General features: G+C 38.8%; 33 protein-coding genes, 2 long non-coding RNA genes and 2 other non-coding genes across 60 annotated transcripts; 18 read left to right on the top strand and 19 right to left on the bottom strand.

The window, feature by feature from the left end:
* The first annotated feature begins 9,415 nt into the window (after positions 1-9,415).
* On the top strand, positions 9,416-13,078 carry snf8 (SNF8 subunit of ESCRT-II). 2 transcript variants are annotated; one of them, XM_056255497.1, is made up of 8 exons: positions 9,416-9,774; positions 9,859-9,909; positions 10,013-10,151; positions 10,494-10,598; positions 10,990-11,062; positions 11,138-11,279; positions 11,358-11,432; positions 12,805-13,077. In XM_056255497.1, the coding sequence occupies exons 1-8, from the start codon at positions 9,721-9,723 to the stop codon at positions 12,940-12,942; spliced, it is 777 nt and encodes a 258-aa protein (XP_056111472.1). In that variant the 5' UTR covers positions 9,416-9,720; the 3' UTR covers positions 12,943-13,077. The 2 variants fall into 2 exon arrangements, with proteins under 2 accessions (XP_056111472.1, XP_056111473.1); XM_056255498.1 differs by lacking the exons at positions 9,416-9,774; positions 9,859-9,909 and having other exon boundaries at positions 10,025-10,151; positions 10,497-10,598; positions 12,805-13,078.
* Positions 13,079-13,298: 220 nt separating this feature from the next.
* calcoco2 (calcium binding and coiled-coil domain 2) lies at positions 13,299-134,149 on the bottom strand. Its single transcript, XM_056255484.1, has 15 exons — positions 134,144-134,149; positions 22,836-22,853; positions 22,105-22,283; positions 21,840-21,942; positions 18,488-18,648; positions 18,239-18,364; positions 17,504-17,584; positions 17,269-17,384; positions 16,482-16,551; positions 16,051-16,206; positions 15,761-15,946; positions 15,571-15,657; positions 13,723-13,864; positions 13,584-13,609; positions 13,299-13,491 (listed from the first exon to the last, which is right to left on the bottom strand). The coding sequence occupies exons 3-15, from the start codon at positions 22,279-22,281 to the stop codon at positions 13,330-13,332; spliced, it is 1,593 nt and encodes a 530-aa protein (XP_056111459.1). The 5' UTR covers positions 22,282-22,283; positions 22,836-22,853; positions 134,144-134,149; the 3' UTR covers positions 13,299-13,329.
* stx4 (syntaxin 4) lies at positions 24,195-30,582 on the bottom strand. Of its 2 annotated transcripts, none has more exons than XM_056255496.1 (12): positions 30,421-30,582; positions 29,593-29,747; positions 28,923-29,033; positions 28,525-28,624; positions 28,216-28,290; positions 28,051-28,121; positions 27,841-27,949; positions 27,498-27,571; positions 25,137-25,274; positions 24,882-24,992; positions 24,700-24,778; positions 24,195-24,526 (listed from the first exon to the last, which is right to left on the bottom strand). In XM_056255496.1, the coding sequence occupies exons 2-11, from the start codon at positions 29,620-29,622 to the stop codon at positions 24,701-24,703; spliced, it is 897 nt and encodes a 298-aa protein (XP_056111471.1). In that variant the 5' UTR covers positions 29,623-29,747; positions 30,421-30,582; the 3' UTR covers positions 24,195-24,526; position 24,700. The 2 variants fall into 2 exon arrangements, with proteins under 2 accessions (XP_056111471.1, XP_056111470.1); XM_056255495.1 differs by having other exon boundaries at positions 24,195-24,542; positions 30,421-30,581.
* On the bottom strand, positions 32,063-38,643 carry si:dkey-220f10.4 (tubby protein homolog). The gene is made up of 13 exons (XM_056255483.1): positions 38,599-38,643; positions 38,464-38,507; positions 38,115-38,271; positions 37,754-37,999; positions 36,857-36,970; positions 36,577-36,711; positions 36,279-36,463; positions 33,908-34,066; positions 33,697-33,809; positions 33,492-33,606; positions 33,290-33,388; positions 32,541-32,712; positions 32,063-32,268 (listed from the first exon to the last, which is right to left on the bottom strand). Exons 2-13 carry the CDS (start codon positions 38,503-38,505, stop codon positions 32,135-32,137), a joined length of 1,671 nt encoding a protein of 556 aa, XP_056111458.1. The 5' UTR covers positions 38,506-38,507; positions 38,599-38,643; the 3' UTR covers positions 32,063-32,134.
* arsg (arylsulfatase G) lies at positions 38,599-56,937 on the bottom strand. Of its 3 annotated transcripts, none has more exons than XM_056255486.1 (12): positions 56,720-56,937; positions 56,447-56,634; positions 56,195-56,242; positions 54,427-54,538; positions 54,168-54,302; positions 52,637-52,833; positions 52,456-52,536; positions 52,109-52,217; positions 51,911-52,031; positions 51,720-51,810; positions 50,656-50,934; positions 38,599-38,679 (listed from the first exon to the last, which is right to left on the bottom strand). In XM_056255486.1, the coding sequence occupies exons 1-11, from the start codon at positions 56,935-56,937 to the stop codon at positions 50,657-50,659; spliced, it is 1,578 nt and encodes a 525-aa protein (XP_056111461.1). In that variant the 3' UTR covers positions 38,599-38,679; position 50,656. The 3 variants fall into 3 exon arrangements, with proteins under 3 accessions (XP_056111461.1, XP_056111462.1, XP_056111460.1); XM_056255487.1 differs by having other exon boundaries at positions 38,638-38,695; XM_056255485.1 differs by lacking the exon at positions 38,599-38,679 and having other exon boundaries at positions 50,316-50,934.
* Positions 41,658-48,406, top strand: snx11 (sorting nexin 11). Of its 2 annotated transcripts, none has more exons than XM_056255482.1 (7): positions 41,658-41,907; positions 42,465-42,519; positions 42,744-42,830; positions 43,645-43,745; positions 44,887-44,982; positions 46,447-46,671; positions 46,755-48,406. In XM_056255482.1, the coding sequence occupies exons 2-7, from the start codon at positions 42,496-42,498 to the stop codon at positions 47,818-47,820; spliced, it is 1,599 nt and encodes a 532-aa protein (XP_056111457.1). In that variant the 5' UTR covers positions 41,658-41,907; positions 42,465-42,495; the 3' UTR covers positions 47,821-48,406. The 2 variants fall into 2 exon arrangements, with proteins under 2 accessions (XP_056111457.1, XP_056111456.1); XM_056255481.1 differs by lacking the exon at positions 41,658-41,907 and adding an exon at positions 41,998-42,379.
* On the top strand, positions 59,988-69,017 carry LOC130088628 (monocarboxylate transporter 7). Of its 2 annotated transcripts, none has more exons than XM_056255491.1 (6): positions 59,988-60,096; positions 62,049-62,292; positions 62,408-62,551; positions 66,486-66,614; positions 66,727-67,518; positions 67,713-69,017. In XM_056255491.1, the coding sequence occupies exons 2-6, from the start codon at positions 62,055-62,057 to the stop codon at positions 67,937-67,939; spliced, it is 1,530 nt and encodes a 509-aa protein (XP_056111466.1). In that variant the 5' UTR covers positions 59,988-60,096; positions 62,049-62,054; the 3' UTR covers positions 67,940-69,017. The 2 variants fall into 2 exon arrangements, with proteins under 2 accessions (XP_056111466.1, XP_056111465.1); XM_056255490.1 differs by having other exon boundaries at positions 59,991-60,096; positions 62,042-62,292.
* LOC130088631 (archaemetzincin-2) lies at positions 69,749-81,277 on the bottom strand. The gene is made up of 7 exons (XM_056255494.1): positions 81,175-81,277; positions 72,817-73,099; positions 72,554-72,727; positions 72,188-72,316; positions 71,863-72,026; positions 70,199-70,375; positions 69,749-70,054 (listed from the first exon to the last, which is right to left on the bottom strand). Exons 2-7 carry the CDS (start codon positions 73,097-73,099, stop codon positions 69,926-69,928), a joined length of 1,056 nt encoding a protein of 351 aa, XP_056111469.1. The 5' UTR covers positions 81,175-81,277; the 3' UTR covers positions 69,749-69,925.
* Positions 82,389-89,389, bottom strand: gna13a (guanine nucleotide binding protein (G protein), alpha 13a). The gene is made up of 4 exons (XM_056255493.1): positions 89,068-89,389; positions 87,790-88,016; positions 86,489-86,539; positions 82,389-83,762 (listed from the first exon to the last, which is right to left on the bottom strand). The coding sequence occupies exons 1-4, from the start codon at positions 89,345-89,347 to the stop codon at positions 83,190-83,192; spliced, it is 1,131 nt and encodes a 376-aa protein (XP_056111468.1). The 5' UTR covers positions 89,348-89,389; the 3' UTR covers positions 82,389-83,189.
* On the top strand, positions 90,962-108,698 carry rgs9b (regulator of G protein signaling 9b). The gene is made up of 19 exons (XM_056255480.1): positions 90,962-91,093; positions 92,485-92,581; positions 96,727-96,777; positions 96,977-97,083; positions 97,457-97,508; positions 97,703-97,761; positions 97,969-98,045; positions 98,717-98,798; positions 98,940-99,002; positions 99,609-99,638; positions 99,722-99,783; positions 100,401-100,514; positions 100,635-100,750; positions 100,921-101,008; positions 102,721-102,859; positions 102,947-103,029; positions 103,142-103,265; positions 107,734-108,152; positions 108,390-108,698. The coding sequence occupies exons 1-19, from the start codon at positions 91,028-91,030 to the stop codon at positions 108,547-108,549; spliced, it is 1,989 nt and encodes a 662-aa protein (XP_056111455.1). The 5' UTR covers positions 90,962-91,027; the 3' UTR covers positions 108,550-108,698.
* On the top strand, positions 109,874-148,350 carry mrtfab (myocardin related transcription factor Ab). Of its 8 annotated transcripts, none has more exons than XM_056255475.1 (19): positions 109,874-110,009; positions 110,806-110,876; positions 116,197-116,395; positions 131,220-131,285; positions 137,931-137,986; positions 138,073-138,148; positions 138,793-138,939; positions 139,315-139,475; positions 139,798-139,914; positions 140,024-140,274; positions 141,025-141,196; positions 141,489-141,884; positions 142,488-143,405; positions 143,508-143,711; positions 143,976-144,074; positions 145,867-146,007; positions 146,150-146,236; positions 146,361-146,421; positions 146,940-148,350. In XM_056255475.1, the coding sequence occupies exons 3-19, from the start codon at positions 116,272-116,274 to the stop codon at positions 147,488-147,490; spliced, it is 3,627 nt and encodes a 1,208-aa protein (XP_056111450.1). In that variant the 5' UTR covers positions 109,874-110,009; positions 110,806-110,876; positions 116,197-116,271; the 3' UTR covers positions 147,491-148,350. The 8 variants fall into 8 exon arrangements, with proteins under 8 accessions (XP_056111450.1, XP_056111448.1, XP_056111449.1 ...); XM_056255473.1 differs by having other exon boundaries at positions 140,021-140,274; XM_056255474.1 differs by lacking the exon at positions 110,806-110,876 and having other exon boundaries at positions 140,021-140,274.
* Positions 148,351-152,588: 4,238 nt separating this feature from the next.
* On the bottom strand, positions 152,589-191,123 carry shisa8b (shisa family member 8b). The gene is made up of 5 exons (XM_056255466.1): positions 190,558-191,123; positions 168,618-168,739; positions 159,027-159,140; positions 152,903-154,017; positions 152,589-152,871 (listed from the first exon to the last, which is right to left on the bottom strand). Exons 1-4 carry the CDS (start codon positions 191,115-191,117, stop codon positions 153,557-153,559), a joined length of 1,257 nt encoding a protein of 418 aa, XP_056111441.1. The 5' UTR covers positions 191,118-191,123; the 3' UTR covers positions 152,589-152,871; positions 152,903-153,556.
* A 43,774-nt stretch (positions 191,124-234,897) lies between these two features.
* desi1b (desumoylating isopeptidase 1b) lies at positions 234,898-237,875 on the bottom strand. Its single transcript, XM_056255465.1, has 6 exons — positions 237,718-237,875; positions 237,500-237,521; positions 237,220-237,289; positions 236,582-236,691; positions 235,651-235,773; positions 234,898-235,564 (listed from the first exon to the last, which is right to left on the bottom strand). Exons 1-6 carry the CDS (start codon positions 237,803-237,805, stop codon positions 235,474-235,476), a joined length of 504 nt encoding a protein of 167 aa, XP_056111440.1. The 5' UTR covers positions 237,806-237,875; the 3' UTR covers positions 234,898-235,473.
* Positions 237,876-238,875: 1,000 nt separating this feature from the next.
* Positions 238,876-246,652, top strand: xrcc6 (X-ray repair complementing defective repair in Chinese hamster cells 6). Its single transcript, XM_056255464.1, has 12 exons — positions 238,876-239,088; positions 239,224-239,336; positions 239,449-239,590; positions 239,667-239,918; positions 240,003-240,189; positions 241,228-241,414; positions 244,076-244,248; positions 244,372-244,529; positions 244,816-244,945; positions 245,041-245,141; positions 245,228-245,344; positions 246,318-246,652. The coding sequence occupies exons 1-12, from the start codon at positions 239,019-239,021 to the stop codon at positions 246,515-246,517; spliced, it is 1,830 nt and encodes a 609-aa protein (XP_056111439.1). The 5' UTR covers positions 238,876-239,018; the 3' UTR covers positions 246,518-246,652.
* A 5,514-nt stretch (positions 246,653-252,166) lies between these two features.
* josd1 (Josephin domain containing 1) lies at positions 252,167-255,315 on the top strand. Of its 2 annotated transcripts, XM_056255462.1 has the most exons (5): positions 252,167-252,320; positions 252,749-253,423; positions 253,525-253,653; positions 254,820-255,014; positions 255,105-255,314. In XM_056255462.1, the coding sequence occupies exons 2-5, from the start codon at positions 253,140-253,142 to the stop codon at positions 255,202-255,204; spliced, it is 708 nt and encodes a 235-aa protein (XP_056111437.1). In that variant the 5' UTR covers positions 252,167-252,320; positions 252,749-253,139; the 3' UTR covers positions 255,205-255,314. The 2 variants fall into 2 exon arrangements, with proteins under 2 accessions (XP_056111437.1, XP_056111438.1); XM_056255463.1 differs by lacking the exon at positions 252,167-252,320 and having other exon boundaries at positions 253,020-253,423; positions 255,105-255,315.
* Positions 255,316-258,643: 3,328 nt separating this feature from the next.
* On the top strand, positions 258,644-263,731 carry cbx7b (chromobox homolog 7b). The gene is made up of 6 exons (XM_056255461.1): positions 258,644-258,986; positions 259,670-259,713; positions 259,950-260,015; positions 260,101-260,167; positions 260,260-260,536; positions 263,124-263,731. The coding sequence occupies exons 1-6, from the start codon at positions 258,819-258,821 to the stop codon at positions 263,321-263,323; spliced, it is 822 nt and encodes a 273-aa protein (XP_056111436.1). The 5' UTR covers positions 258,644-258,818; the 3' UTR covers positions 263,324-263,731.
* Positions 263,732-264,581: 850 nt separating this feature from the next.
* On the bottom strand, positions 264,582-296,874 carry ep300a (E1A binding protein p300 a). Of its 2 annotated transcripts, none has more exons than XM_056255456.1 (31): positions 296,389-296,874; positions 292,143-292,765; positions 289,340-289,516; positions 288,919-289,240; positions 288,690-288,803; positions 288,253-288,459; positions 287,628-287,733; positions 287,321-287,452; positions 287,013-287,130; positions 286,777-286,933; positions 283,324-283,401; positions 281,994-282,082; positions 281,707-281,859; positions 279,689-280,102; positions 278,788-279,024; positions 276,711-276,879; positions 276,149-276,267; positions 275,152-275,391; positions 274,740-274,828; positions 273,302-273,412; positions 272,522-272,578; positions 272,352-272,429; positions 272,182-272,249; positions 271,888-272,038; positions 271,528-271,674; positions 271,320-271,433; positions 271,038-271,203; positions 270,685-270,852; positions 270,437-270,598; positions 269,962-270,243; positions 264,582-269,663 (listed from the first exon to the last, which is right to left on the bottom strand). In XM_056255456.1, the coding sequence occupies exons 1-31, from the start codon at positions 296,480-296,482 to the stop codon at positions 266,694-266,696; spliced, it is 8,112 nt and encodes a 2,703-aa protein (XP_056111431.1). In that variant the 5' UTR covers positions 296,483-296,874; the 3' UTR covers positions 264,582-266,693. The 2 variants fall into 2 exon arrangements, with proteins under 2 accessions (XP_056111431.1, XP_056111432.1); XM_056255457.1 differs by having other exon boundaries at positions 273,302-273,382.
* Positions 296,875-300,670: 3,796 nt separating this feature from the next.
* Positions 300,671-300,742, bottom strand: trnaq-cug (transfer RNA glutamine (anticodon CUG)). Its single transcript has one exon. It is a non-coding gene; the product is annotated as a tRNA-Gln (tRNA).
* A 489-nt stretch (positions 300,743-301,231) lies between these two features.
* On the top strand, positions 301,232-311,045 carry l3mbtl2 (L3MBTL histone methyl-lysine binding protein 2). The gene is made up of 17 exons (XM_056255458.1): positions 301,232-301,653; positions 302,403-302,544; positions 302,632-302,765; positions 302,841-302,955; positions 303,056-303,135; positions 303,299-303,416; positions 304,190-304,324; positions 304,402-304,490; positions 304,590-304,839; positions 309,069-309,145; positions 309,274-309,378; positions 309,476-309,623; positions 309,736-309,818; positions 309,928-310,162; positions 310,243-310,308; positions 310,494-310,679; positions 310,762-311,045. The coding sequence occupies exons 1-17, from the start codon at positions 301,321-301,323 to the stop codon at positions 310,881-310,883; spliced, it is 2,418 nt and encodes an 805-aa protein (XP_056111433.1). The 5' UTR covers positions 301,232-301,320; the 3' UTR covers positions 310,884-311,045.
* chadlb (chondroadherin-like b) lies at positions 311,037-321,288 on the bottom strand. The gene is made up of 7 exons (XM_056255459.1): positions 321,094-321,288; positions 320,812-321,006; positions 320,431-320,732; positions 316,765-317,266; positions 315,251-315,937; positions 315,011-315,177; positions 311,037-311,742 (listed from the first exon to the last, which is right to left on the bottom strand). The coding sequence occupies exons 1-7, from the start codon at positions 321,253-321,255 to the stop codon at positions 311,475-311,477; spliced, it is 2,283 nt and encodes a 760-aa protein (XP_056111434.1). The 5' UTR covers positions 321,256-321,288; the 3' UTR covers positions 311,037-311,474.
* A 1,981-nt stretch (positions 321,289-323,269) lies between these two features.
* On the bottom strand, positions 323,270-329,524 carry rangap1b (Ran GTPase activating protein 1b). Of its 4 annotated transcripts, none has more exons than XM_056255454.1 (16): positions 329,418-329,524; positions 328,806-328,925; positions 328,588-328,715; positions 328,452-328,511; positions 328,183-328,362; positions 327,888-328,022; positions 326,275-326,433; positions 326,064-326,177; positions 325,844-325,943; positions 324,894-324,978; positions 324,621-324,765; positions 324,409-324,510; positions 324,216-324,318; positions 323,786-323,874; positions 323,578-323,702; positions 323,270-323,465 (listed from the first exon to the last, which is right to left on the bottom strand). In XM_056255454.1, the coding sequence occupies exons 2-16, from the start codon at positions 328,915-328,917 to the stop codon at positions 323,387-323,389; spliced, it is 1,716 nt and encodes a 571-aa protein (XP_056111429.1). In that variant the 5' UTR covers positions 328,918-328,925; positions 329,418-329,524; the 3' UTR covers positions 323,270-323,386. The 4 variants fall into 4 exon arrangements, with proteins under 4 accessions (XP_056111429.1, XP_056111428.1, XP_056111430.1 ...); XM_056255453.1 differs by having other exon boundaries at positions 328,806-328,930; positions 329,411-329,518; XM_056255455.1 differs by having other exon boundaries at positions 328,806-328,939; positions 329,418-329,517.
* A 350-nt stretch (positions 329,525-329,874) lies between these two features.
* Positions 329,875-329,947, top strand: trnar-ccu (transfer RNA arginine (anticodon CCU)). Its single transcript has one exon. It is a non-coding gene; the product is annotated as a tRNA-Arg (tRNA).
* Positions 329,948-330,112: 165 nt separating this feature from the next.
* plbd1b (phospholipase B domain containing 1b) lies at positions 330,113-336,235 on the top strand. Its single transcript, XM_056255369.1, has 11 exons — positions 330,113-330,176; positions 330,451-330,673; positions 331,137-331,220; positions 331,429-331,570; positions 331,782-331,922; positions 332,122-332,263; positions 332,358-332,558; positions 334,186-334,326; positions 334,466-334,651; positions 334,742-334,848; positions 335,858-336,235. The coding sequence occupies exons 1-11, from the start codon at positions 330,113-330,115 to the stop codon at positions 336,170-336,172; spliced, it is 1,746 nt and encodes a 581-aa protein (XP_056111344.1). The 3' UTR covers positions 336,173-336,235.
* A 1,014-nt stretch (positions 336,236-337,249) lies between these two features.
* On the top strand, positions 337,250-347,687 carry kctd17 (potassium channel tetramerization domain containing 17). 3 transcript variants are annotated; one of them, XM_056255449.1, is made up of 7 exons: positions 337,250-337,699; positions 342,479-342,587; positions 343,210-343,301; positions 343,611-343,709; positions 345,901-346,026; positions 346,334-346,462; positions 347,552-347,687. In XM_056255449.1, the coding sequence occupies exons 1-6, from the start codon at positions 337,340-337,342 to the stop codon at positions 346,436-346,438; spliced, it is 891 nt and encodes a 296-aa protein (XP_056111424.1). In that variant the 5' UTR covers positions 337,250-337,339; the 3' UTR covers positions 346,439-346,462; positions 347,552-347,687. The 3 variants fall into 3 exon arrangements, with proteins under 3 accessions (XP_056111424.1, XP_056111423.1, XP_056111425.1); XM_056255448.1 differs by having other exon boundaries at positions 343,611-343,757; XM_056255450.1 differs by lacking the exon at positions 346,334-346,462 and having other exon boundaries at positions 343,611-343,757; positions 347,552-347,640.
* Positions 347,365-348,532, bottom strand: LOC130088611 (uncharacterized). Its single transcript, XR_008807483.1, has 2 exons — positions 347,834-348,532; positions 347,365-347,785 (listed from the first exon to the last, which is right to left on the bottom strand). It is a non-coding gene; the product is annotated as an uncharacterized LOC130088611 (long non-coding RNA).
* A 2,299-nt stretch (positions 348,533-350,831) lies between these two features.
* gucy2cb (guanylate cyclase 2Cb) lies at positions 350,832-405,622 on the bottom strand. 2 transcript variants are annotated; one of them, XM_056255446.1, is made up of 27 exons: positions 405,411-405,622; positions 404,739-404,845; positions 404,574-404,641; positions 401,030-401,245; positions 400,797-400,918; positions 400,533-400,632; positions 400,234-400,339; positions 399,097-399,238; positions 398,927-399,009; positions 398,699-398,819; positions 390,856-390,937; positions 390,591-390,693; positions 390,423-390,485; positions 390,270-390,341; positions 390,052-390,156; positions 389,868-389,954; positions 389,535-389,667; positions 389,251-389,388; positions 383,401-383,489; positions 355,416-355,507; positions 355,080-355,235; positions 354,315-354,507; positions 354,050-354,224; positions 351,968-352,066; positions 351,499-351,593; positions 351,178-351,254; positions 350,832-351,061 (listed from the first exon to the last, which is right to left on the bottom strand). In XM_056255446.1, the coding sequence occupies exons 1-27, from the start codon at positions 405,613-405,615 to the stop codon at positions 350,869-350,871; spliced, it is 3,222 nt and encodes a 1,073-aa protein (XP_056111421.1). In that variant the 5' UTR covers positions 405,616-405,622; the 3' UTR covers positions 350,832-350,868. The 2 variants fall into 2 exon arrangements, with proteins under 2 accessions (XP_056111421.1, XP_056111422.1); XM_056255447.1 differs by lacking the exon at positions 405,411-405,622 and having other exon boundaries at positions 404,579-404,641; positions 404,739-404,829.
* A 2,093-nt stretch (positions 405,623-407,715) lies between these two features.
* Positions 407,716-410,062, bottom strand: csdc2a (cold shock domain containing C2, RNA binding a). Its single transcript, XM_056255363.1, has 3 exons — positions 409,853-410,062; positions 408,405-408,527; positions 407,716-408,304 (listed from the first exon to the last, which is right to left on the bottom strand). The coding sequence occupies exons 1-3, from the start codon at positions 410,026-410,028 to the stop codon at positions 408,142-408,144; spliced, it is 462 nt and encodes a 153-aa protein (XP_056111338.1). The 5' UTR covers positions 410,029-410,062; the 3' UTR covers positions 407,716-408,141.
* A 1,932-nt stretch (positions 410,063-411,994) lies between these two features.
* Positions 411,995-412,953, top strand: LOC130088608 (uncharacterized). Its single transcript, XR_008807482.1, has 2 exons — positions 411,995-412,733; positions 412,782-412,953. It is a non-coding gene; the product is annotated as an uncharacterized LOC130088608 (long non-coding RNA).
* On the bottom strand, positions 412,277-422,248 carry aco2 (aconitase 2, mitochondrial). Its single transcript, XM_056255445.1, has 17 exons — positions 422,156-422,248; positions 420,861-421,003; positions 420,417-420,675; positions 420,154-420,246; positions 418,513-418,671; positions 418,265-418,415; positions 416,270-416,374; positions 416,095-416,186; positions 415,896-416,001; positions 415,649-415,806; positions 415,447-415,520; positions 414,420-414,531; positions 414,020-414,298; positions 413,755-413,946; positions 413,534-413,666; positions 413,314-413,435; positions 412,277-413,156 (listed from the first exon to the last, which is right to left on the bottom strand). The coding sequence occupies exons 1-17, from the start codon at positions 422,189-422,191 to the stop codon at positions 413,025-413,027; spliced, it is 2,346 nt and encodes a 781-aa protein (XP_056111420.1). The 5' UTR covers positions 422,192-422,248; the 3' UTR covers positions 412,277-413,024.
* Positions 422,249-423,142: 894 nt separating this feature from the next.
* phf5a (PHD finger protein 5A) lies at positions 423,143-425,222 on the top strand. Its single transcript, XM_056255362.1, has 4 exons — positions 423,143-423,285; positions 423,754-423,777; positions 424,677-424,843; positions 425,058-425,222. Exons 1-4 carry the CDS (start codon positions 423,234-423,236, stop codon positions 425,145-425,147), a joined length of 333 nt encoding a protein of 110 aa, XP_056111337.1. The 5' UTR covers positions 423,143-423,233; the 3' UTR covers positions 425,148-425,222.
* A 4,171-nt stretch (positions 425,223-429,393) lies between these two features.
* tefa (TEF transcription factor, PAR bZIP family member a) lies at positions 429,394-434,593 on the bottom strand. 2 transcript variants are annotated; one of them, XM_056255443.1, is made up of 5 exons: positions 434,354-434,593; positions 431,343-431,705; positions 430,913-431,121; positions 429,943-430,154; positions 429,394-429,788 (listed from the first exon to the last, which is right to left on the bottom strand). In XM_056255443.1, the coding sequence occupies exons 1-5, from the start codon at positions 434,427-434,429 to the stop codon at positions 429,767-429,769; spliced, it is 882 nt and encodes a 293-aa protein (XP_056111418.1). In that variant the 5' UTR covers positions 434,430-434,593; the 3' UTR covers positions 429,394-429,766. The 2 variants fall into 2 exon arrangements, with proteins under 2 accessions (XP_056111418.1, XP_056111417.1); XM_056255442.1 differs by lacking the exon at positions 434,354-434,593 and adding an exon at positions 432,610-432,921.
* Positions 434,594-442,656: 8,063 nt separating this feature from the next.
* Positions 442,657-458,774, bottom strand: zc3h7bb (zinc finger CCCH-type containing 7Bb). Its single transcript, XM_056255441.1, has 22 exons — positions 458,565-458,774; positions 457,481-457,541; positions 457,351-457,387; positions 457,039-457,236; positions 456,712-456,870; positions 455,845-455,925; positions 455,690-455,749; positions 455,494-455,536; positions 454,362-454,612; positions 453,958-454,258; positions 453,112-453,170; positions 451,635-451,734; positions 451,362-451,523; positions 450,884-451,089; positions 450,684-450,784; positions 450,363-450,544; positions 446,933-447,009; positions 446,532-446,791; positions 446,220-446,325; positions 444,241-444,349; positions 443,967-444,100; positions 442,657-443,624 (listed from the first exon to the last, which is right to left on the bottom strand). The coding sequence occupies exons 2-22, from the start codon at positions 457,537-457,539 to the stop codon at positions 443,586-443,588; spliced, it is 2,724 nt and encodes a 907-aa protein (XP_056111416.1). The 5' UTR covers positions 457,540-457,541; positions 458,565-458,774; the 3' UTR covers positions 442,657-443,585.
* Positions 458,775-459,305: 531 nt separating this feature from the next.
* cby1 (chibby homolog 1 (Drosophila)) lies at positions 459,306-460,593 on the top strand. Its single transcript, XM_056255360.1, has 5 exons — positions 459,306-459,389; positions 459,713-459,809; positions 459,889-459,994; positions 460,088-460,200; positions 460,331-460,593. The coding sequence occupies exons 2-5, from the start codon at positions 459,732-459,734 to the stop codon at positions 460,400-460,402; spliced, it is 369 nt and encodes a 122-aa protein (XP_056111335.1). The 5' UTR covers positions 459,306-459,389; positions 459,713-459,731; the 3' UTR covers positions 460,403-460,593.
* Positions 460,594-462,630: 2,037 nt separating this feature from the next.
* Positions 462,631-465,389, top strand: slc16a8 (solute carrier family 16 member 8). The gene is made up of 4 exons (XM_056255440.1): positions 462,631-463,083; positions 463,192-463,335; positions 464,050-464,880; positions 464,991-465,389. Exons 1-4 carry the CDS (start codon positions 462,867-462,869, stop codon positions 465,164-465,166), a joined length of 1,368 nt encoding a protein of 455 aa, XP_056111415.1. The 5' UTR covers positions 462,631-462,866; the 3' UTR covers positions 465,167-465,389.
* A 658-nt stretch (positions 465,390-466,047) lies between these two features.
* On the top strand, positions 466,048-475,244 carry pdap1a (pdgfa associated protein 1a). Its single transcript, XM_056255439.1, has 6 exons — positions 466,048-466,273; positions 466,656-466,738; positions 466,861-466,926; positions 472,907-473,031; positions 473,112-473,263; positions 474,067-475,244. The coding sequence occupies exons 1-6, from the start codon at positions 466,261-466,263 to the stop codon at positions 474,099-474,101; spliced, it is 474 nt and encodes a 157-aa protein (XP_056111414.1). The 5' UTR covers positions 466,048-466,260; the 3' UTR covers positions 474,102-475,244.
* A 964-nt stretch (positions 475,245-476,208) lies between these two features.
* sh3bp1 (SH3-domain binding protein 1) lies at positions 476,209-491,192 on the top strand. Of its 2 annotated transcripts, none has more exons than XM_056255438.1 (18): positions 476,209-476,333; positions 480,749-480,791; positions 480,932-481,036; positions 481,686-481,762; positions 481,905-482,016; positions 482,102-482,178; positions 482,298-482,385; positions 485,013-485,081; positions 485,623-485,713; positions 485,828-485,964; positions 486,130-486,241; positions 487,779-487,860; positions 487,966-488,046; positions 488,166-488,279; positions 488,375-488,472; positions 490,004-490,124; positions 490,223-490,491; positions 490,567-491,192. In XM_056255438.1, the coding sequence occupies exons 3-18, from the start codon at positions 481,034-481,036 to the stop codon at positions 490,851-490,853; spliced, it is 1,818 nt and encodes a 605-aa protein (XP_056111413.1). In that variant the 5' UTR covers positions 476,209-476,333; positions 480,749-480,791; positions 480,932-481,033; the 3' UTR covers positions 490,854-491,192. The 2 variants fall into 2 exon arrangements, with proteins under 2 accessions (XP_056111413.1, XP_056111412.1); XM_056255437.1 differs by lacking the exon at positions 476,209-476,333 and adding an exon at positions 477,288-477,523.
* A 1,814-nt stretch (positions 491,193-493,006) lies between these two features.
* cdc42ep1a (CDC42 effector protein (Rho GTPase binding) 1a) lies at positions 493,007-501,221 on the bottom strand. Its single transcript, XM_056255433.1, has 4 exons — positions 501,088-501,221; positions 498,165-498,598; positions 496,260-496,715; positions 493,007-493,617 (listed from the first exon to the last, which is right to left on the bottom strand). Exons 3-4 carry the CDS (start codon positions 496,711-496,713, stop codon positions 493,007-493,009), a joined length of 1,065 nt encoding a protein of 354 aa, XP_056111408.1. The 5' UTR covers positions 496,714-496,715; positions 498,165-498,598; positions 501,088-501,221.
* Between the last annotated feature and the right edge of the window lie 15,213 nt (positions 501,222-516,434).

Genomic DNA, 516,434 nt, shown 5'->3' with positions numbered 1-516,434 from the left:
ATCTCACCTCGTGGGGCATCAATGATCATGAGGAAGGTGAGGGATCAGCCCAGAACTTCACGGCAGGACCTGGTCAATGACCTGAAGAGAGCTGGGACCACAGTCTCAAAGAAAACCATTAGTAACACACTACGCCGCCATGGATTAAAATCCTGCAGAGCACGCAAGGTCCCCCTGCTCAAGCCAGCGCATGTCCAGGCCCGTTTGAAGTTTGCCAATGACCATCTGGATCAGGGATGGGCAACTCCGGTCCTCGAGGGGCACTGTCCTGCAGAGTTTAGCTCCAACCCTGACAAAAAATATTTTTTAGTAATCCTGAAAACATTGATTAGCTTGTTCAGGTGTGTTTAATTAGGGTTGGAGCTAAACTGTGCAGGACAGTGGCCCTCGAGGACCGGAGTTATCCATCCCTGATCTGGATGATCCAGAGGAGGAATGGGAGAAGGTCATGTTGTCTGATGAGACAAAAATAGAGCTTTTTGGTAAAAGCAGGTAAAAGCATTGAAGATGGGTCATGGCTGGGTCTTCCAGCATGACAACGACCCGAAACACACAGCCAGGAGTGGCTCCGTAAGAAGCATCTCAAGGTCCTGGAGTTGCCTAGCCACTGTAAGTCCGTATTGCCCAGCGACAGCCCCGAAACCTGAAGGATCTGGAGAAGGTCTGTATGGAGGAGTGGGCCAAAATCCCTGCTGCAGTGTGTGCAAACCTGGTCAAGAACTACAGGAAACGTATGTATGTACTGATGTATCAAATACTTATGTCATGCAATAAAACGCAAATGAAATTACTTAAAAATCATACAATGTGATTTTCTGGATTTTTGTTTTAGATTCCGTCACTCACAGTTGAAGAGTACCTATGATAAAAATTACAGACTTCTACATGCTTTGTAAGTGGGAAAACCGGCAAAATCGGCAGTGTATCAAATACTTGTTCTCCCCACTATATATATATATACACAGACACGCGCACACATATAATATATATATATATATATATATATATATATATATATATATATATATATATATATATATATATATATATATATATAAAATCTATAAATATTGCATGAACACTGCCAAGGGGGATATTCAGGCGTCTCAGCCCTGGTCACTTCTATTCGCACACGACATCTTCCAAGCTGAAGAAGCCCGTCGTGGGCTTGAACGTCAAGTGCAAGACTGGAATGAGCGGTTGGACGCGCACGGATTGCGCCTCAACATCAAAAAGACAGAGTTAGAGGGCAGCCATTAAACAAAGTGACCGAATTCAAATATCTCGGTTCGCTCATTCGGAGCAACGGCGACTCCTTCCCAGACGCCTGAGTCAACACGGCATGGATCTAATGGCGACAAGTCACGGGCATTCTGACTGGCCCTCCACGTTATGGAGAGGAAGATGCTCCGCTGGTCCCTCGGCCTCACGTATTTCGACCACGTCATGAACGAAGATGTACGAAGACGCATGGGCGTGGCGTGATGCGTGAAACCGACTCCGCTGGTATGGCCACGTCATCAGCCAGTTGCACCAACAGGGCTTACGCCTGGACTTAAGGTAAGTAGGTCTTAACTCAGCATTCTAAGTCCGACCTAATAGTTACGACTGTTGCACCATCCAGGCTTAAGTCCTCTTCTCGCTAAGACGTAAATCTTACGCCTAGTCAGTAGCAGGAGTAAAGTCAAAATCTAGGCATATAATAGCGTTAATAGGCCTATCCGTTTTCTGACAGATAATGTTAAAGTGAAGTGATTTTGCACTAAAAGCAAGTGATTGTTCATTGAATCGTTAAAATGATTCGTTAAAAACGGTCAAAAAATCTTCGCTGTCTGTTGCATGGAGACTGCTACGGTTTCATTTTGAAATTCTCGTCAGCGAAATAAAGGGGAAACAAACAATATTCACAATATTGTGTCTAAAAAGTAACTCACAATGTTAACTTATTGTTAATTTAACTGTTGTATAAAATAAATATCACATTTGCAATTGTGCACATGAAAAAGGCACTTTTAATAACATAATATGATATAAATATAAGACAAAAAACTTATTTGGGGACATACCTATAACTGCAGTGACACATCACGCAGTGAAAACAAGCACGAGAAACAAATGTGCCTCGTCCATAGTTAAAACAATGATTACAATATCATCATAGACGATACACAGCACACACTCCTTAGCACAAAAGAATGAACTTACAATTGAACTGACATTTATTACCAACGTTCTTCTACCTCTCCTCTCGCGTGCAGGAGACAGACGTAATGCTGCCGCGAATGAAGCGAATTGTCACGTGCTGACTGTACAGCTCTATTAACTTTAAATTTCTTTTCCTTTTTCTTTGATCCTCCATTGAAACGGCTACAAGTTAACAAAACAGCAGAAGATTGTTTACAGCGTAACCCAGCAACGCACGCTGCTAGACAACCACTAGAGTTCCATGGCCATTCACATGAACACGCAACGCTAAGACCAGGCGTAGTTAAGCCTAGGCTTAAGTTTGGTTGGTGCAACCGACGTTAGGTCAACTCTAAAGACTGGTCTTAACTAAGACCTACTTAGCAGTTAGGACCAGGCTTAGTAAAGCCCTGTTGGTGCAACCGGCTCCAGAAGCGTTACTACAATTTATAATGTGCTTTATTGTTCTCAGTTCAGGGAAATATTCCCTGGTGACTGACAGCTGCACAGTGCACACTCTCCAAACATTGTGTTCATCCGCGCTGTGCAGTGTCGAAGTACAACTCACGTAAAGTTGATAATTCCACGAATAACTGCAATTGCAGATTTCGAACAGAGATGGCGATAAAGATGACTGCAGCTTTAAAGATGTGATTGTGAACAATCTCTGTGAATCGAACTATCCTGGGTGTCACTTTAAAGCCCAATTTATACTTCTGGGTTGAACTCACGCCGTAGCTACGTCGTAGGCTGTGTGTAGCACGCGCACCCTTCGGCGTACCCTGACGTGCTAGAACCCCTCCCTCGGGTTTCAAATGCTCCCTCTACATGTGTAATTGCACATCAACGCGGACAACGAAGCAGAAGTATAAATGAAAAGCAACGCATAGTCAATGAGCACTTTAGCCTGTATGCTTAATTTGGATCTACAAGTTCATTTAAAGGCTTTATTCTCTTTCAATTTTAAATAGGTCAAACAAGGGCTTTAGGCTTTTTTTCCCCCCCATGAAAATGTTTAAAATTTGCAGTTGTATTGAATTTAATGTTTGTCAATGAGCACTTTAGCCTGTATGCTTAATTTTTATGTCAAATTTTATAAGTGCAGATTGTTATGAAATAAAGGCTAGTATAGTTTTCATTTGTGTTTTTATGTGATTAATACACACCAGTAAATACTTTTGTTAACCTCGGGGGCGCTAGTGAGCAGGCGATGGAATAGAACGTGTTTGGCTGAGCTTCTACCTAATTTTTATTTAATTTTGTATTAAAAGCAACATATCTTCTGTAATTATCCCCAGCGCGATTTATAAGGTATTCCTGAACAGACAGTGTGCAATGAACGAGCCCCGGAAAGAGTGATGGCCTCTAAGCTTCGAAAATATACACTCATCTAAAGGATTATTAGGAACACCATACTAATACTGTGTTTGACCCCATTTCGCCTTCAGAACTGCCTTAATTCTACGTGGCATTGATTCAACAAGGTGCTGAAAGCATTCTTTAGAAATGTTGGCCCATATTGATAGGATAGCATCTTGCAGTTGATGGAGATTTGTGGGATGCACATCCAGGGCACGAAGCTCCCGTTCCACCACATCCCAAAGATGCTCTATTGGGTTGAGATCTGGTGACTGTGGGGGACATTTTAGTACAGTGAACTCATTGTCATGTTCAAGAAACCAATTTGAAATGATTCAAGCTTTGTGACATGGTGCATTATCCTGCTGGAAGTAGCCATCAGAGGATGGGTACATGGTGGCCATAAAGGGATGGACATGGTCAGGAACAATGCTCAGGTAGGCCGTGGCATTTAAACGATGCCCAATTGGCACTAAGGGGCCTAAAGTGTGCCAAGAAAACATCCCCCACACCACCACCACCAGCCTGCACAGTGGTAACAAGGCATGATGGATCCATGTTCTCGTTCTGTTTACGCCAAATTCTGACTCTACCATCTGAATGTCTCAACAGAAATCGAGACTCATCAGACCAGGCAACATTTTTCCAGTCTTCAACTGTCCAATTTTGGTGAGCTCTTGCAAATTGTAGCCTCTTTTTTCTATTTGTAGTGGAGATGAGTGGTACCCGGTGGGGTCTTCTGCTGTTGTAGCCCCGCCGCCTCAAGGTTGTGCGTGTTGTGGCTTCACAAATGCTTTGCTGCATACCTCGGTTGTAACTAGTGGTTATTTCAGTCAAAGTTGCTCTTCTATCAGCTTGAATCAGTCGGCCCATTCTCCTCTGACCTCTAGCATCAACGAGGCATTTTCGCCCACAGGACTGCCGCATACTGGATGTTTTTCCCTTTTCACACCATTCTTTGTAAACCCTAGAAATGGTTGTGCATGAAAATCCCAGTAACTGAGCAGATTGTGAAATACTCAGACCGGCCCGTCTGGCACCAACAACCATGCCACGCTCAAAATTGCTTAAATCACCTTTCTTTCCCATTTTGACATTCAGTTTGGAGTTCAGGAGATTGTCTTGACCAGGACCACACCCCTAAATGCATTGAAGCAACTGCCATGTGATTGGTTGATTAGATAATTGCATTAATGAGAAATTGAACAGGTGTTCCTAATAATCCTTTAGGTGAGTGTAAATACAGAGGATCCTGCAGTTCTAGGTCTAATACTTCCTCGACGCAGAGTTCAGCTTCTGACCGTGCCCACACACCGAATTCGCCAGACATGACCGATATGGAAGAATTGAAGTCGCAGATCCTGATATCCTTAAAAGCAGATATTTCCGCAGTGATAAGAACTGAACTTAAGAACTCTCTCGCTGACGATTTCAATTTTTTAAAGAGCGAGCTGCAAGCTGTCAGAACGGAAATTGCAAACAATGCGACGCTAATGCGGACTGACATTAAACAAATGAAAACTGCCATTAAAGATATGGAAGGCAGTATGTCAACGTGGACGGATGAAGTGAACGAACTACAAGCCGTGGTGAGTACTTTAAAATTGGAACTGAAAGAGCTGCGAGACAAATCCGAGGACATGGAGGGGAGGATGCGGAGGTGCAATATTCGAGTCGTGGGTGTCGCGGAGGGACCGGGATCAGCTTCCACGCAGTCGGTCTCTAAATTACTATCCGAGGTGCTGAAACTGGATAAAGAAGTTCTGGTAGACCGCTCGCATCGCAGTCTAAGACCATTGATCCCTGGAGGAAAGCCACGGGTGATAGTAGCAAAGCTACACTACTATCAGGATTGCGTTGAGGTCCTGCGTCGAGCACGCAGACAAGCTCCGCTCCAGTTGAATGGCAATTCCATCTCAATAGTCCCGGATTACACTGCCAGTGTCGCCAAAGCACGGGCCGCATTCACGGACGTCAGGAAACTATTACGAGAGCAACGAGGTGTTCGATATGGCCAACTGTTTCCTGCTCAATTACGGATCCGTCTTCGGATGTGCCTCGTGTCTGATTCGGTGCTCCAGATGATGAGGCGATGTCGATCGCCGCATCACAAGGCGAGCTGGTATTTTCTGTGGATGAGGATTCGGATGTGCTGCCGCCCCCTGGGGTCGCAGCATTGTCCGAGTCCGACCCGGAACTGACAGCTATGCTTTCCCGGGCCGCCGTGAGTGTCGGATTAGCGTGGTACTCTCCACCCTCTCCTGAACGCTCGCGGTTGGATGATTGGTTCTTGGGGGCTGCACGCGCTGACTCTCGTCGGCGCACCCCCCCAGTTCCTTTCTTGCATGAGGAGGTCACAAGCTCCTGGAAGTCCCCGTTGTCTTCCCGTGATCGCTCGGCGACCTCCTATGCCTTCTCTGCCCTTGATGAGGCCGCGGTGAAAGGGTACACTGGGGTTCCCCCTGTCGAACGCTCTGTTGCGATACAACGGTGTCCGCAGAGTGCTTCGATGTGGCGTGGTGACCCAAAGCACCCCTCCAAAGCCTGTAGGTTTTCGTCTACCTTGGTGGCGAATTCCTACAGAGCTGCGGGGCAGGCCGCCGCCTCACTGCATGCCATGGCCATCCTCCAGGTCTACCAGGCCAGGATGCTCAGGGACATGCACGAGGGCAGAGCTGACCAAGAGCTCTTTGATGAGCTGCGCGCCACCACCGACCTTACTCTCCGAGTGACGAAGGGGGGGGATCAGAAAGATTTGATAAAAATGTTTTATTTGCTTTAAATGTTTTTCATTGTATATTTTCTTGATGCTCAGATGATGAGAGGGAAACCACTGAACCTGTTGTGTTTGTTGATAAGCAGGTGTTTCATGGATGGATCATTGACGTATCTTTCGTACAGTAACTGCCTTTGTATTTTCTCCTCTTTTCTGATTTTCTTCTTCTCTCTCTCTGCAGTGACCTTTTTATCTGCCAGTTTATAAATGAGAAGAAGTCCATTCTGCTTTCTGCTGGACTTCTGGCTGATTTTGCTGCTGCTTTCAGGCTCCTCCTGTACGTGTGTCTTTTTCCCCTTTGCAGGAGGTGGAGTAATATCTGCTGCCTGCTCTGTCTTTCTATCTTCTATCTTTGCTTGTCTTTCAGGCCTTCTCTTTTCATCTTCTCTTTTTTTCGTATGTGTCTCCATCCATCTCCGTCCAAGCAAGCTTTGGTTTTGCTGGTGGTGGAGTAGCATATTCAGTCTTTCTCTCCTTTTTCATTCACCTTTCTTGTCTCAGATCCACCTCCACTATTTCTACACTGTAAAAAAAACATATATTTTCATGATTTGTTATCACAACTTTTAATCTTTTGTCAAATCAACTTAGATAATTAATGTGGTTCATAGCATAATATTTTATTAATTAGCTAAATTTATATTTTAATATTTTATTTAAGTTTCTATTTAGTAAATATTTTATTTTAGTTTCTATTAATTAAACCAATTTCCTACATTTTATTTACTCAAATATTTTATTTCAATGAACTAAAAAAGGCAACCAGGTAACTTACTTTTATAAGTTAAACCAACAATTATTGTTTACAGTGTACACACCTGGTCATTTTCATTACAGATTATCTTCAACCTCTCTCTCCTTTTTTATCGTCTCTTCCTTGGCCTTGGTATCTTGTGCAGGACTGACATCCATCCAAGCATGTTTTGGCTTAGCTGGTGGAGTTGCACCTGGAAGTTTTATAGTTGAAGAGTATGTCTGTCTCTCCTTCTTTCTCCTTCTCCTCCCTCTCCTTTGAGGTGGACGCTCTTGCTCCACCTCAGCTGGTGCCATCTGAACCATCAGTGGTTCTGCCACAGTGGAGAAAGATATTTCCTCAGAAGATGGAGAGAGATGCCAAGGTGCTTCCTGAACCATCAGTGTTTCTGCCACTTCAGTGAAGGAGCTTGGCAATTCCTTTTCAGGTTCTTCGAACTGAGCCATCAATGGTTCTGCCACAGTGGAGAAAAATGGCAGTATTTCCTCCTCAGCATGTGCCTCTTGAACCATCAGTATTTCTGCTTTTTTAGTGAAGGAACATGGCGATTTTTTTCACCTCATCAGAGGGAGTTTCCTTTTCAGCTATCAATGGTTCTGCCACAGTGGAGAAAGATGTCCATGTTTCCACCTCATCTGGTAGAGGGTGTTGCGGTGCCACCTGGATCAACAATGGCTTTGCCACTGTGCAGGAACGTGGAAATATTTTCACTCCAGCATGTGGAGTTTGGGATTCAGGCTCCTCCACTGGAATCATCAGTGGTTCTGCCGCACTGGAGAAATCTGGCAATATTTCCACCTCAACAAGACAGTCCTCAACATAGTCAATCTCTTCCTCCATGTCTGTATCTTCTGGAGGTCTCTGGATGGGCTCCTCCTGAATGCTGCTACTGCACTGTCTTGACAAGTGGTGTCTTGGCAAGAAGAAGCTTAAGCACCCAAAAAGTTTGCTCAGTAATGTCATTTTCGCAATGGATCGCAATCAATCACAATGGATTGACAATAAGGCACTTATCCAAAAATCCAATATCACTAGCAAAAATCAATTATCTGATATGTCTGCTATGATACTTCTGCAACAGATTGATAAAATATCCAAAAATCCGATTTGAACTAGCAAATATCAACAGTCCGATATCACTGCTAATCGCTGTTTTCCTCCTGAACTCGACAGACTGATGCTCAACTTTGCACTTTACCGCGGCCCGCATATTATGACATCATAGTGTTTTATAATGGAATTCTAAATAGCAGCTGCCATTACGGCTAAAATCCTTCATTTGAGTCTGCACTTTTCAATAAATCGTTTGGAATCGGTTCACAAAACTTCTCTGGACGACTCGTTTATGACAGGGAAGGATCTCGAGTCAAGGACTCAAACGCTGTAAAAACGCCAATTAATAAAACGTTGGAATAGCATTTTTTTTTTTTTTTTACTAATATTCATGCTTGGGATTAGTTAAGAAGACATTATATTTTGTCTGCAAAAATATATTTTAAAAAAATAAATGAAGGGATATTTTCAAACCCAGTCAACATTTAGAATGGCTAATGTTGACTGGACTAATAAAACACAAATCAATAGCCAATATTTGCTAAAAATTAAGGCCAGCTGATAAAAAAAATTGAATGCGTAAAACGGGAACATATTTGTTGTTAATTGTGTTGTTAAAATGAACATAAACATATAACTATTTGATATAAATATCAAAACAACATTTATCAAATTTTTGAGGCTTCGTTTCTGCACTATGGGAGCGGATGGATCCTACATCAATATAAAACCTTTATTGTTTAAATCTTGAATTTAAGCCGTCTAATTTTTTGGTAACAAATACAAAAAAGGGCAACACTTTTGATGTGTTATGATGACAGGGACGGTTCTCGAGTAAAGGACTCAAAGACTCTTGAACCTGGAATCAAATTTTGAGCTATTGAGCTTATTGAAAGCGTAAATAGCAGTAGAGTCAAAGATAAAAACACGACGATCAGATTAACACGACTGCAGAAAATTGGAGTAGGAGGTCTCTGCGGAACAAAAGTGGGTGTTTCTAAATTTGTTAGTGTTTTCACACAGGTGGGTGTTTAAGCTGTTCATGTAAATTTCAGTCTGATAGACTGATTTACATGAACAGCGCCCTGGGTTGAGGATTATTTTTCCGATGACGTGCTACAATTTTATTAATGACAGGGAGGATTGTATGTATAATTCCGCTTTGTGTTCTAAACTGCTTAAAGTATATTTTAAGAGCGAAGAAAATATTTTCATGTGAATAATGATCCCAACATTGTTTCGTCAGTTGCTCTCCAGTCCGATGGGTGTCGTTATCGACACATTCACCAAAACATTAGTGACGACGAGCCCTAACTCGTGTACAGAAGAAACAATACACTTCTGTTGATGTCTTCTTTCCGGACTGTTAGAAACTTTGTAGATAAAGAGCATAATTGACAGAGAACAACACTATTCGTTTGTTTTATTGTAATATATCTAGTTTAGTTCGCCTGCTTCTTCATATTCTGTATCGATTTGTTAGGCTACTATGTAGCTCATAGCTGTTCAGCTGAATAGGAAGTCAATAGTTGTTAGAACAGGAAAATAATACCGTTTAATTTTTTAGTATTTTAGAGATTCTTATTTAGACATCATGCACAGAAGAGGAGTCGGAGCTGGAGCGATCGCCAAGAAGAAACTGGCAGAGGTATGATCACAGCACTTCTGCGAGATTTATTAACTAGGAAAATCATTTTGCATGTTCATCCTGCTAATATGTTTACTGTCACAGGCAAAGTATAAAGAGAGAGGTAATGTCCTGGCTGAGGATCAGATTGCACAGGTGCGTGTAACGTTACCCTGATGAGCACGACATGGATTTTGAATGAAAGTAAGCTTTACAGATGTAAAACAACGGTATCAGAATGTGTGTGTTGTCCCTGTAGATGTCAAAACAATTGGAAACCTTTAAGACCCATTTGGAGGAGTTTGCCAGCAAGCATAAACAAGAAATCCGTAAAAACTCTCAATTCAGGGTGCAGTTCCAAGAGATGTGTGCCACCATAGGGGTTGATCCACTTGCCTGTATGTATTTATCGTAAATGTTTCCCGAAAATGTCATTTTATTATTTACCGTAATATTACAGTGTACACAGTGTGCTCATATTAAATCTGTATAATTTACATTATAAATTCTAAGTATAATTATATAAATTATTGTAAATGGTCAATTATTATTACTTTTTATGGTTTATACTCATTCATATAATGATAATTTATAATAATTACATTATATATAAATGATATATAGTATAGTTATAATATAAATAATACGTTTTTGTAAGTATAATGATAAATAATTAGATTTTCAGTAAAAAAAAGTTATATGACCTTATGAACTTTATTCTTTCTTTCTTTTTTGTGCAGCAGGAAAAGGATTTTGGTCTGAGATGCTTGGAGTTGGAGATTTCTACTATGAGCTTGGTGTACAGATCATTGAAGTTTGTTTAGCTTTAAAACACAGAAATGGTGGTAAGTTTTGTCATTTCATTGTGTTAAAGTGGTTACGCAGTTATTGTATTGCATATTATTATCAATTAAACAGGCTTATATGGATGGTAGTATTATTGTGTGCCTTGGAGATATTGCATATGTGTGGCAAAACCAATGCTCTATTATGATTATTCAGCTGTCTGGAATACTTGATTCTGATTGGTCAATCGTGGCATTCAGAAGTCAGATATTTCTAAGTCATGTTGACACGTTCCTACGACAGTCTCTAAACACCGTACAAGACCTGATCACCTTGTCACCTGATTTGTTTTGCAATAATGACCATCTAACTGCCCAGTACAACTCCCTAAAACCTTTCACTTTCAATCAAAATAATTGTAAATATTAATAAATAACTTTATTTGTGCAGGTCTCATCACATTGGAGGAACTTCACCACCGTGTCTTGAAAGGAAGAGGGAAGTTTGCTCAAGATGTGAGCCAGTGAGTGTGATATACTGTTCTCTAGCGATTCTGAACACAAGAATTCTCTCACCACCCATTAATATCGTCACTCAGGGATGACTTGGTGCGGGCCATCAAGAAGCTCAAGGCCATGGGAAATGGCTTCGGGATGATTCCAGTTGGAGGTTCTTATCTAGTCCAGTCGGTCCCAGCAGAGCTCAACATGGATCACACTGTTGTCCTTCAGCTAGCAGAGGTAATCAATACTAGACTCAAAGTCTGAGGCCTTTACACTTCTGTGATGTCAGATCTGATTATTGGCCTTGTTTTACAGAAAAAGGGCTATGTGACAGTGAGCGAGATCAGAGACAGCCTCAAGTGGGAGAGAGAGCGGGCCTGTCACGTTCTTGTAAGTGTGCAGGAAAAACAAAACACCACTCTGATTGCTTTTATATCACAAGTTAAAGAGGACCTATTTTGCCCTTTTACTAAGTCTTGATTTTGTTTTTGGGGTCTACTTGAATAGGTTTTCATACTTGAATGTTAAAAACCCCCACAATTTTTCCACATATTTTACATTGTTACTGAAGCTCTCTTCCCAGTCTGTCTTGTAAAGCCCCTCTTTCAGGGAGTTCAAAAACAGAGCTTACTGATAAAGAGAATAACTCCCTTTGGAGTGGACTTTGGTTACAATCAGACTGCAGGTAAATGTGGGCCAAATCTATTTTTTGCTTCCATGTGACTCAGATCTGTGTGAACAGCACAAGCTACATGGAATCTGATCTTTTCAAGATGATTTGCAATGCGACCTCAGTCTATTCATGCGACTTTTAACGTCCCTCCAGATCAACATTTGTTACAATCCTGTCTATGCTCATGGGAAGGACAGTGATGTCAGAACTCATAAGTATTACAGTCAAGTCACATTTATTTATATAGCGCTTTTTAAAATACAGATTGTTTCAAAGCAGCTTTACAGAGATAACAGGAAAATGCAAAAAAGTTTGTTTCCAGAAAAAGAAAAAGTGACAGCTCAAATACCAGCAAAACATGAGGGCTTGTATCATAAATGTTTAAAAACTGCTCTTTTTTTCATATCCTCGTCTTTGTTTTTATAAAGCCTGCCCTGCACATCGATTCGCTGGCTTCCACGGCAGATCAAACTATAAATAAACACGTGATCATTAAGGCTGAATACGAAATCGCCCCCAAACCCTCATTCACTGTTCCCTACGTTAGTCCACTAATATAGTTCACTTGAAGGAGTGAATGAAAACGAGTGAGCGAATTCGGACAGCCGTTGAGCGTACATCGGATGTACACTCGTTATTGCAGTGCAATGTGGGATAGAATGAGTGCACTTGATGATGTCCACGATGGTTTCGGACAACACTACAAATGGCCGTCTCCTTAAATAATGCTCTATTTGAGGGTATAGAGGGCGATTTCGGATTCAGCCTTTGTGTTGACTTCCGTATGACAGAGTGCTTCGCGACATCTTTTTATCATTCTTTTGCGCATACGGGTCAGTCCAGGACCATGATCGGTTCGCACTGGATGGAATCTGATACTGGTCACCATTAAAACAACAATGTGAACAGCTAAACAAAAAAAAATCGGATCTGAGCAATAAATCGGAATTGCGCACTATGAACGTAACCTTTGTGCTTTACTGAACTTTTTCTTGCTCAAACAGCAACATTACACACTGAAGAAAGTTGAAAATGTAAAAAAAAAAAAGCATAATGGGTGCTCTTTAATATCTTTTGCACTGTTTTCAGGATCACCTGCTGAAAGAAGGCTTAGCGTGGCTGGACTCCCAAGCTGCAGTGGAGCCACAGTACTGGCTGCCAGCTCTGTTCGCAGAACTGTTTTTGCAAGACGTTACGCCTGAGGAGGCCAGCCAAATGACACCTTGAGAATAAGACATTATTTTGTAAATATATTGTCATGAAAGGAGGAGGAGATTAGGGTGAAGGTCAAAGAATGCCACAATGTTGTGTGAGCAAAGCTTGTTTGAGAGGGAACAAACTTGAGAATAAAATCATCCACTTAGTCACATTTCTCACAAGCCTCAATATGTTTTATGTCTATTATTTTAAAACCTGATTCACCACTGGGAAAAAAAATGGGTAAATAAAAGAAAATGGTAATAGTTTTATCTTATGTCTGTTGTGTATCTTCTATCTATTCAATGATATTGCATTCATTAATAATAATAAAAAAACATGTAATTTCCCTATTAATAGCTAATAACGAAAGTGATGCACTAAATACATTATATCAGATGTAGAAATCCGAACTGACTAATCCTCATGACCGTAGACATGATCTTCAAATTCCTGCTGTTGCCAGTCGTCAAAGATCTGAGTGCAGAATGGACACAATTTGTGAGACTGCTCGTGTTGTTCCAATTCCTCCTCGCTGATGCCAGGAAAACCCTCCTGACAGTGCTGGCACACCCTAATCTGCACATCAGGAAATGCATACAATTCAATCATTTTGACCTCTGCGGAAACTCATTCTCGAAATATTGTATTCATTAAAAATAAGTAATTACCTGTATCTCTGTTTCTGCAGGATTTGCTATAATGTACAAATATAATAGGTTATCAGGTTAACACACTCATTTTTGAGACAATTTAGAGATTTTTGTCTAACTGAATGTTTCAACTTTTAAGATAACTTATTTTACCGACCTGTCAAATCATCAATGGTCTCATAGTAATGGGAGGTGGGTGGGCTTTGAGGGTTTGGTAGTTGATCAGACAGTGCGGCAACAGATGCAACCTGGTAGTCAAACAACAACCTACGATGTTTATCTACTTCTGCCAGCAGTTCCTGGAGATAAAAAAGGGGGGAGGGGGGGACTACATCAAATAAGAATAATTTAATAATTATTAAATAATAATTGACTGGCATGTAGTTCAGTGCTCTGAACTCCACAACGTCTGTTGTATTAAGTTCCTAAAATGTACTACTGTTCAAAAGTTTGGGGTCAGTACAACTTTTATTTGGCAAGGACACATGACATTTCCAATAAATGCTGTTCTTTTGAACTTTCTATTCAACAAAGAATCCTGGGGGAAAATGTTACTACGGTTTCCACAAAGATATTAAAGGTACGCTATGTAACTTCTATTTGTTCAAAATTAACACAATTTAAATAATGAGTCAACACAACATCAATCCTACTTTCAAAACATGTTTTTTTGTCTTACCCTGATTCACTATGGTAAGCCTGTTATAGCCCGGTCAGGGTGGGTTTTTGCGGGAAATTGCGTATATACATCACTCGTGCGTGTCTTGTGACATGACAAGTATGAAGGCCAAGTATGGTAACTCGGAATTTGTCCTCTGTGTTTAACCCATCCAAGTTAGTGCACACACATTAGGAGCAATGTGTTGTGAACACACACATACACACACACACTCTGCAAACCGGGGGCACACACACCCGGAGCAGTGGGCAGCCATTTTGTTGCGGTCCCCGGGGAGCGATTGTGAGTGAGGTGCCTTGCTCAAGGGCACCTCAGTCATTTCCTGCCGGTATTGAGAATCAAACCAGTCTGACTCTCACCATAAGGCCACGACTGTCCATATCCGTAGATAGAGAAAAGTTACTCTGGCTACTTTGACGCATGTATGGTGTGTGGCATAAGTTAGCTGGCACAACAAGCGACAAAGGTTGACATAGAACACGCTAAATTTCTAACCTCAGGGAATAAAAAAATGCTGAACAGAAGAGCAAAAGAGAACGTGACAGAGCACGTAATAAAACCAGAAACAAGATTGACTGAGGGACAAGAACTGAGGGATTTGAAATGTTGTAAAAGCGACGCAGAGATGGCGTTTTTATTACTCAACAGGGCAGTAAGGCATTTTATTGAACAGATAAATTGCCATGTAGCTCACAAATAGAGTTCATCAAGCATTATCTATTGTGAAGTGTCATTTCATTATGGTTGTTGCAGCGCTGGAATTTATTTTCAAGGAAGTACCGTGTCTATTAATGGGTGTAGCTACAGTGGCATCTTCAGCTAGTCAGTTGAGATCCTTTCCATCTAAACTGGTTATATCGCTTAAGCCTAGTAGTGAATGTTTTATGAGCAGTAGGTTAATATTCCTCCGCACAGGAAGCACGGTTAAAACAATGTTCTTCCGCAAAATTAAATTTTGTTTTTTAACCACTAGAGCTCCAAAGTACCTTTAAGCAGCACAACTGATTTCAGCATTGATAATAAAAAATGTTTCTTGAGCACCAAATAAGCACATATTACAATGATTTCCGAAGGACCATGTGACACTGAAGACTGGAGTAATGATTGCTGAAAATTCAGCTTTGCCATCACAGGAATAAATTACAGTATTAAAATATGATTATTTTAAATTCCATTATATTATTTTATATATTTTATCGAATAAATGCAGCCTTGGTGAGCATTAGAGACTTTCAAAAACATTAAAAAATATTACAGACCCCAAACTTTTGAACGGTAATGCACCTAACAGTGATGTTTAATCTGTGTCATAACAAAACAGATCACCTCATTCCTCTTTTCAAGCGTCTCTCTGTCTAATTTTGATGCCTCTGCCATTTCGTAAATTTTGTTTTGTGCCTGCTGAAGTTGTGCCTGTAATTACAGAATTGTCTTGAATCAGGGTTGAAATACTTATTGATACTCACAAAAAAAGTTTTAAAAAAAGTAATAAAAAAAACATGACACCGTGTAATACATGGATTTGATTGGTGTTCTCGCCCTCAGCCTGTTTCAAGGCCATCTCCTCCAGCTTCTTTTTCACTTCCTTCAATTCCTGCTCAGCTCCTTCTGCACGCTTGTTGGCTTCTTTGCAGTTCTGCACCTCACTGCGAAGCAGGCCTCTGGCTTCTGTCAGCTGAGTAAGCAGAGCCTGAATCTGGACCTGAGTGTTCAGTCACACAGAGATTACTTCATGATGATACAGTTATTACTGACTAATGATTTGAAGTCATGATGCTTCAAACTTCTATTAAAAACAAGCCTCACTTTGTTTTCTTCTTTCTCTTGGGCTCCTTGCTCTAACATGGATGTTTGTAATGCTTTGTGTTCAGCTCTCCGGTCCTCCAGAGACCTATTCATCTTGAGGGCCTGTATTTCGACGAGCAATTTCTCATTGTCTTTCCTGCTGCTTTGCACATCCACCTAAAATAAAATAAATGCCATATTGAAGTCAACTGGTGAACTCGCAGACCTGCTCAAAAATGTGTATTTACTCTGACTTTTAGTTATGCCACAACTTGTTTCCCTGCCTTTTTTTTGTGTTAATTTAATTTGGTTTACTTTTCATTTTTCTCTCTATTTTGTCACTTGTATTTTTGTGTCTTGGTCTTGTCATGGATTATGACTACATAAATAAATAATTTTATTCTTAATTATCATTAACGGTAAGAACACATAATGAGAAAGCACTTGCAAACCTGTAACAACTTGGCCTGGTCCTGTACTTTGTTGTAATTTTGATCGGTTTCTTTCAGCAAGGTACTCAGCCTGGAGAAAAAGGACAGATGAAAATAAAACATTCTATAGAGGCACACTAGCGACTGTGGTCTTTAGCGTCCTTGTTAGCGCGCTCGCCTCCCCTACCTGAGACCCCGGTTCAAGTCCCGCTCGGAGCGGGTTGAGTAGGACCTGTTACATTTGGTGCCATGTCCCGGATGGGAGTCAAGTCAAGTCATCTTCATTTATATAGCGCTTTTAACAATGGAGATTGTTTCAAAGCAGCTTTACAGAGATAAACATACAATTTACGGTAACAGAGATAGTTTGGGCTTTATAGCGATTTTTGAATAATGTTATTTCCAGCTAAAGTTAGTTTTGATTGATTCACTTCCAGCAAAATTATCATTTGTTATTACATTAGGGGCCACTAAGACGATGGCCTTCTCTCTAAACAGACTTTAAACGCGAACCTGTGACCTGATGGCGTTCACATGCGTTCACATGCGCATTAAAATTGTGCATGTGAAAAATCTCACTCCCTGTAACAGACATAGGTACAGTGAGTGTAACAGACATAGGTAAGTAAGAGCTGTGCGTGTAAACCTCACTCCCCTGGCCTCAAGAGGCATGCTGGGATCTTTAGCGTCCTTGTTAGCACGCCCGCCTCCCACGCGGGAGACTTTGGTAGCGGGTCGAGTAGGACCGGTTACATTTGCATATAAAAACGTATTTTGGTACAGAGATTTCCATAATAAGGAAACTCACCTGAGGTTTTCGGCATCCTGGAGTTCAACCTGTTGCTGTAACTCAGTCCTTTCACTCTTAAGCATGTGGATCTTTTGAACAGCTCTCGTATACTTTTCATGAAGAACGTTCAGTGACTGTGAATAATTTTGTTTGATAAAAGTTATACATATCTCATACAATTCTCAATCAGGCAGATTAAAATTACAGATAAAATTACAGACATGTTTCAACTAGGTGTTAGCTTGATCTTTACCTCTTCAGTGGCGTTAAAACTCTCCACATCTGGCAGCGGTGTTTCCGGCTTATCCTTTGACTTCACATCATCTAGAGAGCTCTGTAGTTTAGTATAAAGGCACATTTATGATCACTTTATGATCACAGTGGTGTTTCGTCAGTACAAGAACAATGCAGTAGAACCAGTGTTGATATTTGTTAACAAAATCTAACACAAAAACTATTAAAATAGTTTTCGGTAACTGAATTTAAATTAAATAAAATATGAATATTAGATGGAAAAACCTTCATGAAAATGAGAAATGTTGCCTTGACAACTTACTGAAATAAGTTTAAGTCTAAAACTAAAAATAACTAAGAATGAAAAAATAATAATAATTAAAACTACACAGAAATATTAAAAAAACAAATAAAATTACATAATGACACATAATAAACTTACTAAAACAAACTAAAAAATAAAGTACAAACTGAAAATACAAATGATAGGATAGTAAAGGTATGCTATCCTAAGTTATATGACAGTTAAAGCTATAGGATAGTATACAAATAATAGTAAAAAAAAAAAACCACTGATTAGGACAAGTAGTACAACATTCCCCACTACACAAAGACAAGTGTCTAAAAATGACGAGACATTATGACAGTCAGTTGACCTTCATTACAAAAACATCCAGTACAATTGGAGGTAGCACAAAGACTGTAAATAACAAGTACATAACAAGTGTTGTAAAAGGAAGAGAATCTGACTAACCCTGAGACGGCACATCTCATGCAGTCTTTCCTCCAACTCAGTTTTCAGGATCTCATTTGTTTCTTTTAAGTGCTCGATCTCTTTGACAAAGTCCTCTTTCTCTTTCTCCATCTTTTCTGCCTGCTCCTACTCACAAGGACATTGAATAACAGATGTTGTAGCCAAATGGTCTAAGTATTAAACTTTTAGTGGCTAGCAAAAAGGAAAAGCTACTAGAAACTTTAACTCCACATGGTGTCCAAGTTGTACCTGTGTTGTTATAACTAACAGGTCCTTCTCCAAGCTGCAGTCAAGGCTTGTTTCTGCTGGGCTTTGAAAGCAGAACGGGGTGCTGGCTCCTTTGACATAACCGCTGCTGTCCACATAGCAGAACTGATAAAACTCTCCATCATCCTTGGGCAGGTAGCTCTCTGAGAACAAACAAATCTGTATCATGTAGAGTTTCAACGTCATCAGAATTTAGTACAGGGTAGTGGTTACTCTAAAAAAGTAATTACTAGCTACTAAATACATTTTCAACAGTGTAATTAGATTACTGTACAAATAACTCTCTTGAAAAATATTGCATTACTTATTACTTTCTAAATCCCATATCAACCTCGACCAGTTGAACAATACAAGGATAGACATGATACTGCTCTTTATAATTCTATCAAATAAATAATATTAAATTGCATTAATTATTCTTGAACTGACTGTGTTTAACTGAAAGTGTTTAATAGGAGAAGGTTACTTTAAGAACATACCTTTTATCATTAGAAGTTAAATTTGGATGGTAAATCCACTATTGTTATATATATATATATATGTATAAATAATGTGTGTGTGTGTGTACACCTACTATTATAGTAATGAACGCAACATGCAATTGATTGAGAGACAAACTGTGCGCTCCTATTTCAGTGTTGTTAAGTTGTGGATATTTTCAACAAACAGTTTGCTTTGTACATTCAGTTTAACAGCATTAAAGAGGGAAAATGTTATCATTACACTGAACTGTGTATATGCTATTTAAATCCATTATGTTCTTCTTCTATGGCCACTCCAAACCCAAATCAGCCAATTTTTCAGTAAAATCAGCAGTCACATTTAAAGTGACTTTAGTTTTTAGTATTATATTTTTAATTTATTTAGACAAATAGTATATCATTTTATATCCATTTATTGTTTATGAGTGCATCCCTAGTAAGGTCCAAAGTTTAATGTCTACCGTATCACTCGAGAGCAAGATAAATAAAAAATGTTTTTGATATGAAAAAACTACCCTGCCATGCTCAAGTAATCCTCACTCTGTTGCTCCACACTTAATTAACTGCCAAGAAAGTGGTGCATGGCAGCAAACCAAATTCTTGAGACACTTGACACATCACATGGTTCCTTGATTTAGGACCCCTGAGTAGCAGGATGAGTAGATGTGGACCACTCAAGTAAGTTGTTCTGCCTTTACTAAAATAGCAGCACAACGTCACATCCATGGAATTGATGCACAGTAATTACACCAGGGGCCAGTTGCATGAACATAGCCATTATGTTAAAACAGTGTCTTAAAGGGGTGGTTGATTATGATTTCACTTTTCTAACTTAAGTTAGTGTGTAATGTTGCTGTTTGAGCATAAACAACATCTGTAAAGTTACAATGCTCAAAGTTCAAAGCAGAGATAGATATTTTCTTTTAAAGAAATTGCTTTTTAAGGACTAGGCCTACAACAAACGGCTGGTAGGGACTACACGACATTCCTCCCCGGTTAGTGACATCACTAACCCTAAAATTTACATAAACCCTGCCATGGGGAATGTGATTTATAGATTATCAAGACAGAATATGCTATTCAATGACTAGAAGATAACTACAGATAATCTACATAAATTCATCAACTAACCATTCAGAAATGTCCTGTTGCTTCTACATGTTGTCACTTCTTCTTGAGTCTCTCCATCTTTGTCTGACTCCGGTTTGAACATAAAAGGCTAAACGTTTTTGACAAACTCCACCCCCTGTGCTGGGAGCAGCAGGTCATTTGCATTTAAAGGGACAGACAAAAACGGTGTGTTTTTGCTCACCCTCAAAAAGGGACATGCTATAAAAAATATCTGTGGGGTATTTTGAGCTAAAACTACACATACACCCTCTGGGGACATCAAAGACTTATTTTACATCTTGTGAAAAGGACATTATACCTCCCCTTTAAAGTCCCTGTAAAGTCAAAATTAAGTATGTGTTTTGAGTTTGTCACACCACAGAAAAATTAGTTATTAGTCACCCAGCCAAATTTGAATGATAAAAAAAGCCAGCAAGTACATAAAATAAGCTATCAAAATCTTGAAGAAATGAGCAGTATTCTCTGCTCTCAAACGCTGGAGGCGTGTCCACTGGCTGCGCTGAAACCACGCCCACTCGCGGGAAAGCTGCCGTCGACTCGCCACACTCAACTCTACAGCCGGAATAGATGCTCGCACGGTGGGCACGCACTGCCGATGACACCAGTTGTCGGCGCGACGGGAGGATGAAGGCCAGGCGGGAGTCGGTTCGGCCCCATTCACCAGTAACAGCGGATTATCAGTGAATCACAGACAGTTATCTCCGACGAAAGTTTATAAAACTATCCCGTGTAAAATGATCACTTACAGAGGCGGGTGTTGGCGGTGATCCTCAGCTCTCCATCAAGGTGGCTCTTCACAAAATTAATCCACTTCTTCTTGATGTAATCGTTTTTCGGAAATTTAAATAAGGACACCGATCTGTTTTGTACGTGATCCGGTGATCGCATCCAGGTAGTAGGCCTACGCATTTCCGTGACGAAGGCATAGCTAGCTAGCAATCTGTAGGCTGTGTTACTAATAATAGTGCTGACAGTAACTCGCGATTGAGCGGCAAACTTATGTGAATGTGCTCTATAATATTGTTAGGAGTGGCCAGCCTCAGCGGCTACAGTGCGTCATCAAGTAGGGGCGTGTCCAGGAGCTCAAGGGCTCCAGTGCGTCATCGAGCCCTGTTTTAGCCCCGCCCAGAAAATCCGGAAAATAGCAATGGTGAAAAACTGTTTAACGGTCTAACTCCACAAATCAGTACTTCACAGTTCAGTCTTTGTAATATGTTTTAGCAATACATTTCTAACATTTATAATGTGTTTAGAATTTTTTTTTGAAATTGCCTTTACAGGGACTTTAAGATCTAGTATGAAGAAAGTATCTAAAAAAAAAGTATGAGCCAAGGGGCAATCAGTCTTAATTTTTGGTGTCAATTAGACCCACCTACGTTTTTACGCTTTAAAAAAAGTTATGAACATTCTAAAAATTTTTGATAACAAAACCAGTGCTTTACTTATATAGTCTTATGCAAAGTTTATGCAACTGGCCCCAGGGCCCTAACCACAGACACCGAGGACACATCAAGTCCTCCAATAGTGAATATTTGCTTACCTAGTTGAATGTCACAAACATGATTATACATTTAGGTTTTAAGATCTAAAGACTTTTTTTCTGGCACCAATCACCAGTTCAGGTCATGGATGGAACAAACTGGAAAGTTATGATAAACAAAATAGTAATATAAAATGTGCAGTGTTGAGGTCCCTTTGGAGCTAAGAGGATGAATTCCTACCTTTGAAAACCACTTGATGCACAATCGGTTCAGGTCCGATATGGCCCAGGCAAGGTTCCACCCATTCATAGCTATAATACTGCTGTGTCAAATTCCAGCCAACCTGAACAATTTCACAGATTTAAATTCAACTTCTTTGAATGCAATACAATACAACTTTTATCCATTATAAAATGCAAAAAGTGTGATGATAATAATAATAAATAGGCAATCAGGAAATAGCCGTCAGTAAACTGTACATGAGTTCATGTTATTAATTACTCACCTTGTAGATACCGATCCAGTCCCTCGGGTTGGGCTGCAGCTCACCGGTGACAGTGTACCGGCACGAAACCGCGGTGTTTGGCGGATATGATGGAGGAACATCGTTGAAAACTACCTGCGAGTATGACGAGGTCTCCATTACAACGGGAACCGTTTCTTCCTCCGTTCCGTCGTTCATCTCTGCATTTATGGGGGACACGGTCACCTCAATTCGTCAAAAGAGTTTAGCAAAAATTCAAGTCCATTCAATTCACACTTATTCACAAGTAGATCGTTTCAAAGCAGCTTTACAGAATGCATGAGTCCACATTCCAATTTAATTTTAAGTGCTGTTATCAGAGGTAACAGTCTAGTTATGTAGCCTACTTCAGAAATGTACATAATCACACAGTTAGCAAAAACGTATTAATTTAAACAATGATATCATTTAAAGCCAGTGTGGTTGATTGTGCCTTTGAGTGACGTCCTTTCACTTTCATTTAGTCACGGGCGTATACTAAACAAAAGTGATACAACATCGACTGAAAACACAACTTAACTTTGCTCGGTAAATACGTAAAGATATAAAGACTTTATATTTATGTAACACGATACAGCTTGTTATCTTGAAATAAAAACTTTGTATAGGCCTACTTTAAATATCAGCATCACTGTAAACCCAAGCTTGGACGTGTTCACTCATGTAATTTGGTAATTTTTTCAAAATATACAACTACCTAAACAAAATGTTACCTGAACCTCGTTGTGCCGTAGTCCAGAACGTGTTGAACAGGCAGTGCTGTTGCTATTATGGGAGCAGAGAGTAAACACAATCTGGGAGGTGTAGTTCTACGCACAGGTCGGGCACTAGTGTAATGGGGGATTCCTGTATCGTCATCCAGTGTATGAATAATGAAGGGACTGATCACCCTAATATAGGCTTTAAAGTATGAATTATTTTATTAGATATACACATTTCAACTGTTTAGCAATAAAAATCAGTATTCACAAAGTGACTTCCTGAACAGAAGACTGATGGGTAGCTCGAGGGCTTTTATATACAAAAATAGATTTATTTATACATACAAATTGGTAACACTTTATTTTACAGTGTCATTCTTACTTTACTAGTAACTATAAATTATGCGTAATTACATGCAACTAACCCTAAACCAAACCCTATAGTAAGTACCCAATTTCAGAGACAGGGTTTAAGATTAAGACAGGATTAGGTTTTAGTTCAATTAGGACATTTAAGTAGCTTTTTTAAACGTGCCCTAGAAAGAAAAAAAAAACATTACTGGTGTGAATCTTGAGACAAAACATTGGCACTGAGACATATATTAAAATATGTCAGTGCAAGTTGCTTTCAGTTAAAACAGCTCAAACATGCATATTAACAGTTAACGAATGATGTTAGGTTGCCACAAGACTATGTACGTGTGACGAACCAACTGCGCCCAAAAAAAAGAAAGCAGACTAATGTCGAATGTCAATCAGTTGTACACAAACAGTAAATAATGTGCTAAAATTTTAACAATTATTTGAAAGACAAGGAAATAAGAAGAAAAAAAAACACTACACAACTATAAAATATACATGTAGTTTATTTAAAAATTTCAATTTTACACCGTAATGAATGAAATGTGTGGCAGTAAGTCCAGAGGCTGCACAGTGAAACCAGATAAGCACTCTTGGTGATCTTGACATTTACAGTGCCACACAGAAAAGGCACCAAGGCTGAGGCACTAAACAAGTAACTGTACATATTCATTTCTGAGCACAAATGTGTTAAAATATACACATGTATGCAACATGTCATTGTGAGAGCAAGAGATGAAATATTTTGAAAGGTAGTTACTATAATGCAAAGCAGAGTATAAAATTAGTTACATATATATTTATATACAGATGACCTCAAATGCTATTTTCAGCAAATGTTAAGCTTGAAATGACATAATAAAAGGATAAATCACAACAGATAATGCAAAAGACATCTTATAAGCATAGTAGGGCAAAGACAAATAGCCCATCACTCAGAGTTCTTGAGCTTGTCTCCAAATGGAAGAGTTATATATTAGGAATCTTATTAGCATTTTTTCTTAATCTACCCTATATGACCATGTTTAAGTGTTGGTTTCTGCAAATTAAGCCCACCATCTTGGAAATCCAGTCAATCCAGTAATCAGTTAATTCAAACAGTTTTTACCATTTCACTTTTTATAACCAAGTGGTGCCACTGACACATTTTCAGGAGTCTGAAATCAAATCCTTTGTAGGTCAAAGCAGCTAAAACAACTAATTAACACTTTAAAATGTAAATACATGTAGCTAGAGATGGGACACTAATAATGGTCATGTGTACGCATGGCCATGTTCTTTGCATTGGGGACTTCAGGAAGAAGTTTAGGAAGGAAAACCCAGTGCTTGGTGGGCAAAGAAGTCTAATAAAGGAAAACACTGTAAGAAAAAAGAAAAGAAAAATTATTTAAATCAAATAAATATGAATAGTAAAAACAGAGGTGTAAGACAATTGGCTATAACAGACACCTTTCACCTGAATAGCTTGCATAAAGTTTGAATTTTGCATAAATTTAAAACAATTGATGGGACTCACCTCATCTCAAAGAGGTAGCCAGGATAATAACTATTATTACAATTAAAATAGCAATGCATATTGCAATCCATATCTTTTTCTGTGAAGAAAAAGAAGCCATCATGATCACTTGCCAATGATTTAATGTTGTCATGCCAATAAATAAATAAATAAATAAATAATCATATAAATCATTGACTCACCTTGCACACTTTTTTTGAAGTTTTTACAGCATCGTCCGTCTCCCTAACGGCCTTTTCCACATAGTTATGGGAACTCTTAATGTTCTCCTCAATGCGGTCCACCATCTCACCCTGGGAAAAACAGATTTAAAGTAAAAATATGGGCAAAAAACTGACATTTATTAAACATCACTGTTATTAAATTGATAGGACATGGTATTTTTTATTTGCTAGACATCTATGGAATGTACTAAATATAACCGGTGTTGATCTCACCTGTGCTTCCACCTCCATTGCAAGGTACTGAAACATATCATGTAGTTCTTTGATGCTTCTCTCCAGTTTGATGATCTCATCATGCCTCGACTCAATCTCGTTCAGAGCCTGCCTGGTAGCTTTAGCATCATTCAAAATCTGCAAGAAAGATTTTATTTTACACTAGGGTTAAGAGCCCTTAACATGGCTTGTGTGGTAAAACAGGATTTTTCACATGATCACACATCATGTGGCCCTGTCCCAAATGGCACACTTCATATGCACTTTCAGTGTTGTGGACTTCATGTAGGGTATTCTCCTTTGCGGTCAATATGCGCCCTTGATGCACACTTTTGGCGTTACGTAACTTACGTCACGAAAGTGCGGACTTAGAGGAAGACGGTGCTTAAAGGTGCTCTAAGCGATGTCATGTGTTTTTTAGGTCAAAACATTTTTTGTCACATACAGCAAACATCTCCTCACTATCCGCTGGCTGCCTGTCCCCTGAACACACTGTAAAGAAACGCGATCTCTGTAGACAGCCCATGCTTCACAAACAGCACCAAAAACAAACTGCAGCGACCCGCTCCCCAAAACATAACAAACTGTTCCAGCCAATGACCGACAAGAAGGGTTTGGGGGTGTGGTTTGGGGGGTTAGTGTGCGGATGAGGAGGAGGGAGGGTCTAGCTAGCCTCCGTTTTGTTTGACAATAGTTCGAACGTCAACAAGAAGTGACGTCACCCAGGATCGCTTAGAGAACCTTTAAGGTGCCATTTGGGACAGGGCCTCTAGTGCTACCTAATAAGTGGTTGCATGAGGCCCCCTGTGGCCACCAGGGGGCCCCATGCCTGGGGTTCAGACAGTAATGCTTGGAAATAATAATTTGGATAAAGTTTGGTTGTGTCAGTCGCATGTGTTAATGTATCAAGTGTCTGTGCCAATTTAACAACAGTATCAGTATCATCTATATTGCAGTAATGAACATGCACGGTATTGTTATCGTGGGCACTTCAAAAAACTTCTAGATACCTCATCCGAATTGTTTACACATTAGCTCCTTTTCCATTGACCAGTTACATTTTTCAACATTGCGTATTTGCAGTGTAAAAATGCAGTCTGATTTTAGCATTGATCTTAAAAAGAAAAAAAGCAGCAGACAGGCTGAAATAAAATGCAACTTCACTTTTTGACAGTAGGTGGTGTTAATGGAAGAGAAGGAATACAGCTGTTACCATGGTTATCTCTGTACACAATGTAACTTTTGTTTCTGACACATGCTTGTCACAAAGAAGAAAGTGAAACAGTATTTACATGTTTTCAAACAGAAATTTAGATTTTTGTATATTCGTTTTGTTGTTTTTGAAACACCAATTTTTTTTTTTCAAATCGCAATTTTTTTAAACATTCGAATTTCGTTTACACTTATACATTTTTTTTTCATTTCAAGCTGCTTTGAAACACACCAGTACAGAAATGAAATTATTCTCTATTATTATTATTAATAACGAATTACTCTCTATTGTAAGTGTCTTTTTTTGCCTTGTTAAAGCATTAATCTCACTCAGTTGAGATCCATTTCTCTGAAAGTAATGGTTAAACTAAAAAATTTAATGGTTTGCTTAAGTAAATCTATCTTCACACATATACAGAGTAAAGATAATTTGATAAAATATTACAAAAAGGTGTCAATGTAGGATGTGTAAGTTAGGGGATGGGGGCCAGTTAGGTCAAAACGTAAGTTTGACCCCCCCTTTTAAAAAATCTGCTTAGGGCCCCCAAAATGCTAGGGACATGTGATCACGTGACATATAGGACAGAATAGTGAAATGTTTTGTGGTGGTGATGCTTCAAAGGGGGTGGAAGGATTCTAGAAAACTGAATATATAAGCTGGAAGGCAAGATTGACTGTAATCAAAAGTCTAAAAGGGAAGTGGAATTCAAAAAAAAAAAAAAGGAGGTACTGAAAATGAGAGGCATTTACTTCTATGATGCTTTTAATGATGTTGACAACACAGATTTCCTTAATCTGGAATTTAAAAAAGAAAATTCCCTATTTATTATAAATGGTTATATCACCAAAGGGCCAGACAGGTTAATCAACTTCATCAAAAACAAGAAATAACATCAAATTGAATTTCATAAGGAACTGTTTCTAAAAGGATCTTCTTACCCAAATTAAACATCCATTCCAAAGAAAGCAAAAGAGAAGACTTGAAATGTGAAAAATAAGAAGACTGTAATAAATAATATCACTCTGCTGTGGACTGTTTTCTTCAGGTAATTGTAGAAAATTAAGCCATGAATAACTATAAGCAAAATGCAAGGCTCACACCTATCATTCACATCAATACATGCACACTACACAAAACAACACACTCACATTTTGTGTGAAAACGTCTGTTTGTCCACTCTCAAGCATTGATTCCAGCTCCTCATCTGTGACATTGTTACCAGCTGTAAGGGAAACCAGATTCACATTAGTTTTATTTATTTAACAGGAATAATGCATATAAAAGCATCAGTAGAAAACGATTTTTTTGTTTTATGTTGCACTGGCTGATATGGCAGAAGTCTTGGTCTTATACTAACACCTAGCATTGTTAATTTACTCAGAAAAAAAATGACTCAGTGCACATTTAAAATGACTAGCCTATATTATGAGAGACCTGTGTGAGAACGCTAGTATTATCAATGGAATAAAACATGACAGAAAAGCCACATACTGATTTTGAGTTGTCTTTGTATCCTCTCCACATTTCGGTCTCTGTATTGGGATTGAATTGTATTACAGTGACCCATCAATTCCAGAAATTCACGGGACAGAACACCATGCTTTCAAAAGAAAAAAGGAGGAGCAGATTATTCTGTGCCAAAACAACAGTTTACATGCAATAAATAAAATACATATGTAATATAGATTAAAAGTAACTTACCTGAGTTCGACGCATTCTTACGTTTATTGGAATATATTTGTCTTCACCTTCAGCTTTCTTAGGTTCGATGCCTGTGACGTAAATGTATTGTTTAATTTTTCACATCCACTAGGTCTGGCGGAAAAAGTTCAATAACAACCACTTATGTTTATTTATAAGTCTCACCTTTTAACTTCTTTTGGATCTGGCTGGCCATGACTTTGATGTCTTCTCTGAGGGACTGAAGTTCCTTTTTCATAGCTATGGTCAAGTAAAAAATTATTTTATATGTATTTATTCATAAACAAATAAAAAGGTTAAAAATCATAACATGTCATTAAAAAAAACAAAAAGGTCTTATTTTGTGGTATTAATTGGTATGTACTTTGTGTTGTATGATAAAACTTAAACTGAAAACACTCCATGGAGAACCATGATATTTATTTAATAGAAATTCGTTGAAATATAAAAAATACCCTAAGCTAAGCTACTCACTGTCCTCAGGAAGTGCAACTCCTAACACTGTTTTCTGTTTGTTCTCCAATTCCGACACCTTCTTCTTAATAGTTTCAAGCCCCTCTCGAATCTCCTGAACCTACACAGAGAAAAAAACAAGATATTATTGTGACAATTATGTTTTGCTCAGGAAACTTTGTAAGCCTAAAACCATACAGACTACAATTTAAAAAACAAAAACGTAATTTATGCTTGCTGAATAACTGACGTTACAAGATTAACAGAGTTTGGTAGACACACTCATTTCTGGAGTTGTTTACACAAAGAATAAGCTTCTTCTCTACAGTTCCCTAATAGTTTATGTTCATATTACTTTTGAAAGATGGAGTGATACTTCCAATTAGAGATACAATCTGCTACAATGACCAAAAATTAACCTTTCTGAAGAAAGACTCATTTTCTTTCTCTTCATTTGCTGAGCTCCCAGATCCAGGCTTTATCATAAGAGCCTTGTTTTCGTCATCTTCGTCCGAGGCATCACCAGCAGTCTAGTGAGATACATTAAATATTGTTATTTGTTTATTTTATATATAAATAAATAAATAAATAAATAAATATATATATCAGACACATAGTTCAGTGTTATGATAAGAAACAGGGTTCTAACTAACGGATGTGATATTAAACTTTTCTTCCTCGGGGTGTGACAAATCCAAATAAAATACAAAGTTAAATAATAATTGAGAATGGGTGCCATTTTGAATTTGCTTGGGGAGGGAATCACTTAACTGCAAACATTCATTGCAGCTAGTGTGTGTATGTAGGCTAAATAAAGTCACACTCCACCTAAAACACTGCGAGACTAGAGCGCAGTGCAGGAGGAGGATGTTAGCTTCCAGTTTGTAAAATTTGACTTATATTTTCAACGCTCTGCATAAAGACACATTAAAAGTCAGTCACATAGCAGCAGGCTGCCACCCGTGAGAATGTGTGGGTTTTAATAAATCACAGTTGTGAACTTGTGGCAGAGGTTACACTATCTGCGGGTTAGCCCGTTAGCTTGTTAGCCGGTTTCCTGTGTGCAGTGCACTGCCCTTTTTTACTCACATTGCCCAGTTCTTTGGTCCGGTCACGCATTCTCGATGTATCTTAAATCCAACTCTGATCAAAAGTTCCTGTCTTAACAGGCGTCGCTCATCTGTCTGCAAACTCGCAAAGCGTGCAAAAACTCAAATCCAAAAAGAGGGAGTTTCCATTCAAAGCATAGACAGTAAAAGAAATGGACAGAGCGATCTCATTGGAACTCAGTTGAGACAGTTGAAGCCCACTTTTAGCGATTTTTGAGAACTTCCGTTCCTGACGCGCAGACTCAGACCGACTCAAACTAAGCTTGATGACGTGAGCAACCTGTCTGACAGACGTGAATCTTCTAGTAGCTGTGCGTGAAAATTGCCAACGTTAATCTTGCAGAGACGGGGAACTTGAGCAAAGAGTCCTTTATCGTGAGTGAGCAGGAGTAAGTATTCCTTTGCTTTTATGGACTCATTATCTATGGGCTTCTCCCTTGACGGGACGTCCCCCCGATTGCCTGCGAGCTTCTCCTCCTGTCTGTACGGTAATTTCTGTACAGCGCGACAGAGAGTCGAGTGGTTATGACGCAATCGTTAGCCTATTTTTACTAAAACTGTTTCTACGGGGCCATAATGTAACATAGAAGGTAATGGAGCCATTTATACATTGTCGTGTTTCTTTAGAAATAAATAATGGACAAATGGAGTCTTTAAACGCCTCAGATGTAAAGTTATTCGCTGTCAAAGTGACGCCAAAATGAATGGTAGTCAATGGAAATGCTAACGCAAGTGAAGTTCTGCTACAAGATGGCGGTACCCGGCCGGCTTCAACTTCCGGTCGATGGATTACCCCCTTGATTCAAAGTCACATTTCATGCCAGAGCCAACTTCCACAAATAACTTTCAGTCAGAGAGGATTGTTGAGGGCGCTGGTGTGAGGTGCCCGAATGATAACATTCAAATTACATGGATAAACTTCAGTTATGCTTAGAGTGCAACATCGGCCGATGCAGTTGTATACGAATTTGTCCTTCTCTTCTTCTATTTTAGTTTGCAGACGTATGAAAAAACAATCACTGCATTCACTGCCCCCTACTGGGGGAATATCCACTACCATATAAAGTGATCAGATGACTTAACTTTAAAGTCGATGTAACCTTATAAAGAGTAACTGCATAATAATAATATCATTAATTCAGCCTTTATTTACCAAATTCCAAGCTTTCTTTTTCATGTAAACAAAGAAACAAACAAAAAGGAAAAACAATAAATGAAGGAAATTAAAGGTGCTCTAAGCGATGTCATGTGTTTTTTAGGCCAAAACATTTTTTGTCACATACAGCAAACATCTCCTCACTATCCGCTGGCTGCCTGTCCCCTGAACACACTGTAAAGAAACGCGATCTCTGTAGACAGCCCATGCTTCACAAACAGCACCAAAAACAAACTGCAGCGACCCGCTCCCCAAAACATAACAAACTGTTCCAGCCAATGACCGACAAGAAGGGTTTGGGGGTGTGGTTTGGGGGGTTAGTGTGCGGATGAGGAGGAGGGAGGGTCTAGCTAGCCTCCGTTTTGTTTGACAATAGTTCGAACGTCAACAAGAAGTGACGTCACCCAGGATCGCTTAGAGAACCTTTAAAAGAAAATATCAAATAAAATGATTTGCTTAAAGGAACACTCCGACTTTTTGGGACATAAAGCATACTAGCATACTAATCCAAATAAGTGACAAAATAACGCAAACATTTTTCTATTTACATGTTGTGATTTGTATAGTCACAGAGTGTACAAAAAACAAAGTCACATGAGACACAGACATATTTTATCCGTATAAATACTGGGAACTATATTCTCTAAAGGCGACTATATTCTCTGAAGGCGAAGCACTGCTACTTGGGCGGAGTGATAACCGCAGCACCTGAGACGAGCCGTGGTGAGGAGCAGAGAGCGCGTCTCAGGTGCTGCGGTTATCACTCCGCCCAAGTAGCAGTGCTTCGCCTTCAGAGAATATAGTTCCCAGTATTTATACGGTTAAAATATGTCTGTGTCTCATGTGACTTTGTTTTTTGTACACTCTGTGACTATACAAATCACAACATGTAAATAGGAAAATGTTTGCGCTATTTTGTCACTTATTTGGATTAGTATGCTAGCTGCAACCATTTACATCCAGTCTTTGTGCTAAGCTAGGCTAGCGGTGGGTGCGTCAGATAGAGTTATAGCACGCACGGAGATGAAAAAGGTATGTATGGACTTATCTAACTCTGGGGGATAAGGTGAATAGGCTAAAGTTTCAAAAAGTCGGAGTGTTCCTTTAAACAGTCTTGGAAAACAGACTATTAAATTTAGCCTTTAAAGATGGAACAAATATGAACAAACTGCATACCTTTCAAGTTATTAATTGTAGATTCATGAATAATTAGTAAAGCAGATACATTTACATCTACTGTACGTCTTAATTTGCAGATAATAGAAAATATCTTGTTCTTTAATTTCTGACTGCAAAGACATTTAACATCCTAAAGTACTGCAAAGTTTCCCTTTTTAAAAGAACAGAAAATACAGATGGATGAGGCTCATTCACAGGCCAGTTTGCCATCAAAGGAGGACAAAGTGATGGCAAATGCCTGTAGAGCACACATGGGGAAGCTGTAGTCCATGGAAAACACATCTTCGGCTACCCGGCCAAACTGCATCACGATGTAGTCCTCTGGAGAGAGATATTCATTGATAAGGATTAGTATTGAGAATTGTAATGTATTATTTGATACAGTCTTAAAATTGAGGTTCCAAAAGTGAACAGTTCTTAAAAGAACCCTTTTAATGACATGAAGAACCTTTTTCTACTATAAATAACCTTATGGAAAGGTTCCATGGATGTTAGAAGTTCCTCATGGAACCACTGATGTCGATAAAAGAACCTTTATTTTGTTTAAGATGCAAAATGAGAAAAAGAAGGATAACCTTCTGAGTCTCACTCACCATTATCTGGATGGACAATCTGAAAGTTTTTCACAGATGCCTGTGTAACTCGGCCATGGAAATTGAGCACATACGACTGAGTTTGCTCATTCCAGCTGGGTGATTTATTTACAAGGGTGACAAGATTCTCTTTGTTACCATTCTCGTATCGGGTGAGCAGAGACTCCAGTTCCTGGGACATGCAAAAGAGATTCGTGTGTTCAGAGTTCCTCATTAATATACACATGATTGACAGTTGTTTTAATCAGTGAATCAAACACCTAATGTATTTTATATTCTTTATCTGAGTGAAGTGTAAGAAACACATAAATCTCCAAGACATAAATTATACACTACCGTTCAATAGTTTGGAGTCTACGATTAAAAAAATAAATAAAAAATACCTTTGTTCAGTAAGGATGCATTAAAGTGATCAAAAGACATTTATAATGTTATAAACAATTTCAATTTCAAATAAATGCTGTTCTTTTTGAACATTCTATTTATCAAAGAAAAAATGTATCATGGGTTAAAATATTTAAAATAGAAAATAGTTATTTTAAATTGCAATACAATTTCACAAAATTACTATTTTTACTGTATTTTTGATCAAATAAATACAGTGAGCACAAGTCTTCTTTCAAAAATATAAAAATATTACTGTCCCCATCCCCAAACTTTTAAATGGTAGTGTATTTTCAAAAGAAATATAATATTGCTACAAATGATCAACAAAAAATGTAAACTAGAATCCTCAATAAAATACTCACACTTTTTGGTCGAATAACGACTCTTTCATCATTCTCGTGCATACCAGGAATGATTACTATCATTTTCCTGGGACCTTTGAAACCCAGAACATTTTTCTCCTGTGTGACGGCAAAGATAAAACTTTTTTGCAATCACAATAAAAAAAATATATATATTTTTTAAAAGTTACTGTAGACATCTAATGGGCAATTAGCATCTTACATAATATATTGCGGCTAGCTCTTGTCGCAGTGTATCCGTTTCTTTGAGGAATTGTTTTCTTTCTGGATTCTCGCCATTATCGTACACAGTGAATTTAGTCCCCAGGACATTTGACCTGAGGAGACAAATCATATATCTTTGCATAGGCAGAATTACAAACAATAAAAGTATTTGTGATAACTTAACACACTATAATGGCACTCACCTTAGTTTGCCTATGTAACTGTCAGTATCTCTAGATAAATCTGTAGGATCGATTGATATCAAATAATTTGAAGTTGTACACTTTTTTCTTTTCCTGCCAGCCATCAGAAATACCTGCCCATTCATAGGACAAGAGAATAACCATGTGTTAAGAGATGAAAAAAAGATAGTTTTTACAAATTTTCTTTATTCACAGTCACACTCCTGCTAACCCTTTTCCCATCCTCCTTTTCCATGTGGAGGTAATAGGTGGGATAGATCCCTTTTTCCATTCCCCTCCTGTCTCTGGTGATCCTGCACTGAATAGTTCCATCTCTTGGAGCAGGATGCATGGAAAACTGTTCCAGATCCTCCAAAGACATAGGAGAGGACTGGATAAGACAGAAAAAAACAAGGATATATACAGTAATACACTGCCCGGCCAAAAAAAAAAGGTTGCTGTTTGGATTTACATGCTTAAAAGTCTTTGACTGGATCATTATTGCAGTGATTATGTTTCTAGCTTGTTAAATGTTTGGCAACAGTTCTTCTAAACCTAACTGATGGATGGAGTGTGTAGCTTTTCATTTCTTAAACAACCATGTAGGAAGGCACATCATGGCCATCTTCCAGGATGACAATGTCAAGATTAATCAGGCTCAAATTGTAAAAGAATAGTTGGGAGGGAGCATGAAGAATTCAGACCTTGGAGGGTTAGTTCACTCAAAAATGAAAATTCTGTCAGTACTCAGCCTCATGTTGTTCCAACCCCGTAAGACTTTCGGGTAACACTTTACTTGAAGGGGTGTGCATAAGACTGACATGACACCTTCATAATCATGACATGACACATGTTATGAATATGAAGGAAGTTTTATGCATGTTTGTGACAACTGTCATTAAGTGTCATTCGCTCAATTATGACATTTTTAATGCAAATATGACATTGTTTGAGATGTCTTTGTTATGACACCTTGACATAAACCAATACATCATAACCTGTCAGTGTCTTTGTCATGACAACTTGACATTACTAAGACAACACAACCTGTCATAAACACGACATAGCAGATTAATTATCAAACTTAAGAAACCACTTAGCTTTATTGGTTAACATTACATTAAACTGTCAGGTGGTTGGTTTTGACATTGGCTGTCATGAAGCCATTATAACTGTTTATTGACAAATTAAATTTGTACCACTGTAGTTGAGGTCACGAAAAATATTCATGACACAGTTATAATAGCCTTATGACAGCCAATGTCAAAACCAACCACATGACAGTTTAACTTAATTTAATCTCAAGTTGTCATGACAAAGACACTGACAGGTTATGATGTTATGGTTTAAGTCAAGGTGTCATAACAAAGACATCTTAAACAATCTCATATTTGCATTCAAAATGTCATTATTGAGCGAAAGACACTTAATGACAGTTGTCATAAACATGCATAAACCCTACTTCATATTCATGACATATGTCATGTCATGGTTATGAAGGTGTCATGTCAGTCTTATGTACACCCCTTCAAGTAAAGTGTTACCGATTTTAGTTCAACTTCGGAACACAAATTAAGATATTTTTGATGAAATCTGAGAGCTTGCTCACTCCTTTTCATTCTGTCGGCCCAAAAAAGTTAGTAAAGACATAGTTAAAATAGTCCAAGTGACTACAGTGGCTCTCAACCTTAAGTTTATCAAGCGATGAGAATACTTTTTGTGCGCAAAAAAACAAAAATAACGACTTTATACAACTATTCATTTTCTTGTGTGTTCACGAGAGCGTCGCGACACATGCACGAGAACTGAGAAGATGATGCAGATGGGTCGCGATGTAGTGTTTAAAATGGTTCTAAAGTGTGCATTTCCTGGATGTCCATATTGTGAGAAACGAACGAGAAAACGTAAAAGTGCCTTACCAATGCAGCAAAAAGAATGGCTTATCTTTCACACTTTCCCATCAAATGATCGTGAGCGTCATCTTCTCAGTTCTCGCACATGTGTCGTGACGCTCTCATGAACACACGTCTGAGGCCCACACAGAAGAAAATTAATAATTGAATAAAGTCTTTACGTTTGTTTTTTTTTGCGCTCAAAAAGTATTCTCATCGCTTGATGAACTTAGAGTTGAGCCACTGTAGTCACTTGGACAATTTTAACTGGACTTGGACTAATTTTTCAACTTTTCTGGGCCGGGAGATGCAATTGCCTAGCAGCCTATGGAGGAGTGATCCAGCTCTCAGATTTAATAAAAAATATCTTAATTTGTGTTCCGAAGATGAACGAAAGTCTTACGGGGTTGGAACAACATGCGGGTGAGTAATTACTGACAGAATTTTCATTTTTGGGCGAATTAACCCTTTTAATTCATTGAAAGTCTTTAGGATGTGCTGGAGGAGACTTTACAGAGTGCTTGACTCTTGCATTGTCAATATAAGACCTTGACCAAAAATGTATGCATCTCTTGATGGAAATAACATCACAACATTTATTTCCATCAAGTGGTGCATACATTTTAGTTTTTGGTTGTCATCCTGGAATGTGACCCTGATGTGTCTTCTATATGTATATATAAAAATGAATGAATTTCAACTAAATCTTACCTTTCCCATGTCCAGAGAGTCACTGTCAGAGGAGGGCTCCTTATAGTTGGAGTTTAAAGAAGCAATATCGTTATTATTTTTTGATCCTTTTTTAGACTTCTTTGATGTTTTTTTAGCTTCACTCTTCTTGTCCTCCTCTTCTTCGTTCTGTTTTTCTTCCTCACTATCACTGAGATGACATCTCACTACAATGACAGAAAACTTATGTCATCAAACAGGCCTAATCAAAGGGAAACCATCTCTTACCAAAAAGGTTAATATGACAAGACAAATATTATTTTTTAAAGCTATTTTTTACTTGGCTTCAGCTGTTGTTTCTTTGGTGTGGGAGGGACGGGGCTCTTTGTCCAATCTTTTCTTTCATCCTCACTCTCTGATTCAGGTTTTTTCTCTTCATTAATGTTGAATTCCACCACTGAATCAGTCTGAATTGCTGAAAAATACCACAAGTTGGAATGTTATTAAAAACAATGTCAGGTTATTTCCTATTTATGGATGAGGCACTGGCCTGTGCTACAGGAAATGGCCTTTAACTTGTGTCATGCTAAACAATGGAGACACATCTCCGGTACACTTACAAGACTGTTCCCCAGTCTGCACTTTCTCCTTAGATTCGTTTGTCTTATCCTTCTTCTTCACTGTTTTTTTCTCTTTCCCTTCATTTTCCTTGGCTTCTAATGCTGGTTTTGGTACTAGAATGTGCAATTAAACAAAATGTAAAGATACATCTATGGAAGCTTGTTTTCACCACGGAATATATAAAACAAAAAGTATAAAATTACAAAAAGTAATTATGACTTTTTATCTCACAATTGACTTTTTTCACAGAATTTCACGAGATAAAAACTCAGAATAGTCGATTAGTTGACTTTAATGCTCTGCCATAACACTTTAAGCTTGACGTTGACTAGTCGCTGGTTATGGCCTAGTATAGAGGGCCCAACAGAATAAAAAAAATCTTGGAAGTCAAACAGTTAAAATGAGAAATAAATGCATACTCCGAAAGCGCTCCAAAAGATATGTTAGATTATACCATCTGAATGCTCAAAATTGATCGGGAGAATGTAATGTAAAAACATGCTTTTTCTGTAAAGCTGCTTTGAAGCAATATGTATTGTGAAAAGCACTACAAATAAATGTGAATTGGATAGAATATAAAGTCGGAATTCCAATAAAGTCCAATTCTGAGAAACATTTTCTCGCAATTGCGAGTTTTTACCTCTTTATATCTTGCAAGTCAGAATTGCGAGATAGAAAAAGTCAGAATTCCAAGTTTATATCTCACAATTCAGACTTTATAACTCGCAATTGCAAGTTTATATCTGACAATTGTGAGGGAAAAAATATATAAATTGCAATAAATATAAAGAGTCTCAATTACCTTTTTTATTTGTTATTCAGTGGTGGAAACAAGCTGTGTCCATACACATCACATTGAGGCAGATGTAAAAACGATAATAGAAAATAGTGAAAACCCTTACATTTTGTTTGCCCCTTTTTCACAGCCTTCTTCTTAGTTTTCTTTTCATCTGCTTGGCCCTCTGTGTCTAAAGGGCATTTAGGGCTGTGCTGCGGGCTGATCTCTAGATCAATTTTCTTTGTGATAACCTGAAGAGAATGAGCTGCCTCTTCCGATGCCTCTTCTGTCCTGGATGAAATGTCCAGTTCTCCTAAACAAATTTCTTCCACTGTGTTTTCATAAATCTGCACAGGTTGCGTGTCTGATAAGAAAAAGGCAGGGTATTATTTTCTATAAAGCTCTACAAAATGAAAATCATTACTAATAAACAATTATATGTTAACAATAATATAGGCCTAGTGTAAGTGTGTACGAACCATTGAGGGAAGTGTTGCTCTGAGACTGGCTTATCAATAAAGCTGTATCATCAGCCTCAGCTTTCTGTTTACGTGTCTTGGGGCGAATGTCCTGATTCGCTGTGACCATACGGGAATCTGCCCTTCTTCTTTGTTGTTTCTTCATTAAAAGCGAACGCTATGAGAGTTGACATGATTAAAACTGCTGTTAAACATCCAGTTATTTATTATAGACCATATTCCCAGCAATGCCTAATTCAAGCGTGAAATTAAGCATGACAATAATGTAAAAGGTAAAATAATACTGGAAAAACAAATGTTACTGATAAAATATGCAACACAAGTAAATGTCTAATCAAAAGACACTCACCTGATTGTCCAGCTTCTGCTGTCGGACCTCTGCGTCCTCCATTTCTTTTGTTGAAAAAGAACAAATATCAACATTCTGGCCGTACTAAATCATTTATACAAATGATCCACTATGTTGTTATTGTCAGACACTCACCAGCCAGAATACACGCTCAAAGCCTGAAATAAAAGTCTCATTGTCCCTGTCCGTCTCAGCAGCTCCATATGACATCCCCACCTGCTTGCAACAGAAGCTAAAGAAGATTACAGCGGATAAAGTTCTTATGCTCAACACACCACTGAGACGTCATGTAGAATGGATCTTTCTTCATCACAGACATCAGAGACTGGTTTATGACTCTGAAGTGCTGAAAACACCATCAATATCATATTATTCTAAGATATTGGTTGTATAATACCATATCTATTATACATTTCTGCACCCTTGAGTCAAAATAAGTATTTTGTGCTAGACTAAGTGTTTTCTTTTTATGCATGTTTATCCCACATTACAATTGCAAAATATAGTTCTAATGATATGAGGATTTAAAAAGCACAATATTGCATGAAATTAGGCTTTTTCCTTCATATACAGTAAGCTTATTGTAGCTAAGGCAAGACACTACAGGGAAAACTGATTTTCAGGAAATAAAATAAAAAATGTTTATCAAGATTATTTTTTGCCTAGCATTAATTGTATTGTAGATACAACTATTTGACTTACATAACCTAAAATAGCCATTTCTCTAGTTCAATTTGATGCTTTGCATTCATGCTAACCTTAAACCCAAATGCTAAAACAGTTAGCTATGCTATGGCTGCGTGGGGTGGGGTAACAGTTTATTAAAAATGATGTTACCAGTTATCAGTCATATCCTCTGTTAAGGCAAAGTCACATGAGTTTTTTGTTGTGCATTGAAGGATTTATGTGGTAAATGTGTTTCCATTGTAGTCTATGCGCATGTCTTCTTTTTGGAAAAAAAGGTTTATGGCTAAATTAAGCACATACGTTTGTTTGTGCACATTTTTAGAATTCATGCACATCTTTATGTCTCCATCCAGCGTTTTTGTTTTTGCTATCCCAAAAGAAACACTCTAGCTATAGTGACTGAACACTCATGTGACAGGATTATAGTACACACACACAAACACACACTGCAATTGTTTTTGTGCTCAATTTAAAGTCCTAAAAGAAAAACAATATAATGTTTTTTGTCACTTTAAATCGTTCACTTTAAAATCTGATTACTCTGTTCTTCGATTAGTTAACTGGCACCCCCCTTTTTTTTGCATAGACATAAAAATCACTATCCAAACTTAAATGGTTGTAATTCAGGAATGCTTTGGAATATAGACCTATGGCTGGTCTTGTTTTAAAGAAGACATTTTCCAGATTATTGTAGAAGTCCAGAAATTGTAAAAAATGAAACAGAAAAAAAGTTATATAAGTTTGAGTTTATGAAATTGTGTAATGTAAAAATATAATGATTAATATTTTATATAAAATATATATATTACAAAATATATTTTACTCTAAAACTGCAAGAAAAATAAAGTCAAATATCTGAACAAGTTGTATTCCAAATTTTAGGTTGATATCTCAAAAAATGAGCTTTCAGTATGATTTTATTCGGGCGCAGTACCCAACTTTTTCACTAGGTGAACACCAGAATCCATTACTGCCCATATAAGGGCGCCTCCATTTTCATATGTTTTGAGTGATCTGAACCATGTATTTCCATAATTTTCATACAATTTATGAAGTAGACATCCTATTCAGAAGTAGTAGGGGTGGTTTGGCAGTATTGGATTTGAATTAAACCTCTAATAAATGCATAAAGACTACGTTATAGCGTTATAGCTCGCAGCCGCATTACAAATCGAGAATCCATACATTTTTCTTTATATTTAAAACATTTTCAGACCTTTTTTTCTCATAAAATGGAATTGGTGTTATCTTTTGAACTCATGGCATGAAAACAAACTGAGGTTTCTACCAATCTTTCATGATTTTTCATGTTTATTGTTATTTCAAAATAAAGGCCTAAATACTCCTAATGAATATGAAATATTCTTGTTGCAAATTGATAAATTTCTGCTCCTCTGTAATATATTTTAGATAACAGCCACCAAATATGAAAACTAGAGATTTTAAGCTTTCAAATGATATATAGTTTGGCAATATTACTTTAGGTTTTTACTAAGATATTATTGTTTTAAACATGCAATGGCAAATGGGCCCGCCGGCGGGCCCATGCAGGGTTAAGAGGTTTTAAGTTCTTGCATAAATCTGATTACTCTGTTCTTCGATTAAGTTCTTGCATAAATTAGATAGTGTGGATCTTAATTCAGCAAATTATCTCTCATTGTTACATCAGCAAGTGTTACAACTCACCTCCAATAGTGTGGTAGGTTGCAACAACGAAACTCTTTATATTTGACATTGACTCACATTATCTGAGGTTTTGTAGTACGTCGGTCCAAGTTAGTTTTTGTTGTAGTAGACAAATGTAGATACATTGTATCAAAGTTTGAGAGATCTATAGCACAAACAACCACTAAGTTTACTGATGCTCAAACAAAAAGTGTTACGTCTCCCCTATATCGAAATGACATGGACAGAAATCTCCACTTGAGTAGCATGTACACATTTAAGTTTGTTTTGTATCTTATTCTGAAGGGTTTTACTCTGTTACAATATCATTAGCCTGATTTATATATAATTTTATTCCTTATAACATTTTATTCCCAAAAACATAGTGAATTTTTTTTTTCTGTTGACAGTAACCTTTTTTCTTATTTATGGAGTGATCCGTAAATCCAAAAGTTATCCAAATCCAAAATACTGCCATTCTAATATGCTAACAAAATGAAACGTGTATTTTGAACCTTGCTTTATGTTCAGATGTCAGGAAATTGATGTAAAATAGTAGGCCTATGGTGATATTGGTGAACATTCTTGCCTTAATGCAGTTTACAAAAAATACATTCCATTCCATTCCATTCTCCAAACCGGCTTATCCTCTACAAGGCCGCGAACGAATACATTTTCTTTAAAGGGAAAAGATAAGCAGTACAATAGTGTCTGTGTCTCAAACTTAGTGAGCCAACTATTTTTTTTATTTATGATCATAAACAGACTAATAATCTATGCTAATAATCCATCAACAACAGACTAACCACCCCGAACACAAGATGGCAGTATCTCACCTCAGCTTGTTTATTTCACAGCTGAAGAAAAAGGAAGCTGATCACGTTACTCGCTGACTCAATGTTTTGGACGTGTTTTTAATATCTCGTATCTGTTTTATCTGTGTATGTAATACAATCTAAGTGAAAATACCATAAAACATTTTTCGATCGGGTGGGATGAAGGTAGTGATTTTACTTTATTTGTTGACGTTCGTATCTTAGCTAATTAACTTGCGCTAGCTGTACTACAACCTGGAAATCGAGCACTACTACAGTAAGTATCACACTTAACAATATAAATATAAAGCGAAAACGGCTCTTCTAACTATTCTCTGGTGTAAGAAGTGTTGTGACAGATAACAGACAAAAGGTTATCGAGTTAAAATCCAATACATTAATGCCAAAGTATTCCTCTTAACAGGACTGCTAACATTAACATGTTCAGTTTTAACGCATTTAAGTTACCCTGTAATCATGGGTAAATCACATTATTGACCACAAAGCTGACGAATAGTCATGATTAATGGGGTTTTAGAGGAAGAGGAGGGGCAGATGATTCATCGCTAGGGTTAAAAGAGCGAGTCAGGAGATGTGTGTCCCCTAGATACTCAAAATCAACAATTTGTGATGTTTTGGAGAGTAGACAGTAACGTTACCAGGTCTGAGGAATCTGTTGATTTCTCCCTTTATGGATTTATGAAGATATTTGCTCTCCTCAAATTATGGAAAACCAAAGACAAAATAATGTGAGTTCATAGACTTAGTAAAACATTCATGATAAGGGATGTTTGTTGTTGTTGTTGATGACTCATGTTCACTGTTTTTCCACAGATGTCAATGGTGCCATGTTACGTCTGGTAGGATGATCAAAAGTCAAGAGCAAGATGTAAGATCTCTTTCTTATTATTTCCAGTTCGGCTGTGTTATGTGCAATGACAGATCTGTATATTGTACTAAAACCCCTAAGCAATAAGATCTTATGGGTCTAAGATATTGAGGCTTAGAAGATGGGCTGCAGGATTCTCTTTTTAAAGGTATAAAATGTCATACATGTTTTATAACTGTACATGTTGATCTTTAAAAAAACATGTTCCTTTATTTTTTCTTTAGGAATTCATTGCAGTGAGAGTTCAGGATCCTCGTGTTCAGAACGAAGGGTCGTGGAACTCATTTGTGGACTTCAAAATTTTCCTTCATGTGAGTATTTCTGCCTCAAGGATTTCTGATAATATTACAAGATTACAATATAATAATGTGACTCTTTCCAAGTTACAAAGTACTTCATTGATCAGTTCTACTTGAAATGAGGGCCAGTTGCATAAACTGCTTAGACTAGACTTAAAAGTTAGTCATCTATTTTTTTTTTTCTGAAGTTTTTTAAGTCTTTACTTAAAGGTAGGTCTAATTTGAATTGGAACAGTAAGACTGATTATTACCCCTTGGTTAACTGCTAGTTGGTCAAACTAGTTCTTCTTAAGACACAAGTTTATGCAACTGGCCTCAGATTTAGATGTCAAGATGACATTGTTATAAAGAATTTCTTAACAAAGACTAACGTATATGTATAAAAGTTATTTATTTATTTATTTACAACTGATCGGTAGTCCTGTATTGTTTACAGTAGTGGTGTTGATTGAATCATAGCTGTGTCCTCATTTTATTATTTCTGTCTTATCCGTGGAGTTGATGGGAGTTTCCATGCCTCTATTGTTTTTATATTTTTATCTTTTTAATGACATAATATGTGTATATCCGAATCTAGAGCGCAAGGTGGGCTATGGCTGAAATTCTGTACAATATGCAATTTAACACACAGCGAAAAAGATTCACCTTAAGTGAAAAGTTTGGTACTTTGAAGATGTGCAACAATTCTGTTAATTATAAGATTAATAAAAATAGTAATCACTAGTATACATGTTCTTATTCTTCTGTTGTTCAACAGTTGTTTTTGTCAGGCCTCATGTTAACTGTATCAGTGATCTGAATTTGGTTACTTGGTTTCATTTACCAGACAAACAGTAAAGCATTCACTGCCAAAACATCCTGTGTGAGGCGGCGATACAGCGAGTTTGTGTGGTTGAAGAAAAAGCTGCAAAAGAACGCTGGTCTGGTGTAAGTTCCTTTGCACAAACACTTCCAAGTGGCAGTATGGCTGAGATATACAGTACTGGTCAAAAGTTTGGAAACTTTACTATTTAAATTTTTTTTTAAAGTCTCTTATGCTCATCAAGCCTGCATTTATTTTATCAAAAATACAGAAAAAAACAGTAACATTGTGAAATATTACATATTTCTATTTTAATATACTTTAAAATATAATTTATTTCTATGATGCAAAGCTAAATTTTCATCAGCCATTACTCCTGTCTTCAGTGTCTCATGATCCTTCAGAAGTCATTCTAATATGCTGATTTGATACTCGGTTATTATCAATGTTGGAAACAGTTGCGCTGCTTAATATTTTTTGGAACCGGGGATACTTTTTTCAGGATTCATTGATGAATAAAAAGTTAAATAGAACAGCATTTATTCATAAATAGAAAACAATATAAATATTACTTTTTATCAATTTTACACATCCTTGCTGAATAAAAGTATTAATTTCTTTCACAAAAAAAAGACTGACCCCAAATTTTGGAATGGTAGTGTATATTGTAAAAAAAAAGTTTTCTATTTTAAATCAATGCTGTTCATTTTTAACTTTTTATTAATCAAAGAAAAAAATACCACAGGTTATATAAAAAAATGAAGCAGCAACAAGAATTATTTCTGAAGGATTGTGTGACACTGAAGACTGGAGTAATGTTGCTGAAAATTCAGCTTTTCATCACAGAAATAAATTAAAGTTTAAATAAATAAAAAAATATTTTAAAGTATATTCAAATAGAAAACCCTTATTTTAAATTGTAATAATATTTCACAATATTATAAATAAATGCAGGCTTAATGAGCATAAGAGACTTAATAATAGTAATGTTTACAAACATTTGACCGGACACTACGTCTCAGCCAAAGTGCTTCATTAAAAAATGTTTTTAAATATATACTTCAGGGAAATCATTTGTTTAGATATGCCAATTAAAAATTTAAATAATTTAGTTTAAATGTACTGTGTAAGCAATGTTATACTCCCATGTAGTAGGGATTTTTTTATTCCATCAAAACATAATAAAATCAAAAAATCAAGCGTTGCCTTTTAATTTTTTTTTTAATTTGACCAGTTACCCATAATGCATTGCTGTATTTTCCACAGGCCTGTTCCTGATCTTCCCAAAAAGTCTTTCTTCTCGTTTATTACCGATGACTTCATTGAAAGAAGGAGAAAGGGTCTTCAGAGCTTCTTGGATAAGTCAGTCTAACTTCTTAGTCAGTCTTCTAGGGCCCTATAGAGAGCCTAAGTCCCGCCCCTCCGCTTCCGGCTCATGGGACCTTGTTTCGGAAAAAATATGTATGGTAGTCAATGGCGAGAGACAACTTATCTTTTTATTCCGTCTGAACTGTGCCCTGAATTACACATATGATGTTTGTCAATTTAAAAGATAATTATGAAAGTCAAGAAAGTCGCAGTTTGTCATAAAACAGAAGAGTAACATTTAGTTTTATGTGAAAATCGCTCAATGAACTACATCTCCCGGGAAGCGAAACAACGAGCGAGATCCGTTGCTCGTGTGTGTGCAGTCTTGTACAAAACACTCAGGCATGACGGCGTAACGTTACGATTATAACGTAAGACTATAGAAAAAATGACAGACGTTAGCTTCAGTAAAGTTAGCTTCATTCATTGAGAGAAAATGTGCGCCTTTTGGGTTTGTAGTCTTTGTAATTACGTATTTTCAAAGTCTTATACCTCAACAGTTTTACATCAAACTGCGACTTTCTTGACTTTAAAATGTATCTTTTAAATTGACAAACATCATATGTGTAATTCAGGGCACAATTCAAACGAGATCAAAATATTTGTTGTCTCTCGCCATTGACTACCATACAATATTTTGTCCGAAATAAGGTCCCATGGCGGTCGACCGGGAGGGGAGGGACTTAGGCTCTCTATTTTAAAGATCTAAGTGCAGGGCACAAGCAGGGCGTGTCCGAATCCACTTTTGCTAGTTTAATGACGGGGAAAATGGTCGGTGCGCCCGGCACATGGTCTAAAAGGTCTCTCTTAATGCGTAATGGGTGTGTTTTGGGCTTTACGTGCAATAAACCAATCAGAGTCTCATCTCCCATTCCCTTTAAAATCTAGTTGCGCTCGCGCCATGGCGGATTCGCTATTTACATGCGGAATTTGATAGTGGAAAGACTGAACGTGTCTCCAGAGAGAAAACGGATCTGCTTGTGCGCGAGGAAAGCGCGCAAGCAGACCATCTACGGGACAAGCCAGTGTGTGTGTAATAAGTGTACGAGAGTTGTGGACCCGCCTATAGGCGCATATTACTAACACGCTCTTTAAATAACAAAAAAAATATTGCGCCATTGACCAACTGAAACCTGGTCTAAAGTCTATTTCAGTTGCCTAAAAATAGCAACGCGTCAATAATGCGCCTAAACACACCTCGTTTTCAGACCAGCACACCCATGGGCGCAAATGCATTTGCCATTTAAACAACGTGGTGCAGGATATGAAAATGATAACTGCGTTGTGCTGAAACTAGCAAAAAACACTTGTGCCGCGCTCCGCGCTGCATTGCACCGGGTGTATGATAGGGCCCTTAGTGTTTGCTGGTGTTACAAATAAAAGAGATAAAAATAGCATTACAGAAATATTATTTGAATGTTAAACATTTAATTCCTGGCCTTTCGTCTTCATCTACAGGGTGCTGCACATGACAGTATGCCTGTCAGATAGCCAACTCCATCTTTTCCTGCAGACTCAGCTTCCTGTCAAGCACATTGAGGACTGTGTGCAGGGTCACACCCCTTACACTGTGACAGAGGCCATTCTGAATTATGCTTCCTCCAACCTCGGCTGGGTCCAGGAGGAAGGGGCCGGGGCCCAAGAATTATGGCCCACCCCTGTTCCATACGAATCTGTAGAGAGGTAAAAACTGGTCGCAATGACAAAGCACATGATGTTGTAACATTAAGACCACTTATCTCCTAATGATATACTTCTCTTCGCAGTCCTGCTCCTCACCTCCCTTCATTACAAAGTCCAGGAGCCACATTCAATGGACCTCCAAATGAACTTGCAGACGTTTCAGACTCCGAGTGCGGACTGAGTGACGCAGATCAGACTGCACATGACCTGAAGCAGATTATTGACCATGAACAGCTGCCTCAAGAGGGAGAGAATTGCATTAAACTAGTAGTTGAAATCCACCCGAATCTTGTTGGTTCTGTAGAGACTGAGGAAGAGGGTGGAAACATTGGATCAAATAAGGTCACCAAAGATCTACAAAGGTATGATTGTGAATATCCTGCTCCACAGACAGATGGACACCTTGAAAATGAGCCTCTGCAAGGAGATACAAGCAATGAAGAAGATCTTGATCAAGAAACGTCTGTTGGCGAAGATGTTGTTGACATAACCTCAGTAGATGGAGTCATTGAGGAAAGGACTCTAGGTGATATCAATGAAGCGAAGAAGGGAGGTCAAGACGCTGGACTTGAACAGGACAGCACTGTGAGACAAACCCCTAAAGAGGACCTTTATGAAGAAGATCCAAGAGTAAGGATCCATAATAACGAAGTAACTCTGGATCTCAGTGCTGTCAAGGAAGACAATGCTAAGCATCACAGAGAGAATGTACTTGAAAGCGCAGCTACAACTGTAGATGTTGCACACCATGATGCTTTTGAGGAGAACATGCCAAATACTAAAGATCATGATAAAGCAGAATTAACAGCGAACCATATGGTCCAAGAGAATGGAGTCAGTGATGAAGACTACAGCGAAGATGCTGCGATCCAGGAAGAGGCCATGAATGCAAATGTGGAGCATATAGGTGAGGTGAACAAGCTCAATGCAAAATGTCATCAGCCCGGGAGTGGCATTTTGATACTTGAGGGAATTGAGGAAGCAGTGAGTACACAAACCGACCCCGTGACAGAGACTGTCAGCAACCTTGATGCAAATACTGCTGATGTCAACAAGCTTGTTTTACAAGCCATAAAGATTGATTCAATGCAATGTCAGGAGACAGACAGTCATATAATCAGCATTACCCACCAACCAGATACTAACTAATTCCCATTGGAATTGGTACGGTCATAGACTGGACCCATTGTGTTCAAAGAGTCCTCCCACCAGCTCTTTCTCAGTCAACATCCAAGACGTTCTTCTACTGTGATCTCAGAATGAGTGAGTGAATGTAGCTGTAAAGGGAGGAACACGTCACGTTTTTTTGCATTGGTCCACTCTTGTTTTTTTCAGTTACAGACTGTTTACAGAAGATACACTGAATGATTAGACAGGCTGTGTTTTTCCCAACAAACAATGTGAACAAACAGAGATAATGCACTTACTAATGTGCCATTCAGGATCGTGAGCAAATTGCACTTGCCACGATTAATTATGAATCCATTGTAGTGAGTGAGAAAGGGAACTGTACACAGAGCAGCATATAAATCGCTATGGCACCTTGATTCTAATTTTCTCCATTCTAAATCAAAATAGTTTTGTGTTTGTACGATTGTAGCAACTTTACCGTCAATCAAGAATTACCACATGACATGCTGATCTATTGTAGCATTTTCAAAACCCAATTTTGACTGACTTATCACTTTCTAAAGCACTTCCCTTTTTTCCAACGGTAAAAACATGTTGCTTGTTTGCTCTGCATCAAATTCTGTCATCATTTTCTCACCCATGTGTTATTCCCATGTGAAACACAAGAAGATATTTGGAAAAATGTCTGTTTTTCTGTCCCATGTTTTTTTGGACCCCATTGACATTTATTGTATAGACAAAAACCTTCAAAATGTCATCTTTTGTGTTCCCTTTGAATAGAGAAAATCATACAGGTTTGGAACTCCCATCAGGGTGAGTATATGATGACAGAATTTACTAGTATCTGTTCAGAATTAGTGTATTTGTTGAGAGTGTGTTGTCTTTGGGATTTAATTTCCTAGTTGCTTAATTTATGGTCAGAACACTAATTTCCATACAGAAACTTTATGCGCTAAGAAAAAACCCAGGTACATTAGAAATTACAGTGCACATTGTTTGCAATGGTAATGTACTTTATTTTCCTCTTCCTAATTTAATGTTGCACAAGGTTGTAAGTACGCTGCTCATTGACTGTTTGTCTATATTCTGCTGTGATGTTACAGTGAACAGAAACGTACTCAAAAGGGATTTATTGTTGATTAACAGGAAAGAGAACTTCTTTATTTCCTTAAAAAAAGGTGATCTTTTATCACACACAGGTGTTGTTTGTTTTGCAAATCAGCACAGTAAGACGATTAGGAATGCACAATAGCATTATTACAAAAAATTAAAGCTAAATTATAATTTTTATGTTTTTAAAGGATTTTTAAGTTACAGTTTTTAACAGTTTGAAGTTTTGCATTTTTATTCTCAGTGAAGAGTGTAAGAACATTCTTGGCTTCACGCCACACGGAATATGGTTTTACATTCATTTGAAGAGCCACCACACCTGTCAGGCTCGACTACATTCTACAGGTGCTCATCACTGTATGTACGTTTGGATTCACCTGTGTGTTTACTAACAGCAAACCAATAAAGACAAAGTGGCTAAAATGAAACTAAATTCCCTCTGATCCATGAGAAAACACATCGGAACAACAATTCACTATACCAATCGATACCATTATATTTATTATTTACTTACCAAGTATGCGTGGACAGACACGCATGGAAGCAGCCAAAGCATTTTCGACTAAAGCCTGGAATAAACTAGCCTACATGACTTTGATTCCGTCCATTTGGAGGATATCAAACATGTTAGATCTTTTGAGCCGATTTTAGAACACATTGTTTTCATTTGTCATGCGTCTCATATAGCAACAACAAGGCACATGTTTCAGCGTTAGTTTGTAATGACTTGAAATTCAGGTAGTGTGAGATCCTCACTCGTTTAGTTTTTCCTCTGTAACTATTTACACAGCTGGCAAGTGAAAGATGACTAGTGTTTTAAAATCTGTTCAGATTTTAAAAGTCATGAAGTGTATTCCAGCCTTAAAAGGTGCCTTAAAAAATACAAGATTATTACTTTTATGTGAAATTATGTGAAAGCATGAATTGGATACAGTGGGTCAATGTTTTATTTCAAATACATTTTTTGTTTGTTTTTTGTCAGTAATCCTGGGAATGTAATTAATGGATTTGTTTGTGGTGGTGCTATCAACCAAGTGACCGAGTTAATATATTTTCAAAGTAATCAACAAAACATAATACCATATTACTTTCTTAAATATTAATGTAAGTTATGCAATCACAGTTATGGCAACAGTATTACCACAAGATGGAGACATGATATCAAACTAGGGAAAGGGAAAGCCAGCTGTTACGCAATTTATGACACTATTACTGTAAATGTTGCTACTATGTTATATATATATTTTAAAGTCATTTATATAAAAATAATATGATCAAATGAATGAATGTAAGATGCATAAAAAAAAATTAAAAAAAATTTAATTTATAAAAGACAATTTCTTACTGCTGAAAAAAAGCTTGATTTCTGACCAGTTTTTAGAAAGTACAATCAAACAGTAATTTAAAAATCAGTACCGGTATCTGTGTTAAAAAGGACCCCCAAGTGCCCCCTTACAGGCCCCTGGGGGACTTCAGACCCTGATTTGAAAATTCTTGGTCTAGCTCATCATGAAACGGCAGGATACAAAAGTATTAAAACATCTTGCACATCTATAGTTTCCTGTTCCCCAGACTCAACTTTACACATCAGCATATTCTTAGTAAAGTAGTGTAGTTTTCTGGGAAATTGCACTCAATATTTGAACTATGCTCTTCTCAGTGTATAAAATGACAGTGCTTTCAATATGTTGATAGGATCAAACACACTGACAAACAGTGCTGAGTTCAAGGCTGTCAACTGACCTCATTTCAGGCTGTGACATCGGCAGGCAGGGTGGTTTGGCTGACAGCAGGGGACTGCAGACGGAATCATGGTGTAGTCAGCCGAAGATACCCTGTCTGTGGCGATGTCCCATAGCAGAGCCTCCCTCTCTCTCTCCACTTCCTTCAGGACAGATCTGTACTCTTCACTCTCGGGGTTCAGAGGGGTCTCTTCTGCCTCGTCCTGAGAGAGGTCAAATATCAGAGGGGGGTCGTGATACTGCTGTTGTCCACTTCCTCCGCCACACGCCACTGATCCACCTGAGGGAGACAATAGAACCACTATACCAACCAATACTAGTATATTAACGGAACAAAGAAAAAAAATGCCATTGTTTATACATGGGAGCAGCCAAAATAAGTTATTAATATATGATTTTTTAGTTACATTTAAATAATGTTTTAGACATTAAAGTTTTAATTGTGTACTTGTTTATCAATTTAAAAAATGATTTACTATTGAACTGTTATTTATTGTTTACGTTTAATTACATTTTTAAACATGAAATCATTTAAAATTGTTATTTTAAAGAAATGATATTTGCTAATTTATTATTTAACAGTAACATTTAACTACATTTTTAAACATGAATGAAATACTTTAAAATATGTCTGTTTATATTTATCAATTTTAAAATGTAACTTATTACTTTGTTATTTTAATGTTACATTTAATTGCATTTTTCAAATGATTTAGAGTTTGAAACGGTCTACTTATCAATTAAAAAAGTATTTTTAAATTATTTTTAAACATTAAATAAAAAGTTTATAATATCTATTTATTAATTTAAAAATGTAACATTAAGCAATAAATTAATAAATCAAAAAACAGCATTTTTATACAAATGAAATACTTTAAAAATGTCTTTTTATTAATCAATTTAGTTTATTTTACTTGAGATTGAGATAATGAGTGAGAAATACTTCATATTTAACTACATTTTTAAGAATAAATTAATTAGTTTTAAGTATGTCAAAACAAACTTTTTTTTTATTTTTATGAATTAATAAATTGATTCTTTCTTTTTTTCTTAATAAATAGAGACCTGTGATGTAAAAAGCCTTGTGATGTTTCAGCCTGACGGTTTGAAGGTCCCCGAACTGTCCTGCAGCGCCGCTGTTTGGATGCATGAGACTCTGATAATGGGAACAAGAGTTTATTTTAAAAAAAGCCAGTGAGAGCAAGTTTTGTTTTGTTTTGGTCTGTAAAGCAGTGTGTCATCCAAACAGACTGTACCCTATGCCCTTCGTCAGAGTCGTTGAGCAGAATGTATGTTATATCAATGCCGTCATAGCGTCGATCCGATGGTGGTTTCACACCGGCCAGGGAGAGGATGGTTGGGAAGATATCCAGACCACTAAGGATTCAAATCTAGTCATCATATGGTGAAAACAAACACAATCATGTTACACAACGTTCATAATTCTCCAGTACCTCAGCAGGGCACTGCTGGTGCTGTTGGGTTTGATCTTTTTTGGCCATGTGACCACTGTGGGAACTCTATGACCTCCTTCCCATGTGGTTCTCTTGGCTGAGCCACCACCTGCTCAAAAGAATGAAAACAGACTGTAACATGATCATTTAATTAGTGTGTTTGTTATCTAAAACAACTAAAGAGAAGGATGAAATCTGCACTCACAGAAAACTCTTATGTTCGTTCATTTTTATCTTCTATTTATGATAGGTTAAAGGTATGACACCTTACAAAACCATAAAAAGCCATTTGTTTTTAATAAATAAATTGAGAGAGACTTTTTTTTATATGGCAGCTCCTACGTTACCTCTGCTCGTCTGCCATCTTCCAACAAAAGGCCCAACATGCCCAGCAAACTGGCATTTCTGCTCCCACGGGCCATTGTCACCTTAGAAATGGATGCATTTCATAAATTTGCAAACAGAGCCTTTAGGAAAGCGACTAATCCCACTGAACACATTGAGTGAAATATGTGCAAAATAACTCACCAGTGAACCATATCAATGTGTTTTCCAGCTGCTCAGTGCTGACCGCCTGCATGATTGTCCCCACCAATGAGTCCATGTCACTGAGGCTGGCTGTGTAAGGATCTTGCGTCGTAACGTTTAGGAAGGTGTTATGGAACAGTGGGACATGCATGTGAGCAAGAGCCACATACAGCAGGAACGGCTGCTGCTTAGAAATGCTACACAGACACATTAACACAAAACAAATAATATTATCCAAATTGTACAGTAACATAAGACAAATTTTGTTACAGTCACAATTTAGTGATACCCTTATGCTTATCAGCTGATATTAGAGTTGCATTTATTTGATCAGAAATACAGTAAAAATAATCATATTGTGAAATAATATTACAGTTTAAAATAGATGTTTTCTATTTATTAATATATTCTAAAATGTAATTTAGTCCTATGATGGCAACGCTGAATTATTTGTAAAATTACTTCAGCCAGTCACATTACATAATCCTTTAAAAATCATTATAATATTTTTGTGAAAATCATAATGTATTTTTTTCAGAATTCTTTGATGAATAGAAAGCTCACAATTTTGTAATATTTTAAATTACTTTACTCTCACGTTTTGTCAATTGAATGCGTCCTTGTTAAATAAAATTATTAATCCCTTTAAAAACATCTTACTGACCCCAAACATGTGAACTGTAGTTTATTGTATCAGTTTCTACTTTATATTACTTTACATTTTTATGAGAGATTACATCTCTCATCCATTGCTCACTTAAATTTATATAAAAAAATTAATAATTTAATACCACTGTTAAATGTTGAGTAGCAAGATCATTGGCTACAGATGCAACAGGAACCAATCAGCTTGTGCCGTGTAGTTAATGATATGATTGTCAGCGAGTTGCATTAAGCACCTATCAGCATGCACCATCTAGAGTTTCATGACAGATTGTTATTGGCCATTTTAATGTCAATATAATTTATTGATTCAAACATATTTAAGTGAAGTGATATTGACTTTAAAACAGTTACAGGTCTAGATTCTCTGTGCAAGTGCACAGCTGAAATGATAAATAAATGAGACTTGGCTGCGCACACCCCAACAGATGATAATCTATCCTTGGACTGTGTCAAAGGTCAACAATGCAACTTCCCCTGCCTAGCAAACTTGTTTACAGACCAGACCTTATATTGACTGATCAAAGTCCAGAAACAGTTGCCCCTGTGAGTAGCAAAACTGTTTTTATAATCCATTTTTAATCAAGAATGTTTTTTTTGTTTGTTTCACCATAAGTGCTGAGCGTAAAACCTGTACAAGACCTTTTTAATTAACATGTTTTACCAAGAAGTTCAAGAGGTTTAATAACCTTCAATACCAATAATAATATTAATAGTACATAATAGAAAGTAATACTCATTATAAGTAATGCTCAAAAGCGCAATTTGCCAGGAAGTCAAACCACTGTGGAAATGAGCTCAGGTTGGTATCCAAATCAGAAACATATGACTTTCTGTATACAATTGGAGTCAGAAGCAGTGAACATACCTGGCTGTAAATATCTGCTCGACTGCCACTCTGGCATATCTGTCTTTAAGGCTCCATGTCTCCAAAGGTTGTTCAATTATTGTCTCATTTTCAAACAGAGGTAGTGCCACTTGAGTGTAGCATCCTTCATGCTTCCTGGCGAGTGAACATTTGACATATTTTAGTAAAGCACGAGACATAGGCCTATACAAAACCACAGGCTATATGCCATCTGATGTGTGTTTTTTGACTTAATGATGACCTGGAAAGTAACACACACCTGGTAGTATATTGATTAATGATGCATGGAGGGCAGCTGGGAAGGTCGAGGCCTGGTTCATCAGTGCAGCCCATGTCATTACTATAAGGAATACCGAAGTAATAGTCAAAACCTGTAGTGTGAACACACAAAAGTAAGCATATCCTCATGAAATAACTCAAAATAAATGAATAAATGATAAAAAAAAATTATATATCAAATTCCATGTCAAGAAATATCCAAGTTTCATGTCAAGAAATGTTATATATATATACACACACACACACACACACACACATACATGCATACAGTGCCTTTCATTTTTTTCACATTGTGTTATGTTGCTGCCTTATGTTAACCTACTAACTTTTTTTCACATCAATCTACACTCCATACACCATTATGACAAAGCAAAAAACTGATTTGTGACAACTTTGTAAATTTATTAAAAAGGGAAAACTGAAATACATACATTGCATAAGTATTTGTATCTTTAACTCAGTACTTAGTTGAAGCACCTTTCCAGCCTTTTAGCCTTTAAAGTCTTTTTGGGTATGATGCGACAAGCTTTGCACATCTGCATTTGGTGATTTTCTGCTATTCTTCTCCTCAGATTCTCTCAAGCTTCCAAACTTCTTCCATTAAGGATTATGGAGGCTACATGCTTCTGTGAACCTTCAATACAGCTGATTTTTTTTTTTGTAGTCTTCTCCAGATCTGTGTCTTGACACAATCCTGTCTCTGAGCTCTACCGGCAGTTCCTTTGACCACCTCATGAATTGGATTTTGCTCTAATATGCATTTTCAGCTGTTAGACCTTTTATTGAGAGGTGTTTGCCTTTCCAAATCATACCCATTCAATTGAATTTGTCACAGGTTACTGTAACTCCACTCGAAGTGTAGAAAACCTCTACAAGCGAAATTGGAATGCTCCTGAGCTAAATTTCAAGTTACTCTAAAGAAGTAATTAATTAGCTACTAATTATATCTTCAACAGTATAATTAGATGACTGTACTAATTACTCTCTCTAAAAAGTATTGCATTACTAATTACTTTCTAAATTCCATATCAACCTCGACCAGTTGAACAATACATGACATGAAACTGCTCTTTTAATTCTTTCAAATAAATAATATAAAATTGCATAAATTATTATTGAACTGACAAAAGTATTTAAAGGGAGGTTACATTATAAACATACATTTTAACATTAGATGTTAAATTTTGATGTTAAATCTACTATTGTTTTATATAGAATTGTTCTATTGTCTATACAGTATTTACTATAATTATAAGTAACTGAAAAATTAAGAGTAATCCCTTGCTTTACTTTTTCAAGGGAAAAGTAATTAAATAACAGTAATTAATTACTTAGTAATGCATTACACCCAACACTGGGCCCAGAATGCTATGCAATGTAATAATTTCAGTTTTTTATTTTTAATAAATTTGCAAAGTTTTTTGCTTTGTCATAATGGTGTATGGAGTGTAGATTGATGTGAACAAAAAGTAATTTAAAGTAGTTTAACATAAGGCATGAAAAAATGAAGGGCTACGAATACTTTCACAAGGCACTGTATAAATTTATATATATATATATATATATTGTTTATTTATATATATATATATATATATATATATATATATATATATATATATTGTTTATTAATATATATATATATAAATATTGTTTATTAATACATTTTTATTTAACAGTAATTCATCTTTAAAAATATCATGCATAATTAAAACAGATTAAAATGGAATGAAAAAGAAACAAAATTGTACCTCTATGAACAGGATTGTAGGAACCATTGTGTCCAAGGTGCCATTTTCCTGTTTTAAAATCAATATAAGCACCATAAATAAATGGAAAAGAAATATTACGACATATGAGTTCAGCTCGGGAGGCTTATTAGTTGCCATGGCTACAATGCATATTTGTTAATCAGGAACTAATCACAGCACAGCGTAGAGTTCATTGCTCTCAGGACGTTAATAATGTTATTCTCAGCATGTTCTCAGAGTTTCTGTACTTACCGATCATTGCTGTATAATAACCTGCCTCATGCAGGAGCTGAGCAAATGTTGTCTCATTGAGTGGCATTCCCGCGACTGACCGCACTGCAAAATTATGAGTGACCCCATTGCGCAGCCCGTGTCTGCCGGTCAGGAGGGCAGCGCGTGACGGTGAGCACGTGGAGGCAGGAGAGTGGAAGTCTGTGAATCTGCAAATCACAAGCACCCATAATTAGACAATTAGACAGGCACAAAACTGAGGCATGCATAACCAAATTATAATAACAACACAACCTTTTGCCCTTCAGCATTAATGAGTCCAGCCAGGGTGTTGGTGTGAAGATATCAGGCCTGTTCACCCAGAGGTCACCCCACCCAATATCATCGGCTAAGATAATGATGAAATTGGGTTGTTCCTTCTCACCAGTTTTGTCCTCCTTTCTAATATGGCTTTTGATATGATGAACCAGTCCAGAGAACAGGAGCAGTGCACATAATCCAAACTGTGCCATTTTAAATGCTAAATGTAAAATAAAATAAAAATAAAACAGTTATTTAAATTATGATATACAGTATTTGGCAGAGAAAAACTAATACTCTGATTGCTACTTCAAATTCTAATGAAAAAAATAGTATAAAACACAATGTGATTAATGAATCAGGCCAATCCGAGAGGGGTTCTGTGGCAGGGTTATAATAGTGAAAAAAAAAAAACTATATACAGTATATACGTAAAAAAATCATTAGTTGAAATAAAATAAACATTAACTGAAATAAAATACTTTAAAACCTCTTAACCGTCTCCAGAGCGTCGGCGCACTGAAGCGTTTTTTTTTTTATTTAGTTCAAATATACTATCAGATTTAATGTTATACCTTGACAAACTATACATCATTAAAAAGATATAAGACTCAAGATTCAGTATTTGACCACTATTGTATTCTGAGAAACTTATAGTGACAGTTATGTCTTAATTTGTGTCAGGAGTTATGAAATTAAAAAATGAGTCGTTACCTTTAATATGAATTATGAGCGTCAGCCGGTCTCATTCAGAAAAAAACTCCCGTGCGATCGTCATGACAGCGCTTGACAAAACAACGTCCCTCAGGGCTTTTAGCTCAAACATGTGCAGATTTGGAGAAATATTGATAGATTCTCATAGCTTTACATCAGACTTCTATAGACAGGAATAATATTTATTGAATTTATACCCAAATGCGTCGATGTAATCATTTTGAGCGCTGTATACTCTGTACTGTGTTATCAATTCATCCTGAAAGTGAGGGCGCTGTTTGCACAGAAGTCCATATATGGATCACATGAAGAAGAGCCATAATCATGTGACATTCAGGAAGTCCTGCCACAACAAAGCTATCCGAGATCGCTGTAAAGTGCAGATAAAGATGTTTTGAAGACAATAAACATGATTGCAATGATATTTGATTTACCTGTGTTCTTCGAGTCATGTCAGGTATTTTCATAATAATTGATTATATGTATAATGTAATGCTAATCGAGATAGACTTTCAAATTGTGCAGAATACAATAAAATAATATATTTTCTATCTGATTTTTTTATCTGAAGCCAAATCAGATTACAGAAAGTTATTTAAAACACTCGACTTGCGCTATAAAGTAAGTTTGGAGAACAAACATAGTTTTATTCTCATAAATTGTCGTGTATTGATGGTGTGCTAAGCTAACATGCTAGCTAGTACTGAGCACCTGCTACCTTACTTCGGTGTAATTTTTATGATTTTTTTCTAAATAAGAATGCTTACTGAAATGTTTCGTTTTTCAAAAAGGGCATTTGATACAGTTTCACTGTGAAGTGAGAACTTTTATAAAATAAATGAGGGATTGAAACAGTGTGAATTGCTAGTCGTTAGTGATTATAATGCAGACAAAAGAAAAGCATATTTAGAGCAATAAACTGGCTGGAGAGGTGTGAATATGTGCAGGGGAGACTGAGACTGAATGGGGCTCGTTTTTGCATCACAAAACAATAGAGGCAATAGACTGAATAGATGCTTATAAGAAAACAATAAACACCAGTCTAATCAAAATAAAGTCATATGACATGATCTTGAAAAACATTGAACTAAATACAGAGTTTTAGACTTATCATCTTCAGATTTTAAATATAACATGGTTAGACATGTGGCTTTAGCTGCAGTGCATTTCTAGATTGCTACAATGCCAACTTCAATTTTATTTTCATGAAGATGTTTCATAAAAATAAATGTATAATAACTTTACAAAACTTTGAAGCTATTTATAACAATTTTTTTTCATTATGATAATAATTAATTCTACATTTACAATAAACTTCCAGGTGTCAGCTTTCAAATGAGATCTTACTTGTGCTTTTAGTACAAAGGGTTCATGAACTGTATCTGTTTCAGTTTGGGAATGCCATATCTGGGGATTTTTCAAAAATGGGCTTGAAGCTTAACAGGTTAAAAAATTTTTTATTTTATTTCAGCTTGTTGCCAAAGCACAATTTCTTATTTTCATTTAGTTTAATTTGATGTACTAAAATAGCTAAAACTACAACTGAAATACAAAAATTATAAAAACTATATATTTTTAGAAAATGATGACAAAATGAATAAAAAGAACTAAAATTAAAATTATAAAAATAAAAACTTAAGTATCAATGATTCAATGATATCAATGATTCTAAAATAACAATGGTCTGAAGGGCCATTTCATACTGAACCTGAATTTGATCTCAAAATAAAAAAAATAAAAAAAATATATTGTGAAAATTTTTAAATATGCATTAAACAAAAATACAATACTATGTTACCTTCAATCAAAGTTCAATTTATAAATTAAGTTCAGGTTCATGTTAAATTAAATTAATATGTAATGTAGAGATATATGATACATCATTAATAGTTATTTGAATGGCTTTGCCATTAAGGTACTATATGATTGATATTTTAGATGTCTGACAGAATGTGTAATGTACCATGCTCTATTTTTCTATCCACTAGCCTAAGTGTTTCTCTACCTGGCAGAGACCCTTGAATTACATGTACATCCATTAGATTTTATTAATGATATAGTAGTCAAACTAACATTACATAAAAAGTAACATCTCTAAATTACCTAGTTTTATTCAAGTCAAAAATATTATATATTGTTTAACATCACTGAATCAACTTAAATGAAGTTATACCAACAAAATTAGTTTTTAGAGGTAAATTAGGCAGAAATAGCTCTTTAATGTAGCAATTAGAGGTTGCCACTTTTTCACAGCATAAAGCCCTCTGGATTTCTCTGAAGAGAGTCTTTTCACTGTCTGGTTTGAGCAGATCTTATTGGCTTATGTAACAAACTTTACCTTTACAAAAGTCCTTTTAAATCGTTCAATACAGTCACTCATGCAGTTCCCACTTTACATTATAGTGGGGAAGAAGAGACAGAGGCACACAGCATGTTCCTTTGACATTCTAGCTCAAGGGAAAGGGGGGTTGCTGGTGTGGCGTTTCATTCAACATTGATTGTAAACCAATCCTCAACTTACTCAACAGCTGTAACCTCCCACCATAGAGGAGCTCAGTGTTTTAGACAGTGCAAGCACCACATGGACTCACTCTTGGCAGTGGACACACCACAGCACAGCAGAAGATCAGCCACATTCCCCTCTCTCATAGGAACAGGTGAGTACTCTTTCTTGTTTTGGTTGTTAAATGTTATATCAATGGTTAAGTGAATCCTTCAACTAAACTTCTATTGACATTGGTCAGTTAAGTGCCCCACACAGAAATATACGCAGGAAGACACTAGGACACGCGTATGTGTTCTTTATCATAGAAACGACCACGTGGCAAGGAGCTGAGAAAACATATGCAGGAGAATCTAATGGACAAGCTGGTGGAAGCTGGTTGGGGGGGGGGAAATATGCTAACTCACCTTACTGTTGATAACGTGCAACGTGATTTAGGAAAAACAAACACGCGTGCTCAAACATGAAATAATAATTTTTAAATTAATTACACTTAATATATGTTTAATATTATGTTTAATAAATGTTTATTTGGGACAATATCATGCCACACAGGAGTTACAGCGGTAACGTTATTGAGGAAGTTTCGCGGTCTGAATATGGGAATGGGAATGCTTCTGTCCTACAGTATTATTAACGTTAGCTGTAATAACATTGGAAAGACTAGAAGAAATGCAACAAACTTCAGCTTTGAACTGCATAGAAAGTTATATTATGACTTCATATAAGAATCATTAAGGCTCACCTTACCTAATGCTGAGCGATGACTTCATTGAAAGTTTTTCCAACGTTGTTCTGTTGCCTAAAGCGCATCAGTTTGTTGACACTCGAGTCCCGCCGCCCCTATCGTGACGTTACATCCCTCTGGAAACGCTACGCGCCTACCAGTACCAGCGCTCCCACTGGGTGCCGCTCAAACGGAAGGCTGCAGCATCCTAGTGACTAGTGAGGAGGGAGTGTGTTTTTAGTCGTTAGTTCGGTGTCCTACCGCAGTTCTTAGTGTGTCCTCCTAGTCCAGTCCTTAGTTCGGAGGCTTGTAGACTTGAGTCCTTCTCAGCACTAAACGCTAGAATGATACGGTCTATTAAAACCCTTTCACACGATTTAAAAAAAAAAAAAATTGTATGTGATGCATTTTTAAACCCTGTTACCTAAATGTGGATCTACAGTGTCAAACTGATTTGTGCGATTGTGCCATTTTCTACCAATAACATTTAATAAACATTTAAATAGACCAAATGTATCAAATTTAAAAAGAAATACAATGTAGAGGCAACATGGTTACAAGGAACAGGTATGTATTTAGCATAGCATATAGTAGCTTATTATTTACTATAGAATTTTTTAGTATTTGAACTTTTACATTTTCAGTTTTTATTTTTATTAGATTTTTATTTTTATTAATTTGGTTATGTGCTTTTGTCTTTTAATTCATTTTTAATTTATTTATTTTTATTTAAGTTTTAAATAAATTTAACTTAAACTTGATATCTGAGTGAAACTGCTTCTTGAACAAGAAAAAATTTAGGGTGGGACTTGATTTTGTCCATCAGGAATTGATTGGGCCGTTGTGGTTTGCTATTGCTGTGATCTCATGCGAGTGTTGCTCCGCCCTCACGCCAATGCACTTCATCAGAGAAAGAGAAGAGATGTTGTTGCGACAGGGAGGGGAATATTATTTTGATTAAAGATTACAAGGGCACATTTTTTTTATTTCATTGTGACTAAGTTTAATTGTAACATAATTATATTTAATTTTATTTCAGCTTTAATTAAACATTAACAACACTGGTCTCTAGCATACATCATCAAATGCTCAACCGAACATAAACCTCTGCCCTTAAACCTCTTAAAACTAGTTTTAAAGCTGATATATTTTAACATTTTAAAGCTGATATAGCAGTTGTTTGAAATTTAAATAAAATATAAAAATTGTTCAGAGAATTATCAAACATGTACATTTAAGTTAAGTTTTTCCACATATTGCTTGGTTGCGTTGTGGATATGTCTCTTTATGAATGATGATAGACGTGTTTAAATACATTTTACTGATGGATGTGAGTGGCTGTAAAAGTTGATTGTCTTTGTCACATTCACAGGTCATAGGTCAAAATGGCACAGTGGATTTTCCGACTGAAAGGTTGCCTTGGCTCTAAAGTGTACTCAGAGGTCCCAGATGGTGGTTGGGGTTGGATTGTGGCTGTGGCCTTTTTCCTGGTGGAGATGTTCACTTATGGGGTTATCAAAAGTTTTGGGATTTTCCTCAAGGACCTAATGAGTGAATTTGGGGAGAGCAACAGTCGAGTATCATGGATCATTTCAATATGTGTCTTTGTTATGACTTTCACGGGTAAAAACTGTCACCTTTGCTTTAAATTTTAGAACTCTGCTTAGCGGCATGTTGACTCTTTATACCGTATGTGTTCATTTCTGTGACTTTGGCATCCATGTCTATGCCCCTTCAGCTCCTTTATCATCAGTGCTGAGTAATCGATTCGGCTTCCAGCCAGTTGTGATGTTTGGTGGATTTCTCATATCTCTGGGCACAATCTCAACTGCATTCACCAGCTCCATCAATCAGATGTACCTCAGTATTGGGATTGTGACTGGTAGGTAGAGCCTTGCACTATACATACACTATCGTTCAAAAGTTTGGGGTCAGCATGATTTTTAAAAAAATAAATGAAAAGGCCTAATTTTATTTACCAAGGATGCATTATATTGACCAAAAGTACGAGTAAAACGTACTGTATATTTTATAAGGTTGCAAACGATTTACACTCACCGGCCACTTTATTAGGTACCCCATGCTAGTAACGGGTTGGACCCCCTTTTGCCTTCAGAACTGCCTCAATTCTTCGTGGCATAGATTCAACAAGGTGCTGGAAGCATTCCTCAGGGAGTTTGGTCCATATTGACATGATGGCATCACACAGTTGCCGCAGATTTGTCGGCTGCACATCCATGATGCGAATCTCCCGTTCCACCACATCCCAAAGATGCTCTATTGGGTTGAGATCTGGTGACTGTGGAGGCCATTTTAGTACAGTGAACTCATTGTCATGTTCAAGAAACCAATTTGAAATGATTAGAGCTTTGTGACATGGTGGAAGTAGCCATCAGAGGATGGGTACATGGTGGCCATAAAGGGATGGACATGGTCAGAAACAATGCTCAGGTAGGCCGTGGCATTTAAACGATGCCCAATTGGCACTAAGGGGCCTAAAGTGTGCCAAGAAAACATCCCCCACACCATTACACCACCACCACCAGCCTGCACAGTGGTAACAAGGCATGATGGTTCCATGTTCTCATTCTGTTTACGCCAAATTCTGACTCTAACATCTGAATGTCTCAACAGAAATCGAGACTCATCAGACCAGGCAACATTTTTCCAGTCTTCAACTGTTCAATTTTGGTGAGCTCTTGCAAATTGTAGCCTCTTTTTCCTATTTGTAGTGGAGATGAGTGGTACCCGGTGGAGTCTTCTGCTGTTGTAGCCCATCCGCCTCAAGGTTGTGCGTGTTGTGGCTTCACAAATGCTTTGCTGCATACCTCGGTTGTAACGAGTGGTTATTTCAGTCACTGTTGCCCTTCTATCAGCTCGAACCAGTCTGGCCATTCTCCTCTGACCTCTGGCATCAACAAGGCATTTCCGCCCACAGAACTGCCGCTCACTGGATGTTTTTTCTTTTTCGGACCATTCTCTGTAAACCCTAGAGATGGTTGTGCGTGAAAATCCCAGTAGATTAGCAGTTTCTGAAATACTCAGACCAGCCCTTCTGGCACCAACAATCATGCCACGTTCAAAGTCACTCAAATCACCTTTCTTCCCCATACTGATGCTCGGTTTGAACTGCAGGAGATTGTCTTGACCATGTCTACATGCCTAAATGCACTGAGTTGCCGCCATGTGATTGGCTGCTTAGAAATTAAGTGTTAACGAGCAGTTGGACAGGTGTACCTAATAAAGTGGCCGGTGAGTGTATATTTCAAATAAATGCTGTTCTCTTGAACTTTCTATTCATTAAAGAACCATGGGAAAAATTGATCAGTTTCCACAAAAATATTAAGCAGCACTTTTTCAACATTGATAATAAGGAAAATGTTATGAGCACCTAATCAACATATTAGAATGATTATTAGAATGTTAGATATTAATATTCATATTAGAATTATTTCTGAAGGAACATGTGACACTGAAGACTTTCTGCATCAGAAACAGATAGCATGTTCCATAGTTTAGCAATGTTTCTGAGGTTTCTACGGCTGTTTTTGTAATATATTAAATATGATTTTCGAAAGACAAGTTGCTGTCTAATATAACACCCAGGTATTTTACTGCAGAGAATGAAGTAACAGTACACACTTCTAAATGCAAATTGTATTCTAAGACATGTGTAGAGGTTTTTGGTCCAATAAGTAATACCTTAGTCTTATCTGAACGTAATAAAAGAAAATGATTGGCCATCCAATGTTTAACACACTCTGTTAACTTGGATAACACGGCATAACAGTGGAAACTAGGAATGATCTAAAGGGACAGGCATTAAGGTGGTTTAGATCATTCCCATCAGACCGTTGCCATTTTGATAAACAGGAAAAAATCTTCATAAGATAAGATAGCAGAAGATAACGTCAGTAAATTATGGAGTGCCACAAGGATCTGTGTTGGGTCCTCTGCTATTTTCAATATATATGCTGCCACTTGGTAATATTATAAGAAAACATGGAATTAGTTTCCAATGTTATGCCGTGTTATCCAAGTAATTCAACAATAAAAATACAAAAATTAAACAGAAATGTGATGTTTATCTAAAGTCCTTTTTCCTTATTAGTATGGTTGAATTGGATCATTGAAGGTCAGCAGCAAAGATATTGATTAATAAAGTGAGATTAAATACATAAAGTATATTTGTGTGATAATTTAACATATTTAATTATTGCAGGCTTGCAAATTATCACTAGTTTGCATTTCACTATTTTTTTCATTTTAAGGAATACTGAACCTGTTTTTGTGCAAGTGAGATGCGTAAATGCATGCTCACATTTAGTCTAGAACTACAATAACCAGAGAGGTGTCTGTAAATAAATGGAAAAACATATATTCACAATATTTGAAAAAGTAACTCAGATATTTTGTTGTAAATTTAAAAGTAATGTGTTAAATTACTAGTTACTTGAAAAAAGTAATCTTTTTAGGTAACTCGCGTTACTTGTAACACAACCCCCATGTTTATATTTAATATACAAGTATATAATATATATGTACAACTAAACTTCTTCATAATTGTCTGTAAATAAAGACATTTTACAATAAAAACGAATAATGTACAGTGCTGGTCAGAATTATTTGCCCTCTTGGTAAATATGATCATAGATGGCTGTAAAAAAACAAAAATCTGCATTGTTTATCCTTTTGATTTTTTTTTTTTTTTTATGCAAAAATCTAACCTTTTATTGAAGTAAAAAAATTGAAAGCGGGGGGAAAATCACATTATGAAATAAATGTTTTTCTCCGAAACACATTGGGATCAATTATTTGCCCCCTTTTATACTTTTTGCAACCTCTTTTTTCCAAGATAACAGCTCTGAGTTTTCTCCTATAATGCCTGATGAGTTTGGAGAACAACTGACAAGAGATCAGAGACCACTCATCCATACAGAATCTCTCCAGATCCTTCAGATTCACAGATCCATGTTGGCGCTTCTTCTCTTCAGTTCAACCCACTCATTTTCTATAGGGTTCAGGTCAGGGACTGGGATGGCCATTGCAGATGCTTGGTTTTGTGCTCAGTGACCCATTTTTGTTTTGATTTTGATATTTGTTTTTGGATCACTGTCCTGTTGGAAGATCCAAACATGGCCAACTATAAGATTTCTAGCACAGGCTGTCAGGTTTTGATTTTTTATCTGTTGGTATTTGTTCGAATCCATGATGCCATGTATCTGAACAAGATGTCCAGGACCTCCAGCAGAAAATGAGGCCCACAGCATTAAAGATTAAAGTATTTAATTTTACACATGGAGAACTTTTTTATCCCTGTATGAACCAAACGCATATTAGGTGTTTGCTCCCAAAAAGCTCCTTTTTTGTTGTTTCATCTGTCCATAGAACGTTTGAAAAGTAACTGACACTACTGGAACTTCAAACGGGACGGGTTCTATGGTCAGATGAAACAAAAAAATAGCTTTTTTTGGCAGCAAACACTTAAGATGGGTTTGGTGCACACAGGGATAAAAAAGTACCCCATGTGTAAAATGAAATACTCTGCTGTATCTTTAATGTTGTGGGCCTACTTTTCTGCCAGAGGTCCAGGACATCTTGTTCAATTCTTTTACTTCAGTGAAAGGTTAGATTTTTGCTAATTTTTTTTATTAAATATCAAAAGGATAACAATGCAGATTTATTTTTTACAGCCATCTTTGATCATATTTACCAAGGGGGCAAATAATTCTGACCAGCCCTATATATGTTTGATTGAAAAGATATAAGCAAAACAAAGCATCTAATGATTTTCAGGTGTCCTTTCCTCTCTGTAGGACTGGGTTACTGTTTGACATTTCTGCCAACCGTCACAATCTTGTCCCAGTACTTCAGCAGGCGTCGTTCTGTGGTCACAGCCATGGCCTCCACTGGAGAGTCATTTGCTATATTTGCTTTTGCTCCAGGTGAGGGCAGACGTCCTCAACTGCAATATAATACCATCAAATATTATGTTAAAACAAGAGTTTTATTATTGTAACACGAAGACTCCCTCATATTGTTTCCTTGTTTCTGCAGCGTTCACAGCTCTTAAGAACTGGATTGGCTGGAGGTACACAATGGTGGTCATTGGAACGTTGCAGGGCATCGTTATTGTCTGTGGGGCTCTGCTCCGTCCCATAGTCATCAAACCAAAGACTTCTCCAACAGAAACTGAGCAGAAGATCACATACTCTCTCCCTGAAGAACAAATGCAAGGTTCTGTGAGCTCTGGAGATTCAGGTGTACAGTCAGTTGATGAGCTGGAACGGGACCTCAAATCTGGGAAGGAACTGGGAGAAGCTGAACCACTTCAGATCCTCCCAAAACAACAGGCCTTTACGAGTAAAAATAAGCTCTTGGATTTGACTGTGCTAAAAGAAGGTAGTTTTTTGTGTTATTCAGCCTTTGGTCTCTTTGCAACACTGGGCTTTTTTGCCCCACAGCTGTATGTGGTAGAGCTCAGCGCCAGTTTGGGTACAGATAGAGACAAGGCTGCCTATATGCTGTCAACAATGGCCATCGCTGAGATCTTTGGACGTCTCTCTATCGGATGGGTCCTGAACTGGGGGCACATCAGGAAGATATTTGTACTTCTCGTATGCGTGTCACTGATGTGCCTAGTCCTGGTGTTGTTCACCGTGGTAAATGGCTTCTGGGGACTAACAGTGTGCAGTGTGCTTTATGGCTTCTTACTTGGGAACATTGCATCCACGCACATCCCAATGTTGGCCGAGGATGATGTCGTAGGGATCCAGAGGATGCCCTTAGCTGTAGGCGTCTACGTCTGTATTCAGAGCTTTGCAGGACTGGCTGGTCCACCATTAGGAGGTAAGAACAACTGGATTTCTTATTATCAATGTGGGGTTTTCTTTCAACTTTTGACCAATTTAATGCATCCTTGCTGAATAAAAGTATTAATTTCTCCCCAAAAAATCTTACTGACCCCAAACTCTTCAACAATAGTGTATATAAAATGCAAACCTAAACAAGCAACTTACTGCATTTGCCCCCAAATATTCTAGGTGTCCTTGTGGATATTACACAAAGGTACAGTGCTGCATTCTACTCATGCGCTGCGGGAATGGGACTAGGTGCCATCTTCCTTGGGTTCGTACGTCCAGCTAAGACAGTTCATCTGTGTTCAAGGAGGGATTGTGGACGGAATAAACCCACAGTGGAGCAAGTGTCCAAAGACAAAGACAGGCCGGAGGAATTCCTAGAATTGGATAACCAAGATATTAATTCTTGAAAAAAGACATCCTTTGTGAATTTAACTGAACTGATCTATCAGACCTCTTGATTACATAGGAACATTTTTACAACTGAATGTATCGACAGAACAACTACATTATGATTCATAATAATTGCTTAAGGGGTTAGTTCACCCAAAAATGAAAATTCGGTCATCATTGACAAACAAGAACCAAAGTTTTGTTCTTAGGTGTCTAGCAAGTTGATACTTTATTTAACAAATATTTTATTTACTCTACGCATGTGCATTGATCAATGTTTGTATGGGAATAAAAGCCTAAATCAAATCTGTTCATCATATAAAATGTTTCTTCAAAAAACTTGGATTAAACAGTTCGAATCATATGAATTTATTTACTATCCCTTTATGAACTAGTGTCAAAGTTTTGGTGGAACGGACTTTCAAAGAAGAGACAGAAATCTCTCGGGTTTCATTAAAATTATCTTCATTTGAGATTCGAAGATGAACAAAAGTATTATGGGTTTAAACGACATGAGATGTGAAATGATGATGACTGAATGATGACAGAATTATAATTTCCAGGTGAACTGTCCCTTTAAGATGTGCAATTGTTGTTTATACCTGAGATCATACATGTAATTATTGTAGTACATTATATTAGCAGTAGCTGTCATGATAAACTATTATTAGACTTGAAAGTAAACACTAGGACTTTTGTTTTAGAGTCCTAGATAAAAAAGAAACGAACATAATCTGTAACAGGAAACCACATTTTTGTGGTTTTAGCGATTATAGGCAATGATTCTATGGGTGACTACTAGGCACTGATGGGTAAAGCAATGACCAAAGATAATGTTGAATTCAGCAACTTAAAACTCATATAGCCTAAATAAAATCTAAATGTTATAGAAATGGAATTGGGGTATTTGATGCTTTATTTTAAAAAGGAACTATCTATATAGTTTTTCCCTAATATTCCTTTATGAATATTTGCAAGAGAGTGATGGATTGCTTTTCAGTACTTCATAATTAGCTCATTTCAGGTCAGCTTTAAACTAGTATACTACAGGAACAGTTCCTGTAACTAAATGTTAAACCCATATGAACAACTTTATAAATGTGTCTGTTTAGTACGAAAGCTTGTTTCCGCCACAGAATAAAACATTTTAATTCCGAGAAAGGCTGACTTTTTTCCTCGGAATTGCGAGTTTATATCTCACAATTCTGACTTTTTTTCTCACAATTAAAATGTTTTATTCTGACTTAATATCATGCAATTCTAACTTTATATCTCCAATTGTGTGTTATAACATCAGAATTGCGAGATGTAAATTCACAAAAGTCACAATTAGCTTTTTTATTTTTTATTCTGAGGCGGAAACAAGCTTCCATAATTTAGGGTGTTGTTTAGTCTTTCAATGCTCATGACAGTGTTTTCAACTGTGGATAACACTTATATATCTATTAAATAGAGATTATTGTGAATTCAATGCTTTACAGAGCTCAGGTTGATGCAACTGTGAAATGAAGGTGAAGGATGTCCAATGTAATGCAAAGCCAAATTCAAATGTGAAAGTGTCTTATATGACCGCTTCATCACTCTTTCAACCTCTTTAGGTAAAACTGTATTTGTTGTTATTGAACTGTCACATGACTTGAATTTTATAACTGGAAAGGAATTATCTGCTGTATGTTCAGTGGAATGTGAATGTCCAATGTTGTCTTCTCTTTCTGCACAAAAGACAATCTTTAAATCAGATAAAAAATAAAATACATACTTTTTTTAGACTGCTGTCTGAAAATAGTGTTCTGATTTGACCAATATCTTAAAAGCAAAAAAAAGAGGAAAGAGATAAATAAAACTTTATTTTGTTTGATCCATACATACAAACCAAAAGCACTGCTTTACATATACATTTACCTGTATTTTCCAAGCAGAAGCTTTCTCACCAAAGCTCATGCATGTCTCAACTTGTCTTGACATTGCTTGTCGGCAGGTAGCAAAAGATCATACTTGCTGGTTCATGGTGTTTCACTGTCCAATATTTGTAAGCACGTATACAACCAGTCTTTATACTCTTGAAAGGCTTGTGTGGGTTTTGAATGTTGTCCATTGCTGTCAGCGCCATTTTCAATCCACTGCAGTATGGCCTGTAGAGTACATACCGGTATTATATATATTTACATTCTGTAACATACTATGTTACTGTATATTGATTGATACCATGTTATATTGATTACATCAGTGGGGCAGAACACTAGAGTACAAATAAGTCAAAATAGTTTTTGGCTTACCTTGTATCTGTCAGCTATTTTGAATCCAATGGCAGACTGTAGTTTACGTAAACAGATGGGGCACAGGACAAGTGTCCGACGGTCAGACTCCACTAAGTGATTGGAGCCCTGCATGACACAGTTTAGCCACTGGCAGTGCTCCATTCCGAATATATGTCCAATCTCATGAGTCAGGGTCTAAAAGAGATGCACAAATAACAGGTCTGATTAAAAAGTTTAGTGCACTTACAGACAGCCACACACATTTTCAACCACACAATGACCTAGATCAGTGTTTCTCAACTGCTGGGCTGCGACCTAAAAGTGGGTCGCAAGACCGTTTTGAGTGGGTCGCGGATTGTGTAGTCAAAGAAACAACAACAGAAAAAAGCATGAAATGTTTTTAAAATGCAAGACTTTTAGTTTGAAAGTTTTGCCTGAGAAAAACATTGTGCTGATGGTATCTGCTGTTTGATGAGATGTTGTCAGGCTGTATGTCAGCGTCATTATTCTAACGTTACTTTCGTAACTTTTCCTGTCAGACATTATACTGTGCTCACCATGCGGGCTCTTCAATTGCACGCAAATGCTAATATATCCCCAGCAAGCAATAGCCGTCATTCCACCGCCAGGTTTATTATAGACCCGAAATAGTCCGGCTATGAGTAACCCACTTCTAGCCAAAATAACCTTGAATTTGGTTACATGTCGTTTTTGCTAAAATATCTTCCATCATGTAAGCAAAGTCAACAGTTGTTTGATTTCATTTCTTTGACATGTTATCTAATTGACGACAAGTCTATTCAATTCAAATTTATTTGTATAGCGCTTTTCAAAATACACATTGTTTCAAAGCCCTATTCTTGGGCTATGGTTAGACATCTATTCAATTTTCACTGAATTTTTTCCTTGTTTTAGCCTAGACGTCAGGGCTGTGTTTGGACGGCTATTAGACGTCTTTTAAATGCAAAATTGCTTGCTGGGATCACTTCACTATAGAGCAAGCATGCAACGTCCTAGTTACGTTGTCAATTAATAAGTCACGAAATTACCAAAACTGTACCAATAAATTACATAATTGGTACGTTGTGTTTTAGCTGGGAATGATTTGCATGCAGGTATAATGTACATTCTATTCATCAGGATCAGTGTCCATATGTTTCATTAACAGCTCATGTTAGTATTGTGTATTTACCATGATAACTTTAGCCAAACCTTAACCCAAAATACTACTTTATTTTCACTTTGTCTTCTTTTCTATATTTTTGATTACTATGGTGGCTCATGCCAACTGCTATTTAATACACTTACCTTATACTGATGATCAGTGTTAGTGATATTCTTCAATACTATGTATGTTAAGTAAAGTGAGACAGTACTTGTGTGTGTGTGTGTGTGTGTGTGTGTGTGTCAACCATTTTTGATAAATAAATTAGCTAGATTCAAATTCTGAAAAATTTGGGTCGCAGCCTGATGACCACTGGAAAATGTGGGTCCCATGGCCAAACCAATTGAGAACCACTGACCTAGATAGTGTCTTTTCATCTATAAAAAAAAATCTTTGTTAAAATATCTGTTCACTGGTTTTGCGTTTATTTAAGTATATTCCAAAGCATAAAAAGCATTGATGCACTTTTTTCTGTGTAAGGGTTGGGGAGTTTAGAAGCACAGTCATCTCACTTCACCTTGCAGGAGCGGAGGAGGAGAACGCTGGTGATTGGAGGAGCGTAGTAACTCTCAAACACAGAATAGTCTCCTTGCTTTAGCTCTATTTTCTTCTTAAGCCGCCCTGCATAGCTTCTCTCATAAAAATGATCATCGTATCGGGCGAAGCTGAAGACTCCCATTCCTACAGTAACAAAAACATTCAAACTTAATAGAACTGCTAAAATGACAAAAGGTGCATTAAATCAAAACGCACACTGGGCTACAATGACAACATTGCTTTCAAGTTACAACAACATTTGAAGCACAAGTTAATAAGACCACTGCAACTGAATCAAAAATCACCTTCAGTTAGAGAAGCCTGGCCAAAAACAAAATTCCATGACTCTTTAGGGTACAAGTCGATCATGGTGATCCCCACAATGCAAAAAGCATCTCTGGGCTTCCTCTTTTTCAAGAAGTTCAACAGCTCTCCTGTAAATAAAAGAAAGCAGTTTAAAAGTCAAAGTGAACTGCCGTTTGTAACCCATCTAATTATCATAATGTATAGTTTAGTCACAACAGATTTTATCCACCACCAGGAATTGACTGGATTGTAAAAATTTGGCGTTACTTACATACCAGAATGAAGCCCAGACCAAATTTAAGTCTGCCAAATATAAGTGCCTCACTGACTATATTCTGGTTGTGTTCTGTTGCAGCAATACTAACCAGCATGAAGCTGAAGGTTATGTGTGTTATTGTTGACCCGAAATGAACAGGCTGTTGAAGCAACTGTTACTGGTGGTAAAAGCTTGACCACTAGTCCGTAAAAGAACGCCTGACAGTAGTCCTTCATCCATTCGACATACTGCTCTGCCACAACCACTCCTTCACCAAAAGAGCCTGTGCATTTATCAACAAGATAAAATTACAAATGTAAACATGATAATAAATGACACATTTAAGCTGTTTTACATATTAAGTACACTAACCAATAGTTTGAATATAGATGGTTTTATGTCCACGGTTTGGAGAACGGCGGTATGGGTTGATGTAAAAACTCTGAAAGTCTTGAAGATCTTCTGGATGTGCAGGAATCCAGTCAGAGTCTGAGTGAATGGTGATGGGGCTGAAAAGTGAATTGCCAGGCAGGAGTCCATCTTCTAGAAACGTCTTCTCTGCTCTGCTGAATTTTTGAAATGTTTTTATTAAATCTTTCCGTGAGGACAGGAGAGCAGTATGCAGTCTCTCAACAGGATGCTTAATAACCTGCATCTGTCAATAGAAATACACACACAAACAGTCACACTACAGACATCCACGTGCAAGGTGAAATATTAATTAAGCATTAATCAAACTTATATATATATATATATAACAAATATACACTAATTTCAAAAGTTAGTAAGATGTTTCAATGTTTTTTAAAGTCACAAAGACTGCATTTATTTGATCACAAAAGTAAAAACATCAATATTGTGAAAAATTTATTTTAAATGATTTCATTTATAGTGTTATTTCAGGCTTACCGGTAAGTGTTACATGATCCCTAATATAAGAAATCCTTCTAATTTGCTGATTTGGTGCTCAAGAAACATTTCTTATTATTATCAGTTGTGCTGCTTATGAAAATCGTGATGCTACTTTTTTTCAGGATTCTTTGATGAATACAAAGTTTTGTAACATTATATCCCCTGGTTTCACAGACAAGGCTTAAACTAGTCCCAGAATAAAAAGCATGTTTGAGCTGTTTTAACTGAAAGCAACTTGTGCTGACATATCTTAAAATGTCACTTTTGTCTAAGTCCTCTCTGTGAAACCAGGCCTAAGTGTCTTCACTGTCACCTTTGATCAATGCATAGCCTACTTGCAGAATAAAATTATTAATTTATTTTAAAAATCATTTAAATGTTAAAAAAATTGTGGAATGTAAAAAAAAAACAATCATATTTTGTGTTGTTGTTAAAAATAAAACCAAGGAAATGCTTTAAGAAAGTAAATAAATTAAATGTAAATTTTGATTTAATCATGTAGAATAACTGTTCACAAATGTGGCTCACCTACTCTCTCTCTCTCTCTCTATAGCCTACATACATTAAATATCAAAGTTCAAACATAAAATGTATGTTCCGAATATACAGGTGTAGTAATGTGTATTGCTGTAGTAGGCTACTGTCATTTACTGTATTGTGTCCAACGTTTACTGTCACACTCGCTGTTTGGAAGTTTCCTGTCTGTCCTGCAGTTGCCACGCCCATTTTTTCTTTGCCACTCAGTTCCCCATGCAGTTCCCCACACCTTCAGCTAATTAGCTCCAATCAGCCACAGACTTTATTAGACAGCACCTGTGCACAGCTCTTTCTCTTTGTTCCTGCCACATGGAGGAATTCTTTGTGTGTTGCTTCTGGAAATGCCTTGTCTCCTGCTCTGTGTGCGTTATTGAACTATGTAAGTTCCATACGTTTCTCTTTTGATTGTATGTTAATTGAATTATGAGAATGTTCCTTTCTGTCTGTTTAAATGTACAAATGTTTGATTGTCATTCAAATGGATTGTGGCCTTGTATTGTGGCATTATGTAGCTAATTGTATTCCATATCATTTCCCTTTTAGAAACCACACATACACACACACATTACACAAACATACCTAATAAAGAAAGGCATTGTGGAATTAAAGTGACTGGACTAGACTGTTCTTACCGACACCTCCACTGGTCTCAAGCCAGCTACCTGCACATCCCTCTCAAACCTCCTTTTCATGGTCCTTCGAGCCAGAGCCATTGACGACCAGTAGAGATGTCCAGTCACTCCTTGCCTTCGTTACTTCAGCGTCCTCACCGCCAAGCCCAGCGTCCTGTACGCTATGATGACTACGTCATGGAATATGGTCAGCAGCCACGGCATCCTGCTGAAGCACCAGAGCCACCACCGCTTCACTCTGCAGACATCTTCGGTGTTGGACCTCAGTATCAACCACAGCATGAGTCTGAGGAGGATGAAGAGCCACCTCAACTACCCAGTGAGGAAGAGGAAGAGCCAGCAACAGAGCCTCCCTCACCTGTCTCTTTTGGGAGAGCCCTAGCCCCTGAGTACCCACATGACCCTCATGTAGCCCCAATTCCTGACCCTCAAACTGAGCTCTTACAGCAGTTACTAGAAGAAGTAAGAAATCAAGGTAGACTAATCCAGCGCTGTATGCTTGGTGAAGGCCGCCACCCACGGTCTCTTTCAGGACCATCCCCTGAAAACCTCGGCCCTCAGTTGGTAGCATCACAAGCCCAGGATGCTGCAATACCACCCCAGGCTACCACAAGTGACTATAAGCCCTTTTCTTCCCCACCTCGGCAGCAGCTTCCTTATCCACCTCCTGTAAGCCGTGCCCCTGCCATTCAGCCCTTAGCTCAGCCCTGGCAGCACACGAATCTTTCTGACCATAGTCAGTTCCTTGCCACCTGTCAAGTCCCAGTCTCACATAACCCCTTGCTCCCAGCCTACATGTTGTCACCTCAAATTTCGCCTAGAGCTATGGCCCACTCTGCCCAGCCAGCATACCAGCCCAGCAATGTGCAGCCTCACCAGCTTATTTCTGCAGCACCACCAAGCCATTTAGCTCCCCCTTCTGGCCGATTGCAGTCATATAGCAAGGTAGAAGGTCCCTCATTCCCTGATCTTAATAGAGAGGATGAAAGTCAGTATATGATGTTAAAGATGGCCCTATCCAACCTGTTGGACCCAAGAGAGTCGGAGCAGTATAAATATCATATCTTACTGGATCACTTAAAGGTAGATCAGGCGAAGCGACTTGCCTTAGCTTATGTTTATGCCCAAGATCCCTACACTCAAGCTATTCGGGCCCTAGATGAGCGTTATGGCCAACCCAGACAGCTTGCCCTGAGAGAGCTCCGGGCTATAATGGAGATGCCTGCTATCCGGCTAGGGGATGGTAGAGGCCTAGATCAGTTTTCCCTTAGAGTACAAGCCTTAGTGGGTCTCCTCCAGTCCATGGGCCGTGAAGGTCTCTCCGAGCTTACCTGTGGCTCACATGTCGAGCGGCTACTAGAAAAACTACCCAGTGAGCACTTTTGTCAGTTTAAGAGAAGCATGAGTTTGACCAAACCAGGTCCCCTTTCCTATAACCTCCTAGATTTCTCCTCCTGGTTGCAACAGGAAACCCGCTGCCAGCCCAGAAGGGAGAGAACCCTTCAGCCTGTCCGACCAAGGCCACCACCCTTTCACCCATTCAGAGCTACAGCTATACTTCATGGTAGCAAGACTTCCCAAATGACCTCCCCTAAAGTCCAGATAGCTCCTCCTAGAGCCAGTCAGTTTCCCCCCAACATCACATCCACACGCTGTCCAGTGTGTGCTTACTGTAACTCCCCTGAACATCATGTCAGTAAATGTGATGACTTCCTCCAGCTCACTGAAGATCAGAGAACTAGTTGGATCAAAGGACAGAAACGCTGCTGGCGATGTGCACGAGACCACTTTGCAGACCAGTGTGATCTGAAGGGACGCTGCAACCAATGCAATGGGAAACATCTGCAGGTCCTATGCAACATCAACCAGAGGCAAGTGCAGAACTTCTACCTAGACCATCCTAGCGATTGCAATAAAGTGCTGCTGAAGGTAGTTGAAGTGACCCTACGTAATGGAAACAAGTCTTTAGACACGTATGCCATATTGGATGATGGGTCAGAACGTACGATCCTCCTGCATCCTGCCGCCCAGAAACTCCAGCTGGTAGGAGAGTCTGAGAGCTTGAAGCTGAGGACTGTGAGACAGGATGTCCAGACTCTAAACGGTGCCGCCGTGTCCTTCACCCTCATTCCAAAGGCCCATCCAGAGAAATCCTATGCCATCAGGCATGCCTTCACTGCTGATCAGCTTTCCTTATCCGAACATTCTCATCCTGTGAAATCCCTCCAGCGGCGCTACATTCATCTCCGGCAGATTCCCTTGAAGCAGCATGATAACGTAAGCCCCCTTCTACTCATAGGAGCTGATCATACCCACCTTATCACTCCAACACTGCCTGTAAAGTTAGGCCCCCCCGGAGCCCCTGTAGCAATCAAAACCCGTCTCGGCTGGACGTTACAGGGCCCTGCTAGAGATCTTGTTAGCTCTCCCTCCACCAAGTGTCACTATATCTCCTTTAAATGCCCACCTGATGACATCCACCACAATGTGCAAAAACTGTGGCAGCTGGACACAGTGCCTCCGACGAACACAAAATTGGTTGTCCGCTCTAAACAGGACCAAGATGCAATTCATCAGCTGGAGACTCAAACCATCCGAATTCCTGTTGATGACGTCCTACGGTATGCCACACCTCTCCTCCGAGCAGATCCCTGGCCCCCCCTAAAGGCACCTAAGGAAGCAGTTATGTCCCGTCTTCGCAGCTGTGAGAGGCGACTGCTCCAAAACCCCTCACAGGCGGAGACCTATACCAGAGAGATCCAGAAGTTGGTTGATGCTGGGTATGTCAAGAAGTCAACCTTATCTGAAGTAGAAGATACTCCTGAGTCTTGGTACATACCTCATCACATTGTGCGTCATAATGGAAAGGACCGCATTGTATTTGATTGTTCTTTCTCCTATGAGAATCAATGCCTGAATTCACAATTGCTCCCTGGTCCAACCCTTGGGCCTTCCCTCCTTGGAGTTCTCCTCCGTTTCAGGCAGCATAGGATTGCCATCAGCGGAGATGTTAAGTCCATGTTCCACCAGGTGCGCCTGTTACCCCGAGATAAACCCCTTTTGCGCTTCCTCTGGCGTAACCTAGACAGTAGATCCTCTCCAACTGTATATGAATGGCAAGTCATCCCATTTGGCACCACCGCCAGCCCATGCTGTGCCATTTACGCCCTCCAGAGGATTGCCAAGGATGCACAGGCAGATGAGCGCATTACCTATTCCATACAGCATTGTTTCTATGTGGATAACTGCCTTCAAAGTCTCCCCACACAAGAGGAAGCTAAGGACCTCCTTCACTGCATGCGTGCAACCCTCTCCTCTGGTGGCTTTGAGATTAGACAATGGGCCAGTAATGACCCCAAGGTCATCTGTGATCTCCCTCCCGATGCTAGGTCAGACCAGGCAGAGCTCTGGCTGTCACACCATCCTTCCCTTGATCCCATGGAATCTACTCTAGGCCTCCACTGGAATTGCCATACGGACACCCTGAAATACAGGCACAGAGCCATTGAAGCTACTACTCCCACCATGCGTCACATCTATAGAGTTCTTGCAAGCCAGTACGATCCTCTTGGCTACATCCTCCCCTACACAACAAGAGCCAAGATCATTGTCCAGCACCTGTGGGCAAAGGCGAGAGAATGGGATGATCCAAACCTTCCCCACAACATCCTAGAAGCCTGGCTTTCCTGGGAAGGAGAACTCCCGAATCTCTCCTCAATAGTACTGCCCCGTTGTCTTATCCATTGGACAGTAAACACCCCCTCAGCCATCCAAGACCTGCACATCTTCTGCGATGCATCAGAGCAGTCTTATGGTGCAGTCGCCTACATGCGCACTGAAGATGGTCAACAGGTGAATGTGTCCTTCCTAATGGCAAGGTCCCGTGTTGCGCCCAAAAAACAACTATCTATCCCTCGACTTGAACTGTGCGCAGCCCTCATTGGAGCTCAACTGTTCAACCTCCTCCGAACAGAGCTCACCCTCAACATCAGACGGGCTACTTTATGGAGTGACTCTACCACCGTCCTCTATTGGCTTCTCTCAGACTCATGCCGCTATAAGGTCTTTGTTGGAACCAGGGTGGCTGAAATCCAGGAACTCACCAAAAGCCAGGAATGGCGCTATGTGGATTCCCGAAACAACCCAGCTGACGATCTGACTAGAGGGAAGCAGCTGTCTGATCTAAGTAAGCCTTGCAGGTGGAACCAAGGACCTGCCTTCCTCCTGCAACCCCCTGACCTGTGGCCAACTAACCCCACAATAGATCAGGCCGAAGATCCTGTCGAGCTACGTAAGCCCAGTTTCTGTGGTGCTGTATTTCTTTGCCAAAATCCCTCGATCTCTGACCCTACCCAGTTCACCACCTTTCAGGATCTCCTTGACTCTACTGCTGCATCCCATCATGGGGTGGCAGAACCTCCTGCAACACCATCGGCAGAAACCTACCTTGACGCAGAGATTGCAATCCTGAGACAGACCCAGCTGGATTCCTTTGGAAATGATTTGGCATGCCTTCAGACCCACAAACCCCTTCCACATTCCAGTCGTCTTCTTTCCCTTGCTCCGGAACTAGATCCAGTGTCAGGTCTCATTCGAGTAGGCGGAAGGTTACGACAAAGCAATGACCTGCCCCCTGATGCCATACATCCAGTTGTCCTGGACCCTGCCCATCCGACCACGAAACTTATAATTAAACATTGTGATGACCACCTACATCATTCTGGTCCCGAGAGGCTATTCGCTGAGCTGAGGAGGCGATTCTGGATCCTGAGGGGTCGTGAGGCTGTCAGGAAACACCAGCACAGATGTGCTAAGTGCAGGCAGTTCCGTGCCAAACCCCTTATCCCCCAAATGGCCGATCTTCCTCCTGCTCGCCTACGCCTCCGCAAACCTCCCTTCTATTCCACCGGGATAGATTGTTTCGGGCCCTACACTGTGAAAGTTGGACGGCGAGTTGAGAAAAGGTGGGGAATTATTTTCAAATGTCTGACAACTAGGTGTGTACATCTAGATCTACTCAGTCACATGAATACCGATTCCTTTTTAATGGCACTAAGGCGCTTTATAGCTCACAGAGGCAAACCTTTTGAGCTGCTTTCTGACAGAGGTACCAATTTCATCGGAGGCAACAGAGAGCTAGAGGAAGTCTACCGATCCCTGACCCCTGACCTCCAGGCAATCCTGGCCAAACAGAGGATCTCCTTCAAGTTCAACCCCCCACACGCACCCCACTTCGGCGGGACGTGGGAGCGTGAAATACGTTCCATCAAGATTGCCCTGCAGACCACCCTAGGTGCCCAAGCTGTCACTGAAGAGGTGCTACGCACAGTGATGATTGAAATCGAAGGTATCCTCAATTCAAAGCCCCTTGGTTATGTCTCTTCTGACGTTGCAGATCCTGATCCGGTGACTCCTAACCTGTTGCTCATGGGGCGGCATGACTCTTCCCTCCCCTTGGTAACGTATCCTGACTCTGAGCTGCGCAGCCGCCGTCAGTGGCGTCATAGTCAGATTCTTTCTGATCATTTTTGGGCTCACTTCCTCAGAAATTATCTTCCTTCTCTCCAGTCTAGACAGAAGTGGCGCACTGATAATCCTAACCTCCAACTAAACACTGTTGTTCTCATTCTTGACCCTCAGCTCCCCCGGTCCCTCTGGCCAGTAGGTAAAGTGATTGCCCTCCATCCCGGCAAGGACGGCCGTTGTAGGGTTGCAGATGTCCAGGTGGGGAACAAACAGTACACAAGACCCGTTGCCCGCCTCATCCCACTCCCTGCCCTACCTGAACCCCCATGACCTTCCACTCAAGCAAATTTGCAAGACAAATTTGGGGGCGGCTGTTTGGAAGTTTCCTGTCTGTCCTGCAGTTGCCACGCCCATTTTTTCTTTGCCACTCAGTTCCCCATGCAGTTCCCCACACCTTCAGCTAATTAGCTCCAATCAGCCACAGACTTTATTAGACAGCACCTGTGCACAGCTCTTTCTCTTTGTTCCTGCCACATGGAGGAATTCTTTGTGTGTTGCTTCTGGAAATGCCTTGTCTCCTGCTCTGTGTGCGTTATTGAACTATGTAAGTTCCATACGTTTCTCTTTTGATTGTATGTTAATTGAATTATGAGAATGTTCCTTTCTGTCTGTTTAAATGTACAAATGTTTGATTGTCATTCAAATGGATTGTGGCCTTGTATTGTGGCATTATGTAGCTAATTGTATTCCATATCATTTCCCTTTTAGAAACCACACATACACACACACATTACACAAACATACCTAATAAAGAAAGGCATTGTGGAATTAAAGTGACTGGACTAGACTGTTCTTACCGACACCTCCACTGGTCTCAAGCCAGCTACCTGCACATCCCTCTCAAACCTCCTTTTCACTCGCACTGTATATGCTACACTGGAATGTAACGTTACTCTATGTATCATATTGCGATAATGTCACGCCATTAATTATTAAAGTTAAATTGTTTTTACCACGTGTCAGAGGAATGCGACTTCGCAGTCACACACACGACTGAATGACAACACAGTTTGACTTGACTTGACATTCGTTGTGATTATTACATAAAATAAATTGATTAGCTATAACAGATCAAACGCACACACATATTAATGTCAACACATATTAATAAAGCTGAAGCTACCTTTAAAATGTGTTACAGAATGAACGTCGAAGACTGGATGTTTCAGGTAGAACTGAACAATAATAAACGAAACAGCAATAGAAACGGAATCCATAAACGGCAAACCTAGTTGAGCTGTAGCCTAGGCAGCATTTAATCAAGCTTGCTCAGATCAGAACAAAATTTGAGTTTTACGTTGGCTGCCATTGTGTTTTTCAAATGTAAAGTCCCAATCCCTGTAGGCTAATAACTGTTTTTTGTTTTTAAAACCAGCTTAGTATTTTTTTCTGATATTTTTGGTAAACGTTACAAACAATTTGTTAAAATGTATTTAATTACAAACAATTAAAAGCATATTCTACCAAATATTATAATACTATTGGACCTGTTCAATAACAAAATAAAAGCACATAAATGTGCTAAAAATTGAAAGACATTTTAAACACATCTTTAGAAAAGTAGCAGTTATTAAATGATAGAATGAAAGTACATGATTTCTAAAACAAAATCTACACGGGAACTGGAATTTTATTCAGAAATGATAGGATGTTTTATTAGTGGGATACTGGGTCGATATAACCTTTTTTTCACTGAAATGACAAGTCACCAGAAAAAAAGAAAACAACCACTCTGATAAAATAATCAGATTTAATAAACAGAATTACACAAATGTGATCAACAAAAAACAATAAGAAAACACTATACAAAAGCAAGTGATTATGGCCATGACAAAGATACACAACATTGTATAGCAAATTCTTTTACAGATTTTATACATAAAGACCTTTAATCAGGCAATCAGTTAATATCAATTTACTACCAACAGTCAGATTACAGTGCTTGTTTTCTTTAAGATTACATTAAGACTTAGTCTCTCCATCAACACATTTCAATTTGTTTTATCAAACCAGCTTTGGTTAATCTATAGACATTTAAGGTAAGGCCTTTGCTTGACCTGTAAAACAAAACAAATGTCTGTACTAACCAATACACAGAAAGGCACCTGGACTGCTTTAAGTCATTTTATAAAACCCTGAGCTAAAGCAGTCCACTTTAACTTACACAGGAGCAAAAACACAAGGCACCTTTCTGTTTTTAAAGTGAATTCATAAAAATAAAAATAGAGGAAAGCAATATACAGTAATCAACATTTGAAGAGTATCAACCCCTTTCATCAAAGTTATACATGAATTTTAAACAACAACCCGTTCTTGTCTTAGGACAACTTAAGTTGACTACTGTATATCGATTTTCAGGGCTTTTAGAAAAATACAGTAAAAGTATGGTATTACGTTAGTGTGTAAAATATAAAGCTCAGGAGAAAAGAAAAACTGTCAGAGCAAAAGAAATTGTATGTACAGATCTTCTGTACAGGCTTGAACGGCAAAGACACCTTCCCTTTACATATAAATGACAAATAAGTACTTCATACAAAAGTACCTTAATTGTACTACATTATTGTCATGATCTGAGTGCAACAAAAAGGCATTTTGAGTGTGGGAAGACAAAGGCAGTGAAACCATGTTCTTCTATCAAAAACAAAACAAAAAAATAGACAATATAACCAGGCTCAAGCCCATTTAAAAACAAAACAAAAAAAAACCTGTTCACTGGTGCAGAAGAGCTCTTTGATTTAAACATTGAAAGCCCTGAGTTCTTACGATTTCTTTTTGAAAAAAAGCTTTATCCAAAACTAGGTGTTAAGCCTAAGGGCTAGAGGAGTGTTGACTGTTCCATTATACGAAAATATGCGCTCATAAACATACAGTAAACGATCACAATTACAGCATTTTGGTGAATAACTGAGGACCATTCCTTGGCATATTTGATATGGCTACAAGCAGCTAAAAAAAGGTTGCTTTTATATCAAATTCTTTGCATATATATGACGTAATATTATGCAAAAAAGAAAATATGTTTGCACAATTATCCTATCCATTTTTCTTCAACCACAATATGTATTGAACCACTTGTACTTTGTATTAAAGTAAACCCCTAATTAAAATGGAATGTTCTTAAAGGCCGTTCGGCACCTTTCATTGTAACATGAGCTGTTTAAGGTTGTCGTGCAAGATGGTGTCTTTGACATCACGGAAGACGAGGCGAATGTTCTCTGTGTTGATGGCGGTGGTGAAGTGATAGTAAAGGGGCTTCTGCTGCTGTTCTCGGCGCTTGTTACGGAAGCACTCGACCAGGAACTTCTGCACATCCTGCAGACTGTGGGGCTCCCCAGTGAACTCTGGGAAGTAGTCCTTGATGCTCACGATCTGAACTTTATCTTCCAGCAAGTCTGTCTTATTGAGGAAGAGAATGATGGAGACGTTGGCGAAGACGCGGTTGTTGACGATAGTCTCGAAGATATTGAGCGACTCCGTGAGCCTGTTGGTCTGACGGTCTTCCATGAGCACCTGATCGTACTCGCTGGATGAGACTAGGAAGAGGATGGAGGTCACCGAGTCAAAGCACTCGAACCATCGCTTGCGCTCCGACCGCTGCCCTCCCACATCCACCATCTTGAAAGGTACATTCTTGATCTCAAAGTTGTACTCATGAATACCCTTGGTGGGTTTTCGTGCCAACAGTATATCCTTTTGGCTGGGCAAGTAGTCCTGCAGATTAAATGGAAACAAACATCAGACAGGCATAATACTAATCCAAATACTAAAAGGGTTTTAAAAATGTAGTACCTATATTAGGGGTGAGCGATATAACGGTAGTCAATATACTGGTAGAAATTCTATAGATACACACTAACAAAGGTATACATTCACGGATCATGGTTGTGGCAGTGCTGCATTGTCACGAAAGTGTATCTGCATGCGTTTTAAGCCTTGGCAGTTTAAAGGTACAGTAAGTGATTTCTGAGAAATTCTGTTGAAAATCAACACCTAAACAAACAATAGTGTGAATATTTGCTAGTGTTTACGCTTATGATGGGGTAGGAGAGAGAGTGAGCAAGCAGGTCATAAGTAAAAAAAAAAAAGGGCGGGGGGGCTGGTGGGGGGGTTACCAACAGGCAAGATTTAGGACCCATGTTAATATTGGAAAAGCTTTTCAGTGCTGGAGACACGTTAGAGAGCGGGAAGGCCTGAAAACGTAAGCCAAGGTTGCTTTGTTTCTGCTCGATATATATGAGTTACATTGGTTTTACTATGTTTCACAGAACCAAGATATGCTGTCGTTGGTTAGAGGTTAGTGGAATATATCTAAGAAATCAGTTTTTTTTTCATGCGGCTCGGGATTTTTTTTGGGCCTGCCCCCTAATAGTCGGCTGAATGTTAGTCGACTAGAAGAGGCTTAGTCGACTAAGATTTTATTAGTCGGAGAAAGGAAAAAAACTCCACAGGAAGTGGTGAAATCTCGTGGCCCGTGAGGGACAGATCGTTAACGGCGGGTCCTTGTGGTAATTACAGTATGTCGGGTAGGAAATCCAAACGTTCGGCTCTCATCCATCGACCTAAAATATGTTTTGAGCAAAAACAGTAATAATCTCATAAATGGTGATGTGTAGCTTGATGCTAATTGTAGCTCTAATGCACCTGTTACCCAGCTGTGATTTTTTTTAATGTATTTGGTCAAAAGAATTCTTGTAAGGTCTCGTAATAGATCATTTGTGTTTCTAGTGTAAACCCCACTTTGTTTATCTTAATTTGCAGTGGACAAGGTTAAATCAAATGGAAAAACCTACAAGATACATACACGAGGCAAAATGCATTCTCGCCAGCGCCACCTATCGTGCAGGCGTGAATTAGCCAAAGGCGATCAACCGTTTCGCATTTGCAGTAAAAGCCTCATTCGTCTGCGATCCGCTTTGCTTTAATGCATCGCACTCTGTGTGAAAGGGCCTTTACATGAATGTAAAAATTGGGTGGAAAACAGATGCGTAGATATATACAGAGGATGTCATACTGGGTCTGCTCAGTTCTTCTTAGTACTGCTTTATTCGGTTGCTCATTTTGTTACTTCTTATTCTCACATCAATTATTCATGTACAATCCATTTCTCTTCTTTGGGCTCTTCGGGCTTCGCATTTTGCACATTTCACTTCAATGCTAGGCCCAGTATCGCTGCTTGCAGCTTTTCATTTGTATCTTTGTTCTAATATATTTATTTTCACTACTGTTTGTAATTGGATTATTTGTTCTTATTTTATTACTGACCGTTCACATGCCAACAGTAAGCTTGAGAACTTTTAGTTTTTGCTATAATACCAATTTCAATATGACATTTAGAATTTTGATATCATAAGCTTATTTCAACCAAAAATAGGTATATTGTGATCTATATTGTGAAATAAAATAACTAATATTGTGATATAAGATTTTGGTCATATCGCCCACCCCTAATCTGTACCAATGTTACAATGCAATGAATCAGTACCAGTAAAAACCAATATATCACCCAATCTGATGTCTGTGGATCCAAAAATCTATTGATAACCTTGCTAATAAATAAATAATTTGTTCCCCCCCCTTTTCATTTTGAGAAGTGTCATTAAATTGTATCATGTACATACTGGTATAATACCAACTACCCTGTGCTCTAGATACTGGTACATGATGACATTAACATTTAAAGGAGAACTCCGGCGCAAAATGAACCTTTGGTCTAATAAAACATAGGTACCTAGTCAACCGTTCTCAGAGATTTGTTAATATTAAAAAGAAATCGCTAGTTAATACCACTAACAAGGCTCAAAATAGCCCCACACTAACACAGTAACATAATGAGGGTCCCTACATGCAAAACGAAGCATTGAGAACTTTGTAAGTGTACAGACCATTTAATAAGAAGATATTTTATAAAGACAGTCCACTTCGTGTATACAGACAGGAGCCATCTTTGGAAAACAGTCTCGACTAATCAAACCACGAACGCCATTCATACAGTTCAGAAGTTCACTGAACTTCATACAGTTCAGCTCACTTAGCACGTCGTTCCTGGTTTGACTAGTCGAGACTGTTTTCCAAAGATGGCTCCTGTCTGTATACACGACGTGGACTGTCTTTATAAGATATCTTCTTATTAAACGGTCTGTACACTTACAAAGTTCTCAATGCTTCGTTTTGCATGTAGGGACCCTCATTATGTTACTGTGTTCGTGTGGGGCTATTTTGAGCCTTGTTAGTGGTATTAACTAGCAATTTCTTTTTACTTATTAAATGCCCCCATTACTAGCGTTACACGCTAAACAGTTTTTAGAGATAAAACTCTTTACATTCGATTATCATGAAAACAAATCTCAGAGAACGGTTGACTAGGTACCAATGTTTTATTAGACCAAAGGTTCATTTTGCGCCGGAGTTCTCCTTTAAGAAATACCATTTATTTTTACCGATTGTCCAAGTTTATCCACATTGTCCAGGAAATATTTCACAGATTCACCCTAAAGAGAAAAAAAGAGACAATCATAATTAGGTATTTGTTATGTGAACTGTGGTGCAGAAGGTTAAGCTTTGACTGTGTTGTGCTGTGCCTCAATAAGCCCTATTTTTTTTATCCTTTCCTGAAACTCTATATAATCATATATAAAAAAAGCCCAATTAAAAAAATTTTTTTTATACATATATATTTATAGAGAGAGAGAGAGAGAGAGAGAGAGAGAGAGAGAGAGAGAGAGAGAGAGAGAGAGAGAGAGAGAGAGAGAGAGAGAGAGAGAGAGAGAGAGAGAGAGAGAGAGAGAGAGAGAGAGAGAGAGAGAGAGAGAGAGAGAGAGAGAGTACACACAGTGTCATACATTTTCCACCACATTTGCTGGTCCAAGGCAGACACCTATTATGTTATACTAATTTGCTAGATTACTTTGGCCCTCGTAAGCAAAAACTGGTAAGTGAGTTTTCAGGAAAATAAAGCACAGCAATATGGCCTCTACTGGTTTGCTTTGTGAAGTATGCAAATCAGCCTTAGGTAGAGAAAGTTACTTAGTCACTCGCTTAAATGTACCAAAAAATTAATGTTTATCACTGAATAAATACGGATAAACATGCTAATCACAACCTGTACAACAATGGAGATTTTTAGTAGGAAAATGAGCTATATCCTAATCCTTATCTAAGTCACAAGGGTTCTACCCCTGAACATGAATGATGCTATCTTCATAACTGACATGCAAACTGAACTCATGCGCAGCCACAGACAAAACAAAACCCTCACTGTCATGACTAACAAGGCAGCTTATTTGTGTTTAACTCACACCGGTGAATTACTCTCAGGTTTCAATCACAGTCAATATCAGCAAACACAAACTTAAGTTCCTTTTTGCATCATCAGTCCAATAAATTCAAGAATGGCCCCTACTACATTTCAAATGTATGAAAAATATAAGTAGGCATTACACCATGATTAATGCTATGTGTATGGAGTGTACTGCTGGCACACAAGCTTGATAGGAGTAATTATGCAAGTACACTGTGCTTATCTGCCTTGATTCATAATACCAAGCTATTTAACAACAGATCAACATTCCTTCAAGATCACAACCCCCACAATTACACAAATCCTATGAAAAAGATTGAGTGGATGGATTCTAGATCCAAAACTTTACTTCTTGGTGACTAAGAATAAATGAAAAAAGATGCACAATAATTTAGAAGGTTTAATAATAAATATATAATTATGAGTGATCATTTCATTTACCAGCTGAAACTCTCTTCGTCTGTCATAGGCATCCTGAATACCACTGTCTTGCCACAGGGCACAGATGGTGGGCAGGTAGTTCAGAAAGACTTTGGTCTCCACCATCCCTTTGGCCATCAAGGACGAGCGAGTGTCAAAGCCCATAATTGTCTCCCCGTGAACCTGATTCTCAGGATCTCCCCAAGGGATGTGCAGCTTCTCACGGGCATCCACCAGCACCCGGACACCTAAACAGGACATTTTTCAGTAATTAGGATACTACAAAAAATAAACTTGAGGTTGCTGACATAATGACCTTAAAAAAGAAAATGAAACAGTTACTATGTATCCTCAGACCATAATGTCTCCTTTTGTCAACACACTCAAATTTATGAAAAATCATAGTCCGTCTCCATCCTGAAAAGGTTTTTTTCTTTCTTTTAATATTTCCCTTTTTTATGAGTTCTAATGCGTTTTATAATTAAAGAAATATACAAAACAAACATATTAAAAACAACTGTTCTTATATGCATGTGTCAACCTCATCACTCAAACTGTAAAGAAATTGTTAGGGCTTTTAGGTAATTTCCCATATTTGTAAGTAGCTCTACATTTAATAAATGGTATATGTTTTGACTGTACATATTAAATAATCCGTATATCCATTAATTTATGTAAGTGGACATACCTATAATAAATACATGTTTGTATTTAATGATGTTGACTCATATTGAGGGAATGAAAAAACAAGCATTTTGTTTGAAAATGGAAGCAGGACCTAAACATGACTGAAAGTGAAAATATATATATATATATATTAGCAAAACAATTCCGGGTTCTGTCGCCTGTTTTTTCATGTATGTCTCAGGAATCAGTGGTATATTGAGGTACACTTATCAGAATATGTCATAAAACAATCACACATACAGATGACTAAGTTAACCCAGACCAAAAGTAGGCGCTGTACTCTGCACTTTCTCTATGAGGCGCCAAGTTTTCTGAAAGGTTTTATGTCATACTCGAACAGTGTCTACAAACACAAATGTTTTTTTTTTAAACAGTCGTTTCATTTTCCTTAGTCAAATTTGTTATCTGACAATGCAAAACAGGGGTTGAACAATAGCAACATTTAAAAGCACTGGCCTTCGCGTCGTCTATGGGCTGGGTGAGCAATCGAAAGTTTGCGTAAGTTAAGTGAAAGGAATCGACTCGATAAACAGTTTCACCTGCCGCTGAAATTACTTTGACCGTTCATTTTCAATAAATGTCTCTCTCGATTTCAAGTTATTGTCGTGGTACCTTTGATAACATTGCTGTAGATTGTAGCCCGGAACTCTTCTTTGGCCCGCTGATCGAAGTCCTGCCCATGAATTATGCGCATTTGTTTGAGGAAAGTTGACTTGCCACTTTCGCCTGCTCCTAACAGCAAGATCTTTACCAGTTTCTTCACATAAGTCTTCTCTCGAGACAGGCTTTTGTCGATCTCCTTAGACTTCCTAATTTGATCAATTTCGCTGTTGGAGAGAAGACAATTGGGAATACAAACTATAGCAGTCCGGGAGGGCAGGAAATCCGCCATCTTTGTAGTAACGACTTCATGGATACATCACTCGCACTGCCGCGCGCGGCGCGTTCACGTGTTCCGCAAAAATGGGCGGATACCCGGGTGTGGTTTAATGTTTTGGAAATACTTTTTTTTTTAAATCCTTGTCAGCTATTTTTTATCATTAAGATTTATTGAGTATAATAGACCATTCCTATTTTTATTCCACGGCATGTCCTAATATATTGGATAAAATATAGAAAATAGTTTAGTGTTCTTTAAACACAGTTGATAAAGTGAACAAATCAATTTCATTACTTTGGTTTGAGTGGATGTTGCCATTTTGCCATGTCCCTAACACCACTTCTGACATGAAAACTACCAAATGTATAGGTATTACAGGTTTTGTCTTTATTTCTTTATTTTCTGCAATCAAAAAAATTCTAACAATTTTATTATTTTTACATCTGCATATCACTTATAAAATATTTTGCAATGTCAATTTAACAAGCAAAAGTAAGTTCTTTAATGACATCTTTTAGTATTATAGCAATGGTTTTGATAAAAATGATATTTTGTGATTGGTTGCTCTTACTCCGTCCTGTTTGGTAAAATTGCAGTGATCAATATTTCAAAAGTAATGTAAACCAACTCCCAATCTCTCACAGAGCAGTGTCTAACTTTAGGTTTTTATTTTCATCTTGTTAGGCTTTTTTTTTCAATTGGAATTGCCATCGTGTAGCCTAAATAATGAATTTATAATTGGTGTAACAAAGTTTTAGTGTCTGAACTTGGTATCAAGCCAAGAGCATATTTATAAGTCTGCTACATACTTTTATATCAATACCTCCTCGAATTACAACAACACAAGCAATATTCCTTTTTAATTAAATTTTTTAAAAGGTAATAATAGGCTAATGAATGTCCCAGTTGGTCAAACAATTAAAGGAATATTTCACCCAAAAATGGAAATTCTGTTATCATTTACTCACCCTCAAGTTGTTCCAACCCTGTATTAGTTTCTTTCTTCTGCTGAACACAAAAGAAGATATTTAAAAAAAAATGTTGGTAACCAAACAGTTGATTAATTAGTTAACGGACCCCATTGACTTCCATATTCTTTTTTCTAGAAGTCAATGGGGTCCATCAACTGTTTGGTTACCAACATTTTTTCAAAATGTCTTCTTTTGTGTTCAACAGAAGAAAGAAACTCATACAGGTTTGAAACAATTTAAGGGTGAGTAAATGATGAGAGAATTGAAATTTTGGGGTGAACTATCCCTTTAATGTAAACATGTTGCCTTCACAAATGTGATTTGCTTTTTCTTCTCAATAAAACTTTTTTATATATAGAAGATACGCATAATAACATGGTTTATGGTCTATAATCTTAAATCCAGCTCAGAGGCTTTTGTTTTCTTTCCATTATGATCGTGTACAGTTTGTTTGCACATCATCATCCTCAGGTGCTTTCACGTGAAAACAACGAGACCAGCGCCATCTACCGGAGATGACGTGTTAGTGTAATCACCAGGGTTATCACTGCTTTCTGCGTACAGGTTTACCTACACGAGCAGAGCTGTTACCTGATTGGCGCACACAGTCATCGTCTTTGTGTGCATCAGTGATGATTATAGATTAGACATTACCTCCCGAGTATTTCCCATTTCATTCCCTCGTCTACGAGCGTCGAGAGACTGGCGTGAAGAAGCGAATATGACCATAAGGAATGTGCGGGACCATGGGCAGCGTTATAGACCGCGCATGGCATGCCTGAAGAAGGTGGGTTGGAGCTCCATCTATATGGCTCATCACCATCTGTGTTATTTACATTCTCGCCAATGAGTTAAGAATAATGTTACATTTGATTTATATAATCTAACAAATAGTATTTCAAGCCTTAAGGTCTAATGATATTTTTGCTGGTTTTGGTCCTGTAAAGTGTAACTGAGCGCACCAATATAATTAGGCTACTTGAATTCATATGATCGTGTAGGATTAATTAAAGATGCCCATTTCACTTTCTATGGTGATTTCCATCTATTCCATCCATTCAGAATTTTAAAGCATCCTTTTCTATGCTAATAAAAATATATTGTTGCCTTGTATCAGAAATTATATTATTTTGAAAAGTATTCTAACACTGTCCATGTTTTGGTCACAGAGGAACTTTTTAATGAATTAGATTGATAAAAATGGCAAAGTAAATTGCGTTTGTCATGTTTGTTTTGATTGATTTAATTGTTGTTGCATTTATTGTACGTTGTTTCCAAGTCAGGATTTTTTTATTGATGATTTGACACTCCATGTACATTGTTTTCTTTTTTGTGAGCTTGTAGATATATGTTTTAAATGTTTTCCAGTTACAAAATAGATTTTATTATTACTTCTGACCCACAACGATTCAATCAAACACTTCTATTTAAAATTAATTAATTGTGAATGAAATAATACATATTAATTTACAAATCAACATTAAGGTTAAATTGCTGTATTAATAACTGAAATCAAAGTGGATTTATGAATGGATGATGAACAAAAGAGTTAATGGAAAAAAATGAACTCACACAATCAATTTATAAATTAAACACATTGTTACAATTCAAATGGATTCTAAAGATGTTATGACCTAATAATAAAAACACTTTTTACATTGATAGGTGTTCATTGTTTATTAGCAGCTTACTCTCAGAAAAGGTCACCGTGTGCTAATAGTATTAGTATAGCTTTGTCATGAGCCTCTGGTATAATGCAGTCCCTCTTCTATACGATACTTAAAACCTTCAAACCCGACAGTATGATCCACTAGACCATATATTATTGGTGCACTACTTTGCTCTTGACCAATGCACTGATAATGACCCAATGACTCGGCCAAGAGCTTTCTGTGATCCATACCAGAGTGTAGCAGTCTTCAAAAGCCAGAGACCCTGACAAAGCATGAAAAACTTCAAACAGCTGAGTCACAAATCAATCACTGAGTATATTTCAAAGGGGTCAGCCGCAGCCCCTTCAGTCCATAAACCAGCAGGGAAGACTTCACGGTGGAATAATTTAGTGAGACGTGCACACAGGCTGCCACAAGGTAAAAAGGCCTAGAAGGACATTTGTCATCATAGATTTTGTATTCTCAAGACGTTCTCATGTTGCACGTCCCATTTTTTCCATGTTAGGTGGAGACTGTGGTGTTGGAGATGCAGGACCCCAAAACTGGAGTGAAATCTCAGACCCAGAGGCTTGTTATCACAACCATCCCACATGCTATAACAGGTGAGATCATCAAAAATGGCTGCCGTTTACATCAGTTGGTACTATTACTCAAGAAGGAATCTTAAGAAAAACTAGAAGAAAAATGTGAGATGTGAGACGCAGCATCTTAGTGAAGGATAGTGGGCTCCCCTACTTATTTGTATTGATTTCTGCAGTTGTATTACTCCTCGGGAGTGCTAGTCATCTGTGCGGTCCATGCATTTAGAGTCTGTTTATGTGGGTCTGAGACTGAAGAATCTATTGCCATGACAACCTTTGAGCAGTAATGGCTGGCTGCAATGACTCTCTCCTCTAGACTGCATGATTTCAGGAAGGAGAGCTCTTGTAATCTCCACTCTTGGTCTTAAATGCTGCCAGCCAACTACATACAGCAACATAAACTACATTGCTTAAAGGGTCAGTTCACCCAAAAATGTCATTAATTCTGTCATTAATTACTAGGGGTGTGCCAAAAAATCGATTCACAGAAGAATCTAGATTCTCATTTGCAACGATTCAGAATCGATCTGAAATGTCCAAGAATCGATTTAATAAATAAATAAAATCAGCTGGCTGTTCGCCTCCATTTTTGTAACTATAGCCTATACGGGACGTCCGGACGTCATGCACGCAGCCGGTTTTTGAACGTGAGCGGCAAATCAGAGGAAGCAAATATGGATGCTTCAATGAAGCTTCTGATGCTTCTAAATATGATGCTTCTACATTCATTCTGCCGTGGCCGGCCGCCACACCTAAAATAATCCCGCCACGGCTGCAGCTTCTCAGTGAGGTCCGATATTAATGTGATTGTGTTATTGTTAAGCTAAAGGCATAATAAACATTGTAAAGCACCATAAAGTGTTCGCACTATATTCCAAGACTTCTAAAGTCATTCAAGAGCATAATGTGAGGTAAAAATGAATATTTAAGTCGTTAGTTAAAGTTAATGGAAACTCATCTCTCCTCAGTCATTCTCCATTCAGCATTCACACAGCGCGTCGCGTTATAGCGTTTTCTAAATCATAATCCTTTCTCCCGGGTGTCTGTTAGATTACAGCACTGGAGTAGAGAGCGCTATGAATTGTTCTTCATGCGCACTGTAACTGAAATTTAAAACTGTTAAAAGAAAATGCTCAATAAACTGTTGCATATATATAATACATTAAGCATAGATAGACAGATATAATCTCTTCGCTTTGTGCTTTGAACTTTTCAATCCGGAGCGCTGCGCGCTGTGACTTCACGTTGCTTCAAGTGCATCATTCTGCGCACGGGATGCGCATAATCGCTTTGCCGCTCTTATTCGAGCCTTTCATGTTATAATGTTATAATACTTAGGGGAGGTTTAAACACCTGGGGTAAGGGGGCGTGGCCAATGGGAATATCACTCATGGGCAACGCCCCCTTACCCCAGGTGTTTAAACCTCCCCTAAGTATTATAACATTATAACATGAAAGGCTCGAATCGCAGATATAGACAGATATAATCTCTTCGCTTTGTGCTTTGAACTTTTCAATCCGGAGCGCTGCGCGCTGTGACTTCACGTTGCTTCAAGTGCATCATTCTGCGCACGGGATGCGCATAATCGCTTTGCCGCTCTTATTCGAGCCTTTCATGTTATAATGTTATAATACTTAGGGGAGGTTTAAACACCTGGGGTAAGGGGGCGTGGCCAATGGGAATATCACTCATGGGCAACGCCCCCTCCCCCTGGCGAAATGGGCCTGCCACCACAGCTGGAAAAAATCCTAGAGGAAACACTGGTCTCCGTTTGTCATTCTGTATAGCAAAGCAGATGAGAGTAGATCATGATCAGAAACCCGATTAGAAATCATTATGGATAAAATCGAATCGTTTTAAATCGAAAATCTTTTTGAATCGAAAATCGATTTTGAATCGAATCGTGGCCTCAAGAATCGGAATCGAATTGAATCGTGAGATGGTAAAAGATTCCCACCCCTATTAATTACACACTCAAGTCGTTCCAAACCCGTAAGACATTCGTTTAGATTCGTAACACAAATGAAGATCTTTTTAAGGAAATCTGAGAGCTTTGAAGGGACACATACGCAGCGCCGCTGCTCCCACCACGCGCATCACGCGCTGTGCGTAGGGCACCAAGTGCTGAGGGGGCACCAAAAATAGCCTAATGAAAAATAAATCATCATAGTCATAATAATTATAATGCCGATGTTATTTCAGTATAGAAATATTATTAGGCACTTTTTACGCATCTACCACTTTCAAGCCCCAGAAAGGTGGGAAAGTCATGTTAAGCGGTTTAACCTCAATTTCATGAAGCAAAAAAAACCATATACCACATTATTTACGCGTTCACGCAACAACGTCAATACAACACGTATGCATCGTAGTGCTGTCATTAACGTGTGATTGAAAAATGATATTTTGTCAATAAAAGGGTAAAAAAAAAATGTGTGCAAACAAAGCACTTGGTGTTTTTTTTATACAATTGAGGTTAAACCACTGGAGTCACATGGATTACTTTATGATGTCTTTGCTACCTTTCTTGGGCTTGAAGATGGTAGTTGCGTAGCTGTTAATGAAGGGACAGAAAGCTCTCAGATTTCATTAAAAATATTTTCATTTGTGTTCTAAAGATGAACGAAAGTCTTACGGGTTTGGAACGACATGAGGGTGTGTAATTAATTACCGAAATTTCATTTTTGAGTAAACTAACCCTTATAAACTTAATTGGAGCCTGTGATTCTTCACAGCATTTATATATATATATATAATTGATTTATTGGAAAGACACCCAAGGTTTTTATTTAAAAATTCATTGAAATGGTATGGTATGCTCCTCAGGCTAGCAGGCACTAATGAAGCCACTCAGATTCACCCCTGCAGAGATCTTCTCATTAGTCTCCTATCACGAGGACCTCAGCGGGACGCACACTGGTGGACCAAGCCATAGTGCGATACCTATTTTGAGAATGCACCTTAGTTTTGTGTCTAATACTCACTGTTGTTTTGCCTGTAATGCTTTGATGAATCTCTTACTTGAAAGCCTGCCTGAATAAATATAAATTATACTTATAAATTGTAAATAAATTATAATCTCAGCCTCTATTTTTGCTTCCAATTTAGCATTTCTTTCACTTATACTCCTCTCTTCGACTTTTAGTTTCTCATTATGTTTCATACGTATATGCTTATATTAGTATTGATTGACCGTCATGAGACTTCTCTCCAGTGTTATTTTAATATCACTGATAGTTTTTGTTAATATTTAGAAAATATTTGTATATTTTCCATTTAAATTTCAGTGAAATTGTATTTGTTTAATGGCCTAGAAAAACAAGCGCGGAGCCATCTATAGAATCTTTAGAACTTCTGTTTTTGCTGTAGCTCTGTATATTTATATGGCATCGCAGAAAAGAGTAATTTACTGGTGAAGGGCATTAACTTGTTGTACAGTTAACAAAAGTTATCATGAGCATTGTATTGTTGGATGCGGATGCGACGTCATAACAATGTCAATAGACTGGGAATTTTTTTTAAATGAGCAGTTCGTTCATGAATCCGTAAGATCTTACCTTCATGCTGTCGTAAAAACAAACCGGAAGACAGAACACAACGAGCGCAGAGCTAAAAAGGGGCTAAAAATTTATTTTAGTACATCAAGTTTAACTAAATGAAATAAAGCTTTTTTTATATTTTATTTTATTTTTGTTAACATTTATTTTATTTCAAGTGTTTAATTTTGGTCACACTTTAGATTTGGGTCCAATTCTCATTATTAACTCTTATGACTTCTGCCTAAACAAACTCCTAATTACTGCTTATAAATAGTTAGTAATGTAGTTGTTAAGTTTTGGTATTGGGTTGGATTAAGGGATGTAGAATATTGTCATGCAGAATAAGGCATTCATATGCGCTTTACTAATAAACAGCCAATATCCTAGAAGTGTTCATGCTAATAAGCAACAAGTTAATAGTGAGAATTAAACTAATGTGTTACCTTAATTTTGTTTTAGTTTTAGTTGATTATAGTAACCCTGCTTCTCTCTCTATAGTCTCTCATGGTGTGTGTGTGTACTGATAAATCCTGGTGGGCAGATTCAATCTGAAGGCCAATTTTCCCACCCACTGATAGTCTTTTATTGCTCTGAAATGTTGTTTATTGCGTATATTGTTCTTTCAGGGGAAGATATTGTTGCATGGATTGCTAATCGATTAAAAATAGATGCTTCGGGTAAGTCAAGTACATTGTTTTTTTTTTTTTGTATAATAATGATAAGAATATCTCCCAGTCAAGGTCTGTTTATTACAGATCTGCTTAAAGAAATTCATTCTAGTGCTATAAAATATGATGGTACTGTTCATTTTGGGTACTGTTACTGTTTTGGTCTTGCTTAGATAAATTAAGTAACTTTCTCACACTTAATGTTTAGAGGCCCAAGCTATGGGGACCATGATGGTGGCGTTTGGGTACATCTATCCACTACAAGATCATAAGAGACTTATCATTAAACCAGACACATCCCTGTATCGCTTTCAGGTAACTTGAAATATTAAATTGACCAAAAGTGACAGTAAAGACATTTCTAATGTAACAAAAAAATTATATTTCTAATAAATGCTGTTCTTTTGAACACTCTATTCATCAAATAATTAATCAGCTTTGCCATCACAGGACTAAATTACATTTGAATATATATTACAATAGAAAGCCATTGTAATTTTATTAATATTTCACAGTGTTTCTGTTTTTACTGTATTTTGATCAAATAAATGCAGCCTTTGTGAGCATAAGAAAAAAATCTTAATGAAGCCTTTCAACACATTTTGATAGCACTTTTTGCAGTGCCTTATGACTTGACACAGTGTAAATACTAATCTTTTACATTTTTTCCATACATTTCTTCTTCCAGACACCATATTTTTGGCCTGCACAGCAATGGCCAGTGGAAGACACAGACTATGGTGTGTAATCATCTTTCATTTTCCATGCATGCTGATACGTTGTCATTGCAATAATTCACAGTGAGGTTATTCGTTATGCTTTCAAACAGCTGTCTGAGATAAAGAATTTGATAAATTGTTTTCTTGTTGAGTCACATCACATCTTTCAATTGGCTTTTATTGGCAAGGTCAGATGTTTTTATGTGCTTTTCCAGCAATCTATTTGGCAAAGAGAAATATACGCAAGAAAGGGATGTTGGAGCTGTATGAACAGGTAATACCACGTCATATTCTTCATTGTCTTAATAAATATATTAATTTCTCTGAAATCTTTTGCTAAAATAAAACCTATTATGTTGTAATAATGCATAAAAAAGATTTTTAATTTACTATAATAAACTGCATGACAAATTACTATACTTAGGAAGTAAAACACAAAATAAATACATATGACATCAAATTTGTCTGTTTCTAAACCCAGGAAGAGTACAACAATCTTTACAAATGGATGAATCACAAGTGGGATTTTATTGTAATGCAGGCCAAAGAGCAGTACAGGTGGGTCACACGTGCTTTACTTAAACTATTGGAGAATATTTATGAATTATCATGGATCAATCCGAGAATGGGTCTCATTCACTAATTCAGTACGTGAATTATTTGAAGTTATACTACGGGCTGTTGAATGCTTGAATCTGATTGGTTGACGAACGTTCTAAGGTGTGCAATTTGTTTCATGGAAATGCACAGCGAAAGTAGTTCCAGGCTGGTCTCTTGACCACATTACAGTTCCATATCACTTCGCCAAATGATTTTAGTCATTTCAAAGGTCTTTACAGCCTTCAGAACCAAAACCCACAACGACACTGACCGAGCAAATAAATATAGTAAACAATAGGATAAAGACGACAAATTATTTGTTATTTGTTTTTTGCCAGAAAATTACGTTTTATCATGTACGGACAGCACATACTCTCTTTCTCCCAAGATCTTCTCACAAAACATTTCCGCAAGATTCACAATTAGGTGCATACACACATCAATTTGTTCATAAATTTGGAGTATTCTAAATGAGCAACCGCATGCCTGATTTTTGTTATTTGCATAAAACTGTGAGAAAAGATGCTTTCTTTTCATCTTTTCATTCTTTTCTTGATGTTATCAATATAACATAGTATATATAATATACAATAATTTCATATAACAAGGCCTATTGCCTATTTGTATAGGGCGGGTAAGGAGAGGAAGAAGCCGGACCGGGTGGTTTTTGACTGTCAGGAACGGGCCTACTGGGTTGTACATCGGCCACCGGTCAGTTACCTCTGGACTGGAATTTTAAGGGATTCGTATTATCTTGCTATTTTTCTAATTCTGATGTCAGGCTCTGGTTAAATAAAGCTTCAGAACATTAGAAAGACAATATAGTTAAGTATAAGTGTGTTATTTACACAGCCCGGAACGGTTAGTGCCATGGACCATGGACTCGACAGGATGGTCGACCCCAATTTGGTGGAGGTAAAGGTATGTGTGACAATTAATTATAACTTATAAGGAGCCAAAATAGGTAATTTTTTAAAAGAAATGGCAAAATTATGACAAGTAGGCTTTCAAAATATTGTGTGTCTGATGAATCTTGTAATGAAACAATGGACTGTATAACCAACATTAACAGATATTACTGCTGAGATTATCAAGGCTAGGCTTATCAAGGATATTTCTTGAATGTCAGCTTATATCCAATAGGATTTAAATGATCATAATCTCTATTTAGCACTTCAAATGTCTCACTGTGTTCAATAAAATAGGCTTGTCTTACACCCTTTCTCACATTCTTTTCTACAGATTTGATTCCTAAACTTACATGTAGAAGCACATGTAATCAGATGACTTCGAAATGAAAGCACATTCTCAATGGATCATAAATTGGGCGCTGTGTAATTGAAATATGAATACCTGCTTTTAAAATGACATTGCAAGTCCACAAAGCAACCATATTCACTCTCTCTTCACTCATAACCCAAACATGTTCAAATGTCAATATTTTGCTTTTAACACTATCCTCTAGTATGAGTCACCATTCCCTTTCTTTGAACTTAAACTGCTTCTAAAATTGTTTTTCAGAAAAAAACACCTGACTACTACAGAAGAATTGTAAGTACCAAAGAACTAGCTCAAATATTTAGTTGTAAAAGACAATGATCAAATATAAAATTCGTTTCATTGTTTTCTTGCAGATTATGTTCACGCAGCAGTGTATCATGAGACCAAGGGTGAAGTCATCTGTGTCGATTGGAGCGTATGTTACTGTGATATAACAATTCCTGATCAAGAATTCTGCACTAAAAAACATATTTTTTATCATTTAAATATATAAAATAGTTTAATATATAATTATATAAATATTTTGTATTAAATATCTTTAAAGTCCCCCTGCAGTCAATAAATGTATCCCTCAAAACTCATCTTTGATCACCAAAATACATACATATTTAAACGTTTTTTTCTGTGAAAAAAAATCTTCATACCTTCAAATAGCTTGAATGTAACTCTACACCCTTGTCTCATTTAGAATACGCAGTTCTATGAATATGCAGATTAGCCCCGCCTCCACTCACTCACACGTCCACTCGTTGACGTGATTGGTTACAAGGTAGTTTGTGATGTCAGAAACATCAGCATTTTTGAGACTGTATTTGGTTCACTGCCGTTTTAAGGAGGAAATACTCAGCAATGGTGTTGACTTATGAATTTGCACATGGTTTGTCTTAAAGCATATTAAAAACACCACATAGACATATAAACAACATTAAAAGCTTTTCACCACAGGGAAAAAGATTGTCACCACAGGGAGGACTTTAATATATTTGAATAATTTTTACAATTTATTTTCAATTTTATTGTAATCTTTTGCAGACTTGTTAAGTACTCGACAACATACAAAGAGCATGACCCATTTCTCAACTCCTGCCTCCCAAGTAACCCCTGGATAACGGATGATATTACATACTGGACCCTCAACATGCCAAAGTGAGCTCCAATATCTTAAAAGTGTTTCAATATCAGAACATTTTAATTTTGAATAGTAGCAATTTTTTTCCTCATTTAAAAACTTGATGATAATGTACTTTGTGTGTTTGGTTCATACAGTGTTGAGACCCCTACTAAAATGAGAGTGGAGCGCTGGACTTTCAGCTTTGGAGAATTGCTTTCTGACCCTCGGGGAAGGGATGATTTTCGCCTCTTCCTTAAAAAGGAGTTCAGTGGTATGTATTATTCTAAAATAATTTACAATGTTGGCTTTTTTTTTTTTAGGTGACTTGAGTGAGTTCTGCCCTTTTTAAGAATGGAATTAAATGGTTGATATTCAAATTCAAAACTGCAATAACTTTCATTTATTAGGGGAGGTTGTGACTATAATCTGATTGGTGAATAGGTGAGAATCTTGCCTTCTGGGAGGGATGTGAGGATCTGAAATGGGGTGCTGCAGAGACAATGAAAGAAAAAGCTCAGCAAATTTACAAGTAAGCATCACATTTTGGCCTTTTGGCAAAATAATATACAGATATTATATTATATAATATTAGTCACGGTTTTGTCCACAAAGATGATGAATATAGGCAAATTCAATCTAAATGCAATATCACTTTAATAAGCTTAAAGAAAAGCAAAACACTCCAATGAGTAAAAGACATAACAATGTGCACTTAGGGGCCATTTACATGACACTGTTTTCATTTAAAAACGGAATACGTTTTATGCGTTTTGGGCGATCATTTACATGACAACAGTGTTTTGGTGGCATGAAAATGCAAACTTTTGAAAACAGGTTTCCAAGTGCAAGTTTTTGAAAACGACACCCTTATCATCTCCGTGTAGCTAAACTACAGAAACGCGAATCTGTTGAAACGGTGATGTCATTCATATGCGTAAGCTATTACTTGTTTAGTCTATAGTTTTTTTTAGGAAAGTATACAGATATTAACAGTAAGAATCCTCACATTCACAAGTGGTTATAAGGATTACACAAATCAACACAATATAACATTTTGTCATCATGAAAAAATGAAAGGTTCCTTACAACAGACTCAGATATGTTTTCGAAGCCTTTCGTGTTTTAAAGGTTTTGACATTTTCTTAAAGGAAGTAAAAATGGACTTTATATCAGAGGAGAACATTCTAAAATTGGGATTACAGTGAATGTTTCTGTCTCTATAAAGTAATAATAAAGCAAAGTAATAATAAAGATTAACATCCTAAGAGTGAAAATCGGACAAAAAAAATGATAGAATGCACTTTAGTAAAAGAATGCGTATGTGCGCAGGCGCATAGTCTTTCTTTACAAAGTGACATCCCCAACAACTTGTCTGGCTTGCACAATACAGTGTTATTAGTCGTTTTCGTGGCTCCATAAAACGTTGATAAAACATGATAACGTTGTCATCTGTACAAAGAAAAACTTTTCTGTTTTTAGCACATCTTTGTCGTGTAAACGTACCCTTAAACATAAACAATACACCAGACCCAGAACTGAAGGAAATGAGGAACTTAAATGCACAATGATAATTAACCAAACTACAAGCAGGTGCTAGCAGTGCTAATTAATCACTAACCCTAGAAACAAATAAAGAGCAGGAAAATGAATCAAAGGAAACTGGAAACCAATGATAAGCATACTAAAGTTCTTGAAACTGAAACTAAAACACATCTAATTAAGAATAACTGTGACAATAGTGCACTACTGTTCAAATGTTTGGAGTCGATTTTTTAGTGTTTTCGTGAGGAATCTCTTATCTAGGCTGCATTTATTTGATCAAAAATACAGTAAAAAATAACAGTTTTTTTATTTTTACATATTTTAAAATATCATATATTCCGGAGGTTTTTCAGCATCATTACTCCAGTCTTCAGTGTCACATGATCTTTCAGAATTCAATATAATATGCTGATTTAGTGCATATTTATAATGTTGAATACAGTTGTGCTTAAAAAGAAAATACGGTATACAGTAAATTTTTTTGTAACATTTGTCTTTATTGTCAATGCATCGTTGCTGAATAAAATATGAATTTCATAACAATTTATATACTATATATATATTTTTTTTTTAAAATATTAAAATATGTATATTTTAATATATGTTATGTTTTCCATTTTCTCTACATGTTTTAACCATTAATTAAACCATTAATTACATTAGCATTTAATCCAGTCATTTTTACTCTTATTTGATTAGGACCTTTTTGGCTCGTGGAGCTCCACGTTGGATCAACATTGATGGCAAAACAATGGACATAACAGTGAAAGGTTTGGCACATCCTCACCGTTATGTACTGGATGCTGCCCAGACTCACATTTATATGCTCATGAAGAAGGTATCTGATCTCTTGTAAAACTTTGCACTTAAAATGCTTGTAGCCTTTACGAATGAAATTAATGTTAGCTATGATCTGACGTTTAAGGACTCGTATGGGCGATATCTCAAGTCCCCGGTGTTCAAGGAAACTCAGAAGAAGGCCGTTGCTCCCGAAGCACACAGATTCAGGTTAGATGTGCCTTTCTGTTAGTTCCTAATATATATTTATATATATATAAACTGCTTTATAATACATAAGTGACATTAAGAAGGATCTTTATTCCTTTCTAATATCTTGTAGTGAGACACAGTTGGAGCAGAATTCCAAGAGAAGGCGTCCCAGTCTGAGTCCCATTATGCTGAGACAGCAGGAGGAAGAACAGAAAGCCAAACTTGCAGCAAGTGGACCGGTGGACATCACACAGGTCATGAGCAAACTGGAAAAGAAACAGAGAAAATGAAAGGAGGCCGAGCAAAAATAGAATAGATTTTAACAAATATTTATGATAAACAAAAAGGAGAACCACCATTCTGGTCAAAGCAATAAACTATTTTGCAAGCCAATATGTTTATATAGGGAGCAATAGAGATTTTGTTGCTATGCTAATGCTATGTCTGTAATATCACACAGATATTTCTAGTTTTTGAAAGCTTGCTTGATATATTTTTAAAATGTCATCAATTTATGCAATCCATTTTGCTTTTTTATTAGGCCATTGTGTTTTACTCTTTCCCAGACTTGTTTACTCATTCACAATAATTTTAAACATTTATGTCATATTTATGTTTTGTCAAACTTTATACATGTATAATACATGTTTATACATGTGCAAAAATTATCAGATATTGCCCTGCTCATTACTAAAGTTTGTTTTTGTCTCATGTTTGTTCCATGTTTGTAGCAGTTTCCTTGTAAATCATTACTTTATTGAAATATATAGTAAAACCATTTCTGCCATCTGTGGTCACATCATGTGTCTTTGTCATTCATGATTGTTTTTGAGTGAAATGTACAGTATATATGTATCTCATCATGTATCTCATCAGTGTGTGCATAGTTACCACTTGTCAAAATACTGGCCTGAAAGGAAATGAACGTGCAATTTTTTTGTGTGATTTCTGAAATATTATGTCATAATTTACTCACTTTCATGTGTTTTGAAACCGGCATGACAGTGTATTTCGAGAGCACATAAGCAGATATGGATAAGATATAATAAGAACAGGATGTCCAAGCTGCTTATTTCCATTCAATGAAAGTGAATGGTGACCTTGACTGCCAAGCAAGATTTTCAAGCCAACAGTATCAGTGCAGGACAAGTCTTCTTTTGAAGCTTGACAACCTCTGGCCCCCATTCACTTTCATTGTATGGAAAAAAAGCAGCATAAATATTCTCCTAAACCTGTCCTGTTGTGTATGACAGAAGAAATAAAGTCAAATGGGTTTATTACAACATGAAGGTGAGTAAATGAAAATAATAAAATAAAATAGACATGCCTCCGCTCACTTTCCCCTTTCATCACCAACATAATCAACTCCTCTCTGAACTCCGGTATTGTACCCTCACCTCTCAAGCTTGCTGCCATCACCCCCATATTGAAAAAACCTGGTCTGGACCACATTCCCAACAGCTACCGTCCCATCTCAAACCTCCCTTTTCTGTCCAAAATCTTGGAACGAGCTGTTGCTACTCAACTTCAAAATCACCTCAACTCCAATAACCTATATGAACCGTTCCAATCCGGCTTCCGCTCTAAACACAGCACCGAAACTGCCCTCCTCAAAATCACCAACGACATTCTGCTTGCTGCCGACTCTGGTCTCCTCTCCATCCTCATCCTTCTAGACCTCAGTGCAGCCTTTGACACCATCAAGCACTCCATCCTCCTTTCACGCCTCCAGGACCAAATTGGAATAACTGGCTCCGTCCTAACCTGGTTTACTTCCTATCTTTCTGAAAGATGCCATTATATCTCTATAAACAACTGCACGTCTTCTACCACTCCAGTCATTCATGGTGTCCCCCAGGGTTCAGTTCTTGGCCCACTCCTCTTCATCCTGTACATGCTCCCCCTTGGACAGATCCTTCGCCAACATGGCCTTAACTTCCACTGCTACGCTGATGACACCCAACTCTACCTCTCCTCAAAGACCATCACAACCTCCACCCATTCAACCCTTACAGCCTGCCTCATTAACATTAAATCATGGATGCAAGAAAACTTTCTCCAACTCAACTGCGATAAATCAGAGATTCTCATCATTGGTCCCAACTCCCTTACCCAACATGCCCAGACTTTCTCCCTCAACATTGATGGCTCCAATGTCACCACCTCCACCTGCATCCGCAACCTTGGAACCATCTTCGATCCTACCCTCTCCTTTGTACCTCATGTCAACCATGTCACCAAAGTTGCCTTCTTTCACCTCCGTAACATTGCACGGCTCCGTCCCTCTTTGTCTAGCACTGCTGCTGAAACACTAATCCATGCCCTCATCACCTCCAGACTGGACTACTGCAACAGCCTTCTTTATGGATTACCAAACAAAACCATTGATAAACTTCAATATGTCCAAAACTCAGCTGCCCGCCTTCTCACCAACACCCGCCGCCGCGATCATATCACCCCAGTCCTTTACAACCTTCATTGGCTCCCAGTCAAACACAGGATCAACTTCAAAATACTTCTCCTCACATACAAAGCACTTAATAACCTTGCCCCTCCATACCTCTCCGTCCTACTAAACCGCCACACTCACACCCGCCTCCTCAGGTCCGCTGATGCTGACACACTCAAGACCATCAGGACTAAGCGCCGGTCCTGGGGCGACAGAGCCTTCTCAGCTGCTGCACCAACTCTCTGGAACGCCCTCCCCGACCACATCAAACAGTCTAGCACCTCAACATCCTTCAAACAGGCCCTCAAAACTCACCTCTTTGAACTTGCTTTTTCCCATTAACAGACTTTTCTAATTCCTCATCCTTTCACGCCACCTCTCTTGAATTACCTGTAAAGCGTCTTTGAGTGTCTAGAAAAGCGCTATAAAAATTGAATGTATTATTATTATTATTATTATTCTGGTGAATATGTCACTGAAAAATACTAAAAGAAAAATTAGGTAAGTTGAGAGAAATTTAGTAAGATTTGCAAAGCATAGATATTTTTTTTAAAAATATTGAAATTGAAAAATAAATTACTGTATCACATTAAAAATAATACAAAGGCTTAGTTTCACAGACAGGGATTAGATTAAACCAGGATTAGGGCTTTAGTTCAATTAGGACACAATTTGTTTTAATAAATGTACCCTATAAAGAAACATCACTGTTGTGCTTCTTGAGACAAAACATATTTTAAGATATGTCAGTGTAAATTGCTTTCAGTTAAAACAGCTCAAACATGCATTTTAGTCTGGGACTAGGCTTAAACCTTATCTGTGAAACTGGGCATAAATGTCTAAAATATAGGCTTATGGTAAAAACAGCGCCTTGAAAATATTTCCAGGAAAAAACTATGACGTATTTTGTATTGTGATCACTAGATGTCATGCTTGTGTTGCTCTCATACTAATGCAATTCTTTTATTTGCAGTAGATTGTTTTTTTTAATGGATTAAAATTACCCAGGATGAATTTCACCAACTGCTCCTATTGCATTTTACCAACTGCTCATTTGTATACTGTATATATGGGCAAAATGATTGGGACACACTGTGATCATGCCACCTTCACAATAAGTCAGTTCATGAAATTGCATCCTTGCCAGATAGTCCACAGTCAACTGTAAGTGGTATTATTGGAAAGTGGAAGGGTTTAGGAACAACAGCAACTCAGACACGGAAGACCACATAAAGTCACAAAACGGGGGGGTCACACGGAGTGCTGATCGCATAAAAGTCACCAACGCTCTGCTGACTCCATAACTGAAGACTTCCAGCACTTGCATTAATATCAGCACAAAAACTGTGCTGTGGGAGCTTCATGGAATGTGTTTCCTGTTGCATGTAAGCCTCACATCACCAAGTACAATGTAGTCGGATGAAGTGGTGTAAAACATGCTGCCACTGGACCCTGGAGCCGTGGAAAGTCTGATGGGCGAGTCAGGGTTTGGCAAAGGAGAACATTATCCTGCATGGCTTCATTGTGCCAAACGTGAAGTTTAGTGGAGGAGGGATAATGGTATGGGGCTGTTTTTCAGGGGTTGGGCTAGGCTACTTCCAGTGAAGGGAAATCTTAAAGCTTCAGCATACCAAGACAATTTGGACAATGCATCCAACTTTTTGGGAGTTGTTTGCGGAAGGCCCTTGACTGGGACCTAGTGCACAAAGCAAGGTCCATAAAAACAAGGTTGGTTGAACCTTTGGGGTGAACTGGAATGGAGGTTGTGAGCCAGGCCTTCTTGCACAACATCAGTGACTGAATTGTAATGAATAGGCAAAAATTCCTACAGAAACACTCCAAAAGCTTGTGGAAAACCTTCCAGTGAAAGCTGTTATAGATGCAAAGGGGGACCCAGTCCATATTAATGACTATATATTTAGAATACGATGTCACTACAGTTCATGTTTGTTTAATGGTCAGGTGTCCCAATATTTTTGTCAATGTATGTTATATTATCCAAACAGAATGAGTATTGTAATCTGATTCCATTTATTTTGTTTTATTTTTAAATCACAAAAAAAAACAAAAAACAGCCATTTTAACAGGGGTGTGTAGACTTTCTAAATCCATTACATATCTGTTTGAATTATTTCTTGGATGTATAAGAGGCCAAGAGCAGAATCGGTCAGGAATGGACTATATTGCATTGTCTAAATTTTATAGAGTCCAAATTGTTTGACACAAATGGTAATTAAAACTAATACATGCATTGCATGAACTGTGCCCCACAGCTCTGCCGGTTCACAGCACCTGTGCCTCATCTGGCCGTGTATACAGGCATTTGTGAAGCTCAATCTACTGCCTCCCCTGGGCTCATGACACTGCCCAACAGTGCTGCTTGCCCATCTCCCATCAGCGTGGCCATCGACAGTACTCCAGCCTCAGAGAGGAGGTTTGATGGCAACGGAGGGCCTTCCTCCTCCCATTTCCCATCTATTGCAGAGGCGTCTGTATCAGAGGAAGAGAACCAGCCACCTGCCCCTAAGTCTCGTATGGCTCTGTCACTGAGCAGACTCCTCCGCAGAGGATGCAATGCCCCGTCTGTCTTTGCCAGCCTATCCCCGAAATGTTCTGTAGCTTCAGGGGGAGGCAAAGTACAACCGCTTGGAGTGGAACCGCTAGCACAACCCCAGCCCAGAAGAATTGCAAAGTTAGTATGCACTTTTTGATTTGATTTTGGTCCGATTGATTTCACAATACTGTATTTGGATTTACAGTAAATGAAAAATACTGTATTAAATGACGCGAAGGGGATATTTTCCACAGTGCAACTTTAAAATACAGCAATATACTGTATAACTGTCCAAATACAGTTCATTTTACATTTAGATACTGTGTAATTTACAGAAATTGCTAACAGTGTGTGAAAAATAACCTACTTTCACAGCTTTTTTCAAATCAAAGTCGACATCCCACCTGAATGCCGCATCTACCCCATTGATTCAGAAGATGAGGAGGATGACAGTCCTGATGCAGCAAGACGAGGCGTGAAAGAAATCATTTGCCCATGGGAAACTGTCACCAAACAAGATGGAGCTAGGAGCTAGATAGAAGAGTCATAGACGAGTTACACTCTTAAAAATAAAGGTTCCAAAAGAGGGATTTTGCAGCAATGCCATTAAAGGACCATTTTTGATTCCCCGAAGAACCTGTCAGTGATCAGTTCTTAAAAGAACCATTTTTTTAGTTTGAAAAACATTTTAAAAACTTTTCCTCTATAAAGAACCTTCTTGTGGAAAGGAAAGTTTCCATGGATGTTACAGGTTCTTCATGGAACCATTGATGCCAATAAAGAACATTTATTTTTAAGAGTGCATAGAAGAAGTAAATACACTGTACCAATTCTTGTGTCATAAAAATTTTGTCTTACAACCCCGAGAAGGCTGTGGTTAGTAATGTATGAAATAACCTCATAACTGACTTGTCTGTTATTTTTGATAGCTTTTAGGTAGTGCCTACATGTTATCGTAGCCAATGAAACTATTTGGTCAGTTAATGATGGTTTTATATACTTAAATTCGTATTCTGATGTCACTGTTCTTTGACGACTGAAGGGGCCTTATTTTAAAAGATTTGCTTTGTTTGTTTGTTTAACTGTCGTCAATTTGGTTAGTGGTGAAAACAAAAGATTTTGTACTTGGCTTGTTCACTGTTTTATATAGCTGCAAAACATGCATAAAAGTAAATCGCTTTAAGAAATGTTATTTTCATAGAAGTAAATAGTAAGGCAGTAAAACAGAATGTGGATACACATTTGCTGTCTGAATGTTTAACCTTTAAAATGTTTACAGTTCAGAATGTGAATTTGTTCATGACTCATGTTTAAATTGTGAAAGTGCCTCAATAAAACATCTCAAAGTTAGTTATTTTGATGTGCAGTTGGTACATATACGGCATATATTTAGCATCCAGTATAACTGGTATTTTATTTTTATTGTATATTTTGTTTATTTTATGATAAAATGTCCCTACTAAGGAAACTGTATAAAGAAGAAAAAAAGGATTGGTCATGGGAACTTTTATTTTAACACAAAGTAGCCTAGCCCTTTTTATAGTATTGCAAATGCAAACACAATGACAGGAATGTTATAATTGCTTGACTATATATATTAACGATATGTTATTTATTTTAATTTTAATATATTTGTTCATTAAGCTTTTATTAACTGTTTGTTTGTTTATTATCATCATTTATTATTGTTTGTTTATTATTTATATAATGTAAAGGTGTTTTGTTTAACAATTTATTATAATTTTATTTTATGTTTCCCGATATTTGGAAGACAATTAATAAATATTTTTAGTCATATGTCCTGATCTAAAGATCGTGACGTTATTATTTTGAGTGGACTTTTATCTACAGGAAGTGCTAGTTTGCGTTGACTGGCTTCACAGTCCTCTGCGGTTGTTGAGCTGCAGAGAGTAGCCGGATGCCTCAGTACAATTTTATGAGTACATGAATACCTTTGTAAAGGCGAACGGTTGTTGCGTTTCACTTTGCGATTTGGTAAGTTGTTAAAATCAAACGGGTTCGCATGTGACCCTCCATTTAAACGGTGAAAGTTTTAAAATAGTAATAACAAGCAGTGGAATGTGACAATTCACCCGCTTCTCAGTTCTCATGTATTGTTGCTCAGCGTACATTCACTTGATCCACTAGTGTCTGTTACTACATACATGCAGCTGTCGCGACGAGGATCTGGCCTGCTATATCTGGCCTGTTTGCGCTTGTTTAAAATGTTAAATTTGATGTTTTTTCAAATGTATGAGCTAAGCTTATCAGCAGTCGTCTCATTTCCTGCCATGTCGCATCAGAACATGAATGTGTAACAACAAGCGATAATGAAAGTGTTGTAGTGCTAAAGAAATGTATTTCGCGGTTTGTTTATTATTCAAGTCAAATCTCTGTCATAAGGCTGTAGTTGTTTAATTTTAATATTTGTGCTCATATATATATATATATATAGTAGTTGGTGAGCTAGTGCTGGGACACACCTTCTAATCATCAACACATGCGGATCTTCCACTTGATGGATACAGACAATCAAGGGGCTTATATTATTCAAATCTGTATGGCCAAATTTATGTCAGATCTTCTGTCTGCATGCTCATGAAATAGTATATCAGATGAGATGCACAACTGATTATTACATAAGCATCTGCATTGACTGTTATGACAACACGTTAATAAAACCTCAAGGCATAACTTAATTATCCTATTTGGCTTTGGGGTATTGTACAGTGATTATGTACTTGTATATATACAGTTTTTCATTACAAATGAGGGTCCTCTCTTTCATCAGGCCTTCAAGATGCTCTCAAACTGTGAGTGGAAATGAGGGTGAAATCTGTTATTGTGGATCTCATAATTAAGGTATTGTGCTCTTTAAAGTCACCATGAAATCAAAATGGTCATTTTTTTTATGAAATATTGCAGTATTTATAAGAAATTATTTATCTGGGCACATCATTATTATTTTTAAAAAATCATGTGCCTTAATAATATTTAATCAAAATAACTTCCCTTCCCTCTTCAACAACATATGATGATGTGTTTTTGGCAACCTGTCGCTCACATGAGATCACAGCAATGGCAAACAACAATCCAATCAATTCCCAATGGACAAAATTAAGTTCTGCTCTACATTTTTCTTGTTTGAGAAGCCGTATCACTCTAATATACATCACAATAGGGAAGAAAATACTATCATAACTTCCGTTTCACTCTGACTTTAAAATTGATGTTTGAATAGCTAATGCTTTGGTTAAGAAATCCTCTGTAGTTGAGTTACCAGCTTGGCTAATTTAGTAACGTCATTGCAACTTTCAAGGCAAGAAAGGTAGTAAAGACATTGTTAAAACAGTCCATGTGACTACAGTGGTTCAACATAATTATAATGTTTTAAAGCGACGAGAATACTTTTTGTGTGCTTCTGGGTTCTACATCATCACACGCAATTATCGTGCCCATATTAATATAAACAGTGTCAAACTGACACGAAAAAGAACAAAATGTTGAACAAAGTCGTTATTGATATATTTTTTTCGCATATAAAGTATTCTCGTCGCTTCATAACATTAAGGTAGAATCACTGTGGTTGGTGGGGGTTAATGGGGCATGGGGTTACCTGCATCACTTGTGCACTGATGTTTGTGTTTTTAAATGACTTCTGTGGCTGATGGTTAAAGGCAGGTGTGGACGTGCACAATGAGGAATGTCAGAGAGCATAATGTATTTCCCCTAGTCAGTGGACTAAACCTGAACACTGCATGTCTGAACACTGTTTCTCAAGTAAAGTAGGAATGTTCCTGCAAGATAATCCCACTATTTGATATATAAGAGATGGTGTGCAGCCAGTCTGTCATTTTTACAAAATACAGTCCTGCAGGGTGATTGAGACGGGCACATGAATCTCAGGGGTCTTGAGATGACTTAAAATACTTTTAAGTCATCCTGCGGCCCCCATAGAAATTTACTGAGGCCCCCTGGTTGAGAACCACTGTATTAAACATGCCTCTAAAACATTTTTTTTATCTATTTATGCTAACCATAAAATTATTACTTAAATACTATATTTCAACTGCTTAGTTGCACAGTGCTGCAAATGAGCTGTTTTGACTCGGTATGAGATAAAAGAAGGCTTGGCATGATACGAAAGTAGAACTGGTATGTTGCCATGAACAGCTGTAAAATATACAACATAGCATTATAAAAGTATTTGACCACTCAGTCATGCTATTGACCAATCAGAAGAGCATGAGTGTGATAACCCAGCCAGGTTTTAGTGGTAACGTGTCATTGATTTTATTTAAATTTTTTTAATTCATAGCTGGCAGGAGACAATGTAATCTAATAGTACTTCTCAAAGAAAAGGGAAACTTGCAGGTATTGAAACTTTATTGCAAACATTAGGCTTACAGCAATAGGAAAAACATTTAAATAGTCTCAAAAGGCTTGTGAAATATTAGGTAACCGTTCAAAAGAAAAATGATTCTTTCTACTCCACCTCTCTTCTCATGGGACGTCAGGGTGGGATTGCCATGTCGATAGACTCTGGATGCTGATGAGCTCATAATGAAGAATGCATCAGTTTACAAGATGGGCGACTCTTACAGAAAGCAAAAACTCAATCATGCAGTTTGACATTGATTTTGGCTGCTCTTAAAGAAAAGCATTCAGCAATTACTTCTCTAATATTTGGATCTCTAGCCCTTAAAGGGATAGTTCACCCAAAAATGAAAATTACCCCATGATTTACTATCCAATAATATCCATATTTAAAACTTTATCGACTAAAATAACTAGCTTTCGGCAGACGGTCGTACGCATCGATTTACGGCGAAAGAGTGACCCTTGACCTGACGCATTGATGAACGCGGGAGTGCAGAGGATAGAGCAAAACAAAACACCAGTCACGAATTAGAAGTCTAAAACGATAATTTTTAAAGAGAAATATTGGAGGGGCTTGAGTTTGTTGCCCAGCCCTGTTTGTTTGAACTGCGAGAGGCATCTAAACTTATGCTACTCCTACATCCTATTTCATACATGCGTCACGGGCTACTCTTGTGGCGCAAGTCCACTTGCGTAGGCTGTCTGACGGAAGCTAGTTATTTTAGTCGATAAAGTTTGAAATATAGATATTTTTCTTACACGAACACATCGCTTCACTTCAGAATGCCTTTATCAAGCCCCCAGAGCCGTGTGAAACACTTTTATCATGGATGGATGTACTTTGATGGAATTCAAAACCGAAAGATGAATGTCATATACACCTAGGATGATTTAAGGGTGAGTAAATCATGGGTAAATTTAATTTTTGGGTGAACTATCCCTTTAAATCAGTTGTCACCATACAGTTAAAGAGATAGTTTACCCAAAAATGAACATTCTTTCTTATACGAACATAAAATAAGATATTCTAAAGAATGTTGGTAACCAAATATTTTTGGTTTGCATTGACTTGCATTATATGGGGAAAAATACAATCGAAGTCAATAGAAAACGAAACTGTTTGTTTACCAACATTCTTCAAAATCTCTTCTTTTCTTTTGTGTTTCACAGAAACTTATGAATGAATTTTAATTTGGTGGACTATCCCTTTAATGTCAGTAGGGCCTGGTTTCACAGACAGGGTTTAGATTAAGCCAGGATTAGGCCTTAGTTCAATTCAGACATTTAAGTAGCTTTTATAAACATGCCCTTGAAAAAAACTTACCGATGTGCATCTTAAGACAAAACAATGAGATATTTTAAGATATGTTAGTGCAAGTTGCTTTCTGTTAAAATGGCTCAAACATGCTTTTTTGTCTGGGACTAGTTTAATCCTGGTCTGTGAAACCGGGCGTAGATGTACATTACCTCACTTAGTGAGAGTTGCATAATGTGCATTTGTGAATGCCATCTCTACAGTTTCAATGCTCAGAATGGCCATTGCAATTTCTGTGCTCCTAGTCAGATGATGCTTTAAGTTGTTTTTAATGTCTCATTGGAAAACTGCATCTAATGCTGCATGTGGAGCCTTTACAGGGATTGTCCAGACGTCTTTTCAGGGCTTGTGCCAGCCTTTTTCTGCCTAATGCATTCTACCAAACTGTTGGGATAGTTGGAAAATACATCTCGCAATTTAGCAACAGTAGAGACTGCATTTTACAACAATGACCGATTGTACTGTTTCTGACGTTAAGTTTGGGTTTTAGGGAGAAATGATAGTGTAGGGAAGGAAGTGCGCTAGACCGAACGCGACTATTTAAAAAAAAAAAAAGTTTTACCTCAGATATCTTCTTTTTATTATCAGTGGAAGCCAAAATCGAAAATAAAATTGCATAAATACCACAGGCCTAAAGTGTAACTAACTAGACGTTTGAATGTTTAGCTCTCTCTTCCATCGTCACTAATTAAGCAGGGACTTTCGTTTCGTGGGCGCAGCTGCAGCATGCGCGTGAGATATCTCTCTCTCTTCTGGTTTAATATCGCATAGAAACGGCTGCAAGATAACGTCTTTATAGCAATAATAAACAGTAGGCCTACGTGGATTGTCTTGATTTCTCTAGTACCGACAGCAGAACTGGAAATATCGGAGGTTATCGTATCGATACTGCTGCGGTTTTCGTAATTTATCCCCGGGGCCCGTTTTAAACCGGGTTTCGGTACCCATCCCATAATGTACAATGATGGCTAGAAAAAAGAAGTCTAAATGATAAAATCAGAAACATAGAGTTATGGACAAAGTTAAACGATTCAAATCGATCAACAATGTGTGTGTGTGTGTACTGTGCAGTGTACTGGATAGTTCGCCCAAAATGTGTCATTACTCACCCTTTTGTCATTCCAAACCTGTATTACTTAATTTCTTCTGTGGAACATAAACAAATATATTTTGAAGAATGTGCTAGTTGCTCATTTTCTGAAATCCTACAATAACTTTGTGCAAGGAAAAGACAATTAACTGCATTTTTCCATAATTCTTCATCTACTTTTTCTGAGATTTTATGTTAAATATTTGGATTTTAATAATATTATCTGTTGTTCCATAAATTGGGTTTTATTCACAATTTCAGCATACATAACCATTCAAAAGTTTAAGGTCTGTCATTTTTTTTATGTTATTGGAAGAAATTTTATTTATTTATTTTTTTCTCTGTGACAGCAAAGCTGAATTTTCAGCATCACTACAGTCTTCAGTGTCACATGATCCTTCAGAAATCATTCTCATAAGTTGATTTGGTGATAAAGAAACATTTTGTATAATTATCCATTTAAAATAGTTGTGCTGCTTTATACATTTATGGAAACCAACCATGACACATTCTTTAATTAATATAAAGTTTAAAAGAACAGAATTTATTTTTAAAATTGTAACATTATAAATGTCTTTACTGTCACATGATTAATTTAATGCATCCTTGCTGAATAAAAGTAGGCTACTGAACAGCAGTGTTGTGTGAGGGAAATTTCTAATTGTTATCTAAGGACAATTAGCTGAAATATTTAACAAATGAACATGGCATGCATAGTGCAGCAAATGTATAGAACTGTGAATTATGGGGATTCTATGGAAATCTATTTCTGCAGTACTTTTCAACCTCACAGATTAGATCTCAATACAATCGCTCTTTGTTCTGTCAGGAAAAAAAAGGATACCAGACGAAGCATTTTCTAAAACTCTTCTAAATGACTTACTGCTGGAGGCTTTGAGTTCCCCACCTGATGATATTTACATTCTTGTGTAAATCGCTGCCTCCAGTCATATTGGATGGCATTGAGAATGTGTGAGTTGCACAATGATTCAGGTCTGAACTAATGCTGTTTGTGCTTTATAGAACATGTAGCCTAACACACCCACAGTGGTTTCACTTGGTTTAAGTAGCGAGTAATAGTGTTTTATATAGGCTAATGGGACATGGCACTATATGGAAATATTTGTTTTCCCTGTTAGCACAGGCCGTGCTGCATGTCATTTTTTTTTTCCGGTTGAAATTTAATTTAAGATTTGACTTAGAAATGTCATTTGTTAAAGGTGTGATGTCTTTATTTGTGCTCTTGCAAAATATAACACTGTTCATATGCACCGTGTCAGAAATAATACCTTCTGTTCTCGCTCTGCAAAGCCTTTGACGCCCTTTATATGTGTGTTATGTCTGTCTGTGGTGTTTTCCAGTTTCTAATTCAGCCTCGTCTCTAATTAACATCTCAGGTCTGACTGCTTCACCCACCTGTCACCCTGGCAGCGCAGGAAGCCAAGCGTGGGGAGGAGCTAAGCCCTGGCAGCATGGTGTCTGCTTTGGGCAACGGCTCCGTGCCCAGTCCTCAGAGCGAGGCGGTGGCCAGTGAGCTGCAGGAACTCACTCTGCAGTCTGTACCGAGCCCACTGCCCCTGAAAGAACGCAAGAATGGTGAGTTAACCTCTAGACCCTAGTGCTAGTTCATTAGCAAAACTCCCTTAGAATGTCAAACCAAGCTCTTTGGCTGAACATGATTCTACCATAGACAGTGGTTCCACGTGATTGAAAGAAGTAAAACCCAATGGAATCAACCATGAACAAATAAAAATCAATGGTGTTCATTTAACTTGAATGAATGGTTTTAGCTTAACTTAAATAAATGGTTTCCATTTAAATTGAATTATTCAAATAATGCTTCTTGTTTAGTCCTGTGATTTACAAAAAAATAAACTAACTAAATATAACTATAAATAGTACTGCCACAATGGTTGCTTTATTATTAAAGCTATTTGAATTCTTGCTAGCAGGTTGTCAACACAAGCACATGCTCTACACTTCACCACAATGGTAACCCCCAAAAACACTGACATAACAGAAACTTTTAAATGTCAACATAATAGAACATTAAACAAGTTTCTCCTTTTTCTCATATTGCTAAAAGCAATCACATTTGAACCAGAAACCTGATACAATGTTAATAAATAAAAATGAATTGCTTAAGTGAAGTGAACGGCATTATGAAATAATTTTTTGATTGTATGCAAACTGGCCAGTGAATATTCAGTATCATGTTTTTTGTATATTATCACCAATGATTTATAAATAAAACTTTTATAAATCAAATCAGCTTATTAGAATGATTAATGAAGGTTCATGTGACTGGAGCCTGGAGTAGTGATATTGAAAATTCAGCTTTGCCGTCACAGGAATAAATTACATTTTAAAATATATCAAAAATAGTAAACATTTTTTCATTGTAGTAATATTCAAAATATTATTGTTTTTACTTTATTTTTTTATCAAATAAATTCAGCCTTGGTGAGCGTGAGGGACTTCTTTCAAAAATATTTAAAATCTTACCGACCCCAAAAATTTTAATGGTTTAATGGCTTATATACATAGTATGTAATGATTACCATATTCATTATGGCTGGTTTAAAATTTTCCAATTAATCTGAGACTTCATTTGAATAATAATAATAATAATAATAATTCATTACATTTATATAGCGCTTTTCTAGGCACTCAAAGCGCTTCACATGGAAGGGGGAATCTCCTCAACCACCACCAATGTGCAGCATCCACTTGGATGATGCGACGGCAGCCATATTGCGCCAGAACGCTCACCACACACCAGCTTACTGGTGGAGAGGAGACAGAGTGATGAAGCCAATCAGTGTATATATATATATATATGGGGATGATTAGGAGGCCATGATGGACAGAGGCCACTGGGCAAATTTGGCCAGGATGCCGGGGTTACACCCCTACTCTTTCGAAAGACATCCTGGGATTTTTAATGACCACAGAGAGTCAGGACCTCGGTTTAACGTCTCATCCGAAGGACAGTGCTCTTTGACAGTATAGTGTCCCCGTCACTATACTGGGGCGTTAGGACCCACACAGACCACAGGGTGAGTGCCCCCTGCTGGCCTCACTAACACCTCTTCCAGCAGCAACCTGGTTTTCTCAGAAGGTCTCCCATCCAGGTACTAACCAGGCTCAGCCCTGCTTAGCTTCAGTGGGCAACCAGTCTTGGGCTACAGGGTGATATGGCTGCTGCTGAATGATTCCGATATCCCGCTGGTTCTTCAGTGCCACAGCAAAATAAATCATATTTTACCATTCATTTATTGGTGAATGTGAGTTTGCAGTGTGTATGTTCTGTTATGCAATAAAATATCTGCGTACCACAAAATAGTGGCAAGAAACATGTTTCTATTGAGTTGCAGGTTGCATGCAAAAACAGACAACGTGACCAGTGTAGTCTGCTTCAGGAACAAGTCTTATGAGCCAGTTCTTTTACTGAATCATTCCAAAAATATTCGAATTGGATCAGGAAATCTCCATTGATACTCAGGCCCAATATTCATATACTTCAGTGTACTTCAAAAGATATACCATGGTATTACTATCCACCTTATTTTGAAATCGAATAGATTTTTGTATTGGTAGAATTCATTATATTAGGTAACTTGATGAAGATTAATTGTAGAATTCAATGGTGTAGGGTTGTGGTGTCTCTCACAACAACAGGATGTACAGCAGCATAATACGTTCATATGGATGTACATATAGGAGGATTTCCTAATTAAATTTAGCACACAGTAATGGAGTAATTAGATCATTTCTAATGTTACAGTTTTGTATGTGCAGAAACCTACAAGTCTCGACAGTGTTAAAGAGAATGTCTCAAGAAGTTGCCTTTTTATCAGCTGCTCTGTTTCTTCTAAGAGACGGTTTGAGACAGTGGGTGGGTTAGAAATGGAAGGACAGAGGGTGATTATCATTTTTTTGGACACTAATCGTATTTGCATTGAAACTGTTGGGTGTTCAAAAACATGGTGCTTTTTGGTATTTTTGTTAGTGTGGACTGTTCATTCTCCTTCCCTCTGTATTCCGTGTCATTTACAGAGTCAAAATTAATTATTTGTTGTGTAATGTTATGTAATGCAGTGTTTTCTTTAAATAAAAGGATGAATATTTAGATCCTGTGGGAGAAGGGTGTCAAGGAATTATACATTATTGAAGATGAAATGGCCTGTTAAATCTGTGTGACATGCTGAAAGACACTTCAAAGCGTGTGCGTTCAGCTCTCTGATATACAGCAGACACTCTGTTTGACTTCAGGAAGCTTAGAGGAAAGGACGATTTAGAGAAGTTAAAATTAAACGGAGCAAGCAGGAAGACGGACAGACGCTTCAGCGTGCTGTGATTGCATTCTAAATGGGAGATGTTATATTTTAATCCTGAAAAATCTGTGGGATGTTATAAGGTTTGCTGTGGTAGGTCGTTGAGTGGTGGGATGTTGTTGATTTATTCAATGTATTTGTGACTCTGCCATTCCAGAACTGCAGGAATGCCAATAAAGTTAAAAGTCCCATGTAGAAGCGCATGGCCTGCAGTCACCACTCCCTTCTTTCAGTCTTCAGCCCCCAGAGCTGCACTTCATTGAGGGTTAGATTGTAGTAGCAGACATGTTAATGCAGGACCTTTCTCTTCTCCTGCACAAAAAAGAATTGATCGCTGTTAAGGCTTTTGGAAAACAAACAATGCTGGCTTATGCATACATTTGTTATTAACAAGTTTATATGCACAGAAAGTTTTAGCCACAGAATATTTTCTGACAAAAATGTCATACAATTATTTTGTTACAATTTTTGTTTTGTCAGCTAATAATTAGCTTTTTTAAACTGGTTTAATGTTTGCGACTTTGAGAAAAAACAGAATACACGTAAAACTGACGCAGGTTTAATTAGATGTAAACGACTTGTATATTGATGGTAAAAAAGGTCACATTTACTGTTGATGAGGCCCATCTACCTTCTCTGAGATTGAATTTTCTATGAGAAATAAGACCGATGAGGTCAACTGCACAGTAAATTCGCTGCCTATGGAGGCATATTCTGGTCAGAATTGAAAAATTGTTTTTAAAAAAGTGTTTTGTTATGTCGTATTCAGAATTGAATTGAAAATGCCTTTTCCAATTCCTCCATTTGAATTTAATTTGAATTAAGGTAGCATAAAATTCAAATTGCAGAAAAGCAACATTTTAAACAGAATTTTTTTAATTTACATTTTAAAATGTCAGTTTTGGCCCAGTTTGTCGAGAATTTTCAGTCAAGAATTTATATGTAATTGCATTACTTTTGGCAAGCCACATTTAGCTGGAAAATTTATGAAAACAATATTATTTCATTCAGAATTGAATTGAAAGTGCCCTTAAAATTACAATTCAATTCCTGAATTTGAATTGGGTTGGAATTGAGGTAGCAAATAGGATGCACAATTAAAATGAACTGAAATTCAAATAAATTCAAACACAAATTTTTAACTGAAAAGCAGTTTCAAACAGATTTATTTTTATTTTATTTTATTTAAAGCATTTTTATTTTTAGCATTTTTAGCCCAGTTTGTACAGAAGTTTTGGTTTTAGACAAGAATTTTTGGCAAGCCACATATAGCTGGAAAATGAATGTAGAAATAACTGCAAGTTTAGGGTTTAGAGGTTGTTTTTTTTTTTTTTACATGATAGTCTTGGAAATTCAAGTAACAGTTGACAAAATGAACAATATGCCACCCGAGTTATCGCTAAGAACTGTTTAAAGTGAATAAGTTTGGGAGGGGGAACAAAGGCCTGAGGTAGGGTGTGTGTTGGGTAGCCGTCCTGAAGACTTGATTGCATAACTTTGTGTACAGAGCTGAAATCCTGCCTCAGAAAGCAGGCGGTCAGGAGAATGACGAGGGCCAAAGGTGGTCTGGAATGTGTTTTGGCTTCAGTTTCTGGCTTGTAGTTTGCACACGTTTTCTTCTGTAGTAAACGAGTGACCTCAAATCAGTACACACAGTTTTTGATCTCTCCTCCCCACTCTCCTGGAATGAATTAAAAAAAAAGGCTTCAAGGAGCAGGAAAACTAGGAGTTACTCAACACAGCTGAAAGCGGAGCCTGAAAGCAGCACTTAGCCAGTAATAAGGAAGAAACCGACTCGCAGAGACACAAACACTTGTGCTAACACACCCACATCTGTAGGGCGTGCACACACACGCCAGCGCCGAGCGGAGGAAGGTGAGGGGCGCACAGACACACCCTGTGTTCTTGGATCTACTGCGGGAATTATCTCTCAGCAGAACAGCCTGGAGTTCAGTCAGCCAACTTCATTCAACTTGCTCTGTTGTTCGGTCTTGAAATGGATTAATAAAGTGTGGACGTGATTGTATCCGTATCCTTCTGCAGTGGAAGGATATGGCCATACATTCAGGTACAGTACTTGCACGTTTGGGTTTTTAATGTTAGATGTTTGCTGGTGGGAATGAAGTCATGTTGAGGTGAGGTGCGGTATCTGTGGTTGAGGTTTAACAACTTTGTTTAATAGTTAAGCCTGCTGTTTGTGAAGTCCTGCACAGGATTTATTGCTGTTTGAACTGAAGTCTCACTAAACCACAACATTTACTTGCTCTTGAGCCAAAGCAATCCAGATTTTTAGCTGTTGAAGATGTTAAGCATTATTATTTTTTTGTATATGGAAAATAACAGTTTTCCCGATAAACAGTTGTGGAATGAGACTGATTATTTATTCCGCATGACTATTCATTATAGTAACCAACCATTATACGTTTAATTTGAACTTCATCCATGAACTTTTTATTTATTTGCCTTTATTTGAAGGACAATTGAGCATCAGTGTTATTTTAGTATTATTTATATACTATAGTATTTATTTTGAATTGGCATTTATTTGGTAAATTTCAGTTATTTTAGGTTTAGTAATTTTATGTGCTTTTGTCATTTTTATTTGTTTCTTTTTTAATATTTCTATTTGCTTATTTTTAATTAAGTTTCACAAATTTTACTACAACTTAAACTTATTTCATTTCAGCTGGCATTTCTAATTTCTAGTTTTTTTGTACGTTTTTTTCCCTAATATTTATATTTTTAAGCTTTATTATAAAAAATGTATTTTTAAAAAATAGTTTTAGTTTAACCGTAACACTTTTGAGCATAGACAGAAAAGTAGGGGTGTGAGAAGGAGAAAGGGGACATGACCCAGGTCGGATTCGAATGCCCTGAGGATGACAACAACTTCATTTTTGAAGATACTCTTTTGTGCGTGAAACTTGCAAAGAAACAGAAATGGCAGAATCTATATACAGTATATAACCTAAAAATCATTAATTTGCCTCAAAGCACACTTACTTGTACTTCTTACTTTACTACTCTTTTTCACTGCTTTCATACTTTCGAGTGGATTTCTTCAGAAGGATACACTATAGAAACAGATATGTGTGAAGAGCCCACCCTGGAATTGCTCGAGCTGGCTGCTGGAAAGGGCGGGATGTGTCAGTGATGAATAGGAGTTTTCCTTCTCTCTGTTGTTAAAACCAGCTGTTTTCTCCCTGAGGTCTGGCAGTGGAGCTCAGGGCTTTGAGGAAAAGAACAGACTCCTTTTGGGACAGAATGTCTGGGTCAGCAAGACAAGGAAGCATACAGAGTTACCATGTCATGTTTTATGCTCTTGGGCAAGGAGGTTTGACAGCGTTCTGGCAAAAGTCTGTGTAAAGAGTGATTGATTATCTGCGAGAATCCCCTCCTCCAGATGGAGATTCCTTGACGTGAGTTTTAGATAAAATAAAAGTTATGTGGACTTTCAAACCTTCGGTGCCAGTCACCATGAGATACTAATATTGATTTTTAACTGCAACTGATGGATTGATCGAAGCTCTCTGTTCATTTTCAGTCCCACAGTTAACATTGGTATTTAAAGTGATATTTCTGTGTGTGGTCTGGAGTTAGACAGTCTTGTGAAAAATGCATGATTTGCATGCTTTCCAGAGCACAGTTACTCTGCAGTGGGTTTTGCACTGACTGTCTATGGGTTGCGCTGTTATGTAACATCTTAGGGATGCTTGCCAAGTTTAACTCCAGCATGCTTACACAGGCCCTAAACATAACAGGATGGAAGGAGGAGCAGGGGAAAAGGGAGCCATTGCTTTGCATTAACTAAACACAATCCACAGCTAGGCTTAATCCTCAAGCAGTCATCTAGGCATCTTCTGTCTTGCATACTAACAGGACAGGCGAATCATAACACTGGAAAACACACCTTGCTTATTGTGGTGTTGATGATAAAATGACAACTTGGCTGACGACAGGATGAATGGATATTCCAGGAACAGGGAAACTTCCTAGAATTATCTGGCTTTGTTGTTAAGAAAGAAGTGTGTACTTGTACTTGCAGGCACAGACAGAACCTAGTCTGGTGGTAATAAAGTGGCCTTTTTAAGATTACATCAGTTTAGAGCTTTTATTTATTTGATTTTTTCGAGTACAGTATGCCAGAACCAATAATGCACTCATTTCCTCGAGCTATGAAAAGTGCTTTGTCAGAAAGACATCCTCAGTGATGCTTCCAACGCACAAAATTTCTGCATACATATAACCCTTAAACCAGATTCCTGGTATATTACGATTTCACACAAATACATATCAACTTTTAATATAAATAAACTTTAATATAATGTCATATATAGTAGCCTATATGCACAGTAGGTCAGTAAGATTTGTTTAATTAATAAAAATATTAAAAAATGGGCAAAGTCATTATTGGAATGATTTCTGAAGGATCATGTGACACTAAAGACTTACAAATTTTATATTGTAATAATATTTCACAATATTGTTTTACTATACTTTTGATCAAGAAAAAAACTTTGCTTGTGGTCTGATATCCTGAGCGATATTGATCTTACAAATGTGTTTAATTTAGTTGTATTGTTTATGTTTAAGCCACTGGACATAAAGAGGAATGCGAGGGAACCACTCCTATCAACTGCTTTGTTTTTGTCTGTTCTTGCAATTCCAGCTTTTCGGCTGAATTGATAGCATCCACTGACTCATTCACATATCAATGGTTGTAGATTGATTGCACATGATTATATACAGAGAACACCTTTTGTCACAAACCAAATTATATCCTGGTGAAATCTTTCCGCAGGATTTCCATCTCAGATAACGTTTGCAGAGTTTGGGGAATATATGCTTTTGCTTGTCATTAATTCTCTGTAAAAACAGTATAAAGGAAAGTGTGGTCTCAGATTTCAATTGTGTTTGAAAAAAGTGACACCTTTACAAAGGACACAGAAGATAATGATCAGTGGGACAAAACTTAGCGACTCTCCCTTACCAGGCTAACAAGTCATGACAGGCCAGGGTTAAATACTCAGATGTTACTACGGGGTTTTTCAGGTTTAAAAGAATGTGCATTGTTTCATGGCAATTATCTGTGTATATCGGTAATGACACCACAGATCAAAAAACAACATTGTATCCTAACCCCATAGTGTGACAATTTCCAGCAACAAGCAGGTTTCTCCACACTGAATGTGAAACTCCTATGCAATGTGCCACAATTGTCCAATCAGAATTAGAGACCGCAAAATATTGCTTTTTTATGACAATTACAATAGTTTTTTTTCTCTCTTTCCAAAAACGTATGCATTACATGTTATATACATAAAATATAAAAATGGGTTATGTAGTTGAGGTATTGGTTAGGTATTGGGTGAGATTAAAGGATGTAGAAAATGGTCATGCAATTAATTCTGTCTGCTCTATAAATACTAATAAACAGCCAATATTCTAGCAATATGCATGCTAATAAGCAGCTAGTTAATAGTGAGGATTGGACCTTAAACTAAAGTGCAACCAACTTAGTTAATTTATTATTAATAATAATAATATTTTAGTAGTTATTTATGCAATTTATGTTGTTTTTTTCATCTTTGTTTTCAGTGTCTAAGCTGCACTTTTCTCTCAATCTGTATAGTTAGAGGATATTTGATGTAGAGTTATGAGAAGCTGTATTTTAAACCAACAGGATATCACAATGGGTGGGACTACCCTGCACAACTTTGCAGAACTTCGCTCAACGTTGCTTTGTGTCACTTCTGGTTAAGACGTGGTGCATGGTTTTCATATGTCAGGCTTTACATATGAAAAAATCTTTTTTCCTTTTTTTCAAATGGAGCAGTTTATTGAACCTTTAGACAGAATCTAAACAAAAAGTTTGTAATTTAAATCAATCAGAGGTGTAAAGAGTACCTGGAAAGTGGAAACCATACTTGTACTTTTACGAAACGCACAAGATATAGTACCTTCAATGCTCTTAGATGGCGATATTGCTTCTTTATAGCAGATATAAACAGCTGCAGAAAGGGTTAGGTGCCATGCAAAATGTAACGACAAATTGCATTCCTCATCACAAATGTTTTGGAATAAGGAGTACATATACTTATTCAAAAAATATAGTCAAGTAGAGAGTAAAAATGTCTAATATCTTTGATACTTAGTAAAACTACAAACTACTTTGTAGTTACATTTGTACATTTACTCAAATACTTTACACCACTGAAATCAATAGTATGGCAGACTAATGATATTTAAATGGTTAGATTATTATCAAAGTTCTGTAGTTTTTATTGTGGCAGCAAAACATAATGCAATGCAGTACAAAGATTAGAAGATGTACAAAAAACATTTCTCAAAAGCTTGATATATCATATTTGATGCTCAAATTTTAACCTGATTTTTCTAAAAGGGATGTATGTATAATCAAGTAAACCTAAGTTGTTTCAGTGCAGAAAGTGTTCATCCTGATCCTGAATATAAAATTGATAGTAATCTTGATAAAAGTCAGTTAAAATTTCACTGCAAGTAGCTCGACCTGAAGGGGGACATTTTTAGAATTACACTAAAATGCCTTTTAAATAAAAAATAAGGCAGAAGATTGGTACAACAGGTTTTTCAGCAAAGTTTTGATCATTTTGATAATTTAGAGGCCTTAGAAATGTGCGTATCAAATATCATACAGAAGGCTTTGTAGGGTTAAGGCAACTCTAGAGTTGTAAAGCCTAGAAGGGAACAAAATATGTGTGAGAACGTCAACCTATAAAAACGAGAGTCGTGATTTGCAGAGATGCCGGAAAGTAGGGCAGGAGGTAGAGAGGTTTGGGTGACATGAGTTCAGAAAGATGTTATGTAACACATTCAGAAAAACAGGAGAGCTTGGACGTGAACCTCTCTTCTTCACTCGTCTCTCTCTCCTCCCATAACCTCATTTGTTCAGTTTAATCTAACGTCCTTTCTGCACTTTAGCAACATATAAGTCTGGCAGCTGGCCTGATTTTCTGTGTACTCTTTTCGTTCCTTCAGATTTTCACGCTTATGAAAACTTGTTTCTGGGGCCCAATTTGGATTAAATTGAGGAGATTTGTTGTATAATCCTGTTTTGTGTGTCTGGCTCTCATGTGCTTATCATTTTGATGACTTTATGGCTGTAGGATGGATCTCTTACGTCATTGTATAAATGAAGGCTGCGTGAAAACTGGTCTTCTAGGAACTTCTGGCTAGTGCTGGAAAATGAAGTAACGATGACTGTTTCTCCAGTAAGTGATTGAAAGCAGAAAGGAAAATAGCAGCAAGAAAAGTGTTTTAATGTGGTGTAAAAGAAACTGATTCTCTGAAAATATAACAGTGTAGATGTAATAGAAAATCAACCTCTCCATTTTGGGATTGAGGAAATGTTTTCATTACTTTAAATATATACTTCAAAATAATTAGAGGTTATGGAAGAAGCTCAGGTTAATTTAATCTCAATATAAATGTTGTAAATGCCAAAGCGGATGTGACCGCTGCAAAAACTGTATCAGTTCTGTATCATAAGTTAACTTTTAATGATCAACCAGCATTTATTCTAACAGTCATAAAGAATTGTTTGTATTGCTTGTAATAAAAACTACATTGCATTACTCATTTGGGTGTTTTAGATCTGTCTGAGAGCCAGTTGAACTTTGGTTTTATTATCTGTGGTGCTTTACTTGATAAAGGTGGTGTTTTGTTCTTCACAGTGACTTATGGGCTTAGCATAGACTTCCTCTGTGGTCAGTCGGCACTTCGCAGTGCTGGGCCTTTCTGGTCAATGACAGCATGAGCGTCAACTGTGATGATGGCAGCGATGAGCTGGTGGGCTAAAAGCAGATCACGCTAATGTTTTTGTCTCTGGGGATTCTGTGCATAGTGACCTTCATTTCCGTATAATATGATAATATGACTGTTTATCATTAGAGCACACATTTTCATATTTAATCTGAACGAAAATTATAGTGGCCAAAAACATATTTATTAAATGCTGAGTTTTTTCCAGTCACCTGATTAAAACTTTTTAAAGGAATGGTTCACCCAAATATGAACATTCAGCCATCCTTTACTCACTTTCATGTTCAAAAACCTATGTATCTTTTTTGGTGTGAATAATTTTTTTTTTTTTTTTTTTTAATGGAGAATTTTTTTTTTTTTTAGGGTTGTAATTGTTTTTTCTTTTATTTATTTTTTCTTTCAGAAGAAAGTCACAGGTTTGGAATGAGTGTAAGTAAATGATGACAATTTTAATTTTGGGGTCAACTATCCCTTTAACTCTTTCCCCCTTTATTGATGGAATTTTCTGACAATATTTTCCCTTTTATATGGTAGAGGGCACTATTACGCATCTTCTGAAAGAGTACAGAATCTCCAGATCAAAACACTAGCGAAGAAGCAGAGACGAGCAATACATATGCGTAAGCAATGCTTTTAATGTGATCATCAAACATATCAAAACTGCCTAAGGTTACCGAATGAAATGTCAAACCCATGAAGAGGTTTAGGACTGTGCAAGCTTTGGGGGTGTTGATGGACGCGATCTACTCAATCTATGTTTTGATCATCGTTCTGTACCCAATCCGGGCATAGACCTTGACAAAAACGGGATTTTCTTCAATGTTGTTTTATTTTATTAAACTTACCCACATTCAAATGTTGATAAAAAAAAGAATGCTTGAACCCTAGAATAAAATGTTGTTGTTTAAAAGCAAAATGCTGGCGGGGAAAGAGTTAAGTGAACAACACATACTTTATCCAAATTTACAAGTCCCATCCTTTAGTGTTTTGTTTTTTTGAATATTGTTTTTGTGTGTTTGTTAGAAAATGTGCGTGAGTCATGTTTGCAAGAACTCTAGCGGAGGGTAACCCTATCCAGTGCTTGCACAGGTGATACTGAGCTGAATATAGAGCCTTTTGGCCAGCTGGCCTTACTATTTAAAACTGAGAGAGGACCCGGGTGGGGGGATTAGGGGCTTCGCCAACTGTCCAAAATGTGTGGTGTATGTGAGCCTGACAATTCCTGACAGGCAAACTCCTGTACTTTATCTGCCAGAAAGTATAAGGAAAGGTCAAAGGAAACCGACATTCTTCCTGTGACCTCCTTCCTTCCACTCTCTCTGCTCAATCATGTCACCGGGACTCCCGAGAGCCGCGCATGACACCATTTCTGAGAGCGTTGTGAGAGGTTTCCATATTAAATACCTTGTGAAATGTGAACTGTGTTTGCTGTTAGCATGTAATATGTGAGAGGGTTGATCTGTTCCTTTTTTACGTTTAATTTTTCACTTGATGTGCATGTGAGAAACACCAATTAGAAGCAGTTTGTGAACATTTTATGAGAACATTTGTTGTCTTTCAACACTAACAATGAGAAAAACAAAAGTATATACATAGAATTTTATCTTTTTACATTTTCATGAAAAATGAATGACCACAAATTAATTTTTCATTTAAAAATATTATAATCCTGAAAATAATGTATCATGCTTTCCACAGAAATATTAAAGGGTTACTTCACCCAAAAAATCAAATTCTGTCATTTACTCACCCTCATGTCATTCTAAACCTGTAAGACTTTCGTTCATCTTCAGAACACACATGAAGTTATTTTTATTGAAATATGAGAGTTCTGTCTCTCTATAGACTGCTATGCAACTACCACTTTGACGCTTGAGGGTCATAAAGAGAATGAAGCACTTTAGTCAAAATTTTCAGAAGAGACTTGATCACTTTATATGATGAACAGATAGAATTTAGGCTTTTATTCACATATAAACATTGATCAGCAAACATAAACAGAAGGTCAACCGAACCTGCTGGACTTCAGCTCAAGCGTGCTGCTTAACACGAGAATGAACCTCATTGGTTCTTGTGGAAGCTCAAACGTGCTGCGTAACACGAGAATGAACCTCATTGGTTCTCGCACGTCAAGTGAACATGCTTGAGCTTCCATGTTTACCATATCTGATGTGTGCGTTGATGAATGTATATGTGAATAAAAAACAAATTTCAATCTGTTCAACATATAGAGCTCAATTAAATATTCAAAACTATAGTAAGTGGTTGGTTTGGGTTTTTGACCCAATGAAATGGAGCTGAGTGAGTGAATGGTGGTCTACCATATTGTAGAGCGTAAACGAGAGGCAACAGCTGAGCTGAAGCGAGCGTTCATTGGCACTCAGCGGACCCTCCTCTGTGTTTGAGGGTGAGAGTCATGCTGTTCTGTGAATGTCTTCTACTGAGTGCAGAGCAGGCTCTGTGCTCTGCCGTCCTCACCTTTGTGCATTTGCTTCATTTTCTGCCTCTGCGTGACGCAGTTGCGGAGCTTCTGCATCCATCTTTGAGAATAAAAGAGGACAAATAAGAGGATCAGATTTTGGATGAGGAAGAAACCAAGTGGAAGCTGTCTGTTCTCCATTTCTTTGATTGGAAACGCTGTAAATACTGTTGTTGTGGACTAACATACCTTGCACCGAGCAATCCATTTTCCTCACTTTTGGACCATCGATGGAATATCATTTTCGACTTTGAGACTTTTGCAGAGACTTGCAACACTGGATACAAACATGCTGGACACAAACCACTGCCTTCACATTGATACTTCCTCTTTTGAGGATCAACCCATCCAAAATGATCAAGAGAAGATGTCATGGAGTCTGGACTGTGACAATCATGCATATCATAGCCTCAAAGAAGGTGGGCTGTGTTGTTTTTATGCTTTTCCAGAGTATAAATACACCCTCCAGGTGTGCACCCAACTTAATACCTTGAATTTAGCTTCATTATTTGCTCATCCCGAATCTCAACACGTCAGACCTGATTATTCTAGTGTCTTAGTGGTGAGATCACCCCAGCTGCTCGTACAGAGCCAAGAGCGAGCACCGGTTGACCTGCAAACTGTGCCAGGCCTAGGGATTTTGTGGACGGTCAGCAAGAGGCGCGTTTAATTAAGACCCCAGACACACAGGCTCTTGGATTAACCCAGTTGTCTGCATGATTTGAGGTTTTTTTTATTTCTTTTGTTTCAAGATCTGAATGTTGACGCCACACTTTCCAGGTCTCCCACAGAATTTTCCAGGCTGGCAAAGAGAAGATTTAGAGAGTGTTGGCATTTAAAAGTGTCTTATTGATTTACAGTATCAGGCCAGGTTGTTGGAGAGGTGCGAGAGGGCTTGTGTTTCTTCTTCAGTAGCTACAAAAATAGTGCTTAGCAACGCTAAGGAGTGGGCGGTCAAAAACAGCTGTTAAAATGAAGTGAGAATAGGAAGAATTAAGAACAAATAGTGGAACTTCGTTCAATTTGCAAGTGAGAAACGGAGTGGGTGTTCTGGAATTTTATGGGAACTTGTGACAAAAAAGGGGTCCTAATTTAAAAGACCAGGGTTCACATCCTCACAGCTGATCACCAAAACAGCTACTGGTTTTGTCACCTTACACCCTTAAAAATAAAGGTTCCAGAAGGGAGTGAATGATTGGTCTAGGCATGCTGTACTACAGTAATTTAGCGCAGACAGTGTTCTGGTTTCATGATCCCCAAACGTAGTGGCTGTGAAGGTCAGAACAGCTGACTAGTGCACACAAAGCAATGCCATGTGGGTGGGTGATGATGTCATTGTGTCAGGATTGACAGGTGCACACCTCTAAAGCGTCCTGGGATGCCATCAATACTCATGAGCCACATCCTTTCCAACGTGACATTTGACAATGGTACCGTAACGGCTTCTTTTCACAGAACAAAGCAATGACAACAAATCTCAAAAGCTGTCTACACACCACCACCCTCTTTATAGTCATTGAGCAACCTACTCAATGTGTTGTGCCTGCATGCAAGTTCCTGATTTGGAGAACGCCTATTGCCTCTCGTTTGAAAAAGTGGTTGAGTGTTGGTAAAACGGGAAGTATGAAAACCACCCAAACAACCTCAAAATTCACTCCTCAGTCCCTCCCATCAGCATTCACCCTTTAGTTCAAGATACCGAAAGAGGGCCGGTTGAGCTCTTGTCTTGTCTATGTTATAGTCATCTCGCTGCAGCCGTCTGTCATTCTCTGTATCTGAACCCTTTTCCTCTCTCCCCATGCAGTTCTTCAGCTCAAACTACAACAAAGAAGGACGCGAGAGGAGCTGGTCAGTCAAGGAATCATGCCTCGTAAGTCACATTTTACTCATTTAGTTATGTCGAGCATCACACGTTTATATATATATATATATATGTACTTGCAGCAAATGGAGATTGCAATGTATTATGCCATTTTGGGAATGTTTGTGCAGGCTTCATATATTAGTATAAGTATTTGGACACTTAAAAATGTATGAATTTCTGTGCATTATATATCAAAATATCACACTAATGGCGTTTATTTTATAGTAATATAGCACAAACACTTCAAGCAAAACATTAGAAGTTTCAGGTAAAACAAATATATTCTGCAAAATTAAGCTTGTGGTTAATCCTATAAAGCCTATTGTATCGTATTTGATACATGAATTTCTAAGGCCTCAAAGTTATCAACATGATCAAAACTTTGCTGGAAAAACTGTTGTATACAGTAGATCTATGATCTACTACATGCCTTCTGCCCTGTGATTTGATAATTTATACTTTTTTAGCAAGCCTTTTACTATAATTGTCAATGTCCACAGTTAGGTTGTGGTACATGCCATATAAATAGCAACATCTACACTAAATTGCATATATGTGCTCATTTTGGGCCTTTGAATAAAATTTAGGTGTTTTTTCCCTTCTCGAACGTTAGCTCCATATTCTCACTATATCATACTATATGAATCATAAAAGCCTGATATATCAAAGATGTTTAAATATATTTTTAGATATAAAGGTTCAATAAAGTTACATTTAAAAAATAAAAATAAAAGATTTTTCTGACTATTATTCCATATGTCAGACATGCATGGTTAATCAAATTGTTAATGTGTTAAACTTCACTTGTGGAGGAGACTTTACAGAAACTGACTTAATATATCCATGGAAAAATCCCTTTTGGACCATTTGATTGAAAGTAATGGGGAAAATGGCTCTCTGAGTGAAGCTCCAGCATCATGTTTTCATATGCCACTTGCATTAATATTTAGTATGTAATGACATTCAGACATTTTTAAGTGTGACTTCTTGAAGCTGTATATAATCAAAGCAAGGTACACTGACAATATTCTTATATATTTATGTTCCACAAATTAGCTGCAAAACATACCCACAATGACAGGCAGACTCCTGGTATGGGACCGGTTTACAATTTTTTTTGGTATGTCAATAAAGTTGCTGTTGTGGTGCTGCTATAGCCACAAGTATTTCATGTTAGTGTAGTAAAGGATATTGCACCATTCAAATAAATAATTTCAACAATGCTTATGTAGAAATCAACGCCAATTCAAAATAAAAAATATTAAGCTATGCATGTTTCTGACAGTATATCCATTATAATGCATGTTGTCGAAAACACATGCATTTTGCATATAGGCTCCAGCTGGTATTAATTGATGGGACAGTCCACTAGCTGTGGTCTAGCATGTCCTCAATAGAAGACTTGACTCTTGTTTGCTAACACACAGTCATTGTGAAAGGGCCTGTTGTGTTATCAGGTGGATCTACTTCCCCTATTGTTTCCACTTCCTTATTCTGTGTTCTGCTCATCAGGCAAGAGGATTTGCAGTCTTCACACTGTGCTTTCTATGTGGCCTCTGTGGAAAGGAGGAAGTTCCCCAGCAGCTTTAGCTTTGCTCTTTAAAAGCGTCAGCCAGAAATTAACCGTTTATTTAGCTTTATACAGTATAGCACTTAAGCACTTACATTACAATACTAATTTACAAAGCACCATTTTGCAAGACATTAAATGACATGGCATGCACATTTTCATGGCTCATGTTAAATCCAAAACCCATCCATTACAGCACACATAAGATAGCAGGATTATATTAAGATTTCGTTACTGTTTAATGTAATTGTATAAGGGTAGCTGACACATTATGTGTCCACTGACTTTATCAAAGTTTTTAGATTAAAATTGATATTGAATGTCTAAGGGAAAGTTTATTCAGAGGCCACTGCACTGGTCTAACTAAACATTAGTACTACGTACAGTGGAGAAAATAATTATTTGATCCCCTGATGATTTTGTAAATTTGCCCACTTGCAAAGAAATGAAGGGTCTATAATTTTTATGGTAGGTTTATTTTAACGAATAGAGACAGAATATCAAATAGGGAGTCACGTACGTCTAGAAGGTCCAACACATTGCTAGTTTCTGGGATACTGATAACTACACTGAACAAAATTATAAACGCAACACTTTTGTTTTTGCTCCCATTTTTCATGAGCTGAACTAAAAGATCTAAGACTTTTTCTATGTACACAAAAGGCCTATTTCTCTCAAACATTGTTCACAAATCTATCTAAATCTGTGTTAGTGTGCACTTCTCCTTTGCCGAGATAATCCATCCACCTCACAGGTGTGGTATACATTCAGTGTAGGATTAACAGCCAATACCTGTGTTTTCAATTGAAGCACTGTTATACTAACGGTCACATCTGTGACCGTTAACAAATTTACACGTCTTACGAGCAAAATATATATGCAGGAGTATAATTCTCAAAATATATCAGTAGTAGACCCTTTAAAGAATGTATGTACAACATATGATAGCTCTATCTGTTAATTAAGATGTTTTACATACTACTTTATGTAGTAGTCTGAGGAAGACATCTTCTTCTAGATGTGCAAGCAGGAAGTAAACTGATCTGGGGTCTCATTTATAAAGCGTGCGTACGCACAAAACGGGGCTGGAAACGTATGTATGCCAGTTTCCACGCAAAGGTTGTGATCTATAAAAAACAAACTTGACGGGAGAATGTGCGCACCTTTAAGCAAACTTTGAGCCGTGCGTACGCACGTTTTGGAGACGGAGCAGTTTGGCGACACCGATGGTGAGCTGGAGCTAAAGGTCTTTTTAATCACTTTTAGACCGACATTCTAAAGAAAATTATACATACAGTATACAGAAAGATAATACAAATATAATTTCACTCACCAAGCCTATCACATGAAGCAAACATCCATCCCTTTTTAAATGTTCATCCCTTTGTTCTTTAGTGAAACTGACGCAGCCTATCTAAAACCGTAAATCTTCATTATAATCATAAATACAGTGTTCTGTGAAATATGTTCACAATAACAGTTTAAATAAATAAAACTATGTTTTACTTCTGATATAAACATTTAGATTAAATATGCCATTCTGATGAATGGAGTTAGACACTTAAATTACATGAAATCATTACTGAGAAGTTACAACATTTTTTTATATTCAATGAATAGAAATATTTGTTGTGGATGCAATGCTTTCAAACACTTTCCCTCTGTCACGTACACTTTTAGTAAGGATTCTACGCACAGTTTTATAAATGAGACCCCTGGTCTTGTGACCTTTCACACCAGTCACATGACATTAATAGATTTTAATCAGGACAATCTATTTTTTCATTTAAAAGTTGAATTTCTTGCCCAAAGCCAATAACAACATTTTTAGAGCTTCCAGAAATAAGTGGGATTAAACGGGTTAATCCTATAGACCAATTTTCAGTTGGTAAACATGGTGACGTTTTTATGTGGGCGGAGCTTAAGTGGTGGCAGAACGATCCCTCTGGCCGCTTCACTAACGTAAAGTCTGCAAGTTTTGTTAGCTTGTTTTTAACAATGACTGGAGAAAATCCGATTTTATCTTAATGTGCAAGGTCACTCACTGTCCAGGACCACGATTGTTATTTGCAAAAGTTAATTTTAATCGGACGGAACCAGATTGGCCGACCCGTACACTCATTGAGGATCTGACAGGACTAACGTTAACGTTACCTCCGGTTGAGTGGCCTGACTTCTACACCTACCTGATAGAGAAACGGAGGGCATGTAAATCTTTAGATGCCTATAACTAACTATGTGCTGAATGGTCATGTACAAGACTTGTGTGGTACGATCTGCAGTTCTGCCTAGCCAGCGCCGAGAAGACGACAATGTAAAGAGGGACATTACGGTGCAATTTTAATGAGGCGAATATTTCTAGAAATAAAAAATTGCAGATAAAGCATATTCATTTTTCATTGATTCTTGCACCCAACAACACAACAAGATGACATTTAATAATAAGAAGAATAATTTAAGATCCTTATTTTGTAGCCGAATCTGTGCTGGTTTGTATTTGCCGCCTCCAGTTTTCCCTTTGTTCTGCCACCAGCTAGTGCCGTGACGTAACTGTGACGTCGGCTGAAAATTGGTCTATAGAAAATCTGTGGAGGGAGCTGAAACTTCGAGTTGCAAAGCGACAGCCAAGAAACCTTAAGGATTTAGAGAGGATCTGTAAAGAGTAATGGACCAAAATCCCTCCTGAGATGTGTGCAAACCTGGTGACCAACTACAAGAAACATCTTACCTCTGTGCTTGCAAACTAGGGTTTCTCCCAAAGGGTACTAAATGATGTTTTGCTTGGGGATCAAATACTTATTTCGCTCACTGAAATGGAAATCAATTTATAATGTATATAAAGTGTTTTTATGGACTTTTTGGTTGGTATTCTGTCTCTATCCGTTAAAATAAAGCTACCATAAAAATGATTGACCTTCATTTCTTTGTAAGTGGGCAAAATCAGCAGGGGATCAAATAATTATTTTCTCCACTGCATGTATTGTAAGGGGATTTACAGTCAAAGACCCAAAACCAGATATGATGAATGAAGACTGTTTTAGTTTTAAAGTTTTACTGAAGATAGTTTGCAGTTTCATCAGGCAGAAGTCAGCTTCAAGACTCGCAAGGATTTCGTAGGCCGCCCCGCTTACAGTTACAAAGATCACAGCAATTATACCCTTCACCAAGGTCTAAGATATGTCCTTGCTTCAGGTTGAATGATTCTCATTGGCTAAGAAATAGATAAACATAGTAATTTTCCACACATAAACAGATAGACTGAAGCATATCTCCACCGATTATGCGTCTGACACTCGGACCCTGAAGTTAGGCACGTCGTGACCTTCCAGGTCGCAGATTTGGGTTGCTGGGCGCCAGCATGTCCAGAACAAGAACTCAGTCAATCTCCAATAAATGCCAGTGGTGCCTTAACCTGTACCCAAAAAGACTAACACACACACCGAGACACAGCTTTTCCAAGGTTGGATTTGGCCAGGCTCTAACTATAAACAGGAGAGTCATCTCAAAACATCAAAATAATATGTTCTTTCTCTCAAGGAGAGGACACTTTAATATAACACAGTAAAGTAAAGCTTTCACTACGAAATGGTCACTCAAACTATTGGTTTCAATGACCCTTGTAACCTAGTTGTCAGGGTACCCTAGAAAAACAGATGTATGTATTGACACGTTTAAACAAGTCCATAATTCATTTCTGGAAGCCGGGCTAAATGAGCAAGCACTGTTACTGCATTCAGATATCAAATACAGACATTACAGAATACATGAAAAGAACATTTTAGTAAGCACACTAGTAACTTCTATAACAAAGTACAATCTCATAAGCCTAGAGAAGTCATTCAACTCATGTGATATTTAGAAGGAAAAATATTGATTATAATCAATAGAAAAATAGAAGGAAAAATATTGATATAATACCTTGATTATAATCACTCATTACATATACATTGGATACATCACTGGATTCCAGAATCCACCCCCTTCAGTATCATCATAGGGAGGAATCTTGAATCTTTTTTGTTTAGGTCAGATTTGTATTGTCCCCATTATAAACTATCAAAAGCTTGTGGTCGTAAGATTTTTAAAAAAAAGAAGTCTCTTATGCTGCATTTGTCAAAAACACAGTAAAATAGTAATATTGTAAAATATTATTACAATTTAAAATTACTTTTCTCTTTTATTATGTTTTAAAATCTGATTTATTCCTTTGATTTCAAAGCTGAATTCTCAGCAGTCATTGCTCTTGTCTTTAGTGTCATCATTTTAATATGCTTAAATCGTACTGACCCCAAACTTTTGTACAGTACTGTAGGTTTATTATTGCGAACTTCTCTTGCACAGCGAACAGGCGGATGATCATTGCTAACCATAGCTTGTGGTTTTGGAAATTTCATGAATTTAGTTACCCAAGCTCAGCTGTTACATCACATTCTTATTCTGTGTTATACCTTTTACATTACAGCAGTATACTTTACTACCAATATAGGAATATTCCTGTCTGGTATACTGTAAGATGACTAGTGGTAAACTGTTTAGCAAAAATTATAATTACTATTAGCAACTAAATTATTTTTAAGTCTTTAAAAATATATAGATTTTGACATCCCAAGTACATTTTCATCCATGCAGATGGATACACACACTTGCTGTTATTATACTGACCTCCCTTTGTTCTTTCAGCAGATGATTTGAGAGTCTGATATAAGTGGATGTTCTTTCTTTCTTTTTTTTTACGTATGACCTTTCGGAATGACCTTTTAATGACTAGTTTTACATTCTCCACATAGTTCCTCAATATCGAATACGAGACGTTGGCCTAGATGTGTACAGATACAAGAGTACTTGATTACTTGAAAAGACATAGCACTAGCAGTAATTGTGAGAAAACACAATATGTATTGGGCAGCTGTTTGGAGTAGTTTAGCTCTAACATTCTGGTGTTTTAAAATATCTCCTGCACCCGATCTTGAATAATCGGCTGATTAATCTATCGAGTACCTGACAGTCACAACGACCAATATGCACATCAGTCCCTGCGACTGAACATCAGGAAGTAAGTGCATCTCTCTTTCTGTACACAGCTCTGAAGAGTCCGGCCGCCTTCCACGAACAGAGGAAAAGTCTGGAGAGAGCACGCGTAAGTGACTTTATCTCTTTTTTCACTTGCTTCTCATCTTTGATTGACACTTTTGTTGACAGTTGTTTTCTCTTTTACTGTTGCAGACTGAGGATTACCTGAAGAGGAAGATCAGGAGTCGGCCAGAGAGGTCAGAACTGGTCAGGATGCACATCCTAGAAGGTTAGTGTCACATCATTCTCTTGAATATTAAAACAGAGTAATATTAAATGATTACCATATTTATTTATTTCAATTATCTTTTTTTATCTATTGCACGTCATGTTTCTGTTATGTAATTTCTGCCTCTTGCAATGGACCCTTTTCACAAAATGAAAAAAAACTTTTGTTAATAACTGTGGAAATGCATCATTACAGTCTATTTTTTTAACAAACGGTTGTGCATTTATAACACTAAACTTTTTTTGTTATGTTTTGCATTACATTTCATAAAACTAGTTAACCACTGTAATCAATCCCTCTATATTATGCTATTAGAAAGCAAAATGTATATCTTTGTTGTAGTTTCTATTCACCACTATATAAGTTTGCCCAACTATGACAACTTCCGCTTCTGAGCACCCCAGAGTTTTGGAAAAGGTCCATAGCCATTATATCATCTTGACCTGTTCAGGAGTGAAGGAGCTGTCTGTAACTTCTATATTCTTTTGTATTATTTTTCCCTTTCTGATACTATAAAAACAGGTAGCTGATCAATATGCAAAAAATACTAATTGAGTCAGTAGACTCTCAGATGGGAATTTAGGTGGTATTTACATAGAAGGAAGTGATTCAGTTGTTAATGATTAAATTTGTTTCACCCACAGAGACCTCAGCCGAGCCCTCACTGCAGGCCAAGCAGCTGAAGCTGAAGAGAGCTCGATTGGCAGACGATCTCAATGATAAGATCTCTCACCGCCCTGGTCCAATCGAGCTAATCCACAAGAACATCCTCCCTGTGCATGCGCTCATTGGTTAGTCTGTAACCACCGTCACAAACAGTGTTTATGTTGCACGCACTATTACAGCAATGTCAGCTTTGTTGGTTGCCGTTTAAGCACCATAAGCATTTTCTCCACAAATGACACTAATGCAAATCTATTATTTGCAAATTTGACAAAAGCAGGAAACTTTAACTACATTTCTTGTCAATAACATCCCTTTCATTTAAATGGTGTAACAGTTGAACTTCAGTGAACAAAAAATTTGACAATTTGTTCACTTAAAAGATTCGCTCACATTGATTCATTCGCAAACCAAATATCAAATCTAAGTTTAGTTTTACTATCATTAATTTCTTAAGTGTGTCTATGCACATATCAGACAACTAATTTCTTGTGTATAATCAGGTACCGAGTCTCCGAAGGGTGAGAGCTCCTCATTGGATGAGGACAGTAGTGATGCGCTGTCACCGGATCCTCAGTGCAGTCAGGACTCTCCGTTGGGTCTTGCTCCTCAACACTCCCCCTCTGATATGCTGAATATGAATGGAGATCTCTCACCATCTCAGGTATATTCCTGTTTGTTCAATATGAGATAAATGAAATATTTATTTTGTCCTTTCAGTAAGCTAGAGGGCAGCACTGCTGTACACTTAAAGCGACAGTTCACCCATGATTGTCGTCATGTTGTTGCAAACATGTATGACTTTCTTTCTTCTTTGGAACACAAAAACAGAAATTTAGCAGAATGGTCAAGGCTATTTTTTTCCATTTGGATTGTTCCTTTAAATTTTCTAATTATTATTGATCACAAAGGAACATATGCAGAGTTGAGGACAATGTAATGCTTTTAAGTTCACATAACGTATTTAACCAGTTTATATATCGTAGTTCCTCACTCAGGCCCCTCCTCCTCCACTCGTTGCGTCCGATGCCTCTCCGCCACAGAATCTAACCAGTGAATTTACCATAACAAACTCTTCCCGTCCACCGACGGGACATACGAAGGTAAAGCAAAAGCCATCAAACCTATCATCAGTTTCATTTTTCAGTCTAAACCAATTTCATCACTCATGCTTCTCTTTTTTGTTCCTTTGCTATTTCTCACCACAAGCAGCTGTCTAAGTCCAGCACAGATCGAATCTCTCATCGATCCAAGAAAGCCAAAGATAACAAGCCCAAAGTGAAGAAACTCAAATATCACCAGTATATCCCACCTGACCAGAAGAACGACCGGGAGCCTCCTCCTCAGCTGGACTCTTCGTACGCCAAGATCCTCCACCAGCAGCAGCTTTTCCTTCAGCTTCAGATCATCAACCAGCAACAGCAGCACTACAACTACCACACTATCTTACCTGCCCCTCCAAAGTGAGTATAACCACACATGATATGGATTCATTTTACCTGATCAAAAATACATTAAAAACAGTAATATTACAAACGTTTATTATTTTCTTTTATTGCAACTGTTTTCTATTTTCCTGTGATACCAAAGCTAATTTTTTAGCAGCTATCACTCTAGTCTTCAGTGTCATATGATCCTTCAGATCTTTATTTATTATCAATGTTTAAAACAGTTGTGCTTATTTATATTTGAGTAAACCGTGATACATTTTTTTTCAGATTCAATTGATTAATAGAAAGTTTAAAAGAACAGCATTTATTTGAAATAGAAATATTGTGTAATATTTTAAATGTCTTTACTGTCATGTTTGATCAATTTATTGTATCCTTGCTGCATAAAATTATGAATTTAATAATAATAAAAAATAATATACAAAAATCTAACTGACCCTTAACATTTGAACAGTGGTGTATGTCTGCTAGAGCAGTGGTTCTCAACCCAACCCAAAAATGGGTCACAGATCTGTTTTGATTTTTGTTTTGTTTTGACAAAACATTCCAATTTATATGCAAATAATAAAATGCTAAATCGTGCATAATTATGAAAACAAAGTAAACAGACAAACCTTTGCAACATAAAACAAAATGTGATCCAGAATACATTAAATGCAGGTTACAAAATCTCGGTTCTGAACCAAAGCCACCGTTCTAGAGAAGTGTAGACACAACTAACTGATTTAGCTATAAAACAAAAATAAATCTGTTCAATTCCAGACTTCCTGCTGAAAAACAGCAACCATCCACCAATCTGGGCCCCTCCCCTTCCCAGACTATTTCCACATGCTCAACAGTCTCCTCCAATCAGAATGGGCCCAATCGTCAGAGCCAGCCTACAGCAGGAGGAGCTAAGCCCAGCACTTTACCCCCAAATCTGGATGAATTCAAAGTGGGTAACAGTTGTAATTTATTCACTGATACTAAAGCAATAACAGTGACCACTTAATTTCTTGGGGGATTTTGGTTCCAGAAGTATTTTTCCTACCTACTTTGTCTGTAGTGCTTTAAAAAAATCTTAATATAGATTTTATGAAGAGGTCAGATTTGATCATGAACCAAAACAATATTACAATATTAGTCACAATATTAGAACCATTGGAGAATATGATAGGAAATTTTACTTCGACTGTTGCGCACTACTGTGGATATTTTGAAACTGAACTGATTGATCTCGCTTTCAGGTTGCAGAACTTAAACAAGAGCTCAAACTGAGGGGTCTGACAGTGTCTGGAACTAAGAACGATCTTATTGAACGACTGAAGAACTACCAGGAGCAGAACAATGGATCATCAGCGGCAGGAGCTGCAGCTATGAAAACTGTGCCTGCTCAGTTACCGCAGGTGTCAGTTCAGTCATCTGGTGCCCCCCCACATCAAAACCCGAAAGACACGGCTGCTCCAGTGTCTGCCTTTTCCATAGCGGCTACCACTAGGCTCCACAGCACAACTCCACCACAAATCATGCGCTTCAGCAGCACTAGCTCCTCTCCTCCTGTATCTCCTACCCCCTCCGACCGCTCTCTGGCTGGATTGAGTCCAGATGAGACCAGCTGCAATGGGGATGTGTTTGGAGAAATGGTAGGTCTGTGTGTTTGAAGATGAACAGCAGAAATGTTTAAAAGAAAATTAGGGATATCGGTACCATTTTTTTAATTTATTGTTATCTTTCGATGTTGGATATATTAAGTTCATGCTCATTTCCCCTATTTTCATTTAGATTAACTGGTAACACTTTATGATAAGTTAATTCACACACTTAAATTTAACCTTTAAAGTTTTACAAACTTATTTTAGTATTAGTTCAGTTTTACATCCCTATCATGTAATTTGTACAGATGGTATATAATTTGTACAGATTTGTATTGAATTAGAGATTTTTAACCTAAGAAAAATGTATATCATCAGTGATAGACAAAGTTTTTCTAAATTCTAAAAATTAAGAACTTGGGTAACACTTTATTTTACAGTGTCCTTGTTACATGTACACTACTTACCATAGTAATAACAGTAAATTATGCATAATTACATGCAACTAACCCTCAACCAAATCCTAATTCTACCCTAACCCTATAGTAAGTACATGTAGTTGCTTATTATTACTCAGTACTTTAATGTATAATTACACTAACAATGACACCTTAAAATGAAGTGTAACCAGAACTTGTGTTTCTCCCTTAACAGGTTAGCTCACCTCTCACACAACTCAGCCTGCACCCGTCTCCAGACCACCGGTCTCCAATTAAAGAGGAGTCTCTCGGGCAGATGCAGGCATCCTGCAGCCTTTCTCGCCCGGGTCTGCTGCCAGTCTCGCAGCGTCAGGATCCAGGTCCAGTGGCAGCATCAGGAACTGCCGTGCTTTCTCTGGACAAAGACCAAATGCTTCAGGAGAAGGACAAGCAGATCGAGGAGTTGACACGCATGCTCAGACAGAAGCAGAGGCTGGTGGAGACCCTGCGCTCTCAGCTGGAGCAGGGTAAGCGCGGATCGGCTGCAGAGGTCGCAGACAACATGGGCAATGCTGAAATACCTTTGCTGTCTAACGGACTGGAAGTGAGGGTGAAGGAAGAGGTCAAGGAGGAGATGGACACATCAGAGGACCTGCAGAAGCAAGGCCAGCCCCTAAAAAAGATCCAGACGCAGTGTTCGCAGCAGACTCTGCTCAAGCTGCAGCAGATTCACCGGCTGCAGGTGCAGCAGCAGCAAATGCTCGTGGACCTACCAAACATACAGACCACACAGTTACTGCAACAGCAAAAACAGCAGCAGCAAAGCGACCCACAGAAACTGCAGCAAGAGCAAGGAAAGACACGGGTGTTGCAGCTGCATAAGCAGCAGAAGGCGCAATTACTGCAGCAGCAGAAGTTGCAGTTACTGCAACAGCAGCAGAAGGTGAAGTTACTACAGCAGCAGCAACAGAAGACGCTGTTACAACAGCAGCAGAAGACTCAAATGCAGCAGCAAAAGAAGACAGCGTTACTGCAACAGCAGCAGCAACAAAAGTTGCAGCAGCTCATCATCCAGCAGAGCCAACAAAAGCAGCTACAAACCAATCAGAAGCAGCAGCAGACGCCACAAAATCAGCAGTTACAGACACCACAGGTCAGCGACATTTCCAGGTTTTGTTGGGTGCATAGTGCGCATTTTGTTTTTATGCAGTTCTTGCTGTCATTTTCACGTTTATTTTAATTTTATTTTTTACAGGTTTCACAGGTGTTTATCAATCAGCCATCTGGTACTCAAATTACTACGTCTTTCCCACTGGATCTCCTGAAAGCTCACTCCACACCCACGCTAGTCACTGACAGCAATGGCAACCGTTATCTGATTGCACTCACCAGTAATAGTGTGGAAAGCCTGACTGGAAAGTCTCCTCAGAGCAAATCTAATGGACGGATTACTCTACAGGTGACTAAACAACATTTAAGATTTTAACAATTTCATTTATATATATTTTAAAATGCAATTTTATTCCTGTGATGCAAAGCTGAATTTTCAGCAGCCATTACACTGTCATATGAGAAATCATATATAATATATAATATGATGATTTGGTGCTCACGATACTTATTATTATTATTATTATTATCAATGTTGAAAACAGTTTTACTCCTTATTTTTTATATTTTTTTCCTAATGTGTAATGATAATCCTTGGTTTGTTGTGTTTCAGAGATTGCAGTCAACCCCTAGCAAGCTCCCTAGCCAGTCATCTGCTGATATGGCTAGTTCTGCCAACCAATCACAAGCTGTCAAAGAGCCCATCCCCAAAGTATGTGCATATAACAATGTGGATGTGCTTACTCAAACCTGTTACAGTTCTAAAAAAAATAGCATTTACATGATATGGAGAGCTCTCTGAGAACTTGAACTGAAGTCTTTAAAGAGGCATGAAACAACAAGATGTGTAACAGATACAGTCAAACCAAAAATTATTCAGACACCAGATATAATTTTAGATTTTTTTTTTTTTTACTAGTGGGTGCAGGACACTATAGTTCATTTATGTAAGTTAGGATAGCAAAATAAAGTAAACTGTTACTTATTATACCAAAAAATTCTTCATACAGTGGTCTACCAGAAATATTTCTAAAAAATTTGGGACCAAAAATTATTCAGGCACTTTGACCTGACCATGTTTTGCTTAAGTGTTTTTTCTTTAATTGCTAATGCGACCTTTTTACACCACAGACTGAAAAGAAATAAGCATTGCTTGGTAATTTGTTGAGCTAAATTGATATCTAATTGTGTACTTAAATTTAACAGCTGACAGCTATTCAATCTAATTCATTTGTGAGACAGTCTTAAAGGTCCCCTGACATGAAATTTTCACTTTCTGAGGTTTTTTAACATTAATATGGGTTCCCCTAGCCTGTATATGGTCCCCCAGTGGCTAGAAATTTCAATCGGTGTAAACCGAGCTTTGGCTATCTTTCTCTGCCTTTGAGAAAATGAAAGCTCAGACGGGCTGATATGGAATCTCCTCCGTATGACGTCATACGGAGGAAAGGTAACCTCCCCTTTCTCTGCTTTGCCCGCCCAGAGAATTTGGTTCGCCCATGAGAAAATGAGCTAGGAAGTACGAACGCGCGAGCGCGATTTGAGTTTTTCCTCGAGAGATATCATGGCTTGCAAATGAGCGCAGCATGGCAGTTGATCAGTGTTCGGATGTACAAATGAACACAAAAGTATTTTTTAGTTCCTTCATCCGAGCCTCTGAAGAAACAATGGGTTAATTTTATTTTCTCTGGAAATGCGCCGACACAACTTCCCAAAGTTTTGTATGGTCCAAACATTTCACAGACGATGTTTCCTCAACTTGGGCCAATACAGAGCTGGCCTCGATGAACGTCTGAAAATAAATCATCGAGTTACCAAGCAACAATTTCTGATGTGTAGCCTAATTGTTCAAGTTCAGACAGGTAAGTTAATCTTTCTCTCAAAATCGTTCAATACTGTTTATGCATCAAGTCAAACCAGTGACTAAAATATCAACTTCCCATCGTTTCTTTTAGTAGGATGAAAATAATCTTATTTAAATTGTGAACAAATTATACAGAAAGCGATCAAAGAACAATCTTTCCACACAGCGCGAGTTTATCTGGACAACTCGTTATGAAATCAATGACGCACGTTACACTGCTCAACGAAGCTCTTACTGTATGTACATCATCGTGTTTGCATTGGTGAAAGCATTAGAGAGAGTGCAGAAACTGCAATGCAATGATAAGATCTTCATTCTCGCGATCAACAGACTGTCATCTGCTCAATGCTCATCACGGCAACATTTTATGTGATGGGAATAGATCTCAATACTTTAAAAACTTCTCACGATTCGTTAATCTCGATAGCTGTAATAGTAAAAACGTATAATAGCTGTAGTAAAAGTATTCGAGAGAGTTTCACATGTAATATGTAGCTATTTCATAAGCAAGCATGTCAGCCAATCACAGCAGTGGCTGGTTACACTGAATCCCACAGCTGAATATAAAGGGCTAGGCTGCATATAGTTGTGCTTTATCTCCTCTCTGCTGCTGACTCATGCTGAAATCTCCCATTTCCAGGTTCAGAAAAAAGGGCTCCACTTGGAAACCACAAGTGTTCAGGAGTCTAGCCAGCCAGTGTCCGCCCCACCAAGCTTTGAGCCCTTCTTCTGTGAGGAATCTAACCCACTGAACAAACCCTCTTCACCCCCTTCATTTAAGGTATCGCACATACATTATTTATACTCATAATACTCATGCTTTAGTTTTGTTACCCATTTTCCTTTTGTCTTGATCTTCTTCTTTGCTAAAGCTCGCATTTCTTTTTCCATTTTCCTCTACCCATCATGTCCATCTGTTTTAGGAGGACATTTGCCCAACATTTGATCAACATACTTTGTTCACCCCTTCCTCCCCTAAGCCGAACAAATACCCCCCTCAGCGTTTTAAAGTATGGCCTTCACTCACATTCTTACTTTGTTCTTTTTCTTTTTTTCTCCTTTATTCTTTCATCTTCTTTTTCTGTTTCCACTGTTTTTCTTATAGTAACATTGGTGATTATTCTCTGTTCACAGGATAATGTCTCTAACAACCAGCAAATAGATGATTTGTTCGATATCCTGATCAAGAGTGGAGGTAAAAAGAGTTTTTAAGAGTCTTAAATATACCATTCAGAAGTTAGAGGTCAGCGAGAATTTTTTTTTTTTTTTAAGAAATTGACTTTCATTTGCAAGGATTCTTTAAATATATGGAAAATGACAGTGCTTTATAACATTTCTATTTCAAATAAATTCTGTTCTTTTAAACTTTCTATTCATCAAAGAATCCTGAAAAAATGTATCCACAAAAATATTAAACGACTGTTTTTAACATTGATAATCATAAGAAATGATTTTTGAGCACCAAATCAGTATATTAGAATGATTTCTGTAGGAACATGTGACACTGAAGACTGCTGCCATCACAGGAACAAATTACATTTTAAAATATATTCAAATTGTAATAATATTTCACAAAATTACTATTTTTACTGTATTTCTTTACTGTATGATCAAATAAATGCAGCCTTGGTGAACGTAAGAGACTTCTTTAAAAAAAAAAAATATATATATATATATTAATAATAATAAATCCCTCTTCTTTCCACATTGCAGAAATTTCATCTGGATTTAAAGCCAGTCAAGACCCCTCCCTGTTAGACTTTCACTCCAGCCCACCCACTCCATCCCCACCTCCTCCCCTCCACCTCTCACCACCCACACATCAGCCCGACCCTGTTCCCGCTCCTTCCCAGCAGCTCCCCGACACCCAGGACAGGCCTTGCTCTAGAACTGTCCACCTCGAGGACTTCCTGGAGAGCACAACCAGTGCTCCTCTCCTCGGAGTGGAGCCGGACGGCCCATTGACGTTGATCGATGACCTCCACAACCAAATGCTGAGCACTTACAGTATTCTGGACCATCCCCAATCTCCAATGGACACCAGTGACATGAGCTTCTCACCCCACCCGGCCAACCTGGACTTTGAAGACCCCACCCTGGATAGCATGGATTGGCTGGATATACCCGGGGTAGGAGGGGGCAGTAATTGTAACGGCGGGGGTATGGTCCTTGCCCCTCTCAGCTCGCACACCCCACCCAGTGTATTTTCTGCAGACTTTTTGGACAGTTCAGATCTGCAGATCCACTGGGACTCATGTTTGTAGCTTTTGGTCTTAATTGCTTGATGACACACAATTTAGCACCTTCAACCTTACTGTGTATAGGCTGTACACAAAACACTCCATTCGCACATATGCTGTTTCTTATGCTGAAATTTGTTTCTTCATATTCCTGTGCCGAATGGTATTTAAACAGTTCCTGTGTCTGATAGGTCCTCTTATGCACTGAATTTTAAGTTCTCATTTACTGCATTATTCTCAAATGTTTTGCATCACATGGCACTGCTGCCTTTGCCAACGGAGAGACCAATCTGGACCCTGACACCAACTTCTCACACCTTCGACAGCTCAATTTAACCCATACTTTGGTCTAGCTATTAGACCAGTTGTCCATGCTGGTTAGGCTAATTTTTCACTTTAAGCACACCAGTTAGTACAATCTCCTCTACATATCTTTGGCACCATTATAGTGTTGCTTCTGCCCATCTCAATAAAGTTATGACCTCATGACCATTATATAAGGCTATTTCTGCTCCACAGGTTTCACACAGTCACTTGCATCGACAAACTAAATGGAGGAAAAATATGAGATATCATAGACCTCCTTGATTTTGAACCCTTTTGGCATGTTAGTTCTTCCAACATTGCACTTAAGCTGACCCGACTGGTGCTCTGGTGTACACGACCCAATTTAATGGGCTCTGCAGGGAACCAGGTTTGGTGACGTTCACCAGATCTCTATGCATTGCTGTACTTTAGGATCATGTATTGATGAAACCTTTGTTCTTTTCCCTCTGATTGTGTAGCGATTCGCTGGTGGAGGTCAGGGCTGGGGTTCAGGTTTCAGAGTACTTGGAACTTCTTGTTTTTTAAAAAAGGAAAAAAAATAAAAGGAAAAAAATGCAGTGTGGAGTGTTTTGTTGTATTTTTGTTTTAAACTTACATATACACAGCACAATCACTCACAATGGACATTCTGCTATTGAAGCAAATGGGATTTTTAACAGTATTTATATTTAGATGTCTTCAAAATTATATTGAAAATAAAAACCTGAAAATTCAACTAGAGTGGAGCTTGATGGGTGCCAACTTATGGAGCTAATAATATGACAAAATGATTTGAATTTGAATTGTGTAAATTTGAATTATTTGCAAGTGTAATCTAACAAAACTGAATTTTAAATAGTTCTGAATTTGAATTTTTTTGGAACGAATATTGAACATCTGAAATGTAACAAACTGAAAGGTTTTTATGGCTGAATTTTATAGACATGTATTTTCAAACAGCTAGTTTTTGTGTTCTGAATTCAAATACTGCAAAATTTCAGTTTAAAAAAATACGGATTCAAGTTTTCAAGATGAAGAAATTCGGGAACGTCAAATTCAGTTTTCTAAAATTCAATGTCAAAAATTCAGGTCTTACAGAAAGTAGGTCACAGGGAAGAGTAGATGATCTCGGAAAAGTCGAACAGAGCATTTTGGCCAATTAGGGACTGCAGAAGTTTTCCAGTGCGAACGTGGTGGTTCAAGAGGTTGCCGCTCTCTGACTCTGATCATGATCGCCCAGAGGTAAGTTAAACAAGAATGATTTTGTGTTTGTTAGGTTAGCGTTCTCAGCACGTGATACATTTGTCTAAGCGGTCTCTGGTGTTTGTTTTAAAGTATATTTTGTGTAATATTTTGTGTAAAATTGATTAGAACGCCACCGTGTCTACTACACAGACAGGACGCGAGCGGCGCGAGCAAAACAAAAATGTATTAGTGCAACTTTCATTAAGTAAAATCACCAAAAGCCTTCAACCAAACTGAGATGACCCGGTTTTATACATAATGCCAACATAATGCAATTGTCCTTTCAATATTAAAGTCTTCTCTACTGACTGATGACTGACTCAGTAATAAAGACTGTCTTTGCCGCCCGGACTATTTTTTTTCCAGCGGAAGGTTGAAGGCTTTTGGTGATTTTACTTAATGAAAGTTGCACTAATACATTTTTGTTTTGCTTTATTATGATTATTGAGTGGCAATCGCTTTAGAAAAGCAATACACGGTACTCAAGGCTAGTGCTGTCTTGTGAATAAGTCACGTCTGAAGGGGTTGCACTTGCAAGCACTCTGGTTCGCGTCGTATTCACGATACAGCACCATAGCACACCCTCTCGTACCTTATGCTTACATGTACGACGCAATCTTGACGCTAACCTAGACGCTAACGCTAACCTAACAAACACAAAATCATTCATGTTTAACTTACCTCCGGGCGATCATGATCAGAGTCAGAGAGCGGCAACCTCTTGAACCACCACGTTCGCACTGGAAAACTTCTGCAGTCCCTAATTGGCCAAAATGCTCTGTTCGACTTTTCCGAGATCATCTACTCTTCCCTGTGACCTACTTTCTGTAAGACCTGAATTTTTGACATTGAATTTTTGACATTGAATTTTAGAAAACTGAATTTGACGTTCCGAATTTCTTCATCTTGAAAACTTGAATCCGTATTTTTTTAAACTGAAATTTTGCAGTATTTGAATTCAGAACACAAAAACTAGCTGTTTAAAATTACATGTCTATAAAATTCAGCCATAAAAACCTTTCAGTTTGTTAAATTTCAGATGTTCAATATTCGTTCCAAAAAAATTCAAATTCAGAACTATTTAAAATTCAGTTTTGTTAGATTACACTTGCAAATAATTCAAATTTACACAATTCAAATTCAAATCATTTTGTCATATTATTAGCTCCATACTAACTAAGCAAACAAGGTATGTATAATGGTAGTGAATGATTTTACGTTTAATTTTACATTTGCATTTGGCAGATGCTTTGGATAAAAGTGACTTTCATTGCTTTTAAGGTATATGCTAGCTTTTCTATTAGTTCTTGGATTCTCTGGGAGTCAAACCCCCATGACAATGCTCAACCTTTTAAGCTTCAGGAAAATGTGGTAATCCAATAAAACGTAATCCAGATTTTCTCATCTGTTTAATTTTTTTTTTTAAAGATATGCAGTTATAATATTAAATATGTCCGTAATATCAGATCATAAAAATTATTGAACACCAAGGAGCTGCTGTGAGGAGAATTGAGATTTCTGTTATGAGGGAAAAGGCTGGGAACGGACTGAATTACACTGTTAAAGGGGACATTTAGGCAACTCCCCCTTAATCTATATGGTTTTCTAAAGGATATGTTGAGGACTGACCGTCTCAGTCACCATTCAATTTTCATGGCATATTTTTTTTCCCCATAGGCCTACTCAATTAAACTGAATGGCGATGTGATAAATGAGTTCCACGGAAGAAAGAAACTCGTGCAGATTTGGAAGAAGGTGATAAAATGAGAGATAATTTACTCTAAGTCTAAAGCATATTTTTTAATGACTAACAAACAAGTGCGTGTGCCCAATAAAACAGTATTCTTTTTGAAGTAATGTTTTTATTGATAAAACGACAGAGAATTTTCTGATACACTATGCGGTATCGCCAAAAGAGGGCGCAAGACATCTATATATCCCAGATTATCGTGTGACAAGTAGAGGCTCAGTGGTGCTGTGTGAGACCATGTGTGAGACAAATGTGATTTCTTGCTTTCTGCCTCGACAACCATGACCGACACCTTAAATGTACCTGCACGGTGAGTGCTGATGGTTAAAGGTAAGTAAGGTGAAGTAAGTAGCCTATAAATAAAACCAAACCAAAATCCTCAAAACCATTTCGACGTCTGACAAATTTTATTTTGAAAAGAGACATTGTTTGAAGTACAAATCTACTCTAGTTTTACGTCAAATCAATCTGATAACGTTGATTTACAATTTCAAGCATTATATTTTGTTGTTATTGTTTGTTTTATAAACTCATATTTAGTCAAAATGTGAATATAAAACCCCATTTAAAAAAAGATTTCAGCTTGTCATTCCAGTTTTGGTTGCTCCAATTGTTGTTCAAAGCCCTTACTAGTTCATTAACATACCACATTTTTTTACACAGTGCATTACCAACACAGGCATTATCAATGTAACAAATAACTTACAAACACCCCTATTTCTGATATCTTTAAACGTTTCTGAACAAAGCGTCTGTGTAGTTCAGTCTTAAATATCTTAAATACAATTCTTACATAATTAAAATAATACAATTAATGTACATGAATACAGAAATATATTTAATATGCTTAAATATGAAAACAGAAAAAGTGTCCAGATCACATGAATATCTGGCTTGAATAAAAGTAAAGCACGACACAGTACAGAAACAGATAGGTAGCACTTATAAGTAGCCTACATATATTTGAATTAAATACTATGAACATTTAAGAAACATCACACTAGCAAGTGCTGTTGATCTGTATATCAGCACATCTGATTGGCTGTAGGCACAAGGCCACAGGTAATCACAGCCGTGCTGATATCCAGACTGTGAGTGCGGTATTGCTTTTATACGACAGTTCAATTAACAAGTAAACTGTATGTGTAAAGATGAATAACAGTGATTTTCCCTCCCCACTCAATGCTTTCTGTAATCACTCTGGGTTTTCCATTTTCCAATCATGCTAGCGGGGGTTTTTAGCATATCAGAATCTGAATTTAAATCTCCTGATTACACTGCAGATGGTTATGCAACACAATTAGATTAGATTCTGAAGTATCAGACTTTTCCCCATCAGACTTGCTATGGTATTAAAGTAGATCTTGTTTTTTTTATTTGGATACATTGTAGATCTGAGGTACAAGTTCTGGTATTTCACTCCACTAATCCAAGTAAAAGGAAGGACACATGAGTTGAAGGTAAACAGTGCAAGGCTTGCCTACAAGACATCTAGTGCTTGTGAGATCTTGATTTCAAGGATGGTTAATTCACTAGAGCTGATATTTTTGCCATTGCAAAAAAAGCTTGTTTTACAAGGATGATGTGCTTCATTCCCAGATCATTAGAGCTGCTGGCATCATTTCTTCAGCCTCACACCATGAGGCAGTCAGCCTTGGTCAACTATAAAGTGCTCAGTATAACATTAAGGACTCAACATAGGCGGTCTTGAAAAACAGAGGAGATCAATTCTTTTAATCAATCAAAAGAGTTCGATGTTTGATGATGTCTTCACTCCATGACTGGAGTGATTTGAATGTAAAAACTAATGTAGAAGACTCATAAAACAATTTCTCTCTTAAAATTCGACAAAAAAATGTATCTAAGAAAGAGTCTTTGTGGGCACCATTCCCGAATGTAGTGCAGTTGCGCTTTGGGAGACCCGAGTTTGAGTCCTGGCTTGTGGTCCCTTCCCGATCCCATCCCACTTGTCTTCCTGTTAAGTTCTGTCCCAATAAAGACAAAAATTGCTAAATTAAACCTTTAAAAAAAAGATTGAGAAAAAGAAATCCAGTTTTTAGCTTTACAGGAATGTCTTTTTCAGTATAAACATGTTTCATAGTGCCTTTTCAGAATTGTAGTCAAGTTTCCATCACCATTGAGAGCTTCACGTGGTTCTTTTCTACAAAGTAGGTAACCCACTGAAACGAGATTATTATGTCTTTGTGGTTTTTCTCAACTTCATTCCCCTAAAACAAATTAGTGATTTAATGAGTGACTTTCTCACAACGAGACTTCCCAAGCCAGAGAGGAAGACCGTGAAATTTAGTAACTCAAAAAACCTTTCTTCATGAGCACAAAATCCTCAACACACTCAGCGAAGCTTATATTTAAATCCTAGTGTGAGACCGGACATCTGGGTGTTGCTCTTTGCCTCTTCTGGGGTAGGAGAACAGGTTTATTTTGTCTTTTTTTCACAAAATTGATCCTGAGGTTGTGTTTAAATAAAGATGGCCAGGATAATGTCCCTTAATGACTTAGATTTAGGCTGACGTGATGATGGCATTGTCCCCGTTGAGTTAATGTGGCCTTGGGCACCATTCCTGTCTTCCGGTCTCACCTCATTGTTGTCAGTGACACAAAAGACAGAGATAAACCCAGAAAAAGTAGGACACAGAAGAAACCATTTAAACATAGACAAGAGTTGTTTAGCACTAAAAGAAGGGGGGACTATACAGTCCTGACATTTTGGTCACTGTGCATACAGTCCGTTAACAGTCAGCAGTGTTCTTTCTTTCGTTCCTGTTTCCTCAGACAGTGACCTCCGTCTTGCTGTTGGTCTGATAGGCCTTAAGTTTGGGATGGGGCTGATACAGTGGTTGTCCCCCATAGACCGTGGGCTGGGAGATGAACTCCGGTAGTGTTTCTATGCTGTACTGTCTCCTGCTGCTGTAGATCTGTCGGCGAACAGAGTGTCCTGGATGTGAGGTCTGCCGGTGGATGTGTCTTTGTCCAGAATCCCAAGCTTTGAAGGCTGAGCTGGAAAGTTGAGGGTGGGTGATGGTTTTTGGGATGCGGGTCCTCTCCAAATGGTTGGTTGGGATTGAGATGGACAGGGGGGAATGGATGTCATGGGAGGGGAGGACCTGGTGGAGATAGGACTTGTCTTTTGGGTGCGTTGACATCGGTTGGAAAGGTACAGGAGGGGAATGATACTGGGAGAAATCCATTAGTGGATAGCTCTTGTAGTAACCCCGGCTTGCAGTATCGGCTGTAAGGGACGAGAAGAAATGGAAGAAGTTAGACAGACAAACATAAGATTGTTTACATGCATATTTGAACTACATTATAATTGAGCTACAGTGGGTTTTACAAGGGGATGGAAAAGAATATGAAGGAAAAGGAAAAATTATATTCCACCGCCGCTATTGGGTTCTCTCACAAAAGTTCTGTGTTTCCCAGAGAAACTTTAAGTTCGCTTGTAAAACCTTGGCATTCTTTGCGAGCAGGGTATGTGAAAGTTTCGCGAGTGAATGCAAAAGTCTTTTGAGCGAATGGAAAGTTTCTTCAAGGAACGTGAACGTTTTCTGAATTAATGTAAAATTTTGTGCGTGAAAACAAAGTTACTCAGGGTAATGCAAAAGTTTTGCGAGTGAATACAAAAGTTTTGTTTGCACAAAGTTTCTCAGGGTAAAGTAACCGTTTTGCGAGCACACTGAAAAGCGTTAAAATATTATTTCTCCATCAACATGTAGGTGTTTGTCATAGTTGAAGGAATAAACACATGTTGCATGTCACCTCTGTCTTTCTAAACATGTGAACAACACTGAGGCCAATTGGAGTGCGATTAACATGTATACATGCTGGACGTAGATCATATTTTCTAGGTATGTTAGTTAGACTTCACAAAAACCTGACTGGTATGATTTCAGTTTAACCAAAGCGTTTTGATGACATTTTAAAAACACAAACTGTTGTTTTAGTCGAATTGATAGTCCAGATTTTTTTTTAAATCATCAAAGATCTAATAAAATAATGTGCACTATGTAAAATCCATCCATTGGAACCATGAGTTAGGCGTATCAACTTTAAAATGAACGTCTTGATGAAGGACATAAAACAGCAGTATCTGTATTCCTGTTGAAATGTCCATTGAGAGCTTGTCTATTTTATTAAACACTGACTTTATGTTGCCTGAAATGTTTAAAGGTCATGCCTCCGACATGAGTTATCTCTCTTCTCACGGTATTTACCTGCGAGCTGCTCACCCTGTCTCGCTGAATTAATGTCTGCTAGATGCACTTGTTCAGTTTGTTCTTGTATTGAGTAAATCAGAAGGTTTTAGAAGGTGTGTATGTCAGGGGACATATTGTATATCGGGCTAGATGCCTGAATCACAAACAAAAAAAAGAATTGAGTACAGTTCCTGTGGATGCTCGTTTGGTCTTCGCCTCATCAAATCCAGTATCAAATTTATAAACTGATGTCAGATGGCATTCTTTCAAATAACATAGTCATCAAATTATATTTTTATCCTTTTTTTCTCATTCATTACTTTCTTCTTGCCACAAAGCGATTCAAATAGATGACATCTGAAAATCCTTGAGCTTACTCCAAAGGCTGTATTGTCAGTGTGCATCATCTTCATCATCACCTTCACCACGGTGTGCTGATTGCAGACCATTCTGGCATCAGATCTTTGTTTGGTAAATGTCAGATACAGATGTGTTCATATGTGAAAGTATCTAATAATGTGTATGTATTATGTGTGTGTCATTATGTCACTGAATCATTGTGATCCAGACACTATTGGCTTGACATGTTCCCAGAATATAGGGCAGGCTAATGCTCCTGCTTAAATGGACAAAAAACCTCTCAAGCGCACAGCTGTTTTTCTTTTCTTTTTTGCTGTCTTTTAAAATATGTCATTCTTTGGCAAAATACGCAAATAGCCATTTATTATGTTGCAGTTTTTTCAACCAATCACAAACTCGAGAAAATAACACCAGTAATTAGGCACTCTCACACATACAGTCTATTTTTGTAGAATTAACTTTTTGCACGTGTGAACAAGACCCATTGTTGAAATTACCAGAGCTGATTTGCTGGCTGAAGACATTGTAACATTACCAAAATAAATTCTGTATCGATGCGTTTACAACACCGTAAGATTAATGATTTGAGTATATCAAACAAGTTTTGAAGAAGCGAATTCAGTTGAAGCCAAGAACAATAACTATAATGATAAACTGTATTAGCATTCACAAATGACAATAATGTTCTGTTCGTTATAAGCATGTGCTGCAGTTATGTCGTCAAGTCAAGTCACCTTTATTTATATAGTGCTTTTTACAATACAGATTGTATCAAAGCAGCTTCACAGTGATAACATGGAAATAATACAAGTTTTTTTCTAGAAGAACATTGTGTCCACCTGAAGTAAGGCAGATCAATAATATTGTTGAATATTAAATGTCCCCAACTAAGCAAGCCAAAAGCCAAGGCAACAGTGGCAAGGAACCAAAACTCCATCAGGTGACAGAATGGAGAAAAAAACCTTGGGAGAAACCAGGCTCAGTCGGGGGCCAGTTCTCCTCTGGCCAACGAACGAACAGTGTATGATTATGATTCAGGCAACATTACAGTCAGAAGTCAGTTTGGATCAGAACATTCACATGTCGTCAGCTGGTTTAAATGCTCAAGCTCTTTAATGGGGCCAATGAGAATTGTCAAGTGGAATTTTCATTCCACTTCCCAGATATACAGGTATGACAGGAGGTGGCTTGCATCCACTCATTCGGATTTGTTCTTCGGAGCCGAGAAGAGGTGCATGTGATTCTCTATCTATTCACCTCTGCCTGGAAGCTTTGTTGGATTCCTATTAGCATTTCAGTGGTTCTCTCTCTCACACGCACATATAAGTGCAAGAGAGTTCCTCTGGGCGCTTCAACGAGCAACTAGAGAAATTTTCAAAAGAGAATATTCTCTAACGAGTTTTTCTATAAAAGAGAAATATCCTCTAAAAGAGCAAACACGTATCTTTTTAAAGCCACCCGTGTATTTCTGGATGCGGTCGACACCTTTCTATCAGACGCCACGATCGCTGCTGCAATTTGAGCCATGCTGTCAATGCTGATCAGCTTTTGTGGATGGTACATTTGCAGTGGTCAAGAGAGCTTAACACACTTCAACTGAATAAAACGCATGCAAATAGAAAAAAAAACACCTGCAAATGAAGAAAACATCTTCATCAGTTTGACAACACATGTGCAGCCAATGCTGACAACGCAACCAAATACAGAAATGCACCACAACTGCAAAAAAAAACCATGCAAATAGAAAAAAACACTAGCAAATTAAGAAAAAACATCTTCAGCATTTTGACAACACATGTGTTGCAAATACTCATAACGCAACCAAATACAGAAACTCGCTTTCTCCCAAGGTTTGTTTTTCTCCATTCTGTCACCTGATGGAGTTTGGGTTCCCTGCCACTGTTGCCTCTGGTTTGCTTAGTTGGGGACACTTAATATTCAACCATATTATTGATCTGACTGTACTGATCTGACTGAACTGGAAGATGACATCATTTTGGCATAGCAGGCCCAGCGGTGCCGTAACCCCTAGCAGTGCGAGCACACTCCACGAGAAGTGTTGCATCCTCGTCTCTCGCGAACGGCGCCTCTCTAACAGACGTCTGCAGAGCAGCAGGGCTGGGCGACACACAATACTTATGTGAGATCTTAGAATCTCCAGGTCTGAGCCAGTTTTTTTCCTGTGTGTTATCAGGTACGAACAGGTAAGCTGCAGGAAACTGTCCTTCCCCTATCTGAGGTGGTAACGTGCAAAAAAAAAAAAAAAAAACAGACACTATCATTTCCTCCATCAGGGAACACAGGTTACAACAGTAACCAAGACGCTATCTATTTTGTAGAGAAAATACCAGCAAATGAGACAAAACCTGAAACAAAAGAGCTTTTCTCCATGTGAGCAGATGAAGAAAATAGTCGACAGATTAAGGGTCTATTTAAAGGTAATATCCGGCAAATTACTAAAAGTTGACAGCATTTTGGTGCTGTAGCTGTTATGTGTGAATTGCGGATGTGGTACATTTACCAGAATAAGACACTTTTATTGCAATTTAATGGGTTTTGTGTGTGAAAGTGTCCACTGATTGCCTTCCAAACAAAGATAAATAATATGCATCGTGAACAATGAAAACATCAAAATATTTGAATGAGATGTAATAAACAAGGGAGAATGTTTATAGGAATTGTCTCTTTGACCTGAAAGAACTAGATTATTTGCAGCTGAACTGAAAATAAAACTAAATTTCCCTCATTACCTCTTTACACTAAGCCATTATAAAGGTCTGATGAGGCTAAAAATCTAGGGTGTCAGTGGATAAGCAACACCTTTTGTGTAGTGAGGATTCTGCCAAAACACTTGAATGTACACGTCTGTCTAAAAGTGTAGCCACCGGCACTGGGGTGTTAAATAATACCGGGAGTGACAGAGTAAAGTGCCCCAACAGTCGTCCTCGTCCTGCCTTGATTCATGTCTTGTTTCACTGGTTTTGTGTTAGGATTTTAAGTTGTGGTGTTTTCTCTTCCCATTGTTTCTGTGTTCACTGCCTATGTTCAGTTCCTGTGTTGAGCTTTGTAGTCCGTTTGTTGATTGGTTCCCCCTGTTAAAGAATCATGAGGGATCACCTTAATTTTGGCCAAATGAGCCAGTACGATAAAGTCTGTCACATAGTCCGCCAGATCTCCTTGACGGAGACTCTTTATCCTCACAGCAGGATCCATAAGGAGTGATTTTTTTTTTAACAGAATAAACTTAAACAAATCCAACACGGACACCAGAGAACCAGGTAACAGAATAGGCTCACCAAACATATAGCCATGATTCGGACAAGACCTGACAAACAACATGGGAAACACAAGGGTATAAATATACAAGGGCTAACAAAATAAGACACACCTGGGAACAATCAAGACTAATTAACAAGGGAACTAATCAACAAAAGGACTACAAAACCTAACACATGAACTGAATATAGGCAATGAATACAGAAACAATAGGAACAGAAAACACAAAAACTTAAAAGTCCTAACACAAAACAAGACAGTGATCATGACAGGTCCTGACCACAACAGAAGCTGACTCTTTCAGTCAAACTCAGGGACTGTTGTTTATGACATCCAGCAGAGCATGAAATTATTCAGCATCTGTGAATAAAGTATGTTTGTGCACATAGTAGCACGTCACTGTTCTTACCAACTGCTTTCAGAGAGTTGTACTTATTCAGCGCCAGGCCTGGTATGCTGAGGTTGCTTTGAGGATGAGAGAGTCCGACCGGTGTACCAAAAGGGAAGCCGGCATTGTACTGTTCTGGAATACAGAAGGATAGAAGAACATTCAAATGAAAAGTTTGTATATTAGGGTACAATATTTCATGAATGAAGTATGAGGTCAATAAGATTTCAGCAATTATGCATTGAATTGATCAGAAGCAATAGTAAAGACATGTACATGTTACATAAGATTTATATTTCAGGTAAATTTGTTCTTTTGAACTCTCAAAGAATGCTGAAAAAAAGATATATCACAATTTCCACAGAAATATTAATCAGCACAACTGCTTTCAACATCAATAATAAAACAAAATGTTTCTTGAGCATAAAAGATTTCTGAAGGATCATGTGACGGGAGTAATGGCTGATGAGTAGTTTAGCTATTTTCAACTACTCTGTTATGTGCAGGCGGCTGTTAGTGGGAAAACATGCTGTAGATTGAGTCATTTTGTTGAACTGCAATAGAGAACTATTTAAATCCGCTCTATATGCAGCGACCCTATATTGACCATTGAAATGTGGTTCAGATGCTCCAGCCTGAATGACCTAATTTTCTTCGTAAGCTGTGGGTGACGGCACAGGAAGGACATTGATGCATTTAATGAATGTTAGATGGTGCTTTCTTTTTTCCTGTTTGTTCCATTACTCATTAGTCACATCTCATTTAACACGAGCGATGTGTTGAGAGATGTGGACAGCCGTTCTTTTAGGGCAAACATGTGTTACACATTCTGAAATCATCCTGGCATTTCCCAGCAGTGGTAATCTGTGTTTTTAATGCTTTAAATGAATGTTGCATTAAAGCCAACAGCATACCCTTCCGTGTGTTAATTCAGACAAGTGTACCCAAAAACTCTGTCTGGGACTGTTCTGATGTCATCATGGTGCATCAAAGGCATGTCTGGGTAATTCTAATGTTTATTTTCATGCAAATTACATCGGTTGAACCAAGCTTGCTCAAGATCATTTAAGCTATTCTCTGCTTTTTAGTCTCTGCAGGTGTAGATTAGCTGTCTTTTATGTTGTTTAAGGGAAGTATTACCCTTCTCACCAGGTCTCTTTTCTAAACCTTGATCAACTAAGAGTGTGATGCCCTAAGGACATTAGCTTTAATACAACATCAGCAGTGATATTAACCACCATTTATTATCTATGTGCCCTCTTGACACTCTCAGCTGTATTTGATAATGATGAAGAGTAAGGGAGGAACTAATGAAGAGGGTTTGTCGGGGTAAAGCAGGATGCAAGGCTTAAGCATCACAAAGAGAAATCAAACTAGACTGTTCGTAAGATTAAGTATATGTGATCTAATTGAGCGAGAGGGATAGATGAGTGAGGGTGATGTACTCTGTACAAGTTAATGTATTCATTAGGTATTTCTGACTAGACCTTTGAAGTCAAAATCCTTGTAAGGAAGTCCAGAGGGGTAATAACAGCTTTTGATACATTATGTAATATTTTTAGGGCTGTGTGCATTACTTACTGAGGGGTTTAGCATATTTCAAAAGCAGTTGCTGAACAGTTTTCAGATTCCTAAGGTCCTAAAGCGCACAGCATTGTTGCTTTCCATGTGACCATTAGTGTACAATTATAAATCTAATGTATGATAAACATTTAGTTGCTGTGGAAAAATATATTATCAAAAATGATAACCAGATTTACAAAAGACCTTTTCTCTATCTCCCCATAAGTGCAGGCATAAACTAGGATTTTTTTTTAAATAGCCAGTGTTGTTATTGTTAACTAAAACTGTTTAAAAAAAATATTTTGAAATAAAATAAAATGTAAATGTTAAATGAAAAACTAAAATTAGAAGTGTTGCAACTAATTAAAATATAAGTTGAAGTACTAAAATTACTAAACTAAATTCAATTATAAATAAATTAAAGCAAATTAGATATATAAAAAACTACCAAAAATGACAAATAACACGCACAGGGTTAAAATCTACTGTGGCGAGTAACGCATCACCACACTAGCCAATTTTGTGGGTTATGATTCATAAATTATGTTCTATCAATTTGCATGGCATCGCTATCAAAGTCCTTCACCTAAAAAGAAGCCATTAGCAAAAATGAGGGTTGCGAGTCTTTAAAATTCCCGTCTGCTATGCTTAATGCTCAATGCTGCTCGGCCAGAGCCCTAGGAGACAATTAAGAGACTAATTTTTCCAACCCGTTCTCATAAATACCGCATGGCCAAGACTTTTGGGCAAAAAGCGCCCTATAGCGTCTTTATTGCTATGTGCAGGCCATTATAAGAAAAGTTACAGAGAATTTTGTTTTTATTTCCATTTTATTTTTGAATGGTATCCGCAAACAGCGATTGACTGTCGTAAAAAGCTGAAAACAATACAATGATTCAGAATCAGATTTAATAACAAATATATTTAAATCTAAGCTGTGACTTTGATAGCATAAACAAGTTAAAAATAAGTATTAAAATTAAAACTGAAATTGTAAAACTAAAAGGTAGGCCTAATTCAAAATATAAATACATTTTATAATCGTATAAATAAAACGTTGACTACTACAACCCACAGTGAAGAATCCCCCACTATGTGCATAATTTTCACTATACTTTAATATTTTAGAAATAAGCTTGGATGTTTTTAGATTGCAAGGTAGCACAATGTATAATAAATTGCTAAATGTAAAGATGATTAATAGATAAAATACATGCAATTAAATCAAGTAGACCTGTGCTAAACTAAATTAATATTAAAATAAATTAATATTGTTAATACAACATAATATCATAAATATGTGAAATATATTATTTTAAAATATATATTTAAAAAATATACAAATTATTTTCAACAGCCGACAAGTCTCGGTGAAGCCTATAGCCATTCCATCCCATCATATTTTTCCAAAAGCATCCATGTTACGACTGTGTTAATGTTATGAAGTGAACTGAGTTACAATTTAGCTGAAGTTTTTTGGCTTCAGGGACAGACTGATGTATAACTGAAAACAAAGTGAGATCCCAAAAGTGACTTCTCAAGCCCATATAAACTCAAAGGTAAACATCCTGCCTGTCATATTTGGGGATGGCAATGTGAATTGAATGGGGGATTGAGAATGTGCAGCAGAGATGCACTAATATGGGACGGGGTGGCATCTGTGTATTTGTGCGTCATTGTTCACGCTCTTCACTGGAGTGCCACCATTTCCCACTGTAGGCCTGTTGTGTATGTTCTTAGCCCTGAAGCAATGTGGACGTCTGTGATGCTTTAGTGTGAGGTATGTCTCCTTGTGAGTGTGCGTGTGTGTGTGTGTGTGTGTGTAGTGGCATATAAAAACAAAGCCTGAAATGCCGGAGGCAGAGAATTAAAAAGCGGACTGCATAAGGGGAAGTCTAAAATTGGACCATTCGTCTTTGTGTTGTATGATGTCATGCCATAGCACATGTGCTCATATAAACAGACTTTCTGATGCCTGATATTAACCTCTGCTCACTGTGGATAGGCTTGAGGTTTAGACTTATTGCTAGTTTAAACCTCAAGCTAGTCACCAGCTAGTCATTACATTTCCTATCATCCTCCCTGGCCCTCACCTGCATGTACTTCCCAATCACAGAGATCGCTGTCACCTGCACCTGCACATCATCTCCTAGTAATCACAGGCAGCATTTAAGCACGCACCTCACACAATCACATTGTCTGGTCTCGTTTTGAGTTGGACTCACTTACCCGTTTACACTTACCTTCGACAAGTGTGTGTTACGTGCCACCGTCTTCGACCCATGTTCCTCCTAGTCTTCCTGGTCCCCATCGTCTTCCTGGTCCCTATCGTCTCCCTCCTTGTGCTCCAATGACTCACCACTCTCCCTGCACCGGTGTGTGCTCCCGCTGCCCACTATCCTGTCATCCACGACCTCCATAACCATCTGCAACGCAATAAGGCCTTGTCCACACGGACACGGGTATTTTTATAACCGGAGTTTTTCATGCAGCGTTTTAAAAAAAAATCCCGTCCACACATGCTCGGTCTCCGTCTACATGAAAACGCAAAAACACGTATCAAGCGCAGTCAAGAGCATGCCACGCCAGCAGGCGGCGATATAAACCTTAACCGTAAAGCCACGTTGGCCAATCAGAAGCGCAAATCTGACGTCAAACACAGCGGATAACGGCGCACGCTCTGACGTCGCAAGGCAAAAACCCCGCTTTCACTGTCTACACGACAACACTGTAACCGGCGTTTGTGAAAATCCTCACCCTGGCAGGGGTTTTCAAAAATGTTCGGTTTCAGTGCGTTTTCGTGTGGACGAACGGCCGTACCGCGCAAAAAAAGTCACGGTTATAAAAATACCCGTGTCCGTGTGGACAGGGCCTAAGACTGTCAGTATTCCTATTCTCCATTCCTCCAAGACTTTATCAGTGATCCAAAATTCACAGTTCCTCTTACCTTCAATAAACCTGTTTCTCCTCATTACCATCCTTGTTGTGAGTCTCTGTTCCGTAACAGAAGACCAGACCTAGACAGACCCTACCTGACTGCAGTATGAGCCTATTCCTCCGCCCGACTTGTTATACTCCTGCACCCAAGATGGCCGTCCAGTTGAGAAATATGTGGAGGATTTCCTGGAGCTGGCTTCAACAGTCTACTTGGAGGATGATTTGCTCATGTTCCGGTTCCATGGAGGTTTGGACAAACCCCTGCACTCTCGAATGCCGTGAAATGTGCATGGCTGCACGTTAGAGCAATATGTCCTGTATGCACTCCTGCTCAGTTGATCCGCTTCCAGAACTCCACATCCTCTCCCATCCTTTACAGAGTCCTCTCCTGAATGCCTTCCAGAGTCTCGTCCCGTCGAGACCACCCTTCCAGAGTCTCGTCCTGTCGCGGCCACCCTTCCAGAGCTTCGTCCCGTCGAGACCACCCTTCCAGAGCTTCACGGTTTCCGGGTCATAGGATGGAGGAGAGAGGAGACGAGGAGGGATATTGAGAAGCACCCAACATGGCCGCCGCCATGCCTGTGCCCTCGTCTCCGACAAAGATGGCCCCCGCCTCACCGCCCGATCCCTCGGCAAAGATGGCCGGCGCCCGAGCCCTCAACCAGGATGGCTGCTGCCACGTCAGAGCTTATTCCTGTCCCAAGGCCTGTTCCTACTCCAAGACCTGTTCCTGTTCCTGAGCGTAAGCCCATAACTCCACCCAAGATTTTTTTTCGAGGGGGGCTATATGTCCCCGGCCATACTGGCCATGCCAGGCTCTCACGGAAAGGCCAAAAAGGCCGATCCGCTCTGACCTCCCGAATGGCAGGCTCCGCCCTGGCCGCCCGAACTGCAGGTTCCGCCATGGCCTCCTGAACGGCAGGCTCCGCCCTGATCGCCCGAACTGCAGGATCCGCCATGGCCTCCTGAACTGCAGGCTCCGCCCTGATCGCCCGAACTGCAGGATCCGCCATGGCCTCCTGAACGGCAGGCTCCGCCCTGATCGCCCGAACTGCAGGATCCGCCATGGCCTCCTGAACGGCAGGCTCCGCCCTGATCGCCCGAACTGCAGGATCCGCCCTGGCTGCCCGAACAGCAGGCTCCGCCCTGATCGCCCGAACTGCAGGTTCCGCCATGGCCTCCTGAACGGCAGGCTCCGCCCTGATCGCCCGAACTGCAGGATCCGCCCTGGCTGCCCGAACAGCAGTCTCCGCCCTGGCCGCCTGCACAGCCTGCTCCGCCCTGGTCTCCTGACCTGCCGGCATCGCCCAGGAGTCTGCATACCCTGCTCACCCTCCTGATGAAGACTCCAGGACGCCCGCCCGTCTCCCTCCTTGTGCTCCAATGACTCACCACTCTGCCTGCACTGGTTTCTGCTCCCCCTGCCAACTATCCTGTCATCCACGTCACGACCTCCATAACCAGTATTCTGTCAGTATTCCTATTCTCCATTCCTCCAAGACTTTATCAGTGATCCGCAATTAATAGTTCCTCTTACCTTCAATAAACCTGTTTCTCCTCATTACCATCCTTGTTGTGAGTCTCTGTTCCGTAACACATGCCTGTTATTTAAGTATTTATTTATTTTCTAAGGTGAAAATGTGGTGGATGTATTTTACCTATGCCAGAATATTCTTGCAAAATTACAGAAAATACAATATTTGTGTCTTTGGGCATCCTGGTAAGATAGAGAATGAAGAGAAAAAAAAATGTGAGGGAAACATTGAAAGCATATGATACACACTTGGGTTCACCCAAAAATAAAAATTCTGCCTGAAAGACCTGTCTCTGACCTGAATGAACTACTTACCCTCAAGTTGTTCCAAACCTGTATGAATTTCTTTCTTCTGCTGAACACAAAAGAAGATATTTTGAAGAATGTCGGTAGTTGATGGATGCCATTGACTTCCATAGTATTTTTTTTTCCTAAATCAATGGGGTGAAAAATATCATCTTATAGATATTATAGCAGGTTTTACTTCTTCTTTTTAAAAAAAAAAGAAAAATCATCCTCTGTTGAATTGTTCTCAATAGGGCCAGGAATTTCAACTTCAGTTAAGTAAATAAGGTTGATTTTGATTTCATGTTGACTGTAAATGAAAGGGGCTGTTGCTTCAGCTTCAGCTGATATACAACATACTGCTATTGGTGCCACAATATCTAACATCTCTTTCCAGGCATCTTGTGATTACACAGCCTCAGGTCCTTGAACCATCTAGTGTTTATCACACTTATTCTTCCAGGCACTGTGGCCGTGTAATATTCCCAATTTAACCCCAGATAAAAGCCAATGTGAAGACATGTCTTTTGAACCGTGACATTAAATGTCACCTTCCCAGATCAAGACCAAAAACAGCACAAGCACTATAATCTTCACACTATTACTGAGGACGCAGAAAGTACGTAGTGAGATGTGTACAGTCACATCGCTAAAACCTCTAAGCACTGTGGAGCGAAACTTAAATCCCTTTCATAAAGAGCAGAGGAAAGTGTGCCGCATAAGCCTGGTACAGACGCTGGATATCAGCATAAACCCCACATCAACTGTCGGTCTGAAGCCCACTGTCTCACGCCCGTGTAAATCCACCCAGTGCAATCGCAGATGAGACGACCTCGCTTGTGTTTAAAGATGAGAAAAGGAGGTTATAGATTTATTTTTCTCTGGCTCTTGAGGAGAAATGGAAATTATGGGGGTGAAAACCAAGGCTGAGAGAGAGAGGCACTTTATCTAGATCAAACTCACAAGTGGCAAGATGCACACCCGGGAACATTCACTGTTATGAGGGTGAGGGTGAATCTCAATAAAAGTATTTTATGCCCGCTACTAAATAATTCTGATTGAAGTATTTGAAGATTAATGAATGAAATTGTGAATAAATCATTGTATTGCAGTATTTTTTTTACTGTAATATATTAAAGCTGCTGTCCGTAACTTTTTTAAGTTAAAAATAATCCAAAATAATTATATTAAAAAAAACATATTCTGCCAGTGGTCAAAACTTTCTGCTTGCCATAGCTAGATTCAAAACGGTTAGCTTGTAATAATGATTTTAATTCCAGTGGTACTGGTGGGTTTCTGCAGGAAATTCGAGCATGTCTTTGCGTCATTACGTCACACCCGTACACATAAAGAAGGAGTTTCGGCTAGCCGGCTGTACTGCGCGTGACGAGATGTTTAGATGTATAGGCTTTTCTCGCAGCACTTTACATGATTAAACTTATGGCATCCAGAAAGATCCAAACAACAATCATCAGTGTCAACTGGAGATTCAGCAGTTATAAAACCCAAAAGACTTCGTACTTCGGATTTAAGGTGGCTAGAGAAAGAGAAAGAAACCGTCTCATGCGAACACAAGGATTTAAACATCGGCGGGGCTTTTGAAAAGTGTTTTGAAGGGGTTCAAAACGGAAGAAGAGACGGCCTTTTTCTGCTGAACAAGTAAGACATTTCAATAGTTCAATCGTGTAACAGTACGTTTTCTTAATTCACACAGTTATGGAGGTTCCTTTGTTGTGTTTTCTCGTTTTGCTAGTATGGAGAATATGAATTCTGAACTACACAGGTAACCATAAAACACATTAAATTTAACATTAGTCACGCAATGCTGATGTTGTTAACATGAACAATTTGAGAACAAAGTAGGCTATAATTTGCACGGTTGCTGTAAATCGCGTTGATTAAATCTAACGAAGCTTATCATGTCGAATGCTTTTTCCCCCTTATTGGTCAGAACAAAAATGGATTTTACTTACTTGTTCAGAAGACATTTTCTTATGAAAATTCTTATGTTGGTCAAACTTTCAAAAAGTGAATCTGTGATTCTGTATTACAGTATCCACACAGCGCGGTGACTGACAGCAGCACTCTCCTCAAAGCACTGTGTTCTTCCGCGCTGTTTTATGCCGATTTACAACCCACGTAAAGATGATAATTCCGCGAATCACTGCAGTTACAGATTTCGAACAGAGAGATGGCGACAAAGAGGAAAAGCTACGGACTGCAGCTTTAAAGTATACATATTAAAAAATATATAGACACATTTTTCTCTCTTTGATATTCAGATATTCTCCCTCTCTCTTTCTCTCTCTCTCTCTCTCTCTCTCTCTCTCTCTCTCTCTCTTTCTCTCTATCTCTCTCTCTATATATATATATATATATATATATATATAATATAACAAAATATGCAATTTATTTATTTTAATGGCAAAGCTGAATTTTCATCAGCAATTAAAAAGAATTGTGTATATACAAAAATATATGTAAATATATTTTTATATCTTATTTATTTATTTGTTTATTTATTTATTTGAATGTTTGAGCTTTTGAAAGTCAGTGGGGTCCAATGCTGTCCATGAAAGAAAGAAAGTCATACAGGTTTGGAACGACACCGGGGTACTTTTACATGTCAGAATTTTTATTTTTGGGTTTACTATCCTTATAAGATGTGATTTGCTCAAACTGAGGGCATAATTGATAGCTCAAAGATTTGTTTGCATGACATTGCAAGATTCAAACCTTCAACCATTTGGTTACCAGCCATTGATTGTATATGAGGAAACTCATGCACTTAATTATTTAAAATTTGTTGTATGGCTTTTAATCGCTGAAGCATATCTTGGACTTTGATGGCTTGAACTCTTTTCAGTTGACTCTGAAAAGACTTTTAATGAAGTATGAAGAATGAAGACCAGATTTAGTTTTAGAATCTTTATCAAAGATAAACATTCTCTTAAAGATAAACCTTTTATATTTTTTTTACTTAACTTTTTATTTTTTACTTATCTTTCTCTTTTTTCTCATCATGAATATAGCCAAGGTAGCTGGCGTTAAACAATAAACAAACAAATATTTGTTGTTTTTTGCTATCAACAAGAACAGAAAGAAGTGAGCAGCTGTAAGCCAATGATTCTGTGTACGTTGTCATACAATACTCTTGGGAATTGAGCCCCGTTGGGAAGCTGTGCGAGCAGACGTACAAACGTGATGCATCCATAAATACAGAATCTATAGCATTTTTTTTTTTTTTTTTTTGCATGCAGGGAAAACAGCAGAGTAGGCCTAAGTGATCTCACCGCTGCGGCTACGAAGCATCCTGGCAGAGATGCCATTTGCACCGACAGATGTGGTGCTGCTCAATGGTCCATCCACAGGACTCACCTCCCCTCCTGGCTGCTTCAGCAACTCCTGCAGAGTCCTGTGAGGAGATAAGAGTAATCATTTACCCAAACATTAGATACAACAGGGATGTCATTCAGGATTAAATCAAGAATACTTTCATATTTACCGTTGAATTCTTATATTTGATTTGACAGGAACTAGAATTGAAATTCCCAATTTAATTTTAGGAAGTACAATTAAAATTCTATTTTTAAATTTATAAATGCACTACAATTCAAGGGTTTGGGGTCAATGTCTCTTAAACACTCTCCAAGGCTGCATTTATTTGATAAAAAAAATACAGTAGAACAGTAATATTGTGAAATTTTAATTTAAAATAATTGTTTTTATATATTTTAAAATATTATTTATTCCTGTGGTGGCAAAGCTGAATTTTCAGCATCATTACTCCAGTCTTCAGTGTCACATGATCCTTCAGAAATCATTATAATATGCTGATTTGGTGCTCAAGAAACATTTATTATTATTATCAATGTTGCTGAGCGGTTTAAGATTTTTTTGGACATGTGATACTTTTTTTTCATGATTCTTTGATGAATGGAATGTTTAAAAGAACCGCATTTACTTGAAATATAATTTATTTTAATATAAAAGTCTTTACTGTCACTTTTAATCAATTTAATGTCCTTGCTTAATTTTGTTTAATTTTCTTTCGTAAAACATAATCTTTCTAACCTCAAACTTTTGAACAGTCATTTATTTATACTAATTTAAGCTGTGAGCCCCTCCGTTGAAAGAAATATTATTTTATAAAAAAATAATTATAATTTTTGTTTTTTTCTCATTGGACAGTGTAGAGTAACAGGAAAGTAGGGGGGAGAGATAGGACAAAAAGATCAAAACATAACTCAGGCTGGAGTCAAACCCGAGTTCCCTTGAGCACAACAGTACATATATGTGTCATGGAAAAGTGCGCTACCATCTGCACCAATCAGTCTGACAGAAATATAACATTTTATGGTTTATTAAAAGGTGAGATCAGAAAATGACACTAACTGGATTGGATCTCATTTTGCTGACATATTGTCATAGGGCATTTAATCAGAGCAATGTACTGTCCATAAAAACCACATCCCTTCCCTCTTTTGCTGAAAAAGAAAGGGTAAAGATCTGTAGCTATGGCAGTGCATATCAGTATAACATTAGTGGTTTTGGAGCTGTGAGTCCTGAGGCTAACAATCAGCATATTGTCATATTTTATCAATACTGTCATTTAGCATCTGCTGGCAGTCAACAGACTGTTTGTGTTGCAGGCAGTCAATGAATTCACACTCAATATGTTCTCTCTACACACTGGATGCACTTTAAATCCATTACACTATTCACATTAAACAATAAATATGTCTAAGCAGTTAACAACTCTTGGCATTCACAGGACTGCAGTTATGTTGGCTTTGTCCTAGAGTTCCTGAACCCTTTCCTGCATCCCTGTGTCCTCCTGGGTGCTGTGTTCTTCAAATCCTTGACACTCCATTATTGTTCTATTTCCTACGGCCTCCACTTGTATCCCTAGTGAGCTCTCTAATTCTGTCCAACACCCTTTAACCAACAAGGGACTGTGATGAGATCTAATGTGATTGTCAAGCACAAGCGCAGTGGCCCTTGGCCGGCCGATGCCAGTGGCAGTAGGCCACCACGGCCTAAGAAAAACAACACATCAGAAAGGCATGAGAATATGGTCACCCTGGTGATGACTTCTTCCAGGGAAGACAGAAAAAGCATTTGCAGTGGAGCAGGGAAACGGATAGCAGTGCAATTGGATGGGAGCAGCCGTTCCTGTGCCATCTCCGTTTGCATCCCATCCTAGTGTTTTTGGTATTCTCTTGAGGAGAGTAAAACTCAACTCAAACTAGAAGATAAACATCATCTGTTTGTTCTAGGTCTCTCTTGGGAGCTCACATGTATCAGTCATCGGGTAGGACAATGCTGAACAGCTGTCCCCCTTTCCCAATATGTCCATGATATGTGTAACGGTCACCAGCTGAGCCACCAGAGGGCAGTCCACATCAGACTATTGTCATTCCCTCACAAACTACATCTCCCATAATTCTCTGCCTTTCCTCTCTCACTACCCTCAGTCTGTTTGTCGCCAAGGGTGTCAGTCCCCTGTGGAAAAGATGTCACAGCCAGCTCTACTGTACGTCTAGCTTTCGCAGGAAGACGGCGCCAGCTGTCTCAGCAGCCCTGAAACGGGCGACACAGAGTTGGAGGAAGTTGCTCTCCGGGAGATGGTGTCCGCACCTCTCCCTCCCCCAGAGGAGGGCCGGGTGGAGAATCTTTGTTTCATTTTCTGTTCCGCCGCTGGTTCCCCGGAGTCCAGTGGTACCCACATTTTCAATAGAGCAATTTCTTCCATCTCTGGGTCACAAGAGGTGCGGACTGTAGTGAGCGACGCTCCCATGCCTTGCCACTCCTTTCCCCCTCTTCCAGCGCTCAGATATCAGTGACGCCGCTACGGCCTTGTCACTCTCGTCTTTCGCAGGGCAAGGAGGCGCGGAAGCCTGGACTCGATGCCCCCGGGCCTCGCTCCTCGCTCCTCGTTTCCCCTCCTTCCTTCGCCTCGGGACAGCCAGCAGCCGAATGCCCCAGAGAAAGTCAGGCCTTCCCTGCTGCTTGCCCCTCGGTGGAAGCAGGTAGGTGTTGCCCCGCACACCCAGACCCCTCTTTCGGCCGCAGCAATGCCTCCGGAGTCCGGTCCCTGCCTTCCACCTTGCTACCCTCCGCGGGTACGCCGGTGGTCCGGGTTGGCTCGTTGTTACGGTCTCTCGAAGCCTGGCTAGCGCTTCCGAGGCCGTCCCGCTGGCTCATCCGTACCATCCGGCTCGGCTATGCAATTCAGTTTGCCCGCCGGCCCACCAAGTACAGGGGCGTCCGCTTCACCCAAGTACGGAGTGTCGATGCCCCTGTCTTGAGCAAAGAGATCGTCGCCCTGCTGGCGAAGGACGCGATCGAGCCGGTCCCTCCAGCCGAGATGAGGTCTGGGTTCTACAGCCCTTACTTCATTGTACCCAAGAAGAGCGGTGGGTTACGGCCGATCCTGGACCTGCGAGTTTTGAATCGGGCCCTACACAAGCTCCCGTTCAAAATGCTCACACAGAAGCGCATCTTCGAGTGCATCCGTCCCCAGGATTGGTTTGCAGCGATCGACCTGAAGGATGCATACTTTCATGTCTCGATTCTTCCACGACACAGTCCGTTTCTTCGGTTTGCGTTCGAGGGTCGGGCATATCAGTACAAGGTCCTACCCTTCGGCTTGGCCCTGTCGCCCCACGTGTTCACTAAAGTCGTGGAGGCGGCCATTGTTCCCATGAGAGAACATGGTGTTCGCATTCTCAACTATCTCGACGACTGGCTGATAATAGCTCACTCGCGAGATCTGTTGTGCGAACACAGGGACTTGGTGCTTCAGCACCTCAGCCGTTTGGGGCTTAAGGTCAACTGGGACAAGAGCAAACTCTGCCCCACGCAGAGGATCTCTTATCTCTGTATAGAGTAGAAATCGGTCGGTCAGACTGCGCGCCTCACCGAGCGCGTCCAGTCAGTGCTCAACTGCCTCAAGTCTTTTCAAGGCAGGTCAGCAGTCCCACTGAAACAGTTTCAGAGGCTCCTGGGGCATATGGCAGCCGCAGCCGCAGTAATGCCGCTCGGCCTGCTGCATATGAGACCGCTTCAGCGCTGGCTTCACAATCGAGTCCCGAGATGGGCGTGGCAGAGCGGCACGTTCCGGGTCAGGATTACCCCGCACTGTCGCCAAACCTTCAGTCCTTGGTCGGACCCTGCTTTTCTACGGGCCGGAGTGCCCTTAGTCCAGGTGTCCAGGCATGCTGTGGTTTTCACAGATGCCTTTGCCAACGGATGGGGGACCACGTACAACGGGCATGCAGTTTCAGGTCTGTGGACGGGGCCTCAGCTGCATTGGCACATCAACTGCCTAGAGTTGCATGCAGTGTGCTTGGCCTTGTGCCGCCTCAAAGGGCTGCTTCTGCACAAGCATGTACTGGTCCGTGCGGATAGCACTGCGACCGTTGCGTACATCAACCATCAAGGTGGTCTACGCTCCCGTCGTATGTCACGACTCGCCCGCCATCTCCTCCTATGGAGTCAGAAGCATCTGAGGTCGCTTCGGGCCATTCACATCCCTGGTGCGCTCAACCGTGCAGCCGACGAACTCTCACGGCAGCCGCCCCTTCCGGGAGAATGGCGACTCCATCCCCAGGCGGTTCAGCTGATATGGGGAATCTTCGGAGCCGCTCAGATAGATCTGTTGGCCTCTCCGGACACGACCCTTTGCCAGTTGTTGTATTCCCTGACCGGAGGATCCCTCGGCACGGATGCACTGGCGCACAGCTGGCGCACAGCTGGCGCACAGCTGGCCCCAGGGCCTTCGCAAGTATGCGTTTCCCCAGTGAGCCTTCTCGCACAGACACTGTGCTAAGTCAGGGAGGACGAGGAGCAGGTCTTGCTAGTTGCACCGTACTGGCCCAACCGGACCTGGTTCACAGAACTCATGCTCCTCGCGACAGCACCTCCTTGGCCCATTCCTCTGAGGAAGGACCTGCTTTCTCAGAGACGGGGCACTCTATGGCACCCTCGTCCAGACCTCTGGAGACTCCATGTCTGGTCCCTGGACGGGACGCGGAGGTTCTAGGTGGCCTACCACAGGCTGTGGTAGACACCATCACTTCCGCTAGAGCCCCCTCTACGAGGCGCCTCTATGCGTTGAAGTGGAACCTGTTCGTCGATTGGTGTTCTTCCCGCCGGGAAGACCCCCGAACTTGCCCGATCAGAGTCGTGCTTTCCTTCCTGCAAGATGGGTTGGAGCGAAGTCTGTCTCTCTGGCGTTTCATTAGGGATCCCAATTCATTGGAAACTCCTCCGATGAGACGTAGGAGTTCCCGAACGAAAGGGAACGTCTCGGTTACTTATGGTAACCCTCGTTCCCTGAGGAGGGAACGGAGACGTCTCGTCCTGTCGCCATGCTTGCTGTACCTTCGCGGAGGACTGGACACTGTCCGGCTCCTCAGCGTAAAGCATATGTGTGTGCGCTCGCTTACGCTTTATACCCGCACTGGCAGGCGGGGCGCGGAATGCAAGTCCTGCATGCCAATATTCATTGGCTCGTTTTAATTCACTCGAAGGCAATTGGTCTCCCTAGCGTGATCCCAATTTGTTGGAAACTCCTCCGACGAGACGTCTCCGTTCCCTCCTCAGGGAACGAGGGTTACCATAAGTAACCGAGACGTTTTCTTATTATTATTTTTCCTGAATGGGAGTCAATGGCAGCCCTATCAACGGAACATAGAAAAATTATGCAATTTTGCACACTTGTAGTGATGGTAATGAATAGTAATTGGACCAATTTTTGAGTCTCTAGGACCAACTCTATAGCGTCACCACCAGTTTAAAAATTCAACATTGAAATGGTTATAACTTTGTAACCCTTTGATCTAGTACACTTGTTTTGTCCAAACATTTGCTCAAATGATCTTTGGACTGAGCCACACAGAAATGACTGAACAGATTTTGTTTATTCATCTTTCTTCAATAGTTATGTTGTCGCAAACTTCTCAAGGTCAACCCAAAATTGCTTCAGAGGCTGTATCTCGGCCATCTTTGATCAATCGAAACGAAACTTGGTATGCTTAATCGGAACCATGATCTGAGGGGCCATGCCAAATTTAGGAACATCGCCACCAACAGGTCATGAGATCTGGAAAATGGATATTTCGGTGATGTCTCATTTGTAATTTTCCAACAATGTGACCGTCCGCCATATTGAAGCAAATGAAAAATAGTTTTTCCGCTACTCCTCCTTAAAATCTTGCTCAATTGTGCCCAAAACCTCACACAGTGAGGTTGCAGAGGAACATTGAGCAGAATTCACCGCGAACACGGAGCGGAGAGCACAGCGCACACACACAGCGGAACACGCTGCGAACACAGAGCGGAGAGCACAGTGCACACATACAGCGGAACACGCTGCGAACACGGAGCGGAGAGCACAGCGCACACACACAGCGGAATATGCTGCAAACAGGACGCGCTGCGAACACGGAACGCAGAGCACAGCGCACAAACACAGCAGGATGCGCTGCGAACACGGAGAGGAGAGCACGGCGCGCACACACAGCAGAACACGGAGCGGAGACCACAGCGCACACACACAGCGGAATATGCTGCAAACAGGACGCGCTACGAACACGGAGCGGAGAGCACAGCGCACAAACACAGCAGGACGCGCTGCGAACAAGGAGAGGAGAGCACAGCGCACATACACAGCGGAATACGCCGCGAAGTTGTGCATCTTCGGAAGTGGAGCAGCTCACAAAGTCACAAAACGAAAGATTTTGGTGCATCCCTACTTGAACTATGGAACTTCGGCATCTTGCTGAATGCAGATCTTTCTAGTAGCGCAACAAGATGAGTGACAGGCATTTAACCCAGAGATTGTAGGTTCGAGTCCCGAACTTTATAAAATTGTGTTATGTTATGTCATTTCGATTCTCTGGGTGAGCGTAGTACTAATCTTTCTTCCTCTTGGATTACAAAATAAATTCATTTGTTCATTCTCTGTTCGTTCTCATCTGAACTTCTGTTCATTTTGTGTTAATATTTCACCTATACTTCTGAACCAGCTGTTTTTCCATGTACATTCAGTTTCTGCTGTTTTTGTTCTTCTGGCTCTGCACTGCTGTTGCTGCTGCTGCTGCTTCAGGGCTTGGCCCCGGTATCGCTGCTTGCAGCTATATTTATATATATTATTATAATTCAACTTAAAGGGGATTCATTTGTTGTTTGTTTGGGGGTTCTGTACTTGGCTTCCGGCGCATGCTCTGCTGCGACGACACACATTCTGTCTGTGATCCATAGCGGTCTCATGTCTCTCTGTCTTCTGCTTGTTTTGGTTGTATAACTGCCTAGCGTCTCGTGCTATCGTGAAGTCCTTTGTGAAATCTGTCTCCTGTCTATTGTTAAGTCTCATCTGTCTAGAATGTTTGATCTCTACAAAGCAATCGAATCGGACTTATAATATTTTGGACTATTAGCATCCACTCGGTGCTGGCACTAGAAACCAGCGACCGAGGAACATTCACCTATAGCCGTGAGGATCTTTTACAGCTACGGTCCTCCATCCGATGCAAACAGAAGCCTGCGATTACACTAACACTGGAGGTAAAACTGAGGCGAAGAGGCAGACGAGGCGGACTGGGAACCAGACTTCGGAAGCGTCCCTTCAGACCCCCTCTCCCCTCCATCATATTGGCGAATGTCCGCTCCCTCCGGAATAAAATGGACCTGCTGCACGCCAAGTGCCTGACGGAGAGAGCCTTCAAAGACGCCTGTATTATCACTCTGACTGAATCCTGGCTGGACGAGGAGACCCCAGACACTGAGGTCAGTCTTGATCATTTCACCATCATAAGGGCCGACAGAACTAGCCAGTCGGGCAAGGGGAGAGGTGGGGGGATCTGTGTCTACATTAACAACAGGTGGTGTGAGAACATCAAAGTCCATAATAGAGATGCTGAGCCTGTCCTTGCGTCCCTTTTACCTCCCGAGGGAATTCCCCGCTGTGGTTGTCACCTGTACGTACATCCCTCCTAGTGCTAACATCAAGGTAGCCTGATGGTAGGAGATACTAGCCGAGGTGGCTAACTCCATGCTAGCCAAGTACCCTGAGGCACCAGCGTCTATTTTAGGGGACTTTAATAAATGCATCCTCGGTGACGTACTGCCGTCCTTCCAACAATACGTTGATGTTCCCACAAGAAAAGAGAACACTCTGGACTTGTGTTATGGTAATATAATTGATGCCTTCAGCGCTCGGGCTCACCCTCCACTCGGCTTCTCTGACCACAATGTCATGTTCCTCCTCCCGCAATACAAACCGGAACTGAAACGCATCAAGCCACAAACGCACAGCATCACCCAATGGTCGGAGGACGCAATTGCACAGTTGCAGGGCTCCTTTGCCTGCACCGACTGGGACGTTTTTCAGTGAAATTTGGATGAGCGGATTTCACTAATTACGGACTACATAAAGTTCTGCATCAGCACAACAGCACAACAGCACAAGAATATCACCAGATATCCAAATTCTAAGCCCTGGATCACCCCCCATATCAAGCTCACTCTCAAACAAAAACAAAAAGCTTTCAAGCAGAAACTACTCTCAAACTACTCAATAGACAGACAAAAAACGACATCACCAAAGCCAAAATAAAATATAAAGATAAAATGGAGCAAGAATTCAGTAACATGAACACAAAACAAGCTTTTCAAAGAGTCAAAATATTAACTGGACAGGAACAAAAACAGAACCACATCACAGCACCAGACCCATTAACCTTTGCCAACACCCTAAATAACTTTTTTGCTCGGTTTGACACCCATGACTTTTCTACCACATGTGAGGACTTGCTCAGTGCCCTCCCCGCCAAGACCCCACACACCCACCCTTCACAGAGGAGGATGTCCGACAGCAGCTGGCCAGGTGCAAATCTGGCAAGGCAACAGGGCCAGATGGCGTCCCAGCAAGGGTGCTTAAGCTCTGTGCCATGGAGCTCTCGCCCATCTTCCAGACCATCTTCTGGGAATCGTATAGGACAGCCTCAATACCCACCCTATGGAAAACCTCAACCATTGCACCAATCCCAAAGAAACCCCGCCCCTTAGAGCCTAACCACTAAAAGAGACCGATTGCACTCACACCCATAATCATGAAATGCTTGGAAAAATTAATCCTCCACCTCATCCTGCCAACCGTCAGACAACACCTGGACCCACATCAATTTCCATACAGACCCAGACGAGGTACGGAGGTCACAGTGGCATGCCTTCTCCATCCTATTCTTTAACACCTACAGACATCTGGAAACTTAGCCTCAGTCCTCTTCATTGATTTCAGTTCCGCACAATCCAACGTCACCAGCTCATCAAGAAATCACATTACCTCAATATTCTCCCACTTCTCATTCACTGGATCAATAACTTCCTCAGCAATAGACCACAGAACGTTCGAATTGGCTCAACAATACGCTGATGACCTTGCCATAGTTGGATTACTCAACAACAACAATACCATCACAGCATATCAGGACTCAATTTCACAGTTTTCACAGTGGTGTCAGAACAATTACCTCCAAATAAACACAGACAAAACAAAAGAGTTGGTCATGTACACATCCAAATCACCACCTGGACTGAACCATACCCACATCACGGTCAACTAATCGAACAGGTCAGTTGCTTTAAATACCTGGGTCTCATTAAAGATAATAAAATCAACTTCAAGGAACATGTTACTGCCATCCAGAAACGTGCACAACAAAGACTACATGTAATACGCAAACTGAAAGCCCTCTCTGTTGCCCCACATCTCCTGCTCCTACTTTACAAAAGCATCATTCAACCCACCCTGCTGTACTGCTCAACCTGTTTCTACACAATGTTAACCGTCACTTGCAAAAACAAACTCACTAAAATCACACATATTGCTTCTAAGATGATCAATCTCCCCACACCCAGCCTATCAGACATGAATGACACAGCCATCACACGCTTAGCACGCGCAATAGCAGCTGACACAGACAATTCCCTGAATAAATTCTTCATACTACTCCCATCCGGTCGCAGATACAGAGCACTAACCTGGACTAAAGCCTATTTCAAAAAAAGTTTTGTCCCCACCACCATCACAGTGCTGAACAAACTGTAATACTGCCACCCCCCACTTCAGTTGCCTTGTAGTTTTCACATTTGACGTGTTTATGTGGGTCTCTTAATGAGCTGTGTGTTTGTATATGTATTTGGATATGTGTTACATGTTCTATGTGTTCCTCATATGTGATATTTCTGTGCTATGGAAGAAGGAAAAAAGGATGTGTGAAAATGATTGATGAAATTGATGAAATGATTGATTGATTGAAAATGACAATAAATGACAGTAAAGTCTCTATCTATCTCTATCTATCTATTTATCTATCTATATATCTATCTATCTGTAGAAATACTAATAATAATACAACTTAAATAGGATAACAGCTTAAAATTATAATAATCAATACTATTTATATATATAAAATAGTTTAATACTATACATCTCACCCTCCCCAAGAAAGTCTATGCCAGGGTACTGGAGAGGAGAATTCGGCCGATAGTAGAACCTCGGATTCAGGAGGAACAGTGCCGTTTTCGTCCCAGTCGTGGAACACTGGACCAGCTCTATACCCTCTCCAGTATACCCTCTCCAGGGTTCATGGGAGTTTGCCCAACCAATCCACATGTGCTTTGTGGATTTGGAGAAGTCATTCGACTGTGTCCCTCGCGGCGTCCTGTGGAGGGTGCTCTGGGAGTATGGGGTCCGGGGCCTTTTGCTAAGTTCACTTTGCCGGCAGAAAGTCAGACTTGTTACCGGTGCATGTTGGACTCCGGCAGGGCTGCCCTTTGTCACCGGTTCTGTTCATAATTTTTATGGACAGAATTTCTAGGCGCAGCCAGGGGCCGGAGGGTGTCCGGTTTGGGGACCACACGATTTCGTCTCTGCTTTTTGCGGATGATGTTGTCATGTTGGCCCCATCAGACCAGGACCTTCAGCCTGCACTGGGACGGATTGCAGCCGAGTGTGAAGTGGCTGGGATGAGAATCAGAACCTCCAAGTCAGAGGCCATGGTTCTCAGTCGGAAAAGGGTGGCTTGCCCACTTCAGGTTGGTGGAGAGTTCCTGCCTCAAGTGGAGGAGTTCAAGTATCTTGGGGTCTTGTTCACGAGTGAGGGAAGGATGGAACGGTAGATTCACAGACGGATCGGTGCAGCTTCTGCAGTAATGTGGTCGATGTACTGGTCTGTCGTGGTGAAAAAGGAGATGAGCTGCAAGGCGAAGCTCTCAATTTACTGGTCAATCTACGTTCCTACTCTCACCTATGGTCATGAGCTGTGGGTCATGACCGAAAGGACAAGATCCCGGATACAGGCAGCCAAAATGGGCTTTCTCCGCAGGGTGGCTGGGAGCTCCCTTAGAGATAGGGTGAGGAGCTCGGTCACTCGAGAGGAGCTCAGAGTAGAGCAGCTGCTTCTCCACATCGAGAGGAGCCAGCTGAGGTGGCTCGGGCATCTGTTCCGGATGCCTCCTGGACGCCTTCACGGGGAGATGTTCTGGGCGCGTCCCACCAGAAGTAGACCCCGGGGAAGACCTAGGACACGCTGAAGGGATTATGTCTCCCGGCTGGCCTGGGAATGCCTCGGTATCCCCCCGGAAGAGCTGGAGGAAGTCTTTAGGGAGAGGGAAGTCTGGGCGTCTCTGCTTAGACTGCTGCCCCCATGACCCGGCCCCGGATAAGCGGAAGAAGATGGATGGATAGAGTATTTAATTGTTTATTTGTTTGTTGATAAAATATATTTGACAATTAAATAAAAAATATAACTGAAACATAATCTTGACAAACATTTTGGAGATTTTGCCCTTTACCCATTCTTTATCCATCCCATTTATATGTCTATACTGCGTAAAAAAAAAATAGCTGAAAGGAAAAATTGGTGCCGTAATTGTTTGTGTTTGTGTATTGTGTATTGTGTATTGTGTATGGCCGTCAAGTGAACTGACTCGACTTCTGAGATAGACTTCTGAAGGGACTTTTGAGATATGGGGCCCTATCTTGCACCCGGCGCAAATGACTTTGTACACTCACTGACGCATGTATCATTCCTATTAACGAGTCTGCAGTATTTGCATATTTTTGCATTATTGGCACTAATATCTTTTTTTTTATTTCTTTTTTTTTTATTGTGTTTTATTATACTCTTTTATATATTTTATGACAACCATATCAGTGTCATTTTATCGACTTTATCTATCTACTGTATAGTTGTGGATTTGCGCTCTGTATCCATATGTAATTGTCACTCCTATCTGACATCAGCCACTATAGCATCCTGGACTGTCATCCAAGTGCGTGGTGAGCTGTGTGTTCCTCTTACTTTATTTGTCTGTGTCAAGTGTCATCCCGTGGGGGATATCGTTTGTGTATATAATTGTTCTATGTCTTTGGTTGTATTTTGTTGTTATGAGCACACTGAAGCAAATCCCTAAAAACTTGTACCGAGTTGTATGGCAATAAAGTATTGAATCTTGAATCTTGAATCTTTTGCACCCACGCAAAGTGGGCTTTTCCCTCCCTCCACAGACGCACGCCGGTAAACTAGGAAATAAACTTGCGCTCCCTGGGCGGGTCGGCGCAAAAAGGAGGCGTGTTTCGGCGCAAACATTCCCTAGTGCTATTTTGCAGTTCCAGAAAACAATTCCGCCACTGACCAGAAAAAACCTAGTCTAAAGTCAGTGGCGCGTTGCGCGTTGTTCATAATGCTATTTTAAGCGTGCATGCTTGGCCATAATGTAGCGGGTGCACAACGCGCATATGTCACAAGGTGACAAATCCAGCGGAACCAATTTCCGCTAGGAGTGTGTTTCCCCCGGGACGATTTCACTGACACACCGTGCTGGTTTGCTTGTTGTCAGTTGCCATGACAGTGGCAGCTGATTAGCTAAGCGGTACCAGGTGCGGGCGTTTGGTGTGGGGATTTGTGATTGGGAAACACGGCCTAGAGAAGCAGTTAAAAGGGAAAGGAAAAGGCATTCGGGTGTGGTACTCCCCCGGGAGAAATCGATTCTTTTGGCAGTGGCTTGGATTTGCTGGGATCTTTGGAGCGGCTGTGAGGATCTGACTGGAAAGGGGTGCAACGGTGATTGTGGGAGTACAAGCTGGAACTTGAATTGGATGTGAAGTGAGGGTATTTTGGAGATTGAGTCAAGATTGGAGAATGTCATCACTCGAGAGAGAAAGATAAGTACTGAAACACCGGATCAGTGTGAGTGCATGCCGTGTATTGAACTGAATAAGGAATTGTGAAGTGTATTGACCACAAATATAATTACCACCAAGAGTGTGAACTGATCCATCTGTGAAACCCTGATATCTTCTTCTGAGTGTGAAAGAGTGTTGAAGACGCTGTGTTCCATGCGGTGTGAAGTCCTCTGCATCTCTTCAGCTTCTGAGTGTTGATCCAGCGCAACAGTGGAGGGATTGAACAGTGGGTGAGTGCTGGCCTTATTGCACGAAGATTTGAGAGTGGATTGCGGTGCCTGAATTGAAGTTGTCACACAGTATTGGACTTGACGTGAAGTTGCAGTGTGTGGATGTACACGTTTATTTAACCGCCAGTACTCTCCAGTTCACGTCCTTGCCCAGTGTTGCGGAGTAAAGCCCTCAGGTTGAATGTGTATGTTCCATTCCGGCCACCAGGTCCTGTGACATGAGAGAGGAGTGTGATTGTGCTGTTTAACTTGTCTTGTCTATCTAAATAGGACGTTCCTCTGCCACCGCCTTCGTGTGTGCTGCCTGTTCGGAGGAGAGACACACCCCAGCCTTAGTGTTGCCGTGGGAACCACCCAGCCCAGCCGTAAGCCTGAGTCTCCATTATACGAAAGGATCATGTTTGTTCTTGTATCAAATGCTCCGTCTATTTAAGATTCTCCTGCCACTGCCTTCTTGGGTGCTGCCTGGTCGGAGGAGAGACACACCCCAGCCCTGGTGCCTGTGTGGAGCAATCCAGTCCAGCCGTAAGCCAATTCTCCATTATACGAAAGGATCATGTTCGTTCTTGTATCAAAGGCTTTGTCTATTTAAATAGAAGATTCGTCTGCCTCGGCCTTCTTGTGTGCTGCCTGTTCAGAGGAGAGACACATCCCAGCAGCAACGCTGCTTGTTCAGAACCACCCGCTCCAGCCGTAAGTCCTTACTTCACCGAAATAGAATTGAACCTGCAAACTTGTCTCTATCTTGGACTAGAGGGGACCCTTGTCTCTGGCTGGAGCCGTCAAGGGCGGAAAGGCACCCGGAGGACCTCACACCTGCTGCTCAGTGACGCCACGGAGGAGAGCACCCTACACGGAGGAGATCTGCCTACCCGACTACCTATCTGGCCGGCAGCGAGTCCCCCTCCTGGACTCCATCGCCCCCTGTGCCGGTCATCTGCCGAATAGCTGACGCTTGGGAAAAACTTACCTGCTACCCACCTGTCCTTTGGAGAGAGTCCCCTCCTGGCCCGTAGCCCCGGCCCTGGTCTGCCCGGGTCGCGGCCCGCCTGTATTACGCCGAAAAGAGTCTACTTACCACGTTGCTTACCTGCACGCCGGACGGGCGTTCGACTCCTTCTTCCTCTGTGGCTGCCAGTAACCCGGGCCCTCGCAGTGAACCCCTCGGCCTCCTCCTCCCTGGAAAGAGAGACGAAGCCCGCATTAAGACTTTTAATTCTTGCTTTTATTCAATAAAGATTGTTACTTTTAGAAATTCTTGTCTGCCTGGTCTCTGGTACGCTCCTCGAGGTGGTCCTGGGTTTGAGGGGTGGGCGCAGTCTGGCTTGGCCCCCCTGACCTGTGACACATACACTTTGATTCTCTCATCAACACAGATGCAGCAGTTTTTATTTTTGCAAATCATACATTATAACAAGGAAAAATATTAACACGAGGGAAGTCATTGTGGTGTCCATGAAGATGTAAAAAAATGCAGGCCTAAATCTAGCTTACACATTTACCCAAATGTTTTATGCTAATTGTTGTAATGACGCATCAGACCTGTTTGCCCAATAGTGGCAAGACACATATGTATATAAGGACATCTGACAAATTAGTTTGTCCGTCAAGAACCAGGAAAAAAAATAACTCCCATCCCCATACAACGTCACTTCTCTGTCTTTCACTGCCCTGACAAGAACGTCGGTCTCCTCGGCTGTGAACCGCTCCTGGTGCGCCTGGTAAATCCGCCATAACAATCTGCCATGCAACATGCGCACCTGCTCTTAAAGGGTATGTTGGATGACACTCTGATTGGTTTATTTCACGTTACGCCCAAACCACACCTATGAATAATGAAGCTATTTTAGACCAACCCCTTTTAAACTTGCGTCGGGCGCAAGAGTCATTTATCCCGCCGGTAAAATAGCAACAGCGCCCAAGACCCGCCCACAAAGTTACTTGCGCTTCGCGCTTGATACTTGCGTTTCAGATCGTTAAAATAGGGCCCATTGTCTTTTTGCCTGTTAATCTGTATGTGAGGCTTCCTTATTATCTTTCTCTCTTACCAAGAGAATATGACAAATGCGGTGTGTTTACCAGCTAGCGCTTTCATGTTGTTAAGGGGATAACAACTTAAAATCTTTTGGTGGTTGTTTTCATTCATGTCGACATGATTGTCCTCATTGAGGGTGATTTTGAGGATGTTCCATGCTAATGCTCAGACGTCTAAAGTCATTGCCTCCAGCTTTGCTAGACGTCCTTCTGGGCTTTCACCCTTTGCCTCGGAGAATACAGACTCAATCCTGACTCCCGCTGCCATGATGTCTCACTCACACACCGAATATGAGTTGCAGAGAGTGACACACATTTATTTCTCCCACAACACAGACTAGTATGTTTAGAAAAAAAGTACAGGTCAGTGTCTCGTAGACAGTGTAGGAGATCTGATAAAAGGGCATCATGTGATAGCGCCACTGAGTCCTTCCTGAGGGGTTCAGTTCTGGCAGTCATCCATGCTGGGTCAGAAGCAGCGCTATATCTGACATGATTGTTCTATCACAATAGGGCCAATTTGTATCATCCTCTGTCTCTCTCAGGCCTTGTCCACACTAATAGGTTTTCTTTTGAAAACGCATATTTTTCTCTCCGTTTTGGCCTTCCATCTACACTGAGACTGCGTATTTGTCCTGCAAAAACTGAGCTTTTTGAAAACAATCCAAGTGTATATGAATACGCAGTTTTCACGTTGTAGTGTGGACATGCCTTTTCCGGGATTTCAGTGTGGATGAGAAACTTTTTGAAAACGCTAGTGTGGACGGAGAGCAGTCCTGCGAAAACTGAGCTTTTTTAAAACAATCCAAGTGGATATGAATACGCAGTTTTCACGTTGTAGTGTGGACATGCCTTTTCCGGCATTTCAGTGTGGATGAGAAACTTTTTGAAAACGCTAGTGTGAACGGAGAGCGTTTTAAAACAAAAATGCCTTTTTCAAATGGCATTTTATGTAGACGTAGCCTCAGTCACTAAATCATCATCCTGTTCCTATTGCAGCTAATGGTGCAAAACTGCCTCTGGGTTTACTTAGTAAAGAAGCCAACAACTAGCTGGTATGGACATTTATGTGCTATTTGAAGGGCAGATATTGGTTTTAAGGCAAATAATAATGTGTAAAAGGTTTATTTTTCTACTTAAAAGTATCATACTACACTATAGGCCAGATTTACTAAACAGGGCAAATTAGAGTGAGAGTGCAATTCCATAAAAGTGCAGATGGGAGTGGAAAGTTCTGCACTTGATCTAATGACGACATGCAAATTAAAGAACACAGGATCATTTGCATAATGACCAATGTAATCTGGCAGGAAATGCAGATTCCATTACCCTCTGATCGCGAGCTATGGACGGGGCCTACGCCAAATAACTTCATAACACAATACTTGCTTGCTGGGCTGTTAATAAATGAATGCTTTGTTACGTCATTTAGCCTCCCGAGTCTTTCTGGTAGAACTGCTAATAATTAGGTGATCTACTAACAACAAAGGCACAAAATGGGTTAAGACAGGCATTTTTGGCCATTAAATAATTCCGCAAATACCAGTAAATTGACTAGCGCAAACCTTAGTAAATCACCTTGAATGATTCATTTAAATACTCTCATCCCATAAATTTTGTTTTTTTGAAGGGAAACTCCTACAAATGCATATGAAATAAGGTCAGCCACAAAATAACCCTGTCCACGCCTTTTCAGCTGTTAGTGAATCTGGCCTTATGTGTAAGAACTGAAATGTGTTTGGCTTTATTTAAATTTCTTGGCATACATAGATATCAGTACAAAACAATGGGAGCCTAAAGAGGTTCACCCTTTTAATAAAGAGCTGAAAGCTACCCAACTAACACAAATTACAGAACAATGTCTTTTTGATTAAAATAAATAATAAGTATGGTTGTCTCACTTGTAATAATCATTTCTACATAATTTAGTGTAGTAATATAACGGGTTGCAGCGCAGTCATTCCAATGAGCGCTTGTACATGCGGCCCTGTCACATTTCCTTGCCACTGTGTTTTATCCTGAACAGGGTTCTGTATCTTTGGATCTGTGTTGAGTGATTTTATCAGCAATTATTCATAGAATGACACATCTAATTATATTGCGGGAGGAACAGCTTTGCCTCGCTTAATGCTATGTAGAACTGAATTACTCTTATAACGTGTAACCCGCAGATAACCAATTAGTCAAATTCACATTGTGCCATCCCATTAGCCCCTCATGTCATTTACTTAATGTGCAGTTTAAAGTGAAATAATTTGCACACTATTTCTATTATACTTGCAGCAGAAATTTAGGGAATTATTCATAGTGATATTTCTTACTTTGGTAAAAACATTTTTACTCGTTCTTTTAGACAATTTTATTGAACGGGGTGGTGATGGCGCAGTGGGTAAGACACATGCCTTTGGTGTGAGAGACCCGGGTTTGAATCCACTGTGAGACACCAATGTGTCTCTGAGCAAGACACTTAACCCCTAGTTGCTCCAGAGGCGTGCGACCTCTGACATATATAGCCAATTGTAAGTCGCTTTGGATAAAAGCGTCAGCTAAATGAATAAATGTTAATGTAAAATAAATGTATTGACATGGTAAAAACGTTACATTGCCAAAGCATTAGAAATGTATGCCTGTTTCGCAATGTCAATTTCCGGTAGTTGGTCCTGTCCTGGTTGCCCTTTTATCATCCTCTCTCTATCTTTGTGTCTCAAGTGTAATGGAGTAGGGTTGTGAAATTTTTCCTCTTTATCTTTTTACTGTAAACAACTACTACTAAATTAGGTGACCCCCTCCCTGAGGTTTTGCAGCTTTTACAAGAAATGTGGTCAGATATTTCTATTGTAAGAGTCAGAAAGTTTTGCATTAGATCATCATGTCACCCAGGAGGCAAATTTAGAGCTAGAAAAAAGCCCAAAGAAAGCGGTAATGAGTAGTTAGTCAGAGATCATAGACCCTCACTTTAGCCTCAGAGGAACAGGAGGGCCTTGAAGTCACGATGGAGATGAGAGAGAGGCGGGGGGGCCAGGAGGACGCAAATGTCAGTGCACACCCACTAAGACTCAACCATGCGAGAGAGACGTCTTCAGAATCAGAGAGACACAAAGACACACTTGTACATATTAACACACAAACACAGCTATGAACAGCCACATCTCATTCATGTCAACTGAGTTCAGACAGTTTGGAGCCACAGGAAAGACACAGGTTAAAGCTCAGGGGTTTGAAGGAGGAGAGGAGGAGCTGGAGGAGAAGTATTCAGCTTGATCCCTCCTCACTTTGTCCTTCTCTCCTTCCATTTTTTCAAAAAGTAAACCTGAATTTATCTGCAGACAAAGAGTTTTATCAGAGACTCACACAAGCTCTGATTTGAATTTGTCAGTACATTTCCTTTGCATTATAGTCTCAGGGACTTCATTTTTACAGGTCATGGGGTTTTCAGACTTTTTAATGTCAAGGACAGCCCAGATATGAAGATATAATGTAATTGGAAACAAAGGCAATAATTTCATGAATGCAGCATTTAAATAGTAATAAAAACAGTAGAGTTTAATTATGATGACAACTGAATTATTAGCTTTTGTGGTTGTACTACAGCAAAATTATTTAAATATTTGCATTTTATACATTGTTTTTTTAATTTTTAAATGTGATGCTTTAAATGTTTAAATTATTTTAAATTCAATTCAGATTCCCTTGTTTAGCGTTTTTCATGATATCACTGCAAATATAGAAAATAGTGCCATACAACTATTAGACAAGATAAAGGTGACAATGCCAAGGGAAAACTCGACAAGACAATATGTAAATTTACTTATTACTGTTAACACATTTCGAAACTTTTTTTTTTTTTTTTTTCGCAGCCTCAACCAAGCCTTTGAGGGCATGCAAGTAGACCTACAATCAATTTAAAAATGCAACTGAACCTGACAGCCAGTGATCAATGGGAAAAGACATTTGGGCTTTTGAAAACTAATTTTCCACAGGAATAAGTCGTGTATTTTGAATGACAGAGGCTGAGTAAATAATGACAGAATTGTCAGTTTTAAGCAAATGATCTGTGAAGGTGTCATTGGAATGTGAACGTATGGTTATTTTTCACACTTTTTTTTTAATCTACAATACTTAAACAAACAATTTTTAGGTCAAGTCTGACTCAAAATGATGTGCCCCCTTCTGATCCAGAAGGTCTCACATTATGTAAATGTGATATCTAAAAGATCTCAGCCCCTCCGGACACCCGTATGGGTGAAAACTCTGCCCAGCATGCTGATTCTTTTCTTCAAACTGTGGATGGGATATTGTATGGTTCAGAATCTTGCCTTTGGTATCGGCAAGCTGCTTAAGATGTGATCTGAATTATGGATTTCCGTATCACTGCTGGAATCCACAGTGCATTATGTCTCATATTATCATGACTCACATTCTCTGTGTGGTCTATATTATTTTGTCCCCAATGATTTAGTATGTCCTTCATTGTTCAGCAATGATACACATTTATAGGAATACAGGCCATTTCTGTGCTTACATAACAGAACTATGATCAAAGTATGGATTGTATAAGTTTAGCCTGATTGATAAATACTGATTTCCTCTTCCCCGATTAATTAAGGGTTAGAGATTTTCAGGGAATTTAACATACTGGTGTAACATTCAAATATTAAAGTGCCCCTATTATGCTTTTTCGAATATTATACCTTTTGTAAATTATAGCTGTTTATAAATGTAAAAGGTCTGCAAAGTTGCACGATAAATGAAGTTTATCTCCCAAATGAAAGTAATTCCAGTCTTCCTTCCATCCATCCAATGGTCTTCATTGGCTGCCCATGAACAGCATCTACTTTGACCTGCCCTCAAACATTGTAATAGCTGAGGCCTGGAGAAGTTTGGTGCGTGTTTTCGACATGTTGAGACATGGTTTCAAAACAAGACGCTGTTTTCTGCACTGTACTGTGAATCCACTTTGCATACACTTCCAATAGATGTCTTGAATTGATACTGATGCCATCATTACTGTTCTAATCACAAGTGCTGAGGAAGATCCAGAGCTAAAATTCAGATATGGTAATGGGCATATCATTTCTGACATGAGCTGTAAGCGGTAGACCAATCACAACAGACTGGGTTATTTGACCAATCAGAAAAGAGTAGGCTCTCGGAAAGCAAGGTTTAGAGAGACCGAATCCTTTATCGAACCGTTTCAGACTCTGTAAAAAATGAGGTGATGCAGCAATATGAATAAAGTGTTTTTGTCCTCCAAAACAAAATTAAGAACCTCTGAATCAAAATAGGGGCACTTTAAGGCATGGCTGAAAATGAAAGTGGGAAATTATTTAGGAGCCCAATTCAACATCTGAGCGATTGTTTGTGGTTATTTTTAATGGTGTGAATGGAAATGTATAAGTAAGATGTCTAGAGCAGCAGTAGCATCAAAAAGAGTTAATCTGTAGAGAAGTTGGTTTCATCTTAAAGCAGAGTGTTAATCTCAGGAGAACTCTTAATCTTGTAAGAAGAGTTAATCTGGTGTGCAGTTTTTAGCATGTGGGAAATCTTGGAGAGGTGTTAACCTCGGAAAAGTGCTAATCTTCGGATGAATATTTTTCGTCCTCCACATGTGTTCATCTAGATAGGGCTGTTCGCATTATTGGGTCATTTCATGTCTAAAATGGAGTCACGGCAGAAACCTGAGAGAATTATAAATTGTCTGTTTTGTGTTTTATTGCTCATGACAGGTAATTTGATATTCATAAAGGGATTTTGAATATTTAGAACGATGAGAACAATAGGTTCGATTTGACATTTGGAGGGAAAGAAACAGAGAAGAAGAACTGGGAATTGAGACATCAGAAAAAATATTCTAGTTGAATCGATGGCATGAATATTAAAATAACCCTAGGACAATACTTTGCTAATTTTCTTCAACTCTTCTTGTACATATGATTGTTAAATTCAGAAGAGCAGCATACATATAATAGCTTTAGTCTTGGCTTTATCCAGCACTAGTTTGCTGTATATGATACAGATGTTTAGACTGGCCAAAATATCTTTGACCAAAATATCTTTGGTTAACCAACACACTCTGAACGTAATAATACAAACATACAATTAGCACTTTTAACATAAAAACATTCCGACTTTTCTGAGTCTTTAGCTCTGTTCCAAAACCTAGTGAGCTGTCTACAGCATTTTAATGTCTGCTTCTGGCACAAAGGCTATTAAAAAAAGGAGCACTCAAAAATGGCCCCACAAGGGGAGTTTCACATTGATGCCATAGAAGAAACATTATAGAACCTTTCAGTGAACTTTCTTAGTGTGAAGAACATTTTAATATAATTTTTTTTCACTATAAATACCTTTTGTGCAATGGAAATGTTCAATGGATGTTACCGGATCATTATGGAACCATATATGCCAATAAAGAATCTTTGTTTTTAGTGTCGGCAGCATACTTATGGTTCTTTAAGTATTTACATCTTTAAGTATTAAATTATTATTATTTTTTTGTGCTTTGTATTTGTATTTTTGTACCAAGTTAAGCGGTAAGCTTTGTTGGAATCAAAAGTGAGTAGTCACCCGTTTGTTTAATTAAGAGAGCACTATTTTTGTAGCGTGTACTTACTGGACCATTTCAAATTAGTCCCTTATGGAGGTTCAATTTTATTTAGGATGTAGAGCAGCTCACTATATTTTGTAAAAAAAAATATAATTTCTACTCACCTGGAGTTACTGAGATCGTTCTGGCCTCCACGGCTCTTCTCCAGCCCCAGTTTGGTGAAGATTCCCACCAGGACCATGATGGCCACCACACCACAGATGATGTACACAATCATGTGAGTTCGATCCCGCTCATGGTCTGGCTGCACCTCAGTGTTGGTGGCCACAGGTTTTCCAGTGTTGGCCCAAATGGGAGTATCATAGTTGGAGCAGGAGGTCTGATCCAGTCGCTGCTGACGGAACTGGCAGCAGAACCGGTAGTAACAAGTGCCGCAACAGTATAAAAAGATACCTGCGTTACAATTAAAGGGAGGGTCCCACTGGCCCATCACATCATAGTAACCCCGGCAACGGGTGCCAGTGGACGGCACAGTATCCTCCTCCACCTCTCCAGGTGTGGTCAAAGTTGGAGGCCCCTCTGATGTCACAGAAATCAACAAAGGATCTAAGGTCTGACTGGCTGTTTGGATGTCCATGTCAGTAGAAGTCTCGTCATGGGCTTTAGCGGCCCGTCCCAGAATGGCAGTGAGGAGAAGATGAAGTAAAAAACAATTTCCAGCCATGCTTCACCCGACACACTGCACTCAATGATTTACCTCACTTTGAGAGTTAAGACACCCAAGAAATGATTGTTAAAAGAAGAATTCTTGAAAGTGTTGAATGACTTTTATTGTCATACAACTAGATATTTCAAATAATTTAAAGATTCAAAAGTAATCTATTTTTAAAAAATCTATTTAAAATTGTGTTTTTTAAATGTTTAGAATATTCATTTGTTTAGGTTGTTTTATTTTCAAATGAATAAATGCGTTTATTTCAGAATTGTTTCAATGAAATAAAAAAATGCACTGTTAACAAGAAAAAAAGTATTTCCTTAATTAAAAAGAAAATAGTTACTGAAAAGTGGTATAAAATAGTTACTGAAAAGTGGTATAAAATGATAGTTTCTTTAATTGCAACTGCATTACCTTTGTACTTTCAGAGAGAAAATAAATACTTGGTCCTGGTCCTGTCCAGATATGAGTCTCATTTTATTTTTCCCATTGTAATTCAACACTTGTTCTCAGTGCTCACCAGTACTTCCTTTTCAGTTTTCTTTTCACCTCTGTAAACAAGCAGTCGCAGTAATTTGCCATAAAAAAAATCCTTTCCAGTGGAGCGAGTGAACCCACAGACAGGTGTTTTAATCCACAGCGATCCACTCAGAGTGATGTCTCTGTGCCTTGTGAAAGCCAACAGTTCAGGATTCAAATTAAAACTCCTCCCTTCTGTTCTCAGCATATCAGAGAGAGAGAGAGAGAGAGAGAGATTTTCCATCCAGCTGCTGGTTATAGTGTGAAAGGAGAGGAGACAGTACACTACTGAAGGGTTTAGTTCACAGGCTTTTAGATACTGAAGAATTTTTTTTGTTTGTTTTTCCAATTGAGAGTGAAGAAGAACGTGCAAAAAAGGGACAATAAATATTTAATTATAAATATTGTACATTATTATCTTATTGTAAACAATATATATTATAAAGTATTGTATTGGCCTATGATATATCAATTGGTTTTGCAGCAGTCTGATCTCACCATTTCTAATGTTCATTTGAACAGCCTGTTCTGGATGTCTCAACCATTCCGTCTAGTAGGGCTGCAAGATTAATCGCAATTAACATGAAATTACGCTTAAAACAATTTGGCTTATTTCGATTATGAAACCGCAAAGGCTGCGATATTTTTTTATGCGCAGCTTGTCAGGGACATACTGCTCTCTGATCAGTAGTAAATGCTGCTCCATCTGAAAGCACTCCGAGGTTGAGTCGCTTATAATGTGCATTTGAAAAAACAACAGGCTTCATACATCTTTCCAAACATGAGAAGCATTTATGAACCTCTTGTCCAACAAAAGACAACATTTAATAAATCAATCAAAGCATTTCAATCTTCTGTTTATTCAGCTACAGCAATAGTATGATGCCCATGGGGATTTCCTGGAATGATGTGCGCTATCTATTTATTTGGGCATATTTGGAGTGTCTGCGTGAGAGCGCCCACTGGCTTTCAAATGGACCAACATTTACTGCTGATCACAGAGTCATGCTGCACTGACAAGCTGCGCATAAAATAATCGCAAGCTTTGCCAAATATTGTGCAGTTTAATTTCTATTCATCGTGCATGAGGAGCCGAGGAACGAGGAGTGAGGAAGCTTCCTGAGGAGTCATGGGTGAGGATAAACTCATGGGCGAGCGTTTTTTCGCATTATTTTGCAAACCCTTCCTAGTTGTAGGCTCCTTCGTGAAAGTTGGAGTCTAGAGAGCCCGTTTTTTCCTATGCTTCCCTCACACCTCAGGGTGTGGAGCTAAGGTCCGAGGGAAGGAAACAAGGATGCACAAATTAGAAATGAGAAGCACCCAATCACACGGTGGGATGACTCGTTCGTTGTGTTTTGGTAAGGAACTGCATGCACTCCAGGGAACTCAATGCACTCATTGTGAGATGCTCTTTGCACAAGCGCGTTCGGCTCTCAAAGGAATTGAAGACGCTCACAGTGATGTTTTTGTGATTGCCTACACCCTGCGGTACCCGTAGCGGCTGGCAGGTTTGATCATGAAGGTGATGGGTGGAGCAAAGGGAGAGTCTTATGAGATTTCTTTCCCTCTCCGGTCTGCTCTTACTAATGTGTGAGGCCTAATTTTGAGGAATCAGATGCAGAGAGAGTGGAGGCAGGTGTTATTTTTAGATCTGCCCCCTCCGCTGGCCTGCATAATAGCAGTGCTCGGTGGTGACGATCTCGGTAGAGAGCCCGTTTTTTCCTCAGGTTTGACTGAAGAGCAGAACCCTCCCCTGAGTCAGGTCGTGAAGCAGGCTACTCCAATCCTGGGATGAGCTCTTTCGATCTTGAAAACCTGACAGGAAGTGGGTTTTTCGCCCCAGTTTGTGAACCCTTCTTTGTTATAAGGCACCTTCGGAAGTGTCTGGGGTCTTGAGATCCTACAAAGACATTTGTTTTCAAGTGGTCGCAATTAGCACTCAGCTGGCAACCCTTTATTTACAATGTATTCATGATTGAGTGTACGTGGAATCCGTAATTGTTGCTGGAGTCACAGTTAAGCATTTATAATGGTGCGGCCTAGCCCCCTTATACTTTCTTGTGATTTGCCAACCAAGGAAGCCTCGGAGCTCTTCTGGTCTCTGGTCTCCAACAAGAAGTGGTCTGTTCGCCTTGGGCAAACCTCTTCTGTTGTACTGCACCTCTGAGAGTGCTGGAGCCTAGGGACCAAATCATATTACAGGTTTTTCAATGGTTTTAGCTAGCCTTAGCTGGTAGCTTCGATTGGTCATTTAGGATGAGCATGGAGTAGAACCTTCCTGGTTATGGACAAGGTCCTCCACTCCCTATAATGAGCTTGTTCTGACTTCAGCATCATTCCGCTATAGATAGTGATATCGAGTGGTATGGCTCTCTGTGAGTCTCCTTGGTGGAACTGTAGTCAAGGTGGGCGTTGCTAGGTTCTCTCGCTTTAGAGGGTCATCCTGCTAAGGCCTCTGCCCCCGGAGCTCCTCTTGGATAGCAGTATCGAGTTGTCAGGCGCTTTTTTGATACGTTTTGATTGGTAAGCAGTCCTTAGTATAGAACCTGTGTATTTAGACCTCTTGCTTTAGAGAGTCGTCACACAGAGACCTCTGCTCCCCAGAGCTCCGCATAAGATAACATGTCCAAGTTGTATGGCTCTCTGTGAGCCTCCTTGAAGGCAGTGGACTGGGTTGTAGGCTCTTTTTTGAGCTTCCCTGGTTAACTGTCTTCAAGGTGGGCGTTGCTAGGTCTCCTCCCCAAGAGCTCTGCCTGGATAGCAGTATCAAGGCTTTTGTAAGCCTTCCTGGTAAACAGTCCTTGGTGTAGTGCGTAGTTCTTAGAGCTCGGTCTGGGATGTCACGGCAGGTTGTATAGCTCTATGTGAGCCTCCTTGGTGGAACCACCCTTTGGAGAGTGTTGTTAGGATTCATCTCCATTTAGAGAGTCATCATGCTGAGACCTCCACTCCACAGAGCTCGGGTTTTCAGGCTCTTTTGTGAGCCTCCTTGTTAAGCAGTCATTAGCGTAGAATGCAGTTAGGCCTCATCTCATTTTAGAGAGTCGTCTTGCTGAAGCCTCCAATCATGGAGCTCCCCTTGGATACTATCAGGTTGTTGGCTCTCTACGAGCCTCCTTGATATTTGAGTGTTGCTATGTCTCCTCTCATTTTGAGAGTGGTTTTCCTGAGACCTCCACTCGTCAGGGGTAGTGTTCCCTGAAGTGACAGGTAGGATATTCCTTATCCTTGGCCATATTCCCTTGAAGGTATTTGGAAGAATACCAGGCCCTGAGATCTGTCCGCGGGGTATGAATCTGGGGTTTCTGGCCCTAGGGAATAGAGTCACGCCAGCCGCTGGTGCGTACCCTCTAGGACGGGGAATAGTGACTTCGGACCCAGCTCTGTGGAGTCATTGACTTTATGTTAGCTGTTTCATCCTTCAGCATGGCGGAGTGTGTATTTGCTCCCCAAAGCGTCCTAGGTCACAGTTGGAGTTCCCATTCGAAAGTGAATGTCTCAGGTTTCGATTGTAACCATGGTTCCCTGAGAAGGGGAATCATGTAGTAGTTCTTGTTGCCATGATTCAGGTATGCCTGCCCACATCTCCTTCAGACAAAATACGTTTTTGACGTGTGCTACAGGCGCCAAGTTTTACTCTAGTTGCACCGGTAGTGACATCATAGGCTGTCGCCGGCCAATGTTATTATCGTGTTTAGACACGTGCTTCAGACATCGTCCTAGGACGCAGTGTCTCATTCCCCTTCTCAAGGAACCATGGTTACATTCGAAACCTGAGACGTTTTCACAACCGACTTGGGGTCAGTAAAAAATTTTTTTTTTAAAAGAAGTTAATACTTTTCTCAGCAAGGATGCATTAATTTGTTCAAAAGTGACAGTAAAGACATTTTAAATTTCTATTTTAAATAGTTTCCAGACTGATTTCTCAAGAATCAAGTGACACTGAAAACTGGAGTAATGCCTGCTGAAAACTCAGTTTTTGCACAGGAATAAATTACATGTTAAAATATATTAAAATAGAAAAGTGTAGAGTATGAATGAAGAATCATGAATCCATTAATTCTGAACGCCATGCACACATTCTTGCGAACGGGTTCTAAAGCCCACAACCTGTGACTCATCCAATCTAAATCATCAGCTAGCGCCAGCAAGTCTGAAGTTTAAATTGATTCCTGACACCTTTACAGCGCAATGATTCTCTCCAGACATCCTCGTGCCACCCCGATCTATTCGTTAGGCAACATCAAAGAAGACCGTTATCTCCAAGCCCCTCTCCGGTGAGGGAGGAATGCCAGATGCTCAAATGAAGATACACACACACGCACACATATACATTCATTAAAACCCAGAAATGAGTGATTCTGAAATTTAAATATGATGTATTCCTGTATGTTTGAGTTTTATACTGTTGTATCAAGTCTAGCTAGGATTGTTAGTTGTGTAGTTGAACTCTAAGGGCTTCTATAAAGAATCTAAGAGTATATACCCTTGTATGCATGCCAAACACAAACTTATTGGTATCAAACGAAACATCTCGACTTGCCCGAGCCAAATATATGTAAGAGGTTACTGTAAAAAGTAGTCCACTATGTTTTTCCATCTTTGAAGTAAAATGCCCAAACTTGCGACCTCATAAAAACACGCAAATGAGGTTATCAGGAGAAGACAAAGGAAATAGTTGTGCGCCCAAAACCTGTGAGGTGCTATTGGTTTGTTCTCCTAAAGAAGGGGCGTGAACTTTCACTTTAAAAGATCGCGACACTGGTCTCTCATCCTCTTCTTCGTGTCACTCTTCCTTTGGTGTTATCTTCAGCCTTGTCTTGTTGTTTTGGTCTCTCGTCTTATTTGTCTTTTGTTTTATTTTGCGTTTAGCTCAGTCTTTTTCTTAGTGCTCAGTTCTCGTCTTCGGACCAAACTCTGCATTTTACGTTTTTGATCAGTCCTATATCCTCCGGGTGAAAGGACTCTCCTCCACAGCGTACCTTTAAGACGTTTTGAACTTCCCGCAAGCAAAACGCGCTCTGGAAGAACCGAAAGGACGCCTCCATCTCACGAGCAAGGAGGACATACACACTGTAAAGACTCAAGGGCGGATCTAATCCGTGGGGAATTTGCATATCATAATTAATAATTGGTAATTAATAATTATTCATGCATGTTTGGATTAGATCAGTCTTACATGTTAATAAATCTCCCGATAAGGGAGGATCTGTCATTTTACCTGCATGCATGCAGGTGAATCCTTGAAATTAACCACAAGTTGATTGCAATTAATTACACGGACCACGTTTCACAAAACAGGTAAAATGAATTAGCTCAATTGTCAGGATAATATTTGTGGGGATCCACAATATCATCTTACTTTATAGGATTTCAGGAAACGCAATTCTCTGGCCAGAAGAATTGGGTTTCCCGCCCTATAAACATACTCTTTAAGGTATATTTAATTTTAGTAAGCTTGTAGCATAAGATCTTTGGCACTTAAGGGACTTGAAACTGAGCAAAGAGACAGTACATCAATCAAATGAATATATAATTAATTTAATAGAGGCATGACTACTTATGTATTTACTACGGTTACAGGGGATATATGTATTTACAAACATAATAAACAAACAAAACACGATAAGACATCAATGAACGAGAAATGCGTAAAGTTTGGACAATGGATAACTTACAGGCGTGAGCAAGTAAGAGGGAGAGAGAGAGGGAGAGAGAGAGAACAGTGGCAGAATTTTACCTAAGACATTCACCTCTCCGATTACAACACGAAACATCATCTTAAAGCTTCTTAGAAGCTCTATAAAGAGATTATACTTGCACAAGTTATGTTATGGTCTCTCGGTGTGTCGAGGCATTCCCGTACGGCCCTGTCTGGCCGCGTGAGCTGAGTCCTTTGTGTGTGAGGAAGCGTCACGTGGGCTGCTTGGCGCGCGTGTTGAACGGAGGTTCAAAGTCTTTGGGGTAACATTACCAAAGGGAAATAGTTCGGCTAAGTTCGTTTCACTTCGTGGAGGTGAACTGAGTCAACTATGGAAAACAAAACTTTGACTAACAAAAAAGAAATAAAGATCTCTACGGGGAAATCACGCGGAGTTAACGTTACATCTTTGCATGGCTGGTGAAGAAGCGCGTGCGTCGCTCGGTCCGGCGCGTCACGCGGTCACGTGCGCGTGTTTCTCCTTCAAAGCGAGCGCGCTCGTTTAAAGGTCCCTTGTAGATGGATTTGCTGAAGAGATATGTCACGCGGTTTTTTTTTCACTCGTCGATTGGAATTAAACACGGAGACTTATCTAAAACTGAAAAACACAAACGAAACTAGAAACAAATAAAAAGAAAGGCGAATAGCTCGCCCGGAGGCGAGACGTTACATTATAACACGAGGACAAGGGAGGAAGAGAGCGAGCGGAGGGGGGGAGCGTCATTTATCACTTTTGGAGAAATCCAGCCTCTTCCTGTCGGCTTGGCCAATTAGAGGGTTGGAATTCACAGGCGGGACTTTGGTTTTTTATTGCTCTTTGTCTCAGAGAGAGACATTTGAAACCCTAATTTCGTCGGTTGTTTAAGAGAAGAATCTTCACAATTCTTATAATACTAATGTGTCACAAAGTTGACAATTAACGTCCCAATTAACAAATGGGGAACGAAGATTGGAGTTTATCGAGACCAAACTTGCCACAAATGGATTTGGTTAAACCTTAGTTGGCAAAGTTTGAAACATTATCCCATTAGAGTTGTCGAGAAACATAGACCAAACCACAGAAAGGCAATTCATGAAATAGGGAACTTAGATACATTGTTCATTCAATTCTCAAGTGGATATATAATAATATATATATATATATGAATACAGGATTCATTTCTCCTCCTTGGTTAGAATTCAGAGAGAGCCACAGTTCTGTGAACATTCCTTTGGGGTCGTAAGAACCCAGTGATGTTAGTTTTGGTCTCTTTTCACTCCAAAGATGGAAAACATAGTAAACTATATTTTACTGGATATTACTGTACGTATTCTGATTGATCACACCGAAAGCATTCTGGAGGTGTCCAGAACTATGTGTACCAGTTATGGGAATAGACAGTTATTCATAAAATGCATAATGAAGGTATTTATAATTCACTTTAAGCTACGATAAAATCATAGCCATTCCAATGTGACATGGGCAAATGGACACACATAAAAACACATCGATTATATCTGGTTAAATGTCTTTTAAAAAAAAGAGAAGTTTCCTTCTCTTGAACATCAAATTCCAAGTCAGTCATAAAAGTGTCTCGTAACTGGAAACCACGCTCTGTCCTGAGCAGGCTTCACTTGTGGCGGATGCGTGTGTGTGTGTGTGTGTGTGTAAATTTACATTCCAGGCTTTTTGGGTCTTTAGCAGGATGTATTTAGTCCTTTCAGATTCACCCTCGCCCAGTCCTTACACACACTCTCGTCTTGTTCAGCGACACAAAAGGTCAATTTTGCAAGTATTGTCCCATCTAAATTTAAACTCGTTTAAAATGTGTATTTTCCTTGTTGGCTCTTAAGGTTCAGCTGTGATAGCAATTGTGTTTTTCCTGTGTTCTATTTCTCTTTCTTCCTGTTTTTACTTTCATTCTTCTATATGTTCGTTGTATATTCTCGTTCATTTTATTAAACTCCCTTATACGCTTGATTGTCTCTGTTTGTTGAACATAGAACAAAGCCTCTTTAATGTGTGATCTTAAGCTACGAGCTGATATTGTTAAGTAAACTAATTTGATTAGTAAACTTATGCTAAGAAGAAACCTTCTTGAAAATTGATAAAGAGTATCGAACAAAGCAGTTCGGCGGACGAACTGATTAGTTGTAGGTACGGTTAATTCTATTAAGGTATTCTGAAAATTAATATAGCCTGTCTGCATATGATGTATATTCTTAATTATAATTCGTTATGTTTTAATTATCTATATATATCTGAAGCAGACACGTGGACTATATAATCCCCTTTTTGGGTGATTTTTATGTATGGTTATCTGGTTCAAACCCATATCCAATAGTTGTTGATTATGAATTAATAAGTATTGCATACATATTCCCCAAACCTGAGCTAGGTTCTTTACAAAAGTTATTTTAATGATATTTCACAATATTACAGTCACGGTGTCAGGCGTTGTGCAGGATGCAGAAGACGAGGACGAGAGGAACTCAATTTAGATGCGTTATTTACACATAGTTTACAGAGATGAAGGGAAACATTCCAGGACTTCAGCTCACACAACTAAACAAAGACGACGACAGACAAAGACAAACTGAACTGAAGCAAACTAAATACAGAGACTAATGAACCATAATGATGTGAAGACAGGTGACACAGATGATGATAACGAGGGACAGGCTGGTAAGTGAGGGAGTGAATACAGGTGTGGAGACGAGGAGGATTCTGGGAAGTGTAGTGAAGAGACAAAGACAGACTGGTGCAGACGAAGACTGTGACATTACACACCCCTCCCGGTAGGCGTGTCCTCACGCCATAGAACAGGGGTGGGAGGGTGGGAATCCTGGAATCCGTGACGGGAAGGCGGGCCGGGTGCAGCAGGAAGGACTCCAGGATGGTCCAGGCGGCCATGGCGGAGCAGGACGTGGGCGTGGCCAGGGCGGAGCAGACGAACCCTCGGGCGTCCAGGGCGGAGCTGTTGGACCCTCGGGCGACCACGGCGGTAAGGACCCTTCAGGCGGCCAAGGCGGTGAAGACCCTTCAGGCGGCCACGGCGGTGAAGACCCTTTCAGGCGGCCGTGGACCCTTGGACAGCCGGGACGAAGACATATGGCCCTCCCCAAAAAAATACTTGGGGTGAGTGCCCGGATTAGGGACAGACACCGGCTCAGGCTCAGGCTCAGCAGCCACTAGAACAGTAACGGCCACAAAGACAGACACAAACACAGAAACCGGATCAGGAATAGACACCGGCTCAGGAACGGGAACAGACACCGGCTCAGGAGCCACTAGAACAGTAACAGCCACAAAGACAGACACAAACACAGAAACAGACACTGGCTCAGGCACTGGAAGAGTCTCTGGCTGGGCAGACGAGACTTGAACAGTCTCTGGCTGGGCAGACGGGACATGCATAGTCTCTGGCTGGGCAGACGGGACGTGAACAGTCTCTGACTGGGCAGACGTGACATGCATAGTCTTTGGCTGGGCAGGCGGGACGTGAACAGTCTCTGCGTGCCTGGCGTACTCTAGCAGTGAAGAGGGCTTGATGCTGGATGGAACCAGTGGCGAAGAGGTCTTGGTGCTGGACGGAACCAGCGGGGAAGAGGGCTTGGTGCTGGACGGAACCAGCGGCGAAGAGGGCTTGGTGCTGGACGGAACCAACGGCGAAGAGGGCTTGGTGCTGGACGGAACCAGCGGCGAAGAGGGCTTGGTGCTGGACGGAACCAGCAGGGAAGAGGGCTTGGTGCTGGACGGACCCAGCGGTGAAGAGGGATTAGAACACATAGTCTCTAGCTGGACGGTCTCTGGCTGGACCGGAACCAGCGGTGAAGAGGGCTTAGAACGGGCGGTACTGACCATGAACGGGGAGCCAAACCAACTTAAAATCGCCTCGAGATACCGTTCAATGGTCTCACCGGGACCTCCGGGTGGAATCAGCGCATAAAATTGTGGATCCAAACCAATCCAAAATAGATCCATCAACTGCTGATCGGTAAGGGAGGTTAGATGGCTAGTCATCTTCATCTAGACTTTGACGTAAGTCGATGGTGTCGGGAGAAACCAGGGTGGCAATGATGGTGGGAGGATCCAGGCGCAGGAGAAGCCAGATGGGGATGCAGAGCGCAGCCAGGACAATGCCCCACGGTGGAGTCAAGGGAGGGAGGAGCCATGGTGGAGTCTTGGCTGTCGACATCCGGGGGACAATGGACAAAGATGGAGCCAATGAATGTGAAGCCCTGGGTGCAGACGGAGAGCAGATGGGACCGGGCAACACAGATGGTCCTGGAGGCCGGGGCAGAACCGCAGTGATTAGCGTCCAAGGTGGAGCTAGAGTGCCAGAGGACTGAGGTGGAGCTGGTGGAACTGAGGACCGAGGTGGAGCCAGACGGAAGGCGGAGCCAGACGAAGCTGAAGGGGTGGTAGACGACAGGTAGGCGGGCCGCGGTGGGTTGACAGGATTAGCAGCTGGAGGCGGAGCCGAGGGATCCTCTATACTACGTACAGCTGGAGACCAGAAGACCTGAGGTAGATCCACACAATATAGTGGCAGTATAGGGGAAGACGAGGGGCTGAAGGGAACCAGCGGAGATGGGGCTGATGGACTTTTTTAAAGGGTAACTAAACCAACTTTTTTTAGTTAATGATCTGTAAGAATGGGGCTTTATAAGTGCTGTTCATTGATTCGAGTAACTTTTTTGACATATGGTTATCAAGTGTTTTAATTCTACAATATATGGTGTAAAAACGTCTGAGTGCTACCCTCTTCAGGTTGAACGGTGGCTACTGCAGTTGAATTTTCCTATTGGATGTTTGCGGTGGTATGTGACGTAAGCGGTGGCAGGTGACGTAAGCAGGTTCCAGCTCACCACGCCCTTGGTACGAGCTACCACGCCCTTGGCAGTATAAAAACCATCTTGTTTCGTCAAAACCACTGTAGCGAGTCAGGAGTTGGAATTGCGATTATTGAAAACGATCAGGATAGAGTATTTTAGCATCTATTTAGCATAGCATTTATATAGTTATTTAGATTATTTCGTGTAGCCTAGGTAGTTAATTGGCATAGTTGTTAGTGTAGTATTGTTAGAAGCATAGTTAGTTAGTAGCATAGTATTGCATCCGTTAGGATAGCTTCAAGTTAGCGTAGATTTATCTGTATTTAGTACAGTGGTCAGGATGGTACATAGGTGTAGTGTTGCTGGTTGCAACAGCACTGCTGGACTGCATAGCTTTCCAGCAGACTTGGAAATTAGGCGCCAGTGGTTGCATGCACTTGGCCTGGAAGACCGCGAGTTTGCGCCTAGAGCTGGAGTGTGCAAACTGCATTATACACGCGATTGCTTCTCCAACGCAATAGAGGTGGAAATGGGCTTCTCCACACAGCTCGCGCTGAAAAGCGACGCAGTGCCAAACGCTGCTCTTCCTGCATGCATGGACTCCACCACCGTAGCGGCATCATGATGTGAGTGAGCATATATTTTTAATCACAATTTATGTTCCTTTCTATCAAAGTTAACCCTCTGGTGTCGACAAACGCGCCAGCGCGTTTTGCTGGATATTTTTTTATATAGATATAGATATTTTAGCGAGTCTGACAGCAGCTGTCAAATAATCCGTCACTGCGGGTCTCAGGTGCACGACCCCCGCTCCCAGCCCCGCCCTCGGTTCGTCCCCTCTATCTCTGCTGGGCTCTGCCCACTTTTCCAGCATTTTTTAAATATTAACAGTGGGTGGAGTCAGGCTCTGACTAGGGGTTTAGTTACCCTTTAAAGAGGAGGTGGGAGAGGGAGCCTGGGGAGGAACTCTGGAGACACAGGAGACTTTGAGCTGGGCGGAACCAGCCGGGATGCAAGAGACTCTGAACTGGGTGGAACCAGTGGAAACACAGGAGAATCTCTTCTAGGTCCGGTATTCTGTCACGGTGGATTGCAGAGAGCACATGACAAAAGAAACGAGTATTCAAAATAAACTTTTATAAATCTTTAATAAAAAGTCTTTAATAAATCCAACAAGAACACGCAGGACGTTTCAGGAGAAAGAGTATAGCACAACCACACAAACTGAATGAACAGAGGGTTTAAATACACAGGGATAATTAAAATAACCAAAAACATGTGCATGACTCAATCAAAAACCATGGAGACAAACTAGCAAAGGGAACACAGGCAAACAGGAAAAGATCACAGTGAAAATGAAGCCAAAACTGAACACATTACAATTTTTACTGTATTTCTGATCAAATAAATGCAGCCTTTGTGAGCATAAGAGACTTATTCTAAAAACATTTAAAAATCTTACCGACCCTGTACATGAAATATACACAAAAAAATGATTTATGTTGTATTAATGTAGTTATGCAATTGAAGCAGATGTAGCACTCTATACGTACCATTATCTAGAGTGCCCTAGGTTCGTTACTGATGTAGTAATAGTTTATGGTAGGGAAACTGAATAGAAATAGTAAAATCACAGAATGTAAATGTAATAAAGAAAAAAATGAATAAAGACTCAATTTCAAATACTCCCTTGTTTCTCTTTTACTTGACAATCAACTAAAGTTATGAAATGAACCTCCAAAGCAAGTTATTAATCACAATAAACAACTTTACATTACTCACAATTAACTTGATGGAGTATATTCAACACTTTCACATAGTTTTACATTTAGTTTCTGTCAGTAATTAACCTTCACTGGGCCCAGGCTCTTGAAAAAATATATAAAGGTCAAAAATAGTCCCAATAAAGTAAACAAATAAAATGAGATGCAGGCCTGAACGACGCTTGTGTGCGTTGGGGCGGAAAAAATACAAATCGCCGCTTCACTCTTACTAGAGCCAACAATAATGGAAACTACTACTCACGATTGTCATGATCACAGTCCCACGGAAAAAAGGAGCAATGCAGAGAGCGTCAGGAAGGAGAAAACACCGTGCTGCACCGGGCAAAAAGATCATCACTCGCCATGCGGTCCCGATCAGGGAATCCAACGAGGCCAGGGGAACTTCCAGGCAATCCAGGGTACCTGAAGCGCTACCTGGTATTGAAATCCAACGTGGCCGGAGGAGCTAAGTCTCCGGTTACCTCAAATCACTAGTGAATAACAAGTGCGTCACATTCGTGACTCGCGAGAATACACTCACGATGAACTAAAGTAGGAGATCAACACTTTAACTTCTGTACGAAATTACATAGACTCACTACTATTAGTAAAAGCAACTGAATACTCAAATCGTAACTGCGTCACACTCAAATCTCGTTCTGTTTTGTTTCTCTTCTTCCCGCTCTTCTTCGTCACCTCTCCTCTCACTCACTGCTCCCGCCCCCTCTGCCTATCACATCACTCTCCAAACCAAACGGACATGTGAAACACCCAATCAGAGCCTAGACAAACTTTATACACTTCTAACAATATGAAATATTGTTTTCAATACACGTGAGAAGTACAGATATACAACATAAATCAAATATATAAACAACCCAATATCAAGATACATTTTGAAGAAAAGTAAAATAATATAGATATAATTTCAACAGGGCTACACTCTCCCCCTACTAAAAGGTCTTCATGTCCCCATGAGACTTAAAAGGGAACTCAATTGTCTACCCCTGACAGGTAAGAAATTAAGATATCAAGGTATCAATGTATAAACTGTGAGACTAAGTTCTTATTGATAAGAGATCTGAATCATCATGCCCCTATGTACTATTGTAATTGGTATGTCTGTTGGTTTTCCAGGTTCATCGTAACTGAGGCGGATGACCGGCTTCACTTTTCTACGTTCTTTTGGCTCAGAGATAGACTCCACCTCCTTATCCGAGACACTAGAAGCAAGGACGTCTCCCGCATCTAGTTCTGTGTCCACCACAGGTTCCAGGACAGGTGATAGAGGATCCTCTGTTCCTCCACCTTGAATTAACTCCTCTTGTTCATTCTCTTCCTCAGATACATCTGAAACTGGATATCCTTCAACAGGAACAACCGGGGTATCACTTGGAGCAGGTAAGGTTTTATTAGACTCAACTGTACTATCCCCTAACCCAGTCCTTTGAAAGGTAAATTGTGGTACAGGATAAAGATCTTCCTCTTCAGACTCACAATTCCACTCATCTTGTTCTTCATGGTCACCACTTTGTGCTGAACTTGGATTGTTTGATCCTCTTAATCTTTCAACCCCTCGTGCTCGAGTCATCGGCATCCTACTTTGTGGTGCTTTGGGAACATTCACAGGCATCCTCACCAGATAACCAATTGGCAGTAAGTGATTACGGTGTAAGGTTTTCACAACGCCTAATCCCCGTTCAGGCTTTACTCTGTAAACAGGTAGGTGAGGAAGCTTTTCTATCACCAGGTAAGGCAATGGCTTCCACCTATCCTGCAACTTGTGTTTTCCAGTGAGCCCTAGATTACGCACCAACACCCGATCACCTTCTTCGAGAGTCTGATTTCGGACTCTAGAATCATAATGTTTTTTGTTTCTTTTATGATTCTTAGAGGCTTCCTCCATGGCCAGCTGATAAGCACTTCTCAACTCACGTTTCATTTGACCCACGTACTGATGATATTTCACACCATCTTCACCATCAGGAGATATTCCAAAACACAAGTCAATGGGCAGTTTAGCCTCTCGACCAAACATCAAATAGTATGGCGAAAAACCAGTGGCATCATTTTTGGTGCAGTTATATGCATGGACCAGCTGGCATACATACTGACTCCACCTTGACTTTTTGTCGGGGTCGAGGGTCCCAAGCATGGACAGTAACGTGCGGTTAAATCTTTCTGGTTGGGCGTCTCCTTGAGGGTGGTAAGGCGAAGTCCTGGACTTATGGATACCCAACATTCCCAACAACTCTTTAATGACGTGACTCTCAAAATCGCGTCCTTGGTCAGAATGGATACGATTAGGAAATCCGTAATGCACAAAGAACTTTTCAAACAGGACCTTTGCCACGGTTAAAGCCTTTTGATCTTTAGTTATGAAGGCCTGTGCATATCTGGTGAAGTGATCTGTCACTATTAGCACATTTGAGATTCCTTTAGAATCCGGCTCTATAGACAAAAAGTCTATACACACTAAATCAAATGGGCCGGTGCTCGTGATCTGCTGTAAGGGTGCAGCTCTCTGTGGCACAGTCTTACGAGCGACACATCTACCACAATTCTTGATGTACTGTGTAATCTCAAATGCCATCCTGGGCCAATAAAACCGGTCCTTTATGAGAACCATGGTTCTCTCAACTCCAAAATGTCCTAGGTCATCATGCATAGCTTTTAGAACCATAGGCCGGTACTGCTCGGGTAGAATTAACTGACACACCTCTTTTCCAGATCTTTGGATGATTCTGTATGGAAGTCCTTTTTTCATCTGGATCTTAGGACTTTCCCGCTGAAATATCATGAGGACAGGATCTTGTGTTTTCAGATCAGACATGGACTTCCTATCCTCTATATGTTTCATCACAACCCCAATGGCGGGATCACATCTCTGTGCTTTTGTCAAGTCACCTCTACTTAACTGGTCAAGTGGACTAACACCAACTTGTGTTGGAAAAGCAAAAACATCTGGGATGGCTTTAGGAGATGCCCCAAGCTGGTCTATAAATCTGGAGGTGTCATTCATACTAACACAAACCTGCCGACAAAGAGTTTTCACTCCAGCAAGGGATATCTTCTCCCATTCATCCTGAAAATCCTGAGCATTCCTTGACAAAAGGTCAGCATCCACATTGCTTCTTCCTGGTTTGTACTCTACATCAAAGTCATACGTAGTTAACGCAGCCAACCACCTATGGCCTGTGGCGTTAAGTTTGGCAGTTGTCAGCACATAGGTGAGAGGATTGTTATCTGTCCTCACTGTAAACTTAGCTCCATAAAGGTAGTCATGGAACTTATCCACGACAGCCCATTTCACAGCGAGGAATTCTAGCTGATGTATATGATAATTACGTTCTGACGTACTCAGCTTTCGACTGGCAAAAGCAATGGGACGGAGACCTTCAGGGTATTCCTGATTAAGCACTGCACCCAACCCATCCAGGCTCGCATCCACATGAAGGATGTAAGGTTTGCTTGGGTCAGCGAAAGCTAACACAGGGGTATTGGTGAGGCAATGTAGGATTTTCTCAAAGGAATCATCACAGACTTTGTCCCATCTATCAGCGAAGGGTTCTGACTCCTTGAAGTACTGCTGCTTCTCCGCACTACCAGATTTCTTCCTTTTCTGAGTCGGTGGGTAACCCTTAGTTAACTCCGTCAAGGGCCTGACAATGGATGAGTAATTGGCAATAAAACGCCGATAATACCCACAGAACCCAAGGAAGGATCGTAGTGACTTCAAATCTACAGGTTTCTTCCAGTCAAGAACGGCTTTCACTTTTTCAGGGTCTGTCGAGACACCGGCTGCAGAAACGATATGGCCCAGGTACTTCACCTGAGGCTGGCAAAATTGACACTTATCGATTGAAATTTTTAGGCCACACTCCTCTAGCCTTTTCAGTACCTTCAACAGGCGTTCCTCATGCTCCTCAAGGGTTTTCCCGAACACTATCAAATCATCCAGATAAACCAGTACCTGTAACAGATTCATGTCACCAACTGCTGCTTCCATCAATCGTTGGAATGTCGCAGGAGCTCCAGTTATTCCCTGAGGCATCCTCTCAAACTGGTAGAACCCCAATGGACAAAGGAACGCTGTTTTCTCCTTATCCTCTTCTGCCATTGCAATCTGGTAATATCCGCTCCGCAGATCCAGAACAGAAAACCATTTGCTGCCCGTCAAACAATCAAGCACATCATCAATACGTGGCATGGTGTACTGGTCAGGCACTGTGCGTGAGTTCAATGTGCGATAGTCAATGCACATGCGTATTCGGCCATTCTTCTTTCTTGCAATGACTATGGGTGAAGCGTAAGGACTGCGTGATTCTTTGATTATTCCGGCTGCCAACAGTTCCTGTATATGCCGGCGAACATCCTCAATATCAGCCGGGGCTATACGCCTGGATCTCTCTCGGAATGGCTTTGAATCACAGAGTCGTATTTGGTGTTTCACCCCACTGGCTAGTCCTACGTCCCATTCATCTATTGAAAAAACTCCAGTTTTCTGTGACAGAATGTTAACAAGGCGGTTTTTCCAAACTTCTGGAATTGGAGAGTCGCCAAAGTCAAACAAGCTAGGGTCTAGGGTCTTTTGTGTGGAAACTGATTTCTGTGGCACTGTGACAGTGTCTACCACACATACTTGAGCCACTAGAGTCCCGATAGGAATCACGGTTCCCTTCTGAGATTTGTTTTGAAGGGGTACAAGGAAATGATCTTCATTCACAACAGAAGGAGTCATCACAAGAGAGGGTATTAGGACCCCAGCAGGAAGTTGACCATCCTCCGGCATCTCCACTAGAAGAATGTGATTGGCTAAAGATTGGTGGGGCATGACCTTGCACACAGCATAACTAGCACTGCGAGGAGGAATAGTTAATGGTCCGGGACCCTCCCATTTCACTAGTCCCACAACATCAGTAGATACTCTGCTGCTGGATGTCAAAGACGGTTTGGTAATATTCAACTCATAAGGAAGTATTCTCAGCGAATTGACGGTGCTGCTATTGACCAACTCTTTGCAGTGAGCCAACAGAGTGTTAAGCTTGGAAGTATTTGTGCCAAGAATGACTGAAACCGGATCTGGACTTTTGGGGTCCGGACATACAAGTGCCAAGATCGAAATCTTCTCTTTGGAGAGTGATCTGACTTCAGGAAAAGCCAATTCAACAGATATATACCCACTGTAAGGGTAAGTGGAATCACTGAGACCCCATATTGCAAGGTCAGTCAGAGGCATAAGAGGAACATGTGAAAGGTGTTGCTGGTACCAACTTTCAAACACTATAGTGACACGGGAACCACTGTCCAGTAGGGCTTTGCATGGCTGACCTTCAAGCGTGACACTAGCAAGAGGAGATGGTCCCACTAACCCCTCAGGTAAGTGACTTGGCTTGAGAGACTCTACTTTTCCCTGACGAACAGAAAAGTTCTCTACCGCTGCAGACGCTGGTTCTTTTCCACCCCTGCCCCTCCGAAGAGCACGGATCAGCTTTTGAATGACTTTTGCAGTGTTCTCAGGAGAATTGCAATGAGTGGCAATATGGCCGTCTTCGCCACATCTGTAACAGAAATAATCTGAAGTTTCAGGAGGTAACGGAGGTTTCCGGTTACTATTAGGCTTGCTTCTGCCATCCCTTCTTGGGAACTCTCTAGACCCAGACATACTTGGTGACACTGTCATTACACTAAGCTGTTCCTGGAGTTTTTTCACTTGTTTCTGCAGAATCTGAACCTCATTCTCCGTTTCAATCTCAACTGGCTTTTGACAATTTTTCAGTTTTGTTTCAGCCTCAGTGTCTCTTTTCTTCAACTTAGAATTTAACACTTTGAGTTCGGCTTTCAGCTCTTGAATTTCAGAAGAACTTGACTTCATCTCTTTACTAGCCTGCACCTGTCTTACAGTAGGATTCAGTTTTCGACGCGAGGCTTCGTATTCTTCTTCCTCTCTGATTTCATTCAACAACTGCAAAAAGGTAGGAGGCTTCTCTTTTCTCTCCCTTAGTCGTAGATGCACCAATATCATGTCAGATTGTGTGGTACCTCTAATAAGCTGTTCTAGCCTAACTTGGTCTGCGCGTTGGGGAGATATTCCACCTCTGTGCAAAACTCTTCTAAGAGATCTCTCCAACCTTTGCAAGAAATCAGACAGATTTTCACCAGACTGCTGGTGCATAGATCTGAAGGCGAAATACAAGTCCTCCCCTGACTCAGGTGTACCAAAAGCATTCTCCAATGCCTTCAAATAACCAGTAGGGGTTGCATCTGCATCGTTTAGCCTCACTGCTTGAATTATATCTAAAGCAGGACCCTTTAAGCTTTCAACTATCCTTGTGCGTTTTTCTCGGTTGGAACAGCTACACTCTTCAACCATTAAATGTGCCTGCGCCAGCCAATGTTCTAGGCTTTCTTCGCCGGGAGGTGTGGGAATGGTCCCAGAAAATGTCCTCAACCGTCTGAAAGCATTAGTATCACTGCTGGGTCTCATGGTTTTCTCAAGGAGATCTCCAACTGCTCGGATGATACTATCAGGTGAACTTCCTTGCAGGGGATCGTTGGAGAAAAGAGCCCTGACATCATCCATAGTCTTGCCTTCCTCTTGTAATAACTTGCGAAATTTATCAGAAAACTGATCTGACTCTCTTGGTGTAAGTAGAATTATCTTCCAGGGAATTTCTCCACTAGGAGGTTGGATCTCAGGTGGGGTATGATCTGGGCTTACTGGCTGCCTGCACTCACACAGCACAATTTTACTTTGCGTTTGAGAGTAGTATTTTTCATCCCTTACTCGAACTCTCCCAAAAACTTTTACAGTTTGTGCCAATTCTTCGATGTCTGATACATCTAAATCAGTGGGCACTCCACTTAACACAAAAGCATGGGAGGGGTTAACTCCTAAACACCATTCATTGAGCTCACCAATGGTTAACTTTTTTGGAATATCCATACCGAGTAATATGTGTCTCTCAAATTACACACTATATGGTAGAAAAATGGGGGAAATATCCCAGCGGTGCCTCCAATTTATATGTAGCACTCTATACGTACCATTATCTAGAGTGCCCTAGGTTCGTTACTGATGTAGTAATAGTTTATGGTAGGGAAACTGAATAGAAATAGTAAAATCACAGAATGTAAATGTAATAAAGAAAAAAATGAATAAAGACTCAATTTCAAATACTCCCTTGTTTCTCTTTTACTTGACAATCAACTAAAGTTATGAAATGAACCTCCAAAGCAAGTTATTAATCACAATAAACAACTTTACATTACTCACAATTAACTTGATGGAGTATATTCAACACTTTCACATAGTTTTACATTTAGTTTCTGTCAGTAATTAACCTTCACTGGGCCCAGGCTCTTGAAAAAATATATAAAGGTCAAAAATAGTCCCAATAAAGTAAACAAATAAAATGAGATGCAGGCCTGAACGACACTTGTGTGCGTTGGGGCGGAAAAAATACAAATCGCCGCTTCACTCTTACTAGAGCCAACAATAATGGAAACTACTACTCACGATTGTCATGATCACAGTCCCACGGAAAAAAGGAGCAATGCAGAGAGCGTCAGGAAGGAGAAAACACCGTGCTGCACCGGGCAAAAAGATCATCACTCGCCATGCGGTCCCGATCAGGGAATCCAACGAGGCCAGGGGAACTTCCAGGCAATCCAGGGTACCTGAAGCGCTACCTGGTATTGAAATCCAACGTGGCCGGAGGAGCTCAGTCTCCGGTTACCTCAAATCACTAGTGAATAACAAGTGCGTCACATTCGTGACTCGCGAGAATACACTCACGATGAACTAAAGTAGGAGATCAACACTTTAACTTCTGTACGAAATTACATAGACTCACTACTATTAGTAAAAGCAACTGAATACTCAAATCGTAACTGCGTCACACTCAAATCTCGTTCTGTTTTGTTTCTCTTCTTCCCGCTCTTCTTCGTCACCTCTCCTCTCACTCACTGCTCCCGCCCCCTCTGCCTATCACATCACTCTCCAAACCAAACGGACATGTGAAACACCCAATCAGAGCCTAGACAAACTTTATACACTTCTAACAATATGAAATATTGTTTTCAATACACGTGAGAAGTACAGATATACAACATAAATCAAATATATAAACAACCCAATATCAAGATACATTTTGAAGAAAAGTAAAATAATATAGATATAATTTCAACAGGGCTACACAGATATAAAACATATTCAAAAACATAATCAAAATGTTATGTGACATGGCATATGACATTTTAAACTAAAATTGTTCATGTAGAATAAATTTTAATATAAACATACAGTATATGTTGCTTGTTGTTAGTGTAATGTAATACGCTGTCCCACATGCCTGTAACTTGAAAACTGTGTGAACATCAAATGAAACTAGAACATGAATTTACATTTGACGTGTTTTGATGCCAAAATCCCCTTGAAGTGTCCCCCACCCCCTGTACATCAGCACAACAGTATTCACCATGTCTTATAATCATTCCTCTCCAACATTGTAAGAGCTAAATAAATTTTTTAGTGCACAGACAGAAAATGTCCAAACTATCCACTGTCAAAATTTCAACATGAATAAATCAACTATTTGAATTTGTACAGTGTTGCTGTCCTCCATCATTCCCTTCTATTCTGCACAAATAGTGCAGTTGTGATGGGCTCAGACTGTCTTTGATCAGCTTTCTACACAGGGTTAATGTGAGACAAACATAACCTAGACTTCTGAAGAGTGGAAGAAAGACAGGATGAATAAGGCATCTCACAGATCTCTTTTGGTCTCCTTTGGTTTTCTCTTATATATATCCTACTCTGCCCTTTTTTTGCCTGTCCTTTTTGAGATCGCAATGCGTCTTGATGACTTTAAAGTCAAAATAAACGATAAAACTTCTACTCTATTAGAAATGTTGTCATACTTTCTTCTTGATCATTACAATAATTATTTGTGACTGTATGCCTCATCACCCAGGCTCCTCGGTTAAAATCCAGGCCCACATGGAAGTTTTTGCAGGCGTTTCGTTTATATAACATTTTCTGCACTGATTTTTAGGAGAAAATATGTAGAATTCTGTAGAATTGGTGTTCTGTTACAGTACACAGGGAAGAAGAGAGGCAGATATCTATTCTCAGGAGTTTTATTGAATAAACACACAAACAGTAAATCCAAACTGGGAAAAAAGATGACAATAATCCAGACTAGGAAGAAGACAATAATCCAAATGGGGAACAAAAACACAACAGCTCATCAAAAACACACGTAGAGACAATGACAGACAACTGAAACACAAGGGTAGCCTATAAACTGGGTAAGAAGAGGCTAACAAAGAATAGATGAGGGTAATGAATTGCTATAAGAAACAAGGCAGCTAAGACAAAGACTGCATCCAAAACTGCTGACATGTTACTTCACTGCCTTATAGGTGTAGCGAGCTAGCTCTATGAATAATAATCAATCATAACTTGTTATAATTGATTATGAATATTTGGATCAGTTAATCGGGTTAACTTGATGTAGCTACATTAACATTACAACCAATTACTCGGTTCATCCCGTGAACACTCTATATTGGTTATTAATTAATTAATAGAAATGTACATTTCCGGGGCACGGTAAATGTCTTTCTTACTAAGTACTACTAAGAGCAAGTAGTCAAGATCTATGAGTGACTCCAGATATGCGCTTGAGACACAGACAACTTTACGTGTGATATGAAAAAGACTTTATTAACTAGACTAAACATTTAAACTACTCTAACATACACATACATACATGCATACAGTTTACCAAGGGAAAGAGAGCTGAAGCAGAATACAGGAAAGCAAGAAGTTCTAGCATTGTTTGATGTTCAGCAGATCAACAGCCTGAGCAAATCATCAGTTTAGTTATAACACGCCCTTCTTGAAAGGGGGTAAGGATACTTAATGTATCAAATAATGAGACTAAGTTTGATACTTGCATGTCTCGTCCATTTGAATTAAACTGTCCTGATGCAATTTGTTGAGGCTCCGGTTGATCTTTGCTGATGTGGTCTTGATGAGAGAGAACCAGTGGTAGTCAGAGGATCTTTGGTGAATGGAAAGACAAGGCCGCAGCCTGGCGCAAGCTTGGGAGTCCTTGAGGGATTTCTAGTTCAGCCTCATCTTCACGTTATAACTTCTCAAAAAGGACCAAGAGAGTCAGAGAGCCAGAGGCTAAGAGGACCAGAGAGGACAAGCGAAGAGCTAAGAGGACAAGGGAGCCCAAGAGCAAGCGAGAGGGGGAAGGGCTGGTGTGGATGCAATTTATAACCTGAGAAAAGTCCAACCTCTCAGGCTTGGCTCGGCCAATAAGAAGGGTGGAAGTTCCAGGCGGGAATTTGGTTTATTGCTCTTTGTTTTAAGGGTGCTGATTGCTAGAGGCATTGGCTGGAGGGAGCTAATCACCAGTTTGAGGTTATAACCGATCATCGCAACCTGGAATACCTCAGAGAAGCGAAAAGGCTGAATCCCCGTCAGGCTCGATGGGCTCTCTTCTTTACCCGCTTTGATTTTACCGTGTCATACCGACCTGGAAGCAAGAATTGCAAAGCGGATACTCTCTCTCGTCTTCATCATGCTTCAACCGAAGATTCGCTACCAGAACCTATCCTCCCTCCAGCCATGATCATCAGCCCCATCATCTGGGACATCGACGAGCAGATTTCCCAGGAGAACCTTCGTCATCCCGCTCAGCCGGGAGGTCCAGAGGGGTGCGTCTTCGTACCTCTCCATCTTCGTGCCTCCCTTCTGGACTCAGCTCACATCCGAGCCCATGCAGATTGACTCCACTCATCTTTCTTCTTCAGAGTGGCAGCGTAGAATTCAACAGCGTCTTTGTCTATACTTTGGGGGTGATAAACCTCTCATCAACTCCTGCCCTATTCGACCTCAACCCCCTGCAGTAAGCACCGTTCAGATTCCTCCTAAGATTTCAACCTTGAACCGCACAACTGTTCATTTGTTAACCTCCAGTGTATGTGTCTCAGCACAAGCCCTCCTCGGCTCTGACTCGGTGGGGAACTTCATTTCCACTCAACTCCTACAAAAATTGAACGTTCGTAAACGCCAAAGTCATCAAGATCTCCGAGTCCAAACCGTCCAGGGTAGACCGCTGGGTCGAGGTCAAATTCGTCACTTCACCCCCACACTGACGCTCCGCATCGGCTGCCTGCACTCGGAAGAGATCTCCTTCATGGTGCTGGAGGAGTCCACTGCTGAGCTCATTCTGGGACGCCCTTGGATGGTCCAACATCAACCCATCATCGACTGGAAATCCGGGGATGTCCTACGCTGGGGAGAAGACTGCTCGCATTCCTGTCTAGCTTCGGTTGAGAAGGTCCAGAAAGTCCCCTCTTCTTCATCTTCAGTGGGAAAGTCCGAATTTCTCGTGTGTTCCACATCCATTGAGAGTCCGGAGGTCCATCACCAGGTGGAGAATCCTGCTGAGTATAGGGCGTTCAAGGATGTGTTTAGCAAGCAGTTGGCGACCAAACTACCACCTCACCGGCCATGGGACTGCGCTATCGACCTGCTACCTGGAGCCACCCTGTCTAAAGACCGCGTCTATCCTCTGTCCATCCCGGAGCAGAAGGCCATGGAGGAGTATGTGGAGGAGGCTCTTCAACAGGAGTTCATTCGACCATCTACATCCCCTGCCGCTTCCAGCTTCTTTTTCGTGGCTAAGAAGGACTAAGGCTTGAGGCCGTGCATTGATTATCGTCATCTTAACTCTCAAACTGTGAAGTTTAGCTATCCCCTTCCTCTGGTCCCAGCAGCATTGGAGCAGCTGCGTGGAGCCCGCATCTTTTCTAAGTTCGATTTACGCAGTGCGTACAACTTGATTTGCATTCGACGAGGTGATGAATGGAAGACGGCATTTGTCATGCCCTCAGGTCACTGTGAGTATCGAGTCATGTCCTTTGGACTGTCCAACGCCCCAGCTGTCTTCCAGGGTTACATGAACGAGGTCTTCAGAGAGTATCTGATTTGTGGTTGTCTATATCGACGATATTCTCATCTACTCCTCATCTCTTGCTGAGCAACAGCGCCATGTCACTCTAGTTTTGGAGAAACTGAGAGTTCATAAACTGTACCTGAAACTGGAGAAATGTGAGTTTCACACCACCACTGTGCAATTTCTGGGCTACATCATAGACCAACAGGGAGTGCAGATGGACCAGAGGAAGGTGGAAACTATCCGGAACTGGCCCCTGCCCTCTATTGTGAAGGATCTTTAAACGGTTTCTCGGATTCGCCAATTTCTATAGAAGATTCATCAATAACTACAGTCACATCAGTTCTCCTTTGACCTCGTCTCTAAAGGGCCGGCCCAAGTCTCTGTCCTTATCTCCTGAAGCCATCTTAGCCTTTCAACAACTGAAAGAAGCCTCCTGACTGCTCCCATCCTGGTTCATCCTAACCCAGATATACCGTTTCTTGTTAAGGTGGACGCATCCTCAACAGGAGTTGGAGCAGTTCTATCACAGCGGCAGGGTGATCCTCCCAAACTCCATCCATGTGCCTTCTACTCTAAGAAGCTGTCCCCGGAGGAGCGGAACTATGATATTGGGAATCGGGAGCTGCTCGCCATCAAGCTTGCGTTAGAGGAATAGAGGCATTGGCTGGAGGGAGCTAATCACCAGTTTGAGGTTATAACCGATCATCGCAACCTGGAATACCTCAGAGAAGCGAAAAGGCTGAATCCCCGTCAGACTCGATGGGCTCTCTTCTTTACCCGCTTTGATTTTACCGTGTCATACCGACCTGGAAGCAAGAATTGCAAAGCGGATGCTCTCTCTCGTCTTCATCATGCTTCAACCAAAGATTCGCTACCAGAACCTATCCTCCCTCCAGCCATGATCATCAGCCCCATCATCTGGGACATCGACGAGCAGATTTCCCAGGAGAACCTTCGTCATCCCGCTCCGCCAGGAGGTCCAGAGGGGTGCGTCTTCGTACCTCTCCATCTTCGTGCCGCCCTTCTGGACTCAGCTCACACCGCTCCGGGCTCTGGACATCCAGGTAGCAGGCGTACCCTCTCGCTCCTCAGTAATCGGTTCTGTTGGCTGTCCATCTCACAGGATGTTTCCAGGTACATTCGGGGATGCTCAGTCTGTGCCATTACCAACACCCCCAGAAGTATTCTGAGCCGAAGCAACGGGGCAGACAATACTGATTTTAGACCGAAAGTAGTTTAGCCTGTAGGGCGGGAACCTCTAGGTTATAAAACCTTATAAATGTAGACGGGGAGGCCCAGCCTGCTGCCATACAGATATCCTGCAAGGTAATCCCGCTAGACCAAGCCCATGACGAGGCCATGCCTCTTGTGGAGTGCGCTCTAACACCTAAAGGACACTTCAAGCCTTTAGACGTGTATGCCAGCGCTATGGCATCAACTGTCCATCTGGATAGGCTCTGTTTCGATGCGGCTAGTCCCTTAGCACGTCCGCTGAACGAAACGAAGAGCTCATTCTGTCTGAAAACAGACGAGCGGGACACATAAGCCCTTAATGCCCTGACGGGGCAAAGGAAGCTTGCGTCCTTTTCCTCGTTGTAAACCGGCAGGGCAGACAGGGAAATAACCTGAGCCCTGAACGGTGTGTTGAGGGATTTAGGCACGTATCCGTGTCTTGGTTTGAGTATGACTTTCGAGTCATTTGGCCCAAATTCCATACACGTCGCGCTTACTGAGAGCGCTTCTAAATCCCCTATGCGCTTCACTGAAGCAAGAGCCATAAGAAACACTGTCTTGAATGACAGATGTTTCATGTCCTACAAATGGATTGGCTCGAACGGTGCACCTTTCATGGCTTCCAAAACTGTGGAAAGGTCCCACATGGGGACTGAGGGGGGTCTGGGAGGATTCAGCCTCTTAGCTCCTTTAAGGAAGCGGATGACCAGATCGTTCTTCCCCAGTGACTGGCCAGTCGTGGGTTTTGTAAGCACTGCTATGGCTGCCACATAAACTTTGAGCGTGGATGGGGTTCTGCCCTTATCCAGTAGCTCTTGAAGGAAGAAGAGAACTTCCGTAACCCCGCAGTCTAGGGGTGAAAAGCCTCGGGCTTTGCACCAGCCAGAAAACATAGACCATTTTGAGGAATAGAGTCGTCTAGTAGACGGCGCTCTAGCCTGCGTGATCGTGTTTAACACTCCCTCCAGGAGGTTTGCGGGTACCCGTTGATGGCCCATGTGTGCAGGGACCACAGCTCCAGGCGAGGATGCCAAATCGAGCCCTTGGCCTGAGAGAGGAGGTCTTTTTTCGTCGGTATTGGCTATGTCAGCTTGTGCTTGTCAGCTGCATCAGAACTAGGAACCAAGCCTGGTTTTTCCAGAGCGGAGCCACAAGTAGCACTGAGCATCCGTTTTCCCTGATTCGAGACGGGGGGGAAAGCATAGAGTGGGCAGCGGGGCCAGACGTGGGCCAGCGCATCCCTGCTCTTTGGAGAAAATCTTCGGACAGTGAGCGTTTTCTTGGGACGCAATCAGGTCTACCTGCGCTCTGCCGAATGTCTCCCACAGCAGTAGGACCATCTGCGGGTGCAGAGACCATTCTCCTGCTGGAACATTGTTTCTGGAGAGTCTGTCTGGTCCCAAATTCAGGTGACCAGGCACATGTGCTGCTCTCAATGAGCCCAGATTGTGCTGAGTCCAGACCAGGAGGCGTTCCGTCAGCCTGTAAAGGTTTCGGGACCTGACGCCACCCTGGCGATTTATGTAGGCCACCACTGACATGTTGTCCGAGTGGACCAAGACGTGGTGACCTTTTATTCGGGGACAAAAAACGCCTCAGCGCGTTGTCGACCGTCATAATTTCTAGACAGTTTATGTGTAGGAGCTTCTCCCGTTCTGACCACTGGCCAAAGAACGGTCTGGAAATGGAGGTGGAGACATCCATGGACACCACTTTCACACTCGAGGAAGTCCCCAGGTTTACACCTGACTGGTACCAGTCGATTGCTCTCCAAGGTTTCAGAGCTGTGACGCATTTCTGATCGATCTTGAGGCAAAACAGACCGGAGGCCCATGCCGAGGTGGTACTCGCGCTTTTAGCCATAACTGCAGCGGGCGCATGCGAAGCAGACCCAACTGGAGTACTTATGATGCTGAGGCCATGAGACCCAGCATTTTCTGAAACCTTTTGAGCGGGACTATAGTGCCGCAGCGGAAGGATTTCGTGATGCGCTGAATGTTCAGTCTGCGCTCTGGCGTCAGTCGCGCTGTCATAGACAGCGAGTTCAGTTCTGTGCCCAGAAAAGATATTCTCTGACTGGGAGACAGCGAACTTTTCGCCCAATTGACTTTGAGACCTAGATTCTCGAGATGTTCGAGTAATATGGTCCTGTGTTCTATGAGCTCTGAGTGTGATCGAGCTAGAATCAGCCAATCGTCCAAGTAGTTCAAAACATTGCATTGTAAATGTACGGGGTGCTAGGGACAGGCCGAACGGTAGGACTGTGTATTGATATGCCTGGCCCTCGAAGGCGAATCTCAAGAATCGCCTGTGACGTGACGCTATTTGTATTTGGAAATACGCGTCCTTCAGATCTATTGACATAAACCAGTCCCCTTGGCAAATCTGCTCGAGGATTTTCCTGGCTGTGAGCATTCTGAACTGGCGTTTCACAAGCACTTTGTTCAGCTGTCTTAGATCTAGAATGGGTCTGAGACCCCCGTCTTTTTTCGGTACCAGAAAATATCTGCTGTATAGGCCCCCTTCGCTCTGAGCTTGAGATAAAGGCTCTATTGCACCTTTGCTCAATAGTTTCGCTATTTCGGCTCGAAGTAGATGGGCTACTTCGGTTTTTACCGTAGTTTCGACCCGCGCCGGGTAGCGGCAGGGACGTCGAGCGAACTGCAGCGAATAGCCTCTTTTTATAATGTTCAGCACCCATTCTGATACCCCGGGAAGCTTTGCCCACACATTTGCATGAATAGCTAGGGGTAGAATGAGATCTGGGCTCTGGCCACAACATAGTGGCGACAGGAGAGCTTTGGTGTGCTGTAACGTAAACACTGTGCTTGCAGCGTTTGAGGCGGGGGGGCGCGCCGATCGCGGCGGACAGCCTGGCCGCGCTCGATTCCCTTATAGCAGTTTGCTGAGAGAGAGCGAGCGGGGCAAGCCCCATGGGGCTTAACATGTCTGTGAGTGAATGTGGGCGCGGGACAGCGGGCACATTTACTGCACTGAAAACACCGTCGGCCTGAGCTGACTGTATGTGTGTTGGTTTCGTTTTTACAGAAACTGTGGGACATGCAGTGTGTAGTGTTTGTGGGCACTGGGTTGTGGGCACATTCACTACATTTAATGCACAATCGACATGAGTCGATTTTATTTGTGCGAGCCCTGTACTGTGGCGGGCTGTGTTTGTGTGTAGAAATGAACACTGGGCTGTGGGCATTTTTATTACTCTCATAACACCATCGGCTGTGGCCGGAATACCAGAAATTACACTGCTTGTGTGATTTATCTGGGTCACCGTGGAAACGGCATTTGTGTGCAGGCAAGCGGGCCGTAGTACCGGCTTGTTTACTGCAAAATACACTGGAACAGTCGCATTTTCTGGAACTGAACGAGCGAAAAATTTCGGTGGAAGTCTGGCCGTGGCGAGACTTAAACACCGTCGTTTTCCTAGGAGGGCTAGGAAGACTTTGAGGCCTCGGGCTTTATCTCAATCTTTTGCCGGGGCCCACGCGGAGGGGGGGCGGCGGCCGGCAGAGCGAGAGCGTGGTCTCTGGTCCCGGGCTTGACGGCGCTGTGAAGTGGCGGCGGGCGGAGGTTGTGGCTGGGATCTGCTGCGAAGCTAGAGCGCTTTGGTAAGAAGTGCTTCATATCCTGTGACGTCTTCTGAACCTCAGCGAATCTATCCGCGAAAACTTTGACGGATGATCCAAAGAGGCCAGCTGGGGAGATGGCCGCGTCGAGGAACGTGGAGTGCTCCGCGTCCGGCATCTCAGATAATGTCAGCCATAGGTGTCTCTCAGCAACGGTGAGAGAAGCCATGTTCCGCCCAATGGCCTGTGCAGCGGATTTCAGCGAAGAGCCAGGTCCGTAGCGCTCCTCAAATCTGTCACACTGATAGCTTCCGGTCCTGGAGAATGCTGCTGAGACAGAGGTACACGGTCCCTTTGCAGGAAAATATCCATCCAGTCGGTTGTGCGCGGGCACCGCCCACTCAAGGCCGAGGCTCGCCACGGCCTGTGAGAGTAGACGCATCAGCTCGGATTCGATGCTTGCCCGTTTCCCTGAAGACTCGCGGGCAGAGGGGGGAGGTCCACAGAGCTCGCCCAATCCTCACTGTCCGACGCCAGGATAGAACAGCTGGCATTCTCTACAGATGCAGCTATCTCGTCGTCATTAATGGCGGAAGCGGTGGCGGGCGGCGGGCTGCGGCCGTTGTCCGTCGGTGAGCGACTCGAGTGAAGCTGGTGAAGCTCGCGGGCGAACCGGCGAGCTTTCCCGGGCTGAAGAAGGCTCGGGGACCCGCTGAGTATGGCGCTTTTTACGGCGCGGCGCGAGAGCTGCATGATCCTTACCCAGGCAGGAAACGCAGATGAAATGGCGGTCCCCGTCGCTGAGTGCAGCTCAGCACGAGCCACATGAACGAGGCATCTTTAAAAAGACGCTGCTCTTTTAGATAGAGAGAGAGAGTGTGAGTCGCAGCGGCGAAGCGTCTTCAGATGCAAAGGCTCGTCCCGCAGAAAGCTTTTCTCAGACGGCGCGGCTTCTTCACTCCTGATCCAGCGATGCATGAGCTTCGCTGAAGAGATGAAAAATCAGATTATATCAGCCCATCGAGCTATATTTATAGGCCTAGGCCACGATCGCTTTGGCGGGAGGTGACGTAGTGGGTGCGAAGCGCCCCCATTGGATCTGACGTCACCAAGGGCCTCTCTCGATAGGCTGCTGCAGTTGCCGCAGGACAGCCAATAGGCACTCGAGCCGCCTTGCATATGTCTGCATTAGTGCTGCACGATTAATCATATCGCAATCGTAATCGCGATGTCAAACCTATGCGATTATATGACGCAAAATGCCGCGATTTTATATGAAATAAACAAATTAGGGCTATTAACGCATTCTTTTTTGTCATCCTTTGACTAGTGTTGCATGATCCCGCTCTTATTCGTGCAAATGCCTTTAAACCATAATGCACGACAAGTCAAAAGAGCGGGCTGCCTGTGAATGTCCTGAATGTGACTCACAGAAAGACACGTGCCAGTATAATGCGCGTGCACAGACCGTGTGCCAGAATACAGTCTTTCGAGCTTGAACGAACAATAACACACACAATTATGCCAAAATGTCGTTTTGTCGAGTATCTTCATAACATAAGAGCAGTCTCATGATGGACGAAAATAGTTGTGGTTGTGAGGGAATGAGGCGCGTGTGAGATCCGGGTCTCAGCAACGGCTCTTAAAGGGCCAGCAGCGAATAAAGCGTTCTGTCAGTAAAGTTAATCAAAGAATAAAGGGAACATAGAAAATTACTCACTGCTCTTGACTAAAGAACTTTTGTAGCTTTAATAAGGATTAATCTATATATAATTTATAATTCATGCAGCGCAGACTGTTTGATAACGTTATTCAATTTCTGTATATCCTACCTGTTAAGACAGGAAGTCATTTTTATTCAGACACCAATGGTTTATTGATCATTATATGTGTTATCAATCATTTAGTTGTTGTTGCTAGTTTGACTTGAGAAATACACATTAATACACAGACTGATCACTAATCTGTGTGTGCATTTTACTTTAGAACCAAGCAAGTTGACTCATGAAACCATTTGTTTATTATATCGAAATCGTATATCGCAATCGCAATATTGACCTCAATAATCGCAATATGACATTTTCCCCAAATCGTGCAGCCCTAGTCTGCATGCTGCCCAGAGTATGTGAGCGGAGTGGAGCGGCAACAATGTTCCCTCCGCGCTCCAAGCATTTAATAATCACTCCGCTCCAGGTTCACCATTTACCGCTCCCGCTCCACTCCTCGCTCACTGATATCAGAAACACCGCTCCGTCTTCGCTCCCCGAGGAAATTGCGAATAACTATTTAAGTATGCTTTGAAATCTCACTAAATTTCTCCTCATCGTAATATATAGGCATATTATTATTTTTTTTTATTATTAAAACATCATTAGGAGAATAGTTTCAATGTGGTTTATTGGATAGTGTGCGAACTTTTCCTATGACTTATTACATTATCAGCATTGTAAGTTAAATATCATTGCTGCTTTTTGCAGAGCATATTTTGTTTGGAAAGATGAAAATAACGTTTTCATCAGTTATCTACGTACGGGTCACTACATTTCTTACAGTTTTCTGCTCTTCGAAATCAAACCGACAGCACTGTAAGATTACATTTTTTGAATGCAATGCATTGAGACGCAATCGTGAGAAAGCGATTGCGTGTGTGAATAAGTGTTACCTGTTTAAAATGTGCTTTCACCCGATCCAGCTCGATCTCATGAAAGTGCGTCACACATTTTATTTCTCGTACCATTTATACGCCAAAAACTTGTTTTTGCTTGCATAGCCTAGGATACGCAGTTTTCGCGTGCATATGATACGCACTTTATGGCGTGCACGCACTTCACACACCTAATCATAACCAAGGCAAGGGGTTTAGTGCATTTCATTTGCACGCAAAAAAATTTTTTATGTATAAATGGCACAAAAAATAAAATGTGTGCTATAGATACGCACTTTCATGAGATAGTGTTGCCCGATCATATTCAGTAGGCTTGAGAAATAACCTCCCGCAGCCACTCATGTCCATCGGCGTCATCATTCACATCCTTCACATTTTTTTCTGATTTGAGTGATCCATCTCTGTACCATGCTAGAGTAATGTGTTTAACGTGTGAATCCTTACTAAAAATGCAGTTCTATAATGAGCCGTTGGCATGAATTGTACTCGTGAATGATGGAGCGGTAGTGGAGCGCTCTCGGAGCGAGTGAAAACCACGACGCTCCGACTTTAAAAAAATCCGCTCCGCACTCCATTCAAAATCACACCGCTCCACTCCTCGCTCCGCTCCGCTCCACTCCGCTCACATACTCTGCTGCCGCAACGCGTTTTACATTAATTCAAAATTAAGGATAATTTTGGCTTCAATATCTCGTGGAAAAGATGTTTTCTCCTAGCGTAAGATATTACGCAGTACGAGAGAACCTCTCGTAAGAGAACCGTTTAAACCATTTTAAGATGGTTTGCAGGTTCAGTTTAGTCTCCCAGCCTGGTCAGAAGTGCATGTATTGATGGGACGAGCAACGAAGGTGTAGCTTAATGGTTCACAGTGTTGGGCAAGTTACTTTTAAAAAGTAATTAGTTACAGTTACTAGTTACTTCTGCCAAAAAGTAACTAAATTAGATACTCAGTTACAAATTTTAAAAGTAACTAGTTACTTAAAAAAGTAACTATTGCGTTACTTTCAAGTAAAATTAAATTTTAAATGCTCAAATGTGACCCGACCTCTACCCCTCTTTAACGGAACTTAAAATACATGTGCATGTTCTTATTCTTTATGTTAAATCTGAATATTATGATAAAATGGACACTTAATACAATACATTATTAACAGAAACATGAAACATTGTACATACATCTAAAAAAAAAAAATGTTGCTGTGGGACAAAGTGAGACTAGCCTCCAATCAAATGCCATGTATGTAGATATTATGTTTATATAGTGGATCAATGCAAATAACACAATAGATGTTTTGGAACTTTTGATATTTATTGCCCCTCAAGAGGCCACAACTGGGCAAAATTAAATTAAGCTCGTCGCCATACCTGTCTCTCGTTGACTGACTGGCTTGTGTTGTTCCTTGTGTGTCCTGTCCTGTCCGACTATGCGTTATGATGGGTCGTTCGCAATTCATGAGCGTTAGCCGTTAGTGATGATGGGTCGTTCGCGAATGAGCGTTAGTGATGATGGATCGACTCGTTCGCGAATGAGCTTTTGATGGGTCGTTCGCGATTCTAAGAGTTAGTTACTCTAAGAGCCGGCTCTTTTAGGTGAACGTCGGGAGCTGGCTCGCATATCTGAAGAGCCGACTCTATTTTTACAAATTTAGCCTATAGAAATGAAATAATTATGTAATAAAAATTGAAATATTATAGTCAAAGTCATTTAAAGAGCCGTTTGTGAGCCAAAAGAGCCGGCTCTTTTCAGTGAGCTGAGTCAAAAGAGCCGAATGCCCATCACTACTATGCGTGCTTTCGAACACCCGCCGAACTCTACCTCTGATTGGCTTACAATGACATTTTACTCCACCTCAGCCAATCGTCAGCATTTATGCGCTTGTCTCATGCTCTGCCCACTAACCAAGGAAGAACAGTAAAAAAAGTATTTGCCTCTCGCTCAGAGATCTAGTTGGTCTGATGAAAAAAACAAAAAACAGCTTCATCAGTTATAGTAACGGGCCGCATTTTTTGGCAGTAACGGGAACGGCGTTATTAAGATGAGAAGAGTAATCAATTAGATTACACGTTACTGGAAAAAGTAATGCCGTTAGTAACGCCGTTATTTATAACGCCGTTATTCCCATCACTGATGGTTCATAACCAAGACAGCATTTCATTTATAAGGTTTTGTTGTTACTTTTGTTTTAAAATTAACATGAAATTATGTAAAAGTGGTGTAGATGCTAAGAAATCAACATTGTAATTATATTCAGGGGTATATATGTTTTTGGGCCTATTTATGAGTCCCAAAGGGCATTATGACATTTAGAAGGAAAGATTTAGTAAAATTAATTTGGATAATAAGGCAAATTACAATCCTACATTTTTTAAAATGGAAATAAGACAAGCTTATACACACACACACACACACACACACACAACCCCATTTCCAGAAAAGTTAGGACATTTTGTAAAATGCAATACAATTTTCTGTGATTTGTTAATTCTGGGCTCAAGCTCACCTCAGATGATCCAAAAACCCAGTGGAAATGTGTGCTGCGGTCAGATTAATTCACATTTCAGCTTGTTTTGGGTGAAAACTGACTTTGAGTTCTCAGTCCCGAAGATGAAAAGGACTATCCAGACTTTCATCAGCGACAGGTGCAAAGAAAACATCTGTCCTGGTATTGGGGTGCATCAGTGGAAACAGTATGGGTGACTTGCATATGTGTGAAGGTACGGTACCACTGACGTGTCGTGGAGGCATATATTCGGATTGTACAGAGACATTTAATGGCATCAAGATGACATCTTTCCTGGGAAACAAGACAATGCAGGCCTCATTCTGCACATGATAAAACAGAGTGGTTTCTAGACACTCTACACCGTACATTATTATTGAAATAATTGTAAATTGTACTGGTATTCCTATACATTGCGTTGAATCAGTAATGATATTGATGAGAAGGAAAGAAAGAATTTTTGATAACTAAACCAACCATATGCCCTTTCGTGGCTATAAAATCTCTGGTGTGTTTTAATGTCTCATAAACAGTCAGGTCTGTTTGAGGTCTCAGTAGACTCTCTGTCAAACTTGACCTTTTCCAAGTGAAAAGAGATGCAAATAGTCAGTCACTCCTCTGTGCTCAGTTCTTTATTATAGTAAATTGGTTTAGAAGCACCTGGATCCATTGAGAAAACCTGCCACTCATCTCAGAATTTCAATAGCATGATTTACTCACTCTCACTCCTTCCTTGCAAGCAATAGGTTTCTCTTTTAACCTACTTTTTGATGGGTCTAAAATCTTAGTATCGGTTCACAAACAGGATGATTATAGCAAACTACGGGATTAGTTTCACAACTGATGCACTTGCATCAGTAAGTTTATTTAGCCTTGGCCTGAAAGCAGATAATGTTTTAAATATCCAGAGGAATGAATGTATTTAAGACACATGGGATTTCTATGCCAGGGGCTTCTTCTTTTCTCCCCGCGGTTTAAGAATTAAAGCAGCACAAAGGTTTTAAGGTTTAAAGGTTTTCAAACTTTTGAAGAAAACTGTTGAGTCATTTTTTATCTCCCAGTCAGAAATATGAACATCTTAAGCGCATTAGACAGGGGATGGTATTGAATTTGATTGAATTGTCTATTTCGTCCTCTCTATAAAAATTATTTTTTACAATGGCTCATCATTTCAGTGACGTGAGATCTCGAACTTTGTTTTTTTTTATTTACCGTACTTTATCCTCTCGAACTCACCAAATACTCTTTACCCTCCTCAATTGGTGCAAATATAGAATTCTATAGAAATATAGAATTTTTTTTAAGCAAAAATAGATTATAATAAAAAGATAAGTGAAAATGCTAAAGTTGAGTTAGGTTAATTATTATTATTGAAATCCTCAAGAAAAATCGGATTGAATAGCAACCATGGGATTTATCATCTGATATTACTCCACATTATGATTTTTCATCAAATGTTTTGTGAAAGCATCTGAAAAAATTACACTACAAAATAACTTATAAATAGAAAAATATAAGTTTGGAAATATTAATTTGGAACTATTATTGTTATAATTAATATTATTGCAAAATAATTATGACAAAGTACATTCTGATCTCTCAATTTATATCAAATCTTTGACCATATTTCATAGATTCTAGTGTTGATTGGACAATGTTGAATGAGTCTATATATTGCAGTCATTGTAGACACATACTGAAAAAAATAAGACAGGTTAGATTAGGTTAGACGTAAAGAAGACGATTTTTATGGCAACCTTGAGACCATAAAATATAACAATATTACATATTAAACATTAAAATAATATACTATAAAAGGTATTCAACAGATCAATTTATTTATAGCTCAGACAAGTGCTTTAGCTTCGAATTTACAACATTTGTAAAGTGTGTGTGGAGAGTGAACTGCATACATGTCTGATATGCGCACATTCATTTCTGAAGCCTACATTTATTTTGAGTAGTAAAAGGATTAACTACATTTTTGGATTTCTGAAATCTGAGGGAAAATTCGCTGAAGCATAAATAGATCACTTTTCATAATCTTAATCTGAAGTAATTACTCTAATTACTCGCATAGTGATCCGATGAAAAGTGCAGCTGTCTTTGCACAGCATGTATTGAATATCATCTAGCAACACGTTCTTAGGACGTAATTAGGACGTTTTGTAACTGGCAGATGGATTAATTTACTTAAATAATGGGAAAAGCTATTTCTGTGATATATATGGTAGTTCCAACTTCCTGGCTGTCAGTCTGTAAATTAGTGGTGGGCTTTTTATCAGTGAGTCTTTCTGCGGGTTGCATCATTACGCCAGTAGGTGGCGACAAGTGTTAAAATGAGCGAGTCATTGAATCATTCATTCAACCAATTCCTTCCAAAACACTGATTCATTCTGGAACTAAACACACCTTTGTTTTGCTCTGAGACATGCAACAGCTGATTGTAGCTATTTTCCCTGGTGGAGTAGAACAAAATTCAAAGCAAAAGTAATTTATAAATTAATAATTTCCTCACACTCAGTTGATCTCAGATGCAAATTAGTTAGATACAAACAAGATCTATTTGCCCCATATGCATTAAGTCCAATACTAAATTACCAGCCATGCAGTTGGCCACCAAGAAGAGGAAAATACAATTCCTGATTTTAAAAAGGCAAGACTCGAGTCTCATAAGAAATTTCACAGAGCCAAGAGCAATCCCTCAAGCAGCTCTGTTCCCCCCAGTCTCGTATAGAGAAAAGTGCCATGAATAATGAAAACGAAGAAAGAAAAACTCTTGATTAGCTCATTGTTTAGAACATTCAAACCCTTGTAGCTACAGGAGCTCTTTCCATTTAAAGTTCACATGCCTGGTGCTGTAAAGTCCCCGTGAACCGGAAGTTGAAACCGACTTTTCTCCAGTGTTGTGACGTATTTCCAAGTGAAACAGAATATTGAATAGAGAGCGTGGTTTTACTTTAGTACACCTCCTCACTCATAGAAAACTGACGGTTGGAGGGGAGTGGATATTCAACCCAAGCCGTCAAACTTGGCGTCATCAGAGAAGGAACACCATTCCAGAGCGGAAGCAAATGTTCAGATTTTGATTAAAGATTACCCCAACAAACCATTTTTTTTTTTCTGTGTATGAACTTGGACAGATTAATTGTTCACCACAAAACTGGTACATAGGGTTGTAGCGAAGTCCGTTGTTATGGGAAGAAGGAGGCAGGAACCAGCGAACATTTAAAGACTTTTAATACCAAAATAAAACAATTACAAAACGAAAGTAAAGACGGCAGCCTCTCATGGACGACTGCCACCACATAAAAAAACAAAACATCAAATAAGACAGTCCAGGCCTGGTCCTCTCTCGTCCTTCGGTCGTCACTCCTCCTTTTATGCTTCTTCTCCTCCGTGAGAGATACGAGACCGCTGCGTCGTGCAGGTGTCGCTCATCCTCAATCACGCCACCTGCCTCGCGCCATTCTCTCACGGCCCACAACCTCGTCCTGCTCGCCAGAAGTGTAAATTTTGATTTCATGACGACTTCAAAATAGGAATCCAGAGTTCCCACCTGGCTTTAAAGGGGCATTATGCAGAAATCCCGTTTTTGTCAAACAGCGACCCCTAGAGTTACTGTGGAGTACTTGAATTTAATGTTACTGTCGTAAATACCACTCACTCAGAGCTTGACATGCCCTGTTACATAGTATACAATAGTACATTGTGTTTAATTTGTCGTTTAATGAGATATAATATATGTTGTTAGTGGTGAGAATTTTCACGTGATTAAATGCATAGATCCGACAATTTTAATGGTCCAGAGGCAGAACTTTTGCCAAGTGTGTCAGAGGTTCTGGGTTCTAATCGGTAGTAGTAGTATAGTTTATTTTCCTCATCAAAACCGATTGTTTATTAGTGGTTGTATTTCAAGCAGGGACATGTTTTTTGTGCATTAGATTTTGTGATTTCACCATAACAAAATATAGAGTCTCTCAGTCCCCGCAACTGATTCAGGCGCGCGTCACAACAGAACACTGTAACTTATCTGCACCACTGATCGCAGAGGCAACGAGCACTTTGGTCACTTGATTTCAAAAGTAACACATTTCAGATCGCCTCTTATTTAACAAACGAACGAAATGAATGCTCTACTACAGTTACCTGGAGATGTTTTATTTGTTTGTAATGGTAACGTTACATCCGTGCCGCGAGAAGTTTCAATGGGGACATAACACACCAGCAAATTATGCCTATGCTCGTGTCCGACTCCTCGCTCGGTCAGTCTGCCGTTTCCTCTTTCTCTGTTCCTCCGACAATGCTTTCCTAGCTTTCTGCATCTTATATGCCGGCTCAGCCATGACGATAGTGTGACAAACTCCATCCATCTATACCTTGTTCCTGTGTGTATGTGTGCAGTTGCCGTAAAGGAATATGTTACATCGCGAGAGCTGATATCACGCGATACTTCCTGACGCGGCCCGCCGCACCGAAGTTGCAAGTGAGATTTTTTCGCTCACAGGCACCAGGGGGGGTCGAGACGCCCACCATTCAACCCGAAAGAAGTTATATAACCATTTCAATAACTCTGAAGCTGTTCAGTTAAGCTAAAAAAGCTGCATAGTGTCCCTTTAACTCCTTTAACTAGCTTTAACAGCAACAGTTTTGCCCAGATCAGGCCCACATCTGATACGCATGGAATCCACATGTACCAGATGTGGCCCGGATTTGGGCCGACACTATGTTGCTGTCTGGGTTAAACACCAATAATTCCTTGGTCAACTTTTTCTGCAGAGTAAAAACCCTCCAACTGTGACCACATTTTAAAGGTGCAATAGGTGATCTGGGAAATGCTAACTTTAGCCTGCTAGCATTGAAAGCAAACGATCCCACCCTCCCTGCAAATCCATGCCTCCTCCAAAACACATGAACGCGCACAGACCAGAAGCAAGACGACCAGAGACAACGTTAATGGAATTATATCATATGCCATTCATCGGTGAGAAAACTCTACAGTACAGTGAGTAACAGTATTACAATAACGAACGTATACAACTGATTGCCTGCCATTCCCGCTCTGTCTGCACAGCGTACCTGAACGCGCTGATGACGTATGATGTCTGCGTGAACAGGCTGTGCAGTGGTATGCAAACACATGTTGACTGACAGGGAACACGTTATCATTTCATTCGGACCGAATGAAATGATTGATAGAACATTTTATGGTCCTACGCCTTCAACAGACGATATATTTATAAAAATACATTTAGACCGCTTAACGTAGTGATTGCTACCAGCATAACAAAACAAATTTCTGAATCACCTATTGCACCTTTAATCTCTATTTGGAGATTCGAAGACTCTTATTAGCCATTTAAAAGGCCTTGTATTCCTGCTTCATTTTCAGCTTATCCGCTTATGAGCCATGGAATAATAAAAAAAGACTATTTTACAACTCATTGAGATGACATGCCTCATATAGGCAAGACACTATAGATAAATACTACAGACACTGTTTTAATTATTCTTATTTCTTTTGATTATTTTAATCAAAAGAAATAAGAATAATTAAAACAGTGTCCATAGTATTTATCTGTAAAGCACTTTGAATTACCATTGTGTATAAAATGGGCTATATAAATAAGCTTGCCTTGCCTTGCCTAATACACTACTTTTTAGTTAACTCAATTGGAAGGGACTATTCGCATACTATGCCTTTATTACTCAGAAAACCCAAGTTAATATTAATTGAGTTAATTTATTAAATAGTTTGAGTATAATTTTGTCATGCAAAAAAAAAATGTTTTGGAGGTGGGGCAATTCTTATTGGGTGGGATTTTTCATTTCCTCCACTTCTGCAGTATCTTTTTCCAGTTGCATTCACTCATTTTACAAAGTCCTCTTGAAAGTTTAATGGTCAATACTTGTGAAAATTTTGAAAGAACATCAGATAAGTTGACTTCATTTTTGATATTGATTTCCTAAACTGGTTTTGTTTGAACTCATCATTATGATGATAATTGTTCCTTTTGGTTGGGCACTTGGAACTTCATCATTTATATTACTATTATTCCCTTCCAATTTATGCAGTGATCAGACTTTTGATTGGGTTGATGTAGTTGTGACCATATCTTGCAATTGACCATGCTTGAGTTACGCACAGACATCAGTATTCATGCAAAACACAGCAATGATAACAATTACATGTCATTTATTAGTTACTACTTGTAACAATAACAATTTTATTTGCTGTCTTTGTTGTGCTACTTCTGACACAAGACAGCAAATAAAAATAGCAAATAAACCCAAAAATGGTCAAACAAAGCAATTGCTTAATTAATTCATACCGCAATGCACTCTGGGAAAGCAATTGCTTAATTTATTCATGCCGCAATGCACTCTGGGAGTCAGTAATTCTATACTAATTCTATACTGTAGCTATACTAAGTCAAGAGTAAATCTAAAGTAAATTATCAAGTACTCTCAACTAACTAAGCATTTGTCAGTACAACAAACCATTCCTATTTCACTTTACTTTTGAAATACATCAGTTTTTGTATACAATCGGTTTGCATGTTTATTTTAACTAAGATTAACTAATTCCATTTCACAATGGGGTACAACTTTTAACTAGATATCGCCATACATTTATCACAGAACATTATAAGACAACTGTTTTGTATCTCTTTTAATCACTCCTTAATCTTCTGGTGTTGTTCGGTCATTTAAGACCGGAAATATATATATATTTTTTGCATTTTTAAAAATCGCTACTTCATTGGAATGGTACGAAGCTTTTGCAGCAATCGCTATATGACCACAGAAAAAATCATGGACTTGATTCATAAGGTCAGAAATGACCGCCATAGGAAATGAATAGGAAATAGACAAAAATAACAACAAGAATTTTTTGTGTACAATCTACAAATTGTACACACAGACACCCAAACCTTACTTTTCTTTTTCTGTAGTGTCTTGTGTAATTATTCCATTTAAATATTGGAAACATTCTTTATTTGTTTTTACTCATTTTAGACAATGTGACTATGACCATATTAATTGTGTGTATCCTTTTGTTTTATTTGTCATTAAATGGCCAGCAGCATGTTACATGTATACATTGATAAAGGATCATTTACCTTCACGCTTAGAAGATCTGAGAAGAATCTACTTTCTTTCTTTCTTTTGTAGGTGGTTGTTGGTGACCCATGTCTGTATAATGCACTAAAAACAATCTGTCATTCAGCTTTACCTAACTCACACATAACCATGCAACTATATTAATAACACTTTCGTGCAGCCCAAGCTGCAGACGAAGACATCAACAGTCAGATTATGTTTAATACCACCTACTGTACAGTTTAAGGATTATGTTTTATAAATGTACTTTTGTATGCTATAAACACACATGTTCTCAAATGTCTCTGCACATCTCATGAGCAATGGAGTCAGTCTCACGCTCTCCCTTGCCCTTCTGCCCTCTTATTTTAATGGGACTGAAAGTACATTACCCACATGATTAGATGTAAAATCTTTTTATCAGCTTGTGACAGTAATATTGGACGAGAGGATCAAATCCTGAAAAGCCGTAGTGGTTAATTAGTGGCATGGCCCATGAAATCATATAAATGTCAGGGATTGTGTGAGCGGACAGCTACCAGAAGAAAACTGCCATGTGAGTGCCAATCATACATGATATAGAAATGAGAGTCTGTATCTGATTTGGTAGATTTACAAGACTCAAATTCAGAACGAAAAAGCAGGAAAACTTTAAGTAAACAAATGGATATAGAGTACAAAGCTCTCTTTCTGTATTTTTAAAGACTGCCTTAGTCATCAGCATATTTTCACTAAAGAACCTTTAAGATGATGATAGAGGATTTGAACCAGATGATGCAATTCAAATGCAACATTAAAAGTAGAGACTGTTGTACTTGTACAGTATATGTTTCTGCTTGTAAAGTTTTTTTTAGCGAATTGTAACTATGGAAAACTTTTATAGAAATCATAGTGTGTTGGCTCTGGAATCATTCATTTATCTTAGACATTTATATGAAACATTGTTGCTTAAAGCTAGCTAAATAGATTTAAAATTCAAAACAATCATACAGGATCTTTTTAAATGACCATGGTAACATTTACACCTGAAAACTTACAAAATGCATATATTGGAGGTCAATAACCGTCACGTTTAATTGTGAGTTTTGTTCATGTTCTTGTTAGTCAATGTCATGTTTCCTGGTTTGTCCTCATGTGATCCTGTCATGTGATTCTCTGCTCTGTTTGCTATTGGTTCATTGTTTGATTATTCACAGGTGTTTCTTGTTTGTCATTAGTCCTTGTGTATAAATAGCCCTAATGTTCCCATTGTCTGTCTAGCTTTGCTCCCTGTAAACCACTGTTGGTGAGGTTTTTTTTTTTTTTCATGTTCAAGTTTATGGTGTCAAGTCTTTATGTTGTATCTGTTCACTTTTGGATTCAATAAACTTTACATGGGTTCATTAAAACTCGCCTCCAGTGGACTATTCATTACAATAACATTTATCAGAACATATTTACTAAAGTCATGCAACCTGACAATTAAAAACAGAACGACCACTTCTTTATACTTTCACACTGTCTTTATGCATTTCAAACAGGGACACTGATATTAAACTCATAAATACATAAATGAGGTTTTGAGGCAGAAAGGAATAAAGAGTTCTATGGACTGTAGAGAGTTTGACCATTTACATCCAGAGTAACAAATGTTTGTTTTTTTAAATGACAGGAGTCAAAAGACTTGAGAAATACAACAACTGCCACATTGGGTCCATTGCTGGTCATACTAGCACATTTTAAAAACACTCATTAAGATTTGTGACACTTATTGTGTTTCCTATAACATTTATCTCCTTAAACCATCTTGAGTGTATATATTCAAGGCATTCTAGGATTGATAGAAAGGTTAACTGTTCAGAATAAAGGTAAGGTTTAGATTAGTTACAAAACAAAGTATCAATAATCAGCAAAGTACAAAGGAAGTGACTGATTAAACATGTATGGAGGGACTGACTGGAAATGAGTACTGCACATTATGACCTCTATTAACAGTAAAGGAGAATGAATTGTCTAATTTTCTATACATTCAACATCAATCAAAATAGCATATTTTTTAAGAATCAGTGACCTTATTCTCATCCTTTATTGCTCTCAAAGCATCTGAAGTTGCAGATCGTGTTGAGGTAGGACAGAGACACCTGCAGACCGATGAGGGGAATCCTGCTAGAATTTGCTTTGGCACATTAAATCTATTTATATATTACTTGTAGTTTTATATAAAAAATATATATATTTTTAGGTTTGGTTTTGTTGCCAGCGGAGCTGTAAATGCTGTACTGAAAAGTCAACTATACAGACTAATAGGTGCATCTGTATGCATCACAGATCACTGAAGGAAATGTTAAAAAGTTAAATAGATTGAAAAGTAGTCACTTTATGAAAAGGCACTGAGCAGAAAAACTGGAAGACCTGCTGTTATATAAGAGCTTTTTTTGTCTACACGATTCTCTTATCTGAAAAGGCACTATGTGACTCTTTATGACTGTTGTAATAATACATTCTTAGATGCAGCCAGATTTACCTCTGGCCATATCCATTCATGCCATTGTTCCCCAATGGAGTGATAGTGACGGAATCTAGAAAAGGACGGAGCGCTTGTCCAAAAGGTCTATGGAGAAGAAATCATGTAATTCAATCCAGTTATTACTAATACTAGTGTCATATTTGATTGCAAAGTTGTAAGGGCAAACTTACGTAGCGAGCACCTCAGATGGGAGGTCAGTGATGTATGAGGGAATCTTTGATCCTGTTAAAAACTGTGCAACCTCAGAACTGAAGGTGTTGCAGTTGTGTTCAAATAGGTGGTATTTTTCAGGGCTGTGGAAAGAAAAGGAGGAAGTACAGATTTGCGTGTGTAAAGGGTGTTATTTCTGTACCACTAGTGCAAACTGCAAACAGAAAAGCAACAAAAAAAAACACGTCTGCCATATTTTCTCTCAATATTAAACTAGAAAAATATTCTGATAAAAAAAATCACAATTTCAACAATACTACTTGCAGTTTCCTGTAGGGGTGTAACGATACCCTCATGTCACAATTCGATACATATCACAATACTGAACTCACGATACGATATTATTGCGATACTCCAAGACATAAGATAAAAGGTTAACAAAAAATGTACTGTTGATTAAAATGCTAAATTAGAGATTACATTGTGGGTGTAAATGAATAGGCTTGGACTTGGTGCTGATAACCCAATGCACAGGCCAATAGTGACACTAGAATAAAAATATTCATGATTCTGAAGCTGAAGATACAGAATTATTTTAGACGAATATGCTTTCACTTTGTCACTGACTATATATTTAAAATAATGTATAGGCCACTTTTTACTGGTAACATAAGACATTTGGCATTATCAGGACCCACAAATATTCCCCCATTGCATTATTATACATTATATTCAACATTATATATAGTAGTTTAATGTAGTACTGAGCCTAAAACTCTGAAAACTTGAATTTTTTCTCACACAGTAATTTTTATTTTGGGTGAACTATCCACGATGCATATTGTCACTATCCACAATACATATTATTGCAGTTTTGTATTGCGATATATTGTGACACGATATATAATGTTACACCCCTAGTTTCCTGTTAAATGCAAAAAAAATACTGACCTGTAAGTAGACTCCCTGAGAGAAGACAGATATTCCAGGAAGAGGTCCCGGGGAACTTCGGTGTCTCCAAGGTTCACTGTGGAATCGGGCACGCCTAGAATAGTACCACCCTGAAACATGAGAGTATTTCTTGATTATGATGGGTTACAATCATTAGGCCCTATTGTGTTTTTAATGTCTCCAAATATATAACGTAGCCTTCAACTTGCAGATTTCTTAAAGTTGGCATGAAACTGAATTTGTGATAGTCTTTTCTTCCCTATTGTGTGAAGTCAACAAGATTTCTCAAACAATAAAAAGGTAGGACTTAATTTTGTCCATTAGGAATTGATTAGATCGTTGGATCATTGTAGTTCGATATTACTAACTGCTGTGATCTCATGTGAGTGACAGGTTGTCCCGCCCCCAAGCTGACAAGAACACGTCATCAGAGAAAATGAAGAGATGACATTGCAAGAGGGAGAGGACGTTTTGATAAAAGATTACGAGGGCACATGAATTTAAAAAAATTAATAATGACCACAGACAAATCATTTATAATATTCCATAAAAAATACGAATTGTCCATTTTGATTTCATGGCGACTTTAAGAAATAAACTGTAGTCTAATGCATAAAGATCCAATGATCATTTCTTACCGGATAGCAGCTTGTGATGCCCCCTCCTCCATAGAAAAACTCTTCCCCATAAGCCACTATTGATGTGTGCCTTCATTAAGTTACCAAAGAACAATACATTCAAATAAAGACTGTTTATTTATTTATAAAATTAGAAGAAAAAAAATCAAAACCTAAGCATTTTCACTAGTGGTCTCAGACCTTTGGACCACAATGTATATCTAAATCTGCTCCCTGATAATAAGTAGCAAGGTTTGCAAAAAAAAAAAAAAAAAAAAAAAAGGTTAAGAAAAATACTCACCATATTCCTTCAACTTGCTTTCCTGTCAGTTTAGATATAGAAGAATTGTTGTCAGTATTTCTTTACATATTTTCTAAAGGTGGCATTAAATAAGGTATTTGCTCTACCATGTATAAAATATATGAAAAAATATTTGTCATAAACAAAAACAATCTCAACACAAAAACTCTCTATTCTAGAAGCATCACCAACATCCTCCGGCCATCTGAAGAACTCACCTAACATCATGGGACTCAGCTGACGGGCCAGTCCTTTTGACAGGTCATAAATGTACAAATTTACGTTGTAAGAACTTCCATCAGCCATCGCGACGACTTTAGACAAAGTGTGTTTACAAACAAAAACCCAATGCTACTGCTAGCAAACTGAAACTTAACTTAGCAGTAGTTTTTCTCACTCTGACTGAACTCGAAAAACACTGTTCACTGTTTTGCTGGCTCAAATTCCCATCATCGCATTAAACATTCACACAAGGAACGCATTCGTGTTGAGTTTAAATTATTTCAAGAAAATATTGAATAGGTCCGACGCAGCATTCAAAGGCAGCTTCGTCACAGAGTGACTCAAGATATTTTGATACCGGTTGTGACAAATTTGCTTGTTCATTGGAGACCCGACCAATGGCAGCAGAGATACACTAACTCACCAAACATCTGTAATAACCTCCAAAACGCTAGATGGCAAACTAAAACACGCACGACTGCTAATGCTCCTCACTGAATCAACTAGTCAGTTTCGCGAATCGGTTCGTTTGAACAGTTGTTTTCAATTAAACCGGTTCAAAATGCCGATAAAGCAATTTTCTACGTCATAAAATAAAATTACATCTCGTCGTGATAAACATGCTCTAAAACGTTTCAGTAAAACCATATATGGCACATTTGGCTGTTTATTGCCAATTTTCGATTACGTTTTATTAGGGTTTTTATTCTAAATCAGCTCCAGTTCCGTTTGTTGCAACTATACAAGTCGGACAAGTTCGAAAGGGAAGTCTGATTCGTGAACAAATTGTTCAGACCCCGGTTCAGACATTTTTTCAACAGACCATTTTTTCATTTTTGAGCTCCGACTAGAAAAGATCCGGGTGAAAAGAACGATTCGTTCACGGCCAGAAAATGTATGACCTCCTTAATCTTTTTTTAAATATTTAATATTTTTTTAAGATCCTTGCTTCAGAGTACCATTACAAATGGTAAACACGTATATAAACACTGTAAACAGTATTTGTTACACTGTTAAGCAGTTCTCAGAAGCGTTTGTTTACTTCCTCCTGCTTGGATTAACCAGTCACTTCGCTCTTGTCTTGTCATTGGTTCTTGCTATTCAATAGTCGTCTCTGATACGCTAGTGGACGTGTCACTCAAATTGTGGCGCACTCGATGCATGCGCGGGCGCAAATGGATACAAAGTTCTCTTGCTCAAAAGATAAAAGGGCCTGATTCAAGTGTAAGAAAAACTGCTTTGTTTTTTCCCTAACTGTATTTGAAAGCAACCCTGACGCGGTTCTTAGATAAAGCAAATGGCGGATTGGAGAGAGTACTATCAAAACGAAGACGATGATGTTGAGCAGGACGAAGAAGATTCTGGAGGTTAGCAAAGCTAACTGCATTTATTGAATCTATTTAAGTTGCTCGTTTTGTCCTCCATTAAACTTGCATTTATGAAATTAAGATGTGATTACACATAAATACTTTATAAATACTTTATAACTTTTTGATTAATAGGCGATTACAAAGTCAGTGGCCGTGACAGCCTGGTGTTTTTGATCGATGCGTCCAAAGAGATGTTCATCAAGGGTGAGGATGGAGAGCCATCAAATTTTGACATGACTATGCAAGTGAGTCTAACTGTAACAAGCTTCATTTATTCAGTATCTTTTATTTTCATTAAATTAGCCTGTGTTTCATTTCTGGGCATTTCTAATTGACGTGATTCTCCCTTGTATCTAGTGTGTGCGCAGTGTGTACACTAGTAAGATCATAAGCAGTGACAAAGATCTGGTCGCTTTGGTGTTCTATGGGACTGAGCAGAGCAAGAACCCCAGAAACTCCTTCAAGCATGTCTACGTTTACCACGACTTGGATTCTCCTGGTGGGTTACTCACTCTTTTTGCTTTTCAGATTGCGTATTATATGATGGTCATTCTATCTCACGATTCCCTTCTCAGGAGCTCAGCGTGTACAAGATATTGATAAACTGGAGGGTGAGAAAGGAGCTCAGTTGGCTGGAAAGATCATAGGCAGTGGGGAAACTTCCCTCGGAGAGGCTCTATGGTGCTGCTCCAACCTTTATAGTGACATCAAGTTGCGACTGTCGCACAAGCGCCTCATGATATTCACTTGCAGGGATGACCCTCATGGAGGAGACGGTGCTAAAGACAGACAGGCTCGTACAAAAGCTGCTGACCTTAAAGAGACAGGTAGGCCGAATAAAACGGGAAAATGACACGGTTTCGGTGGGGAATGATGGACATTGTATAGCCTGTGTTCTGTTTGTTCCTCAGGTGTGGTCATAGACTTGATGCACCTCACAAAGCCTGGAGGGTTCGACGTTTCCCTGTTCTTCTGTGATATTGTAAGCCCTCCAGAGGATGAAAGCGAGCTTGGTGTCCAGACTGAGCCCTCCAGAAAACTCGAGGACTTGCAGAAGAGGGTCAGAGCTAAAGAGTTGAAGAAAAGAGCTCAAAGCAGGTAAATGCACTGCACCGTGTATACAATATAGATCACACAACATAGTTATTTTAGTTTTAAATAAGATTTTTATGATATCAACATTTTTGATGCCATTAAAATTTCATAATTCTTATCATTTTCAATATCATTAAAAAAACTAATACTAGCCTAGAAAAAACTCTCAAGCTTAGCTTACCGCATGTAAACCGTGACAAAAAAAGAGCAAAGAAAAAAACTACAATAGAACAAAGACAAATGAAATAGACCTACCTGAAAAACTTCAAGCACAAGAAATAATACTACATAAGATCTATAAAGTAATCACATGTATAAAAAAACATACATAGTCTTTACTGTGTAAATTAAATATACTTTTATTCTTATTAAAGTTACAAAAATGATTCAGTCAAGAGTAGTGAGAGATTTTCTCTCTTTTTTTTTGTTGATTAGCATAATAATGTTTCAAACTTCAAATTTCAAAATATAAGCTTTCGTGACTGTGTAGCACAGTAACGTCACGTGAACGTAACTGCGATAGAGGTGATAGACAAATTTCTACCAGTAAATTGCATCTACAGGTATATCGCCCACCCCTAGTCGCGGGAGGCTGGAGCTTTTGCATGCCAATGCAGATGAAAAATGTGTATAGCAGCTAATATTTTTCTGTAGTGTTAGTGTTTGTGAAAGGATTTTAATGCAGTTTGCTTCAGGCATGTCAAAGATCAATCTATATTTGGCATGAAATGGAAATTGCAATTCGAATTGCAAATTGTTCCCTACTGTGACATATATCTAAATAAAAAGGCTTGTCAAACGAGAAAAAAATGTATGGTGGGATTTGATTTTGTACATTGAGAATTGATTGGATCGTTGGAATAGTTGTCATTTTCTAATTGCTGTGATGATTAAATGATTAAAAATAATTGATCATAAACACTGTATTATTCCAGAAAAAATAAAATAGATTTCATGGTGGGAAAAAAAATGCAGCATTGTTTCTTGGACAAAAATGCCTCCAGAGTGCATGTCTTTGATTTACACCTATTTGTTTTCAAGGTTAACATTCTCGCTCGGAGAAGGTGTCAATCTGGCAGTCGGTTTATATGTGTTGGCCAGGACTGCCACCAAACCTCCTGCCGTCAGACTTTACAGAGATAACAACGAACCTGTGCGCACTAAAACCCGCTACTTTCACACCCATAATGGGGGCATACTTTTGCCAAATGATATGAAGAGGGCACAGGTACAGCACTAGATGTCACTTCGAATCAGAATCAGTACTATAACAAATCTACACTATAATTTAGGTTTTATTTGCTGTAGGTGACCCTTTACTTAAAAGTTACTATATTTTCTAATCATACTACACTGAACAAAATTATAAACGCAACACTTTTGTTTTTGTCCCCATTTTTCATGAGCTGAACTCAAAGATCTAAGACATCTATGTACATAAAAGGCCTATTTCTCTCAAATATTGTTCACAAATCTGTCTAAATTTGTGTTCGTGAGCACTCCTCCTTTGCCGAGATAATCCATCCACCTCACAGGTGTGGCATATCAAGATGCTGATTAGACAGCATGATTATTGCACAGGTGTGCCTTAGGCTGGCCACAATGAAAGGCCACTCTAAAATGTGCAGTTTTATCACACAGCACAATGCCACAGATGTCGCAAGTTTTGATGGTGCGTGCAATTGGCATGCTGACTGCAGGAATGTCCACCAGAGCTGTTGCCCGAGAATTGAATGTTCATTTCTCTACCATAAGCCGTCTCCAAAGGAAGAGAATTTGGCAGTACATCCAACCGGCCTCACAACCACAGACCACGTGTAACCACACCAGCCCAGGACCTCCACATCCAGCATCTTCACCTCCAAGATCGTCTGAGACCAGCCACCCGGACAACTGCTGCAACAATCGGTTTGCATAACCAAAGAATTTCTGCACAAACTGTCAGAAACCGTCTCAGGGAAGCTCATCTGCATGCTCGTCGTCCTCATCGGGGTCTCGACCTGACTGCAGTTCGTCGTCGTAACCGACTTGAGTGGGCAAATGCTCACATTCGATGGTGTCTGGCATTTTGGAGAGGTGTTCTCTTCACGGATGACTCCCAGTTTTCACTGTACAGGGCAGATGGTGAGCGGTTTGCTGATGTCAACGTTGTGGATCGAGTGGCCCATGGTGGCGGTGGGGTTATGGTATGGGCAGGCGTATGTTATGGACACCGAACACAGGTGCATTTTATTGAGATACCGTGACGAGATCCTGAGGCCCATTGTTGTGCCATTCATCCACGACCATCACCTCATGTTGCAGCATGATAATGCGTGGCCCCATGTTGCAAGGATCTGTACACAGTTCCTGGAAGCTGAAAACATCCCAGTTCTTGCATGGCCAGCATACTTACCGGACATGTCACCCATTGAGCATGTTTGGGATGCTCTGGATCGGCGTATACGACGGCGTGTTCCAGGTCTTGCCAATATCCAGCAACTTTGCACAGCCATTGAAGAGGAGTGGACCAACATTCCACAGGCCACAATTAGGGCTGGGCGGTATATCGAGTTTGTACGATATATCGATAGATTTTTTTGAAAAGATATGGAATGAGGCAATACCGTTTATATCGACACAGTAGTTTGATACGAGCACATCTGAAAAGTAGAAATAACTGGTGAGATATAGTTATCAAGTTTAAAGCAGCTTGCCCTGTCAAATGCTCTGACAGATACTGTTGCTGACTGACAGATAAATACTTGCGCTGTTTAATGCGTTTGAGATGTGGTGCTTTCCTCAGTGCTTAACTTACATTCCACAGGTATATTCTCCATCTGTAAATGTTAGAAAGTCAAACAAATATGTCCATTTCACTGTCAGGAGAGGACGAGCTTCTGCAAGTGAATCTCCGCTAAAATGCAAGCTTCCATGAATGAGCACGCCAAACAGATAGAGCACAATGGAATAGTAGCGCAATGATTCTGACTAAAAAATACATATTGCTAAATATTTGTTGTTTGAGACAATAAATGTGCCATATGTGGAATTTTAAACCTACAAGTATATTTTTATGAAAGTGACCATTATAATGGGGTAATCAAATGCAGGCTAATATAATTAGTTTGTTCTTTTGTTTTTATTTTCATTTTTAGTTTAGCCTTTAGTCATTTTAAAAACAAGCAATATTTTTGTTTTTAGATTGTAATGTTAGAATGTAATGTAATTTAACCACCTTTTTTGCACATAATATATTGCAATAGCCTACATTACATTCACTATATTTGTTGCTATATCCTTAAATATCAACATTGTTTGTAGGATATAATTGGGCAGGATGTGAAATACATTTTATTTAAATAAATATAGATTTTCTTTATCCAAATAGAAAAACGTAGAAAGTACCGAGATATATATCGTATATCGCCATTTAACCAAAAAATACAGAGATATGATTTTTTTTGCCATATCGCCCAGCCCTAGCCACAATCAACAACCTGATCAACTCTATGCGAAGGAGATGTGTTGCACTGCGTGAGGCAAATGGTGGTCACACCAGATAGTGACTGGTTTTCGGACCCCCCCCCCCCCCAATACAGTAAAACTGCACATTTTAGAGTGGCCTTTTATTGTGGCCAGCCTAAGGCACACCTGTGCAATAATCATGCTGTCTAATCAGCATCTTGCCACACCTGTGAGGTGGATGGATTATCTCGGCAGAGGAGGAGTGCTCACTAACACAGATTTAGACAGATTTGTGAACAATATTTGAGAGAAATAGGCCTTGTGTGTACATAGTAAAAGTCTTAGATCTTTGAGTTCAGCAAATGAAAAATGGGGGCACAAACAAAAGTGTTGCGTTTATAATTTTGTTCAGTGTATATTAACTTACAACTTAACTATGCAGGTTTATGGGAAGAAACAGATTGTGATGGAAAAGGATGAGGTGGATGAGATTAAGAAGTTTGATGATCCAGGTTTGGTCCTGATGGGGTTTAAGCCCATGGACCGCCTCAAACTGCACCATCATTTACGACCCGCACTCTTCATTTACCCTGAGGAAGAGCAGATATCAGGCAGGTCTTCATTTGTTGATGCCTAAGCATCTTTCACTTGAACCCATATATTTTCTTAACCGTTTATTTTCATATTTTGGAAAGTTGATGTGCCGTTCCTTATTTTTCTTTTGTTTATTATAGGAAGCTCCTGTATGTTTACAGCTCTGCTTTTGAAGTGCAGTGAAAAAAATGTATTTGCATTGTGCAGATACATCCCTCGTCGTAACACGCCACCTCGGTTTGTAGCACTAGTTCCCCAGAGAGAAGAACTGGATCAGAGTCAAACCCAGGCAACACCTCCAGGTACTGTAACTGCAGTCAAGACTGTCAGATATGTTCATTTACACCAGGGCTGGGCAGCTTCGGTCCTGCAGAGTTTAGCTGCAACCCTGATTAAAAACTTACCTGTCTGTAACTTTCTAGTAATCCTGAAGACATCGATTAGCTTGTTCAGGTGTGTCTGTTTAGGGTTGGAGCTAATCTCTGTAGGACAGTGGCCCATCCCTGATTTACACTGAACTTTTACATTCAATTGTATGGCTAATTGATGTCAAATAGTAATATCAAATTGTGGGATCCTATATTTTAGGCTTCCATGTGATATTACTTCCCTTTGCTGATGACATACGCACTCTGGATGTTCACGAGGGTCCCACAGCCTCTGATGAGCAGGTGGATAAGATGAAAGAGATTGTGCATAAGCTCCGCTTTAAATACAGGTGTGTGGTTTACTACCAGTCGTACACGCTGTAACTGCATTTTTCAATCATGGATTTTTAGTTGATTTTCTACTGCAAGTCTTCTGTATTTACAGGAGTGATGCATTTGAAAACCCAGTGCTGCAACAGCACTACAGGAATCTGGAGGCTTTGGCTCTTGATATGCTTGCACCTGAGGCCATTGAGGATTTGACAAGTATTTCTTGTGTCCTGATTGTTTTAAATGGATCACTTTTATCTTTTTTATCCTACTATGTTCTCATACTTTTTATGCTCCCTCAGTGCCCAAGGTAAAAATGATTGATGATCGTCTTGGCCCGCTGGTTCAAGAGTTTAAAGATTTAGTCTATCCTTCTGGTTATAACCCAGAGGGAAAGCCTGCAGCTAAACGCAAACCTGGTGAGATTTCAGATGGTTTTATATTTCTTTAAAGCATGAATGAGGGATGTATTTATTTGATTTTTTTCATAATTATACGGATTTATGTATTTTTCAACCTAAAAAGTATGACCCACGTGAATTGCGTAAATCCCATTGAAAAAAATGCTGTTTTCAAATATATTTATTTCTTGCATATATAGTTTAGCTTCCGACAGCACTGCACAAGCTAGCGGTGCCATTGAGCAGCTGTGTGCGGATTCAGAACATACTCGTAATCTCAGCCAGGGTCAACAATTAACAAATCGGTGTTGGCGAGTAAATGAAATGGTGATTCTCCCCAGCTGGCCGATAATAACTGACCACTGAGGTGCGGCACTGTGTCCATTTAAGCGTGAGCAGCTCATGAGCTGGCGTTTTCAGTGTCTCAGAGCAGCTCATTTCACAGCAAACTCCATCTCTGGTCACATCATCTGGTCACCCTCTTGCCAAATTCATATTAAAAATCATTTGTTGTCAATAAAATGTAAAAGTTTAAGTTTTAAAAATATAAGAAGGTCTCTTAAAGGTCTATAGTTTAACGTTTGAAGGGAAAGGAAGCAAGACAGCCATACATATTAGTAAAATATATAGATATTCTGTAAAATAAAAAAAAAGGATTATAAAAAAATTATGAAATACTTTTTTTTTTTTTTCAGTATTATTGCAATAATAATATATTTCTTTATTGGTTTCATTTAAATAAAAATATATCCTTCTGATAACATGCCTAATGAATAATAAAACTATGGAATACTGCAGGTGCAAAGACAGAGCAGCATATTTCATTATGCATTGGAAATGAGTGTATTACTTCTGTATACTAACTTCCTGAGACTGGCAGTGTCCAAAATATTTTTACTACATTGTTCGTTTTACTACTGTTGCCACTACTTTCAGAAACTTTGAAGGATGACACTGACAGAATCTTGAATTGTCTCATCCTTTTGCACAGCTGAATCTGGTGGTGGTGCTGAAAAGAAGCCAAAAATTGAGATGTCTGAGGAAGAGATGAAAAACCATGTGGCAAAGGGCACCTTGGGCAAACTGACAGTTCCTGTGCTAAAAGATGCATGCAAGCAGTTTGGAATACGTACAACAGGGACCAAGAAACAGGAGCTTATAGATGCCCTGACCATGCAGCTCTCTAAATAAGCTAATGTTCTTAAGGCCTTGCCCATAATTGTGGGGAAAAACATGACACCTTGATTACATACTTGTTCATAAAATAAATACAGAAAAATGTGTATGTCTGCACATTTTTAGTGACTGTCAATTTGACTCAGTCTTGCCTATCTAGGGCATGTCACATAATTTCGTTCAGCATTGTGACTGTTGTCATAACGTATGCAATAAAAGCTTGAATTTTGTAGTTTTGGAAGCGTATTTCACTTTGTTTGCTATTTAATCTTTATTAAGCCAGTATTGTCATGATTTAATACATTACTCTAAAGGAAGAAATTTAATTGAACACTCCAAAATACACTTTGGTTTAACTTTTGAATTAGTATGAAAACTTTTATTATTATTGTTCATTGATATTAAGGAGGTTGGTACTGTAGAATACAGAATTTATGGCTGATAAATTGAGCTCCTGTTCTTAATGCAGTTTTACAAATCCACTCTCTCAGATGGATGTTTATTGATTATTTCAGCTTCGTTAAACTTATTAAAAAAAAAAAATCCAGATTTTCCTTCAAAATCAATGTGGAGAAAAATACGGATTCCATCTCCAGACTAGGCACGCTATACAGTGTGTGTGTGTGTGTGTGTGTGTGTGTGTGTGTATGTGTGTGTGTGGTACTTATTATTTTATTATTCCATTAATAAACCGTTTAGTAGTTTGTGGGTTTCCAGAACATCTGGAATTAAGTCATCTGGCATTGTCATTTGTTTTCTCATTAGCACGAAATGAAAACAAACAGAAGGGTGACTACTCATTTGCCACAGATGTTGGAAATCACAGCAGATCTACATGTTGATGTCTGGATTTGCTAAACCAATACGGCAGACCTAGAGGGCTGTTTATTCACCTTTTTCACGGGACGCGAAACTACCCGTCATGCTTTGCGCGTGCGCGTAGACAGGATGCTCAAAACTTCCGGTTCGCAGCTTGATGTTGTTTATGTAGGCGTTATTGGACATTTCTGAAACAAAGTTTGTAATCTCTTTTACTTAATTTTAATGGCAATAATGGCAACAAGCAATGGCAACATTAGTTTGCGGTGGCAGCACGGGCAAGATTATTTGACGAAAACCGTTAAAAACGTAACTTTGTCTGTCCCTCATCCTACGAAATTGACAAGCGCCACCTCCTGGATTGATGATATGACACAATGGCCATCAGTCACATATGTTGACATATTTAATTATCTTGTTTTGTCTGAGGGTGTCGACGGCGAGGAGCTTAGAAATTATAAAAGCACGGAAGCATACAACTACTTACACAGTAACAAAATTGGACGAATTCTTTGCCATAATCATCAGCAGTTCACAATCTTAAAAGCGGAGGTAGAGCCGAGTCAGACTATAAATAAACCCCATCACATTGCGTGGGTTATGGTACAAAATAACGGAGTAGTGGAAACAGCTGGATGCTCCTGCGTAGCTGGCCCTGGTAGGTCTTGTAGTCATGCTGCTGCTGTGTTGTGGAAGGTGGGTATTTATAAATAGAGCAACACTGCTAGTCTGGCTTAACATACAGCAAATACTATGTGCAGAGTGATTCAACTTGAATAATTAATTTTTACAGCAATATTTAAACAATAATAAATGTAAATTAATAAAATTCTTTGGCTTGAAAAAAACGTTTTGTGTGCTAATGGTGATGTACTGTGCAATAAGTAATGAAGTAAACAATATGCTCTGATTTTTGAAAGGTGCAGAATGCAGTGGCCAGTGGTATAACAGGGATATCTTGCACTGATGAGCAGCGTAGATGGAATGCAGGGACCAGAAGAAATCATGAACAAAAACGAATCAGCCAGATAACATTTAGACATCACAGAGCTGAGGAAGTATATGATGCGTCATCAGCCAGGGAGGGAGAAAGACTAGCACCGACACCATGCTATGACACGCATCATGACTTCAGGGAGAGAGTCAGTTCTTCAGATACAAAAGCTCTGTTTGAACTAAAAAATAGTCTTTTAGAAAAGTGTTACAATGCAAATGTACCAGAGCAGGCAGATGACATTGATAGTGTAGAACCCCACCAGCCACATGGGGAGACTTTGACTTGCAGTAAATGTAAAGCATTTTACAGCAACTACATAGAGATGAACAGCGACCAGGCAGCTATATTGGAGATTCAAACACAGAATCAGAGCTTGTCAGAGGTTTGGCATAGTGCAAGACAGATAAGAATCACTGCTAGTTCAGCTAAAGGTGTACCAGTACGAGCAACAACAAATCCTGATAAATTCCTGAGAGAGCATCTCTTCCCTACCTTTCGGGGTAATGCGGCTACAAAGTATGGGAGTGAGAAAGAGGTAATAGCTCGAAACCTTCTTGTAGAACAAGGTCTACAGGTGTCCGTCTCAGGTACCAGGGTCAGCCTGACAGAGCCATGGCTGTCTGCAAGCCCTGATGGCATAATAAGTGGTGTAGAACTTCTGGAAATAAAGTGCCCTATCCCTAAGAACAATACCACCTCTCTAGCAGACCATTTCACAATGAGCAGCTATAGTGACATCAAAGCGGTTGATGGGAAGCCTGAATTACAGAGGAATGGAGTCAGGGGCTACTACAGACAGATACAATTAGGCATGTTTTGTACTGGGCTAAGAATGGCAAAACTACTTGTCTGGTCATCAAAGGAACACATTCTGATAAATGTACCATATGATGCAGAGTATGTAGCAGAGCAGGTTACTCGTCTCAGAGGCTTTTACTTCTCTGTGATGCTTCCTAGAGTAGTGGATGAATTCATTGCCGGACGACTCAAACTGAATGGCAAATACCTGCATATAGTCAGAAAAGCATAAATAACTTGTACAAAGACTAACCGTTTTTTGTGTATAAGTGTATAGATCCTGACATTTAGGAGGAAAAAGGTTCTGGCAATGTGTCAAGGCAAGTTTTCAAAAACATTTTGAATTTATTTGATAGTAGTTCCTTGTTTACAGGTTTTGCACAAGTGTTGTATAATATTTAAACAAATTAACAATTATATATCTATCCATGTACATTGTACACAAAAACAGAAAACATTGAGATTTGTTTAGAATTAAAAATGTAAAGTATTGTGATTAAATATATATGTACAAATTTGATTACATGTAGACTGAGCATTAATTTTCTGCTTCACGGATCAGGTCACCATGCAGATTCACTAAAGCTGCACATATACGCAGAATTTTATCAATCTTTGGCATAAGGTTGATAGGCAAGGTTTGTGACAACACCTTGTACACTTTCAGTCTCCTAATTGCACGTTCAACATGTATCCTTACATTTGCAATCCTGCGACTGCACGTGACTTTTTCTTCTGTCAGCTGTGTTTGGTTGGCGAAGTGAGGAATTATCAAGTTGACCTGTCTTTCATACAATAAGTCTCTTATCAAAAAACCCCTATCTGCCATCACTTCATCACCCGGTTTAAGGTTTTCAAGAATGCCAGAGTCACACGTAATAAATTTGTCGCTACAGCGGCCCCCATATGCTGCTGATATGAACATTACTAGACCACAAGGTGCAATAGCCACTAAGTATTTGATAGTGTTGCAAGCATAGTAGTGGCTGTACGATTCAGACCTTGAGTCAAGGTTCTTTGGTTTTTGGATTTCACTTTCACTGCAGTCTAAGATACAGGTAACATTCTGATAATGTTGCTTAAATGCCTCTGGTGTTGTGGCTCTTATTGTTTCTTTGGGGAGCCATGGTATTAGATCCTTCAAGACTACAGCCATAGTGTCAATCCAAAAAGAAATGATCCTGCTCACTTGACTCACTGATATACAAAATCGAATGGCTAGGTCTTCTATTAAAAGGTTTAATTTCAGCTTCATTAGTGTGAGCAAGATTTGCTGTTCAACTTCAGTCTGGTATGCCACATTCGCATGGGGACGCAGAACAGCTACAAGCGTATGAAATGAGTGGAGTGGGAGCCCGGTGTACAGATTTGAGTCAGAGTCGCTCATCAGAGTAAGAGGCTTGATTGTATCACACTGTGTTGACTGGTTTACATAAGTTACTCTGTGCTGTCTCTTGCTATAACAATGCTCCTCGAAGATGTGGTCTTCCCATTGTGTTCCAACAGAGGCAACGTTTTTAGATGTACAGCCGTGGTCATCAACATTAGATTGCATGGGGCTTGGGACAGATGCAAGACTCTCTTCTTCAGGCCTCCCTTCGTCCATTCCAGTGTGCTCTTCTTGATAAACACCAGCTCCTGTAAAAACAGACAAACCATTATAACCATATCTATAATTAGCTGGGGCATTATATTTTCTTTTTCGAAAAGTGATTTCTTGAAAATTGTATACAATAAAAAAAGTTAGTCAATTAATAAATTAATATATTTTAGAATATAATCATGCAGAATTTTAGTTTAGCACTAATACACTTTTAAATGTCATGTATGAAGGGCCAAATGTTGAGTTTTTCCTGCATACCTTAATGAGCTTATAAACAATTACTGACAGGTATTATTTTGTCAAAACATTGCGAGCTGTGATAAGATTTAAGATCTATTACTGCTGCAGTAGCTGTTCAAATGAACAAACAGACCACACACACAAAGTAATTTAGTCAAATATTTACTCAGACCTCTTTGACTAAAGTGGAACAGAGTAAAAACAACATTCATATATATATATATTAATATATATGTCAACATTAATTAAAAAATAAAATAAACTGCGCTGTATTGACACTCAAAGTGGAGCGTAAAGTTGACTCATTTAAACGATTCGTCATACTGAATCAAAACACTATAACACAGGAGCGTGGGAGTCAGAATGGTTCATTTAAAGAGCCATTTGTTAAATGAACACACTTTTATGCTAACGTTACAAGTTAACATACTGAAGGGTTGAAGGAAACGCTGAAAACACTTAATCCGTATCATAAGGCACATTTCGATTAATTGTGAAGACCTGCACGTTAGCCTTGTAAATAACGTTAATGAATAGTCTCACTCTCACCTTCCTCCGGACAAGTTCGTCGTTGTCTTCTCTTCTTTCTTAATGGACGATCATATCCAAGCCAAAGTTCAGGATATGGATTTTCCGTTGTTGGTTGTCTGTCCACAAAGTGGAATGAGCATACATGGATATTACGGGGCGGTAATTTCAAATTAAGTGCTGCGAGCCATTGTCTTTTGCCCTCGTCGTCGGATGGCATCTTGTGCAATTTAAATGGTTTTGGGCAGTTACATTCCGCTCTTCTTGTTGGCTTGTGGTCGTAACACTCATGTTCCAGAAGTTTTTTTAGCTTTCTGTAGCTGTTGTGACAGCCTTTAACGGCACAAATTCTACCAGAACCTCCACTATTTGCCATGACCAGTAACGTCGTATAGCTGATGACAATTACTAAACGGAAGTTGAGAGCATCTTACCGGAAGTCACTCGCGGCTACGGCGCCCCCCACGGAGAAGTGAGGAAAAAGGTGAATACAGCCCAGAACAAACTCCACAAACAATCCAAATTATTTATATTGGGAATAAAAAAAGGTATAGGGAGTCTTGTTAATTTCCTAACGTCGGTCATGTGGGCGACCGATACGCGTTTGACCATAGACTGAAAAGACAGTTTGACAGTCCCATGGGATGCAACCTGCCCGTGACGCAAGCCAGCGGAAAGCCAATGACGTTTTGCGCATGCTCACGTTGAGCCAGAGAGCTGCAAGGAAAAAGTACAAGAGACAAAGGAATAAACAACTCACGGTGTGGACGCGAAAACACCAAGTTTGAGGAATGAAAGCAACCTAGACTGTAACATATCGTATGCAGACAGAGGTATGTGCTGGGAATGATTACACTGACACTTTGAAAGATGCCGTTTCAACCGTTGCTATCACGAGTAGCACGTAGCCAGAGTGTCAAATTGGTCTGAACGTAGTAGTTGAGAAGCTCAAAGAGGAAAAGGGCATGTCTTAAAATATCTTGTTAAACTTGCGTACGAAGTGTTGAATATCGTTTCTGTCCGTTAATAAGTCATATACACCCATCCTGTCAGCTGGCAGGAAGTTTTGTACAGCCATTCCCAATGCAGTCATCCTGGGCATAACCTCACATTAGCCTCAGAGGTGTCAAAAGGGTTCCTGTTTAGATCTGCCACTCGGTTAAACGCTAATTAATGCTTAGTACTGAAGCATTTGTTGTTTTTGTTTTTTTATATCTGATTTATAATCGGTCTCTTGTTGTGTTTCTTTCTTACTCTAAAGCCAAGGTTATCTCTGCAGTTCTCACAGTGGTCTTCTATGGCAGTTGCCAGGATCCTGCACTGCTGACCCATTTAGTCCTGGTCAGCTGTGCGAGTCAAGCTGTCTTTTCCACCCCGGTGTCAGCCAAAATGGAAAGAACTTCTCTGCCCTAGTGGTTACTATGGTGCTCAGCAAGTCTTTGTGCAATAACAACATGAAGAACACAGAAAGAGGACACAACCGAGTGTGCTTTTGAGAAGATTTCCGCTTGTGCTTTTCTTATTTTCACTGATTCACTGCGAGTTGCACTGGCTCACCTTTCATCCCAGTAGCAAACTCCCCTCCCCTTGCCACTCATCCCAAGCAGCTGAGAGGTTGCTGTGGAGATGATAGTGGTGACATAGCAGCAGGAATGGGGAGTACTCCATGTTCTGGTAAGGGGAGGGGGGTCGGGGGTTTTCAAGAGCTGGGTTGTATGCCATGGAAGGTCAGCAAGCAGAAAGGAGAAGCCGTTGGTGGACGTGGGTCTGAGCTAGAGGATAGACCGAATGCTGGAACGCCCCCCGCCTCGTCACAACCTCCCGCCATTTATCACGAAAAGCAGCATCGAGAGCTGTGCGCTCTGCATGCCCTAAACAATGTCTTCCAGGACGGAGCAGCATTCAGCCGTGATGCACTTCAGGACATCTACCAGAGGTCAGTGGCAGTGCTAAGATGTATTGTTATATTTGAAGTTATCTAATTTGGGGATTTTCTCTTTTTTTTGTGGACACTTCTGCTTCCTCTTTCTTTTTCAGGCTCTCGCCTAGCACTTTGGTAACACCCCACAAGAAAAACATGCTGGGTAATGGGAACTATGATGTGAATGTAATCATGGCTGCATTGCAGACTCGGGGGTTTGAGGCTGTTTGGTGGGACAAGAGAAGGTATTTCATTATACTGTTGTAGTTTTAAACACTCAAAAATCTAGTTTGAATCACATGTGCCAAGAAATGTGCTCTTTGAATTCCTGTTGGTTTTGAAAGCATTTCAAATAATTTAAGAAAAGTTGCACCACATGATATTATTTGCCTGCCCTGAAGTAACCTTCTAATATTTGATATTTTAAGAGACTTATTGACCTTTACACAAAGTCATGAGTATCTATCAGGTTCCTCTCCTGATATCATTTCCTTCTTGTGCAACACATGACATGATTAGACAGACCAAAAATTCTTCATACAAAAAAGCAGTGAATGGCTTCTGTTGAAGAAACCTTTTTTTCAAGGCTTTTTTCCCCATTGTGATACCAAGATTGTTGTATAACTATTTTTATGAACACAGAAATTAACAGTATAATAACCCTAAAAGATAAAAATTCTGTCATCATTTACTCACCCTGATAATGTTCCAAACCTGTGTTTCTTTATTTTGCAGCACACAAAAGATTTTTTTTTAAATGGCAGTAATCAAACAGTTTTGGTTCCTATTGACTTATATTGCAATTGTATGTCCATACAATAGAAGTCAATAGGAATCAAATATCTTCCAAGTATGTTCTTTCATGATCTTCAGAAAAAAGAGTCATAAAAGTTTGGTGAGGGTGAGTAAATAGTGACAGAATCTTAATTTTTGGTTGAACTGTCCCTTTAATTTTATGCCCCAGAAGTTAGAAAAGGTGTATCATAGAAGAGGGTCATTGTATGTAGTGTATGAATTGCATTTTGATTCTATTTTTGTTTAATAAATTGATATGTGGGCCATTAAAGGGATATTCACCCAAAAATAAAAATTCTTTCATCATTTATTCACCCTCAAGTTGTTTCAAACCTTTATGCATTTATTTCTCCTGCTGAACACAAAAGAAGGATGCCGGTAACCAAACAGTTGATGGGCTTCCATAGAATGGGAAATAATACTATGGAAGTCAATGGAGCCTATCAACTGTTTGGTTAACCGTATTCCTCAAAATATCTTATTTTGTGTTCTGCAGAAGATCTGGAACAGCTTGAGGGTGAGTAAGTGTTGACAGAATTTTCATTTTTGGCTGAACTTTGCCTTTAATGTGATTTTTGTTTTGTTTTTAATGTCCTATGTATTTGTTGTCCCACAGGGACGTTGGCAGCATTGCACTGCCAAACGTCACTGGTTTCATCTTGAATGTGCCATCCAATCTGCGCTGGGGGCCGTTGCGACTGCCCCTCAAACGGCAGCACTGGATTGGAGTTCGAGAAGTGGGAGGAGTTTACTATAACTTGGACTCCAAACTGCGCAGTCCTCATGCTATCGGAACAGCTGATGAATTGAGGTAGGTGTGAAATGCTAAAAGAGAAAGTAGCGGCCTGTTTTAACGCGAAGGTCTGTTTTATCTCTAGCTGTCATTCTGATCATTTCGCAGGAAGTTCTTGCGTCACCAGCTTCGAGGGAAGAACTGTGAACTCCTATTGGTCGTGCCAGAGGAGGTGGAAGTCCACCAGACGTGGAGGTCTGATAACTGATGAATGTTTTGGATTGCTTTTTTTTATTTTTATGTTTTGTTTTGTTTTTTGGAGGTATCTCAAGTTCACGCTCAGGAGGGAAATATGAGGTTCAATCAGGGACCCATGTAAAGAGCAGCAACCAGTCATGAAAGCACACTGCTCAGACTTTGTTTACACACACACACCCCACTGAACTCTTGCCATTGAGACTGGAGCAGCAAAGAACACACAGGGATATTACAAGACAACTAAACAGAAACACTACGCAGAGAATTTTGTTTGGTATTTGGGATTCTGATGCATTTTTTATATGTTGATTATTTCTTTTACTTTGTACTGTTTTCTGACTTGAAAGTGAGAGGTTATGGAATTCTTAGTGATGTGTTCTCCTGTCATCCTCACTTCTTCTCTCTTTCCGTGTGATTTCCCGTGCATCCATGTGATCGTTTGAACTGTCCGCCACACATTGCAGGTCACCGTAAAAAGGTGTTTGTTCAACCAACTGGATTTTTTGAACACGGGGTGCATATGTACTTATTTAGTGCATGTACTTGAAGATTTAGAGAAGGAACACCCGTAGCCCCTGCTTAACCGTTCCCTACATATTTAATGGCATTGTGACAGATGAGATGTTTCCTGTGTATCACAGTACAGCATGGCACCACAGTAATTGGATGTTTTGTGTTAGTTTCCTATAACATAAATTACCAAATGGTCACTTGTTAATCTCTTACCTTAAATGGTTGCTCTCGACACTCTTTCTTGTTAAACGGTTAAGGTTAGCCTTGTTGAATCCTAGACTACATGTAGGAAAATAGAACAGGTGAGTGTTGGTAGTAAAAAAAAAAAGTCAACTGCCAAAAATGAAAGTTGTATGTACTTTTACATAGAAAATGCTAATAGTTAGAAAGGCTGAGGTCTCTAAAATCTTTCAAGTTAATTCATCTTTGATTGATATTGGATTAACATGGCCTTAAACTGTTTACAGAGGGAGCAGATTACACAAAGGGAAGTTTAATACATCTCAGGTTATCTTCAGATCCAACTCTATTCAGTTTCACCTATTAAAAGCCAACACATTGTGTAAAACACTTCAAAAAGATTATAGACACTAAAATCAGATACTACAACTTAAAAGGAACATTCCACATGTCCATACACAGGGTGCTTTGTAATACTGTAGAGACGAATAGATTCTTTTGCCATGACAATCTAAATCCCCACGTCCCTTTTTCAGGGAGATGGGGACAACATGTGCTCATGCCATTGTTTTCCATTCGAATAAAATGCTTATGATGGCACTTTATGTATGATGTAAAATGTGCTGTGACATCATTAAAAATGTCTTTGTATGTATACAATGTAGTGCTGCATTATCTATCTTGTTCACATCATCCACACTACTGTTAAAACGATTTTGGTGGTCTTATCTTTTTTTTTTTTTTTTAAGAAAGGACCACTATTAAATTGATCAAAAGTAAAGACAATTTAGAATTTAAAGTTTTCTGTTTCGAATAAATGCTGTTCATTTGAACTTTCTGTTCAACCATGAATCCTGACAAAATACAGGGGTTGGGCAATGATACAACACCTGGTTTTAGACCACAAAAATGTATTTGTATGGTATAGGACATCCTTTTGCAGCCAACACAACATCAATCCATCTTGGAAATGGCAGATACAAGTCAAGTCCTTGACATTGGCCAGAGGGATTTTGAGCCATTCCTCTTCCAGAACAGTGCCAGGTCATTGTGTGATGCTGGTGGAGGAAAACTTCCTGACTCCCTCCCCCAAAACACCCCAAAAGTGGTTCAATAATATCCGGATCTGGTGACTGTGCAGGCTATGGGAGATGTTCAACTTCGATTCATGTTCATGAAACCATTCTGATACCAGTCTTGCTGAGTGTTTTTGAGCATTTCCGTGCTGATACACGGCCCCACCTTTAGGGTACAATGTTTGAACCATTGGGCGCACATGGTCCTCCAGAATGGTTTGGTAGTATTTGACAGTGATGTGCCTTTCAAGCACAGTAGGGAATGCCATGATATTGCAGCCCAAACCATCACTGATCCCATACTTTACTCTGGGCAGCAACAGTCCGGGTGTTAAGCCTCTTTGGGGCTTCTCCACACTGTAACTCCCACGTATGTGGGATAGACAGTGAAGGTGGACTCGTCAGAGAACAATATATGTTTTACGTTGTCTACAGCCCAAGATTTCCTCTGCTGGCACCACTGAAATCATCATTTGGCATTGGCACGAGTGACCAAAGGTTTGGCTATAACAGCCTGGCAACGAATATTGACTTCTGACAGACAGTTTTGGTGGAAACAGGAGTCGAGGTGCGCATTTAGATCTTAAGTGAGTTGGGCAGCTGTGGTTTAATGTTTTCTGGATACAGTCTGGGTTATTACCCAGACATCCCTTTCAGACAGCTTCCTCTTGCGTCGACAGTTACTCCTGTGGGATGTGGTTCGTCCTTTGTGGTGGTATGCCGACATTACCCTGGATATCATGGCTCTCGATACACCACAATGACTTGCTGTCCTGGTCATAGATGAGCCAGCGAGACACGCACCAACAATTTGTCCTCTTTTGAACTCTGATATGTCTCCCATTATGTTGTGTGCATTATTGTACAGCTGTGCTATTGCTCTACTCATTTTACATTCCATCAATAAGAGCAGAGTGGGAAGGTTGAATTAGCAAAGACTGGCCAGTGGCCACCAGGCATCGCATAATATTCAGTGTCCAACCCCTCTATATCATGGTTTCCACAAAAATATTTTGCAGCACAACTGTTTTCAACATTGATGAGAAATGTTTCTTGAGCACCAAATCGACATATTGGTAACACTTTATTTTAATGTGTCCTTGTTACACGTTACATGATGTATTTACAATAGTAATAACTATAAATTAGGCATAATTACATGTAACTAACCCTAAACCAAACCCTGATCCTAACCATATAGTAAGTACATGTAGTTAATTAATATTACCTAGTACTTAAATGTATAATTACACTGCAACTGCACGTTAAAAAAAATAAAGTGTAACCGCCATATTAGAATTATTTCTGAAGGATCATGTGACACTGAGGACTGGAAAATTCAGCGTTGCCATCACAGGAATAAATGACTTTTTTGAAATATATTAAAATAGTGATTTTAAATTGTAACAATATTTCACAATATTATTTCTGATCAAATAAATGCAAATAGCATAAGAAACATTGTTTTTCAGAAACAGGTAACGTTATAGATCTTTGGATAGGAGAGATTAGATTCCAGTTGCCCATGGATAACATTGTAATGCTTTTGTAATACACATTAATGTCTTTCTTTTCTCTATTTCATAATTGGAATCTGAAAAGCGGCATAAATCACATACATCCTGAGTGAAACAAAACTAATGTGGCACCTGGTTTATCCAACCAACAGTGGCGCAAGTCAATCCGCTGTGTGGCGCACGGGGGCGCGCTGCGCGCTGCAGATGTGTCGCAGATTTAAAAAGTCACTGACTGTACTCATCTAGTACAAGGAAATGGAGCAGTGCAAAGAATAAAATACTGAATTGTAAACAAGGCAGCGGAAGAGAGGGAACGTGTGCAGCCATTATAACTGTGCATGGGATTTGCACATCACATTTATTTTAACGACAAGAAAGAAAAATACAAAGATACATTGACAGCTACTTCATTATTTTTTAGAGGAATAACTTTACCAATGGAACTCTCGGCAATCGGCGAGCAAGTGTTCGCTGTGGAATCAATCATAAAGAAAAGACTTAGAAAGGTAAGTGACATGCGCGTGTAGCTGTGCGTTTGTTGACAGTTAAATCCTAGCCCGCTGCACACATACAACATGTTAAAGGGGCGAGGACTCACACACGTCTCCTTACAACAACGTGGAAGTGTGTGTAGTCTAATAACTTCGATGATGACGCATGTCGCACAGCACGCTTTTGGAATTGGGTGGTGATCCTATTCGTAGGCATGGAGACTACGCAGTTTTATTTTCCTTTGGGGATCTATAACTAATGTTTATTGTAAAGTTTGGCCATTTTGATACAGAATATGAGATTTATTTGATCTTAAAACAGCATGTGAGGTTATTGGTGTGAGCAGACGTAGATTTCAATGACTTCTAATTAACAACTAATATTAAAATATGCATTCAGCTTAAAATGACGCGCGTTAAATGACCGTTACTTTTATCCTCATATGTAAGATGTCAGGACTGTATTAAAATAAAAAGGAGGAGCTGTTAGTTTATGGGTTGTCCCTTCATAATTCTATATGACGCAAGCGTATAATTACGTAATCGCACACGTTCGAGACAAAAAACAAAACAATCGTTAGAAATGTGTAGAGAAACATTTTATTAATGTTAACTGATGATATAATATCACCAGATATTTTATTTTAATATAATGAAAATATTTATTAAGCATTGATTTATATTTATTTATGTTTAAGGGTCATGTGGAGTATTTATTGAAGTGGAAGGGCTGGCCTCCAAAGTAAGTATTTTATTATTATTATTATTATTATTATCATTATCATTATTAGCCCTTTTTAAATAACAAGGACAATGACAGAATAAGCATTATTTTTAAATGTCTTAAATGATCCTTTTGTGTATGTTTTTTTTTTTCATTTAGTTTTTACAATTATTTCTCTAGCAGCTGTGGTATTTATTTACATGTCATGTCAATGTGAATATGTGACCTTTTTTAATGTTTTTATAATTTCAAAGGTACAGCACATGGGAGCCAGAGGAGCACATCCTAGACCCTCGACTGGTTTTAGCATATGAGGAAAAGTGAGCAATTATAAAAATGAAAAATCCTTGTTCTTTGACCACTAGCGTTTGAATTCATCACACTGCATTTTCTAATTGCACACAGAGAACAGAAAGACAGATCAGTGGGGTGGCGTAAAAGAGGGCCAAAACCGAAAAGACTTCTCGTGCAGGTAATGACCCCTAAAACATCTTCATTTCTGTGACTGTTTCCCTGCTTAACTGTCATTAAAGGCATGTCTATCCAAATATTGCTCTCTCAAAGAGGAACATTTACGCAATGGATCTACGCAGCACACACAAATTGACCCGGTCGCTTGACCCAAGGCTCCAGTCCTCAGGGACTTGTATATATCGACGATTAGCCCACCACAAGAAAAAGAAGAAAACATCCAGAGAGACTTCTGAGGAAGAATGGGATAGAAGGGATGAAGAAGAAGATGATGATGATGATGATGATGATGATGAGGGGGTTATGGAGGAGGAAGAGGAGGAGGACACAAGACCAGAAGGAACTAAAACTGGCAGCAATACTTTAAACAGTAAGTATGCTAGTTGGCCAAAGGGCAGACATAGGCAAGACTGCAGTGTTCTTTGTCAGCCTTATAGAAAAAACTGTCCTAACATTAGTTCAGAACATCACGCAAACAGTTCTTTTTGAACAGATCCATAAACTAGCAGGGGCATCATGCAACTATATATATATTTAAAGCAGCACTAAGTAGGAATTCCGTTTTTGTCAAACAGCGACCCCTAGAGTCGCTGTGGAGTACTTGTACTGTCGTGAATAGCACTCACGCAGAGATGGCTCGCACTCACGGCCGGATTCCCTCCCCCTGTACACCGGTACCTGTTCAGTAGGATGGAAGCTGTAACGAGTAGAAATAAGGTATGGCCCCTTTAAGAGCTGCGCGCGCCCTGTTTAACTGTCGGCAGTCTGTATTGTATGTGCGCCTCGAACACCACATGTATACGGCGCCGGGTTATTTCTGTTTGATGCTCATTTTATCAGAATTTTATCAGATCTGTTTTTTGTCGTAAAGCAATTCGCTACCTCGCGAGATCTGATATCACACGATACTTCCTAACACTGAGGAACTGAGTGTTAGGAAGCCCGCCGGCCCAAAGTTGCAAGGGTGGTTTTGCGGCTCACAGGCACCAGGGGGGTGCGAGACGACCACCATTCAACACGAAATCAGTAATATAAACATTACAATGACTCCAAAGCTGTTCGGTTAAAGTCGGCATGAAACGGAAGTTGAGATTGTCATTTTTTTTTACTTGTTGTGACGTATATCCGAGTGAAACGGCTTTTGAAATTAGAAAAAAATGTAGGGCGGGGCTTGATTTCATCCTTCGGGAATGGATTGGATCGTTGGAGGTTGGGCGTTGCAAACAAAATGAAGGCAGATTTGAATGTATCTTCTCTGAGAGGCGGTGCACCGATAGCCGCACCCTCATCAACTCTGGCCGCACCCTTTCACCATTGCACGTGACCGAAAGAGAAGAGTGGTCGTTTCGAGGGGGGAGGGGGGAGGGAGGGGTAATGTATTTGATTAAAGATTATAAGGGTACATGAATTTAAAAAAAAATAATGAAGTGCACAGATAAATCATTTATAATAAACACTACAATATTACATATAAAAAGAAGATTTGTCAAATTTGATTTCATGCCGACTTTAAGGTAAAAAAGTTACTTAGTTCACCTTTAAAGGGGTGGTTGATTATGATTTCACTTTTCTAACTTAAGTTAGTGTGTAATGTTGCTGTTTGAGCATAAACAACATCTGTAAAGTTACAATGCTCAGAGTTCAAAGCAAAGGGAGATATTTGCTTTTAAAGAGATTCCTTTTTAAGGACTAACAAAAGACTACATGACATTCCTTCCGGGTTAGTGACATCACCAATCCTAGAATTTACATAAACCCCGCCCCCGGAACACGATTTATAGATTATCAAAACAGAATATGCTAATCAATGACTAGAAGATAACCACATAAGCTACATAAATTCATCAACTAACCATTCAGAAATGTCCTGTTGCTTCTACATGTTGTCACTTCTTCTTGAGTCTCTCCATCCTTGTCTGACTCGGTTTGAACATAAAAGGCACGTTTTAGAAATTTTCAGTGCATGTCTGCGCGGTAAAAGGACACTGTTGAAGCTCCGCCCTCTGTGCCAAGAGCAGCAGGTCATTTGCATTTAAAGGAACAGACACAAAACGGTGCGTTTTTGCTCACCCTCAAAAAGTGACAATTTTAACATGCTATATAAAAATATCTGTGGGGTATTTTGAGCTAAAACTACACATACACACTCTGGGGACATCAAAGACTTATTTTACATCTTGTGAAAAGTGCATTATACCACCCCTTTAAATTACTCCTTTGTTGTTGTTGTTGTTGTTGTTGTTTTTGAAGGGCACCAGTGGCAGTCTTGGCTCAATTGTTGCTGTAGGCAAAGTAATACTTTTCGCCAAATAACAGGGTTTAACTCTTGCAAGTGAAATAAAACTATTGTAAAGTAAAATAATACAATTTAAATTTATTTTACAGTACAGTTGTATTGCAACAATATTACTGTCATAGGGATACTGCTACTACCACTATATACCAATATATTATAAAAGTATATTCATCATTATTATTATTATATTTATTATTAAAAGTACAAGTACAAGTCAATGCAAAGACTTTTTACTCTGTTCAATTTGGACACTGAAAATTGGTAAATTAATTATGGGTATTAATTTACAGACTTGCTAAAAACGACATGTAGTGTGCAAATTTGCTTAATTAATTACATTTAAATTAAAGTAAAAATACTTTATTAGCTGAAAAACAAAGTGTGGAATTTTGGACACTTCATGCACTCAACTGTCGCAGCTTTCCTTACATAGCAGAGGGAAGAGGCAATCAGACTCTGATGCTGGATGACAAAATAACCTTTTAAAATTCACTCCAGACGGTAGCTAAACAGCCACGCAGGGATTTAAAAGATTAACTTAAATGTCTAAAAGAATCTAAAACAGTATCTCTTAAAACGCTAGATTGTTCTCAATCATGATTCTTAAACATTTATATCACATGAAGGTGTAAATATGTGCAAATTCTACTCTGTGTTTCAGAGCATGTCAGGAGGGGAGCCTGGAGTCCAACCACTGAATCAGAGGCAATGACAATATCTCCTTTATCTGAGGACTGGAGTCCAGTTATGGGCCCAGAGGAGGTAACTGTGACAGATATCACCATCAACTCACTGACTGTGACTTTTAGAGAGGCTTTGGTAGCAAGGGGGTTCTTCAGGAGCTGGGAGCTGGAGATCTGACATTACAGAGACTGAGGATGGTGTGAGCCATCAGAGGGGGAAAGGGAATCGGTACATCCATTTTTTTATTTTTTGCTTTGATTATGCGCTTGCACAACTTCCACCACTGTTTCAGACTACATTTATTTGCACTATTAGTTCTAATCAAGTTAAAACATTTCAGGATTGTGATTGCAATCAATCACAGTGACAATGATTCAATTAATTACAATCCTGATAGTATTATGAGATTTTGAAGTTGTATTGGCCATGAAACAAATCTGATTTTGCCATGTGTTGTAGTTTACAGATTCAACTAGCCGAGAAAAGCTTGATTTAGTCTGGTCATGTACTTACATTAAATTATAATGCTGGTACAGAGTAATTTGCACAACTAAATATTCTGAAAAGCCAATCTATCACAAATATGTCCATACATATACACATTAGATATATGTATACGTGATATACTTGGTCAACATATATATTATTCTAATCTTGACCTTAAATTGCATACCTCGTATGCAGTAAATAAAAATTAGTGGTCTCCCAATACTTAAAATGTGTAAAATACAACTTCTGAAAAGCATTTCAACACTGTGTGCCATCTTTGAGACTTAATAAACAATATTGTGGTGTGAAAAAGTTTTATTTGTCATTGCACAATGTTCTACTTTTAGTGTGTATGTGTGTGAAATAAAGTTGCATTTTTTTCCAACACTATTGCTTGCTAATATCTCATATCTATCAGTGTTTGTGCAATTTTTGACATGTTCCTTGGTCCTCTTGTGTATATTCTTGCCAAGTATGACTCTGCACCATCTTGAACAGTAGTCTACAATGTTAGATTTAACTTGACTGCTGTTAATCTTTGGTGTTATTTTAGTCCAAGATGATAACTGAGACCTGAAGACATTTTTCTATATTGAGGTGAATGTATATTTAGCCTCTATGAATGTCAATCTCTGGAAGCTCAACTGTTTAGTATCTGACTTCATGTGACCTGTATACATTTGATAAACTGTCTGTGCCAAATGTTCGTGGTTGCTTTTTGCTATTCAGAGTATTTGCACTTTAAAATGGAAAACCTGGTATTATGATGTCATAAATAAATAAAACTTTGGTGTAACTGTATCATCAATTACAAATGCTTTTTTTATATATTTAATCATCAATGCGTGGTACTATGGATTGATAAACTTTGTTTCAAGCCATCTTGGTTTGACATTGTTTTAGCTCCACTTCTACAATGTAAGAATTACACCACACCAAAAGCCAATTATTTTTGAATGGTGCAAACATATTTTAATGTACAATTAAATAATTGGCAAAACGTCTGACCACCATAATAAATTTTAAAAAGAACAGCCAGCCAACCAAACAAACAAACAAACAAACAGTAAAACTACTGAAATCAGAGCAACAGTTTTTGCTCCTCTCAGCAAGCACCAAAGTGTTGGCAAGAGAAAAGTGGTCAAAACTAGGATCCATAAAACTATATGATTGGTTTTCCAGTCCGTTTTAGAAAAGAATAACAAAAATAAACTTACAGATCAAAGCAAATTGCCATGGTTTGTACAGTGAATCATAATCTGTATACTTCTATACGCACTCACAAGACATTTCCTCAAAATGCCATATTACTCATTATTCCCAAAGAGGGATGTATATGGTATAACAGCAGTGTCATGTTGCATCATCAATATCTTTGAAAAAGTGTAATTCAATATCAACTTTTGAATTAGCTTCAAGTTTTTTATTCTCAAAAATAAAATTAAATATATCTATCTATATTTATAAAACAAATATTGTTCTCCTCATTTTTATAAAATAAGTCTAAACGCCGTATTGCCTCTGTGTAGTCATCCAGCACCCCTTTAACCAAGAGAAAACAATTCATTTATAGGTCGTCATATACCATCAAAAAGACCATCCACTTCCTTATCTAAAACTATTTGTCTCTTCCTTTCTGTATTTGTGCACAGGATGAAGATATGACAGACAGTGTTGGTTTAGTAGACACTAATGAAATCCTTGTAATGAAGTACACATACAAAGGCGCATTGGTGCTTGTCTGATTTGAGCTCCATTTATGTAGAAAAAAATCTCACAGGTTAAGTGTAAGCTGCCCAGAGTTCTTCAGCTCAAAGCATCTTGAATCAAGAAGAAACATCTGTCCATTTACCTCCATTCACACACATATATATATATATATATATATATATATATTTTTACAAAGACATTTCATTTTCAGTAATTTATTTTCAGTTCAGAATTTTCTTTATACATTAAGGAGATCACTTAAATCCCAAAGTTCAGAACACTAGAGATGTGCGTGAAGAGTCAGAACAACAATTCCTTACTGGAGAGACGGGGAGAGAAAAGAGGACTTGGGAGTCGATGGAAGAGGGTAGTTCAAGGTGATTACTTGCAAAATCCATAATCCCTTATCAGCATTTGGTCTTCTCAGTAGAGATCACTGCACTGTCCTACGCACACCTGTAGTATCAATCAGGTTCCATTACTGAGGAGGAGGGCATAGTGAAAACATTCATGGGACAGGGTGTATGAGGGTGGGAAAACTGCGACATGCATAGGAGGACAGATATTTCCCATGCAACAAGCCATCAGAAAACACATTATCGTTTCCCAAACGCTATCAAAACTTCATTTAAGCCCCAACCACCCCTCAAAAAAGCAAAAAAAAAAAAAAAAAAATAAGAATATAAATTCATCCATTTATAGTCAGGTTCTATCACTAACAAAAATATACTCTTCAAGAATTGTAGGAGATTCAAATAGCATATGCCATCAACTGTCCAAAACAAAAGAACAAGAAAATATCTATTAGCCAACCAAAAGAGCTGAGTAATAAATAACAGTTATTACCAATGCCAATCATTACATTTGTGAGAATAATTCTAATACTCTCCAAAACTGATGACATTTTTGACTATTTAGAGGAAAAAGAAAACAAAATAGTCCATTTTGTTTACGCATTTTGCTTTTTAATTTCATGCCACTTTTAAAATCTTAAAAAATATCTATAAAAAAAGGCAGACTTCTTCACCCCAAAAATATTTCTGGTCATATACCAAGAGGAAATATTTCCCATCCCTTAACCCAAAACCCTTTGAACACAATTGGCAAAAAATATATTTATATATTTTTATATATTAACAGCAATAACTTACCATTCATTTAACTTAATTTGTTGACTTGCACATGTAGTATCTCCCATAGGAAGTTCAGTTCTTTTCAATTACATAAGAAAAATATTAAATAATAATAATAATAATAGTAATAATAATACTATCGATGACAGCCTTTGTAAATCCTAGATCTGCTACCAAACTCTGGCAATCAGGACAGTTCTTTGAGCTCTGCAACATTACATCAAATCTAACGAGTGATTCATGTTCGACCCCATATCTTGGTTATTTGTCATCATGTCATTTGTCCCTTGCCCATGCAAGGCTCCCATCCCACCTAGCTGTGAAAGCATGGCACTCTGGTCTGCTCCAAATGAGCCCTGGTCCATCGCATTAGCCTGTTGCTGCTGTTGGGATGTCAGCGGTTGTTGCTGTGGAGGGTGCACAGCAGCCATGCCACTGTGATGCTGAGGATGGTGACCTGGGTGAGGGGACCCGGTCTGGGTCTGGGGCGAGATGTGATGAGGTGATGGCTGAGGCTGCAAGCGAGGAGATGGACTAGAGTTTGGCGGCTGTGACTGGGGACGAGGCGAAGGCTGGGGTGAGCGGACCTGGTTGCTTAGGGAATTAGGCAACTGTTGGCCCTGCAAATGGGGAGACTGGGACATCTGTTGCTGGGGCTGCTGAGGGCTCATGGGATTGTGTTGAGCAGGAGATCCTCCTCCTAGGTGTGACTGTTGCTGCTGGAGGAGCCGTTGCTGCAAAGCTTGCTGAAGCATGGCCGGAGATTGTGAACCCATGGGAGCGGATTGCATCGGTTGCTGCTGGAGGGAACCACCGCCTCCAGGACCACCATCAGAACCTTGAAGTCCTGCCATAGCACTCTGCTGCTGCTGCTGCATCTGGAGTTGCTGATGCTGCAGTCTCTGTTGCAAAGCAGCTGCAACCTGCTGATGGGACACAGACCCAGAGTAGTTTTGCTGGGTCCCAGGCTGGGTCCCTCCCTGCTGCTGTTGAAGACCGCCAGGCTGAGGTTGACCAGGCTGCTGTGAGGGCATTCCAGACTGGCCAAGATAACCCTGCTGCTGGGATGGTTGAGGATGCTGAAACTGAGCATGGTTTCCCATATGTTGCTGTTGCTGCTGCTGTTGTTGTTGCTGCTGCAGTTGTTGTTGTTGCTGCTGCAGTTGTTGCTGCTGCTGCTGCTGCAGTTGTTGCTGCTGCAGTTGCCGCCTCATCATTTCTCTGAACTGGGGGGAGATGTTAGACATGTTGGCACCCTGATTGGGCATAACACCTTGTTGTTGTTGTTGTTGTTGTTGCTGCTGCTGCTGTTGTTGTTGTTGTTGCTGCTGCTGTTGCTGTAACGCTGCCATTTGCTGTTGTTGCTGCAAATTTCCACTCATCATAGACCGTTGTTGAAGTTGCTGCTGCTGCTGAAGCTGATTCATTGGCATGCTATTTCCTTGTGCCATATGCATACTTCCTTGAACTGCCCCAGGATTTGCATTCATTTGCTGGCCATCGATAATTCCTGGACCTCCACCGGGTCCTCCTGGTACACCCACACCTCCTGCTCCAGGCCCTCCTCGACCAAGGTACCTAGGAACTCGTTGCCTGATAAAGGTTGCCATGAGCTGAGGGTTTGAACGTAGTATATTCAGGACTTGCTGTTGTTGATGGGGTGAGTTGGGTAACCTTAAGGTTTTTACGAGTTCCATTAAGGCAGCCTGAGAGTGACTTCCAGGGCCAGCACCTGCAAGTGCGGCCCCTCCTTGGCCACTCATCATACCCATTAGACCTGAATGCCCTTGTTGCTGCTGTTGAACAACTCCCTGCTGCTGCTGTTGTTGAGGTGCAACCATTCCTTGCAGACCCATTTGGTTCATTACCCCAGGTCTCTGCTGAGGAGGCATGCCAGGACCAGTCCACGGCTGCTGTGGCGTCCCCTGAAGTTGGGGTGCTCCTTGCTGGGCCTGCTGCAACTGGACTTGAGGGAGCTGAGTCTGAGTTCCTGTCTGGTGCTGCTGCATACCTGTTGTAATCATTCCCTGCTGCTGATCCATGTGAGTTCGTGCCACTGCTGCTTGTGTCTGGGATGTAATTCCCTGAGGTCCAACCATTGCAGCTGCAGGAAGGTTCATGCCCATCTGGCTTTGTGTCTGGGGACCCTGATGCAGACCATGTGGAGGCATCATGCCAGGAGCTTGGTTTCTTTGCAGGATCTTTTGCTGAGCCATTTGCCGTTGAGTCTCTGCGACTCGTTGAATTTTCATGGCAATTTCAACTGCAGCAGGTGGAGGGCCAGGTTGTTGATGTTGCGGCAACACAGGCTGCCCTAGGCTCGACTGTTGCTGTTGAGGGAAGCCGCCTGGCACCATTCCTGGCTTTCCCATTGACTGAGAGAGTGGAGAGGAGCCTGGAGGTCTTTGCACATATGGAGGAAGGTTGTTGGCATGCTGAAGATGCTGAACTGATGTTTGCTGCTGTTGCTGTGGGATCATGGGCTGTTGCAGGGAGTTCATCATCCCACCACTACCAGACATTTGCTGGTACTGATGGGCCATCCCTGCCAACTGCTGTTGCTGCTTTGATGGAACACCTCCAACCCCAGGTTGAGTTGCTGGAGGCTGGCATAGCTGAGTGGGCGTCTGTGGGGTAGGAGGTTGACTGCTTGGTGTTGGTGTGCTCGGACCAGTAGTACTACTGTTCCCCGGAGATGGCAGCCCACCACTGCCTCCTGGAAGCTGCTGGCCTGTCCTTTGCATGCTAGCCATTCTTCTACGCACCATCTGGGCCTGCTGTAGTCTGTGCTGGAGCTGTTGTTGTCGCAGTTTCTGCTTGATGTTGAGGCAGAATGGCACAGGACACTTGTTCTCTTGGCAGTGTTTTGCATGGTAACAACAGAGTGCGATGAGCTGCTTGCAAATAGGACAACCACCATTGGTTTTGCGCTTGCAGCCTTTGGTATGTTGAACTACACGTTTCATTTTCTGACAAGATGGAAGTGAGCAGTTGGCATTGCGGCACTGGCAAGCATGTACCAGAGACTGGATGCACCGCTGAATACTGAGACGCCGTGAGTCTCCAGGATTCTGCGTTGAGGAAGCAGCCTGACTGTTGCTTTCGTCGTCCAACCCTAAGCCCAGTTTCTCCATCTTGTGCTCGTGACCTTTTGTATTGTAGCAAGTGATGCAGAGATCAAAGTCCTGTGGAGAAGTTAGAAAAATCATTAAATGGCAAAGTTTTTGTACTGTACAAAAGGACATCATTTACCAGCATTAAGTACGACTGATTATTTTTATAACTGCGGTGACCAGACACTGCTTTTCCTGACACAAGTTTTGAGTAATTCAGGATAATGCAAAAAAAATTGAGTCTGTCCTGAGAAAAACTGGTTATCTTCTCATGCCATCTAAGCTTTACACATACAACAAATAAAAATGGCATAAGATCACATCGAAAATCATTACTATCTCCCCACTCCTCCCATTCTATAGTCCTCACCTCACACACAGTGCAATGGAAGCGAGTTTCAACATGGTGCTTGCACACATTGCAGGTATACACAAAGCGGTCCTGGCTCTGGTTGTGCAGTTCAACCAGCATGCACATAGTGCTCCATTTGGAGCGCCGCATTGAAGAAAACTCCAGGTGTTTATCCCGTGCAAGTGTTAGGAAGGCATCACGACCATCCATCAAATCACACGCCATCAAAGGATCCGTGTCAACAATGGGCAGGAGAGCATTGGAATTGGGTGCTGCAATCAGCCGGATAACAAAGAACACCTTGGGGGAAAAAAAATGTTGGATTAAATTTTTTTTTTTATGAAATATGAAATATGTTGAACATTGTCAAGTGTGGTGGCATCCTATTCAGTATCTTTTGTACAAACGCTAAATGTTTGACCATGTACCTTGATTAAACTAAATCATAGTGAAGGACAAAAAAGCTGAAATCAGGCATTAGTCTTCTTCATACCTCTTTGTGCTTTTCCATTGTGGCATAGAGTTTCTGTGAAAGGTCATTGGACACATTTGGCATCCCCGGCTTCTTTTTGTTGGCTCGGCTTAAACTGCTCTTGTTCTTGCTCGTCTTCTTGTTGTTCTTTTTCTTGGCATTTTTGCTGTCACCTTTTGTTGTCTGGAGAAACAAAGAGAAGTTTTGTTGTGTGAAAGCACTTTTAGAAGGTAACAAAACCTGAGATGAATAAGAGATTAAAGACTAACATCAACACTCTCATTGGATGTGCTGTTCTCCTCCCTCTTCCTTTCCTCCTCTTCTTGCTCCAGTTCTTTTATACTCTCTTCAAGCACATTGGGCCAGAAATCACCCTCAAAATAGGGCAGTTCTTTGGCGCTGGTGAGACGATCCTCTGTTGCCTGTTTGAAGATGTCCTGTAAAAAAATGTTTAAAAAATAAATAAAAATGTATATTATATATATATATATATATATATATATATATATATATATATATATATATATATACACACACATACTAAAAATATACTGTATACTGGAAAAAAATATATACATTTCAAATACAAAATGTTTACAAGAACACAATGTTTAAATTGTACCTTATAGTCATGCACGATGCGCTCTGCTACGGCTTTATCCAGCATCTTTTTATACCACTCCTGCAACCGCTTGGGCTTGGGTATCTTCTGGTCTGCAGGGTGACAGTGGAAGATGTAATCATCTCCTTCACTAGGAGGGCAAGCCCAGATGTGTCCTGTGGTAAACCTAAGAAAAACAAAATCCAAAAACTTTTAATTCAAAATTTCACAAGGCAAAAATAGTGAACATCTATTAAAGTAAAAATACTGCTGAAACAGTAGGACAGGGGAGTATCATCTTACCCTTGTTTTCTGACATACTCCAGATATCCTATAAGAATCTCATGGTACACGCCTGTTCTCAGACAGCGTGGCTGAAAGAAGTGGACACTGTCCAGGTAGGATATGTAAACTCGTCTAGAGGATTGAGGATAAGAAAAAGTAAGAAAGTTTAGCAGGAAATAAAAACAGGCCCATCAAATAATAATAAGAGCAATTACATATGCCTGACCTTTGATTAGGGGGTGGACAATCTGAGCCATACTCTTGCACGTGCATCCCAAAAAAGCAGACATCAACACCATCGACATCCTCAAATGCAAATAAAGCTTTCGTTCTGTATGGGAAAGACTCTGACATCTCTCCACTATCCACAAACCTGTGAAAAGGAATCCAAGCAGACAAACAAGCAATGCTAAAAGTCTGCATGGGAGGTATATTACATTATAAATCAGAGTAAACAAATGAGGCTTCACGGCAAGAATATAAATTACAAAATGTGTATTAAAGTAACTATTCTTGAAATGTCCAACAGATAAATGTGTTGTATTGTACATTAAACAAGTGTCTGTTCTTAATCATCCTGTCTGACCTAGACTTCATGCCTGGTTTGACTTCCACCACTTTGTCCGAGACATGAACAACACGAACAGTAACTTCACCAGACTCTGGGTGATTATGCCGCTTCAGAAAGTCATTAACCCGTGTTTCCAAGTAGATGCCTAGTTTGGTGTGTGGAAGCCCTGAGAAAAAAAAAAAAGAAGAAAAAAAGAAAAAGAAAAGCTGTTTAAATGTCATTACTAGTTAGATTATCAGTGAGAAGAAAATACATGGAGAAGATTTGACAACTTGTAATTTAATAAAACACTGAAATGGAACCACATACTTTTAGAGGCATATTTATTCTCTTTACGGGTCTTGTTAGACTTCTTCAGACAACCATCACATACAAAGCTAAACGAGGGAAAAGAGAAAAAGGTAGGACACATGTTGGTGTTAGAAATACCTTTCAAAATCCACAATCAGTTGTATTCAATTTCAGTGCAGAAAACTCACCCTAATGGCCATATAGTGTCATGGTGCAAAACACAGATCTGATGCATCTTCCGACCACAATCCATACATTCCACAAATCTGCAGAGAAAAAAAAGAAAGAAAAAAAAGTATTAATCCTGATAATTTTGCTGAGATCACAAAACTTTAAATTAAAGGTTATATGGACTTACAGCTCAGGGTCGAGTGTGTCATTTTTCTTCTTTTCAAACTGATCCTTATTGATCGATCTAGAAATATATGCATATTGTAGCACAATTAAAACAGGAAAAGACTATGCAATATGAAAAGAGTTAATGTAACAAAACTTTAATGGAAATTAATTCAAAGGCCCCCTTTACATGGCAATTCACAAACATTTTCAGTGTTCAGATCGCAATCGGATGGCACTTTACTACATAATGCATTCTGAGTGCATATCATTTACACCTGATTTTTATGTTTGGATGGATACAACCACATTCTGGGGTGGCAAGGGACAGATTCTGGACACATTTAATGGATTAAATACTTGTCCTTCCTTTTTACTTGTGTAGTTGAATGCAGATAATAAGTTACTTAATCAGATAATGATTAAAAAGATCTGTCACAGACAGAACATGATGGGAAAATTTCCATTTTTATCAATCAGTAATATATTTTAACTCTAGGTATTTTTAAAGTGACATTTTTTGCCTTACTAAAATTTACTACATTTTTTAAACATTTGGTAGATAACAGAAAATTCAACGGAAACCTCTGATGTTATATGTAAGAGTTGTTCTTTTATAACGGATAAGTGCAGTAGGATCTCTATACAATCAAACTTAATATGGGTAAGGGTCTTGATACTGCAAACACTAGACAGATTAGACAAACTTGTTTTCTTGTTGTACAGCTGAAAAGAAAAGAAAAAAAAGATCATGCTGTAATAAAACACTAATTAAATATGGTGTGAAAGAGGAGACACTTACGTTTGAGGTTGGGATGGGTCATCTCCCAAGGACACAGTCTCACCCTGGATCTCATTGAAACACTTTTCGCAGAAGTGGTACCTGTCAGCAAGAAGCCCATATTTTGGTGAACTACACCATGCGCCAACACCACAGCCAATCACAGAGAGGCAACGAGGAGGTAGCCACCAATCAGTGCAGGACAAGGCAGGGCAGGCAGGCCAAAGGGGGAGCGCAGGACAGGGTCATCGCCAGAGGAGCCAATCATGATGCAGGATTTTTGAGCAGGGGTTTTGAGCAGGGAGGGGTTTAGGTGCAGATGGTTGGTCAGATGAAAGCAGGCGATAGCGGACACAACAAATGGCAAAGTACAGGGGAGAGGAAAAGGGTTGACAAAGAAAAACATTAGACAAGACAGAAATGAATGGATAAGGAGGGAGACAATAACAGACAAGCAGAAAGCCAAAGCAAAGCACAGATTAGCATTTACATGTATAATGAGAAAACCATTATAGCAAAACTGGAGCAGAATCAGTTGCGAAGGGTGTTGTGACTTATGGACACATGAGCACATTAAACATGAACAAAAAGACCGTAGCCACAATGTCAAGCAAACAGGCATTTTAAAGGTGCTCTTTCAAAAGATAAGAATTACTCCTTTTATGTCATGGTTACACTGATCAGTGTCAAGTCATACATATTGTAAAATTCATGACAAAGTGGTCATATCATGAAATATACAACTCTTTAACACAATTTTTCTATGTACTATGAAGACACATTACCTTATGACTAACCACATTTAGGTAAACCAGCACAAACAGGCCATTTAATGTAAAGGATCACAAAAAGAGTGAAAATGGGCATGTAAAAATTACTATTTTTGATTCAAGAAACGTTGACAAATTATAAGTGGAGTAAAATATATATATATATAATAATATTTGTGTATGAAAACATGGTTTGTATTTTGTTCCAACATTAATGTCCTTTGTCAGTCACATGCTTGTTTAAGTGATAAACTGCACTACTTGTGGTTGTTTTCAGAGATGGTAACAGGCTACACAATTGTAGCATAAAACGTCTTGTGTTACAAAACCTTCAACCTCTGTAGCACCAGTGCTATGTGCAAATAAAAATAAAAAGTTAACGTTACAGCCCTGACGATCCCCTTAAAACATTTGAATGACTATTTGTAGCAGAAAAGGAGCACACTTTAAAATGCCAGGTCTTTTCACACACATAGGATTTTACAATGGCAAATGACTGATTGGTGGAAAAGGTGGGATAAGAAGACACTCTTATCAACCGTGGTGCAAGTCACTTCACTTTATGTGGCCAGGTACAATGGAAAAACAGCTGTTTCACATGCATATGTAATAAATAATCATATCATGGGTCGTTCAGATATATATGCTTGCGTGTCCGTTGATGTTGGCCTCAGTCGTAAGTTCCTTACCTGTTCTGATAACTAAAGTAAGCAGCATCTCGTGGTATAGTGCATAGCTGCTTCCCATAGCAGCACAGAGTTTGGGGAGAAAACTCAAACTGTGAGAGAAAACAAAAAACATTTGGTGAACATGATGAAAATGCAGAGAACACGGTGAAAATAAAGAGAACACTGACAAATGCCTGTATTTGTAAAAACAGATCAACTTCAGATCAGGTCTTTCATATCAATATTTACTTGATCTGTGCTATGACACAAACTCCCATATTATGACTAACTCTTTGGATGAGAAAGCTAATTTGGTTAGCTCAACGCCTATGCTATAAACTAAAGCATTAAGGAAAGTATTGATTTATAAAACAGGCATCATATTAGAAGGACAATTTAATGTGTGCAAACACTCTTGCGGCCTCTATTTTACCTTTCTCCCACAACAGTAGCCAAGGCTCTGCATGACCGGGTCGATCTCCTGCTCAAACACTTCCGCCAGCTTAGAGCAGTACTTGTAGACTCGTGATGTCTTGCGGTTATACAGCCAGGCGTTGTTAAACATGAGCCAGATGTCATCCACGTACTGCCACGGTTCTTGGTACTGGCCCGTGTCGAGCTTCCGTTTTATAGTAGACAAGTCCATAGGATTCTTCACAATGTCAAAATAGTCCTGTGATTTGCCAAAAGTGACAACGTTAAATATCAGTTCAGCAGAATCATACATTTACGTAAATAAGAGAATGACCTTAATACTTAGAAAATGTATTGATATCCGAAAAATTATTAACATTCCCAATTTTATACATGATCGACGGAAAATATATATACTACCATTCAAAAGTTTGGGAGGAAAGTATTAAAAGAAATTAATACTTTTATTCAGCAAGGACACATTAAACATTGATAATGTTACAAAATATTTCTATAAATATTTCTATTTCTATTTCTATTATATTTTATTTTGTAAATGTTGTTATTTGGACTTTATATTCATCAAAGAATCCATGAATTTTTTTTTTTTAATTAACAGTTTTACATTAAGTTTTCACATTAACTGTTTTCATCATTGATAATATAAGAAATGTTTATTGAACACCAAATCAGTATATTAGAATGATTTCAGAAGGATCATGTGACACTGAAAACTGGAATAATGGCTGCTGAAAATTCAGCTTTGCCGTCATCAGAATAAATTACATTTGAAAATATATGTAAAATGGAAAACTAAATTAAAATTATAATAATGTCACAATACTACTGTTTTTGCTGTATTTTTGATCAAATGAATGCAGCCTTGGTGAGCATAAGAGACGTTAAAATATTTGTAAAATCTTTTGAATGGTAGTGTATATTATTAGTACGGTTATGTATGTTTAACCAAAAACAGCATTATATTAAGGTGGCTATGCACCAGACAGCACACGTACTGGTATTCCCAGCACTAAAGGGTCCACAGGCTGGCGGAAGGGCAGAGACTCGGGGTCCTGGCGGTAAAGAGACTCCAGTGTGGGCATCAGGGACTGCCTCAGCTCTTCTGGTTTAAAAACTAATGAAAAAGAAAGCAAGACACACAGAATTATTACATCAATTCTTAAATTCTTTGACAAAAACACACAACAGTGAATATTTAAGCTATTCAGTGTAATCCAGAGGTACCTAACCTGTGGCACACAAGAAAATATTTCAACTGGCTAAAAAAATTCTCTAGTTAAAACATTTGCCCCGTTTGACATTTCAGTCATTGTAATTTGATGCGTGTGCTTAAATTGCAGCCATCACCAAAGTCATCTGTAGTCAAATAAACAGTAAAACGTATCCATTGATGTGTGAGATTCATTAAATATGTTGCATGGCTGTTAAATTGTTGCCTATTATATTGTTATTCTATAGTATCATTACCAAGGAACCAGCAGTTGGTTTTGTACTGAAGCCAAACCTAGCAAGTGGAATACCCAATACCTAAAATACCCAAGTGGAGTCTGATCATACTTTTCTTTTTGTTGGGGACTCCCGAAGGTGAACTGTGGGTAACTGTGGACCCTGAACCCTCTTCCTCTTCTTTAGGCTCAGTCTTTATCTCTGGCTTTTTGTCCTCCCCAACTGCAGTGGAAGACGTCTCCATTGGCACACCATCACTCAATGGCTCCTCTTTCTTTATCTGATAAAAGCAAGCAGTCAATTCACATGGAATGATTTTAAGATCATCTACAGGGTCCAAGGATTTTCTTCTACTGTGGTTCAAATTTTTACTTGCTCCACCAAAAGAAATGTTGTTGTTTTGACCCATGTAACACTGTATTCTAATAAATAAGCCACCAAAAACTTTAAATACTGGTGACATTTCACAATTCTCAATTGATTCCAATTTCGATACCCCAGAAAAAAAAAACGACTAGCCTAACTAATATAAAGTTCAAATAGTATTGAACAACCCTCTACGGACACACTGAAGCTCGAGTCACCATTGGCTAGTTCATTTTTTATTTTACTCGCCAGACTTTTTACAAGGAATGCAACAATGCAAATGAAACAATTCTATATAAATATAACACAAAAAGTACAGTAAAGACAAGTAAACAGTCTGTAATGAAATAAGAACAAATAATCAAACTACAAGCAATAGCACAAATAAACACAATAGAGCACAGATACAAATAAAACAAACAGTGCTTTTCAGGTTTTTCAGAAAGATCTAACAGGAGTTAGATACAGATTACAGGCTGATTAGGTACAGAAATTGAATAAAGTAATGTAAAAACTCTGCATAGTCCTCACTGTATAAATTAAATGTAGATGAATCCTTATTAAAGTAACAAAGTTATTCAGTCAATAGCAGTGACTATTTTGTTGTTTGATTAACATTAAAAACACAGACAGAAGTAGGAATATTAGGAATAATGCACGAATCCAATTCACTGATGCTGTTACACATGCGTTGTCTTTCTCATAATTTACGTTCACTTAAGACAAAATTGTCCATTCAAGCACAAGACGACGCGAAAAATAACTCAATTCAGTAGTTGCGTGCTGTCAAACACTGCTTTCTGGATGCCTGCTTCGAATGTGCGCACAAAACTTCTCGAATGGAGTTTTCTTTCGAGCGTCTTCTTGTGCTTGAATGTTTAAATTGGCAAAGCTTAAATTTTTTTTGCAAATGATAAACTTTCATGATGACACAGCACTGGACCAATCTGTGCAGTGACAGTTTCGTCAACTTGGCCATCGGACAGTCCTTATTGTTGAGCTCTGCATTTAGAGCTAGCGCGTCAATTCGCTGTATGTGGCATGTGTAAAAAGCCTCTCTTTCTCTCACATTGAGTGCGTGTGTAAGGTAAATAGACAGAGGGCAATCTCAGCCAAGAAATAAAGCTCTGCAGGCAATGAAATTATATCGGCACTAAACTTATTTTTTGCCTCTAACTCAATCACAGGAAAGTTATTATCAAATGGCTAGTAAATTGTACGATTTCAAAGACATTTTTAACTTGCCTAATGTGAAATTTGGTCTTATATGCAAGTGATTTACTCGCATTGTAGAGGGTTGTTGAAGACAAGCGAGTATTCAGTAATAAAATAAAAACAAATAAACCAATTACAAGCAACAGCTCATAAATACAACAGAAAAAAGATACAAGTGAAATAACCCGTGCTTTAAGTTTTTCAGGTAAGTTTAACACTATTCAAGTACAGAAATTGAATAATCAAATGTAAAATAACATTACAGTCTTTAAATATAGATTAATCCTTGTTAAAGCTACAAATGTTGTTTAGTCAAGATCAGTGAGTGATTTTCTCTTTGTCTTTGGTTCGATTAACATTAATGACAGACAGCAGCAGGAATATTAGGCTGCTGCTACTTTAAGACCAAAATGCACGGACACAATATACTGTTACAAATGTAGTGTTTCTCATCTGTTTACGTTCAGTTAACAGCTTTGTTGTGTGTATTTTTCTGTTCCATTATTGTTGAGCCCTGTTACTAATAACAACATGTCTGAATGTCAGATAATCAACACCATTCAGACTTTAATTCTTATTTACTGAAAATACAACCTCTGGATCTTACCTCAGGCTTTTCCTCAGATTTAATGTCTTCCTGCTTCCCAGTTCTTCCTCCCACCATGGCTTCTTCATCCTCATCCTCATCCTCCTCCTCCTCCTCTTCTTTCTGCTTGACCTCCACCTTGGGCTCAAAGGGGGTTGTGGAGTCTGAAGGACCCTGCTGAAATGATCCATCTGCACTGCTGACGGAGGCAGGGGTAGCAGCCTGGCCGTCCACTGGCAGAGAACCCTTATGAGACAACTGAAAAAAGAAAAGACAAAAACAGTCAAAAGGGTAAAAAATTAAGTGTTATGGCTATAGAAGGATCCAAAATCTAAGACCACAAGTGAAACCGCAATACAGTCTAAATAAATACGGTCAGCATTAATAAGAACATCTTTGAAACCTCTCAGATTTTTTATCAATTTTCAAATGTACATGTAATTGGATTTGATCCTAAATTCTATGGATCTCATCCAGTCAAAAGTGAGGAACAAATTAGGATTTATAACAGGCAAAAAGTGACGTGAAAATTTTCTTTTGCATACACCAACTGAAGAGCATGTGTACAGATTTGTTGTGCTCATATATATATGAGTAATTAAAATAATCCAACAATGTTTCTTAAAATGTAAAGATGAATAGACAATAACAATATGCATTATTATTATTCTATGTGCAAATTAACAACATATGTGTGTAAACATACATATAGGTGGAGTTGATGCACGCTCACATCGCTTTTGAATTGAAGATGAACTGCAGCAATTTATAAAGCGGGATGCATTCTAGAATATTTTTTGGTGTGTATGGATGCTTTATAAACCACTCATAGGAACATCTCAGAAATGGTTGTGTGTTCACATTTAGGACCATTCTACGTGTGCATTTATATTTTTGTTGTATATAGAGCAATAGTACTCACTGGAGTGCGGGGATGCTGGCTGGCATTTGGTGTGGAGAGGCCACTTTGAGAAACAGCGGGAGGAGTTCCTCCTAATGTCTGCTGCTGTGGTTGCATGGCATTGTCAGAACTGCTGGACGGATGTAACTGCTGCTGACTGCCAGTCGGGGGTAACTGGGGTAGACCGGGTGTATGGGGCTGGGGTGTCTGGGAGCGGGGAGTGGGTGTGGGTGTACGGCTATGTGCTGGGGAAGGAGAATTCTGGTGGACGGGCGGGCAGTGGGGGAGGTTGATGGACTGTGTTGGGGTGGATGGCGGAGGAACCCCACTTATGCTGTTGGGACCCGAGGACCCGCTGCCTGCCCCACCAGCAGACCCAGGCTGGGCTAAAGGACTGCCGACTGGTAAAGATGATAAAGTAGGCATTTGCCCCTGCTGTCAAGTTAAAAAGAGCAAACATTGAGAATGCATTCATGAAGCAGTTCTGAACGAATATCATATATGATGCATTACAGCTCTAGAACGTTTAATGACAAAAAAACAGGACCACATGTATACAAGAAAAAACAACAGTTGGTATGCATGTGTAGTAGTAGTAACAGTAGTGTTTTCTCAAAGCAATAAGAATTCATAATTTGATGGTACATTAAGAACATGATTATTATTAAAGAGACACTCCACCCATTTGCATTAAGCTTTCCATTGTTAGAAACCCAGTCATACTATTGAATGGTCGTGCAACACTCTCTCACTTTCCCCTGAGACGAGAGAAATCCGCTATTTACCTTTTTCACTTCCTCCTACAATGACGCAAAAATCGTCATTTTACGTCATTGTAGGAGGAAGTGTAAGAGGGGGGTATTTCTGTAAAGACTACAAGCACCCTTTCAAACCCGCCCATAGGGGGTTGGACCTAATGCGCTAACAGACCTATCACAGATCAGTGCCTACAGCCAGTGTTCCGCATGTTTTCACCACGCCCATATATGGGGCGGGATCTCACTCACAGAATGTAAAGAGAGTGTCAGCCATCTTTCTGTAGAAGCTAAGCTAACAGGCTCTTGCCTCTTGCTCTGTGTAAAAAGTTTGTATAGTAGGCTAATCACGATGGCAGAAGATAGTTTTGAAGTTGAAATGGCAGAAGGGGATTTCGAAGATCTGTTGCGAGAATCTGATGCTCGCGGCTACCTGTACGAGCCGCAATACAGCGATAAACAGTTGCGGGAGATGGAGGAACAAGAGGCGGCCGGAGCGAGACCTGAGCCCGGCCAGAGCCTGGGGCGGACTGGCAGTGTCAGTGCTCTCGCTGTGCGCCTATGGAAACAGATATAAAGTCCTATTGCGGTCGCGAATCTCAGTGATGTCATTTTCTTCTGGAGGAGATCGCTGAATCTGCAGAGCTTTGAGTGTAAAAGAGTGCTTTTGAGTGTTAATATTAATTATTTTTTTAATTAAAAGTTAAAACACATTGGCTGTGGTTCTTTTTATAAACCGTTAGTGTTACTAGAGTATGGATTAGCCTAGAGAATGTATTAGCTTAGAGTAATAGTGATTTCAATTGGAAGAAAACAGTTCATATGCAGAGCTACTAAGCTACTCTGTTGACATGGTCCTGCCTTGCATCATATTTTTAATGTGAAAGTGTAAGTTGTGTTATTTACATTAGGCTAGTACATCCCGGTACAACGCAATTTAGCACCATTTCAAATGGAAATGTATCAACTAATTCACGATGTATCAAAGCTAGCCTAGATGTATCCATTTTTCGGATTCTGCCGCCTGTAACCGGTAGGCGTGGTTTGGGAGTGGCCTCGTAAGGGCAGCAAAGCAAGTGCATTCTGGGAGTTGTTGTCTTTCAGCCACATGAGTAAAAAATACATTTTCTGCCTTTTCTCAGTCTAGAATGCTTCAATTTTAAAAATAATTTCACATTTGTACTATATAAATGACCAATATTAAATACACATTTATCTTCCCAGCGGTGGAGTTGCCCTTTAAGTCAAAGTAATACAATTCAGAGAAAATCTATTCTATCTTACTTGAGTAATAGCGCCATCATTTCCTTGGTGTGCCATGTCAACAGATCCACCACCAAGAACAGGACTTGAGCCTTGAAACTGTCCAGGTTGCATGTACTGATTTTGCATCTGTGCAACATTCGGTTGTGGCATCCTCCCAGTGCCCATGCTTCCCTGAAACAGTCAAAACATTCAGCATTTAGAAGAAATATTTTGTGCACACTTAAAACAATCTTCCACGGAACTACTATGGAGTAATAAATAACAACAAAAGTACAAAAGCTATCATTTCTAGTCACAGTAATAACCTGGTTAAGAGTCGTGTTGAGTGGAAGAGGTGGTGTAGATCTCTGGCCCATGGACTGCATTCCCATATGATTCCCAAACGGATTCATGCCTGCAATGCACAGAGCAGAAGAGAGACTTAATACATATGTACATACACTACCATTCAAAATTTGGAGGCTGTAAGATTTTTAAATGCTTTTGAAAGAAGTATTTTATGCTTACTAATGCTGAATTTATTTGATAAAAAAAATACAGTAAAACAGTAATATTGTAAAACAGGGGTCTTCAACGTTTTTCAGGGCATTGACCTCTTAGGCAATAGAGACATGGAGCAGGGACCCCCGATACAAAATGTGTCAAACAGATCTACATATTAAGCATATACCCTTCGATATTAATAGAAACTAACCAAGTTATGTTCAAGTTATATTATGTTAACACAGTAGATCAGAACTATGAACATTCTTGTTGCACAATGTCTGTACATTACTTTTCATTGTTGAAATTGAGATTTATGGATCATAATAAACTATGTTGCGTTAAAAATCACAATTCATTAGTTGCAGTTGTTGTAAATTATTTGAATGGATTTGCAGTCATACATTTTAATTTCACTGTCAGATGGACAATTAAGAATCAAATCTCTGACACTGAGTATCTGAAATGAGTGCGTGTTCTAGTAACATGCAGAGGTAGGCCTAATAAGCAACGGCTCCAAAATAACAAGAATAGCAATATATTGATCTATTACCATATATTGGTCTATTATAATCTATCAGTCAGCATTTACATTGCGCGTATCTATTTTGACATTCCATATTTTTGTCCCATGCTATAGTTATCACTATGCCAATTGCAATTTCGAGAGTGAATCCTGCATTTATATGTAGATGTCACTTCCAAAACTTCAGCGTGTAATTGGCCATTGGTCCTCTTAGCAGCATAAAAAAAACCCAATACTTTTATTCAACGGATTATAGCTATACAGCCTTGAAAACGTGAAAGAGCGCTCACTTTACAATCACTAAAAAGCTGTCACTCATCTCAGTTTGCAATCTCACAACGTTCCATTAAAAATCAATAAAGTTGTCTATACACACTGCATGATTCTCTTACTTGCATCATCTCTTTGTTTTATAATGAGAGGTTTCGCGAGAGCGAGCAGAACTCAGCACTTGAACAAAAACTCTGCAGTTTAATTTAATTTCTTTAAAAAATAAAAATAAATGACTGACACATAATAAAATTTATAATATCTCAGTAAACATACAAATATATGTATGTGTATATATATATAAATAATGTGTGTGTGTGTGTGTGTGTGTGTGTGCCTATGTGAGATATACACACCAGCAACATTCTGCATCCTGTTCATCATCTGGTTTGGACCAGCAGGCCGCACCATCGAATGATCTGAGAGAGGACCATCTACAGATAGAGGGGCAAAAAAATAAAATAAACAAGTAAAGTCTATGAAATCACTTAATCGTTTTTTTTTTTTTTTTTGTTCTGTTGACACATGTCCTATTAGGGCCGGAAGTTTGGGTAGGAACATCAAAAGGCTCGTCAGTGAGGGAGACAAAAAACTTCTTACTTTGTCGTGATGTTTTGTACTATTTTCATTTTGCACTGTTTTAATTGTATGCAGCAACACTTTAGTTTCTTTAGCAATACAAATTGAAAAAAAATCCAGCAAGAATAAGAACAAGATTCGGGTTTCCTCATTTTGCATCAAAGCGCACAGGGAATACAAACACTAAACTCTATATGCAAACCTGTAATAAATAAGTAGCCTACATTTTTTTTCCAAGACTTTATGTAAACGTAACCAATGTTACAGTATTGGTTCTTTAAATTGGGTTTATTTTTATTTCATTTTCAACCGAATTTCAGTTTTAGCATCTAAAAAAAATGTGTATTTTTTTTTTTATATACAGAAGTCAACATTTGAAGTGGATCAAAAAAGTTCAAAGTTGTCCTAAGACAAAGAACGGGTTTTGTTCAAAATTCATGTATAACTTTGATGAAAGGTTTTGATCCACTTCAAATGTTGACTAATGTATTTAAAGCAATACTATTTAGTTATTACATTTTTATTTTAGTTTAAATGATTAACCTCTAAGTAGCCTACTCAAGCTACTTATTAACTGAGATTATTAAATTATTAAAACAAATATACAGATTTAACTGATATATTATTTATCATTCACATAAGGAATGCAACATGCTCACGTCAGATAAATGTATCTAAACATTTTTGTTCTAAGTTGACAGTGATTAGAGGCTATACTAAATCTATACTAAATGCACAGATCTATTTTGAAATTTGATATTTGTTAATCTTCTCAATTTCATGAGTGACTCACAAAACAATCATTTAGAGGTTTAAAGACAAGCTTCTTCAAGCCATTGCGACTTTCTTGTGCGATCGCCTGACAAAAACTGCTTGCAACAGATACATTGAGCTCCTTCAGAAGGTTTTTTCAGATGTGGTACACAGTCTCTCCAATGGAATGTATTGTAATGTTGCAATTTGCCATTATTATTAATAATATCTGTCAAATAATGTCTCTTATTTCTAAATGTCACTAAGAATGGTACAGCATAAACACTATCTTTCAACATCAGTTAAGAGCAAATATTTAGCAAATAAGTTTATATTTAAGTTGCCATTAAGGATCAATTCAAATAAACACTACAAATAAAAATAACAGATAAAGAATAAAGCATTGGGAAGTTTTTTCTAATTAAATGTACATTTCAAACGTTTTTATTTGTGACAAATATTAAATAATGTGGTCACAACATTGACAAAGTCTACAACTAAATGTGTAGCATTTTCACATTTTCTATAGTTTATTTTATTGCAAGGAGAAAATAACATTATAGTTATTAGGATTTCATTTTTAATGAAGTTTGAGGTATTAGTCGCCTGCTGCATTATAAAGCCTGCACACAGCCCATGAAAAAGCAGAGATCTGTCTAAATGTTTTATGAATACCTCTTTAATGTACTATGTAGAAGGATGAGGAAAGCAAATTTACTATGCAAGGATTGTCACTGAGAGTAACACATACCACACCCCAGTTCTAAGCTACAATTTTATTTTATTTTTTGTTTTAGTTTTAAGTTTATGTTTCAAAAAAACGAATGTCTTATCATTAAGGGAATTCAAGGAAAAACAAGTTTTGACTGCATTTAAATATTGTCAGTGTTTGCCTTGTTGTTCTGTAAAATTCATATTGTGAAAAGACAATAAAATATAAAATATAAATGAAAAAAAGAAAAAGCAGAGATCTAATACAATTTTGACATTAGCCGCTTTTCCACTGGCAAGCCAGCGTGAACCAGGGCAAACGACTTGCCGGGCAGAGCCAATAGTCTCGGACCTCAAGCACCGATACCAAAATCAAGTTCCTTTTCCAGTCGGGCCAGTATTCCAACAGCGCTTCCCTACAATCCGCCCTTAACACGCCTCCATAGAACAACATCACAACCCCACCATTTCACCACCTGACTGAAAACTAGCTAGATCAAAAAATGAGCATGACAGAAGCGAAAGTTTGGTTTTTGCTTGAAGACTTAAGATTCCAACATCGATATTTGAACAATGTTTTGCAAGAATTTTTTTTTTTTTAATTATTAATTTGAGTCAAGAGTGCACATCAATCATGCTGAATCATGCTATTTACCATTTCACATAAAGAGAGAACACATACCTATTTGGTTGCACCTGCTTCCATTTATTTGTGATCACAAGAATGCACAAAACAACTCCATTAAGTCCAAAGGCTCACACATTTAGAAAAATATTGATAAAATATCATATGTTTACATCACATTTCTTTAGAAAGGGTGAGCATTTCTATTAATTTTCCACAAAATTAAGTGATCTGAGGAGGTTTGAGCGATCTCTGCCATCTCCCTATAACTGTTATCCTTTCAGTCAGATCAACAGAGAAGAAAACAGGAGTTATGAGTTACACGAGTTAAACGGATGCAGATGCATGCGAATGAGGATGCATTAGTCCGGTATCAACAAAAGCACAGGGAAGAGACAAATAAAACATGAAACCAAATAAATACACGATTATAATCATATATGATTTGTCTACGTTCTTCAAACGGTCTCTGGTATTTTCCATAAACATATGTGTATTTATTATCGCAATGGTTAGCATAAGCAGCCTTTAGCATCGCATATAAATATATTCTGCCTCATACAGTGATCAGAATCCCCATCAGATCACAGGGAAGTTATTTCAAATACTCGCTGGTGTCTGAAAGCGAGTTGAGCAGAATTTGGTGGCTAGTAGCCTGATATCATAACATGGAAAATGAACATCAGTATTGACCTTCTTTTGAGGTAAACCACTCCTCAAGCCCCAGTGGGCCCACTTTGGACCAAGGTATTCGGCGGGCCAAAAACCCCTGGCCGTTGACCACGAGGAAACCCAGATGAATCTCTATCAAGCCCCGGAAGTGACAGTGGAAACGCAACTGGCCCTGGCACGCACTGGCACCCTCGCTTTTGGCCCGACGGTGGAAACACAGCTATTTACTGTTCTGTTTGAATTCGTTTTCTAAACAATGAATGCTTACATAGTGTTTTGATTACTAAATTTGGTTATGTGAATTTGATTTTAAATATGTTATTGATGGTATTTTTCTTGTAATCTCCACTGGAACGGTTGACTGCTACTTGCGAAAAGGAGCTGTGATACGTCCAACCCATAACTTGTACAAATCTATGGTTTTAGCTCCACTATAGGGGGGGGGCAACTTTCATGGACGAGTACTCACTAGTAGGCAGTCCTGTGGGTGGCCCTGGTTGACCAATCCCAGTGGGCCCTTGCTGAGTGGGCATCATGCCCTGCTTCTGTAACCGTGTCCTTCGCTTCTCTTCCAGTTCCTTTTGGATCTTATAGATCTTCTCGGCCAGCAGGTGATAATACTCCGCCTGAGAAGTGTGATAGTGACTTATAAACCAGTGATTATGATAAAAGACAAATCATTAACAGACAAGACAATATACTCACCCTGCTGTTAGCAGACTCATACATATCCCCCTCGACTTTACGCGCATAGGCCACTAGATTCTCCATCCGCCGGTCCTTCAGTGCAGCTGGGTCTGGGGTGGGAAAAATGGCTTGGACTCTGAAGAAAGAGGACAACAGCAAAGGACACCGAAATGAATATTAATCAAGAGCCTTGGTCGGCGGTTATAATGAATAAATAACTAATTAAGTACTTGTTTTAAAGATCTTCCACTATAAAAGGTGACTAATAAAAAAAGACAAATGTTACTGTAACTTTCATAATTTTCACAAACCAGTGTACAACTTACAGTTTGTGGACCAGGTGGTTGCGTAGATCCTGGGTTATGTCCTCATGCCAATTCTTCCTCATGCCAGCACTGGCAGCTGGGTTGGCCATAGGCATACACCCCACACCACCCACAGCATTGTCATTCATCAGACTAGTGAAAGGTGATAGAAACAAATAACAACCACTCTATGTTTGAATATGAACTTATTAAAACCGACACACGCCTGCTGCAGCAGATTAGTGTTACTGTGAGATTTTAAGACCCTCTGAACGCAGAGGATAGAATGGTGACTAGTTACGTGAGATGTACCGAAGGGTTTGTTTACCTCTGTGAGTTCATGTTCAGATGCAGCATTGTATCCTGGAGAAGGTTAGATTGCTGATTCTGAGACTGACCACCCACGGCCCCATTTACTCCCATGGAATTAGCTCCTGTAACAAGAAAGGTCATGAGAAGAGACACCACTACAATTTTTTCTAATAAAAAATTGGGGTTGGTAATATTTTATATTTTAAAAAGAAGTCTCTCATGCTCACCAAGGCATTATTTGATCAAAAATACAGTAATAACTGTAATATTGTGAAATAAATAATATTACAATTTAAAATAACTGTTTATCAATTTTAACATATTTTACATTTTAATTTTCAGCAGCCATTACTCCAGTCTTCAGTGTCACGTGATTCTTCAGAAATAAATCTAATATTAATATGATTTGATTGAAGTGTTTCTTATTATCAAATGTTGAAAATGGTTGTGCTGCTAAAGATTTTCATGAATAGAAGGATCAAAAGCAAGCATTTATTTTAAACAGATTTTTGTAATATTATAAAATGTCTTAACTTTCACTTTTGATCAATGTGTCCTTGCTTAATAAAGAGATATTAATTTCTTTAAAAAAAGACCCCCAAACTCATAGTTCAAATAAAATCTGAAGCCTCTGTCATTACCCATGCTGTTCATTGCCCGTTGTGTTTGTTGGACAGGCTGAGGGGAAGCCTGGTTTCCCTGGTATGTTAGGCCCAGGGCCGCGTAAGCCCTCTCGATGGAGCTGGGGTCTATCTGCCCTTGGGTATTGAGATTGGTGGCACTGGGCGAACCACCAGTTACATTACCCAAAGAAGAACTTAACCCCACACTTCCAGTGCCTAGCAGAGCTGAAGCCATGTAAAGAAAGCAGAAATAAACCGAAAAAAGAGACAGTTACCATAGAGGTGGAATTTGAAAATAGTAATAAAACTGTTGCAAGGTCCAATTCTGCTACATTAAGGACAATGAAAATATTCTAATAGCCATGACACTACAAAGTTACAAAGTAAATTTCTATGTTTGAAAAGTGATGGGTTGAGATGTATGAAACAGCATGTTTTGAATCTATAACACTCACTCTGTTGATTCCTCTTGTCTCCTGCGTTTTTCAAAGGTAGACATACAGGGCAGTCATGCCGCGTGCAGTTCTTCCAGTGAGAGATTATCTGTCTGGAAGAGGCACAGTGCGCCACTAAAAAGCAATAAAAACACAAACCCAATATTAGTAAGTGCCATGTTGTTTAAATAGGCAGAACAACAGAAACAAGTGTCGCACCGTTTCAGTTCCGTGCAGTTTATACACTCACCTTGGCAAGATTTGCCAGCCTGGCAGTGCGTCATGTGGTTGAGGACGTTCTTCATGGTGCGACAGTGGGGCAGGTTACACTGCCGTACTTCCCCGTTGGCCTGCTCCCTCCGCTGGCACTTGTGGGCATGGAGCAAAAGCACCAGCTGCTGCTGTATGAGTTTGCGCTTTTCAGGATCGGCCGCAGGAGGAACACCTCCCACCGCTGCTGCAGACACGGCTGATGCACCCGATCCGGGGCCGAGAGTTCCTTGGGCGTTAGGCACCATGCCGCCTGCTCCCGCGCCTCCGGCAGCGCCCGCTGGGGAGAGCTGAGTAGCCTGCTGTGGAAATCCCAAATGAACACACATTAAGATATCTTGTGATTGCTTTAAAAGGAACAAGTCTAATGTCTGCATATAAGGCTCTGAACGAATACAAACCATGCCAGGTATGCCCTGCATAGGCTGAGGTTTCTTGTCAAGGTTAAACTGGGCCGGACTGTTGGACAGACCTACTTTGTTCTGGAGCTGAGGGGCCAGCCCTGCAACACCCAGACCCTGACTGGCAGGCTGACCATATGGGCCTCCATAGGGGCCTGAACCTGCATTCATCCCGATCTGCAACACACAGACAGAGGGAGATGACAACACTTTTCCAAAAAAAGAAAAACCTGTGGTTGAAAGTAGTAGAGAAAACACTGATAGAATTGCGGAATCCAGAATCCAAATGGAAGTTACTGTGTAACGCAGGTCGTCACATAATTTAGCTAAATTTGAATGAATAACTTAAGAGTACGCCTGTAAACTTAATCAAATTGTGATATGAACTAGTCTCTGTTAATAGTAAACCGCTACTGAAATATGAAGTAGGCCTATGCATGTTCTTCTGCACGTCTTTGCTCTTTGTGTGATACTTAAGTGCACGTGACACTTGTGGAATTTTAACGTGTGTTTTCTTTCTATATGAGGATGCTTTATATGGACTTCATCTCTGGAGCTGCTCTGAAATGTTACTTTTCAGCATTTCACCATTTCATTTGAAAAAACTATATTGTCAGATACACAAAGCAATTCAAATGCCTTAACTACAACCCACCATAACAAAGGTTGGTTTAACTTGACAGTAAAATGTAACTATTGTACTTCACAAAGGAATAACAAAAATAATACAATTTTTCATCCTTTTTTTTTTTTTACCGTAAACCGTAAACCTCTATTGTGCAGCGCTCTGTTTGCCCAAAAAAATTAAAGGAATTGTTCATTTGACCGGTTCCAACCGGAATGCGAGATAAAATGTCAACTGTAGAACCATTTTACCGTTTATACATTTATCAGCATGTTAAGAGCATTTCATCATAATGTTATAATTGCGAAAATGATTTATAGATGGCAAGGAGAGACTAGACCATTAAAACTTTGAAATTACTACTTAATTTTGTTTTCTATGTTGTTTGTATGTTTTCAGTAGATACTTATTTTAAGCAAAATATAAAAATGATCCATACTTCAAGAGGGAAAACCCTGAACACCTTATTATAACTATTCCCAAAAAAAGGAAGGAAATATAGAGGCCGAACCTCTTGGAACTTTGTTTCAACACACCTGAACTAGAGACTTGATCTGTCCATCGGGAACTGATTGCAATGTCGGATTGTCATCTTTTGCTAATTGCTGTGATCTCATGTGAGTGACATGAAGATGTTTTTATTTCTTTGTGAAGTGTTGTGTAAATAAAATCTAAAAATGCATTATATTTTGCTTAAAAAGTTCAGATGCACCTATATGAAAACTTTGGCCGATAATTCTTTATATTTGAAATCCTACAAACAATATATTGGCTGATAAATTTAAATTTTCAAATAATTTTTTGAGAGCCTGATTACAAAAACAAAAGTCTCACCATTAAAAGACATGTCCCAAGTACTTCAACATAAACAATACAGTTTGAACCAGTGCAGGTTTTTAAATTAATTTTACACTCCTATGGCCAACTTTGTTTATAAAAGAAATATTGCCTTGCAAATAAATAAAATAATGCAAGCAAGTTATTGGACATCATTATTTGAACATAAATAATGAAATTATTTTAATTAAACCATATTGTTGATAAAGAAAATATGAGAAAAATAAAAAACTGCTAGTTATTATTAATAATGCATCAATATTTTTGCAAAGGAAACATCTCAAATTAATATTACTGCTTAAAAATAACAGCATTGCTGTTTGAGCTGCGTGCGCTGAAGCTGAAGAGCTGAATGAACACCGGGAAACTGAAGCGATTTGGTAGCGAGTTAATTAACTCAATGAAATGCATTATTATATTATTCATTATTATATATTACAACTTATATCTGCACAAAATGATGCAAATGCACAATTGAAATTGACCTAAGTTACGTGCTAGTCAGAATGTGCATTTCCTGTTGTGGATTCGCTCTTCCCGTAACAACGCGCTGAACACGGCAACTAAACCCAAAGATTCACAGCATTTTATTACAATAAGTGTTCTCTTTATAATGTTACGTAATATGACATTCCTAATCATAGTTATTAATGCCGTCGTTCATTACCGTTAGCTAAAGATGATCACCGGTAAGCACTTTACTACCGCGTTAATTAACTTAACCAAATACTTCCTATATGAGATCAACCATGTGTATATATATATATAGATATATATAGATATATATAGATATATAGAGAGAGAGAGAGAGAGAGAGAGAGAGAGAGAGAGAGAGAGAGAGAGAGAGAGAGAGAGAGAGAGAGAGAGAGAGAGAGAGAGAGAGAGAGAGAGAGAGAGAGAGAGAGAGAGAGAGAGAGAGAGAGATACACACAAAATAAACATATTTCAACTTACAATAAAACAAAAGGCTCAGAATGCACAAGCGAACTTGACTGTGCTAGTCATGAAGGTGTAACTCCGTTGTGGATGCGCTCTTCCCGTAACAACGCGGTAAAACACGGGCGTACAAAGAATTCACAACATTCTTTTACAGTAAAAAAGATTTACAGACCAAAAACAATAACATTAAAATGAACATATATCAGCCAATACCGATATGGTGGTGGCTGATATATAATGCATCCCTAATCTTAAATATATTGGCCCAATACTAATAACATGATAAAGATATATTGTGCATATCTAATAAATTAACAGAATAGGTCCAACATGGCCAAATTAAAAGCATTTTTTTAAGGTGTGCACGACACTTCGGGCCAATGTTGATGATGATGTCATTACCTTGTTCATTGCTCCAGGTTGCTGTGCCCTCAGTCCACCCTGGCCTCCTACTGTCTGCTGCTGCTGAAGAGCCTCTGCTAACAGGTTACTGTTGCTGCCCATGCCCGGGTTGTGATGTCCTATTCTGGGCGATCCGTTCATCATCTGTGCTCCCAGCATGTTTTGCTGCTGCGGTACGGGCCCTCCAGGCTGCTGCTGTCCATTGCCTTTCTGAGGTCCGAGCATATTCCTGTTCATGTTGCCCACCATCCCTGCCATCTGCTGCTGTTGCATAAGGGCAGCCTGTTGTGGGGAAAGATGTTGCTGCCCTTGGGAGCCCATGCCCTGGGTACCCGGAGAAGCCTTCAAATTCCCAAAAAGCCCCATTGAGGCTCCTGCTGGGCTGCCCATCGCACCCTGCTGCGGTGCTGCAGGTGCGGGTCCGTGCCGAAGGAGTTCTGAGAGCTGCCTGTGCTTGGCCGCTGCATCCTGGCCACTGGACACAACTCCTCCAATGGCCCCGCCCCCACTACCCAAACTGCCATGCAACTGGCCAAGGTCCCCTCCATTTTCTAGACTCAGCTCTGAGGAACTGATCAGCTCGTCTGGAAGGTCATGCTCCAGGTCAAAAAGCGAGCCAAAATCTACAGCAGGAAATGAGAAATTAGAAGCGAGATTAATGATGGGAGAATATTATGTTATATTTTTGGTCCTGGGGCCGGATTCACGAAAAATTCTTAAGAATACATTTCTTCTTAACTGCTATTTTCTCATCTTTTTTCTTAAGTTAGAAAATAAGAATATTTTGTATTTCCAAAAATGTGATGGGTCCATTCTAGCTAGAACTATCGAGGCAGCACAGATACAGGACTCATTCACTCTAAAGGGAGCAAAAGAAAGACGGAGCGCAAACGAATGGGAAAGACCGCTGCATCTTGAGACAGGCTCTTTTAAAATAACTGTTTTAACTTGACACGGCACATAAAAAAAAATAAAAAAAACAATACGCTGAGTGATCAACACCCGTCAAGCCAGTCGAGACGAAAATGGTCTGCGTGATTATTATGATAACTACGGTAATCTTCAGGCAGCGCAAAAAGAGTTACATAAAAATGTAGATTAATCTAATTTGATACCTAAGACTGACTGACTGATGAACAATAAAAACCTTGAAAGCAAATCAGAATTTTTAAAGTACCAGATTTTTACAGAGCTTGAGCATTTAAAGTGGCAGACAACAACTGCAGTGCACACTTATTAGAAGCAGAATGTTATCATACATTGGTGTGGAGTGGACACTATATAATCGTTATAGTCATCTTTATAGTTACTGTTCTTGGTGTTAACGGCCGTTAAGAGTGCATGAATATGGAGCATGGGCAGCTGAAATGGATAAAAAAGGACTCCAAAAATTCTACCATCAGAAGAATTTTTACATCGTAATTTGTCATTTAATATGAGATCAAAGAGAACATTGTGAACACTTTCTATCAGCATGTTGCATGCATACAACTTGTTCACAAGCTGTTTTATTGACATCTTTCCGCAGTTGAAACACTGATCGAGCGATTACATGAGACATGATGCATTTCGGTAAGTTGTACTGTATCTTTCAACACATCTTTTAATGTTCATGCATGTTTTTTCATGGTATAACTTTAACTATAACTATTAAAGTGAAAGAATAGACTCGCGCTGCCGCTTGTCACATCACTACATCGATCACATCACATTTAAGAGAGTCAATTTTGTGATAAAATCTAGGGCTGCTTGATTATGACAGAAATCATAATCACGATTATTGGTCAATATTGAAATCACGATTATTTAATGCGAATATTGGTGAGTGATATGATCAAAGTCTTATTCCATATGATTAATTTGAAATATATGTGAAATTTCACAATTATCGATACTTCAGCAAAAATGTATACTAGGTTAACTAATGTATCTAAGTAAAAGGTCCTCAAAACAATTACAGAAGACAAGTAAACAGTCAGCAATAAGAACGAAGAAACTAATTACAATCAAGACTGACAAATTAAATAAACAGTGCTTTAAGTTTTTCAGCAAGATAAATAATAAACTAATAAAATTGAAAATAATATTGTTGTGTACATTAAATATAGACAGTGGAAGCGGTACAATAATTGTTTTTTTCATAATCGCTGGAAGCCAAAATCAAAAAACAATCATGATTAATCGCACAGCCCTAATAAAATGGACAGAATTTGAAAGCTGAGACTTTGTTTCTTATCAATAAATTTAAAAAAAAAAAAAAAAAAATCACACAGCTCTTTGCGACTTCCAACAATTAATGTGTGGTGTAGGGAAAAATTGTCTTGAACTGGCTTGAACTACAGATGTTTCATAGGGTTCAAATAGAGCCTGCTTTAACATCGCTATTTTTAAAACTGTTAATGCATTATTGTCACGTTGAACAATTCAACAAGATTCCACCTCCGTTTTATTGACAGGATATAATCGGCCCTTATCATCGGCTGCTTTTATCGGCCGATAGCTACAACGGCGCATCCCTATTAATGACTTACGGTACATTAAATGGCAGGCTGTGGTTTGACAGGGAGCCAAACAAAGATGAGATGTTGTTGAATTATGATGTGAAGTATTCATGTAGTCACTATTTAGATTCTTCTTTTAGGAAGTACTGTCTGCAATCACCATTTGTATCCATTCAAAAGTTAAAACAAAAAAACCTAAACAAGAACAGCATGTAATTTCCTAACATACATGTATGTACACTTTATTGAAAAAATATAGCATTGTCTATTCGAACAAATCAGCCATTGGTAAAACAGGTGAAAATGGTAAAATTTGCCCATTAAATTGTGCTGGTCTTAAGATGAAGTGCAGAAGCTTTGATAGAGACGACACATTCACTCCACAGACAAAACAATTTGACGCCAAGCATACTGTGTATGAAAAACGTAAGACTCTGATGCATTTGCATTTGTGCAACTTAATAAACTCCATTTAGTGTCAGAACCGGATCAAACTCGATTTTGAACAAAAGGTTGAAAACATGAGACATCAACAAAGGGAACGTAGTTCGCTTTTGAAGATACGTGCAAGTATAATAACTCGGAGCTTTAACATTTAATAAGAAACAACAGGACGCCTATATGATAATAATTCGCATCGTCTAGCATTAAATGTTTTATGGTTTGTTTTTAAGAGACAGGTTCGTCAGTTTTGTTATGGCTGAACAATGGAAATCAAGATCCGAAAAAAAAATGACCGACGCACGAAGGGCTATTTGAGCCAGCAAGCGAACTCACTAAAACACAACACAAGTACATTTGTATCCTCCAAATCACACAATCGTGAAGTCAATTCAAGCTCCATAAACGAGTTCATGAATTCATCTAAACCCAGTGAAAAAGCCTCAGGACCTTAAAATAATGAGGAATGAGTTAATATGCGTCTAGCTAACAATGGCAGGGAGTTGTTGTGCGGGCCTTCAGCATCAGACTGTTATTAGCTGACCAGCTAGCTATCCAATATTAATCACATTTATTAACGTTAAAGAGAACAGAAGATTATGTTGATGAAACCGCAATGAGTTGTGCTCGTTACACAAGGGCAGTTTATGAAAACAACAGTGTTTGAGTGCAGTCAGAAAGTTTTCAAGTTGATTGACTCAGTTTAGCAGGCTAATTCATGTTAAACACTGTCGATTATTAGTAAATTATGAAGCATTGATGAAATGTCAAGACAGCTTTCAGAAGCCATTTGTCTAGTTATTGTTACAATTTTGTGTATAAAACTTAGTACATTGTAATTATAATTGAAGAACTGATCCAAACTCTTTGCGAGTGAGAACCAAACCGAAACTGATAATTCACTGAAAACAAACAACAAATCCCACTACTGTTATTGCCACCGTAGAACTATTATGTTTTTCATTGCACCCGTCAGTTTTACATTTACACCAGTTGACACTAAGCACAGACCCAGGCTGAGGGACAGCGTGTGCTGGTCTGCCGCTGTGAGTGAATCCCAACAGCGATCGGAGAAGCGCTAATGCTAACCTAGCTGGAATGACAAGCTAAAGCTAAGTCTCGTGCGGATACGACGTCGTTAGCTTCCCAAACTAGCCTGAGCCTTGCTAGCCTGTGACAAAACTAAGAGGGAAAAAAAACAGTCCCCGCTTAAACGCATTGAGTGTGCAACGGTACATACAAAACAAGCAATCGGTGATTCAAATATCTCGGTATCGTGAAAATTAAACAAAATAAATATTTACCGTTTCCATCGCTGGCTGAGGCAGATAGTGCCGGGGAGGACAGTTTAGGCCTCTTGGCTGAAGGCGGGCCAGAGTCCAGAACGTTCTCGGCCATATTTTTTAACGAATTAAAATATATATCCTCCGAGATAGGCGCGTAAGCCTATTCGTAATCCTCGATTTTAAAAATATCGCTTTTAAAAATATGACATTTCCCCCTCCTTTTTAGGGACGAAGGGGGGGAAAGTCCCGTGTACAAAATACTCCTCTTTCCTGGGTTCGCCTCTCGATTTCAGCTTCAGCGTATCAACCCCCCTCCCCTGTCCGATTTTTGTTCTTTATACAATTCTGCAAGCGGAGGAGGAGGTAGGGGGAGTCGGCTCGGCAAGAAAGGATAAAAAAGACACTCGCAGCGGCTCTACAAGAACTCATCTAGTCCCGTCAAGAGTTACAGGATTGAGCGATGATGTATTTGAAATAATTTGCTCGTCTGCCATATCTTTTCGCAACAGAGGTGTGTTTTGTAGACTGAGTCGGATGAGGTTGTCAGTATAAAATGGAAGTAAAATTGTATAAGTGAATTTTAATTATCACAGATGTCAGTTGGTATTTTAGTTCCGGCAATGTTTTCATTACAGACTTATTAGCTTATTAGAATAAATTTGTTATGAAAATATACCTTTCACGTTTTAATGGGAAAATTTCAAAAGTCACAAAAAAAATAGACTTACATTGTTGATCTTAACAGGTTTTAGTTATTAAATCCAATAACTACAAGAAACAAGCTTCTTTAAAAAGAGCAACAAATAACCAACAATATCCCACTTTGATTAGTGTTTTAACTTATTAGGCTATTGCATTTCAATGCAATAAACCTATGTTTAGGCCTATGCAAAAAACAAAGCCAAGAACTGATTTAAGAATGAGCCTACATTTGATTTGATTAATGATTCAAGAATTGCATTGAAATGTTGAAAATAAAACAGCACCTTATTCTGTAACAACATTCTTCTATATATCGGTCAATCTATCTTTACAATAATTTGTTCATTTTTAGTCATTACACAAGAACCCTCTGTGGTCGACGAACGCGCCAATTAAATATTAAACCTTTATGGCCCGGTTTCACAGACAGGGCTTAGATTAAGCCAGAATTAGACCTTAGTAGCTTTTATAAACATGCCTTAGGAAAATTACTAGTTTGCATCTTGAGACAAAACAATGGCACTGACATATTTTAACAAATGTCAGTGCAAGTTGCTTTCAGTTAAAACTCCTCAAACATGCATTTTAGTCTGGGACTAGTCTTAAGCCTCTGTGAAACCGGGGGCAAATATTTAAGGCCTACTCGTCTTTTTAAATTGAGGTTGTTGTACCCAGTTGAATGACAGCTATGATACCTAAATTGTGTTACATAGTTTGAATAAATATGACTATAATTCTTATAAACAGATTGCCATTTTAAATTGTTGTCTAATTCATTGGTAAGATATTGGAAAATGACTTTCTATCAGCCTTTGTAGGAGAAACTGAATGTCACATTGCTTTTGATTTATCATTGGCTAGCAATAATACAGCAGGCATATTTTATCCTCATAATATTTTTCTATACTTTAAAGAATTGAAAGTGATTTGGAGAGGTTTGGAGTGAAAAGGCTCCCCAATGCTTTATTTTATGAAAGTGATTTGTCATTGAAAAATGTTTTAAGACATTTAAGACAAAATGAAGCAAATTCAGTCAATCCAGAGCAATTACAATTTGTATCAATATATTAGATGAAAGGAAGAAGTGGTTATAGGCCTAACAATGTGCACCTAACAATGCAAGGCAAATCACCTTTTGGGAACTTTTCTAACAATTATTGCAGGACAGTTATGCATAGTCCCAAATGACACTACATTGCCTCTGAGTTTGGCAATTTGATTAAAATCATGTTTTTATTTTTATTTTTTATTTCATGACCCCACTTTATGCATCTTGGCAGTCTTTACTCTTGCTCTTTTAAGGTACTAAAGTTACTTTTCAAGGTTATGGTTACCTCAAACAGCACACCCACAGCTGACCCACTGTCCATTCACTGACGTTTGATGCTGCACACAAAAATGGCAAGAATTTGATGGCCAAAAGACGTTTGATCAAAAAACTTCACATTAAACTTACTGTTTCAATTTAAAACAGCCATGAAATCAAAATAGACTATTCTTGTTTTTTATGGAATATTGCAGAATTTATAATAGGCCATATATGATTTATTTGTGCACATCATTATTATTATTTTAATCCATGAGCCCTAGTAATCTTCAATCAAAATGACTTCCCCTCCCCTCTCAGTTGTGCACTTTCATCAGGGTGGGACAACCTGTCACTCACATGAGATCATAGAAACAGCAAATCACAATGACTCAATCAATTCCTGATGGACAAAATCAAGCCCCGCACAAAACTTGTTCTTGTTCGAGAAGCCGTTTCACAGAAAATTCGTCATGAATAGAAAAGAAAAGACTATTGCAACTTCCTTTTCATGCTGACTTTAACATAGTGAAGTCAAGTCACCTTTATTTATACAGATTGTTTCAAAGCAGCTTTACAGTCATAACAAGAAAATGATTAAACCATGCAAACAGTTCATTTCGGCTCTACAGCAGGGCTAAAAGAAAAGTGTCATTGTTCAGCTGAAGTCAGTTCAGTGCTGATTCAGTTCCATTGTAAAGATCATACATTTTTGAATTAGTTCATTTCATCTATACAGCAGTTCTGCAGAAAACAGTGGTCATTGTCCAGCTCAGTTCAGTTCTCCTCCAATAGTGTCAGTGCAGTCAAATCAATAATATGGTTGAATATTAAGTATTCCCAACTAAGCAAGCCAGAGGTGACAGTGGCAAGGAACCCAAACTCTATCAGGGCAGAATGGAGAAAAAAAAAAAACCTTGGGAGAAACCATGCAGGCTCAGTCAGGGGGGCCATTCCTCTCTGGCCAACGAATAAGCACGGTGTGATTATGATTCAGGCTGCATCACAAGTCAGAAATCAGATTTTGGATCGGTAGCATTCAAATATTTCATCCAGTTCCTTTTGTTTGAAGATCGGATTCATCACGCTGGTATGGAGCCGAAGCTGGCCGTATGGTCTGTGCGGAGAACCTGTCTGGTTCTTGTAGTCTTTGCTGAGGATCTGTGCCGATGGCTGTCACGTCGACGAGGCCTTCACAGGTTGATGGGATCTCTGCTTACAAAGGAAACATTCAAGTTAGTTAATTTCCTGCCATTTTGAGAACTTATGTGAGCATGCAGCTGGGAATGAACTGTAATTGAATAGAATGAATTGTACCTTTTCACTTATAGAAGTGTTAGTAATGTTAATCTACATCATTGCTGACGCAGTTCAGCTGAGTAGAAAGGAGGAGCTGCATATACAGATTCTATAGCCTGTAATACTTAATTTGTATAAGTATAATTTTAAGTATAGGCTATAAGTTTTTCTTAAATAATAAATTCACATTTTATCACTAATAAGAAAGGAAATGAGGAAGAAAACAAGAATTTACCGCTTACAGTCAGTTTGCGGGTGTTGTGGAGAAAGTCATCTATTTCTTGCAAATGAAGCTAAAGAGGCAGAGTTCCAGAAGTCAAAATAAGACTTCATTGAACAAAGCAACAAAGCCGTATCTGTTATGTCGCAATAACCAAGTGACTTCATTTTCTGGTAAGATTCACCCCTCCTGTTTCCCACAATTAAGTTTTACTTCTCTCGCCTTTCTCTCTAATCCTACCAGTACCAATTGATGGTCAACCCTTTCTCAGAGGCAAGATAACATATGTAAAATTTTCCAAGGACAATCAACTCTTTCCCAGAGGCAAGAAGCCTCCAAGTGACATTTATTTCACACCTCTAATGGTCTTGATATCCTCTTTGGTCTTTCACAGCCATCTGTTGTTTAATGGAAATTCCCTGACTTTGCACAAACTGCTCAGTGGGCCATAGACTTTCTCAGATATATTTGACTTGTAATAATTATTTCTTACAGTCATAGGCCATATGAGGTCCTCAAAACACATCTAGCCCATAGTTATTCAAAACTATTTCTTCAATTGTTTTCTATAGGATAGGCTAAATGAAATATTTAATCGCTGGTGAACTTTCAGAAAGATTTGCTATAGGCTATGTGACGCCTATCTTAAAACAGTAAACAAAAAACAAACAAAAAAAGTATATTTGTACAAAATTTGTATCTAAGCATTGTGAAACGCACTATACAATAAAACTTACTTGATTTGTTTTTACCTCTCAAAAAAAGGAAAAGACAGGTTCCACCGAGATTTGAACTCGGATCGCTGGATTCAGAGTCCAGAGTGCTAACCATTACACCATGGAACCATACGCCACTAACAATAACGTGTTTAGATGAATATTTTAATATTATAAACCTAAATACGCACACAATAAAAACATATAAATTGTTCACTGTGTGGTTAAGGGTTTTACTAATCACATCGTATGACAAACAACCAGCTTATAAAATCAGACATGGATAATTTTGGAATATAATATCTAGTTCTCCAGTCCGGACGATGGCGCTAATGCGCTGTTCACGATGAGAGCAATCCATGTACACTGGATTTTCTAAGAGGCAAAGTAGGTAAGAAATGGAGAAATGCTCTCTTTTACACACAAGAATGTTCATATAATTGTTTTGAATCTTCGTCTGTGTTAGTCATATTTTACCATTTATACAGAACTCTCTAATGTTATTCAAAGCTTTGTTTATATGCTTGCAACATTGAATGAGTGCAAGAGACAGTAAACCAATGTGGTAGGCTATAATGTTATTATCTGGTGGAAATATTCAAGTAGTTTATTGCTTCTTAAACGTTATTCGCAGTCAACCTTTGGAGCCAGCTGCAGACTGCATTCCTGAAGACGCTGAGGACCTCTGTATATAATAAAAAATACAAATGCCCAACAAATGCGTTGCTTATGGCTGTGGGAAGTTCAGCGGGCAAAATGTCTCAATGTTCAGATTTCCCAAAGACCCCGTGGAGTTCCGCAAATGGGAGAATCAGGTCCAGAAGACCCGCAAAACTTGGGTCGCCAAGACGTACTCCCATTTATGCTCTGAGCACTTCAGCAGGGACTGCTTTGATCCGAAGTCTTATGCCGTTGCAAAAACAATGGGATTCAAAGGGCTGAGACTGAAGGAGGGAGCTGTCCCGACTGTTTTTATCCGACCACCGTGCAGTACGAGAAGGAAACGCAGAGTGACCACTGAACCTCAACAGTTTGCATCAGTGAGTGTCTGATACCTCTTTGTTTAGTTGTAGAATCTTTGAAAAAGCCTGAGGCTGGGAGACATGAATACTACAGGTCAAAATTTTGGAATAATCAAGATTTTCACCAAGGCTACATTTATTTGATCAAAAATACAGTAAAAACAGCAATATTGTGAAATATTATTACAATATTAAATAACTATTTTATATTTTAATAGATTTTGAAATGTACACTCCTGGGCAAACATTTTACCAGATTAACCATAAATCACTGGTCAGGAAGTTAGCACGAATTGCACAAAAACTGTAGAAGTAATTTAGTACAAGTTTGTTTTCTTTAAATGTTTAAGCTGTGTGGATAAACTTATATATTCTGCCAAAAACTTCATTATGTCTTTGATGTTTTTCTGAGACAGCAATGGCTTTTCAATGAGGGCATTTGCTTAAAGGTAGGTTAGGCCGTTTTCAGAGAGGCTAGCAAAATTGGGCTAGCTTTGAAAGCATCAAAGCACATAAACACGTACATTAGGGAGCACAAAAAAGCCTCATGAGAGATGGCTTTAAACTACCTCATGTCTCAAAGCACATCGCATTACAATAATAATGAACAAAAAAACAACTTAAAGAGCACTGACCTGTACCACCTGACTGCTGCAGATTAATTTCACTGTTGATAGTGTTGCCATTGGCATGTATATAATTTTGTACAAATGTAACACATTTTGATTAATGAATAAATAACTTTGCTCTTTCAAAATGATGAACAGGACGAGACATTTATGGATGACAATCAGAACAATGGAGAAGAGCAAATATTTGATGGAGCAGACCACAATCAGCCGATTTCCAGCGATGACGGAGTAAATAATCCTGTGACACTTTCTTCTCCGGCAGAAAATGATGGAATAGGTGATTCAGAAACCCCTATATTAATGAACTCACACAAGTACCATGGAAAAGTATATGTAAACCCCACTCAATTTCATGTTTCTGCAGTTAAATGTGAAATGTGTGGAACCAGTGGCACTACAAACACCTTCTTCTCCAGGTCCAAGCGCTTCTGCAGTTTGTCCTGCTCACGTTCATACTCATCCAACTCCAGAAAAGCCTCAATTCTTGCACGGCTCCAGGTGGGATTTTCTGTCATAGAATTGTATACATATTTATTCAAACAGTAATTACATTTTTTGCGTCTTTGTATTTAGGGAAGGCCGCCCACAAGGAAGTCATCACACAAACTGTGTCTGAAATCACAGACCGAGGCTCTGCAGTCAAAGGCCACTGAGCAGCATCAGGAGAGCAGAGCATTTGGACAAGATGGTAAGAAAACACACAAATCCCTCTCGCTTTTTACTACAGTGAGCTTTACAAATGTAATTTTGCCTGTTTTAATGTTCATATTGCCCTGTCTTCTTCCAAGCTACTTTGGCTGGATTTGACTGGGGTAGTTACCTTGAGAAAAGTGGCCTCCTCGCTGCTCCTGTATCTTGCTTCAGACACGTGAGTTATTTCTATCCAGCGAACTTCTCCTTCCGGAAATGTACCAGTGATGGATAAATGTGATAGATGTAGAAAACCATGATACATTACCTATATGTGTACATTTCCTTCACATTATACTTATTGCATTATAATGGTCAATACATTATTGCCCATTTCACAGGCACCACTCTGCGCTCAATGGGACGACATCTATGTGGGGTTAAAAGTGGAGGTTTTGAACACCCATACAGCCTTGCCTAGTAAGGTGTACTGGATCGCCACTGTTGTACAGCTGACAGGTATATAAACTCTTGTGTTTCCTCCACCATAGCTGAATACTACGGCAAATAAATATTTTATTCTTTTTATTTATATAAAAAAATATCAATATATTATATTTAAAATTACACTACCTTTCAAAAGTTTGGGGTTGATAAGACTTTTGAAAGAAGTCTCTTATGCTCACCAAGGCTTTTAATCAAATATACAAAAAAAAAGAAGTAATATTGTGAAACCTTATTGGGGGGAAGAAGAGATCAGAACAAAAAGAACAAAATAAGAAAAATCACATCTTCATCCTGTTCAAAAGTTTTCACCCCTTGCTCTTAATGCATTGTGTTTCCTTCTGGAGCATCAGTGAATTTTTTCACCTTTTGTAAAGTGTGAAAAGATGAATATTATATTTATACTTTATAGTTATTTTATTTGACAAGTCTTTAGTTGCAGTCTGAATAGAATGTAACGAGTTTAACAGACTGGTAACCACAAATGAATAAGCAAAAACAATAAAGAAACGATACTCATTAAACAATACAATATTCTTTCTAATAAAAAACAAAAAATAAATATAGTGTACTGCGATTCATAAACCGATGACTCCGGACAGGTTTTTGGAAGTTATTTGTAAATTGAAACCAAGAGGTTTTAATAGTTACACATTTACAGAGTAGTTTGAAATTTAATAAATGTTATTTTAATAAAACGTTAGATTATGGGGACTAATATGATGTTGTGTGATAAATTGATTAATTCTTTGTCATATATATTGTATGATGTGATGTGTTTCTCTCAGGCTATAAGGCTCTTCTGCGCTATGAGGGTTTTGAGGATGATGACAGCCATGACCTGTGGTGTAACATAGGCACGGCTGATGTTCATCCTATAGGCTGGTGTGCAGTGAATAGCAAGCTCCTGGTCCCTCCTCAAGGTGAATGTTTACACCGTAGGTCATTAGGTATAAATGCCATAAAAATGCTAAATCTTGACCCTTTTTTTGTCCTTCAGAGGTCCACCAGCATATTAAAGACTGGAAATCCTACCTGATGGAGAGACTAGTTGGAGCACACACACTTCCTGTTGACTTTCATGTCAAGGTGAAGGCAATGGGAAATTAGTAAACCATTGATGCCATCTGATTTTCTTTAGTTGCTGCATAACTGTCTTCCTCTGTTTCCCGTCTGTATGTGTTTCAGATGGCAGACAGTTTGAGGTGTGCGTTCAGACAGGGGGTTCGCGTGGAGGTGGTTGATCGCTCGCAGGTGTGCCGTACCCGTTTGGCAGTGGTGGATACTGTCATAGGAGGGCGACTCAGACTGCTGTATGAGGATGGGGGACTGGGACCCTCGGGCGAGGTGCTCTCAGATTTCTGGTGTCACACGCAGAGTCCTCTAGTACACCCTGTAGGCTGGTCTGAAAGAGTGGGGCACTCAATCAAAGAAACAGGTGAGAAGAAACTGGCATTTATGGATTGAGTCAAGCCTAGACACCCACAGATAGACAAAATGTCAGTACAAACATGAAGAGTCTTAAAGCTTTACATGAGTTGGAAAAATACAGAGCTTCGAACAGGACGTGGGGAGGGAACATTTTTTATATATTGATATTGTGGCCACGGATTTGTAATTCAATTTGTGGATGCTGAGGGAGGGGAGGATGGGAAGGAAGTTTATGTAAGTAGTACATTTGTAAGTAATGGATTTCCTTGTTATCTTTCATATTTGACAGATAAAAATATGGTTAAAAAAAAAGAATTTGTTCCCATAATGGATTATATTGTTCCCTTGTTTTAGTTAGGTTGTCAGTCGTGGGAACGAATTAATAAATCCTGGGATCACATTCTTCTTCCATATGTTACGTGCGGGCAGGGTTGGGCAAAGATACATCAAAATGTATTTTAAAATAAAAGACCAAATACCTTAATTTTAAGTGTATCAAAATAAACTACAAACTACAGCAGCCACACCATGTATCAAAATAAAGAAAAAAATACTTTTACAAGGGAGCATGAAATTTCTTCACAAACCTTCTATCAATTGGCCTATTTGATCTATCCCTTCACCATTACACTGATTCAGTTGATTAACAATGTTTGATAGCAACAGCTTTTCTCTGCCCGAGTCATGCAACAAATCTGACATGCCATCAGTTAACAGATCAAATATTCACATATCCCTGTAATCTTCCAGATGAAGGTTAGTTTTAAAGTAACCAACAGTTTAATGTTTAACAATGAGACATAATTGTATCCTTATTTAGTTACTTGGTGTTTGGTAACGAACTCAATGGGCCGTACACGCGTGACGCAAGTGTTTTTAGCTAGTTTCAGCCTGAAGCAGTTATCATTTTCATGTCCTGCGCCACGTTGTTTAAATAGCAAATCCATTTGCGCCCAAACGAGGGGTGTTCAGGCACATTGTTGGCGCGTTGCTATTTTGTGGCAACTGAAATAGACTGTTTGCGCCCTTTAAATAGCAAAAAAATATTGCGCCATTGACTTTAGACCAGGTTTCAGTTGGTCAATGGCGCAATATTTATTTATTTATTTATTTTAAAGGGCGCATTAGTAATATGAGCCTATAGGTGGGTCCACAACTCGCATACACTGTGCTTATTACACACACAGGGACACAAACCAGCCACATATGAAAAATAAATGTAAAAGATTATTATTCTGTACATAAAGATTTGGTGGAATCCGGCTTGTCCCATAGATGGTCTGCTTGCACGCTTTAACCTTGCGCACGAGCAGATCCATTTCCTCTCTAGAGAAGCGTTCAGTCGTTCCGCTTTCAAATTCCGTCATGTAAACAGCAAATCCGCCTTTACTAGCTTTTAAAGGGAATGGGAGATGAGACTCTGATTGGTTTATTGCATGTTACGCCCAAAACACACCCATTACTCATTAAGAGAATAGGGACAACCCTTTTAGACCATGCACCTGGCGTGCCGACCATTTTTCTCGTTAAACTAGCAAAAGTGGATTCAGACATGACTTAAGTCAAGTCAAGTCAAGTCAAATATATTTATATAGCGCTTTTCACAATACAGATTGTACCAAAGCTGCTTCACAGTATCAATCAAAACAACCTAAGAGTGTTTGTTTATTACTGGAAAAAAGACATCCAAGTTTGGTAGAGCTAGTCAATGGTATGATGGGTCATTTAATTTGAAAATCCCCAAACTGAGCAAGCCAAAGGCAACAGTGGCAAGGAACCGAAAAACTCCGTCAAGTGACCCGATGGTGTCCTAAAACTCCATCAGATGACCCGACGGAGAAAAAAAAAAACCTTGGGAGAACCCAGGCTCAGTGGGGGCCAGTTCTCCTCTGGCGTTTATGAAGTAGAGGCCGAATATACAGTAACTGTAAGATAAAAATGTTATATCAATGCCAGACTAAAAAGATGCGTCTTTAGTCTAGTTTTAAACTGGGAGAGCGAGTCTGAGCAATGAACAATATCAGGAAGGCTTTTCCAGAGTTTTGGAGCTAAATGTGAAAATGCTCTCCCTCCTTTGGTGGATCTGGATATCCTAGGAATGACCAGAAGCCTCGAATTTAGTGATCTTAAAGAGCGCGATGGATTATAGGGCGATAGAAGATCCGTTAAATAGACTGGAGCTAAACCATTTAGAGCTTTATAGGTCAAAAGCAATACCTTGTAATTAATACGGAACTTTATAGGTAACCAATGAAGTGACGATAAAATCGGTGTTATATGATCATATTTTCTTGATCTAGTAAGAACTCTAGCGGCTGCATTTTGGACTAACTGTAGCTTATTTATTGAAGATGCAGGACAAACAGCTAATAAAGCATTACAGTAATCTAGTCTCGAGGTCATGAATGCATGAACTAACTTTTCTGCATCAGAGACTGATAGCATATTACGTAGCTTAGCAATGTTTCTAAGGTGGAAAAAGGCTGTTTTTGTAACATATGAAATATGCTTTTCAAAAGACAGGTTGCAGTCTAATGTAACACCCAGGTCTTTTACTGTAGCGGATAAAGTAACAGGGCATCCTAATATGTTAAAGTCGTGCTGTGAAAGGTTTTGTGGACGGTTTTTAGATCCGATAAGTATTACCTCTGTCTTGTCTGGATTTAATAAAAGAAAATTACGCGTCATCCAATCTTTTATATCTTTAACACACTCTGTCAATTTGGATAATTTCGCGTATTCATCTGGCCGTGATGAAATATATATTTGAGTGTCATCAGCATAACAGTGGAAACTAATTCCATGTTTCCTTAGAATATTACCAAGTGGCAGCATATATATTGAGAATAATAAAGGGCCTAACACAGATCCCTGCGGCACTCCATAGTTTGCCGAAGTTACGATCGATTTTTCTCCATTTAAGTAGACGAAATGGTAGCGTTCAGATAAATATGATCTGAACCAGCTTAATGCTTGTCCTTGAACACCAGTGTAATTTTGTAGTCGATCTAAGAGTATTGTGTGATCTATAGTGTCGAACGCAGCGCTAAGATCGAGTAAAACTAGTACTGAGATACAGCCTTGGTCAGAAGCTAAAAGTAAATCATTTGTGATTCTAACAAGCGCAGTTTCAGTGCTATGATGTGGCCTGAATCCAGACTGAAACTTTTCATAGATGTCGTTTTCTTGCAAGAAAGAGCCGAGTTGAGCGAACACAACTTTTTCTAATATTTTAGACATAAATGTAAGATTTGAAATGGGTCTGTAGTTTGCTAGGTTATTTGGGTCTAATTGTGGTTTCTTAATAAGAGGTTTTATAACTGCCAGCTTGAATGTTCTTGGAACATGACCTAAAGATAAAGACGAGTTAATGATATTGAGAAGAGGTTCTTCCACTATAGGTAACACTTCTTTCAGTAGTTTAGTTGGTATAGGATCTAATAAGCATGTTGTTGTTTTAGATGAGGCGATAAGTTTATTTAGCTCTTTTTGTTCTATGGTCGTAAAGCATTGTAATTGTTCTCGCGGGGTGAAAAATTGCGACTGAATTACAAGGCGCGAGCAAAGATTGAGCGTTTACGATTGTGGTTCTGATGCTTTCAATTTTCTCGGTGAAGACTTAAGTGCGCTTGGGCCGTGTGTGCGCTTTAGACCATGTGCTTAGATCGTTAAAATACGGCCCCTAGACAAACTAATAGCACCTGTATTCATACCAACTAGTTTCTAACTAATTAATCATTTGATTGTTAATCATAAATCTAATAATATATTATGTGTCAGGCAGTCTGGTATAATAGTTTTCAAGAACATTATGTAAATTGGTAAACTATTTAGCCTAGGCTACTAAAACGAACACCAAAACTTAACATGAACTGTTAAAAATGATAGCAATTTATGCAAAACATTTTTGGAAAGCTGGCAGCCTGCACGTTTCTTACCTTGACCACGTTCTTCCATATAGATCAATTTTCTGTTCTGATCTCAACAGGTCTGGGCAATCTACTGAGTAGGCACCAATCAGAGGCCGGATTTTTATGATGTCATCATGTAGACTTCTTACAGCAAAAATATTTTTTTTTGTATGGAACCCAAAAAAGAAAAAATGTGGAACAAAACTAAACAATTGTGTGAGATAAAATGGCAAATAAAATACCTTTTGTTTTTCCATATTCTTCACTCTGTATTTTTGCCATTAGGTGATTTGTAATGATGTCATGCATGGTTTTTCTGACACAGATGTGAATGTCAACATGGGTAGCCATCCAGCATTTCGTAAAGTCCTTCAAAACAGTGTGCCAGATCAGTTTAAGAAGGTTAGTGCGTATATCATGAACTAAAATATTGTTAAAAAAAAAATGTTTTCATTTTGTGTTAATGTTAGTTTTAAAATCTTGTCATGTAATCGTCTACCGTAGTATGTATAATTCCTTGCTGTATGCAGTTGAGGACCGTTTATTTGGGAAATACGTTTTTTGAGGAAGGCATGAAACTTGAAGCAGTTGATCCTCTGAACCTTGGGAACATCTGCGTTGCATCAGTCCGTAAGGTACGACACAGCCACTATTTATTTATGACTTTAAATGAATATTGCACATTGCCTTGTTGAAAGTAATTGCACTGACCTGGCTAATCTTATCACTCAGTTGTTGCTGGATGGATACATTATGGTAGGCATTGATGGTGTCGAGATCGGTGACGGTTCTGACTGGTTTTGCTACCATGCCAGCTCACATGCCATTTTACCTGTTGGATATTGCGAGAGCAACGACATCCCTCTTACTCTACCTCCTGGTAATGTGCTCAACCGATTATTCCAGTGGTCTTCTTGCAACAAAAATCAATATTGAAGCCTATATTTGCAATTTCATACAGTGTTTGTTGATATTGTCTCCTTTCTCATCAGGTTATGATCATGCTACTTTCACATGGGCAAAATATTTAGAAGAAACAGGAACTCTAGCTGCTCCACGAAGACTTTTCAACACGGTAAACCTTTTATTTTGACAATTGAGCCAATTAAAATGTGTTACTGCATCTGTGGGTGTAATGTTTTTTAAGCTGGTCTTGTGGTCCCTTCCTCATACGTCTTTCCCAGGATGATGTAGGCCACGGCTTTACCCCAGGTATGAAGCTAGAGGCAGTGGACCTCATGGAGCCCCGGCTGGTGTGTGTGGCCACTGTTAGGCGCTGCGTAGGCCGGCTTCTCCTTCTCCACTTTGATGGCTGGGAGCCTGAGTTTGATCAGTGGGTAGACTGTCAGTCCCCTGAAATTTACCCCGTGGGCTGGTGTGAAATCACTGGCTACCAGCTGCAGCCACCCATCGGACCAGGTAGATTATTGTAATTCTCACAGTATTCATATATGCACTCCAAAATTTGGTTTTCATGTTATATTGTGCTCTCTGTGTAGAACCACCTCAGGGTCAGGAACGCTCGAACACAAGCAAAAAGGCAAAACCTTTTTTGGGGAAAAGGAGTATGTTTCATTTCATTTTATTCTTAGTTTCTTCTTTAAAGAAAAAATATTAAATATTCAATTTTGAATGATAGACAATTAAAGCACATGATGGTTACTTTCATAAAATTCCCCTCGAGTAGATTTGCATTGTGTTGTCATTATCTTTCCTTCATTCTCTTACTATTCTGTATTTGTCATTGTAGGACGAAGATTTGTAAAGAAAAACACAAATAAATGCACATCTAAAACCCAGCCTACTCAGCGTAATGAGAATCCAGAGACGAATCGACCACAAGAGGCACCAAACGTCACAAATCAACAACAAGAAGCAGGCAAACCCTTCGTCACAGCCCCCATCTTACAAATAAAGGCTGAACCTGAGGATGAAAGTATGTAGCATTTCATCTTAAAATATATTTCTTTTTTAAATATAGTTCTGACATGGATTCCCTGTCTCTCTCTCTAACACAGTTATTGCAGTAAAAGTGAAGGTGGAGGAAATGGAAACCCCCATATTATCCAGTGAACAAAGCAAAGAAAGCACCAACCCAGCAGCTTTAACAATCTTCAAACAGGAAGACGTCTCGGTTTAACCCACCACCTGTAGTTCCCAGTGATCACTACTTAAACACTGGTAGTTATTTAATTAACCAAACTGTTAGTGTAAAACAACAGGTATAGTTGAGCGATATTGTTATTTTTATACAGTGCACATTTTCTGCAATCTTGTATTAAAATGACATAAGTTGTGTTAAGGCATTTTCTGACTTTTATTCATTTTTCGCAACAGAATTGAAGTTTACAGAGTAATGTAGATGCTTGCAATACGGAATCATTGCATAATATGGAAGATACTGAATTAAAATTACACATTTTAATTTATTATATACCTGCTCATAAGCCTTTAAAGATTCATCATAAATGTTGAAAACAGAACATTTTTATAACAACACGCAAGGTAAGATCAGTTTTTTTTAAGGGTTTTAAAAAGTATTAATTAATATTTTCATTTTTATTGACCAGCATAGTAGATCGCTTGTAAACTAAAACTGCATTAAGCAGGTTAATTCTACACTCTAAACAGTCATAAATAAACTAGCACCCTCACTGATGTAAACTTAGTTTAAAAGAGGGTTAGGGTTTTGTTTATTTAAATCAATAACAGCAGTGTAAATACAGCAGGATCACACTGACTTCCTTTTCTTCATGGTCCTTTTCTGCACTGTTTTAGGTTTTACACTTTTGCCTTTGGCTCTAACTATCTTAATGACTTTTGGAGGACTGATTAGAGCAGATTCAGTCTTTGTGGCCTTAGTTGGTTTGGGGTGCTGAGTAGGAGGCTTTTCCCCTGGGCAACTCTTAAAAATATGGACAACTTTGACCCTTTGACCTCTGAGTTCTGGAGGGTGGCCACAGGTGGCTCTGACTTTCAGATTCACCTGCTCAATCCACCTAGAAGCAGAAGGAACAATAGAAGGGTTATATCATATTGAATTAAAGGCCCGATATACACTACCAGTCAAAAGTTTTGAATTGGAATTATTTTTAAATGTTGTTAAAATAAGTATTTTCTGCTCACCAAGGCTGCATTTATTTGATTAAAATACAACAACAACCAAAACAGTAACATTGTGAAATATTACAATTTAAAACAGCTGTTTTCTATGTGAATATAAAGTAAAGTGTAATTTATTCCTGTGATCAAAGCTGACTTTTCAGCATCATTACTCTAGTCTTGAGTGTCGCATGATCCTTCAGAAATCATTCTTATTTCATGATTTGATGCTCAAGAAACATTTCTCATTATTACCAATGTTGAAAAGTCATTTGCATTTTTATTTCAGGATTCTTTGATGAATAGAGCTAAAAAGAACAGTATTTATCTGAAATAGAAAGCTTTTGTAACATTAAACACTACCGTTCAAAAGTTTGGTCAGTAAGAATTTTTATTACATTTTTTGGGGGAAAGAAATAAAATAAATCAATACTTTTATTCATCAAGGATTAATTAAATTGATCAAAAGTTACAATAAAGACATTTATAATGTTACAAAAGATTCTATTTCAAAGCTGTTCTTTTGAACTTTCTATTCATCAAAGAATCCTGAAAATTGATCATTTTTGAGCATCAAATCCACATATTAGAATTATTTCTGAAGGATCATGCGACACTGAATACTGGAGTAATGATGCTGAAAATTCAGCTTTGATCACAGAAATAAATTATATTTAAAAATATATTAAAATAGAAAACAATATTACTGTTGTTGTTTTTTGTTTTGTTTTAAAGGGGTCATATAATGGTACATGCACTTTTACAAGTTGATTGTACTGAAATGTGTGTTGGCAGTGCCTGTACACAAACATCATAAAATGATAAAAATCCATCCAGTGTTTTTGTTTTAATCTCCTTATATGTTTTCCCCTGCCTCAAATCAAGCCGTTCGACCGTGTGACGTCACACGGTCGGACGCCCCTCCCGCGATTGTTGATTGACAGCCGGGTTTCAACACAGACCCGCCCTCGCTCGTGAGCCAGCTGTCAATCATAGTCTGCGCGGACCGGCGCGGTCATTGTTGATATGCTGGAGCACTGTCTATGAGCAGAATGGCGTCTAAGCGATTGTGGTGTTCTGTTCTTGGGTGTAATAACGAACACAGCAGTCATTTTAATGTTCCTAAATCCGAACCGCTGAAGACGCAGTGGCTGAGTTTGTTTTCGAAGGGAATATTCCCCACGAGCAACGTCAATGCTTTCATATTTGCGCCAATCATTTCACACACCAGACTGCTTATAAACGAGGAGGGTCAGTATAAAGCTGGTTTTGCTAAGAAGCTGCTCCTGGACCGGTACCAACTATTCGTGTTCCTGCTGAACCTCCAAAATAACTGAAGTGAGTGTAACGTTTTATTAATCTTTAATATTTATATTAATCTTTGCAAATCGCTAGATGCACGCTTCACAATGAATGCGTCTAAGGTTTACACTCAGGGTACATTACGGCATGTTTTCTATGTACGACGTTCTCAATATAATTCATAATCCCACGTCTATAATGAACAGTGCGTTATGGTTATTGTGTTACAAACGGTGTACACAGAACAGAGAGGCGGGGTGAGCACAGCTCATGATCATTTAAAGTCATATGCACTGAAACGGCGTGCTGAAAACAGAGCTGTTTTTGACCAGGTAAAATAAGTGTTTTCTTACAATACTAATGAGAATTTTTAATTAAAGTATATTACAAAGTTTTAATTTAGACTCTAAAGAATCATATTAGCTTGTACAAAAATGGCATTATATGACCCCTTTAAATCAAATAAATGCAGCCTTGGTGAGCAGAAGAGACTTCTTTTAAAAACATTAAAAATCTTACGGATCCAAAACTTTTGACTGGTAGTGTACTTCAAGCTTAATCGAAGAACGAACTGGTGTGATGACATTTCCAACAAAATCAGGTTAAAACAAAGTTTGTTTGTAGTTTGTTTTGGGAGTTGGAAACAGCTTGCCAAAGCAAACTTTGCTCTGGCTGGTAAAAACCTTCAAACTACCATTGGTTCATGGCGAATACATAATAGGTATGTGTGCGCTGGGGCTCCGACTTTAGTCCGCTGAGGTCATAAGCAAGTAAAAACATGAACAAAGTCGAGAGCTGCTTTATAGCAGAAAATGAAGATTTAAGTCAAGTCACCTTTCGGTGAAAGTCAGGTTTAGTTAAAAGTTTTTCATGTTTAATACTGTAAAGCAATATATTATGGACAGTGGTATATAAATGAACACGACATGACTATAATGCCGAATTGCAGAGCTTGTGCAAACATCCACATAGCTATTGCAGAGCTTGTGCAAACATCCACATAGCTACAATCAGATGCTTTCTTAACCGCTGTTTTCTCACCTCTGTCTTTTTTGTGTTTTTGAGTAGACTGATCTCATGAAATGGCGTATGTATGACACGCCAATTTGCATTTCCATTTTTGGCGTGCTATCAACACGCATACTCGCTTTTCAGCGTGTTTATCAACGCCTTGACTTAACGTTACATTACTGTATATATAAATATACGACCTACCCCAACCCCGTCCCTAAACCTACCCGTCACTGGAGTTAATACCATTTATGAGTCTTCCCCTACCATCCTAGGAAAAAAAATATTGCTCCACAGATGTAAATATACATTTTGCTTTGTTTCGCTCGTACATTTAACGGCGTGTGTACATACACGCGGAATCACTCGGACATTTAACGGCGTACACATACACGCAAAAGATGACGGTTAATTTCGGCGTGGACACACACGCGGAAAGCTCAAAATGCGTATAGATAACAGTATAAATACAGTAAAAACTAATTGTAAAATATTATTACAATTAAAAAAAAAAACTATTTTAAAATGTAATTTATTCCTTTGGCAAAGCTGAATTTTCAGCAGCCATTATTTCAGTCTTCAGTGTCTCATGATCCTACAAAAATCACTCTAATATGCTGATTTGGTAAGAAACATTTCTTATTATCAATGTAGAAAACAGTTGTGCTGCTTTAATATTCTTGTGAAAACCATGATAATTTTTTTTCAGAATGAATAGAAAGTTTAAAAAAAACCTTAAAATATTTTGCATTTATATCACTTTTGATCACTAAAATCCATCTTTGTTAATTAAAGGTCCTCAGTGCCCTCTTAATTTTGAACGGTAGTGTGCATTTTCCAAGCAAAACTCACTTGCGAAGAGGCAGCAGTGGACAATCACAGAGCAGTGGATTCTCTGCCAAGTTTATGACCTCGAGTCCTGTGAGTGGACTCAAGTTCGGCAGCTCCTCAAGCTGGTTCCCTTCAAGAAACAGACTCCGCAGACCAGACCCCAGTCCTGCCAGAGAATCTTTAGATACCTTCAAAAGGAAAGAGAGATTTAAACCGAGTTTGGCGTTCTTGTTGTAGCATTAGAAATGGTTTTGTCCTTACCTTTTCTAAACCCATATGATTAAGGTAAAGATGTTTAAGTGTGGCAGCGATTGACTGAAAACCTCCTGCTCCGATCCAGCGAATAGGGTTGCGAGAGAGATTAAGCTCTGCTAGGCTGCCGGCTTTAGAAAAGGCCTCACTTGGAACCTCCTTCAGTTTGTTGCTGCCTAGATGAAGAGTATCCAAGTCAGGTGCAGGATCAAAGGCCCTAGGAGCAATCGCTGTGATGGCGTTGGAAGTGAGATAGAGCCCCCTCAGTTTCTCAGCGCCGGTCAGGAGTCCTGCTTCCAGTTTAGCAATATCATTGTCCTCCATGTGCAGAGCCAGCAGACCAGGCAGCAGCTTGAATGCTCCTTTGGGGAACTGGGTGAAACGATTCTTTTCCAGATGGAGGTAAGTGAGGCGGGGCAACCCCTTAAACGCCTCGGGACTCAATGAAGTAAGCTCATTTTCTGAGAGGTAGAGGTAGACTAGACTCTTCATACCATTGAAAGCCCCATCTTCTACCTCGTGGATCTTGCAGCGTTGCAAATGAAGGGAAACCACTTCTGCAACACCTGGGAAACTGTTTGCTGGGATGTAGTGGAAATGGTTGCCCCGCAAGTCCAGCAAGCGTGTGTCTGGTGAAAAACCACGAGGGATCTTGATGTGGCCTTTGTTTTCGCAAGAAGAGTGGTGGTTGTCAGCCTACAAAATGTATGTGAGTCAATGACAATGTGTGTCAGTGTTATTTCAGAATCATTGTTATACTATTATAGTTGTTGTTAATATTTTGAATTAGATTTTATTTTTATATTTTCACATTTGTATTTTCATTTTTTTTAGATGTCTACATAAAGTTTTAGCTTCTAGTTTTTGTTATTTTAGGACTTCAACCTAAAATAAACGGAAATGATAAATAAAATAAGTTTTTTTGTATTTAATTTTTAGTTCGTTTATTTTATTTCAAATAATAAAAATGTTTTATAATAACTATGAATACTAGTGTTTAAGATAGACATTTTTTATTTTATTTTTTATTTTTTTAGTGCCAATTTAATAGGAATGTTCACATTGTCTTCATGTTGGTTACATAGGACTTAAAATTATTTATATTTTCAAGAAATATTTCAGTTTAATTACTCAAAAATGTTGTAACCATGAAGCAGTAAGTGATCACATATCTTTCTTACCTTGAACACGTGTGTTGGGTGTACAACAGTACAAAATAAAAGCACTATATAGATGCTTCCTTCCAAGAATTTTATTCTTTTAATGAGTTTTTTTTCTTCATTGTGATATCAGGACAGTTGTATCAGCCAGAAATCTTTGATTTTATGCCCTCCAAAAAATATCAAAATGAATTTTAATTCAGAAATTAAAAACATACATCGTAAAAGAGGTGCAGTCAAGTCATTGATTATGTGAATTGCATTTTTTAAGTATTTTGAGGGTAGGGCATCATGTCACTGACCTAAAGACCTTTTAGTCACTCTGTAATATTTTTGCATTAACCCCAGTAAGTTTTCGCTCACCTCACATTCACAGTTGGCTGGGCATTTGACTTTATCTGGGGGTGGGGTTGTGGGCAGTGTAGGCAGTCTTCTCTGCTCCTCCAGCTCAGCCCTCAACATGGCCTCCTGGCTCTGACAGCGCAAATCAACTGGCTGTACCGCTTCCAGATTCTCATCGGACAGATGTGCAGGACCTCCACATGTACCACCCAGGCGAATGCGCTCCCGTATCGCCCACTCGCGCAGAGGCCGCATGTAGCAGCTGCAGTAGATGGGGTTGCCTGCCAGATTGATGCGAGTCAGTTTGGGAGAGCCAGGGGCCATTGGCTGAAGGACGCGCAGCTGGTTATGGCTTAGGTCCAGATGAGCGAGACGAGGAGAGAGCAGGATAGCTGCATTTGAAAAATCTTGCAGGGAGTTGTGATCCAGGAGGAGGTGAGTGAGCTTGGGCATAGATACAGACTCCTCTCCAAGGTAGGTCATGGGGTTGTAACTTAGCTCTAAGCGAGTTACTTCTGGAAGTCTGGAGAGAAGGAAAGAAAATAATGAGAAAAATGAGAGCAAGAAATACTGCTCTGCTTTTAAAATAAGTTTTTTTTTAAACTGATTATATATATACACTCACCGGCCACTTTATTAGGTACCCCATGCTAGTAACGGGTTGGACCCCCTTTTGCCTTCAGAACTGCCTCAATTCTTCGTGGCATAGATTCAACAAGGTGCTGGAAGCATTCCTCAGGGAGTTTGGTCCATATTGACATGATGGCATCACACAGTTGCCGCAGATTTGTCGGCTGCACATCCATGATGCGAATCTCCCGTTCCACCACATCCCAAAGATGCTCTATTGGGTTGAGATCTGGTGACTGTGGAGGCCATTTTAGTACAGTGAACTCATTGTCATGTTCAAGAAACCAATTTGAAATGATTAGAGCTTTGTGACATGGTGGAAGTAGCCATCAGAGGATGGGTACATGGTGGCCATAAAGGGATAGACATGGTCAGAAACAATGCTCAGGTAGGCCGTGGCATTTAAACGATGCCCAATTGGCACTAAGGGGCCTAAAGTGTGCCAGGAAAACATCCCCCACACCATTACACCACCACCACCAGCCTGCACAGTGGTAACAAGGCATGATGGTTCCATGTTCTCATTCTGTTTACGCCAAATTCTGACTCTAACATCTGAATGTCTCAACAGAAATCGAGACTCATCAGACCAGGCAACATTTTTCCAGTCTTCAACTGTTCAATTTTGGTGAGCTCTTGCAAATTGTAGCCTCTTTTTCCTATTTGTAGTGGAGATGAGTGGTACCCGGTGGAGTCTTCTGCTGTTGTAGCCCATCCGCCTCAAGGTTGTGCGTGTTGTGGCTTCACAAATGCTTTGCTGCATACCTCGGTTGTAACGAGTGGTTATTTCAGTCACTGTTGCCCTTCTATCAGCTCGAACCAGTCTGGCCATTCTCCTCTGACCTCTGGCATCAACAAGGCATTTCCGCCCACAGAACTGCCGCTCACTGGATGTTTTTTCTTTTTCGGACCATTCTCTGTAAACCCTAGAGATGGTTGTGCGTGAAAATCCCAGTAGATTAGCAGTTTCTGAAATACTCAGACCAGCCCTTCTGGCACCAACAATCATGCCACGTTCAAAGTCACTCAAATCAACTTTCTTCCCCATACTGATGCTCGGTTTGAACTGCAGGAGATTGTCTTGACCATGTCTACATGCCTAAATGCACTGAGTTGCCGCCATGTGATTGGCTGCTTAGAAATTAAGTGTTAACGAGCAGTTGGACAGGTGTACCTAATAAAGTGGCCGGTGAGTGTATATATATATGTGTGTGTGTCTATACGAAGAATTATAGCAGTTCTGAAGGCAAAAGGGGCTCAAACCAGGTTCTACATGGCATAGATTCAACAAGGTGCTGGAAACATCCCTCAGACATTTGGTCCATATTGACATGACAGCATCACTCAGTTGCTGCAGATTTGTCAGCTGCACATCCATGATGCGAATCTCCCATTCCACCACATCCCAAAGGTCAGGTGCTCTAAGTGGATTGTGATCGGGTGACTGTGAAGGCCAGTATAGTGAACTCATTGTTATGTTCAAGAAACCCATTTGAGATGATTTGAGCTTTGTGACATTGCGCGTTATCCTGCTGGAAGTAGCCATCAGAAGATACAGTAGGTATACTGTGGTCATAAAGGGATTGACATGGTCAGCAACAATACTTAGGTAGGCTGTGGTGTTAACACAATCCCATCAGCAATGATCTTAGAGAAGAAATTGTTGCTGCCCATCAGTCTAGGAAGGGTTACAAGGCCATTTCCAAACAATCTGACGTCCTTCATTCTACAGTGAAGAAGATTATTCACAAGTGGAGAACATTTAAGACAGTTGCCAATTTTCCCAAGAGTGGACGTCCCAGCAAATTCACCCAAAGGCCAGACCGTGCACTGATCAGAGATACTGCAAAAACCCAAGAGAGACTCATCAGGTCTCAGTTAACATGTTAAATGTTAAAGTTCGTGACAGTACAATTAGAAAAAGACTGAATAAGTATGGCTTGTTTAAGTGAAAGTGACATGTGAAGGCCAAGTATGGTAACCCATACTCTGATTTTTTTCTATACACTTAACCCACTTAATGAAGTGCACACATATTAGGAGTAGTAAACACACACACACTCGGAACAGTGGGCAGCCATTTTGCTGTGGTGCCCGGGGAGGGAATGGGAGTTAAGTGCCTTGTTCAAGTCTGACGTCTGACACTCTAACCATCAGGCCACGACTGCCTTGTTTGGAAGGGTGACCAGGAGAAAAAGTTCTCCCTAAAAAGAACATGGCAGCATGGCATAGGTTTGCAAAGTTGCATCTGAACAAACCAAAAGATTTTTGGAACAATGTAATTTGAACAGACGAGAAGTGGAGATGTTTGGCCATAATGCACAGCGCCACGTTCGGCGAAAACCAAACACAGCATATCAGTACAAACACCTCGTACCAACTGTCAAGCACGGTGGTGGAGGGGTGTTGATTTGGGCTGGTTTTGCAGCCACAGACTGGGGCACCTTGCAGTCTTTAAATCGACCATGAACTCCTCTGTATACCAAAGTATTCTAGAGTCAAATGTGAGGCCATCTGTCTGACAGCTAAAGCTTGTCTGAAATTGGGCCATGCAGCAGGAAAACAATCCAAAGCACAACAGCAAATCTTCAACAGAATGGCTGAAAAAGAGAAGAATCAAGGTGTTTCACTGGCCCAGTCAAAGTCCAGACCTCAACCCAATTGAAATGCTGTGGCAGGACCTTAAGAGAGCTGTGCATAAACAGATGCCCACAAACCTCAATGAACTAAAGCAACATGGTAAAGAAGAGTGGGACAAATTCCTCCACAACGATGTGAGAGACTGATAAAGTCATATTGAAAAAGATTACTTTAAGTTATTGCTGCTAAAAAAGGTGGTTCTACGAGGTATTAAATGACAGGGTGTACTTAGTTTGTCACACATGACTTCTCCATTTTGGCTTTATTTTTGGTAAATGAATAATGACACAATGTAATATATTCATGTGTTGTTGTTCTTTTGAGGCTGTATTTACCTAATTTTAAGACCCACTTCATTGTTAGTTCATGACACCTAATGCAATAACTATTAAACCCAGAATGTTTCTTAAAGCTCACCGTGTCATTGTCTCAGTGGGAAAGAACTGCAGTGCATTGTTATCCAGGCTCAAACGAGTAAGAGTGAAGAGGCCAGCAAACGCCTCTGTGGCCAGATAATTGAGGGAATTGTGACTGAGACGTAGCCATTTGATGTTCTGCAAACCCTGGAATGCCATGTTAGGAATGTACACCAATTGGTTGTGTGTGAGGGAGAGGAGGTTGAGAAGGCCAAGCTGTGAAAAAGCCCCAGGCTGGATCTCCTCCACTCTATTCCGGTCAATAATCAGCTGCTTCAGTGAGGAAAGCCCATCAAATGACTCCTGGATTGTAAGGAGAGAAAATGATGAGATGTATGCAAAGGTTGTCCAGGTTACAGCTACAAAGGCCAATCCATTTTACCTGGTACAGGATCTCAATCTTGTTGTTGGCCAGGTTAAGAAAGACCAGCCGGCCAAGTCTGCGGAAGGCTCCTTCCCGAACTCTTCGGATGTTGCTGTTCTGCAGAGACAGGTGGGTGAGGTAAGGTATGTGTGTGAACGCTCCTGTAGGAAGCTCCTGCAGGTCATTTCCTCTCAGGTCGAGTTTCACTGTTATCTTGGAGATATACAGAACAGAGCATTAAAACAATGCAAGGCCTTAGCAAAAATAAGGCACTAGTGATCACGGTGTTGCACAGATTACCTCATCAATGGTAGGTGGAACCTCAGTGAGATTCTTGTTGACACAAGCAACTGTGAGCTGGATGTTGTCACAGATACAGAACTTTGGGCATTTGCCTGGATGGACTGTATGGATCTTCAGGGCAAACAATATTATAACCAGCAACATGGGAAGGCTACACATCTTTCTGTGTAAAACAAGAGGAGATTTGCAACATCTAAAATAACTAATTCATTAGCTTTTTGAGTTTTCAGATTACTTTGTAAGAAAAACCTCTGCCAGATTAATTTAAACTTTGCCGGATTAGTTGGCTAATGCTGCAAAATTTGAGGAATTGGTGTGTTGAGCTCCGCTGGTATGTTTAAACTGGCTGGATTGGAGGCATTCATATAATTTATGGTTGAATGCAGCTCCTTCAATGCCTCACAACTGAATGTCAAAATAAGCACTTCAGGAGCAAACTAGCAAACTCCAATGTCAAATCTGACAAGGAGATTCTGTCATAATAGCCATGTCTAAGATTTTGAGTCAAAAGTATATGTACACAAAGGTGTGTTTTCTAGCAGCAACATATATTTTAAAACCTTCTAAAAAAATTTAACAATAAGTGTAAACAATACAATATAAACACACTGGGATACAGTAAAACAAGACTCAACTACAGAACTAACTAAAAGGTAGAACTGTATAGATACAATTTGGCAAGGGTAAGTTGTTTAAAATGCTATTAATTTGATTAAAATCAATTTATAGATCAGAATTGTTGTTCAAAACAATAATCTGATATTTATGCATCACATTTTTTGCTTCTCCGTAAATGGTTCCGTTTCATAATTGTTTTAGTGTTTACACTTAGTTGAAAACATTAATAAACTGTTTAAAGACAGGTTTTCCGTATGACAACTTACCTTGCTGTTGTGACTATCTGCCTTGCTATTGGGCATGAACGATTCATTTTACAGTTTGAAGAAATGTTTCTGCTGTTAGTCTCAGCTAATTGAAATCAATTCTAATTTTAAATGTACAATAATATATGCATCAATAATAAAACATTCAACAACTTACTCTGAAAAACCAATTAAAAAAAGTCTTCAAAAATTCGGCACCTTGTCGGTAAGAATGAATCCTCATTCATTAGCTAATATCCATCAAGTGAAAAGTTATGATAGGCCTCAGTAATCGCTCAGCCATAAACAATAGTCTATAAAATAAAATCTTGAATAAATGCAGAGAAAAGAATTTAAAAACTTTGTTTCTTTAAAGAGAAAAGTGGCAGCGCGAACGAAGCAGCCGAGAAACTGATTTTCAAATGCGAAATATGCTCGTTGAGTCTCAAGAGACTTCAGACCGCTGCACACAAAGACGCGCACTGTTCTCAGTCTCCCATAAATAAACCGCTGGAGGAGAGAAGGTTCCCTGCAAAGGCTTCAACGCCTATATTCCTTTCAGAACCATGATACTGAGAGGTTTGCCGAAGTCCTCAAGGCTCAGTGAACTCGGGGCATTCGTGTTACTCAGGCGTTGCGAAAGGGCAATGGAGTGAGAGCTGACCTACAGGACTTTATAATTACAAGACATCTGTAACTGCGTGAATAACGGGTTTCAATTAGAAAATTTGGAACATAACACAAACGACACGATTTTCCTCTCAAGAAAAAAATGTTTAATATCAATAAATTGGAATGTTGCAAATATAATATTCAGTGCATACCAGTTGTAGTATTAAATATACTAATGTCCAAACCATCTTTACTTCACTTTCACTGCTTTCTTCACTTCAATCCAAAGACTCTTTAAGTGTTTATACTTGAATTTGGTTTTACACAAATTCCGCCACCAATATTTCACAATATGGCACATCTAATCAAAGGCATGAGAGAGTGAACATGCTTTAAAATCATTGTTCAGAAATTTCACAGTTATAACATTATAATCATTTAAGGTTTAAGCGATAATTAAGCCCTAATTATCATCCAGTGCCTTTTTTCCCCTATTTTCCCTTTTATGTATAAAAATAGACATAGTATTTCTAAAAAGAGACAAAAGAACACAACACTCTTCAAAGCTACTCCAACTGTCTACAGTTCTTCTGTAAGGAAATTCAGTTTGGCTTAGTCATCATGAGGCACTAGTTATCACTGTACTTTGCAGTTGTCTGAGATCTCCATGCCAAAATTGATCCAGAATGGTCTGACCAAAGATAAACTAGATCATTAGTTTAGAGAGTATCATGTATGGTATTCAGCTTCTTTTTTATTATTATTATTTGACCCGTATTAAGTAATTTCAGTGGCTCTGTATTGGGGGTTAAGATTTAAGCAGTGGTCCTTTTCACCAATGTGGTCTTGAGAGCATCTCTGGCACTGGAGCAGGATTCTAAGACTTTGCCATTTCTGGAAAACAAAACAAATACAAAAGCTTAAAGTATCATTATTATTACTGTACAGGTGGTCAGAAAAATGCAACAAGACTAGACATACATCATATGTTGAACACAAAACTAACCGTGACACGAATGCTTCCAGAATGCCAGCCTGATCCACTGGGAAAAACTCCTGTGCAGCTGCGTGCTCCAAAGCGAGCAAGTGTCCAGGCAGTACAGATACCTTCTTTATCTTTTTATCTTCACTCTGGAAAAGAAATCAGCAGCAATTCACACCACCGACAAAATGGGGAAAAACTGAACTGAACATCACGTCAGAGCGTGTGGTACCTTTAAAAGTCCCAGGTTCACTATCAGTGAAAAGATCAAACTAGAAGACTGAGAGTGGGAGTTGGAAAAGGCTTTCCTCAACAGGGCATCTATGCAACAAGATGAACAGCTGGTTTTAAAAACAATGGCATTCAACATTTTCAGTAACAAGTGCTCACCCTCATGTTTTTCCAAAACTGTATGATTTTTTTTTCTTATGTGGAGCATAAGAGATATTTTGAGATTTTTTTTGTCTATACAATTAAAGTCAATGGTCACTAAAACGGTTTGGGTAACAACATTCTTCAAAATATCTTGCTTTAAGCACGGCAAAAGAAAAGTAACCGGAATGACATGAGGATGAGTAAATGATGGCAGTATTTTCATTTTTAGGTGAACTATCCTATTAAATGTTTACTTGAATCAATGGTAGTAAGTACTTTGCTCATACCAGTGGTCTCAAAAACAGCTTGCTTTACTTCCGGTTCATCTTCATATACGGAGGAGGTCTTGAGAAAAACTTCTGACACCTTACTAGCATCTGAAACATCAACCTAAGAAAAAAGAGAAAATGATTTCAGGTGGTTGGAGAACAAGTTAAACTGTCCTCATGTACAGTTGGACCTTACAATTCAACACCGTACCTGCTCAATGAGCTGGATCCTTTTGGCTCCAAAGGATATCAGTTTCTCAGCCGACGGGGAGATGAGGAAGGATGTAAACTCAGAACTGCAGTGAGGCTCTTCCTGTGAACAAGTAAAAATCAGTGGTTTGCCAATGTAAAATAGATAAGCAGCTATTGACACACATCAGGTTTAGCGGCTCATTCGGGGATGGAGATGTTTGCAAGGATCACCTTTTCTTCAATGATATCTTTTGTTCCATTGACACCATTTTCCTTCCCCCCCTCCTCCTCCTCCTCATCCTCATCATCATCCTCCTCATCATCATCATCTTCATCAGGCTCTCCATCATCTTCATCAGGCTCTCCTTCATCATCACTGCATTAATCACATCTTTCATTACTCTCAGTGTGAAAATATTTCAAATATAGTAAACATGCATTTGCCTTCAATTTATTTGCACATGACAAATAAGCTACATTTTTCACAAAAACCCAGATGTACACCTGAGCGAGCCCAGCAGCTCTTCCATGTTCATGCTCTCCATCGCTTCCCTGAGAGCCTCACAGCCGTCCTCTCCAAAGCAGTTTCCTAAACAAGCACCCAGACAAGATTAAATTGCCACTGAATAACTGACTTTGACACCAAAATGAACAGAACAGAGAAACTATTTAAACTATGCAAGATCGCATCGTTATTAAGGGGGGTTTCACACTGGCAGTTTAGCTCGAAACGGAGCATGTTCGCATAAAAAGTGGTGGTACTGAACCAGACTACCTGTATGAGGTGGTCTGAGTTTATTTATGGTTTATTTGAATAGGTACAGATACAACATACACAGAAAAAAAACTGAAAACAGCCATCCAATGCAAGTATTTGTAGCGAGAGCGAATTTGTAAGGCTTGTCCCTCGTTTGGTTGCAACAAAACTGTGATGTGATTTGATTGAATGTGAAAGTAACAAACTACGGTCCAGACTTGTTCAGAAAAACACAACAAAACAAGCGGGTGACTTTTAAAGCACGACTTAAAAATATTCAAAATAAAAGCATTTAAATGGTCCAGATAATTTTTGCAGCCCGTTACAGTATAGTTTGTTTTTTGAACCTGTCCGTATGAACTGCAAGCTTTGAAAAAGGTTTGTTAAAATAGGGGTATTAATAGTGGACTGCAAAAAACTCTTGTCCAATTTTAAGGGGTTAAAGGGAGGGTGAAAAAAACAGTTTGTCTCAAATGATTTTAATAATTTAAAATCAAATCATTAAGTAATGTAAATATGATGTATAATATATATATATATATATATATATATATATATATATATTTAAAAAAAACATATACAACATATTATACATAAAAAACATATTACATTTATATATTATAAAATGATAATACTGGCTTTGAGTGAGGCCTATGTTTGTAGTAATAAAATACTGTGACAGCAAAAAATACTTTACCATTAAGGTCCAGTTTCTCCAGATCAGCTTTGCCCTGAACAGCCTTTGCAACTACCAAAGCCGCAGCTTCGCAAATCTCTCCAAATGACAAATTCAGCTCCTACACAAGAGATTTTTTTAGAATGCCTATTACAAAAAACACTAAGCTGCTGAGTCATTGAAAGTAAGTGTTTGTGTGTGTTTTATCAAGATTTGACGTTGGTATTATGCATTAACTAACCCTGAGGAATGGCAGTCCCTCTCTAAGGGCCCCTGCTATAGCAATAGCACCTTCTGAGCGTACCAGACAGTCCCCAAAATTGATGACCTTAAGACAACGGAGGAACCTAATGCCCTGAAAATGGAAGAAATCACACACAGCCAATAATGAACATCTGTTCTAGCCATATAAACATTTTTTACATGATGCAGAGACATATTGCACAACATACCTCTGCCATGGCTATCGATCCTCTCTTAGTAAAAGTGTTGTCATTGAGGTTGAGGACCTGGAGGTTTGGGTTATGCTTCATGGCAGCGGCTAAAGCCGTGATACCAGGATGGTTGATTCCGTTCTGTGGCATATGGACCTCCTCAAGACTGCCTAACACCTGTGAAAAATAGAACAAATGTAGAACAAAAGAGAAACATTAAATACTTTTATATTGTTACACAGGGTAATGTTTTTGAAAGAAGTCTCTTATGCATACACAGTAAAAACAGTAATATTGTGAAATATTCTAACAATTATTTTTCATTTATTATGATATATTTTAAAATGCACTTTATTCCTATGATAGCAAAGCTATATATATATATATATATATATATATATATATATATATATATATATATATATATATATATATATACACACATACATACACACTCACTCTCTCTTACACACACACACACACACACACACACACACACACAAGGGTTGGACAAAATGTGAACACCAGTGAAATAGATAACATCTCTTTATTAATAAGGTGTTGGACCTTTAATACAGCTTTCAACTTTTAAATAGTTTCCAACTGAATGTTGAATCATTCGTCTAGACTAGCAGAACATCTTTCAGTTGCTTCTGAGAGGTAGGAGGAGAGATTCTGCTTCTCACTTGTCTCTGCAAAACTGCCCATAATGGTTAGATGAGATTGAAGTCAGTTGATTGAGATGGCCAGGGCAGATGAAGTCCATTCTGGTGCTCCTAAAAGCAAGACTGAACTGAGACTGAACATTTGGACCATAGGATGTACCTGACCAACAAATCCTTGCTGGTAATAATGATGGGGCCAGCCGAATACCAAGATATGGCTGCCAAAGCGATCAAAGATCCACCCCCATGTTTGACCGTTAGAACCAGACAGCCCGAGTTCTACACTTCCTTGCGGGTTCTCTATACATAAACATGACATTCAGTTGGGAATAATGTTAATGATGATTCATCAGTCATTTCTAGTCTTCTGCTGTCCAGGTTTTATGACCATGACACCATTTTTTTTTTATTAAAGGTTTAGCAATCGCAGCTCTTCCATGGATGTTGACCATGTGAAGTTCTTTGCGGACTGTTGTTATGGAAACAGGGTCTTGAAGGAAGAGAATGTGTTCTGCTGTCACTTTTGCTGCAGTAGTTCTGTATTGTTTGCAAACAATCCTTCTTATTGTTTGACGTCCTCATCATTCTTCGCTGACGAAGTCTTGCCATGCTTTGTATACGCCGTTATAATTATGGATACTGTTGCTCTTGAAACACCAATCAATTGGGCCATTAATGTTACAGATGCTTCTGCTTAATGGGCTCCCACAATTTATCCTCTTTGGAAGTCTGACATGTCACCCATTTGACCAATTTCTTGTACTATCCACAGCTAAACACAACTTCTACTACAAAGGCATGCAACCTGGACAATGTATACTAACAAAATGTAAACAAAAGATAATTGCAACATTAACCCCTATAACAATGGGTGTTCACATTACTTTGTCCAAACCCTGTATATGTGTGTATATGAATGTATATATATAAATAAATAATATAAAAAAATAAACATTGTCTCATTACCTTAAATGCTTTGGCAAGTGCAGTGGTACCATTATTCTCCAGACGATTACGTCCAGCTATGAAGACTTTTAACTTCAGGGGGGAGCCAGCTGCACTAGATTGCTTGTAGCATTCAGTCAATGCAGAAGCCAGGACCTTTAAGAAAATACATCAATAATTAAAATCACATGCTCCCTCTTTTCCATGAGTTTTAAAAAGACTTGACATGTTAAAAACATCTCACTAACATAAGCAAAGGATGACGAGTTTGTCTTTAAAAAGTTGCATCTCTGAGTTAATCTCAGCCTAAACTTACCATCCCCCCTCCAATGCCCATGCCACAATTATTAAGCCTGAGCTCACGTAAGGTGTAGCACACAGGGCTCTTCAGGAGGCTTTCAATTCCCTTTACACCATCAGGGCCGAAGGCATTGTCGCTCAAGTCCAGCTGAATCAGTCTGGCCCCTGATGTCATCAAAGCATTGCCCAATGATTTCTAGAGGATTTGAATAAAATGTTGGAAATAAGATATTTACTCATAGCAATTACATAAAACTGAACTTTTTTAGATTAATATCTTCTTACCAGAGCAGGTGGAATTTCAGAGCGAAGGCGACCCGTGAACATGTCACTCCAATGACATTGCTTTAAAAAATAATTAAGATTAAATACAGCAAATAGCACATCAGAGTGAAATTGTCTAATGGCCATTTAAAAGTACCTCCAATTCACTTTTAGCTTCAAGAGCCTTGGAAATGGCCTGTGCTGCTTCAACCCCCAGTGTGTTTCCCTCTAATCTGAGGGACTGCAAACCCTGACACTGTTCAATCTCTTTCACCATCTCTTTCACTGCAACATCACAGAAAAGGAGGGAAAATTAGTGTTGATGCACTGAGAAATGGCGAATGTAAACATTTGCTAACAGAGAGGTTTACTCACCCGACTCAGCATTGTCCAACTTTAGCCCTCGTCCCTTATAACTTAATTCCACTTCTCCAACATGAGTCTTGGCCAGAGCCTCCGTAATCTGAGCAATATCTCCAGAGGCCATTGCGTTCCCTTTGCTTTATGTACTATTAAAGTTATTCAAACATGAACAGGAATCACAAAAATAGCACCAACATATACACAACACGTCATACAACTGCTAGATCTCGCAAGCATGTGTATTTATGCATACATATAATTACATCCACACTTTTTAACTCATTAACAGGAATGTACCATTAGCTCAATATGCTAGCCTGTCACTATATATATATATAATTAGAATACCGACGATGAAAACTGTCATTTTACAATGGTCTGTTGCACCTTACATCTCGATAAACCCCAAACAGATGATGCTGCGCTCACTTTGTCCCACACAGTTAACGTGCTAATATTATGTACACTGGCTGATACACACCGCTCAGGCTAGCTCAGAGAACTAGCTACCTAGCTTTAATCTCATACGTTACCTCAAACTAGCCATTAAAGCGCAGCAACCTTAGTTAAATCTAAAAAATAAAATCATACTGAATTTTATACTTAAGAATATTTACCTTACACCTGGGCTCAGTTATTAACGGAGGAGAGCAGATAACTAGCCTGACTAGAGAAATACAGAACCATCACAACAGGAGGCACATGGAGGCGGCAGTTCTTTGAAAGTGCCGGTGCGGTCACGGTGTCATGTTCTTACATAATAAAAGCTCAGTCCTGTTATGACTTTTTGACTGTTATGAAATTACTGCACGTACTAAATACACCATTATTTATATTATATATATAAATAAATAAAATAATTTTAACAAATCTCTAAACTAGGGAATTTAACACAAACACCGATTAATACGTAAATGTGTATGCTTTCTGAATAGCGAGTAATAATTATCTATTAATTATATGCATCAGAGACTTTTTAGATGCGACATATTAAACTAAATATATAAGATAATTTTAATTCGTAACATAAATTTCTATTGCATCATCTTTCTAAATCGCCATTTACCTCTTAAGGACGAAAGCCCCAGTGGCCTAATGGATAAGGCACTGGCCTCCTAAGCCAGGGATTGTGGGTTCGAGTCCCATCTGGGGTGGACATTTTTTTCTTAGCGATACAACAGGTGATAAACAGCTAAATGTAGGTCTATACGCATAAGAAAACCATTCGAACCAATATTCCGACTTTCATCGGATGGAAATTCGCAAGTTCTTCGATCATTTAGCTGTCGTGATGCGGAAAACTTGATTCAGCGTGAAACATGAGTCGATTTTCACGGGGATTTATTTTGTGCGTCCTAACGGTGACCTTCGTAAAAGCTCAGCGTAAGTGTCTTAAATTAATTGTATTCTTTTATTATCACATTTTGGTCATACTGATGGTTATTTTATTATTAATTTCTGCATGTTTGCATAACATCATAAGTCTAGCATGAAAAAACTAAGTTAAATAAGGCGGATCGGAGCTACAACAAACCCTGGTCCGTTATTCTATTGGGCATTTGGTTATTAAGCGAGGCGTAATAAGATAATACAACAACAAAAAATCAAACATCTAGCGATTAAACGCTTATTGATGTGCGATCTCTCTGTTTACCAGATGTTCAGAGAGCCACCGTATATTGGGATGCTGTTCGGAGGTCTGTGGTGCTGAAAGAGGATGTAATGGAAGAGGACGGAGATGCATTTGGCTATTTCAATGATAGTTTATCTGTTTCTGGATGGGGAGTGCTGGAAGTGCAGGCTGGTTATGGGGAATCCCAGGACAACGATGAAATTACATACTTCTTGGCCGGATACCTTGAAGGATTCCTTACAGCTTCGTAAGTTTTCTCTCTTTAAAGCAAATTATACTAAGCCGTGTGGAAAAAGAAGTACACTTTAGCATACTTCAAAAAAAAAAAAAAAAAAAAGAATAGACCTATTACGGAAATAATACTTTATAAGAATAGGCTATACTTAACTGTGAAATGAATGTAATGGTTTGGACACTTAAATGCATGTTATTTACAATTGAATGAAAATCTATAATAGTTTAAATCTATTAGTTGGACTTAAGAGTGCCTTTTTAGCCACTTAAGTAGGGTTTAAGAACATCTTTACAAATAATTTCCTAATTACTTCTATTGTCTTATATAGTTAGCTAAAGTACTGACAAGCATTTATGGTATACTAAAATATACTTAATGACATTTATGTTGTACGTTTAAAATATATTAACTTTAAGTGATTTATCAAATAACAGACTACAGTTAAAACTATAATCAATTACTTTTTCATTCACAGACAGATGATAAACCATTACTTTAATATGTATCCTCAGATGATTAAGGATCATAGTGTTATGACACCTCTGAAATCATTTATGAGGTAAGTTTACGTGTATTATCTAAACTGATTGCACTATTCCAAAATTACAATAATAATGTCAGATATGATGAAATACACCTGCTTGCATTATATTAAACATTCAAATTGCATATCACTGTATGTATTCACATGTTGCAACACTTTGTTCGTGGTTTTGAAGGCTTATATTCTACTGAATTATTTATTAAACTTCCATTCTTTGAAATAGTGAGCAGGACTCATGGACAAGAACACAATTGAAGTTAAATGAGAAAAGTGATCCCTTGTGGCATCATGTGGGTCTTCTAGTGGCTCAGATAGATGGATTGTATGCCGGGGCAGCATATTGGGCCAAAAGTAGACAGGAAAAGGTCAGAAAACATGAATTATGCATGCATCTGTTTATTTGTACTGTACATCTCATTCTTCAAGTTTGATAACTCTCATGGACATTTGAAAAGGTCTAAGTTTCTCCAACTTTCTCCTTTTTATTCATTCATTGACAATCATGCTTTAGCCTATTTTTTTTTTCTTCATTTTGTGTTAATAAGTGAAACTATATGCTTGCATTTCAACTCCCAGCCTCTGCCCATGTTTGCGGTTCAATTCCTTAATGGTATTGGGGATTTGTTAGATTTAATCCCTGCACTCAAAAGGCGTTCCAACTCTTCTTCGGACTCCTTCAGAATGCCAGGGATGAGTCACTGCTCTGCTCTCATCAAGGTTAGAAGTATAATGATGCCTTCACCTCATGACAGTATCAAATATTATGGATTGTGTAGAACCAAATGTAAGAGTGTAGGAATCGACCATTGAAAGCCCCATGTCTGACCCCATATTTGAATATTCAAGGCTGTGCCTATGATGGTTATGGCCTTGTCAATGTGCACCTTTAACTGTTCTGTTCCTATTCTATCTGCAGTTGTTACCTGGCTATGAGAATCTGTTGCTTGGTCACTCCAGCTGGTACACCTATGCAGCCAGCATGAGAATCTACAAGCACTGGGACTTTCACCTGAAAAATAAACATAGCACAAGCAGATTGTCCTTTAGCAGCTACCCTGGTATTTAAAGGCATATATTTGCCTTTTATCATTCAAATTTAGTAATTAATCATTTAATTTAGTACTATAAAACTGTTTCTCGCATCCTTTCCAGGGACCTTGTCATCTCTGGATGACTTTTATTTGCTGGGAACGGGGTTGTTTGTAACTCAGACAACAAACAACGTGTTCAACTCCTCGCTGTTCTCGCTGGTGACCCCAGAGGCTTTGCTTGCCTGGCAGAGAGTGCGTGTAGCAAATGCGCTGGCCTGCACAGGGAAGCAATGGGCCCAAATATTTTCCAAGCACAACTCGGGTGAGAAAGAGATGCACAAGACAAAGGTGAATTATTTTATGAGAAATATTGTGGTCCGTATTCGCACTGCTCTGTGGTGGTGTCGTCTATCAACATTTGTAAACACACAATTCTCTAGAATCTGATTGTATGGTGCAGCATTAATGGGATAGTTTGCCCCAAAATGAAAATTCTGTCATCATGTACCCACCCTCATGTCATTCAAAAAACGTATGCATTTCTTTCTACTGTTGAACACAAAACAAGATATTTTAAGTAATAATTTGGAGGGGGGAAAATTGGTGGCCGAGTTGAAGATGTTCAACTTTGGGTAAAACGCAGCGCTCATCAATGTCACATTTACCCAGCCGCCCAATCACAGTGGAGGAAGAGCGGGACAAATACAACACCTAGCCACACCCGTGTTGGGGGCTAATGCATTACAAGTAACTCGAGTTATGTAACTAGTAAAGCAACGCATTAGTTTTAGTTTTTAGAGTTAGTTTTTCAAACAAGTAACACAAGTTACTGTGTTTTCTCATGACTGACAGAGTAATCGGAAGTAAGTGCAGAGGCGTTGTGTTTAAACATGATGGTTATTGTAGTTCTAGACTAAATGTGAGCATGCATTTACTCATCTCAATTGCACAAAAAAGATTCAGTATTCCTCAAAAAGAATAAAATCAGTGAAGCGCTAAATCAGAATACGCAAAACCTCCAAAAATTAAATGTGTTAAATAAAACATATATTGTTATGCATTTAATCTCACTTTATTGACCAATGTTCTTGCTGCTGACCTTTAATCAAAAATTATTTTAGATTTTTTTTGTTTTTATTGGTAAAGTAAGTGTTAAACCTTCTTCTCCTGCATTCTATTCATCTGCAATCCAGAATGGCAGCACGGCTGAAAGGTTTGTTTGAGCTGCGCACAGTATATGCGTGAATTTACATTTCCTTCAGCCTTATTATTTAAATTTTGGTGTGAAAGGATCTTTACATTTGCCCAACAATATAACTTTTTTGTTAAAAAAGAAAAAACAAGCCCAGCCCAGGTGAGAAAAAGTAACACAAATGTAACGTAACACATTACTTTCCTTAAAAAGTAAAAAAAGTAACACAATTACCGGTAGTTATACTTTTAAAGCGAGTAATTCGATATTGTAATGCATTACTTTTTAAAGTAACTTTCCCCAACACTGCACCCAACCGTCACATCCTGCTTTTACAACGACAACAGACGACAACAACAAGCACAACAGAAAAAAAAATCATCCAAAACAAGGACCAGAGCAAGTAGTTCACATTGTGTCTAAATTTTATTTTCAGAAACAAACTATCTGTGAAATCAGATCATTGCAACCAAAACGTCTCAACTGAAAAAGCAAACAAAAAAAACTCTCTCGCTTGTGCCTTCAGAAGAGCGCCTGGCATTGTCAGCTGGCTAAAAATGCTTTGACACACGGCCTAGGAACATATTTTTAATGACATGACGGTGAGTAAATGATTGATGGAATTAACTGTCCCTTTAAGATTTGACTTCCCAAAAATAGATATACTGGAACAGCCAAACCTATTAATGAGAGGTCTACATACTTTTTGTCTTGAAAATGGTCTTATTTTCAATTATTTTTGGATGAATTTTATCAGGGACCTACAATAACCAGTATATGGTGGTGGACCTGAAAAGAGTTTCACTTGGAAAGCAGATTGAAGAATGGAGTCTGACTGTTGTGGAGCAGATTCCTGGTTTGGTGGCGTATTCAGATCAGTCACAAGCGCTGCGTCATGGTGAGGAGTATTTTTATAATAAGGAAATCCTTATGATCACTCCAATGAAAATTAATTTGAGAGGATGTAAGGTTGGAAACACTGAAGGTTAAAAGGTTAAATTGAACAAGATCATATGCTTTACAAATCGTCTCAATAGGTTACTGGGCATCCTACAACATACCTTTCCACTCAGACATTTACAGAATGAGTGGTTATGGTGCGATGTGGAAAAAGCATGGTGAAGACTTCTCATATGACCTCTGTCCACGTGCTAAGATTTTCCGCAGGGATCAGGGAAAAGTCACTAATCTGGACACCTTGAAATACATTATGAGGTACAATGGTGAGTTCAGGATCTCTCTGTTTCTTCAAACTAATCTGCTGTCTTCATAATCTCATTTCTTTGATGAGCAGTAACACTTTGTCATGTTAGATTACAGAAAAGACCCATATTCAAAGAAGCACCCTTGCAAATCCATCTGCTGCCGTAATGATCTGAGGCTCCGACGACCTCTTCCAGGGGGATGTTATGATACTAAGGTACAGAAATAAGTCATGTTGGTATATGTGTTGGTATTAGTAAAGGGGACCTATTATGCAAAATTCACTTTTACATGGTGTTTGAACATACATGTGTGTCGGCAGTGTATGTACACAACCACCCTGGCTATAATGGTAAAAAAATCCACCCAATCCCATCCCCATAAATCATGATTCATAATTTCAGTTTCTATGCAATGTGACATCACATTGCTTAGGCCCCGCCCACGACTGCTGAAGGACCCTATTAGCATAGACCCCGCTCTGACTGAGCTGTACACAGTCCGCCAAGTTTATCTCCTCGCAAGAGCATTTAACAGCAGCATTCAAGTAAGAAATGTATTCTTATTAAAGCTACTAATGTTATTCAATCAAGAGCAGTGAGTGATTTTTGTGTTTTTCTTTTGTTGTTTGATTCATATTAACAGCATATATAGCAGTAGGTCCTGTATATTTCACTTTAATACACAGATTTAATATACACATGCAATTTCTTTACTTGCTGTTTACGTCCACAGACATAAACGACTGTGTTTGTAAACTTTGTGTGTTTTTGACATAACCTGTGCGTTCAGAAAACCATATATCAGAAGTTTAGACTAAAATGGCTTTAAAACTTTCATGATGAAGAAGAACTGCAATGTCACGTGAGCGTGACTGCGATAGAGATGATTATCAAAACCAAACTAATGTTTTAGTTTTTGGCAGAGTATCCAAGGGACAAGCTGTAAAGGCTCCGCCCTCTTCTGGAAAGCAGGGAGTAGCAGCTCATTTGCATTTAAAGATACATGCACAAAAACTGCATTTTTTTTTTCCTTCCAATCAAAAATGGGCATTTACAACATGGCACAATATGATCTGTGGGATATTTTGAACTGAGAATTCACAGACACATTCTGGGGACACCTGAGGCTTATATTACGTCTTGTAAAAAGGGGCAAAATATATTCTCCTTTAAATAAATGCCAGCATAAATAGTCCGATTCTAATGGAGGCTGCATCCATTTAGGTTACAGATTACCACATGGCCCAGATGTTTATGGCCGAAGCTGTGAACGGACCCACTACTCAGAATGGTCTTTCACCTTTCTCTTGGAGCCGTTTCAATCGGACAGCTCATCTGGGGCTCCCTCAGACCTACAACTTCTCATTCATCACTATTCAGCCCCTTCTTTTTGGTTCCAGAGATCAAGACAGTCTGCTAGAGTGTTTAAACAGCTGTCTAGAGGATACAGATGCAAGACTCGAAAATTATTTAATCAACTTTGCATCAGATATTTACAGGCAGCTTTACGAAGTTATTAGGTATGTTTTTGCCCCATAATACTTTTTGTGAGATTGAATGCATAATACTTGTTTATGCAATAAAAGTTGCTTGACTAACTTGTCTAATTTGAGATCTGTGTTCATGACAAAGCCTACTGTCATAAGTGATACATATTAACAAATTAGAATGTCCGTCAACCAGTGTTGGGCATGTTACTTAAAAAAAAAGTTTTTAGTTACTAGTTACTTCTCACAAATAGTAACTGAGTTAGTAACTCAGTTAAATCATTATAAAAGTAACTAATTACCAGGGAAAGTAACTATTGCGTTACTTTTTTTAAAAAGTGAATTAAATAGAAATATATTTTATTTAAATAATTGTATTCAAATTTTAAATTGTGAGAGTACTTTAACTTTAATATTATTATTTATATAAATCTGTTTTTTTAAGTCCTTGCAAGCTGAATACTTTGCAACAGGCTGAATAGATGTTGAATTTACAGTTTGAATCTACATCATAAATAGATGTTACATTTTATCAGTGAAATGTTGTTAGTTATATATAGCTACCCATATAGTCAAAAAATATGGCTATATATGGCCATTATAAAAAGGCATAAATATAATAAATATATATTGCATAAATATAATGGCCATATTATAAAAAGGGATTATGAAAATGCCTTTTTATAATATGGCCATTATAAAAAGGCATAAACTTTATAAATATATATATATATTTTTTTTATATATATATTTTGTTATAGGCTCGTTACAAAATATATTATCAGCATAACAAATTGAGTGAAACATTATTTGATTTGTCCAACTCGAGCTGAACTAAGGTAGTGTAAAACCTGATAATCATGTTATCAAAATAATGAAAATGTACCGAAGAGCAAGTCACAAACTTAACTAACGTCCTAGAATCTTAAATATTTGTAAGAATGCAGAATTAAACATGCATAGCTGCAAATGCCTAAATACATTCCTCATTCTAGAATTCTGCACTGGTTTCTGCGTCAAAAGCAGCATCAACTGGCAAGTGGGCGGGGCGAACACATCGCAGGATACGAGCCAATCAACTGGCGCGCTTATTCTACTTCTATGACACGGGAAAAAAAACAGTAGCACGCCGCTTCACCGTGGGAGACAGAACGGCACCCGAACAGCATCCGAGCCGCACCGACAGTCCGCATCAGACCAGCCTCAGTGTAGTACCCTAATGGCAACGGAGGACAAAGGAAAAACGGCGGCGCCCCAGGCTTTACCGGAAACGGGATCCCTTTCAGCAGCAACAACACACGGCAATCTAAACAATAATAACAACAACAATAACAACAACAAAGACAACGAGGGAAGCGAAGGTGCCACTACAGCCACGGCTACAGCCGTTGAATCCAGTGGGTCTGAAAATATCATAGGAAACGGTTCAGCTGTTAATACCACCGGAGGCAGTAACGGCAAATGGGTCCGTCTCAACGTCGGTGGGACGGTGTTTCTAACGACACGACAAACGCTGCTAAAGGAACAAACTTCATTTCTGTACCGACTGTGCCAGCAGCAAGACTTACATTCGGACACGGTAAGATATCACAGCAGTGAGTGAGGTTAATGTATGACTCTTGTGATCCAGGGCGCGGAGGTGTAACATTAATGATGCGACGGGGGTCTTCAGTCAGATGGATGTGCGCGTGCTACGCTGATTATTAATGCAGGACCCCTAGTGTTTGTGCATTACAGCGTCATCGCAGTTATTAACCAGTAAAATTTTACTGCACGATTCCTTTATCAAATAATATGATCCACCTGAAGCTGATTTTGTGTAGAGGGAAGTCCTCTTGATGGGGTGATGGCCAGATCATCAGTACATCCTAAATTTATAGGAGTGAGGCTCGTGAAATCATATCTTGGATGTAAATAATGAAGCTTCTTTTATTATTAGGCTATTTATTATTACAAGTATTTTTTTATTATTTTTATTGATACTCTCCTCATTGCATTGCGGTCAAAACAGTTTTTTTTAGCAAAGGTTTGGACAGCATAGTGGTCAACTATCTGTTGTTTTTATTCTGCTTTAGAATTTTTTTTTTTTTTTGATTATGGTTAAGATACTCCATGTTAAATGACCCAAGGGAAATGAGGCCTAAGGTAATCCAAACAAAGCATCCATATCTTATAGAACTGATTTGTCAGAATGTAAAGCACATGGCAGGAGTTCCAGTGGGACCAGAGCAAATATCACCTTATGCAAACCCTTATGTGAAGCGGGCCTTATTATCACTGACCCACTGCAATAAAATGTTTTCTTCTGGCAGCGAAGGTAAATATCATATAATTTCCTGTTGGCAGATGTCTTTATGTGTCTGCTCGGAAGGCCCAAATCTAATAAAACTGGATGTAATTCTAGTTGGATGCCAAATATATATTTTTTAGTATTTCCAATAGCACTTGACAGAAACACTTGTAACCTGACCACATGCAGTATGGGACCTACAATAATACCTACAACCTGCAATATGGTACCTACTTCAGTATACATTTTAAAAGCATGACAATCAGTGATTAGAATAACCAATGGATGGGGAATATATGAAATCTCTGGATGATTTTGAATTGTATTGGCTTTTTGCCATATACAAATGCATGTTTTTAACATGGTTCCATATGTCTTCCCATGGGTCATCATCTATGGTAATAGTTTAAGGCCATTGCACACTGAGTCCGAAATTCGCATCCGAAATTTTCTCACGTTAAAAAATAAATACGACCTCACGTTATGTCAATCACGCTTGCACACTGCCTTCGAAACTTCGTCCGTCATAAAAAAAATCGATTCGGGTTCGATTTTCTGCGTTTTTCGCATCCGTAGCAATCAGTTTGAATGGTGTTTGAATGATGTTTTGACAATTCAGAGCCACCGAATCTCGAATACGAAGAAACGCATACGAAAATTTCGGACTCAGTGTGCAATGGCCTTTACAGTATGGTGAATTCAGATTGATTGCACTTTTTCCAATTCCTCTCAATAGCAAAAGTGTCCCAATCCCTGACCTCACCACTATGTATTTTTGCTTTTTTCCGCTTTACAGTAATGCCTGTTTCTTTTTAAATTTATCGTAATTTATGGTTAGTTATCATATCAAATTTAATGTTACTTATGAAAATATTGTCAAAAAATGCAAATAATAATACTTTTTCCGAAATTAATTTTCTTTAAGCTTCATTGTCTTTAAGAAAGTATAATTTCTCAATTTCTGTCTTTTGGTTTTGGGGTTAAATATGGTGAGATTTACCGATATAAATTGAAATGCGTGTTGTACGTGTCTTTTAATCTTAAGGCATACAAACAGTATTTGACTTAACAGATGGTACTCTGCCTTCACAGTATCCACCCCCTCCCAAGCTATCCTCTTATATTCCCACTTATTCCACACATCCGCACAGTGAGTGACGAGGCACAGACGATCACTCATCACAGCTCAGTTATTACGGGCCGCTGTGGTGTTGTGTGCTCTCTCACTGCTCATGTCACTCTTCTAATGAGATTAAAGTCATGGCACCTTGACGACTCCCAGCCCTCTGCACTAAAATATCTATGGAGGCTTCTCTGTTCTATTCCTGGACTGCTCTGTTCTTCATTGCTAGTTTACATATGCATTTTTCCCTTTCAAAGAGTTTGGGTGTATAGTTTTTTTTAAATATTTTAAAGAATGTTGGTAGCCAAACAGTTTCGGTTCATATTGACGTCCATTGTTTTTTTTGTTGTTTTTTTGTCCATACAATGGACATCAAGGGTTAACCGAAACTGTTTGGTTACCAACACTCATAGAATTTTCATTTTTGGGTGAACTATCCCCTAAAAACTGTGCTTTTAACACGAGCCAGAATTGGTTCTGTTAAAAATTGTTAATTTGGCTTTCCTATTGCATGCTGTGATGCTTTGTGGCACAGGTTATTATGTGGTTCTGTTTTGAAATTAATACGCTCTTTGTTTGCCTACCAGGTATTTCCCATGGGATGCAGCTAGTTCCCTATCGGGACGTGGTTCTTATACTTCCTTGTGCAACTGCAGAGTTAAACGTTAACGCAAGATGAGCGTGGACAGATAGCGAACTTGTTTGATTTGAATTCTGTGTTTTTATACAGTAGTATTGTGTGTAAAATCCCCTGTGTTCGTTCTCGTGTTCTTGTGAAATCCCGAGCGGGACAACAGCTTGTCTCTTCTGACTCGCTGCAGGAGTCATGCGCAGGTGTTGTCATGCCTGCTGCTGTCAAGTCTAGTCATGTGTACTGTGTGGCTGTCTTTAGCACTTACTGGTTCGAAAATGGGATTTGTTTACGTGTGTGTGTTTGCTCATCATGCGTAAATTAATTCTGTGCTGCTACTATTATCTGTAAGATTTCGTGCTGCTAATGGAAATATTTGTTAATGCTTTTTGCAACTCTGTATGTGATAATTAGTTTGTTGTCTATGAATGTTGTTCATGTCCATCTGTTAGTCCCAAAATGATTGTATACGATATGTATTTTTCAAATACCGCCATACCGGCGGTGTGTAGCTGAAACAATTGTTGCATATCCAAATGGCCACAAAGAGCACTATGTAAAGTGTTGTGAGTAGGGTTGGGAGTTAAAAATCGATTCCAATTCTGTAATCGGATACTTTATTTAAACTATTAAAATTTCGATTCCACTTACCGATGCCTGTGTGTGCATTTTAATGTGATTTCAAACCATTTTCAAGCACAAGAAGATGCGAAAGAGAACTCAATTCGGCACTAAGAGCCACATCTCATTTAGTGCACGAATACCAAATTGAGTTCTCTATCGCGTCTTCTTGCGCTTGAACTAACAAATGCACACAAAATTATGTCAAAATATCCTCCTAAACACAGAAGAAGAAAAAAAACGCATTTGTAACAGTATATTGGAGCCTCCATAAAGGCTTAAAGTGACTGCTGCCGTCTGTGTCATTACTGTTAATCAATGAACAAAAGAAAAAGAAAATTACTCTCTGATCTTGACTGATATCTTGACAATATTTTATTTATAAAAAGAAAACGCTTATTTTACATTTGATTTCAATTTCTGAATTTTGTTCAGTTGTATTTATTTGTGCTATTGCTAATTTGTTTTTATTTTATTACTGTTAACTAGTCTTTAATAATGTTTTAAATTAGTCCAGTTGTTTTGCTGTGGTATTTTTTTTGTTAAAACCATAGGAAAATGTTAGTGTTCTTTAGGCTGCTGATTTGAAACATGAAACATGTTTGATATAAATGTTTGACTAAATGTTTTCACCTTACTGCAATTGAAACTTGCAGTACCCAACCCTAGTTTTAGAGGGGACCACTACTAACTGAAAACCCATTCTTACTAATGGTTATAAATTTATAACACAACAATAAATAACCCTCTCTTTTAACGTAATACCATGTAGAGCCCTATGATTTCTGCGATGCAAATGGAGTCACAGAATCCAGTCACAAATGGAATTTACTGAATACAGCAGAATATCACCAAAATTGTGCAAATACATTTTTGTACAAATAAATCAAAAAAGGGCTGTACAATGAATCAAATCTAGCTTGTTGTGTAGGTGTGTTGTTCAAGTCAATGTTGTGAATCTGCAGTGTTATCTCATTTATGCCCTCTGCTTTCTCTATTATAGTGCTGCTTTTATAACCTTCCAGTGCTGCTATTTAGTCTTGAGCCTTCTGTTACGCCAACATCTTCCTCTTTCTTTTTACCTCCTTCACCTTTAATGTGCTTCTATGCACTCCCTTGTTCTCTGATTCCTCTTTGTGCCTTTTGAGTGCTCTTGCCCTGGGCTCAGTTGTGTAATGTTCTCTGTAGGGCATGTTGTACTAGGCTAGGGTATGATGTAGCCTATATGGTTCCCTGCTCCGTAGGTCTCGTCTCGATAGAGCTGCGCTGAGCTCTTAGGGTAATTCATTGCAAAGAGGAGACCCTCAGCCATTCTGGGACAATGACCGTGGCCATGCTAATGTGACCTCTGCTCACTGCCACTTTCCGCATGCCCTTTCCTTTAACGTTCATCCTCGCTTGTGCCAAGTCACATTTTATTCCCTGTGGTGAATGTGATGTACTGTTCAGTGCATCCTGTACTGCAGTTAAACAGCTTCAGCACAGAGTCAGTCACATTTACATAGGGAATAGTTGCCACATTATTAAATATTAGCAAGTTAACAACATCTAATATTGGTAAAATATTATATACATCATTAATAAATATTATTATATTTTATATGTTACATATTTAATGTTATTGTACTTATACAAGTAAATACCATATTGTATTTAATTCTTAAACTGAGAGACCTGTGATGTGTTTGTGTAGGATGAAACTGGCGCTTATGTGATTGACCGAGATCCCACCTATTTTGGTCCCATCCTCAACTATCTGCGACATGGGAAGCTGGTTTATAACAAGGAGTTGGCAGAAGAAGGTCTGTTCATTTATTCTCAGAACTGTTGTCACTTGTCAGACTATGCATTTTCAAATTTATGGTAATACCATTTTAATACTATAATTTTAATATTATAATAATATATTTTAATATCAACACATAACTATTGATGCATTGGTACCATATGATTATCACCCAGAGATCTTTTTTATTTATCGATATTATTCAGGTGCTATTTTAGTATTATTAATGTCATATTAATACTTTTGAATTCAATTCAATTCAAATTTATTTGTATAGCGCTTTTCACAATACATATTGTTTCAACGTAGCTTTACAGAGAATGCATGTCTACATTACAATTTACTGTAATGGATTCGTTTTAGTTCTGTTTTTATTAGTCGATTTTGGATATTTTATTGTATATGGTAATTTCCCCTATTTTTTACATTTAGATTATTTTTCATCTTAAAGTTAATATTTAAAAACACTAATATAATAGCATTGTTAAATGTATCTTGCCTTTATTCACTTGCAGTATTTACAACGATTCATTTTAGTTTTAGGTGTTTATTTATTTATCATTTCAATATCGGTGCATATCTAGTCAAAACACATAACCGTATTAAACTGTAAAAATGAAGTGTGTCTGTGCCGTCAGGTGTCTTGGAGGAGGCAGAGTTCTACAACATCACACCACTGATTAAATTAATCAAAGAGAGGATTCTTGAGCGAGACTCCAAGGCTACACAGGTAATGAGCAGGGTGTTTTATCATGCCTCCCATGTTGCTTCATTTTCTGGAAATATAGGCTATTGCTTTTTTTTTCCATTAGTATCCAGTTTTCAGCTTCATCACCTTCTCAGCACTATATTTCTGTCCGTCTCAGTTTCTACTGTACATCTGTGACCATATTTGCGTGCTTATGCAACAGCCGTCAGTTTCCCACCCACTCTCGCTCTTCTTTCCATACTTGCCTTTTGGCATTCTCCTCCACTACCCACCACATTTCTTTTTTTACTCTTCACCAGTCTTCACCCTCTCCCTCTGTCTCTCATACAGCAGGTACCACCAAAGCACGTGTATCGGGTGTTGCAGTGTCAGGAAGAGGAGCTGACCCAGATGGTGTCCACCATGTCGGACGGCTGGAAGTTTGAGCAGGTCAGCGTGCGCGCCTGCCGAAAACCCCGCCCCGGACTGCTCTGGACTGTGGGTTGGACTGACACTGAGTTGATTTCCCTTCCCCTGATCCTAATTTTCCCAGTGTCCAATTCTCCCCTCAGATTCAGAGTCCAGTAGCATAGCTAAAGTGTGAAATTAAACTTTTGTCATTTGTATCCATCTGGATTTTACGTGATCAGTTGCACCAAAACCTCTTAATCATTATGCGTTGTTGAAAAATGACAAACTATATGATATTCCAGCTTTGTCGGTATGTAGTTTTGCACATCCCTAATGATATTTTGCATGTTTGAAAAGTGGAAAACTACATATTCTAACAAAATAAGAATGATTTGGGGTCCACCATACACCAATAAGATACGTTTCTTAAAGGAATAGTTCACCCAAAAATGAACATTCTTTCATTATTTTCTTAAAGCTGCAGTCCGTAACTTTTTTAAGTTAAAAATAATCCAAAATAATTATATTAAAAAAAACTTATTCTGCCAGTGGTCAAAACTATCTGCTTGCCATAGCTAGATTCAAAATGGTAAGCTTGTAATAATGATTTTAATTCCAGTGGTACTGGTGGGTTTCCGCGGGAAATTCGAGCATGTCTTTGCGTCATTACGTCACACCCGTACACATAAAGAAGGAGTTTCGGCTAGCCGGCTATACTGCGCGTGACGAGATGTTTAGATGTATAGGCTTTTCTCGCAGCACTTGACATGATTAAACTTATGGCATCCAGAAAGATCCAAACAACAATCATCAGTGTCAACTGGAGATTCAGCAGTTATAAAACCCAAAAGACTTCGTACTTCGGATTTAAGGTGGCTAGAGAAAGAGAAAGAAACTGTCTCATGCGAACACAAGGATTTAAACATCGGCGGGGCTTTTGAAAAGTGCGTGAACTGGAAGAAGAGACGGCTTTTTTCTGCTGAACAAGTAAGACATTTCAATAGTTCAATCGTGTAACAGTATGTTTTCTTAATTCACACAGTTATGGAGGTTCCTTTGTTGTGCCTTTCTCGTTTTGCTATTATGGAGAATATGAATTCTGAACTACACAGGTAACCATAAAACACATTAAATTTAACATTAGTCACGCAATGCTGATGTTGTTAACATGAACAATTTGAGAACAAAGTAGGCTATAATTTGCACGGTTGCTGTAAATCGCGTTGATTAAATCTAACGAAGCTTATCATGTCGAATGCTTTTTCCCCCTTAGTTGGTCAGAACAAAAATGGATGTTACTTGTTCAGAAGACATTTTCTTATGAAAATTCTTATGTTGGTCAAACTTTAAAAAAGTGAATCTATGATTCTGTATGACAGTATCCACACAGCGCGGTGACTGACAGCAGCACTCGCCTCAAAACACTGTGTTCATCCGCGCTGTTTCATGCCGATTTACAACCCACGTAAAGATGATAATTCCGCGAATCACTGCAGTTACAGATTTCGAACAGAGAGATGGCGACAAAGAGGAAAAGCTACGGACTGCAGCTTTAACCCTCATTTCATTCCAAACCTGTATTCTTTCTTCTGTAAAAACTCAAAAGAAGATGTTTTGAAGAACATTGGTAACCAAACAACATTGGTGCCTATTGACTTCCATTGTATAGACAAATATATATATATATTTGAGAAAAAAATTGCTCCACACAAGAAAGAAAGCCATACAGGTTTGGAATGACATGAGGGTGAGTAAATGATTTTTGGGTGAACTATCCCTTTAAAATACCAAATTAGAAAGTAATGATCATGGTGTGAGACACTATAAACAATGCAAGACATGAGCAACAATTCAATTCAATGCAACATTCAAAACCGTCCATCTGCATGTGTACATAAACCAACATTACAAAAAATCCGGTTCAACATTTAAAGAAAAATCAAGGCTAAATATCTATTACCCTATATTGCACAAAATGATTGGTTCACACAAAAAGTATGCATCCATAAAGCACAACACACTATCAGCATGCCAACTTGACTAGTTGACCAACCTAAACTATCTCTAATGAATGCTATGAAGAAGTTTTTGGTACAGCTGACTAGGCATTTGACCCATCTTGATGTTTTCCTTCATGGCCCTCTCCCCTTTCCTCAAATCTCAAGTACCTGTCATAAAGAAAGACCTTCTCTCTATCTCTCTCTTTCTTGGCTGTTCTTTGCTTTTCAAGATGGTGAACATTGGCTCATCTTACAGCTATGGAACAGAGGACCAGGCTGAATTTCTGTGTGTGGTGTCAAAAGAGCTGCACACCTCGGGTGGGGGTTTAGGGACGGAGCAGAGCCACAAGACTAAGGTTGGAGAACCTGCAGACGCATACATACACACGTAACGGCTCACCGTTTTCGATCGTGCCATCTCACCAACACCGTAAAGCACAGTTCCACTGACACATTTCTCAAAAACATGCTTACAACCTACAAAATCTGCTTCTTTTCATCTCATTTCACATCAATAGCCTTGAGATCCTCCCACACCTACTCTTCACAAATTCATAAATCTTTTTCATTTTTTTGTTGTTGTTTTTTTTGTATGCCATCATCTGTCGTGCTGCGATCCCACCGGTTTCTGTTCACCCTGTTGTCCACTCATAACACAACTAGACCTCGGACACACAGGAGGAAGATGGAGCGAGGAAGGAAGAGGAGGAGGAGGAGGAGGAAGTGGGAGAAAGAAATGCCACCCCCAATGAGTGGATTAGAGATTAGCAGAAACTTGTGTCAAAGGAATTGGTGAGGAAATGCTGTCATGTTGGTTGTATTAGTGGTAGATGTACAAAATTCTAGCAGTCTAAGGGTTTTGGTAAATTGCATTTTAGTGCACCAAATAAGACGAGCACAAAGAAACAACAATAAATCTATATTAGTTTGTTTGGCTGTGAAAATAGTCATGAAGAGGATTTATCCAACTAGTTTTACTTGCCTTTTATGAGCACAGTGCAATGAAATGCAATAGCCTTTACCTCCTTGCAACTCCCAAGCATGATTTTCCCTCGTAAGAATCTATTTCCTATGTAAACACAATTCACAAGTGTCCAGACAAACTATTGTGCGGTACTGAACTTTGAATATAAACTTGGATACATATATCTTAAAAATTGGATTTTTTAGCACAGGTCACTTGACCAGAAATGGCGAACGAATGACTCAACCAAATGACTTCAATATTTAGTACAGCGTCTGTTCCATAAACTGCCATTGAGTCACTGCCATCTCCACCCATATCCACATCTCCAGCAAAAATTATCTTTGTATTTGTCATAATTACATGAAACATACAAGGAGGCATATTTCTCACTCTACACTATCCATATCCAAAGTTAATAGTAATTCTATATTTCTGTAGTTATACACTACTGTTCAAAAGTTCCAGGGTCTGTAATATTTTTTTTAATGTTTTTGAAAAAAACAAAACTCTTTTGCTCATCCTCAGACTAAATGTATATTTTAAAATGTAATTGTTAACAGAATTTTCAGCATCTAGTCTTCAGTGTCACATGATCCTTCAGAAATCATTCTAATATGTTGATTTGCTGCTCAAGTAACATTTCTTATTATTATCAATGTTTAAATCCGTTGTGCTGCTTAATATTTTTGCGGAAATTGATACATTTGTTATCAGGATTCTTTGAAGAATAAGGTTCAAAAGAGGATAAAAATCTTCTGTAATATTATAAATGTCGTTGCCTTAACTTTTGATCAAATTAATGCATCCTTGCAGAAAAAAAGTACAAATTTCTTCCAAAGAAATCATACTGACCCCAAACTTTTGAACAGTAGTGTATTTCTGTGACTATAATATATTTTCCAACTCTTTTGCAGCTGTTCCAGATCCATGGGTCCCGGATGTAGGATACAAAGAATTTTATTTTTCTAGATATCCATTTTTTTTCATGTGCTCATGATGCTGTTTTTATAGCCATACTTTTTTAGATTTGTTGACTCGAACAACGGGTATTAGTGGGAGACTTCACAACCAGCAGCAAAAAAAAAAATGAATTGAAATCCTAAAAGCAAAAGGCACCTGAGGTGTTTAGAAAAGATCACAATTACTATCTTAGTACATGGCCTGTTACCAAAGAGTGCAACATAGTTATAGGATACTATAGTAATTTAAGTAAATATAATGCATTTAAACAATAACTAAAAGACTTAAGGCCTCTTCACACCAAGAAAGATAACTATAACGATAGCTATATTAGCATCGTTCTGAGATCAGCTTGTCTGTCACTTTAAATGCTCGAGCTTGTTACAGCTGGATGGATTCTGATTGGCTGTCGTTCATCAGCTGGATAAAATCTTTCTGAGAGTGATTCCAACGATATCGTTTCTCTGTGCTGTTATCGATATTGCTGTGGTGTGAACTCTGCTATTCTTTAATATTGAGAACGATTTATAGAACTATATCTTTATAGTTATCGTCCTTGGTGCGACCGGGCCTTTAGTCTGGCTTAGTCAGGATAGACATTGTAATCAATGATGGAAAGACTGTGTGGATATGAGACTGTAATCAGTTATTTAGTATTTAGTGTTTAGGTTTTGCACATTTGCTATAGCAGAAGAAGGGCGGCTCTGCTACAGACACGGGTCATGTCCTGTTCCATCTAGCATCAGTTGTGGGTAAATTGCCAGCAGTGTCACCCTGGCAGACCACCAGCAGTGCACTTTACCCCCATTTACAGTCTGTGGAAGTTCATTTTGATAGTTGTTGGCGCCGGTTAGAAGGTCAGGGTGTCATTAGAGGTCACTGGGATATTACAGGGCTCGGGAGAGTTCTGGTTGTGTTTGTATGCTGTACATGGATTTTTAATAGGTCCGGGGCACAGTTTACTTACAATGAAGTTAGTTTTGTTCATTCAGCTAATGTGCTGGATTATGATACTGTGTCACTTGTTAATGTGTTTGTGTGGAGGATAGATTTATTTTAAAGGAACTAGCCTGGCAATCAAAATCGTTCCAAACAACATGCCTCAATTCAACAAATTATCAAGCACCTTTTGCTCTCTTTAGCCTAGAGCCGTGCAAATTCGCTTTCTTTGGGATTTTTATGTGCTGTGGGCTGATTTGCATGCCTAAGCTCTAAGCTTGTTTATTAAATATGCTGTAGTTTTGCACAAATTTGAATAGTTACAGTGCCCCTAAACACGTTTGGATGCTTAAGCCATGTTAAAAGTGCATAAATGTCATCGCGTTATATGACAGAATAGCAAACCAAGTGGCTTTTATTTTAAAGACACTTTAAAATACTTTTTTTCAAGCAAAACATTTCACAGGAAAATGTTTGATAGGTTTTTGTGGTCATTCTGATAGAACACTTGTGTACATTCATATTACATCCACTAAAAGTAGCGTTGAGACCAGTTGATTATAAGTAATTGGGGGAAAAAATTAAATTTCAGGTTTCATTTGTTTGGAGATGCCACATGTTCTCTATTTAATGCAGTGAAACCATTTTTAAAATGTTTTTAAATGTGACTTAAGTGTTCAGATACTTTTTGGGGCCACTGTATATTTAGATGGGTGAAATATTTTTTCGTTGTCATGTTTGATGACAGCATTATCAGTCAAAACTGACTTGAAATTGTGTTTTTTTCTTGTAAACAAACATTCAATTAGTTTGTTATAGCGACATGACCTATTATTATTATTACATTTATACAGAGGAAAGAGGCATTTGTAAACACAGTTTTGTAGCTCAGTGTGTTACTGGGTCAGTCAATTCTTATTCTGTCCCCATTGGCTGCTGCTATGTTCTAAAACTGTGAGCATAATGACAGTCCTTGTGTCTAGAAAGAGAATAGTGAATTATATGAAACAGAGGAGATATCAAATTCCATCAACGTGTGTAGATGCAACTGATGTAGAAGCAGCAGAAGTTTTAATACGACACATATCATATGAGCATGTCAGTTCAGTACAGTATAATAATCTCTTTAAACTTTGTACTGGTGTGTTAAACAAATCTTCTCACTGCTTTGAATTTCAGAGGTATGTTTTAGTTTTCAAGTTTGATCTTTTATGTGTTATTTGCATCATTTTTTTATGGCCTTGTATTTTTTATAATCATACTGTGCCACCCATCTGTGTTTATTTTATTCTAATAAATGTCAGATTACTTGTCAGGGCACAGGTAATGTTTTGGTTTACGTTGAATTTTAGTCTGTACACACACAATGCCCTTTTTTATTCTTTATGTTTTTGTTGTGTTACATTTGTGTAACATTTCTCTAGTATCAAAAACATGGTCTGTGTCAAAATCAAAATTTCCTGTGATTTTGATACTAGAGAAATGTTACTTTTTTTGTTGTTGTCTTTTTGCTTTTTTGTTTTGTTTTCTCCCCATCTTTGTTATGTTTCCTTGACAATTTCTTAAATTCATATCTACATTATAGGCCATACCATGTATACCATACTTCCACTGAGCTCTTACATATAATTTATTTATAAAATATGGGTTGTGGCTTTGTTTTCATGGTGTGAAAGGTAAAATTGAATTTTGTTGTTATTTATTTAGTTTTTTTATGTACTTTATATGTATAATGATGTACTTTAATTATTACATATTGCATAATCAATTAGCTTTGATTCGCAGCCTGTTGAAAAAAAACTCCTCAAGTTAAGAAGATGTTAAGTAATAATTACTAATGGTTTTCTTTACTTGACAGGTTTTGTTGAAACTGGGCACAGACCCTTAGTCGTGTATGTATGCCAAAGAATATTGGATTAATTGGATTAATTAGTCTCTCTTCAACCAAGAGAATATCTTTTAGCACAGAAAACAATCATGAATTACTGTAGATGTCCAAGCAGCATTATTGTGTAAATAGTTATCAAAATAATTGAAATAAATTTTCGTTTCTTTTTCAAATGTGTGTGAAGAGTTTATTATTATATTATTGTTTAGCTGAAAATTAAATATCTTTCCTGTAAAATATTGTTGCACTCTCATGCTAAAACCTAAGCTGAGATCTACAACACTTATTAACAACTACTAATGTTAGATAATGCTATAACACTAAGTATAAATGCTTTTTTTTTTTTTTTATAATATACAGTATTTACATTTTGCAGTGATTGCATCAGGCTTTTGGTCCAGTTGCTGATGCGGCAGTGTGTTAGTGTGATGTTCAGGGTTGGGGTTACAGGTATGTGCTTAGACTGTCACCGGTGGCCAGGTGGAGATACTCTGGCAGTTCTGTGCACTCCACTTCCACTATGGGCTTCCTGTGACGTGCTGACAGGGTCTTTCTCTTCCACAAGCTGCAGGGCCGCTTCTCCAGGCACGCCTTTATCATTTCAGACAGGTCCTGCTGCAGATTCTGGAAGTTTTCCCTGCCAGGAGGACAGTTCACAATAATGAAATCTTTTTTTAAAGTACATCACAGACAAGTAATGAATTCACAGACTAGTTATTAGGAACAGTAAGGATCATAAAATGTGAAACTCACGCTGTTGGAGGCGTTGGCAGATTATAATTTTTCCCTGTAACTCCCGTCAACCAGTACGTTGTCTCTTTTCCTTTACCCTGCAGGGTATATGAAGACCAGTGCTGTTATTGTAACTAAAACTTTTACAAATCATTTTCATTCAGCGAAATGAAGATGAAATAAAAATATATATATTAGATGAAAAATCTAAATCTTAAATTAAAATAAAATCTAATTAAAAATACTAATAAATGCTATAATAGTATATATATATATATATATATATTATACAAAAATAACTGATGAGGACAATTATTAAAAGAATGTTAGTGTAAAAACTACCTTTAAGTAAGTTTCTCCTCTCTTTTCATACTCAAACTTGCAGTCTGTGCGCTGGAGAATGTTGATAGTTGACTGACTCACATGGATTCGTAGTGCTGGGGTGAGGAGATGAATATAGAATAAAATATAGATTAAACCGTTGGATTACTCACAATGCTTTAGTTGGGGAAATCTAGTGAACTGATTGACAGTACCGTTCAAAATTTTGGTAAAAAGTTTATAATGTTTTTAAAAGAAGTCTCTTATGCTCACCAAGGCTGCATTTATTTGACTGAAAGTACAGTAAAAACAGCAATATTGTGAAATATTCCTTTGTTACTCCTTTGATGGCAAAGCTGAATGTTCAGAAGCCATTGCCTCATGATCCTTCAGAAATCACTCTAATAGGCTGATTTGGTGCTCAAGAAACATTTCCTATTATTATCAATGTTGAACGGTAGTGTAGGTTTTGAAAGGCAGCACTACTCACGTAGACCTGTGGACTCCATACGAGATGCCGTGTTCACAGTGTCTCCAAACAGGCAGTATCTGGGCATCTTAATTCCCACTACACCAGCAGCACAGGGCCCTGTGCGCATGCAACATAAAAAAATACAAGCTAAGGGGTTATATTGTATATTTTTGTATTGTTTAAAATATTTTTCCTACTTATCTACTTATTTTTTCCACCAAAAAACAATGACTTCGAAACCCTTTCTCTGACCCTTGCATTTCTCGAGTTCACACTTCGGCACAGATCGAGTAAAAGAGTATGCGTATTTGGGTTGCTGTCCGAGGAGAGGGCTCAGAAATCTGTATTTTGGCCCGAACCCAGAGTACTCCCCCCGTATCCCTGGTTGTGATATAGGAAACAGCCAAGAGTGAGGAGTCAGAGGGATGCTGAAAACTGTTGAGGAACATAGGTGAGTCGGCTGCATATATATATATATATATATATATATATATATATATATATATATATATATATATATATAGGCCTCCTCTCGTGCTGATTGGATAGATCATTTGAACAAGTTCTTCCCGAACATTATTAATAAAACATAATTTTTTTCGGATATGACCTTTCATGCAGTGTGTTATATTGCTGTTCGTGAACGTAAAAGGTCTGCAAAGTTTCAAAGGTCAAAATACATGATAAATGGAATTATTGTCTGCCAAAAGATAGAACCGAATCTGAACGGCCTGAAACAACTCAGTAAATCCAGTCTTACTTCCTGCACTGGTCCCTTGCATGCACTTCCAAATGATGAGTACTCGGGTTCAATTCATACTTTGCAGTCACGTGACTACCATGGATACCTGGCGGGCAACAAACGGGTATTTTCAACGTAGAGTCCTGTAGTTCCAGGTCTTATGGGTCTTTTCGTAGCTATCAAGTCTGTTAGCGAGCTAGCTGCATAACTATGGACTAGAAATAGGATTAACTCCAAGGTAGCTAAATTGTGTAAAGCAGACGAGGTTTTTTAAGATAATCGAGCAGTAATAATTCCTCCGTAAATAATCTAGCTCTACTGTTGGGTCATCTCTGGTTCTCATTGAAAACCATAGATATCACAAACCTCAAAACACCAACTTTTGTATAGTAAAACTGGCGACGTCCTGACAAGATCCTTGATTAGTTTACTGGGTTTCGTTGCTGGAGAACGAAGTTCTTGCCCGCCAGCCAGTACTTGTGACGTGACGTCACGTGCAAAGTATGAATTGACACCATCATTACTGTTCTTATCACTGTGTATACTAGTGCTGAGGAAGCCTCAGAGCTGAAATTCAGATATGGTAATGGGTATTTATTTCATTTCCAACACACGCTGTAAGCGGTAGACCAATCACAACAGACTGGGCCATCTGACCAATCAGAGCAGAGTAGGCTCGCGGAAAAGAGGGCTTTAGAGAGACCGATTCCTTTATCGAACCATTTCAGACTCTGTAAGAAAAGAGGTGATGTTGCAATGTATAATATGAGAAAATTAAAGTGTTTTACATAGAAAGTAGACAGTATATGAAAATGTATTAGAGTATGCCGTGTGGTTGATGTCCAGTGTTGCTAGCTGAGCAGAAATACATAATCGTGTTTGGCTTGGTCCCCTCAAAGTTGCGTTGGATTTTCTCTTTAGCATAAAGGTTAAGAGGCCCATCTATCACTGTTTTCATGTTCATAGAGTTCATTTCTGGAGTAAAATAGGCTATAATCTGTGTGTTTACACAGCTATTTTTTAAATGGCGGGTGCTGGTGTTTCGCGCGCGTTCGGTCAATCAGCGTACACTGACGTCACTGGTAGTTCCTATAGCGCTGGTTTAGACCCTACTCTGAAGTAGGAGCTAAATTAGTTCCTCCAAAAGGAGTTCCTAGAACTAAAATCGTTCATAGTTCCTGCGGTGCGTACACGCCAAAATTCTGATACTTCCACCAATAGTTCTAGGAACTATAAAAAGGTTCCTCCGGTGCAAAAGCCCCTATTAAGAAATGCCCTCTGCAATACTTGAAAACTTTAATCTAACAGTTTATAAGGCCGCACTGTTGAAAAGAGTACAATGAATGACTGGCCGTTACCTGAATGCACACCGATGCGAATCCATACGGGCATCCCAGGGAGATGGCGCAACTGGAATGTGCCCATGAAGGCCAAGATGTCCAGTGCCATGAAGCAGATATCCATTGCATGCCTGTTCCCATTGCGTCGAGGAAGACCAGACACCACCATGTATGCATCACCAATCGTCTCTACCTGAAATAGACACACAGACACATCGCCTTGAATTACTGAGGCAATGTAAAAGAGTTCTATGATACTGGGTACTATAGTGAATTGAAATACCTTATAGACATCATGATTGTCAAGGATGCTGTCGAAGTTTTTGTAGATGTCATTGAGCATGTCCACCACCTCCATAGGTGTGCTGAAGTGGCACAGTGTGGTGAATCCCACAATGTCACTGAAGTAGATGGTGACTTCGTCAAAGAGCTCAGGCTCCACTTTTCCTGTTTCCTTCAGAGAGCGCACAACTGGTCTGCAAAAAAAAAGAAAAAAAGACAAGGGTTAATGATTTAATTACTTAGTCTGTACACTTTTGTTTAAACAAAAAGAAAAAAAATCTAGTTTTTAAATGCTAGAAATGCATTTAGGCATCATAAAATCATAATCTACAGTATAAAAATTGAGATTTATTTGAGATTTGCTAAGTTTTGCTTAAGATTTGCTACATTTAATAGTGAAAAGAAGAAGAAAATAAATGTATTGGAATTGATTGGATTACTCTGGTTTACTATTGCTGTAATCTAATGTAAAAGTCATCAGAGAAGAGAAGAGAAGAGAAGAGAAGAGAAGAGAAGAGAAGAGAAGAGAAGAGAAGAGAAGAGAAGAGAAGAGAAGAGAAGAGAAGAGAAGAGAAGAGAAGAGAAGAGAATTTTGTCAATTTTGATTTCATGGTGACTTTAAAGATTAACATTAATTGAGCATTAAATGACAGCAAGGTAAATTAGTACATTCAATATTTACTAATACTGGCCAATAAGCAATGTGCATATCTAATAATGATCACAAGAAGATTCTGCGGTGTTCTTCTGTTTGTTGTGTTCAGACCCAGGCAGAAGCATGAAGTTTAGGCAGTCCGCTCTGTCTCTCTCAGCCTTGTACAGAGCTGTGCGTTCCTCAACCAGCCGCTCCAGGTTACGGGAATACATCTGCAGCCGGCGGATCAGATTCTCCATGTAGCTCTCATGTTCCTGGTTGTCCAGACTATTCATAACCAAATCAGAAAATCATGTATTAGAGAGATTACAATCATGACTCCTTTCATTTAGATTTTCAGATGGTCATCATGCATGCTAATGGTCTGATTTGATTTTGATTTCTTTCTTCTTTGTCTACCAGTCATCTAAGATTTCTCAATGTCGAACAAAAGCATTTAAAAGTGACCTGACAATCTTCCATAGAGTGATTTCTATCTTTTTGAAGTCTGGTCTTCTGTCTGGGTCCTCGTCCCAACAATTTCTGATCAGCATGCACACCTGGAGAAACCGATTACTGGGTGAAGAGCCAACTTAAATGAAACGTACTTTTTATATAAAATTTTGTCAAAACTTTGGAAAGAACAATTCTTTATGTTTTTTAAAGAAATCTCTTATGCTCAACATGGCTGCACTTATTTAATCAATAATACCGTAAAACAGAAGAACAAATTAAGAATTAAAAGAACTGTTTTATTTGAATATAATTTATTCCTTTCCAGCAGTCATTACTGCTGCAGACTTCATGATCCTTTCATAAATCATTCTAATATGCTGATTTGGTGCTCAGGTAACATCGAGTCAATTCAGCTTTGCATCACAGAAATTGATTACATTTTTTAATTAGGGCCCAAGCCCAAAGGGCGAAGGCCCTATTGTTTTCCTTAGGATTATTAGGGCCCAAGCCTTGAAAAGGCGAAGGCCCTATTGTTTTCCTTAGGATTATTTTTTTATTTTATTTTTTTCTCCTCTTTTATTTTTCTTACGACTATTCGGGCACTTTTGGGGCTCTTAACGTGCACGAAAACTCTTGAAACTTTGCACGCGGGTCAGAACCCGCGGCCATCAGGGCCGGGTTGAAGATGGTACCCGGGCGTGGCAGGGGGGCTCGACAGCGCCCCCTGGAACGGGGTCCGAAAACATGGTCCATAAATCAAACACGCTTGCATGTAATAATATGAAACTCGGTACACATGTAGATCTCCTCGTTTCATATATACTTCACACTCTTACTTTTTACCCCAGCCCAACAGGAAGTCGGCTATTTAGGGTTGTTGGTAAAACACACGCAATGGAATGTGAAATACTCCTCCTAGAGAATTCAAACAAACGGCACGAAACTCGGTCAGCATGAAGTCAAGACATTGAGGATGAAAGTTTGCGAGGGGATTTTTGATATCTCGAACGGTTTGGCCGTGGCGAGGAAACAAAATTATGGCGAGAAACGTGAAACAGGAAGTGTGTCATAACTACTGCATACATTAACTGATCTTGATGAAACTTCAACAGTGTGTTCGTTGTAAGAGCCCGATCACATGGATGTGACTATTGTGAGTCAAAGTTATAGCGCCACCAACTGGCAGCAGGAAGTGTGTCACTTCCTAAATGCTTTGAAATCACCCTCTTATTTTTACCCGATTTGCTTCAAACTTTATGTGTATAATGTAAACACACGGCAGATGTAGACCTGTGAAAGGATTATTGATATCTTAGATACTGTTGCCGTGGCAACACATCAAACTTTAATATTCTTGTTTGATGCTTTTGAGACTCTTAGCATGCTTGAAATTGCATGAAACTCGACAGACACAGGTATGCATATGGTTCAGATCAAGCCGGACAACTTTCTAATTAACTGTCATTAGCTCAGACCAAGAGGAAGTTAGATATTTTGGTTTGAATGTGGATGTTTCTGAGAATTTTCTCTCCCTCTCCCTCTGACAGAGAGAATGCACCCTGCCATTCGTGTGTGTCTGTGTCTGTGTCTGTGTGGGGAGGGGGGGAGGGGCTCTTTTAGTTTAAACACAAAATTATACATAGGGCCATACTGCCCTCTTGTGTCCAAAATTATATTTATATATACATTATACATATATTTGGTATGTGACTGAGGACCGAGAGCTTTTAAATACGGGACATTGATAATGGCCACGTGCAGAGCGCTCGAGGGAATTCCTATGGAAGTAGGAATGAACTAAAAAACGTTCGCTCTGTTCTGCTCGCTCGTCGCCATGGACGCGCACCATTATGAATGCCAGTGCAGCCGCATACTTTTTAGTGTCACTTTAAAATTAGTGCAATAACGGGGCCGATTGCTTGAATTGTGAGTTCAATAGTCTATTATTTTTCACGGAAAACACAACAACAAAAGAGTACAAGGATAGATTCGCTGAAATAGGGGCTTTTACATAAAATAGCCTATTCCGTCATCATCTTTTCAGTCAGCTCTTCACTCTCGTGATTAATGAAATTTGACTCCTGTTGCTGATATTTGCTGCAACTTTCGTTCCGCTCACAAATTAGTAAGCAAACACGCTTCAAATGTGTTTTTATTTTATTTTTGTGTATATATATGTGTGTGTATATATATGTGTGTATATATATATATATATATATATATAGCTTATGTTTCAAATATGAGTTAATTAACAATCGTTGGAAAGAATGATACTTTTAATATCACTAAACCGTCATTAGGTGTCGCCAGGCGACCGTCTTAATGAGCGAGTCATTGATTCATTCGTTCAAACGATTCGTTCGAACGGCTGAGTCATTCATGAATGAGACAGATTATGGATTGGTCGTTGAATCTTTGAGTCAACCGATTCGTTCAAAATGCTGAATGATTCAGTAATGAGAACGCGTTGCTGTGAGATGCTCGATGGTTCTGCTGTGATCTTTGTTTAACTATTTTCGCTGCTGAAACAGAAAAAAAAGTCAATATTGCATCTAAAATGTAAGTGATTTGACGTGTGTGTGTGTGTGTGTGTGTGTGTGTGTGTGTGTGTGTGTGTGTGTGTGATTGTGTCTGTTACAGTGATTGTTTAACCCTTGTTAAAGTTTAGGCCTTGTCTTTTTGGATATATATCTTTTTATATAAAAAAAAATAGCATACAACCCATGTATTTTAAATGTATTGTTTGCTTTAAATTACATTGAGATTTGTATGTTTGGTAATTGAACCTGAATGAATTATAAATGAATGTGCTATATTTCAGATCATATATTTGTTTTCCTTAAAATTTGAACTAACACTAACTTTATTCTCATCTGAATGATAGATTATTTATTTCTGTATAAAATAAAAACACATTTGATTTTTCTTTTTTAATCAATGTAGAATGTGTAACTGAAAAAATAAACAGATTAGGGCTCTGATCGAGGACAATAATGTCAAAAAAAGAATCAGGGCATGTCTCATATCTTTCTAAAATGTAATTATACACCATTTATTTTTATATAAAATTATACAAATATTAGAACTAAACCCATTTTATTCCTTTTTTTCAATTTAAGAATTATTTTTAAGTTTAAAAACAGCCAGAATGGTTGTTTAGTCAAAAATAATAATAATCCAAATCATATATAGTGCTATACTGCCCTCTTGTGTTCAAAATCAGGTAGGCCTATTGAATTTATATATATTTATATATTAGGGATGTTACTATGGGAATATTTTCCCACCGGTTAATCAACGTGTGATTGTGTAAACAAATTGTGTAAACCTCCCGCTGGGGGGTTTAAAAACACTAACTTGAAAGCGAAAGTATAATATGGACGTCCGCACGGACATTGAAATGGTGGCGCTCGAATGAATTCCTATGGAAGTAGAAATTAACTAAACGTTCGCTCTGTTCTGCTCGCTCGTCGCCATGGACGCGCACCATTATGAATGCCAGTGCAGCCGCATACTTTTTAGTGTCACTAAAATTAGTGCAATTTCGGGGGCCGATTGCTTGAATTCTGAGTTCAATAGTCTATTATTTTTCACGGAAAACACAACAATAAAAGAGTACAATGACAGATTCGCTTAAATAGGCGTTTTTACATAAAATAGCCTATTCCGTCATCATCTTTTCAGTCAGCTCTTCACTCTCGTGATTAATGAAATTTGACTCCTGTTGCTGATATTTGCTGCAACTTTCGTTCAGCTCACAATTTAGTAAGAAAACACGTTTCAAATGTGTTTTTATTTTATTTTTGTGTATGTGTGTGTATATGTATGTATATATATAAATATAGCTTATGTTTCAAATATGAGTTAATTAACAATCGTTGGAAAGAATGATACTTTTAAACATAACACTAAACCGTCATTAGGTGTCGCCAGGCGACCGTCTTAATGAGCGAGTCATTGATTCATTCGTTTGAACGACTGAGTCATTCATGAATGAGATAGATGTTTATGGATTGATTGGTCATTGAATCTTTGAGTCAACCGATTCGTTCAAAATGCTGAATCATTCAGTAATGAGAACGCGTTGCTGTGAGATGCGCGATGGTTCTGCTGTGATCTTTGTTTAACTATTTTCGCTGCTGAAACAGAAAAAAAGTCAATATTGCATGTAAAATGTAAGTGATTTGACTTGTGTGTGTGTGTGTGTGTGTGTGATTGTGTGTGTGATTGTGTCTGTTACAGTGATAAGAGTTTAACCCTTGTTAAACTTTAGGCCTTGTCTTTTTGGATATATATCTTTTTATATTAAAAAATAGTCATACAACCCATATATTTTAAACGTATTGTTTGCTTTAAATTACATTAAGATTGTATGTTTGGTAATTGAACCTGAATGAATTTTAAATGAATGTGCTATATTTCAGATCATATATTTGTTTTCCTTAAAATTTGAACTAACACTAACTTTATTCTCATCTGGATGATAGATTATTTATTTCTGTATAAAATAAAAACACATTTGATTTTTCTTTTTTAATCAATGTAGAATGTGTAACTGAAAAAATAAACAGATTAGGGCTCTTTTTGATGACAAGAAATGAAAACCAATGCGATATGATGAATGTCCAAAAGATGGCTCCCACAGACTGTTTTTAAATAGGATTGTTTGATATTTTTTGCTTTTAAACTGTGTGTGTGTGTGTGTGTAAGAGATTTTGGTTGGGTGACAGTTGTAGTTTACAGTTTGACAAGAGTTTATAGTTTGACAAAAGCACAATGTTGTGTTTTATTGCGAGTGTACACAAATATAAGTAAACACTTTGCAGTTTGAATAATGTCCTGTATGAACAAAAGGACGGAGTATGTTTTTATGTCTACATTGTTCAATTACGCCACACACACACACACACACACACACACACACACACACACACACACACACACACACACACACACACACACACACACACACACACACACACAAACACTATTTTTCTAATCAGATCAGGCAAGTAATATTCTGTCTTGTCTCTTAAAAAAACAATATATATATATGTATATATATATATATATATATATATGTGTGTGTGTGTGTGTGTGTATATATATAAATATAGCTGCGAGCAGCGATGAAAGGGCCAAAGCCGGCGGCACCGCCACCCCGGTTATAGCGCCACCAACTGGCAGCAGGAAGTCTGTCACTTTCAAAAAGCTTTGAAATCAGCTGATTGCTTCAAACTTCACTACTATGATGTAAACACACGGCAGATGTAGACCTGGATGTAGACCTGACCTTTCAGAAGGTTGCTCTCGCATACTTTGTGGTTGACATGTGCCCTCAATGCACACTTTTGCAGAGCCCACACTGATACAAGCTCTACAGCACACTTCTTTTCGACAGTCAAAGCAGGGTTACGTTTTTGCACGTCGTGCACAATAACCCTAAAGGCACCAGGGTGGCGGTGCCACCGGCTTTATATATATATATATATATATATATATATATATATATATATATATATATATAAATATAGCTGCGAGCAGCGATGAAGGGCCAAAGCCGGTGGTACCGCCACCCCGGTGCCTTTAGGTAACTAAAGGCACCGGGGTTGCGGTGCCACCGGCTTGGGCCCGTAATCGCTGCTCGCAGCTATATTTTATTATTAGGGCCCAAGCCCAAAGGGCGAAGGCCCTATTGTTTTCCTTAGGATTATTTATTAGGGCCCAAGCCCAAAGGGCGAAGGCCCTATTGTTTTCCTTAGGATTATTTATTATTATTATTATTAGGGCCCAAGCCTTGAAAAGGCGAAGGCCCTATTGTTTTCCTTAGGATTATTTTTTTTTTTTTTTTTTTTTTTCTCCTCTTTTATTTTTCTTACGACTATTCGGGCACTTTTGGGGCTCTTAACGTGCACGAAAACTCTTGAAACTTTGCACGCGGGTCAGAACCCGCGGCCATCAGGGTCGGGGTGAAGATGGTACCCGGGCGTGGCAGGGGGGCTCGACAGCGCCCCCTGGAACGGGGTCCGAAAACTTGGTCCATAAATCAAACACGCTTGTATGTAAGAATATGAAACTCGGTACACATATAGATCTCATCGGTTCATATATACTTCATGCTCTTACTTTTTACCCCAGCCCAACAGGAAGTCGGCTATTTAGGGTCTTTTGTAAAACGCATGCAATGGAATTTAAAGTACTTCTCCTAGAGAATTCAAAGAAATGCCACGAAACTCGGTCAGCATGAAGTCAAGACATTGAGGATGAAAAATTGCGAGGGGATTTTTGATATCTCGAACGGTTTGGCCGTGGCGAGGAAACGAAATTATGGCGAGAAACGTGAAACAGGAAGTGTGTTATAACTTCTGCATACATTAACTGATCTTGATGAAACTTCAGCAGTGTGTTCGCTGTAAGAGTCCGATCACATGGATGTGACTATTGTGAGTCAAAGTTATAGCGCCACCAACTGGCAGCAGGAAGTGTGTCACTTTCAAAATGCTTCGAAATCACCCTCTTATTTTAACCCAATTTGCTTCAAACTTCAGCTGTATAATGTAAACATACGCCAGATGTAGACCTGTGAATGGATTCTTGATATCTTTGATACTGTTGCCGTGGCAACACATCAAACTTTAAAATTCTTTTTTGATGCTTTTGAGACTCTTAGCATGCTTGAAATTGCATGAAACTCGACAGACATGTCACATATATTAGCCAGTAGACATGTGCAAAGTTTCAGGAACGGGCGTGGTGCAGGGACTCAGTAGCGCCACCTTTTGACAAAAGTGAGAGGGTTAGTTTCATAGTTTTACCTGCAATCTTAAAACTCGGTAGGCATTTTGTTCAGATCAAGCCGGACAACTTTCTAATTTACAGATTTTGGTTCCGAACAACAGGAAGTCAGATATTTTGGTTTGAATGGGATGTTTTGGAGTAATCTCTGTCCCTCTCTCCCTCTCTCTGCATACCTCTGTGTCTGTGGGGGGAGGGGGATGTGTCTGTTTGAGTGACAAAGCTTTTAATTATTGTTGATCAAGGTTTCGGGGGCTTTTGGGGCCCTTAACATCCTCTAAAACTCTTGAAACTTTGCACACGGGTCAGAACCCGTGGCCATCAGGGCCGGACTGAAGCTGGTACCCGGGCGTGGCAGGGCGGACCGACAGCGCCCCCTGGACTGGGATTCGAACACTTGTCCATAAATCAAAGACACTTGCATGTAATAATATGAAACTCGGTACACTTATAGATCTCATTGGGTTGAACAACTTTCGTGCTCTAAGTTTTACGACATCCCAACAGGAAGCCGGCTATCATGGTTTGTTTGGAAACGCATACCCCTGAAATTCTATTTAATTCTCCTTGGGAATTGATCGGATTTCAAGCAAACTCGGTCAGCATGACGTCAAGACATTGATGATGCTAAATTCCGGAGGGATTTTTGATATCTCGAACGGTTTGGCCGTGGCGAGGAAATTAATTTTATGACTAAAAAAGGACACATAAAGTGTGTTATAACTTTGCTCGTTTTACCTACAGTTACAAAACTTGCCACGCATATTTTTCTCATCAAGCCAATCGACTTTCTAATTTAAAGTCATTAGCTCAGAGCAACAGAAAGTCAGATATTGTAGTTTGAATGGATTTCTTGTCCCCCTGCCATTCTGTTTGTGTGTGTGTGTGTGTGTGTGTGTGTCTGTGTGGGGAGGGGGGGGGGGGGGGGGGGGGGCTCTTTGAGTGATAGTTTAGTTTAAACACCAACTCATACATAGGGTCATACTGCCCACTTTGCACACGGGTCAGAACCCGTGGCCATCAGGGCCGGGCTGAAGCTGGTACCCGGGCGTGGCAGGGGGGCTCGACAGTGCCCCCTGGAACGGGGTCCGAAAACTTGGTCCATAAATCAAACACGCTTGAATGTAATAATATGAAACTCGGTACACATATAGATCTCATCGATTCATATATCCTTTGTACTTTTACTTTTTACCCCAGCCCAACAGGAAGTCGGCTATTATGGTTTGTTTGGAAGCGTATGCCCCTGGAATTCGATATACTCCTCCTAGAGAATTCAACCAATCGCCACGAAACTCGGTCAGCATGAAGTCAAGACATTGAGGATGAAAAGTTGCCAGGGGATTTTTGATATCTCGAACGGTTTGGTCGTGGCGAGGAAACGAATTTATGGCGAATAAAGGAAACAGGAAGTGTGTTATAACTTCTGCATACATTAACTGATCTTGATGAAACTTCAGCAGTGTGTTCGCTGTAAGAGCCCGATCACATGGATGTGACTATTGTGAGTCAAAGTTATAGCGCCACCAACTGGCAGCAGGAAGTGTGTCACTTCCTAAAGGCTTTGAAATCACCCTCTTATTTTTACCCAATTTGCTTCAAACTTTATGTGCATAATGTAGACACACGCCAGATGTAGACCTGAGAAAGGATTATTGATATCTTAGATACTGTTGCCGTGGCAACGCATCAAACTTTATTATTCTTTGTTGATGCTTTTGAGACTCTTAACATACTTGAAATTGCATGAAACCCGACAGACACATCACATTTATTAGACAGTAGACATGTGCAGAGTTTCAGAAACGGGCATGGTGAGAGCAATTAGAGAATAATGTTTAAGTTTAAAAACAGCCAGAATGGTTGTTTAGTCAAAAATTTTTTTTTTCCAAATCATACATAGTGTTATACTGCCCTCTTGTGTTCAAAATCAGGTAAAAAGCGAAAGTAAAATAAGGACGTCTGCACAATTCATTAATAATGGTGCAGAGTAGAGTGAGCTTTTTCAATTAATTCCTATGGAAGTAGGAATGAACTAAACAACGTTCGCTCTGTTCTGCTCGTCCCTCACCGTGGGCGCGCAGAGTTATGAATGCCCGTGCAGCCGTGAGAATTTTAGTTTCATTTTAAAATTAGCGCCATTTCGGGGGACGTATTACTTTAATTTATTTAACAAAAACACAATGTTGTGTTTTATTGCGAGTGTACACAAATATAAGTAAACACTTTGACGTTTGAATGATGTCCTGTATGAAGAAAATGACGGAGTATGTTTCACTGTTCAATCGCGCTGAGCCACCCAGACCCCCACACACACACTGACACACACACACACAAACACACACACACACACACACACACAATAATAAAATATTCAACCTAACATATACAAATTACACTGCTATGTTGAAATAGTCAGTAGTACAATTTGTATCATTCACAGTAAGCACCGCTCCACTGTGATTTTTCCAAGCACATTTTTGCACAAGTGAAGAGGATGATTTTTTCCGTCGATATTGGAACGTGAGTGAAGTACAAAGCCTGTAATAAAGAATAGTTTAGCATCCAAATACATCGCAAATGTTGCAAAATTTAGATTCTAAAGAGAGATTTACGTGAGCCTAACACCACTTACTTTTACTTTTGTTTTAAATTATTTCGTTTTGGCTTTATTATAGTTATTTTTTTATTCGTGTTCTGTTCTGAATATCATTAAATTTAAAGGATTTGTTGTGGAATATTTTGAGTGTATAATCAAATAACACTAATCCGTCACTAGGTGTCGCCAGGCGACCGTCTTAATGAGCGGGTGCTGAAACAGAAAAAAGTCAATATTGCATATAAAATGTAAGTGATTTGACTTGTGTGTGTGTCTGTGTCTGTGTCTGTGTGTGTGTGTGTGTGTGTGTGTGTGTGTGTGTGTGTGTGTGTGTGTGTGTGTGTGTGTGTGTGTATGATTGTGTCTGTTACAGTGATTGTTTAACCCTTGTTAAAGTTTAGGCCTTGTCTTTTTGGATATATATCTTTTTATATAAAAAAAATAGGCATACAACCCATATATTTTAAATGTATTGTTTAGGCCTTGTCTTTTTGGATATATATCTTTTTATATAAAAAAAATAGGCATACAACCCATATATTTTAAATGTATTGTTTTCTTTAAATTACATTAAGATTTGTATGTTTGGTAATTGAACCTGAATGAATTTTAAATGAATGTGCTATATTTCAGAGTTTTCCTTAAAATTTGAACTAACACTAACTTTATTCTCATCTGAATGATAGATTATTTATTTCTGTATAAAATAAAAAAGAGATTTTGGTTGGGTGACAGTTGTAGTTTACAGTTTGACAAAAGCACAATGTTGTGTTTTATTGCGATTGTTCACAAATATAAGTAAACACTTTACAGTTTGAATAATGTCCTGTATGGACAAAAGGACGGAGTATGTTTTTATGTCTACATTGTTCAATCACGTTTCACACACACACACACACACACACACACACACACACACACACACACACACACAAACTTTTTTTCTAATCAGATCAGGCAAGTAATATTCTGTCTTGGCACAATTGATTTAACTTTCATAACTTATTTCATGTGTCCATTAAGTCCATGAGACCGTAGGGTGTCTCATTTTTCATTTTAGGTTTCAGAAGGTTGCTCACGCATATGATATGTGCCCTCAATGCACACTTTTGCAGAGCCCACACCACACTTCATATAACTTTCAAACTTGTGTACTTATTTCATGTGTCCATTATGTCCATGAGACCGTAGGGTGTCTCATTTTTCATTTTAGGTTTCAGAAGGTTGCTCACGCATACTTTGTGGTTGATATGTGCCCTCAATGCACACTTTTGCAGAGCCCACACCAATGCAAGCTTTACAGCACACATCTCAAAGGTCAAAGTGGAGTTACGATATTGCCCGTCATGCACAGTAACCCTAAAGGCACCGGGGTGGCGGTGCCACCGGCTTGTTTATATATATATATATATATATATATAAAGGCACCGGGGTGGCGGTGCCACCGGCTTGTTTATATATATATATATATATAAATATAGCTGCGAGCAGCGATGAAGGGCCAAAGCCGGCGGCACCGCCACTCCGGTGCCTTTAGGTAACTAAAGGCACCGGGGTTGCGGTGCCACCGGCTTGGGCCCGTAATCGCTGCTCGCAGCTATATTTATTTCTTATTATTTTTCTGCTACCTTTTGGACACTTTTGGAGGCCTTAACATGCTCAAAAACTCCTGAAACTTTGCACACTGGTCAGAACCCGCGGCCATCAGGGCCGGGCTGAAGATGGTACCCGGGCGTGGCAGGGGGGCTCGACAGCGCCCCCTGGAACGGGGTCCGAAAACATGGTCCATAAATCAAACACGCTTGCATGTAATAATATGAAACTCGGTACACATGTAGATCTCCTCGTTTCATATATACTTCACACTCTTACTTTTTACCCCAGCCCAACAGGAAGTCGGCTATTTAGGGTTGTTGGTAAAACACACGCAATGGAATGTGAAATACTCCTCCTAGAGAATTCAAACAAACGGCACGAAACTCGGTCAGCATGAAGTCAAGACATTGAGGATGAAAGTTTGCGAGGGGATTTTTGATATCTCGAACGGTTTGGCCGTGGCGAGGAAACAAAATTATGGCGAGAAACGTGAAACAGGAAGTGTGTCATAACTACTGCATACATTAACTGATCTTGATGAAACTTCACCAGTGTGTTCGTTGTAAGAGCCCGATCACATGGATGTGACTATTGTGAGTCAAAGTTATAGCGCCACCAACTGGCAGAAGGAAGTGTGTCACTTCCTAAATGCTTTGAAATCACCCTCTTATTTTTACCCGATTTGCTTCAAACTTCACTACTATAATGTAAACACACGGCAGATGTAGACCTGTGAATGGATTCTTGATATCTTAGATACTGTTGTCGTGGCAACGCATCAAACTTTAATATTCTTTTTTTATGCTTTTGAGACTCTTAGCATGCCTGAAATTGCTTAAAATTGCATGAAACTCACAGACACATCTCATTTATTAGCCAGTAGACATGTGCAAAGTTTCAGAAACGGGCGTGTTGAGGGCTCAGTAGCGCCACCTTTTGTCAAAAGTGGGGGGATTAATTTTATCTACAGTAATAAAAATCGGTATGTGTATTGTTCTCCTCCAGCCAGACAAGTTTCTAATTTACACTCAATAGCTCCAACCAACAGGAAGTCAGATATTTTGGTTTGAAAATTGTCATTTTATGTCTCTCTCTCTCTCTGAGCCTACGTCTCTGTGTGTGTGTGTGTCTGTGAGTGTGGGGAGGGGGAGGGGGGCTAGATTAACCATTTGACTGCTGTGTTGTTTGGCCTGCATTAAAAAAGAAAATAAATGTCTTACGCCTTGTATTTTTTAAATAAGTTGTATTAATAAGTAAAGGCATATAACCAGTTGAATTGTAGTGCATTGAAAATAGTTTTATATAATTAGTTTATTAATTAAATTAACTTGGTCCATAAACTTCGTCAGAAAATTTGGTCCATAAATCAAACACACTTGCATGTAATATTATGAAACTCGGTATATAGATCTCATCGGGCCAAACAACTTTAAGCCAGCCCAACAGGAAGTGGGCTATTTTTGTCTTAATGTGGATGTTTTGCAAAACCAGGCTCTACATTTTTACCCACTCCTCTTAAGTGGTTTATTTTATTCCCACCAAACTTTTTCAACATGATGAAAATACATTAAAGAAGCATAATTGTGAATATCTATTGAATATCTCTAATTGTTTTGCTATGGCGAGGGATTAAAATCATGTAAAAAAAAAATAAACACTAAAAGCCTCATATCTTCTAAAAATTTAATTATACACCATTTATTTCTAGATAAAATTATACAAATATCACAACTAAACCCATTTTATTCTTGTTTTCAATTTAAGAGTAATGTACAAGTTTAAAAACAGCCAGGATGCACTATTCAGTTAAAAAAATAAATATATCAAATAATACATAGGGCTATACTGCCCTCTTGTGTTCAAAATCAGGTAGGCCTATTGTATTTAAATATATTAGGTAGCCTATGTGACTCCGAGAATATTTTCTCACCGGTTATTTGACGTGTAAAACGTGTTAAATCGCTAAGTTAAAAGTGAAAGTAAAGTAAGGACGTCCGCACGGACATTTATAGTGGTGGCGCTCACAGTGCGCTCGAATGAATTTCTATGGAAGTAGAAATGAAAAAACATTCGCTCTGTTTTGCTCGCTCGTCGCCATGGACGCGCACCGTTATGAATTCCAGTGCAGCCGCATACTTTTTAGTGTCACTAAAATTAGCGCCATATCGGGGACCGATTGCTTCCGGTTTTCAGGGAAAAGACAACAACAAAAGAGTAAATGACAGATTCGCTTATATAGGCGCTTTTACACAAAATATTCCGTCATAATTTTTCCAGTCAGCTCTTCACTCTCGTGATTAATGAATTTTGACTCCTGTTGCTGATCTTTGCTGCAACTTTCGTTCTGCTCACAATTTAGTAAGCAAATACGTTCAAGTTTTAATTGTAGTGACTAAATGATTTTATTATACACACACCAAATTGACGGTGGGGGGCCATGGTATATTTAAATCTGCCAATTGTAATATCTGCTGGGCACCCCTAGTCTAGTCTTATTAAATGTATGCTTCATCTTTCATTTTTAATTTGTAAATTTGATCAATAAATTCAATTATTTAGAATAATAAGACACTATATGGCTGTTACTCTAGGTAGGGGTGATCAAATTAAATCGTTTACACTGAAAAATAACAATGCATTAAATAATGTGAGATTGTTTTAAATATGAGTTGGAAAGAATGATACTTTTAAACATAACACTAAACCGTCATTAGGTGTCGCCAGGCGACCGTCTTAATGAGTGAGTCATTGATTCATTCGTTCAAATGATTCGTTCGAACGACTGAGTCATTCATGAATGAGACAATACATGTTTATGGATTGGTCATTGAATCTTTGAGTCAATCGATTCGTTCAAAATGCTGAATCATTGTGTCTCTTACAGCGACAAGAGTTTAACCCTTGTTCAAGTTTAAGGCCTTGTCTTTTTGGATATATATCTTTTTTTTAAATTCCAAAATATGCATACAACCCATATATTTTAAATGTATCGTTTGCTTTAAATTAAATTAAGATTGTATGTTTGGTAATTTAACCTGAGATGAATGTGCTATATTTCAGATCAATATATTTGTTTTCCTTAAAATTTGAACTAACACTAACTTTATTCTCATCTGAATTATAAATAACTTATTCCTGTATAAAATAAAAACACATTAGAATTTTCTTTTTTAATCAATGTAGAATGTGTAATTGAAAAATAAACAGATTAGGGCTCTGAGGACAATAAATGAAAATCAATGCGATATGGTGAATGTCCAAAAGATGGCTCCCACAGACTGTTTTAAATGGGGTTGGATAAATATTTTTTGCTTTTAGACAGTGTGTGCGTGTGATTTTAGTTGGGTGACAGTTGTAGGTTACAGTTTGACAAGAGTTTATAGTTTGACAAAAGCACTTTGTTGTGTTTTATTGCGAGTGTACACAAATATAAGTAAACACTTTGCAGTTTGAATGATGTCCTCTATGAACAAAATGACGGAGTATGTTTTTATGTGTAACAGTTCAATCGCACCCGCACCCGCACCCGCACCTCACCCACACACACACACAGACACACAGACACACACACACACACACACACACACACACACACACACACACACACACATATTGAAACCTGAGTGAAGTACAAAGCCCATAATGAAGAATAGTTTAGCATCCAAATACATCGCAAATGTTGAAACAGTTTGATTCTAATGAGAGAGTTACGTGAGCCAAACACCACCTACTTTCACTTTCGCTTTCAATTATTTCGGTTATTTCTTAATTATAGTTTTTTTTTATTCTTGTTCTGTTCTGAATATCATTAAATTTAAAGAATTGCTTGTGTAATATTTTGAGTGTATCATCAAAACAGATTAATTCTCTCGGTTTAGTGATTCCCTAGTTATTTTTTTATTGTTTTCATTGTTCTAATCCGGTAAGGCAAGTGATATATATATATATATATATATATATATATTTTTTTATATATATATATATAATTTATATATATATATATATATATATATATATATATATAAATATAGCTGCGAGCAACGATGAAGGGCCAAAGCCGGCGGCACCGCCACCCCGGTGCCTTTAGGTAACTAAAGGAACCGGGGTTGCGGTGCCACCGGCTTGGGCCCGTAATCGCTGCTCGCAGCTATATTTATTATTATTATTATTATTCTTATTATTTTTCTGCTACCTTTTGGACACTTTTGGAGGCCTTAACATGCTCAAAAACTCCTGAAACTTTGCACACATGTCAGAACCCGCGGCCATCAGGGCCGGGCTGAAGATGGTACCCGGGCGTGGCAGGGGGGCTCGACAGCGCCCCCTGGAACGGGGTCCGAAAACATGGTCCATAAATCAAACACGCTTGCATGTAATAATATGAAACTCGGTACACATGTAGATCTCCTCGTTTCATATATACTTCACACTCTTACTTTTTACCCCAGCCCAACAGGAAGTCGGCTATTTAGGGTTGTTGGTAAAACACACGCAATGGAATGTGAAATACTCCTCCTAGAGAATTCAAACAAACGGCACGAAACTCGGTCAGCATGAAGTCAAGACATTGAGGATGAAAGTTTGCGAGGGGATTTTTGATATCTCGAACGGTTTGGCCGTGGCGAGGAAACAAAATTATGGCGAGAAACGTGAAACAGGAAGTGTGTCATAACTACTGCATACATTAACTGATCTTGATGAAACTTCAGCAGTGTGTTCGTTGTAAGAGCCCGATCACATGGATGTGACTATTGTGAGTCAAAGTTATAGCGCCACCAACTGGCAGCAGGAAGTGTGTCACTTCCTAAATGCTTTGAAATCACCCTCTTATTTTTACCCGATTTGCTTCAAACTTTATGTGTATAATGTAAACACACGGCAGATGTAGACCTGTGAAAGGATTATTGATATCTTAGATACTGTTGCCGTGGCAACACATCAAACTTTAATATTCTTGTTTGATGCTTTTGAGACTCTTAGCATGCTTGAAATTGCATGAAACTCGACAGACACAGGTATGCATATGGTTCAGATCAAGCCGGACAACTTTCTAATTAACTGTCATTAGCTCAGACCAAGAGGAAGTTAGATATTTTGGTTTGAATGTGGATGTTTCTGAGAATTTTCTCTCCCTCTCCCTCTGACAGAGAGAATGCACCCTGCCATTCGTGTGTGTCTGTGTCTGTGTCTGTGTGGGGAGGGGGGGAGGGGCTCTTTTAGTTTAAACACAAAATTATACATAGGGCCATACTGCCCTCTTGTGTCCAAAATTATATTTATATATACATTATACATATATTTGGTATGTGACTGAGGACCGAGAGCTTTTAAATACGGGACATTGATAATGGCCACGTGCAGAGCGCTCGAGGGAATTCCTATGGAAGTAGGAATGAACTAAAAAACGTTCGCTCTGTTCTGCTCGCTCGTCGCCATGGACGCGCACCATTATGAATGCCAGTGCAGCCGCATACTTTTTAGTGTCACTTTAAAATTAGTGCAATAACGGGGCCGATTGCTTGAATTGTGAGTTCAATAGTCTATTATTTTTCACGGAAAACACAACAACAAAAGAGTACAATGATAGATTCGCTTAAATAGGGGCTTTTACATAAAATAGCCTATTCCGTCATCATCTTTTCAGTCAGCTCTTCACTCTCGTGATTAATGAAATTTGACTCCTGTTGCTGATATTTGCTGCAACTTTCGTTCCGCTCACAATTTAGTAAGCAAACACGCTTCAAATGTGTTTTTATTTTATTTTTGTGTATATATATGTGTGTGTATATATATGTGTGTATATATATATATATATATATATATATATATATAGCTTATGTTTCAAATATGAGTTAATTAACAATCGTTGGAAAGAATGATACTTTTAAACATATCACTAAACCGTCATTAGGTGTCGCCAGGCGACCGTCTTAATGAGCGAGTCATTGATTCATTCGTTCAAACGATTCGTTCGAACGGCTGAGTCATTCATGAATGAGACAGATTATGGATTGGTCGTTGAATCTTTGAGTCAACCGATTCGTTCAAAATGCTGAATCATTCAGTAATGAGAACGCGTTGCTGTGAGATGCTCGATGGTTCTGCTGTGATCTTTGTTTAACTATTTTCGCTGCTGAAACAGAAAAAAAAGTCAATATTGCATCTAAAATGTAAGTGATTTGACGTGTGTGTGTGTGTGTGTGTGATTGTGTCTGTTACAGTGATTGTTTAACCCTTGTTAAAGTTTAGGCTTTGTCTTTTTGGATATATATCTTTTTATATAAAAAAAAATAGCATACAACCCATGTATTTTAAATGTATTGTTTGCTTTAAATTACATTGAGATTTGTATGTTTGGTAATTGAACCTGAATGAATTATAAATGAATGTGCTATATTTCAGATCATATATTTGTTTTCCTTAAAATTTGAACTAACACTAACTTTATTCTCATCTGAATGATAGATTATTTATTTCTGTATAAAATAAAAACACATTTGATTTTTCTTTTTTAATCAATGTAGAATGTGTAACTGAAAAAATAAACAGATTAGGGCTCTGATCGAGGACAATAATGTCAAAAAAAGAATCAGGGCATGTCTCATATCTTTCTAAAATGTAATTATACACCATTTATTTTTATATAAAATTATACAAATATTAGAACTAAACCCAATTTATTCCTTTTTTTCAATTTAAGAATTATTTTTAAGTTTAAAAACAGCCAGAATGGTTGTTTAGTCAAAAATAATAATAATCCAAATCATATATAGTGCTATACTGCCCTCTTGTGTTCAAAATCAGGTAGGCCTATTGAATTTATATATTTATATATTAGGGATGTTACTATGGGAATATTTTCCCACCGGTTAATCAACGTGTGATTGTGTAAACCAATTGTGTAAACCTCCCGCTGGGGGGTTTAAAAACACTAACTTGAAAGCGAAAGTATAATATGGACGTCCGCACGGACATTGAAATGGTGGCGCTCGAATGAATTCCTATGGAAGTAGAAATTAACTAAACGTTCGCTCTGTTCTGCTCGCTCGTCGCCATGGACGCGCACCGTTATGAATGCCAGTGCAGCCGCATACTTTTTAGTGTCACTAAAATTAGTGCAATTTCGGGGGCCGATTGCTTGAATTGTGAGTTCAATAGTCTATTATTTTTCACGGAAAACACAACAATAAAAGAGTACAATGACAGATTCGCTTAAATAGGCGTTTTTACATAAAATAGCCTATTCCGTCATCATCTTTTCAGTCAGCTCTTCACTCTCGTGATTAATGAAATTTGACTCCTGTTGCTGATATTTGCTGCAACTTTCGTTCAGCTCACAATTTAGTAAGCAAACACGTTTCAAATGTGTTTTTATTTTATTTGTGTGTATGTGTGTGTATATGTATGTATATATATAAATATAGCTTATGTTTCAAATATGAGTTAATTAACAATCGTTGGAAAGAATGATACTTTTAAACATAACACTAAACCGTCATTAGGTGTCGCCAGGCGACCGTCTTAATGAGCGAGTCATTGATTCATTCGTTTGAACGACTGAGTCATTCATGAATGAGATAGATGTTTATGGATTGATTGGTCATTGAATCTTTGAGTCAACCGATTCGTTCAAAATGCTGAATCATTCAGTAATGAGAACGCGTTGCTGTGAGATGCGCGATGGTTCTGCTGTGATCTTTGTTTAACTATTTTCGCTGCTGAAACAGAAAAAAAGTCAATATTGCATGTAAAATGTAAGTGATTTGACTTGTGTGTGTGTGTGTGTGATTGTGTGTGTGATTGTGTCTGTTACAGTGATAAGAGTTTAACCCTTGTTAAACTTTAGGCCTTGTCTTTTTGGATATATATCTTTTTATATTAAAAAATAGTCATACAACCCATATATTTTAAATGTATTGTTTGCTTTAAATTACATTAAGATTGTATGTTTGGTAATTGAACCTGAATGAATTTTAAATGAATGTGCTATATTTCAGATCATATATTTGTTTTCCTTAAAATTTGAACTAACACTAACTTTATTCTCATCTGAATGATAGATTATTTATTTCTGTATAAAATAAAAACACATTTGATTTTTCTTTTTTAATCAATGTAGAATGTGTAACTGAAAAAATAAACAGATTAGGGCTCTGTTTGATGACAAGAAATGAAAACCAATGCGATATGATGAATGTCCAAAAGATGGCTCCCACAGACTGTTTTTAAATAGGATTGTTTGATATTTTTTGCTTTTAAACTGTGTGTGTGTGTGTAAGAGATTTTGGTTGGGTGACAGTTGTAGTTTACAGTTTGACAAGAGTTTATAGCTTGACAAAAGCACAATGTTGTGTTTTATTGCAAGTGTACACAAATATAAGTAAACACTTTGCAGTTTGAATAATGTCCTGTATGAACAAAAGGACGGAGTATTTGTGAGTTCAATAGTCTATTATTTTTCACGGAAAACACAACAACAAAAGAGTACAATGATAGATTCGCTTAAATAGGGGCTTTTACATAAAATAGCCTATTCCGTCATCATCTTTTCAGTCAGCTCTTCACTCTCGTGATTAATGAAATTTGACTCCTGTTGCTGATATTTGCTGCAACTTTCGTTCCGCTCACAATTTAGTAAGCAAACACGCTTCAAATGTGTTTTTATTTTATTTTTGTGTATATATATGTGTGTGTATATATATGTGTGTATATATATATATATATATATATATATATAGCTTATGTTTCAAATATGAGTTAATTAACAATCGTTGGAAAGAATGATACTTTTAATATCACTAAACCGTCATTAGGTGTCGCCAGGCGACCGTCTTAATGAGCGAGTCATTGATTCATTCGTTCAAACGATTCGTTCGAACGGCTGAGTCATTCATGAATGAGACAGATTATGGATTGGTCATTGAATCTTTGAGTCAACCGATTCGTTCAAAATGCTGAATCATTCAGTAATGAGAACGCGTTGCTGTGAGATGCTCGATGGTTCTGCTGTGATCTTTGTTTAACTATTTTCGCTGCTGAAACAGAAAAAAAAGTCAATATTGCATCTAAAATGTAAGTGATTTGACGTGTGTGTGTGTGTGTGTGTGTGTGTGTGTGTGATTGTGTCTGTTACAGTGATTGTTTAACCCTTGTTAAAGTTTAGGCCTTGTCTTTTTGGATATATATCTTTTTATATAAAAAAAAATAGCATACAACCCATGTATTTTAAATGTATTGTTTGCTTTAAATTACATTGAGATTTGTATGTTTGGTAATTGAACCTGAATGAATTATAAATTAATGTGCTATATTTCAGATCATATATTTGTTTTCCTTAAAATTTGAACTAACACTAACTTTATTCTCATCTGAATGATAGATTATTTATATCTGTATAAAATAAAAACACATTTGATTTTTCTTTTTTAATCAATGTAGAATGTGTAACTGAAAAAATAAACAGATTAGGGCTCTGATCGAGGACAATAAATGAAAACCAATGCAATATGATGAATGTCCAAAAGATTTTTTTTGCTTTTAAACTATGTGTGTGTGTGTGTGTGTGTGTGTGTGTGTGTGTGTGTGTGTGTGTAAGAGATTTCGGTTGGGTGACAGTTGTAGTTTACAGTTTGACAAAAGCACAATGTTGTGTTTTATTGTGATTGTACACAAATATAAGTAAACACTTTGCAGTTTGAATAATGTCCTGTATGAACAAAAGGACGGGGTATGTTTTTATGTCTACATTGTTCAATCACGCCTCACACACACACACACACACACACACACCAACTATTTTTCTAATCAGATCAGGCAAGTAATATTCTGTCTTGGCACACTTCATATAACTTTCAAACTTGTGTACTTATTTCATGTGTCCATTAAGTCCATGAGACCGTAGAGTGTCTCATTTTTCATTTTAGGTTTCAGAAGGTTGCTCACGCATACTTTGTGGTTGATATGTGCCCTCAATGCACACTTTTGCAGAGCCCACACCAATGCAAGCTCTACAGCACACATCTTCTCAAAGGTCAAAGCGGAGTTACGATATTGCCCGTCATGCACAGTAACCCTAAAGGCACCAGGGTGGCGGTGCCACCGGCTTGTTTATATATATATATATATATATATATATATATATATATAAATATAGCTGCGAGCAGCGATGAAGGGCCAAAGCCGGCGGCACCGCCACTCCGGTGCCTTTAGATAACTAAAGGCACCGGGGTTGCGGTGACACCGGCTTGGGCCCGTAATCGCTGCTCGCAGCTATATTTATTATTATTATTATTATTATTATTATTTTTCTGCTACCTTTTGGACACTTTTGGAGGCCTTAACATGCTCAAAAACTCCTGAAACTTTGCACACATGTCAGAACCCGCGGCCATCAGGGCCGGGCTGAAGATGGTACCCGGGCGTGGCAGGGGGGCTCGACAGCGCCCCCTGGAACGGGGTCCGAAAACATGGTCCATAAATCAAACACGCTTGCATGTAATAATATGAAACTCGGTACACATGTAGATCTCCTCGTTTCATATATACTTCACACTCTTACTTTTTACCCCAGCCCAACAGGAAGTCGGCTATTTAGGGTTGTTGGTAAAACACACGCAATGGAATGTGAAATACTCCTCCTAGAGAATTCAAACAAACGGCACGAAACTCGGTCAGCATGAAGTCAAGACATTGAGGATGAAAGTTTGCGAGGGGATTTTTGATATCTCGAACGGTTTGGCCGTGGCGAGGAAACGAATTTATGGCGAGAAACAACAAACAAGAAGTGCGTTATAACTTATGCATACATTAACTGATCTTGATGAAACTTCAGCAGTGTGATCGCTGTAAGAGGCCGATCACATGGATGTGACTATTGTGAGTCAAAGTTATAGCGCCACCAACTGGCAGCAGGAAGTGTGTCACTTTCTAAATGCTTTTGACAAAAGTGGGGGGGTTAGTTTTATCTACAGTAACAAAACTCGATATGTATATTGTACTCTTCGAGCCGGACAACTTTCTAATTTACCGTAATTAGCTACGACCAACAGGAAGTCAGATATTTTGGTTTGAATGTGGATTTCAGATTCTGAGTTTTTAGCTACTCCTCCTAAGTAGTTTATTTTATTCATGCCAAACTTTTTCAACATGATGAAAATACATTGAAGATGCTAAATTGTGAACAGATATTGAATATCTCAAACGGTTTTGCTATGGTTGAGGGATTCAAGTAATGTCAAAAAAAGAATCAGGGCATGTCTCATATCTTTCTAAAATGTAATTATACACCATTTATTTTTATATAAAATTATACAAATATTAGAACTAAACCCATTTTATTCCTTTTTTTCAATTTAAGAATTATTTTTAAGTTTAAAAACAGCCAGAATGGTTGTTTAGTCAAAAATAATAATAATCCAAATCATATATAGTGCTATACTGCCCTCTTGTGTTCAAAATCAGGTAGGCCTATTGAATTTATAAATATTTATATATTAGGGATGTTACTATGGGAATATTTTCCCACCGGTTAATCAACGTGTGATTGTGTAAACCAATTGTGTAAACCTCCCGCTGGGGGGTTTAAAAACACTAACTTGAAAGCGAAAGTATAATATGGACGTCCGCACAGACATTGAAATGGTGGCGCTCGAATGAATTCCTATGGAAGTAGAAATTAACTAAACGTTCGCTCTGTTCTGCTCGCTCGTCGCCATGGACGCGCACCATTATGAATGCCAGTGCAGCCGCATACTTTTTAGTGTCACTAAAATTAGTGCAATTTCGGGGGCCGATTGCTTGAATTGTGAGTTCAATAGTCTATTATTTTTCACGGAAAACACAACAATAAAAGAGTACAATGACAGATTCGCTTAAATAGGCGTTTTTACATAAAATAGCCTATTCCATCATCATCTTTTCAGTCAGCTCTTCACTCTCGTGATTAATGAAATTTGACTCCTGTTGCTGATATTTGCTGCAACTTTCGTTCAGCTCACAATTTAGTAAGCAAACACGTTTCAAATGTGTTTTTATTTTATTTTTGTGTATGTGTGTGTATATGTATGTATATATATAAATATAGCTTATGTTTCAAATATGAGTTAATTAACAATCGTTGGAAAGAATGATACTTTTAACATAACACTAAACCGTCATTAGGTGTCGCCAGGCGACCGTCTTAATGAGCGAGTCATTGATTCATTCGTTTGAACGACATATGCTGCGGCCCAATTCGCATACTATCCGTCCTAAATAGTATTCGAAAATAGAATTAGTACGTCCCAAATCGTAGTATGTTGAAATGAGTGTCCCAATGAGACCCGGATGGTCTACTATATCCGGTCAGAATCCGAAGTGCAGATCGATGCGCACTCTAACGGCTGATATTGCCCACAACCCATCGCGCGTTGGACGAGGGTTCGGTTAGAACTACAAACACGAATGAAAAGTGTTCAAAAACTACAGACATGGAGGACGCGCGAGTCCGACGGTTATGTAGAGAGGTTTAGATAAAGGGGTTTGAGTGATTAATTATCAGTATCTAACCTGACGAAAATGTATTTATTCAATGTTGTCCACATTATATTGCATCTGCAGCAGCATTGTGAACTTTTGCAAAGATACGTTTAGCCATTAACTTTTAAATGCATTATTATATTCAAATTCCAAACACATGAGGAGAGTCTCCGCATGAAAGACCCATGACTGGCAGATGAACGTGCGACAACAATTATCTCCGAAATGGTAAGAAGTTATATTAGATTGAATGGAGGATTTTAACTGTGACGAGATGATTGACAGGGCAGTTTACGGTGATATGATTCACGCGACAGATCTGTCCGTTAAAGATGACGAAGTAGTATGTCCCAAAGCTTGCCTACTCTTTTGCTACACACTCAAAAGTATGTATTTTTTCTTCACAAAAAGAGTACATACTTTTAGGGCGTAGTATAAGTAGGCGAATTGGGACGCAGCATGAGTCATTCATGAATGAGATAGATGTTTATGGATTGATTGGTCATTGAATCTTTGAGTCAACCGATTCGTTCAAAATGCTGAATCATTCAGTAATGAGAACGCGTTGCTGTGAGATGCGCGATGGTTCTGCTGTGATCTTTGTTTAACTATTTTCGCTGCTGAAACAGAAAAAAAGTCAATATTGCATGTAAAATGTAAGTGATTTGACTTGTGTGTGTGTGTGTGTGATTGTGTGTGTGATTGTGTCTGTTACAGTGATAAGAGTTTAACCCTTGTTAAACTTTAGGCCTTGTCTTTTTGGATATATATCTTTTTATATTAAAAAATAGTCATACAACCCATATATTTTAAATGTATTGTTTGCTTTAAATTACATTAAGATTGTATGTTTGGTAATTGAACCTGAATGAATTTTAAATGAATGTGCTATATTTCAGATCATATATTTGTTTTCCTTAAAATTTGAACTAACACTAACTTTATTCTCATCTGAATGATAGATTATTTATTTCTGTATAAAATAAAAACACATTTGATTTTTCTTTTTTAATCAATGTAGAATGTGTAACTGAAAAAATAAACAGATTAGGGCTCTGTTTGATGACAAGAAATGAAAACCAATGCGATATGATGAATGTCCAAAAGATGGCTCCCACAGACTGTTTTTAAATAGGATTGTTTGATATTTTTTGCTTTTAAACTGTGTGTGTGTGTGTGTGTGTAAGAGATTTTGGTTGGGTGACAGTTGTAGTTTACAGTTTGACAAGAGTTTATAGCTTGACAAAAGCACAATGTTGTGTTTTATTGCAAGTGTACACAAATATAAGTAAACACTTTGCAGTTTGAATAATGTCCTGTATGAACAAAAGGACGGAGTATGTTTTTATGTCTACATTGTTCAATTACGCCACACACACACACACACACACAAACACACACACACACACACACACACACACACACACACACACACACACACACACACACACACACACACACAAACACTATTTTTCTAATCAGATCAGGCAAGTAATATTCTGTCTTGTCTCTTAAAAAAACAATATATATATATTTATGTATATATATATATATATATATATATATGTGTGTGTGTGTGTGTGTGTGTGTTTGTGTGTGTATATATATAAATATAGCTGCGAGCAGCGATGAAAGGGCCAAAGCCGGCGGCACCGCCACCCCGGTTATAGCGCCACCAACTGGCAGCAGGAAGTCTGTCACTTTCAAAAAGCTTTGAAATCACCTGATTGCTTCAAACTTCACTACTATGATGTAAACACACGGCAGATGTAGACCTGGATGTAGACCTGACCTTTCAGAAGGTTGCTCTCGCATACTTTGTGGTTGATATGTGCCCTCAATGCACACTTTTGCAGAGCCCACACTGATACAAGCTCTACAGCACACTTCTTTTCGACAGTCAAAGCAGGGTTACGTTTTTGCACGTCGTGCACAATAACCCTAAAGGCACCAGGGTGGCGGTGCCACCGGCTTTATATATATATATATATATATATATATATATATATATATATATATATATATATATATATATAAATATAGCTGCGAGCAGCGATGAAGGGCCAAAGCCGGTGGTACCGCCACCCCGGTGCCTTTAGGTAACTAAAGGCACCGGGGTTGCGGTGCCACCGGCTTGGGCCCGTAATCGCTGCTCGCAGCTATATTTATTATTATTCTTATTATTTTTCTGCTACCTTTTGGACACTTTTGGAGGCCTTAACATGCTCAAAAACTATTGAAACTTTGCACACATGTCAGAACCCGCGGCCATCAGGGCCGGGCTGAAGCTGGTACCCGGGCGTGGCAGGGGGGCTCAACAGCGCCCCCTTGAACGGGGTCCAACAATTTGGTCCATATATCCAACACGCTTGCATGAATTAATATGAAACTTAGTACACATATAGATCTCATCGGGCCGAACATCTTTCCCCTGGTCAAGTTTTACGCCAGCCCAACAGGAAATCGGCTATTATGGGTTGTTTGGAAAACGCTTGCTGTGGAATTTGAAGTACTACTCCTAGGCAATTCATTCAATCATTGCCAAACTCGGTGTGCATGAAGTCAAGACATTAAGGATGCTAAATTGTGGACAGATTTTTGATATCTCGAACGGTTTGGCCACGGAGAGGAAATTAATTTTCATGACTAAAAAAGGACATATAAAGTGTGTTATAACTTAGTTAGTTTTACCTACAGTTACAAAACTCAGCGTGTATATTCTTCTCCTCAAGCCGAACAACTTTCTAATTTAAAGTAATTAGCTCCGACCCTCAGAAAGTCAGATATTGTGGTTTGAATATGGTCATTTTCTCTCTCTCTCTCTGAGCCAATATAGCAAGCCGCTTTAACATTTAATCATTTTAACCTACTAGTCTCTATTTTCATGCTACTAGTACTTATTTTTTAGATACTAGTATCTATTCCATTAAGTACTAGTACTTATTCATTTGGGACTAGTGCTTATTCTTTAGTACTAGTGCCTATTCTTTAGATACTAGTGCTTATTCTTTAGATATTCTTTTGAATACGTATTAGTAGCTAATGAATAAGTACTGGTATCTATTTAATATGTACTAGTATCTAATGACTTAGTACTAGTATTTATTGAATAAATACTAGTATCTATTAATAGGTACTAGTATCTAAAAGGTCATTTTCTCTCTCTCTCTCTCTCTCTCTGAGCCAATATGGCAAGCCGTTTTAACATTTAATCATTTTAACCTACTAGTCTCTATTTTCATGCTACTAGTACTTATTTTTTAGATACTAGTATCTATTCCATTAAGTACTAGTACTTATTCATTAGCGACTAGTGCTTATTCTGTTTAGAATATTCAAAGTGCTTATTCAATTTTTATGCTTATTTATATTTTCAGAGCAGAAAATCCGATTTTTCTGCTTATTCAATATTGCATCTAAAATGTAAGTGACTTGACGTGTGTGTGTGTGTGTGTGTGTGTGTGTGTGTGTGTGTGTGTGTGTGTGTGTGTGTGTGTGTGTGAGAGAGAGAGAGAGAGAGAGAGAGAGAGAGAGAGAGAGAGAGAGAGAGAGAGAGAGAGAGAGAGAGAGAGAGAGAGAGAGAGAGAGAGAGAGAGATTGCGTCTGTTACAGTGACAAGAGTTTAACCCTTTAAGGCCTTGTCTTTTTGGATATATATCTTTTTTTTATATAAAAAAAAGTGCATACAACCCATATATTTTAAATGTATTGTTTGCTTTAAATTAAATTAAGATTGTATGTTTGGTAATTGAACCTAAATACATTTAAAATTAATGTGCTATATTTCAGATCAATATATTTGTTTTCCTTCATTTTAATCAACACTAACTTTATTCTCATCTGAATTATAAATAACTTATTTCTGTATAAAATAAAAAATCCAGAATAATCCAGACCAACCAGAGCGCACTATTTCTACAACATCATCAGTGCTGAAGCGGAACTACCAGAGCCGTTCGGCAGATAGCGAGCAGATATTTTGTGTCACGTCGTGCACAATAACCCTAAAGGCACCAGGGTGGCGGTGCCACCGGCTTTTTATATATATATATATATATATATATATATAAATATAGCTGCGAGCAGCGATGAAGGGCCAAAGCCGGCGGCACCGCCACCCCGGTGCCTTTAGGTAACTAAAGGCACCGGGGTTGCGGTGCCACCGGCTTGGGCCCGTAATCGCTGCTCGCAGCTATATTTTTAAATTGTAATCATATTTCACAATATTCCTGTTTTTACTGTATTTTTGATTAAATAAAAGCAGCCTTGGTGAACATAGGAGACTTCTTTCAAAAACATATATATTTTGTAATGTTTTCAAACTTTTGACAAGTACTGTAGTTTTAGTGAAGTAACATGTCACACCACAGAACATGGAACCTTTCCAAACGTATTTCATGTCAATAACCCATATGTTTAGGCTTCTTTGCAGAACTGTTTGGCTTCCATTAGTACATAATTTGTGTATGAGTCAAACAAATGCACACATACCTCTTGTTCTCTTTCACTGGTGTTCTCAAAGTTTAGATCCGGTCTGAAGAAAGAGTTCGTACTAGGGTATTGCACTCTGGCTAGCTTCTCTGGTAAAGGAAAGTGGGTTAGTTAAAGAATTAATTCACCTATAAATGAAAACAATTTGTTCCAAATTTTTCACGAATATCCTGGTTGCTCGTTCCAATAGCCATAAGTGAATGAGGACTGGGCCTGTCAAGCTCCAAAATGACAAAACAAGCACCATAAAAATATCATAAAAGTATTTATCGTGCAACATATTCCAAGCCTTTTGAAGCCTGTCATTGAAATTTAAGTCATTCTTTTTCCTTCCCATTGGAATGATCATGAATGAATGAATCTTTCTTTAAATTAAGTATTCAGTATACAAGTGCAAATGAAGTATTACAAAATAGTTCTGAATGACAAATCGGACTAATCCAGTTCTTGAATTCAATGAAAGTCAATGACCAATGCCCACTGGGGGGAAGATTATTAGTGAATAACAATTTAAATGGCTATTGTAACTGTCATTGGAGTCACTTGTCAGTTCCCTTTTGAAGTGGAACAACATTAGCGGATCGTCTGGAAGTATAAGTGATACACAACATCAGCTTTTTTGTCTTCAGGAGCCGTTTGTTTAGCTAGCACGTAGTGGAGGCGAATCTATAATGGAGAATTCGAGCAAGCATTTCAGGAAGTGTGTGCCTCCGTGTCCCATGTTTCTGACACCTGAGGATACACACAACCTGTGCATTCAAAGCTTGGGCGAGGAGCACGTGTGTTCAGTGCTTGAGGTCTCTGGATGTGCCCATTGTGAGAAGTTTATATTGTGGAAGCTCCATTCATTCTAGAGGGATGTAGGACAGGCGTCTACACCTCATGGCTCATGCCCCGCTGTTGGCGAAGCACAGAGGAGGCTTAAGTTGTGGGGTTGAGCTGGCTGAGGAATTCGAGAGAGGTATGGCTCTTTAGCGCTCCTCAGTCGTAGGTTCGAGCGATCTGCTCGATCATGATGTGATCCAGCAGATAGCAGATAACAAGATAGTAAAATGTACTGAATTCTCTCAGCCTGCCGGCCCCACATACTGTTGGTTGTCATGACACACACCACAACCAGATTGGATCTGGCTCGTGGGCTTGAGAAACAGGAAGTCGCTTGTGGCAGGCTGGACGAGCGCATCCTGTCAGGCCATAATTGCCCTTCACCCATTAGCCTTCCGACTGGAGTGGGTGTGATTAGAGAGGAGGGGCACTGAAGCAAGGAGAATTGGCGGCGCGTGATGAGGCACACCTAAAAGTAATGAAGCCTCATCACCGCTGCTGTTAAATGCTGAGCGCACCTCTATTCGAGAGACCGGCCTCTTTTCCCGTGCATGCACAGTGGTGTTCTCGTGGGTCCAGCAAAGGAGCGCGGAGGGACTCCACGCTGCCATAGACATGAGTCGCCGGACCCAAGGGAGTAAGGGAGAAGCATGCGAAGCGCTGCTGACAGGCTAGGATGCCGGGCCGCTATTCCCCTTAGTTGTCGTGGCCTAAAGAGGACGACCCGCTGTGCCGAAGCCACCCATCCTATCTGATCACTATCCATCCTTCACGATTCCCCAGCACGATGAGGACACCAGATCCCCTTTTTATTTGAACACTTTATTTCCCCCTTTTTGGACATTTTATGTTTGTTTATTCAGGAAGTACATCCCATACCCGGCTAAAGCCTCTGGGGAGGCAAGATCCGAGGGAGAGTGTAACCACTCGTGCGTGCTCTTCCTCCTTCAAGGAGTAGAGCACAGAGGACAAGGAGCGCTAAAAAGAAGAGGAAAGACCTGAAGGAGTTAATTAATAAAAAGCGGATTGTTAAAACACAAGAACGAACTGCTGAGGAGAATTAACATCTCTTCTCCTCCTTCCTCCCCCACATATTATTTAGTGTAGAGCAGAATAATAGAAGTGTAAAAGAAAATCTGCTTCATCGTTTCCCTCCCCAGCTATGACGGTCGTGGAGTAGGACTCCTCCCCTCTGGTAGCATATTATTATTTCCTCTCAGAGTTGAGTGAACTGAACTAAATTATTGGGCAATTGCATCCCCTGTTTAGTTAACCCTCTCTAACGATAGCAACAATAGTTTAGGTAAATATGATTAGGCACTATATTCCTTCTAGTTAGTTTGCTTCCCCTCCATAACTACCGTTGGGTTTTTAAGTAGGGGCATTCATTTACCCCAGGGAAGGGAGTCATCAGATACCTGTTTAACTATTACCTGGGTTGACAATGCTACGAGTCGAGGAAGTTCTCCTAGTCTCTCCTTGATATCTGTCACTTACTACGGCAAGCGAAAAAAAAAAAAAAAAACCTAGTCACCGCCTTTAGCAGAATGCAAGCAGGGTGTGAGCGCTACCCCTTTGTTGATATAGGATAATTCAGTAGAGCTGCAGCACCCCTGTGGTTGGTTTCCCAGTGATAGTGGTAATGGCCAAGTTCGACAGTGACATATTTCTCCCTGTGGCAATTATTCCCTAAGAGCTGTTTTAAGGCTAAGAGGCTGTCACAGCCAGGGGCGTCATGCAAGCCAAAATTCTGGGGGGGCACAATCTGAGACGTTGCAATTGTTTTCTGACGGGTGATATGGATCATGTTAGGGGGGGTCAGGGGGTTTCTCCCCCTGAAAATTTTTAAATTATGGCTGCTAAACATACCATTTCAATGCAGTTTGGGAGGGACAGAAATACCTTAACGAAGCTAGCTAGCAGCAACCCTCCTCTATCTGAGGACTAAGTTAAAGTATCTATTTTGTAAGACAGGTTGATGAAAGAACTGTAAGCTCAAATTCAAAAGCTTTTAAAGTCTACTTCATTAAAGCATGTTTACACACACACTTACTGTACACTTAGGCCTACTACACATGATTTTAAAAACAGTACCATTGCAGTTTTTATGTTATGATTTTAAATTGGTATGTGACCTAAGAACGATCTTACATTAAAGGTATGATAAAGGTGCTGAGGTCTGACTTTGTGGTGCTCTGAAATTAAGTTATTTTAATATTAATGTGATGAAGGACTTTGAAAGAAGTTTGACAGATTTCAGTGCTGAATAAGGTTAACACTACCCCGTTTATTTGAATCAGATAACGTTACTATGGCTTATTGGCTTTGAATGGCAGGCAGTAACGTTAGCCAACTAGTTTACGGTTAGACTAGGCTAGCTATCGATAACGTTACACTGACACAACTTAAGTTAATGCTCTGAATTCGCAGCTAATATCAAATGCATAACTTTTTGATCAAGTTAAAATTTCCAGGTCAACCACAAATAATCCCACTACCTTTTAATATCATCCGATAACTAATTCAATGCCGATTTGTTGCTTTGCCCACTTACCACTTCAAGACCATCTGTAAAACATTGCCAGCTCAACGTGCGAGACGAGTGAGTTGCTTGAACATACACAGCAAAGATTCTAGAGCGCAACGCGCGTAGCGCTTTTTGATATACACAGACACCATATTAGGAAAAAGGGGCGGGCTGATGCTGACCGATTTATTAAATTATTACACATCCAGAAGAATACATTTGAGTCGTTGTAGGCTCTGGTAATTATGGAGCATAATAGGAATAAAGTTGTGACAAAAAAATTATCAGGGAGGAAAAATCTCAAGGTTTTCCCTTGCTATAAAGGCATAGAACCTGGAATATCGTGTACATCAGACGGTCCATGTACATCTTTTTATGGGCGCACCCTGGATTGGCTCCAGCTTCATTGACTCCATTGAATCTGATGAGTGAGTCAATGTATGCTATGCCCTCTATGATTGTGCATATTCTCCCCCAGTGAGACAGGCATCCCTGTGGCATGGCGGAGTGGGTATTTGTTCCCCATAGCGTCGATCCAAGACGCAGTGTTGAGTTCCACTTCGAAAGGGAACATCTCAGGTTATGACTGTAACAATGGTTCCTTTGCGTAATGGCTGCTGGTATTTGGAATTCCATTACAAAACACTGTGTCAGTAATAGTCTATTATATCGTAATATTCGGCCCACGCTAAATTGGAATGATGAGCATCAGTCTGGTGCAGTTGAGTTCAGGAGGAAAACACTGATGCGAAAAAAAAGAGTAGATAAAAAGGGAAGGCCTGAAAGACAACCAAACAAGATGAAGATACAAAGATAGAGCAGACAGCAAATGTTACTCCACCACCAACAATAGGGGAAAAGATGCACATACAGGAGCCTGAATGCAGCAGCAAAATAAATGTTACTAGGTCCCCATCCCGGGATCGATGCCGGACTCAATCCCGGGATGTGTTTGCGTTCACACAGAAGGCACTCTGGCATTTTTATAGCAATTTTCTGGGATCAACGCGTTGTGTGAAAGGGGCTTAAAGGGATACTCCACTTTTTTTTGGAAATAGGCTCATTTTACAACTCCCCCAGAGTTAAACTGTTGAGTTTTACCGTTTTTGAATCCATTCAGCCGATCTCCGGTTCTGGCGGTACCACTTTTAGCATAGCTTAGCATACATCATTGAAGTGGACAAGACCATTAGCATTTCTCAAAAAAAAAAATGACCAAAGAGTTTCGATATTTTTCCTATTTAAAACTTGACTCTTCTGTAGTTACATCGTGCACTAAGACCGACGGAAAATGTAAAGTTGGGATTTTCTAGGCTGATATGGCTAGGAACTATACTCTCATTCCTGCGTAATAATCAAGAAACTTTACTGCCGTACCATGAGTGCAGCAGGCGCAATGATATGACAAACTTAGTCCCGGTCACGTTGGAAGTTACCGAGCTGGGGACTATTTTCAGGCGCTGCGTCATATCATTACACCTGCTGCACTCATGGTACGGCAGTAAAGCTTCTTGATTATTACGCAGGAATGAGAGTATAGTTTTTTGAGAAATGCTAATGGTCTTGTCCACTTCAATGATGTATGCTAAGCTATGCTAAAAGTGGGTACCGCCAGAACCGGAGATCGGCTGAATGGATTCAAAAACGGTAAAACTCAACAGTTTAACTCTGGGGTAGTTGTAAAATGAGCCTATTTCCAAAAAAAGTGGAGTATCCCTTTAAGGCAAAAATAACCTAGAGGATGGTCTCCCTCTCAATGTTTGAGCATCAAGAAAATATACAGGTGGTGGATGAAAGAGACTAAAAGACAAGAAAAGAACAAGACTGAGCTTCAAGAAAATAAAAAGGCGGTGAGAGAGACAAGGAAAACAATATCAAATAAAGATTAATTGTTCATGTCAAGATCAAATGTCCTGCTGTGGTTTTACAGTGAAAAACAAGGACAATGAAAACCTTTTCTGAAATATGCCTGATCTAAAAAACAAAATCACAATCTCAATAAAATGAATTGCTAAAAGCAATAATCATAAACAACTGAAAATTGGTCTGTGCAGCATAGGTCACTGCACATGATGAAAGCATGTACATTTATTTCATAATTACATTTCATATAATTTCGTTTTGGAATTTGCACCATGTTTTTGTAAACAACAGGTAAATCAACATATTTTGAATCTCAAATTTTGTGGTAAAATGTTTGTCAAAAAAAGCTATTATATGGTTTCAGTAGACTTTGTATACAGCCCACATATAAGCTACTTTTTAACTTTTAAGCTACAGTCCTAATTTATTGTAAAAAAAGAAAATTAGGAAAAAAGCTACCAGCACTTCAGTCCAAATTTTCACCTTTGAGTGAGTAAATGAATGAGTTTAAATGAATTAAATTTTTTTGGCTTAATTATCCTTTTAAAGTGTGGACATGGATGAAGGAAAAATCACCAGTAGGTGTCACTGATGATTGTGTATTTTTGTGCAGCTGTCTATAACTCTTGTCTCACCAGCACGATTAGAGCAGGCCCTTGAGTAGAAGGTGCACTTCCTCATCATGATCTCCTGGGAAATGATGGCGAAACTGTACACATCTCCTTTCTGGGAGATCCCCTGCTTCCTCAGGTGTTCAGGAGCCGTCCACAGATCTGAGAGAAGTGGAAACACAAAGAGGTAAACATTAACGTAAGCAAATGGTTAACCAAATACTACCTTTTAATATAAGCGTAGAAGTGTAGAAATAACTGAACTTCTTTGTCAAGATAATAATAATAATAATATACCACCCTTTCACCTTTACTGGGACTGAGAATTGTATTGAAGCCAAAGTCTGCAATCTTCACAACCATACGGTTGTCAACCACACAGTTAGTGGATTTAAGACGTCCATGGACTGCAATGTTGCTTGTGTGGAGATAAGACATGCCCTAAAAAAAAAAGTTCAAAAAGTTCATCCGAGAATCTGTGTTAGTATAGGACATTTACATAACTATTAATGACATTCAGTATAGCACGTCTAGCTGGAATAGATGTTAAACGATCCATTGAGATGCTGCTATATGCAAAGAATTAAATAATAATTTAGAATTTAAGAAAATACTCTAAATGTACTGTAGGTAATCATTACCTTTGCAATGTCATACATGACAGAGATCTTAAACTGCCAGTCCATGAATGTTTCTTCTGGGTATGAAATCTTATCATTAAGCACATGCTAAAAAAAAAAAAAATCCATATTTTAGTATTCATTTACAATATTCGATTTTTTATTTTTTATTACGTCATAGTACGAGGCTCATTATAATACTCACTTTAAGGGATCCTCTTTCTCCATATTCAAACACGCCAAAATACTCATTGACAAATTTGACTGTCCCATAGAATTTGGTAAGATTGTAATAATCAATGTTCAAGAGCTGAAATGAAAGGGGCATTATGATATCTATTGTGAACAACACAAAGTTACTCAGGTTTTCTCTTAAAATGATTCAGTGTTTTGTTATTCAGTGAAGAAATGAAATCCTGCTACCGCATTGAGCTCTATCCTCTGTTTTTCAGTGAAGCTTCCATCTGTGAGCCTTAGCTCCTTAAGGATAACAACCTATAAAGAAAAATAATCCATTAATTAAAAAATTCTCAGAAAAAAGTAATCATTTTGGATAAAACTGAGTATTTACTGTACCTTTTTATCATAGCGTGCACGGCGTAGGATGTAGCTGCTATTTTGTGTAGAGTCTTCCTCAATCTGATTAGACAATGAAATATTCATGCAGTAAAAAATAGTAAACTTAAACATTTTTAAAAACATTATTATAAAGGTTAATTAAAGACTTTGATGCCAATGCATTACCTTCAGACAGATCATATTCCACTCATTCAACTCTAAAGGGGAAATGAGCTCTGAGGAAATGTGAGACCATTTTTTCCGCATATGATGGTAATTTCTATTTTGCCTTTAAAATATGTACAGAAACAACTGTAAATATCTTGGTACATACAATTTTATACACAATGTGCATATAAGATATGTACTGGTAAAACCAGTAGCATTACAAAAAGTGGCATTACAAAGGGACATATAATAATAGTGAAAAAAAACAATGTATTGCTCTTACCAGTAAAAGATGAAGGCAAGTGTACCCATGACACCCACAACAGCAGTGCACAAAACTATGACAATGGTGTTGACTTGAATGCCTATATAAATAAATAAATATTGGTTTCATTTAAATCATAAATAAAATTACATATACTACATACATAATACATTTTTACATTATTACACAATAAACAGCAAAATATGCTTGATGCTAAAAAAAAACAGTGAAATTTATGGTTTAAAAAAAACAGCAGTTGTTGTTGCCAGAACTTTACCGTTAAAATGGTAGTAATATTTTAGGATTTACACATTGAACTTAAATTTCCAGTAAAAACCATATGTTTCATTAATTTAAATAATGTTTATATACCAAGTTACTAAAATCTGTGTTTTACCTTTATAATATTACTAACAAACAATATATCGTGTCACAACATATCGCAATATAAAAATATAACAATGGATAGTGACAATATATATCGTGGATAGTGCACCCAAAACAAAAATTACGGTGTGAGAAAAAATTCAAGCTTTCAGAGTTTTAATGTCAGTACTACATTAAACTATAATATTGAATATAATGTATAATAATGCCAAATGTCTTATGGTACCAGTAAAAAGTGGCCAACATTATTTTAAATATATCTGTTCAGTGACAGAGTATATTCGTCTAAAATAATTCTGTAATTCAGAATCATGCATTCATGGATTTCTTTTTGTGATTTTCACAACTTTTTGTGAGTTGTGCCTCAGCACGGCCCAGCACGGATGAATCCAATGTTTTGAGGAGAATGTGCGGCTGTCAGTCACCGCGCCGGTGTGGATACTGTCATTCGGAATCACAGATTATACTTTTTGGAAGTATGACCAACATAAGAATTTCCACCCTAAATTGTCATCTGAACAAGTAACTAACATCCACTTTTGTTCTGACCAACTAAGGGAAAAAATGCATTCCAGTAAATTGCACTGATTAAATCTAACGATCGCTATCACATCACGTCAAACCGTGCAAATTATACTTTGTTGTCAAATTGTTAATGTTAACAACATCAGCATTGCGTGACTACATTTAATGCCCTTCCGATATCTTTGTTTTCGCATGGACCCGGTAGCAGTCTCTTTTTCCAAACTCTCAGTCCGAAGTCTTTTGCATTTTACAGCGGGTGAATCTGTTGTCACTTAGCCTGAATGCCAGCCCGAACCCCGCCCACAACATTTTTTGGTCGGGAAGTTCGGTCTGGACTCGCTCCATTGAGGAGTAATTATGATCAGTCAAAAAATGTTCGGGCCAATCAAATTGCCAGGGCGGGCTTTATACGATGATGGACAGATGATCTGCAGGGCCGTAATCATCACGTTATCAAAGAGCGCTTAACTGGTTTCCCTCAGAGATGACTGCAGCTGGAGAACTGAGATGTATAGATTCCGCTATCGCGTCTGTTGTATAAGAAATCGACAGCGCATTCATTTTAATAGACGAACAGAGAACTGCAATCAAGGCATTTGTCGATCAGAAAGATGTGTTTGCCGTCCTTCCTACGGGATTCGGCAAAAATTTAATTTATCAGCTGGCTCCGATGGTCACTAAGAAGATGGGACGCAATGAAAACCCTGTGGTCGTTGTGGTTTCTCCTTTGGTCGCACTCATGGAGGACCAAGTAAAAGAAGCAACACTTGTTATTTTACTACTTCCAGCGTGCATGCATTTGAGTTCTGTAGTTGACAACTGTGCTATGCAAAGTAGTTGACTTACTGCGTTGCTCTGATTGGTTGTAGGTCTATCCAATTGAGTGCAGAGTTTTTTTTTTCCTGGTTCGGTTAAGACACCCCTAATAATCAAAGCCCTATGGAGCAGTATCAGACTCACATTCTGACTAGAATATGAGTATGACGAAGTCAGGCTAGTTGTCACTGGTGATTGTCGTTTGAACCTTTCTGGATCCGCCATCAAATTAATAAGTTTAAATTATATCAAGTGCTGTGAGAAAAGGCTATAAATCTCCACCTCCAACATCCTCACACGCAATATAGCCTACTAGCCGAGACACCTTCTTTATGTGTACAGATGTGACGTAATGACGCAAAGACATGCTCGAATTTCCCGCGGAAATCCACCAGTACCACTGGAGTTAAAAACATTATTACAAGCTTACCGTTTTGAATCGAGCTAAGGCAAGCAGATAGTTTTGAACACTGGCTGGTTATGTACTTGCTCGAAAATTTATGTTGGATAATTTTTAACCCAAAAAAGTCACGGACTGCAGCTGATGGGTATCCCTCGCTAATCATCCACCCTCCTTATCCCGTTGTGCCACTTGTGCCGCTTCTTGACATGGGTTTACCGATTTCTAAAAATTATGTAATACACTTTTATATTAATGGTAAGGTACTTTACAATCAGAATTGATTGGCAAGCAGCTGCAGTTACTTCTGTTTAATGCGGTATTGATTGCCATTGGTTAAAGGCTTAAGGGCTTAAAGCAAAATTCTGCCGCGTTAGCCTGTGTTAGCTAAGTGTATTGAATAATTTTTAAATCGTCGTTAAAGTCGTTAAACCCATGTCAAGAAGCGGCACAAGTGGCACAACGGGATAAGGAGGGTGGATGATTAGCGAGGGATATCCGGTTCGTCTACCCGTCACAACATATCGTGTGAACATATTACTGACAATTTGATAATTTAATTAATAGTCTATATTTTACTGATAACTTAAACTATGTTAAAATAAACTGGAATAATTTGAGGAATGTTTCATTTGCATAGAACCTGTTGTCTCTCTTAACGCCGTAATGCACCTTCGCGTGAAGTGGAAAATCGATTCCTGAGCAATCGATGCCAACTAATTCAGCACTTTCACTTGGGACAGCGCCTTTGTAACGTCGAACATAAGAGGCAGCGTGTTAAGAAGCCTCTTAAGGGACACTTCGGGTAACATAAACAACTTTGGTAAGATATATCTTTCGAGTCTTCTTAGCGCGCTAAGAGTGAGCGTTATCGGGGAACCGGGCCCTGGACTGGATTCCCCGATAGCGTTGTCTGTCTTAGCGCGCTACGAAGACCCTTAAAGGGTTAGTTCACCCAAAAATGAAAATTATGTCATTAATGACTCACCCTCATGTCGTTCCAAGCCCGTAAGACCTCCGTTCATCTTCAGAACACAGTTTAAGACATTTTAGATTTATTCCGAGAGTTTTCTGTCCCTCCATTGAAAATGTATGTACGGTATACTGTCCTTGTCCAGAAAGGAAATAGAGACTAGGGCTGGGGCGGTATGGATTTTTTCTAACCGCGGTTGAAAAGCAAGATATTCCCGCGGTATAGCGGTAAACCGCTTTAAACAGCCAACCCCCCCCCCCCGAAATATTTTCACCTACATCCAAAAAAAACGAGCACAATTTGAAAGAGTCCAATTTTCATTAAGCTGTAATTTGGCATGAACCAATCACTGAATAGATTTCCTTATTTAAGAATATTCTCAGATACATTCGCACTGAATTCATCATTTTCAGGAGAATACATTATGATGTTGAACGAAATGAAAGATGAACACCTTTTCCAACATGTCTTAATTACAAAAATTATATTCCATATTTATGTTAACATAATATAATGTTATTTTTTATTTAATCTATGTCGATTGTATGAAAAGTGAACACCATGAGTAAGATAGGATCATAAGATGGGTCAGACATGATTTTGACCACTTTATTAAAGGAGCTGTATGTAAGAAATTTATTTGAATTAATCATAAAATGGCCCTGATATGTCACTAGACATTGAGAAATCATGTTCATTTCAAATACTTATATCACTGACAGTAGTCCGGCCAGGATATTGTCATTTAAAAAGTGAAGTTGCAGCCCTCAACTGATGTTGATGTTGTCATGTTGTGTTTTGGTCTGATGCTCCACCCTCCACCCATCGACCATTCACGAAGTCAGTAGTGTTGCGCCATCTGGGTTGCCAGCTCTGCTCTAGTTACCACAGCTGCAGCTACACACGTGTCGGATAAAAAAATGCAGCCGATCTGGCAACCTCGAGTCAGGGGGGAGGGGGAGGGGATACACCGCTCTACAGTAATTTGAAAGTGATTGCAGTACCGGTTTTGGCCACAATCTTACATACAGCTCCTTTAAGTTTTGTTTTGTAGAAAGCCTTTCTTCAAATTAAATTTCGTTTTGTATAAATTGTATCTTAATTTTAATCACTGTTTCATTAACTAATTGCCTGGAATTATACAAATATAGCAGACATATAATCAGGACGATGTGTGGAAGCAACGGTGCGATCTCTTGCGCGTGAACTGGAGCTCGTCTCATATAAATGAACCGAAACTCGTGCGCCCATCGGAGACGGAGTTCACTGCTGATATTCTGAGGATACAACATAGCCAATAGGCTATACTAGGGACTTTAGCCTTTAAAAATCTTTGCTGCATGCGCAGTCTCCTTTCTAGAACAGCCAAGAGCTTTCTAGCCTCGCGGCAGCAGCGCCTTGCGTCGCTCATGGACCTTAAAACTGATAAAAAAATTCAAAAAACGAAAATTGATCAAAAAACGTTGGTGCGGATGGATGGCGGACAGATGATAATTTTTGTGCTGCGGTTCCGTTGCGGATGAAATAATAATAATAATAATAATAGCCCATCCGCGCATCTCTAATAGAATGTAGGCCTAATGCTATGTGTCATGGAACATTGCGCTCCCCAACTCGCGAAAGGGATTTGCTCCATCTTTTAATAAGTTTTGTTTAGATAACCTTGAATCCATGTAAGACACACTATCATTAGAAATAATCCATGTCATTAGAATCAATGAATCCATAGCATTAGACACAACGAGCACACATGTGCAGGCCAATTTTTTTTTTTTTTTTTTTTGCGGTGATGACGGTGACGAGCTCAGACCCGCGGTTGGAGTCACGTGACCGCGGTATTGCGATAATGCGGTAACCGTCCCAGCCCTAATAGAGACATCATCAAAGTAGTCCATGTGACACCAGTGGCTTAGTTAGAATGTTTTGAAGCATCGAAAATACATTTTGGTCCAAAAATAACAAAAACTACAACTTTATTCAGCATTGTATTCTCTTCCGGTTCTGTTGTCAATCCGCGTTCACGAGTCCGCAGTGACGCTGATGACGTAAGACGCTGCTGACGTGTATCTGGTGCGTCCGTGTATTGGGTTCAAACAAAGTCCTTTTAGGCAAGTCATGCCACTCGGCCGCCATCTTGGCAACGCCTCCGGGCAGTTATTTCGGACTAACAAGGCCAGGCTCCTATCTAAATGAATGGGCAGAGAGTCAGAACTGCAGTTTCACTGGTCACCGGGACATAAAAACTGCATGCATAGAAACAGCAGTAAATTATGATAAAAATCGCTGAAAAGTTTGATGACTTTGCCCCAAAATAAGGTTTAAAACGCCTTTTTCCCCACAGGTTATACTTTTACTACGCATGCGCAAGGGTTCTCTCCCTCGGTCGTGCGCGCGCTACACAGTTTGAAGCAAAGTATGTGCAAGCTCTTGCTCGCTCGCTCTAGATTCCGGGAGATTTGAACTAATTTGCGGGCATCAGGGAGCCGCTATCAATCTGCGGGAGACTTCTGATGTCTGATATTACACAACTCACACATACACTGCATATCAAATCTGCCGCCTTTTCAAACAGAAACGTATTTTGCGCTGTCGCAAACCTCAACTGTGCGCATGCGTCAGTGGAACCAGACAATAGCCTTAAATGTTTCCCGGCTTGACTGTTAAAAGCAGACGATTGGCTTTCCAGCGGGAGGGGCGGGACATGTGCATACATCTTTGGCGTTACGGGTTTTCCCTATATAGTTGTATTAAGGATTGATGAAGTGGCATGTCTCTATAAATAGTCTCTGGTTCAAATAAATATGGCTGGGCAAAAAAATGCAAGTCTTCCTCTGTATCGAAATCCTTAGACATGTTTGCGAAGATTGTTTTGTTTACAGCGTGCGTCTCCCTCAGACTGTAAACGAAGCTCGGGCGCACCAGATACACGTCAGCAGCGTCACTGAACGCGGATTGACAACAGAACCGGAAGAGAATACAATGCTGAATAAAGTCTGAGTTTTTGTTATTTTTGGACCAAAATGTATTTTCGATGCTTCAAAACATTCTAACTAACCCACTGATGTCACATGGACTACTTTGATGATGTCTTTATTTCCTTTCTGGACAAGGACCGTATACCGTACATACATTTATAATGGAGGGACAGAAATCTCTCGGACTAAATCTAAAATATCTTAAACTGTGTTCCGAAGATGAACGGAGGTCTTACGGGCTTGGGACGACATGAGGGTGAGTCATTAATGACATAATTTTAATTTTTGGGTGAACTAACCCTTGGTATAGCATAATTTAACTAAAGGTATACCATTTCTAGGCGTGTTCCCCGAACCATACCTTAGGAAGTTGCTTATGATATACCTTCTTATGTGCGACGTTACCAGGTACTGTCTGAATTCTGAACCAGTGGTGCTGAATTGGTTGACATCGATGGCTTGAGAATCAATTATTCACGCAGGGGCTGCTTCACTGCGTTATGTGAGAAAGCGGTATTCTTTATAAAAGAACCACTTCAGAAATAGTTGAAATTGCATTTATTAGGACTCATGGGATATTATAAAAAATAATCCAAACTATCAGAACCTATAGCCAAGCCTGCATATTTTAAAATTGTATCATATATTGCTGCCACAATAACGGCCCATTTCAAATGCTTTCTTGTCTTTCCCATTTTTGTTCGCTGAGGTGAAGGTGTGATGAAATATTGTTCTTGTAAACACTTTCCAGCATTTCAGGCCCCGGGTACATCGTGCGTAGGTTACTGTGCTCGGCAGTGATCAAAAAGGATTTAAACAGTGACTTTTGAATCTCTTGTAAACTAGATGTGGATTCGGACGGCAATTAAATAGGCTACCACACGACCTTGGTGTTTGTCAAAAAACAGTAGGTAAATCTGTATACAATAAAAATCACCGACTAACCCCTGTAAATGTTGAAAATACCGTACGGTCCCATGAGAAACAATTACCGTCCGAATAGAGCTTAACTGGCAGCAGGCCTAGCCTATATGCTTTCACTGGCCGTTGAAAGCGCTCCGCGGACGGCGCCGTCTTTGATTTAGCACCGCTATTCCAATAGTTTGAGCAAACTCCCCACCGCAATCATTCCCTTTAAATAGACTATTAAGCCTTTACTGCATAATGGTTTTTCAGCTGATGTACCTTTGGATAATATAATTAAAAATCTAACAACAATCAGTGACAATTTTATTCTTTGCATGAAAACACTTGAATTAGCCTAATTGAACACTGTTGGTGTATTGCAACTTCAGAATTATATTCCTATAGACTGTCAACAGTGATAAGGTATAGTATAGTTAGGTATAACTTAAGAACGTTGTAGCGTTAAGAAGGTTTCGGGAAATCCAGGTTACGAAACTCGCATTAGCCTACTTGTAATGAGACACAAACACTGACACAAATATGTTACAAATACAAATGTATTAACAACATAAGTTGAACATTGAACCCTAATGTGGGCTATATAACTGACAAGAAAAAAAGATAAGAAGAAACATAGTTATGGTTTTTCACTGTAAATTAAGATTTCTTTTTTTACTTGCAAAAAGTGTGCATTTAACAGCATTTTACTGTAAAATCACATGAAATGACCCATTAGATCTATTACAGTTTTCCACCATATGGAGTAATGGAACTTCTTTTAACAAAATAAGAGGATTTTACCACAACATTTTTACAGTTGTTTTTTTTACCATTAAAATTACAATCACTTGATTTTTAAAAGTGATGGAATCCTCATACCTTTTGAATCTATTAATCGATGGTCTTCAGGAAGTCTGAGTTGAGCCCAAATGAAGGAAGGTTTGCTGTCTATTAGCTGTGTGTGGTTGGTGGAAGTGTTGAACTCATAAAGAATGTTGTACTAAAGTACAGAAGAGGTAAGTTTTAATGTCCAATAATCACTTTATAGTTTTCTAAAAAAAAATCCATTCTGTAAATAGAGTGATATATCTGAAATCTGTGGCATACCTCATTGTCATTGTTAGTGTAGATCAAAGAAAATATCAGATCCCTGTCACCATATTCATCCAGCTGATAATCTCCTGCTATGCCTGTGGTTTGGATTTTTCCAATCTTAATTATCTTGTGGATCTACGAAAGCAACTACAACATTATAAGACATGGCTGAAGGGTTTCACCTTTGAAAGAAACGTTTCTGAAGTAGTTCATGCTGACAGACTCTATATCCTGAATTTCTGAGAAGGCTGTGTTCCAGATGTTCCTCATCACCTGTCTGAACAGCAGCACCGCATCATGATATGCTGCAATATAATCATTCATCTGCACACAGAACAGTGAGGAGATGAGAGTTAGTACTTCTAGATCCAGAAGAGGAAGCATGTAAATGTGAACACTGTGCAATAACACACTACAAAATGACAAAACGGACAGATTTTTGAAGCTTTCTTTTATAGTATAACATTACATAAAATGTGAAATTTCATCATAACAAATAGAAATGATTGCATAAGTGCAATTGACAACCTAAATAATGAATAAAATAACAATAAACTATTTAAATATTTATTGTGTGAAAATGATCTATATCAGATTTTAAAAAGGTATGACTGTTTTACAGTTGTGGCAAACTTATGCAACAAGCATTCAAACACACTTGGGTTTGGTAAGATTTTTTAATCTTTTGAAAGTCTCTTATTCTCACCAGTGCTGTATTTCTTATATGAAACATACAGTAAAAATAGTAAAATATTATTACAGTTAAAAAAAACTGCTTTCTATTTTAATATATTTTAAAATGTAATTTATTCTTGTGATGCAAAATTGAATTTTATCATTTATCATTACTCCAGTCTTAAGTGTCACATGACCGTTCAGAAATTATTCTAATATGTTGATTTGGTGCTCAAAAAACATTTCTTATTATTATCAATGTTAAAGACAGTGGTGCTGCTTAATATTTTTGTGGAAACCGTGATACAATTTTTTTCCGGAATTCTTTGATGAATAGAAAGCTCAAAAGAACATTTATTTCAAATAGAAATCTTCTGTAATCACTTTTGATTTGTGCATTTTGTTTGAAAGTATTAATTTCTTTTCAAAAAAATCTTGACCCCAAACTTTTGACCGGTAGTGTATATAAAATATATATTTCTTGATTGATATTTATAAATGTGTATTTAATAGACATAAATGCAAGCTATGAATTAAATATAGCAAGAAAAAATGTCATTTCCAGAATGGTGATTAGAGAGTGCTGGAAATTACAATGGGTTTTGGCCTGTCAGGACAGAGATCAATAAAAACACGGTACCTACCGTGTTGTTACCAGAAGTGTCAATGGTGTATTGTCTTGTGTTGGGCATTGTTAACACCAGGACATTCTTCATAGCATCGTTAGATGACCCATTATAATATCTGTCGCTGTGAGAGAAAGTTAGTATTGTTTCTCACTTACAAATCCCAGTCTTTCTAGACTCTTTAAATTAGGAGATTAGCATAGTTATATATATCTCAGTTAGCTGGCTAACCATGCGCATTAAGTTAAGTCAAGATCAGCAGATATCATAGAAAGCTCTAGCTTAAAGAAAGCAGGAATTGAAAGTGAATGACTGACTTGTAAAGGTCAATCAGAAAAAAAGCAGTTTCATCATCAAACTCCATAGTGCCGTTCTTCAGATCCATGATGTCATCAGGTGTCCCACAAATAATGAACACTGTGAAATAGAAATAAAGTAACAAAACAAATAAAAACACACTTCAACGTTTGACTTTTTGAATGTAACAGTGGAACATTTTGACCAGTGACACAAATATTAACTTATAAATTACCATAAGTAAAACATTTACAAACTAATATTCAAATAAAATAAGTTCTCACGGTTGCTCTCCCGGTCATGGTTGGCCAGAGCTTTACTGAGCTCATCCTCTTTTCGTAGAACCACTAATTTCTTTAATCTGGTGGAAAAGTTGCCTAAACCCACTTCCAGAGCATTTATATACCTACAGACAAGACCCAAAAATCAGAAAGCCACAAGGGAATATTCCTATATTCCTTCATGAAACTCTTCTGTTGTTGCAAACTATTAATGTACAATATCACTACATACTCACCAGAAACAGTCCTCTGTGAAATTCAGTTTCTTGTATACATACGCTGTTTCCCATTTAGGCTTGATAGGATCTTCGAAACTCCAAAAGTAAGAGAAGAAGCTGGAGATTTTTCTCGCTGGAGGCAGAAGGCGAGTCAGATCTCTCTTGAAGTCACAAGACAATCCAAAGCTTCCTGCTGATATGATGGGCATGTTGAGGTTCAGACCGATCTCCAAACTACAAAAGTGGCCGAACGAACACATATCAGGTGTTGAGTAAACTCAGTTTTGAATAGCAATGAATTGCCCCAAAAACATCCATTTCTTAAATTGACTGACAGGTCCATTATCTTTTCAGTGAGGTCAACATGTTGTTCCTGTTGTTGCCATCATATACTACAACTTTGTGTCACTAAATCATTTTTTTTTGTTTTTTTGGTTAACAGTATCTGCCTGATGAATAAACATAAAAGTACATTATCCCAAAAATATACTCATACGGTATTATATTGGAAAATGTATTATTGTAACGAGGTGCGATGAAGCTGAGAAGAGGCGCTGGATCCAAACGCAATGTGGCTTTATTAAACAGGTTACGAACTTAGACAGGAACAGGATACAAAGACTCAGAAACAGGAATAACCAACATTAACATCAAACATTCAACAACTCACAAAGACAGGGCAGAAACACAGGGCTTAAATAATCATAGACAAACGAGCTAACAAGGAGGCGTGGGAGATCAGAAACACCTGGGATAATTAATAGACAAGACAGGGAACCATAGAACATGACAGGAAACAAACCCACATCGTGACATGCGCGGCCTCGGCAGGGCAGACGTGAAGCGCGGGCTCGGCTGGGCTGACGAGAGGCGACGAGAGCTCGAGCCTCCGCGGGTAATGTGAACTCGGGAGGTGTCGAGTAGAACAAGCCCGTAATAGAGGACAGATCATCCAAGGAGCAAGCCTGAGCGATATACCGGTCAAGAGTCCAGTCGGTAAAATATCTTAATTTGTGTTCCGAAGATGAACGAAAGTCTTACGGGTTTGGAACGACATGAGGGTGAGTAATTACTGACAGAATTTACTTTTTTGGGTGGACTAACCCTTTAGGTTGGTCAAAAAAACGACTTGCATTTTATATAGATTTAGGCCTTGTCCACACGGACACGGGTATTTTTATAACCGGAGTTTTACCTACAGCGTTTTTAAAAAAAATCCCGTCCACACATGCTCGGTCTCCGTCTACATGAAAACGTAAAAACACGCTATCAAGCGCGGTCAAGAGCATGCCATGCCAGCAGGCGGCGATATAAACATTAACCGTAAAGCCACGTTGGCCAATCAGAAGCGCAAATCTGACGTCAAACACAGCGGGTAACGGCGCAAACTCTGACGTCGCAAGGCAAAAACCCCGGTTTCACTGTCTACACGACAACACTGTAACCGGGGTTTCTGAAAATCCTCACCCTGGCAGGGGTTTTCAAAAATGTTCGGTTTCAGTGCGTTTTCGTGTGGACGAACGGCCGAACCGCGTAAAAAAAGTCACGGTTATAAAAATACCCGTGTCCGTGTGGACAGGGCCTTAAACTACTGTCATGTTCTATGGTTCCCTGTCTTGTCTATTAAAGCTGCAGTCCGGCGTTTTTCCTCTTTGTCGCCATCTCTGTTCGAAATCTGCAATTGCAATCATTTGCGGAATTATCAACTTTACGTGAGTTGTACTTCAACACCCTCGACAAGGCACAGCGCGGATGAACACAATGTTTGAGCAGCTGTCAATCACCGCGGCGGTGTGGATACTGGCATTCAGAATCACAGATTGTTCTTTTTGGAAGTATGACCAACATAAGAATTTTCACCGGAAAATGTCATCTGAACAAGTAAGAAACATCCACCTTTGTTCTGGTTCTGACATTGCAGTAAATCACACTGATTAAATCTAACAATCGCATATAAGTTATCATATTACGCAAAACCGTGCAAAGTATACTTTGTTCTCACATCAGTGTTTCCCCTACCATTGTTTTACGACCCCCGCCCCCCCCTAAATTGCTGACGAAATCCAGTCATAAAAAATAAATTTACTGTAGCCTATAACGCGGAATTTCATGGAATTTGTCAATCTTTTGAGGAATAAATAGAAAGCAGTTCAGTATACACTTGAAATCAAATCGCGATGTAGACAAGTGTGTGTGGATATTAAACCACAAAGACAATTTAAATACGAATCCTGCTTGTTCTGTGTGAATGAGTGGTGCCGCCGACGCGCAGTTTCATTTACCACACACACACACACACACACACTGAAGCACGTGTGACGCTTGCGCTGTTTTTTTTTTTTTTGCCTATATGAAGACACAAATGCATAAACTTCCTCTCCAGGCTCTAGATCCACTCCGAAAGTCACTTCGTGATCATTTAACCGCTTCATTTGAGAAAAACTATCATTATGACATAAACACACAAACTCAAAAGGTCTTCACGGCAACCCGTCAAAATAAAAGTTCGGTTTAACTTGACAGAAATATATTACAGTTGTACAGTAGAATTTAGATATGTCCCAATGCAATAATACTAACACTAATCCAAATAAATTATCATCAAAACTGAATTTAAGGAATAATCCATGTTTTAATTTTTACAGTAAAGCTCATTGTGCAGCACGTTATTTGACAAAAAGTTTATTTAATTTCATATGATTAAAACTGATGATAAATGATAAAATTTGTGTTTTATGTCTTCATTTTATTACCAGAAAAAACACAACACAGAATTAGTGTGAATTTTTTTTTCATATTTTTAAAAAAATGTTGTATACGTTTAATGATTCATAATACACTATTTCAATTAATTAGACATGCTTTTTGATTGCTAAAAAATTTACACCACGTATCCGTAACACGCCCGCTCTGCAACACTAGCAGTCCTAGGGGAAACACTGCACATTGTTAATGTTAACAACGTCAGCATCGCGTGACTACATGTAATGTCCTTCCGATATGTATCCTTGTTTTCGCATGGGTCCGGTTGCAGTCTCTTTTTTTCTGTAGCCACTCCGAAGTCCGAACGAAGTCTTTTGCATTTTACAGCGGGTGAATCTCTAGTTGTCACTGGTGATTGTCGTTTGAACCTTTCTGGATCCGCCATCAAATTGATAAGTTTAATTATATCAAGTGCTGTGAGAAAAGGCTATAAATCTACACCTCCAGCATCCTCACACGCAATATAGCTTATACTAGCCGAGACTCCTCCTTTATGTGTACAGATGTGACGTAATGACGCAAAGACATGCTCGAATTTCCCGCGGAAATCCACCAGTACCACTGGAATTAAAAACATTATTACAAGCTTACCGCTTTGAATCGAGCTAAGGCAAGCAGATAGTTTTGAACACTGGCTGGTTATGTTTTTTCTCAAATATGTGTTTTGGATCATTTTTAACCCCAAACGGACAGCAGCTTTAAAGTTGATTCCTAAGGAGGCAGATAGCATGAACTAAAACAAGAAAGCAAGGAAGTGTACAATACAGACAAATAACTGTAAAAGCAAAATCTGACATACTCAACCATTTGGAAAGTGGCATAAGTGCAGGTTGGTCCCAGTAGAGCACATCCCTCCTCCCCTGCATACTACAAAAGAAATCACAACAATCAGTGTAAACCTTATATATCCTATATTGTAGCTTCTATAAAGTATGTCAGAGGAAATAAAAGACTCAAAACTGACCGCAAGATCATTTAAAATTTCAACTCCCTCGCAGGCGCTACTGGTACAGCCTTTTTTTTGGAAGTAAATGGTTTGAAACCCTCTGAACTTCACTGATAAATCCACACCTTAAAAAAGTAGAAAAAGAAACAAATTAATTCCTTAATTATTCAAATACCATTCAAACCATGGTATTGATTGAAATATGAAATTGAACTAAATTTCATATTTAAACAATATTAAGTTGTCACTAAATCTTGTTTTTGTTTTACATAACTTTAAAGGGATAGTTCACCCAAAAATGTTACAATTTACCCACCCTCAATTTGTTCAAAACCTGTATGAGTTTCTTTCTTCTGTTGAACACAAAAGAAGATATTTTGAAGAACGTTGGTAACCAAATAGTTTCAGGTCCCTATTTACTTCCATAATATATATTTTTTTCATACTATGGAAGTCAATGGGGACCAGCATCTGTCTGGTTGTCCATATTCTTCAAAATATCTTCTTTTGTGCTCAACATAAGGTAGAAACTCATACAGGTTTTGAACAACATAAGGGTGAGTAAATGATGACAGAATTTAGATTTTTGGGTGAACTACCCCTTTAATTATGTCTTCACAAGACTGTAATTTCTGATGGTGTTGATTAGTTCCTCATATTCTATAAAATGTTGTTAGGATTATACTTTACCATCTTTTGAGTTGATTACAGAATCAGATTCAATAGCCCTCATCACCGCAGGCTTCACAAAATTGATACTCCAGGGCGACACGTCGTCATCCAATAAAATTACATTCATCAGAAGAGTGCCATTAAAACAAGACTCTTTCATGAAGTGACTTTGCTTTAGTAAAGCCCACGATAGACATGCAAATAACCAGATGTAATAATCCATAGTCTAATGTGAGGAAGAAAGACAAAGACGCCGCCCAATGTAACTGATTTTCATTATGTTTCAGTTCATAGTTTGTATTGTCCAGGTCTTTCCTGAGTTTTTTCCTGCAGACTTCATCATATTTATGTGAATATCCCAAGAATGGAAACCACTAATAAGGTTGTTTTATCCAAGCTGGTCTTTTGTCCTAGACAGGCGCACTTTCACACGGATCACTTTGCTCTCACCTCGGCGTGTTGCGTGTTAATGAACAACATAGTCAGTGGCCGTGTCCCAAACCCTAGTGAGCTGCCTACAAAGACAGCATTTATAAGCATCATAGGCAGATTTTTTTTTTTTTTTTTTTGCTGTCTAGATTGCAAGTTCACAAGGCTTGCTCACACAGTTACGGTCAGAGCGAAAGTTTTGGCCTAATATTCTCATAGAGGTGCTCTTATAAACATACAGTAGCCTACATGGGTAAGTAATCACATTTTTGTTAAAGCAACTGAAGCAGAAGCTCTCCGAGTCTATTGAACACTAGTGTACAAAGAAAACAACATGTTTAGGACGGTGAGAAGAGGAGTGAAGGACAAAGGTTGAGCCATAAAGCCATCGTCCCGTGATAAATGGATGCGTCATTAGCGATCAGAATGAAGCACCTGTCCTGTTTGTTTTCCCAGGTAAGAGGAGGATAATAAATTTCTCCTGGTGATGCATGATATGATTTGTTGTGCGTAGGTTATTTGCGTGTCTATTTTATTGTATTTATTTTAGGCATATTAAATACATTATAGCCTATAAAACATTTTTATTTAAGTTGTATTTAATTTTAAAGTTTAATTTATCCCCAGGAGGACTGTGTAGGCTACTGTGTCTTTCAACTTACAGGCAACTAAAAACGTTGTAAATAAATGTAGGTAGGCCTACACTTCTCATCTTTTTTCTTAAATGTAGGCTACTTGAATGTGCCACGCTTTCCAACACGTTTATGCACTGGGTGCTTTCCCTCTGTAATGGTTTATCATCAAACAATAGTCATGGCACTTCATATATTTATGATTCAGTTTCATTTATGACTTCTGAGAAAAATCTGAGAAGTAAATCTTATTTTAATCTCGATCAAAAGACGTCAGCAGACATAAGTCATTTTTTCGGTTCTCTCTTCTCTAGCTAACTTTCATTCATTGCACGTAAATGTGTAATTATATACAGTTAGTAGTTGTTTCTTTGTAGAATTGCCCCATAACTAGTTGCTGGTTTATGAGCTGAGGGTGCAATATAAAATGTATGATTAAAAAAAAAGTAAAATGTGTGGGGAAAAAATCACTATCCTTTCATAGTTTTTTGTTGTTGTTGTATTGCATTCCGTTTATTGTTTTCCGCACCGAAATTTAAATAGTCTTGCATTTTTCATGTGTAGTGCTCTCTTCTTTGACAGTATTTTATTAGCTATTTCCACATAACCACAATCTCTAGTTCTCATGATGTACTGCTCCCTCTAGTGGACATCTGTACACGTCACCTAATAAAAAACCCACCTCTTGCTTCTCTTCTGCCAAAAGATGGCACTACATCACTCAACACATTTATTGAATTCATGGCTGTACTTTGACATTTTCAAGGGAACAGTTTTGGTTTTGACACTGGATAATAGCGTATAATATGTGTATTTTGTTTTTCATTTTATATAGGCCTATACTTTATGTATATTTGATATGCATGCAGTAGGCTAATCAGTGAAAATTGTATAATTATTTTTTTTATATTCAATTATTTATTCGATACATAATATTTTAATATTTATTTTCATTACTGATTTGGCATTTACCTTTGCAATCTCAAAATCCACAGAGATAAATTATATCTCTATAAGCACTTTATTTACATAATCTGAGTGGAATTTAAAAATGTTACAATTTGACAAAATCTGTCCAGGAAAAACTTAAAAGAATAATCTCAAAATGTACAATTTGTGAAAATAACACTGCATTGAATGATTATGTTATTTCAATTTTATTAGAATTATCATAAGAAGCATTGTTCTTGACAAAATTAACAGATTTTTGTGATTTGTTACAGAAAACGAATACCTATCAATTACAAGTAAAGAAATGGAAGTTTTCATTGATGTGTATTAATTTATTTTAGGAAATCCGTTTTACATAAATGACTTAAACATACTCAGCACAATGAAATCAAATGCCTCTGTACATAAAATAAAAATAAATACATAATTAAGTACATATAAATGACAAATATTCAAACAAGGGCAAACACTGCTGCTCACAGTTATGTTATGTTATGTTCTGGCAATGCTATATCAAAGCTCAGCTGACTTGCATCCCAAACCATTTTCCAAACAGACCTCTGACCAACTTCCTGTTGCTTATTTGCCAGGCTGGAGAAAACAACAGTTGCATAACCCTAATTACTATTCCATCACTATCCTACTTACACACAACACCATTTTACACCAGCATGAGCACCGTGAGTTAAATCCCTTCCTTTATCTGTTTATTCCTCTATTGGGCTTGAATGTGTGAGCTAGGAGCTGATAACTTGCCCAGACCAGGTCTCATGCTTCCTTCCGGAAGAAAGGTTGGTGATCACCACATCAACAGCTTGGAACTTTATGTTCTTGGGAGGAACAGGACACACTTTGTAAGTCACCTCATCCCCCTCCATAGGCACATATTCACCCTCAATACTAGGTAAAAAAGAGAACTGTGGTTAAACAAATAGATGCTAAAACTACAAGTATTTTTTATATTGCATATTTCTAGAATTATATTTGTATATTCACTTACTCTGAGATGTGAACAAATATGTCTTCTCCTCCATGGGAGGGGTGAATGAATCCGTGACCTTGTGACCTGGAGAAGTTCTTGCAAATGCCCTTGAAGACGGGTCCAGATTTGGCTCTCACCGATCTGACAAAACACCAGAGGAAAACGTCTCTAATCAACTAACATGACTCCTTTTAGTAAATAAGAAGAGCAAAACATCTCTTTATGTTTTGTTGAAATGAACAACAATATATGGTGCACCAATACTTTTTTTTTTCTCAATACATCCATAGATTCTCTATACAATAACTATTATTTTTTATATATTTCAGTGTCTGTGTCGGGTTTATGTTTTGTCATTATCTTGTGTATTTAAGCCCTGAGTTTAGTTCTGTCCATTGTTCTGTATTGTCTTTGAGTTGAAGCCAAAGCTGTTACGTTGTTGTACTCCTACGATTCCTTTGTTTTGTTTATTAATAAAGTTAAACTGGCTGATATTAAGATCTACCTCTCTCTGCTCCTTCATCTTGATCTCCAATATGGCAGACTGTTAGCCAATGCAGAACAAGTTTAACTATGGTTTTACTTCTGCTTTTGACAAAAGTAAATAATCATTATTATATTACAACAATAAAAACCGAGAATGCATTATATTTTATTAAATAATAAAAACCATGTCATTTAATAATATAAAATAATAAATATTATATAAACATTTTAAAAATATTATTTCTTATAAATATTATAAATAATATGAATTATTTATATTATTTATAAATACTAAATTACATTATATAAATAGGATGTGCAAAGATTAATAGCATCCAAAATAAAAGTTTGTGTTTACATAATATGTATGTGTACTGTGTATAATTATTTTGTATATACAAATACACACACTTACATGTATATATTTAAGAAAAATTTGCATGTATATACTGTATATATATTTATATATAATTTATATTATATATAAATATTTTATGTAGAAATAACATATTTTTCTTAAATATATACATGCATGTGCGTGTATTTATATGTACAAAATAATTATACACAGTACCCATACATATAATGTAAACACAAACTTTTATTTTGGATGCAATTAATCGCAATTAATCGTTGGACAGCCCACATATTAAACATAAAAAAGTAAGATTTTTTTTTTCTGCGTTGATTTGAAGTCTTAATGGTTACAAAATGTATTTTCATGGTTTCATTTTATTTATTTATTTGCTTTGAGATCTTTAAATTGATTAAACTGTTATATGTTTTTCACTCTCTTTGCACTTATCGGTAGACCCAATACTGAAGAACAAAGTAGAAGAGTGTCAATATTAGTAAAAAAAAAAAAAATCTATCACCAACGTTAAAGTGAGACAGAATTTAAAAATCATTCAAAATCCTTTTTGCACTACCTTTACACAAAGTATATGAAATATTTTTACACCGTTAACATAGGTACTCACGCTGAATAGGTGCGTGTGCGTTTGGTTGGCAGTGGGCTAAGAGGTTCCCCTGTCTGATGCGGTTTCCTCTCCAAGACATTACTGCCTTCCCTCAGGAAAGGTAATGAAAGAGAGACGGGTGTATGTGGGCAGTGCAGCTTTCGATCAGATGTAGATGTGCTGTCTGAATCAGCCATTGGTGTGAAGTTCACTGGAGATGAGATGAGGCCTCTGTGGTTTGAAAATGGGTTAAATCAGGGAGAAAATAAATAACATTTGTATTTGTATGTATGCATGTATGTATATATAAATACAAATGTTATTATATATATATATATTATATATATATAAATATTAGTGCTTGGCAACGATTAATTGCATCCAAAATAAAAGTTTGTGTTTACATAATGTGTGTGTTCTGTGTATAATTATTCTGTATATATATAAATACACACATATGCTGTGCATGTATATATTTAAGAAATATTTCCATGTACTGTATATACATTTAAACAATTTATATTATATATAAATATTTCATATATAAATAAAAAAAATTTCTTACATTTACGTGCATGTGTATTTATATAAACACAAAATAATTATACACCGTACACAAATGTATATAACAGTATATGACAAAACGGTTTCTTCGAAATATCCAGACTGATTTTATCCATCCAGTCTGATTTGATCAGCTTTTACTGTGTTGTGTTGTCTTTGCCCTCAAATCTGGGTGCAGCAGCTGCATCGGGATTCGGGACCACATCAGATCGTATTACTTGGGGAGACTGTTTTCCACCATCAAACTGTTTCCTTTTCATTGTTTTCCAATGCACCACTGGTTTCTGCCCCGAATTCTAAGAAAGGCCAAGCATCTGTGTACCGCAGACTTCATATCAGTCTAATCGACAGTGACTAAACTGCGATTACGTGCGCTTTATTACCATACTATCAACCTGCGCTCAACAATGCAGGTTGTTGACAAACGTCGAGGAATTACTCTCAGCTTCTACAGTAACGTTACACAGCATGCGAAACCATAACAGTAAAGGCGTTTTCGATCAACGCTAACATATACAGACAGGATAGGAAAATACAATAGGATAATGATGAAATTCTTACCGTACTGTACGTTATAGTGGATACCAATTTGTTGGTTGTTATCTCGAGCGCCGCGAAAACAAATATATCTAACTTACATAGCTACACTAGAATCCACTATTAAATGTCTATCATTCGTGGTCCACATATGCACATATTCGACTCAATGGACCCTAGCACACAATAAATGAGGTTACGGGTGGAGAGGGAGGGACACCCCATCAAAATTGAACGCGTGAGACGCGACGCGACAAAACAAAAACGCTCCAATTATAATCAACGACACTACGCTGCACGCGGCAGAATAATGACGTCAGCCTTCAGTCGTCAAATCAGAGGGCCCATAATGTCATACAGGCGCGTCCTAGTTGATTTTGACGCGTCGCTATGTAGATGTGATGCTGTGGGGTTGTTATTTATGTTTCTTCTTCATAATATTTAAATGTATTACAGTTCAGTCAACGGTCTTTAAAGACCGATACTTTATAATATCGAGGGATTAAGAAGAAATTAATCACTATAATCAGAACAAAATTATATTGAACACCAATGGCTCCAGGGACCACCAGGGGCCTGCAAGGGAGTGGTAGTGGGTCCATGGAAAGGTTAAGAGAAAAACAGAATAAAAATGCAAAAATAAAAACATGGCAATTTAAAAATGTAACCGTAGTTAAAATATTTTTAAAATACTACTTTACACATTTATAATATTACTTTTTCACAGTATAATATTTAGCTGCCTTTTAAATTTAAGGATGGGGTTCCCTTGCACAAAGATGATCACATTTGGGGGTCCATAACATCTAATCCAAAATATTGAGAACCTGCATGCAAAGCTATATTATGTATTGTTTACCAATATAGGGTGTACAATATAATGTTGCGGAGGAAAAAGGCATGAGTCTAATACATACATTAACAAAGACTTAATTATTTGAAATGGCTTTTATTTTATAACCCACTGTGACTGATCAGCATTCATTTCCTCACAAACAAGAAAAAAAAAGAAAATAATGGAGTTATTACCTAGAGGCTGTGTTTGTGAGCTGTTACGAGCTGCAGTAAAAGTTCATCTGATGAGCAAACATGTTGAGTCAGACAAAGCTAGTAATTTACACCTTGGTGTCTTAGTAGTTGCTATTGTCTGCTGGTCAGAGTGATTGATGTCACTGCTTCGACATGGGTACAGCTCTGAATGAAAGAAAAGAAAACAACCCTACAAAAAAGGGCACTCAAATATACAGAAAAGGTGCTCAAGAGGTTGGAGTTCTGATTACTGACCAATTACTCAATAACTGTCATCCAAAACACTTAAGATAATGCACATCCAAGATTCTTTGCAAAGGTTTATAAATAAGCATTATGTTTAAAACATGAACAGATTTGACCTGCTGTGCATTCAGTACAGACATATTTGATAGATTTTGGTGTTGTAAATGATATAATCTGCCAAAGTTTGACTAACAGGCATAGACAAGTCACTCTGACTCAGTAAGAATTAGCGACATGAACAATAACTGGTCAAGTTTCAAGCTTCCATGAACAAGAAAACCAATTATCATGAAAAGTTGAAAAGCAGTTGTTAGAATGGTGTGAAATAAGATATCATTCCATCAAGAGAGACTATAACAGGACAGCAAACTCACAAGCAGCTCTCATTACAGTTAAGTGTAATATTTCAAATAACAGAAATTAATAATCAACAGTTGCATGAACACCTGCACAGAGAATTGGATGGTTTTATGAATTAAACACTGGTGTCTCCCTCTAACATGTATGTGCTTAGCATCTTTTGTAGGTTAACTTATTTTTTTAATTCTCCATTCTGTAATAAACACAGGCCCAGCTTGAAATTTATAAGCATTACAGTTGCTAAACTTCACATCTTTTATCTGCCCTGCAATATATTATATAGATTTGAGAAGTTTGTGTATTGACATGACTTGTCTATGCAGTACAGTTTTGAAAATGTATTGTGTATACAGTTCATAATTACATGAGAGCATTTAAACCTTTCATACACATACCAATCCACCTGCTTGATGCATAACCCCTCCCACATATGTATATCGATGGCCAATCACACTCATTACTGCATCTCTTTCATTCTGTTGAGGGCGGAGCCTGCCTTGAACCATTCAATCTGGGTTTCGTTGAAGGTGTGGTTCAACTCAATGGTTTCCGAGCTTCCGTCAATGTGCTTGATGATGGCATTAAGGGGCTAAAGGAACAATAGATTAAATAGATTTTTAGCGTCATGTTTGTGGGCTCTCACATTTTAAAAATCGGACAAGACTTTAAAAATCTTTTAGTGTGGGCCAGCCTTAACACAAACCAGTAAAGATAAACTAGAAACTGTTTAACAGAATAGGTCTTACCTTTCCAGGGGCAAAGGTCTTAAGCCCTTTAATGGAGATTTTATCGTCTGGGCGGATTTTGTCGTAGTCAGCAGGATTGGAGAAGGTGAGGGGCAGCAGGCCCTGTTTCTTCAAGTTAGTTTCTGTTGACAGTCATGACAGATTCATTCAAATCAATTGCTAAATGAGACGCTTGGCTTCAAGCAGGGAATAAAAGGTGTTTGCATTCAAATTCACTTACCATGGATTCTAGCAAAGCTTTTCACAATGATGGCCCTCCCTCCTAGATGTCTGGGTTCCAGAGCCGCGTGCTCTCTGCTGGAACCCTCACCGTAGTTCTCATCTCCAACAACTATCCATGAAACATTGTGCTTCTGCAAGTGGGGAAATTACAGACCATCCAGAAATCGTTATGAATACAAATGCTCTCAATATGACAAATATAAAAAAAGAAGCATTTACTTTGTAATGGCGGGCAACATCAGGGACGCCCCCAAACTCTCCAGTTAGAAGGTTGCGAATTTTATTGACGGCATCGTTCTCAGTATTAACGGCACCAATGAGAAGGTTATTGGAGATGTTATCGAGGTGGCCACGAAACTTAAGCCAGGGTCCAGCAGCGCTGATGTGGTCAGTGGTGCACTTTCCTTTCACCTGACAGAATGAGTTACATAGTTCAGAGTGATATTGAAAACCAGAATTTCAAACATCCATGACTAAAACTTACCTTGATGAGCACTTGGAGGTCCTCAAGGTCTTTCCCACTCCATTTGTCGAAGGGCTCGAGCAGCTGCAGGCGGTTGCTCTGAGGGTTCACATCTACTTTCAGACCAGACCCATCAGGTGGTGGGTGCTGGTAGGTGTCCTGACCTGGGTCGAAGTCACGAGCAGGAAGCTCATCTCCTGTGGGCGGCACCAGTTTAAACTTCTCTCCGTTGGGGGCTGTGAGAAAGTCAGTCTCAGGGTTGAAATTCAGAGTGCCTGCAATGGCAAGGGCTGTGACAATCTGCAACACAAATGATATGAAAAAGTGAAAAAATAAATAAATTGCCAAGACTTCATACAAATGGTTTTGGGGGGAAAAACATTCAGAGATTGTAGCACATTTGTGAGCAGGTGCGAAATACCTCTGGTGAGGTGACAAAAGCATGAGTGGCAGGGTTAGCGTCATTTCTGGCCGTGAAGTTTCTGTTGAATGATGTAACAATGGTGTTCTTTTCTCCCTTCTTAACGTCACGTCTGCAAGAAAGATTTTTTATTGGTTTATGATATGGCTTTATTACATAGCTTTATTACACAGTTCTTTGAATTACTTCATTCTGATTGGACAATCGTGGAATTTACGTCAAATATTTTAAAATGGTCAACTATGAACGTTGTCCCAGGCACCTGATTTTTCTACTTTCATATCTCTCATGTGACTCAGAGCTCTCAACCTTCTCACATAATACAACGAGTCAACTGAAATCAATTTCATAGCCAATATTTTAACAAGTAACCCTGTATTACCTTAATTTAGTCATTTAATACTTACACAAACAACTTTGGGACAGTAAGGTCATTAGGTAGGTTTATTTATTTATTTTTTACTTTTATTCAGCAAGGATGCTTAATTTATAATTTACAGTAAAACACTTTTAATGTTGAAACAGATGTTACCATTTCAAATAAATGTTCTTTTTAACTTTCTATTCATCAAAGTACCTCAACCTCTTGAATACCTGGGAAACCTGTTTCCACAAAAATATTAAGTAGCACAACTATTTTCAACATTAATAATAAGAAATGTTAATTGAGCAGTAAAATCAGCACATTAGAATGATTTCTGAAGGATCATATGACACTGAAGACTGGAGTAATAATGCTGAAAAAAATCTATTTTGCCATCACAGGAAAAAATCAGATTTTAAAATGTGTTAAAATCGTAATCAAAGTAATTGACAATAGGTCATTGAATTATTTGAATATAAATGTACACCAGAGGTTGTAATGCAGCCATGATCTGAAGATTGGTTCATCAACCAATAAACAGCCCTGTAGTATAAATTGTTTTAATATTTCACAATATTATATACCCCAAACTTTTGAACGGTAGTGTACAAAAGAAAATCTACAATGTTGAATTAAAACCTGCGTTGAAGACAAATACTTTACCTGTCCCACTGACCAATGCAGGGTCCACAGGCATTAGCCAAGACAACTCCACCAACATCCCTCAACACTTTGGCCTGCAGGTAAAGAAACACATTCAACTGTTAGACTAAACGCAGAACAATCAAGTCATTTGGACGAACACACAACCAATTTCAAGCTATTTCAAATAATAAAATCCCCGGGCTCTCCAAATCAGACTCACATAGCCATCTCTCTCAATCGTGGCACGAATCTGCTCGGACCCAGGGGTAATCGTGAACTGGGCTTTGCTTTTGAGTCCTTTGTCGAGTGCTTGTTTGGCCACGGAGGCAGCTCTGCCCATGTCCTCATAACTGGAGTTGGTGCAGCTTCCAATCAGACCTGTAATGTTCATGGACAGGGAGCAATTTTATAGAATAATAAAAGTATATCAATGACCATTAAAATGGGGTGGACTCTAAATCACTGACCAACTTTAACATCCAGGGGCCAGCCATTTTTCTCAGCGACAGACCCGATGTCTGAAACAGGGTGGGCCAGGTCAGGAGTAAATGGGCCATTGATGTGAGGCTTCAGCTGTAAAGGAGGATAATAAATCATGTTGAAGTGAATTTTTAACACTTAACTGTAAGATGCATTCAACTTTTACCTTAACTGACCTGCTCTTACCTCACTTAGATTAATCTCGATCACCTGGTCGTACTGACAACCCGAATCAGGTACCAGTAGATCTTGATTCTCATTTGATAGAGCAGCGATTTCTGAGAGGGAAAAGTAGAATGAGAGGCCGAACTTATGAAGCAACAGTTGAATTATCCATTGATGAGAGACTACCGCTGCTTACCTCCACGACCAGTCTTCTCCATGTATGTCCTCATACGGTGGTTGTAAGGGAACACAGAGGTGGTGGCTCCAATTTCAGCACCCATATTACAGATGGTGGCCATTCCTGATTAGAAAACCCAAAAGCATATTCAGATTTTACAATGACTGATATAACACTCCCTCCTTATGCCACCAACACAGTACACGATTTTAGGCCCGATTTTGAGCTCGTCGGCAGTTCATAGAGATCGCAGCAACAAAAAAAAAAGAAAGATTTGAGGCACCTCAGCGATTGTTCATGCGGGTGATGACAGCTATGTTTAAATGATCAAAGAAATGACCTTAGAGAAGCCCTGGTGGCCGAGAGATATTTAGTAGGTTAAATAACTCGAAATTTCTGTAATAAAAAATGACTAATTAAATTTAATTAAAGGAGCTGTATGTAAGATTGTGGCCAAAATTGGTACTGCAATCACTTTCAAATTACTGTAGAGCTGTGTATCCCCTCCCCCTCCCCCCTGACTCGAGGTTGCCAGATAGGCTGCAGGATCCAGCAGGAACATAGGCTGCTACAAGGAGCTTTCAACTAGAGCAGAGCTGGCAACCCGGATGCCGAAACACTACTGACTTCGTGATTGGTAGATAGGTGGAGGGTGGGGCTTCAGGCCAAAACACAAGATGACAACATCAACATCAGTTGAGGGCTGCAACTTCACTTTTTAAATGACAATATCGTGGCCGTACTACTGTTGTCAGTGATATAAGTATTTGAAATGAACATGATTTCTTAATGTCTAGAGACACATCAGGGCCATTTTATGATTAATTGAAATACATTTCTTACATACAGCTCCTTTAAGTACAAACTGTAATTAAATATCTAGAAATGTCTGTAATTAAATGTCTGTAACTAAATGTCTGTAATTAAAGTTCTGTAGTGTGAAATGTTTTTTGACAGGAACTGACATGGAGACAATAATGTGACAAGACAGCAATCCGACGACTTCAAAGGTCCTTTAGTGTTTGGGTGGCATGAGGGAAATTAGAAACATCCAAATTGGACTTTGTGCATTTGTGTTTCACAGATTTACAAGTGATTTAAATCCCATCTATATTCTACGGAACCCCTAAGGGACATGGTAAAAGGAAAAAAAAATATGAGATGGGAGGAACAAATATTTCAATGCTTTTGCGTTCTCTCGCAAATGTTTGCGTTCCCCCGAGAAATATTGAGTCCGCACACAAAATGCTTTGCATTCCCTCAAGAAATAATGCGTTCTGTCACAAAATGTTTTGCATTTCCATGATAAATATTGAGTTTCCTCACAAAATGTTTTGCGTTCTCCTGAAAAACTGCATTCGCTCACAGAAAATGTTTTACATTCCCCTGAGAAATATTACGTTCTCTCACAAAATGTTTTGTGAGCTAACACAAAGTTTCTCTGGGGAACGCAGAAGCATTGAAATATATATATTTTTTGAGTAGTATTCAACATGCCTGTTTTTATTCACTCAACATATAAAAATGACGAAGCAAATAACACACTGTTTGTCAGCTAATTGCCATCCTCTGAGAAATCTAATTCCATCTGGACAATAACGTCTTAACGCTTCTCATTCATTATGACCTTCGTTGAACACCATAACTAAAGTTAAATTTATCACTGCACACTCTGGTGCACTATAATTGTGTATTTCGACCTTACGTTATGGATACAGACTTTCAGCTCAAAGTAACAGTTGACCAAATGAAGGAAGGACAGTTAAATGCCAAAATTGCTCAAAATGGTCACTGTAATAGCAGCTACAGGTATGATCCCTAACTTAACTACCTTATGTAACCCTACCTTACCCTAATTATCTTAATTAACGAATTAAGTTGTTGATGCTTATATGAATGATGATATATATGAAATGGCACGATGATATATGAAATGTCCAATATTAATAATTGTATCTCAAAAATTATTTAGAAAATTAATCCAATCTAAATATTGCTTAAGCAAGTTTTCACCTGTGCAGGAGATAGAGTCCACACCAGGGCCGTGGTACTCCACAATGGCACCAGTGCCACCCTTCACAGTCAAAATACCAGCAACTTTAAGGATGACATCTTTTGGTGAGGTCCAGCCAGATAATGAGCCTGTTAGTTTCACACCGATGACCTGGAAAAGCAGATAGAACCTATAAATATACACTTCCAGTTGCCCAATTTTAGATAGCAAGTGTAAAGTCCAATGGAAACGGGCAATAGCAGCTTACGTTTGGGCACTTCAGCTCCCAGGGGATGCCTGCCATGACATCAACAGCATCAGCTCCACCAACTCCAATGCAGATGGAGCCCAGACCACCACCATTAGGGGTGTGAGAGTCTGTACCAATCAACATGACTCCTGGGTACGCGTAGTTCTCCAAGATAATCTTTAAATATAATAAAGGAAAAGAAAAGGTTGATTAATATTGCTTGCTGTGATCAGCTAAGAACAAAAAAGGAACATGACTTCTCTCATTATTATTATTATTTATAATGTTTTTAATCATTTAAATGGTCAAAATTAAAGCAAAGAAACATTACTATTGCAATATTATTGTGATAATCAAATAAATACAAATTGGAAATAATAATATTTTACAGAATATCAGTGACATCACAATATCCCACTAGTATTTTAATTTCTTAATTATAAAGTCTTAATTTATTTGCTTTCAAACGTTAGAGATTTTATTGGGACCAAAAACGATGGGGGACCTTAAATCATTTTTTTATTGATAACAAATTAGTTTAAACGAATTGGTAGTAAACAAATCGCATAACAAATTTGATAAGATGGTTGGCACGTTTCCCTCAGATTTACGTGGGCTCAGGCCGAAAAATAAAGAATGTATAAATATGGAAAAATCACATCCCTGATACTCGGACTTTTAGTATTAATTTTAATTAAGCAATTTAAGGGTGCTCTGATCATGATTTTTGGGCCTGATCACCGATTACAGATCACTGGAAGCACTTTTGGCTGATACTGATCAACTGAAACCCATCACTGAAATAAATAATAGGCCAACTAATCTTAACAACAACAAAATTAAGAGATGAGAAAGTATCATGATTTGACAACTCATTATTTATCGGCAAGCAACATGTACAACATATTCCATTCCCTTTCTTAGAGGTGATCAGGAACAGCTTAGAGCTTAACAAATAAAGAATTCCTGTGAAATATATAATAATAAACAACAACAGTGTTTATCAACAGAAAGTAATAAAATATAAAACACTACATAGTCTTCACTGTATAAATTAAATATAGATTAATGTCTGTTTAGGAATATTAGGCTGCTGTCACTTTAAGACCGAATGCTCGGATCCAGTATACTGTGCTGTTACACATGCAACTTATTTCCCAACTGTTTATGTTCACATAAGTCGATAGTGTTTAAGCGAATACTCACCAAGCGGGGCATTTTGACATATTTCTGTTTGTATTTAACCGTTTAGGAACGAACTCGAAGTTCAAAGCTGACTTTGCTTGCCCGTGTTCCACTCCGTCTCGGAGTGAGCGCAGAGAAAGCCACTTGGGGAACAGTATCTCTTTCGCGGCTTAATGCAGTTTTAATAACTCTTTTTATTATCGAGCACATCCTGCAGTTTAGCAACAGTAGACTGTATTTTGTAACAATCACTGATCTAGCTAATTTAGAGAAGCAATTTTAGCTGCGCATAGCAAAATTGTCTCGCGTTATCTGATCAACCTTTATCGGCCGATAACGTTTGGCGCCCGATCAATTGGAGCATCCTTAAAGCAATTATGTGTACATCTTATGTGAAATTTAATAGTCATGGACAAACCACCTGAAAAAAGTCATACTGGTTAACAACTAGTCAAACGTTTTTTTCTCCAGTACCTGATGGATGATCCCAGAGCCAGGTTTCCAAAAGCCAACACCATATTTAGCCCCAGCACTAGCAAGAAAACTGTAAACCTCTTGATTCACTTCCTGGTTGACAGCGAGAAAAGGAATGAAATAATGAAATAAAGGAATAAAAACAGTGAAGAATAAATAAATAAAATATCTTCTTTTGTGATATTTTCAGAAGAAAGAAATTCATACAGGTTTGGAATACAAGCAAATCATTTTCAACAACATCCCTATATGGCATCATTCACCTTTGCTTTCTGTAGATCTTGGACTCCTCCGGTCTGGGCCTCGATAAGATGGTCACAGTGGATGGTGGATGGCACTGCCACTTTTGGGAGTCCACTGCTGATGAACTGCAGCATGGCCATTTGTGCTGTTGCATCTTGCATAGCAACTCGATCCGGTCGCAGGCGCAAATATGTGCGTCCTCGAGCGATTTCCTGTCCAGCCGGGTCATCCAGATGGCCATAGACAATCTTCTCTGACAGGGTGAGAGGCCGATTGAGTCTGGAAGATGCGATTTCACATGTAAAGCACTTGGAAAAACTCACAGGATTTTAAACTAACCAATTGCATGAAAAAAAGTATTTTTCTTCTGTAAAAGTAAAAAAGAGCCACTGAGTCGCCTTATTAAAGATAAGAAGGGCGGAAGCAAATAAAATTAAGTGTAAAATACTGTAATGCTTTCTGACCTTTTGCGCACAATGTCAATATTTGAGCGAAGCTGGTCATAGTTGACGCAACTGCTTGGCTCAAAGCGGCTCATGGCCACCTGGGCCTTTGCGTTGAGGGCTGCCGCCACATGAAAGCGGCGGGCACCCTGACCCAGAGCGAGCTGAAATAAAATAAACGGAATCAGTACACAAAAAGCTGAGACACAAACTCAGAAATCACATAGAAACAACTAGACTATAATATAAACAGGGTTCCAACATCTTTGACCAATGAAATTCCATTATATTTCCATGACTTCCAGATATTGCTCCCTTGAAGAGGACATTTTAGAGGATTAAATACTTTTGAGAACATCATAAATAATAATAATCATCTGTATTTTCTAGAGAAAAGTCTATGACTTCTTGGGATTTTGTGTACTTTCATGCCTTGAAATAAGTTGTAAAATTCCCTGATATTGTAATGAAAGTGAGAACTGAAAAATACATTTAAGTTGACATACACAACAAATAAATATATCGTATATCTTGTCAAATAAACAGTAAATAAATATATATAGGCCTACTCAATCTTGACCTGAACACACTGTCATACATGTGATGCCTGCATCCATGACAGCATCAAGGTTATATGTTGTTGTTTTTTTAACCTCATGTGGACAGAAACATGTTACTGGATTGTTTGAACTCCCGTCATATATGTTTTTAGGCTCATATTATTAATGACGACATCAGTATAGATTACCAGTGTAACGTTATTGTATTTTTGAAATCACAGCTGCTCACTTCGCTCATTAAGATCAGACCTCAGGTGTAAAGTTATGCCAATTTAAGAATGCATATAATAGTGTTAGATAGATACAAATGTAATCATTTGCTTTCAAGGATTCCATGACGTTGTCATGTAGCGGTGTCACTAGTTAATCTACACCGACAGCGCCGTTATCCTCACTACGCTGTTTTAACCTTGTGTTCACCTTGCGACTAAAACCAAACAGCCAGACATGAAAAATACACAATGACCGAATCAATGAAATAGCTGTGAGTATTTCTGGTTTCGTGCTTTGGCTGTCTTGTATCAAACAGCTGGAAATAAAGATTTTACGCCATCGGCGAGGCAAACGCGTCTGCTATGACATCCTTGGCCACAATGACCTGTGAGCACTTGATGAGCAGATTTCAGCACACAAACAGTCAGATCACTCATTGCGAGCAGCTCAAACTGCCAAACACAGATCTGGGCGACATTACTATACGAATTAAAAAATCCAAACCATGCGTGTTGACTAGATAACATTTAGATGTTCATGTACCTGAAGCCGGGCGACGGTTAAGCAGTAGGTTGCCATTTTGTTCACTGACAAAGATGTGACGCGAGAATATGACGTGCGGGTATAAGAACTCGTTGTCTTGGAAGGATGTTGAAATGTTTGGATCTAATTGTGTCTTATTTTAAAAGACCAACAATTTAAGATACTCACATTTTTTCCACATTAATTATTAACGCAAAAAACATGAAAGTAAAATGAAAAATTGAAGTAATATTAAATTCTAGTAATGTTTTGTCCAGATGTGCATCTCTTTCTTTTAGGACCTTATTGTCTAAAATGACACAAAGATTTCTAACAATATTTCCTAAACCTGTGATATATCTACCAACATAACAATATACAAACATTTATTTTAAAATATTAAAATATATAAAGCCAAACATAGATTTTTTTATTTTTAGATAACACGTTACAGTAAGATTTCACTGAACATTTAGTAATACATTTTTTAAATAAATTGTTGTATATCTGTAAATAATATTTTATGGACCATGAACTAACAATGGACAGTTGTCTTTTTATTACCTAAAGTTAACAAAGATTAATAAATAATATAACAAATGTATTGTTCGTTGTTAGTTAATGTTAGTTAAAGTTAATTTTAACTAGCGGGACCTTATTGTAAAGTGTTACCATATTTTACCATAGAAGCAGACCTTAATTTTGATTAAATTAATTGAAAAATATTCTACGTGTGTTTTTTTTTTTTTATTTACAAAATTAACAGCAAACATTCCTGTTTTTCCCGGACTTTTTTCCAGATTAATTGAGAATGGAATTTTACTAAATGTCCCCTTGTTGAGATCGGTTGAGATACGTTTCTTTTCACTTTTAAAAACGTGTCTGGTATCTTGATTATTTCGTACACATTTGGTCAAATAATGTGCTTGCCTTTGAATTAAAATAAAAAAAATCTCTCTGGTCATGTTGTATTGTGTCCAGTAGGTGGCAGTAAGTTGCTGCTCAGCCTTCAGTCCGAACAATCAGAAGAAGGAAGTTCGAAGGTCATCGTTGCATCGCCGCTAGTATCTCGCTAGCTGGCTACGTTCGTTCTTTTATAATGGCAAAACATCACCCAGATTTGATTTTTTGCCGAAAACAGGCTGGAGTTGGTAAGGCTTTATATTTATTAAATCTAGATTTTATTAAAAGCTTTAAATACATGAATTGTTATTTCATGTATTTGTTAACGAACAAATGTATAGCTAACAAGGCAGTGAATGGTCGCAAGCGCTAAATGAATGAATAGTCGTATTAAAATTAAAGTGGGAGGTGATTAAATTATTTATGTAGCCAACGCTTAATATATCTCCCTGACTTAAGTTAATTTATTAGTTGCTAGTTAATGGCTTAACCAGATATTTATTCTGAGAAAAATCTGGTGAAGTATTGTAGCAACAGATGCAAAGGTAAAGTCAACGTTACTTGGTCGTTTGTTTAATAGTTGGAGCCTGGAGGGCAGTATTGTCATAATTAATATTTTTTTTGTTTACCTTTTGCTGTTTTGTTCATTTGCATGGTTTCAATTTGATCAATTATAAAGTACGTTGTATCTAATTTTATCTTTCCTTTCTTTGCAGCCATTGGGAGACTGTGTGAAAAATGTAAGTTTTGGACTTTATCGAAAAAAATCACATTTGTTCGTTTTACAGATGATTAGTTAAAGAAAAAGTAGTCACTTTGTGCATGCTTATATAAATACTATTTAACAGTAGGAAAATTTCCATTTTTTAAACAACAAACATTTCAAGACAGAGTTACCATGAGCTCCAAGTGATTAATATACGCCACAATGGTAGAAGTAGGGCTGCTCAATAATGACAAAAATTATAATCAGGATTATTTAACATGCTTATGAGTGGGCGATATTGACCAAAACCTTATATATGTGATTTTATTTTTAATTTATTGCAAAATGTAATCAACTATATTTTGCTTGAATTTCACAATTCTTGATACCAATCAATTTATTGATTGCCACAGCAGAATATTAGGCTAACTAATGTAAGTTAAAAAAAAAAGTCCTCAAACAATTATTGAAGACAAGTAAACAGTCAGCAGTTCTGGGTAGATTATTTGCAAATTATAGTCGGTCACTGATTCCAAATTGCATGACAAAATTTGTAGTAACATATTGTTGTAATGTAACATAATCCCTTACATTACTCGTTCAAAGTAATATAATCTGACTTTTGATTACTTTTATATTACTTAAACTCATTTATCACATTGAGTAGGACAATCTTGTACCATATTCATATAAAAATACAAAGATATATTTTTTTTATTCCATTCTTTATCAACAACATGAAGTGCATTAAATATTACATTATTGAATATTACACATCCTGTTTTCTCCCAACTATTCACGTTCTCTTAAAACGTAACCTACTGTGTTTATGTGAATACAGTAAACAGAAAGCCACTTCCGTGTGATCAGGATGGTACTGCTACGATGTTATGCTCTTTAACTCAACAAATGTCTGTTTCTTTTCTTTTTAAGGTGATGGCAAATGCGTTATCTGTGACTCTTATGTCAGGCCTTGCACACTAGTTCGTATCTGTGATGAATGCAACTATGGGTCTTACCAAGGGCGCTGTGTCATCTGTGGAGGTCCTGGAGTTTCTGATGCCTACTACTGCAAAGAGTGCACCATCCAGGAGAAAGATGTGAGTAAATCTGCCTGATCATCGTTTGACTGACTGATGCGAAATCTATTTTGCCCAGTATCAGGGATGTGTAACCATATTTCCCTTCATTCAGTACTTGGGTAACTGCTCCTCATATTGAATTTTCAAATGTAATTATGATGCGTTTTGGATGCATGCTTTTTATTATATTACTGGAAGTTTCTGAAGAACTGTCTGTTTCATTGTTTTTCAGAGAGACGGCTGCCCCAAGATCGTGAACCTCGGAAGCTCGAAGACTGACCTTTTCTATGAGAGAAAAAAATATGGCTTCAAGAAGAGGTGAAGAAACAGGGATTTTGTTTGTCGCAGTAGTGCAAGAGTTTTCCATTTTGTTGATACAATAAAACGTTTTTTTTAATGTTGTGGTGTTGATTATTCTGTTCTGTTTGATTTGATTTGATGCTATTGTAGGGGAATTTACAGTTAGAGACCCAAGGACCAGATATGATTAATGAAGACCATGAGTCAGAAATGCAATCAAGTGAATCAGATTAAGAATAGTTTGCATTTTCATCAGCAGAAGTCAGCTTCCACACTCAGCAAGGAGTTCGTAGGCATCTCTGCGTACACACTCATTACAGCAGCAATTCTACTCACACAATCACTAAGCTACGTCATCACGTCAGGTTGAATGATTCTGATTGGTTAAGGCACAGATAAACTTTAAATATTTCTATTGAGGTCACCAATCTGGGTTTCTAGGCTCCAGTTTGTCTGTCAGATGGTCATCCCACCTCCTGTGCGTGCCAGCTGTTCACCTTGTGAACGTCAGGTCCTGTACAAAAGAGTACCAGAAATGCACGCACAGATACACAGCTTCTTCAAGGTTGGAGTTGGTCGAGCTCTTGCTCTGATCAGGAAACTGACCCAAAACATTCTAAGTTGTACTTTCTCTCAGCTAGAGGTTCAGACAAAATTCGTCAATATTCTCTAGTGATTGAAGATAAAAAAATGAAGTAAATGTTTTAACTAAGATTTGGTTAAGTAGGAGAAGGGCTTGAGTGACCCTGGTGACCTTGACTGTCATGGTCAGCTAGAAGAGTAAATGTATGTTTTGACATGTTGGGTGCTTCTCTCAAAAAACATAGAGAGCAAATTCCAGTAAACAGAAATGTATTTCTATAACTACATAAATCCAATAAGCCTGAAGAAGTCATTCAAATCATTTAATGTGTGGAAGGATAAATATGAATACCTTGATTATAATCACTCAAAAGGATATACAGTACATTGAAGAGGCAGTGGATTATTTTATTTTTAGGATTAGAAGGTTGTAAGATTGAATATTTTATCTCCATCATTTTGGAAGTAGTATAGATATTTCAATATTAGAGTCCTGATTTGTTTCAAACTTCTATAAATAAAACTCCAGCCTGTTATGCCGGGTCTTTTTTATTTTTCCTGCGTGTTGTTGGAATTTTGGTTACAAAATACGCTATCTGATTTAATTATTTAATTCAACGTAAACTCTTGTGGCTTCTGTCTGGGCCACCCTGTCACAGGAAGGAAAGAATAAGAACAAAATGTAACACGTTCGATATAGATTTTATGGTAGCACATTACAATAAGGTTCCCTAATGCATAATTGAAATCAAAAGTTGTATCTCTTAATAGTATTCAATGGACTTGAGCTAACATTATCAATGAATGTTAAAAAAGATTAAATACTGTAATAAATGTATGGCTAATTAAAGTTAATCTTAGTTAATGGCTGCAGTAATAGGAACTTACTGTGGAGTGTGTAACACTACACCGTCCTGACCTATTTTTTTTACAGTCTATGGTCCTGACAGCACGCAATTTGTTATGTCAGAACTAGCGCGAGCGCTTTAAGTATGTCAGAAATGGTCAGAAGGGGGATCAGTTTACAGCATCGCAGATTATAAAGGGTTCTATTTGCTGTTTTCTAGTCTGGTGTGGGGCAGACACTGTGTTACATACTTTACTAACATAAGCACAATAATCGTTTTATTGTCTTTCTTTAAACATGATCATAAAATACAATATTGATCAACTATTACATTCATATTTATTGATATGTATATAGAGTATTTTCAAATTCTACTTTTTTTCAGTTAAATATGTACTTGAGAAAAAATACATGATTTATTTTGGGATTGTATGGGCTTGTTCTGTATGGACATATATTCATTTTATTTGGGCATGTCTTAAAAAGTCTTCATTTAATTTTTTTTCAAGTCTGTAAAAGGTTCCTTGTTAGGCATTGAGAGAGTTGTAATTCAGTGAATGTTAGGTAATCTTGACTGAAATGTGATCGCTCCTTATGAAAAAAACCTTTATTGAAATGCATCACACTGCCTTTTTTAGCCCCTCCCTCTTTGTGTTATGCAACTTTTTTTTCTTTTTTCTTTTTGCCGTCTGTCTTACACAACACTCTACCATCTGAAATTTGAGATTCAGTTAGTCATAATTCTCCTAGGCATCAAAGAATTTTCTGATTTAAATGCACTGTTAAATATTGTTAAAATTACATGTAGGTAAGACACGTTTTTGAGTTCTTTAATAATATGTACAACACGAAACAGACAAGACACAGAGAAAACATTTACAAGTCAAAAAAATGTTTAAAAGACAAAGAAATTTCTTTCCTCAAAAAAAAAAGACCAATAACAATTAGAAAACCATTCAAATCTGACAAAATAAAGATTTGTTACTGCAACAAAGATGGCATCTCACATAAGCAACCGAGTTCTTTTCTAGTTGATTAGAAGAAATGCTTCATAACAGGCAGAGACAGTCACTATTCCTTTCAGAACAGCCATTAAGCCCCATTTTATTTTATTGTTGTTCCTCATCTCTCGTTTCACACTCATCAGAAAGGAAGCTCAAGGAGAAATGACAAACCGTAAGTGCAACATTAAAGAGTGTCTACAGACCACAGATATGAAAAAGTTTAAACACCTGATTTAAATGGAGTCATATAAGCTACAGAAAATGGTATCTTCAGCGTTTTTGATCAAAGTTAACTTTGGTCAAAATTACATTACATATCAGATTCCCTTTCCACAAAACATGAAAAACGACAAATGTGGTCACACGTAATGCAAAATTAAACTTGGTAATAAACATCTGCCTAATTTCCACTTCACAACAATAAACCGTGAGCAAAAGATATTGACTGCTTGTGAAACCGTTATCTTTATTTTCTTTCCCTGGTGATATTACGGGTGCTTCTCAATCGGAAGGCTGCATATCTCGGCTGCCAAAGGACATCTCTATTTAAAGGATCCTTAAGGCCCTTTGCACACTGAGTCCGAAATTTTCATATGCGTTTTTTCGTATTCGTGATTCGGTGGCTCTGAATTGTCAAAACACCATTCAAACTGCTTGCTACGGATGCGAAAAACGCAGAAAACTGAACCCGATCTGATTTTTTTATGACGGACGAAAGTTTCGGAGGCAGTGTGCAAGCGTGATTGACATAACGTGAGGTCGTATTTATTTTTTAACGTGCGAAAATTTCGGACTCAGTGTGCAAAGGCCATTAGAAGGCAGCCTTCGTTTCGCGTCCTTCATTCAGCTCATTTTGAAGGATGCATCAAGTTTATACTTCAGGTCCTCCAATTACCCACAATCCTTTTTTACAAATGAATTGTGTAAACATGAACATGTGACATAGCCATGCGCACTTACTAGACCGTCTCATTTAATGCTGAGGAGGACTCTAGACTAGACTAGGAAGAACGCAACCTCACTAGGATGCAGTCTTCCGTTTGAAAAGCTCCCTACATGTTTCAAAAAGACAAGACAAGTTGCACAAAATATGTACCTGAAAAAGTAGGACAGTGGCGAGCGGGGGGCCGACGCCCTTTCAAGAGGTTTGAGCTTGGTTTCTGATTTGTAACTTTAGCGCGCTTTACAAACAGGCACTCCGCTGAAGACACTTATGGATCCTTGTTGACTCTGAGCTATGAACGGTGTGGTTCACACTGCGAAGCCATTTTTTTTTAAATATTTGAAGTTATCTAAAAAAATATACATCATATGATACATATGGGAAAAAAACACTATATCAGCACTACATTTGTTTTGCTGAGTTCCAAACAGAAACAAGATCCGTCACATGTACAGAGGGTTATTTCTGTACATAAACTGACCTCCATGAGTCCCAGAAAGGGTGAACCAGTAAACAAGGTATGGTTTTAGGAGATCTAATGAGTTATTATGAAAGACTCCATATCTACTGTACAATATTTGTCAAGTTTTGCAGATATACAACAGTGCACATATTTCCAGTACATTTTTTGATGAATTCTAGCACTTGCTGACAGACAAAACATTTAACAAGGTTTTTTTCTGCAGCACAAAAACATGATAAATTTACATTACCTGCTTAACGTTTTTTTTCAGTTACCTGTAAATACATACTTTTGAAGTGATGCATTCTCTCCATATTTCAATAATAGCATTTTAATTATTTTGCAGATAAAAATGCACCGAGTAGTGGTAAAATGTACCAAATTTGTAAAAGGAATTCTTAGAATCAATGTCATTTGTTCAGGGATAAACAAACTGATATTTAAGAAAGTATATTAAAGTCAATGCCAGTCATTCTTCATAAATAAAGACCAGTGACTTCCAACGCACATTATTCCTTAAAACTACCATAAAACAAGAAAAGGTAGAGGGGAAAGACCTTTTCTACAATGCAATGCTTTACAAAAAAAGCACTCAAAAGCTCTATTGGAAATATTGGGTATGCTGTTGCACTGAATATAAGATTATTATATTGATAAGAGTGGCTGACAGGATTCATAATCATGAATATCACTTAGCTTTACAGTCTGAATTATTCATTCACTTATCTTCTGTCTTCTCCTTTTCATTCCATACCATTATTAATTTATTGCCTTTCGACAATGCAAATAAATCAATAATTGTTTAGAGGTCTTCAGCTGGTCCACTTGAAAAAGAAGAGAAAAAGTTGTAAATCACCACATTTGTAACAGTGACCTACTTCACTTGTAAGAGTTAGTGTTTAACTCTGAGTGCGAGCTATATGAGCAAATGCAATTAGCAAATTATGCAAATTCTCTGTCTGCACAATTGTCTCTTACAGTGGCCCGTATTTGGCTTCATAGCGTGCCACGACGTTCTTGCAGCGCCCAAAGTCCTTGCGTAACTCTGCCACTTCCTGCCTCAACACCGAGTTCTCTCGCTCCAGGAAGGCTGCTCGTACTGTGATCTGATTCTCTTTAAGCCGCCTGGCATCTCGTGAACGTTTGGCTGCAATATTATTCTTCTTCCTCCGCTGCCAGTATTTGTCGTCCTGAAATAGTTAGTGGACATAAAAAATGTTGTGAAAAATTTTCAATTCAAAAATTGTCAATACAAGATCTTGACCAAAAAATGTATGCACCTCTCGATGGAAATAAATGTTGTGATGTTATTTCCATCAAGAGGTGTATCCATTTTTGGATTGTAAGAGTCCATCACTCTGTAAAGTGTCCTCCAGCACATCCCAAAGACTTTCAGTTTCATGTGTGAAAGTGATTCTTCATGCTCACTCCAAACCATTTTTTCACAATTTGAGCCTGATGAATCGTGACATTGTCATCCTGGAGTATGGCCATGATATGTCTTCCTACATGGTTGTTTAAGAAATGAAAAGCTACAAACTCCATCAGAACTGTTGCCAAACATTTAACATGCCAGAAACATAATAATCACTGCAATAATGATCCAGTCATAGACCCTTATGCATTTGCCTATTTAAATCCAAACAGCGACTTTTTTTTTGGCTGTCAAGTGTATAATTACATAAGACACTCTCTAAAATAATTTTCACCAAATTAACGTTTAGGGTGTAACAGTATAATTAAGTTTTGGCCCTCAGGCACAAATACTTGCTTGGCTTTCTTGATCAGAGTTCAAGTGTAATGTTATACAATATTAAGGTAGTTTTTCGGCAATATTTTTTTTAGCATCATTGGCATACTCATAGTTTTTATTAATATTTTGAATTAGTATTTATTTTTATACTTTCTGTTCACATTTTAAGTTTAGTTAAAGTTTTAGTGTATTTACCTTCTTCTCCTCAGGCACATATACTTTCTTTGCTTTCTTGATCATAGGCTGAGGCTTCAGCTCCTCCTCGGAGAAGCGATGTTTCCGGGGATTAAACAGTTCGCCTCCGGGTATGCTGGAGAGCACAAGGTCTGTGGGATCCGGCTCGAAGTTGATCTCTACCTCAATATCATCTGGATCAATAGGCTCTGGTGTCGCACGGTCCTCATCTGTGGTGAAAAGTGAATTAGTAAATACCAACAATGAAATGAAATCTAAATCTAGTTCTGTTTTATTACTTCCAGACATTATTTGTTATTCTAATTGAATGTTTGAACATCACTTGATCATTGCTGACTCTTACAGTCAGATCATCATGAAAAACAGCTTAACCATGATTTTAGTGAGTTGTGACAGAAAGTACACTGTGTTCTGTTCTCCTTCTGCTGACCTGATTTAGTGTCTGTTGAGCTGGAGGCCGTGAATGTGACCACTTCCTCCTCACATTGATCCAGTTCCATGACTGGCATAAGAGAGATTGCTGGGGCTGTTTCGCTTGTAGAGATTGTGGTTGGTTTTTCAGTTGTCAGCTGTAAGTTTTCCTTCCCAAGACTCTTTTGCTGACCCTCATCCTCTGAGGCAGAAATGCCATTCTCCATGAGAAATTCCTCCAGATCCATGTATTCCAGGTGGAAGGTTTCGCCATCATAGGGAATGGTCTTTTCCCAGATGGCAGGTGTTAGGGCGGCTGATGGTCCCATTCCACTGACCCCTCCAGAGTCCACATCCTCAAAGAGTTTCTCTTTATCATTTTCTGCAATATCAAAATTACCGTAATAAACTAATTATGACAGACAAAATATTTTGTTCAAATCCCAGATATTACATCAGAAAGACTGGCAATCAAACACTAAACTGAAAGACTATTGAAAGACTGCAATGGGTATCTAGAACGGGCAACAAAGGTTTACCTGAGAAAATCTATTTAACAAAATGACAAAAGGTGTTGTATTGTTAATTGTATCAGTGAAACGAAAATTTTGTCATCACTTACTGACCCCCAAGTTGTTCCAAACCTGTATAAGTTTATTTATTCTATTGAACACAAAATAACATATTTTGAAGAATGTTGGTAACCACTAGACAGTTGACGGCACCCATTAACTTCCATAGTAAGAAAAAAATACTATGGCAGTCAATGGGTGCCGTCAACTGTCTGGTTACCAACATTCTTCAAAATATGTTATTTTGTGTTCAACAGAAGAAAGAAATTAATACAGATTTGGAACAACGTAAGGATGAGTAAATAATGACATTTTTGGGCGAGCTATCCCTTTAATTTCATATATCTTAGTTCAGCTTGCTATATGCAAGATTCAGCATACAAAAACAACTTTGTATAACATCTATATAATTTGCATGTACATTAAATAGTACTAAAGTGACGAATCGTTCTTTAACCAACTGAGATTGTCTAAAGAACGATTCATTTAGGAAGCGGACATCATTGGTTCCATCCAGTTTTTATGAGTTTGCAACATTAAGTGCCGCGAAGCAAGTTGTAAATAGCACAAAAACACGTTCTGTATTTACATAAAGAGGCAATGATACCTGGTCTGTCGTTGTATGAACATACAGGATGCATTTGACGATAAGAATTCTGCAATGCAGCGAGAGCAGCGACCGCGCGCCCGACTGCTGCAGACAGAGGCACTTACCACCATCATCGCCTTCCAGAAGATTCGGTGGAGGAATTTCCATGATTTTCTTTAAAACTACTGGGAAGGGAATCGGAGTATCAGTGCCCGAGTCCATCGTTACCGAAATAGGCTCCGCGTCCATTTTTACCGACGCTTCGGACAGCGCGTGAGAATAGCTTAACTTTAAAAACGACTTCAAATCCCTGGTTTAATTAAGAAAAATATTTAAATTTCTTCAATACCTTAGGTACGAGGGAGAAAAAAATTAAATCACCTCGCCAGTCGACACCTTTCTATTCACAGACTATTTCTGTGTTTGACCCGATTTTCCAGTTAGCCACAAAAGTGTTTTAATATCCACGCCCCCTCTGCAGAAAAAAAAACACTGTTTTTCGATGCGGATAGGTTGGTTGTGGCTCTGCTCTCATGATTAATTAAGTAGACGTGACGACAAAGCTGCGTGTCCGTGAAAAAAATGAAGGTTAGTTGTCTTCAAAAGCGACTCCTCATTGGTCGGCGGTCAAAACGGTTATATTTTTCACTAATGTTAGAAAAAGTGTCACGAGACCCATATGGATACAATGACGATATAGAGTATGTGCATATATGCCACATACAACTTTAAAATGACATGCCTTTCACGCTTCTGTAATTAATAGACCAATTTATTCCAAATCAATTAATTTTACAATTGACCTTCAAACGTTTACTTATAACAAGTAATAACAAAACTGTGTTAGGGATTAACATAATAATAAACAATAATATGCTTGGTCATTGCACTTAATGAGCTCATGTCTCGCGGGGGAACAGCCAGTGGGTCCTGGCACATGGCCTCGCACGTGCACTCATGACACGTTAGTGTGCAAACAGACCAATCGCAAAGCAGAATAGATACAGGAAAAATATCGCATGTCTCACGTGTACAATTAGGTTGTAATTAACTTGCCCTTCGGTTTAAGACATGTATGTGAAATACAATTTATGTTATTCGGTCATATTGCATGATCTGTTCTATATGATGTCTTGCATATAATACACTACAAAATTAACAGTGATTGCATATTTCTATTATTGCACATTTAATTAATATCTAAAAAAAATCTGTCATCGTATTTAAAATATCAGTCCCACTTTGCATGTCTCAATATATTTGACAAAATAATCGTATCGTTCTGAATATGCCTTTTCATAATTTCTCCTAGTGAAATAAAAAGTTTTTCATGTTAGGATTATATTAATGCAATTAATTGCTACACCAGTAAATGTAATCTATACAGAAACCTTTATAAAAGACAGTCTACATGCTGCCAAGATGCAATACTCATTGAATAGGATAATTTGCTAAATAAATAAATATGTAAATTGGAACAGGCCCCAACTGGGAAGAAGGAAAAACTAGGTTAAGGCATTTTTGCTATAATATTAATAGATTAATTGCAGATATCTAGACACTGTTAGTAATGAAATGCAGCCAAAAACAGATGTTAGAAAACAATTTCTCAATACACAGTATTTATAAAAGAAAAAGTTCACGTTCATAAAAAAAACCTGCATTTCTTGTTAGTGCGATAAAAAAGGAAACTCAATCAATTCACGTCATACTTTGAATCACTTGATCTACTTAATGGCTGACGTAGTATCTAATGTCACAAGTAACGTTAGAATTCTGCGGCATGACAATTACAGATTACCCTATATACATATAGTGGGAAATAAGAGTGTCCCGATTTACATGTATGCTCAATAGAGAAATTCTTACCACTGTCATCAATCGAAGGGACAGAGAAGGGGTACTCAAGCAAGGATTTGAATATCTCCGGAATTTCTGAAGACATGTCAAAACAGTATCAGTATCAACACCTGGGGAAAAAAGCTGGATGCAGACGCTTAATCAATTTATCAATAGCTTTCAGTTAATCAAACTGTCTCCGCATTAAGAGTAATATGATGCAACACTGAGAATTCAGAAACTTTTTATCGCGGTCACAAGGTCTGTAGTGTCCTAACGTTAACACGAAGTTACTTAACTAGTCCCACCCTTACAGTCTATGGTCCCACCTTAAATTGCCTTGTTTTCATAGGGTTGAACGTTTTGACCAATGAATATCGTTTCAGTCTGCCTGTTGATTCATATTCAATGCGGCGCGGTAGTTTATTGGTCATTTCAGCTGTGTGTCTTCACTCTTTGAGCCAATAGAGATCTAGATAAGTTATCTAAGGCAAAAACATCTGCGTGTCAGTGAGTGTTACGAAAGTGTGGGCAAAAATGTCTTTTGAACGGCGCTATCAGTGTCATTCACAGGGGCGTCACTAGGCCCTTTTTAGGGGGGCTTCAGCCCCCCTAAACTTCTGCCTAGCCCCCCTAAAAATGTGCGATTAATGTAGGCTACACAAATTCGTGTTCGCTTCAGTCTTGTTATAATCAGATTCAGCGCGTTCTTCATCTTCAATCCGCAGCGGCGCCGACAGAGAGCACGTCAGAAACAGAGGACAGGGTGTGTGTGTGTGTGTGTGTGTGTGTTCATGTGTGTTCATCTGAGCCTCATTGGTCTGTCACTGCTCGTCAATGTCAGAATATTTGAGATGACCAATCAAATCAAAGTAGGCAGGCTTTATGTTCACAGACGCTGCTGAGCGCGAATTTTAACAGTGCGACTCGACGCGTACGGTCAAGTGCGAGATAAGATGTAAGTAGCTAAACTTAACATTTCATATTTTACTTTTTTTAGGTCATAAATGTTAAACGAATGACAAAAAATAATCAGGCAAACTAATATAGTTTTGTCTAATTTCGCCATTTTGAACTGAAAATAGGCTGTAACGTGACTCATGTAATGTAATAATTAGTTTACAAGAAACATTAACAAAGCCGTTTTCATCATGTTAGGCACAAGATTAATAATGAATGTGTACATATTGAGGATATAATACAAATTGTAGCCTTTAGTAAATTAAAAAACCTCAGCTTTAGGAGGGGAAGAGAAAGGGATGAAGAGACTGAGAAAAAAAGGAAGAGTGATGGAGATGAGAAGAGAGCAGGTATTGACAAATAATCTGCCCACTGACATGGTTTTAAAGCTATTTCTTATCCTTTTTTGGTCTTCAAACGTCTTGAAATGCACATATCAGAGAAATAAAAAATTTGAACCCCCTACCAACCTCAAATTTAGGACCTCTGTGACTAAAGCCCTGTCTACGGCCCTGTGTTAGGCATAAGATCAATAATAAATGTGTAGCCTACATATTGTGAATGCATTTAATAAACTTAATTCCCTTTAGTAGCTTTCAGTAAATAAACGCGTCTGAGAAAATGATTCATAGGCAAAATCAACCTATCAGTTGACCCTATGTTTACTTTCTTCACTGACAGACAAAAATATAAAGCCTATATCAGTCAAAGCTCAGCTGGGCAAGATAAAAACAAAGAGAAAAAGAGTGTGATGCTGATGAGGAGAGAAAAATAATCAGCTGCCCACTATCCAAGTTTTTTGGCCTTCAGAACATCTTAAAATGCACATATGTAGATCAGAGAAATCAAAATTTTCTCGGGGAGACCCCGAACCCCCTTATTTGCCCTACCTCACATTAGGGACCACAGTTATTATAAAACCGTGCCTTTGCATCGTAATGAAAATGGTTAATAGTGATCTTTAGATCCTAAACTAAAGTGTTACATTTTTTTATTTTTAAAAAAAAAATCATATTGGGGGCTTAGCCCCCCTAAAATGAAAATCCTAGTGACGCCCCTGGTCATTCACATTACCAGCGACAGAGAGGCAGACATGTACGTCGAGTTAAAAAAAATTAAAGGTCTTCTCACTTTTTTAAAATAGCCAGTAGACTGTAGGCTAGTTATATAAATGCATTAGAGTATTGTATTCATTATGAACTGCCTATTGATGAAATGCATGTCGCATGTACATGTACATGTCCAGGTGTGTGGAATGAATATGTTTCCAGGCTAATACAAATGTCATCTTTGACCTCTATATTCTTTTGACCTACTACGACGTACCAAACAACACAGTTGTAAAAAAAAAAAAAAAAAAAGTTTAAAATAGGCCTAGTATAGTATTGCTCTTCTACTGTTCCATGAATACTGACTACCCGGGGAGATTTATACTTGTTTTGAGTTCCAGTTCTACTTGCTTGTCATAATTTTCACTCAAGTCACGTGTCTGGCGCAGAGATGTTGAAATCGCTCTTTTGGATGGGGGATGGTTGGGTCTTTCTCTCTTTTTTTACAGTCTATGGTCTCTAGAATCGTCACCAGTCACACCACCTTTCGCCCAGAGTCATATCTCTAGCCTCTATATGGCTCTGCTTTTGCCCCGTTACCAATGGCTATGATTGGCAGAGACATCATTTTGTGTGTCACAAAGATTTCTGCCTCAGTATTTGTAGATCATTTGTACACGTTTCTAAGCCTTTAATGGAAAACAAGTATTCCGTAAGTTTTAAAGGCTATATTGACAAAAACGTTCAATATATGCAAAGAGTCGATATTTAGGGAGTGGGGGTTCAATCTTCAGCTGGCTGGCAGGAGCCGCCACTGGCATGTCACGTGACCTGTCAGTGGCTGGCTGGCAGCTGCCAGTCTGATTCTGGCATGTCACGTGACCTGTCAGTGGCTGGCTAGTTGTCTGGCAGTCTGCCTTTGCCAAGTTTCAGAAACCTTTGACTTTTGGCCGTTTTTTGTGTTCCTCCCTTTCTAGCTCATTTATTATGCAACTGTTGACGGCTGACTCCATGAGCGTCGAGCAAAGCGTCAGTAAGCTGCCAGTCTGATCATGGCTCATTTGACTGGTTTAATTGGGATAACAGTCCACAAAACATCAATTATACTAAAGAATAGATGTGTGACATTATATTCATAATAAGAAAACAATTAATTACCTTGCAACGAGAGTGTCAGGCAACGCGTTATACTCGCTGATCAGTCACGACTGACTGGATGAGCGTTCAGCAAGCGTCTGTAAGCTGCCAGTCTGATCACGGCCATTTGACTGGTTATATTGGGATAACAGTCCCCAAAACATCAATCATACTAAATAACATAATCATATCAACAGATGCATAAAGGGAGGAACACAAAACACAAAAACTGTCAAAAATCAATGGTTTCTGAAACTTGCCAAAGGCAGATTGCCAGACAACTAGCCAGCCACTGACAGGTCACGTGACATGCCAGGCTCAGATTGGCAGCTGCCAGCCAGCCACTGACAGGTCACTTGACATGCCAGTGGCGGCTCCTGCCAGCCAGCTGAAGATTGAACCCCTACTGTATTTAGGTGTACTCTTCTTCATAACCTCTGCTTCTAGGCAAAATCCTGAATGATGACGATCCATTCTTGTCTTATTAGTACTCGGAGTAGATCACAATTTGTGGGCTTCTGCTTGTCCACTCGCCTTTTTGAGGATTGATAACAGGTTCTCTATGAGTTTAAGATCTGAGGTGTTTCCTGGCCACGGATCCCAAATTTTTATTGATCTCAATGCCACTTCATTATCACTCTTGCCTTGTGACATGTTGCCCCATCATGCTGGAGGATCTTGCAGGACATTTTGATACCATTCTTTATTCATGGCACTGGCAGTGTTTATGGGCAGAATTGTGAGAGCCTTCCTCAGATGAAAAGGGAGGCTCACACATGGATGGTCTCAGGATGCTTCGCTGTTGGCACGACACAGGACTCAGTAGTAGGGTTCACCTTTCCTTCTCCAGTCCGGTCAATCAATTTTCCATATGTCACAGAAAATCAGAACCGGGCTTCATCAGAGAAAATAACGTTGCACTTGTCTTCTGCTGTCCAATCCTTATACTTCCTGCAGAATTTCAGTCTGTCCCTGATGTTTTTCTTGGAGAAGTGGCTTCTTTGCTGCCCTTCTTGACACCAGATTGTTGTCCAAAAGTCTTCGCCTCGCTTTGCGTGGGATGCACTCACACATACAGCTGTCCGTACTGAACAAGTTCTGCACTGGTGGTGACATGATTCTATAGCTGACCCCTCAGGAGAAGACGGTCCTTGCTGGACACTCTGGGACGTCCTGAAGCTTCTTCACTGCAGTTGAACCTCTCTCCTTGAAGTTCTCGATGATCCAGTAAATGTTTTTTTCAGGTACAATATTCTTTGCTGCAATTTCCTTGCATGTGAGGCCATTTTGATGCAAAACAATAATGGCTGCATGTTTTCTTTATAGGTAACCATTGCTAAAATAAGAACAAAATGATTGGAAGCAGAATGATACTTCACAGTTTCCCATGTGCTGATAATATGATTAGTGAAATGTTAACTGGTCATGTTGTGCCAGGGCAAAAAAAAAAAAAAAAAAAAAACAGGGGCAAAAAACAAAACTGTTGTGTCAGGGCCAAAAAAAAAAACTCTTTTTTTTTCGCCACTTAAGTTTTTTTTGCAATTATTTAGAATTCATCTGATCACTCTGCACAATAATCTAGAAACAATGTGAATCAACACCACAACATAAGGAAGCAGCAAACTTTGCGAAACACAAAATGTATGTCACTGCCAGTGCCAATACTTTTGGCCAAGGGTGTAGAACTGGAGGACAGGCGTCAATTTTCCATCCGTTTCAAGCCACATATATTTAGATCACCTCAAGAAAAGAAGAAAAAACAATGTGTGAACAAAATGCTAGTTTTGGGCACTTGTGATACATATACAGCGGCTGCTGCTGATTTCAAATCACTAATAACAACTGGACATTCTAAAACGCTTAACATATTCTGGTGGGTTCATCTGCTTGCCTGCACATAGTATGCATCATCAATAAGGCATAAATTGAACTGTCTTACTAAGTTTGTAGTACTTAGTACAAACCTGGTAAAAATAAATGGTTGGCAAAGGAGGAAAGCCTTGTTTTGCCCTCCAGCTACATATAGGGTTGCCAACCGTTCCGTATAATACGGAATCGTTCCGTATTTGACACATAAAAGGCTTGTTCCGTATTGAACTGATACGGAACGCACTTTGTTCCGTATTTTTGAGAATCAATTCAGTGCAAATCCATGACAGACGCATAGCTTCTAATATATATGCCAGACAGACTATGATGAATGAACGAAGACCCGCTGCTATAATGGCAAATTCGGGGACTTGGCGCCCCCTTGACGGGCTGACGTGTATTGACGTAGAGTTGGCTCATTGGTCGCACGTCAGAGGCGCCCGCGCCATTGGATGTGCAGTTGCCGCAGCGCAGCCTGAGCGAGCCAGACGCTCAATGTGCAAGCTGTGCAGCTGCAAATGCATTTTACAGGCTTCAGTAAATCGAGTAAAATGTGTTTCCGAAGACATTTGTAGGCTATGATAAGAAAAAAAATGTTATTTTTTATTTTTTGCACCGGAAAGAACATTCTAGAAGTCTAATTCTATTGAATAAGTTCGCACAAGGCTACAGAAAACTGTTGTGTTTATTTTTCTTCAAATGCAGTCTAAGCCGATGAGTTTCGAATGTTATATGTTGTATTTGTTTAAGTTAAAAAATAAAACGTATTATAATCTAAACAAGTACATGGTTCATTTTTGGCAAAATGATCATGATAGCCTTTATATATCTGTGTGGTTAAGTCTTGTATATTGATTAAGCCTACTTTGCTATTCTATAAATATATAGGCCTAATAAGTTGCATTATAATATGATATAAAATGTATGAATTTCAGGGAGCATGTCACTACAGCCCCCCCCCCCCCCCCCCTGTTCCTTATTTCCATTTCAGAAAGTTGGCAACCCTAGCTACATATAAGAATGTGGCACCACATGAAACCTATGAATTAGGGAAAATGGACATCTGATTGGACAAAATATATGTAGTGCAGGATGAGTCATCAATTTTTTTAATCAATTTCCACAGAGATACTGTAAATTTTAAATGCATTTCCTAAAATACATTTTGTTATTGTTCAGTACAGTAGGATATAGATAACCTCAAAGCTAACATGTTGAAAGTCACAACTCTTAATTTTGATTCAACATTGTCTAAAAAGTAATTCGATAAAAAGCAATAACATCTCACACATTTTCTAAAACAGTCTATTTATTGTTAAACACTTTCATGAGATTTGGTCCACTGTGATCAATATATCACTTCCAACCAGGGAGAAAAAGGAGAAACAAAACAAACAAATGTAAAAATACAGTACAAAAAGAGGCATTGTTGTTTTACCTTTTCCTTTTTTCAAACTCCTGATTTTCACTGGTTATCTATGCAGGTGAAAATTAAAGCCATCCTAACAGAAAAGTCTCAACCGATATAATCCAACATTTGCTAAATCCCACATTGTCTTTTTAGGCTGAACATGGATTATGAACAACATATTTCTGGTTTACACTCAGAAAGTGTGACACACAAAGGTAGTTTTAAAGTGGGCAATCTTTCTTGGTGTCTGTCCAGAAAGCCCAGAACGTTCCAGTTCTGTGATGAAATAAACTCAAGTGGAGAATGAGGATGGTGGGTATATAACTATTACTGCAGCCTTCAGATAGTCAATGGCCAGCAGTACTAACCCTTTGATATGAATATGAATGACTGCCAACTTCATCCCGTATTAGAGCAAGAGAGAATTAACTGAGCATCTTGGTTCTCAGATTGTTCTCTCTTTCTCTCTATGGTTAAGCACACTACCTCAGCTCTACCATGATCTAGCATGATCATGTTCCTCAGAATATTTTAGATGCGAGTTACGTGCAAAACCAGACTCCATTGTCACTGAGAGAACATTTACGATACACTTCCCTCCCCTATTTCCTTAAACAAATTGTCTAAGAGTGTATATATCATTATACTGAAAGAGTAGGATTATTTGTTAAGGTATTTATAATTGTATATAAATGTATAAGGCGCTATGCAGACAAACAAATATCCATGTATGCTTTGTGTTCCGTCACAGTATAGCACTGTGAGAATCGAATCAGAAATATGGTGCAGAGGGAATTTGCTAAGGCATGTAGTTTTTAAAGATGTCTCTTTACTACAACCACTTTATAAACCCTCTTACAAGAGATCCCAAGTTTCAGAAAACAGACTAACTAAAACACACCACAAAAGCATGACACTCTATACGTTAATGGCATCGCTTGCTTTTCATTGTGTTTAGGTTGAAGAAAAAGACCGATAACTACCCTAGGATCTCAATTCCTCTATTCTGGACAGCTCACTAAGCATACATAGACATAATTCACTGTTAAGTATTATATTCATACATGGATACATATATTTAAAGTGTTATACATAGCAATTAACATATACATATATCAATAGCATATAGGAAGATAGAAGTAGTCATAATGACAATCATTATCATCACTGTCATCATCATAATAATAGCAGTAGTAATAATATGATCCCTCGGTAAAGCGTACTAGGTCACTCCAGAACGTCCCTCTCAATTTCCATACCAGCTGGAATCTGCTACCAGGCCCAAATCTGCTCCTTCATATGTCATTTAAACCCCGAAATTCAATGCAACAAGGTACACACTTGACTACGGTATATTTTTTTTTTCTCATTTCAGGGTGCTTCAATTACATTTATAGGCAGTTTAGGGCAGCAGATTATCATCTAGACCTCACAAAACAGACACTTCTGTAGTGACTCATAAGGAAAAAAAATCACTAACCATCTAATCAGCAATACATGTCATATAGCATAGCTCAATAACAAGAAGTTCTATGTAATCAATACAAGGTAAGGTTATACTTAATAAAGCTTAACTGCTAAGTTATCAATAATCATTAGTAGTATGCCAATATAGTAGATATATTTGTGTGTGTGTGTTTGTGTATATATATTTATATATATATCAAGTCCACTGAAAGTTAGGACAAGGCATACTAAGGGTAGCACTGCATGTCTTGACAGTATATTTTGAATATAACTAGGCATAGGCAGGGCAAGTAGAACTCTTTTGCCTAATTTCTTGCTAATGTGTCTCCGTTCATGCGCCTATTATGAAACATTAAACATGGAAAACGAATGAGCTACTGGTCCGCATTGAACTGTGGCGAACAGGAGTCTCCTAGATGCATGTTAATGTGTTTTATAGATTACGCACTTAAAATCCCAATCTAATAGCTCGAACGAGACAAACATGGGAGCATATTCCAACCGTCAATCAAAGAAAAGAAAAAATTAATACAAAGTGTTACAATCCAAATTGTCAGATCACTCCAGACTGCAAACAGCCCTCATGTGCATTCATTCCTACTCTTTATCAAGCACTGCCAAATTGTCACTCAGTGCAATCTGAAGGAATGAGGAAATGAATGCGTGTCAGTTCAAGATCTGTGACTGGTGTTATGCAAGCATCTACACGGGTGTTGTTGGGGTGCTTTTTACTTACTCCATAATTAATTGCCTTGGTGCATCAAATACATTTGACATCTGAACAAATCTCAAATCTCTTGTAAATGGCCACTTTTGGCTGTACATTCAAACTCTTCTACCAATATGGCAGGAACACAGGGTTAAGCACCACTTCATAAATTCAGACAAAAATTATTAATCTGCCATCTGACACCGTATACTTGACTGAAACATGAGTGGCCTTCGTGACATGTGCTTTGATTTGAGTCAGGGAGATCCATTTGGTTTTGGGTTTAAGTTTAAAAAAAGCACTGTGGGAACATCATCAACTCCTCATAAATGCGTTTAAGGAACATAAAAACTGCCCTTACTTGAGTTAAAAGTACCAGTGTGCACTCGCATACATGACACCCTACAAGCCTGTGCCAAGTGTCATGTCAGTGAGTGGGTGCATGTGTTTGATAATGAGTGAAATAGCACGTGGTGTGTGTGTGTGTATGTGGTAACAATCAGTGTGTTAATCCTACAGTCATGAGCTCTTGCCCTGAAGGGCAACAGAGCCTGGTACTTCCCAGAGTGGCACTAAAAGAGTGGGGAAGGGCTTTAGAAGCTGATATCTGAACAGGAAGACTCATCCAGACTGCCTGTAACTGCACACTTTCGGCCCAGGTCACAGATCCCCTCCACCACCAGACATCCGTCGCCCAACCTGTCAGAAAGAACATGGATAAAGGGCCATTCACACCAAGGACTGTAAATATAGCGATAAAGATATAGTTCTAAACATAAAAGCAGCAAGAAAACGGCACAGAGGAACAATATCAATGGAATTACTTTCAGAACGATTTTTTTCCAGGTGATGAACAATAAAAACATTGACAGTCAATCAGAATCCACCCTGCTTTAAAGAGCTCGAGCATTTAAAGCAGCAGACGACAAACTAAGAACAAACAGAATGATATTGTGCATTGGTGTGGACATGAATATGAGAGCTTTTTATTTACAAGCCACTTAAATCACACAAAGAAATCAATCCTCTGCGGCCACCCACCATTGACTCAGAATAGTCAGTTGGCATGGCGATCTGTTTTTCCTCTGGGGGTGGAGTCATGAGAGTGCCGTCTGCACGCCGGTTCTGATTGGTCAACGATAGCCACATCTCATACATCTGCTGCATGTCTCTCACTTGGAGTACAGAAAGATACACAGCTCAAGTTAAAACATAATAAATGAATTAAACAAACATGACTGCACCACACCCATAAAACAATTGTATTAATAACTTAAGCTCTGAATTATCTAGTTGAAGGAAGTGGATTTCTCACAGCTGTTATTTTTCATATAGGTCCATACATCCCTCTCCTCCAAACTGTGTGCAAAAGAACAGTTCCCAATATAGTGGCACTTCTTCTGTTTCATGACATGAACACACATCTGCAAGCACAAATGGATAGTCAGAGGATAGTGCATAGAGATTATGTAACAATGCTCAAATTTCTCAGTTCAGTTCAAGTCATTTTAAAATGGAAACAATGATCCAAGTCTTCAATTGTTCACTGGTAACTCTTTCAGGGTTTAAACTCTCCAGAAAAGATCAATTTAAGATTAGTGCTTCATTAAAATTGAGCTTGAAATTTAACAAAAAGTGCTGTGTGGGATGCTGAAACATGATTTCCAAACAGGGTTCCCACACCTTGGTTAGCTTCAAATTTAAGGACCTTTCAAGGACTTTCCAGGTCCAATACCCTCAAATTCAAGAACTTATTGTGGGGACACATTTGATGTGTCCAATAACAAACGTTGGGGTACCATCGTAGTAGTTTTGTGCGCGCGTGAACGTCATGGCAACGTACAACACAAAGTACCTCACGCAGGAAACACAACGTAGCGCGTAAATGTGTGTAACTAACGTGAATCAAGAAAGCTAGTGCGCATAGGCCACGAAGTGTAGGCGAAATAACACATTAGCGGACCGGATGGAATAATATGGAATTTTTTCCAGAAAATGTTTTGCACAAAATAAATTCAAGCACTTTCAAGGCCATTTATCTATGCATGTTTATTTTCAAAAACTTTCCAGGGCCTTGAATTTTTTTCTCTCAGATTCACAATTTCAAGGACCCGTGGGAACCCTGTCCAAAACATTATTTGATGACACACCCAAGATTTTACATAAATTATGATAATGAGGGCTGGGTTGAAAATTTCCAGATTTAACCGATCTTCATTTTAAATCGCAAGTGATCTTTTAGTCTATGCTGTTTTCAGTCGATGCACAAATTATCCAGTGATTGCCTGCCATCCAATAATTGTGCTATGAAAACTGAGACTTTTCATATCATAAAGTCAATTATATTAAGAAATTTAAACAATGAATGCTGTTTTAACGCTTTTTGTGGCACGACGGATCGCTGAAGCGATCAAATCTTCCACTTTGCTACTAGGCACAGCACAAAATAAACATGAATGAACATCAAAAAATAAAACGCTGCAACTTACTGAGATATATGATGTAACATGTAATCGCTCATTAGTTAACTAGAAAGAAAATTTAGCTAAATATATACATACTCTATTACATATTCTTTATATTTTTGCCTGTTAGTTTGGTCTTATTTAAAAGCACAGTAAGTTTTGCCGTTATAGGTTGAATATGTATTCAACCTGTTATCTGTCTGAACAAAATCATTACATAAAACACCATTTGTTGTTGATAGAAACTATAATAGAACAGAAAACATGGCTGCGTCCAAAATCGCATATTCAAAATAAATACCTTCTCAAAAGAATAACTAATTACTTTGCGACTGCTAAAAAAGTATGTTCAATATAGTATGAAATTCAATGTAATCCGGACATACTACATTTACCATGTTGTCATTATCATGTGACCTACCAGCGTCAGTTGCATCATTTCAATGCCATTCACAAATCCTCTCCCGTGGCCTTATGGGATAGTATGCACACTTCAGATTTCAGAATTTCGCCGGAAGCAGCAGGTCATCTGGGTACTTCTTGCCTACTCTTTTATGAGTACAGTGAATTCAAACACTTCCTTTATCAAATACTGTCTTTCGCCTACTATATAGTAGAGAAGTATGCGATTCCGGATGCAGCCTATATTTCTTAATTAACCATAGGCATTAGAACTTCCATTATCATAAATATTACATTGTATGATGTTTAACAGATCATGAGAACAGCACTGCAGCTCAGTGTCAGAACTACAACCCGCTAATCTGAAGAACCTGACATAACAGTTTCTGTTTGCTGTCAAAATTTAATCAACAAAGGACAGACTTACATCATATTGTTGGGGGTAGGTACGGGAGAAAGGAAGCGGCCGCACTACCACCCACTTTTTCTTCTCAAACGATTTCACTAGCAACACCCTGCGCTCTTTTGTCCAGCTGGGAAAAGCAACAGAAAAAGCAAAAAGCAGCATTATACCATAATTACCCCAAGAACCATCAGCAAAGATGCTGTCTACTGTGTCTAATAAAAGCAGTCACATTATAACCATTCCAGTAAACATTATAGGCACATCAATTTTTAATGAGCATGTATCGAGCATCCTGGCGGTAAGATGATGCCTTCTTGAATAAGGGAAGCTAACCTGTGCCTGGCTTTGGCAGTGCAGTACTTCAGTGACTTGTCTGGCTCATTGACCTGGCCCTCCCTCCAACACTGTCCACACACAAACTTCATCTTCAGATTCAGGCCGCGCCCTCGACCGCATCCTACTAGTCCTCCACCTCCTCCTGTGCTTCCGCCCCCAATGCAGTCTCCTCCCATCCCTCCAGAGACCACAGAACTACCACTATGAGCACTGCTGTTACTGCTGCTCCCGGTGGGCTGGTGCGGCCCGAGCATGGGCTGAAGACGAGGGTGAAGAAAGAGAGACTTATTTTGTAAACCAGACTTGAAGCAACAAAAAGCAATCAAATAAAAGGATTCGATTTCAGAAATGATGACCGTTTGTGAGACAGCACAGTGGTGTTTTTGTCAAAGCCTCACCTTCTGTCTCTGAGAATTTTGTTCCAATCGGTGCCAGTGTCTCTTTGACTCCTGCACCATTTCCTCATGGGTAATACCTGACGGGTAAGAAATAAGCACAAACAAAAACTCATTTTATTATTATTATTCATATTATTTTTACTATCAGCTTTCAACTGTCTGAGTAAAAGACAGTGATAAAACCAGGGTGTAGGGCAAAAACAGAAACGAAAATTAAATTACAGTAATGCCCCTACACTACAAAAAGTTGGGGTTTGGTAAGATCTTTTCAAGGTTTTGAAAAGTATCATATGATCATGAAGACAGCATTTATTTGTTTAATAATACAGTAAAATCAGTAATGTTGTAAAATATTGTTACAATAATAAAAAAAAATGTTTTCAGCTTTAATTTATTTGAAAATCTATTTATTCCTGTGATGGCAAAGCTGAATTTTCAACAGGCAAAATACATTTCTTATTATTGGAAACTTTTGACTTTTTTTCAGGATTTTTAAACAAAGTTCAAAAGAACACCATTTAGTCTTTTGTAAATTACAAATTTACTGTCACTTTTGATCAATTGAATGCATCCTTGCTGAATAAAAGTATTAATTTCTTTAAAAAAAAAAAAACGAACTCACCCTAAATTTTCGTGTAAAATGGTGCAATTTAAAGGGGTCATATATGATGCTATTTTTTTTGGGTGTAATAGAACAGGTTAACACGCTTCAATGCTCAAAAAACATTATTTTTCACATTGTGTAAATTATTGCAGCTCCTCTATTCCTAGTCTTTCTGAACGCACTGAATTCTGCAAAGCCCCTCCTTCCGAAAAGCTCAGAGTGCGCTGATTGGCCAGCTGACCCAGTGCGTTGTGATTGGCCAAACACCTCAAGCGTGTCTGAAATGACCTTACCATGACGGCCCTTACCATAATCACAAGCTTCAGCTTTCAAAGCTTTAAGTAATTGTAAACAACACACAGTTAATTATGTCGATGTTTTAAATGTATCAGTTCAAGCTCAATTCTGAAAATGCGGATGATCAAGCCCATCAATCGGAATCAACGTTGCAAGCACAACTTGAGCAGAACGTTTTCACACTGGTAAGTAGTCTTTGTATATAGCCGGTTTCATACTCTCCCAAGTTCAGGAAGCTGTCTTTAAAATATGTGATGTGCACAAGCAAACTTTTGGGTTGTACTACTCAGGAACAGCGTTATAAATCAATCTTAAAGGGATAGTTCACCCCAAAATGAAAATTCTGTCAGTAATTACTCACCCTCATGTTGTTCCAACCCCGTAAGACTTTCGTTCATCTTCGGAACACAAATTAAGATATTTTTGATTAAATCTGAGAGCTGGATCATTCCTCCATCGGCTTCTAAGGGATCGAAACTTGCCGGCACAGAAAAGTTAAAGACATCGTTAAAATAGTCCAAGTGACTACAGTGGCTCAACCTTAAGTTTATCAAGCGACGAGAATACTTTTTGTGCGCAAAAAACAAACAAAAATAACAACTTTATTCAACTATTCATTTCCTTCTCTGTGGGCCTCGAGATAGTTCACGTAGTGGAACTGCGCAGTGCTTCTAGGTTGTACGTCACACGCATCACACACGACCAGCGTCGGCCAATAGTGAGCCTACGTGTGACGTACAACACAGAAGCGTTGCGCAGTTTCACTACGTGAACTATCTCGAGGCCCACAGAGAAGGAAATGAATAGTTGAATAAAGTTGTTATTTTTGTTTGTTTTTTTGCGCACAAAAAGAATTCTCGTCACTTGATAAACTTAAGATTGAGCCACTGTAGTCACTCGGACTATTTTAACGATGTCTTTAACTTCTCTGGGCCGGCAAGTTTCGATCCCTTAGAAGCCTATGGAGGAGTGATCCAGCTCTCAGATTTAATCAAAAATATCTTAATTTGTAGGGCTGTCAACTTTAGTCGTTTAGTCGACTAATCGGTCGATGCCGTCTTGGTCGACTAACATTCTTATTGGTCGACCAGTCGCATTTTTTATTTTTTTTTACCAATAGAAAGAAATTTTCAATGATTTACTCCTTGATATTTATTCCTTTATAAGCCGTTATATATTACTGTATTCTAAATATAATTAGCCTATGGTTTATCCCCAACTTTAAATGCTTTAATTTAGGCTATTTTGTAACAGCGCCACAGTTTAGCGCACACACATAGAACACTCGCACCTGTGGCTGGCTGCGCTGCTGCTTCGTGCTCAGTAAGGGATATAGGTAGTTTAGCTGTATTCATTCAGTTAGAACGCTACTTGTTTCGGTTTTTATACACTATATGTTTTTTATCTCGATGGGGCGTGGACGCACTTGGAAAAAAAGAGCACGTCGCACCGCGACCACGTTGCTTCCATCATGAGCGCGCACACACGCGCCTACATTTGAAATCGAACTTGAGCGCGCAAAACACGTGAGCAGTCCCTTTAACGGCTTTATCATGCGGACTCAATAGATTGTGTTTTCTTGATATGTTTTTGTTTTTATTTGTACACTTGACGCATTTGAAAATAGCCTAAATAATGTAACAAAACGAAAATAAACCTATATCCGGTCCTACAATACAGCCTATTATTATTAGGATTGTTTTTTAGGCTCTTTGGGTTTTTTTGTGTGTTTGTTTTAAAACTCCTAGATCGGCTGGACAAAAGTTAACCCATAGCTTTGAAAGTAAAGAAGAATATACAGCCTGTATAAACGAGAGCTTTTGTTAGGATTTTTCATTGTGGCAGTTATATTTTTTGTAGCGTGTGGTGTGGTCAGGTGCGCGATTGTGACTGTTACTATAGACAGTGCTCCTCACTTTTTGCAGTTAAAAAAAATCACTTAATTTTCAAATAATTGTATTATTATTATAGTTTTATGTATTTTTGATGTTTTTTCGTTGTTGTTTTATAAATGCTCTGACAATTGTTAAAAAATGTTCAATCAAAACATTGCGTTTTTTTTTTTTAGTCGACTAATCGTTGCGCAGGACAAGACTTTGGTCGACTAAGGATTTCTTTGGTTGAATACAGCCCTAAATTTGTGTTCCGAAGATGAACGAAAGTCTTACGGGGTTGGAACAACATGAGGGTAAGTAATTACTGACAGAATTTTCATTTTGGGGTGAACTATCCCTTTAACCACTGATACCTAACAAAGGGGTTTTGCTTTTGCATCCAAACTTTTTTGGGCTTCAAAATCTCATCCTCCATTCACTGCCATTATAAAGCTTGTAAGAGACAGGACATTTTTTAATAGAACTCCAATTATATTCGTCTGAAATAAGAAAGTCATATACACCTAGGAAGGCTTAAGGGTGAGTAAATCATGGGGTAATTTAAATTTTTTGGTGAACTATCCCATTAATAAGGCAAAAACAGAAGACCGCAGTCTGCATGCATAAAAATATTATTATAGCATGTCTTATGTACCTGTGTCCTGCTGAAGCACCCAACACTTGAGTTCTATGACTGAATGTGCAAAGGAGCAACTGTCCTCCCGCTGGCAGCCATATCGCACCTCATGGCGGCACACGTCAAACTGGCAGAGTGGGTGAAGAGGGCGTACTTTACTGTAGCGCACGTTTGCTGAGCGAACCACATGCACCAGGCACCTGTCCGGCATTATAAGAGACAAACGTATGAGAAGAGATATAATGCGATGGATCACTAATATGATGTTGTGGCACCTAAGTGACCAAGTCTCAATACAGCGATGGATAAAAAGACAGAAGTCGGGAGGCGATGACTCACTTGTTATCATCAAAGGGATGTCGTGCAGTGAGGTTGGAACACACAGCGAGATTCTCTTTGCTTCGCTTGCTAATGATACGAGGCTTACTGTCAAAACATTCCTACAGAAAAGCAGGGGCCAGAACAACAACTTAGCATTTCTGAACAAGAATGTAACATTTCTAGGTGTGAGAAAAGTATTAAACGAAGGCGCACATTACCTCACAGAGGAACATAAACATGCCCATATGGAGCTGAAGGAGACGGGTGACACTTAGGGCCCGTCGTTCATTGGTGCCCAGAGGGTCAAATAGAAGCTCACGACTTAGAGCTCCCTTCCTCTCTTGGGTCCACACATCTATCTCCTCCTGGCAATAGGCAAAAGTGCAGTTTTCACCATATTGGCACTCCTGACGCTCCTGTACTTCTGCAAAGACAGAATGATGACAAAAAACGAAATCATTTAATCACTGGATATCAGAATCATTAATTATAAATCATATCATAATGTATATATTTTTATAAAACATTATTAATTTAAAAAAGTTACCTTTTTTTTTTTTTTTATGGGAAGAAAAAAAATCTGACAAAACTGATAACAAAACCAATGCTGACATTGGCCACTACCATTATAGTATATTGTTCACCCCTAACTGAAACATCCATCCAATACACAGACTTTAGTAAATAGAGCCATACCTTTACAGAGAACAAACGCCCCAAGAAAGTTATTACGAGCTGGACGGGGTCGCACCCTTTTCCAGGTGGTGTCGTCAGAGGATTTGAGGCGACAGAGCAGCACATCTCTCTTGCAACGATGCGCTGCATCAGGCTGATAATGGTAGTCCATGACCCGAGGCCCTAATTAAGAGAGAAAGAAAAAAATCCACCTCTTTCAGACAGGTATAACATGTTTAGGAATAGTTCTGATATGTACCTTTATTTCATATCACACATTAAGGGACACAGTACCTATGCGACTGTAGCAAGCATTACAGGCCTGTCTGAACTCATGTGTGGCAGCCAAAGGGTTCCGTGACAGCAGAGAAAGATTGGTACCGACTGGGCCATTCTGCAAACAAGAAAGGACAATTTTCTGACAAGGTGATTTCAAACCATTATGGGGAAAATTTGGTGTTATATCAACCAAATTTCTGAAACTTCCCCAGTTAAAATCTTTTATTTTGTTAATATTTTTCTGGAAAAAAGCCAACATATTAGATGTCATGGATGTATATTTACAGAGTATTCCACTATTTTTCACCTGAGATTTGGAGCCAAATTACAGGGGGGCAAAAATGACTTCAGAAAGATGGAAGCATCATTATTATATATTGACTTTAGCAATCTTTGTTGCATTATATGCCAACGGGGACAGTTCAAAAATGTCAAAAAGCACTTTTAGTGTTTTTGCCCCAAATTTGCATGCCTGTAACTCTAAAAGTATTAAAGATATCTTAATATCCTTTTATATTTTTGTTTTTAACCCTTTAAGTGTCAACTTCAATTTGAACATGGAGCTGCTTTGAGATCCCCATATCTCTGGGATTGAACCATATAGGTTTTTGAAAATGAAGATTACAAAAGAAAGGTTAAAAACCAGAATCTAAAACCATATTAAGATATCTTTAATACTTTTTAAGTGACAGGGACACTTTGGAAAAACAATAGTCATGGCATTCAGACAGGTATCTTCTATGCAATTGTGTTGATAGAAAAAAAACTATACATTTCTAGTTTCAACATGAACAACATTGTTGTTCAGATATTCCTCTTTAAAAGAAAAAAAGATCAACTTTATGCAAAGTGACCCACATTTGGTTTTTGACCACTAAATATGTGTACAATTGACCATTTACTCATGGAGCTGCATTAATACCCCCATATCTCTGGGATTGAACCGTATAGGGCTTTTAAAATGAAGATTCCAAAAGAAATGTTTGTTAAGAACCAAAATCTAAAAGGATATTGATGCATCTTTAATAATTCTTGAGTTACAGGCATAGAAATTTGGGGCAAAAAACACAAGTAGTGCTTTTTACCATTTTTGAACTGTCACTGTTGCCATATAATGCAACAAAGATGGCTAAAGTCAACATATTTAACTAATAGACCTATTAGGCATTGTTGAAATAAAACCATGATGCTGCCATCTTTGTAAAGTAATTTTTACCCCCTGTAATTTGGCTCCAAATCTCAGGTGAAAATTGTCATTTTGACCCCCCTCTACAAAATAGTGAATTACTCAGTAAAAATACATCCATGAAATTTAATATTTGGGCTTTCTTCATTTATGCATTTCTTTCACCAGACAAAAAATTATCAAAATCAAAATTTTTAGCTGGGACCTCTGATTTAAATAATGGAATGACCCTATGAACATTTAAAGAACTTTACTACGTTGAAGTTTTCATGAGTAAGACTGAAGAACAAAACAGTTAAGACTCACTGCATTGGCGGCATGATGATTACGCAAACTGGGGATGAAACTGTGAGAGATTCGTCCACCTAAGATTTGTAAGGAAAGGAAAATAATTAATATCAAATTATTATAATGTGAAGACATTTTCTCCATTTTTTAAATACAGGTACACTAACGTTCAAAAGTTTAGCGTCAGTAAAAAAATGTTTTTGTGTTTTTGAAAGAAGTCTCATGATCACCAAGGCTGCATTCATTTGATCAAATACAGTAAACACAGTAACATTTGTCAGAGCCATTAACCTTGTGAGCAGCGCTCTGACATGTAGCGCGGTTACGCTTCGGGTAACCCGAGTTTGAGTCCCGGCTCGGGTAACTTTTCCGATCCTGTCCCATCTCTCTCTCTCCCACTTTGCTTCCTTTCAGTTTTCTATGCTATTCTACCTCATAGGCAAAAATGTCTCACACACAAAAAAATACAGCAATATTGTGATAAATGATTACAATGTAAAATATATGTTTTCCAAATAAATACATATTACAAAGTGTAATATATTCCTGTGATGGCAAAACATCACAAACCTTTTTGTTAAGAAAAAAATCTTATTATATATGCTGATTACAGATGTGCTGATTAATATATATATATATATATATATATATATATATATATATATATGGAACCAAGAAACTTATTTTTTTCAGGATTCTTTGATGAATAAAAAGCATTTATTAAAAATGAAAATATTTTGTAGTGTTATACATGCCTTTACTATCACTTTTGATAAAGTTAATGCATCCTTGCTGAATAAAAGTATGAATTTCTTTCCAGACTTTTGAACGCTAGTAACACACCAAGTCAGTTAAAACCCTTACCAGGAAGTGTGTACTCAGAGAGGGAATCCAGTCCTCCTGTGCTCAGTGATCCAGACCCGCCCTTCCCTGCAGTGTCTCGGGCTCCAGAGCTAAAGGAGCCAAGGGAGTCCATCGTCTGGGAAGAGGCTTCGCTTTGACCCAGCACTGAGAAAGGCTCCAGTGGGGGGAGCGGACTGACAGCAGTGTTGAAAAATGGAGTTGTGAGCTGAGCCGAGGAAGTTGAGAGACCCGGAGAGTATGGGGGCCTCAAACCCACAGCAGTGTTTGGTAGGTTAGTGGGAATTGCCCCCTGAACTGGGTTCTGATGGAGAGACAAGTAAATATTAAGTCCTTTTACAGTGATCAATCCAGTATTGAGTGACAATGTCCAACTGTCCCTCCCTGCAGCTCTCCATTACACTCACCACGCTGACCTCAGCTCCTTTGGGAATACTTTCCAGCAATGTGTCCAGACACGAGGTGTCCTCATTCATCACACATTCACCCATGTGTTCAGATACAGGCACAGAGTATGGCACCCGCCCCGACGGCTCCTGGCTTGGGCTTTCTGGCATGTCTTGGGGCAAAACTGGGTTCTGTGAGGGAATCTGTGGGTCATCACTGACTGGGATTGGTGTGGCCAGAGGGGCAGGGATGCATTGGGCACTTGTTAAGTCTGTGGGATAAACAGATGAATAAACTGACTCACCTTATATATGCTTAATGATTATACTCATAAAGTAATATATTTTAATCAAAATATTAAATGCTATAGGGACATTCCATGACAAATCAACCAGATTTCAGAAACTTCCCCGGCTCAAATTTTTGTTTTTGTTAATATTTTTCTGGAAGAAAGACAAACATAAATAGTGATTAGAACCAAAATATTACATGTCATGATGTGTATCTACGAAGTAATCCACTATTTTGTAGAGGGGGGTCAAAATGACAATTTTTACCTGAGATTTGGAGCCCGATTACAGGGGGTAAAAATTACTTTAGGAAGATGGCAGCATCATGGTTTTATTTTTACACTGAGATTGGTAGATATATTAGTAAAATTTGTTGACTTTAGCCATCTTTGTTGCATTATATGCCAAACAGTGAAAGTTCAAAAATGGGGAAAAAAAGTACTTCTTGTGTTTTTTTGCACAAAGTTTGCATGCCTAGTGTAACTCAAGAATTATTAAAGATCTCTTAATATCCTTTTAGATTCCTGTTCTAAATTAACTTTACTTTTGATATCTTATTTTTTAAGACCCTACATGGTTCATTTCCAAAGATATGGGGATTTCCACGTGGCTCCATGAGTAAAATTGTACACATTTTCAGTGGTCAAAAACCGAATGTGGATCACATTCCATTACCGTTGATACTTTTTAGTACTTTCAAAGAGGAATATCTGAAGAACAAATCATGTTGAAACTAGAAATGCATCTTGTTTTTTCTATCAACAGAAAGAAAAATAAATCAAAATCATCAGCTGGGGACCTCTGGTTGAGTTGACATGGAATGACCATATATGTATGTATGTATGTGATATATAAAAAATACCTGATCCAATATCAGTCAAAGACTCAAGACCATTTGAGGAGGTCTGAAAAGAAAGAGCAAGAAGGTGTTAATTTAATCCAAACCATGCAATTCTCGTTTTACAAACTAGCTTTTATTTTATAAACCAATTTTATACTACTTTTAATTAGTTTATTGACCAAAATAGGGAAAGTCTGTTTGTTTTTTTAAAACTTGCCTCCCCTGTATGAGAATTAGTTTCTCCATTGCTGTCTGCCCCAGATGTTGTAGAATCAAGCTGAAATAAAAAGTATCATGTTAGGACAAGTATAATTATATAATTAGCAAATGATCAACATTTTAAACATTCATCATTTAATCTAAAAGACAAACCTGAGGGCTGACGTAGGCTTTGCGGATTTTCAAACCAAGTTTGTTAGCTAGATCCTGAGCAAGCTCACTGACTTGCCTGTCCTGTGTAAAATAAAGCAAGCAAACAATGTTTCAAACTACATATATTATTACATAGAATTACATAGACTAATATTCAAAAGTTTGGGGTCAGTAAGACTTTTGAGAAAAGTATCTTATGCTCAGTAAGGCTGCATTTATTTGATCAGAAATACAGTAGAAACAGCTAAATTAACAGTTAACCAGTAAAGGTAAAATATTATCATTTAAAATAACTTTTCAATTTTTATTCCTGTGAAGACAAAGCTGAATTTTCAGCCATTAGTCCAGTCTCCAGTAGCTATGTTTCCATCCACTACTTTAATATGAATTCTAAAAACATGCGCAGAAACTATGATGAAAACATATTTACCAAAACCTTGACGTCCATCAAAAAAAGTCACCAATCTCGCTGCACGGCATCTAAAATGTTCCTTTGGTCATTCTGAAATGCCTTAGCCAAAGTCTGTTTGTCAAAGTGGTTCGGTATAATTACCTCCCAGAACTTACACGACTTCGTTCCCAAACAGCAGGCATCCTCCTCCGAAAGTGCGCTCTGAGGCGCAAGTATTTTACTTTATAAAAAAAGACCCTTCAGTGGCTAAAAGTTCTATAGCATTTATTTGAAATAGAAATATTATGTAACATTCTAAACATCTTTACTGTCACGGTTGATCAATTTAACGCATCCTTGCTGAATATAAGTGTTTTATTTAATTTTTTTATTCTGACCCCAAACTTTTACATGGTAGTGTATAAAAATATAAACTGCAGATTAATGTTCCATTGCTTCTGCATATGAATACATACGTGAGGGGCAGTTAATAGGCATCCAGTGCCACACTCATAAGCCTCTCTGAGTCGGCCCAGCTCCCTCAGACAAAGAGCCTTCCTGTAGAGTGCTCTGCGACTGCCCTCCGACACACACAGTGCGCTATCACAGTCCTGCACTCCACGCTCGTACTCCCCCTAAACATAAAAGACAAGAGAAGTTTGATTTGCAGAAAATGACTTTGCAACACTTACTGTTGGAGTACTACATGATAATTTGCACATACTGAATTCCTTCAAATCCTCAGTTTACAATGACAGATTTAAATGTCAACCAAATGTCCAATCAAAATAGTATAGACTTACAAGACTATAATGTGCAGCTGCCCGGTTCACATAAAGGCTCTCTAACAGCTCAGGGGGAATGACCAGTGCTTCAGACTGAGCATAGCGAGCTACATTCACACCCTCGCCGTAATGGACTGCTGCCTGTCTCCACTCTCCATCACGATACACTGCATTACCTTCATCCAGCAAATTACATACTAGCTGAGTCAGGAATGCCTGCAGAAGAAAGGAAGAGACTTTCCATTTAAATTAAGATCATAAAATTCAATAAACATGGATTATCTAGGTGGGGTGTTTTTTCCCCCCAGAGATATTACACATAAATCATACCTCATATCCTTCAGGTTCTGGGAAAGGCAAAGATGACCTGTGAGAAGTAGAGAAATACATTTAGCAATTTTGGAATGATAAAAATCCACAGAGCAGATTGGAAAAGCAGCACAGAAATCTACAAACTTACTGAATGAATCCCAAAGCTTTCTGTATTTCTTCCTTACGCTTCTGTCGATCTGGATCCATAGCTGTAATCCATCACAAACAGAACAAATAACCATTATGAGAAAGAAAAAAACAACTTATGATATAACAAAATAAACACACGGTTTGTAGGGGCAAAACATACAACTACGATGTGCTTTTATAAAGCCCAAAAAACACAAAATGTTACGTGAAAACATTTCAGTTTTGTGTGTTTTCATTATTCTAACTAGTAAGTGAATAATATTGGCGTGAAAAAAAATGTAGTGGCAGTAATTAGTCACAAAAAGACTAAAGATTACAAATATTAACATTTAATAACGCACAATGATGGCAACTAAAACATAATTATAAGCATAAACAGTGAGTATTACATAAATATAATGTCTAAGGCCTAAAATGTGAGATCAGCAAGTGAGAGCACATCCCCGAGCTCGCCTTAGAATAACACCCACTAATGCAACTCTCTCCGAAATCAAAAACAACTAACAGCAATCCTTCCGCGATACTTGAAACACTCCTCAATATAATGTAGGTTATATACATTTTTACAGACTTAACCTCTAAAGGAACTGCCAGTGCAACACACTAATGATAAAGTTAACGTGCAAAGGCTTCGGGTTAACATTAGCTTTAATGCTAGCTTGCACTCGGCTAGCCCGCTAATGCTGTCAACTTCAGGTTTGTTTACACCAATTAATATCAATGACTAGTTTTATATGCCGGCACAAAACAGTCCCAACAAACATCTAAAACATATTTCTAGAGTTTAATATTTTGTAATTAAATTCTAACTGACATTTTCAGCGCCGTGTAGTATAAAAATCTATTTAAAATTCTCCTGGTAACGTTAGCCAATTAGCAAGCTACGTTTCGCGAACTGCTGCAGCGAGGTAGCGTTTAAAGAATTATTTACCTTAATAATAATAATAATTTTAAAACACCATAAGATAAAATACTAAATAGATTATAAAAATATAAAATAAAAGTTGGTCACCATTTCAAAAATCAGCTAACGTTAAGTAGCACGCTAAAACAGAGGCTTGCTGGGAGGACATTAAACCCACCTAAGACTTTAGATCTTCTCCTCAACAAGGAACTGTTTGTTAAAGCAATAAATCCTTTGAAATGCCAGGTAAAACGTTTTGATTTTTTATTCCTTCAAAATCATACTTTTAATTTATTCGCCTGTCCCAAATCAACGGACAGAGCATGTGCGCCTTCAGTTGCGCTCAAGTTGAACTAAACCGTCCAGACTGTGAGGTCCTAAAGGCAGAGAGATGGATCTTTTTTGTTTAAAGTTCGCCACTGGGGGCGTCTGTGACTTTCTTTACAAAACTTGACAAAATTTTAATAAAGTCAAACCTAAAGCTCCATTTTGCTCTTATAAAAAATAACAATAATAAATAAATAAAAACCTGTCTATTGTCTACCTGTGTTGACAGTTATTTTAAATCAGGCACATCTGTCAGTGTCTCGGTTGGAAATCGTTTGTTTATATAGATGTCATAGCAATATAAAGAAATACTTTTATAAAGGTCAATGCAACCACATGGCTCTAAATATGCATTTTCATGTACTTTACAAGGGACCAGTGAGTAATATCACAGGAATATTTATTATTATTATAGCTTACTGGAAAGGCTTCTCAAGAATGTTCATTATGTACTAAATCATAGAAGTGGTCAAATTATTATGCATTGGTGTTTTTCGAAAATGTGTCCCTAAAATGTCATATTAAGTTGTAGATTTTTTTGGAAAGGTACTTTTAACTTGTAAAATTGAGCTTCCGGCGTTGCTAGGCTGCCCCGGAATTAGCCTTTTGTTTACACATGTCTTTGGCTTTAAGGGATATCGTTGAAACAATCGTGAGGAGAAACTAAAGCAGCAGTGTAAGCCTTTTACGTTATACATACATTTATTTTCCAAAAGCAGTTGCGCTCAATTTGTATTGAATAATATGTATTTATAATTAGCTGCTTGCCTGTTAACTTACTTGTTGCTGACAGTAAATAGTCTCTCGAAGATAACGGTAGTCTCTCCCCTTATTATCCGAGTCATTTATTTTGATATCAAGATATTATTGTATATCTGTTATTAGAGCCGGATCTGGACACTGTGTGATGGCTACAGCGATTAATGCTAAAAAGAAAAAAAAAGAAAAAAAGAAACTTGCAAAAAAACATCTACTGAAATATGTTTTGTGTTGATGCAGGTTGGACTTTTACTTCAAAATGCCCTTGTTTGGCAATACTTTCAGTCCCAAGAAAACCCCTCCTAGGAAGTCTGCTTCCCTTTCCAATCTACATACAGTAAGTACAAGTTTATGTCGGTAAGATGCATTTCACAAAACTAATATATGTATAAACAAATCATTTATGTTTTTGTCAGTTGGATCGGTCAACACGGGAGATTGAACTAGGTCTGGAATATGGATACCCGATGATGAATCTTGGCAGCCAGAACTTTAAATTTGAAGATGGCCAGTGGATCTCAGGTATGGCTTCCTACAATAAACAGACCGATTTAATTCAATGCCAGTTAGTAGCCTGTTTAAAGAATGTAATGAATGTCTTTATGTCAATCACAGAGTCAGGAGGTAATGTATCAGGAAAAGAGGTACAGCGACTGAAGAAGAGGAATCTACAGTTAGAGGAGGAGAATAATCTGCTCAGGCTAAAGATTGAGGTTCTTCTTGACATGGTGAGTGTTGAATGATTATAATGCTGAAAGCCACCACAGCTTGAAAAATATGAAGCTAAATCTAAATAATAAAAATGATATGTGTTGGCAAAATTCTCTCGCACAAAGTGATTTTACATATTTTCTTTAGCTTTCGGAATCAACCGCAGAAACACATCTAATACAGAAGGAACTTGAACATGTGAGTAGAAGAAAGAAATGATGGAAGGAAATAAAGGGGATTATCTCTTCTTTTTAAGTGTGTGTATACAATGAATTCCCAATGAAATTAGAAGAACTATTCTAAGACAATGTTTAAATATAAGTTTCATTTACACAATTGATTACTTATCACACTTTGTATATTTCCTTTTTTACATTTGCTGTTCCAATGCCAATTATATGACTGAACAAAAATATTTAGGTTAATATTTCATTTTTTTTTGTGCATTTCTTACATTTTACCCTTAAAAATCTATATTGTGTTTTAAAGAAAACTACCATTGTGATAGAAACATGCTGTTGAATTCAACAAAATTATTTCAGATTACATAAAAAGCAGCTAAAGGTCGCTCATTATGTTTAGAATACAATAACTTGAGATTCTTATAGCCAGTTATTCCAAATCTTCATTCCTGTGGCTCCAGTAAGCGCTCTTACATGACAGTCCCAAAACCTTTCTGCATGTGTAGATCTAAATGTGTTTTCAAATCACAGGAAACAATCACACTCTTTCTTTGGTTCCACAGTAAGATTAGCCAAGAGCTGTAAAGGTTTTAACGTGTACATGCAGATTTAAGAGGATTTTCTTATGTGTGAGGCACGTATTGCACGGCTAAGGTTGTTTTTTCTTTTCTTTTCTCTTGTCTTTTCTTTTTACATAATTAATAAATTGCCATGAATAAATCTTGTACTGATTTTATGCCGCAGTGTTAATTCCAAATAGTGCATTATTTCCTTGTTTTTCTTTTATTTAATTGGACTTCTTTAAAGTGGATCTCGTCGAAACAAACATTTCCAAACCAAAAAAAGAACACTTGCTATTGTATCGCATTTAGTTTTCACTACATAACTAAACTACTTACATTGATGTATTGACTCTGTGTTGTTTTTAGGATGAAAATGTCAACAAGTAAATAACCAAACAAGAGTGCTGTAATACCACTTGTGCTGTCCAGTAATTTCACCTCATTTCCTACAAATAAGAGACTTTGTGGGTATTACAGATTAATAGTTTGAAGTTTGAGAAAAGGAAGGAGGTGCACCAGAAGGTTTATTTAACAGATTATCCTTTAAATTCATTCATATGTACAGTGCAGTCTCGATAACATAAGACAACGTAACTTATGTATTCACATAAACATTATGTTTATTAAGAAGGCCAGGTATACAGCTACTTGAAGAGATTGTCTGCCGTATCAAAAGCCAGGTAAGACATTGTTTTGTGTTTCGAGTGACTTAAAGACAATCAAATAATTGTTCTCAAGCTGATATTTTATACATCTCTATAAAGATTTTTAATCTTCCAGGTAATTGAGGGGCATCTGAATTCCACTTTCCCTTATGACTACTCATTCTAGTGGTTTCATTAATTGCGGTATACAAATGTTACATTAAGATTCTGTGCGGTTACACAAAACTGTCTAGTTGTAAAACTTTTGCATGCCTACATTTTTTTTCTCTAAATTTAGAGATTCTGCAAAACACTGTAGTGTTAAGGCCCGTTCACTCCAATAAGGATAACTGTAATGATATATTCTACACGCTTGCTTGTCGGTCACTTTAAATGCTCGAGCTCGTTATAGCAGGATGGACTTTGATTGGCTGTTTTCATCATTCATCCGTTGGATAACATCGTTCTGAAAGTGATTCCGACTATACGTTTATCTGTGCCGTTATCGTTATAGCTGTGGTGTGAACTCTGCTATTCTTTAATATTGAGAACAATATAGAACTATAGGCTATCTTTATAGTTATAACTTATCGTCCGTGGTGTGAATGGGCCTTTATAGTATAAAGAATATTATAGTATATTGACATCCATGTCTAGATTCACATTTAAAACAGTAAAGAGGAATTGTAGTAATGAAAAGATTTAAAACAGGCATTTTAAAAGTCTGTCCCAATTGGAATCTTTCAGACTTTCTGTTTATGTCAAAATCCAGACATTCTGAATCAGATCATATAATGTCAATGCACAAAAGTGGTGTAAAAAAGACATTATTAAAGGAAACAAATATATCCACACCCTGAATGTGTTTCCTCCTCATTGTACAAATAATGCATCCTGTTAAAATATTCATGTTATACTTTATAATCTGAGGTGTAACCAGAGACTTGGCATTTGAGAGCAGAAATGATTCAATCAATTGTAACAGAAATCAATGGGGAAAAACGTATATAGATACTTGATAAGAATTAGTAAATATGATACATTACACGTAACTGCAGTATGTCAGTCACTTAATGAGTAGGTCGGCCTATGACTCTACTTCCGGGGGGTGAAGGGAAATGTGTGGCTTGTACTTCTATACTTACTTCCTTTGTGTAATGTGGCGCAGGTGAACCAGCACATGTTCAGTAGTGCATCGACTGCGTAGCTTCCTTCTGAAAAAGTGTTTTGATTCTACAGATAATATAAGCATATCCAAAAAGTTTTGTCTTCTCTTTTGGAGGCCTGAGCCACTATGGGAATTATTGTAGATGAGAGAGAGACAGAAGGTGCCCCGGATGGCGGCTGGGGCTGGATTGTTCTGCTGGGAGGTTTTGTCATCACTGGCTTCTCGTATGCCTTCCCAAAAGCTATAAGTGTTTATTTCAAAGAACTTATGCAAGAATTTAAGTGTGGATACAGTGACACTGCCTGGATTTCTTCTATAATATTAGCAATGCTCTATGGTTCAGGTAAGATCATGTACATTGAAAGTTGTCAGATTTATAAAAACTTTAAGATTTTTATAAAAGTCTTTTTTTTTTCTTAATGGTCAATATATTTATTTTCATTTAATCCAGGTCCAGTCTGTAGCATTATGGTTAATACATTTGGATGCCGGCCAGTCATGTTGGTTGGAGGATTACTGGCGTCAGGAGGGATGATAAGTGCATCTTTCACTAATAACATTATACAGCTTTACCTCACTGCAGGTGTCATCACAGGTAACTAATAGATATTTGTGATAAATAACTTATGATTCTAAAGACAGTTAGTTCTGGTACTCTGTGGGGAGTTTTCAGTGACTCTTTCAACATTTTACATAGTTACGCCAGTGTCTAAATGTGTCTTTATGAGTGAGTTATTGAATCGTTCATTCAACCTATTCGTTCATATACATTGATTAATTCATGACCAAAACATCATCTGTGTGTTGCTTGGTGGTTGATTCTGTTTTGATTCATTTGGACTGTTTTCTTTGGTGAAGCAAAAAGTAGTAACTGGTAATGTGTCTTGTTGTAAAATGTAAATTATTCAGCATTGACCTATTTTTTTTTTTTAAATGTGAATATCAGCACAGGCAATATTGCTTAAAGGGATATTTCACCCAAAAATGAAAATTCTGTCATTATTTGATCACCCTCATTCCAAACCTGAATGACTTTCTTTCTTTTGCAGGTATGATATTTATAACATTTTGATTTAAAAAAAAAAAAGAAGTTAATATTAGAGACATATTTAAGGACATATTTACCAACATAAATAGTTCCAAAGAAAGTCAAAGCAAAATCCTACATTGGGTGTATTGATATTGCTAAACACAAGACAAAGCTTTGTTTTAGAAACGAAAATACCATTATAAAAACGTGTATGGAAGTTGTTAATGTCAGTGTAGTTGCATCCATTTTTGAACGAATAATGCCTTTCTCTCTTTAAAGGTTTTGGACTGGCTTTGAACTTCCAACCATCACTGATTATGCTGGGGTCTTATTTTGACAAACGCAGACCACTTGCCAATGGACTGGCGGCAGCTGGAAGTCCTGTATTTCTGGCAGTTCTTTCTCCATTAGGACAAATGCTGCTCAACCAATATGGATGGAGAGGAGGCTTTCTCATTACTGGCGGTCTTCTGCTCAACTGTTGCACCTGTGCAGCTGTAATGAGACCCCTGAAACGTAAAGAAAGGAAAGCGATAGCCTGTTCCCAAGAGCTCAAGGAAATGCTGCCTCCTGAGGCTGGACAAGAGAATATCATTTGTGAAAACAATATTGATAAAAAGCCCACTAAAAAGAAGCTTTTGGACTTCAGTGTACTTTGTAACAGAGGGCTTATTATTTATATCATTGCAAAATTTATAGTTGTCCTTGGCCTATTTGTTCCAACTATTCTCTTAGTCAACTACGCTAAGGACCAAGGAGTGCCTGCGCATGATGCTGCCTTTTTGTTGTCTATTATAGGATTTGTTGACATCTTTGCTCGTCCCACATGTGGCATATTGGCTGGTTTAAATTGGATTCGACCCAAGATGTCTTATTTCTTCAGCCTGGCCTTGATCTTCAATGGCCTAACAGATGTTTGTTCAGCTACAAGCACAGACTACAAGGGACTAGTTATCTTTTGCGTGTTCTTTGGGCTGTCTTATGGCATGGTGGGTGCACTACAATTTGAAGTTCTGATGGGTATTGTGGGAACAAGCAGTTTTTCCAGTGCACTTGGCCTAGTGCTTCTCTTTGAGGCATTGGCTGTGCTGATCGGACCACCCTCTGCTGGTGAGTTATCATGAAGACATGCATTAAACTAAATCATCGCCTCTGGAATGGGAGTTTTTATGATCCATTTGTAAATTTAATAAATATTTTACATGTATTTTTCTCCACAGGTTATTTGGTGGACAAGTACAAGAACTATGAACTGATTTTTTACATGGCTGGAGGAGAGCTGATCACCGCTGGAATATTTCTTGCCCTTGCATCATTCTGTTTTATTAACCAAAAGAAACACAAAGACTCACAGCAGAAACATCATGCTGATGTGGTAATCAATCCTAAAAGATAAACAGTGGAGAGAGCTGAAGAGAGGGACATTCATGTTCAATTAATTTTGTTTAGTTATGTGTGTTATTAAAATGAGTGTTTTGTATTGTGTGTGAGTGTGTTCAGGTTTTCCTAATTACTAACTCTTATGTATAAATTACACAAAATAATTCAACAATCAGAAAACCCATTTTGTGGGTCAATGAGAAATCAGGAAGATAATAAAAAGGAGAAATCTTGTGCCACATTCTTAGAAATGCTATTTTATATTCATGTTGGTTTTATGTGCTATACATTGATATACATTTTATAAATTACAGTTGAATTTACATAGAATCAGTGTTGTTATTGTTAACTAATAGTTAACTATTGTTTTCTGAAGATGAACAAAAGTCTAATGGGTTCTGAACAACGTGCCATACATTCATGTAATACATTTTATAAATCATAATTTAATCTACAAAGAATCAGTGTTGTGATTGTTAACTAAAACTATTAAAAACCGTTTTCTTAATTGAAATACAACTGAAATAAAGTATAGGCTTAATATAAAGTAAAAAAACATAAACTTAAAAAAGTTAAAACGAAAATTAGAAATGTTGCCTTGGCCACTAACTGAAATAAATAGGTTAAAGTTGAAATCCTATTTACAACATGGCACTAAAACTTAAATAAAAAAAGCACATGACTAAAACTTAAACTAAAATGAAAACTGAAAATCTAAAAATAAAAGTTAGTTCAAGATATTAATAAATATTTTACTGGCGTAAACATAATACAAAGATAACTGCATAGAATGATACGAAGATTACATGACATCGCATTGGATAACTGCCTCTGTCGTAAAAATCATTTTGAATTTTGATTGGCCAACCCAGCATTCAATCATCAACAGTAAAGTCTCTTGACGTCACTCACAGGAAGCGGCAGAATAGTGCATTCAGCGGTACTAATTTGAGTCGACGAGGTTGCGTCATATTTAACTTTAAAATAGCCATTTTGTAGAAGTTTATAGAACATATTAAAGCTATTCAATTCTAGAGGGTACATTTCATATTACGACCAGAAATAGTCTTTTTCCTTTGAGGGTTTTCATCGTCACAGAGTGATTCCACGATGCCGAGAGGAGGTGAGTGTCGTGCGCCTGCCTGATCGCTGTTTTACCGTTTCCAACACACCGCCAGAGCCAGTATAAAAAAAAAGAAGAAAACTTATGAAAGGGAAATATGAAATTGACGGTGAATATAAGGCCTCTGAGGATACCGTTAGTGGCTACAGCTTCTCTATAATGGGCAAATCACGGTGGGGAAAGAAGCATGGACGCTAGTATAAACTCAGGCCATATTGGACCAGTGCAGTAACATGTGATTGTCCGATAAGTCGACAGTTTCACTGACGACTCTTGTTCATGCTTCGCCTAATTATGGCATTAAATGTTTGCATATAGTATCATCGCCTCTTACTGTTTTTAATTTGTTTATTTTCTTATTTTACCTTGTCCACCACCTTAGGCAGAAAGAGCCATAAGGGCCGTGGGAAGCAGTTCAGCAACCCTGAGGAGATTGATCGGCAGATGAAAGCTCAGAGGGAACTGGTGAGTGTATAAGTTCTTCTTCTGCCACTTTCCTTTAGTTGCCACACTTCTGAAGTTCACGTTTACTCTGCTGAACTGCTTCCAGTTTGTAAAATGGAAAATGTGATTTATGTTGTGTGTAGGAGGCGAAAGAAGGGGCTGAACGTGAAAGTTCAGAATCTGAAGAGGAGAGCAGCAGTGACGATGAAGTATGATGTTTTAATTAAATTCACTTAAAGGGATAGTTCTTTAAACAATTAGAATCCTGTCATTTACTCACCCTAGTTCCAAACCCATTTAAGATACAAGTGCATTGTAAACGTAATCCATTCCATATGAAACGAGTTGTTTAGTCCAAGTTTCCTGAAGATCCTCGTTTGCTTTATAAGATAAGCTGATTTCATTTAGGTTTTTATTCACATATAAACATTGACCAAAGCACATGCATGGAGCACATCACATATAGTAAACACAAGCTCAAACATGTTGGCCTGAAGCACAAGAACCAATGAGGTTTGTTCTCACATGTCACAGTCACGCAAAGACGTTTAAGCTTCAGTGAACCATATTTTATGTAGTTTTGTCAAAAATATTGATATTTCGATATGTATTGATTAGGGGTGTAACAGTATTCAAACCAAAACGAAAAACGCGATGCACAACCCACGGTATGTACAGCGGTATTCTCATGCTGTACCCCGCCCCCTGATGCCAAGCCCTAGCCCATTGTTGAGGTTGACCTCACTTTACCTTATATCACAAAACAAATTTTTCTTCCCTAACATTTGATTAAATAGTAATTAGGTGTGTAATTAATTTTTGTGTCTTTTGTGTACAAGACGAATACAGCGTTGTAGCCTAACCACCAATAATCGCAGTAAGCTCCGCGGTTTGTTATTTCGATTGGAAACGGTGTCATTTTTCAAATTATGTTCATTTTATCACGAAATTCAAACAACAAATGCCATTTTGATGCTCTTTAATGTGGCGTAACAGAACATTATATAGGCGCCTCAGTTTAAGCAGCGAGTGAACGTGATCATCTCTTTCTAATAAACATGAATGAACATCTGAAGGTATGTTGAAATATACAGTACAACTTACTGAAATGTATTATATCTAGTGTAATCGCTAAGCGTTTCAACGGAGGAAAGCGTGACATCAAAACCGTTGTACGTACTAAACCGTCAGTTTTGTGTACCGTCACAAACCCTAGTATCGATACTGAAATACCTCAAATGGTACCAATTAGGGCTGCAGGATTAATAGAATTTTAATCACGATCACGATTTTGGCTTCCCACGATCAAATTTGCGTGATCGAGCGATATTTAAAATGCGTCATTCCATTCACAGAATGCTCCGTATCAAAGTTTTTTTTTTGTGTGTCTGCGCGCGAGCAACAGTGCACGAAAGAGACCGAGTGTCCAAGAGCGCGCTCGAAAGTGCGCGTGAGATACCGAGTGTGTCTGCACGTGAGAGACGAGTGTGTCTGCGCGCGAGAGATACCGATTGTGTCTGCGCGCGAGAGATACCGATTGTGTCTGCGCGCGAGAGATACCGATTGTGTCTGCGCGCAGGGTCCGAAATTAACTTTTTGGCTCACCTGCCACGGGGACTGGTAGATGAAAAAATCCACCAGCCAAGCATATTTTTTACCGGCCAAAAACAGCCTTTTTGTGTCACATATACATTAATTTATATATAGGCTATATTTAAACATTTTTGTCATATTTCTGGTCTATTATTTTCCATTTTTACTTTTATTTACACACATATTACACAAGTTACACACATTAAAATAATATTTTTGTGGTGGTGCCTATATGAAAATAGTTCTGTACAAATGAAATGTATTATTGTATATTTAATAAAATATATGCTATAATCATATATTATAATTATTTCAAAAAAATATTTAGTTTTACTCTGCCTATTTTTTTTACTCCATTCACTCTGACTGATCCGATCAGTAACTGAAGGACTGGAAATATCAGTTGTTTAAACCATTCATTAAAATGAACCGGTTCAAAGGAGTCATTAGTTCGCGAATTGGACGTGTCATTATCGGATGTGTACGCGTTGTGTGGTTATCCTGGCGGTTGGGACATCCCACAAGATTTGTGTCAACACAGAAAACATTTAATCACTGGATAGGTTTTTTCGTTTATTTAAAGTGTGGTTTATGTCAGCTGAATGTGCGGAACGCTTTTCAGAGAAGAGAAGGTATTTTAGCACAATTCCCACCCAGCGGTAATTCAGGAAAAAACATATCCGAATGCTCCACATGAAACTATGGTCTTCCGACCTTTTACCATCGTGTCGATTTATTTTGATTAATATGTGACAAGGAGAGAGAGAGCAAGACAGCGCTTAGGAGACGGTGAAGCCTTGTTACTTTCACCTGGCTCCGAAGAGAAAGAGTGCGTGCGCGCGACCGGGCTCTCTCTCTCTCTGCTCGTGCTTTAGTTGCGCCCTGTCAGACGCACTACTGTCGTCTATTACTCACAGATCAAATAAGACTATGGCGAGACAAAAAATCGCTTTGGAGCAGGAGCATCGATAAGAGGACTCGTTAACTCGTTACATTACTATTTTGGTATGAACATTCACCCGCCAGTGGGGCGGATAGCCTTTTGAGATTTACTCGCCAAGCGGAAAATCTACCCGCATTTGGCGCTTGGCGGGTGTTAATGTCGGACCCTGTCTGCGCGCGAGAGAGACCGATTGTGTCTGCGCGCGAGAGAGACCGATTGTGTCTGCGCGCGAGAGAGACCGATTGTGTCTGCGCGCGAGAGAGACCGATTGTGTCTGCGCGCCTGAGACCGAGTGTGAGCATTAGTAAATTGGTACATACTACATAGTAATATGTATTTACTATATAAGAGGCATGAAAGTTCGATTAATGTACGCCAATAATCAGTACTACAAACGTCTTGTTTTGATCTATTGTTTAACAAATAGAAATAATTCGAGCACATGAACTTTCATATGGAGGATTAAATAGATTAAATTTATGCGGTAAGATTTCACAACTAATCACTGACTGTACTACCACAACATTTTACATTTCTTAAGCGTCAAATCTCAATTTCATCCATTAATCGAACTTCCATAGTGCATAGTTCTGCCTTGACATGTTCTCATTGGGTTACATTCTGTTATGGAATATTTGTTTTTTAATATTTGTTTTATTCACATCCATTATGCAGGTACAATGCAAGTTTATATTTTGCTTCCTAAAATATATTTACACAATGTAAAATAGTGCCCTGTTGAAGTTTTGCTACATTTTCTTTTTATTTCTTTTTATTTATTCTTTAAGGAGATGCACTGAATTTTGGTGAATAAGAGGACCTATTTTATTTTGATGCACATAGTTGTAAGGGTTTCTAATGATATACTGTTAGCGACCGATGCTGGTGACTCTATGATCTTATTACTTTTAGACTTAACCTCGGCCTTTGATACAGTTGATCATAAAACTCTATTATCCCGACTAGAATACTCTGTGGGCATCCAGGGAACTGTCCTCAGTTGGTTTAGATCTTATCTAACAAATAGAAGTTGCTCTGTCAAACTGGGTAATTTTTCTTCCTCACCAGCTCAACTCTCCTGTGGAGTGCCGCAGGGGTCTATTCTCGCACCCATTCTTTTTTTCCATGTATTTACTTCCTCTGGGCTCCATTTTCAGAAAGCATGGTGTATCATTTCACTGCTATGCAGATGATACACAAATTTTATTTCCCTCTGAAACCCAACAAAGATACTGCTCTAAAATCTCTTTTTGCATACCTAGAAGTAAAAATGTGGTTTTCTCAATTTCTTATTTTTGAATGAATCCAAGACCGAGGTTATAGTCTTTGGCCCCCATGACAACTATAATAGCAGCAACATTGATCTGGTCTATCTTTATCCAAAGTCATCTTGCATTAAGAACCTAGGTGTTCTCTGGGATCAGAACCTCAAATTTGAAAAACAAATCAATGCGGTGATTAGTGCTTGCTTTTTTCAGTTACGTCTTCTCTCTAAAATTAAATCCTCCCTTTCTGAGAAAACACTAGAGATTGCTATCCATGCGCTCATTACATCGCGGTTGGACTACTGCAACTCTCTCTACTTTGGCATACCCAAACACTCTATTGCTCGTCTCCAATTAGTACAGAACGCTGCTGCAAAGTTCCTCAAAAGAAAACGCAAATTTGGTCATGTTTCACCTATCTTAAAATCTCTGCATTGGCTACCTGTGCATTTTAGAATCGAGTTTAAAATTCTTTTATTTGTTTTTAAACCCGTAAATAACCTGGCACCAAGCTATCTGTCTGAGCTACTCTGCCCACACAACCCCACACGAAACCTGAGGTCTGGTGATCAGAGACTTCTGTCTGTCCCCAGATCACGGTTAAAGAATAGAGGAGACAGAGCCTTTGCTGTTGCTGGTCCTAGGCTTTGGAACAGCCTTCCGGTTTACATCAGAGCTGCTCAATCTTTAACTGTTTTTAAATCCTCTCTTAAAACCTATTTTTTTTCTTTAGCTTAATTCATTGTGAGCTTCTGTCATGAATGTGTGGTTTGTCCTTGTTCTTTATCTTGTGTATTGTTCAGCAGTTTGGTCAGCCCTGTTTGCTGTTTTTAAATGTCCTATATAAATAAATAAAACTTGTACATTAGCAGGAATGTAGCACAATATGGATGTGAAAGCAAATTTTGTCAAAATGCTGTCTTGCCGAGTATTCAGGTAAATACAGTCAGTTTTGGAATGTAATTAGTTGTGTAACAGTGACATGGGATCATCCAATTGGATCATAAATTGACAGCAGCCCAATAAACCTGTTGCTTTCTGTCATGTTAATCAAAGAACAAAAGACAAAGATAAAATCACTCGCTGCTCTTGACTGAATAACTTTTGTAACTTAAATTGTAAGCATTAATTAGGCCCTGTCCACACGGACACGGGTATTTTTATAACCGTGACTTTTTTTTTACGCGGTTCGGCCGTTCGTCCACACGAAAACGCACTGAAACGGAAAATTTTTGAAAACCCCTGCCAGGGTGAGGATATTCAAAAACGCCGGTTACAGTGTTGTCGTGTAGACAGTGAAACCGGGGTTTTTGCCTTGCGACGTCAGAGTGAGCGCCGTTATCCGCTGTGTTTGACATCATATTTGCGCTTCTGATTGGCCAACGTGGCTTTACGGTTAAGGTTTATATCGCCGCCTGCTGGCGTGGCATGCACTTGACCGCGCTTGATAGCGTGTTTTTGCGTTTTCATGTAGACGGAGACCGAGCATGTGTGGACGGGATTTCTTTTTAAAAACGGCAAAACTCCGGTTATAAAAATACCCGTGTCCGTGTGGACAAGGCCTTAATCTAATCCTGTGTTATTTTACAATTTAATTACTTTAAATTCTGTAGTATTTCTTACCAAAATATACTGTTAGACCCACCTGAAAAACTTAAAGCCATGTTTATTTAATTTGGCTCTTTATCCTATTGTATTTATTTGTGCTATCGTTTGCTATTTGTTTTCATTTCATTACTGACTGTTTATTTGTTTTTGTGTTTTTTAAATGTAGTTCAACGATTCAAATAAGCTATTACAACAAAATTACCCAAATTATCAAAAAATTATGAGGAGATAAGAAATTATTTGTATGGCAGTATAAATGGCAGTTTTCCCCATGGTATCAAAAATGTTATAGAATATCGATATTTTTCAAGGTATCGTATCAAAGTTGGAAATTCCAGTATCATGGCAACACTAATTTGATGTGCTCTATATGTGTGCGTTGATTGTTTATAGGTGAATAAAAGTGTAAAATAAATCTGTTCATCATATAAAGTGATTGTGTTTCAGAAGGCTTGAATTAAACTGCTCATTTCAAATGGGTTAATTATATAATGTCTTTTGTACTTTTTAATGCTTTTGCTTGGGCTGTCAATGGACAGACAAAGAAATAATGAGAGAATATTAAAAATGTCTTAATTTTTTAGTTTGAATTTTTTCGTTCTGAACGACATGAGGGTTATGAAATTTTTCATCTTTGAGTGAACTTTCCCTTTAACACATTATGTTATGGTTCTAATAGGGCAACTGTTTTAAATTTGATGGTGCTGCAGAGGGTGTTTCTGATTTATAAAGTTTCTAATTAAAATTATTTTTTACTAATGATTTCATTTCTTCTTTAAGGAACCTAAAAGGAAAGGTGTAGAAGGAATAATTGAAATCGAAAACCCGAACAGGATCTCCCAGAAAAGCAAGAAGGTTGTGGAAGTAGATGTCAATGCACCTAAAGAGCTCTCGCGTCGAGAAAGGTCTGTGGGATAGCGTAAACTTGAGATCCTCAGTCAAATAAATGGTTGTTGCGTTATATACATCGTGTTTCCATGTGTAGGGAGGAGATTGAGAAGCAGAAGGCTAAGGAGCGATACATGAAGCTGCATCTTGAGGGGAAGACGGACCAGGCTAGGGCGGACCTTGCCAGGCTGGCTATTATCAAAAAACAGAGGGAGGATGCAGCAAAAAAGCGAGAAGATCTACGGAAAGGTGAGCTGATAGCATTACGTATTCTGATGCAAGATCAATGAATGACAACCTGTATAACAGACAAAAGAAATGATATTGGTTCCTGTTTAGTTGTGTGTGCATGTTGAGAGCTGCTGAAACCAGGCCCGTCATGACCTTTGATATCACCTGCCGTGCCATATCAAAAAAACATACCATTGAAGCATATCTTTTTAGAATTTATTTTTGTTATAACTTTTTTTGCTTCATTATTGAAATATAGATTATATACCGGTAAATAATATATTTATTCATACATTTATTTATTTAATTTATTATAAATTCCTATTTATTTATATAATACTAAAATTATTTATTACATTTTAATATAATATAGTTGGGTATAATGCAGTATTTACTTTCAGCCCATGCCCCTCATTCAAGTTTGATTGATGGCCCTTCATAGTAGAAAGTTTTGACACTTCTGCTCGGGATAATACTGATGGACTGGTTAAAGGGATGGTCCGCCCAAAAAAATTAAAATTGTCATTCTGTCTCACCCTCATGTTGTTTCAAACTTGTTTGCATTTCTTTCTTCTGTAGAACATAATAGATAATTTCAAAGAATGTTGGTAGGCAAAGAGTTTTGGTTCCCATTGATTTCCATTGAATGGTCAAAAAATGGTCACTGGGAACTGAAAAAAGCTCAAACTTTTTATTAAAAAAATCAGACTTGTTGAGGTCCATGGGGCGAAGGTAAATCCCTATTATATTTTTAATTTTTGGGTGAACTATCCCTTTGATAACTAGTATTGACAATGGTCTTGTCTGCTTTTTCTTTTCAGAAAAAGAAGCAGAAGAGACAAAGTCGAAACGCTAGCCCGAGCATCATCACACAGGACAGGGCTTTTCTGGGGGGGGGGGGGGGGGGAGGGAAGGGGACTAGTTGTTTAGAGAAAACAGCTCAGGGGTATCCATACTTGTCATCCTTCCATCCATTCAAGGTTGGACGGGCATTTGGACATTTATAGGAAGTCAAATGGGAGGTGGTGTTGGAGTTTGTTGGGTTATTATTAGTTTTCAAAACCACCAAACTTCACTCACTTTATCCCTCCCCTGACATATTCACTGTGCTCAGACTCTAAAGCTGCTGGAGTTTACGCTCAATTTCTACATTTCTCTGATGTTATCACCATTACGTTAGATTGGGATGTTATGGCAAAGTGAGGTAGGGATGCAGGTGTACTTGCGTGAGCTGTTGTTTTCTGATGGGGAAGAAGCATGCTGTAGTGTGTAACAGTCAAACACTAAATAGACATTTAGTCTTTTTATGCATCGAATGACATCAACCCTTTTACTGTCTTTAATTTTGTCCACCTTTGTGGCCTCATTCTGTTTAAGTTCCAAACAATGCAGCTCTAGTCATTTAAAGGTTAATAGGTGGGTATATTTGGTTGTTACTTGGTGTAATCAGGACATTCTTGGACATGATGCTGCAGCTAAATTCTTACTTAAAATGTTAATGTTTTTAAATACTTAAACACAATAATGTAGTCTTGGAACAAGGTGTCACTATCAACAGGACAGTATTAATGTAACCGCTTCAGCACTGCTGACTGAGCTGATTCATGTCTCCGCAACACTTCAGCACATCAACTTTGATAATACCCCTTTACTCAGGGTTTTGCATTTCTCTTGAAGTGGGACCCTTGTTTTTGTCACTACCAGACCCACTGGTGTGTCCTCATAATATTTTGAGTTTATGCTTTAGCCCGCTGCTGGGACCTGACTTGCCTTGACTGTTTAAGGAAAGCAATATTACCTAGATAATGCTGATGGTGCAACTTCTTTTTTTTTCTTTTTTTTTCAGCTCTTAAACACAATTATTTACAGTGTTTTAACGTTTGTAATGCATTCATCAGTACCGAAATATGTATGTACTTGGGGTATTGATTTGAAATTAGTGGAATTCCTTATTTGAAATTTTGTTGTATACAAATAAATGAATTGGTAAATAAATAAAGTGTTTTCTCCTTGTGATATTTTGAGCAGAAATAATAATAAAAAAATGATGAAAGCTAAAAGTACATTTTTGGTAGCTTTATTCTAACCACCTTTGACCACCTAGTATTGGTAAAGCTAGACATTTAGAAAGCTTGCAGACTTTTTTTTCCAGTCCATAGATTGGGAAATTGTGATGAAACAGAAACGATAGCTGTAGAACGGAAACGAGTTTAGCAGGTCATTCAATTTAGAGGCTGTGTAAAAATCGAAAGGTTGAAAATTAGATCTGCAAGAAATTATTTTAAGCATTTCTTTCTGTATTTAGCGATCATAAATAAAAAGTGGTTATTGCAAAGTAGTGTAAATGCTAAAACCTCATAGCTTCAAGTTAAACAGCATGTGTTGCCGTTGCTTTTCTCAACACTGATGTGGATGGACTACATTTGTGGTCGAAAAGACGTTTTCTAATTTTCAATACTGTGTAAAATAATTGAGCAATGATTTATCATTCTAAAGTGAATCAATAGGATTGCCACAATTTCAAGAGATCGATCGGTCAATCCATGTTATTTATTTAAATAACTGAACATGTCACACCAGATCTTAGGTCATTACAATTAAACTTCAGAATTATTACTATTACTCAGAATTAATTTTAAAGTTCTATTGTTGGTGGAATACAAACCAAACGGAGCTCTCAGATCCGAAGTATATATCAGGCCAGTTAATAACAGGTAAATTCAAAACAAGTGTTTTGTCCTGCAAGATGTACAGGGTCGGCACCAGGACCCACAAAGTGGGTGTGCAATAACTTGGAATTACCACTGTGATTGATAGCACCTTGACAGACCGTGATTCCGAGAGAGAAAAAACTTCCAATGCGGCTTGAGTAGGCCTGCAAAAAATGACCAGGGTAACCACAGTTTGCCCTAATTACTTAAGTTATTGTTGTATTTATTCTTTGACAGCAAAAGTAATATTTGTAGTAAATATTGTATTTATCTGTGTTGCAGAGCGCCCCCTGTAGGAGGCTCCATCTCCCCCCTCATATTTACTTAGGACATTCCACTGGTTTCAGTTCATTGTCTTAACCGCATTGTTTCCCAAGGTAATTATTTGTGATGACACGCCTTTTATAATATAAAAAATTATTTCCCCTTTCATCTTTTTCACATCCTGCTGTTTGCAAACACAAACAGTGCACTTGTAATGGTTGTAATGTGATGGACACTTGATTGCCTAAGGACAATTTATAAGGATAATAAGAACAATTGATGTTCGCTGTCTAAAGCCCCTATACTCCCACCTCACTCCTGGCACTGGCAGCTGGACAATACTAAAAATCCTAAGGCCAAAAATCCATCATTTTCTAAATGACAAAATCTGAATTTTCAGCATCATTACTTCATTCTTCAGTGTCACATGATCCTTCAGAAATCATTCTAATATGCTGATTTTGTACTCGCGAAACATGTCTTCATTGATTTATCAGTTGAAAAAAGGTTTTTGTTGTTTTTGTGGAAACCATGATACATAACCATTCAAAAAGTCTGAGGTAAGTTTTGTTACACCTAATGTTGTTAAATTAATGTTTATTGCATTACTTTAGTGTCATGTGTCTGTGTGTTACCATGATGGTGGTTTGTATTTGTGTGAATGACAGTACTTCAATAGGTTGGTATATATTGCATCAGGCCTATCAGTTAATGATATACGTTTGTTTTACTGTAAATTTAAGTTAAATTTTGTAAAACCTAAAATGTTGCTACTGTATTATTTACAGTTCGTTTCTGGCAACTACAGATGCCAGCTTTTTACTGTAATTTAATTTAATTATTATTATTTTATTTTTTTAAATTAACAGTGTAATTTAACTGACATTGGTTGAAGTAAAAGTTTTAACAAAATGTTTGGTCATGATTATTAATGTGTTTTCTTGTTATATAGCAAATGAAGGCTGTGCAAATCTACTTCAGTGTTCTCTGTGGCCAGAGAGGACTGCATGACTTTCACAGCACGATATGAAATTGCCTTTCCTCTTATGCATTTGGTAACTTCCTCTTTCTCCGAGTCGATGAGGTGTGTGCTCAAATGTGAAACAGTCAAGTTGAGACTGTTGCTGACACAAGTCTGAATGACATGCCTGTTGTTTACTGAGTTCAGAGAGCAATATTTTCTATCAAATGAAACGAATATACCATTGACCTTCGCTTAGGAACAAGTATTTGAAGGCGTCCGTTTCTTCACAATCATGCTAAAGCAGTTTAACATCTTAAAGCAGTTTGGAAATGGGGGGAAGTAAGTACTTTCATTTGTTGATTTCAGACTGTTTGTGGTGTTGTATGTGACTGTTACAGGAATGTCACTACATGTGACCAAGTTGTGACTTTTTTTCCAGCAGTCTTGCTTATCTTTTGTAGCTAAACAAAATATTAATATGATAGATGGCTGTTTTATTTCTCCTAACATGGCTAATTTGTTGTGTAAGAAGGCAACTTGTTTCAACGTCTGTTGTGGTGAAAGCATGAATCGGATAACAGTACAATTGTTCATTAATTGATATGTTTATAACTTTCACTAACAATTTCATTGACTGGTAACTTTATTTCAGGCTGGGTCTTGTTTCAGTTGTTTAAGCCTGAGGAAATAGCTAGGGCTGACTGCAAAAACAAAATGTCACGCAAACAATGTGTACCAATATTAGATTTTTGATTTCAGTGACATTTGCGCACTCATGTGCACAGCTTAAAGTATGTTCTTTGAGAAGATATTTCACATAGCTACATTTATTAATATGTAAAGTCTTAAACACTTGACAGTGATTGGGCGATTGTTTTGAAAGAGGCCATGAATAAAGTTGCCAGTTTTTAGTTGCTGAGGGTGGAGAGCACATCTGCAGGTTGCACAGAACAAGATGCTAGTTTTGCAGCCCTCCCTAATATGACGTTAACAGGATATTAATAAACTTCTTAACCCCAGACTCAAAGCAGAGATAATACTTTCCTTTTAAAACAGTTTGTGTGACCTTTGAAGCTGAAACCGTATACCACGTATGTACAACAAGTGCTTGTTAAGGTCCTATGAAACAAACAAGGTAACAAGCTATACAATCTATAATAGAATAAAGCCTCTGAGTATTTTATAATTGAGATATGTGATGCACACTAGTGTTCAAAAGTTATAAGGTCAGAAAGATTTTTTTAAAGGAATTAATACTTTTATTCAGCAAAGATGCATTAAGTAAGTTGATCAAAAGTGACAGTAAAGACTGTTATAATTACAAGATTTATATTTCAAATAAAGGCCTATGTATCACGTATTCCACAAAAATTGAGCAGAACAACTGTTTTCAACTTAATAATAATAATAAGAAATGTTTCTTGAGCACCAAATCAGCATATTATAATGACTTTAACATGCAGGAATAAATTACATTTAAAAAAATATATTAAATAGAAAACAGTTATTTTAAATTATAATAATATTTCACAATATTGCTGTTTCTACTGTGTTTTTAATCAAATAAATAAGACTAATAAGACTTGGATACAGACAAATAGAACATGATTTTCTGATGCAATCGCAGTGAAACCTCCCCTCCTCAGAGACACAAAAATGGCTTCTCGTGTTTTTGTGTTCTTGGATGCTTTTAGAAACATTGCATACATAGGAAATAACACATGTCTCATTGATGACTTTTAAGGCTACAAATGATGTAGTTTGTGCATCTACTCATTATACATGCTGAACAATAGATTGTGGTTAAAAGAGAGAGAGAGAGAGAGAGTAAAAGGGTTTGTGCTTCGACCTTCAGTCCACTTCCCCTATACCCATGGCCTGTTTTCTACAGTGGCTTTGGCTCTCTAATTTTAGTTTAGCTGCTTTGGGTATGGTGAATGGTATGTTTTATCCGCAACTTTTGCTTGGAAAAAGTGATTTCTATAAATTCAATAGATTCTATATTCTATAAATTTAAAGGGCACCTATTATGCTATTTGAAAGGTTTTCTAAATTTGGAGATCTCCATCAACTGTTTTACTTGCATGAAAGGTAAAAAAAAAAAAAAAAAACACTTTCATTTTCTGTGGTGAAAATTTTAATTTTATAAATTGCACATCACCACATTTTTCAAAGATTATCAAACGACTCCAGATTCAGTCTCTCTAAATCGCTCCTTTCCGAGAGAGTACTCTGCTCTGATTGGTCAGATGGCCCAGTCTGTTGTGATTGGTCTACCGCTTACAGAAACTAAACGGCCATACCATAACTGAACTTCAGCTCCAGAGGCTTCCTCAACCCTCAGTGATTGTACACACTGTAACAATGTTTACAATATAAAACTCAAAACAACGATTTTGAATACCCTGTAGATTGGAAAATATATACATCAATAATTAATCAAGACCATTGATGGGCATTATGCAAAGTTTTACAGATCAAAGTGCACAATAAATAAATGTATTGTCGTGACTTTCGTGACCTGCATATGTAACACAGTAAAACATTTGTTATATTACACACTATGAAAAGTTTTTAAAAAAGCATAATAGGGGCACTTTAATACTAAGCCTGAACCTAATTTACACATATTTTTTGATTTACATATAAACCATATCTTTATATGAGTCAAATATGTTTATACAAAAGTCAGTTTTGGTCTTTGAATGAGTTCCAAGAGTGCAGATATACAGTCCAACAACACTGGGATTTTTCACTGTGTGTATCATTATCAATCGGTATATTAGTGTTGAGGATTTTCAATGACTCTTCACACAGGTTACATTGTTACAAGTGACTCGTTGAATCATTTGTTCAACCGTTTCATTAATACACACTGAATTATCCAGGAACAAAACAATGGCTGCATCCGAAATTGCATAAATTCTGAGAAGGTATGTCTTTTGAACAAGTTCTTATTTCGCAAGGACTGTTAAAAAAACATGTTCTATATAGTATGGATGTTTGTATAATGAATGAAATCCAGATGTACCACATTCGTCATGTGTAAAGTGTCCATGGGATGCAAACTTAAGAATCTCAAAAAATCCGGGTAATTCTTGTCAACTGTTTTATGAATACTGGGAAGTCAGACTTCTCAGACCGGGAGTCAGAAGATCAGTCGGACTGTTTTCACATACTGTTTTTTGCCAACTATATTGTAAGGATGCAAGTAGGCTATAGTTATATGCAGCACTGTCTTTTATGATTCAGTCATTGAATCATTAATTCAACCAGTTCATTCAAAAATATCGATTCATTCAGGTACTAAACAGTCTTTATGAGTGAGTCGAGCGAATTTGTTCACTCCCATTCTACTGTGGTGTGGTTTGGAACTGTTTTTGTTAAGTAAATACAATTTACTCAGAATTAACTTCTTGTTTATTGAGCTTAATTAAGCAATATTACATTTGCAATCATGCTGTTGGTCTGAATGTCAACACAGCTGTGATTACCTGCGGCCTCGTGGCGGTTGCCATCTGTATTATGCAAGTCATGTTCAAGGTAATTGTTTCTGTTTTGTAGGTCACAAGATGCAACTGACCTTCTCTCGGAGGATCTGGTTTTGGTGAGGCATTTCTACCAATATTACACCTTAACTATTAAATCTACATAAACCACAATTGCTGAGATGCCTTCATACACGCTATGTTAACAGTATTTGAATACAGGGCCCTGTAAATGAATGCTCCATCTGGTTGCTTTAAGGTGGAACAACGTGTGGAGCCAGCCAAGAAAGCTGCCCAGATCATTCATAAGAAGTTGGTAGGCTGCCTGCAGAGTCAGCAGGGACTGGACTCAGAGAGACGGATGGTAAGCTGACCCCCGATTCAATCATGTGGTTTGTAAGTGTGTTGGCTCAGACTTTGAAGCAGAGTAAGCAGTTGCTGTATATGAAAAGTGAGTAATGTTCACAGAGACAAAATAAAATGGTCATATGATGAAATGCTGTGGCTGTGAAGATCATCTACACATAGACCACCATCACAGTGGATGATGGCTAGCTATCTTGGCCTACCATTTTGTGAAGTTAATCCCAAATTGCTCCAGGGGTGATGGAGAGTCCCTGAATCAGTCTTCTGAGGTTTTCGTCATGTCTATGTATAGATAATTATGTCTGGACAAAATGTTTTGGATATGCTTCAAACATGATGCAGCTGCACAGAAGTGCAGGCTTTCATTTTCTTATTCTTCAAGAACATTCTTCATTTCTTTCTCTTTGTAAAAAAAGATTTAGTGAGGAAAGTCTGTTCCATTTCTCTGATTTTTGCTCAATTTCCCCCTCATATTTCCTCCTTTGCATTTTGTCTTGGGCCGTGAAATTACACTGTTACATTTGTCCCTTAGCTGTGATAACCATCTAAACTAATAGTTTAAAAGCAGAACTATCCAAAAACGTGACTTTCTATACTTCCTGATTTCCTCACTCACTTTGCTCATTCATATTTTTCATTATTTACAGAAAAAGTTACCCCTCATGATGCTGTCCGTCAGTATGGCTGAGAGCTTTAAAGATTTTGATGGTGAATCTTCTATGAGGTGAGTATGATATAATATCCAGCATGATACTGATGTAAATGTTTTTTACAGGCAGAGTTAGGAGTAAATGGCAATGAGGCACAGTTGCCTTGGAAATACTCCGTTTACAGTCTGTTTCTAAGCACACCTAACCTTCCTGCAGAAAAGTTCTGGAAATGTGCTGCTTCATGCAAAATTTCCTGGCTCGGACTCTGGCTGACTTTGAGATGAAGTTGGAGAAAGAAGTTCTTGTGCCTCTGAATAAGCTCAGTGAGGTAGCTTTTTTTTCTTACTACTAAACCATGTTAACTGAAACAGACAGTAAACATGACCTATTCATGGCTGATGTTATCTATGCAGGAGGACCTGCCAGAGATCTTGAAAAACAAAAAACAGTTTGCTAAACTTACAACAGACTGGAATAATGCTCGTGTCAGGTGATTTTCTTATTTTTGTCAACATGACCACAATGTGTCTCAAACATCTCTTTCAACATAAATCACAACTTCATATCTGTGCAATCATCTTTTATGAAGACATCCACTTTCACTTTTAGATCTCAGAGCAGCACAGGCCCCCAGGCTAAGCAGGATGGTCTACGAGAGGATGTAGAGGAGGCCTGGAAGAGACTGGAGTCTATCAAGGTTAAACTTGGTTAAAGTTTGTTTTTTTCACTGGTCCCAGACTTATTATGCTAGCATGGCCAATTTAACATAGTTCAGTCATGAAACTCTAGATGGCGCAGACTGTTTCTATACATGAAATCTACATCTGCTGTTTCTGCAGCCAGTGAGCTTGCTTGCTCAACATTTAAATGGTCTGGTTCAGTGTTCGCTGCAAGCTGGTCTTGAAGTGCACTGTTAGAGATCCTCTGAGATCCCCCAACTCCACCTGTCTAGATCTGCTGTGTATCTACTGGCAGTAGCAAGTCTATACACAGTACGTAGCACTAGTCCCTCAAGACCAAATAATTTACATTTACAATGTCATATAAATGAACAGTCTAAAATTATTCAGAGAGTTGTCATGATAGGACAATATTTTGCTACTCTCATACTAATCCTTAACCTCGTTGTTGATTAGAATTGTTCTAACCTTGGCTGCTTTTACAAATGGTTACGATAACATCAAATTTGACAACAAACTGAAACTTCACAGCACTTGTGTCAAACTGTCCTGCAGTGTTGCTCCAACCAGCTCCAAAATACCTGTCTGGCAGTTTCTAGTGATCTTGAAGACCTTAGCTGTGTTCAAAATCTCCCCCTATACCCTCATTCACTATTCCCTACTTTACTCCACTTATATAGTCTACTTGAAGGAGTGAATGAAAATGAGTGAGCGAATTCGGACACTGAGTGCATCGGAAGGGCTGTCCCTTTGCATAGTTTGTGCTTGCAGTTTAATAATCATTTGAAACTTCGCAAACTGGCAGCTCCAGTAGTAATGAAAAGATTTATCGGTAACGCTTTAGATTACAGCCCGGAAAGTACTGCGTAATTAAAGCGATTTTACAGTGTAACGTTCAGTAATTATAGTGTACCTATAAACATACTTACAATATAAGTATAAGGGAACAATATGTAAAGTTTGGGAAATAAAGGTGTAACAACCAGGAGAATTAAACAATTATTTATACTGTAAGTATTATAGAACTAAAGGGTGCTTATTCTACTATTATGATATAACAATCTTACATTTGGGAGCAATTTAGCAAGAACATACACTGCGTACCTTTGTGAAATAATGGTGAACCAGTACATACTGTATAGGCTTTTAAAAAATTACAGGGTACATATCTATGCATTTATAAAGTAATCTTTTCAACAAAAGTGCACTGAAAACGAAAACTATTGCAACTTTTGCTTAAATATTGGGGAAAGATACTCTTGTTTCATGTAGTGGTGCTTGTTACCCTCTTGTTCCATGTAGTTACTGGGTAAGTGTGACGTTGCGGGCTGTAAATTAAAGTGGTGCTTGTTACCCTCTTGTTCCATGTAGTTACAGGGTAAGTAGAATAAAAATGCATACACACAATCTTATATCACTGACTCGGAAACCTTTATTTATTATATAAGCACCACTTACCCTGTAACCACATGAAACCGGATTTATTTCCCAGTATATTTAAAAAAATTGCAATAGTCTTGGCTTTTCTTGCCTTGAAACATGTTAACCCAAACTTAAACATCTGCACTTTTGCTATAAAAAAAAAATATATATATATATATATTTTTTTTATAAATGCATAGATATGTACCCTGTCATTTTTAAAAAGCCTATACAGTATGTATTGCCTTGGTACACAATTATTACAAAAAGGTACGCAGTGTTCTCGCTAAATTGTTCCCAAATGTAAGATTGTTGTATCATAATAGTAGAATAAGTACCCCTTAGTTCTATAATACTTACAGTATAAATTTTTTTTTTTATTTCCCCTGGTTGTTACCCCTTTATTCCCCAAACTTTACATATTGTTCCCTTATACTTTCATGTAAGTACTTTATAGGTACACAATAATCACAGAAAGTTACACTGTAAATTCCTCTTAATTACACAGTACTTTCCGGGCTGTAATCTAAAGCGTTACCGATTTATCTTGATCTCTGCATGGAAACTAGCAAGTATAACCCAATTTAATGATCAATTAAAAAGGAATTTATACCTGTATGATATTACGCTGTACCCACATTGGACCAGCGGTTTGGAAAATGGATGGATGGATGATTCAGCTGCGGGCGCCATCTTCTTGCGATACGTGGGAACTCATTCGGCACAACCCTCACAGTGCATTGTGGGCATTCTCTGGCTGTTGAGTGTACATCAGCTGTACACTCGTTATTGCGGTGCATTATGTTGAAGGAGTTCACTCGATAACGTCCACTATTGTTTCGGACACCACTTCAAATGGCTGTCCTATCAAATAGTGGCCTATTTAAGGGTATAGGGGGTGATTTCGGACACAGCCCTTGATTAGCTGGTTCAGGTGTGTTTAATTAGGGTTGGGGAGCTAAACTCTGCAGGACAGTGGCCATCCAGTAACTGAGTTTGACATCCCTGCTTTACAGCTTGTTCAAATCTAGCTCACATCATTTGCTGATCTTATTTCCTCTCTCTGCTTTTCATACTGTCAAGGATCTAAACAATCCTTTTTGGGGTTTGCTAAGCTGACATTAAATGTGTGATATGATTTCTGTTAATTTCTCAGGCTTCACTACTTTTAAGGAATGCACAGGAAAGAAAACAATAAACCTATACATTTTCTTTCTCTCAGGATCAGTACTCAGCAGACCTCTATCATTTTGCCACTAAAGAGGATGAGTACGCCAGCTACTTCATTCGTGTGAGTATTTATGTCCTTACCTTCACAGGCCCATTAGTAATGCTCAAGTACCACTTTTAATCAATACCAAAATAGAATTGTTCCTTTCAACTCGTATTACACACTAGATATTACACTCAGCATTATTATCATTAGTAAAAAGGTCAATTGTTACAGTGATTAGATTTTAATCTACAAATAGTCAATACTGTGAGATAAAAACACTCACCAAATGGCTTCCTCTCTTTAAAAAAAAAGAAAAGACGACGACCTTTTTTAAATATTATTTTTATATTCCATCTATCCATCCATTCACCACTTATCCTCTGTTGGGTCACGGTTATTCATTTATTTATTTGTGTTCTTGGTATTGTATGAATAAAATGATTGATTTATATATAAATACATGTCTATATGTTTTCTTCTTAATGATATTTCATTGTTCTGAGATGACTCCTTGGAATGTTTTCAATCATTTTAATTATAATGATAAGGAAACAAAATATAAGGGAAAAAAAAATATATATATATAAAGACTGTCTTTCACTGCTCTAACTGACAGCTTCTAGATCTGCAAGCTGAATATCACAAGGCCTCCCATGAATTCCTGGAGAGAAACATAACAGAGCTGAAAGAGAGTCACAGCAACACAGGTGAGCGGAGGAAAATTACGTTTAGCAGTGATTTAAACATCTAAACATTTGCATATCACATAGACAGCAGCATTATCACAACTTTGAAATGTGTAATTGTCTGTTTGAATAAAGAGACCCAAGTGAGTTCATCAGAAAATAAGGTTTTCGGAGAGCCTCTGCTGTCTCACCTTCAGACTTGTGGGAAAAAGATTGCTGTGCCTATTGAGGAGTGTGTAAGCATGCTGCTTCGTACAGGACTCAGGGAAGAGGTAAGCACACAGACGTGTATTTCAAGTGCAGCTTTGCACCTACACACAAAGAATTGCACACCCACATAACGGCATGCCCAGTATCATCAGTAGATCTTTCGCTTTTCGACTCTCGTGTCTCGTCTTCACTATCTCTCACTATCTATTTTTATGACTATCATCTAGGGGTTGTTCAGACTAGCAGCTGCTGCATCTGTTATGAGAAAACTGAAAAGCTGTCTGGATTCAGGGACAGTCGACCAGAATGAGTTCAGCTCTGACCCACATGCTGTGGCAGGTAAAAGGCCACTGTAACTTTTGTGTGTGTGTTTTGTATGACAGACTGTAACTTTTTTTTATTCTTTGATTAATTTTAAATGTGCAACCCGAGTTATGAGCTTAGTCTTAGCTAACAGTTCCCAGAACTTTGGCTAACCTTAAGGTTCTCTCAATGTTATGAATGAAACCTTCTTCCAGTAACATTAATAGAACGTTCGGTCAAAGTTATCGGGTCTTTAATAACGTTATCAAAACGTTATCCCAAAAACATTATATATATTGTTCACGGAATTCACATATATTTTGTTCTTCTGAATCATTATAGTTGGACATAAGTCTAATGTTTTTTAAATGTTGCAAATTTGTTAAAGATGGATGGTTCAGAGAACATTCAAATGTATGAATTTATTCGGTGTATGAATGAGTGAGTGAATGGGTGAATGTGAGGCAAAATGTAAAGCGCTTTGGTGGCCATTGGGTCTGTGAAAGCGCTATATAAATGCAGTCCATTTACCATTTACCATTCAAATGTAGCGTTTTAAACATTTAGAAAACTAGTTGTTTTGACCCATCTGAGAACAATCAGAAATAACATTTTCCTAACTTAATGGGTACGTTAGCAAAACGTTCTTAGAACATATTTTTGTTAGCTTAGATATTGTCTGATGCTTTAACTGACAATGATGGGAAAGGTGCATGCATGGTGTTACACCATATGTGGTTGCTATATGTGGTTGAGGTGACAAACTGCAGCATATTAAAAAACAGATGTTTCTAGGATCCTCGTTGTCTATTACAGGAACATTTCAGTCATCATTTATACATGTGGTTTCAAACCTGTATGATTTTCTTACATGGAACACAAAATTAAACGTTTTTTTCCTGTCTTACATTATTGGACACACTGATTAATCCAGGTGTGTCTGATTATTGTTGCTATGACTACTGAGGTCAGGCACACCTGAATTAATCAGTGTGTCCAATAATGTAAGACAGGAAATAAAGGAGCTGGCTTAAGTTCAGGAAGTAGTGCAGCTGTGCATAAAGTCAATTGAGCTTGAAAATGACTAAAATACACCATAAACATCTGTGTGCTATATTCAAAGTCTTCTGAAGCCATATAGCTTTTTGTATGGAACATTTTTAAAAGTCAATTGAAATCATTCCTCTTTGTCATAGCAAAAATCTCATTCACGTTTCATGTCTGCGTATATTCATCAGGTTTGACATCAGTGGTTATCAAGTGTCTCATCATTTACGTCAAAATCGCCTCAATACATCTTACCAAAATTATTATTATTATTATTATTTGAAGATTTAAAAGCTTGACTGTTTCAGTCCCGATTCACTTTCATTGTAGGAAAAAAATGATATTCTGCTAAACAACTTCTTTTGTATTGGAACAAAGAAAGTCATGTGGGTTTGGAACAACTTGAAAATGTTGCTTTAGCGTAAACTACTTTGCATTTTGTGCCAATCAAACCTTTTGCTAAAAATGAAAGGATATAAAATATTATTAAAAATATTTAGTTATTTTGTTTGCACTGTCTTTGCAGGGGCTCTTAAGTGTTACTTGAGAGAATTGCCTGAACCGCTCTTGACATTTGAACTATACAATGACTGGTTCACAGCTGCAGGGTAAGTCAGTACATGTGGCTTGTTTTCTTCTGTATCAATCATTTTAAAACACCTCAGATACCGAGTTTAAATCCATTTTCATTGTCTTGTCATTTTTAAAATTAGAGAAAAAGAAACAGATGAAAAATTAAAGCAGCTACGGACAGTGTTGCAAAAACTTCCCACAGAAAACTACAATAACCTCAGGTACGGTAGATTTTCAACTTTCTCATATCCACCACAAACTATTAATGTTCATGTTCACACCTAACTTTCACTCTCTGGTTCTAACTTTGACTTCATCTCTCTCTCTCTCTCTTCATCAGATACCTTGTCCAGTTTTTGTCACACTTGTCAGAGCAGCGAGCAGTGAACAAGATGACACCCAGCAACATTGCTATAGTGCTTGGGCCTAATCTACTCTGGCCTCTCTGTGAGGGGTCAGTATAGCACACACAAACACAAGTCTGGACTTCTCAATTATGCATCTACAACTCAATCTCCTGAAATAACCCTCTGCTTTTCTCTATTTCAGAGAGACATCATTGCTGAACATGGCATCTGCTTCCTCGGTGCAAGTTGTGACTATCATAGAGCCTCTTATACAGTATTCCCAGAACCTCTTTCCCGAAGGTACAGAAACATTACTTTTCAAGTCATTACAGAAACAAGTCATTGTTCACCTCACTTCCCCCCGGTTTCACAGACAAGGCTTAAGCCTAGTCCCGACTAAAATGTATGTTTGAGCTGTTTTAACTGAAAGCAACTTGCAATGAATTAACTCTTTACCTGCCAGTTTAAAAAAAGAAATAAGTTGCCAGCCACCGCTAGCATTGTTGATCATTTTCACAAACGTTTTATGGCCCCCAGAATATTTTTTTTTTGTATGAATATCTAAACTTTTCAATGCTTTTAAAACAAAACAAAAACGTTTTATTCTAGCTTAATGCATTCTTTTTTATCAACACTTGAATGTGGGTAAGTTTCATTAAAAAGCAAGATTTTGAGCAAAAAGCTGAGAACATCCAGATCAGATTCAGAACGATGATCAAAACATAGATGGAGTAGACCGAGTCCATCAACACCTCCAAAACTTCAGTCCTATAGCTCATCCTGGGTCGACATTTCATTCAGTAACATTAGGCAGTTTTTATTAATATGCTGTTTAATGTTGATGATCGCGTTATTTTACATAATGCATCTGCTATCGCTTGTTTCTGCTTCTTCACATGTGTTTGTTTTGATCAGGAGATTCAGTACTGTTTCAGAAGATGTAATAGCGCTCTATAAAACAGTTAAGATTTAGCTGGTCATCAAACTCCGCCCACGTCCGAATGTGACGTCAGAAGCCACACCCATGTCCAATACGTCACCTTGTGACTCCCCATCCTCGTTCCGCACGGAAACCTGATTTATTGTATAGGTTTCCGATTGAAAGGGTTTTAAGTTGTAAGGGTAGGTTTTGAATGGGTTTCAGGCATAAGGGTTTTAGGTGGGTTTCAGTATATAGGTTTCAGATTAAAAGGGTTTTTTAGGCATACGGGTAGGTTTTCAGTCTGGTCTGTCATTAAAAGAGAAATATAAGTAAAAGGAAAAAATAAGTGTGAGGGTTAAGTCTTCTCGATGCTTCTTCCTGTTTCAAAGTTAATGAGGAAGAGCGATAAAAAAAAAAAGGAAATTCCAAACGCTTCTTTTGGGCGTGGCTTCTGACATCACAGTGTGGGCCGGGTTGAATGTCCAATACAAACTGCAGCGAGACGTTTCTTGAAATTTCTGTCAATGGCAGGGAAAGAGTTACAATATGTCCTTGCCATTGTTTTGTCTCAAGATGCATACCAGTAATGTTTTTTCTAAGGCATGTTTAGAAAAGCTTTTTAAGTGTCCTAATTGAATTAAGGCCCAATCCTGGCTTAATCTAAGCTCTGTCTGTGAAACAGGGCCTTCATGAGGTAAAAACCGCAATAGATTGCCATAACATTTTTTTTTAAATTCTATTTGGTATGGTTAATGCTTCCAGTTCATTTCTGTTCATCCTTTATTGTATGTAATTGGGAAGTTTTATGTTTTTAATGTTGCTTAAATCATTTAAAGAGTGTAATTGCAATAATCATTTGTGAAATTCCAAATGTAAAAATATTTCCAAATGAATCAAATGTTCTTTTAGAGGCTGATTTCGAGATCCCAGAACTGCCTGAAAGCCCACTGTCCCAGAGATCTCTTTCTGACAGCGTCTTTCCCTCTCTCCCTCTCTCCTCTGGTCGACCATCCCTATCAAAAACTGACAGGTAGGGAACCTCCTTTATAGAACCACCTAAGGTCAAGACTCTCCTAAATGAGTTAAGTTTACAAAAGTCTTGTTTTATTTTGGCTGTGCTTATTTCAGCTCAGCATCATCTGAGGACTTTGGGGTGACAGTAGTTAAATCTGGTCAGGTGATCCGTGATGCTGTTGTGTGGGACAACAACGATTCTGATCCAATCACTCAACCACCTACACAGAATTACATGCCTTCAGCACTTCCTCGTTACACTCCGGTACACGCCCAAAGCCAATCGCAGACTAAGACGAAGTACTTCAGCCAATCAGAGCCAACTCAGGAGCTGCCCTCCCAGTCCCAGGAGCCCATGCTGAAGATCTCTACTCCTTACAAACGTATGTCTGCAATTATTAAAGCTTTCTGTGTCATATTACTGTAGTAGAAACTACATTTTCAGTTGATTTCTACAGCAAGGAGGTCGTTCATCCAGCACAAGACATCAAACCTCTCCAAAGGCCCTCCTGTGAGCCAGGCAGGCATTTTATCCACAGCCCAGACGAGAATGTTCCCTGTTCCTCTGCCTAGGGGGTCTGAAATAAAACCCCCACCTTCACCAAAGCCCGAAATCGCCCAAGCTCCACTACCCACATTGCCCGAAGCAGGACCACAAAAGAAACCCCAAGGCAGAAGACCCAAAGTCCCTCCTCCACAACCACCCCAAGCACTGAACAAGCAGCTCTCCTTTCCAGATCAGTGAGTCTTGGAATAGAAAGTCGACTGGATTTAACAGTTTGTGCAGTATCTTATGGTTAAGCTTTTAAACAAAGTTTGGAGTCTGTAAGATTTTTTTTTACTGTTTTTGCAAGAAGTCTCTTATGCTCACTAAGGCTACATTTATTCGATTGAAAATGTAGTAAAAACAGTAATATTGTGAAATATTATTACAATTTAAAATAACTGTTTTAATATATTTTAAAATGTAATTTATTCCTGTGATGGCAAAGCTGAATTTTCAGCATCATTACTCTAGTCTTCAGTGTCACATGATCCTTCAGAAATCATTCTAATACGATGCTCAAGAAATATTTCTTATTATTATCAAAGTTGATAACAGCTGTGTTGCTTAATATTTTGCTGGAAATCTTGATAAAACATTTTCAGGGTTCTTTGATGGAATAGAAACCTTTTTTTTAAACAGAAATTAAATGTCTTTACTGTCACTTGATCAATTTGATGCATCCTCCTCACTGAATAAAATAAGTTTCTTTAAAAATCTTACTGACCCCAAACTTTTGACCAGTAGTGTGTCTTTTTTTTGGTTATCTTGTATAGGGTTTTAGATCCGGGTTTTTGGGACTATCAAATACAAATATAACAATCTGACTTCCTTTGGTTTTGGTCTGAGGCGTACTGACACGCTTCACATTAGCTATTTATGTATAAGCTTATTCTGAAGCATGACATTTGAAACGCCATAAGTCAAATCATTATTTGCACTTACACTTATTAAAGCATTTTAAGGCTGATGTTGTTCATAGCTTCTTTTAATGAAAACTTTATTGCTGTCATTGATAGATAACATACATTGCTATTTTGTATATTTCTTGTGCAAACCCGCACAAACGTAAAATTTGTACATATTATATTGTGATTAAGGGAATGAATGGAGAGGTCAATTCCTCTATCATAATAAACAAAACTTAAATTCAAACAAAATTAATATTTAATCATAGTTTCATAATACATTGATAAACATTGGTGGGCATAATATTACTGAATACTGTGTTGATCTGAAGATATTTATCATGTAATAAAGGAAATGACAGTCATGGTTGCTTATTTTTTCTGTTTTGTTTGTGCATATGTGAGAACATAAAGCACATCACAGCTTTGTGCAGCACAGTGACCCGTAGGCCTTGTCTTGACTTGTAAAGATTGCTGGTTTCCCAGGAAATAAGGGTTTAAAAAATGAAACTGCCACACAATGTCATCCACAATTGAAATATGAGCTATTAAAACTAAATGAATGCAAACTGCAAAGTGTTTTGCATAGTAAAAGTTAGCTAGCAGGTATATGTCTGTGCTTCTACATGGCATTACTGTACACTACATAAGGTTTACTCGAAATGTAAATATACTGCAAACTAAAATATTGCATATTTTAATTGTATACTGTTACCATTGTTAGCCAGCTGTTTATTGTGCAATACAGAGCAACTGTGGCCGGTTTTATTTCCCTGGAACAAAGCTTATATTTTAGGGATGAGAAGGTAGGATCAAACAAAAGTGAAAATTTGAGATGCCAATATTAGTTTATGTCCTTGTAGATCTGCTCATATTTCAGGTTTTCATCACTTTCTTCAAAACACGATGAATGCAGGGGTAAATAACAATCCATTAGCTTTCATTTTCCCCATTGCAAACATTTAGAAATGTTATTAAAGGAATAGTTCCTCTAAAAAAAAAATTCTGTCATCACCCTCCTTGCTGCTCTTTTCCAAAAAATGATCCTGAATGAGAACTGGGGATGTTAGACTCCTAAATAAAAAAAGAAATCCGACCATAAGTTTAACAATAGTCTTGTTGTCTTGACTTGTGGTTGACTTGTGGTCTTCTGGAGTCATATCTCATTATTTAAATTTTATTCTTTGATCGTTATTAAAGCGGTACTCCACCCAAAAAATGTAATTCTGTCATTATTTACTCACCCTCATGTCATTCCAAATCTTCCAGAACCTTTTTCTGCTGAACAAAGATAATTTGAAGAACACAGGGTACCAACCCAACTGACTGTCGTGTCGTGGAGTTTTGGAACAACATGGAACAAACATAATGACAGAATTTGTATTTTTTGGATGAACTATCCCTTTAAAAGTGCTGTGTGATTTGGACTTTAGGCATCTCGTAGTGTTAGACTTTAATCTCATCCTCCTCATCAGCATAGTTGTATGCTTCTCTCCTGTGAGAGTTGTTGGTGTTTGTATTCCTGAGTCTTCCACTCCCATAATGACGTGCCAGCACATCAGCAGCCCTCTGGAAACTCTCCGGCTCCATGCCGTGATCCTCAACAGAGAAGGAGTGCATCCGATCCCCCAGCATGGACCTTTTGAGTGACTCACCATTAACAAAGTCTGAATGTTTCCACTCTCCTCCATACAACCGCGTCCTACCGTCATCATCTTCTCTCAGGAGCGAGTCCACCAGGGACATGGTTGCGTCTGAGTCCACCTCAGAGTTTTCATCGGTGGACGGTGTCTTTTCACTGATGGGACTGGCCATTTCACACATAGGGCTGTCAATCATAGCAAAGACTTCAGACATGAGGGAAGGGCCCAGATCCAGGGTGAAAGAGTTCATGGAGTCAGAAGGACTGACGGAGTCTGAACAGGGAAAGGACGGGATACCCATGTCTGTGAGCGAGCCTCTATGGATTTCAGGAGGGCAAGCTGAGGGAGAGCTGCCCTGGGCTGGACGCTCAGTGCGTGACAGTCTCGGCAAGGTCACAAAGCCAGACTCCAAACCTGCAAAACAAAGAAAGAAAAACAAAATTGTTCTTGCTTATGAGTTTGACCAACAGAGGGCAGTGAGAAGCTACACATTACATTTAGTGGTTCCGGACTGCAGCATAAGCAAAAGTAGCAAATCATTTCTGCCATGTGGTTGGACTAGATACCCTTAAAGAGATAGTTCATTTACCCTTAAAGAGAACGAACATTTTGTCATCATTTACTCACCCTAATGAAAAGTGTATTTGTGAATACAATGGAAGTCAATGGGGTCCAAATGTTAGAATTTTTGGATCCCATTGACTTGGATTGTATTGACAAAAAAAAAAAATCTTCTTTTGTGTTCCACAGAAGAAATTTATACAGGTTTGGAATGATATGAGGACGTGAGAAAATTATAACAGAATTAAACATTTTAGGTGAACTGTCCCTTAAATATTTCTCTCTTACAAAAAGCTTTGCTAAAGTGCACACTTGTCACAGAAAGGGCAGAAATTACAATCTACAGCATAGTTGTACATTATATGGATACAAAAAAAGTCTTCACATGATTGAAAACAGGGCTCTGAAACAGGATGTGCGCTCAGCACTAAAACATCTCATTCATAGCTCCTGGTCAGAACAACATTAGCGTTCAGTCCGATGGCGAGTCATTCAGTAAGCTGAATTAAACACTTAGTTTGCATACTAATACTTTCCTTAAATGTGACCCTGGACCACAAAACCAGTCACATGGGTCAATTCATACATCATCTGAAAACTGAATAAATAAGCTTTCCATTGATGTATGGTTTGTTAGGATAGGACAATATTTGGCCGAGATACAACTATTTGAAAATCTGGAATCTGAGGGTGCAAAAAAATCGAAACATTGAGAAAATCGCCTTCAAATTTGTCCATTTATGTTCCCGATTGTGCTGCATTCACTCACAAAAATATATATTTTATATATTTACGGTAAGAAATGTACTCAATATCTTCATGGAACATGATGTTTACTTAATATCCTAATGATTTTTGGCATAAAAAAAAATCGATAATTTTGACCCATACAACCTATTGTTGGCTATTGCCACAAATATGCCTGTGCGACTTGTGACTGGTTTAGTGGTCCAGGGTCACATTTTGATAATTAAACTAAGGATAAACATCAGACTGTTTGGGTGTGAGTTTGGTGTGTGTTTATGAGCATGCAGGGGTTTTGTTTTTGAAGCCAGTGAGGCATGTTTGAGGTATTTCAATGGGTGAGGCAGACGCTGATCGCTGAACTGTAATGTCTGGGTCTAAAAAGGAGTCTGGGATTGCCACAGGTGTTTATGGTTTATCAAATACTTTCTGTTTGATCTACCTCGTGTTTCCCTAAAGGACAGAAAGCTAGTAAACAAACATATTTAATTTAGACAAAACATGCATGAGACACACTACCGTTCAAACGTTTGGGGTCGGTAAGATTTCCGGTAAGAAGTCTCTTTTATATGCTCAACAAGCCTGAATGTATTTGATTCACCCCTAAAAAACAGTAAATTTGTTGAAATTATAACAATTAAAATAACTATTTTCTGTTTTAAAATGTAACTTATTTCTGTGATGGCAAAGCTTAATTTTCAGCATCATTACTCTAGTCTTCAGTGTCACATGATCCTTCAGAAATCATTCTAATATGCTAATTTGGTGCTCAAGTAACATTTCTTTTTATTGTCAATGTTGATATAAATATTTTTGTGGAACCTGCTATGGATAATTTTTCAGGATTCTTTGATGAATGGAATATGAAAAAACAGCATTTGTGTGAAATAGAAATCTTAACATTATAAGTGTTTACAGTCACCTTTGTGCATGTGTCCTTTCTGAATAAAAGCATTCATTTCTTTCCAAAAAAATAAAAAAATCTCACTGACGCCAAATGTTTGAACATTAGTGTAGACACTGCTAAATATGGTTGTCCTACTCCTATTCTGAGTGCTTAATCCTGTTCGGTACAGACACATTTATTTAATAATAATTCATTTTAATAATAGAATTTGCTCACAAAAACTGCACATTCAAACTTTATTTACATTCAACAGAACTGAACTTATTTTGTTAATGCAGTGACATCCCTATCCTTTTAGACGCTTTTAGATCATTTGTCTGAGCTGTGGTGCTACAAACATTTGTGAAATTTTGATATTGTCTCTCTCCGAGTCTCCCCTGTACAGGTTTACCGCCATGCACCTTTAACCAATACATTTACATGACATTTCCCATGATTATTTGTTTATGATTACTGAATAAGTCTGGAAACTGGACATTTTCATCTGTATGTGAGGTGCCAATCTTTTAAATTGATACATTTAAATTATTTTTTTGTCGACTTTGCTGACAAGTTATTCCCAAACAGCAATTTCTGGGAAATGAAATATTATACAAAGGAGTAAAACTAGACAAAATAAATAAATAAATAAAAATACATCATGGAAACCACGATTTTTTCATTCATTTTCATTCTAAGCCTAGATATCTCAAATTTAAAATTCCTTCATTGTGGGATCAGCCCTGCATGTTCAACCATTTCAGGAGCGGCTTCTGTATTCTGTACACACACAGAACACACATAGTTTATGGGATTCACTTCTGAATTTGAATCTGATTCTGAGTGTGAACATTGACAGACTCACCATATAAGCATGTGGAGTTCTCAGGTGTTTTTGGTGAACTAGGGAAAAGCACTTTCACAGGACAGCCGTTGGGTGAGTCCACGTCCAGCCGGGGGAGGGAAATGGCATTCTTTATGATTGGAGAAACTGGTGGAGGTGGGGGTGAAAGGTCCTTGGATCCGCCGCGGGGCCTGTCGGGGGTCTTGCGGACATGGCGAAACGTGCGGGAGAAGAATCCCTCATTCTTCTCTGAAGTGGAGGAGGAGTCTCCATCTGCATTATTTCCTGCTCCACCATGATTGCTGAGGAACGAGGTGTCCCCGAACACGTCCCCTCCGCGGCCCACGTGCATTGTGTGGCGGAAGTCGCCCAATGGGGGACTGATCATGTCCGGGGTGAGGTCACCTTTAAAACGACGCTTTCCTGAGGAGTGGGAAACCAGGCCCTTCAGGCCAGACAACTTACCCAGGTTCATGGCTTCTCCAAGTACAAATCGTAAATTTCCAGAGCCAGTAAAAAAAAAAAACTCTTTTTTAAAATGGCGAGAACAACGCGAGAAAGCAAATTATACACGTATCACCGTTCAAGCTTCAAAATATCTCAGCAGAATAAAAACCGCAGTGGAGTGGAAAGTTTCTTTTCACAGCTTCTCAAAAGGCAGACACATTCAGCTATGTCCCATTTTGGCCATCAGTCTTTGTTCATATCCAGAAAGATTCGGTGAAGATAAATTTGAGCTGAAAATATGCATGACTCCAATTCCTGAAAACCTCTGCTGCATATGTGGTCAAAGCTTCTGGGCTTCACAGTTGTTCTGGGTTCGTGCTTCTGAAAAAAAATCAGTTCAGAAATAAATTCAGCTCTGGCTGCAGATATCTCTGTGGTTTAGGACTGAAACCATGAGCTCCTTCTTTAGTAAGGTCCAGAGAATCTGCTGCTACATGCTCTGGAAGATGCAAATGTTAACAATATCACAATTCAGTTCCTAAAAAGAAACTGATGCCATGTCTGTGGTATAAGATATTGGCACAGAAATGCAACATTAATTATCAACTTTTGCTGTGAAAATGTATATCTATTTAAAATTGTGCGCTCTGTAAATCTCAGCTAATTTGACTTGACGAGTTTTTAATTAGTCTTTTATTTAATTATTGAGTGTAGTGCCCTTTAAAGGCCTAAATTCAGCTTTGACTCCTCAGTCATTCACTTGCACTGTACAGTATTTCGGTCGTTCACTTTAAGGGTATCCTGTTACAAAAGTATGTCTATTTACCAGAGCATTTTCCCAGTCTCAGATTGTAAAAGCAAAGAGACACTGAGTGTACAATGACGTGAAGTTGGAAAAAAGAAGCCCAAATTTCTATTAAAATATACTTTCTCTCATTTTTTTCATATCAAAAACTAACCTAAAAGTGTGGTATTCAGTTAATAGATAAAAAAAAACATTTGGGAAACAATTTGATTAATAGTTAAGCCAATAAATTTTTTAAAAATCATTAAAAAAATTGTAATTGATTATTTAATTTATAAAAAAAAGAAAACATTTTTTAAAACATTTTTTTAATAAAACTATTTTAAGGGCCACCCACAATTAGTCTGAGTTTGTTAGTAGTTTATTTGATCTAATTTAGCATTGGGGTCAGCTCAGACTTTTTATTTGTGCTTGACTGTAGTTAAAGTAATGAGAATCATTTTTAAAAGGAGTAAAGTCTCATGTCTCACTACACGACAAGCTTTGCTTTGGCTGTGTTGCAAATTTCACGCTAAATTGCCACTAAAGACTCACCGTATGTGATAAGCACAAGTCATTTAGCCAAACCCTTTACCTGATTAGCGTCGGGTTAAAAATCTAATCATAGACTGTTTGGTCCTGGGAGAAACACTACAAACAATTTTTACAACTGAAAACATACAGAAGCCACATACCTTAATCAGTTTTGTGTAATCAATGTGACCACATACTTTCCCAATCCAAGTTCATTCAGTGACCCTTGACCTGCACCATGCTGGAGTGTGAGACGGCAGGGAGGCTTGTTGCTTTATCCCCGCATGTATACTCTCCTCATGCTCCTCCACTCCCAACGGCTGCTGCTCCTGATCCTTTGTTTTTTAAGATACTCAAATCCAGCGGCCCACTCGCCAGGAATCCCCGAGGGGAGATAAAGGGTCTTTAAAAGGCAATAAATTAAATGTAATAATCTGGGCAATAGTACTGCTTGACGGAGGCTCCTTAAGGATTGGTCATGTCCAGGATTAGCCCCTAATCCCTCTTCCCTTCCTTCACCCTGAATCCCCCTCTGCTGGCTTTAGTCCACTCAAGACGTCCCGGTTTGAAAAATCTTGTAAAATCAATAAACGTCCTGTATGAGAGAGGGAAACAGGTGGATATGTAACACAGATCAGGATCAAAGCAGACCAAAAGTCCAAAAGTCTTGACCACTAATGATTTTTTTTTCCAATTAAATAAATATTTTAATTGCAAATTATATTATCAGCATAACAATTTGAGTGAAAAGTTGAATTTAACAAAAAAAAAAAACAACAACACGATTTTCAGAATGTCTTAGCATTTGGTTTTTCTTCATTTGCTAGGTACTGTATTTCTAGAGAGGAGTATTTATGAAACAAATATGTTTTTTAGTGACCTAGAAATGACCTAGTGTGTGTTTACAGTGTCAGTGTTTATTTTTATATTATTATTTATATTACTGTGTCTGTTTTAAATAATATAGGCCTAGTATTAAATAATAGCCTATTACACTACCGGTCAAAAGTTTGTGACATATTAACATATTAATGATTTCTGTTCATGTGACACTGAAGACTGGAGTAATGATGCTGAAAATTCAGCTTTGCCATCACAGGAATAAATTACATTTTAAAATATATCAAAATAGAAATCAGTTATTTTAAATGTAATAATATTTCACAATATTACTGTTTTTAATGTATTTTGGTCAAATAAATTCAGCCTAGGTGACACTTATGATAAAATAAAAACTTAATTACTCCAAACTTTTGTATATAAATAAAATAAAATTGTGTTTCGAAGTATTCATATTCAAGTATTAGGTCAACATTGTGTCAAACATGAAATCACATCTGTCCATAGATCTATGGTCTAAAATGAATTTATTAATACAACATTGTCCCCAAACATAAATTTTTTTCCCCAACATCTTCTGAGAAATGGGAATGGTTGGTGGCATATATCATGTAATGTGCTAAACATAACATAACCAACTCGTACGCTGACACTCAGCAGGGCTGCTGTTGACTCTTGACATGACAAACGGCAATAAACCAAAACACACTGTCACATAATTCTTGCAGCTGTTTCTAGTGGATGCAAACAATGCAATTATGTCTGTGGAAATGGCTGTGCATTGTTTCAAAGAAGGATAGGCACACGTCAACCAGTAAACCGCAGTCTAATACAACTTGTGTGTGTGAATGCATTCCTGGGGGAAACATCTCTGTCTATTACAGACATCCAGTACAGTACCCACATCCCAGATTGGAAACATGTTTAGGGTTTTTCCTCTTCTTTCTTTCTGTGGGACTGTCTGCCTTCTTTCATGTGGGCATTAAAGTTGATCTGTCTGATCTTAACAGCATTTGATTTTTGCAGCCGTCCACTGCAGATTCATATGATGTCATTAAAATAAGTGATTTGAACATCAGTCACACTGACTGAACATTTGTTCTTTTGAACCGAAAAATGGTTCAAGTGGGATTTCTTAACATCATTCTCCCTTTGCCCAAAACTAAATCTTGATCAGCTAGGCTACACTATAACTTAGCAAACTAGGTGAACAAACATTCAAGATAAGGCCTCATTTTTCCTTTTCACCCAATGACCTCCACTTTGTTCTGGTATCTCATGTTGTCTAAAGAAAAAAAGGGCCCCCTAGGCGTAAATCATGATTACAAATATACTCATTTCATCATCTGAACATTCCCTATTTTTACGCAAAGCACTCAGCATGACCGTCTGGCAGAGTGAGTCCATGATGGAAAATACCATGATGGTTTTATGTGAAAAAAATATACAGCAACTGGCTGGGTCAGTTTTACTCACATCTTTATTCTCTTTATTATCTTATTTACACTTCTTTAACTTTAATTTGTTAATAAACCTAAATGCTATCTACAAAATGATTTACTAATCTAAACAAATCCAAAAGCACAATGATAAAAACTAGTTGATTAACTAGTTAACGGAGATTTTCATTTTAATTTTCATCTGAACATTAACTAAACATAGCCTAGGACAAGGACAGATCAATGTTGCTGTACTGAAATGTTGCTGAAGCGGTTTTCACTACAGTCCATTGATCTAATCATTTGTGAACTTTGGATTTTATTGCTTCACAGAAATGTCATCCTAGTTTATTCATCCTCACTAAAAAGGAACAGTGAGGGAACATATAAGTTGCAAAAGAGTGCATGTTCTGCTGATCAGTTAAAAAAACAACTAATTTTGAATCAAGCTCATGATCTAAAGTATGTTATTAAGTAATCTTAATTCATCATAAAGAATTCAAATCATCATTTGACTGCCGCTCATAAGGGGCATGAACTGTAAGTATGCAGTGGCGCGCGCATACTAATTTTACAGCAGCAAAGATTAGGTTTCCTCCGTCATGCACACAATCACACACGACAAGTCTGTACAGCCTTCTTACCAAATTAACACTGGTTAGCTGTTAATAGTACGCACTAAACAAACGCAAATTTAGTATACTTTTGATAGAAGGTTTGATCTTAAATGTGTTGATAATTCAAAATGCTGAGGCGAAAATAATCTGTCGTCAATCTGACAATTGAGTAAATCAAAACAACTCACCTAGTGGGTTGATGAATATAAGTTTATCATGACCCAAAAAGCAATAATGAGTTTTATCTCCAAAAGGTAAGATCCAGCCGTCCACCATAAAACTTTTCTCTTGAGTAGCCTACAGTCTTCTGTTTGAGAGGCAGCGGTCAGTGTGAAGCTCTGTGTCAGTCTCGCGCTCGCGCTCGCGCTGCTGGGCAGAATCGGGGGCGGGCATTTCGAAGACTTCTTGGACAAGTTCCATGTTCCCAATGTGTTCAATGCCACGACTGTAGATCTCTCGGGTAGTCGAAAAAAACGCTTTATTGCTTAATAAATTGCTTATCGCGTTTAGACGGAGAAGGATTCATTTAAGTTTTGTTACATATCTGACGTTTTAAGCTGTAGGCTATTTATTTGTGTATTTATTTGCTAAAAAAAAAAAGAATAGCACGTTGGGGTAGTGTTATTAAAATTATGTACAATTAAATGAGGCAAAGATTCCAGACATATAGGTAAAGCTGAAATGTGTTGTCTTCACTCGGACGCGCGCTTCAATCCGTTGCGGAGATTCTATTCGTTCAAAATGCACACAAACGTGTCCCTGCTTCTCTGGGTTCTAATCCGCACTCGTATAGTTTTTTTTCCCTCATCAAAACCGATATCAGTGTTTATCAGTGGTTGTATATAAAGAATCTTTATATACTTTATCACTGATAAACATTATCGGTTTTGATGAGGGAAAAAAAACTATACGAGTGCGGATTAGAACCCAGAACCTCCGACACGCTTGGCAAAAATTCTGCCAACCAATTAAGCCCAAAGTACCATCACATTTTTGGTCGGACATCATCACATCTTTGTATACATTTATTTTTATTTACATCAGTAAGCTACAGGACATCGTCTTTCAAAACATGACCTGCGCGAAAGAGAAAAAAGAATGAATGCGTCATTGTACACAGCACTTTTGAAAATGCCCTTCCGAATGCGTCTCTGTCCCCAGCACATTTCAAACCAAACTGACGCCCATGCTATAGGCCTAGGTGTGTTCGACTTGAAGCAGCGCTGCAGACAAATGTCTATTAAAGTATGACATCAAAGTACTGTGAGAGCGATTCGAAAGCATACGGGCGGTCTACTCTCTGATCGCACTTGCCCAACTTTGATGTCATTCACCGATCTGTCTGCGCAGCGCCTCTTCAAGTCGAACACACCTTAAGCCGGGTTCACACTGTACGATTTTGGCCACTATTTGGCCATCTTCCTCTGATCCTAGGCTAAAATCTGAAATCTTTACTCGTTACCTTAACATCTTCAGAATCAGCGACAGACAATTAATGACCGCTGCGATCAAATTTTACCTCCGACAAAATTCTGGCAGTGTCAGAAGATTTGACTCACAGTCCTGCAGTGTGACTTGTCCTACTACGACAACCGTCAAATCTTAATTACTCCAAAAAGTCTTAGTTTTTTTAAGATGAGCCAAGACCAAAATTTACGTTAGAGATTTCTTTACAGCCACTATTGAAATCCAGCGTGTTTCAATCCTCACTGTTACAGAACGTGTCATTGATTGATGAAGTAAAACTCTTGACGAGTCTTCTTGTTTGCGTCCGTTTTTAACGTGTCGTGACTGTTGTACAGTCTGACATTAATGACAACTGTGATCTTACTGTGTGACGTGGGTGGATTACATTGGGGATCATGTTTGTACAATCTGACAAGTAACAATCATAAGGACTATTATAAATCGCACAGTGAGCACCCGGCTTTGTACTACTTTTAAAACTTTGTCATAGCATTACATTATTATTGGAAACATTTTAAAAGTCGCTCAGATTTCACACAATTCCATTTTATCCTCATGTCTTTATCAAAGCATGTATTGTGCTCAGGAAATGTAACTATAAAGTCTTACATTTTCAAATTTAAATACTGCGTCCCCGTTTGAAGATGTTTGCTTTCAGCAGGGATTGCATAAACTGTAAATAGGACTGTGATCAAAGTCTATGGCTTTAGTTTTGGTGTCACCAATTGGGTCAGAATAATTCATAACCCAGAGCGGTGTTGATGTAAGCAGATCAGTAGATCAATGAAAGTCTGGCAGTTTGTATCCAAGAGCTATGCATGAGCATCAGTGGGAAATTGATTGTGATTCAGAGCAGTTCTCTCATGCATTGAGAGGGAAAATAGCCCGGAATAACACGCTGGTCCATTCAAAATCACTGTTGCTGCTGTTACAATTTAGAGATGGATAGGTGAAAAAGCCATTTGGGAGGGTGTTGGGAGTCATCATGGATTACGAAGCAGCAATTTCCAGAGATATAATGCCATTGACTGGCTGATAGAATATGGACAGTGTATGTTTGTCTATGCCTGTTTGTCAAGATGGTTTCTGTCACATAGGCTATCTTTTCATCTTTATTTTCTGTTTTTCTCTCTGCTCTTTCATTGTCCCATCAGCTGCTCTATCTTGTTCTTCCTAGAGTAAACAATCCCCTCTGCTCAAGCATGCCAGCTATTTGCTGTGGATAACATGTAGCTTTTGGATACTTTTCAGATGTTGGTCCCAAAAGGGAGGCAGGGATATAATTTTAGGTTTTTCTCTCCCCTTTTTGACTTCACAACAGTCTATCTTTTCCTTTTTTCTTTGTCCACACCAGTCTCTCTCTCTCTCAATCTGTTTCCCCCCAGTTCCTCCTCTTCCTTTCACATAAGTATTATTTTATATAATGCATAGTCAATAATTACACAAAAAAACACAATATCCTTTTCCCAACCCCTTTTCAAAATTTAAACAAAAACTTTTAAAAACATTTTTGTTCATTGAAATCAAACCATGAAATAAAATAAAAATGTAAATATTAGATGAAAAACTAAATGAAATTTTGAAATTTTGCCTTGGCAACTGGAAATAACTGGAAATAACTAAAAAGTACAATTAAACTAAAATTAAAATGGACATATAATTTAAACCTAAATAGTAATATATTTACCGGTACTTAAAAAAATAACAATTACAAAAGCACATATCTAAATTACTCGAAATATAAACTATAATTGAAATGAAATCTGAACACATAAAAATAAAACCTATTTCAAAATATTAAATGTATAGTAAATGTTATCAAAATAACAGAGTCCTTAATCCCACATTGCACCAATATTGTCCAGTGTTTTAGGCCTGGTTTCACAGACAAGGCTTAGATTGAGCCAGGATTAGGCCTTAGTTTAATTAGGACAAATAAGTATTTTTTATAAATGTGCCAATGAGACAAGACAATGGCACTGACATATTTTAAGATTGCTCAGTGCAAGTTGCTTTCAATTAAAAGAGCTCAAACATGTATTTTAGTCTGGGACTATATCTTAAGCCTTGTCTGTGATCCCTGGGGTTAAAGTATTTTGTCTACAAGCTTAAATTATAGGCTGTTTCCTTAAAAACTTAAATCAAAAGAAATAAATAGCTGTTTCTAACATGTCCATGTTGTCTTCCTGCGTTCTTTCCGTAGTGATTGCGCTGAAACCGCTGGTGTTCAGGCCCGTTAACTGTGATTCCTGTCTTGAGATCAGTGCCAAAAAGGGAATGGATCCAGGGGAGAATTCTTAGCTTATCATGGCAATGTTTATGGAGCTCGGATTTGAGTGATGTCCTGGGGCTGGCTTTCCTCTATGTATGCTACCTCGTAATGAACTCTGGGTTAACAAATAGCAAGTGTTGAAGTTTATAATATCACGTTTCGCTTCAAAAGCTTCAAACAGTCCACAAAGGCATTTAAACATGCACAGAGTTATTTTCACACATGATCTGATGATGACAAATGCCTTTGAGAAAACAATGTGATTCTTTCTTTCCCACACTTGATGCTTATTCTTGATAGTGAGGTGATTATTAAGAAATGTAAGATAAGCTTGTAATTGAGTATAGTGTACATACACACAGTCTAATGTTATCAGAGTTTCCGCCCTGAGTTATTTTCTGCTTTGAGCTTTTTTTGTTTATTTCCTTTTTGACTGTAGTAGACATGTATCGATGTAGGGTAATGGCACTTATGGAACAGCAGAAATGCAGCCTTTACCACGGTAACCCCAGTAAACAAAGCAGGCTGTGCTACTTTCTGGTTCTCTTACGAGAGGTTCTCTCGTATTGCGTAAGCTAGCTTACGCTGCGGGAAAGATTCATCTTTGCTGAGATATTGAAGCCAAAAAATTATTTCATAATTTTGTATCCATACACAACGCAGTTCCTCTGCGGCAGACCTAGAGCGGGCTAGCTAGCAGCTCATTGGTTCGCTCAGAGAGAACTGCTTAAGCCTATGGGAGAGCGGGGCTGAACCCGCTTCCAATGAGAGGCGCCCGCGCGCTCATTGCGTCATGACCCGCCAGAATGGGCGTGGCCATGGTGTATATAAGGCGCTCTCCCAGGCTTATATGTTGATTCATTTCATCTTCAGCAAGCTGCACGCTTCTGCTGTTCCTGAGAAAAGCCATCGCCGTCGAAGAAGGCATCCTCTAGCGAGCTCAAGGACCCTGAAGAAGCCGGCCGTCTTCGCCACCTTCAGCCGCCCAGCAAGCTAGGCCATCCGACGATTGTATCCTTTCTCTATTTCTAAAAGAGCCGAGCGTCTTTTTAAAGATGTCTCGTTTTTCCTGCGGCTCTTGCCGCGCTCGTCTCGAGGACGGAGACCGCCATGTCATCTGCGCTCTCTGCTTGGGACTCGAGCATGCAGAACTCGCCCTCGCTGATGGAGGATGCGACCTCTGTGAAAGCCTGCCGTTATCGTCCCTGCGGGCACGACTTCTGGCAGTGAAAACCGCTCCCGCGCCGCCTATTCTCTCGCCGCGTAAAAAGAAACGCCGCTCTCAAAGGCCGCCGGAGCCCCCAGCGGAAACATGCGGGCCGCCGCCGCCGCCTCCCGCTTCCCGCTCTCCCTCCCCGCCCCTGCCGGACATTCAGTTGCCGCCGAGTGGCCGCTCTGTTGTTTCCGATGACGCCGCGGAGGAGAAGGACTCCTGTTCACTGCTCGCTTCTGACAGTGAAGACTGGTCATCTCTCGGATCCGCGAGAGAGTCGACGGGGACCCGCGCCGGGATAGAAGAGGAGCTGATGCGCCTCCTCTCACAGGCCGTCGAACGCCTCGGTCTCGAGTGGTCTCCTCCACCCGAGCAGGCCCCGAACCGAATGGACGGTAGCTTTTTTCATCGGCGCTCGACCCCCGCGTGCACCCGGGCCGCTCCATTCCTGCCTGAACTTCACGCAGAGCTGACAAAATCCTGGAATGCACCGCTCTCGGCTAGAAATCGCTCCGATGTATCCGCCTCGCTGCGCTCGGTGGACGGAGCCGCCGAGAAAGGCTATGCAGCCATGCCGCCCGTCGAGGACTTGGTCGCCACACACCTCTGCCCGCCCTCCGCTAGATGGCGTTCTTCACCCACGCTTCCTTCGAAGGCTTGCAGAGCGACCTCGAGCTTTCATGCTCGCGCTTACGCCGCCGCCGGTCAGGCCGCCGCTGCGCTTCACTCTATGTCTGTCCTCCAAGTGTTACAGAGCGATATTCTCCGTGAATGGGCCGAAGGCGGTAGAAAACCCCCCCCCGCCGTCACGGATTTGAGAAGTGCTACGGATCTCGCCCTTCGCGCCACTAAAGCCGCCGCACAAGCTCTGGGGAAATGCATGGCCAGCCTTTGTGTTGCTGAGAGACACTTATGGCTCACGCTCGCCGACATGGGAGATTCTGAGCGCGCCGCGTTTCTCAACGCGCCCCTCTCCCCGACGGGCCTGTTTGGATCTGCCGTCACGGGAATTGTCGATCGCTTTTCTGAAGTACAGAAAGCTTCTCAGGCGATGAACTTGTTTCTACCCCGCCGCGCTAGCTCTTCAGCGGGCCGCTCTCACGAGCCCTCCGCCAGAGCCCCATCACAGCGCCCCCCTCCGCAGACTCAAACAACTCAGCGCAGTCAGAGCGGCCGCCCTCGCCCTCGCTCTCGCTCTGACAGCCGCCGCAGACCGCCGCCCCCCCGTGGCCCGCGACCCAAGATCACGCTGAAGCCTGATCATCAGAAGTCTGCCTAACAATGTCAAGAAAACGACGGTGCTCTCCCGCCGCGGCCGGACCGCCGTCAAAGCTTCGCCCTCTGCCAGTCCCCGTTATTTCGCCGACTGCTGTAGTGTTGACCGCCACAAACAAGCCGGTGTCCCAGCCCGCTTGCGAGCGACAAAAAGCCGTTTTTACGGCTACCCAGAGAAATCTCAAAAAGAGAAATTTTGCCAGTTGTGTAGAAAATGTGCCCACAATCATGTGTTCACCCATACACACAAGCATAACATATCCCGTGTCTCTATCAGAGCCCCATCACATGAAACGGGCACAGCCCGCTCTAATATCAGAGAACATAAACACGCCCACGAGCTCGTGCACGTGTCCCCTCTCTGCTCGCTCTGTGTCACGGCCCATAGACTCCTCTCTGAGTGCAAATCCCGTTGCCACACACATTCAAAGCGCGCCCCCACACTGTGTCCAGCCCGCTATGTGCAGCAATCAGGGCAATACAGCCATTCGGCCACTAGCCGCATGCTCCAAAGCGTGGGAAGCCATTCCAGGCATTTCCCCGTGGGTGTTAAGCATTATAAAGAACGGCTACCTGCTACAGTTTCGCCGCCGCCCGCCTCGTGCGCGCGCGCAGCTCGAATCTTCTGTCAGCCCGCTGGCCGCCGGCACGCTCCGCTCAGAAATTGCGACGCTGTTGCAAAAGGGCGCGATAGAGAGAGTCCCGCCATCTATGACCGAGTCGGGGTTTTACGGCCGTTATTTTCTGGTTCCCAAGAAAGACGGCGGCCTCAGACCGATCTTAGATCTCAGGTCTTTGAACAAAGCGCTCATGAAGAGACCGTTCAAGATGCTCACTACCAGGAAACTCCTCGCGCAGGTGCGCCAAGGGGACTGGTTCATATCTCTAGACCTGAAAGACGCCTATTTTCAGATCCAGATAAATCCCCGTCACAGGCCATTCTTACGTTTCGCCTTCGAGGGTCTTGTTTATCAATACGCCGTTCTCCCGTTCGGCTTATCTCTGGCGCCCCGTACATTCACGAAGTGCATGGATACGGCGCTCGCCCCCCTGCGAAGCCAGGGGCTGCGCATTCTGAATTATCTGGACGACTGGCTGATTTTGGCCCAATCACAGACGGAGCTTCTGTCGCACCGCGCAGTTCTCCTCGACCATTTGGAAACGCTGGGCCTCTCTGTCAACTGGACAAAGAGCTCCCTTCATCCCAGTCAATCGATTTCCTTCCTAGGAATAGATTTGGACTCGGTCACGATGACGGCTCGCCTGTCTACACAGCGCGCGCGCAGTGTTCAGCGTCTAGCCGCCTCGTTCCAGATGGGCACCCGCAGGCCTCTGAAAACTTTTCAGAGGATGCTGGGTTACATGGCCTCAGCCTCCGCTGTACTTCAGCTGGGCCTTCTGCACATGCGCCCGCTTCAGTTCTGGTTGAACAGCCGTGTACCCCACCGCGCGTGGAACACGGGTCGCCAGCTGATCAGGGTTACGCAAACGTGTCTCACGGCGCTGCAGCCATGGACAGTAGCAGAATGGTTTCGTCTAGGCGTCACGATGGGGACCTTTTCCTGCCGAAAAGTCATCTCGACAGATGCATCCAACACGGGTTGGGGTGCAGTCTGCGAGGGCTCACCGGCCTTCGGCCACTGGTCGATTCAGGAAAGCCCATTACATATAAACTGTCTGGAAATGCTGGCGGTCGAGAACGCGCTCTCGCACTTTCTCCCGCGCATCCAGGGACACCACGTCCTGATCCGTTCGGACAATATGGCCGTGGTCTCCTATCTCAACCGTCAGGGCGGTGTCAGATCCAGAAATCTCTGTCGACTGACGCACCGCATTCTAGTTTGGTCTCAGAGCCGCCTGCTCTCGCTCAGAGCGACGCACGTGCCGGGCCATCTGAACGACGGTCCAGACATACTGCCCAGGAACCTCATCTCCACAGGAGAATGGTCCCTGAACTCACAGACGGTCCAGTTACTGTGGCGACTATTCGGCAGAGCAGAAGTAGACCTCTTCGCGTCAGAAGAGAACGCTCACTGCCCAATATATTTCTCGAAGAGCGAGGACGCGCTAGCCCAGGAATGGCCTCGCCGCCCGCTCTATGCATTCCCTCCGATCGCTCTGTTACCACAGGTAATTCAGAGGATCAGGGACACACGCCACTCGGTGCTCCTCATAGCCCCGCGTTGGGAGAGTCAGAATTGGGTTCCGGAGCTCACGCAGCTGTCACAGACAGCCCCGTGGCCCATCCCAGTCAGAGCAGATCTCCTCTCTCAAGCTCGCGGCACGATCTGGCACCCCCATCCACAGCGCTGGGCGCTGCATGCATGGGTGATCAACGACTATTCGTTGATTTGCCAGAGGGAGTAAGAAACACTGTCATACAGGCTAGAGCACCTTCCACGAGAAGGCTCTATGCGTCTAAATGGTCTGTGTTCTCAAAATGGTGCACCGACAAACAGCTGGACCCACGGTCGTGCGAGGTGCCGTCTTTGCTTGTTTTCCTTCAAGAGATGCTGGACAAGGGCAGGTCCCCCTCCACTCTCAAGGTTTATGTGGCAGCCGTCGCGGCGTTCGCGGAACCCCGACGCGCTCAGTCATTGGGCAAAGACGAGTTAGTCATCCGCTTCCTCAGGGGAGCTAAGAGGATGAACCCTCCGCGGCCCCCGTCGGTTCCGGTTTGGGATCTTTCTATAGTCCTTGAAGCTATGAAAGCACCCCCGTTCGAACCGCTCGAGTCTGTGGATCTGAAATACCTCTCGCTCAAAACCGTTTTCCTGACGGCTCTGTCCTCAGTTAAACGCGTTGGGGATCTTCACGCGCTCTCATCCAGCGCCGCGTGTCTTGAGTTTGGACCGAATGATTCGATTGTCATTCTCAAACTTAGGCATGGCTATGTCCCGAAGGCGATTGGTACCCCGTTCAGGGCTCAGATTATCTCCCTATCGGCTCTGCCTTCATCCGATAGTGAGCGCGATGCCAATCTCCTTTGTCCGGTGCGGGCTCTGAGATTGTACACTACGCGCGCTGCCGCGTTCAGACGCGCTGAGCAGCTTTTCGTGTCGTTTGGGGGGCGCACCAAGGGTCTGGCCGCCTCAAAACAGACACTGTCTAGATGGATAGTGGACGCTATCGCCTCTGCTTACGCATCTAAATGCCTGTCCTGCCCTCTGGGCATCAGGGCGCACTCCACTAGAGGCATGGCCTCATCGTGGGCATGGTCCTGTGGAATTTCCATTCATGACATTTGTGTGGCCGCGGGATGGGCCTCCCCGTCCACTTTTGTCAGGTTTTATAACTTGGAAGTTCCCGCCTTGCAGGCAAAATTACTAGCTGTCTGACGAACAGCTCTCTAAGAAGCTGCATTTCTGGAGGTCCCTCACAACCGGTTCGCCCCTTGTGCTCTCCTGTAATGCTTATACACTTCATGTGCCCGCTCTGCTGGCCCCATACATGCTTATGTGTACACTTCATGAGCCCGCTCTGCGGCCTCTTTGTACATTCACTCCACGTTAAGAAATTCCCCCGGTATATCCCTGGGTTTTTCATGAGTGGATTCGTAGCGCGCACGGCGTTGGCCAGGTGTTCCCGCAGCGTAAGCTAGCTTACGCAATACGAGAGAACCTCTCGTAAGAGAACGAATCGGTTACCTAACGTAACCTCGGTTCTCTCTAGAAGAGGGAACGAGTATTGCGTTCCCGGCCGTGCTTGCGCTACTAGCGTTTCGCTTCACGCTGAAATAAATCAACATATAAGCCTGGGAGAGCGCCTTATATACACCATGGCCACGCCCATTCTGGCGGGTCATGACGCAATGAGCGCGCGGGCGCCTCTCATTGGAAGCGGGTTCAGCCCCGCTCTCCCATAGGCTTAAGCAGTTCTCTCTGAGCGAACCAATGAGCTGCTAGCTAGCCCGCTCTAGGTCTGCCGCAGAGGAACTGCGTTGTGTATGGATACAAAATTATGAAATAATTTTTTGGCTTCAATATCTCAGCAAAGATGAATCTTTCCCGCAGCGTAAGCTAGCTTACGCAATACTCGTTCCCTCTTCTAGAGAGAACCGAGGTTACGTTAGGTAACCGATTCGTTTTGAACAGTATTTAAATGCTTAAAACAACCCTTCAGATTTTTAAGGTGTTTACTACAGCACTATACTTACCATGTTTAAACCCAAAATTGTAAATTATGTCATTATTTACTCAGCCTCAAGTTTTTCCGAACCTGTATGAATGTCTTTTTTTCTGATGAACACAAAAATATATTTTGAAGAATGTCAGTAACCAAACAGTTGATGGGACCCTATTTACGTCCATAGATTTTTTTTTTTTTTTTTTTTTTTTTATACTATGGAAGTCAATGGACCCCATCAACTGTTTGGTTACCCATATTCTTCAAAGTATATTCTTTGAAGAATATACAGAAGCAGAAGAAAGAAATTCATAAAGGTTGGAACAACTTGAGGGTGAGTAAATGATGACACATTTTTGGATGAACTAAAGACTTGTTAGGTTTTCATACATTTTTTTTGTTTTTTTTTGTAGCCTATTGTTTTATTTTATTTTAATATTCTTTTTTGCCATAAGAGAGTAAGCTATTAATCCTGTTAGGAGGATAACACTTAAGTTTTGTTATGTAATTCAATACCGTGATAAAAGTTTCAGTAATTATCGGGATATGAAAATGTGTTACCATCATACGCCAAGACTGTAGAAATGTTTTGTACTCTCAAAGCTCGCTCTAGTCCCATTCTGTTCTTGAGTTGCACTAGTATATAAAAGTATGTCTTCTTGAATCCCCTCATCTTACAGTTTGTGTTTAGTCTACGCCATCATCTCTTTTTAGAGATACTGATCATCCTGTATTTTCCATGATGAGAGACTAATTACCCCAATCCACAGAGAAACAGCATGGCATGTGTTTAAGTAGACACATGTTATCACATGGACAGGTCTTTTTGCCCATGCAGTGATTTGTCCATGTGACTGGGACTGTGTTCTTGCTTACAGCAAAATACAATTAGTCCAGATGTCAATAATGTTATCTTACTGGATCAGTGTGACAGGGCTTTGGGTAAATCCTACTTGTAAATACGCATTTGTAAGACAAGACAGACAGTGATATCACTAGAAAGCAGATGTTTCAGGTTTCAAGAAACAGGTGGATAATGCAGTATAAGGGATAAGGATCAAGAGCACTTTAAAGTAGTGGGGGTAGAGGAAGCGAGATGGAGGCTGGGGAAAGGGGGCTAGTAAAACAGGATAAATTTTTCCCGGTGAAAAAGAATGTCTCCTCAGGAAATTACTTTCACATAGGTTTCGAAGCCTGCCAAGACTTTAAACTCTCTTTCTCATTTCGTTCTTTTTAAATGCAACCCAAAACATTTGATAGCAGTTGTCTTCCTACAATAGTTCTGTCTGGGTGTGAAATTAAATTCCATCAGTCCAACAAAGCCATGTAGTCATTCTCTTGTTGTTGTAGGTGATGACAGAGATGTTTATACTGCTTTGACTTGACGTAGTGCCCAAGTCTTTGAGGTGGAGTCTAGGTCAATTCTTTCGAGGACGAGTGCAAGTCAAGTCTCATATCCTTTTTGGTAATATTTGTATACTCTGTAGATTAGTTATATAAACCTTGTTGAAGAGCAATCGATTTCATATTTTGTTTTTTGTTTTCATATTTGGTGTCCAAGTGAAGTCTTAAGTAATTTGTTCACAAATCTTTGTAGCATAAATAAGAAAATTCTTAAATACATTTTTAGAAAGGCTGTTTAAACTGCAAGTTATATATGTTCAGAACTGATTTTTTTTGGACTGCATTCGTTTTGCTGTTGCGTCCCTGGTTGTGCAACACGGCCAAACCCTTTAAGTTCATTGTGCTTGAGACCTTAACGATGGATGTTTCGCCATTGTTTATGTTTTTCATGAGGGCAGTCTGCACACATTTGTGTCACACAAATGAAATTTGTGAAATTTGTGAAATTTTTCACACAGTTTTGTTTGTTCATAGATCTGTTTTCATGGACTTTAAGTTTGTTTTCATCAGTCACATGTGTTCTTTGTCTTCGTTTCCCGCCACTCATCTGTTTCCATAGACAACTCATCATCACAGCTGATTCCTCCCTGTGCAGTCTCAGTTGTCGGTCAATGTTTGCATGTTGTGTGAATTTACCCTTGTTTCACGCACGCACTGTTACACCTTCTGTCTGCTCCTGTGCTTATTGTTTTATTAAAATCACTTTGTATTGAATCCCGTGTGTACCTTCGACCGAACCTAGAATGGATTATGCAGGCAAATTCGCTACGATCGCTTTTGAGAGCCTGGACTTCCTTGTTTTCACCAAAAACTTCTGTCGTCTTGCCATCACCAGCCCCTTCGACGACGAGAACCTGAAGTCATTCTGTTCTGGATCGGGGCAAATTATCATCACCCTGTAGACCTCCCAGACACCTCTGGACTCAACTGGAGGGTCGCTATCATCCGGTGTCTGGAAAGTGTCTACCCCTGGTCCATAACAGAGCTGCACCCAGAGCCTGTTTCACCACCTGCGACCATGGAGGAATTGTACGAGCCCCCCGCAGACGGAGAGCTACAACACGCCGCAATGCGTCACCCAGAGCCCGAGGATAAGTGGACAGCACTGACCCTTGCCCCAGAAGAGGAGCCCCCGCAGTGAGTCTGACCAGGGGTGTGAGCCCACGACAGCTGTGGTTGAGGGTATACTGGTGGAAAAAGTGACTGAGGACTGGCTGATGGACTTCAGTATGGAGGTATCGTCTCCCACCCTATCCCACTCCATTTCTCGTTCTTCATCGCTGTCTAGACAGTACTATGAACTGTGATTTTTGTTTGCTCTGAACATTCATCGCTGTTTCTAGACAGCACAATGGACTGTTTGAACTCTGATTTATCTGTTTGCTCGGATCCTTCATCGCTAGACAGCACATTGGACTGTTTAGACTGTGATTTATCTGTTTGCTCTGAACCTTTATCACTGTTTCTAAACAGCACAGAGACCTGCATGGACAATGTATTATTACCTTCGACCCTGTCAAGTCTCCATCTGCCTCCGTTACCGCCCTTCTCAGCCAGTCCTCCAGCCCCGTCTCTGCTGGAGGTTTGCAGCCCATCGCAATCTCCTGGAATGCTATGCTGTGACGCAACCACCATCCGCCTCCGCCCTCTGATCACCTTGCTACGTCTCGGCCCGTCGACCTGTCGGCTCCGCCTTGGCTCCTCTCACCTTCGGCTCCACTAGACACCCTCTGCCTTTCGACTCTACTGGGTTCCCTTGTCCCATTGGCTCCCCCTTGGTCAGTCGTCACTCCGCTACAGACTTGCGGATCTTCCGCTACGCTCCATTTCTTCACTCAGCGGGCTCCTTCTTCCCTTCGGGTACACCTTGGTCCTCCATCACACCGGTATCGCCTCAGTTCTCGGGCACTCTGGCCCCACCTCAGACGTCCGTCGCCGCAGCATCGCCTAGGCCTGCTGGAAACCATCGGTTCCGCCTCCGTCAGTCGTCCCCCAGTTGACGTCAGCCTCTACTCCACCTTGGCTCCTCCCTCCCTCGACTCCGCAGTGGGCTGTCTCTGGGCTCTGGGTTTGTGCCTTCGGACGTCTACCATCATCGCCGCCAGGGTCTCGTCGTCGCCTCCATCTCTACACCCTCCTTCTTAGCCTCCTCCTTCTCCTCACCTCCTCGTTCTGTCACACGCATTCAGTCTTCATCCGTCTTTAGCCTCGTGACAATTTGTCTCAGAAAACGGTGTAAAAATAACCAAGAAAAGGTGACCAGTGAAATTTGCTTAAAGCTAAAGGTGACGAATCCATGCAGTGAATTATTAACTTGCCGAACGTTACTCAACTCTCAGAGAATTCCGGCTGTCTTGTTTTAATAGTCCATTTCTGATCTACACCTTCCTTTCCATTTCTGAAGAATACACTGAGATACTGTGTGTGATTTGTGCGTGAATATATAAGTGACCGACAAGAACAGTTAAGGGGTTCAGTGACTGTCAATTAGACATAAGCATCTGCCATTACATGTCACGCTCACAAACTCAAACATATTTTTCTCATATTTCTCCATCCAATTTTCCCCTAAAAGCAAATATTTGTCTAATTGTTGCGCCAAGGCACAGACACAGAGCCCAGTGGTCAGGTCTCCTATTTAAAGTCCATTAGTAGCTGGAAAGGAGCATTGACTTGGGTTATGAAAGCCAGATGTTGCCGTCTGAGAGGGAAAGCGTTTTTTTCTTGTCTTTGTGTGTGTGTGTGTGTTGGATTGGGTGGAGGATGGGGTGTATAATGTGTGGTTCGTGGGCTATTGAAGAATTTTTAGCATTTAAAATTAACCCAGAAGCTAACGACAGAGCATCTTTACAACCTTTACAGACTTAATGAACTCATAATGAGGATAAACACATCCATATTTTCTACAGTAAGTGCATGAGAAGCCAGTAATATTTCTGACTCCACCTGCTTCCTTCCGGCTTTCCTGAGGAGCTTGACGCTAATTAACTTCCTTTTGGGAACATGCCCTTTCTTGGCACAGGCCTCCTTGGAATGGCGGGTGCTGTGAAACCGGGTTGGAGGTGTAGCCGAAAGAATTTGTTTGGACTATGTCCCTGCTTCCGTGAATTCTGCCCTGTCAGGAAGTGTGACTCGGCCCAGACAATAGGCAATTGTGAGGCTGGACCTGCGCTAGCAGGAAACTCAACACACACACACACACACACACACAGTGTCAAAATCAACCTTAGTGTCTTAAAACAGTCCACTGAAGTCAAAGTAGCCATCTCAAAATGACTTTTTAAAGGCCCGTTCACAACAAGAATGATCACTTTAATGATATTAAGGATAAAGGTAAAGTTTTAAAAATCTATCTAAATTGAAAAGAATTGCAGTCCTTGCCACAACTATAACAATAACAACAAAGGATTGAACTTTCAAAACAATTTTTTTCCAGCTGATGATCAATAAAAACATTAACAGCCAATCAGAATCCATCCAACTTTAAAGTCACCATGAAATCAAAACTGACAATTCTTATTTTTTTATGGAATATTGCAGTATTTATTATAAATGATTTCCATGGACATCATTATTTTTATTAAATACATGTGCATTCATCTTCTTTATTCAAAAGAAGTCATCGCTTGCAGTAACATCTCTTCTCTGATGATGTGTTTACTGGCGTGAGGGCGGTACAGCCTGTCACTCACATGAGATCACTGCAACAATAGCAAACCACAACGATCCAATCAAATTCTGATGGACAAAATCAAGCCCGCCCAACATTTTTTCTTGTT

The sequence above is a fragment of the Rhinichthys klamathensis genome, unplaced genomic scaffold, assembly GCF_029890125.1.
Source record: "Rhinichthys klamathensis goyatoka isolate OS25496 unplaced genomic scaffold, OSU_Roscu_1.1 h1tg000121l_1, whole genome shotgun sequence".
Lineage (NCBI taxonomy): Eukaryota > Metazoa > Chordata > Actinopteri > Cypriniformes > Leuciscidae > Rhinichthys > Rhinichthys klamathensis.
This window is presented reverse-complemented; position numbering and strand designations above follow the sequence as displayed.

Bases quoted from the DNA above. Each gene is read 5' to 3' on its own strand.
- snf8 (XM_056255497.1), top strand. From the start codon at position 9,721: ATGCACAGAAGAGGAGTCGGAGCTGGAGCGATCGCCAAGAAGAAACTG. The intron at 9,775-9,858 runs GTATGATCACAG...TTACTGTCACAG, and splicing joins CCAAGAAGAAACTGGCAGAG to GCAAAGTATAAAGAGAGAGG. The intron at 10,599-10,989 runs GTAAGTTTTGTC...TTATTTGTGCAG, and splicing joins TTTAAAACACAGAAATGGTG to GTCTCATCACATTGGAGGAA.
- calcoco2 (XM_056255484.1), bottom strand. From the start codon at position 22,281: ATGAACGACGGAACGGAGGAAGAAACGGTTCCCGTTGTAATGGAGACC. The intron at 17,585-18,238 runs GTTAGTCAGATT...ACTAAACTACAG, and splicing joins ATGAGATGTGCCGTCTCAGG to AGCTCTCTAGATGATGTGAA. The intron at 16,207-16,481 runs GTTTGCAAGTGC...ATTTTATTTTAG, and splicing joins ACCAGGCCAAGTTGTTACAG to GTGGATGTGCAAAGCAGCAG.
- stx4 (XM_056255496.1), bottom strand. From the start codon at position 29,622: ATGCGTGACCGGACCAAAGAACTGGGCAAT. The intron at 29,034-29,592 runs GTGAGTAAAAAA...GTATCTCACTAG, and splicing joins GGACCAAAGAACTGGGCAAT to ACTGCTGGTGATGCCTCGGA. The intron at 27,950-28,050 runs GTAAGTTACTTT...TTCTTTTGAAAG, and splicing joins TAAGAATGCGTCGAACTCAG to CATGGTGTTCTGTCCCGTGA.
- si:dkey-220f10.4 (XM_056255483.1), bottom strand. From the start codon at position 38,505: ATGGAGGACGCAGAGGTCCGACAGCAGAAGCTGGACAATCAG. The intron at 34,067-36,278 runs GTAAGATTTAGT...TGTCTTATCCAG, and splicing joins ACTCTCTGGACATGGGAAAG to TCCTCTCCTATGTCTTTGGA. The intron at 32,713-33,289 runs GTGAGTATTTTA...TGCATGTCCCAG, and splicing joins TCGTTATTCGACCAAAAAGT to GAACTGGAGTCTCTGCTCAC.
- snx11 (XM_056255481.1), top strand. From the start codon at position 42,261: ATGTTTTGGAGAGTAGACAGTAACGTTACCAGGTCTGAGGAATCTGTT. The intron at 42,520-42,743 runs GTAAGATCTCTT...TTTTTTCTTTAG, and splicing joins TCAAAAGTCAAGAGCAAGAT to GAATTCATTGCAGTGAGAGT. The intron at 44,983-46,446 runs GTCAGTCTAACT...CTTCATCTACAG, and splicing joins CTTCAGAGCTTCTTGGATAA to GGTGCTGCACATGACAGTAT.
- arsg (XM_056255486.1), bottom strand. From the start codon at position 56,937: ATGGCACAGTTTGGATTATGTGCACTGCTCCTGTTCTCTGGACTGGTT. The intron at 52,032-52,108 runs GTACTGGAGAAT...TTGAATCCTTAG, and splicing joins ACCAGCAGTGCCCTGCTGAG to TGGTCTGGATATCTTCCCAA. The intron at 50,935-51,719 runs GTCTCTATTTAT...TGTCTCCCTCAG, and splicing joins CAAGGCTTTTTACATCACAG to GTGGATCAGTGGCGTGTGGC.
- LOC130088628 (XM_056255491.1), top strand. From the start codon at position 62,055: ATGGCACAGTGGATTTTCCGACTGAAAGGTTGCCTTGGCTCTAAAGTG. The intron at 62,552-66,485 runs GTAGGTAGAGCC...TCCTCTCTGTAG, and splicing joins CAGTATTGGGATTGTGACTG to GACTGGGTTACTGTTTGACA. The intron at 66,615-66,726 runs GTGAGGGCAGAC...TTGTTTCTGCAG, and splicing joins TATATTTGCTTTTGCTCCAG to CGTTCACAGCTCTTAAGAAC.
- LOC130088631 (XM_056255494.1), bottom strand. From the start codon at position 73,099: ATGCAGGTTATTAAGCATCCTGTTGAGAGACTGCATACTGCTCTCCTG. The intron at 70,376-71,862 runs GTGAAGTGAGAT...CATCTCTTTTAG, and splicing joins TCCTCCTCCGCTCCTGCAAG to ACCCTGACTCATGAGATTGG. The intron at 70,055-70,198 runs GTAAGCCAAAAA...TGTACTCTACAG, and splicing joins AAATAGCTGACAGATACAAG to GCCATACTGCAGTGGATTGA.
- gna13a (XM_056255493.1), bottom strand. From the start codon at position 89,347: ATGGCGGATTTCCTGCCCTCCCGGACTGCTATAGTTTGTATTCCCAAT. The intron at 88,017-89,067 runs GTACCACGACAA...TGTCCTGTTTAG, and splicing joins CTACAGCAATGTTATCAAAG to GTGTCCGGGTGCTGGTGGAT. The intron at 83,763-86,488 runs GTAAAAATAAAT...TTTAATCTGCAG, and splicing joins TGGATAAACTTGGACAATCG to GACTACTTGCCCAGCCAAAA.
- rgs9b (XM_056255480.1), top strand. From the start codon at position 91,028: ATGACCATAAGGAATGTGCGGGACCATGGGCAGCGTTATAGACCGCGC. The intron at 97,084-97,456 runs GTAACTTGAAAT...TTCTTCTTCCAG, and splicing joins CATCCCTGTATCGCTTTCAG to ACACCATATTTTTGGCCTGC. The intron at 99,003-99,608 runs GTAAAGGTATGT...ATTGTTTTTCAG, and splicing joins TCGACCCCAATTTGGTGGAG to AAAAAAACACCTGACTACTA.
- mrtfab (XM_056255471.1), top strand. From the start codon at position 129,705: ATGCTGGACACAAACCACTGCCTTCACATTGATACTTCCTCTTTTGAG. The intron at 139,915-140,020 runs GTAAAGCAAAAG...TCTCACCACAAG, and splicing joins CACCGACGGGACATACGAAG to CAGCTGTCTAAGTCCAGCAC. The intron at 144,075-145,866 runs GTATGTGCATAT...TCCCATTTCCAG, and splicing joins TCAAAGAGCCCATCCCCAAA to GTTCAGAAAAAAGGGCTCCA.
- shisa8b (XM_056255466.1), bottom strand. From the start codon at position 191,117: ATGGCTGGAAATTGTTTTTTACTTCATCTTCTCCTCACTGCCATTCTG. The intron at 159,141-168,617 runs GTGAGATCACTT...TCTGTATTCCAG, and splicing joins GATGCTTCGTAGCCGCAGCG to AACAGTACAATGCCGGCTTC. The intron at 154,018-159,026 runs GTAAGAACAGTG...CGTCCCTTACAG, and splicing joins CAACTCTCTGAAAGCAGTTG to CCGATACTGCAAGCCGGGGT.
- desi1b (XM_056255465.1), bottom strand. From the start codon at position 237,805: ATGGCTGATGGAAGTTCTTACAACGTAAATTTGTACATTTATGACCTG. The intron at 237,290-237,499 runs GTGAGTATTTTT...AACTTAATGAAG, and splicing joins AAGCAAGTTGAAGGAATATG to GCACACATCAATAGTGGCTT. The intron at 235,565-235,650 runs GTAAGTTTGCCC...TCTTCTCCATAG, and splicing joins CCATCTGAGGTGCTCGCTAC to ACCTTTTGGACAAGCGCTCC.
- xrcc6 (XM_056255464.1), top strand. From the start codon at position 239,019: ATGGCGGATTGGAGAGAGTACTATCAAAACGAAGACGATGATGTTGAG. The intron at 239,089-239,223 runs GTTAGCAAAGCT...TTTGATTAATAG, and splicing joins GGACGAAGAAGATTCTGGAG to GCGATTACAAAGTCAGTGGC. The intron at 239,337-239,448 runs GTGAGTCTAACT...CCTTGTATCTAG, and splicing joins ATTTTGACATGACTATGCAA to TGTGTGCGCAGTGTGTACAC.
- josd1 (XM_056255463.1), top strand. From the start codon at position 253,140: ATGGGGAGTACTCCATGTTCTGGTAAGGGGAGGGGGGTCGGGGGTTTT. The intron at 253,654-254,819 runs GTATTTCATTAT...GTTGTCCCACAG, and splicing joins GTTTGGTGGGACAAGAGAAG to GGACGTTGGCAGCATTGCAC. The intron at 255,015-255,104 runs GTAGGTGTGAAA...ATCATTTCGCAG, and splicing joins GGAACAGCTGATGAATTGAG to GAAGTTCTTGCGTCACCAGC.
- cbx7b (XM_056255461.1), top strand. From the start codon at position 258,819: ATGGGATTTGCACATCACATTTATTTTAACGACAAGAAAGAAAAATAC. The intron at 260,016-260,100 runs GTGAGCAATTAT...AATTGCACACAG, and splicing joins GTTTTAGCATATGAGGAAAA to AGAACAGAAAGACAGATCAG. The intron at 260,537-263,123 runs GTAAGTATGCTA...TCTGTGTTTCAG, and splicing joins TGGCAGCAATACTTTAAACA to AGCATGTCAGGAGGGGAGCC.
- ep300a (XM_056255456.1), bottom strand. From the start codon at position 296,482: ATGGCCGAGAACGTTCTGGACTCTGGCCCGCCTTCAGCCAAGAGGCCT. The intron at 271,434-271,527 runs GTCAGGCATATG...TCAATCCTCTAG, and splicing joins TGTCCACCCCCTAATCAAAG to ACGAGTTTACATATCCTACC. The intron at 270,244-270,436 runs GTATGAAGAAGA...TTTTCCCCCAAG, and splicing joins CAATGGAAAAGCACAAAGAG to GTGTTCTTTGTTATCCGGCT.
- l3mbtl2 (XM_056255458.1), top strand. From the start codon at position 301,321: ATGCCCAACAAATGCGTTGCTTATGGCTGTGGGAAGTTCAGCGGGCAA. The intron at 301,654-302,402 runs GTGAGTGTCTGA...AATGATGAACAG, and splicing joins AACCTCAACAGTTTGCATCA to GACGAGACATTTATGGATGA. The intron at 302,956-303,055 runs GTAAGAAAACAC...TCTTCTTCCAAG, and splicing joins CAGAGCATTTGGACAAGATG to CTACTTTGGCTGGATTTGAC.
- chadlb (XM_056255459.1), bottom strand. From the start codon at position 321,255: ATGTGTAGCCTTCCCATGTTGCTGGTTATAATATTGTTTGCCCTGAAG. The intron at 320,733-320,811 runs GTAAAATGGATT...CTTACAATCCAG, and splicing joins AGATTGAGATCCTGTACCAG to GAGTCATTTGATGGGCTTTC. The intron at 317,267-320,430 runs GTGAGCTTTAAG...CCTTCTCTCCAG, and splicing joins CCCACTGAGACAATGACACG to ACTTCCAGAAGTAACTCGCT.
- rangap1b (XM_056255452.1), bottom strand. From the start codon at position 329,160: ATGACAGTTTTCATCGTCGGTATTCTAATTATAT. The intron at 328,512-328,587 runs GTACTTTTAAAT...TATTTTTTAAAG, and splicing joins AAGCTAAAAGTGAATTGGAG to CAATGTCATTGGAGTGACAT. The intron at 323,466-323,577 runs GTTAGTTTTGTG...TTTGTTTTCCAG, and splicing joins CTGGAAGCATTCGTGTCACG to AAATGGCAAAGTCTTAGAAT.
- plbd1b (XM_056255369.1), top strand. From the start codon at position 330,113: ATGAGTCGATTTTCACGGGGATTTATTTTGTGCGTCCTAACGGTGACC. The intron at 334,652-334,741 runs GTGAGTTCAGGA...TTGTCATGTTAG, and splicing joins ATACATTATGAGGTACAATG to ATTACAGAAAAGACCCATAT. The intron at 334,849-335,857 runs GTACAGAAATAA...GCATCCATTTAG, and splicing joins GGGGATGTTATGATACTAAG to GTTACAGATTACCACATGGC.
- kctd17 (XM_056255448.1), top strand. From the start codon at position 337,340: ATGGCAACGGAGGACAAAGGAAAAACGGCGGCGCCCCAGGCTTTACCG. The intron at 337,700-342,478 runs GTAAGATATCAC...GTGTTTGTGTAG, and splicing joins AAGACTTACATTCGGACACG to GATGAAACTGGCGCTTATGT. The intron at 346,027-346,333 runs GTTGGAGAACCT...TAACACAACTAG, and splicing joins AGCAGAGCCACAAGACTAAG to ACCTCGGACACACAGGAGGA.
- gucy2cb (XM_056255446.1), bottom strand. From the start codon at position 405,615: ATGGATTATTACATCTGGTTATTTGCATGTCTATCGTGGGCTTTACTA. The intron at 400,633-400,796 runs GTGAGAACTTAT...TCTATTTCACAG, and splicing joins CCATGACCGGGAGAGCAACC to TGTTCATTATTTGTGGGACA. The intron at 354,508-355,079 runs GTCTGAACACAA...TTTTTTTTGCAG, and splicing joins AACTTCATGCTTCTGCCTGG to ACCAGTTGTGCGCTCTCTGA.
- csdc2a (XM_056255363.1), bottom strand. From the start codon at position 410,028: ATGGCTGATTCAGACAGCACATCTACATCTGATCGAAAGCTGCACTGC. The intron at 408,528-409,852 runs GTGAGTACCTAT...GTGTTTTGTCAG, and splicing joins CGCACACGCACCTATTCAGC to ATCGGTGAGAGCCAAATCTG. The intron at 408,305-408,404 runs GTAAGTGAATAT...TTTTTTACCTAG, and splicing joins ATATTTGTTCACATCTCAGA to TATTGAGGGTGAATATGTGC.
- aco2 (XM_056255445.1), bottom strand. From the start codon at position 422,191: ATGGCAACCTACTGCTTAACCGTCGCCCGGCTTCAG. The intron at 416,375-418,264 runs GTGAAAACTTGC...TTTTCTAATCAG, and splicing joins GGACTCTATCTCCTGCACAG to GAATGGCCACCATCTGTAAT. The intron at 416,002-416,094 runs GTAAGAGCAGGT...CCTCCTTTACAG, and splicing joins TCGAGATTAATCTAAGTGAG to CTGAAGCCTCACATCAATGG.
- phf5a (XM_056255362.1), top strand. From the start codon at position 423,234: ATGGCAAAACATCACCCAGATTTGATTTTTTGCCGAAAACAGGCTGGA. The intron at 423,778-424,676 runs GTAAGTTTTGGA...TTTCTTTTTAAG, and splicing joins TGGGAGACTGTGTGAAAAAT to GTGATGGCAAATGCGTTATC. The intron at 424,844-425,057 runs GTGAGTAAATCT...ATTGTTTTTCAG, and splicing joins GCACCATCCAGGAGAAAGAT to AGAGACGGCTGCCCCAAGAT.
- tefa (XM_056255442.1), bottom strand. From the start codon at position 432,733: ATGGACGCGGAGCCTATTTCGGTAACGATGGACTCGGGCACTGATACT. The intron at 431,122-431,342 runs GTCAGCAGAAGG...TTTTCACCACAG, and splicing joins CTCAACAGACACTAAATCAG to ATGAGGACCGTGCGACACCA. The intron at 429,789-429,942 runs GTAAGAGACAAT...TTCTTTTTCAAG, and splicing joins GAAGCCAAATACGGGCCACT to TGGACCAGCTGAAGACCTCT.
- zc3h7bb (XM_056255441.1), bottom strand. From the start codon at position 457,539: ATGGATCCAGATCGACAGAAGCGTAAGGAAGAAATACAGAAAGCTTTG. The intron at 456,871-457,038 runs GTAAGTCTATAC...TTTTATGTTTAG, and splicing joins CAGCTGCACATTATAGTCTT to GGGGAGTACGAGCGTGGAGT. The intron at 446,792-446,932 runs GTGAGGCTTTGA...CCTCGTCTTCAG, and splicing joins AAAATTCTCAGAGACAGAAG to CCCATGCTCGGGCCGCACCA.
- cby1 (XM_056255360.1), top strand. From the start codon at position 459,732: ATGCCCTTGTTTGGCAATACTTTCAGTCCCAAGAAAACCCCTCCTAGG. The intron at 459,810-459,888 runs GTAAGTACAAGT...TGTTTTTGTCAG, and splicing joins CCCTTTCCAATCTACATACA to TTGGATCGGTCAACACGGGA. The intron at 460,201-460,330 runs GTGAGTGTTGAA...TATTTTCTTTAG, and splicing joins TTGAGGTTCTTCTTGACATG to CTTTCGGAATCAACCGCAGA.
- slc16a8 (XM_056255440.1), top strand. From the start codon at position 462,867: ATGGGAATTATTGTAGATGAGAGAGAGACAGAAGGTGCCCCGGATGGC. The intron at 463,084-463,191 runs GTAAGATCATGT...CATTTAATCCAG, and splicing joins AGCAATGCTCTATGGTTCAG to GTCCAGTCTGTAGCATTATG. The intron at 464,881-464,990 runs GTGAGTTATCAT...TTTTCTCCACAG, and splicing joins GATCGGACCACCCTCTGCTG to GTTATTTGGTGGACAAGTAC.
- pdap1a (XM_056255439.1), top strand. The intron at 466,739-466,860 runs GTGAGTGTATAA...TGTTGTGTGTAG, and splicing joins TGAAAGCTCAGAGGGAACTG to GAGGCGAAAGAAGGGGCTGA. The intron at 466,927-472,906 runs GTATGATGTTTT...TTCTTCTTTAAG, and splicing joins AGAGCAGCAGTGACGATGAA to GAACCTAAAAGGAAAGGTGT.
- sh3bp1 (XM_056255437.1), top strand. From the start codon at position 477,477: ATGCTAAAGCAGTTTAACATCTTAAAGCAGTTTGGAAATGGGGGGAA. The intron at 480,792-480,931 runs GTGAGGCATTTC...GGTTGCTTTAAG, and splicing joins TCTCGGAGGATCTGGTTTTG to GTGGAACAACGTGTGGAGCC. The intron at 482,179-482,297 runs GTGATTTTCTTA...TTTCACTTTTAG, and splicing joins TGGAATAATGCTCGTGTCAG to ATCTCAGAGCAGCACAGGCC.
- cdc42ep1a (XM_056255433.1), bottom strand. From the start codon at position 496,713: ATGAACCTGGGTAAGTTGTCTGGCCTGAAGGGCCTGGTTTCCCACTCC. The intron at 493,618-496,259 runs GTGAGTCTGTCA...TTTGTTTTGCAG, and splicing joins GAACTCCACATGCTTATATG to GTTTGGAGTCTGGCTTTGTG.